The 449,607-nt window shown below is 38.2% G+C and overlaps 18 protein-coding genes across 37 annotated transcripts in view; 10 read left to right on the forward strand and 8 right to left on the reverse strand.

Annotated features, from left to right (window-relative positions):
* Window positions 1–6,686, forward strand: part of LOC113543929 (kynurenine 3-monooxygenase) — a 14,762-nt gene extending 8,076 nt beyond the window's left edge. For 2 of the 7 annotated variants that reach the window (XM_053232901.1, XM_053232898.1), the window contains 7 exons: window positions 120–267; window positions 692–749; window positions 1,096–1,178; window positions 2,292–2,393; window positions 2,484–2,543; window positions 2,950–3,092; window positions 4,397–6,686. In XM_053232901.1, the coding sequence (XP_053088876.1) occupies window positions 120–267; window positions 692–749; window positions 1,096–1,178; window positions 2,292–2,393; window positions 2,484–2,543; window positions 2,950–3,092; window positions 4,397–4,460 (658 nt within the window). In that variant the 3' untranslated portion in view covers window positions 4,461–6,686. The remainder of the gene's footprint in view (window positions 1–119; window positions 268–691; window positions 750–1,095; window positions 1,179–2,291; window positions 2,394–2,483; window positions 2,544–2,949; window positions 3,093–4,396) is intronic. The other 5 variants (XR_004577889.2, XR_008301505.1, XM_053232899.1 and 2 more) reach the window with 5 other exon arrangements.
* On the reverse strand, window positions 5,319–13,218 carry opn3 (opsin 3). The gene is made up of 4 exons (XM_026942485.3): window positions 12,595–13,218; window positions 8,949–9,268; window positions 5,783–6,034; window positions 5,319–5,585 (listed from the first exon to the last, which is right to left on the reverse strand). The coding sequence occupies exons 1-4, from the start codon at window positions 12,911–12,913 to the stop codon at window positions 5,319–5,321; spliced, it is 1,158 nt and encodes a 385-aa protein (XP_026798286.1). The 5' UTR covers window positions 12,914–13,218.
* A 34,705-nt stretch (window positions 13,219–47,923) lies between these two features.
* cdc42ep3 (CDC42 effector protein (Rho GTPase binding) 3) lies at window positions 47,924–56,748 on the reverse strand. The gene is made up of 2 exons (XM_026943376.3): window positions 56,123–56,748; window positions 47,924–50,546 (listed from the first exon to the last, which is right to left on the reverse strand). The coding sequence occupies exon 2, from the start codon at window positions 50,320–50,322 to the stop codon at window positions 49,345–49,347; it is 978 nt and encodes a 325-aa protein (XP_026799177.1). The 5' UTR covers window positions 50,323–50,546; window positions 56,123–56,748; the 3' UTR covers window positions 47,924–49,344.
* A 25,189-nt stretch (window positions 56,749–81,937) lies between these two features.
* Window positions 81,938–121,223, forward strand: LOC113542239 (regulator of microtubule dynamics protein 2). Of its 3 annotated transcripts, XM_053232545.1 has the most exons (12): window positions 81,981–82,091; window positions 82,354–82,415; window positions 84,816–85,238; window positions 96,976–97,150; window positions 98,070–98,172; window positions 98,907–98,967; window positions 110,182–110,257; window positions 110,686–110,763; window positions 115,942–116,040; window positions 117,592–117,645; window positions 117,772–117,852; window positions 117,965–121,223. In XM_053232545.1, exons 2-12 carry the CDS (start codon window positions 82,381–82,383, stop codon window positions 118,010–118,012), a joined length of 1,233 nt encoding a protein of 410 aa, XP_053088520.1. In that variant the 5' UTR covers window positions 81,981–82,091; window positions 82,354–82,380; the 3' UTR covers window positions 118,013–121,223. The 3 variants fall into 3 exon arrangements, with proteins under 3 accessions (XP_053088521.1, XP_053088520.1, XP_053088522.1); XM_053232546.1 differs by lacking the exon at window positions 82,354–82,415 and having other exon boundaries at window positions 81,938–82,091; XM_053232547.1 differs by lacking the exons at window positions 81,981–82,091; window positions 82,354–82,415 and adding an exon at window positions 82,964–83,113.
* A 6,107-nt stretch (window positions 121,224–127,330) lies between these two features.
* Window positions 127,331–133,768, reverse strand: LOC113545523 (cytochrome P450 1B1). The gene is given in 3 exon segments (XM_034301338.2): window positions 127,331–130,394; window positions 131,884–132,898; window positions 133,251–133,768. Coding segments are annotated over 3 exon segments (1,578 nt in total). The 5' UTR covers window positions 133,261–133,768; the 3' UTR covers window positions 127,331–129,841.
* Window positions 133,769–180,801: 47,033 nt separating this feature from the next.
* Window positions 180,802–183,337, forward strand: nanp (N-acetylneuraminic acid phosphatase). Its single transcript, XM_026943433.3, has 2 exons — window positions 180,802–181,008; window positions 182,353–183,337. Exons 1-2 carry the CDS (start codon window positions 180,919–180,921, stop codon window positions 182,986–182,988), a joined length of 726 nt encoding a protein of 241 aa, XP_026799234.1. The 5' UTR covers window positions 180,802–180,918; the 3' UTR covers window positions 182,989–183,337.
* A 137-nt stretch (window positions 183,338–183,474) lies between these two features.
* On the reverse strand, window positions 183,475–194,713 carry polr1b (RNA polymerase I subunit B). The gene is made up of 15 exons (XM_026943420.3): window positions 194,487–194,713; window positions 192,856–193,023; window positions 192,596–192,742; window positions 192,328–192,460; window positions 191,613–191,749; window positions 191,088–191,311; window positions 190,752–190,923; window positions 188,272–188,440; window positions 187,895–188,176; window positions 187,334–187,467; window positions 186,702–186,872; window positions 185,688–185,844; window positions 185,274–185,470; window positions 184,878–185,128; window positions 183,475–184,713 (listed from the first exon to the last, which is right to left on the reverse strand). Exons 1-15 carry the CDS (start codon window positions 194,661–194,663, stop codon window positions 183,831–183,833), a joined length of 3,402 nt encoding a protein of 1,133 aa, XP_026799221.3. The 5' UTR covers window positions 194,664–194,713; the 3' UTR covers window positions 183,475–183,830.
* Window positions 194,714–199,736: 5,023 nt separating this feature from the next.
* LOC113538283 (lysophosphatidylserine lipase ABHD12) lies at window positions 199,737–213,837 on the forward strand. The gene is made up of 13 exons (XM_034302559.2): window positions 199,737–199,995; window positions 200,899–201,020; window positions 201,109–201,208; window positions 201,310–201,429; window positions 202,690–202,720; window positions 204,724–204,769; window positions 205,384–205,513; window positions 205,662–205,699; window positions 212,121–212,203; window positions 212,371–212,456; window positions 212,582–212,660; window positions 212,752–212,876; window positions 213,307–213,837. The coding sequence occupies exons 1-13, from the start codon at window positions 199,910–199,912 to the stop codon at window positions 213,332–213,334; spliced, it is 1,074 nt and encodes a 357-aa protein (XP_034158450.2). The 5' UTR covers window positions 199,737–199,909; the 3' UTR covers window positions 213,335–213,837.
* Window positions 213,838–214,203: 366 nt separating this feature from the next.
* On the forward strand, window positions 214,204–228,748 carry LOC128317981 (lysophosphatidylserine lipase ABHD12-like). Its single transcript, XM_053232234.1, has 13 exons — window positions 214,204–214,953; window positions 215,870–215,991; window positions 216,080–216,179; window positions 216,281–216,400; window positions 217,663–217,693; window positions 219,806–219,851; window positions 220,471–220,600; window positions 220,749–220,786; window positions 227,050–227,132; window positions 227,300–227,385; window positions 227,508–227,586; window positions 227,678–227,802; window positions 228,230–228,748. Exons 1-13 carry the CDS (start codon window positions 214,868–214,870, stop codon window positions 228,255–228,257), a joined length of 1,074 nt encoding a protein of 357 aa, XP_053088209.1. The 5' UTR covers window positions 214,204–214,867; the 3' UTR covers window positions 228,258–228,748.
* A 351-nt stretch (window positions 228,749–229,099) lies between these two features.
* Window positions 229,100–237,320, forward strand: si:ch211-117n7.7 (Monoacylglycerol lipase ABHD12-like). Its single transcript, XM_026932039.3, has 13 exons — window positions 229,100–229,843; window positions 230,822–230,943; window positions 231,032–231,131; window positions 231,233–231,352; window positions 232,301–232,331; window positions 232,415–232,460; window positions 233,065–233,194; window positions 233,361–233,398; window positions 235,546–235,628; window positions 235,762–235,847; window positions 235,984–236,062; window positions 236,154–236,278; window positions 236,706–237,320. The coding sequence occupies exons 1-13, from the start codon at window positions 229,758–229,760 to the stop codon at window positions 236,731–236,733; spliced, it is 1,074 nt and encodes a 357-aa protein (XP_026787840.1). The 5' UTR covers window positions 229,100–229,757; the 3' UTR covers window positions 236,734–237,320.
* Window positions 237,321–237,894: 574 nt separating this feature from the next.
* tm9sf3 (transmembrane 9 superfamily member 3) lies at window positions 237,895–256,648 on the forward strand. The gene is made up of 15 exons (XM_026940617.3): window positions 237,895–238,111; window positions 246,658–246,853; window positions 249,276–249,398; window positions 249,733–249,893; window positions 250,060–250,137; window positions 250,292–250,423; window positions 251,396–251,562; window positions 251,645–251,739; window positions 252,027–252,157; window positions 253,264–253,403; window positions 253,537–253,605; window positions 253,715–253,861; window positions 254,554–254,637; window positions 254,780–254,856; window positions 254,960–256,648. Exons 1-15 carry the CDS (start codon window positions 238,016–238,018, stop codon window positions 255,025–255,027), a joined length of 1,764 nt encoding a protein of 587 aa, XP_026796418.1. The 5' UTR covers window positions 237,895–238,015; the 3' UTR covers window positions 255,028–256,648.
* Window positions 256,649–257,386: 738 nt separating this feature from the next.
* On the reverse strand, window positions 257,387–262,054 carry prdx3 (peroxiredoxin 3). Its single transcript, XM_026945155.3, has 7 exons — window positions 261,962–262,054; window positions 259,838–259,922; window positions 259,599–259,740; window positions 258,881–259,016; window positions 258,621–258,724; window positions 257,766–257,931; window positions 257,387–257,622 (listed from the first exon to the last, which is right to left on the reverse strand). Exons 1-7 carry the CDS (start codon window positions 261,995–261,997, stop codon window positions 257,572–257,574), a joined length of 720 nt encoding a protein of 239 aa, XP_026800956.1. The 5' UTR covers window positions 261,998–262,054; the 3' UTR covers window positions 257,387–257,571.
* A 26-nt stretch (window positions 262,055–262,080) lies between these two features.
* On the forward strand, window positions 262,081–268,458 carry sfxn4 (sideroflexin 4). The gene is made up of 14 exons (XM_026941213.3): window positions 262,081–262,275; window positions 262,385–262,450; window positions 263,986–264,048; window positions 264,147–264,173; window positions 264,355–264,409; window positions 264,564–264,589; window positions 264,876–264,929; window positions 265,024–265,086; window positions 265,255–265,323; window positions 265,460–265,550; window positions 266,250–266,365; window positions 266,671–266,756; window positions 267,319–267,436; window positions 268,005–268,458. The coding sequence occupies exons 1-14, from the start codon at window positions 262,237–262,239 to the stop codon at window positions 268,080–268,082; spliced, it is 951 nt and encodes a 316-aa protein (XP_026797014.3). The 5' UTR covers window positions 262,081–262,236; the 3' UTR covers window positions 268,083–268,458.
* dennd10 (DENN domain containing 10) lies at window positions 268,459–274,382 on the reverse strand. Of its 2 annotated transcripts, XM_034302753.2 has the most exons (10): window positions 274,217–274,382; window positions 273,852–273,967; window positions 273,571–273,767; window positions 272,536–272,615; window positions 272,265–272,413; window positions 271,889–272,000; window positions 271,086–271,186; window positions 269,905–270,012; window positions 269,655–269,749; window positions 268,459–269,566 (listed from the first exon to the last, which is right to left on the reverse strand). In XM_034302753.2, the coding sequence occupies exons 2-10, from the start codon at window positions 273,895–273,897 to the stop codon at window positions 269,399–269,401; spliced, it is 1,056 nt and encodes a 351-aa protein (XP_034158644.1). In that variant the 5' UTR covers window positions 273,898–273,967; window positions 274,217–274,382; the 3' UTR covers window positions 268,459–269,398. The 2 variants fall into 2 exon arrangements, with proteins under 2 accessions (XP_034158644.1, XP_034158645.1); XM_034302754.2 differs by lacking the exons at window positions 273,852–273,967; window positions 274,217–274,382 and having other exon boundaries at window positions 273,510–273,713.
* Window positions 274,383–278,609: 4,227 nt separating this feature from the next.
* ide (insulin-degrading enzyme) lies at window positions 278,610–306,348 on the forward strand. Of its 4 annotated transcripts, XR_008301399.1 has the most exons (26): window positions 278,614–279,063; window positions 280,817–280,990; window positions 281,637–281,844; window positions 283,620–283,789; window positions 285,388–285,510; window positions 287,922–288,034; window positions 288,167–288,329; window positions 288,549–288,641; window positions 288,864–288,955; window positions 289,406–289,486; window positions 290,165–290,268; window positions 291,850–291,952; window positions 292,382–292,504; window positions 292,676–292,758; window positions 293,337–293,481; window positions 297,230–297,340; window positions 298,276–298,396; window positions 299,288–299,379; window positions 300,563–300,674; window positions 301,432–301,599; window positions 301,787–302,059; window positions 302,194–302,255; window positions 303,447–303,519; window positions 303,624–303,691; window positions 303,778–303,952; window positions 303,989–306,348. XR_008301399.1 is itself a non-coding variant. In XM_053232351.1 (25 exons), the coding sequence occupies exons 1-25, from the start codon at window positions 278,979–278,981 to the stop codon at window positions 303,871–303,873; spliced, it is 3,036 nt and encodes a 1,011-aa protein (XP_053088326.1). In that variant the 5' UTR covers window positions 278,610–278,978; the 3' UTR covers window positions 303,874–305,163. The 4 variants fall into 4 exon arrangements, 3 of the variants coding, with proteins under 3 accessions (XP_053088326.1, XP_026788651.1, XP_026788642.1); XM_053232351.1 differs by lacking the exon at window positions 293,337–293,481 and adding an exon at window positions 294,472–294,616 and having other exon boundaries at window positions 278,610–279,063; window positions 303,778–305,163; XM_026932850.3 differs by having other exon boundaries at window positions 280,812–280,990; window positions 303,778–305,163.
* Window positions 306,349–306,527: 179 nt separating this feature from the next.
* On the reverse strand, window positions 306,528–339,380 carry marchf5 (membrane-associated ring finger (C3HC4) 5). Its single transcript, XM_026932931.3, has 6 exons — window positions 338,936–339,380; window positions 319,419–319,621; window positions 312,273–312,403; window positions 311,304–311,487; window positions 309,792–309,958; window positions 306,528–308,618 (listed from the first exon to the last, which is right to left on the reverse strand). The coding sequence occupies exons 1-6, from the start codon at window positions 338,977–338,979 to the stop codon at window positions 308,502–308,504; spliced, it is 846 nt and encodes a 281-aa protein (XP_026788732.1). The 5' UTR covers window positions 338,980–339,380; the 3' UTR covers window positions 306,528–308,501.
* Window positions 339,381–339,450: 70 nt separating this feature from the next.
* cpeb3 (cytoplasmic polyadenylation element binding protein 3) lies at window positions 339,451–389,554 on the forward strand. 8 transcript variants are annotated; one of them, XM_034302714.2, is made up of 11 exons: window positions 339,451–339,602; window positions 342,390–343,252; window positions 349,956–350,109; window positions 364,241–364,294; window positions 368,581–368,604; window positions 371,350–371,517; window positions 373,527–373,616; window positions 381,305–381,423; window positions 381,989–382,103; window positions 382,340–382,521; window positions 386,153–389,554. In XM_034302714.2, the coding sequence occupies exons 1-11, from the start codon at window positions 339,563–339,565 to the stop codon at window positions 386,378–386,380; spliced, it is 2,037 nt and encodes a 678-aa protein (XP_034158605.2). In that variant the 5' UTR covers window positions 339,451–339,562; the 3' UTR covers window positions 386,381–389,554. The 8 variants fall into 8 exon arrangements, with proteins under 8 accessions (XP_034158605.2, XP_034158607.2, XP_034158606.2 ...); XM_034302716.2 differs by lacking the exon at window positions 339,451–339,602 and adding an exon at window positions 340,143–340,288; XM_034302715.2 differs by lacking the exon at window positions 339,451–339,602 and adding an exon at window positions 342,019–342,112.
* A 5,190-nt stretch (window positions 389,555–394,744) lies between these two features.
* On the reverse strand, window positions 394,745–423,037 carry btaf1 (BTAF1 RNA polymerase II, B-TFIID transcription factor-associated). The gene is made up of 38 exons (XM_026939537.3): window positions 422,569–423,037; window positions 420,145–420,268; window positions 419,673–419,787; window positions 419,080–419,226; window positions 418,225–418,424; window positions 416,029–416,162; window positions 415,792–415,921; window positions 415,406–415,474; window positions 415,117–415,206; window positions 414,473–414,568; window positions 414,175–414,351; window positions 413,882–414,022; window positions 413,542–413,666; window positions 412,791–412,911; window positions 412,411–412,515; window positions 412,169–412,318; window positions 410,217–410,359; window positions 409,895–410,069; window positions 409,344–409,547; window positions 408,025–408,457; window positions 405,807–405,991; window positions 405,544–405,694; window positions 405,303–405,412; window positions 404,984–405,185; window positions 404,624–404,772; window positions 403,244–403,396; window positions 401,905–402,026; window positions 401,502–401,669; window positions 401,294–401,371; window positions 401,083–401,212; window positions 399,688–399,829; window positions 399,090–399,220; window positions 398,618–398,740; window positions 398,128–398,280; window positions 397,600–397,811; window positions 396,816–396,975; window positions 396,554–396,724; window positions 394,745–395,820 (listed from the first exon to the last, which is right to left on the reverse strand). The coding sequence occupies exons 1-38, from the start codon at window positions 422,580–422,582 to the stop codon at window positions 395,671–395,673; spliced, it is 5,583 nt and encodes a 1,860-aa protein (XP_026795338.3). The 5' UTR covers window positions 422,583–423,037; the 3' UTR covers window positions 394,745–395,670.
* Window positions 423,038–449,607: the final 26,570 nt, after the last annotated feature.

Here is a 449,607-nt window from a genome sequence, read left to right on the forward strand (position 1 = left end):
ACAGTGTTTATGAAAAGCTGTGGCATTTTTCTATGCACTTACTAAAATGAATTTGGCTAGAACTAGGAAGTTAGTTAGTTAGTTTCACAATCCTTACCACTGTGTGTTGTGTGTTTCAGTGAAGCTCTAAAGAGGGACTTTTTCCAACTGCCTGCCCAGGCCATGGTGTCAGTGAAGTGCTCTCCGTATCATTTGAACGACAAATGTGTCTTAATGGGGGATGCTGCTCATGCTGTGGTGCCATTTTATGGCCAGGGCATGAATGCAGTGAGTACAAATGAGAATAGTGGGGAATTATGAGGCAATAGTGATGGATTTTTGCTGCTACATCATTTAGTGAAATTTTATAGTGTATATGCTGTTCAACTTTGAACCATAGTCTGAAAAAGCATTTTATTGTACATGTGGTCTTTTTATTGCTGTTCCTCTTCAGTTATTTTTTCCTTAATCTTATTTGTAATCAAAACATTTTATTACGGTTCCAAGAGAGGAACATAAAAAGTAATAATTGTACAGTGAAACCTACTTTTCTGTACACAGGCCATATAGAATACAAGTTTTAGGTTAAAATGCTCTGGATGATTTACAGTTTACAAATTTGCTATGTTATACCAGATTCATCAGCAAATATGGGATTAGGGTAATCTGTAACTGCCTGAGTTATTTTTCATTATCTACCTTTGTGTCTTAGGGCTTTGAGGACTGCCTCGTTTTTGATGAGATTATGGATCAGTTTAATGAAGAATTCTGTAAGTCTGTTTTACTGTGCACTTTATCACATGCTGATTTTTTAAATAACAGTAAATAACATTTCACTCTACACTATTAGCATTCTTAGTTTAAGTTTCAAAGTAACTTAAAATATACTTAAAATATACTAAGTTTTTATATACTTTTATTTTTATATAAAATCTTCATTTAGTGAGAAGACTTTGCTTATTTTCAAATTAATCACATTATCAGCCTCGTCTAAGCAGCATTTTATTTATAGGTGTCATTTGGATATCACGTGCTGTTGCTAAGAAGAGTTCTCAGTAATTCTGATCGACAGAAAAACAGTAAACGGTTGTTTATGTATACATGTTTTTTTGGCAGCTGCTGTTCTCCCGGAGTTCACACGAATTCGTGTACCTGATGATCACGCCATAGCTGATTTGGCTATGTACAATTATATAGAGGTGATTTATTTATTTACAAACATAGTGTGGAATTGTAGCATATATTTGGAGAACTTCTGAAGCGATACTGTATGTACATCCTGTATGTACATCCAAAATATTTTAGTATTTTAGACCTTCTTAAACATTGGGAATAGCACAGAAGCAGACAGTCCTACTTAAAGAGGTAGTTTGGCTAATAATTAAAAGTAGTAGTTCAGGAAACCTTGCAATATTACAACATCAACGTGGTGTCATGATTGCAGATTTGTAAGAATATACAAAACAAACACAGATAAATGGTAAATACAATTAATGTAAAATAAATGTGGACTCTGGAGCTTTTCTTATATATTTACTGTGGATATAAAAAGTCTACATTCCCATGTTAAAATTGCAAAAAATGTTTTCTACCTTGAATGTGATATAGCAACCAACTAAAAAAGAAAAATGAACAACTTACAATAGCCTTGTTGCATAAGTGTGCACACCCTTTTGCAAAATGACATGTGACTGTGCTCAGATTTAACTAATCACATTCAAACTCATGCTCAAAAGTAATTATCATACAGCTGTCATCAATCAAGTGATTCTGATTAAACACAGATAAAGATCAGCTGTTTCTATAGGATTTTCTTGACATCTTCAAGGTTTCATCAGACTGCTGAAGCCATGGCTCACAAAGAACATGTACAGGATCTTATTGTTGTAAGGTATAAATCAAGAGAGGGTTTTTTTCTTTCTTTTTTTTCTAGAATATCTTTGTTTTTTCACTTAAATTTAGTTGGTTGCTATATCACATTCAAAGTTGTAAAACATCTGACATGATTTATCTTGGTTTCCTTTTTTGCATCTCAAAAGCCTGCAAGTTTAACAGGAATGTGTAGATTTAATGTCTACTGTACATTCTTTCACATTATAATTACTACAATGTCTGGGTGAGATTAGGTTGGAAAATTCTATATATTATAATAGCTTCAATTAATTGTTGATTACAATAATCAACAATTATTACTGTATATGTGATAATTATTACAGTATATCTGAGTGGTTTGCTCTTTTAGTAATTTGAATAAAACTTCTGGCATCATGCTATCGTTTATTGTATTAACAACTTGTATTCTTGTGGCTCAGATGCGAGCGCATGTGAACTCCAAGTACTTTCTGTTCCGTAAATATCTGGACAATGCACTCCATTATATCATGCCGAGAACAATAATCCCATTGTACACAATGGTAAGCCATTTTGTGCTTAATTTTGTCCTTTTAAAAAATTTTATGTCTGTTTAATGAACAACAGTCACCTTGGAGCTGATTTGCTTTCAGGTCACTTTTACCCGAACACGCTATCATGAAGCAGTGATCCGCTGGCAATGGCAGAACAAGGTGAACTCCAAATCATTCAGAAGTGTGTGCGTGTGTGTGTGTGTGTGTTGTCAACAAACTGTCTTTGTTGCTGCTGCACTGCTGCAAAGCCTCATTATCATGCACCTTTGTGGCATTCTCAAATATTTGCCTTAAATGCATAGACTCCTCAGTGCTCTTCACTAAATCCAAATATGATTTTAAAAAAGTCCATTATCCAAAAACTATCCTAACAAAAAAAAATTATTATTAGCTTAAAATGATCTGCCAGTAGAACAAAGCCTTTATCATATTATGTTGATTTTATTGTAATATCATAGTGAGAAATATTAGATAAATCTCTGGCTATATTTTCACTTACTTTTTTGAGAAGCAATAAGAACAATGTGATACTTCATGGCATTAAGATCGTCCTTGTTCTTTGCAGGTGATTACTCGGGGCCTGTTGCTTTGGGGGACATTGTCTGTAGTGGGACTGACTTATCTGCTAATCAGATACATTCCCAAAAAGCCCAGCATTACTGTGGAGCAGCTATGGAGCAGACTTCTCACCCTTGTCTGGTTCCAAAAGTAAGATTCCCCAAATGAATGTGGAAGATATTTCGGGATGCCCCAGTCATTCTTCATACTTTATTGGCCATCCCAGTTTCAAATCCTGTGATATCCTTAACCTCATTGAAATTGAAGTACAGCAAATCACTGGTGCTATTGGATTCACTGGTGCTATAAAATCCTTAATAAAGCTTTGAATGAGCAAAGGCAAGAGGGCTGGATTGGGTTTAATCTTATTGAATAGCAGTAATTCTTATTTGAACAGTTAATTATAAATCAGAGAACATAATTAGAGAAATTATGTCATGATGTTCAAACAAGACAGGTCTCCTGGACTTAAAGAAGATATAGTTGCCCATTTTTTGTTTTATTTTTAATGCTGTGAATAAACATGGGAATAGAGTTAGCTATGATGGTTAAAATTCTTTCTTAGTGGCTAGAAAGCTGGTGAGTTCAAATTACATAGCTCCTTAAGAGACACTGTTAGGCCCTTGAGCAACGCTTGAGCAAGACCCTTAATATTCAGCTGCTGAGCTATATACATAGATTGAATTAGGAATCACTTTCACATAAAAGGTGTTTGCAAAGTGAATATGTATTTTAATGTTATAACATTATCCATTTCTATTTAAACAATAAATTCTGGCATTTCCCTCAATTTACACTAGTAGTTCTGTTCTTTTTACTGTCTGGAATTCATTTACCTTTACATTTATAGCATTTGGCAGTGATATTAGTGATATTAAGAAGTGATATTGTCATATGTCAGATTTACAATACATTTCCTAATCTCCACATGTTTTATATGTATGATTTCTGCATATATAACCTGTATTGATCTCCTCTTATGTGGTAGAAATGTGTAACTATCCAACACCTTACATCTCTGCCTGATCATTCTCCATACCTCCATCCATATCTGCCATACTCATGCAGTCATACTGTCAACAATTTAGCCAGCAAACCTCCACAGTTTGCTTGTTTTTGACCATATACCTTTTATGTTTGTGTGGAGTTGATCCCTCATGCTGTTTATGAAGAATGAATGCCTGGCTAACTGTGCTCACCATTTGTTGTTGACCTATTATCGGTCATCAAACTAATTTTCTCATAACATTCTGCATAATCTTGTTGCTCTAATGCACTATGGATGTGTGCCTCGGTGTCAGCAGAGTGTATGCACTCTGCTATTTGCTATGCTGCCCTATAACCCCAATCAGTCCTGTTCAGTGTGAAGCTGCTCAGGTGAATATAAAAAAAGAGGCATGGCTTATTTGGTATAAAATTTATTTACATCTGAATTTCTCCTTCTTCTTCTGTAGATATTTCATTGTAGGAAAATGGAAGGTCATTTCATGGTGTCTGCACATGACTCGGGATCATTGAACTGAGAATCCAGCAAATGGAAGTGGAAAGAAGCTTATATATGTAAATACAAACTCTCTTTATTGGTCTGTGCAGGCTGGTAGAAATGTTTTCCTTTTCCACATTGACCTCATTAAATCATTCTGCTTTTTTAAATAACTCTAACAAGTGATGTTGAACAGATAATCCCTCTTGCATAACAGTTCACAGTCACGTCAAATCAAGTACCCGATGATTCGATTTAGCTAAAGAACCGTGATCGCTAAATATAGGCAGAGCTGTGAATCACACACTGATTGAAAACAAGTCAACAAATATGAGAAGTCTTTATGTTGAATGTGAACACTTCTGACCATAATGTTCACATGAAAGGGGTCATTTCACACATGTACCTGTGTGAAGTGGCAGAGGGCTTTACTATGTATATCATGCAAAATGAGAAAGCATGATGGAATGGCAAAAATCAGACCTTCTGCAACACAATGGTGCTGAATAAATATTTCACATATACAGTCCTCTCCGAAAGTATTATCATGGCAAGGCAATTCAATTGTTTTTGCAATATACTAAAGACATTTGGGTTTCAGATAAAAGATGAATATGAGATGATAGATCAGAATTTCAGCTTTCATTTCCTGATAATTACATCTAGATGTGTTAAACAACTTAAACATGACACCTTTGGTGGCAGATCATCCAATTTTTAGGTGCGCAAAAGTATTGGAACAGATAGTCTTAAGGTAAAGTAAATAACACTTAAATTCTGATTTATCGTCTCATATTCATCTTTTGATCTCAAACCCAAATGTCTTCAAGGTATAGCAAAAACAAAAGAATTGGCCGTGCCGTTCCAGTACTTTCAGAGTACTTGTGGTGGGGTCAAAGGGGTCGGACTTGAATCACGTTGATCTCTGATGACTCACTACATTTGGAGCTGACATCCAGAGTGTCTGTGTCATTGCTGGCAATGATGAAAACAATGGAAGAGGAGTTGAACGTCACCCTTTTCTTAGGCCTGTCATCACGGCTCTGTGACATCACGATGGGACGTACTGGTTGGCTGGAGCAGGTCAGGGGGTGGTCCTTAATGCCACACTGCAGGTGGGCCAGGCGGGAACACAGCAATTGCAACATGCAACGCCGAAACTAGCAAAGAATACACACACATGCAGAAGGATAAAGACACATGACACACAAAACTATATCTTCTATTATATATTTTTTCATTTATTGACATTCATGACATACTAATGTCGAGACTGTATGTACTGTATGTGTCATTGTATTTCCCCAGGTCATGATTTCTTACTCAAAAGTATAGGTCTAAAGTCTAGTGTCTTCACCTTCCTGCTCATGAAGCCATATATAATTGGGTTATAAGCTGTGCTGGACTTGGCGAAGACTGAGGGGATGATGGCAACAGTGGGCGAGACGACACTCTGCTTGCCAAAAGCTACCAGCATGGAGACCACGGCATAGGGTGTCCAGCACAGCAGATAACAGAAAATCATCAACAGGAACATGGTGGCCAACTTCTTCTCATAGCGTAGGACCTTAATGATTTGCAATGTCTGCAGATCCTCAATGGAGCGCAACTACAGTAATAAATGGAGAGAAAGGGAGAAAAGATTCTCTTTAATTTTATTTCTCTTCACAGTGGATAATACTAACTAACAGTAAAAATACAATTCTACATATTTGTATCTTAAATGAATTAAATATTGACACTTGAAAATAAAATGCAATGGTACTGTGTTCCTGACACAGCTCATTTGCATTTACCACTTCTCACTTCTATGCTAAGAAAAAAATTAGCAGTGTAACAGCACCTGAAAAAACAGAATCTACAGACAAATTACAGAAAAGGTGAATTAGGTGTGAATTAAGTAAGGTGACAAGAAAAAGTTGTGACCAGGTGATCATGCACACCAAGCATGTTGCACAGAGAAACTGCTTTTTAAACATCTATTAAACATTGTGTTGGCTTGCTTTCTTCATTTTTCATATTCTTTAATTAATACCAATAATATAAATGACTGGGCTTCACAAAATGTTCTCAATGGTTCTCCCTGCAAAGTTGAGATTTATATTAGTTAGTCTTCCTATGCATAAATTTACACATACTCAGGAGCATGAGTGGATACAACCATATTTCCAAAATTATGGGATTTTTATGAAACCGAATTTCTTGTGTAAATGCTCCTACAAATGATTTACAATAAATCAGTCTGTATCTAGCTTGATAAATTAGGCCCACTGTGTTCATTTCTATGTAGAGTACCATCTAACAAAGATTCAGAGATGTGATAGTCGCACACTACCACTTTGGTTAATCAAAAGACTACATCTCACACTTCAGCCACCTTTTAGCATTACTCTGATCAATTTGTGTGATATCTAGAAAAATGCTTTAATGATGTGAGCTCGTTCCTGAAGGTGAAATGTGAAAATACTGAGACATTTTTGATCCCATTTGCTTTCCTTGGCCTCATAAAGATTCTCAGAAATCAAACTGACTGCTTAAGGGTCTTTCAAACAGCACATTTATAGGGATTTTTCCTAAATTATTTGGGATGCAGAAAGCATTAAATGATAGGAAATTTAAAAGGGAGAAATATGCACTCATTTCTAACTTAGTGAGATAGAACTGTTCATTTCTTGTTTTTATACAGTTTTCTGATATATTGATGCTCAAATTGCATAGTTTTGGGAAAAGGCACTTACTTTAGTAGTAGCGCTACTCGCATGCTTTCATATGCTTGCTTTCTCACATATAGTTTTGCCTCAGGAAAAGAAACAGTACTAATTAGTGTGATAAGTGTAGTAATTATAATGGAGCACTGCTTGAGGCAAACAATTATTATTAAATTTTTTTTTACCTATTTTTCTTATCTTTTATGATCATTTGGAATAGGGATAAACATAACTGCCTTTTTATTTTCAATACAATACCAATATTGGCCTATAGCCAGAACTGATCTGATGCTGACATCCTCTTATTCACCATGCAGACTCATTGTGTTCTGTGTCCATGTATGAGATTTGGGTGCTGCTGGTCCAGCTGATCTAATAGAAAAATCTATAAAATCTAGTGGTGGTTTAGTGAATTAGCCCAAATCAAATCTGGCCCCACAGAGTCTGTATGCTCTAAAGATTCTGTGTTTTCATAGAGTCCCTGTCCAGGTTCAAGGTGCTAAAGTTTCTTTCAATTAAGCTGAGGCCTCTCCACCTGAGTCACTAATAACATCCTCATTCACATCTTTGCTGAAGCCACATTTACCCAAGGCCCAGTGAAATTTGGTGTGTCCTTTACCGGCAAAACACACAAAAAAACCAAAACAAAACTAGGTCACCAGTAGGTGGCATGGTAGTATTATAAAGAAGGTTAATACTTTACTACTACTCACTTCATTTCTGTCTGCAGAGCAAAAGGGTGCATTTGTAATTAGTGTACACTAAGAAGGACTTTTCCTGTGCACAGGTGTCTTGCTCCTCTGTTCATTCAAGTTTAGTGTTAAGTTTAGTCATAAAATTCCCTGTTTCATTGTGTCGGTTATGCCAAGTGTACCGTGGTTCACTTTTAGCTTCAGAGATTATCTGGCTCCTGACCTTTTCTATAAGCCATTAAGACATTTTATAAGCACACTCTAATAAGGCAGACAAACTCTTCAGCACAGTGAGAATAGTTCAGTCTCTATATTTTAATACTCTGGGAAATGTATCAGAGTAACTGAAACTATGAATGGAGTGATGAATCAGGAGTCCTACTGAGTATGATGTGTTGTTGCATGTTCATGAGTACACAAGGGCACGTGTATGAGAATGTCTTTGTGCAGGTGGGAAGTGTGCAGTGACCTAAATACAGCCGAAAAGGGGTTTAGACTCAATGAAAGGTTTTACACAACTAAAGTACATTTGAAGTCACACTTCCTAAACTTCAAGACATATCTGAATGAGTAGATTTAAATATGAACAAAACATTCTTCCTGTAGTATACAGATTCTGTAAGCAAAAAGACACATCCTGTGCAATAGGCAGAATAATAATTATTCACAATTAGAATATCAGGGTTCTGGCACAGGTTATATTTTCCTTCAGATCTAACAGTTTCTCTTCCTGTTTAGTAAGTAATAAGGACTTGGTTTTGACAGACAGATACACTATATGGCCAAAAGTATGTGGACACCTGACCATCACACCCATATGTGAGCCTATCCCAAACCATTACTACAAAGATGGAAGCGCACAATTGTCTAGAACATCTTTGTACACTGTAAAATTAAGATTTCCCTTTACCGGAACTAAGCCCAAACTTAATGCCAGTTTAATGCCAATTCCAAACTTAATGCCAACAATGCAAGATCCATACAGACATTTTCCAATGTTGGTGTGGAAAAACTAACATAATTGACCACATAAACAGATTAAGCAATATATGCCTATCATATATCAAAGTAAAAGCATGAAGCAATCCAACACTGTGTCAATACAAGAGGTTTTTTTCCTTACCATGTGCACTGTGTACAAAATGTTCCCATAGCAGTAGGCCATGATCCCCACAGGAACAAAGAAGCAGGCAAAGAGGAATAAAAGGATGAAGGAGGCATCATTGGGGTCTTTAGAGGCCCAATCCAAGGAGCAGCCCAGTTGGTGGATCTCCAGGGTGTACCTGTTCCAGCCCAGGAGAGGAGCACCAGTCCATGCAAGTGAGTAAAGCCAGATGTGGGTGATGGCTCTCCAGGCCCAAGGGAAATCTATGACCTTGGCATGTACCACTCGAATGTAGCGTTCATATGCCAGGGTACACAGAGTCATGATGGACACGATACCTGAGAGTGACGACAAAAAAAGGCCAGAATGGGTTCAGCAATAAATCTGATGCATATCAGATACTGGAACTCTTGTGTTGCATGCCAGACTTCTAGTTGTTTGCTAGATCTCTAGTTTTTGTCACTCATTCCCAAGAACTGCCTACATTTGATTGACACTGCATGCTTCCAACCACAGGTTGTGACTGCATGATATACGGTATAGGGGAAGGCCACATTGCTACAATGAGGAACAACGTGGGAACAGCATGATTTACTATGGCCTTGCAAACCAGACTTCTACGGGTTCTAAGGCTGGAACTATGTTGCTATGAACCTCACAAACAACAATCGTAGAGTTTTTGGTTTGTCCACTGGGGAAACACTTTAAAGGTTCTATACAGAACCCTACACAGAAACCTTTCATAGAGAGTTTGAATTAAAACACCTTAAGGAAGTTAAGAATCCTTACCTGTACTCTTAGAAAATAGGGCTCTTCTAGAATCCATTGGATAGTTATGGGTTCCTAGCTGCCTAAAATTATTCTACCTGAAATCCTTCCTGATATGGAAACAACCTGTTGTACAGTTCTGCATAGAACATTTAAAGGTTAGACCAGAGGGACAAACAGAAAAACCTGAAAAGTAAGTAATTGTAGATTTACAATCTTTTTGAAGAGTCTATTCAAAGAACACTCAAGGAACCCTGCACCGTGTGGCTGCATTGGCTTCCATAGAATTATTCATCCATTAAACTAATGACCTATAAAGCACCAAATGGTTTGGCCCACAGTCCCTAAGTGAACTTTTGGTCCATCGTAATCTGCCATGTCTGCTTTGACACGTATTCTTTATCAGCACCTACAGTATAATAAGACTACAGTAGGAGTAGATCTTTTTCTTACAAAACCCCTCAGCTATGGAACAGCCTGCCAATCAGTGTTCAGGACTCAGACATAGTGTCAGTCTTCTTCTCAGTCTAGGTTGAAAATCTGTTAATGTTTTCCATTACGTAAACGCATAGATGTGTTGGGATTTATTGGCACAGAGAGTTATGGAAAACCACCACCTCCCAAAGTAATCACTGAGGTTCATGGTAGAGTTGGGAGAAAATGTATGTACCAGGATGCCCTCATGTCTGGCTTCTGGCTTTCCCATCTAGTCAAAGCTAGACCCCGCTTGCATTCTGATCACAATATGTACAATTTTAAGCCACTGTATGCTCTTATACATAATTATCTTCTCTTTGTCAAGCTGTATGCCCACTTATGCCCAATGCCAGTGCCAAATCTTGACCCAAATCTTCTCCTCACCACTGTCTCTGGCTTGCTTATTAGGGACCTATATTTATATACAGATTTCTATATACTTGTGTTGTGACAATATCAATCGTTAAAAGCTATATACAAATAAAACTGAATTGAACTGAACTGTTTCTATAAAAAGCTCATTGTTGTCATGGTGTTCAGATTGCTTTTCCTGTCAGTTCATGGAAAGGGTTTTTTTTGGATAGCTAACAGTTCAAATTTTCTAAATGCTATCTTCTTGGTACTTTTTCTGAGAGATTAAAGGTTTAAGGTGGTGTGTCTAAGGCTGATACTGTTCAAAACCAAAGTCCTCCATGTAGACTTGAAAGCTTCTACTGAGATCTAGCAGTGCCATTGTTTACAAGTGCCACTGCTAGAGGACTAAGTGCAAAACCCTGCGTTCCATTAACATAGAGGTGACCCAGATCTAGGTAACACACACATTCTCTCTCTATCTCCTTCCACAGTCATTACCAAATATGCTGGATTCTGTCTCCTACGCAGCTGCACTTGCAGTGTAATTAAGAGATATTTTCCTACACACACCTTAGTTATACTGACCTAATTACCCAGATATGTACAAATCTTGCTGCAGAGACTATGTAAACATATTCTTTTAGTGAATAGAGCACTGTGCAGTGCGTGGTAGGTGATATTGTTAATCATGGATATCTATTTTGAAAAAATGGACTTTTAATGATTTCACTGGATCTTTTTATGTGGAGGTATTTTTTGAGTTATTATAGATTTCCTATCAGCTCAAACCAGTCTGGTCATTCTCCTCTGATCTCTCTCAACAGCAAGGTGTTTCAGCCTGCAGACCCTCCACACACAGGATGTTTTTTGTCTTTTGCACCATTCTGTGTAAACTCTAGAGACGGTCGTCTGTGAAAATCCCAGGAGATCAGTAGTTCCAGCCTGGCACCAACAACCATGTCACGCTTAAAGTCACAGAGATCACATTTTTCCCCATTCTGATGTTTGATGTGAACATTAACTGAATTTTTATGCATTGTGCATTTTAGGCATTGTGCTGCTGCCTCATGATTGGCTGATTAGATAAGTGCAGAAATGTGCAGGTGTTCCTAATAAAGGTTACAGTGAGGTGAGTGCGTATATACAGTATATACTATATATATACATATATATATATTGCTGGTAATTTATTATTGGTCAATATCAGTGATAGCTAGTCATGATAGTAGATGAGAGGCTAAAATCTAATATCTATCAATAGCTCAGCAAGTAAACTATGACAGTTGTGCAATGCTTTATATCACAAGGTCTCATCAACGGCATAATAAGAATGATGTGTCCCCTTCATCCTGGTCAGAGTCACAGTGAATCTGGAGCCTATCCCAGGAACACTGGGCAGTACAGAAGAACAGACAGTAACTCGAGCTCAGGATCGAATCAAGCACCCTGGAGATGTGAATGGGCAACATTGCCCGCTCGCACCACTCTACCGCTCGAAACCAGCATAGTATATAGTAAGTAGCCCCAGATACACTGCCATGTCTGGGTCAAGTAATATTTGCTCAGCAGTGGTCCTATGGTGGCCCTCTTCCATTGATGATGAGGTAGAAAACGCTGACAAATACTGAATGGCATAAGATGGGCAAAATGGGTTTTTAGTCACTGATGGTACACACACAAGTTGCACCTGTACACTCAGAAAATAGGGGCGCTAACCTGTATCTTTCTTTGTTGCTGGGGTGGTAACTTGTTGAGGTGAAGTGTACACTGTTTGTACCTTTAGTATGCATCTTTTAATTTAAAGCTTTACTCTTAAAGGTAATTACAGTCCTATTATGTACCTTACCTATAGTTAAAGGTATAAAATATCCACATTTCCAGATGAAAGATATATATGAAAGGTAAAAAACAGAAGGGTACCAGTCCTGAGACTAGGAAAGGTTCAGTTTAGCACCATTATTTTTCTGAGAGAGTAAGGTACTGGCATGCAGGAAACTGGGCATATTCATCTAAACAGATCTCCTCCAAAAGTTAACAAAACATCACATTATTGAGGATGACTAACCGAACAGGCTGTTGCTGAATCCGTCCCACACACACGTAGTGGTGTCCCACACCCATCCTCTCTCCAAACACGAGACCAAGGTGAAGTTGGTCCCGATCACCGACACCAGCAGGTCGCTCACACTGATGTTCACCAGCAGTAAGTTGGTGGGCGTCCGCAGCCTCTTAAACTTGTAGTAAAGTGCAAGGACGAGCAGATTGTTGCAGAAACCCAGCACGCCGATGGTTCCGATAGTGAAGGCGAGAAGTTTGTAGGTTCCTACAGGGAACAGCGAGGTGTCCGCGTGCATCCGAGTCCCGGTGTCGTTCAGAGGAGTCATCGCAGGAGTAATGTAGCGTCTGCCATTCTGCTACTGCTACTGCTGGCTGGACTGGTGGCCGCTCGGAGAAACCTAGCGCGGAGTATGCTTCAAACTCCACGCTCTCTTGTCCTTCAGCACCGTTAATGCGTCCTCTGGCTGCACAGCTCACTATACCCAGGACGCGCGCGAGCTGAGGTGTTGACGCGCGCGCTCTCCAATTACAGACCCTCCATAAAGAACAGCATTTCCCACAATAACGCGATTTACTGCCCATGAGTTCACTTTACAGTGTTGCAGTTTATATTTATATTCAGCCGTACACATGAACACTGACAGACATTCATCAAATAAACTTGAATTAATAAATATTAGGATACTATTTATTAAATATATTATTATTTATTTATTATTATTATTATTATTATTATTATTATTATTTTATATCACAATTGTGCCACTCTGAACTGCATTCAGCTGCTATTTCTACCTCACTGTAATATAAATTACAAATGAGTCTACCAATTTCTGCTTAAGGTGCAATATTTGGATATTATAATGCCAGCTGTGTTGTGTGTTGTGTAGTGTGTTGTCTGTGATGTGTGTGTTGTAAACTGTGTTGTGAACAAACACCAAGAAAAATGTAAAATAAACAAAAATAATAAAATAAAATTGATTATGTCTCTGATTCTGATACTGATTAAATGCATTTTTTAAAAACTTTATTTTGTACCTTTTGACCTGTGCAGTTAGGTAGATGTAATCCTTGCAGGGGAAAAAAAAGAAAAGAAAAAAAAAGGAATATTTCTTTATAAGATCTTGAAACACATATTTCACATGTAAGCAGAGCAAATATAGATTCTGTCCCCACAATTTTAAAAACCACTAAAGAAAAAGGTTGAAGACATAAAGAGTAATACATTCATATTTTAAAAAATATATTAAAAATGTGAAATTGTTAATATTTATTGGGCCCCCAAGTTATGCACATTGTAGTGTTTCAGGTATGTGCCTAATCTAACACACCCAGCTGATACAGGGATTGATAATTCGTTGATTATTTGACTCATATAGCAGGGGAATTACAATTAGCATGGGGTTCCCAACACTGGAATTCAATCACTCACTATATACTCAGTGACCACACTAACCCTCCTCCCTCCTACACTCATTTTCTCTTTCATCAGATAGACCCACTTATCCAGCAGTGTACAAGGACCACTTCTGAGGAGACATTATTTGAGTGTGGATCATTCTCAGCACAGCAGTGACACTTGATAATAGCATCTCAGTGGGTGTTTGCTGGCCACACTAACACACTAACCTTGTTGATCCACATTGGATCCACATTGTTAGACACACCAAACTTACACATTTTTTACATGTACAAAATTATTGGTATTAATCTTCCTTTAGCTTTTCATTAGCTTCTGATCAAAGGTTTGTTCTTTGTTAGTTGGACACTTTGATTCACAGGCTATTCTCAAACCAGCACTGTCAGTGAAGTTTTTAAAAATCCCAACAACACTATTATACCACTGCGATGCCAGTCCACCACCTGAATAAGTAGAGGTAAGGAATGCTCCACCACCCAAATAATATCTTTTTAATAAGGTTACTATTAGAGTCCCTTTGATGGATGTGGTAAAATACAGAGACAAGTTTTAGAATGTTTTATTGAAACACTGACACATTCTGTGGCTGCAAATTAGTTGGACCTTTTCTCGTGACTTTTTGGTGTCACAGGGTGTCATCGTCCCAGGAGCTTACATATTGCATATAACCTATAGCACATTTTTAGCCTGTATTCGAAATGGATTAGACAGTCATGAAATGGGGAAAGAAATAAGATTTATGATGGAATCAGGAAGTGTTTATAATTGATTATGCAGACCAGATCTTCATTTCTACCTTGTATAGCTTTGTCAGAGATTAGAGGGAATGCCTATTTCTGACCTGAATGAAAATTACTGCAGCTGACAGAAGAAAGAACTGAAAATAAATAAAAACAAAACTGTTTTTGTTTGCTCTTTTATCTAATCCTATCCATGTCCTTCATCTGGTTGGTCTTGTCACATGGATTTATGATGACATTAATGTCTGAAATGCACAGGATATGATCCTGCATATCAGGCACAGTGAGTCTGTGAATACATTTTTTTCAGCAGAACCAAGATTGGTCAATCTTGGTCATATGTGAATCAAAATTCTTGCCTATTGTTCTATCTAGTCAGACTCTCAGTCCAGCTGAACATCTATAGGATGAGGTACATGGAGCTATTCTAGCTATTATATGCATCAAGCCATGATCTATATAAAGACACAATACCTGTGAGAACTAGATGTCTTGGAAGGTGACTCCGTTGAACTGTTTTTCCTGCAAAGCATTTGCTCAAGAGACAATTGCCAAGTACCAGTAACAGATTACTAACATATAGTAGTGCTGGGAGATCAGGATACCATTACGATTTTTTGTTATTAGCACATATTAACTGGTGATACAGGTGACTGTAATAATACCTCTGTAATAGACAATAGCAGAGTGTACATATGGTGATTAATGTTATATTAGAACACAGTGTAACATTACACTGCTCCCAAACATGACACTCTGCTACTAAGTCAGTTTCAATTAATTATTAAAGTTAAAACATTTCAATTTCCAAAACCACTCACATCAATTAAGAATTAAAAGGCCCTTTAAGACTTAAAAGGTAAAGTTATGCATATTTAACCCTTTAAACCCCCAGCATATTCAGTTATTTATTTTAAAGCATATTATTAATTTGAAACTAATAGGCAAGGTATGCAGTTATGACAGTAAGGATGTAGGTCCTAGGAGTTTATATGGCTAATTAATCCTGTTTACTCAATGTTGGCATCCCTTTCCAAATACCCACAGTTCTTATATATACAGTTTTACAGGGAAAAAAAAGACTAAATTGAGCATTTTAACATGTTCTCCTCCAGAGGTATGCTGTGAGCAAAATACCCATATCTTCCTGCAGCAGACATCCACAAACTAACCTGATTTCTCTTAGATGAAGAGGTTTTTCAGATAGATGAGTAGATGTGCCTCAGCTTCATTTTATTGGATGCTGTATTATTTATCGGGTGCTTTTAGTAATATATAAGTATAAATATATTAAAATGAGTGTATATGTAATGTACTTGGACCCTTGTACTCCACTGAAGACACAGAATGTGGAAACAAATTGAAACATTTAAATCTACTGTAGTGTGGCATGTGGGTATGTCTGCTCTGGTTAACTGTAATTTATCACTTTCAACCTGTCAGGCAACTTTGCTGTCTTTGTTAATTGCCTGCAATTGCATTCATTTCTTGATGCTTTTAAATGATCCTAATCGGATTCACCATAGCAGCAAAACATCATGCCTAAGCAAAATACATCTAATTCTGATAATTCCTATCTATATGGCAACGCCTACACTTGCTTTCAGGATGTTACAGGCACAAAAGATGCTTTTTAAGAGCATTTCCACATCAACAACATGAGGGATGAAATAGGCCACATTTTGAATAAGCACATGTTTTTTTGCCTCAAGATGGAAATATGCAAAAATAAACTTTGACTACAGCAATCTTTCAGCTTTTTTTAACCTACTTTGGGAACACTGGGCTCAAGGTGGAAATACACCATAGACGGGACATCAGTCCATCCCAGGGCACCAGACACACATTCACTCACTCATTAACACCAAATTTTATTAGAGCCCATGTTTTCATTTCCATAAATGAAATAAATCGTGTTAAAAATACCACAAATACTATAATGCTTTGCCATATCTAACTTTACATCACTATATCCATTATGCACATGAATAAATTGACTGCAGAAAGTTGTCTATACTAAATCAGGCAAAATGTGTTTTGTACAGTGGATCAAAACAGCTCCATCTACAAGTAAATCAAAAGCTGAAACAAATAGATCTGTGTCTTTGAGATTCAATGCAAAGCCTCAGTGTCACCGTAGCTTTGGTGTTTTGCATTTGTGTGGGCAGATTTTAGGAAAAGTTTTATAAGAAATAAGCCAAAGCTAAGAAATGAAGATAATAAGACAAATTAGAAGATATTTTCACTTTTGTCACAGCATGTCTGCTGTCCATATCATTATAATTGTGGAATAGTGGACAGTGATAATGGTATTTTGGCACAGGGAGTGTTGTCTTTCACTGTGTCACCAAGAGAGCATTATTTGGTGAACAGGGAACAAACTCAGACACTGCATTTCACTTTGTTGGCATATGAAACCCAAACCCCACCCTGTTTCCTGATGCCTAAACGCTTGACACAGAGTTTGCCACATACGGAGTAACAGCAGTATACTTAAGTAATACATGTAGTACATAGTAAAAATTGCAGTGTACTACACAAAGCTACCAGAGAATAATATTTCTGACAAAAGTCTTTCATCAACTGTGCAAGCCAAATGATTTTGGACATGTAGAAGCCGTAATTTTTACTATATATAGGACAATCCTGTGAATGTCCTTGAGTGACACAGCCAGAGACTTGAACCTGGCTCAACATCTCTGAAGAGATCTGAAAATAGCAGTACAATGAGGTCCCCATCCAACCCAACAGAACTTCGATGTTCTACAGAGAGGAATGGGAAAAGATCCTCAAATCCACATATGACAAAGTTGTAGCCCCATACTTAGTAAGACTGAAGACTGTAATTACTGTCAGGGTGGTCCAATAAAGTACTGAGTAAAGAGTATAAATTCTGTATCTCTTTATGCTTTTTCACGCTCATAATTTCACTGAGTAATTTTGTAGTACCTCAAACAAAATTCAGAAATAATTTTAAATTATTTTTGATGACATGAACCTCAGTCTGATAACAAAGATTCTGCAGTTTGTGGCCATGATAGTATGTAATAAGTATCAGACATTACTTGCGCTATGAAAAAAAGTGTAGGACTGTAATGTAACAACTATATATATATATATATATATATATATATATATATATATATATATATATACATATATATATATATATATATATATATATATATATATATATATATATATATATATACAGTACTGTGCAAAAATCTTAGGCACATGCAAAGAAATACTGTAGAGCAAAGATGCCTTCAAAAATAATGAAATTAAACATTTCTACATTAAAAAAATTCTAGAAACAGTAATAAATGAAACAAAGTCAATATTTGGTGTGAAGATCTTTCGCTTTAAAAAAAAAAAACAGTAGTCTCAGGTACAATTAGTGCAGTTTTATAAGGAAATGAGCTGTAAGTTTTACTGAGCATCTTGCAGCCACAGTTCTTCTGGAGACTTTGACTGTCACACTTGCTTCTTATTTTTGCAGCAAAACCCAGCAGCCTTCATTATGTTTTTTGTCAGAAAAGTAGTCTCTTATGTAATATGCTGCTTTATTTACTGACATATAAACATTTTTCTGTAACAGAAACAGTGCTGGAAAACGAATGTTTGGAAATCTAAAATGTTTTTGTACTGAATCAATAATGTACTGTATACTAAATCTCTGACAGCTTTTCCTCAAGCTCAGGCTCACTGTCTCTGATAGAACACTGTTGTACCTTATCAGCTGTGACAGAACAGGCTAATAAACTGTGCCTTATTCACACTGGTACCTAAAGGTTGACTGAATCTTTAATGCTAGAGTCACTGCATTGTCTCATTAGTCTTGGCCTCCCTGGACCCCGTAGTCTGTGCACTTAGCCCTCCCAAAATGTCAGTGAAAGATGCTCATCTTCCTCCTGAACACAGTGTGATATTCAGTGTGCCTAATGTATATTCACACTGAAACACACAATCACCTCATTTCTGCTATGAACAGAAAATATGCACTGAAACAGTTGTGTCTCACAGCCTCATAGATTTATTTGTCATTCATTTTAGAGTTGCATGCTCCACTTCTCTTCCCCAAAATAAAATGTTAACTAAAAAAAACTTTGGGGAAAAAAATGTGCTTAATATATCTCGCAGAACACTGCATGCTACAAAGCTGATGTCTGCTCTGGAAATGTGACTAGAGATAGATTGAGGAACTTTTTTTTTTTTTAAAGTCATGTATATTATCTGTGAACAAATGAATAGAAATTTGGTGCCAATATCTGCCACTGGTAATACTTTCACAGACAAGACAAAGATTTTATGAATAGGAATAAAACATATGAATATCAGATGAATGAAGGAAGTCATAAGTAAAGGCAAACAGGCTAACCTTGTTCTTGCTAAGTGTACGGCAGCATAATACAGAGTTTGACAGCGTTTATCACATCTCGTATGCTTAGAGCACCAATATTGAATTTTGAAATGTGATATCTAACAGGTAATAACCAGCAAAACAACCTACATTGACTGAAAATAGGAAAAAAAAATTTCAAGCAGAGGCAAAAAGAGGTTCTGACATTATACAGCAGCTACGTACCTATGGCTTTGTTTTGCTTTATCATAAAAAAAATGGCAACTCTTTATAATTTAATTTTGGCTAACTTTTCACCCACACATATCACCAGGCTACTGTTATATAACACTGTTATATTGTTGTAGAGGTAAATTTCAGAGAAGGTTATCTCTTTCTTTTCTTGTTGATTTTAAATGAAATAACTTCTGTGTAATGCAGATTATTTCTTTGTTTCTAATTTTGATATTTTATTTCACAGAGGCCAAACCATTACTTATTTCCTATGTTTATGTTGAGCCTAAACTGTAATTTTTACTTATTGCCATGGTTACATTACAGCAACTGTAGAGTATTAGAAGCATTGATTTAGAGCTGTGAAGAAAAATTTTGACACCTGCCAGATGATAAGAAACAAACATTTTTCTGTGGCCTGCACAGAGCCCTGATCTCAACCACACAGAACACATCTGGGATGAACTGGAACACCCACTATGTGGCAGACCTTCTCCTCTGACATCAGTGGCTGACGTCACTATTGCTCTTGCGAGTGTATGGGCAAATCCCCATAGCCATGCTCCAATATCTACTGGAAAGCCTTCCCAGAAGATTGGAGGCTGTTATAGCAGCAAAGAGGTGACCAACCCCATATTAATGCCCATGATTTTGGAATGGGGTATTCAAGAAGCACATAGGGGTGTGATGGTCAGGTGTCCACATACTTTTGGCCATAAAATGTATCTTCTGTCATACATCTGTTGTAAAACATTCTAACTTGAATACAGTTAGCAAAAAATGAGCATGTGACATAAAGTGACATAAGCAGTTATGGAATTAAACATTACGACAGCTAACAGCTGCAGCTGAATGCTTGAATCTGACTGGTCAGAAGGTGTGCATTATTTTTGGATAACAGCATAGCTCGGAAAGTATTTCTGGCTGTAACATGAATGATAGGATTATATTAATGCTATCATTCTAATACATGATTGTTTCTATAGTAACAGCTCATACACTTACTGCGGACAATCCACATAATTGGACTAATAATAAATGGATTGAAAAACTTGTTTAACAAAGTAAAACATATAATCATTGATGCTGGTGACATTTTTTAGGAGACATTTATTAAACATTTATGAAGGGGTCTTCGGTTGTGCAACATCACATCCCCTTACCTGCAGGTATTATTTTCGAATAACAACATGGTCTGTCATGTGTTATTCCTTACTTATCATACCTGCAGGTATTATTTTCGAATAACAACATGGTCTGTCATGTGTTATTCCTTACTTATCAGTCTTAAGCCACAGGGTTCCTTTGACAGTGTTACTCTAATTAAATATTTAAGTGTCATAATGACAGATGTGCAAAACAACATGCGTGTTGCAGTCAGTGGAGGCTCAGTCTGCTCAATTAACCTTAATGGAGTTGTGAAGGGCCATAGAGTGTTTCATGGGTATGTTTGCAGGGGGTCAGGCAGGAGGTCAAGTAGGGGGTGAGAACTGAAACTGAAACACATTGTTACATTGATATGTGTCCTTGGTTTGAACTTGTGTGCTGAAGCTATAAACACAGTCTAAGGGTAGTGTGTGTTCCTGCTGTGCCAATTTTCCTCTCCCTGACTACAAAACCAAACAAAACAATGTTCCAACATGCCACTTTGTATTTACATATTTCATGGCTGTCAGTGTCATGACTTTCACTTATTATGAATTTATCAATTAAATTCATAATAAATGTGAAAAATTTGTGTGCAATTTAGACTAAAGCAGGCTGTAAAAATGGTGGAGAATGACCTAATCATTATAAAGACATGCATATAAATAGTTTTTTTCTTTAAAAATATCAGATATTTTTAAGATACTTTTTATCAGTCTTTTTTCTTTTTCCCTAGGTTTCTATTCTGCCTTTAATCTTTTAAGTTGATCTATTAAGATACCCATTTGGTATTCCACACAGTTTCAGTTTTGGCTTAAATAAATAATGCAAAATATTGACGTGGTATGATCTATATTATGACAGCAGGTAAGATGACGAATAAGAACTGAGGTTTGTGAGAAAGTGCATCCATGTTTTATGTATGTTTGATGCATGTTTAATGTATCTGTGCTGGTCCACTGTGGCATAGAAGCAGACCCTGTAAGATGTAGGAGGATGCTGCTTAGGGCCCCTAAATGTTCAGAAACAGCACTGATGACATGGTTTCGCAACATTACCTAACACCCTCTATGTTGTGGGTGATTTGCACAGAGTTTTTTCATTCATTCATTTATTCGTTCGTTCGATCGCTCGTTCGTTCATCTCCTGTAACTGCATTAGCTAATACCCAGGGACCCCAGAGCTATGAAGCAGCCTGGCTGCCCACTGCACCACTGTGCCACCCTTAAACGACACTTTTACATGCTCTAAATGTTTCCTGTAGCTTGGATATTCTGATGGGATTCCTGTATAAGTCAAACTGAATTGAAATGACTAAAGGCAGTGAGATGGACTGAAAAACTGTCCAACGATCCATGTGTGTAGACATGAGTGTGTATTATGTTAATAACTTTCATGTTAATGAATACCTTTCTTATAGCTCACTTTAAAACCCCTATGAAGTTTTCTTTCCAGGGTGCAGTGAATGTCTATTATGAAGCCAACTTTAATTTAAAGTGACATTCAGGGTTAGTAAATCACATTGCCGGTGCAAAATTAATTTGCATTAATGCTATTCTGGGTTTAACACAGCAGGAAGAGAAATGAGGAGACGTGAGGAGGAAAATGATAACGCCCTTGGACCCAGTATAGAGGAAAATAGGAGGCTTAGTAGTAGGAGAGTAAAGACTGCAAGGGTAGGAAGAAAAGGTGAGAACTGTAAGACCAAGGGAAAAATGAACAAAGGCAAGATGATTCCTCTTGGAGAAAACTGGCAGCACAGGCTAATACTGACAACAGGTGGGTGTTGGAGGAGGCCAGGTCAGGGGAGCAGGTTGAAGCAAGGTGAAGTGCACAAGTGAGGCTAGTCTGGGCAGAAGAGCAGTACGTGAAACAGGATGAGATGAGAGACAAAAACAGGACAGATTACAATTAATATCATGATTGGGTGTTTGGATAATTGCATGAATAAGCAGGTATACAGGTGTTCCTATTACAGTGGCCAGTGTGTGTATGTATGCAGACATAAATTAAGAAGAAACAGGCCTTAACTGTTGAGCCATCACTGCTACTTTCCCTGGCTCTGCTGCTTCACCTTCATGTTGTTCTGCAATTTCACATTGAAGCAGATAAGCAATATCAAGGAACCACAGGCAATACAAGTCTCACACCATCTGTGCAAAAACGTATCAAGAAAAAAAGTAGCAGTGAGTAGGAAATTTAGTTAATGTTATTTATTAGTTTTAGGACATGCTGCTAAACATCTGATGTTGCATAAATTCTGATACTACCTTTCTATTTACTGCATGACTAGAGCTTGAAAGGCTTGTTCCAAATTAGTATAAATAGCCATATTATAAGACATATTTCAGGGTAATTCAATATGAGGAGGCACAGGAACAGCTGATCTTATTTAAAAGCACTAACTAAAATCACTTTGTATCAGTGCTGACGCTCTCTTATTGCACCCCAGCTTTAGTAAGGATTTATCACTTTTATGTTGAGAATTCTGGCATTTCGTGCCTTCCTTGCTGTGCCATTCTCCGTCTTCTTTCATTATTTAGTTTATCTCTTCCCTGGTTTTGCTGTCATGGGTTATTCTCATAATTACACATCCACATTAAAATTCAGAATTAGTCTCAACATTAGCCAAGATAATCTGCACCTTGCGTTGCACAGCCAGAGCTGACAGATTCGTACTCACCCCTGGGGAAAAGTGTTTACTTCTTGAAATGATTTGCCTTGCTTTGCCTCCCTGGGTATGTTCTGTGAAGCCGGTGACAGAGCGTGATCATTAAGAATTAAAAGAGTGTATGCAAGGAAACCGCAGATGACTGTGTCCTTACTGTGAAAACACTGTATTGCTGTGGTTGGGACCTGCAACATGACTTGTGAAATTTCAGTGCTGTCTCAATGTAATGTATTTTATTACATTCCTAATGTTGCAGTCTTTGTCAAGGAACACAAGTAAGTAAATGTTACACACTCCTTCTACTTTCCCTTTTACAGATGTTGTCAGACTGCCTGAGTCTGTGTTGTGATCAGCCGGGAAGGTCTGAGTACTTCTGCTGAATCATTTATGAGTTATGTCCTGTGTGTGACACTCAGTACAACACCTGATTAACTCTCTCTTCCATTTTGTTTTGCTTCAGTGAACCCTGTGTTAGTGTTGAGCATTTAAGGCACATAAAGGGATGTGCTTCAGATTCACTGAAATGGAAAGCCTATATGTGAGGACAGGTAATGAATATAATATTTCCTACTTGGGTCCTAGACACAGTGATGATAAAATCATTAGAAGGTCTAACATCTATTCACGGCTAAAGCACTTTGCTATTTTACAACTGTGATGAGAAAAACACATTAACATATTGATTGCTAAGGCTATGTACTGTACTATGGCTACTGAACTCACTTAAATACTGAAAAAATATCCAGGCCTCAGTTTAAGGGAGGATGCAAAAGGATATCTGAAAATTGAAAACTGACCACTGATAACATCTGCACTCTTACAATATAGGAATATTATTCTCATATTTTAGAATATTTCTTGTATGCAGTGTGTATTATATGCAAAGCTGTATATATCCACACCTCAGCCAGTACCTTAAGCATTAATATAGTTTACTAAATTGAATTAATAACTCTAAACTTAATTATGATCAGTAATAATGCCAGTCTAACAACCATTTTTGAGTAAGGATGCCTTAGCCATATTTATTTTGTTACAAAATTAGAGTTCACATTTTTTATGAGTTCAAAGAGGCTTCTCTAATCCTCTTGTCTCTCTCTCAAGCATGTCAATGAATAGTAATGTGCTCAGCGGCTCACATTTCTGTACAGGGAGGGAGGATGTGAGAGGAAGAAGCTGTAACCCAGTTACCCAGTGTAACCCTGTTTCTGTATCTAAGCTTCCTTCCATATACTTCTATGTTGGACTCCGGTGAAATTGACAAGAAAAATTATTGAACATATTTGAATTTAATAATGTCCAGGGCTACATAGGCAACCTACAAAGCTAATGCACACACTACACACAAATAAAGCTAACAAACCATAAACATCTTTTACACCCTTCACAAAACCATTCTGGGCATTGTGGCCATTAAAATGTCATTTTCAAAATCCAACTGTGTGTATGTGTGTGAAGACACACCAGATTTCTCTTCTCATGTTTGATGAGAACCTTGAGAACACTGGGGAATAATACAATGCATCCATCCATCCTTGGAGGTGCACACTAACTTGTTATCTTCTCTTTGCATTGTAAATAGATCTGATTGACAAAGGTCCATATGTGGCTTGCTTTGGTCAGCTGGCACATTAGCTTAAATATTTTAACTTAGAAGACAGTGTATTTTCTCAGAAGACCATTCTGAAAATAATCATGGATGAAGTGTGTACTTATGTGGCAAGATGATTGTTTCCAGGAAAAACAACTCTCTCCTGAACGATATGCTGTATAAAATGCATACTGAGTGTTTTACATCTGTTTTATAATCTCAAAGCACTTTCAGTAGGGCAGCTGAGTATTTAATGCTCTTTCAGCTGCTAATAATTTCTGTTCTTGAAATCCATAATGCACACAGAGACTGCCACACTAATTAAGCTAGACTATTTTAAAAAGGATATTCTTTTAAAAATGTCCCTATTAATATTTTTAAAAATCTTTTAACATTTAAAAAAAATAAAGGTATAACTTTTTGAAAAATGTGCAGAGCATACCTGAAGAGCCTAGAGCTCTCTCTCTCTCTCTCTGCTCTGTGTGTGTGTGTGTGTGTGTCTAATGAACGGTGTAGGCTGAATGGTTGGATACTGTCAACACCTCACTATGCTGTCGGTTTGCTCCACTGCCTTTCATGGCTCCTGCTTTATGGTTTTGTCCTTTCTTCTCTTCCTCCTCTTTAGAGCTAAACTGTGAGAAGGTCTTCTTCAGGTGTACTTACTGAAAACATCTTTGACAGTTTCATTCCTTAAACCCATAGGTATCTTAAGATAATGAATGTTTCCCATTTCACAAACATTTCCATATTTCATTCTGATGCAAATATCCAATTAAGTCCTTTGTACAGAGACTACAGACACAGTTGTAAGAGCATGTTTATGCTGGAAGATCTCCAGGTTTTAGAGTGAACACTCAATGTAAGAAAGCACTTTTTTTTTTTTTTTGGTGGGAGGGGGGTGCATTCTAAATTAGGTAGTATTGTTAAGGAGGGTAAAGAGCCGGATTCTGGCAGAGGTCTGTGGGATTTTTTTTCCATACCCACACTGCTCACCTTCTGTGTGTTTCTAATTACCAAAGTTCTTCCAGGAGTCTTTTCTCTTGTTTCCTGCACTTTAGATCCATTTGACACTCTAGCTTGTTGTGTGAATGTTGTGCGACACAACAAAAGATGTACATTTTTCATAACCTACAATAAATAATAAGATTTTTGAAGTGTGTTTTTTAATGAAGATATATTTTCTAATTGCTGTAGATTTTTATCAATGTTTATCTGAAACATGCTCTGAAGGACACTTTACGTGTGTTTAAAATGTTCTGCCTTGACTATAGTACATGCATATTTGTAAATGTAATATAAGTGGGACACAAATAGCAATCATGGAAATCATCCAACTGAAAAAAACGTGTGGAACAGCTGTGTGGGGAACAGAATTTTTTTATTTGGAATTGCAGGCAGAATGTTTGTGAGAGTTTCAGTATGTCTGTAAGTTACCTTATTCAGTATGTATATGTATGTATATGAGCTAATTCAGATAACATTTTATAAACAGTAAACAGCAAGTAACAGAATAAGAACTTCACCATTAGTAAGAAGGAAGGTCAATGAACAGGATCTTATGAATTATACTGAATAATCATATGAATTATGAATTATTTTAATTGGGTGGTGAGCACATTAAAAAAGTAATGAATAATATCAGAAATTGTGACTGTGCAGCTGATGGGAGAATATAATTACACCGTGATAGCTTGTTGGATTATTGAATTCAAATTTGACCTTTAATATCTGCAAAAATATTCCAAATAATAATAAAAAAACTTGATTTGGTCTACTCCGAAGAATATTCTTGCTATATTTTGTTAATGCTAGTCAACACGTATGTTAATAATCTACTTTTATAATCAATTGTTAAATATTAAAATGAATTAATTAATTGAATTAATGAAAAGGATGCATATAACCAATATTCCTTCACTAAGAAAAAAGCTACAATAGCAGAGTAGTGGGTAACTAGTTTCATTTGGTGTGTTTCTGTGTATTGTGCCTTAAAGTCATTAATACTGACACCAGTGTGTGCATTTCATCCATCAAACTGTGTCTTTAAGTGAACAGACATGATATTTTTGTTGTCTACACTATATATTTGCTAGCTAGCTAGGTAGACCTTTGGGGAAAGGTCCTTTGTGTTAAACCCATGATCTGGGACTGAGTAGCATGCTGTGAGATTATATCAGAGCAGCTCATTTCCCTTCGATCAAATCTTGTTCTACTTTCTTTCCTTTCATTTATTCCTTACTACTGGAATAAACTACTTTTATTCCAGAAGTTTCCTTCAGAACTACTGTTTTGCTCAATTCCAATTACAAAGTTGTCAATTCGTGACCATGACCCCACATGGGTAGCCTATAAAAGGTCTCCGCTATGTTATGCTTATCATCTTTCCCATTCAAAAAGTGGCTTTAAGATGGAGAGTCTACAAGCTTTTTTCCTTAGCACAGTTGACTGAACTCTGACACATGACCTATTGTTTGAGCTCTATGTGAGGCAGTGTAACTAATCTTAGAATCATTAGTCTATAAATGTATAACTTGTGTGAAGTGCTAATACTTTTGTCAACTTTCCCAAACTCTTGTGAATTTCAGGGCAAGTTGATGATCTGTACTCAAGCCCTGTTAGAGTTGGGTGTTCTGCAAAGTTTGTTAACCAGAAGAACAAAGAAACATAATCACAAGCATCAAAATTGGATATTCTTATCCTTCCAGCTCTTTCCATTCTACATTGTTTGCTCTAGTCTCTCTACCTTTCTTATAACTACTGTATGCTCTGTCATTCCCAGCCACTGTGACACAAACGTAATGCATAATGTATTCAGGGTGCCGACCGATCTTTATGAAGGTGAACAGCTAAAACAAACCTCTCTGATGTGTTAATCATTTTATACATTGCATTGCTGAAATTCATTCATGATGAATCCAGAATATAAGCAAGAAATACACCAGTCCATCACAGGGCACCATGCACACATACGCTTTCACATGTAGAGCAGCTAGATCACCTAACAGCATGTTTTTGAAGGTGGGAAGAACCCAGAGGACTCAAAGGAAACTCACTCACATATGGGATGAACACACACAGAAACTCTGCCCAGACAGCATCCTGAAGTCAGGATCAAACTGCGGACCCTGGAGCTGTGAGGAGGCAATGCAACCTGCTGAGCTGTCCACAGAAATAATTAAATACTTGAAATCCGGTTCATTAAGTATAGGAGAAAACTAACACATGACATGTAACATACGTGTGTGTGTGTGTGTGTGTGTGTGTGTGTCTAATGAACAGTATAGGCTGAATGGTTGGATACTGTCAACACCTCACCATGCTGTCGGTTTGCTCCACTGCCTTTCACGGCTCCTCCTATATGATTTTCTCTTTCTTCTCTTCCTCCTCTTTAGAGCTGAACTGTGAAATATGGTTCATTAAGAATAGGAGAACAAGACGTGAACATACTGAAACATACTGAAGGGAAGATGTAAATCTTTTAAAATGATAAGAATGTTATGAATACATATGATATGAATCCATATGAATGATACATGCATTCTATTCAAAGTACAATATATATATATATATATATATATATATATATATATATATATATATATATATATATATATATTCCTTTCATGTCTGAGTGAAGAATGTGATTATCACTAATAATAATTTGATGGACTGTGAAAAAAAATTTTTTTAAAAGAAGACTCTCCCTTAGTTAAACCCTTCAAAGAGAGGAATTGAGGAATTGGCTGTTTCAATTAGAGTGAAAATATAATAAAGAACTAGATAAGTGACAAGCCATTTTTGTCAGTGGAATGAATACATGCTGGTATGAATACCCAAAGTATGAATTTAATTGGACCCATTTTGTCCAAGATATTGTTTCTTTTTTTTAAATTATTTTTTTAAAAATTATTTTTCTTGAGCAAACTGAAAAAATGTCAATGGTCCCTCTTTCATCTGTTGTGAGATGGTACTCTAAGTCCAATTACATTGTCTTTGATTACTGTAGAACAGTTTTAAAGCATTTAGTCAGGTGCAATTTTCTTTGCTGATGTATGACAACTTTACTGTATTTAGAAAATCGTCCAGCTCTGTTAATCAAACAAATTTACAAGAGAATCAACTTTGTTCTCAAATTATTGAAAATTTTGTTCTTTGTTCTTATTTTATTTAAATATATAATGTGTGACAAGAAAAGCGTTGTGTTGAATGTCTGACAAAAGTTTCTTTAATGTTTCAGAAAACTTAGACAGATGAAGGGAATTTCATACTGCATATACTGTGAAATATACTTTTTTTTTTCCAGTGTGCTACATTTGGTTGAGTATGAAATCTGTTTTGTAACCCAAGAGTAGTCCAGTTTCTGGTCAACCTGAAATATTGGTCTGGGGTTTGTTTTAAGGTTTTGTTTTTACCCCTTGCGTCTTTCTCACGATCCTTTTACTGCATATTCTTCGTTTAATTTAAGGGATACACTCTGAACACACTGAATTGTCATTTGATAATTAGAACCAGAACCAGAAGCTCAGGAGATATTTCATGCCCTTGCACTTTCACTGGAAATCGGCTCAGAAAATGGAGGATGTATTTTTTGTGTGTTTTTACACCATTTTCTTCCAATTTATTTATTGCCATCCAAAAAAGCTGAACCAGTCATACCCTCCCATTTACAAAATGCTATGGTATTTTTGTGATTTGAATTCACAACTTCCTGATAACACAACAAATGCCACTTGGTCATTGCACCACTTTAAAGCCCTGGAAGGTATTTTATATATTGTTAAATTGAACTTGAACAACAGTGTCACTGTAGCTTGGCTGAATAAGTACTATGACCAGAATAATCTTCGTTCTGTTACAATGGCAACATTCTAGTTCTCTCCTGTTTCTTTCCTTTTGCATCTTCTCCATTCCGTCAGTTGATTAGCCTGCACTTACACAAATAACATAAATATGTTTAAAAAGATGCAGCACATATGTAGACCTGTAGAACAAATGATAATTGCTTCAAGTTGAGGGAGAGAAGGTGCCCTATGAGGGGCTTTTAACCTTCATGGGAAGTGACAGGAGTGATATATCTGGAAGAAAAACCGCAAACTAAGATATGTATAAAAATCTTAAATGATAATGATAAAGTGCTAAGCAACGTGCAGTAAATGCTTATGCTTATCCATGTCTGTGTAAAGCACACTGAATTACCACCAGTAGTTGAGTTTTAGAGCATTTAATTTCATGCAGTAGACCTTGATAGTTTTAGAATTAATTAAACTGAGTGTCATATGAAGGTCTCTAAACTCCAGGTTACACCTTTCATCTCGAAGACTTACATTCCTCACTCTTGTAAATGCATATCTTTCCTACTATTTTTACTATAGTTGCTGAAAAATTCGTAGTAATATGCTTCAAGATAAATAACTGAACAATAAGTCAACAGATTATAGAGTTTGGGGGTCTTAGTGAAGACTTTCAGGGTAGTATAGTTGAATAGGCACTAGAATCTGAATTAGGTTAGAAGAAAAAAAAAAAGCGTTTCATGGTAAAAAAACATTCAGACTGTTGACCTAGATTTCTTAACTGAGTCCTTCAGTGTCTTTGATCCAACACCCAGAGCATGGGGTTGCCATGGACATGAAGATACTTTAGGAGATGAGGTACTTACAAAAGCACTCTGCGCATGGCCATTGAACAAATGACTTTAACTGCTTTTGTTCTTGTCACCAATTAGCAATATTACCTGCTGAGGAATCTCTGTGCTGTAATATAGAATTGTAAACCATGGGAATCCATAATATTATAGTCTGTGGTCATACTATTTAAAAAAATTGCATTATGTCTAATGAACCTAATAACTGGATTTTGCAAAAAGATGACAATATCTGCAGTGATGTAAAACTTTTTTTTTTTTTTTTAAGCAAAAAAAGACTGTTTCATGTGATATTACAATATGGAAGAATATATTTAGTTGTACATTACCCTATGACAATGAAAAGTGACTGCTTAAGGGCATTAAGTAATATACTAATTGTATTTATAATAGAGAAACCTCAGTCCTGCTTATAGTATTTACAAGCCACTTATTTGACCAAATAGCAGTAGTTTTCACAGCTTATGTAATGATGCCTATAGGTGTTCACTTCTACTTGAGTTAAGCCACCCATGATACAAACTGCATTTTTAATTTGTACCTTTTCCAAACAACACAGATCTGCTCATTAGAAATAATTAGCATGTATTTGAACATGACCAGATGTGGATCAAGAAGTAAGGCTGTAGTCTTAACTTGAACTCAAGGGCCTATGAGAATTTTTCATATTCAACATACGTGATACCATGTTTTTAACAATACAGAAATATAATTTGTTGACGTTTGATGGTAAAACTGCTTAGCTTTTGCCAAATCACACTGTCTGACTGTATGCTTGGCAGATTCACTCCATATTAGATTTATTGATCCATATATGTTTACGTATGGAGGCCGTGTACTGGGACTCAGGCAACCAGGTCACAGTTAATTACAGAGAGACAGTAAATACACCACTCTGATTCTAACAAAGACAGCCAGCAAGGGAGAAAAGATCAATATGGTTTATTAAGTTTCAAAGTCATTCAAAAGTTGTGTGAGTAAAAGGGCTTTTCCACTGGGCAGAGGTTTTCCAATTTTGAATACTGAGATGAAGTCTCCTTATTAAACATTTTTAGAGGTTTGGCAACTTCTTTTCAAATGCATAAACCTCAAATTGCAGTTTGTCTATTCTGTAAACAGCACTGTCCGTATACCTCCAATATTCCCCTAAAGTTTGCATTACCTGTATTTAAAAATATTGTAAATAAACAAGTAAACAGGGGCTCCTATTAGACAAATTTGATAAATAAATGATGGACAAATGAACAATGATGGGCAGTGCAAGTCGATCGTTAAATTATTACATCAAGGTTTTGACAATTTTAAGACAGTATGAGATTTTAATGAACTCTTCTTTTAGGGATTATGGCTGTTGTATGAATGCCACTCAACAGGCTCCTGGGATTTAATTACAGATCAGTGAATCAGCAGCTTATTTACCGTCAATGGCAGTAGGTCCTTTTCCCAGCTTCAGTGACATGTATTGGAAGGTGAACAAACAGCAGCTACCATCTATGTGTTTATTTCCTTCACTTCAGAATGTGCATTTATTTTTTATAGAATTCCTTAAAAGCACACAGCATGCTGTTTTTCATATGGGTTGTGATAAGCTATTTGGTTTTTTCTTGGATTAGTTTTAGGTTTTGTTAAGATGGAGGCATTGGGAGACATAATGATCAATTTTAAAAGAAGATAATCCATAATCTAGATGAGAGTGAGGCTGTGCTATCTTGTGTTCATACTTGTGTTTTATTTTCTTAAGTGGCAGCAGATGGTGCTAAAGCCCAATTGTTCACTGCCAGCTATACACTCAAACAAAACATGCACTCATATTTCAAAACCCAGCTTCAGCTGCAAAATTAATGTATTATTTGACCTACAAAATATCTTTATGGCCATGTAGTTTTCTAATGCAGAAAATTGTTGATGTTTACTGTGTTGTCATGGTGCTAAATGTGTACTTTTTTTTTAATCTATCCAGTAATGCAGATATTTTGTCCATTGTATATGAGTATATTCTCACAGGTTTGTTTAATTTGTATAGCAGCAATAACGCTAGTTTTGCATGTAACCGTGGTTCTGTGAACACTTGATAACCTCCAAGGGCGCTGTTTTAGCACCTGCATACCTTCTTGTACATGTGTGCAACAACGCTGAGATTGTAACACAAAGTCACATGGTGACCATATGAAGTAGTATCTCCTGGAGCAGGACGCCTTTATGTAGTGCGGATGAAATGAGGATGAAACTCACCTTGCGGAATGGCCTGCCATGGTAGCATTGGGCTTCTAGCTCATTTCTAGGCTGTGGTGATGACCTGTCACCCAGTGGGCCCATCTCTGCTTTGACAGGGGAGCACCACATGTCTTGGCACAATGACAGATAAATAACTGATCCAATGAATGAATAGCAGCTCATAGTATTGTAAAACATGTACTAGACACCGTAGGGAATGTTCTACAGGTTGACCTTTGTAGAACACTGCAAGGTCAATCACCTGGCTCACAAACCTTAGGGAGGAACCCTGAGTTCAGCCACAAAGTCATCAGGCCACCATCAGAAATGCTGCTATAAACTTAACAGTTCCCAGTATACAAAGCTCTCGTGCTAGGGTTCTAGCATTCAAGATCATTTCTTGAACTGTTATGACATAGTCATCTGTCTGCCCATAATACCAAGGGACCAACCCGACAGGTGCAGATAGCATGGTCAAGTGTATTTACACTTATGAGGAAATGTCCAATTTCTCTCAAAAGACAGTGGTCAGCATATAATCTACAATAATTTTAAAGCTGGAACTTTCCATTGGGCTATATGTTGTTTGTGCACTAAAACTAGACCAGGAGGTGGCAGTAGAGCATCAAAGCTCAAAATTTCCCACATCAACAAAATGGATATCTCTAAATATATAAATATAGAAATGAGACTGGGTTGAATTTTGGAAAAATATATAATTTTGGGTCATTCAGGAGCTTAAAAGGATCATTTAGCATGCAAAGTATAAGTTTTATTTTCTTGCTCATAGTTTGTAGTATTATGATTATTATTTGATCTGAGTGCTATGGGTGGAGAAAAAGTTTGACACTGCTAATTAAGCACAAATAGTGGTACAAGACATAATGCATTTTATTTTAACATTATGCTTAATTGATTAAATCTTTGATTATTTTCTCTGGTTTATCCCGTCCTCCTAGAAATAGGAGTTAGGTGGTTTGGCTATGCTAAATTGCCCCTAGCTGTGAATGAGTGTGTGAATGTGTGTGCATGGTGCCCACACATCGTACCCAGTGCCCAGTGTTCCCAGGATAAGTTTCGGATGCAACCTAAAATGGTTACGTAGGGAGATTCTTGCATTAAAATTGTAGGACCATAATGGGATAAAGGAATTAGTGACAGTTACTTGTACATCTATGTATCTATCTGTCTATCTATCTATCTAATCTAATTCTCTGTTGATATCTAATCTATGAAAGGTGGTCCTACAAATATTATGGTCATATCTTGTCACACTGCAGAAAAAAGGTATTGATAAATTGGATATTTTCCCACAATGTAAAAAATCCAGTGTTGCTATAATCAGAGAACCTGTAGCTTCTCAAACCTGGCATGTCAGATGAACAGTTCATCAATAAAATCCACTGTATTTTAGGCTTTCTTTGCTTTGTTTTACTTGGAAAGCTTCCCAGAAGTAAAATAAATGTGTTTGTAATACATCCTCAAGCCACTCTAATCAGCTTTGTCTGGCACACAGACTGACGCATGAACAGTAACAATTGTTTCTCTTTTGGCCCACTTCTTTTTTTAAGAGACTTCAGTTTTCTTACTGCTATTTAAAATTCTTTTGTGAAAGGCTTGGCACCCAGTAGCCCTGAATGATGGTGAACCGGACATGTGACAAATCTTTGGTGACTGCTGCCTTTGCTGCTCTTTGGTCTTTCTAATGAATGACTGGCATGCAATCTACTCATAAATGGCCTGAATTAGCAGCTTGCACGCAAAAGGCTTGAGGTTAGTCCAAAACCAGAAATATATAGATGTTTTTTAATGGCTTGGTTAAAGGAACCACAAGTTCAAATATCATTATTTGTCAAGCCTAATCTTTATCTATATAATTACATAAATGCATTTAGTATATACATATATAAATTGCTTGTATATATTAATTCTACACTATGAGTCAGTGGTTCAGACATGCTTGAGCATATATTTTTCCCTTTCTTAAAGACATTTTGATAAAGGCCTATGGTTGAAATTTGTTTTCAAGAGAAATGTCAATGTATCTGAAAAAGTTGATTTGTATATTTGTATATAAAATGTTGTGCAAATATGGGGCCATGTGTAGATCTCATCATATCAAATCCTGTTAGATCTTCCAAATTCACATAAATGGAATTAATCCAAAACAATAGTACAAGCATTATTATTATTATTATTATTATTATTATTATTATTATTATTATTATCAGTCTTGACCCATTATTTTTATATTAGTGTATCTTTGCATGTCTGTGGATAGAGAGCTGACATCTAAGCAATTGTAAAATATGGTTTCAGCTGCTATATTGTCATTTGCGTACTTTGGATTTGTTTCTCAATGAACTAAAATCTCACATCCAAATTTCACCAGTAGGTTGTTACATTAACATCCTATTTTGAATAATGGCTAAGTAACCTGTTATTATTGTTTATTTGGACTAAACAGCAACGTATTTTATTCTATACTGTTTGTACATTTAACCTTTTTTCCATGCTCAGGGCTTTCTTGCATGATAATCCTGAAATACATTTACCTTCATATTTATTCATGTAGAAAATGATTGTATCCAAAGCGACTTACGTGTTAGGCAAAATTTGGTTATAGGATAAGGCTGCACAGTCAAGGGTTAAGAACCTTGCTCAAGGACCCAACAGTGGCAGTCCAAACTTAACCACTGAATTACTATGTGTCCCTCTGTTAGTATAACAGTAGTATCTCAGTGTGTTTGGACATCATATTAGGAACTATAGTGGTTGGTAGATAGAGCCTGGTTTATTTACCTAAAGAATATTGACCCAGTTGCCACTGTTCAGACCCTGTCTCACCTAAGCCTGACCTTGTAAATGAGCATGAACTGGTTCTACCATTGATAAAGAAGGGTTAAAAACAGATTTTATGCAAGGAACCCAATGATAATGAGGTGTTAATGAATAGGTCTAGGCCCATGTACGAGCACTGACCTGTCTACCTGGACTGGATGCCAAACAGGAATCTAACCTAAGAATTACTGGTTTAATTTTAGCCTTGTGTAAAACGTAGATTGAAGCCTCGGGTCATGGTTCACGCCACCCACAGACCGTTCTGATCTTAACACTATTAAATTTGGGCTTGGGCCACCCATAAGACTAATGAAACATGATACTCACAAGTGTGGAATTTTCCAGTCTGTCAGAAGTGCTTGAGCAAACTTTTTACTGTGGGTTGAATCCTTAAGGCTAACTTTTTTTCTTGGGTTATTTACATGTCAGGTTTGCACTCTAGATATTAAATTAAATTTAAAATTTGCAGTAGATGGACTGGCTACATTAAATTGCCACAGGTGTGAATGTCTGTGCATGGTGACTGGTGTCTTTTCAAGGGTGTATCTTGTGCCCAGTGTTCCTGGGATAGGCTCCAGATCCAGTGCAACCCTGATCATGATTTCTGAAGGTTTCTGAAGATGGATGAATAAATGAATGAATGAATGAATGAATGATTAGACAAACTACTATTCCAGACACATCATGCTAATAATACAGAACTAAGTCTAATGTTTTTTTTTGTTTTATCAGGACCCTGTTTCCAAAAAGCATTGTAGAGTTATTCATAAGTTGCTCATAAGCTCAGACATTCCTGGTTACACAACTGCACTTTTTGACTATATAATATACAGTTATAAAAGGGAAGTTATCTACAATAGCAATCACCCAGATGAGGACGGGCTCCATTTTGAGTCCGGCTCCTCTCAAGGTTTCTTCCTCATATCATCTCAGGGAGTTATTCCTTGCCACCGTCACCTCCAGCCTTCTCATTAGGCATAAATTTATAAATTCTAAATAAAATGTATCCGGAATTTATATATTTCTGTAAAGCTGCTTTGTGACAATGTCCATTGTTAAAAGTGCTATACAAATAAAATTGAATTGAATTGAATTAATATTATCTTAACGGATGGGGAGTGTTTAATGTGGTGCTAACTCTGCCATTGCATAATGGTCTTTCTGCTGGAATGTTTGTGAGAAACTCAGCTGATCTGAACATTTAAGAATCTACTTCCTTTTACTGAGATGCTGAATATAACAACACAAGGCATATACACACCCATAACATTCGTCTGTATATAGATATGTTTTTCCACCATGATGAGATTCTTCAGTCTAAAAGGGAATATACCTAGTTGTAATTTACTGTGAAGTGTCTTCTACCTATGCTTCCATTTTATTTAACATACCAAGCTGCATACCTAGCTGCATCTGAGGTCTCAGGGTCAGGGTCAGGGTTGACCCTTGACTTTAATGAGGTCAGGGTTTACTGACCAAAGACTTTGCAGAAAATGCCTAGGGTGTGTCTTGGAGTAAATGCATTCTTCATGGTGCAGATGGTCAGATGGGTTATGGTGATGCTTTCTGCTTGATTAAAAAAACAGATGGTAACAGTTGATAATGCTCAGAAATATGTGACGAAAAATATCCTGTAGTTATGACATGGCATTACATGATATTTAAAAGCAGGCTGACTAAAACCAATTGAGCAGCTCTCCTGCAAGAAAACAGTCAGGCTACAATAAATGAATATTAATAGGCTTTGGTTGCTCATTAGGGATCTAAAATCCCAGATGTCTGCAAAGCTGCTTTGTGACAGTGTGTATTGCTTAAAATGTTATACAAATGAAATTGAATTGAACTGGAGTATAAACAGCAGAAAAGTGAAGTAAATTTAGAGACAAAATATCAGACAGAGGACAGTTTTCTCAGGAATTGTTGCATGCTGCATTGCATCTTACATTTTACAGTTAAAAAAAAACATATATGATCTAGGCCCAGTGCCTCATTCATGCTATGATCACTATGTTATTCAGATGTATCTATTTCAGTTCAAAGATAAAACTAATCCAATACACAAACCTTTTTCAGTTTTGTCAATTGTCCAATTGGACATCATTATTATTATTATTATTATTATTATTATTATTATTATTATTATTATTATTATGCCTGTGGTCCAGACTTTGTGTGTTTGTAAAGATGTTGATGGTTGAAGCTGATAGGCTGTTTGCCCTGGTCTTGTTACTGTGTGATGAGAAAATAGGAGTGAATGCCTGAGTATTGTGCCTGTGATCTGAACATTAGAAAGACTAGGACAGAAGCCAGCCTAATGGCATATTGTATAAACTACTTCCTTTCTAGACAAGAGCTGTGTCCATGGAGAGTAAACTGTGTAGATAAGTGAGCTTTGCAGCTCTCAGGAAAAGGTCATAGGTAATGAGAAATGTTGACTGGAATTGGTAGGTGTTCTGTGGTCATTTTAAATATAATTAGTCTCTTTTTTTAATTTGCTTATAAAGAACAGGCAAATTTTACAAAAAGGAAAATGGCATCATCAAACTATGTCTAGATGTCTACATTTTACACAACAAAGCTAAGTGAATCTATTGTGTAAACATTAAAGGAAACCTCCACCCTGACACTCATTAAGCATGTTTAAATTATAATATTTGTGATGTGTTTAGCAATTCTGGTCCTAATTTGTTGGGTGGTGGTGTGTTTTTTTACTGTGTGAAGTTAGCTGTTGTGTGCCGCACTGACGTCACACGGGGACATTGTTAGCATAGTTACGATGGCATGTAATGTGAGAAAAACATTTTAACAATCTCAAACATAAGTGATAAAGATCAGATTTGGTTCTTAGCACCTAAAAACAATAAAACAAGAATTTCTTTTCTCACACATTTTCCAGAGACATTCACTCAGGGTTGCAGTGGAGTTCTGGAGCTCTTCTCAGGAAGTCTATCCCCGGAACACTGGGCATGAAGCAGGAATGCACCCTGGTTGAGACATCAGTCAATTGCATTGCACACACAGATTCACACACTCATTCACAGCTAGGGTGATTTATCTTAACCAGACCACCTACTAGCATGTTTCTGGGAGGTGGAAGGAAACCAGACAACCTGGAGGAAACCTACATGCATTGCAGCTATGTGACGCAATTGTGCTGAGTTGAGGCAGATGCTCAGCTAGCTGGTGATCTGCGAGATGACAACACGATGGCACTGATGTTGATATTAGCATGAAAGTTCACACTTTGGTAACCATTGTGTTTGAGGCAGGGTATACAGATGAGGAGGGGAGAAAGCTGGAAAAAAGGACTAAAGTGTTGCTGCATTTCTCTAGTTAGAGCAATGGCACCACTATCAGCAGACAGTCGAATGGTATTGTGGGTAATGTAGGAAACTGTTGATGAAAAAAGTTTAAGTTAAAAAATTTCAACTCAGAATTGAAACACACAATAAATTATTTGCACAACTGAAGATTACATACTGATTAAAAATATTTCTATGCAAGTCATTCAGGGTGGATTTTTACTTTGATGCTGTAAGATTCACTACACATACTATATTGTTGTATATGTATATAAATACATATTACACATAGTGTATTATATAGATCCAGCTTACACTGCTGTGTCAAAATATCAGGTGTAGTGCTTAAAGAGCCTATTTTTTATCAGCAGTGTGCAGTTAAGAAGATAAAAGTGCAGAACTGATGCTCTCACTCACCAAAGTGAGAACTCAGCTTTTCTCTTTTCTGTAGTGAATGAAAGAAATAAACCTTGTGCACACACAGAGCTGTATCATAAACAAAGTTTTACACTTGTGTACCTTGTTCCTTTAGTAGCTGTAAGGGATTGAATGAATGTGTGAAAGCTCACTATAAACAAAGCATAAAGGGAAACTCTGCCAGCTGCCGCTGCTCACTGAGGGAACACCAGGACCAGAGAAACTTGCTGGAAACTTCTTTCATATGTGATTGCACGACAGCGCTGGGACGGCTTATAAAACGGCAGACTGTGACAGTGGCAGAGATCCCTGCCCTATGATAAAAGGGTAAGGAGAAAGACAGAGAGCCTGAGGCAGATGGAAAGAGAAAGACAGAATGCTGGAAACAGACAGAGAAACTTTGCCATAAAAAGCAGAAAGTGAAAGGTTTACAGCCATAATAACTGGAATGTAGTGCCGACCTAAACCTGAATATTTGTCATGGTTTTTAAAAATATAGGTGGAAAAACAGGCTTCTGTATCTTTGTCACTGGTGTGTGTAGGTCTTTGATTCATTTTTGTACAGAATATTGTTATAATGGTCTTTGTACATATTGCAGCAAATGGTTCTTCCTTCGTTGTAACAGAGTGTGGCAGTATTCCCCTGAAGTCAAACATATCTATAATAATTCGTTCCATGACTCTTACAAAATTTTCTATGAAAAATCTAACTCTAAAATGTAAATGTTTAAGATAACTTCTAGTCTAAGATAGTGTCGAATGGATCTTCTAAGGGATTTTCTAATCTTATTTAGAAATGCAACAGTGTGTTTAAGCAGTAGAATGGTTTAAACAGAAAGGTTAAACTACTATTTTTTGACATAATCTCAGGCATGTTTAATTAAAGAAAATGGACATGAAGTAAATTTGGACAATGTTATAGGGACTAAGCATAGATTACCTTAAATAAGTACATAAATAGAGCATTTAGTACTTTTGTCTAATACATTTGAGTATTCAGAAAAAAAATTTTCTCTAATACTTTTCAGGGCTTTATATGCATAGTGAGAGCTCAGCTGTTAAGCTTAAGCTAGTGACATGAAGGTTGTGGATTCCCAAAACAGCTACAGAGTTCTAGGGCTACTGTTGGGCCCTAGAAACAAGACATATATCTGCTTAACTTGCACTGAGGTATGTCTGTGTGTCCGCCTCTGTGTCTGTCCATCTGTCTGTGTGTCTCTGTCTATGTCTGTGGAGAAATGCAGGGGTTGAATTGGAATTTTTAAGGTGGAGGAGCTCTTCCTTCATGGAAACAGTACTGTTAAGTGTGTTATATGGAGTTCACTTATATCATGGAAATGCGATTGAAACACTTTTCAATATATTGTAGTTAAAAACCACAATTAGATCGCCAGACCATTTAGTATTTTAGTATTTAAAAGCTAAAATGGTGAGTGAGGAGGCCTTTTCATACCAAAGGTGTGCAGTGGGGTTGTGGTCAAGGCTCTGTGCAGGCCACTCGAGTTTTTCTACACCAAACCAGGCACACCATGTCTTCATGGACCTCGCTTTGTGCGCAGGGGCATTGTCATGCTGGAACAGGTTTGGGGCCCCTTAGTTCCAGTGAACGGAAATTGTAATGCTACAACATACAAAGACATCCTATACAATTGCGTGCTTCAAACTTTAAGGCAACAGTTTGAAAATGAAAATCAGTGAATGAATGTTGTACTATGATTTACATATCCGTCAAATTATGACATGAGCTTGTAGCTTCTTGCCATTCCAGTCCTCTGCACACTCTGCCAATTTAACCTCTCATCTAAATGTAATTAGTAGACAGTTTTGCACTGTGAGTCACCCTGATGGCTATAACTAAAGGTGACATGCTGAGCTTGACCCGTATTAATTAGAGTATAGTTTTGTTTGTGCATGTATATTACCAAATAACGTGTCACTGTAAAGTGCTTTTGTGGTTGCAGGCAGGAAATATTAGCATAAGGTGTACTATAGCAAAAAGTGAAAGTATGATGCTTAATGGACAGTTAGAGCTCAGATTTAGGCCAGTGACATGTGGAAAGTGGAAAAGATTTGCTAGTGTGGTGAGTCCAGTGGCATAGGGCATGACAGAGAGGCTTTTCACCTAGCCTCCTTATTTGCATAAATCTATATTCACTTGCTAAGCAGCTTTAGAAATTCTCCAGCTCCCACATGTGAGCTCTCTTGCTGGTTGATGACACACTAATACAGTTTAGTTTTGTGCTCAAACATGGTGTAAAGCATAATTTATTTCAGAACCACAGGTTAAATACTCAGATATTTTACAAATATATTCAAATACAAGCTCGTATACAGTAGTTTTTTACTTGCTGACCTGCTGATATAAAGAGGAAAAAAGTGTAAATGAGGATTTTTTTTTTTTTTTGTGCATCAAACTTTGTGGACCCTCATTCTAATATCAATATGTTTTGTTATGTTTGTTAATATCATAAAGAATGATATAGATTCAAGACTGGCATTGAAACTCACTTCTTGTTATGAAGAAGGGTTATGAATACAATGGAATCATCTGCCTCCTAACTGGAATATTCAACCCTGTCTAAACCTTAAAGAGGAACTGCACTATTTCAAAACAAAATTTTGTCTTGAATTAACACATAGAGGTGTCACATGAACACCTCCTGTGTTCTTTTAAAAGCCTCACATGTGTTGGTTCAACACTGCGTGACTTATATTACTTTAAGTCTAAGAGTCTAAGAGTCTAATAAAGTTAACATCTGTGTGTATGTGTGTGTGTCTGTGTGTGTCTGCTTGCTTTATCCATTGCTATTGCTTTTAATATTGCTTTATCCAAGTGTAAATGATACAGACTACAAAGGTTAATCATTTTTTGAGTAGTTGAGTAGTTCTTAGCTGCTTACAGAGATTTTACGTGGAACCCTCTCTAAAAGAGAAATACAACCAACATCGGTGGTTAAATTGACGTCCCGAGTTAAGTTACATTTCCTAATTAAAAAACAACCTATGTAGTTATGATAAGCTAATCAGTTTTTATCCCATGGATAGAAATGGCATGAATGAATGTAAGCAAAAATCCTTATCCCTGTAATCACTGTATGTCTTTACTCTTAAAAATGTTACATTTAGAGGCTTAAAGGGTAACTTGGTTTACTTGGTTTTCCTTCTGGAAAAATCCTTTAGGTTCTGTTTAGAACCCTACAGAAGACTGTTTCCCTTTTAGAGAGAGTTCCCAGTAGACCTAATTCAGGAAGCAAAGAAAAATTAGCTATATAGTGAACACTTGGGGATTCTTGAATGTACGCTCTGGAATTGAATTAAATCATCACTTTTTGAACAGGGGTTTCTTCTTGGGAGTTTAGCAGTGAGCTACTACTTTGGACTGCTGAATACACAATGTCTCATCTGTTCTCTGTCACACTGTCTGTGATGTGACTGTTGTGAGAAAGCAGCTTGAGCCCTTTACAGTGTCCTCAGCTTCCAGAGATACAGGGTACATGGGAATAAGTAACAAACAGCAGTGAGCATGGCATTACAGTGGCGTGTATGTACTCGATCAGTGTTCAATCATTCTCCCTCTCATTAGCTCTATCACTATGCAGATTTTTGTGTTCCGATTTTCATGTCATGCCTTTATCTTTTTGTTCCGCTCTTTTATTATCAACAAACAAAACTGATTTAATGCAAATTTTTGCAGTTTTGAAAAAAGAAAGAACTTCAGTGTCTTGTCTTACTATCATTTTTATTGGAAAACCTGAAAAAGTCAAATAACACTCTTTCAGCCTAGAACAATTTACACAAGTGGGACTTGGTCTGCAGACTTGGCCCACTGAATAGGTACACTCGATCCAGCAATATTTAGTAAAAGCACCTCTCCTGCCAAAACTTCTTTATCCACATGTTAACCAACACCGTTCCATTTTCAGAAATGCATCTCTTTATAATTCTCTATAGGATTACATTACATTCATTCTTTCAAACAGAGCCAGGTATGCTGCACTTTCTCTTGTCCTCCTCTTTGAGCCAGTAGGTTTTGTTCGGCAGACTCCTCAACATGAAGAAAAATGGAACTGTGCCTGCCCATCTGTACCATGAACCCTCTTCATGGAACTAGAACATGTCTTAGTAAAACTTGCCTCCAGGCTCCCATCCTGTTTGTGGGTGCTGCCTCAGATTGGTGAGAGCTTGGTGTGTTACAGCTCAGGGTCAGCAAGACACTGTTCATATTATTCTGAGCCCCGCTCTGGGACAGTTGGAGAAATTCCCCCAGTTTGAGTTATGCTTTCTTTGGCAATCCTGGATCATGGGCCAAAGCATATTCATCAGAAACCTGACAGTTTCACCTCATTCCAGGAAAAGAAAAGGGACTGCTCTCTTGCTTCATATATTGCTGGACCATTCAGAGTGATATCTATGTATGTATGCATGTATGTATGTATGTATGTATCTATCTATCTATATATATATATATATATATATATATATATAGGGAGAGAGAGAGAGAGAGAGTCGTTAATATAGTGCAAGGAGGATTGTTCTTCTGGAAACAGACATTTGTACAGTATGATTTGTCCTTAGACCATTATTTTAGAGGAGGAATTATGAGATAGTATGAGGAAGTTGTTCTTGGATGCAAGTGCTACTTGTATATCAGAGGTGACAAACTCATGGCCTGTAGGCCAAAATTCAGCCAACTGCCTCATTTCACTTGGCCCATATGAGTTTGCAAAAAATATTGAATTGGCCTGTGATACACAACAATTTCACACTGGAATCGTATTATATATCAACTTTAAAAAAAATGTGACTCAAGACTGTGGATAAGCTGCATATTTGTGTTTATTCTCATTACCCATAAATAACATTCTCATACAAACATTTCTTAAACATATGGACCTAATTATGTAAAAGAAAACCAAGAAGGTGCCTGGCCTAGCATTTCACATGCGACTCACAGAGCCCTTGTAGATGGAAATGCTTGTTAAAATGGATCAACTTTGTGTCTAAAAACCTTCAGAAATTCATTTGGTGTTAACAATTCTTTAATACAATGAGTGATTATCCAATGTAGCAACCTACAAAATGATGAGAACATTGACAGAGTGTGAAGACAAGAACAGTAGGAAACTGAAGCAACGATAAGCCCAGATTATTTATCTGCTATAGTAAAAAAGCTATGGTATGAATGAATGCTTTTTTTTTGTCATAGTTACAAAACAGAAATAAACATTGTTTGCTGACACATGTTTAGAGAGAACGTGTATTTATAATACATTAAAAAACATAATAGTCATATGACCTCTCAGATGCTCACAAAAAAAGTAGACTGAGTTGGACACCCCTTTTATATATAATAAAACAGAAACAAAAATAAATTATATCTCACCAGTTTCATTCTAAGGTGAATATCCTCTATTTTCCACTCATCACTGGGATCTGTTCTGCATGACTAATCTAGTCACTATAAAACACAGCACATACTCTGGACAGAAATACAGGCCTTGAAGAAAAATAAATCTTTCATAGGAGTGTTATCCTGTTCACTTGCGCTTACTTGGATTAAGCTGGATGAGATTTATATTAAAGAGAGCACAAATAAACCTTCTTCCACTGTCTACCATGTCCACACCTCCTGACCGCTCAGTGTAGACTGTAATAACAGATAAGTCATGGGCATGGAAAAAGAGAGGCCCAACTTCAAGGTTTAGTTATTTTTGCTTTGCCTTGTTAATGTTACATGGCAGTAAGAGTTGCCAGACTGCTACACTTTCGACCTCAAACCATCACCTTTCAGGGTCTCATAGTTGTGAAGGGATAGACAAGATAAAAAATCTCCAAAGTCTATGGGTAAACTGATTTCTCGCATGTGCTCATGTGTTTTGAATCAAATGAACTTTAAAATTTTAAATAAAAAACTGGTTCAATTTGAATGTGGTTGTTGATGAACATAAATTATGGACATAGGCATTATCTTGAAAGTTGAAAGGGAAGTTCCCATGAGCCTATATGGATCATTTTGGGTGAAAAACACACCTTCAACAATGAGAACAACCTACCCATCAGTTTAATATCTGATTTAAATATGGTCAGCACTAAATGCAAATGCAAATTAGAGTGTAACACCACACATGCATACTCTACCAACTGAGGTGTGAAATATACAGTATTCAAGCAGCAAGCCGAGTAACTGAATCCACATAATTATTACGATTTCATATTTACTCACAAACCAGGTTGGTGAGGTAGCTAGCTAGACTAATGCTAATTTATATTATGCTAGCCACATGTCATAGCTACATCTTTTGAAATTAATTTGATCCACACTTTTAATTTCCAATATCATGACGCAACCCTCCCCAATTTTATCCGGGCTTGGGACCGGCACTGGGAGTGCACCGTCTTGTGCAACCCCAGTGGCTGGGAATCGAACCCGGGCCGCAGCGGTGAGAGGCCTAACCACTAGTCCTCCAGGGACCCGTCAGTATCATTATGTAAACTTCATATATTAAATAAGTGGAGAATTGGTTTACCTAAGAGCTAAGGGAGATAGCCATGGTTAAATGGTAGCTACAGTCAGTAACAAATCTCATTATTAAAACAAAGCACATGTTCGCCTATATGAGGCAGTTTAGTTAATGTTACAGCAAGCTAGTTTAAAAAGTAAGTCAATAGACACAATAGCTAGAATTTATCCTAGCTAATAATTAGTATATGAACAATTTCTAAGTCAGTTTCTAGCCAAGTCAGCTAGCTAGCTGACTTATATACTCCATCCGTAACTACTTTTCCTTTCCTGGTAACCTTTCCCTTCCTATAACAACAATAAACCAGCTTCTAACCTAAAAGAGACTTGTGCTGAGTCTGACTGAAGTACATGATGACAAGTAAATGACTGAGGCACAATTATTGTCTGTACTGTCAGCTATCAGCTACCCGAATCTATGCCTATGATTTAAATGTTCTTGACTTAGGACTGCAGATAATCAGGGTGCTTAATGTGCTACCACATTCTCTGTTTTCTCTTTAAAAAACAGGGCTATTTCCTCATAAAAACAGTACTATTCATGCAACTACAGAGCATTGGATCATGACTGACAGATCTTGGGACGATGTCTGTGCCATTAGTGCTGGAGGAAAAACAATAGAAAGGGGCTAGAAGTAGATTCCCCAAGTCAGTGAAATGAGACGTTTATAGTGCAGCACTGTGTGGCCTTGGCATGAAAGAAGTTTTATAACAGTTCAAGGATTACTCCTAATTCTTTCTTCCCTGGGAATATCTTGTAGGCTTTTATACCCTAGTGTCAGCAGTGAATGTGGATGTTCTGACAGCATCAAGCTGAGTATACACAAAACAGTTATTTTTTTGGTTTGGCTTTTAATATGATTTGCAGTGGTGAGCCATGCATTTTAGGTCTTGGACTTCAATTCATTCATAAAGGTAAGAAAACGATATCATAGAATGGACAACATGCACTGCTGAGCATTAATGCAAACTAAATAATGTTAAAATAAAATTAAAATAAAAAGACAACACTTGCTTTCTGGATCTCTTCACTGAAGCTCTCAACTAAGACATGGCGATTAGCTGTATGTAAAAGGCATGATAATGTAAATTGGCCTTACAGAAAGCATAGAATGACTTTTTTTCCATGAAAGAGTTCCACGCTTTTGAAATTTAAACATGATTCTTTGATTGCTCTGTTACATATGAAAAGAAATGTTATTGGTTATGTTATGGGTTAATTGGTCACATAAGGCCATTTATCCACCTCCTGAATGCACAGCTAGTCTCCTAAAAGGAGAAGTTGGAAAGTTTTTAACCCTATCTTTCCAGCAAAAATGTACTGTTAAAATAATAATAATAATAATAATAATAATAATAATAATAATAATAATAATAACTACTGATACAGTAAAAAAAGCTTGAAGATGCTCTGAAATAAAAATGAACTAAAATTACAGACATGACAGTTTTAGCTTTAAATCTGAACAATTCTCAAGCCTGTTCTTTTAGCAGCTCTCTTCTTATAGGTCTCACAGCAGCCACTCTCAAAATATACATGAATACATGATGGTTTATATAAATGCTTTACATACACAATGAGACACAGTTCCTATATTACTAAAACTGGCTGCCAGCTGCTTTTAGTCTGAACTGAGGCCATAATGGTCATCCAAAAAGGAAAACATATAAAATAAAACAAAAAAGAGGAAAATAATGAGTATTTAGTGAAAAATATATACTATGTAACACACGGTCTGTTGATAAAGTTGGGTTTGACTCAGTAAGTGTGTATAATCTACCTGAATCTGAAAACAGTATGTTTATACACATCTAAAATGTACATCATGAGTGAAATCCTAAAGATCTGTCAATGACACATGCTCTGGAGTATAACTCAGAACTGACAAACGCTGTCATTAGCTTAATGCCATATCATTGTAGGCACAAACATGGTTATTACCTCTGTAACAGGGTTTCCAGGGTTCAAAAAGTCTTATCTATAATGTGTTTTTTTTATTTAAATGGCAAAATGTGCATATTCCTTAGTACAACTTAGTAAGTGTACTTTACTAAGTCATACAAAGCATACAATATATTAATTAATTATGCACCTTGTTTAGGTCATATTGTGGTTTCTTTAAATAAAGGAGTTGAAGCCACATCTGTTCACTAGAATCAGTGCAATGCGGGAAACACACAAGTAATGGTTAACATATGACTTCAGTTCTCGAACATCAGAAGCAATCAGATGGAATGTAGCAAAAAGAACCATGGCTGAGAATATCGCATGTTTATTTCTGTTCTCATTCACAGGAGACTTTGGACTGCACCAAAATTAGCTAATTGCATTACAGATAGAAATCAGTGGCATTTGAGGTCTACTTATTTAGTTATGTCGCATTGAAAAGTGGATATTAAAAATAACCTCAAGCAACAAACAAATAAACCTTTCATGAGATTTTAGGGCCAAGTAACTGCCATTATGATAACTGTAATTATAGCTACATTTCACATAGGTGAAAGCAGCTGAAATTCATTTAAATATGTTTAGCAAAAATTAATACAAAAAAGAGGAAAAACAACAATGTCAAGCAACTCCAGACATGTTAATTACACTTGTCTGGTTGTAGTACTTATGTTTCAGCATTAGTTCATTGACAGCTCTTAATTACAGTAGTGAGTAGAGATCTCACTCTTTGTAAGGAAAACTGTTTGCTTTTGGGCTGTTAGCTTTTACAATCCGACCCTCAACTAAAGATCAAGGCCCTTTGTCATGGTTCAGGATGTTTATTTATGGCCTGTCCTATGCACTTGTGCTGCTTCAGTGGAATGTGGGGAATGCTAAAGACCCTCTCTTCCCTCTGACCAAGCAACTTGTAGACAAACGGTGCAGGCGTCTGGCTGTAGAAATGATGCACTGTTCACCCACCTCTGATCCCATGCAGGGCATTCTGGGTGAATGAGAAGAATGTCAGAGACGAGGGAAAAGGTGGGTGGGCTCCATATTCTCTCTGCTAGCACATCTGTAACATTCATTTTTAATTAAAGATTTCTTGGACTGAAAGGTAAAATAATACACAGCATTTCCCAAATGGGACATATCAAAAAGTTACTTATTTACTCGTTTATTTTATATTGTATCTCCACACAGTAAAAACATAGGTATATGCTTTGATGCTTTTGTAGCACAGTTAATGAGAGAGTCAGTATAAATATAATATCTGTACAGGGTGGGAGGTGGAGGGGTTGTGACAAAGTTTGGAGATAATTCACACAGCTGTACATCTCTTAGAGAAATATCATTACATCATTACATAACATGTAACATTGTGCATTAGTGAACAACAGCATAGAGTGTAAAATGTACTGCTTATATTTACACCTGTGACAGAACTGACGAGCACACCAAACAGTTTTATTTCTTGATTTAACCCAATGGTGACATTAAAAGGCACAATATCTCTGTGTAGCTTTCCTACACTTGATAAAGCATGCATCTCTTATGACCTACAAGAGAAACAACACTGGTTAAGCACAGACAGTTGAAGTTGAGGATAAAAATATACTGGACGAAATATCACTGAGGCAGCTCTGCCTTTTTAGTTCATTTCCAATGTAGAATACCCATAAATCTTATGTGTTTGATTTGACAGGCAAGTCTTTCTTCTGTCTTCCTGCTTTTGCCAGAGGCACAGTTCAAGACTCAGGTTTACCCATGATATTTAGTATATCATCCAAGATAGAAGGGCCCAAGTCCAGTTCGAGAGACAGCAGTGACCCTGTGTTGTGGTTGACAGACTCCTGAGAGGGACTCTTGCTTTTAGAGAACTCAAAGTCAAAGTCACAAATGCGTCCTTCCTCTACACCACTATCTCTATTTTCCCAATCTCCGTTCATGCTGGCCAACTCTTTTTCATACTGAAAGATGTCACTGTTCATGTCATTATAGTCATTATTGCTGATGCTGTTGTCTTTGCATTTGCTACTCCTATTGCTGTTGCCATTTTCATTGTGATTGCCATTGATGAAGATAGACATTAATGGCTTCTTAGTATCCTCATTCTCAGAGTTGTAAATGGAGGTATTCCTTTCCAGTGATTTCTCCACAAAGTTGATAGGAAATAAGGAATTCTCACTAACCTCCTCTAGAACAGGACTCGGATCACGTCTGAAGATAGTTATCGACTGAAGAAGGTTCTCCATTTGCAGGATCTCCAGATCATCTGTCCCCTCTGAGCTGGCAGGTGGAGTGGGTGGCCCAACCAGGTCGTCCAGTGGGTCCCTGGTTGTGGGTAACATGGTGGTAGTGATATGAGGCAGGGTCAGTGCTTGGCTCCCCCCAATGGTAGGGAGAGAGATAGCATTCTTCAGGATTGGTGAAGGAGTTTCAATGTAGGAGGCATCAGATGCACTGTTAGCTCGCATGAACTCGCCATGGACACCATATTGTGGTCGACCCAGGCCACTCTTACCAGGAAGCAACTCAAACTTGCCCTGAAGGAAGGTCATGTCACCAAAGGTGTCACATAAACCCCCTTTCCCAATGTGGACAGTATGGCGGAAGTCTCCTAGTGGAGGACTGATCATGTCTGGGGACAGAATGTCTCTTAGGCGACACTTCTTCCCTTTCTTGCTGTTGTTGGATTTTAGGTAGATGGGAGTTTTGGCCGGCATCTCAGAACAGTAAAATCCGTGAGAGAAGAGAAAGAAGAAAGGGAGATGTCTTTGAACCCTATGATCCTGTGATGTAGATGCTGATGCTGATCCGAGTTCTCCCCAGATAATGAGAGGAGTTACATTCTCAGACACTTGAGGATTGTAGATATACAGTGACAGTGTCCTCAGGCCTCACTGTTGGGCTGATTTGGTCCTAATAGGCCAGATGAGATGTCTTTTACCTGGAGAAAAAAGAGAAATACATTTCTCTTTTTAATATTGTTTAGACTCATTTTTTTGCTCTTATATATTTAATGATATTTTCTTACAAAAAATATCCAATGAATCTCTTATATCTAGATCCATTAGGGGTTGTTCAGTTGGTTCCTCTGGGGGAAATCTTAAAGGGTCTATGTAGAACCCAATAACAAAGTTTTTCCTTATCAGACAGGGTTCCAACTTTTCATAGTGTGTTCTATGGATTCAGTCAAGAAAACAGCCTGACCTGTCTATTGTCTTATGTTTTATCTTACATAAGAGACCTGCCTTATGTAAAGCAGTACATGTGTAATGATTAGAGCTGACGTTTTACTTTACAGTCCATTCAGTTTTCAAGTAGTCCCCCCATGCACAGGTTGACATTTTCATAGACTAGTCTTCTGAATCATGCCAGTTTGTCATTGATGATATATGGCATCTGTCATGAAACCACCCAACAAAGATATCACTTTACCTAACTCATAGCAAAGCCTCTGGAGAGGTGAAAAACAGTATGTTCCACAGAGGATAGCCCCAAAAATGACTTCATCATACCACTGATTTCAGATCAGTATAACAACCAGAAAGACATGAATGGTGAGGGGCCCAAGCTGTTGTTGGCTCAAAGTCAGTCCGGCTCCTGTTTAGTATGTGCTAATATGAACCAGCTGGATTCCACATTGGTCTAAGAGAGGAGATGGGACTTTAGAAGGATCAGAGTGAGAATGACTCAGGAGAGAAAGCTACCGTACTGCCATGCAGACAGAGTAAATCAGAGAAAACCCTGTAATTCTACAGATATTTTTATAAAAAGACATATTTATGTGTAAAACTAGGGTGTAAGTAAGTAAGATGCCAAAACAACAAGGGTTAATAGCATGTAAAGTGATGTTGATATATTTCTAGATAAGGAGAGTGAGAGAACTGAGGGCAGGAGAGAGAGACAGAGAGAGAGAGAGAGAGGCAGAGTACTTGCCCATTTATAGACATATTTACTTTTGAGAAACCTCTAAGCGCTGACCCTCACCGACAGACTGCAAGCTATCACAAAAGCAGTGGCTGGGCCAAGTCCACACCAGTGAGTATGACTGAAAAAACATCCACATTCCTGTAGCAGCACAGCTCAGTACTTTTCTTGCCACCGAGACCTCAATCAGAAAAGCACCTAAAGCTATGAATAGATGCCACTAAAAGCAATGTTGCGCAGACCTTGACATTTTATCACCAATCCAATTTCCTGTGTGCTTACAAGTGAATAAAAAAGTGCATTAAGCCTTAAAGGGGGAGAATTTTGGCTGAAATAAGACACTATAAGCTTCAGCGCTGTGTTCTCTCTGCCCTGAACACAGCGAGTGGCAGCCAAAGAAGACAAAACAGCAGAAATTCCAATCTGTTTACAAAACAGCACAGATTCCATTTCCTCAGGATACACGACTTGACTATGGTAAAATGCTAACAATTTACAGTGCATGTACACAACATTAAGGTTAACACTGGACTGCGGTAGAGTACTTGTGACATTGTGTAGGGAAAATGAATGGTACTTTAACAATGACTGCTATTCCTTCTTACATAGACTGAATGAGTGGCATTGTTCTTTTTAGCCCACTCTACATATGTGTGTGTGTGTGTGTGTGTATGTGTTTGTGTGTGCGTCTTCTTTTGCACAGCCCAGAGGGTAAAGAGTCCACATGTCTTTAAAGACATTTTTAGATGCTGATGCATTTCAACACAAATAGCCTAAACCTCATTTGACTAACATCCAGAGAGCTATATATAGTTTCTCTAAGCTTTATGGATGGATAAGGAATGTGTGTGTGTGTGTGTGTGTAGGCAAATGAATGTGTGTTAGTATTCCTGCTGTCCTAGCCTAAAATTAGTGTAATTATATTATATGGCAATGTGAAAGTGCGGGTGAAGAGATTTTATGTGTTTGTGTGAAAGGCAAACATGTTGGGGGAAAAGACAAGTGTGAAAACTGTGAGTGTCACAGTTAAACCAGCTAAACTATTCATTGCACTGTCTGTTCATTTATCTCGAACTTCCTCCTTTGTCTTCTTCTCTTCATTCTGCTCGGTCTCCATAATAATCCCCTCGACTTCCATTATGTTTCTGCAACTCTGAAGTTTGACCTTGACTCGATGCACTCACTCCAGCGAGGAAGCAAATTGGATTCACACCAACAATCTAGCCTGTCGCGTGCCACAAGCACCCCCTCCTCACCCGTGATCAGCATCCACATTCTTTTCTAATAGGAACTCTGTGTGTTTAAGTCTTTGTGTGTATGTGTGAAAAGAGAGAGAGTGAAGAAAGAGCTCTGTATGCAGTGCTGAGACAGTAGAATGTCATTACAACTATTAGCACTATTAGATTATTGATTAATCATAGGCTCTCACACCCTGGAAAACTACTTCCTGACTCAAAATGATTCAAAATTTAAGAAAATGTACACATCTTGCATTATTTTCCATGAGGAAATGGTTAGTGCTTTCAACTCAATACTAATGCCTTAACAGCTGAGCAGGGGGGCTTTTCAAAGCGGGATGGATGTTAGCAAATACCGTGACGGAGGCACACCAGTAAATACAGTAATACTCTTTGAGGTGGGATTTGATGTCAAGACATGTCGTATGGAGTAAATCTGACACTTCGGTTAGGAAGCAGGACTCAATGCTCAAGTTTCACATGAGGAATTTCACAAATAAGTACACATTCTGTCAGTGCTTCAAGAAACCCTGTCTGAGATCTCTGTAATTATAAGGCTGAAAAATTAAACAGTAGTTAAATTTGTTGCAGTTCACAACACATTTTTAAAGTAACAGTTAACAACCAAAATATAATACTAATGCACTGTAGTGGTGAATGCATCCCTTTTATTTAGTGTCTGGTTTTTAAACTAAACACCATTCTCTACTACTATATCATTTTTAAACTGGTTTTAAAAATAGGGACAAGGCACAGGCAGTGTGTGTCTTTGGTCCTCTATCTGGGGCTTGTTTAGATTTTAAGACATGGAATTGCAAATGGAGAGCAAGAGCACATTAATACGTGGAATAACCTAATTATGTAGGACACAGTTACGTTGACAGAATATCTGATTTGTTCTGTTTTGTTTTGTCCCAAAATGACCAACCACATAATCACTTATTATTGTATCAGATTCATAGTTGTTCTACACTCTATGTCTGGAACCCTTAAGGATTCTTCAGTTTGATCCTCTTGGGGAACCCTTCAACCCTTGGGGAAGCTAAGAACCCATAGGTATACAAACTTCCCTTGATGAACCTTTGATAAAATTATGAACCTTTAAGGTGATGAATCTTTGATAAGAGTTAAGGTTCAATAATAAATTATAATTTATAATCAAATAGTATATAGTTCATTAATTAAAAATAGCTTCTAAATCTTTAATCTTTATACTAATTTTGAAATTTGAAAACAAACATTAAAAGGTTGGCAGGGATTCTCAAGCCTAGTCCAAGTGTCCCACTGCCTTGCAGAGTATTACCAAAAAATCTTTTAAGATAAAGTATATTTTAAGCTCCATACAACAATCTTTCATTAAGTGGTCGATAAATTGGTAGTAATTGATTTATTACATTATTTCTTATTAAAACTTAATATTTTATCAAGCTTTTCTATTGTGAATGAGTCAGTCAACATGACCTATATATGCATCGTTAAGTCATATAATTGGATATGAGTAAAAAAAACCTCTCAAATACAACTTGAGGTCAGATTTGGGGTGGGTAAACCACTAGCAAGGCATATTTCAAGACTAGCAGCTGCCATTCTGCCACCCACTTGGCCGTGCCCATGTACTCTCCTGCAGAATATGACTATGGATTTCCCTTCCATCCATCCACCCCCCTTCTGTCACACACTCTTTTCAGAGGTGTTAGTGCTGTACTATCTTAATCATCCACAGTGGAGCATAAGGCCTGCATGCCAGCAGGTCATCAGTGTATCTCTGATCCTGCTGGCTGAGTGAGAGCCAAAGCCTGGACCCACTCCAGTCACTAAGAGGGTGCTGTTTAATTACGGAGATGGGCAGACAGAAGGAGGGGGTCTTAATGGGGGCTAGTGAGACAGTAAGTAAGGGTCCTTGTGTCGACTTATGTCAGTTTGCTCATTTGTTCTTGGTAATTAAATCACAGCTGGAGAATGTGGGTCAGATTATTATTAGAGTGAATATGAGCATGCTCTCATCTAGACAAGTGCAATGATAACACTCAGCACTTTAAGCTCACTGTATGCAGCAGTGCATTTCGAGGGCAGCCATTAATTTAGTGCCTACAACAGTGCTGTCTCTGAGTGTCGCTCTGACCTATTTTAGCCTTGGCCTTTTTTGGCTGAAAACATGGTGGCTACTTGGAACTCTGCAGTTGTTGCTGCTGATGATGTATTTAAGATCCATCCAACTGTGGCAGTGAGATCATCTTATGCTAGACATATACAGCTGATGTCTCTGAGGAAACGAATGACAAGCATGTCATTGGAGTGACCAAACTGTCTCTGCAGACCGACCCTTAACCCTAAACATTCCTACGTCCAAAATAGACAGAAGACCCCATCTTTTGCACTCTGTAATAAAAGAGATTAAAGGCTGATAGCACATAGGCTAATGGCAGCCTTCACTCAACATTCCTCCAGTTTGGCTTGCCAGTTTCTAACATAAAGGGAGCTGTAATTATACTTCAGGCTAGGCGCTTCCTTTCGAGGCCTGAGGGCTAGAGAGTTCTGAGTCTTTTGAGACAGGCAGGGTGGAGCAAGTATTCTTCTTGTTTCAGACTCATCTGTTATTCCCTCTTTCTTTATTTTTTCCCTCCCCTGCTGTCCACCTCTCCTTCTGTTCTCAGCCCCCGTGTTGTCTTTGGCTCTCCATGTGCAGAAGATGAAATGAGAGGGCTGAAAAACACGAAGGGGACGTCAAAACAGCTGGAAGAACTCTCCAAGTTCTTCTGGCTGCTGCTGAATAGCAGCTCTACGGTTATTGCGGTTAGTGTGTCGACTGAGTGGGAAAGTGTTTGCTGCAGTGGCAAAAAAGTATCAGGTTGCTTTTGCTGTGCTTCAACTCTTGTTGTGGGCACATGTTCAACTACTTCTGTCCATCTTGCACTTGTGTGTCATTGCTTCTGCTCTGCTCTGAGAACTTAGCAAAACTCCTACAGACAGAAAGCCTACTAAACACAGTCAGGCATGTGGCATGCATGAAATAATTTAATGGAATAATATACTGCAGAGTTTTTCTCTTTACCGAAAAATACACGCCCCCTTGATTTTCTTAGAATCTCGAATGAGCAGGCATTTTTATTTATTAAGGCTACTAAACATTCATAAACCATAAACCATAAGCATTATATAGTGTTATTCAGCACTGCAGCACAATTTACTAATACCTCTTATATCATAACTATTAACTCAGATGTAAAAAAGAAACCAAAGCATAGAAGATGTATAATTCAATATATAAACATCACCTTAATAATACCTTTAAAATTATGCATACTGTATATTGGCAGAATATGTTGTGACCCAATAATTCCCAGCTTTTTTTTACCTGTGTATTTATCGTCTTAAGATGAACTTCTCAGTTCTTCCTGCAGAAGTAGTGGCTTGTCTTGTGAAATTTTTCTGTCCCAAATTTCTTCTGTGTAGTGTAGTCTACAGCGGTTTTCTCTTCCTCCCTGACTTGCACTCTGTCTTTCCGTCTCTTAGCCCTGGATGTCCGTTCCTCACAGGCAGGAGGTCTGCCGGACAGCTGTTTAGGAATTCCTCTGCGTTACTGTGTGCGGCTTCTCTCTTCTCCGTTCTGCTCGGGGAGAAATCTCCTCCTCCTCCTTCCTGCTCTCCCCTCCTGCAGCACCTGTCTCTGTCTCTCTGTCTCTCTCTCTCTCTCTCTCTCTCTGCAATCACTTCGCCTCTATTTCTGTGGTTTCTCAGCTTCACCGAGAATGGACAGTTACGTTACGAGAAGCTGTGTGGACAGATGGTGGAGCTGGCTGTAGGAGACGAAGTCCTGTTAGGAGATGCTGGTTGTCAATCACCCTGTTTCACTCTCTCCTTCCCTCCCTGTGTTCCTCATAGAGTCTCTACCCTTCCTTTGTTTCATCCTGTTGCTCTCTCCTCACCCTTTTGCATTTAGATTCAAAATATCCTTGCTGTAAATCTAACAGAAAGCATGCACTCCCTTGCTATTGGATGTATGTGTTTTGTGTAGTTTCTCACTCTCTATCAGTCACTCTCTCTGTCTTGTTTCCCTCCCACAATACACATTCAGATATGCACCAATGATTTTGGGGCATTTTCCTCCCATTCTTGCATTCATACTTTCTGCAGCGTTTCCCTTTTTTATGATTCATCCCTTGCTGCATACAGAGAGAAAGAGAGAGAGCACATCACAAAGAGCACAACAGGGCCCATTTAAACCATGTGTAAGCGATGCAGTGCAGTCTTGTTGGTCTCATTACCACAGAAAACATTTGTTTTCATTGAATTGCCCTTCAGACAACATGCACGACAGCACACCACAAGGCTGCTCTTGTGGGAATCGCTTTAGGTTTTACAGCCTCTTCTCTACTGTGGTTTTTCTTAAAGAACAAGCATGTTTACAGTGCCTGTGTGCTGTAAATATCTCTTCCTGAGAACTCCTAGGAAAAATGCCCACCAGGTTTGCTGAAGCCTCATCACTTTACACATTTCCCTTATTGCAGGTTTCCTTGGCAACAATCGCTGCTCTGCAGTGATGTTGCAACAGGAAGAAGAGAGGAGAGAGATGAAAACGCCTCTGTCTACCTATGTGTCTGCACCAGTGTGTGTGTGCCTCAGAGGCATAGAGTGTGTTTAAGTGAGTGGTTGTTTAAGAACAGGTAGCTTCTGGCATGTTCTTGCAGGTTTGTTTAAAGTTCTGTGCTTGCAGCGTCAGCATTTGACAATCATAAAATACATATAAATCTCTCCTTGCCTTCAACTGACTCCTCACACAGACGCTCCATAATCCATTTATCTGCTGCTCTGCAACACATTTAGTCCTCTAATGGGTAGAAGAGGCTGACTGTGTTTCTTCAGGGCTGGATGGTCTGACTAGTGGGCTAAAGTTGAGCCACCCACTAATTAACTGAAACAGGCGTCGTTTGGTAACATCTAAACAGCTTTCTGAATGGGAGCGCTTTGGCCTTGGGGGTGGATGTGCAAAGAGTGATCTCATTGAGGCAGGCATGTGGAAAGCACATGGTTTTGAATAGAATACAGTGCAGTGCCTTGAAAAAGTACAAGTAATATGTTTAAGGCTTTCCACTGCACACCCAGAACAACTTGTCCCAGCAAAAAAGCTCCTCTTCTGTTTGGCATATATATAGAAACTATCTGATATGTTGCCCTGTCTGTTTGACTGCTTAGCTACTTAAACCATTTAATACAGATTTAATTCAGGCTGTGAAACTCTTCTCCAGGAGCAATGCTAACAAATATACAATAAAATACTGTTCAAACTTGTGACCCACAGCCAGGAATGTCTCAGTCATCCAAGGCTGACACTGTGTGTTTTCATCTCTTAAAATGTCATGTTTTCAAAATGTGGCCTAAGGAATCACTACATTTTCCCAGTTTCTAATAAGTTTGTTTTTGGTTGAGCAGGGAGAACAACTGGACTTTGTGCAGCCTGCCTTCCCAGAATGCAATGTGCTGGTAAACTGTTGCTACTAAAGTCAGAACACTGAATGTCAATAGACACTAAAATCCAAAGAGGACGTCTGTCTTTTCTGGTATTATTTCAGATGTATTTTAGGTACATGTTGTAGAACTAGATTTATTTTAACAGTGAAGTCAAGACTTTCACGTAGTAAAACTAGTCTTACGTAAAAGCAGTGCATAACAGCAATAATGGGTTTCCCTTTCTTTTGATCTGGTTGTGTAAGAATTTATGTAAATTCTTAGAATGTCAATTTCTCTTTAATTAGCTTTCAGCACTTTCAGTTTTATTGTCATACTTGGAAGGAAACTAAAGCAGTAATGAGATTTGTTTGAAGCTCGCCTGAAACATGAAGGATGAATTTAGTCATTAAAGACCATATTCCTTGTAGGTATTTGTGTTTTGTTTTTTGTTTTTTTATGTAAGCGTTTATATAAAGACTTGTATTCGTAGGGCCACATGACATGTACATAAGCCCTTCATGATACTTGACATAATCTACATAAACACTTACAAAGGCTATGGATGTAGTCAAGACCACCATTGTCAAGTCCAAGACCAGGACTATCTGAGATCAAGACCCAAATTGAGTCCAAATAAAAAAAAAACGAGACTGAGTAAAGATCAAGACTGAAAACCATCAAATCCTTTTATGAGGCCAAGCCTTTACTTCAGTTTCGTATATGCCAGGCCAAATTTACAAATTCTCTTGAGAATTATCTAGAATTCTGCAAATCATTCTGGACAATAGATTTAGGCATATAATTGGGTTAACACTAGAAGACAACACTAACATTTTTAAAAACTCTTGTTATTTAGCAAGATGAACAGCCAAGACTGAGAGTCCAAGTACAAATGGCAGTAAGTCCAAGTCAATATAGAAAACCAAAAGCCAGACTTGAGTGCAAGACTGCAAGAGTCTTACAGCCCTTACTAACAACCAGCTGACTTAATCACTGCTTTTGTCAACTTTGATGTCAAGGTAAAACCCAATAAAACCTAAATCAAGCGGGACTGAATGGAAAAATCTAAGAATGGTGAGCACAAATTTTGCTCTACGGTGTTTCCCACTTGGGGATGATAACAACATGAAATTCTGCTGTATAACACTGTATACCACTATTTATGAAGGTGTCATGTAGCTCTGTGAACACTATCCTTAAATAAGCTGTTACGAGTTGATTTAACCCTGCACTAGATTTTTTTTTTTTGCCAGAAGAACAAATAAAATCACACATTTATGAGATTTTTATGCAGTGTTCTTTTGTGATGTGAAAACATAGTTGGTACAACAGCTGTAAAGCTGTTACTTAAAAAGAAATTGTATTTAACACAATTTAATTCATTACACCTACTTTCTAATTGGAGATTAAATATAATCATGCCACACACACTCAGCTGTGCATCTGTTTTTGAACATATACTTCCTTAAATCTATGAAATGTCTGTCTAAATTCTTTTAGTAAATATAGTTAGCTCCTCATCAGACTGACAGAATTCTTGCAAATATCAGTGCAGTAAATATGGTACTCTATCTGTCTCTGTTAATTTTGAATTTCTCCATGTAAAAATCCAAATTTAGTGACATGATTTACACATGCTCTTGCACCACCAGAGGCACCTCCTGTGTGTGACAGAGCAGGTGTCTTGTTAGCACCAGCATTTTTAAACTCACACAAAGTTTGTAGCAAATTGAGTCAGTAGAAATAAAAGTGGGAGTATCACCACTGTCTGTGGTACCTACAGCTTTAGTGTACTGCCATTAACAGCACTTGAAACATTCCTGCATCTTTTGCTTATAAATTCTTTGAAGTAATATTCTTGTGTAAAATGTTCTCTCTGTCCATTTCTGCTTTTCATAAATCCAGTTTTGAATCTTCCTCCTGAAAGTGCCAGCTGTGCTTATCATCAGGGCTTCTTAGAAACATACTCCCTTAATGCACGAATAAATTTCCATCTGACAGCGGGCATGAGCGCAGTGCTTTCCTGTTGCACTTAGGAAATGCACCTAAATTAACCCAGACTGATGGATTGTGCACTTTGGAACCCCTTGACGTGAAAGAAATATGCTGAGCTTGGTTAGTCATAATTAAAAAAAGACCAATTAAAGACAGAGAATTCTCAGCCATTCTCAATGAAAAAAGCACGATTGCTCTACTTATTACTGTATATGAAGACTTGATGAAATCTGACGTATGTAGGCAAGTGGAAAAAGACCAGTTATGGAGGGAGTGAACTTCTCAGAAGAATTCTGGTAACCTCTTCCACAGACCCCTCTGTCTTGTAATCAGATTGCGGTTGGCCCAAAGAACCAGCGTCAGAGTTGCCCTGGAGGACAGCTGCAGAACACAGCTATTTATTTGCTGAGAACAGGCAGCACACTTGGCCCTTATTACAGAGTGAAAATGGTGTAGGAGAGCCACAGAAAAGAAGTCACACTGAGGCCAACCCAAAGGACTGACTCGAGCCAATTTATACTTTTACTATGTACAACGGCAAATAGTTGACATGAAGTTCCAGTCTAGTACAATATACTCATATTCATACACAGTGCATGTAAGTATTGTTTGTAGGTTACTTTTCGATATACTTTATATTCGATAAACCATGTCTTCTTGGACCTCACTTTGTACACAATCATGCTTAAACATGTTTGGGCCTCTTAGTTCCAGTGAAGGGAAACTGTAATGCTACAGCGTACAAAGACATTCTATACAATAGTATGTTTCCAACTTTGTGGCAACAGTTTGTGGAAGGCCCACATATGGGTGTAATGGTCAGGTGTCCACAAACATTTGGCCATATAGTGTATATAGCTTGTTAATACACACAGGGTGATATAGAAGTGTTAGATTTAGCCTTGAGTCAAACATGAGACCTCACCCTAAAATGCAGGAACAGAAACCATAACTTATGTGAGATATGTAAGAAATCAGTAGCAGATGTGAAATGTTCCATTATGGCAGTAAAAATCAATGTATCTGTTTCTTTAAGAAGAGAAGCAGCTGTATTTCAATGATTCATTGCTAGGGAGTTAAATGGAGATGAGGAGCATCCTGTTTATTCCTGATTCATACCAGCTTGGCTTAAGCACATTTATAATTGGATTAGATTAGACTTCTCATTAGATTTCTAATTAGACTGTCCAATGAGCAAATACAGTGCCTCCATACAGGCAGTGATTATTAGAGAAACATGGCACTAGTGATTTACATTAGGAAGAGGCTGAGAGGGGTGGAACAGTCAGGATGACGAACATTGAAACTGTAATGTGATAGGTATGTGTGCCTAAGAGATTCTATCACCCATTAGTCATGTCAGTTTAAGTGTTTTAAGTCATCTTACTGGTATTAACCATTTAGATGACTGTCACAATCAAGTTAAAGTGGGATGATAATCACCTTCCCATTTTAATATTGTGTGTTTATATTATATTTATGAATTTAAGGATATTTTTGCAATATTTAACTCATGGCAACTGTTTATTTTTAAAAATGAATGAGACACAGAGAAATCAATTTAATTAGACTATTGTGGCTACACAAACCTAAGCATGGAGTGGCAACATGGATATTCCAGGCTCTATCACCTTAAGCAAATTCTCAGAGCAAATAGACTTTTTTTTTTTTTTTGCATGTTCCCATCAAATAATTAATTAAGTGTTATTAAGTGTGACATTTCCACAATATATTAGCTTGTGGGCTCAAGTAATACAATATACTAATTAATGACCACAAGCTGCTTATCTTGTGGCCTCAATATGATTTTCTATCAGGCCACATGATCATGCCCTATAAAAAACAATGTTAAAATACCATTTTTACACATAAATAATTATTTATCATATACCTATGTGCTTAATATGTAGAACTCATCCAACATTTCATTGTACCTTAGTTAAAATGCTTTGTTACTTACCATATTGTAACCCAGAATGAATGATCTAGCATGTTAGAATTTGTACCACACCCATGTTAAAAACCTAGATGTTAGGGGACTGTAAAATAAAGTGTTACCATTTCCGCTACTGTAATTCCAGTGGAATGAATAAGTATCCCAGTAGATTTTATCAGTTTATCAGTGTATGCTTAATTACTTATTTGTAGAAAGACCCCCCCCCAAGGGGACAGTGTCTGTCACTCCCTTTTGGGAATCCGGAAGATCCTCCTCTTCTTATCAGTATGATCAGTAAATAGCATTCCACAGACCAAGAGATTAGTTTAAGAAACATCAGCTGACCTGTGGATTTTTAGTATGTTTTCTAGACTGTCAACTAGCAAACTATGCTTTGGTGATAGAATACTCATATATACATATATAGACAAACAATCAATTAAAAATGTGTTTAAAACTACATTCTGCTACACTGTCATGCGCACTGACATTGTGGCACCAGGCTCCTTGTCTCTGAAGGTAAAATCCCACCCAGCCTTGTTTTGGGAGAAATGTGAAGTATTGCTTAATATGGGTTTTTTTCTGACACACTAATACAGTAGACATAAAAGTAAACCAAAATTTATGTAAAAAATTTAGGTTGCCTGTGGCTTTTGCACAGTATTGTGTATCTTCTTACAACAAAATAGTCAGGACACAAAATCAACAACACTGATACCATCCAAAATCCAGCATATCTTAATCAGGGATGGCACAGTGGTGCAGCAGGTATCAATGCCTCCTCACAACTAGAACAGCTATTTTATCTGTATAGATTCTCTCAGGTTTGTGTGGATTTCCTCTAGGTTCTCTGGTTTCCTTCCTCTGTGGATTGACTAGACTAAATTGCCCTTGGGTCTAAATGAGTGTGTGAATGTTTGTGTGCATGGTGCCCTGCGATGGACCAGGGTCCTATCTCAATTCAATTCAATTCAATTTTATTTGTATAGCACTTTTAACAATGGACATTGTCACAAAGCAGCTTTACAGAAATAAATAGATTCAAATTAAATTGAACCAAAATAAATTGTAAATTTGTGAATTTATCCCTAATGAGCAAGCCAGAGGCAACAGTGGCAAGGAAAAACTCCCTGAGACGATATGAGGAAGAAACGTTGAGAGGAACCAGACTCAAAAGGGAACCGATCCTCATCTGGTGCTAATGGATAGTGTAATTATCAATAAATCCCTTCTATAACTGTGCACTATATGGACAAATAGTGCAATTGTGCAACCAGTAAATTCATCACAGTTTTCGCAAGACTATCTATCTATCTATCTATCTATCTATGGTGTATTCACACCCAATGTTCCTGGCATAGGCTCCAGATCCACCTTTGCCCTGACCAGGATAAAGCGCTTAGTGAAAATGAATGAATGAATGAATATCTTTATCAATTATATTGTTCTCTAAATTACCTTTTCAGGAATGAGTTCACTGCAATTGTTGCAGTTAAATGCTTACACCAGGCACTTCAACCACCATATTTGAAATTGTTTCCTCGTCTTTCTCTCATACTTTCCTGTTCCTGTGTAATGGTATTATACTAAAGCTCTAAAAGCAAGTTGTCTAACACATTTGCTGCTCAAGACATTAATACTGGGCTGGTTGGTCTGAACTTTGACTCAACAGTTCATTAACAGCTGTAGAACCTTCCAGAATCCTCTTACAAATAGACCCTGATGTTCTTATTCTTGAGAATGTTGACAGTCTGGAAAGGAAAGTCCTAATTAATATGACTAACGATAACATCAACCCATTTTAATGTGGGAAATGTTTTAAATTCCTCAGTTGTAATTTTTTTCTGAATTGGTCAGACTGATAGAGGAGGGGAAAATAAGCACAGACCTTGATATGCTTCTTTCATGTACATCTGTTTTGTGTCGGTGGCGTCAGACGGGGGATTATTTGTGATACCATTCAACTTTTTATAAACACAAAAATCCCAGCATAGGCCTCAGGAAAGGAAGAGTGCTATCTTTATAATCTTTGTAACACAGGTTTACAATCTGCAATGTTGGGAAAATGAAGACTTGATGCATTTGAAGCCAGCATTCATTTAGAAGCACAGAATATGCTTGAAATAAATAACGGTGTGATATGTAGACACATAGGCTTCTGTGAAAAGATGGCAATTAAAGTTTTAAGTAGAATATATTTTTGCTGCTCAATCTGCAATTCCACCATTTATTTTGATGAGCTTCACTGATATACAGAAATACAGAAATACAGACCCTGTGTCTGTGTGTGTGTGTGTGTGTGTGTGTGTGCGTGCATAGGATGGGTACATGCCACAGATACTTTGGTTTGGGTTGTACTGAGACCCACTGAGTGTGTCCAGAGTGGAAGAAACACATGGCACATGCTGGGCAGTTGAGTGTGTATGCAGGAATTGGCTTGGAACGTGTGCAGTTATTCTGACCTTGTGTGTGAAGGAAAGAATTCTCACATAAGACAAATGTGATGAACAAAAGAATTCCGGCTCACATAATGTAATGCCCATTTGATAATTTGATATCACAAGCCTAAAATAACTTTAGGTTTTTTTTTTTTTTAAATTAACCGTTCTTTCATCTTTAGTTAAATTACACCTAGTCAGTTTCTGTGTACTGATGCACGTTCCTTTCTAGATAGTTTTGGTTTCGAGTTCTAAACATTCATACTCCTCTTAATTACCCATGATAAAACTGCACATTCGTCCATAGATAATCTACAGCATTGACACATTGTAGTATTGCCCCAGGCATGCATTGCAAGGTATATACAACACAAACAAATCGTCTTTATTTGATACCCATGTTTCAATATATAATGACATTATGACAAGATATTTTCCCTTTCGCAATGTTACATCTCTCTGCATGCAGACTGAATTAGCGCTGGGAGGGATTAGTATATTTTGTATGACATGTACAGGGAGAAGTGTCATAAAGTTTATTTTCAGTAGATATTTTGGCAATAGCATCCAAGACTAATTACACACTCACTTTCAGTAAGTGCTTTATCCTAGTCAGGGTCACAGCAGCATGGTTTTGGGAGATGGGAGGAAACCCACCTGGACATGCAGAGAAATAATACACAGATAGTACCCAGAGCTCAAGACTGAACCAGGGATTCTGGAGCTGTGAGGCAGCAATGCTACACAAGCACAAGACTAATTGGAAAAGTAAATAAGTATGCTAGCAAGAGGCCTGTTTCTTCCAATATCCGAAATGATTGTGTCCAATGATATCCGATGATTGTCTGAAATGAAGAGGGAGATGCTGTGCCATTGGTGTGAATGATTAGTTACTAGTGCCCTCCATAAGTATTCATGAAAATGAATCCTATTTTGATCTCAAACATTGCATAGTTTTATTTAAACATGTTTTTAGACATGTATCAGCTTCCTTGCAATTAACTTACAACTTTTCCTTTTTTCTCAAGGGATTATGATAAGTTTTTGTGACATAAAACATCCACAAAGGAGCGCTTCCAGTTTTTTTTTTAAATGTCTTAGAGCGCTACTCCTCATTTATCAAGTTACTGAGTTAAAATGTCAGAAGCAAGTAAAAGGATAAAACACATACTTTGTTTCTGACTTTCCACTCTTTCCTCACAATATGAAGGTGCAACAGTCATTCCCTTATATTTACGTATTTGTGTTCAAATGTATGTTCAAATGCACAATTTGTTAATTTGTAGAACTTGTTTCTTTGTTTTGTAATAGAAGGTGATAGTCATGAACTTGCAGTCTGAAACACTGTGTTGATGAGAGAGATCAGAGCAGAATGACCAGCCTGGTTTGAGCTAACAGGAAGTCTATAGTAACTCAAATATGCAGTCTTTACAACCATGTTGAGCAGAAAAGCTTCTCAGAACACACAACACATCAACCTTTGATGTGAATGGGCTATAATTGAAGAAGACTACATCAGGTTCCACTCCTGTCAGCCCAGAACAAGAATCTGAGGCTATCATGGGCACAGACTCACCAAAACTGGACAGTTGAAGACTGGAAAAAGACCTGGTGATTTTTTTCTTCTAATCATCAACTGTCCAGTTTGGGTGAGACTGTGCCCATGATAGCCTCAGATTCTTGTTCTGGGCTGACAAGAGTGGAACCCAATGTGGTCTTCTGCTGTTGTAGCCCATCCACTGCAAGGTTCAATGTTTTGTGCCTGCTGAGATGCTTTTCTGCTCACCACAGTTGTAAAGAGTGATTATATGAGTTACTATATCCTTCCTGGCAGCTCAAACCAATCTGGCCATTTTCCTCTGACCTGTCTTATCAACAAGGCGTTTCCACCCACAGAACTGGTGCTCACTCAATGATATTTGTTTTTTGCACCATTCTATTTAAACAGTAGAGACTGTTCTGTGTGATATTCCCAGGGGATCAGCAGTTTCTGAAATACTCAAACCAGCCCATCTGGTACCAACATCCATGCCACAGTTAAAGTCACAGAGATCACACTTTTTCTTCATTCTGATGTTTGATGTGAACATTAACTGAAGCTCTTGACCTGTATCTCCGTGATTTTTTTTGCATTGCACTGCTGCGGCATGATTAGCTGATCAGACAACTGCATGAATGTGCAGGTGTAAGCTGTTCCTAATAAAGTGGACAGTGAGTGTATATTTTTAGAGAAAATATTATTATTAAAAAAGTATTTTTTATTAAGAAATACTTTTATTGTTTGAGTGGAAAATTTGAATTATTGTGTTTAATGTTGTGCCCAGTTTTCACAGGATAGGCTTTGGCCCTACCCTGACCATGACCAGGATAAAGCAATTCCTGAAAAAGAATGAATGAATGAATGAATGAATTCTCTTATTACAACACTGACCAGTTTAGGGGGTGGGCATATCTAGGGCTTGAGACATTTCCTATGCATATCTATAGAATTTGGATATCTTGAGGAGGATAAAAGAGGTATGTTGTTCTATGCCTTCTTCTGTTGTCAAGTGACTGTTTTTTGGGAAACCACCATATCAAGCAGCATTTTTTATTATAAAATAAATTGATGAGTCTTCCCAGTAATGATAACCTAAACTATTAGAAAACAATATACACAGGCAATACAACCACTGGTAAATTTCAAGGGTCCTTGCAGTGAAACCAAAAGCTGACTATTAAATTTGCCCTCAGCTTAACCTGAACCACTTTTAAACTCATCATACAAGTAGCTACATGCATCTTTCTTAAACATTTCCATTATACATAAGCTCAAATCAGATTCTACTGTCCCGAGAGTCTGCCATTGACAGATAGGAGGTTTTCTTACCGCGGCAGCCGTTAGAATAATTTTTAGCAAGCTGCTCCATCACAAGGATTCATTTCCATGTTTGTGGTCCTCTTGAGTGCTGTGGTTTGAGTTCCTTCCATAAGAGCAAAACAGCCGTGGTCAATGCATTCTTTCTAATGTTTATGAATTTACAAGCACAGCATTCCTAGTGCCTGACATGCTCCTTTCTGCTTGTATTGTTCCACTCAGTGGCCTGCACCAGCAGATAGTAGCTAAGCCATCATATCAACACAGCCTCAACGTCTTCAACCACCCTCCATCTCACAGACATCAACTAATTTCTCTGTTAGTAACCTAAACTGTGTACTGTAACATTTTCCAATATTTATTGTGATAGGTACATACATTTTGAATCTGTTATTAACATGATTCATAATTGCACTATTCATTATTTAGTTTCCAACAGAGCTTCGAGCAGAGCTCATATTTTGACTGATATTTTATAACATGCAATGGATATAAACAAAATTTATTGGAAATAATTTTGTTTTTGAAGTTATTTTTGGTAAAAAGTTTACTTGGTTAAAGTATTGAAAGTTTACCTTTCTGGTTACATATGTGTTAATGGAGTGAAATATTACATTGAATTATTTTCTATTTACCATGTTTCCAAATTCCTGAGTACCCTCTTTTTACACCAAAGTTATTTAACCAGTTAAATAAACCAGTTATTTAACCAGTTATTTGCTCATAACACACTTATACCTGCTTATTACGTATAAACTGTCAAACTTTGTAGGGAATAAAACATGAGGGGGTATGCTTCAGGAAAGTAATCAGCGATGGGGTTGTGTGATATGCCAGTGATTACAGCTTTTAATTTATTAATGAATGACATTTATACTTCTCATCCATTAATAGTTACATTTAATGTTGTGGGACATCCACAAGACAAGTTCCTGTTGTCACTTGTGTTATAAAACAGTTGTCCCCTCACCAGCCTTGTTTCCTCTCTCTCTTTAAGTTAGTAAGACAAAAATTATGGATTGGCATGTTACCAAGAAAGTTTTCTGTCCTCAAGACTATCCCTTGTTGGAAACCTACAATGCACTGACAATGGAGACTCCATCTATAAATGTTAAATATCCCTATAGAAAGCTTGACTATGTCAAAGATTCCACTTTTTTGTTAAATATCTGCATGTTTTTTTTTTAAATTATTAGTTTAAATCTATTTAAATTTATCAGTTTAAATTTATCAGTTTATTATTAGCCTTAGATTATGTGCAGCATCTGCCATACAAGTCCGTGTGAATGAGTTGTTACTATTAAAATGATAATGTATTAGAACAAGTGCAGCCAGCACTACCGTTATCTTCTGACCAATCAGAGGAAAATTCAACAGCATGTGGTAAAATTAAATTAATTTATAACTGTGCTCTTGCCGTGCTCTTTTCATATATGTATATTTGCAAAGTTTAATGCACATATATATCTGAAATGTATGACTATATATATAGCAACATTCTTTCTGTCATAAACATCTTGGCTTTGGGTATATTGGTATATACGATGTGTGCAATCCATCTCATATATCATGTTGCTGAAACTTTTGTGAGGCAAATATATGTCCTGGAATGAATCACTTTTATGTACACAGTAAGAGAATGATCACAGCTGATCATCAGTAATGAGTGATAGCACTGTCTATCCCACATCCCAGGCTTATCGTGCATCTCGGTATAAAATATAAAACACAACTTTGACCATAGGATCCTTGCCCATTTGGAGTGGAAAAGAATCCGCTGGTGGGTTTGTGCGTTCCTCAAATGTGGCAGATGAAAGGGGATCTCCCGTACTTGCATGTGGTTTGAGTTTCTCTCTGAGAGAGCAGCAGGTTGACGGGTCCTTGCTCCACAGCCTGTCACTGAGCTGAGAGTAAATCATCAGACAGTCTGCATCCACTCGTCCCCACTGTCCAGCTGTGTCCACTTATCTGTCATGCTGGAGCCAGAGTGGCCAGTCTGTCCGTGGACTTTAAAGGAGAACAAATAGGGAGAAGCGAAAATATTATTGGGATCAGAATTCCAGAGCTGGGATTCCATACAGGGTAGCTAGTCTGTGTGTGTATGCATGTGTCTGATATGCATAGGTGTGTTTTTATTATGCCGAGGTTATGCGAGACATGCTTTTTGTGTTTGAATCACAGTGTATAAAAGTTGTGTGTGTCCATGACTTCATACTATGTGCATGTTTGTTATCATGTGCTCACATGTTGAGTTATTACACAACTGTTCCTATTTTCAGTAATAGATCAAGTCATGTCTCTGTGTATCGTGTGTCCGTAGAATTGCAGTATGTGTTAAGAACTGTGTGTCCTACCGCTTGTCTAGTGTCCATCAAAAGCAACTAGAAGCACAGCAGGTCAATCTGAGTTCTTCCTCCTAGCATCCTGGCCCTTGTAGCACACGCAAGAATGCTCATGTGTTATGCAAGTGTTCTCGCCTTACCTAAAAACACTGCATGAATGATACTCTATGCCAAATTCCACCACTTTAACAACCATCAAGCTCCTTTGAATGCATATGCACATATTACATTCCCTTTGATTTCATTCAGTGACTCATGTCCATATAAAACAAACCAGATGCTTCACAATGTTGTCCTTGAAGCCTACATACTATAGGGTACCTTGAATGTTTCTTTTTTTGTATGACTTGTTTTAATCCAGTGACTACTTCCTGAACAGAGAAACTTTTCATGTTTTTCATTTTTTTCTTTTACCGTGTTCAGTTCACAGTAAGAGAAAAAGTGTAATGTCTGCCTACTATAAGGATACCTTTATAGTATTTTTAGCTTTTACACTTCTTAGAATTTCCCCTTCTTTTTCTCTTTCTTGGTTTATTTCCCTTTACTTTCTCTATTAGGCCAGATGCAGCTGGAAAGACGGGATGGGGCGGGGGGCAGGGGGGGTTACAGAGGGAGAGGGAGAGAGACTGAAATAGCAGAGGGTGTGTAGGCAGAAGGCTGACCACTGGCATGCATAAGGAAACAGGCTCCTCTGGCCTCTGCATGGAGCAGCACACATGCAAGTGTGCACTCCTAAACCACCCAGCACTATTTAAGTCTTATACACAGTGCTGTTGAATGGTCAATTCTAATTGGTCAAAAAAATGATTATTAATTTTGATATAACAGCAACTGATATTAGCTCTGGCTGCAAGGTTTATATTAATATCACTCAATCACTTTCAGTAAGATAAAAAAAAAATCCTGTATAATTGTTGATTTGGTGATGGTTGCTGTGAGGAGATATTTATTTACCATTTTTGGAAGGAGGCTCCAGTGTTTGTGCTTTGTGACAGTCAGCAGTAAAGCTGTAACTTTTTTGTTTGTTTGGTTGGTTGTTTTTTGTTTTTGTTTTTGTTTTTTGTTTTGTTTTTGTTTTTCAATACGAGAAAGTCATCCAGACAGTGGGCTTTACAGTTATTCGGTATGAAGTTGTCTTAACTTCCTCACATTATACAAAATAAGTTCTCTATTATGAGAAGTTGTAGAACGGAAATAATCATCATGAGTGTGTGTTAATATCTTTGATATTAACATTGTCACTTGCTCCTTGTAACTCTTAGTGTGGAGTGTTAGGAGTGTGTTGTGTGTGTAGTGCCAAGGACCTTAATGTTAGCCTTAACAATTCATTCTCATATTGTCTTCAGTCCAAATTCCTAAGGATGTGCAAATGAGAGATCCTTCTGGACGAAGAATGCATTTTTGCACCTCCGAAAAGGAAAATTATTTAAAGCCTACAGCTTCCGTCTCTCCCCTTCTTAGCCTATAAATCTAAACACATTTTTCTCATTTGGATAACTGCCATGCAAAAGCTTGTATGAAAAGTTCCAAATGCTTCAGACTATGTGTTGGTGTTACAGAAACAGCTTGAGACATGATGTTGCATGATGCAGTCTACTGAATGAGGAACCACAGTTACTGTACGTACAACAATTAGTTAAACCAAAAAGCTTATTTTTAATTAGTCACGTTGCTGTGTAATATTGTTTATGTCTTGGCTAGACATGATTTCACGCTATAGGTGTTGCATCCATCCACGAGTCATAGGAATATTTTCTGTTTGCTAAAGCTAGTGTTTAGTGTAATCACAGTCTGCACAGAGTTTAGTTTTGAGGAACGAAGACATAACTGTGAAATGACTAAAGCTTTTACAAATCCATATTCTTACAGTGATGTGACTACAGGACACTCCAGACATCCAGAATCTACAAAATCAATATTTTGGAGTCTGGTCTGCAGTTACAAATGCATTATCACACATAGGCACCTAGTATAGGCTGAGGTAGAAATAATTATACACTCATTTACATACAAAATAGACACTAAGATCTTTTTAAACTGTATGACAGGGTTACATTCAACCTTTCAGAAATATTAGGACAGCTGGTAGGTTGTTCCATGATTGCCACTGTGCCCTTTAAACCTTTTTAAAATCATTTTTGCAACATTGAACCTAAGTCTAGTTTCTAGCATAGAATTATCAAATGCACAAAATGTGGTTAATTAGCTTCCATGCTAACGGCATGGTGACATTAAGGACATTGTAATGACTGTCTTAATTTTTTTAAATTAATAATTATAAGTTACATTTTATTAATAAAAACACATTTATCAATATTAATATTAACTGATAATTATAATTAATTATAAACTGGGTAACTTTCAAAGTGACTTCATCACTGAACATAAAGAATCCTCTTGATGACGCAGCATCCTGTTGAACATGTGACTTATGGAATATTCCAAATATTTCATAAGGGTGAATGTTGTGGGACCCTAAATGACAAAGTGACTAAGTGATTCACACAGTAATGTAATAATAATGATTTTTTAAAAGTCTTTTAATGATTATATTTCAAGGTAAACTGTAGTCATAGGGGATTATGCTGTTCTCTAAGTGCTGTAGAGGTTTTTATTAATGTTTTAGGTTATTTATCTGAAACATGTGCATAGCCTGTTGTGAAGGACCTATGTTTAAATGTTTTTTTTTTCTTTAAATACATACTTGTAAATGTAATATAATTGGGACAGAAACCTCAGATATCAGAGGTTGCTTTGCTAGCTGCACCAGTTCACTCCAGCAAAAGTGAGATGCTCCAATGACAGTAATGCAAGCGCCATCTGCTGGTAAGTTTCTATATGAGCTTAAAAAAAAAAAAAAAAAAAAAAAAAAAAATCACATGTACACAGATGATTTGCATTGTAGTTTGAAAGTCCAAGTTGATTAATCAAGCACATGAATCAAGTTTTAAGTTTATTTTCACAAGGGACTGCTATAGTATTCAGAGACAGTACTCAGGTACTTCACAAAAGTACCCATGTTTTCAGTACAATCCTCTCAGTTAAACTGGCTCCACAGTTATCTAATATACACCGATCAGCCATAACATTATAACCACCTGCCTAATATTGCGTTGGTCCCCCTTTTGCTGCCAAAACAGCCCTGATCTGTAGAGTCATGGACTCCACTAGATCCCTGAAGGTGTGCTGTGTTTATAAGTCCTGTAAGTTGCGGGGTGGGGCCTCCATGGATCAGACTTGACGGCCAGCACACCTCACAGATGTTCGATTGGATTGAGATCTGGGGAATTTGGAGGCCAAGTCAACACCTTGAACTCTTTGTCATGTTTCCATTCCTGAACAATTTTTACAGTGTGGCAGGGTGCATTATCCTGCTGAAAGAGGCCACTTTCATTAGGGAATACCGTTGCCATGTAGGGGTGTACCTGGTCTGCAACAATGTTTAGGTAGGTGGTATGTGTCAAAATAGCATCCACATGAATGCAGGACCCAAAGTTTCCCAGCAGAACATTGCCTAGAGCATCACACTGCCTCCACCAGCTTGCATCTCTTCCCCAGGTAAATGATGCACACGTACCCGGCCTTCCACATTCAGGCCACCTTCTTCCATTGCTCCATGGTCCAGTTCTGATGCTCACCTGTCCATTGTAGGCACTTTTGGCAGTGGACAGAGGTCAGCATGGGCACTCTGACAGGTCTGTGGCTACACAGCCCCATACACAGCAAGCTGCGATGCACTTTGTGTATTGACACCTTTCTATCATAGCCAGCTTTAACTTTTCAGCAATTTGTGCTACAGTAGCTCTTCTGTGGGATCAGACCAGACGGACTAGCCTTCACTCCCCACGCGCATCAGTGAGCCTTGGGCGCCCATGACCCTGTTGCTAGTTCACCAGTTGTCCTTCCTTGGACCACTTTTGGTAGGTACTATCCACTGCATACCGGGAACACCCCACAAGACCTGCCATTTTTAAAGATGCTGTGACCCAGTCATCTAGCCATCACAATCTGGCCTTTGTCAAAGTCTCTCTAATCCTTATGCTTGCCCATTTTTCCTGTTTCCAACACATCAACTTCGAGAACCGACTGGTCACTTGCTGCCTAATATATCTCATCCCTTGACAGGTGCTATTGTAATGAGATAATCAATATTATTCACTTCAACTTGTAAGTGGTCATAATGTTACGGCTGATCGGTGTATGTTGTGTGCCATTATAGTATTGAGGTGGGAAGTAACCTTATTTAAGCATTTGATTAAAATTTTTAACTTCTAAATCTAAGCTCTAATGGATGTGACAACATGTGATGAATAGTCACTTGATTTTTATTTTTTATTTTTCTTGTACATGTACATGCGTCATTGTAATAAACAATCAAGTTGGGGAAAAATCAAAAACTCTTGAGGTCTTCATGTTCATGAATTCTCCCTCAAATAATGAAAAATACTCTGAGGTAAATGACTAAATATTCATTAATACAAAACTCATTTTGTATTTATTTTGCCAGTTTGTATTGTGACAACTAGATTCTAGTATTGTTTGCATATTAAAGTGATTGTGTTAAAATCACTGCATATTAAAATGATTATATTGTCTAATACAGTTTTCATGTTAGATAATGCTTAAGAGATTTAGCTGTTCTTAACTAGCTTTAATTGATATTTTACTACTATTCTTTGGTGAAAGACAACCAATATCCCATAGTAACCAAAATCAGTGTGTGATTTGAGGTGTAGACTGATTTCTTCCTCTTTTGACATTCTTACTATTTTTTATTCTTACTTTAACTTGAAGAAAGAATTTGAAGCATTACCAGAGTATTTGTTTAGAGAAGTATTTTCATTTTTCATTTGTAAGGAAGTAAAATTAAAGTACTTCTCTAAACAAATACTCTGGTAAAGCTCTTTGGTTTTAGAAACTATTCTATATATTAAAAAAAAAAAAAAAAAAAAAAAACACTTTACATAAATTAATTTGGGGAGAGATGCATCCAAGCCATTCTAGTATCACCATGATCAACCACATTATTATTAGTATCATCTGTTTATTTTCTATCTGAATCCGATGCTTATTAAATTCATATGATTGTAAGCCATCGTATTTGTTTGTATTTACAGTATAAAGCAGGTAAAACCTGGGAATGTGTCATGAACACCTTGCATTTTTTTACCATCTGATTTCCTCTTCATTCAATAGATAAAGCGATATTTCCCCTACGTGTAAACATGCACATGACAGTCTTGTACATCCTCAGTTACGTCCTTTTCAGCCATAGACATGTACGTGTCAGAGACAGGTGAGGAGTGTTGCACCTATGCAGACACAAAACAAGAACCTGTATTGGTCTGAGCCTGATATTTATCTTCTGGTATGCAAAGTTTTGGTATGCAAGGCCATTGCAGGGTGTCACGTACAGTGGTAGCCACTGCTGCACATGCAAGCGCTTATAGCACCATGAGGGCCCAGGGTCACGGTGGGGACAGTTACATATATCTCCAACATCACAGTTTCTATGTATCTTTTAAAATATCGAATTATCTTTTAAAACTCTTCCTTCCTGTTACCGTAGACATGTACAGAACTAGCTAGTGTTTTGTAAATATTGTTTCCTATAAATACATACTATGCATTTTTACTTAACTCATTGCATATTGTGTAATGAATTGATAATTTCCTTAATTCCCTGTGTACATGATGCAATTCAAATTTTGGATAATTTGGCAAAAGATTAAATAGATAGAAATAAACACAGTTCTATATTTGTTCTGAATAAAATTCTGATCATTGTTATATCCATTGTTTTTGACTGCATGTTTTCCTCTAAAATCCCTTCATTCAAATCATAACTCACATTAGTACAAAGTCAACTGTTCACATGGGAGTCATATTTTTAGCATGATAATCTCCTACAATATTCAATACAATATTCTCTAGAATAGCTCTAGAGCCCTTGAATTCTCAATACAAACCTCTACAGTTCTAAACAGTATTATTAACCATAATGAATTAGGGGTAGTGTTGCCCCTAAATTGTAATTATTTGAACACTAAATAGCACAGGTGACTTTCTCTATGGTTCACAGTAGAACATCAACACAGACAATCTTATCAGGCAGAGAGAACTTATCACATATCAGACTCTCGGTTAAATGTTTTATCATAAATGCCATTCATGTTTTTGTTGCATTTCCCCAGAGAATGCAAAAAATTCAAATGCGTGCATTATACCACATACCAACGGATATAAAAAGTCTACACACCCCTGTTACAATGATAGGTTCTTGTGAAGTAAAAAAAAATGAAACTAAGATATGTCAGAACTTTTTCCACACTCGATGTGAAATTACAACGTATAAAAATTAAGTGAAAAACAATCAGAAACATTTTAGGGAAAAATAGGAAAAATAAAAAAACTTACAATAACCTGGTTGCATAAGTGTGCACACCCATTTATAATTGGGGATGTGGCTGTGTTCAGAATGAACCAATCACTTTCAATCTCTTTTCAAAAGTAATTACCATACAGCTGTCATCAATGAAATTATTCTGATTAACCCCAAATAAAGACCAGCTGTTTCTGTAGGATTTTCTTGACATCTTTTTGGTTTCACCTAACTGCTGAAGCCTAGCGCTTATAAAGCCTGTATGGTATCTCACTTGTTGAAAGAAATCAATTAATAGAGGGGTATAAAAGAATTTCCAAAACATGTACCATAGATGTACCATGGAACACCGTGAAGGCCATCATCAACAAGTGGAGAAAATGGAGCACCACAGTGACATCACCAAGAACAGGATGTCCCTCCAAAGGTTAGAAACAAGACAAACAGGACAAGACAAAAACTTACCAGGGAGGCTGCCAATACACCTACAGAAACATTAAAGGAGCTGCAGGAATATCTGACAAGCACTGATTACTCTCTGCATGTGACAACAATCTCTCGTATTGTTCACATCTGGGCTAGGGTGGTTAGACGGAAACCCCTTCTCACAAAAAACATCCAAGTTCAACTAAATAACCCCAAACCATGTGGCAAAATGTGTTATGGTCTGATGAAATTAATTCTAAAAGGTATAATAATTCCATAATTCCAAAAGATATGTTTGGCTCAAAAAAGCACATCAGCAAAAGAACACCATATCCACGGTGAAGCATGGTGATGGCAGCATCATGCTTTATGGCTGCTTTTCTTCAGCCAGAACTGAAAAAGAAGCTGAAGATGAAAAGGAATTTTACCTTTCAGCATGACAATAACCAAAGCATACATCCAAATCAACAAAGGAATGCCATAACCAAAAGCAGATCAATGTTTTCGAATGGCTTAGTCAGAGCCCAGACCTGAATCCAACTAAAAATCTGTGGGGTGACCTGAAGCGAGCTGTGTACAGGAGATGCCCTCACAATTTGACAACTCTTGAATGTTTTTGCAAGGAAGAGTGGGAAAATATTGCTAAGTCAAGATGTGCAACTCTGATAGACGCTTACTCAAAAAGACTGAGTGGTGTAATCAAATCAAGAAGTGCTTCAACAAAGTATTAGTTTAGGGGTGTGCACACTTATGCAACTAGGTTATTGTAAGTTTTTTATTTTTCTTCTTTTCCCTAAAATATTTCTGATCATTTTTCACTTTATTTGTATACTTTGCAATTTTACATGTTCTGACATGATTTATCTTAGTTTCATTTTTTTTTACTTCACAAAAACCTGGGTGGGTGTAAACCTCATAGTTTTGGGAGTTGCTCCATGGGGTTTAATTTTTAGTTACAAACTGTAACTCTGTCTTGCTGTTTCTGAATTATGTTGGTGATAAAAAAAAAAAAAAAAAATGTTGTTGTGAATAAGAGGTAAGTGCCGTATGTAAAAGACATGTGGGTGGCTTAACAACCTCCAACTCCGTTTGAGGCTACACAAAGAAAGGGAAGTCTTATAGTCTTATAATCCAAGAGGAGCTACCACTAAACTGAAGTGACTATACTGGAAATGAACAAGTGTAAAGCTACAGATTCTGAGTAGAGCCCTGGCCGAGTGCTACAACCAGGACACTATTAATAAGTGTTATAGTTAATATTGTCCCAGACCTCAGAAATCCGCAGTGACATGCCACGATGACTACCACCCAGTAGCACGTACCCTGATCATAGTGAAATGTTTTGAAAAAATAGTCCTCTAATATATCAAAGACTGCATCCCTGCTGGTCTGGACCCCCATTAGTTTGTTATATACTGATTTCAGTCTGACATTCAATATGATCCTATCATATCATTAAACTTGTCACTAAGCTTAATTTCCTGGAACTTAATTCAAGCTTAATTTCCTGGGGCCTTGCATAGCTGTTTGCCCATATCAATACTCTACTCAGCTCTTGGTGCTTTCTGTAATGGCATTCTAGATTTATTCACAACCAGGCCTCAGTCAGTCAAGATTGGGGACTATACTGGAGCCCCTCAGGGTTTTATGCTCAGTCTCATAATTATTCCCTATTTATCTATGATTACACCCCTAGTCATGAGAGTAACTCAATTATTAAGATTGCAGATGACACCACTGTTACTCCAATGATTACTGTTTCTGATGAATCATCCTACAGGGAGGAGGTCAAGAAACAGCACTGTGCTCAGGCAGTAACTGCATCTGCAATATCAAGAAAACCCAGCAAGCAATAGAGGACCACTAGTTATGTCATGGACAAAGGGGTCGGCACATTTAGATGAACATTGAGAGCTAAGTTGCAAATATGAAAATTTCTTTGTTTTTAATAATTTTATTTATTTTTTTGCTTTTTTTGTAGATGTACTCAGTGCTGTTACTCCTCTTTATTTTATTAAAAATGCTTACATGGAAAACCCATGTTGAGACATTTATTATACTCTCAGCTGTGTGTGAGGCAGCAAGACAGGGAGAGTCCACCTGCACCGCTGCACCGCTGCTTCTTGAAGATGTAATGTATGTAGTCAGTGTATTAGGGGAGACAATAATGTTGAATGTTTTATAAAATGCAATTCAAATTATATTGTTATTATTTTGTGATTATATTATAATTTTGTTTATTTAAAGGTAGCATAAAAAAAATATGCATAAGAAAAATATGCTCTTATTACTGAGCTGAGCCAAATGATCCAACTCACAGAAATGGGTCAGAATTCCCATCACTAGAGAGAACACATCCCACCAAGCTGAACATTTAAATTCCACAAAACAGAAGAATTAATCGGAATGTTTCACATCAATATTTTTGTAAACAGAGCTCAGCAGCAGCTGTACTTCTAAGGAAAATCAGGGAAAGCCTATTTTAAATGTTATACTCTCAAGAATTTTGTACAAGATTTAGAGTCTGTGTGGAAATGCCTGAGTAGAGTCCAAAAGATAATAAAACTATTTCTCCAGCCAACATGTTTTTCTGAAATCTTGTGCTACAAAAGTAAGCACTGCTATTCTCCCAGATTCCACTAGTTCCTTGTCGTCATTCAATAAGGCTGAAGATATCTGCTTTTAGCTATGCACTCCTGTATTGTACTGTATAACAGTATTAATTTGTCAAAAAGGTGTTTATTTAAATCACGTTTACTTTAGTAAAGTTAAATTTATTTATATAGAGCTATTCTAGACAGTAGTCACATAATGCTTCACTATATAAAAACGATAAAGTGGTATGAACATAAACAAGAATAACAACACATTACAACATTTTATTGAATGTCTTGCAACTGAACATGTGTTGTGATATTAGTTTCTATATCTACATCGAGACCACCTCTATTTTATGTGAGAATCATTCTGTCATAATCACTTTATAAAGAAGCTCTATTCACACTAGTGGTCTGTGGTCTTTTTCTGATGTTGTGATAAGCACAGATGATTTTAACCACCTCTTTACATCTAAATTCAGGTGTTTCAGGTCTTGAGTGTCTAAATGAGATGAGTCACAGTATACTGTGTGTTTGTTTTGTGCTGAAGCGTGAGGCCTGGAGCAGCTGCCGGGCTTGGAAATTGTCTTTGCCTTTAGGATGGTGTGTAATCGGCAGGCTTTGACCTGAACAAAGCAAGGCCATGGCTGGCTGCATGACTGATATCACCTCATCTCTTCTATTGGCTATTGGGTTAGCCCAAAAAAATGGAGAGTTTCCCTCTCCTTTAGCTGTGTGTGGGTGTTTGTGTGTCTGCGTGCAACATATTTCCAAATGGAGGGCTTCCAGCATGTGGGCTTGGAACAATACTGAGTTCTCTAAGAGAGAAGGATGTCAAAGAAACTGCACGTAGCCATCATAGCAGCGCCACGGGAGCTCCCTCCCCCCGTCAATGCGGGCTATGTTGTCCTTATCTCACCTTTTCACTAGATAAAGTTAAACCATTCAGTAGATCTTTCTATAAATAGCTGCTATTGCATTACTTAATGTGAATCTCCTTCAAGGAAGAGTACTAAGAGTGCATGTTAAATGATGCATGTGACGCTGAAGTTGCATTCACACCTGAAATACACTTTGTTAAAAGGGTTGGATGTGCAGGTTTAACATTTTAACATAATATTAACATAATCATTAAACATTATGGGAGTGGTAATTTACCTCAAATTCCAAGGTCCATTTGTGTCAAATATAAAGTATCTGAGAACAATGATTACATTTAAGCAGTTACTCATTGTGTAGTGATCTTCTGAAGCTAGTAGATACTGAAGCTCCACTGTGGGGAAATAACTTCAGTGACTAGATTATTGCAATGATAATAGCACACTGTGCGTGCTGTGACAGATGGATGGTAATGATACGATGAGTTGTTGCTTTTTGCTTTATTGTTTTATCTTTCTCTCTGTCTTTTGAAGTGGAGTTGTGAATAAGTAACATACACATCTGTGCACTATAAGTTTTTTTTATATATATATATATTTTTGAGTATGGATGTTTCCTGAATGATTACATTTCTGAAGACATTTACTACATTTAACTAAGATTTATCCACCTTTTGTCTCATTGTGTTTATTTAACATTGTGTTACTTTAGTTAACTTATAAACTGTGCAGATTTGAAGAGTGAACTACAGATTGCTCAGTGTATTTTTTTAACTAAATAACTTTGGAAATCATTGTCACAAATGATAATGATTTGTGGCAGTGTTTTTTTTTTAAACACATGCTTTTTAACCATTTATAGTTATGTTTAATGTTATGGAATGTCCATGAAAAAAGTTTTATATATATAGCAGCTATAAACAGTCGTTCCCTTACCAGCAGATTTTTTTTCTCTCTCGAGGTTAATAAAAAAAAAAAATGCAGCTTGTCTTTACAGACAAACTGGAAAGAGCAAGTCCTCTATCCTAAGGACTTTCCCATAGTGAAAAACTTATACTACACTCAAGACTGACACCCAAGGCTCCTTCCATAAATATTACATTAATGACTCCTAACAGAAAGCTTCACCACATCAATGAGAATTTCTTTTATTTATTAGTAGACAGATTATGTGGAGTGTCCTCCATACAAGTCCCTGTGAACGACCTGTTACTATAGGAACAATAACGAATTATACAGTATATAAATCAAATGGTAGATATCTGGAGATATATAATTGAGTGCAATGGTCTGCAGCCTATAGGTGACAAAAGAAATGACAATGCAATTTAACAAGGCATGTAATTACAGCAAGGCATTTACTGTCTTAGATCAGACTAAGTCTAATCTTCACCATGTTCACACATGTGCAGTCAATATCCCAATTTGACCCTCCATCTCTTTATCTGCACACCACTAAGTCATAGCCATAATAGTTACTGTATTGAAAATTGCAGTTACTTCAGAGTCAAGTTACAAATGGTTATTATGTTCAGGTTAGTTTTTTCTTGAAACATGTACAGTCCCCTCTGAAAGTATTGGAACTGCAAGGCCAATTCTTTTGCTATACACTGAAGACATTTGTGTTTGAGATTAAAAGATGAACACATCTAGATGTAAATATCAGCACGTGAGACCTGAAATTCTGATCTATCATCTCATATTCCTCTTTTGATCTCAAACCCAAATGTCTTCAGTGTATAGAAAAAACAAATGATTTGGCCTTGCTGTTCCAATACTTCGAGAGGGGACTGTATATCTCATGCTGTCCTATATATATATTTTTTAAAAGGGTCCTCCCCAGTTAATGTTAAACTCCTAGAGACTACCATCAGAATCTGGCCGTCAGTTAGAGCAGCCTTGCTGGAAAAGACACCATGGTTCAAGGTTGATCAGATTATACATGTATCAGCCACAGTCCAGCACAGTGAGCTGCTCAGGGATAACAGATATCACAACACAACCACACTCCTCTGCTTAATTCAAGTAAGTTTTTTCCTAGTTTTTTTTTTTTTTTTTTTAGTTTTTTAATCTTTTCTGTTTGAAGTTATATTTACAAAATCCTTATATGACTATTTCTACAACATTTGAATCACCCTTACCTGACTCACATACCAGTTAATGAGTGACTGTGATGAACTTTGCCTTTTTGCTTTGCTTGTTACCTTTGGTAATTATAGTTGAATGACTTTTAACATTTATATTTTTATTATCGTCTAGTGAACACTTATAGAGTTGTTTTTTTTAGGTAACCAGGTTTAAAAAGAACATTTTCATGGATACAGGGTCTCGAATGCTGCATTTTTTACTGTGAGTTTGTATTATTAGTTCTATATAGAGTTTTATATGTGTTATTGAGTATATAGAGTTTTATATGTGTTATTGAGTTCTTCTAGTTATTAGTTTGTTTGACTGGTTTCCTAAAGTGAACAGATTTATTCGAAATCTCAATAACTCCAAGACAGGTAGGCCTGTAAATGTTAACTTGAATCTAATGATGATTGGCTTAATTTTAATTACAGGTGTTCTGAGGGTGGAAAGTTCAAAAACAGCTCCATATAATGGCTTAAATGGCTTAAATAGCCATTATATAGCCAAAATATTATTGTACAGGGTCCCTGCCTGCAAAAGGTTTGAGGACCCCTGCTATATACAGTATATAGCACTCTTTCTGAAGAGATTAATTTCATAATATTAGCTCAGCTAAAATGTACATAGTTCATAGGTCACATGGAAACCTCTGAGTGTAATCATGGTAAATCTGGGAGTGAAAGTGAGAGTCACTTGACAGTAGGAAATAAGGCAGTGATACTATTTATTTAAATATTAATTTAACAAGGGAAAACGGGCTGTCTACTATGTAGCCTATTGTTAGCGACTTTATTATTGTATAATGAAGAAAGGTGACGTTCGTCTCGCGGAACCTTTGTTATGTAACCTCGACGCGCCGCCCGGAATGTTGTTGATGTTACACCACGGACCGTCAAATTCGGGAGAGCTGCCTAGCAGTAAGGTTTAATCTGTGTTTGTAACCAGTTTTTATCTCGTAGAATGTCAGTTTAAATGTTCGGTGTATTACAGGAATGGCGATATTCAAATGTGGTTTCAGTCACTTTATAGCTAACGTCTGTGCTAGTTCTAATGTCATCGTTAGCTTGCTATCTATCTAGTTAGCTCGCTGGTTTTAACAGTAATGAGAGCAGACTGGTGGATATGCAGAGAGCTCTGCTGTTCTTCGGTCAGTTTAGTGTTGTATGTAACGAAACTAGACACGGGGCTTGTGTTCTTTAACATTTCTGAAGAAGTTTTCGTGTCTCTGTTGTCTTGAGACCTGACTTGTGGGTGGTGTTGCGTGCATCTTTAGTTTCTCTTTGCAGTGTTTAGCGGAACCTGATAACTATGGAAAACAAGGAATGTATTCAAACAGGGAATAGTTAAAAAAAAAAAAAAAAAAAAACAGGTGATACCACACAATATACACAGTGTAATCAGGTGGAGTGATGAAAGGACATAATATGATGGTGGAGTCTCAGAAAGTTAAGGTTATAAGGTTTAACATTTCACACTGCTGTGAAATTGTAGCTTGTGTGATGAAGGGTTTTCCAGTTGATTTCAAATTGCTATTACAGCATACTGTATAGTTGCGACAGTTTTGAGATGTAGCTTGTGGAGACGTGCTCATGATGGCAGGTGGATTATCAAATTCTCCAACTATTTTCTCCTGAGACATTTTTATTACTCAAAATGCAATTTTTGTGGTTGTGGCAGTCACACAAATGCTGGAAATGTACTTTAACTACAAACCAAAATTTTTACTGTATCATACTTGTGCATTGTAATTAATCATCAGAGGATTTCTTGCCAGTTATAAAAATGGCAGTTGTGCAGGGAGTGTGCATGTAATTGAGAGCTTCATACATAGTTTACCAGAGTGAATGACAGTGTGTACCATTCACTTTCCCCCCCAGAAAAATCTCAGATCTAGTAAGCATAAGGAAAGTCACATTCCGTTAGACATACTGAAACATGCCTGGCAAGTACTTATCCACAAATGTGAAAATTTGGCAAAAAATAAAAAAAAGTTTTTCCAAAGCTCACTGGAACCAAGAGTTTTCCTTGCGGCCTATTGTATGAAAAGAAATCACAGTTGTTTTGCCTTACGTATTTGGATGCCTTAAGCTAGATTGCCAAAAAAAAATAAAAAAAACATCGCCAAAAGGTTAAAAGCCTCTTCACATGTTTGGCAGATCTGCTCACAAAACCTCTTGTATTCAGCAGTGAGCTGCTTTACTTCTTATCCTGTTAATCAAATATTCATCTGCTTGTGTGACATGTAAGCCACAGCCATGTATAATTGTTTGCAGCCACAAGCAAGAACTTCAACACCATTTATTTATGCTTTTTTTGAAAATCTAAGTTGATGAGTGAATGCAAAATTACTACTTTGCGTTGTGAAACCAAAGAAAAAGGAGGTGGGAAGCTGGTTTATCAAACTTCAGCGCAAATTTACAGTTAAATTTACTGATCCAATTTTCTCATATCTCTACCAACCATTTTTTTTCTCAGGAATCTCACAAGAAAAAAAAATCATTTTTGTTGCTGCAATGTTTAAACATTGTCTACATTCATCTACATAGCCCTTTACTTGTATTTGTAGTTTGGATATTAAAGTTTCTCTGCTACAGCACGTATGTCTGTTCATATATGCAGGATGGCTCAGGATGGCAAGGTCCTGGCTCTGGGAGTTCTGGCTGGTGCTGCAGGGATCAGTTTGGCAGCTTTTTGGTACCAGAGCCGGAGAACCATGGTGGGGGCAGCAGGGGCAAGTACCTATTATCTGTCAAGCAGCAGAAACACAGACCAGCTTGGAGGCGGTGTGGCATTGCAAGCAGGCCAGACGGAGGTGCTGGATCGGCTCGGAGCTCTGATTCAGTGTGTGTCAGAGCTAAAAGAGGAGGTGAAGGCCCTGAAGAATGCTCTTCCACACTTGCAGGACCACATCAGAGATGAGTTAACAGGGCGGAGTCGCAAGGCAAGTCCACTGAATAGAACCACGCCCACAAGGAGGAAGAGAGCCAGCGGAGTGGCCAGAGCACAGGGGCAGAGCTCAGAGGAAGCAGAAAGTGAAGGAGGGTGAGTGTTTAGTTCCAGGGTCTGAGTGTGGATAAGTGTATTATGCACTCCTTCAAAGTAATATTAATAAGCTCAGGGCATGATGAACATTTAGTCTGATTTATTTCACTTTAATGATGTTTAGACACAGTGGCTCTTCAGAAGTCAACATGACAGGTAGATATTCACAAGGGCCGTTCCTCTGGGTCCTATTTTTCTGCATGTGGACAAGTGCTGAATTGCATAAGTCTTTCCCTCTCCTGTCCGTTAATCACATCACTATTTACAGTTAGCATTTTCCCTCATTTTCAACTCATCTGCAATTTCATGTTCTGCGCTCACACACACTGCCAAATGGCAGGTATAAAGCAGTGCCTGGGGTGTGAGAAAGGTGTGTGTGTGTCTGGCACTGGCAGAATCTCGTACTGCACACCCAGTCAGCCTCATTCAACCTCAGCCCTAATTCCTTGATCACATGCCAGAACAAAATAACATAAACAACAGAGGTCTTTTCATAACGCATCAGCCTAAAATGCAAAATTTATAAGGAGGCAACATTATTTGATAATGCATTTCTGTGTAATAGTTCTTCCTACTTTGCTTTGGATGGAAAAGGGTTTATGAACCTGAAAGATCAAGAACTTGATTGTTCTTAACCCAGGGCTCCACTTACAGTACATTGAATGTTAAGTGCTGAAAACTGTACATAGAAATCTTTTATCCCTCATGTTGATCTATATACCTTTTATGCTTTGAAGTAGACCACACACTTTTCTGTCTGTAGGTGCAATGCTTCACTGTGCACAATGAAAGGCTTGATTATGAGAATTTATTCTATCTCAAATAGCCTAACAGACTCCAATTGGATTCCCTGTACCAGTTTAGCCCTACATAACATTTTAAAATCTTCCCAGATTTGGGAAAGCTGAAAGGGGGGAAAAACAGTATATTCTAATAAAACATAAATGTATGAAATTATATATATATATATATATATATATATATATATATATATATATATATATATATATATATATATATATATATTATTTCTATGCATTATTTACAGTATCCCCATTCATCCAGAAATTATTTCCAGAAAAGAGTAATGAAAGACTCATTTAAATCAAACAAGTTATTGAAGTATTTGCAAAAATTTACATGGCCAAAAGTATGTGGATACCTGATCATCACACCCATATGTACCATAAAGTCGGAAGCACACAATTGTGTAGGATGTCTTTGTATGGTGTAGAATTAAGAATTCCCTTCACTGGAACCCTGATGCACATGCAATGAAACAAATCAGAGAACGGATTTACCAAAGGAGAACAATATAGTGAACAGCCATAAGCTGCTGTGCCAGCAGTGTAAAAATTGATAATGTTCTTAATATCCTATTACACAGTCCATCATTTATTCAGCTTTCAGTCACTGCAGCACATGCTTGAAAATTTTTGTAAGCACTTTTGATCACAAGGACTGTCATACAAGTTGATACTGAATCCATAAACCAGCTGTCCCTGTTTTAGAGAGTTATTCATATGGCAGATGCTTTTCATCCAAAGTGACATACACTTGAGCCGAGCAGATGAAGTATAATGGCCTTGCTCAAGGGCCCAACAGTGGCAGCTTGCCAGTGCTGGGATTTAAAATCACAGCTCATAACCTTCTGGCTGATAACCCAAGGCCTTAACTATTGAGCCACAAATGTGTAAGATGTGCTGCTTCCATACTGCTTAAAATAAAAGTTTTTTTTTAAAGTAGTTGGAAGTCTAGCTCTCTACAACTCCGTAGACTCATTTGCAGCAATTTTGCAATAAGTACTATTCTAACACTTTGGTTGCCATGGTGTGCCGTGTCGATCGTACTGGAAATACCATGGTTCTGAAGGCATCATGTCATTAGTGGCCCTGAAATCAAAATCAGTGTTTTATCCCTCAGTATTGTGGACACAGAAGGAAATACAAAAAATTGTTTTGGAGATATTCTCATTTTAATTTTATAGTTCATTTCTTCCAGGAAAATTATTTAAAAAAATTAAAGACTCATCCAGTACTAGTCTTGTGTTCGTCCAATTAAATGCTCTGGAGAATGTGTATATCCTGCCCCTGGGAGCGGGTTTTGCACAAGAGTTGCAGCAAACATGGTTTGTTGGTGCCTTTTTGACTGTGCATCTTCTAGCAATCTATATCCTTTTCCAATCGTGCCTTGGCTGAGAAAAAATGGGTTCAAAGAGGGGGAGTTTGTGCAAGTGTGGGGTCATATGATGGGCAAGTGGTGTATCTTGAACGCTGTTGGCTGTGGTGTAAATCAATCAAGCCTTCAACATGCCGTCATGCTGACTGTTTCAAAATACAGAATCAAATTCTAGGTCTTAAGCCATTTCATGCTGACTTTAAGAGTGACAGATGTATCATACAGTGTATAGCGAGATTAATTTGGTTTTGTGTGTTTCAGAAACAACCTTCACATTCATCTTTTGTCAAAACATCATGAGATTAAATTTTGCAAACCACAGAGTGTTGAAAACTGTGCTTTTGGGTCTTTGTTAAACAGGCCAAAGATAAACAGGTGGTCGCTAATGCAAAAGACACTGCAGATGTTCCACATACAAAGATATGATCATTTAGGCAGATGTACCTGTAATGTGGGATGTGTGAAAAGCAGAAATGGACAGGTTGTGAAAGGAGTTTCGAAAGTTAAACGTGTGTGAAGTAATGAAAGGAGTACAGGTGTGTAGCTGGATGATTGCTTGAACATGGAATGTTCCAACACTTTGAAAAGAATAAGTGTGTAAGGAGTAAATGGACAAGGTGTGTGTGTGCGTGTGTGCGTGTGTGCGTGTGTGCGTGCGTGCGTGCGTGCGTGCGCGTGTGCGTGCGTTAAAGAGACATAAAGGAGGCAGGATATTTTGGCAGCATACTCAGCAGTGAGAGCACTGCAGGAGCTTGTCGAGTCTTCACTTGATTTGACTTCATCTCCACACATCTTCTGTTTCCTGCACTGCTCTCATTTTCTCTACACTCATGTTTAAGTGCTTGACTAAAACACTAAAACTTGGTATTGGGTGTTAACTTGGCCATTTGGATAGTGTTAATTAAATACCTAAAGCCCTCTGCCTGAATGTTCTCTTTGGTGCTTGGCTCAAGTGGGACTGTCACTTTTAGCGTGTGTATTAAGCATGGTATGTCAGAATAAAAGAGTCATAACGAGGTACAAAGATTAGTTTATAGAAGTCATTTCAGAGACTTGTTTTCACAGTTCTTTATGTTTATACAGTCCCCTCTGAAAGTATTGGAATGGCAAGGCCATCAAAAGATGAATATGAGAGGATAAATTAGTATTTCAGCTTTCATTTCCTGATATTTACAGCTAGATGGAAAACAACAGCATTTAAACATTGTTAGAGCTGTGAATAAAACCCCAAAAACAACAGTGACATCACCAACAACCTATAGGGGCCATACCACAAGATGAAAACCACTCATCAGCAGTAAGAATGAGAAGGCCAGATTGGAATTAACAAAGAAATACAGAGATGAGCCACAGAAATTCTGGAACCAAGATTAACCTCTACCAAAGTGATGAAAGGCCAGAGTGTGGAGAAAGAAAGGATCTGTTCATGATCCAAAACATACAAGTTCATCGGTCAAGCACGGTGGAGGTAGTGTCATGGCTTGGGTTTGCATGGCTGCTTCTGGAATGGGTTCACTAATCTTTATTGATGATGTAACTCATGATGGTAGCAGCAGAATGAATTCAGAAGTCTACAGACAGAACTCAGAAGTTATTAGGAAATTAGAGTCATTATGTTTTTCTCCCCCAGCAGAGGGCAACAAACCAAGAACTCTTGCCAGGCACCAGCAGCTAGAACTGATTGATGGCTCCGCTTGCATTTCATGAAAACCCATCTTTCCTTCACTGTGTAGTTATTAAGCAGCAACAGCACAGGAGTCAGACATGTGTCTAGCAGCCTCTCTAATTAAAGATCTCTTTCGCTCTCTGTGGGATTCTGGAGGATTAAGAAATTCCTCTCCCCGAGGCCCCTTTGCTGGCAGAGGCCCAGCCCAGCTGCATCCACCCTCTTAATCCCTGCATCCATTTCCACAGCTTTTTCTGTCTTTCAGGCCTTTCCAGGAATCCCTACCATACCTGATCCTGGTTAAGACGTTCTTAAATTACGCCACTCACAAGGAGGAGCAGTGCTACCATACTCTGGGAATACTGTGGAATTTGCTATCATTTTTTAAGAGAATCCAAACATTATTCAGTAGAGACACATTAACTGGCCACTTCAATAGGAACACCTGTACACCTGCACATTCAATGCAATTATGCTACCAGCCAGTCATGTGGCAGCAGAGCACTGCATAAAATCAAGAACTTCAGTTAATGTTCAAATCAAACATCATAATGGGGGAAAAATGTGATCTCGTTTTCTCTGACCGCGGCATGGTTTTTGTTGCCAGATGGGCTGGTCTGAGTATATCAGCAACTGAATAGGAATCTGTGGGTACAGTGGACACAGGCTTTCAGAAACTTAGGCAATATTTTGCCAATTGTCAGTTGTCCAGTTTTAGTGGTGCTGTGCCCACTGAAGCCTCAGATTTCTGTTCTTGTCTGACAGGTGTGGAACCTGATGTTGTCTTCTGCTTTTGTAGCCCATCCAACTCAAAGTTCAACCTGTTGTGCATTCTGAGATGCTTTTCTGCTCACCATGGTTGTAAAGAGTGTTTTGTACTTTGCACAATTTGTACTCTAAAGACTGTTGTGCATGAAAATTCCAGGAGATCAGCAGTTTCTGAAAGACTAAAACCAGCCTGTCTGCCACCAACAACCATGCCACAATTAAAGTCACTTCGATCATGTTTTCCCCCATTCTTATTTTTGATGTAAACATTAACCAAAGCTTTTGATGTGTATTTGCATAGTTTTATGTACTGCGCTGCTGCCGGATGATTGGGTTCTTTGCATGAATGAGTGGGTGTATTAAAGTGGCAGGTGAGTGTATACTTGCATGTGGCACTATAGAAAAGGAATAGTTGCTTTCGATGTTGGGTTTTGGTACATAGCAGGCTCAAGATGTACATGTGTGGTGCGAGAGCAAGATAGTTCTCCTGTCTCTCAAATTGAAAGTAAGCCTCTGACAAGTCTGCAAGAATCATTGCAAGTTTCCATAAACTACACTTATGGGAATATTCTTGGAAGGGTGAACAACAAGGTGACCACCAGCCAAAAACACAAACACACACAAAGGCTGAAATAGACACTTGATATGCCATCATTACTTTTCCATGATTCTTTATCATGGTTATTGATCTACTGTTTTATCTACCCCAAGCAAGAGCAATTTTTCTACACTTTCTGTCCAGGTTTATCATTTGCTATTTTAAAACTAACATAAAAACAAGTGGATTAGATTTCAAAACTAAGCATCTACAAGCCTGATCCAGTCTCCACCAGTAACCACCATTCCGTCAAGCTCTGCTGTTTGCTTTTCTATATATAGCACGTCCGTGATTGTTCACCCTTACTCCTGTTTTGTTTTAAGGATTATCTTTTTAAACACCAATAATGGTTTGTTGTTTCAAGCATTTGGAAAGGTTTTTGCATTTGAGCCTGCTGCCTATCTCAACGATTTATGGAATCCCTGTGTGTTGATTCATAAAGGCTGTGCAAATTTTGTGTGTGTCGTTTGCCTGTGTGCAGGATTTCTTCAACAGTTATTTCTGTGTAGAATCCTCCTTGTTCTTGAGCAACCAGAGACCGATGCTCACAAAGAATGGAGATACAGTGCTATTGAATGCTTCATTCTGATTGGTCAGAAGGTTTTAATACATTTTCTATAACAGCATCTGAGACAGTAGCGCTCGTTCTAATGTATTATCATTTGTATTGTAACAGCTTACATAGGGACTTCTATGGTGAACATTTCACATAAACAGAAATTAAAAAAACATGTGTAATGATTTATCAAGTGAAGTGAGGCTCCAGTTTAGTAATTGTTGTACTGTCTTGCACTGTTGCACACGTGCACTTTTCTGTAGTCCTGTGTATGTCTTTGTTGTCTTATTTAGTTCTATGTTTTCTCATGTGGCTCTGTGTTGTTTATGTAGCACCATGGTCATGGAGGAACGTTGTTTCGTTTCACTGTGTACTCTACCAGATGTATATAGGTGAAATGACAATAAAGCCTTGAACTTGCATTTGAACTTCAACAGTGTCAGCGCCTTGGAATTGTCAGAGGTAAAGCTGTAAGTTTATGTATTCTGACACAGGAAGGTCTTCAGGACTTTGAGCTTTACCGTTTCTCGTAACTATAAATAGAAAAAATGTATGATGTGACATTCTTTAATTAATAAAAAATGGTTAGTGTTTGCCAATTGCTGTGGCATAAGAGAAATAAAACACTTCAGGATGTGCTGTTATTTGAAAATATTTTCCTATAACAGCACGCCTCATCGTGTTTTATTGCTTATTTAAATAGCCCTAGTGAATAGGAAGTATTTTATGGTGGATGTGCATAGAGAACAGCAGCACAGTTATGGCTCAGCTCAAGCTGATCAGAGACTTGGAAAAACTTTTTATTGCGCCAAAGTGGCCATTGTTTACTGCTGATATTCCTTCCCCTTGTGTTCCTCTGAGCGTGCAGACCCATTAATGACTGCAGGGGGCTGACAAGCTGTCAGAGCCTTATATTTACCACATCATGTACAAACTTGTAATCCTTTTGACTGTGCCGAGCATACACGTCATAGCTGTCTTTTGTTGCTTAGGGACATTTTAACTATCATATTTGAACAATTTATCCTTAAGAAGTGTTGATTTAGGAATATTGTTTATATAGGCCCAGACTTGTTAGATCATTCTGGGCACTGTGAAGGAAAAAAAATTCCTTTACTTAATGAAAATACTGTATGTTCATACTGTGAGGTGTATATATGTTGATTGCAGTACTAATATAGAAAGATAAATGAAACTGTTGAGCAATGAAGTTCGAACTTTATACGTTATTTGGAAGTTGAACTGTGAATCTGATTAGCCTGTCATTATTATGCATTTTTCATAATGTTAATTAAGAGTCATTTCCTTGTTATCATGTAACTAATCCTTTTGGTTGGAAATATGTTTTGTTCACCCAGCAACTGACAGGATGATACATGGGTTCAGGAGACAACTGTTTGCCAAGTTTAGACTCACTCATCTATCCCTGTCGTCAGTGTTTATGTTGATGATGTACTCTGCTTCCTTTTCAAATCTGTGTTCCATTCAGTAATCCCTTTTTAACTTGGCCACCCACCGCATATCTATACTGCGTTGTCTGTTTCTTTTATTGTACCTGTCACTACAAGGGGAATCTCATCTTCTGCCCTTGAAAGAGGGATAGAGTGAATGTGTTGGAGAAAGATAATTGCTAGAAACCGTCACTTTTTTTTTTTTTTTACTTAGTTCACTCATTTTTTGAGCATGAGGATGTTTCAGTAAGACAGCAAAATTCTATTGGAAATCAAGGTTCGTACTCATAGTCAAGAAGATGAAACAGAAGAAGACTGTTTTAGGACAGGAAATGGTTTGTTCGTTTTGGCATGTTCTCAGTTTAATAGAGTCCTTCTTGTTTTCGTTCATCACTCTCAGAGACTTCTTTTGTATTAAAAAAAAGTTGCTGCTGAAATATTGCTTCATCTATGAGTTACTGATCCCTGTCTGTTGTTTCTAAACGGACTGTGAGGGTGACAGGCTGGAAAACTCAGAGCTTGGCATGAAGAAAAGGGATCAAAGTCTATTAAGGGGCAAAAATGAAGCACGTTGATTGTTGTATCTGCCACCTGGTTCAATGCCATCCCTGAGGTCTTACTCATGCCACATGGCTGCCAACAGGTGGCATCTGTTCAATACCAGGGTAGATGATGATATCATCAGAGACACCAGGGTGAATAAGAAGTGTGGGAAGAATCGATGAGAGATGGGGAATTGTGGGATTGTTTTTTTTTTACGGAGTAAAGTAATTTTGCTTTCTGGTAGTGAAAGGTTGTTTGAAGTTAGGCTTGAATGGATTATGAAGAGCGAGTAGTGTCCTAGAAGCCCAGAGACTGTTTATATGTATCCAGGCACACTGAGCCATTGTCTACATACTCCAGGGGGTTGATGTGAATGAGATCACCTGAATGAATGCAGGTCCAGGAACTGTTGGGATGGCAACGGCTCCACAGGTTATTTTAAAGGCGTTTGGCTTGACAGTTTCTCCCTGTGAAAGGCTGTTACCTTAGTGATTGTCAGTGCCATGCATATTCAAAGCATGGAGTATGCCTCAGTTTAGTTTGCTTTAGGAGGCCAGTTTCAGAATTTCTGAATAACAAAAGATTTCTAGATACCGAAATGTGCTATAAAAGCAGTAAATTGGAAAAATAAAGACTAAATCAAATCAGTATTTGGTATTTCATCTTTTGTCTTTAAAATTGCATTGGGTTAAGTATAGCGTATTATTTTTTTAACTGCTCCTGTCCCTAACCTAAAAGGGGCAGTCGTGGCGTAATGGTTAGAGAGTAGGACTTGTAACCTGAAAGTGAACCTGAAGGTTGTGGGTTAGAGTCTCTGGTCCGGCAGGGATTGTAGGTAGGGGCAGTGAATGACCAGCGCTCTCTTCCACTGTGTGTGTTCACAGTGTATGTGTGTGTGTGTTCACTACTGTGTGTGTGCACTTGGATGGGTTACATGCAGAGCACAAATTCTGAGTATGGGTCACCATACTTAGCTACATGTCACTTCACTATTAAAATACTATTTTTATTATCTAACTATATAGTATTAGTATTTTTTTCTAGATATAGAACTGTTGCATTGGTGTCCATAACTCAAAGGAACAGGGACAAAAAAACTCTGAAACTCTTATTTTGATTTCAGGGGCACTTTAATGACAGAAACATTAAATAATGACCATTACCATTAAGTAATGACCCTCTCTGTAACATTACATTTTTTTGGAAAATGAATATTTGGACATTTTAAATTTGCTTTTTTTTTTTTCCTGTTAACACACTAATGCAGAAAACATAAATGTTCAAGAAAATTTTTTTTTTTTTTTTTTTTTTTTTTTTTTTTTTTTTTTTTAAATATAAGGTAACCTAAGACCTTTGCACAATAATGTACATCTATGTAAAAGGTCAAACCATGTTAATTATGTGTAAATTGTGGGATTTTAAGAGAAAAATGGCATCACTGTATTTAGTGTAACATTTCATAGCAGCTTGATCATGGCAGTCTCTCTCCCTTCCCCACACTTTCAAGATTCCAGGTCTCTTCTATCTTTGTAAGATAGTAAAGCTCACCATAGAGGTAAAAAGAAAACAGTTTGTGTTTGATTTATATGTTATCAGTGCACTGAGGGCTATTTGTCATTAATGCTCTGTCGACCTCTATAAACAGCAGAGGATGATGAACTGAAAGGTTTTTTGTCTGGCTTGTAGCGTATCAAGGGATGCAGAGCAGGAATGTGCTGATCTCTCAGTATCTGGGAGAACAAGCAACAGTATGGAGCAGAAAAAAACTAAACAGGCTTTGCTGATTCAATTCAATGAGTCAATAGGTGGATGTGTGAATGAATAAATAAAGTCAAAGCACCACAGGGCCTTTTCATGGTCACTTCCCAAACTCTGCTTTGAATACTGGAAATCTTGGATGCCATTCAACTACGTGCTAAGTGTTGGAAAAGCCACTGATCTCAGAAGTAGAGCTGCTGAAACTCATTCATATTGTGGGGACTGTACACCTCCATTCAGCATTCATTTACACCCTGCTGCGGCACAATGTTTACTTTTGAGCATCTCGATTCCTTATTTACGAATATGTGGCAAATTATGGCAGTTTGTAGCCCAGGTATCAGTGAAGCAATGTCAAAAAATTAGCTGTGAAGCCTTGGATCTGAGTATATATTTATCACTGTTGCCTTGGGATGGAAAAAAGATGAATGGTGGTGGGCTTCAACAAACATCAACATGAAGGCAGATCTATTAAATCTCCAGTAATCTCCACAAGAATCTCTTCAGTAATTTAACAATTTTTTAAAAAATGTACTATTTATCATGTAAGCACAAGATAGAACTGGGCATAGTATAATTGTCATGACCTTGCAGAAATTGTATGTATTAATTGAGCTAGCAATCCTCTAGATGTCTTTTATTATTGAATTTTCAAGTAAGAGTAAGTAAGTAAGATATTCCTTTATTTGTCCCGCAGTGGGGAAATTGCATTTAGCAACAGCAGGGGTACAGTACAGAAAGAGTATGCACACGAGAACAGCAGGGGTACAGTACAGAAAGAGTATGCACACAAGAACAAGGTAGATTAAAAACTATTCTGTACATAAATGGCTTAAATAGTGCTAAAAGCAAAAATCCTAACACAAAACAAAAAAAGGAGTGCTGGCTCAGCTTATGGGCCAAAACCATGTACAGGTTTATCCTAGCAATAGTCAGAAAACAAGAAGCTGCATCATGTAGTAGCATTTAAGCTCTTTTCGGCTCTTCTTGGGGTCACAGGAGTGTCATTTCTAGTCATTTCAAGGAGTGTCATGCCTTAAGGGTGAGGCATCAAAATTTCAACATGCATGTTATATACGTATGTACCTGGAGGTACCTCTGTTTGCATGACCCGCTCTGACACATCTCCACAGAACCACAGATGACGCACAAGGCCCCTGCCAATGTTTAATGGATCTCTTTCATGTTTTCACTTTTCCTCCTTTCAGTCTTTCATTGGTACCTGAGTCTGTTATTAATGCCACTTTTTACACCTTCCTTTCTACTGATGTGAGGTGAAGGTGTTGTATACTTGAAGGAACTCAAGGGGCTTTTTTGAAGGGTGTTGAAGTTAATACGGGCTTTGCGTGACTCACAGTGACAGAAACAAACAAGCCTCATAGTGTTATTTTCTTTTTTTTTTTTTGGACAAGCCTTTAGATATCAGTGGTAACATGTCAGTGTGTCTTTTTAAAGCAGCTGGCAGCAATAAACTATTAACCAACATACTTTTCTGTTTAAATAAACCTTATGGCCATTTTGCATGTAAACTGTGAACACTAATCAGTTTCTGGCTGAATCTGTTTGACTTTTTTGTGAAAACACTTGTTAAGATTGGATTTTGATTACTCCTACCTTGATTTTCTTTGAAAGGGAATTTCTTCCCTTCCTGGAGGTTGTGGAGAGAAATCACATAAGACAGAATGTACCACTGTTTTGTTTTAGCTAGCAGACAGTACAGAAGCCTCACACTTTCTGGGTTTCACCATGTTGGCTCATGCAGCATATTTTCTGCTGAACAAAATAATGAAGTTAGGCATCATGTTTGTATTTTTATAATTGCAATCCTATAAAAGTTAATTATACCTGAAAGCAAGAAATGTGCCTGACTGCCAGGCATTGCCACACAGCAATATAAACATTAAATGCAAACTACAAAGTACATTGAGATGAATGATAGTGAGGTAAAATGTTAATGTTCAAATTGCTGTCTGTTGACGTTTGTTCAAAAGTACAAACTTTTATGTTCACACTTCTTTTAAGCCCAAAAAGTAAATTAAAGGTTGTTCAAGATAGGTAGTGTTTAGTGTTGGCATTTGGCCTAAAAGCTACACCTTCTCAGCATCATGCATGTAATGTGAAATGTCATCTGTCACCCACTTTATAAAATCTGTTGACCTTCTAGTTTACAAACTCTATATTAAGGACTATTTCTTTCTTGTGATTTTTTTTTTTTTTAGGTATATTACAGCACTGACGGACACTGAAGAGGAGGGTGAGAGTGAAGAGGATCGCAAAGTTGTAGAGCCTCTGGATGAGCTCACCGTCCTGTTACAGAGAGCAGATCGGCTGCATGATTGTAACGGCGCTGAAAAGAAGGAAGGCTTGTCCACTCTGCTGGAGAGGAAGGAAGAGGTGGATCTCACCAGCAATCTATTTCTAATAAGCTCCTCAGATCAAAAATTAGTCTCATGTGTAATTCCCCCCCCCCCCCCCCCCCCCCCCCCCCCCCCCCTTATAACAGCACCAATCTGGTCAGGTAAGGATGTCATGAGAGTCTTAAGAGAGTTCCTGTCAATTTTGGAGGATTCTTTCACTGACTGGGTATGCAATTCAGCTAAAGATCACCTGCTGTTTTGTTTTGTTTTTTTTTTGTTTTTTTAAAAATGAGATTGAGATCCACTGATTTTGGAGACCAATCCAAATGTCTTAGTGTTCCATCATGTTCACTGAGACACACTCAGGTTTGGCCCTATGCACCCTACGGTTCTTATCTTTGTTCGGACATGAAGCACAAAATAACTTTAGAGTCTCATCAAAATCTGATGATCTGGATTTATGTTAAATTACATTCTTCGAGGCGCATAACCTGTTGGAGAATTTTTTGTCTGGGGAGTATATTTCAGTATCAGATATGTATTTCAAGCTCACATTCATTGATTTATGTAATTTATATTTCATTGTGCTAAAGGGCAATATTTGCCAGTATTTCAAATATATACACTGCAAAAATGTAACTTTTGGTTAATCTTCAAGAAATAGTTTAAGTTAAATAAATGGGTATAAATGAAAGGAGACTTATATATATATATATATATATATATATATATATATATATATATATATATATATATATATATATATATATATATATATATATATATATATTTTTTTTTTCTTCTCTCTGCTGTGCATCTTTAAGACTCATTGTTGAACACCTACTACTAGGTGAACACCTTCAAGGACTTACATTAAAAGTACCAGGTTAAAGATGAGGTCATACATGTGATATACTTTAGTACTTTAGTAATTAATGTGTTGTTTTCTATATCAGTATGATCAGAAGTGGCAGTACCTGTGGCGGTTAACCAGAGCCTATGCTGATGCTCATGATATGGCTGGAGACCTTGAAGAGAAGAAGAGATACGCTGAAACAGGTAATTATTTTTCATCTGCACTGAGGATTTTAAAGATTTTCATCTATTTGCAGCATTTTTCATGTCGGAATCAGAATCACTTTATTTGCTAAATTTACATGTACACAAGAATTTATCTTTTATATTTAAATTAAAATACAATTCAAATACAGGTCCACATACATGCTCCCCCTGTACTACCAGCTTTCATAAACCTAATTTCCTCAAGGCTGTAATGTATGTATGAGTTTTGTGTATCAATGTATGTATCAGTCTAACATATGAATGACAACCACACATGTGTTATTGCTCTCTCAAGCACATTTAATTATATATTTCTGTTGGTGTAGCTTTGAAATAAAAGTGTGCATTGCATAAGAAATCCAGCTTAATCACAGTATACATCCCAGTGATTTCCTTTTGGCACATTAAGTGGGTTTTTTTCCACTATGATTTGATGTAAGCTTACCCTTAGGCAAACTTTACAATCAAGTTCCCAAGAGCCTTAATAGTTGAAAAATAGTTGAAACAGCTTAATCACCACACTGGTCCCTATATTTAGAAAATGAATACTCTTTACTGTGGATCAGCATATACTGCATATTTCTCGGCACATTGACATATATTCACTAACCAGCATAAATTCATCAGCCTGGAATTCATTCTAGTCTGTACGGTTTTCTGAATAGCTAGAACCCTTTTATTCAGTTTTATGTTTTATGAATAACTAATACCTAATTACTCTTTCATTACAGGGAAGCAAATTGGAGAACAAGCCATTTCAGTGAATCCCATGTGTGCTGAAAGTCATCAGTGGTAAGTGTTTATAGCTGAATCTTTCAAAAAAATAGATTATGTACCTATCCCTTGAGTGATAATTCAGCTGTTTTATACAATAACAGCATTCTATGTGGGACAGTTTGTGTGCAATGAGTATGATGTAGTATTTTAGGTGTATTGAAGGATTGTGAAGTATTTTTCTCTTAATAAAGATGCAAGCAGGCACAAACCTGGAGGAAATGTATAGTTTTTATTGAAGCTTCATATACAGGTGATGTTCCGTCAAGGTTCTGTCCTCAACTGCCCACATATCAGAAAGCCCTTTCCAAAAACATCTTACCTATAGTAGCATTCTGACCCAAGGTTATGCACAAAGACAAATCTGTTTCCTAGGTCCTGACAAACATTCCTGTACATAATATATGTCCAGTGACCGGGTTTTCATTAACACATGAGTCTTGAGAAATGTTCCACTGAAACATGCTCCAGTGAGTCTGAAAATGAAATTCCATTCCGTACCAATAATATAACAAGGTAAGAAGAACTACAATTAAGCCATAAATGTAAATGTAAATATAATCTTAAAAATGCTCTCACGTCACCTATATTACCGGAATTCAGCCAAACCAGTAGAGTTCCCTCATGAAAGCAAGTGTGTTTGTGTGTTTTTCCCAAAATGCATTATTTTCATTTCATTTTGTTAGTGCATTCAGATCCAAAGTATGCAAAAGAATAGTCATCGCATTAATAGATTGCCAAAGTAGTCATCAGCTGCACTTATGTGTTATGCGTACAACCTTTGTCTATTGCTAGAGGAAATCTCATCTTTTACAAAACCCACTGAGAGTATCACACTGGCTTAGGAATGTAACTACAAGGGCTCCCAAGTGGTACAACAGAAAAGTGTTCACCCTACCATCTGGAGATCCCGATGATATCACAGCCATCCGTGGCCGGGAGTCCAAGAGCGAAATTGTGAAAAGATGTGATTCAGGACGCTTTCAGAAACATTTGTTCCAGTCTGAAATCTGTAACTAAAACAAGAAAGTGCCTGAAAAAAATGTAATAAATATAAACTATGACTGCAAAATATTAATTTAAACTGTTAGAGTACAGCAAATAAACATTTACCTAAAAGTCATAATGAAAAGTCAGGTAAAAGCGATTATACCACAGTGTGGTCAAATTCTTGAATCAGATGGTGTGAGTAAAATTTCTATAACAGCACGGCTCTAACAGTAGTTCTGGCTGTAACATAAATGATAGGTTTATGTTATTGTGCTAGTTCTAATATGTAATCATTCCTATAGCAACAGCTCATTCACAGGGACCTGTTTGGCAGACATTGCACATAATCAAAGGCTGACAATAAACAGATTATTAAGCTTGTTATTTAACAGAAATTAAAGAAAAACAACATTTATTGATGTGGTGAAGGTTTCTGTTAGGAGAAGTTTATTGTAACATTTCTGGATGTTCTCGGGTGTCAGCGCTTTGCAACAGACAGAGGAGTTTGCGCTTTCTGGTTTTTCAGTCACGTGAAAAGTTGCATCTTTTTTTGTTTATTAACTTCAAGATGGAAAATACAGGACAGGCTTGTGAAGGAATAACTGTTTATAACTGCTATATCGTAAGAGATAACAGGAACTAACTTGTCTCAAGGATGTTTCATAACATTAAATAATTAATTATAAACAGTTAAAAGTGTTAAAAATGTGTTGTTCATAAATTATAAATTGTAATCAGTGGCAAATCACTGTGATATATGCAGAATAACACACTCTGGTCCGTGCTGTTATATGAAAATAACCCTCTTCGCATCAGGCCTGATCACACCACCCTGGTGTATATTATTTTCGTATGGTCCATCACGTCCATCATATGTTATTCCTTACTTATAGAACATTTTCAATAAGCCCAATGTCTAAGACCTTAGATACATTCTCACACACTAAATAACTTACTATCTTTCTTTCTCTTATCACAGTAAGGTGAGATTTGCTCTGTGTTGTATTGTGTGTTTCTTTGTTATACACAAAGACAGGAGGCAGGTATCTGTATCTGCAGAGCCGTTAATGCTTCATTCTTCATCAAATCCTGCTCATGTCTTGACATGAGCATTCACCGCTCTCCAAATTTATGAATTGAGTCTATGAACGCTTGGGTTACATAAAGTCATTCAGTTTCTCTGATTTCACCGCTGAACAATTGAAAGCAATATTTCCCAATAAACAAGCTCAAGAGGCTTAAGAAGAATTGGACACCATGATGACAGATATCTTTAGGGTAGCTTTGGGAATAAAACGTGCTCAAAAGTCATGGTAAATAGGTGTTAAATAGACCAATTATTTTTTTTATTGTGCTACTGTGTGTTCATACTTGTAAACCTGCCTCTTGTAAACAAGGTCTGGTTCATAGCTGTTATTGAACAGATAGCATACCAGCTGTGTGTATGATCAAATTATACTGTGGTTTTGTACCTGGCACATTGAAAATGAAGGTATGCAATGTTCCATATCAATCCATAGCATTCTGCATGGATGCAAAGTGAAATATTCAGCATTGAGTAGTTGGCAACTAGACATTTGTGAATGCAGCTTGACAATATCTCTGTACAAAATCGCAGTGCATTGGTCCAGTAAACGGGGATAATTTAGGTCAAAATTGTTCAGGCCTGTATTTACCCATATATTAGTGAATTCCCAAACTTTTTGCTTCATTCTGAATAACTTGGTTTGTGTAAATAATATAGATTGATCAAATGAATTACTGCAGTAACAGATTTACTCCATCCTGTGTCTGACATCATCAGCCTGTACCAGTAATCACAGTAATCTGCACTCTCATGTATTATTGGTATAGTATAATACACATTTTGAATACTATATTACATTTTATTACCATTGGTTATTTCTGCTGTGTTGTTCTACCTTGTTGATGCTGATGAGTGTGAAAATAATGTAAATCATATGATATGCGATTCATAGACACCAGATCTCAACCCAGTTGAGCACGTATGGGAGATTTTGGAGTGATTTGTTAGACAGGGCCAGTTGAGGGAATATCTTTTTAAAGAATGGTGCTTATCTTCCAGTACAGTTCCAGATAATTGTAGAATCTATGACAAGGCATATTGAATCTGTTTTTTAAATCTGTCGTGTTTTCTGAAAAGCTTGTTTAAAATTATTACCAAGGTTTAATTATTATTCACACCTTTGCTCGACAATTTTCCTTATTCTTCTCAATTCATTTTTGTTAGTAATTTGTATTTGCTATGTAACACTGTGGGCTTGTTAAGGCACATGGCAAATTGTTATACCCCCGAACTGTAGTACTTACTTTTTTCTTTCTCTCAAAAACACCCTCTCTGTTTCGCCCAAAAGAAAAGGGCTGGACCCATTCTAACATAGAAAAAAAAGCACTTCCCTCTGTCAAAGAGCCCTGTTGAGCTCAGGCACAATCAGAGACATTCTTGATTTGGCCCCTCCACCAAGCATCTTTTTTAACTTTCCCAAGTAATATTTCACATACCAAGAGGTTCCAACTTGTCACGGCTACTGTGTTTGACCTAAAACTACCAGCTAATTCTTCTGGTTAGGACTATTCATCTCCAGCTGCATTTGGATATAGAGAACACGATTAGGCAGTTAACTAGCGTTCTCAAGCCAAAATATTAGATACTAACTTGACTTACCTTTGATGTAAAAAAGAATAATTTATTCTAAAGAATTACCAATATAGACCTAATTGCCTTGACAAAAATAGTTAAAAATGGTCTCGAACCTGTAAATATGTGCCTCATATAGACAAATGTCTATTGCTAATACAGTGCTGATTGTTAATACAGCTAGAAAGAAATGCCACTTTATTATGTTTCCATGCTCTCCCCGATTTTTCTTGTGTTCATGTTATGTCTGGTGGTGATTGAAATCGTGGTAGGGATGTTAGGGGACATCTAGTAGTATTTCTGTGTACATGTTGACAAAAAAAACTGCTTCAGAAAACTGTTCAATCCAAAGTTATAGCATCTTTTCTCTTTTATTTGAAAAATATCAGTAGACCAGTGCTTTTGGTTTGTATATAAAAAGATTGGGAGAAGACCAGGTGACATGTTTCCCATCTTGAGCTGTTCAGTTTGGGTGAGCCTGTGCCCCCTCTAGCCTCCCATTCCTGTTTTTGGCTGACAGGAATGGAACTTGATGTGGTCTTTTGTTGTGGTAGCCCATCTGCCTCAAGGTTCAGTGTGTTATGAAATCTGAGATACTTTTCTGCTCACCACTGTTGTAAAGAGGTTATTTGACTTACTGTAGACTTTCTGTCAGCTCAAACCAGCATGGCCATTCCCCTCTGACCTTTCACATCAGTAAGGTGTTTCCACCCACAGATGGATAAATTCACATATTTACAATGTATATGTTTTTTTTTTTTTTTTTTTTTTTTTTTTTTTTTTTTTTTTGGGGTGAATCCATTTATTTCTGTAAAGCTTCTTTGTGACAATGTCCATTGTTAAAAGCGCTATACAAATAAAATTGAATTGAATTGAATATCCCAGGAGATCAGCAGATTCTGACATACTCAAAACAGCCTGCCTGGCACCAAAATCCATGCCGCAGTCAAAGTCACTAAGATCTTTTCCCATTTTTGATGTTAGATATTAACATTAACTGAAGCTCTTGACCTGTATCTGCATAAATGTATGTATCGCACTGCTGCCACAGGATTGGCTGATTATCATTGCATGTACTGCTGTTAATAACATATTGTCATGAGTGTGACATGACACAGGTGGTGGATCTCTAGTGGTTGGTCCTGGTGAGACTGCACTGACTCACCCTTGTTTCACTAGTACATTCAGTGCAGTGATGTCCTCCACCATGCATTTTGTTGTGCACTACTAAGATCCACTTCCATTATATTATGATATTGTTATTGTTCAGATGCGAGTTTGTAGTATTATGTGGTTACAGCTTGTGTGTGTGTGTGTGTGTGTGTGTGTGTGTGAGATTTGTGTGTTTGCATGTCTCTATTTAATCTCTGCTGTCAGTCGGGAAATACATTGGCTCACACCCTGACATTACAAATTATAATAAAGATTTTTCTCTTATCCCTGTGACTGTTTAAACTCCATGGTGTTAGGCTCCTCCATTCCCTCTTTAGCCCAGGCTTAACAAGAAATCCTCAACAGTATTCTCAAAGGAAAAGCACACTTATTTAGCTGTAATATGCTATATTTGTCATATATTTGTTTCTAAGGCTTTGTCAGCATTTTGATGGTGTATTTCCAGATTTAGATGAGTCTGTTCTGCAGGCAGGTGATTGTGCCTTAATACTCTGTGAAAAGGTTGCGGTGGTTTCTAAGAATCACTCTAAAAGGGAAATGATGTTGGAGTTATACCTGACCACCGGCCTTGCGTAACATATTTGTCACCTCACAAGTACACAAGTTGGCTTTGAATGGAAGTGGTCGATCCTATTTGTGTGTGAGCTGCTGCAGGTTGAGACTGAGGCAAAGTATGATGAAATACTTGTGTACAGTTTGTGTTCAAAGAAAGTTAGAGTTTCTAAATCGTTCCTGCAGGTCTAACTGAGCTTTCTCTGTTCTTGGAGTAGAGATGTAATGAATCCTCCTCTCCCCATTCACCAGACGGTTCTTAATCCCCTTTGTTATTACTTGGTGAATTGAAGGATATGGGCTTGCGTAACATGTTGGCAGTAACAACTCCAGTGTCATTCATTCATTTTTATCACTGGTTCACACGCTCCATCGTTAATGTCAATCTCTCTGCCTTTTCACTGTATTTGCTTGTGAGCATGAGTGTGTAAGTGCTTGTGTGTGTGTGTGTGTGTGTGTGTGTGTGTGTGTGTGTGTGTGTGTGTATGTAAGTGCATGGGGGAAAATACAGGAACTTGTATATAGGCGTTGGAGTCTCAAGTGGCAACTCAGACTAACAGTTTCTTTCACAGTCTCCTCTTACTTGGAAAGGTGGGAGTTCTTTGCTTCAGAATATAAAATAAACTTTACATAAGTATCTGCCAAAGGCCTGAGACAAAACACTTCCGGCTTTTAAAACCTCTCCAACCTGTTTATAAAATCCCTGTCTCTTTACACCCTATCTCTAATTACTTTTGAACCCTAAAAAGGGGGGGAACACTTACAAAAACTGCTGTAATTCCTACACTGTTCATCCGGTTTAGATGTAAATACCCTCAAATTATAGCTGAAAGACTGCATATTCATTGTGTGTGTGTGTTTGTGTGTGTTTGTGTGTGTTTGTGTGTGTTTGTGTGTGTGTGTGTGTTTGTGTGTGTCTGTGTGTGTCTGTCTGTGTGTGTGTGTGTGTGTGTGTGCATACATAAATATTTAGACTTTGACAAAGGTATTGTTATTTTATCTGTCTACCACAGTATATTGGTTGTAGAAATTTAAATTAAATAATGGATATAAGTTGAAATTGCAGACATTCAGCTTTAATTTAAGGATATTTACATCCAAAGCATGTGAATGGTGCAGGAATTACAGCATTATATTTATTTATATTTGGTGTCATTCCTGCACCATTCACATGCTTTGGGTTGACGTGTTGTGTGTTCTGAGATGCTTTTTTGCTGCTTATTGATTTTTTTTTCCCACACCGTTCTGTGTAAACTTGAGAGTGTTGTGTGTAAAACTCCCAGGAGAGCAGCTTTATCTGAAATGCTCAAACTACTCAAAATATATAAACTCATTCACAGGAACTTGTATGGTGCTGTTAAAAAAACGTGCTGTTAACAAAGAAAAAACTTAGAATTGTTGATATGGTGATGGTTTCTGTAAGGAGACATTTCTTGGTCTCAGAGACCATTTATGGTCTCATTGCTTTGTAACAGTACGTTTTCCATCACAGGAGAGTTTTGAAATGTTTGTTTATCTTAGCAAAATTGATTTTGCTTAAAAAAAAAATTCTTCCGTCATCAAAGATAATATTATTGTAAAGAAAAACAGAAATGTAATGAGTTAGAATTATGTTTGTCCACAATGCTTATTTAGAGGGGAAACCCCAGACAGACATGTGCCAAAGGTACAATGCGTGTAGACAGTCAGAAGAAGTTTTGCAATTGGCTCAGACACCTCTGGGTCAGCACACACCTCTACAGGCATTGCTAGAACATGACAACTATGTACTAAGGTTCAGTATGAGCACTTTACAGACTAATAAGGGAAGATAGATAAAAACAGAATTACCCTTAGGACTGTTGAGCAATGGTCCTTCTTTTCCCACCTGTACATTCTTTGATAGGCTGTATTAGTAATCGTTTCTGGTATGTGTCTTTACTATTATCTTTCCCTCTGACTTTGTTCCAAATTTATTAGCAATGAATCATGTTGCTTCTACATTTATTATTCATCCTTGCAATTATCTAGCAGATGGTGCAATTTGTTTTATTCATGTTTTTACTAATATTCTGGTTTATACTACATAACTGACAGTTTTTTATTCCTGACATCATGTTTTGACTAATAAGAGAGACTCTAGTGCATTTTAAATAAAACATATATATTACAGGTGAAGACTGTTGCGTTAAGACTACATGGGATGGCTTTCCTTAAAATTTCATAATGTGGCAATTAACCACATTGTGTTTACCAAAATGTCTATATTATTCATCACTCAAATGTTGAAATCCAATTATCAAAAATCTCACTGCAATATCATGCTGGTCTTTCATTTAACACAAACTGTTTCCTGTGGACAGTGCAGCCTGCATGAAAATCTCCTTTGAAGCCTATGGCTGATTCAAGTACAGTGAATTTTAATGGTAGATTAATGCTTATTGGCTTTTAGTACATCATTTAGGGTCCCACCCAGAAGCTACTGTATGTCTCTCTGGGGTGAATGGTAGTGTGGGCACATGGGTTTTGCATAGAAAACCACTTCTCAACATTTATTGGACAGTGCGTTCTTCGCTTGTCCTGCCCAGACACACGGCTTCTCTATATCATTATTGGGAGATCTCTCAAATTGGCAGAACCTTGTAATTGACTGCAAGCCAAGCCATTTTGCAAATCATTTTGAAGCTGAGAAAAGAGGGAAAATCGATCAGGGCCATTTCACAAGCATTGGGCATAGCCAGTACAACAATTTGGAATGTCCTGAAAAAGAAAGAACCCACTGGTGTACGAACAACCAGACAATGAACAGGTCGGCCAAGGACAACAACAACAGTTGATGACAGAACATTGTGAGAGCAGTGAAGAAGAAAAAAAACACAAAAAAGGGTCAGTGATATCACCAACATTCTCCACAGGGCAGGGGCGATGGTATCACTGTCCAAGTATCAAAGTCTTGAAGAACACTTTGTGACTTTGAGAGCAGATATACAGTCAGTTCCGGAAGTATTTGGACAGTGACACAGTTTTTGTAATTTTTCCTCTGTACACCACCACAGTGGATTTTAAGACATATTGCATTAACCATTTAGCAATTACAGCCATTTTTATATAGTACCTCCTTTTTTTACAGGCTCAAAAGTAATTGGACAATTGACTGATAAAAATAATCCTAATATTTATGATCGTTAGTTTGTCCAATTACTTTTGAGCCTATGAAAATGGAGGGACTCTGTATAATAAAAAAAAAAAAAAAAAAAAAAAAAAAAATGGCTGTAATTTCTAAACATTCAATGCAATATCTCTGTTAATCCTCTTGAATTAAAGATGTGGTGGTGTACAAAGGCTACATATATATATATATATATATATATATATATATATATATATATATATATATATATATACACACACACATACACACACACAGACAGTCAGGTCTGGAAGTATTTGGACAAAAAAAATTAGTTTTTGTGATTTTGCCTTTATACACCACCACAAAGGATTTGAATTTTAAATTTATATAATATTTATATAAATTGTGGTTATATATAATATAACCATAATTTTAATACTTGGATGAAAACCCTTTGCAGTCAATGACTGCCTGAAGTCTGGAGCCCATGTTTTAAAACTCAAATTCTGAGTTTCCTCGCGGGTGATGCTTTGCCAGGCCTTCACTGCAGCCACTTTCAGTTGGTGCTTGTTTGTGGGTCTTTCTGCATTCAGTCTTGTCTTCAGTAAGTGAAAAGCATGCTCTATTGGGTTGAGATCAGGCGACTGACGTGGCCATTGAAGAATATTCCATTTCTTTGCCTTGCCAGAAAGTGTTGAGTTGCTTTCGCAGTATGTTTAGGGTCATTATCCACCTGTACTGTGAAGCGGCGTCCTATCAGTTTTGTAGCATTTGGTTGAATGTGAGCAGAGAGTATGTTAGCAGTCACATCATCAATAAACATCATCAACCATCAATTAGTCGTGGCCTAATGGAGAGTCGGACTTGTAACCTGAAGGTTGTGGGTTTGAGTCTCAGGTCCGGCAGGGATTGTGTGTGTTCATTACTGTGTGTGCGCACTTGGATGGGTTAAATGCAGACCACAAATTCCGAGTATGGGTCACCATACTTGGCCACACGTCACTTCACTTAAACACCAGTGAGCCTGTTCCACTGGCAGCCATACATGCCCATGCCATAACACTGCCTCCATCATGTTTGACTTTGGATCATGAGCTGTTCCTTTCTTTCACCATACTTTTCTCTTCCCATCATTTTTTGCTATCTCTCTTATAGATTTATGTTGTTTTTTTCAGCCCAATGATGGCCTCCTTCACTTGCATTGAGATCTCCTTGGACTTCATATTGGTAGCTCCAGTCGAACAGCTGCCAAATGCCAACTCAATACCTGATATCAACTCCAGACCTTTTATCTGCTTCATTTGTCTTGAAGTAATGAGGGAATCGACCGCACCTGATCAATTAACTTCTTGTCAGTCAATTGTCCAAATACCTTTGAGCCCCTGAAAATGGAAGTACTTTGCTTAAAATGGCTGTAATTCCTAAATGGTAAATGCCATATTTTTGTGGAACCTCTGAAAGCTGAAAGTCTACACTACGATGACATCTTGATTGTTTTATTTCAAATCCATTGTGGTGGTGTATAAGGCAAAATCACAAAAACGCTTTCATTGTCCAAATACTTTCGGAACTTACTGTGTGTGTGTGTGTGTGTGTGTGTGTGTGTGTATATATATATATATATATATATATATATATATATATATATATATATATATATATATATACATAAAGAAATACACATCTCCGTTCTCAGTGCCTAGACTGGCAAAACCAAACCTATGTCTGCTCCACACTGTCTGCCATGCTGTGAAACTATTTAAAAAATGTTAGAACTTCAGTTTATTTTAGAAATATCTCATTATTTCTGCAGTGCATCATCACTGCCAGTGCTGTGCCAAATGGAAATGCCAAAACCTACACTACTAAATGTTTTATTTGGAAGTAAATCAATCAATTCTATCAGTCATTCTTCACATTTTCTTCACTCATGTAATACTGACAAGGTTAAAACAATAAAACCAGAGTGAGCTGAGCCAATGACTCATGCAGCACTTGCAAAAATGATCATTATTTATTGGATGCAGATTTTGATTGGGACATTTAACTACGCTGCAATGTTTTCTTTCAAGCTGAAGAATGAAACTGATCGTTAAGCCCCTTCATTCTTTTTGGGAGCAGCTGATTACAAATGCTATGTTTGATCCAATTGAAAGCCAGGAATGATGGTAGGGTGAGCCAGTCACCACCCCAGGAGAGCTTTCTGCCAACAAAAAGCCGTACTTCCTCCTGAACAGAAATCTGACCTCTGCACCAGGACCTCCTCCACCACCAAATACATGAGTTGACATTATCTCTCACACGTACACTCGTGGACACACATATATTTATAGACATTGAGTCACCTATGCTTGCCACCGCCATTTCTGTGATTGACAGTGTTTTCATCTCTTGATCCTATGTTTAAAAGGTGTTTGTGTTCAGGATGTACTGTTTGAGTGCGACTACCAGCAGGATTAACATTGCTGTGGTGGAGAAGCTTTGATCACCTCATACCTCCCTCTTAAAATGTTCTTTAAGCGTGCCATTGAGCATGTGCATGCACACATACACAAAATACTGATTAGGCAGTCATGCTCTTTCATGCCCTGCACTAGATGGACTCATGGAGTACAACCATCTCCTGTGAAGGAACATTATTAGAAATGTTTTTACTTCATGCTTGTTGATCAGATTAGTAATGGAAAATGATTTTGTGTGTATGGCAGGGTATATTAAGCATCTGCCTTTACTTTTGTGTCTCTAGGTATGCTATTCTATGTGGACTTCTGTCAGAATATGAATCTGTCCAGAATAAGATAAAGAATGGCTACCTTTTCAAGGTAAGTCTAATAAAAAACCATTTTTAAATTGGGAAACCGTTTAATCTATGTAGTGGGCAGATTAGCTTTCAATAGATGAGGTATTGTATGTGTTTTGTAAGTATTCTCTGAAAGTATCCATAAATGTGCCTAAAGCAGGCAGTGAGCTCTACTTTCCCCACACACACTTCCAAATACGTGTTTCATAAGCATAGTGACACAGAGACAGAGTAAACCAGGGAGAGATAGGACTGGATAGAAATGACGCAGTGTGCTAAAGTAAGGTACAGGGTCTGAGTGACAGGCCAGAGTGTGTGGTTCAATACTTACATGAATGTTTGCATGCATTTTTGTGAGATGAAATTGTTGTGGTACTTCAGAGCAGGAATGAACAGGTCACATAATGTAATGGATCTCTTTTGCTTTCTTTGTCTCTCTCAAACAAACAGGATCATTTGGATAAAGCCATTGAGCTGAAGCCGCAGGATCCGCAGTCTTATTACCTGCTGGGCCGCTGGTGCTATGCTGTGAGTATGAGTAAAGCCACTTTATCCACACCTCTGTCATTCTGATGCTGTCAGTGTTCTATAATATTCCTGCCTTCCTATTCATTACCTCTGAGGTTTGTTTTTCTGACCGGGCCCTGTTTATTGTTCTGAATCAGCTCCAAAAGAAATTCCATAAAAGAAAACATATGAAAGATGGGAGGCGGAAGAAAAGCAGAACATTTTGTTCATTTGTTGTAGGCCAGAACAAGATTTTCCACTTCTTCCTATTTTATATTCTGCATTTCAGAAATAAAAACACTCTTTTTCTTTTTAGTGTCTTTTACTACATTTTAATTATAACAAAGCAGGTTGAATTCTTAAATTCTTAAGTGTGCATTAGTTTTCTGTGACAGCAGCTCTGTCAGTAGTTCATTTATGTAGCATAAATGATTAAAAAAGAGATACTTTGTGTGAGGTCATATCATATAACCCAGGCATGGATTATTTTAGTATAACAGCACAAAGACAAAAACTTAGTTACCTGGTTGCATAAGTGTGCACACTCCTTAACTAATATTTTGTTGAAGCACCTTTTGCTTGAAATGCAGCACTCAATCTTTTAGTGTAAGAGTCTTAGTCATCTTAGCACATCTTGATTTGGCAATTTTATTCCACTCTTCTTTGCAAAAATCCTCCAGATCTATCAAATTGCATCCTGTACACAGCCCTCTTCAAGTCATTCCACAGATTTTTGATAGGATTTAGATGGAGGCTCTGACTGGGCTGTTCCAACATGTTGATCATCTTCTGAAGCCATTTGTGGTCAACTTGGACTTGTGTTTTGGCTCATTATTGTGCTGGAAGGAGAACTTTTTCTACATCGTTAGCTGTCTAACAGAGGCCAAAGTAGATTGGTATATGGAGCTATCCATGATTCCCTCTGTCTTGAATAGAGCCCCAGTCCCAGCTGAAGAGAAGTAGCCCCATAGCATGATGATGCCACCACCATGCTTCATGTGGATATGTTGTTCTTGGGTGATAGGCTATCTAGTTTTTGCACCAAAATATCTTTTAATATTATCCCTAAAATGTTCTACCCTGGTCTCATCAGACCATAACACATTTTCCCGCATGGTTTCGGCATAATTTATTTGGTCTTGGATGTTTTTTCATGAGAAAGGCCTTCCGTCTAGCAACCTTACCCCATAGCTCAGACATGTGAAGAATACGAGAGATTGTTGTCACATCCTGGGAGTGACCAGTATATGGCAGATATTCCTGAAGCTCCTTTAATGTTGTGGTAGGTCTCTTGGCAGCCTCCCTGATAAGTTTTTATTTTGTACTTTCATCTATTTTGGAGGGATGTCCTGTTCTTGGTAAATGTGGTGCCCCAATTTTCTCCACTTTTCGATGATGGCCTTTACGATGTTCCATGGTACATCTAATGTTTTGGAAGTTCTTTTCTACCCCTTATACCTATCAACAATGGAATCATGTACATGCTTGTAAGCTCTTTGTGGACCATGGCTTCAGTAGTCAGATGAAACCAAGAAGATGTCAAGAAAATCCTGCAGAAACAGCTGATCTTTATTTGGGGTTAATCAGAATCACTTCATTAATGACAGGTGTATGATAATTACTTTTGAACATGGGTTTGAATGTAATTTGAATGTGGTTAATTCTGAACAGTCACATACCCATGTGACACTTTCCTGGGTTGGGCCAGAAATGAGGAGACAAGAGGCAGGCTTGGGACAACTCAAAAGGGCCCAATATTTTTTCTTTTCTCTTTTCAGCTAATTTATTTCAATAGACAGGACATCCACACTCACACTCAGCTCTGCGCTGCTTAGCTCTCTCTCTCTATCTCGCGGCTCTCATCTCTCCCAACTTTATGCTTGCTGCTGCTCACTGAAACACAGAACAGGTTAGAGCAATCCTGCACATGTATAGATCCTTAACACTCACTTTTCCCAGCTCTGCCCTCCATTCACAAACCGGCGCTCCACCACGCCCCCGCCTTCACATACTCCCAACACACGGCTCAGGCCGGGGAGCCGTCCCCCCATGCCGACTCCCCTCCATTCCGAGAGAGAAAATTCACCACAGCCATCTGCCACCACCTCAAACTTAAATGGCTGAAGTGATCCATGTGTTGGCATCCTTCTTGCCATGGACCCACTGGAGGGTGAAGGCCCGTCCCAACAGATAGTATCAGAGGGTGAGGATCACCCACTTGATGGCCAGACGCACTTTCTCGATTGTGCTGTGCTTATCTGCCTGCGGATGGTAAACACTGGTAGGAACTGATTTAATCCCTAAGAGTTTGTATAGTTCACGAAGGGTGACATAAACATGGTGCCTTGTTCGGTCAGGATCTCTTTCGGGATCCCAACCCAGGAGATAATTTTGAAGAGTGCCTCCTCAGCACTGCATGCTGAGTGCCTCCACAACACCGCATGATGTTGCAAAGACACGGCTTCAGGGTATTGCGTTGGGTAATCCACCAGGACCAACACAACGCTATGTCCTCGTGCAGTCATTCCAATGGCCCAACAAGGTCCATAACAATTCTTTCGAAGGGGGTCTCGATTAATGGAAGAGGGCACAATGACGCTTTTGGTGTGGCCAGTGGATTCATCAGCTGACATTCACAACATACTGCACACCACTTGCGAACATTGCCGTGAATGCCTGGCCAGTCCATTCCCAAAATCAGTGGATGGGTGAGACAGGGTCTAACTGCTGCCTCTATTTTATGTTTTTGTCTCTGGAATTGTATTGTGATGGCCACTAGGGAATATTCGTGCAGATCCCCGTGCACACACCTCACCTTCACCCAGTGTGCTGTACCCATTGCCTCACCTTGAATCAGGCAGTGGTGAATTGAGATGTGGTTACAGCCTGAATCCACGAATGCCTGGTATTTACCCCCTTGAATACTCACTGGTATACGGTACATCCCAGCTCAATCGGGGGTGACCTGAGGCACGTCGGGGACCCAGACCTATGCCGCCATCTCCATCATGTGGCATTGTTCCTGGAAATGCCAGAGTTCCCCACAACGCCAGCACACCGGCCCAGGCCTTAGTCGTCCCACACCTGTGGCCCAAGAGTCACCAACCTGAGGATTAGAAGAGACAGACACGGGGGAGGGAAAACCCACGACCGGGGGGTTGGTTTCGGGGGAAATGGCCCCCGTTTCCATGGACCAGGGACGGGAGTAGGGTGGGGAGAAAAGGGGGAAGAACAAGAGTGAGACAGAGAGGCAGGGAGAAGAGAGGGGCTCGTCTGCCCCCGGTTATGCCACCAAGTGGTCCTCTGCCAGTTGGACCACTTCGTTAACGATGCCAGATGGTGGCACCGGACCCATTCCACTGTCACCTTTGGTATTCGGGCGAACTGCTCCAGCACCACCAGGTTGAGTAAGTCCTCGGCGCCACACTCCGACAGCTGTCTCAGAGCTGTTGAGTTAATGCGAACTGGCACCGGAGCTCACTGAGTGTCAGTGAGCGGAAGCGCTGAAGGTGCTGTTCGGGGGTGCAGCCGACGCATTGCAAAATAGCCTGTTTAGGTCCAGGTACTCCAGCAGGTTCGCGCCCGGAAGCTGTTGGGCCGCGAGCTGGGCTTCCCCTGTCAGTAGAGGCAGCAGGAGGACTGCCCACTGTGAGTCTGACCTGCCCCACGCTTCCGCGGCACACTCGAAAAGCTCAATGAATGCTTCCGGGTCGTCCTGCGGTCCCATCTTTGAGAGCATGATGTGGCTGCTGCTGGAGTACCCGCTGGTTGTACTAGGCTTGAGGAGGGCCTGGTATTGCATCTGGTGGATGCCAGCGAGGGTCTTGACGGTCTCTGCAAGTGGCAAGGACTCCGTGACAGTCCTTCCTCAAATCCCGTGTTTCAGCACCAGTGTGACACTTTCCTGAGTTCGGCCGGGAATGAGGAGGAAGGCAGCGATTTTATTTCACTACACAGGCACACACACTTGGCTCTACGCCGCTCAGCTCTCTCTCTATCTCGCGGCTCTCGTCTCTCTCAACTTTATCCTTGCTGCCACTCTCTGAAACACAGAACACGTTAGAGCAATCCCACACAGGTGTAGATCATTACCACTCACTATTCCCGGCTCTACCCTCCATTCACAAACCAGCACTCAACCACACCCACACCTCCACAGCCGCATTATAAAAGTTTGTACACACTTATATACCCAGGTTATTGTAAACCTTTTCTTTTCCTTTTTTTCCTAAAATGTTTCTATTTGTTTTTCACTTGAATTTTGTTGGTTGCTGTATAACATTAAAGATGTAAAAAGATCTGACATGATTTATCTTAGTTTTATTTATTTATTTATTTTATCACAAAAACCTACAATTTTAACAGGGGTGTGTAGACTTTTTAATCCACTGTGCATATAGAGAAGTAGCTGGTGACGACTTGTCTTTACTGATATCTAACACCAGTTTGTATGATATTCTTGTTGAACAAAGATCTAGTGTTAAGCCTGATGTACATCTGTACACCTTGTATTGCACGTTCTTACAAAGAACAATGACATAAAAGTTCCAGTTCTGGATTTTTCCTGAAAATGAGCTTAAACAAAGTGTGTATGTATGTGCAAATGTTTATGCAATAATTATAATTATTCTTGAGAGAGTGAAATATTTAAGTTTTTATTATTGTCACCAGATTGGATGAAATGTGTGCTACTACTGTGTTAAGTGTTTGCAATGTTTTAATTCCTATTGTTGCAGTTTATTCACTTTAGCTTATGCAGCTTTCTTTCTCTGATAGTTACCCCAATGGACTTTTGCTGCAATACAATACTGGTGTATTGTATAGTACAATATATCATTCATGTTCTTTACATTTATCTCTTCTTTAAACTGACCATGTTTTGTATGGACTCCCTTCTGTGTAGCTTAAAGACTAGAAATGACTGCTAATCCTTCCTGTCATGTGTACAATTTAGAATATGCTACAGGGTTTTCTTCCTGTCATACAACTGAACAGCATCCTGTAATTCCTGTGACCTTTTTTTTTTAGAGATCTGATTAAGGTCTGTTTTACATTCCTACCAAACCATGTACATGTGTGTTTTGTGGGTGTGTGCGATTGTGTGGATGGGCTTGGGTGTTTGTGTCCGTCTGTGTGTTCGTCTGTCTTTGTGTCTTTGTGTGTGTGTGTGTGTGTGTGTGTGTGTGTGCGCGCGTGCAGGTGGCCCAGTGTACATGGATTGAGAGGAAAATTGCTGCTACGTTGTTTGGAGAGCCTCCGAGCGCAACAGTCCATGATGCCCTGCAGAACTTCCTCAAGGTAGGCCACACTCACTGAGTGGAAACTCTGTAAGTAAAAAAAAAAAACTCAGTAATCTTGCAAATGCAGGACTTAATGCAGGTTTGTGCATGTTTAAAAGAATGAGCGTAAAAGTGAATGCATAAAAGTGAAGTCAGTCATCACCATTTGGATTGTTACTTATTTTATTCCAATACCATTATTTACAAAATAATTAAAGTAGTTTAAAATACAGTAGTCAGAGCTGCATCTCTACAGAACAGAATTTTCATAAATTTAGCTAATACCTTATTGCTAATAACCAAGTTAAAATGTAAAAACATAAGTCACTATTGCCCTAATTTCAACAGTAAAGCCTGATTTCAATAATGTAGCTCATTGACTTTGCGAATCTTCCTACCATCTGCCTTGTGCAGGAGTACAGAGGCCTGTTTGTTTAGTGATAAGTAGGGATTTACCCTTGCATTGCTTCTGCAACCAGTTAAAGACCAAACCTCAGGTATTTAACAGGATTTTATCTGTGTTCCCATATTTCATATGTTTATATAGAGAAATAAAATCACTCCTGGCCAAGACACTCACTTGCATGCCTCTTCCTCGTCTTGTGTATCTCGCCCATCAATTTTGATTTAAGTGGCGTGTGTTGTAACTTGTTGCACCTCGCCTGGAGGCCAAGAGCTGTCTCACTTTCTAACAAACACATCCTGTGGAGTTATACAACATCCCCTGGCTGTAGTTAGCTACAAAAACAGAGCTTCAGCACTGAGAAACAGGTTCAGGGTGAAAATCTGAAAACGTAACCAAGAAAGGGTGCCAACCAGCCTCCATTCATCTGAAATCTCAGTTAATCCCATCATTCTAGCTCACAGCTACTCAGTCTGTTTAAGCCTGAGCTGAATGAGAAGATTATTTTTAAGACTCCGTTTGAATGAGAAGATCCTTTGTAAGACTGGGCTGAAGGAGGAGATCCTTTTCATCAACATCCATGAAGATCTGCATCTGTCGTTCTTGACCAGTGTTCAGCCAACAGAGGGTGTGTTATATGTTAGACAAACCTAATGTTTTAATTTCATAAGTGATGGTTTGAATGACAGTGAATTAAAACATTGGGGAAACATTTCAAGCTTAACTGGAAGAATATACTAGGATTCTCTAGTGTTTTGCTTACATACATGGTTAATTTGATGCAAATGTAGATGAGGTGGTTATTTATTTTGATGAATGGGCAAGTGGTGGATTATCATGTGCAAACATGATTGTTTTCAAAAACATTAAACACACAGAATCCTTAGAGAGCTTACACTAGCCATTTATCTGCAAAAATTGTACCAAGCTAAATGTGTTTTTCATTACTATTGCACTGCTTTATCCCAGGCCCCCAAAACAAGAGATCCCAAAACACTGATTTGCAAAAACTGAATCCATACATGTATGTTCCAAAATGCCAAAAGTAACATTATTGGTTCTTATCAGATTTACTATTTTCAGCTGCACTCTGATGTTATAATCAGCTCTTCAATAATATTCAGTAATATTCTGTGAAAACTCATTTTGTTGTGCTTACTTTTACAGGCAGAGGAGATCTGTCCAAAATACTCTAAATACAACTATGTGTTTTTAGCAAAGGTAAAAGATCTTCATAACTTAATGTATGTAGAGCTTGTTTTATGTGAATTATTATTCATTCTTTCGGCTGAAGTACAAGTGTTTTTGAGCCCACAGTGATGTTTATTTCTTCTTCATTGATTTTAGTGCTATAAAGACCTGGGCCAGAAGAACCAAGCCAAGATGATGTGTGATGCTGGATCTGATATGAAAACAATAACTAAAGACGTAGGTTATAGAGTGCACACAGTCCGGTCTTCTCAATTCTGGTTGTACATATTTCAGTTCTGGTCTGTGCATATTGCTGCCTCAAATCTTCTTTATCTTTGTCTTCTGACAGGACGAGGAAGCACAAAAGGAGCTGGACTCTATTCTCTTGTCACTTTAGTCAGAAACAGACTCTTCATGTCTCCGCTACTTTTAGGGCACAGTTGTGTTGATAGACTCGAGTTGTGACCGTATGACTGTTATTTTGACTTTTTCTCATTTTTCTGCTGAATGTAGATGACTATTAACATTATTGACAACTGAACTTTGACCAGCGAACATCTGCAGCATGACATATGCCACACTATGAGGCAACATGTCATGCTTCAAATTATCACAGATCGAAGTTCACTTGTGACCATATGACTGTTATTTTGACATTCTCTCATCTCTATGCTGACTGCAGACTCTCAACATTAAGGACAACTGAACTTTAATCAGTGATAATCTGGAGCATGATTTCTTGCCTCACAGTTTGTGACATATCATGTTCGCACAAAAGTCATAAATTAAAAGATTTCCTAACTTAATTTTAGTACCCTTAGAGTTGTGGACAAATCATAAATTCCTTCGCTAGCCCACCATAAGAAAAAGCTGTACTGTAAAAGGATAAAAATAGGAGCTAGTTAGCTAGGTATATACATTAATACAGACTAAAGGAAACAAACGAAATTATTATCTTCTTATAATAAAGTGTCTAATGTAGCACACCTTGCTTGCACCCTCAACACAAAATACTAGGCCATGAGATGTAGCGTTCTCCCATGGCATTCACCTTAAAATTAGAGTCTAGCTTCATTATTTGCATTTGCATCTTGCAAGTTGGAGAGCTGTATGAAGGCTTTGTGCTGAATTTTATGTTGCTTGGTTTTGTTACTATTTCTACATACCTGTGTGGTTCTGATTCAGAAAAGATCGCCATCCATCCATGCATTAATCCTCATAGTAAAAACCACCTAGTAAAGATCAGCTAGATCACGTCTCCATCAGTGTGTGTGGTGCAGCAGGTGGCAGGATTTGGACGTATGCGCTATAGTTACAGCATCGAGGCTTGTCACAACACCGTTGTGTGTGTTAAGGACAAACATAGCTACATACCAAATGAAACTTTTGTTTTGTGAAAGTCAATAAGGGATAGGTTTTTTCTTTCTCTGGTTGCTGAAACCACTTGTCTGCTGAATACCTGGGATCAGTAGCCCAGGCTAATGATTTGTCCACACTACCCCTCCCATATTCACATTAGACCCTTTTACCCGTTCCAAACACAGCACTGCATTTAGTCAGTTACAGTCTACTTTTGTGTTTTTACTACAGACCTACACAACACCAGAAGATTAATAGAACACTAATACCATGGCAAGGTACCTTTTCTCTTCCCCCTTTTCTTGACTTCATGGCCAGTGTTTAGTGCAATTTTCACTACGGTTCCACACAGTTAAAAAAAAAAAAAAACTCTAACGGTTGTTTTTATTCCTTGGGAGAATATAAGATTTATTTGGGAGTATATCAGTATATGAGATCTGTACTGATTTTGGTGGACTAGTGGCTATTATGTGCCGCTCTCACCTATCCTGATCAGGGAACCTATCCCAGCCATTGGAGGGTTGTACGAGCCAGTGCACTCTCGGTGCCTGTCCCAAGCCCGAAAAATGGGGAGGGTTGTGACAGGAAGGGCATCTGGCATAAAACTTATGCCAGAATCAGAATATATGGATGAGTGATCCTCTATGGCGGTCCTGAATGGGAGCAGCTGAAAGAGGGGGAAAAAAATTAGATCTGTTTTGCAGATTTTCATTTCTTAATGTTTTTGTTTCCACAATTGTACATGTATCTACATCATTGTTTAAGCAAACTGATTACTGAGTCAAGAAAATGCTGACATCTTATTTTGGTTTTGCTTTTCTTGTAACAGGAAGGTGCTGGTTCATAGTATTTATACACAGTAATAATTTTAGCTTTGACCTGTAAAAAATTGAAGCTATTATGTTTTAGCCTGTTTCACTGCACAAAATCGGGGGTGGAGGGAATTGTTTCCAAAAGTCTTTTTGATCATTGTATACTTCATGTGCAGTGCTATATTTTAAAATAGAAATTCTACATATAAACATATAATGCATAATCATTCTTGACAGAGGTATTATTGCTTCAAAATGTGTTGAAATTTATTAAAATCATAAAATGTGAAATCTGTGGAAGTTTTGGACATTGATAAAATGCTGCTGCTCTTGATTTGGAGACTCTTTGTACCTAAATATGAAGGATATCATATATGGTCCCAGTTCTTAGTATAGGCATATGTTAATGTATAAATGTTAACATAAATATGTTAATGTAGGTTAATATAGCCAGTCCCCTATGCATATGCCTTTTTACAACTAGTCAATTCCACTAAAAGAACAGATGTAAAAAGAATGCAGGCTTCTTCTGAAAACCGAAAGTTACATACGCTTTTCACAGAATAAACTTGCACACACTTTACAGAAAAATTAATCACTGATATTTACAGCATTATGGCATTCAATTATCAAGTGTAATGAACTAGAACCAATACTAGAATTCTATTTTTTATTTAAAATATATATTTTGATTTTAAATTTTAAAACCATTTGTACCCGAACATTCCCACAGCCTCTATTTTGGAAACTGGTGTTTTCAAATGTATTGTTTAAATAGTGCACATGAAATTTGTATGAGGATGATTACTTACTTTTTTTCTGTTTTTGTATAATATGTTTCAGCTTTACCAAAGAAAGTTAGGAGTGTATGTCATGTTTCTTTTTTTTGTTTGTTTGTTTGTTTTTTGTTTTTGTTGTTGTTGTCATTGTTGTTGTTGTTAAGTGTGGTTTGCATTCCAGCAACAGCAATGTATTATTCATTGTAGATTATTCTGTAGGAACTCTGGAATATTATATGTAATCTGTGAAACAGTAGCAGCCCATATTGTTGAGTTACCCACATAATTGAGAATTGTCCACATAATAATTGTACAGAATATAGGTATATTCTGAATATTGCTATATTACAATGCTATTCATTGCATTGAACTTCCCAATGTGTTTTGGTATAAATGTGATGTGATTAGGATGTATAATATATGACCCTCACTAAATTGGTAAAATATGTCTGTGACTTATTCTCTCTATAACATCCAGGACTGAGACTGGTAACCAGTTTGAGTCATTTGCAATCAGTTGTCTTGATGAAAACAATAAATAAGCTCTTTCCTCCCCCCAGTAGGAAGGCCTGATGTATGTCTCTTGCAAAACGGAATTGTTTGAAGCTGGTTATGGAAATCAAGAATAAGCTGAAAATAATACACAGAAACTAATGCACTAAGGGCAGGCTAATGTTTATTACTGCTCTCTCTCCCGCCTTTTCTCTCTCTCACGCAATGGACATCTGGAACAGGAAGTAATTACAGAGCATGCTAACAGGAGGCCATCATTGCTTAGCTGTCAGCTCCAAAGGGAAGTGACCTGTTCACCTCTGCGCAGCTACTTTCCCCAGATGGCTACAGATATGGACACTACTTCAAAAGGCAGAGTTAATCAGTGTCCAAAGCCAGGCCTCCACTAGCAATTTCCATCCAAGGCTACAGTTATGCTGTCGGTTCTGGCTTTGGTTTATAATTAATATAAATGTTTGTACTTTTTAATGAGTATTTTTTTTTTCAGTTGAAATGCCATGTTCATTGTACATGACATTTTTTTAAATGTTTTAACTATACCTTTGACAACTATCACTGGGAAATCCTAAAACTTTTTAGATAAATGTTCTTTTCTTGTAGGTTGTAATATATAACATGGCAATGCTATTTTTATGTTTATATATCAAGCTTAATCAAAGGGTATAGATTAGCTCCTGTGGAAAAGAATTTTGGTATGGTGATTGCCGCACTACTTTCACAGCACACAAACATTCCACAGTTTTTCAGAATTGACCAATATGCATATTATGGAAACAAATCCTGAGCTTAAGCAATTGCAGAGTCCATGTCACGAATGTGCTTCCTTTGATGGGATTATATTGCAGCTGTGTACTTAAAGAGAGGAATGGAAACAGCAGGTGATTTTTTGATACAAGTCTGTTATCCTTAAAGAATTGTGCTTCTGTTTTTCAAGCTCCTACACATATTCTGCAGCCAATCTTTCAAGAACAGTGCATGTATATACCCTCTCTGGCCACTTTAATAGGAACACTCATACATATGTTCATTCATGCAGTTATCCAATCAGCCAATCATGTGGCAGTAGTGCAATGCATAAAATCATGCAGATCCAGGCCAGCAGCTTCAGGTAATGTTCACACCCAACATCAGAATAAGAAAAAAAAGTGATCTTGGTGACTTTGACCATGGCATGGTTGTTGGTGCCAGATGGTCTGGTTTTAGTATTTCAGAAACTGCTGATCTCCTTGCAGTTTCACACACAACACTCTCTAGAGATTACAGAGACGGTGCGAAAAGCAAAAAACATGCAGTGAGCGGCAGTTCTGTGGGTGCAAATGCCTTGCTGAAGAGAGAGCTCAGAGGAGAATGTCCAGACTAATTGGAGTGGACAGGAAGGCTACGGTACCTCAAATAACCACTCTTTACAGCCATGGTGGCAAAAAAAGCATCTCTGGAAGCACAGCACATCAAATCTTGAGGCGGATACAACAGCAAAAGACTACATCAGGCTCCACTTCTGTCAGCCAAGAACAGGAATCTGAAGGTACAGTAGGCACAGATTCACCAAAACTGGACAGTTGAATATTAGGAAAAGTTCACCTGGTCTTTTTCCAATATTCAGCTCTCCAGTTTTGTTTGTTCACCTGCTGATGTTTGATGTGAAGTTAACAGAAATTCTTGAATTGTATCTGCATGATTTTATGCATTGCACTGCTGCCACATGATTGGCTGATAGGATAATTGCACAGTACAGGTTTTCCTATTTTAGCGGTCAGTGAGTGAATGATCCACAGTGATGTGAACAAAACGGCATAATAATAACATTAGAAAAAAGGAGTGAAGGACATTGCACCATGTGTTTTGATCTACTGTTAATTTTTACCAAAAATAAGTTATTTGTTGTATGCCTAGCTATGTGACCTGCATTCAATGTGTGTACTTATAGATGAAAGTGTTATATACAAGCTTCATCTTCTACATGCATTTGTGTTTGTCTATTTCTGTCCTAAGCACTCACATTAGAGATATTAGATGTAATCTTAATGCACAGAAAAGGCTGCCTTCACTGGTTCTACCGCTTATGCAAGGACGAGTGCATATGTGTGAGAGGTGTGCCTTCTTGTGCACCAAGAGTAGGCCCTGCACTGCATCGTGGGAATGAACACAGGAGTTACTGGGTAATGCTGAAGTGCCAGATACTAGCTCTGTCCTGCATGTCTCTCTCCATATGTGCCTTTTTTTTTTATCTAAAGATAGTCATGTCTCCTCTCTTGTGCAACACTGTTAAATATTTCTGATTAGGTTAAATCTCAGTGTTGAGGTTTAACCTGTAGCACTGTAAAAAGCAATAACATTGGGGGATAATGTTTGTTATGTGCAATGTTTTCAGCTGTGTAGTTTCAGTTGTCACTGCAACCATTGAAAGAACTGATAGCGTAATCTACTGTCATTTTGCTTTTAAAAACTACAGTGTATACAATCTTAGTAGAGCAAGTGGAGCCTTTACATTTATCCTCTTTTTTTTTTTTTTTTGAGTTCAGCGGAGAGAGCGAGACATGGGGGTGTTGATATATCAGTAATCAGCTGGCTCTATCTACAGTTGTCACGCACTGAGGACTGGCAGCCTTGCTGGAAGTCTCTGCCTGATCAAGAACAGGATGTTCTGGGAGACGAGATAAGCTGCCGTGCAGGGAAAGGTCTGTACTAAATGCTTCCCCCTTTCTTCTCACCACACTGGATATAACTGCTACTTATAAATAGTGCCATTACAGCCCAATTAAAAATAGGAGCACATACATACATACATACATACACAGTCAGCTCTAGAAATGATTGGCTTCTATGGTAAAACTGGAATTTTTTTTTTTTTTTAAAGATTGTTTTAGATTTGATTTTCTGTAAGTTTATTATAAGAAAAATTAAAAATAAATAAATAAAAATGTAAAAAATATAACTTATTAAAGGATGTTCGATGTGACTAGAGAATACAGAGTATAGATTCTGAGACCACTGCTCAATACACAATCACTCCAGATCCTCCTAGGTCTCTTGTAAACTCTCCTCTTCAGCTCACCCCACAGATTTTCAATGGGGTTTGGCTCAGGGGACTGGAATGGCCATATCAGAAGCTTGAATCTGTGGTCATTGAAGCATTTTTGTGTGTATTTTGTTGCATGTTTTTGATCACTGTCCTGTTGGAAGGTCCAACCCCGAATCTTTTATATCTCTAACCATCCTCCTCACTGTGCAAGAGGCAAATATAATTCTGTTCTTGCTGATGTTGATGAATGATGTTGATTAAGAATTATCATATTTATACCCCAGTGAAACAGGAAGTCATGGATGACCACTTGAGAATCCTGATTACTCAGGTGAGCATAAGAAAAGTAAAACATGTGGGAATATGCGTCACTTTTTGTTTCTGAGAATTTTGAGTAACCACTTTATATTTGTCAGGCCTATGGTGGATCTATCCCAAGAGCACTGAGTATGAGTTGGGAATACACACTAGATGTGAGGCCAATCTATCATAGGGCATCTTGCAGATACACATTCACACTAAGGGCAATTTAGATAAGTCCACCTTCCACCATGTTTTTTTCCACACAGACAAAAGCTCAGGATCAAGCCAGGGACCCTGGAGCTTTGAGGCAACTACACTAACTGCTATCACATAAAAGCCTCAAGCAGCAACATAATAATTTTAATTCAGTTCAACAGTCAGTATAATCATGTATCTAGTGATTATCCTGTGTTCAAATACAGTACAAAAAATTTTATATGATACACGGTATTAGCAAAGCTCATAATATAAATTGCTTTACCAATAAACACTATCCAATGTACATATATGGAATTTTCAAAGCAGCCAAATGTCTGAGCTTACAGTAAGCAAAAATACAACATACAATTTAATTTCAAAGGTGAGAATTATGAATTAACCAATAAACAATATCATGTTAAAAATGTTAGGAAAATTAATCAATATTTCAGTATACATGCAGTGCAAAACACTGATGTAATTGCATGTATACTTTAGAAGATATATACATAATTAAGTAAACATAACAGAGACGTATTTGTATGTTACAGAAAATAACATACTAAATAATACCCTAGTTTTCAGACAGAAACATAACAGAGCCTGTCTGGTATGAGTTGTAGAAATATGCAAGTGTGACAAAGTCTCTGTGGCTGGTTATACAAGCATCACTCCAGCTTTATTTTTTAGCCAGCCACCAAGAATACGTGTCATACTGTGTTCCCTGGCTCAAGCTTTACTTATTTAAAATATAACTTAAGTGCTTTTTCAGTGAGAATGTTGAATAAGGAGTATTTTTTTATAATTACAGTTCCTAACTACAGATGGGTGACAACAGAAAGACCAGTAGCTCTGTATTGCTCTGGATTTTGCTGGCATGGTTTGGATCCACTTGTCCCCTTAAAGGGAGGAGTCACTGCTAATCAATACAGTGATTATGACTGATCGCGTTTATTGTATGATGAAACATATGGCCTTCGCAGTCACTAGACCTCAACTCAGTCAAACACCTGTGGCAGATTTATCAACTGATGTGTTATACAGCGCTCTTCACTTCCATCACCAAAAGTATTTGTTGGTCAGCACCAACAAGACCAAGGAGCGCATCATCGACTTCAGGAAAGGTGGCGAAGCTCCTGCTCCAATCTGCATTAATGGAGACATGGTAGAGTGAGTGCCAAGCTTCAAGTTCCTGGGTGTCCACATATCAGAGGACCCATCGTGGACTGTAAACACCACATAGCTGATGAAGAAAACACAGCAGCAGCTCTACTTTCTGAGGTCAATCAAGAAAATAAACCATAGCAAGGACCTGTTTGTCAACTTCTACTGCAGCAGTATCAAGACCATACACACCTACTACATTTCCACATGGTACACCATCTGCACCACTGTAGAGAGACACACCCTGCAACAAGTTGTCAACAGCACCCAGAATATCATCTGGGCCCAGCTTCCTCTTGAAAGAATCTACAGAACCCTCTGGCAACGTGGAGCAGTGACTATCTTAAGAGGCCCTACACACCCCTGCCACTACCTCTTGTCTCTCATGACCTCTGGAAGACGCTATAGGTGTCTTGGTGCTTGTACTGCCAGACTGAGGAACAGCTTCTACCCCAGAGCAATCAGCCTTCTGAATCAGTCAACCAGCAAATCCTCTAATTGTCCAACCTTTCTATACAACACCCATAATACATGTCATTGCTGCTACACGCACAAACACACACACACACACACACACATACATCCATGCTGCTATTCCTCATTTGATTACTGACTCATATGACTTGTTGCGTAATCCACAATTATTGCACAATAATGTGTCCTTGTGCCCTTGTGCCCTGAGGAGTGGGGTCATCCTGGAAGAGACCGCTCAGATGTTTCATCATACGATAAATGTGATCAGTCATAATAACTGCATTGATTTGCAGTGACTCTTCCCTCTAAGGGAAGAGTATATTTTATATTGTATACAATATATTGTATACTATGTATTGATATTATTAGTAACCATATCTATCATAGCTTTGGTGGGGAACCACATACTGAATCTTGTTGTATGTGTACAATGACAATAAAGGTATCTAATCTTGTCTTATCTTATCTTATCTTAATTGAGGCAAGAATGGTGTTCATCACTCCAGTACAGTTCCAGAGACTTGTAGACTCTAAGCCAAGGCACACTGAAGCTATTCTGGTGGCTTTTAATGGCCCAACACCTTACTAAGCCACTTTATATTGGTTTTTCCTTTAATTTGTCACCTGTCTGTAGACACCATAGGCCCTTTTTATATGGTTAACTTGTCCCTTTTAACATCGACCTAATAAAACAGTATTGTTTAAAAGGTTTAAAGTTGTCCGTGATGGTCCAGATACAGTTCCCCCTTTTGAGGAACCGCCACAAATTAACTAAACTGCACAAAATCATAAATATGTCTGTTGGGAATTAAATAACTGACATGCTTGTGGCAGTGGTAAGTCAGAGCTAGTGATGAAAGATTGAAGGTTTTGTATCTCAGGACTGACAGAGAGCCACTACTGGGCCCCCTAAGACTGAGCAAGGTGCTTAACCTTTACCTGCTTGGACTGCATCATTACTCAGTTGTAAGTTGTTTTGGATAAATATACAAAATGAATAAATGTAAATGTGCCAGTAATGAAATTTTAAATTTAATGAAATTTAATGAAAATTTACCAACACAGCTGCTAAAATTACATTAAAAGATCCATTTTGTCACCCATCAATGCATGAATTGTTTATTGTATATCCTGTACAAATAATTGTACACTTTTGAAACAAAGAGAAGATTGGCAAACTATAATTGTCAAGCATCTTTGTACAATCAAAATTGCACACAAAAAGTCTTTCCCTTTTTCAGTGTTGTGACACATTGGACCTAACATAAATGACATTTCTGTTAGTTCAGTTAACTCACTGAAAAAATGTTATGCTTTACATATATAATTTTGAATATGATCATCCAATTTCTCTGGAAAATTTGTCTACTAACGTGTCATTCCTATTACATATAACAACATACAAATATATGAACATCTTATTAAAATATGTTTGCTACAGCAATTAGCTCAGAAATGTACATATAATCTGTTAGTGATTAAATTATGAAGCTCACACTTATTAATAATGGCCTGCAAATAATAATATTCAACTTTGCATAGCACAAAATATTAAAGCTGCTAACTCTTGAACATTGAAAACAGAAAGTAAAAAACAAGAAAGAATAATTGGAATATATAGCAGTAAACATATAGATTGAATATATGCGCTAGTCTCTTTAGCTGTAAATTGCAGATATGAGGTTATTGAAACGAGGACTGCTGAGCCACTGATCTGAACTTTTCCTCGTTGTAATGTGTCAGTGCATTTATGCTCACATTACCCGAATGTCATCGTCATTCAACTTAAACTTTAAATCAAAATGGTTTGCCTGAGTGTAGTTATTTCATAAATATATTATGTACTTATACACATACAGTAGGTTTAACCTGATAACACAGGGTTGCTTCATTGTTCATTGTACTTTACGCCACCTTCATTTTTCATAAATTAAAATATTTAGCATAGTTAAAACCATAGGTGTAGGTTTGAGTGGGGATGGGGAATGTTCCCCTAATGTTTGTAGGGGAGTAAATTATGCACTGTATTGATCAGTAGATTGATGCTGATTGATGCTAATGCCCATGTTTTAATTCATGCACCCACAAGGACTTTCTGTTTGCTTGGAGATGTTTTTACTTTGAAGATATCCCCAGAATAAGGACTTTGGAGGAGAAGCGTAGGGTTGAAAGCACCAACTGGAAGCCTGAAGTCAGCTCCCGTCTTGCTCTAGTTTATAATGTAACCAAGTGACAACCTCAAAGAAATACAAAAAAATGATTTGCCATATATGTTCTATTCAAAAAAGAATAAATCCTTTGTAGCCTCTCTGTGTTCCATTTGGACCAGTTAGTCTTTATACTGACACCTGCATTTCTCCCTTTTTCTCAAATCAGAGTTAGGCTTAGGTTTGCCACTAAAGGAAAAAGCTTGTTGGCTTGTTGGCTTGTTGGCTATATTATTACAAGGATCTAAAAACCATGATGGGAATTTTCACTGATTCCCTGAATTATATTTATCCAGACAAGCCTTGCTGGTATTTCTTATATACGCTCACCATCCACCTTAACACGAACACCTGTACACCTGTTCATTTATGCAGTTATCCAATCAGCCGATCATGTGGCAGCAAAACAATGCATAAAATCATGCAGATACAGGTCAAGAGCTTCAGTTAATGTTCAAATATAACATCAGAGTGAAGAAAAAGTGTGATCTCTGTGACTTTGACCGTGGCATGGTTTTTGGTGCCAGATGGGCTGGTTTGAGTATTTAAGAAACTGCTGATCTCCTGGCATTTTCACACACAACAGTCTCTGGGGTTTACACAGAATGGTGTTTTTTTTTAATTCTTGGAGTGGAGGGTCTGCAGGCTGAAACAACTTGCTGATGAGAGAGATCAGAAGAGCATGACCAGATTGGGTTGTGCTGCCAGGAAGGATACAGTAACTCATGTAATCACTCTTTACTACTACAGTGAGCAGAAAAGCATCTCAGCATGCACTAAACATTGCACCTTGAGGTGGATGGGCTACAACAGCAGAAGACCACATTGGGTTCCACTCCTGTCTGCCAAGAACAGGCCTCTGAGACTATCATAGGTACAGGCTCACCCAAACTGGACAGTGGAAGATGAGGGGGGAAAAAAATCACTTTTTTTTTATTTTATTTTTTTTTTTATTACACTTCCTTTTTTTTGCCCAATAAAGTGGATAGTGAGTGTATATATTTTTTTTAATTCAGTGTATTTAACTTTGAACGCATTTCTTGCATTTTAACCAAAATTTTAATATAGGATGTTTAAAAACTGACCTGTTAGTGTGTGTATAGCTATATTATGATGGGAGTGGCCTCTTCAATGTCTTGCTGGATGGGTTGATCACCCCTAATGGAGATTTTGAACCCTGTTACACAGTTAGACATCTTCAAACAAAGGGTTAGGTGCTATTAGCAGTGTGTTCCCGCAAAAACTGAAATTAAACCTACACCACTGGTTAAAATGTTAATTTAATCTGTAGAGTTTTTAACCATTTTTGTTGGATACTGGTCGTGAGTTTTCAGCTGAGCCACTGTTCAGAGTTCATTCACACTCTTCATTCACATCCAGCTCATGAAGATGTGGTCAGCCCACTTTCTCCACCCAGTGCAGTCAGTCACGCAGGGTTACTGCTACGTGGAATGGGTTGGGCTTCAGCGTTAGCCCATATATGCAGTCGAAAGTGGGTTGTTTCTCCACTTCAAAGTGACACTGATGTGTCAAGAGTGTTGTGAAGAGGAAGAGCTGCATTTTGGACAGTTCCTCTCCAATGCATCGCCTCTTTCCCATGGAGAAGATCAGGACATTGCCAGTCACATCTTTATTTAGTTCCCCATCCTCATCCAGGAAGCGCAGTGGGTTGAAGATCTCAGGATGATCCCACTTTTGGGGGTCATGGTTCAGGGACCACTGGTTGATGAAAACCACAGTGCCTTTGGGAATGGGGTATCCATTAATGGAGGTGTCTGTGGTTGTGCTGTGGGGGATTGTCACTGGGATAAAACTGCTGAACCGCATCATCTCATAGATGAAGGCCATCACATATGGGAGATGTGGTTGGTCTTGGAGGGAAGGTAGACGGTTCCTGCCCACTACTTTGTCCACTTCCTCCTGAAGTCTGTTCTGAATATCTGGATACCTAGAGAATGGGGCGAACCAGGCTATGTTAGTGGGCATAACATGTTTTGTAGAACTTTGTAGAACCAATTTAGAACTTGTGTTGTACTCCACTACAGAACAAGCAAAAGTGTTGGATAGAACCAGGTTTGCTTATAAAATGCCTCTATATATATATATATATATATATATATATATATATATATATATATAGTTCTCAGGGCACACAAGAAATATTTACATAAAATCTGAAGAAGAAAGCAAAGTCCTTTTGTTTAAATCTGTATCAGTTGAAATAATATACATAAATCCTTTTTATTATGTGATTTAAAATATTACCACATACAGTGATATCCAACTTAGGGGCTGCACTATATGCTAATGCTGACCGAAGCAAATAAGTTAACTGGTGAAGAACATGATCATCAGCATATGAACTGAACAACCTGATAAAAATGCTACTGTGCCATGTTCCATAGCAAAATGTACTAATAGTGCACAAAAGCAGTGCATCATTGTTTCATTCTCTCAGCATGGTGGACCTATTGTAGTTGTCCCTAAACCCACTCCTCCTGGAGAATGACTCTGCTCTGATCAAACTCGTATGTTGGATATGTGTTGGAAGTAAAAAGTGCAGTACAGGAGTGCAGCTCTTGATGAGGATGTGTGGTGAACACTGCTCTAGTGTGTTCTGTTCGTCTTGCTCTGATTGGAGAGCTCTTGTTTCAGTGTTCCCAGCAGGCAGGGGTTCTGTAGCCTCCTCCTCCGGTTACTTGACTACAACCTGGCAGCTCTGCTGCAGATTACGCAATGTGTTTGGCGCGCACTGACACGACAAAACGTGCAAGAAACTAATGTAGGTTAGATTCTGCTTGTCAAACTTCACACTTCAAAGGCATTAGATTTCATGTTACACTTTCAGATCAATTTATTTAGCTGCTTTTATTTAGGGACGCAGTAAAATACTGCACAAATTTGTGCCTCATTTGTGAAATTGAGTGTAAGTTCAGATTTGTTTATTTGATACATTTTCGACTTTTTTTTTTAAACCTGTTTACTTTTTTATGTTGTCTGTATTTAAAGGTTTGTTGACTTTATTTAAAGTGCCTATTTTATGTCTAGTTTATCTTTTTCATTTTAAATAAGTTTTTTTTATTCCCTTTTCTTTTTTGTTTTTCTTTTTTCCCCTTTTTGTTTCATTATATTGTTTTAATATAGTACAGTTTACAGATGCATATTGGCCACGAAAATCTAAATTGCTTAACAGCATTTTATGCTTTTTTTTTTTAGTTTTAATAGAAATGATTTCGAATTGATTCCCTTTCTGATTGTTTCCCTGGAGTGCACGAAAGATATTTCCTCCCCTAATTAAACCTAATTCAATTAATCAATTACTGTATTCGAAAAGCATAGACCAACATTTGCAATAAAAATTAGCTAAAACAATATGCATAATAACAATGATAAACAACTGAAGGAGAAATACTACCAGAAGGCAGCAGGACATTTACCTGACGAGCAGCAGGAGAATCCACTGCAGCGCGGTGGAGGTGGTGTCTTGGCTCGCGCCGAAGATGTCCCCGATGGTTGGGGGCACATACTTCTCATCCAGTAAGACCCCGGGTGCCCCAGTCATACCGCGGTCCAGCGTCATGATGAGCGCGTCCGTCATGTCCCGGACGATGCTCGGCTCCATGGTCTTCCGGTGCTCCACAACCTTGGCCAGGATGAATTCATAGAACTCTGTGTTGAGTTCCTTGAACTGATCGAACAGTGTTTTGATGGGGTTGGGAAACAACTGGAGCCAAGGCATAACGTCCACGATGCTGCCGGCGCCCACTGTCTTCGTGAACTTGTCGTTACGCCCCACCACCTGCTGAAACTCGGCGTCGTCGTGCGAATAGCGTTTCCCGAAGCACAAGGCGCTTATAATGTTCGCCGTGGACACCACAAGGTAGTGGTGGGGCTGAAAGTAGCCATGCGTGCGCGTTTCGCGCATAAACAGCGAGATCAGCTCTTTGACTTCACTCACGACGTGGCTCTCGATCGCGTTCTTGGTGTCCGGGTTACTCGTAGTGAACTTGCGCACGGTGGCCTGCGCCACCCGACGGTGCACCTTCCACCATTCGCTGTAATTGCCGAAAGCCATGCTCCGACCACCCGAGACGAAGCGGAACGAGGCGAAATCGGGTCTCCCGGCGAAATCCACACCCTTATGCACGAGCGCCTGTCGGATAGCGTCGCCGTTAAGCACCACCACGGGCCGGTTGCCAAGCCTGATCTGAAACACATCGCCGTAGTGCCGCGCCATGCGCGTGAAGTAGATGTGCGGGTAGCTGCCGATCTGCGCCGCATTACCGACGATCGGCCACGGAAACGGGCCCGGTAAAGTCCGCGCGCTCCAGTGGCGCACCAAACTGGTCATCAAGTGCACGGCGACCAAGACTGCAAGCCAAAGCAGCAGAATATTCTCCTTTGACAGCTGGAGGAAGTCCGTTATAATCCCTGGCAACTCCATTCTAGGGTCTTTAATAATAAAAAAGAAATAAATCAATATTTGCTTCTAATATTTCACAAAGCCTTGTTTTGTTTGACATTTACATATGTCCGTTATGCATTAGCTGGTGCGCAAAGCGACTCCAAAGTTTACAAACCACCCTTGTCAAATATGGTCTGTATTATAAGCACGCTTTGCCATTAAGAAAAGGTTGTTAGATAGTTAAATTGCAAAAAATGTTAGACTTCCTGCGACGTTCAGGATGCTTTTGTGAGGAGAAGCATTCCTCTCCGAAAGCATTGTCGTATAACCCTAACAGATTATATCCAAACTCTTGCTATGTAGCAATAAAAAAAATCCCGCATGGGATTAAGCCTATACTTGCAGACATCAGTAGATTTATTTAGGCACGGCGCACGCTCAGTCCCTTCAGACGCGCAGTTCGTAGCTCCAATAATGCAGCCCAGAGCTGAGTGAATTGGTTGTATGGTATGTACCATATAAGGTTTCACCTCCTCCTCCTCCCCTCTGCTTCACTCGCTCCCTCCACAAGTCCACACTCACACACAGAAAGATCAGTGAAACTCGAGTTGCCAGTTTGGACAATTTACACTCCCTGGCCTAATCACGATGTTAAACATGTTTAAACCGAACTAGAGTGTAATTCCTCAGTCTGTCTTTCTACCTGTCTAATGCAGTTTTCCACGACAACGTCAAACCTATTAACCATGGATCGTAAAAGCGCACGATCTGGCAACTCGGGTTGGATGCTGTTCTCTGTGAAAGTTACTGTGTTCTGAGTGTGAATGAGGCGTCACTCAGCAACGCAGACCTTCTCTTACGGCGACGACAGCACAATAAGGCCTGTGAGCTCTTAAAAAATGGGCTGACATGAATAAATAAAAGTTCAGAACGCTTTACTTTTAGCTCAACGTCGAGATTTTAGGCGCTAATGCCTTAGACATGATGTTAGAGTACTTGAAAGAAAGGCATATGTTGTATTGACAGTCTAAACAGTGGGAGCATGCGTTTTAACCTAAACAAACCCACATTTATTTACCCACTATTCCTAGGAACAGAAGCAGAGACACTGGAGTAACGTCAAGGAATTCTATGAATCAATAACACAAAAATCACGTATATGCACATGCGCGCGCGCGCGCGCGTGTGTGTGTGGGTGAGTGTGGGTGTGTGTAAACGTACAAAAATGGACCTCACATAACATGTGCGTCCATTTTTTAGCTGATATAGTCAGAATTTTGCATTATGCCACTGGGCTTATCCACATAGATTGTATCCACATATGTTTCATTTGGGTCATCATTAAGGTGTCTATCTTACAACAGCCAACCATCTGAGTCTATATTATCACTATGTATTATAGAAATTAATGATTATGCTACTTACACTCACAGAACACTTTATTAGGAACACCTGTGCACCTAATCATTCATGCAATAATCTACTCAGCCAATCATGTGGCAGCAGTGCAATGCATAAACTCATGCAGATACGGGCCAGCAGCTTCGGGTAATGTTCACATCAACTATCAGAATGGGGAAAAAATGTGATCTCAGTGATTTTGACTGCGGCATGATTGTTGGTGCCAGAGGGGCTGGTTTGAGTATTTCTATAATTGCTGATCTCCTGGGATTTTCACGTTCAACAGTCTCTAGAGTTTATTTAGACTGGTGCAATGAAGAAAAAAACATTCAGTGACAGGATGTTCTGTGGGCAGAAACCCCTTGTTGATGAGAGAGAACAACAGAGAATGGCCAGACTGGTTCGAGTTGACAGAAAGGCTACAGTAACTCAGATAACCACTCTGTACAACTGTGGTGAGCAGAAAAGCATCTCAGAATGCATAAGATGTCGAACCTTGAGGCGGATGGGCTACAATGCCACAGCATTCAGCATTTAGAGCACTACTACTACTACTACTACTACTGACAATAATAATAATAATAATAATAATAATAATATGCAAAACCAAATGCAAAGGAAAGTCTAAATAGATCTAAATGACTTCATTAAAAATCACGTTTTCTATAGTGATAATCTCAGATTGAATTGAAACAAGATTAAGAGTCAGATAAGAGAACCATAAATTAAAGAGAACCAAAAATTAATAGAAAAATATTTTTAATATGTTCCTCTCCTTTTAACTAAGCATGGACTATTATTATATGTAAATTACCCAAATTCGAGCTATGAGGTGAATATTCTTGAAAATGTTACTGATTAACATTGCAGAAGTCTCTTCTTAATATTATTTAATATTATAAATATGATTTATTAATAAAAATATTATTTATTATTATAAGAAATAATATTTCATAGTAAGGGCGGAAGCACTGCTATGATTAAGAGAACAAAACATTCACACAGACATCCAAGTGACTTGTGACAAGTGAATGTTCAGTGCTCAGGTTCTTCTTCCATCCATTCCTGTTTGTGGTTGTATATTGATCACTAAGTTTGAAGGCATGTGGCCTTAAGTACTTAATTACTGTCTTTTTATTTATCCACTGATAAAAATTAAGAATAATATGAATGCATGAAGATGAGATCCCGCCTGCATTGGTATGTGCTAAAGCTGTATTCAGGATTGTGGTTTGCTGTTTTCTGTTTTATGTATTCTGTTTTATTTTATTTTCAAACAAAACATGGTCAAATCGTAATTTGATCATAAAATCATACGATGATCATGCTTCATTTTGCCACTAGGAGGACACTATCCATTTATTCCTGACAGAGTACATCTATTGGGAGATCATCATTCAGTACACGCAACAGGACTCACCAAATTAGTTAAGGCGCTTGATCTATCTATCTATCTATATATTTATATATATATATATATATATATATATATATATATATATATATATATATATATATATATATATATATAGGACTTTTTATATAGAAATAAACTTAGAGTAGTAGTATATAGATATGACTTGTTTAGCTTTCAGCCCTAGACATATCAGTGTAATTGAAGCAAAACAGAAAAATGTATCTGTTGTTTGTTTTGTAAATGATATTGAACAAGTCAGATATTGTGATAAAGGCTTACAATATTCTTATTGCTCTAAAACCAAACAAAAAATATTCAGGACTTTTAGGCTGCAAAAATAAATATATATATAAAATAAAATAATAATAAAAAAATAAATGGTTCATAGTAAATCACACACTCCACCACAAATTTCTACCAAAGCTTAGCTATGATTCCTGGGTACACTGTGTACTGTATTAGCTCAGAGTCATGTGCGGAAACTCCACAGCAGCACCGCGGCTGTTCTTCAGTACCACGGACAGCGCATGCGCTGAACCACGATCACCATTTAGCGCAGAAAGTAATGACGTGTATTTTAAAGCAATTAAATTAAATACATTTTAGATATGTTTAAATAAATTTCAGCATATTAATTGATTTATATTAATTTGGTATTCTCTTTAACATCTTACTGGGTATCAGTATTTTTCCCCCGATTATTATCTCTAGCTATAAGTGAAGGTTTATTTTTAATTAAGCAGGCTTTAAGTTTTCATTTATTTCTTTGACATTGTTCAAAACATGTGTTAAAAGCTTTGTGAGACTTTAAGGCTATAGATAGTTCTGTCGAAGTCACAACACACAACAGCACTAATGAGTAATACATTTCTGAAAAGTTATTTATTCATTCAGCGCTCATACATAATACAGTCATAAGCCGTGATGATGCGACACCAAGATTAGTACTAATTACTAATTACTAATTACTAATTAATCATTCATAGTTTCCTTATTCTTCATATTAGGTGAAGTATATTTGCACGCCTTTAGCATATAACAACAGGGATATCAACCATGTATTCGATAGTACTACCAAGCTTGGAATAGGATATGGTTGAATTTTGAGTAGCCTAACCTCACCCTGTAGTGGTTATGCTGGCGAGCAGGTGTGTGTTGGTGTGTGTTACTGTAAAGGAACTATTTGAATACTGACAGAGAAAGCTCACTGGACTGTTAGATGTTTTGCAAAACAGAAAGCACTTACGCATGGGTTAACAATAATAATAATAATAATAATAATAATAATTAGCCATACTTACTTAATATGTGAGAGACCATCAGTATGTCCTACAAGATGACAATCATATGTCCCTACATTAACAGAAACGCATAATTCCCTGAGGGTGATACAAACCATGGCACTGGGCCTGTCGAACTTCCCCTCTCATTTAGCTGTGCAGAAGGATAGTCCCTTTTATGATGTCTTTTAACTTGCCTATTACTCCTACACTTCCAACATGCTTCCTAGTGAGTAGTTGTCTTTGAAGTAAGCTCCCTTTGGCTAGGATCTTCTGTTTAGGACCTTTAAAACTTACAGAAGGTCTGTAGCATTTTAAGAGCATCCTGAAGTAGTCATCAACCACCCATTGTATCATTGGCCTATATCCTGAGACATTAGTACTTAAGAAACATGAAGGTAAATTGCTGGACTTATGCTTATTTAAAACTAGATGCCTGATTACCATATACTGGAATAACATATGTGGACCCACTTTAAAGACTTGGCTGAAAGGGTTAACTTCCTGTTTAGTAATGGAAAGAATACCATGTATGATAAAAAGTAAATGAAGAGTTTTCTATAAATTATGGGGTACATTTTTGGAATCTATGAAGGAGTCAGTAGGTGGGATGAGCCCTTGACATTACAATTCCATTTGTATTCCAATTATATTTGTATCTTTGTATGTACTTGAGAAGGGGAGTTTAGTTTTATTCCATTATTTATTTACTTTTATTGATTTTAAAAAATGATATTTCTATATATTGCCATCAAAATCTATTCCTATGTTCTTTAACACCCGAACTCACTGTGAATATAAGTGATTTTATGTGATGTAAAGATGGTAGGTAAATTTTGGAGGGGTTAAGATTATGATTTGCATTTTGAGTGTATAAAATATTAAAATTTAATAAATACAAGTTTGTTTGTTTTTTTAAATCATTAATTCCACTTAGCACTATCACACTTTATTAAGGTAGTTTTCTAATTCAAATAGGTATTGTTATGGTAGTGCAAATTCACATATATTTGTATATCCCTAACTCTACCAGCAAGTAATAATGACACAAATAATGAATAAGTTTGAACCCATTATCCTAGCCATTTAACTTAACAGCTATTTCAAATTTCACAGACCAGTTTAACCAGTCACCGCTCTAACACACTTGATCTGACTAATCAGCTAATGAATAAGCCGTTCCATTGCACCCTTAAATATATATTATTAAGGTTGTATAAATTTATAACAAATTTTAGAACCACTGTTTTTGAACTTTTGTTAACTAATAATGTACGGTTTATCTCCAGGATTCCTCTTAAACGCTGCATATTTTGATAATGCTTGGCAAAAAATGTTGATACCACATTTGCACAGCAGGTTATTTTTACTTCTTTCTGTTTTATTCATTATCTCTCAAGTTGTTTTTTGTTTGTTTGTTTATATTTAATCATATATATTATATAATTAATTATAAATATTATATATAAAACCCTTTTTTAAATTTTCAAAAAGAGCCTTAATACTTACACCAGTTAATATTTCCTTGTTGAAAAGTAGGCAAGCCTTAATTGTCTTTCAGTTTTCCATCTGAAGCAACCCTTAAAGCTATGTAGAAATCTACAACAGAGCGTTTTCCTATTCAAAAGCCTTAATGTTGCAAAGAATACAACCCCTTAAAATATGACCTAATAATCCCTTAACATTTATGCTTTGTCCTGAACCCTTCCATACAATCTTTTGTGTTGTTCCTTTCCTTTTTTGTACTGTTTTAGCCCTCAAACAAAGAAAATTACTTGGAATGATTAATATATATTTAATATTTCTTAAATGGTTTTTCTCTTCAACTTGTGCCTATAAGGAAACACAAGAGATTTTTTTGCCAAAGAAAATTGTTACTTGAAAAACTTACTGTTAGGCATTTGACAAGATGCAAGTGATTTCAAAATGCTCTTTAATTTATAAACTATTCATAACCACTAACTAAGCTTTCAAGATTTTCACAACATGTTTGTATATTTAGCACTTCATCATAAACCATACGATGCATGAGCAGTACATTTAATACAGTACTGTTATTTATGAACATAAATTAATGGATGTGTCAGAGCCAAAGGATTAAATCTGGGACTATTGAGGACTCTTCTGTTGTCTTAACTATTGTTAAGACATTAATTAAATAATTCAAAGGGATGCTAGAATGAAGAAAATTACTACTGTTATAACCTACAGTACACCTGATACATGTCAGACTAGCACTCCTTTGTAAGGTGCGGGGTTAGCAATGGCTTAGTTTAACTTATCTTTTTAGAACATTTGCATTTTTCACATATTTGCTAGCAGTCATGTGAGCTTGTCACGCAATAAAGAATCAGTGGTGAATGATGTGTATTTTACACAATTGATGCCTTCTCTGCTTATTGTGTGTCAACATCCTGCAGGCTCAGTACAATTACTTAACAAGTTCACAGTGTACCATCTAAAGGTGGAGTTATGGATCAAAGCTGGAAACTGAAAGCACATCATAGTTCCCACATCAAAAGCCTTTCCGCAGTATTTCAGATTTTACATTCCTTCAGCTGTGAAGTGATTGTACGTGTGGCACAAAACAAACAATATAGAAAAGTATGTGGCTGCCTACTGTATTGCATGGCATCACCGTAGACTGAAGGGGTAGAGGACACACACGCACACACACATTTCTCTGAACCAGATCTACATGTAGCCTTTAAATCCTTATCTCTAATAGATGCAAGACACACCCAACACAAACACACACAATGTTTTGTCTTATAAACACTAATACATCTCTATGCATACACTTTCTAATAAACTTACACTGTCACTATCATGAGTTTTTTTCTGTATGGCAGTTATAATTCATCCAGACAGAACAACTACAGTTTGCAAACTCTTTTCTCATCAAAAAACACAGTGACCAGTGGTTTTCAAGGCAGCCACCAAAGTAAGATCATGTTTGGGAATATTTTTCAGGCTTTGATGTAAAAGTATCTGAGAGATTATTTCTTAATGTCTGGCCAAAGTTACAATTTAGGTAACAGTATCCTGTCAGTGGCATTTATTTCAGTCTTACTGCAATCCAAATATCTGCCCATTTACTTATCCAACTTTAGCAAAGGTTTACGCTTTCCACTTAAAATCGATTGTTTTACCAAAATAAAGCAGAAAAACAATGTGCAGAAAACAGCAAATTGTCAGCTAGGGCCCTCAAGATGCAAAAATAAATAAGCATTTCAGTCAAGAGCCTCAGATCACTGATTGCTAAACAAATGAATGAATGAATGAATGAATGAATGAATGAATGAATGGCAGAAGCCTTTATTTGACACATCTACATTACAGAACAGTGAAATTCTTTTCTTTGCATATCCCATCTTGTTATGAAGCTGGGGTCAGAGCACAGGGTCAGACATGATACAGCACCGCTGGAGCAGAGAGGCTTAAGGGCCTTGCTCAAGGGCCCAACAGTGGCAGCTTGGCAGTGCTGGGGCTTAAACCCCCAACCTTCTGATCAGTAACCCAGAGCCACTTCCCTGGTGTTGATAGATAGATAGATAGATAGATAGATAGATAGATAGATAATAGAATTAAGCAATGCGTAAATAAATAAATATAACAAATATAAACAAACAGAACTGAATGACTAAATAGAAAATAGAGAAATAAATAAATAAATAAATAAATAAATCACTTTTCTATACACTACACATAGGTGCATATATAAGGTGCTACAAAATGTACAGACATTTTTCTACTGCAGGAAAAGAGCAGTATGTCTAACTCACCTCGGTGTTCTTAGTAGTGGACCTTAAAATATGCTCCTCTGAAAATGCTAGATATCTATTTTAACTTTCAGCAGTTTGTTTGCTCAACACCAACACACCCTATATTCCTGTTAATATACCCATATTACCCTCATATATATAAATATTTATTATATATGTTAGCAATTTCACTGCAGCTCCCTCAGCCCTATGCTGCACATACAGCACTGCACTGCACATACAGCTGCACACATCTGCACTTTATTCCACACAGTCCATACTGTTGCTTCCATCTATCTTTTCTATCCTTTATATTAAACTTTTATATATTTATCTTTGTATACAAATAAATTCTGGTTTATGTAAATTGTATTTTTATGTCACAGACAGTGGTAAAAAGCATTTCAGTGCATGTCATGCTGTGTGTGGTTGTGTGTGTGTGAATCTGCTCAGTTCCCTCTCACTCCAGAGAGACTGATCAAACTGATCAAACTGAGATTCCTGTAATTCAGTCTAAAAGAATCTAATAGAAATGAACTGAGGAGCCCAGAGGATCAGATCAGCTTTAACTCCGAGAAAGGTTAGTAGACCTACCACTAGATTATGTTTCGGGTTTAAATCTGAACCAAACACTCACACAAAGCTGCTGCTTTAAGCATGATCTTCCCACTGAGAAAATGACTCCATTACCATACCTTCTGTTTCTTTACATTACTGCATTACTAATACAATCTGCATAGGCTTCTGATTCAGCCTGAACTCTTCATAAGTAAGAACACTTCATAAGAGGTGTTTTAATGCATTTACTCTGGATGTGATCAGAAAGGAAACTACAATAGACTCCTGGGGCCTCATTTATAAAATATAAGCATGACTTTAATCTAAAAATGGTCATATGTAAAAATTCACGTCTAAGCAACGATTTAGAAACGAGAATTTGACCTGAAAACCGCATGAAATAACGCAGGTTTCCAGCCTGATGTATGAACTTTCCCTATCACTGTAAAAAAAAAAAAAAAAAAGCCTTGAAAAAAGTTTAATTGACTGGTTGTGCTGTGTTAGATGAGCAAAAATCCATGATAAAGTCAGCACAACAATGTTTATTACACTTATTCAACCTTATCAAAGATTTTTTTTCTCATAAACTTAAAAAGATTAGCTTTGTGAACAACGCTTTGCAAGTTCATAAAAAAAAAATAATAATAAATAAAAAAAAAAAAACTCTGCAAACTTATTCAGTTGAGCTAAGTCAATCTCATTTATAGGAACTGCCCTATCACAGCCTATAGGAGAAAGCAAATGGCAATTTTGGATTAAAACCTAACCATTTGTTTACTGAGACAATGAAGAAAAATGGTTGTTTAGTGCTTTTTAAAAGAACTGAAACGTGCTTGCTGTGCATGCAGAAGTGAGCTTTGCAGCAGTTGTGTAACTGTAGTGTAGTAGCTGTGCTGCGGGAATCAGAGCGCGCGACTCTGTGAACTGCACCGACTTTTATTTATGTAGCATGTGCAATGATTCCGCTGGCATACATTCAAATTAGAGGTGGTGCAAAACCTATAAATATAGAAAATACATAAACACTGCGTCGGCATCTTAAACAGCTGAGACTGTACAGATGAAAGACTCAAACGGACCGTTACGGGAAGCTACATACCGTGTGGGCTGAGATGTTTAAGATGCAGACGCAGTGTCCGCATACTAATAATAATCATCCTGCAGCGGGGCTTAATGCTAATAACATGTCTTTGTGGCTTAACCCGAGGAGAAAGTAAAAATAAATCAGTTCAGTCAGGGCCGGTTCTAGACATTTGGAGGCCCCCTGGCCTCCTTCCCTCCACATTTCAGAATAAATAAAAAGCACTTGAAACAAATAAAATTTCTAACCTTTTTATTTATACAAAACATGTTAAAAAATACACTAAAAAAACACTAAAAAAATATGGAAGGTCATCTGGACCAGCTCTCCTTCTTCTTGTTGTTCAGTAATTTATTTACAGTAACACACTAACCCATTATTTGGGATAACAAACATTTTTGCCTACTCTATACAGTAAAATGGGGGGTAAGAGGTCATTTTTCTAGCTGGAGATGGACACAATTTCCCCTCCTACTGAAGCAATATAAGCTAGATTGTCATATTATCTATTGCATTTATAAACCTAAATATGCACTATAACCAAATCAACAGTGGAAGTGAAGAAGACAAACTACTAAGCAGAAAGAATGGTTAACTTCATCAGTTGTATCTGTATGCTTAAATTCTATTTATTCAGTAAATACAACAGCACAATTTATCTGAAAACTAAAAAAAGTATGAAGTAGGTTATTATGATAATGTAAACATCACTGGAATTTATACAGACAGCTGAGGTACTTTTTTGAAATAATAGACAATGGTCTAGCCTAGCTGCGATTGCTGTTTTTAGTAAACTTTTACATTTTCTTTAGTATTTTGAAAAGCAGCTCCTGCTGGTTCACTGTACAGTCGATCTGCTCGGATTCAAAGCGTCATACGTGAATTTAACGCGTCACGGCGCTCGCGCTGTTTTGAGCTCAGAATAAACCGGCTGTAATAATGATCCAGCTTCAAATGGCGCTGACGCGAATCGGCAGAATAAGGCTCCGTTTATTTTAATATACATTTACAATCAAAAATACATGATGACATACCTGCAGCACGAGCTGCGCTTTCTTTGTTTCTTTTGAGTATAGGTTTGTTACGGTTATGGAGGCCCCGCCTCCAAGCCCGAGGCCCTGGGCAATGGCCTGCTCTGCCTGTAGCTAGCGCCGGCCCTGAGTTCACTTAAATGTGCCATGATGATCAGCTCTAGCCAAGAAAAGCTGAATTCATTCACTGTTCCTTAACAGCATCTGTTCCGTTCAGTGTGTGGCTGACTAAGTGTCGATGAATGAAACAAAAAGTGACAAATACGCTGTCCTTTTAACCAAATATGTCATTTTACGGGAAAAAAAATGTCGTTTTTACGACATAATATCTCGTTATTATGAGAAAATATATCGTTTTAACGACATAATATCTCGTTTTTACTGGACAAATATGTCGTTTTTTGACATATTGTTATGAGAAAATATATTGTTTTAATGACATAATATCTCGTTTTTACTAAAGAGATATGTCGTATTTACTACATAATTTCTCGTTATTATGAGAAAATGTATCGTTTTATCAATGTAATATATCGTTTTTACTGGAAAAGTATGTTGTTTTTACAATATAATATCTCATTATGAGAAAATATATCATTTTTAAAGACATAATATATCGTTTTTACTTGAAAATATGTTGTTATTACGAGAAAGCATATCGTTTTAATGACATATCTCAATACGACATAATTGAGTGAATTGAGTAGAATAGAGTAGAGTAGAGAGTAGAGTAGAGAGTAGAATAGAGTAGAGAGTAGAGTAGACAGTAGAGAGTAGAATAGAGTAGAGAGTAGACACTAGAGTCGAGTAGAGAGTAGAATAGAGTAGAGTAGACAGTAGAGTCGAGTAGAGTAGAGAGTAGACACTAGAGTCAAGTAGAGAGTAGAATAGAGTAGAGTAGACAGTAGAGAGTAGAATAGAGTAGACAGTAGAGAGTAGAATAGAGTAGACAGTAGAGAGTAGAATAGAGTAGAGTAGAGAGTAGAGTAGACAGTAGAGAGTAGAATAGAGTAGACAGTAGAGAGTAGAATAGAGTAGAATAGAGTAGAGTAGACAGTAGAGAGTAGAGTAGAGAGTAGAGTAAAGAATAGAGAGTACTTTATTGAGCCCCAAGGAGAAATTTGGTGCCACAACACAAGAGCAACAAGAAAGACTAAGACTTAACAGTTCACAAGACTTTAACAGTGCACAATAAACTCACAATATACCACAAATAAGAAGGAATATACATATAAATAGCTCTCTGAGTTATTTGCAGACAGATTCCTGTAAGATGTTCTCTGCCTTGGGGTTACTGGCTACAGGAGGATACATTTCTGCAACTGGCTCCACTTCTGTTAAAAGCCTGTTCATTTCAGACACACTGAAGTTTCTCTTTTTTAATGCACATTGTGTGATCGTCTGTTATCGGAAGTACTGCAAATTAATTCCGTGAAGGTTGTAGTGGAGAAACTGGTTCACATGTGGCCAATTCCATGAAAATGCTTGTTTTGTAAATTACTTCGTCACACCACTACGTTGTGTGACTATATTCCACGGTACACCCATTATTATGTATCATTAGTACACAAATGCTGAGAACAAATTTAATTTAGTGCACGCTATCACTAAACTCTATATGCTTTAGCTGAGCTATTTCATATAGCCTACAAACTATTCCAATGTTCTCTCAGGAGAGCAAAGCCAAAACCTCTCTTCCACCTCTTCCAGCTCACTGAGAATCCCTGAGATCCATCTGCTTTTTTTACCTGCTACTACTACTACTATTATTATTATTATTATTATTATTATTATTATTATTATAGACTGGCACAGTGTGTAGTGTTTCCATTTCACAGCTCCTGCACTGTAAAAAAAATGTCTGTAAATTTTAGTATCTTATACATTATGTAAAATAACACATAATCCAATGCTTATTTGGCTGATTCTTTATTTATTATTTATATTTATATTAACCATCTGCTCTGTAACTCAAAGGCATAACAACTGAGCCACTATGACTAGCGTGGCTTCTTTGCATTGATTCAATCTCTTCTACCACTGAATTAATTCCACACTAAATGATTGCATTGAATCAATACAAGCTATTTGAGCTAGCTGTGGTGGCTTTGAGTTACAGTGCTGAAGGTCATGTGTTCAAATCCCAACACTTCCAAACTTCTATGTTTGGTCCTTGAGCAAGACCAATACGGTTTATTTTATATTATGCAAGATATTAAAGTACTTTACTGTAAATATGTTTACAGTTCAATTCAATTCATTTTTATTTGTATAGCGCTTTTTACAAAGGTCATTGTCTCAAAGCAGCTTTACACAAACAAAAGTAAAGTGAAGTGTGTGTGTGTGCCGTCTCTGATGAGCAAGCAGGGCGACGGTGGCAAGGAAAAACTCCCTGAGATGGTGATAGGAAGAAACCTTGAGAGGAACCAGGCTCAACAGAGAACCCATCCTCATATGGGTTTACACTGTAGTGTGCGTGTGTGTGAGCACAATGTGTGTTGGTGTAGTCCATGGAAAACAGCTGAAGCGTTTTCGTGGCAGTATGAAGCATTGCCGGTGGACAGGTCCAGAGTGAAGGGGGGGAGGTCTGGATCACCGGCAGCTCAGGAGTGTAGCTCGGCAGAAGGAGAAGGAAAGTGGTTAGGTACACTCACAGTCACCGTGTGGAGATAAAACTCAACATCCACGAGTCCCCCAGATCTACTCCTTTGATAAAAACACTAGTCGCTAAATGCTAGGTTAAATAAATAAGTCTTCAACCTCGACTTAAACACTGAGACCGTGTCTGCTTCACGTACATTAACTGGGAGACTATTCCATAATTTTGGGGCTTGGTAAGAGAAAGCTCTGCCCCCTGCCGTGGTTTTGGCAACGCGTGGTACTGATAGACAGCCTGCATCCTTAGAGCGAGTAGGCGCGGCGGAACGTAAGGTACTAACATATCGCTTAAATACTGCGGAGCGAGACCGTTTAATGCTTTATAGGTTAGGAGTAATATTTTAAAATCGATGCGGAATCTTACTGGGAGCCAGTGTAATGTAGATAAGACTGGCGTGATATGCTCATAAATACAGTTGTTTATTGTAAATTTTACAGTACTATATTACTGTAAAATTTTTAGTCAGGTTTTTTACATTGTGGGTTTCCGGTTTGATCCTGAGCTCAGGTTACTATCTATGAGGAGTTTTGCATGTTCTCTATTGGGTTTCCTCCGGGTTCTCTGGTTTCCTCTCACCTCCTAAACCCAAGCCGGTAGATGGACTGGTGACTATAAATTTCCCATGTAAATGAGTGTGTGAATTTGTGTGTTGCAAAGGAATGTCCCATCCAAGGTGTATTCCTGCTTTGAACCCTGTGTTTCCCGGATTATAGGACAGTCCTTGCTTAATGTGAATGGTACGACCATATACTAGTATTTTCTTAAATAAGAAATACAGAAGAAATACAGAATACAAAAAAATTGATCTTGATCTAATTCTCCTTAATCTGTCTCTGTGTCTCAATATAGGAATGAGAAATGTATAGGCATTTGGTGAAATGTAACTCCATTATCATTATTATTATTATTAGTAGTAGTAGTAGTAGTAGTAGTGGTAGTAACAACAACAACAACAACAACAAAAATAATAATAATAATAATAATAATAATAATAATAATAATGGGGTTTGTTGTTCTTGTTCTTATTTTTCCTATTGTTCAGAATTGAAAAATAAAAGTATAATAAAAAATACTTTTTTTTTTAATTTTTAAATTAATAAGCTATACAGGTTTTCAAACACTCTGTCCTAAATCCAGCACCAACATTTATTCTTTGAAGTGAATTGAATTACCCTCCATTGTGAAACACAATTACTAATTGTAGTTTTGAAATTGTAAATAGTATTGTAACTTACTTTTTGTCATAAAATGGTACAATAGTCCACATATTACCATAATATAATATAATATAATATAATATAATATAATATAATATAATATAATATAATCAATACAAAATAATAAAACAGAATGTAATGGGTAATATGTATTACAAATTATTTTTTAAATAAATTGCTCAAATTTATTTATAGCAAATTATGGGGTTTTTGTACGTGTGTGTGTGTGTTACTACATTAGTGATACCATATAAGTACAATAGTTTTTACCGCAGTGTTTTTTCCTTGGAGATGTGTCATGGACCAGCTTGTTTAATAAGACAGATCCTTAGCAGCAACAGTAAGGTATTTGTGCATGCCTGAGTGCAGAGAGAGAAAAGGAAGCAAGATATACAATCACAGTCTGAGGAGTGAGAGAGAGAGAGAGAGAGAGAGAGAGAGAGAGAGAGAGCGGGGGGAGGCGAGGTTAGACGTCTACCCTCAGCAGACTCAGCTGACCCAGACGATACTTAGGTATGGTTACACACTCATACAATTAACTGAGCTGGAGGTCTGCATGTAATTGTTCACATTGCCTGTTTTTAACATAACAATACATTTAAACTAGGTCAGAAAACACACCTAAGCCTAATTATTTAATCTTAATGATAACTATACCCAGGTGTTTTAGAGTATAAAGCTCATAGACTTGCATATAACCATTAAATTAACTGACAATATACAGTTCAAACAGCAAGGTTAAAGGTTTTTCTAAAGATTCATTGTCTTCTTGTTGTTGTCAGTTGAACAAAGTGTGGAATTCCATGTTATTCAGACTTGACAAGAAAAGTCATAAATTCTTGTGTTTGCTTGTGGGTGAATGCTGGTATTTTTCAGTGATACACCATTACATTGCGTGTAATCACCTAACCACGAGTGATGGCGAGTCTGGGATAGTATGGTAATGTAGCAGACCTTAAACTGAAAAGATAATGATCTAAGTAGTTTTCCACCTAATAATGCATTCATTATTTAAAAATATATTTGTTTTGCACTACTTAGTAATTATGTAAGTCAGAGGCTAAAAACTGAGCTATAATTCCAAGCTGGGACGTAGCCATTACCCTGATTTATGGACGTGATTAAAGGAAGTGCACATGCACATTCAGAAAAGTGGTGTGCACTAACAACTGGCTAATCTTTATCACTTCGACAGTTTTGTGGACTTGTGGAAATAGACACACGGAGGACACAGCCTTGGGGCATTTGAGCCGCGTGCGCCAGTCACGCACAAGCAATTTATCAAATTCTTGTGACACTCAGTCACTGCCTTGCGTGCGACTGACAGGACACACACTCAGCAGGCCTCAGACCTGTCTTCCTTTACAAGTAAATTCTTTTACAGTGTTCAGTACAGTCAGTATAGAGGTAGTTCTACAATACTACTTTCAACTTCTTTTTCCAAAATATACCATGACTATTTTATATTATAAAATTAGGATAATCCCATCTATGGAAAAATAGATTTATCCACCTTTCATTTATGAGATATTGAGCCCTTTGTTCCTAAATTCATCTATTTCTTGCTGTCCACTTTCACCAGTGGCATACTTTATCTTCAGAATAAACTATGCAAATAATTTATATTAAAAACATTCTAAAATAGTTTCCACCCATTTCTATTAATAACATTACTGATTTAATGCTTTTCCACAAAATCTGTGTAAATTAAGTTACCCTTCAAAAAACCCTCCATATAAATGTAACTAACATCTGCTGATGTCATTTCCCTTTGTGGCAGATGTTTTTGAATGACCCCTGGTGGAGTTTTCTCTCCTCTTCTTTAACACTGAAGACTGTCTAATCAAATAGTACATTAATTAATTCAACTATGTAATGCAATTATTTTTTATATATTTGCTTCCCATATTTAAATGTACCTAATGAAGTGAAAGGTTAATTAAGCCAAATATAAAGCAGTATATGGTGACAGTTGCTCGCAGTTTGTACTATTTTAAGTTTGTAAAACATATTTACAACTTAATTGCAATATTATAACAGGGTGAAAAGTAATTACATGACATTTTTGTCATTTACTTGGAAATGGTTACAATATACCTATTGAAATTTGTATGAAAGCATGTTATAGATACTGTTTCAGAGGTATTTGAAGGAAACAAACAGTTACACTGGTACAACAATGTTATTATACTCTTCTCACATTAATATAGGTAGATGATCACTTTAGGGAGATCAAAGCTGTTTAGAAGTTCTCTGAATTTTACTTTCAATTGCTGTAACACCATATGCGATGATTTGTTGTTTTTTTCTGACGTCTTTGTTCAGGACTATGTTACTATTGTCAGCTCTGTTACTTTAGAGGTAAACTAGGTTACACTTGTTTTGTTACATCGTATTTAAATGAAATACCATTTCAGGTGTATTAAAAACGATATGGTATATTTTTTCAGATTTAAGTTTAAGATTTAAGTACCATGACATGACTATAACCTTGTTTTGTGATGAAAAACATTCATAACATCATTCACTCTGTACATAACAGCTGTTATAAACCTTAAATTTAATATTTTGAAATATGAACAGGTAAATTTTTTTACAAGCAGGCATAACAGACACAGGAACATTCCCAAATACCTTGTACTTAACATATGAAATATAATGTGAATCTTTGTCCATAATGGAGTTGACAAAATAATTAGTCAATGATTTCTTTTTCCTGAAAGCATCTAAAATGTGATTTTAGATTATGGTTTTAATATATTATGTTCAGTTTATGTATTAAAAAAACATTATTTCAGTCAAAAAGCGGAATGATTATTACACTTTATGACTGATGTTAACTGTAGCCCTAATTGTAGAATCACTGTAGATGTCTTTAAAGGGACTCATAAATTAATAGAATTAAACAGAAAATTGAACTTTTTTAACTTCTAATTTAATGTTTTATACTCTCTAGATCTTATGAAATGCTTCAGTGTATTATACAGTAGAAGTGTAATGCAATGTCACAATCTGTATCTGTTTAAGCCTGATAATATTCATATCTGTATCTGTATCAGATTTAAAACTGACGTAGGCATGGCCTAAACCAGAAAGGGTTTTTTGTTTGTTCGTATTGTTTTTTTTGTCTTGTTTTTTTTTTATTAAATATGAACCCTACCACACTGGCCCAACACTGGAAAAAACCCAGAGATAGAAATGCCAGCAGTGTCAGCAAGGTGTATGAATTCTAGCTCTGAGAGTTTCTCAACCTCAGCTACTTCTTTTGAGTTCATAATTGGTCTCAACTAGAGATGTACATGTTTTTTTAAATCCCGTTTCTGCAGGGATTCTACAGCCTAATGTAAACCACTATGACCATGATCAGGCAGTTAGTAAGGATGGGCCGTTTCTTTGTCTGTCTTTATATAGTATAGTTTTTAGTATATTTTATTTGTCTTTGTGAGCTTCATATATGAAGCATGAAAGTAGAAACCTTCCATTCATGTCACTTTTTTGTTGTATTCTTCAATCTCAATAAGATTTCTGGAAAGCATTCTAAAAAAACAAGTAGTGCACCTCCTATTCATATTTGTGTTTGTATCTGTTTAGAATACTTTATCTGTTCAAACTGAGTAACATATTCATATTTGGTTACATCTCTATTATATAACTGCTTGCATTTCTTTGGAGCTAAATTTGTAGCTGTCTTATCTGACAGCACACCACAGACAATTGCTTTAAGACTACATGGGAAGCACAACCTCTCCTAAAATTTAATTCAAATGTAGCAATTAAATGTTTACAATATGTCTATTCATTATCATTCTTGATGAATATTTTTGGGAATATCAAATACCTCACTGCACTATAGCACTGTTTGTTTATTTAACAGAAGCGTTTTTGGTGGACAGCACAGCCTGCGTGAAAATGTCCGTAGAAGGCAGTAGACGCACCTCTGATAGTAGACGCTCCATTGATGCACGACTTCAGTGAGATCCTATGACAGATTCAGGTACACTTTGTTTTAATTAAGAGAATGTCCTGAATGTCCTGTCTCAATTCACTTGTACATTGTACACTGATTTGGAAAAGTGTCTATCAAATTCAGGACTATAAATGTAATGCAAACGCTAGTTAGCACTGAAACAGAGCCCTGGTTCTTGTCACTCAGTGACTCCAAATGTCAGCTTATTCCACAACAACCCCCATGTTTCCCAGGAAATAATAAAAACCCTTTTCAACTATCCTAATGGCCTTGTGGCCTTGTACTTCTCTCTATCAGGCCATTCCCTTTTTTCTTTGTCTAGCCAACTGTTGCAGGGGCCCTTGCCAAAGCGTAGTCAGTAGCCCGTGAAGGCGTCTCCCTTTTTCTGACCCTAAGATGGCATTTTCCCCGGAATTCTGAATTGGCGTCGAATTTTCTTTCTCTTTTTTTGTGATTGGGGGTAGAGGGAACCTTTGTAGCAAGACGAAGGCTTTGGAAAGAATGGGAGCATATTCATATGGTGGTACGTGATCAATCGCATGAGTACGCTTTCAGTTTGGGAAGCTGTAACTGTAGCCCCTATTTCCCATCACATGAACTCTTTTTTCATCTAACAGCCTCACTGCCATTGTGATCTGTGGACACTGGGTACACAGTTTAACAAGAAAGCATAACGATGCAGTACAGAAAAGTGGAGTAATGTTACCATGGGAAAAAAATAATAATAATCTGTATTCATAGTACTTTTCTAGTCTAAGATCAAAACCATTAAACATTACTCAAATATTCATGATGAAGTACAACGTACACTAAAAAATAATCTACATTTATTAATAACCATGGCTCTGTGAAAATTACACAATAGCAACAAATAGGTCAGACATTTTTAATCCTAATTTTAAAATCATTTATTGCATTTCTAATAATGTCTGGAACGTTATGGATTTTAGGGATGAAGTAAGACCAAAGAAAAAGGTGCAGGTGATCCTATCTCAGCTTAGAGAAAATGCAGAAGTAAAAGAATAAACCTTTTACTTTTGTTTCTTTATACATAATTAAGATAAAACAGATAAACAGCATTATAAAACACACCAAGTCAGCATCTGGCTTGTTTAACTTGAAGGTCAGCCTAACTATGCACAAAAAATATTGCTTTATTAAGATTAAAAATAATTCTTTAGAAATAACTGTGCAGTTCATGGTTAAGTTGCTAATGTAATAGTTCGAAATAGAAATAGAAATATTCTCTGTACCCTTTCAAATTAAATCTTGTCCAAGATACACACACTAGTCATTTTCTTTAACACTCTCCTCTTAAGATGATAACAAGTACACAAGTTATTGAACCATTTTAATTTCCCCATTCCAAATTTCCATATCTATTGCGATTTAATCTTTACTAAACCCCTGCCTGCAAATACCTCATCAGACGGACTCCCTGTTTCTCAGTCATCCTTGAACAGACTTCTTTAGACAGCGTTAGTAGCGCTCATTCCCTAACCCCCCCTGGTGTTTACCCAGCCCCTCTGGTAGAGATCAGAGGTCAGCTGAAGCTCAAAGGGAAATGTTGCCCTCACAATCTGTAACTCAGCTGCAGTGTTTTCACAAGCAGGTAATGATGATTGACAGCCATGCTTGAGTGGTAGCAGCCTCCATAGGAGCTAGTCACGCAAGGCCAGCACAACTGGGGAAAGTTCAGAGCAGGAAGAAAACTTGTGCAATGCGCTAACAAACTTTCATTTCTTACACTACCTGAGACACGTGTGTCAAACTCAAAGCCCATTGGCCAAATACTGCTAGCTGTGTCGTTTCATTCAACCGCATTGAATTTATAAAAAATATTATTGAAACAGCCCTTTCGTACCTACTATTAAAACTTTTCTCATTATCTAGAAATTTCACCAGACCCATAGTATAGTGCCCGTCTGCCTTCTGCATGCACCACTACACACACTGCTCACGTCTCACAGTGCTGAAATTTGATACGAGAAAGACTGTGTGTTGTAAAACAATTCAGAAAGGCATTGTGTGTTGGCAGTGACATAGCTATGAAATTTGCTATGTTAATAACATTGTCATAAAATACCTTTATGACAGTTCCACTGAAAATGATCAAAAATCAAAATAACATGATGACCAAAAAAAAAAGAACTACCCTTTGTTTCTAAATATGGAGGAATGGAATGATGACTTTCATGACTTTTTATGAACATCATTACAGCACATGTATGCCATGATAATCAGCTGCACTGTATTTGTGTTATGATAACCCCCAGAAATAAGCATAAGGGGGTTTTGCTATGCCTCTGGGTATTGGCCTTTAGTGTAATACATTGATTGATTTCACAGACCTAAATTTGTTGAAAAAAGAAAAATTGATGGGTTGTAAAGAAAAGGGAAATAGGTAATGAAATGTCCTATTCTACTTTCAGAGCCTAGGTTATTGGTATTAATCAAAAGCAAATGAAAATGAATGAATGAAAATGTTTAAAAATGAATAGTCTTAGATAATGGCCCTTCAAGTGCTCACAAAAATGTTAATGTGGCCAGTGCAGAATTTGAGTTTGACACCCCTGTTAACTTTTCTTATTCTTCTATCAACCCATTCAATTGAGAATAGATATCAGAATGTCAATCTTTATTAACACCAACTAAGCACTCATGATCTGTATCCACAAAAGACTGTAGAGAGGAAATATGCCCATAGGAAGCTTAGCTACTTCAGTAACTTGAAACAGTGAAAGTAATAGTATCTAGTTATGGTGAGTAATAGTACATAGTTACAAGAGTAAATCTGGACCTGCTAACGGCACTTTTATAGCTTAAGGCATTAGTAAAACTAATTATCTAAATACAATTCATAGGATGATAGATAAATACCTGGTGGAGTTGATGAAAATGACCAGACATGGCCAATGGCTGTCTTCAGTGCAGTTTTTCATAATGGAGCACAAATGTAGCTCTGCATCAATAGCTTATTTGATTAGTTAATGAGGTTGATACATGGGGTGAAATCCCATGTGACATGTTTATATCAGCAAACATATTTATCAGTTCTTTAATTTTGTAATATGTGACATAAGAGATATTTAAATTGGAATCGGACCAAAAAGAAAGCAAAGCAAAAGTATAAATTTTACTCTGATTAAAACTCTGAAAACAGGCTAAAAAGTGACAATATTCAACTGTATGTTCCCATGCTGAACAATGAAGAACTGATAACGTTGTACCCAGTCCACAGTGTACCCATGAGTTCGATGCATTAATACCTAATGTGTTACTGAATATTTGAGTAATATATAAACTATGGTTACTCAATAACTTCTTAAGAGCATAATGACTTGTTAATATATGAACATTTAGGTAAATGTTGTACTGAAGGACAACTCATGGTCCTTAATAGAGAAGATGTAGAGAGGATTTTATACATGAGCACTGTGTTTTTTTTTTTGTTTTTTTTTTAAATCAGTCCATTATGATTAAAACAAAGTACATGCTTTCTGAGTTTAAACAGCAACAAATGAATGCAAAACATAAATATATAAAAAATAAGTTGCTTGTATTCTGATGGCATATTCATATGATCTAATATAATTGTCTTTTTATATCCTGGTAACTATTTAAAGGACATTGCGTGACAAAGTGTAAATACAGAAAGATAAAGGTGAAGGTACAAGAGAAATCCCCTCACACTGAGACACATCCGTGGTGAAAGTCCCCTGCAGCTAATCATTTCTGAGGCACAGTATGTTTTGTAGTGTATTGTTTCATGGAAGAATTAGTATCATTTCCTTTGGGCTTTTCGTTGTTGCTAATATGCAGGTCATACCTAACAGATACGTCACTGAAACTGAGCATGGGACTGATCCTAGGTTGGAATTCACAGAATTACAAAGTGACCTAAAATAATTACATGAGGGTCTATTTCTGCTAGTTTCTGCTGCTGCCATTGAATATAGTTACAAGATCATATCTATTGTCCACAATTTAAACAATATTTCTCACTTTTTTCTAGTACCAACAGCATTCTACTTTTAATATAGATGTATATGTAGTGGTATATGTAGTCTGAGACCACATCATGAAAATCTTTTATTTTTAATACCAGATAAACAGAATAATAAACAGAAGGTTTTAGAAATTTATAATATTTAAAATAAAGAAAGTAAATGTTCAATATCTTGAATATTTAATATTCAAGTTTCTGCACTATTTCTAGGTCCCTATTTAAATGTAAGCGAATTTGTGATATTGACCATGTTAACTGCTTTGTACAAAAGGTCAGATTTTCCTCATGCCTAGTCTCTTCTATTGAAGCATGTGCTCAGACGAAGCTCTGATGGATTCGATCTAAAATGGATCATAAGGTTTTGCACAAACTTGTGGAGTCCATGCCAGCTCATGCCAGAAATTAATGCAAAATAGAAGCATTTCCACTAGTGCTCCCAGACCTTTGAACCCCACTGTCTAAATAGATGTACTTTATTGATCCCCAAGGGGAAATGCTGGACCTTTAAAACCTTTAAATGTCAGGTGTATTCTATCACGGAATGGTCCTCCCAACACAGATGCAGGCACGTACGATCCCCTCCACTGACATATTCCCATGATTCCCAGCATTCCCAGTGAAAACAAGCTACTTCCTCTCCACCCACGTCCCCTTTCACCACAATAATAAATAGATGGCTTCTGGAGGGCAATGGGAAGTCTGTCTCCAAAATAAACAGCACACAGGAAGAAGAGAGGAAGGGAGAGCTATATACTTTGGAGGAGATGCAGGGGATTTTGAAAGGAAAAATGAGAAAATTTCACCAACAGTCATCTATCAATATCTAATGAGATTGTATGTAACCTGTCACGGATATCGTGTGTCTAGCCAACAAGGAAACTTTCTAGTCCATTATTATTCCATTGCTAATTTTAGACCAGCTATTATATGACTTTCTGGAGGATATGATCTATTACGTGAGATAAGATACTTTGGTGGCGTTTTTTTCCACAGTGTTGGAAATCTTTCCTTTCCAAAGCTTTGTCATTGTTATTCACTTGATTGACTACCACTAATGAGGGTTCAGCTTCACTGCCTTTAAAATCCTCATAGAACCTCCACACACACATAAAGGCCAAATAGACTGTGAGGTGTGAGGAGCTGAACTGCTCAACCATGATGCTCTCTGTGTTGCCACAACATAGCCAGGATGTCACAGCTTCTCACGCAGAGGTCATTATGGACAGATGTCAGACATGATTTAGACTGAAAGGGATTAGGACTGCAACCCACAGTGTTTTTTTTAAAAAAAAAAAAAAAAACTAAGCCAGCATTCAGCTTTACACTCTTATAAATACAAAAATATGAAACCAGGATTTTAAGGCACTTGTCATATTTGTCACCGGGATGGTACCCAGAACAGTGTGACTTTTTTAACTTTAGTTATGTAAAAGGATAATTATAAGGAAGGTTTACTGAAGTACCAACCTGGACCTGAAGGGCCACTGATGGCTTGGGACTGCGATTACTGTAGTGGCTTTGGGGCTGCGGTTGCCACGAGCAGCTTCGTACTCAGGACTCCATCAGTGGACAGTGGATAGATTTTAACCAACCGGACGTCTTGCAAAAACTGTGATGAATTTATTGGTTGCACAATTGCACTATTTGTCCATATAGTACACAATAATAGCAGGGGTTTATTTATAGTTGCACCCAGATGAGGATGGGTTCCCTTTTGAGCCTGGTTCCTCTCAAGGTTTCTTCCTCATATCATCTCAGGGAGTTTTTCCTTGCCACCGTCGCCTCTGGCTTGCTCATTAGGGATAAATTCACAGGGATAAATTCACATATTTACAATATATTTTTTGTGAATCCATTTATTTCTGTAAAGCTGCTTTGTGACAATGTCCATTGTTAAAAGCGCTATACAAATAAAATTGAATTGAATTGAATTGATACAGATACTGGCCTCTGAGACTACATTTACATTGTTTGTAACTTTTTTCAGACAGAACGGACTTATGTGAGAACATTTAGATGCATTTCCATTACCATGTTTTTAATCATTTGTATCATTCAAGATCAATCAACACCCATTCAACATCATAAAGTACATGCTAATTTTTAAATTTAAAGACGCTGGACAAAAAAATGAAAATATTCATGTATTTTTCATGTATATTCTTTACTTTATGGCTTCACAAGTAAAGCAGTTTCTCCGTACTCATTAACACAGAACTAACAGTGACATCCACTGCCCTATTAGTGAGACAGATGTAATTTCCACAACCATTTAAATAAAAGTCTTATAAATGTACTATGACCATGAATGTACAATTCTTTATATCCTTATTTTGCAAGTCATAAATTTCATTAAAACAACAAACCAAATAATATCTACAATCACCAGTCAAAATACAATGCCTGTCAAAATACATAACAGCTCTAAGTAAGAAATGTCTTGAGATATTTTTGGGATATACTGTAAGTAGTACTGTAAGCAGAATTGAGATTTATAAAGGATAGTGCTAGTCAAAGAAAGATTTTGTGAATTGGGGACATGTGACTACATACACAAATTGGTTGGCAAGTAACATGACTCTAGAATGTTGTAACTGTAAATTAAATATATGAGGCTGAAATACATTGCAGTCTGTTTTAATTTGTATTAGATATGTATTTACAGTATATCTGTATATCAGGAGACTATAAAGAATAAGACATATTAGCATTATCTTTTGTAATGTCTTGTTAAGTACTTTGCATATTTTTGTAGTTAAAAACTTTTAACTAAAATTAAAGGTTTGTGATACAGAGGCATCACTGGATGTTCCGTATCTTCCCTTAATCAGCTTTTCCTTGTAAAACAAAAGAGAAAAGAAGAGCTTTATGAAAAATAATTAGCTCAGCATTTGTTGGACTTTTTACGACTACCATAGCTCTATGTATAGTGCTGTAGGAAAGGGAAGAATGGAAGAAATATAACAATATTAATTTAATATTAAGCACGGTGGCGTAGTAGCTAGCATGCTTGCCTCGCACCTTCAGGGAATTGTTGGGGGTTTGATTCCTGCCTCTGCCCTGTGTATGCGGAGTTTGCTTGTTCTCCCCGTGCTTCGGGGGCTTCTTCCAGGTATTCTGGTTTCCTCCCCAGTCCAAAGACATGTGTTGTAGGGTGATTGGCATCTCTAAATTGTCTGTAGTGTGTAAATGGGTGTGTGAGTGTGTGCGATTGTTCCCTGAGATGGGCTGGCCCCCTGTCCAGGGTGTCCCCCGCCTTGTGCCCCAAGCTCCCTGGGATAGGCTCCAGGCTCCCCCACGACCCTGTGTAGGATAAGCGGTACAGAAAATAGATGGATGGATAGTAATAGTATTTCTTTTGTGTTCAAGATTAGACAGCAAGAATAAATCAGCAGACTGTACCCAATTTGTTTGGGTTTTCTTAACAGCAAGGCCACGAAGAGATCTATGCTCTGATAATTTTGATAGATGTCTAATTAGATTTATAATTTGTTTTGTCAGTTAGTTTCCCCCCGGGTCCCTCTTCTGTGTGCCCTGTGAGTTCTCAATAGGAGGATAGAGAAACACAGCTGCCTTTTAGTGGCCCGCCAACACAGAGAACAAGCCTGATTCACCTCATCTCACAAGTTCCTGCTTACTGTTTCAGACCCTTTAGACAGTCATTTTAGAGCCAGTATAGATATTCTGGAAATGGTATAATGTATTGAATATTTTTGTTTCCTATTAATTTGTTCGCAACATATCCACTCATTGGAAGGATAAATGACATACTATTTGGTTTTATTATAGATGTAACCAAAATTCTAATACATTATTTAAATACATTATATGGCTAAACTTTTTAAACAAATACAAATGCAGGAAGTACAGAAAATAGGTAGCACATTTTCGTGAAAGCTTGTCAGAAAGCTTCATTGGGCAGCTGATTGAGACTAAAGTTGTGCAATGGGACTGGGGATGCAAAACACGGGATGCAAAAAAAAAAAAAAAAAAATTGCATGACCAGGATGTTTTTATTTTCGTGCAGTTGCTAGCAAATTTCAAGCTTTCAGGAAAAAGAAAGACCACATTCATTAACTTGAATGTGCGATGCTGCATGTTGCATTTACATTATTCATTCATTTATTCTGAGTAACTGATGCAGTGGTTTATATTAGGCTACTGGTTTGTTTATATTTTGAGAAATACTATCAACTAAATTTGTTAGAAAATATCGTAGGCAGGTACAAACAAAAACAACTGCATGAGCTGGATTAGAAAACAGTCCTGCGGACGTCACTAATCGAAACCAATTATGAACTCAAGTGATTTGGCTGACAGCCAGAATTCACAGACCATACTGACAGTTCTGGCATTTCTACCTCTGGGTTTTTTCCAGTGTTTTGCAATGTTTCTGGAGAGATAGTGGTAGGGTTCTCATTTGATTTAAAAAAAAAAAAATTAAAAACTGCCTGGGTTTTGGCTGCCAACTGAATACAGATACATATTCCAATATTTGGATCACTAATCAGATACAAATACAGATAGTGGTATTGCTTTATACCCCTAGTTTCCATATTTCATGCTATAGTCTTGACTTAATTGCATATTATAACTACAAGAGGACTGTTGTAATAAACACACCACTAACTTATTAATGGACTAATATATTGCTAATCTTAAAAATATTTTAAATTTAGCACTCTAATTTGTTTGCTGCTCTAGAAAGCATGCAAATCTGTAACACTGACATCACTGCTACTGGCTTTAAGTTGCTGACTGAATTGTTATTCTGCTGTACTGTAGTTGATTACATACAATCCTCTCAGAAATCCTATCAAGGCATTGTGTGTTATAGCTACATGGATTACATTGGTTAGACAGTTGCAGCAGAGTTACTGAGTTTCCAACCTCAGTCTATTGCACCTGCACACCTTGCTGATTTCCATTAACCATTCAGCTTAATTAAATAGTAACCTAGTAATTAAAAGGTTAGTTAATGTTAAAACTAGGTTACTAATGTTATGACCAGCAGAGTAATGACCAGCCAACAGAGCTACTAACAGAGTTATGACCAGCTCACGTTCCATGGATGGTATGAGTATACCAACATCATTTCAGTTCTTCATATCTAGAAGTGACAGTAGAGTGACAACAAACTAACTTTGATCCTGATACAGACAAGATGGTTTTGATTTTATAGTTATAGTAAAATGTGTAATTTGCCTTTATTGTTAACAGATTTATTATTATAACAAATCAGAATTTTGCAGACTGGGCTATTTTGTTATGTAAAACATGAAAAAACAACAAGGTAAGATCAATAGCACTTTTCTTATATTTGCATACAATTCACAATTTTCTCACATTTTCACAAGTCCCTTGCATATTGTAAAAGTTATACTTGAGTATTTTTTATGGGTTACACATTTGCTATAAACATATCTTTTAGTCAAGTATGATTGTTGTGTACTAAATACAACAATGTCTAATTGGCAGCCAGCAAAAGTTCAGCCATCAAAACCGTTTTGAAAACTAAACTAAGTGTATTGGGTTTCACATGCGTACCAAAATTAAGCGTACTGGGTTTCACATGTGTAGAGCCAGCAAATAGAGAGAACATTGAGTAACATAACATCCCTGTAATGTTCAGACAACAGGATGCAATAATGATGTGTTTCACAAGGTCTTAGAACATTGCATAACACAGTGAGATTGGTTAGACAGAAGCTAATGCTGCATTCAAATGTGGCCACATTGCCCCTGTATACTAGAAAATTCCTTATGAACAGCCCTCTCTACTTGTGTCCACTACTTCAGAAGTTGTAATTGTCAGACAGCTTCAAATTCATTCAATTATGTCAAGTTGTGACATAATGTTAATGTTTCTCAGAACGGCAGAACCCATGGAAGTTAATTTTTTATTCAAATCTAAAAGTAATTCCAGTGCATAGTGCCTTACATAAGTATTCACCCCCTTAAACTATGGAGAAGCTGGGCTATGGTTGTCCTGTGAACAGCTTCTTCCATCTGAGCTGTGAATCTCCTTCAGAGATACCCATTGCCTCTTGTTTGCTTCTCTGACCCTCCTTACCTGGTCACTGTGTATTGGTGAATTGGTGGGACGTTCACCTTCCAACAACCAAGAAGGCAATGGGTTGAAGGAGGTTCACAGCTCAGATGGAAGAAGCTGTTCACAGGACAACCATAGCCCAGACTGTATAAAGCTGGGTTTTATAGAAGATTGGTGATATAAAATCTACTGTTCCGGTCTGCAAGAGACTTGAGACTGGGGTGGACATTCACCTTCCAACAGAACAACAAATCTAAGCATACTGACAGAGCTATATTGGAGTGCATTAAAACCAAAAACCTGAATGTGTAAGAATGTCCCAGTAAACGCCCAGGCCTCAATCTGATTGAGAATCTGTGGCAAGACATGGAAATTGCTGTTCACCAACGGTCTCCAATCATCCAATCAGTCATTTAATCTGACAGAGTTTGAGTTATTTTGCCAAGAAGAATTGGCAAAAACATCAGGATCCAGATGTGCACAGCTGATAGAGACACATCCCAGAAGGTGGTTCTAGCAAGAACTGACCCAAGGGGGTGAATATTTATGCAGCCAGCAAATGTCAAATGTCATTAACCTTTGTGCCTTTATGTCACAAAAAATATTTCATACGTCCTACGTGTTAGACATAGTGTGTAAATCAGATGGTAAAAATCTTAATTAATTCCAATTAAAGTTGAAACACTACAAAATGTGGAAAAGTTGAAGTGTGGGTAAATGTTTATGAAACGTATTAAAATTTGTATTGAAAGACAACTGGTAGAAATGTTGATTTCCCCATGCAGTTTTCTCATTTCCCCTGTTACTTTGCCTAAACATTGTCCTTATAAAAGACTTAACAGCTAGGTGCTAGCTAGCTAAATTGTTAGCCTCAGTCATGACCTAGCTCCCATGCGTAGTTCCACATCAACAGGGTTTTTAATAAGTCTATGGGCTCACACCTCTGTACATTCAGAGAAGTTTTATGAATGACAGGAACTTTTCTCTTGTTTCCATTGATAAAAGACATGTGTGCGCGCGTGTGTGTGTGTGTGTGTGTGTGTGTGTGTGAGAGAGAGAGAGAGAGAACAAGTATGTGTGTGTGCGTGTGTGTGTCAAGCAGAAAGAGAGAAAGAAAAGGAGAGAACTTGTGAATGTGTGTATATTAGTAGACCTGTCGCATTCTTTGTAGTTTACACTGACTTATGTAACCTGGTAATGGAAGATGTATCAGTGTCAATGAAGCATGCCAAACTGGATTGGCCAGGTGGGGAGGAAGAAACACGCGAGTTCTCTATAATCTTTTGCCTCTCGCACGCATACCTGTACACCTCCCACACTGTCCCTGTTCAACCCCCAAACACTATCAGATGTCACTACATGCTGCAAGTGCATCATTAGGTGTTCATGTGCAGCCAACCCTCAATATTGTATTCACTACATCTACTGAAGCACAATAAATCTGATAGAACAAAACTGAACTGCATTAACCCTACACACTCCACAGACCTGATAAATTACTGCAACTATAGATCCTGTAAAGATGTGTCATCTTCTTACACTATGTATGTGGGTCTGGGTCTGTGCGTGCCTGTGGGTCTGTCCGTTGCAGTTTCTCTACCATCTTATGCCTATTAGCTCCAAGCCTGTTTCTAATAATCCAAACTTGGCCTGCACTGACTGTAGGCACTGAAGTGTGGTCCTCTTCCAGGCAAAAATCCAACTTTTTTGAAAAAATGTATTACTGTTTGCTTTCAATATTCAACTGGTTGCTTTCTCTAAAAATATATTTAAATAACAATCTAACAAAACTATGCACACTGTAAGAGACAATATTTACAAGATGTCATTTGTTGCCTTTAGAAAATTCATATGCTTTTTTTCATATATTTGAATTACAATAAATGATAAAAGAAAACTGTTGTATGTCATAATATATTATAAAACATAATATAACAAACATAATCATAATCTAAAACATTAAAACATGGTTCATATAGACTTTATAAGTGCACTATAAGGAAAGTATACAGTACAGGTTTATACTTTCAGACCTACACGTGTTTGTTGTATTGCTTGTGCAAGCCTTGTAAAAGTTAATGCATGCACAGTTCTCTGTTATTCCAGAAGATTACTTTAATCTGATTATGTAAAAGTACATAGTATTCAGTATTGTATCCTGATGCTTAAAACTGGATTTTAATGTGAGTGCAGGCATTCAGAAGATGACCAAATATTCCCATAGTCACATGACAAAAGCCGTTGAGTTAATCATACCACACTACTTTGCAGCTTTGTTGTGGTTTTTTGTCAGTGGACATGTAGGGTTAGTAAGATGAGCCATTGTACATTTATTGTTGCAGCACACCACAGGCTCCACCCCAGCTGCTCCCTGTTTGACTGTCTTCTCACGGAAGACCCATGAAGGAGAGGGAGGGAGGAGGGGGAGAAGTGTTTGTGTGTGAAGAAAGACAAAAGGAGGAGGGGAAGGAGTTTGCTGTTGCTTCTTTCCCCACAAGGTTGCACCTGGAACATGTAGCTAGCATGCTTTGCTAGACAGATTAAGAGGATTAAGGCTACATTATTTTGACGGTTTGGTCAGTAGGCCTAAGTCTTTCTAAACAATTTGCGCAACCTCATATCTCAAAATTTACTTAAAATCTATTATCTATTTTGCATTTCTTCTCTTGAAAGTTCTCTTTCATTTCTGTGCAGCGACATTTGATTTATTTTTGTTCAACACCATATGGATCTATTATCAGCCTTATGTCTATCACAAGGTATGCATCTGTTTTTAACTGAATTTAGAATATCTACATGTATTTACCGTAATTGCTTAATAAAATAGTCACCTAGACTATATATAGGACATGGATAAAAACTTTGGAAACATCATATAAGAAGGTACACAATTGCAAAGGCGGTTACATCAGTGAATCACATTAGGTGGAATTGTAATTAACAGGATGTTTCATTAATAGAGGAGCTCTGACTATGGGCAACTTCAATATGTGAGACTGAAGAGCAAGGAAACTAAAGTAGGCTGAATAATGTGTGTCTGGTTTACAGACACACTGGTACCTAAATGATTAAAAACATAGTTTTGTGATTGTTGCTGAACTATGCAGAGAATGAATACAGCACCTCAGGGGGCCAATTTTCAAGAAAAAATGATTTTATTGAAAACAACTACCTTTCTGTGAGCTGCAAAATGCTGCTGTTTTGCACAGACAAATAAATAACACGAAACCCGTAATGGAAAAAAGTATTAAAGTCTGATGAGTTGTTTTTTTACCCCCTTTTTCCTACATCCGGATGTGTTTATATTTGAACAAAGCCAGAGGATGCCTTCAACCCACAGTGGCAGTTGCCAGCTGTCAAACATGGTGGTGGATCTTTAATAGTAAGGGCAGCCATTTTGTGGTAGTCATTAGGTCTGATGATTGCTCAGTAATGGCAATATGAGGACCAGGTGCAGCCTATAGTGCAACACTGTTTCCTTACAATGATCCCATATTCTAAGATGGTAATAGCCCATGCAAATGGCTAAAATAATCGAGAGTAGTGTCTCAAAATTGCAGTTAAAAGAACTAAAGTGCTTTCCATGACCTCCCCAATCACCAGATATAAACATTACTGAACCCTTATAGAACACAGGTCTAGAGCACAGGGGTGGCCTTGCACCTTATGAGTTACAAAATATCAACATATTTTTATATGTTTCCATTAAGACCATTCACTGTATATCACTTCCACGGAAGGATATAAATCTTAAAATCTACATTGTGCATTTAAAGTGTCAACCACCAGTAATGCCTTTCAAACTGATAGCCTGTTTTTAATTTGCCACAAGTAATAGAAAAAAGGTTTAAATGTAGTAATAATAACTTCAATAATGCATTGGTGTTCAACTCAAGAAGTGATATGCATTGGCTCCTGACATTACAACAAAAAATGAGTTGATGTTGCCATAATTTATGCTTACATACTGTATCATGACATGAAATTAAAAAAAAAAAAGTTACTTTAGGGTAACCCCTTAAAACCTGGGTTATTACTCAGTAAAGCATATTATTCTCTATCATAAATTATTCAGTAACTACAGTGGAACTAATAGGAAAGGCATGTAGTTACAAGAGTAAAGGATGAAAGTCTTGACCCGCTGACAGCTCCTGCAAGCTTTATGGATTTATTACTCATTATACCACATCTCAATTGAATTCTTGATTCTGAAGATCGTTCAGAAGACCGTAGTCCTGGCTGCAAGGCAGACCACAGGTTTACTTTAACATGCTTGTTTCTAATTCATTATCGTTTGTATAGTAACAACTGACACAGGGAATTATATGGTGGGTATTCTAAGTAAACTGTTTTTTTTTTTAAATGTGTGTAATCAATGATTGTTGATAGGATGAAACTTTCTGTGAGGCAATGTTCATATAGCATTTATGGAAGGAGTCTCCAGTGTCAGTGCTTTGTTACAGTCAAAGGTAAAATTGTAACTTTAAATTTTTCCAAAATGGGAAGTTCTTCAGGATAACAGGAAAACACTTTTTGGACGTTCCACAACAATAAATGTAGCTATAAATGGATAAAAAGTACATCCTTTATCTAATAAATAAAAGAAATTGTTAGCCTTTGCCAAATGTCTGTGGTATTAGAGGAATAAAAAACGTTGGAACATGCTGTTAATGGAAGAAAAATTTAGGAGGGTAACACATCAAGTGGTCCATCATCTATTATTATCCAATAACAGTGCATCAAGTCGCAGTTTAGTCCTGACTCACTCATGAATCTGTTGTTGTTTTTTTGTTTTTTTTTTGTTAACACAATATTAAATTTGTCTTTACATACTGAAATGAAACATTCTCTTTTTTTCACAGCACGTTGAATTTATTTGCAAATAATGAAAAGATACACAAGCATATATGCACAGAGAGCCCTTTGCAAATGAATACTTATTTCTAGTAAGCCCACTGAAAACCCTTGTCTAGACAGGCCCACACCAAAACATGAGCAGAAACTAGCTTGATGAGTGGCACAACAGAAACACATTCCCCTTATTGTTGGGAGATCATGAGTTTGAATCCCAATTCCACAACTATCTGTGGCTGGGAGTCCAAGAGAGTGAAATTAGGTATACTCTGTATGTGGGTATAGGAGGGATGGCATACTATCCTTCTCCTGTCAATCACAGCAACAGTAGCCAGTTGTGGTTGTCTGTGACCTCATTTATGCAAAAGATGGTAGATAGCTCTTACCTCAAAGTGTGTTACCCTGCCCTGCGACACAGCATGAGCAGCAGTTCGAAAAGATGTGGTTGGCTGGCTTCTTGTGTCTGTGAAAGAAATGAGAAAGAGCTAACAGTACAGCCCCTATATGTTTATTTTTCTTCATTCTGAACAGTTTAGTTTCATCTTTACTTGAGGGGCTAAAGGGTAAAAGCTCTCATATGGGAGTCTACAGGGATGGGAAATAAGTATTCAGACATTTTGTTTTTGTTATTTAATACACCTCCAGTGCATATATTCACTTCAAATTTACACATGTCTATTAATATTGGAATTAAATTAAATAATGAAAACAAAAGTGCCTGAATCCTTATTTCCCCTCACTGTTTATTAGATATGTGGTGTATAAGGTTATTTTGGTAAGGTTTGGAAAATAAGCAAAAACTTCCTGCAGAAAATGGCCTTTTGTAAGCACTATACCATGTTACCTGTGATATCATATATTTTAAACAAATTCACCTGTCAGTGAGTGGCAGTTCAGCGCCTTTGCACACAGGAGACAGACTGACATATAATTAAAACAGACAAGCGAAATGTCTCACATCTCCAGTGTATTAGCATTATTCTTGTGCTGCCTGCTGAACAGACTTGCTAAGTGTCTTTGCTAAGAAAGCAGACAGAGACTAAAGCTGTGAAGTGTGAAGGCCTTTGTGTAAATAAATATTGGTTACCATAGCACAAACCAGGCACATCACGACAGTCATGAGATAATGCAGACGAGAAAGAACCCTCTGTTTTTTCTGGGTTTTTTTCCCAGCTATTTATAATAGTTCAACTTTTAAAGGCATCTCGAGTCTGAAGTGATCAAGCAGGTCACATAGGGTGACATTTCTTTTGTTCTTTTATTTTACTGTAACGTTCCATTGTGGCTGCACAGTGTTTTGTTAAATTCATACAATATATTTGTAGCTTTTCTGTCACGGCCCAAAGTAACCCTCCCACAGGATCAACTGTATGACAAACAAAGCATTCTGTAATTATCAGCTGCTTACTGTTAGTGCTGACAGATCTGCACGGTGGCACGTAAGATCCTACAATTTATGGTGTTGTGATGAATCTAGCACTTTGATCTAATGTAATGAACTTTTGTTTTGATTTTGTTTACACATTGTTAATTGATGTTAACATGTCAAATGCACTTGGGTCTGTATTTACCCTTCTGGACTTCATTTGTCATTTTTCACACTACTGGTTTAAGCAGCTGATTTATTTCGGTGATTTCCCTGATGTAAATTAGGGATGTAAAAAAATACAAATGCATTATTCTGAATGAATACATAATGTGTTGTAAACAGATACTCATAGGAGGTGCACTATTCCATTTTCTTTTATAAGCTTGCCAGAAAGGCTCACAGGGCATCTGGTTGAGACTAAAAGGTGTGCATTGAACCTGGGATCCTGTGATACACAACAAAAATGGTGCGCAAGCAGGAAGTTTTTCTTTCATGTGGGTATAGACAGCAGTCAGATATTCAGCTTGCAATATACAGAAAGAACATATTCATTAATATGAACATGCAGCACTATGCAATGGATTTACAGTGTTCATTCATTCCTTCATTCCTTCATTCATTCATTCATTCATTCATTCATCTTTTTTAAATTAGGCTGCAGCTTTGTTTATAATTTTGGAAATATAACCGAAATAATTTAGTTAGAATGTATCATGGGCAGGTACAAACAACAAAATTAATTGGGAAAAATTTGATTTCAGTGACTCTGACCATGGCATGGTTGTTGACAGGCTGGTTTGAGTGTTTCACAAACTGCTGATCACCTGGGATTTTGATGCACAATAATCTTTAGAGTTTACACAGAATGGTGCAAAAAACGGGAGCAGCAGTTCTCCAGGCAGAAAAGCTTCTTTGATGACAGAGGCCAGAGGAAAACAGCCAGACAAGTCATTCTCCTATGACTGAGACTTGGAAGCTGAAGATTGGAAAAATATTGGCTGGTTCATTGTCCAGTTTCGGTGAGCCTGTACTTACTGTAGCCTTAGATTCCTGTTCTCCACTGAGAGGGCTGGAACCTAAAGTGGTCTTCGGATGTCGTAGCCCATCCCCGTCAAGGTTCAACTTGTTCCGCATTATGAGATGCTTTTCTGCTCACCACAGTTCTAAACCGTGGATACTATTTGAGTTACTGTACCTTTCCTTTCAGCTCAAACCAGTCTGGCTATTCTCTTCTGACCTCTTTCATCAACATTTCACATTTCATCACCTCAGTTCTTCACAAGCTGTGTTGGGCAACATAACCAAAACAAACTGTTTTGTAACTATTCAGGCCCAGGGATTTTAGTAGCACTGCATTATCTAATCAGAATGAGCACAAAGGAGCTTGATGGTATTTTGAACACATATTTTATTTATTTTGGGAAGTCTTTTACCCTCATCGGCTAGTGATGATTGTATTGCTCTGTTTATAGGAGACTGCATGATTATATATTTGCTGTGTTTTGGTTTGTTGCTCCAGTGTTTTGAATCCAATAAAAAGCAAGGAGTGCTCAATTGCTTAAGGAGTACACTATGGTGTCGTTTTGTCTGTCTCCATTATCAATATGGTACATAGTTTTTTTGAGAAACGACACATGGTATACAAATAAGAAGAGGAAAATATGTGCTAGGGATTTGTTTTCAGAGGCTCTAGTATAGTTTACAACTGAGACGTTTCATTCACACACAAATTAGCCATGACAGCATGTACAGCTGCATTGAGTCTAGATTAGAGAGAATCAGTAAAGGGGGCAGGACATGTCACAGAGGAAGAGTACATAAAATCCAAGGTCTTGTTTTTTTGACTGTATTATTTGACATAATGCCAAATGGATTTGTGAATTCATGCTCTTTCAAATTTTAAAAGTATTGAGATGTAAGGGATATTAATTAATGAGATTTAAAGACATTAATATAAGGGTCATAAGCGAACAATCATAGTTTAAGCAAATTAATTAAATTTATGCAAGACAGATAGTGTTATTCAGTTTAAAAAAAATAATACAGCCAATCTATGTAGGTATATTCCAAAATGCTGTAATTCCTACACATTTAAAGGTGACAGTAATCTGTACGTAATCTCAAATCCAATTACATGGAGTACACTTTGACTGTTCAAACTTCAAGACTGAGGTTTTGGAAGTATTTACTGAAATGCAAACACTTTATATCCTCTTTTCTTTCCCCTCTTACACACATTTAATGCTTTTAACATGTATCTTTTTTTTAAAGATTTTTTTGCATATTGCTTTTGCAATACCTATCAAAATTACGGCTGTTCTGCCTTTTTTTTTTGCTGCTACCAGCCTGTAGTAAACTAATGTTTTATCACAGCTGAGTCATGTAGACGGCCCTTTTTTTTGTCTTGTGTCATTCTGCTCTTCATTACACAGTTAACGATGACTAATCAAAAAAGGCACCTTGGTCCACAATTATTCAGCATGTTAATTTCAACAATTTCCTACTGTAACTGCTGTGAATTAGGATTACTCTTCTGTGACATCATTTTTCCTGTTGCTGTTTGGATGCTTAGCATTTTGCCCTGAAGGTTTATCAGTACAGGGCTGCATTGTGCTGAAAGAAAAAATGAAATCTGGTAGCTGAAATACTAGTTTCATTTCCAGAACATGTGGAATAATTACAAGTTATGTTGTCTTCTATTGCGGAAAGAAACACAAAACATTTACAAAACCAGTGCACATCATCAACAAAGCAAATTTTCGTATTATGTTTCATACTTTTCACATAGTGCAATCTCTTCTTCTTTGCCTTTCTGTTAAAATATTTCACAAGATTTCTTTGGATCCGTTAAGGAAATGACCTTTAAGCTGATCAGATGCATCAGATGCAGACAGTTTTTTGGCTTTTCCATTGCATTTTTTCAGTTTTTACCAGAAAACTGAAAATGTTTCATGAAATGTATTTTAAACATCATTTGAAAATCCTGTTTGGTAGGCTGCCAATATCCTTGTTGAAACAAAACTATGATTATAGCAAATCACAAAAAATATATTAGTACAGTCATTTTCAAGGCAACATGCTATTTGTAACTACAGTCTAATACACCTACAGTGGATTACAAAAGTATTCGACCCCCCTGGAGTTTATCAGATTTGTCTGAATAACAAATGATAAATGCACATATTCTTCCTGTATTTTTATTGCATACTTATGTTCTCTTGTAGTGAATTTTCAATGTCAAAATTACTTATTTGTCAGCAAGTATTCCAATTTCCAGAAGCTCCACGTGAAAAATATTGTCTTAATGAGGACACAATTGACTTCACCTGTGAAATATTAAAACAACTCGTGTTTTCTGAACAAAAACAGCCTCAGTTGAACTGTTAAAGTTGTTAACTATTGAAGAGACTGCCAGTCTGAAGGAAAGGCATGAAAATGAAGGCTAAGGAGCATTCTAAAGTTAAAGATAGGGTATTAGAATTTCATAACTAAAGAATAGGGTGTAAAATTATATTTAAGTGTTTGGACATCCCAGGAAGCACTGTTGAATTGATAGTGTGCGAGTGGAAACTGCATCACACCACCCAATCACTACTTAGACAAGCATGTCCCTCAAAACTCAGCACAAAAACAAGACAAAGACTGGTGAGGGAAGCCACAGTAAGGTGACCAGTCACTCTGAATGAGTTGCAGAGTACAGTGGCCAAGAATGGGCTGAAGGTGGACCAGACACCATTATTGAGGACCGTATAGGATAGTGGCTAGACAGGATCCGTTGCTCAAGAAGAGCCATATGAAAGCACAAGAGTGACACCATACCATATTTAGGCAAACCTCTATGTGTGGTGCAAACCTAATGCAGGCCATAACTCAATTAACACCATTCCTACAGTGAAATATGGTGGTGGCAGCATCATGCTCTGGGGAACTTTTCATTCAGGACCTTGGCTTCTTGTCAAAATTGAAATGAATATGAATGGAGCAAAATATAGTGGGATATTAAATAAGAACTTGCATCAGTCTGCTAAAGAAAAACAAATGCTTTGGAGAAACTTCACCTTTCAGCAGTAGGCCAAAGCAATGCAGGAGTGGTTAAAAACAAAAAGCTGAATGGTCTACAGTGGCCAAGTCAAAGCCCTTAAGACTTAAAGCTGTTATTGCAGTAAAAGGTGGTTCTATCTACTAGTCTGAAGGGGTTGAATACTTTTTTTTAAAGATCTGCTGACAAACAAAAATTTTTACTTTGGAAAAGTACTTTAAGAGCATATTGTTTGCAATAAGAATACTGGCTACAGCAATCTGTGTAAGTGTCAATTGTAATCCAGATGAATCTCATGACTTTTAAGCAGGTTAAATACTTTTGCAAGGCACTGTATTTATTTGGTGAAATCCATGAGCTGGTCTTATTAAATTGAATCCAGTGTGATAGTCCCACATATTAGACCGTGTACATCTTAATTAATTAATCATATCATGTGCATCCATGTGTCATGTGTTTGATTTATGTAGATATTGTTCAAGTAATCATTTATTTATTTATTGTGTACATGGTCTATTTTTATGTTTTCATTAAATCAGAGGGCATCTGGTACCTATGTAGCTTTATGCTTCAGAGAGTTTTGGTTTGCATCAGTACTTAGGAATGCTAAGGAAAAAATATGAAAATTAAATTACCTCATAAATACATCACTAACTCTAAATACACTAAAGTAAATAAACCAGAAATAGCTTCTTGAGTCACTTCCTCTCTCAGTTACAAACAAGTGTTATTTCCTTAAAAAGAAAGCTGGTCATGATGCAGAGTGGATCAACAGCTTCTTTGTTCAGCTGCTACACTTTGACTGCAAGTATGAGGAGGTTGTAGGTCATGTTTCTGTCACTCAGTTGGGATGGGTAGGAGGGTTGATAAGCCATCTGTCATCAGAAAAGTTATCAGTGTCCTGCTCTCTTGACCAGAACAATGTGGGATGGCTATTGGAATGAACTGATAATTGAAAGAATCCCAGTGCCTTTAGCATCAACCCCAACTCTTGATCTTTTTTCCCCTTTGATCTTGCCTTTCTTTTCTACTCCCTGTCTTTGTTTCTGTATCAGTCACAGACTCAAAATGCCAAACTAACAGCCCCATTACTGTGTGGCCAGAATAATTTTTATAGCAACCACCTGACTAGATAAATATTCATATAATTAATAGTGATTTATTGTAATTCATTTCAGAGCATTTTCATTTTGATGCCTCAGAGTTGCAAAGAAAGGTAACTAATTCTCTATGTAAGGAATAAAACATGACAGAGCATGCTGTTATGGGAAAATAATCAGGGACAGGGTGGTGTGATATGGCCTGACGTGAAGCAGATTTGCTGTTATTCGCAGAAGATAGTTCTTTTCCAGTAATGACACATCAACAAAGTGTTTTATTCCTCTTATACCACAGCTGTTTATCAGCAATTGCAATTTTTTAATTTATTAATGAACACCAATACTTTTTTTTATTAGAGTTTAATATGGAATGTCTCTTAAACACGTTTTTTCCTTTTAGCAGTTACATTATTGCGTCTATACACAGTCATTCCCTTACCAGTCTCTCTTTTTACTTTCTCTAAACAAATGCAGCTTGTCATATTATTGAAAATATTATTTGACTGCAAAGTGATCTGTCCTGAAGACTTTCCCATGTTAGAAAACTTACTGATGGTTACAAAGAGCTGACACTGGAGAGCTGACACTCCTTTCATAAATGTTAAATAAACATCTCATGGTAAACTTCACCATATCAATGATTCTAGGTGTGTCTTTTTTAAATAATATCAATTTTGTAAAAACTTTCTATAAAAAAAAAATTACCATAGATAATACAATAGTCCATTAATGTGTTGCAGTTATGTTAAAAGCTTAAGTTTCATATTCGTGCTTTTAGACATATAGACAACTAATGTCATAAGTTTTTGTGTGGACTGGATAGTGTGTTTTCCAGAGCCACAACAGTGTGTGCTTTCACAACCCACAATCTCACTGAACCCTGGTAACTAAACACAGCACACTGTAATCTCTCAGTCCCATGCAACCTGAGGTCATGGTGAAAAATTAGAACACAAGTACAGTTTTCTGTCTCACTGTGGACACACAAAATTGCTTTCCACACTATGTCCTCCTGTTGTTGTCACTTTGGTGGATGACTAGCTCTGAACTAATAGCATGACATGTTGAGCTGATGTCACTATGAGGCCCAAAAAAAAAACCTGTCTGGAAATCACCTAAAGTTTTGTAAACATGAGTGCTACATTATTTTCTATAACGTCATTTTGTGGTATCTGAACAGACTGTTTTTGTGAAGTGTGAAATTAGTTAGTTAATCTAGTTCTAACTCATTAACTCTAACTCATGATATTGACAAAAGCATTACATGTTTCTCATAGTGACTACATGGCAGGTACAAAATCTTGGATTTGACCATACAGACTCTAGCATTGTCAGTATTCATCCAGTTAAATGTACTACTCTAATAGAAGAAAGAAAGACAACTTTGATGGTAGATGCATTTTTTTGATGTCTACATTCTTTTTTGTTTAGGTTTTAGGTTTCCTTCTAAAACATTGTGAATAGGGCTTTATTTGTTTCTGTGAATCCATTTATACTAAACACACTTTGCATGCTACCACTGTTTTCCATATGGACTTCATTGAGGCTATTAATGTAAGTACGAATTCAACTGAACAGTCCCAAAAGGAAGGAAACGAAAGTAGAGATGAGACACCAAATGTATCCTAATGTGACAAGAAAACCTCAAGTCAATAATTGTCAAAATTGTCAGCATACTGTCAAAAAATGACATTATCATGAGTGTTGTCGCCACAGCACAACATACTTACTTTTAAAAATAAAAGTTTATAATGCAGAATTTAGTTTGCAGTGCAGTCTTTAGGAACAAACCACTCCTGCTATTTATCACTATTGGGTTTTTAAGCTGAATGGTCATGAGATGAATGGTAATGCTCTTGAACTCAGTGACCATAAATCCTCTTTGACCGCCTCCTGGGTATTTTTTCTTTTAAGCCATCTAATGACATGTTTGTTAATGTCTTCATTTGTAGGGTTCTTGAGAACAGTGTCTACATACTAAATCAGAATGTTGTTGGCACATTGTTTTACAGCCACCCATATGCATTCTGAGTGTTCAGTGTCATTTACAGCTGCTTGGCCTGAACTTGCAACTCATGGATACAACTGCCAGGACTATTTCATGACTATTTCATGGTCATCTGGTACACTAATAGGTGTTCACTAATAGGGAGTGGACATGTATGATATAAATGATTACTTAGAATTACTTATTTTTCACTTCAGTGAGTTATGGCAATAATATACTCACATGGAGAAGGGAGTGTTTCCTGTGTCTATAAAATCCATGTGTCTATAAAATCAGTGTGTTATTTAAACTATTCTGACCGTGGGCATGATGACATCTGTTTCCTTTTCCTGGGTTTATCCTCTATAAATAAAGCATTCACATACATTTATGAGTTGATTCAGTTGATGATGTATCTGTACTTGCATGTTTCTTATGATCAGTCCAGCCCTGAACAGCTGGAGGAATAATAAACCTTGTTTTCCAGGTGGGGTTGGTGTGTACCACAAATGAAATCTCCCTTGGATCATCAACCTCCCAGTGCCAGCAACCCAAACTCTACACCCAATTAGTCATAAAGGACATTCTTACTCTCCCAGTACTCATTTATTCTCAGTTACTCCCATCAGAATGCTACTGGGCACTGACCAAAACCATTTATATGAAAACCCCTATTATGAAGAAACTGTTGCTCCTTAACAGATCCCTCATACTGAAACTAATTTACACTTCTTTTTTTTTTCATTCTATCCTTTTGTCTTTTCATCTTTGCTTTATGTCTTTTTTCTAGAAGTGCTGTCTGAACTTCTAGAAAAAAAAGGTAAAATAATTAACCCTATAGGGTCCTTCAGTTTGTCTCTTTGGGGACACTCTTAGAATGTTTCCTCATCAGAGAGGGTTCCAAGTAGAATCGAAGTTTGATTCTACATATTTGTTAATATTAGTAAATACATTAATTAATCAATTTGAATACAATATTTACATGATCAACAGGGACTTATTGCCTAAAGTTTTTCTTTGCTCCCAAAATACCTGATCTAATCCAGCTTGTGAAGCACTCCATAACTCAAGATGTTGTGGAGTTTTGGGAGAAGACGAAGGCTGAAACTAGGTGTGTTAGTCTGAGAAGTCATTTATTACAAGTTTTCTTTTAAACCTCGTTAAATGAACTTAATAAATTTAATATTACGTTTTTAATCTGATGCATAAATGTTAATATATCATATACATTTTTATATAATAAATTGATCATTCATTAATTATGCTGCACTACGTGTTTATAAGGCAGTAGTAACTCTGTGGTTAAGGCTTTGGGCTACTGTTCAGAAGATCACTGTAATCACTTTTGATAGCATTCAGGCTTTGTAGTCTAAACATGCATGCATGAATGTGTTTGGAGGCCTGGCTTTAAAGAGGACGCTAAGGAAAGAGACTGCTTTTCTTCCACCAAAATCTCTGACTATACCTGTAAGGAGAAGTTAAAGAAGAACCCCTCATGTTCACCGATTTACTTACCTGATATTCTAACTTCTTTTGATATGCACCAGTAATCACTCACATGCCCTTATTAATGCTGCGGGTCTGTATGTGTTCAGAAAAGCTCAGAATAGCTCAGATGTGACAGATGCTGTAGGCAATGGGTGCAGAACTAATGGGCAAGACAACCTCGCTGGCCATCTGTCAGCACTTTCCAGGTCTTCATCAAAACACGCATTTGCTGTTCCCTTCCTGTTGGTGGAGGTGACCACAACACCAGTTCATTCTTCATCTAGGCCCTCCACTTTAAAACACTTTTTCATTGCCTAAAGCATCTGACAAACAAGCCACTGAGTTGAGAACAGACACTAATAATAAAGCCAAACAACCATGACCACATATCATTCCATTCTTCACCTCAAACGCCTTAAAAGCTTCTTATTGGCACCCTTATTGAAAACCATCTCTTATCACTCATGCTCAAATTATGCAATGTATCAACCACAGGTCTTGACACGCATATAACAACAAATCAGATAGGCTCAGTAGTCAGCTGTAAAGTGAACAAAAAAAGGCGCAGCAAGCTCACTGCATGCTTCCACATAGCATGACTTCTCTATGTGAAGAGGAATCTTTTTCAAAAGAGCAAGATATGTTTACAAAATAAAGGTAGTATCACTAAATCTTACATTAATTGATATTAGTTGATTCTAGATGCATCTTCATGTATTCACAGATTTTTTTTGTATATATGCGCAGCTTGCCTCAACAATAAGGGTTCGACTTGCTATGGAGTTTATATGTAGACTGTAGTTCATGCATTCTTTTATCATACATAAGTGAATGCATGAACTACAGTCTATATATAAACTAATATAAACATTTAGTGTCCAGCACTAAATATGATGGCTTGTGTGATACTCAAGTCTCAATACATGACTGCATACCTATTACCTATTTAGGTCTTATTTATTGACATTGATCTTGATATATTAAAAGGCATTGAGTGTGACTTGAAGTTGCACAATCCCAGAATGTGATATTTGGTCCTGTTATTTGTCTTTCCTCCTATGTTTAGGGTTTCTTGTATATCTGAGGCATTTGAACATAGCGCATGTGCCTGCAGCTCCGGCCACCCACCAAGATGAAAAGAAAAATAAGTAGCATCTGCCTGCAGAGCATGCAGAAAAATATCAAACATTTCCCCCACCGAGTTCAGTCGATGCCCCTCGCTGCCACTGCATAGGTGTCACTGAAAAGCGTAGATTACATTTGAATTGTAAACATATCCATTAGAAGGAAGGCAGAGTGGAAAGCAGAGCTGTTTGCAGTGATCTGCAGGATCCAGTACCTCAGGCAATGCGCTGGTTTTTTCAGTAGTTGAAAATAGGTTAACAAGCTCTCACACACTCCCTGTTTCCTGAAACCAGGGTTTACAGAACATTTCTAAAAGTGACTGGCATTAATAGAATAGCTTTCACAGGCCTTGGCATCTGGGCTATGAGCAGTATCCTTGTGCGTGAGAAATGACCTGAGTTGTCACTATGAGTGCAGTATGTACTGACACATTTTTGCGTGTGAACCTTTGGCACCTGGCCAGGTGTGTGAGCACGCTAGCGGGTGAGGCTCAGCTTACATAAAGTGCATGAGCTCTCGAGGAGGGAATCAGAAACTTGCAGTGGCCTAATTTCCCAGCATCTTTCAGAGTCATTACATGCAGAGATAAATAATACAATTTTGTGTGTGCCCTTATGTAGTCAACATGTGAAATTCAGTTTGTTAATTACTGATGAGGGGTGGAATAGCTATAATACATTATATGACCAAAAGTTTGTGTACACCTGAAACTTATTATTATTATTATTATTATTATTATTATTATTATTATTAGTTCATGTTTTTTTATATAGTATATGATATTTTATGTTTTTTATATTTTCCTGTTTTCAATTTTATGGTTAACAATGTCTTATACCCACAATTTTGGCAGACAATTTTGCTTCTTTTAAGCATGCATTTAGTATTCAGTTAAAATTCAGTAAAAGTATGACATATTATGTGCATTCCTGTAGGAGAGATGTGGCCAAACAAATGATCAGCAGCACAGTTCTTCAGGGATAAAAATAAAAATAAAAAAAACTTCTTTCAGTCAGATTTATCCAATCCTGCTGCTTACTTACTACTTACATTTCAGCTCTTCTTAAAATGTCTGTCTTAGCTATAGAGTCCTCTAACTCTTTCCTCCTCTGTGGAATACCACACACTAGCCTTATTCTGCACTTATTCTGCAGATTGCAACCAAATATTGCTTATCCCATAGAGACTGAAAGCGAGCTGTGTATTTTTTTATCATGGCATTAGTGGTGATAAGGTGTTTAAATACCAAGGATATTTAGTTTGCCCTTCACTTTATCCAGTTCTAAATTTAATGACTTGACGCCCTTTAGTGGTCAGAAACATGTAATGCAACTCCAATGGGCACTACATTTCAAAGGCTATCAAAAGTGTATCTAATTACCCTGAAGCATTTAAATCACACTGGTCATACACAACTAAAAAGGGAGAAAATCTAGAAATAAAAAGAGAATTTAATCATAAGGGCAGAGTTTGATCTATTGATGAATACATCAATAGGCACAAATGGTTAAACGTACACTATATGGCCAAGAGTATGTGCACGCCTGACCATGACCCCTAAATGTGGGCTTTCCCCAAACTTTTGCCACAAAGTTGGAGGCACATGACTACCTAGAATGTCTTTGTATGCTGTTGCATGTTGCATTAAGATTTCCCTACCCTAAGGTGCTTATGCTTAAGGTGTAAATGTTGTACATTTTTTAATGTATAAATTTTTCTTATATTTAATATTTTTCGTTATATTATTCTTTAAATACTTTTTATGTATATTTTTTTTTCTATATTTTCTTTTTTATGTCGGAACAGTTGTATAAAGCATTTCACTGCAAGTCGTACTGTGTATGGTTATGCATGTGACAAATAAAATTTGAATTTGAATTTGGAATTAATTAGAACGCTGACTGCACACACTGATGCTTTTGTGGCTGAAAGGGCACAAATCCCAATATCCACACTCCAAAATCTAGAGAAAAGCCTTCCCAGAAGAGTGGAGGCTGTTATAGGAACAAAGGAGGGCCAAATCCATATTAATGCCATGCCTTTGGAATAGGATGTTCAGCAAGCACAATATGGGTGTCATGGTCAGGTATCTACATACTTTTGGCCATATAGTGTATCTCTGATATCACTTGAGAACTGAGAGGATTAGTGGAACTGAGACTCCTAGGTGGAAAAAGGAAAGGGCCTGCACTAAAAAGTTTGCATTTTCAAAAGATAGTTGAAAGAAATTCTTGCACAGAAATTTGTGAAAATTTGTTATCCCATTACCCCGTATGTTTGAGATCACTGAAATCAGTGTACCCCTGTACTCCTCAGTGAGACACACAAAACACTAACTTCTCACAGGAATCATGAAAATACAGCACCACCCAACAAATTAGCACCAGAAGTGCTAAACACTATACACATATTTCAATATAAGCATATATAATTCAATTCAACTTTTACTGTCATCATACATATACAGGAGTGTGCAGTATAACAAAATGTAGATCGCTAGCCTCAGGTGTAAACATATAACAAGTGTTAGTTCAAATAACAGAAAACAGAAGACATCATCTAGCACTGCTCGACTGGTCCCACCATCTCTCAGGGTACAAGGAAGGCATGCATCAAGACTCTTCTCTGTTCTGGCACCTAGGTGGTGGAATGAACTTCCCCTAGATGTATGAACTGGCGGTCTTCAAACATTGTCTAAAGACCTACCTCTTCCTGAAGTGCTTATATTAGCACTTTTATGTTTATCTATCTATCTATCTATCTATCTATCAATCATACATATATATATATATATATGTGTGTGTGTGTGTGTGTGTGTGCGCGTGTGTGTGTGTATATATGTATATATGAGCCATACATGGTGAGTGTTGACTGTGTGCTTTTACAGTTTTCAGACTAATGGTATTCTTATTCTGTGACCTAGCGAACCAGTATCAGGATGTATTTAGATTAGATTAGATTTAACTTTATTATCATTGTTCAAAGTACATATACAAAGCCAATGAAATGCAGTTAGCATCTAACCAGAAGTGCAAAAGTGGCATATTTACAATAAATTACAAATAAGGATATATAGCTATGAGGGTGATATGTACAGGGGAATGGATGACTTATGTACAGGAGGTGCAGTAGGTATTATAAATAGGGATAAATGTGATCTATATATGTATGTACAATCAGTGTACAGTGGTGAAGACATGTTAAGAATATAACAGGAATATGAACAGGATATACAAATTGATATATACAGGATATATAGAGGATAAGGGCGTCTACCAAATGCCATAAATGTAAATGTAATGTAAATGTAAATGTGGTGAGTAGCAGCATTACCCAGGACACTGAACACAGTACACAGAAGAAAGGGGGTGGACAAACAAACGGAAAAAAAAAAAAAACAGTTTTAGAGCAATGTGTAGGTTTCACAAATACACGTTTTTCTCTCTGACCCAATCTGAAAGATATAGCAGCTAGTTTACTTGCAGTTAAAAAAAAAATAAAAAAAAATATCAACTCCCATGATGCTTAGCTAAATTCACTTCCTATATTTCGCAAGATCACCTGCTCATGTCCTGCTGACGTCATCTCCCTAGTTCCGCTTCCTGGATGTTTGAATGGTTTGCGCTGTGTGATTATTTTCCTCAGTAATAATAAGATTCCCTGCTCAACATGGAGAAAGGAGGAATATCAGCCATACTGTTTGACCTGGACAACACTCTGGTGGACACAGCGACAGCGGGACAGCTGGCCTTGAGCAAGGTGCGAGTTAGAGAATGAAACCATTCTGAGGACAAACATGACACCCAGTTACTCAAGATTTAAATAGTACAAATTAAAGAGCAGTATTACATATAGCGCTTTAACTCACAGCTAATTCTCTTTAAAAAAAGAAAAAAAGAAGAAAAAGCAAAGTATTTAAAATAATAATAATGTAAATGTGTTTTTAGGATAGAGCTGTGATTATGGTGGACAGGAAGGGATTGTGGAAGTTGTAGTTCAGAGCCATTAAACTCCATCACATACCAGAGCTCCTGAACTCTCTGCTATAAGAACCAGATAGAAACAGTTGTATAAGGCTTTTTGGCTTTTCTATATACTTATTTTACTAGTCGTTATTTAGAATTTACTCTTTATTATCTTCATATTTTTTTCTAGGAATTCTATTTTGTGCTTTTATTTTAGTTGCTCTGATGTTATGTAAGTTATTAGTTATCAAAATTGTTTTTTGCATAAAATATACAACTATATTACTTGCATAAAAGATGTTGTTTATTGAAAGAAAACATGTATTATTATTATTATTATTATTATTATTATTATTATTATTAATAATAATAATAATAATACCTGCCCATCTGCTACCAACATCCATGCCATGATCAAAGTCACAGAGATCACACTTTTTCTTCATTCTGATGTTTGATGTGAACATTAACTGAAGCTCTTGACCTACATGCTTTTATGCATTGTGCTGCCACCACATGATTGGCTGATTAGATAACTGCATGAATGTATAGGTGTTCCTAATAGTGGACAGTGAGTGTATGAGAGGTGTAAATTATATAAAAGCAGCTGGTTGAAAGTGACTTCTGATCACTGTGCCATCCTAATTTACTGTGTTTTTCTTCTCTCATAAAAGTTCCCCCCGTTCCATCATAAGTTGTCCATAAATGTTGACAATAAATTTCAGCTGAAGACAACATGGCAGAAGGCAACAGCAGCCAGGATGTGGGTTCCACCAGCAAAATATTAAATTGTTATTTCTGGTGGCATTTCAGTGCTTTAACAGTCTGCTGTTCAATATTTTTACACTAGAAGTCTTGAAAAGAAGTTACATAAAATAGCATTGTGTTTATCACTCTACACATAATAAACTGGTAAAACCTTTCTGTGTCATGGTTAAAGACTATTCTATATTATTATTATTACTTTTTTTTTTTTTTTTTTAAACTATGGCTAGTTTTTCCCAATAGAAGTAACACAAAGGCCAATACTGCAATATTTTACAACACTAATCGTAGTTTTATCTTCATCCAAAAGTTTTAATTACCTAAATATTAGCCATAATATCACTTACTAAAATGTTTATTATAAACCTGACAGGTATGTGAGCTGTTGAGATCTAAACTGAAGGACACAAACACCAGCGATATTTGTCAGAGGTTTGCCCGTAAACTTCACGAGGAAAGGTTTGATCCGTCTGCAGGCAGAACGATAGACGACGTTCGGATAAATCACTGGCACGAGGCCCTGCAGGAAGCAGAAAGTGTGGATCCTGGCCGCGCTCTGGCCTCAGACTGCTACTACACTTGGAAAACCACACGTCTCCAGGCTCTAGCATTATCTCCTGAAGTTTTAACCTTGCTGCAAGAGCTCAAGTGCTCATACAAACTGCTGCTGCTGACTAACGGTGATGCCCAGACGCAGCGGGAGAAACTGGAGGCAGTGAGATGTGAGGGACTCTTCAGCAATGTGGTGGTAGGAGGAGAACATGCTGAGCAGAAGCCTGCAGTTTCCATTTTCACACACTGCTTCGAGCAGCTGGGGGTGAAGCCACAGGACTGCATCATGGTGGGAGATTCGCTGGACACAGATATCCAGGGTGGATTTGATGCAGGGGTTCAAGCTACAGTGTGGATTAACAAGAGCACAGACGCTCTTCCAGAGAACAGTGTGTCTCCTGACTACACCATTCCCTCTGTGCTGGACTTGCCTAATGTTTTAGCTAAGCTGAAATGATACTTTTTTTTAAGCTTTGGAAAAACATTTTATAACCTTTACTGATTTTGAACACTATTCCAATCTTATAGAGTTGCATGAAATACATTTTTTATGTTTTTTTAATAATACTTTTATTGTAATAATCACACAGAGATGGGATCAGTATGACAATATCATATCGATATTGTGTCACAAGTCCCAATACCTTTTTTTAGACATTATAGAGATCCCCAAAAATGGCATTTTACTCACAGTAATGGATTAACAGGTGATTGGATATTAAAATGTATCTTCTTAACAACAGTTTAATTCTTCCTCCCTTTCAAGTTATTTTTGAATAAAGAAGTTATTATATGTCAATTTTAAATTCTTATTGTAACAACTGCTGTTTTTCTTCAGGTGAATAATATTGTGTTGCATATTGTATAGTGAAGTATAACATAGTCTTCAGGTATCACAAAGTGATATTTTTGCCATATCATCCAGCAATCTACTGCAGGTATTTCGTTTAAGTGATTTGACAAAACCAGCATCCACTTGACTCTGGGGCCACTGATAGATGTGACTAACGCCATGATGTAAGACGAGCCTTTTTCATATTTCCTATCTATTTTGTACAAAAAGAAAAAACCCTCTTATAGGCACTTTGCTGTGTTTAAGTTCTGAATGTCTGTTTTAAACAATTCATGAAAAAAAACATAACATATACAACAGTGTCTCAATATAAAAATAGCATTATATCAGTTACCAATGTTGACAAGTATATTGTCTTCACATGACAAGTGTGACGAGCAATATTCGGAAATTATGATCCATGAGCATAATAATTGGTGCTGCATGTATAAATACAGACAGTAAATCTACTTCACATCTAGTTTAATTTTAATGTTCATTGCCGCCAGTTCAGCCACGAAGTAGCGGAACACGTAGGGGACAGCCACTGTGTCAATGGCGTCACTCTTCTTGCACAGTGAGCAGATAGTGTTCCGATGGCGTGTGGCTGACCAGTGTGGAGGCGGCTTCTCCAGCAGTGGAGACAGCAAACTGCCACAGCGCACACACACCTGAGTCACGGATCGATCTGAGCAGTTAAACAGGCGATCATGCAGCAGGAAGGACGAGCCATGTGCCAGCAGGGCATCACGTTCCATCTCTCCGAAGCGGATGCCACCTTGCACGTTCCTCCCTCCAAGTGGCTGATTCGTCACTTTGTCCCTCGCTCCCGTCGTCCTCACCTGGAACTTGTCAGAGACCATGTGGCGCAGACGCTGGTAATAAACCACACCTACAAAGATGTCAGCCTCCAGCTCCAGTCCACTCAGTCCTGAGTAAAGGCGCTCAGTGCCGTAATAATTGTAACCTGCCGCCTTCAGCATGGTACCAAAGTGCTCAAGGGCTGAGTTGTGCTCAGAGAAGGTGAACGGTGTGGCATCATGGCAAAGGCCGTGCAACGCTGCCGATTTGCCCGCCATGCTCTCGATCAGCATACCGATGGTCATACGTGACGGAAAGCCGTGTGGGTTGAACAGGATGTCAGGGGTCATGCCACTCTCGCTGAAAGGCATGTCCTCAGCCGGCCACAGGCGACTCAGGATACCCTTCTGACCATGTCTGCTGGCAAACTTGTCTCCGATGGTGGGGTTGCGTGGTACTCGCATAGTAATGCACACACGCTTGAAGCGGCCTGTTCCTGCGTCATTGCTGCACGCTTTAATGTTGTCCACCACACAACTCTCCTGACTCCTGAGAGAAACAGGGATAGCAGTAGGGATAAATTTTTTTTTGGATTGTACTGGTGTTTTGAAATAACAGTCGCTTAAATTTAGCTTCTCAGTGTGAAAATAATTGCATGATGACTGACAATGTAAAACAATTTTAATTCACAGTAAATGATAGTGCTAACGTACTTGTAGAAGGTAACATGGCTCTGGCCTGTGTTGAGGTTGATGTAGCTGTAAAAAGGATCTCCATAATTCAGCTTGGTTCCTATAGGTGGCAATCCATCTGCATCCAGCCTGCCAGACACTTTAGGGTCACCTGGTTTAATCCCAAACACCACACCGTCCTCACCTTTGGCCTTCTCCGACAGGTCCACTATCTCAGTCTTATAGACAGAGCCATGGGCAAAACCACGCTCCCATGATGACTTGTTCACGATCTGGACAAGAAATGGTAATTAACCATGTGGCACACTCATGACATAAGTTTAGATTTACCATGTTTAGCTAAATCGCATGCAACTAACTACAAAAACTACCAGAAAATGATCAGTACTATCACAATGAAAGACAATCAGTGCTGACCATGGCATCTTCCATGTCATAGCCTGTATAGGAGATCACAGCCACTATAGCGTTTGTGCCAATGGGGTAGTTGTCTATGTTGTAGTGGTCGTACATGAGAGGACGGACCAGAGGACTCTGGGGGGTCTGTAAGCGGTAAAGCTTATTATCTGAGCGATCCTGATAAGAGTGCAGTGGGAAACCCATAGTCTGTTTACCTGCATACAGAAAGGTGAGAGGAAAAAGTGGAAAATTTTAACATTTAATATTTTTAGGCATCAAACATTGAACATTTTTTAAATTTGCTTGGAACACTTCAGCATAAACACTGTTCTTTTCATTATTCTACTATAACAGTGTCAACGTATCAATAGTAAAGGAAATTCATCTCTGGAAGCTAAAGCTAGAAGAACTGGTACAGTAGAGCAAACTTACCCATCTGGCACTGGTACATGTTCCTAGGACTCTGGTTATGGTCTGAGAAGGGGATGAAGCTGGCCACCACACTGAGCATGCTATGGGGGAAGAGCTCCTGATGGGTGGTGACACCATGCTCTATCTCATCCTCAAATATCCCCACGTTAAGGTAAAGCTGAAACACAAAGCACAAATGCTGACTCAATACCTCATGCTTCTGTTCTAAATGTTATACACTTCATATTAGTTATACCACAGCACTGTTAAATTCTCAATTCTGATTGGTCAGAAGGCATTGATTAAAATTTCTATAACATAAACTCTGACAAGTGATGGCTGTAATTCAAAATACTGGTTTATATTAATGTGCTTTTTCTAACATGTTACCATTTCTATAGCAACAAGGACTTCTATGGCATAATAAAAATGTGGTATTTAACAAAGACAAAAGTCTAAACACTAATATAGTGAAGCATTCTGTAAGGAGACATTTATTTAACATTTATGGAAGGAGTCTCCAGTGTGTCTGTAAGTTTTCCACAATGGGAGTCTTCAGGACAGAGGACTTTGCACTTTCCGCTTTCTAAGTATGACAAGCTGCATTTTTTTCTTATTAACTTCAACAGAGAGAAAAAAAAAAAGATTGGCTGTTAAAGGAACAACTGTTTTTAGCTGCGATAATGCAAGAAACTAACTTGTCTTGTGGAAGTTCCCCAACATTATATGCAACTATAAATGGATAAAAATAATAAAACTGTAATCATTGGCAAATTGCTGTGGTATAACAAGAATAAAACACTTTGGGACATGCCATTATAGGAAAATAATCAACTTTGTGGCAACAGCAAATCCGCTTCACACCAGGTCACATCACACCACCTTGACATTGATTATTTTCCTATACCTGTCATGTTTTATTACTTACTGGTGCTTGGTAGATTAATGGCAGCAGTAAAGGCCAGCGTAACCTATCACTACATAAAACTGGTGATCAGTTATTAATCATGTGAGTTTGACTGAATGTTGACAGACCTGTTCGAAGGTGCCAATGAGCTCCTCTTTGCCCAGGGTGAGGTTGCGGACTGGTCGCACCATGCGGCATGGTGTGGTGAACAGGTACAGGCTTGGGTACAAGCTTGCTTTACCCGTTTGAGGAACTAGCACAATTTCAGTCCATGGAGGAATCTTTTTCTCCCTTAGCACCTGTAAGAGGAGACAGGAAACAATGTGTTTGAAAAAAAAAAAATAGAAGGCAGACCTTACTTACTTCACCTCAATTTTTCATTCATTACTATAAAAGACAAATCAAGCCAAAATTTCCACAGGTGTTGTATTTCCACTCAAAATAAGCACATCATTAAAGTATACTGAATACTAAAGTGATCAGTTTAGACGTTCAGCTAAATTTCTTCATGTGCCTGCAAAAGACTCCATGGAAGTATCAGGTAATCCAGATTCTATAAATATGTAACCTGGACATACTCACAACCACAAATTTCCATAAATAATATGTCCAACCTCCAAAAAGGATTTACAGTAATAATAATAATAATAATAATAATAATAATAATAGTTTCAGTTAGGGTAATTGTATGATGGCACAGATATTAGCATAATATTATGACAAACAGATATTACCATAAATATGTAAAAGTGTCACTAACCTTGAACCTGCGGAGAGATTCAACCAGAGAGGGTGCGAGATCTTTCTCAACCCAGCCGATCATGGTGCCATCCAGTATAACAGGGTAGCAGCAGGAGTATGGCTGACCAGGAGTTCCATCCACTGGAGTAACACCTGGCAAAGTACTCAATTTTAATCACAATGCAAATCATAAATTTTAGTGTGTATATGATTGTATATTTTTTTACTGAAAATGGCCATTTGTATCAAATATATGCCCTGTATCAAATATATGCCCAAATATATGCTTTTATTCTGTTATATTCTGAACAAGCCAATTAATTTTCCCCCACTAGAGTCTCCAGCAGAGAGCAAAAGTTGCATAAGGTTCCAGCAACATACCTCAAACTTCCCAAAACACAGGAAATGCTAATATCTTGACTGTCTCTTTAGACAACTATATAAATATCTGAAATACTACTCTATTACTTCTTGAGCATCTCCAGCTTTGCATGTAAATCTCAGGACTTGGACCACATATAGTACTTCAACTCTGGTAATGCAGACATTTTGGAGAAAATGTGCCCACACTGTTGCTTACCTAGTGAGCAGAGCAGGGCAGGGAGCGTAGTAGTGGGGTGAACAGGAGCCACAATCTCACAGTGGGCCGTGAGGTGGTTCATCAGACCGCATGGTGCTCCATCAGGTGTGTGCACAGGACACAGGAAGCCCCAGGACTCGGGTAACAGCTTTCTCACTGCTGTGGTCCTCATCTTGGCGAAGGCCGCTCCTCTGTGCACACACCGGAAGTGGGACAAATAGCGAATAAAGTTGAGCTTGTCAGCCACCACGCACAGACCACTGGCCTGCAGCATACCCAGACCTGAGGGTCAGAGAGAGGTGTAAATCAGCATGTTAACAAATAACGAGTAGTTCTACAAGACCGAGCTTTCACATTTGAGTATTACGCAATGATACCTGTCTTGGAGACGAGGTTGCCTGTAGCAAGCAGGTACTCAAAGGCTTTGGTAAGGTCAGTGCCCATGTTGAAAATTTTAGCCAGGTTATCTGAGGTCAGTCCCCCGACTCTCTGGCTCCTCTTATCCAAGGCCAGTTTCACAGACACCAGCCAGCCAGTCATTTTCTCCTGAAAAACACATACACAAAAATGATGCATTATAAGAGGAGTGTACTAGTTGTAACAGGTGCAAAGGTTAGATGGTGATCATGACTGAATCAATACAGGCATCCCTGTTTTTGTAATGTCCTGTACCATCTGACAGAGTTTCACGCCTGCCAGCCAAGAACAGAAAGCTGAGGCTACAGTGGGCACAGGCTCACTGAAAATGGACAGGCAAAATCCCCCCTGCCCCATTCTGATGTTTCATGTGAGCATTAACTGAATCTTTTGAACTGTATCATGATTTAATGCTTTGCACTACTGCCACGTGAATGAGCAGGTACACAGGTATTCCTATTAAAGTGGCCATGACTGTATCTAGTTGTTAATCACATATTAATGTGTGCATGTCTTGGATAGTGAGGATATTAGTATCCTGAGAAGAACATTTCAGAGTAAATCTATAAATGCTTGGACTTGGCATGGATTGTAAGATCTTTCTTTTTCCATTCACAAAAAAAAGCATGCTTTAGCCTGTACATATTTTATAGTACATACTAAAACATGGTTGGTATCATTATTTAAAGCAATATCACACCAAGCTGAGATGCCTGGCTGAAGAGCATGCACAATTCCTGAATCCAAGACAACAAACTGCAATAAAACATCAGTAGCAGTCAAATGCCTTAAGAAAAAGCCACAGCCAGCACAAATAACACTGAGGGCTATTTATTACATAAACCACAATAGCTAAGAAACCCTCACAGTTATAAAAAGACAATAGTTAACTACAATTTTCAAAAATATAGCTGCTTGAAGGATTGTGGCAGTAAAAGGAGACGAGTTAAAAGTCTTGTTTCATTTCATTGTAACTGATGCAATGGTCGAATTAATACTAATTATATCACTTCATGTACTCCATGTCCTTTACATTAGCTGTGCCCTTGCCTGGTAACATTCACACAACATTCGGAATCATGATGGATAAGGTTGTATAAGTAGCAATTAACAGTATATGTTGTGAACATTCAGCCAAAACACTGATTAAGCAGCCAAAGTGTAGTAGCTACCATATCTAAATAATGACCCTGCTACTAGTACAACAAAATACGTCTCTATATTTAGTCCCCTCCGAAAGTATTGGAACAGCCAGTTCAAGGCCAGTTCTTTTACTTTGGCTATACACTGAAGACATTTGGGTTTGAGATCAAAAGATGAATATGAGATGATAGAGCAGAATTTCAGCTTTCATTTCCTGATCTTTCATCTAAATGTGTTAAACAACTTAGAACATGATACCTTTGGTAGCAGATCACCCAATGTTAGGTGAGCAAAAGTACTGGAACAGATATTCGTAAATTAAATAACACTTAATATTTGGTTGCATAACCCTTGCTTGCAATAATTGCATCATTTGGGTTAAGGTCTGGTGATTGATTTGGCCAGTCTAAAAACCTTCCACTTTTTCCCCCGATGAAGTCCTTTGTGGTGCTGGCAGTGTGTTTTGGGTCATTGTCTTTCTGTATGATAATGTTCTTCGTCTATTAGATTGGATGAATTTCTCTGTAAACTGGCAGACAGAATGTTTCTCTATACTTCTGAATTTTTTTCTGATACTACCATCATGAGTTAAATCATCAATAAAGATTAGTGAGCCCATTCCAGAAGCAGCCATGCAAGCCCAAGCCATGACACTACCTCCACCATGCTGGACAATGAGCTTGTATGTTTTGGATCATGAGCAGATCCTTTCTTTCTCTACACTTTGACCTTTTCATCACTTTGGTAGAGGTTAATCTTGGTTCCATAATTTATGTGGCTCATCCCTGTATTTCTTTGTGAATTCCAATCTGGCCATCCAATTCTTACTGCTGAAGATCTTTCATCTTGTGGTATGGCCCCTATATTCCTGCTCCCCAAGTCTTCTTCAAAGGGTAGATTGTGGTACTTTCACCCCTGCTCTGTGGAGGTTGTCGGTGATGTCACTGACTGTTGTTCATGGATGTTTCTTCACAGCTCTAAATGCTTCTGTCTTCCACTGGGTTAGGGGTTAAGTTTTTACTTTTTGCATGATTCTCCATTTTTTTAAATGTTTTTGTTTCTTTTTTTTTCCCCTTATATTTACTTTCCCTCATGCATCAAAAACAAAATTATAGACTATTTAGTTCCAGCTCTGTATGTCTCATTATTAATAAACGCCTGCTAGACCTTAAAGGGTAAAACCTTAGCAAGTACTTCATACACTAACTGTATCCTAACTTCACATGATAAATGTAGTATAACAGGAATCACAGCATAATATCTGCTGAACACTGCTGTTGTAACGCAGCAAGCTCACCTTCAGGAACATGAGATAAAGCTGTCCTGGCGTGAGGACCTCCTGACACATCAGACTGTCTGGATTCTCCTCCATACACTCCTGTTTGGCAAAGGCAAACAGCTTTCGTGTCATCAGGCAAAGCATGTAGAACTTCTCAGTGTCAGACTTCAAGTGAATGCACAGACACTCGCTGTGGACAAATGACAAAAACTTTGTTTCAGACATTACAGGCACCAGAAAACCAAACATATGCTTCATTATTTATCCTGAAGGAACAGCCAGGAGCAAAATGTTACCTGCTGCCATTATTTAAATGACTAACAATTAAGTTTATAGCCTATAAAAAAGACTTACTCCAGAAGAAATTTAGCACACTGCTCATTTGTGTACCACTCTGGCAAGTTCAGCTTGACCCGAAAGCGTTCTCCCAGATAGTCGAGCACCTTCACTCTGGTAGTGCAGCCCTCCTCCATCACCAAGCGCAGCATCTCTGACACACAGCTCTTAAAGAAGGAGTTCTCCTCTCTGCCCTTTATCAGTTCCTGGTAGATCTGGTAGTCTGAGAAGTCCACTAGGGCCTGTGAGCCATGTACAAATTCTATTGAAAAACAGCTTCATACAAAGATATATGGAGGACACCAATATCTGGACAATTTAGACACTCATAACAGAATAAAATGACATAGGTCTAAGGGAAGAATATCACTACGTTTACATTACATGCTTCTTTGTACAATTCCAATTTTTTTGTTCAAATTGGATCTATCTTTATGGGTCACATTCATAACTGCAAATGACCCAAAACCAGATCAGTGTCACTTCAACCAGGTAATGTAAATATAGCCTGTGTTTCATAAGAAGTGTAACTATCAGCATTACCTTAAGAGCAAAGCCCAGAGGAAGGAAAAACAGCTCTTTATGATAAATGAAGTTGAGCATGACCGTTCCATTGTCCAGGTAGTGAAGGTTCATGTTAATGGATGTATGTTCATCTCTCACGCAATGCACTGAAATTCCTGGGAACACAGAGCTCGAATTATATTATATATTTCGCATTAGGGAAATACTACAAAAATCTTTTCCAAAACAGCTGTTGCCTGCAAAGTCTCCATCGCACCATGTAAAAAGTAAAACGTACTTCTATTTTACAATTTATTTAAAAATCAAATAGGTTCAAAATGTCAATGTATCCAACATCAAGATAACAATCCAAAACATAAGGCAGGAAAATATAGGAAAAAATAAACAGGAAGAAAGTGACATCTGAGAGGGTTATTACAGAAAAGTCAGAGAGAATGGAAGGGCAAATACAACTGTGAAGACCCGAAAGCTTCTTAGAGGATATGGAAGAGGTCAGAGGTCATATGGAAATGCAATGGGTGGTTTATTAAAGAATATTTCACATTCAGAAAGAGAAAACTGAGATTTTTTTTCCCCCACTATGACTATCTTAACAGAATCTATATGACCATAATTGTTACTTTGGAAACTACACCCAATGTTTTATTGGTATAAATGACATTTATGTCATATTCATTTGATCAGAAGAGAACTTTTCCATTCAAATCTATGTTAGCACAACATTAACACTCACCGTACTGAGTGTAGCCTTGACCTCTACTTTTAAACTTTGGTCTTGACAAAGCGATGGGGTAGTTCCTCCTCGGCATGATAAGCATGCGGATCACTTTCTCGATGCCGTTCACTATGAAGTAGCCTCCCATTTCCTATAGGACAGCAGTGGAGAACAATGAAGGAATCATCACGCATACACAGGATAAATGTAGTTTTCTCCAGGAATTACACTACTGATGTCTGCAGGTTTTCCTGTTTAAATAGCAGATCAAAAATCTAAACTTTACCTCTGCTTCTTCATGGTGCTCGATTAGCTCTTTAGGTGAGAGGCCATGGAGATTACACAGTTTGGACTTCACCATGATGGGCACCTGTCCCAATGACTGCTTAATAATTCCTTTAGGGACCCCATTGACTGACCAACTGACATCCGCCTGTGCACATAAACACAAAGATGGCATAAAGAAGGCCTCCTGTCACCAACACAATGCAACACAATCATGCTGAGATATTTGGGTTTATTGTGCAAAATGTCAGCCCTTCCTACCACTAGCTTTCCTCTATATGTGCACCTCCTTCCTCTACACTCGGCAGGATAGACACGGAGATCCTTGCAGATTCCTCCTTTGGCCACGGTGGGGTTGTGGATAGCAGCCTCCACAAACGATAGGCTGATTCTGTCCTCCTTGTGCAGGAACTCCAGAGGAGGAATGGCCTGAAGATAGACAAATGGAATAATGTAAGGAATAGAACACAAAGGAGCATGCTGTCAAAGGAAAGTATTATATATATATATAGCATTTCCCTCACCAAAAACTTTTCCCCCTCCACTTTAAGACAAAAATAAAAGCAGCTTGTCATGTTACAGAGACAGCACAGTACGCATTGTGGAAAATGTAAAGTTACAGCTTTACCTCTGAGTGTTACAAAGAGCTGACACTGGAGACTCCTTCCATAATGTTAAATATACGTTTCCTCACAGAAAGCGTCACCATATCAACAATTACACATATTTTAAAGTCTGCTCATGTGGAGCTTCCGCTATACCCTGCGTAAGCTGTTACTACAGAAATAATAATAACATTTTAGAACAAGTGCATTAATATAAACCACGACTACCAGAGGTGCTGCTACAGAAATTATTCAAAACCTTCTGACCAATCATTCTCCAGAATTCAACAGCACTGCTATCTTGCTGTCTCAAGATATCTTTTATGTCCTGATAACACCAAATATGCCTAACTGGAGGGAAAAAAATATTTTGATTATATTTATTTAAGGCTATTAGTAGTGGAAATAGCACACTGATTGTTAACTTAACCCACTGACATATGAATACATTATACACTGCAATACACTATATGGCCAAAGGTTCCCCTTTGCTGTTGTAATATCCTCCACTCTTCTGGGAAGGCTTTCCACTAGATTTTGGAGCATGGCTGTGGGGGTTTGCCCATTCAGCCACAAGAGCATTCGTGAGGTCAGGCACTGATGTCAGGTGAGGAGGACTGGGGTGCAGTCAGCATTCCAGTTCATCCCAAAGGTGTTCAGTGGGGTTGAGGTCAGGGCTCTGTGCAGAACACTCGAGTTCCTCCACACCACCCATAGCAAACCATGTCTTCATGGAGCTCGGGTTGTGCACAGGGGCACTGTCATGCTGGAACATGTTTGGACCTCTTACTTCCAGTGAAGGTAAAATTGTAATACTACAACATACAGAGACATCCTACATAATTGTGTGCTTCCAACTTTGTGGCAACAGTTTGGGGAGAACCACATATGGGTGTGATGGTCCGGTGTCCACAAACCTTTGGCTGTATAGTGTATTACGTGAAAGACCCACAGGACATGCAGATTGATAATCAGGAGGTGTGTAGGAGATTATAAATAACCCTGGTTCTGAAGTATCACACTGAGTGTTTTCCCCACATCAGTCCTCGATTATTAACTAAGTCAGATCAGGTGTGTTACAGCAAACAAATGACCATGCAGGCAGGGTTGAGAATCAGTCAGGTACAGTAATACAGTAAGATAAGCAGCATTACTGTAGCTCATTGATTCACACTGCATTGCCCTTTGAGGATAATACAGTATGAATACCGTATGGGGATAAGATGATAATAATGCCAGTAATGCTGATGGCCCTGCTCCACGTGAGCCCCGGGGAAGTGCACTGACCTGAACCACTCGGCACAGTCCATCAGTAACCGCTTGATCAAACGACTCGATGTGCGCTTTCACCAGATCCTGCACGGCTTCATGCTGTTTCTCTTTAGGAAACCCATATCCTGCCTCTGTGAGGTGTTTTAGGCTCGGAGCAGTGGGTAAACCACTCCATTTCCCAGAGTAGTCCATATTCGCATGCTCTACTCACATGTGTTAGTGAGCGCAATGGGAAACTTGCCTCAATGACGCAACTTCCGCTCGCGTTCAGCCATATATTTCAAAATAAAAGTTCGAACATACAATTTTTTATTATTATTGCGTTTGTTTTGCTGTAACATATTTTGTCGAGGTGTCACAACAAACACATATTGGTCACATGTCAAGACAAAAAAGGAATAAATTTAAAATATTATGTACACATTCTCCCTATGTCCACAAGGGTTTCCTCTGGGTTCTCTGGTTTCCTCCCACCTCCTAGAAACATGCTGCGTTTTTTGTATTTTCTACAACAAAATCGCTGCTAGGTGTGAATGTGTGTAGTCATGGCCAATTAAGGACCTTGCGCACTGTGGTTTAGTGGTTAGCACTAGCACATTTACCTCGCACCTCCAGGGCTGGGGGTGTGTTCCCCTCTGTGTGCTTAATTGTGCCCTGTAATGGGTTGGCACCCTATCCAGGATGTCCCCCCACCTTGTGCCCTGAGGCTCCTGGAATAGGCTCCAGGCTCCCTGTGACCCTGTGTAGGATAAGTGGTACAGAAAGTGGATGGATAGCTAGATCATCTACACAGGGCACCAGGGTCCCTGGTTCAATCCTGAGCTCAGGTTACTGTCCATGTTGCATTTCAAAAATAGACTTAGTTGCTTAAATCAAACAAAAGCAACATTTTCTCCATTGAATGTACTAAGAAACCTTCATAATAGTAAACTAAGTTAATGTTCACATTGTGTGATCTGAGACTTTGATCTTGGTTGTTGGTACCAGAATGGCTGATTTCAGTAAATTGTTAATCTCCTGGGAATTTCACACACAACTGTATCTAGGGTTTACACAGAAAAAAAATTATATATATATATATATATATATATATATATATATATATATATATATATATATATATATATATATATATATACACTATATTACCAGAAGTATTCGGTCACCTGCCTTGACTCACATATGAACTTAAGTGCCATCCCATTCCTAACCCATAAGGTTCAATATGATGTCGGTCCACCTTTTGCAGCTATTACAGCTTTAACTCTTCTGGGAAGGCTGTCCACAAGGTTGAGGAGTGTGTTTATAGGAATTTTTGACCATTCTTCCAAAAGCGCATCGGTGAGGTCACACACTGATGTTGGTCGAGAAGGCCTGGCTCTCAGTCTCCGCTCTAATTCATCCCAAAGGTGTTCTATCGGGTTCAGGTCAGGACTCTGTGCAGGCCAGTCAAGTTCATCCACACCAGACTCTGTCATCCATGTCTTTATGGACCTTGCTTTGTGCACTGGCGCACAGTCATGTTGGAAGAGGAAGGGGCCCGCTCCAAACTGTTCCCACAAGGTTGGGAGCATGGAATTGTCCAAAATGTTTTGGTATCCTGAAGCATTCAAAGTTCCTTTCACTGGAACTAAGGGGCCAAGCCCAACTCCTGAAAAACAACCCCACACCATAATTCCTCCTCCACCAAATTTCACACTCGGCACAATGCAGTCCGAAATGTACCGTTCTCCTGGCAACCTCCAAACCCAGACTCGTCCATCAGATTGCCAGATGGAAAAGCGTGATTCATCACTCCAGAGAACGCGTCTCCACTGCTCTAGAGTCCAGTGGCGGCGTGCTTTACACCACTGCATCCGACGCTTTGCATTGCACTTGGTGATGTGTGGCTTGGATGCAGCTGCTCGGCCATGGAAACCCATTCCATGAAGCTCTCTGCGTACTGTACTTGGGCTAATCTAAAGGTCACATGAAGTTTGGAGCTCTGTAGCAATTGACTGTGAAGAAAGTCGACGACCTCTTTGCACTATGCGCTTCAGCATCCGCTGACCCCTCTCCGTCAGTTTACGTGGCCTACCACTTCGTGGCTGAGTTGCTGTTGTTCCCAAACTCTTCCATTTTGTTATGATAAAGCTGACAGTTGACTGTGGAATATTTAGGAGTGAGGAAATTTCACAACTGGATTTGTTACACAGGTGGCATCCTATGACAGTTCCACGCTGGAATTCACTGAGCTCCTGAGAGCGGCCCATTCTTTCACAAATGTTTGTAATATATATATATATATATATATATATATATATATATATATATATATATATATATGTAAACATTATGTAATAGCAAATCAAAACATTTTCTTCCAAAATATCAGTTTAGCCATGTTCAAGATCAGGTAATACAATGTAATGCATTGCAACTTCTGATTAATCTCTTGCATTTGGACAACTAAAATGAACAAATGAACATAGGTTCCAGAGTTTTTGAGCAGTTCCAACAGATTTCAATTAGCCTGTTCAATTAGCCTATGAAACTCAGCACCTGGTTTTCTTTCATTTACAAAATGAATGTTTGTTACTTTCATCAAACAAAAACTTCAGAAACACTCTCACACTCTTTATCCTGGTCAGGGTCATCGTGGATCCGGAGCCTATCTTGGGAAAACAGACAGTAACCTGAGCTCAGCTTCAAACCCGGGGACCCTGGAGCTGTGAGGTGGCAGTGATACCCACTGAGTCACTGTGGTCCTGCCCTGCAGAAAAACTTTTTTTTTTTTTTTTTTTATTCATTTAAGATAAAGCACATTAATACATTAATGTGTTTGTAATGAAAGGGAGCCTCAGCAGACCTTATCAATAGACCTTTTCCCCACATTATACTATATGCTTTTTCTTCATTCTGCTACATTACTAAAGCTTTTTCCTTATGTCTGTTTTATCAGGGTGTCCAGTCTGAACTGTCTCACTGAGAGATGGTTGTAAAACTTTTTACATCTGCAGGGGAAAAAGAGTCGGGAGGCCTGACTGCAAAATGTTGTTCTTTATTCTTGAGTGCGCACAGAGTGGTCAGGCCTCCGGTGGTCTGAGTCTGGAGTCCTTAAACAATCCTCAAACAGCATACACTTCAAAACATGATCACTTCTAACCACAACTCCAGGTATGTCATCAAGAACATACTGCTCTTCCTATAACTGTTATAGATCCTCAACAGGCATATTTTCTCCATTGAATGCACCAAGAAATCTTCATAATAGTAAGCTAAGTTAATGTTCACATCGTGTGATCTGAGACTTTGATCTTGGCATGGTGGTTGGTAGCAGAATGGCTGATTTTAGTATTTCATAAACTGTTAACTCCTGGGAATTTCACACACAGCAGTGTCTAAAGTTTACACAGAATGGTGCTATATACAGATTAGTCATCTATCTATCTATCTATCTATCTATCTATCTATCTATCTATCTCTCTCTCTCTCTCTCTCTCTCTCTCTATATATATATATATATATATATATATATATATATATATATATATATTAGCAGAATAAAAACATTATATAATAGCAGATCAAAACATTTTTTCCAAAATATCAGTTTAGCCATGTTCAAGATGTTAGTTTCTCAGGTAATACAAGGTAATGCATTGCAACTTCTGGTAAATCTCTTGCATTAGGACAACTAAAATGAACAAATGAACATAGCTTTTAGCAGTCTCAAGCAGCTCTAACAGGTTTCCTATGCATCACACAAACTGTGTTATGATCACATTGTTGTATCATTAATTTATTTATTTATAGAAAAACACAATCAGTATATTAAGGAATATGCAAATATAAAGTTAAGTTCTATACCAGCTGTCATTATAAAGGCCAGTTCAACTGGCCTATGAAACTGAGCACCTGGTTTTCTTTCATTTTATAAAATGAATAATTGTTCTTTTCCAACTTCAGAAACACTCTCACACTCTTTATCCTGGTCAGGGTCATCTTGGCTCCAGAGCCTATCCTGGGAAAACAGACAGTAACCCGAGCTCAGGATCGAACCCAGGGACCCTGGAGCTGTGAGGTGGCAGTGATACCCACTGAGTCACTGTGGTCCTGCCCTGCAGAAAAACTTTTTATTTATTCATTTATTTATTTAATTTAATTTTATTAATTTAGGATAAAGCACATTAATGCACTAATGTGTTTGTAATGAAAGGGAGCCTCAGTCCTCTCATTGTGTATCCAGCTGTTCTTGTACTTTGCACTTTCTTGTACTCAAAATTAATTCTAATATTGAAAACACACTTTCAGTTTTATTCATAATATCACATTTATTATATCATGTTTATTTCACATGTGACATAGCTATTCATGTGATGTTTGTGATGACAGAAATCTGTGATAGATCTTTTCCTTTGTGTTGCAATCCACAAACAGATTAAGCAGAAACTTAAATCACCCAAGCACAAGGGCTTTATTATTCATGCACAATATGATGAAAATCTCTCACAGTCCTGAGGTCTCACCTCACAGCTGGAGATGTGATTGGTGATTTGTTGTAAACCAAACTGGGGATTAAATCTAAACGGGTTATGCTCCTATGCCACTGCCAGTTACTGGCATTATAGCATTAAGCTGTGAAAAAAAGGATAAAAATCATGTCATTAGCTTTTCTCCAAGAATCCCGTGGTGTTTGCAAGAAACATCTTGATTTAATTATCTCATTTTTTAAAATTATTTTACTTTTTTTTTTTTTTTTAATTTTAGGATTTTAAAAAGCGACATGTATCTAACTGGATGAGCATGGGGGAGTATGAAAGAGTTTGTCATCCCATAATTTCAAACAAATACAGTCAAAACAAAAAAAGTCACGTGATGTGTACATCCCATCATTTCGTGTTTTTTTTTTTTTTTAACAGTTTTACAGTTACAGCCAGGGGTACATTAAGAGAACGAGAGAATTAAATACAAAAAATAAAAAAATAAACAACAGAAAGGGTTGTATTAAATAAAAACATCAAAATGTTTACATACATTAATAGATTTTACAGCTTTCTTATTTTTCAACTTTGATATTGTGTTTAGGTATTGCTGAACTTCTGTCTTCAAAATTAAAAACAAACGTTTTCATTTCGTGTTTAATGAACCTGAAAAGCGCGAGCCGAGTTCGCTAACGGTCTACCGTAAAGCCTGATGTATACGCATGCCAACATTTTAAAGAGTGGGTAAGCGGAGCTGACTTTTCCGGAATTCAGGCAACGTAACCGCAGTGTTTATCTACGGCAGTGGGCGGTTTCAGACGTAGCCAAATTGTTCCCAAGACTTTATCAAGACAGTAGCTGTCACTATCCAGCACATGAATCAGAAATTCAAGTAGTGTGCAGTAAAGGAAGCGCTGGTCTCTTACTCTCCTACCCTACTGAAGGTTTTCTTCACTGTTTTATATCTATTCCAAGATGAGAAGAAGAGTTGATGAAACTGCTGCATCCAAACCATCTGAGGAGAAATCAGTGAAAAGCGAAACTGTTAAAGTGCAAGCCAGGTTAGTGACATTAGTCCTCTTTGGCTCTATAAATAATTCCAGGTCATACATTAATAAAAATAAATTATTAAAATTCTAAAGGCCACATATAGTGGCCATTCAAATCACATTATTAATGAATAGTTACATTAAAGGTGTCCTCGCTAGACATAAATAAGTCCTTTGTGTAATTAAGATATTCACAGGATGTAGATGTCTTTATCCAGAGCAACCTGCAGAAGTACAGTGTAGTCTCTCTCCATCAAACATACAGTGTAATCATCCTCATTAAAAATATACTGTAAATTTTACAGTAAGGTTGGCAACAGAACACACAACCTTCTGATCTGTAACTCAAAGAAAAACTAACTCACTCAACTAGCTGGCATTGATGCAAACAACTGTATTAACTCACACTAAAAGAGTGCATTGACTAACCGCAGGCTAGCTGTGGCTCAGACTTTAAGGCATGAAGTTTCAAATCAGAAGGTCTTGTGTTCAAATCCCAGTAAGGACAAACTGTTGTTTAAAAAAAAAAAAAAGGTATCAGTCAATTGTTTTATACTATGTAAGATATTACAGTGTTTACTGTACATTTTTCTAACCCTGTTGCCAGTAAACGAGTGTAACATCACGGCTCACTGATGACATTTTAAACCCAAAGTCGTCTTCTTTATTTGGGTGGTCAGTAAAAAAGATAAAACAATCAAAACAGGATTTTTGACTGTTATCAAATACCAGCAGAGTTATCTCCCCAGCTCTACCAGCCTGTATTTTTTTTTTTGTGCAGCTGGATTTACACTGTGTGCAGATTGATCTGTATAAATGGTGTATATACTAATGCAGCACTGTAGGTTTTTATTTTTTTTCCTCATCGCCAGGGTGTTTGTCATGTGCTGCTCTGTTCATTTGCGTCTTTTTCAGGTCATCATGGTGGGTGTGGGTGAAAAGGGGACTGATAGCCCTCTGCACTCTGTATGTGGCCACACCGTTTGTTCTGCGATTCTTTCCCGGTGTCATACAGTACCTGGTTTATAAACATGCCAGTGTGTACATTTGTCCCTCGGTTAAATATGAGAGAATGTCACTTGTGCAGTTAATTGCATCCACAGCATTGTTTATCTTTTTCTTCAGTAACATATTTCGTTGACCTGAGGCGTCCCTCTGATCTTGGCCTCAATCACACCGTCAATATGTACCTGACTTCAGAAGCAGGAGTGACACTGGGAGTATGGTCAGTTGTGCATTTTGTAAATATGAAATATCTTTTTGTGAACATGCAAAACAATTTCACATAGCTGCTTTTTGTTCTCACTGTCTCTGGTACCTCATTAGGCACACGGTTCCTGAGCAAAAGTGGAAGGAGGCTCAAGGTAAAAGTTTGGAGTGGTATGAGCAGTCTTTGGGGGATGGTTCCCCTGTTTTCATCTACTTCCATGGCAATACGGGCAACAGGTGGGAACATCTGTAGAAACTTGAAAATGCGTGTAACAAATCCTGTGTGCAAAGGGCTGGAATGACTGCAGCTCACCAAATGCACACTTTACTTGTACTCCATTGTGAAGTGGCTGCAAGGCAGATGGAACATGGATGCTTTTAAAAAATATTGCTTCCAGGGGTTTTTTGTCACAGTGGACCATCCAAAATTTAAAAAAAAATTCAGAAAAGCACAGAGTGATATCAAGTGCCTTTTTTTTTTTAAATCTTCTGACCAATTATGTCTAAAGTTGGGGGCAAGTTGTTGGCAAGCAAAAAAAAAAAAACATGGAAGACTGCAAATATTACGCTTATTAGTGAGCAAATGAGATTTACAGTATGCCATGTTGAATTGAAAATATTTAATTGCCAATATTCCAGGTTTGCAATATAACTAAAAATAATAGCTTTTCTATTTTTGGGATATTCACCAGGATAGAATTGATGTCCGAATATACCTGTGGCTGTATTAAAAAAAAAAAAAAAAAAAAAAAAAAAAAAAAGTGGGCAGTCGTGGCCTAATGCTTAGAGAGCTGGACTTGTAACCTGAAGGTCGTGGGTTTGCATCTCAGGTCCAGCAGGGATTGTTGGTGGGGGGAGTGAATGACCAGCGCTCTCCTCCACCCTCAATACCATGACTGAGGTGAGACCCTTGAGCAAGGCACTGAACCCCCAACTGCTCCCTGGGCTCCAGGTGTGTGTTCACTACTGTGTGTGTGCACTTGGATGGGTTAAATGCAGAGCACAAATTCCGAGTATGGGTCACCATACTTGGCCACATGTCACTTCACTTTAAAAAAAAAAAAAAAAAGGCCTAGTGTGAGAGCAGTTTGTTATATAACAGGCTTAATCCAGAGGGTTAATCTTCCATAAATGCAAAAGACCTGCTGACAACAACTGGCAAATACAGTTGATCATTCTCTTGGTGAAAAAAGCGAGGTTTTTTGCACCATTTCTATATTTCTATATTTCATATATATACTGTATATATAATGTTATTATAAGTTTTGTCTTAAGTTCATTCATATTATTGCTTACATTGATTACATTGAACTCTGCATGAACTATGTCCAGCCTCCAAGTTAAAAAAAACTTTTGCAGCATAGAAAACCAATGTGATGTTTCTTTATGCCTCCAGTTTGTAACAGTTTGTAGTGATGCCTACACATTCTAAATGTTTTATCAGTGTTCTGAGTATTTTATTGTTGACTGTACAAATTTGTACTTTTATTTAAACAGAGCAGCTCCACATCGTTTGGGAGTTGCCAATGTGAGTAGCTACAACATCTTCACTGTTAAAAATCAAATCCACCCTTCATTTCACTAGAACGTGGGACCAGATAGGGCTCTCATTTATCCCCCTTGTTATTTGCATTGGTAATTGAGCCCCTAGCCATTGCAATACGGAATGATGTTAATATTAAGGGTATACGGAGGGAAAACTCCGAACATAGAGTTTCTCTTTATGCGGATGACACCCTTCTGTATATATCTGAACCATTAAAGAGTCTGCCACAAATTTTGACTTTACTGGATGCTTTCGGGAAAATATCAGGCTACAAAACAAATATGCAGAAAAGTGAGCTTATGCCTATCAACTTTGCTGCTAGACAGATTATCTTTAGCTCTTTACCATTTAAATTAACTAAAGATAAATTTAAATACCTAGGTATATGGATCACTAATACAAATATTTGTACAAAGCAAATTTCCCCCCACTGATGGATTCCATTAAAAAAGACTTTGAACGTTGGAGCTCATTACCGTTATCATTAGGTGGCAGAATAACTACTATAAAAATGAATATTCTACCTAGATTCCTATATCTTTTCCAATGCATACCTATATTTTTGACAAAATCTTTTTTCTCACTATTAGACAAATTAATATCATCATTCATATGGAACAGGAAAAATGTGCGCATCCGCAAAAGTATTTTACAGCGACACAGAGAGCATGGAGGTCTTTCTTTACCCAACATTCAGTATTACTACTGGGCAGCTAATATCCGTGCAGTGTTATATTGGATTAATTCATCAAATAATAGTGGTCCCAATTGGTTGTCTTTAGAAAATATTTCATGTCGGCCGGCCTCTCTTCACGCCCTGCTCTGCTCAAAACTCCCGCCACCCGAACCAATATTTAAATTTTCTTCAAATCCAGTGGTTAAACACTCATTCAAAATAGGGGCACAATTTAGAAGAAGTTTTGCACTCAAGGAATTATCAATCTACGCTCCCATAGCAAGAAATCTCGTGTTTACCCCTTCTATTATGGATGAAACCTTTAATATTTGGTCTGTGAAAGGTCTTAGGACACTAAAAGATATGTTTATTGATGGAGACTTTGATCATTCAGTCAAATGAAAATGAAGTTCCAAATTCCTGACTCTTATTTTTTTAGATATCTTCAGCTTCGTAGCTTTGTGTCTTCCTCATTGAGCCACTTTCCTTCGTTGCCTCCCTGTTCCCTTCTTGAGTCTATTATGGACCTGAGTCCATATTCCAAAGGAACCATTGGTAAAATTTATTCTGTAATCAATTCTCATAACCTGGAACCCCTAGCTCAATTAAAAAGAAAATGGGAGGTGGAATTAGATATAGAACTCTCAGAAGACATGTGGCAGTCTGTCTTAAATAATATTTATTCATCTTCAATTTGTCTAAAACATAGAGTAATTCAATTTAAAATTGCTCACAGACTGCATTGATCCAAAGTGAAGTTAGCCAAATTCAAACCAAATTTAGACCCTAACTGTGGTAGGTGTGAAATTGAGCCAGCAACGCTATCTCACATGTTTTGGCTTTGTCCAAAATTAAAAGATTTCTGGCAGTTGGTATTTAAATATCTCTCTGATACATTAAAGACATGTATAGAGCCTGAGGCCATAATTTCAATATTTGATATCATACCACGATCCTTAAGTTTTAATCAAAGTAAGAAAAATCTGATCGCTTTTACTATGCTTTTAGCCCGGAGGTTAATACTGCTCAAATGGAAAGAAAAATCCCCTCCAACCTTCAAGCAATGGCTTAAGGACTTACTACATTATATGGCCTTAGAAAAAATATGGCACACTAGCTTAAAAGCTTAAATTTTTAATTGTGCAACAGGGGGAATTGTTGTGGGTAGGGATGTTATTTAAAAGATGAAAAAGATGTCTAACTGTATTATATGTTTCATGTTTGACAAAATATTCAATAAAAATACTTTGGAACAAAAAAAAAAATCAAATCCATAGACAACGTGTCCACATGTCTCATATTGTTGCAGGTGTTAAGTGCTCTTGGCTATCATGCCGTGGTTATGGATTACAGAGGTGGGTTACATCTTACTGCTCCTATATCATGTATACATATGTTATTAAAGGAACACAATAGAACATTTAAAATAACTAGATGTACAGCTTCTGATTGCAGCATTACTATATTTCAAAAATGCATTTCAATGTAGTTTTTTTTTCTTTACACAATCTTGTATGTATAATAAGACTAATCACTATTAGGCCATTTCAGATCACTGGAAAATGTTAATTTTGTAATCACATCGTTTTAAACAAAACCTAACTATATCAAGAGAGGTGCATTGTTTCTTTGTCACGAGCTTATTCAACTGGATATTAACATTTCTCAGGCCGAAAAAGGTTAATTACCAAAAATATCCCTGCTAGTTTGTTTTACATTTACATTTAGTCATTTGGAAGACTGTCACAGAAATGCAAGACTTGCATTGTTAATTGACACTGAAATGTTTCAGTGTGGTCATGTTAATGTTAAATTAAACCCTCTTCTTTTGAAACATTTGATAAAATATATGATATTTTCACAGTGTGTATGCATACTGAAGCAAATCACACCTACAGTGTGCACAGTTTTATGCTGATCCTCAGTGCTATAATTTAGTAGTTCTGTTCGGTCTGTAAAATTCTTCTAGGATTTGGGGATTCCACTGGAGAGCCCACTGCGGTTGGACTGATCACCGATGCACTTTATCTGTACCACTGGGTACGGGCACGCAGCAAGGGCAGTCTGGTCATCATATGGGGTCACTCCCTTGGCACAGTGTGAGTGAGTCTGATGCCACCTTGGACAAATGACGTTTTCTCAGAATATTAGTATATAGTGATGTAATGTTCTATATTAAAACTAAAACCATGTATTAATGTACCAAATCATAAATTTTGTTTATTGACACATAATTTGTATTTACAGAGTGGCAACTAACACTGCAGTGAAAGTACAGGAGCAAGGTAGGAAATATTACACTACACTACTTGGCATATCTAAAGTAGAAAATATCAGTCCCTGACATTTGGCTTTTATGTAGTTACCTACGTAAGGTATGCAGTGCGTATGGCCACAAGAAAGCCCCCAAGAATAACTTAATAAAACTATCCAAAGCTGATTAAAAAAATCACCAAAACATGCAAATATCAAACAAAAATGTAAAAAAAAAAAAAAAAAAGTTTTGCTCATATTTTTCAAAATGTATACTTCAAGAAATGACATTGGGAACATAATCAACTACCACATGGTGTGATGTGGCCTGACACAAACCAGAGTTACTGTCACCACCCCAAAGTTGATTATTTTCTCATACCAGGGTGTCCCAAATTGTTTTGTTTTTAATTCAATTCAATTCAATTCAAAAAGTTTGTAGCCTTCACTATTCGAGGAACCAACAAATAGCCTGTACCTTCTGATTGAAGTAGGCATGACAGATTATCAAAGACCAAAAGTTCGCTCAGATACTGTGGGGTGAGACCATTCAGTGCTTTATAGGTCAATAGTAGTACTTTATAATCAATGCGAAATTTGATTGGGAGCCAATGCAGTATGAATAAGATAGGGGTGCTGTGGTCATATCTTCTGGTTCTAGTAAGGACTCTCGCGCCTGCATTCTGGACTAACTGGAGCTTGTTAATGCACCTACTGGAACATCCAGACAGTAAAGCATTACAATACTCCAACCTAGTGGTAACAAAAGCATGAACTAATTTTGCATCATGTAGTGACATATTTCTTATCTTAGCAATATTTCTGAGATGAAAGAAGGCTATCCTAGTATGATTATCTACATGAGCTTCAAATGAAAGACTGGAGTCAATAATCACACCAAGATCCTTTACTGCTGCACATGATATAACAGAAAGGCCATCCAGAATTACTATGTAATCAGAAAGCTTACTTCTAGCTGTATGTGGTCCTAGTACAAATATTTCTGTGTCGTGGTTATTATGTAAAAAGAAGTTAATAAGCATCCAGTGTCTAATGTCCTTTCACATTCCTCAACTTTATTAAGCTAGTGACTGTCATCTGGCTTTGCTGAAACATACAACTGTGTGTCATCAGCATAACAGTGGAAGCTAATACCATGTTTACAAATAATTTTGCCCAGAGGTAGCATATGTAAGGAATTTAGCTGTTTAGGTTAAGCTGATGTATTCTCCACCAATATATGTAAGGAAATTAGCAGATCAGCTCAGAAGGGGAAATTTGTAAACTTAATCTTTTAAAAGCTGATCAACTATTCGTCCAGCGATAAGTGGAAATGAGTGCATTTATTAATTGTGTATGGGATATTACCTCCGTGGCCAATGGCAATAATATCCTAAATATAGCAAAACACTATATTAAGACCACAGTAACAAGATTGACAGTTTAAGGCAATAAATTTGAAGCACAGAGACACAAGACACTGGCCTTTAAAAATCAGACGAGACTTTATTACTATTCTAAAACACAGAAACTAATCTAACACAAACACACACACACACACACACACGTAAACAGGGGTGAAAATGGCTTTGAAAAGAGAGTGAATGAAATTCCAAGTTTCTAGCAGTTTCTCAGACCATGACCTGAACGAACCATCAACTTATCAGTTTAATTTAACATTCGCTTTGTTTAGAAGGGCTTTAAACTTGTATTAAATGCACCAGTTCAGCGAGAATCTGGAGGTACTATACTTGCGTTTGTGTTGCCAGGGATTCCCTCATTGCGCTGTTGTTTGGAAGGATTTTCCGACGATGTTGATTTGTCGGCGGTCTGGTTGGCCTTATGTGGCATCTCGAAAGACCAATGAGGAAGATAGACAGAGTGAGGTGCGAACCCGGTGGAGTCTCTTAGGCGGGTTGCAAAACTTTGATGAATGGTTCACAACGGTGCAAAGGCGACAGTTGGAGGCTTTGCAAGAGCCAGTCTGGATGCGGAGTCTCAGAGCAAGCGTAATCTCCTCGTGATGAACTTCTAAAGCTCTTGGTTGATGAGACTTCCTTCAGTTGTGGATGGAGACTCTCTTGAGCTGTTAGTTGAAGAGAACTCCTTGAAGATGTTGGTAGAGGCTCCCTGAAGATGTTGATGGACTCTTGCAAAGATGTGGTGGATGAGACTCTTGCAAAGATGTGGTGGATGAGACTCCGAAGATGTGTTGGACTCTCTCAAAGATGGATTGGATGAGACTCAGAGTTTTTTCTGTAGTTGTCAGTTTTACCATCGTGTTGGGTTTGTCCTCTGGTCAGGGATGTCCTGTCAGTTGCTGATTGTTCACAGGACAGTTGAAATCTAGCAATCAGTAAACAAGCGGTAATTAACTTGGCTCTACAAAGTCTGGGAGCAGGATTCCTAGCTTTATGGCTTCTTTGCTTTCCTTGCCTGTTCACTTCAGATCCTACACATATATAAAGAAAAGAGCAGTGGGCCTAAAACAGAACCTTACAGAACACCAAACTTTACCTTAGTATGCATTGAGAAGTCACCATTTATATCTACAAACTAATAATGATCAGTCAAATAAGACCTGAGCCAGGAGCCGTTCTCTTAACGCCAACAACATTTTCTAGTCTATCAAGGAGAATAGCATGGTCAATGGTATCAAAAGCTGCACTAAGGTCAAGCAACACGAGCAAGGAGACACAACCCTGATCAGAGGCCAGCAGTAGGTCATTTACCACTTTAACCAGTGCTTTCTCTGTGCTATGGTGAGGCCTAAATCCTGACTGATACATTTCATAAATGTTATTCCTATGTAGGTAACTGCTAGTTTAAAAGATTTAGGTACATAGCCAGTGCTAAGGGCAGCACTGATTATTTTTAGAAGAGGTTAGATTGCTTCTGGAATTATCTGTTTGAAGAAACATGTAGGTAAGGGATCTAGTGTACAAGTTGATGATTTTGATGAGGAAATTAGTGAAAATAGTTCGGTGTCTCGAGGGGGAGTAAACATTCTAATCATTGATCTGATATTGTTATATTATCTACAGAGTCATAAAACTGTCTGGTTTTAAATTAATAGTCTGAACCTTTTGCCTGATATATTTGCCTGATATAATTTTACCACTGAAAAAATTCATGAAGTCATCACTGCTATATAATGATTGTGTGGATGCTTCTTTTGTGATCTGATTAGGGTGCCAAGCACCAAAGGTGCACAGGCACCCTATAGTTATTTTCTGTTTTCTTATTAGGGGGCCAAGCACCAAAGGCGCACAGGCACCCTATTGTTAGGAGGCCAAGCACTGAAGGTGCATAGGCACTCTATTGTTATTCTATGTTTTCTTCTTTTTCCTCTTCTTCTTCTTCCTCTGGCTAGGGTGTCTATGGCAGCCTATAGAACCGTCTGAGAAAAAGTTGTGAAATTTGGCATACTGATTGGGGATGGTCTAAGGAACATTCTTACCAAATTTGGGCTAAGTGATGCCAACGCTCTAGTCAGATTTGGGCCTAATGTGGAAGTACATTTATGGTCATAACTTTTGAACCGTGTGTCCAAAATTTTAAAGTCAGGCATCCTTGGATTCCTTGGGTCGAAACAAGTTCAATGCGACTTTGCTACTCCTCCTCCTCCAGGTTTTGTCCAGTCTTCACCACATTTGGTTCACATCATCTTGAGACCAGTCTGAACTAAAGTTATTAAAGGAATTTTGATATTCAAACCTGTTCTCCTGTAACGTGCTGGCAAATGCAAAAATGGGATGTGAAGGTGTATCTCAGCAATGCATCTACATATCATCACGAAACTTGATAATTATCTTCAGGACCATGTCCTGAATGTACCCAAGAAGGTTTGTGACTGCGCCACCTTGTGGTCAAGAACTGTAACAACTTTCAATTTTTTTCCTTATATTATTTGAAGAGCTTGTGATAAATTCACAGTTCGTTTTTAACATTATTCCCTGGCATATGCAGAAGTGAATCCACACCAACATCTGAAATTCAAGTGTACTTCCTGTTCAATCCATCTTGGATTTTGTTGAAAAAATGTTGTTTTTTCGCTACTCCTCCTGCAAATGTTCTCCAATCATCACCAAATTTGGCACACATCATCTTCAGAGTAAGCCTCACAAAAGTTATCAAAAGAATTTTTAATTTTCCAAATGGTTTGTCCGTAATGGGCCAACAAATCTGACGGCGAAGCTGCCAAACAGGAATTGATTCTGTATCTCAGCAACAACTTTGTGCACTGACACAAAACTTGGTAGTCATTTTCAGGACCATGACCTGAGGCTATGCAACAAATTTCGTGCCAGTGCCACCTACTGGTCAAAAGTAACAATAACATGCTAAAAATGCTTACATCTAACTGCCATTTTTGCTACTCCTCCTCCAAATTTTATCCAATATTCACCAAATTTGGCTCAAATCATCTTGCCATCTGTTTAAACAATGTTGCAGCAGTGCCACCCTGCTGCCCATTTGTTGATCTAGACCTTTCCTCCTACAGTCAGAGAATTCCACCATTGTCTGTGGTCAAAACATACACATTGTGAGTGAAACAACAAATCACTCTTGAATCCCTTTGCCTAAAGTTATGGCTCTGCTTTCCTCTGATTGCTTAGGCAGCAATCGTAGCATGTCTGTGAATGTGTGGCTCCCCGAGTCTGGGTGCTTGGCCCCCGAAAGCGCTGCTTGCAGCTTTAATACCTAGTTAATTTTGCTACAGTATTAAATAAGAATCTAGGATCATTTTTGTTATCTTCAATTAGGGTGGAGAAATACATTGATCTAGCAGTGCTAAGAGCTTTTCTATAGCTCAGGAGGCTCTACTTCCATGCTGTTTGAAATACTACCAATTTTTTTTTTGACGCCATTTACGTTCTAATTTTCAAGTGGTCTGTTTTAAGGTGCGTATGTTTTCGTTATAACAGGGTGCTAACTTTATTTCTCTAATTAATTTTCTTTTAAGTGCAGCTACCTTGTCTAGCGTGTAGTGGAACGTTGACTCTAAGCATTCAGTTGCCTGATCAAGTTCTTCAGGATTTCAGACAGTGATCCAATCATGGTTGGTAACTCTGGGAGATTATTGATTAAACTCTTTGCAGTAGCTTATGTGAATGTATGTTTGACGCAGTAGCGTGGCAAGGTCCGTATATTATGATTAAAACACATTTTAAATGACATGAGATAATGATCTGAGATAGCTTCAGACTGCGGAAATGTAACTATATTTTCTATATTTAGTGGAACCCCTACTGAATCTAGAATGGACACAACTGCTGTTCTCAGAGGGTCTTCTGGATTATCAAAATGAATATTAAAGTCTCCAACAATTAAGGCTTTGTCTAAAGAAGCAATCAGGTTAGAGATGAAATCGGCAAATTCACAAGGGAATTCAGAATATGGCCCTGGGGGTCTGTAAATAATAATTAGCAGACTCGACTGGGTAGACTTATTTTTTTGTGGTTATGTATGTTATGTTAGTATAAAGAACTTCAACGTGTTGAATTTATGACTAGGTTTTTGTGTGATGCCTAGATTACCAGTATAAATAACTGTGACACCTCCTCTTCTGCCAGATAGACAGGGCTGAACGGAACGGACACAGTCTCAATACAGTGGAACTTGAGTGAAGATTCAGTGCAGCTAGCAGACGGTCGGTTTAGCCTGCTTGTCTGCTCCCTGGCCTTGGCTCTGGATTGTCACAGATTAACCATGCCTGTTCTGAGACTTTGTGCTATGCTGCAAAAAATGAGAGAAGCACTTTCCCGAGTGGGATGGACACCGTCCCACCCTAACAGGATTGATGAAATAAAATTATTGATGAAAAAGAAAGAAACAAAAAAAGTTGAAATGCGGACACAGGCAAGAAATTCCTGGCAAACGATTCAAAAACAGGAACCACAGCAGTTTGCCTGTCAATGGCACATCATGTTTATAATGTGTTGATAGTTATAGCATGCTGTGGAATGTGTGCAGAAAAGGGTTTCATCACTTACATTACACATTACACATCTAAAATGTGATTACAGCCTTATGTAGGTTTTACATAATGGCATAATGTCTGCCTTACTGCAATAAATGAAGTTCATAAATGTGCATATTTTTAATTTGAATGAGTTTAACATGAATCTGTCGTTATTTACCTATTTATTTTACATTACATATTTTCAATATTTAAGTGGAAATTCTGTGCATAATTTAAATATGTTGATCTAAGAATGTTGTTGCTTGTTACCTTGAAAGTGCAAGGTCCTTCATCCTGAAGACTTTCTTGTGGCGGAAAACTTAGTCACAGCTTTACCTCTGGCCATTACAAAGTGCTGACAGTGGAGATTCCTTCCATAAATGTTAAATAAATGTCTCCTTATAGAAAGCTTAATCATATCAATAATTATATGTTTTTTCTCTTTTAAATATTATAGTTCAAAGTTTTTCATATGTCTGTTTTGCCAGGAAAACCCCCTGATGCAGTGATACTTGAAGGTGCTTTCACATATATAAAAATACCAGAAGGATCCCGCCAACCTTTCACCTGGGTAGGTAAAGTTCTGGGTCTTTCAGATGCCACTGGAATTAAAAAAAATGCATGGAATTTAATGCAAGTGCATTGTAGTAGTTCAGAAATGCATTTCACGAGAACATAAACATATATGCTTTGAACATATCCTATAAAACCGCATGTCCACTGTCTTCTTTTTCTTAGTATTACTGGAGATTTCCATACATACAGTACTACTTTTCCCAGCGCCCAACTGAACCAAATAAATCAGTATTGCTCAATGTTGAAAAGTAAGTGTACAGTCATATTTAAACATTTGAGACAAAAAAAAAGAAAAACAAAATATAGAAGACTTCAAAATATATGCCAGGATCATTACTAAGCTGCTAAATGAGGATATTTTATTTTGCTCTAGCTTGAAAAAAATGAGGACGCCTCTTATGATCCTTCATTCTAAAGATGACCATGTGAGTCCTTTCATGATGGCTGAGGAGGTATGGCATAAATATGTACAATCAGTTGATTACGTGTATATGATTTGTGTTATGTGTATGAGAGAGTCATAAGCCATATTTCCCTGTGTAGCTTTACAGCACTGCTAAAAGTGTGCTGAAGTCAGAGGAAAAAGTCAGACTGGTTGCATTTGATGGATCCCATGGATATCTTCATAATGGACTTTATAGGGATCCTGGTTTGCCAAATTTTATAAGGTAAACAAATCTGTTCTTGTTAGTTTATTTATTTTCTTAGGCAAAAATGAATTATTATTGATTACCACTGCAAAGTTGATTTTTCTAGTTTTTGCTACATACCACATCAATTTACCAACAAGTACAATTGCATGACACTTCATTTTAATCTGTTTATAATTTAATTTAGTGCTGTCCATTAAATAAGTTAGTTCCTGTAACATAACAGCTACAAACATTAATTTCCTCATCAGCCTCTTTCCTCTCACTCTCTCTCTCTCTCTCTCTCTCTCTCTCTAATCTAATGCATTAATTTAATCTAACGTATTAATTTAATCTGTGAATTGCTACAAAAAAAAAAAGAATTATCAACACCTTCTGACCAATCTGATTCAAGAATTCAACAGTGATGTGGTGCAGTGTTAAATTAATACCAGTGTTTCCATTACAGGGAGTTTGTGCAGTCTGTTGCAAAGTAATCTGAACAAACTCACACACACACACACACACACACACACACAAAATGTATAAATTCCAGAGATAATCCACATACATTATGCATATCATGGATTGCACATATATTATGACAACTGTCATACATCTGTGACTAGTAAACAGTGCATTTGAATTCTAGCTATCAGATGTAATCATGTTTATAGGAGTAGTCTTGAAGCACTCTTAAACATCACAAATTATATCTTTATGACAATGCCTCGTTATATCACGATTACTACTTTATAAAGGGTATATAAATAAATGCTATAAATGCTAAAAAGCATTTAGTAATAAGCTTAAAGAGTTACTAAAAAGACCCTGATTATAATGTGATAAATAATAGTGTTGTTGAAAGAAATGTACAGATAATTTGTATTGTAAATTAAAAATATCCATAGGATCTAAGAAGATCCTGATGATGATGATGATGATGATGATGATAAGGTTGATGATGATGTGTACAAAGAATAAACATTAAAGTACCTGACTATGCTTCTTTTCTTCTTTGTGTAAATAATTGTGTTGTTAAACAAATGTACAGATAATTTATATTGTAAGGTAAATATTCATAGGATTGCATTATAGCGTTAAGCTGTAAAAAAAAAAAAAAAGGATAAAAATCATGAGTATCTTTATTTTATTTTATTTATTTATTTATTTATTTATTTATTTATTTATTATTTATTATTATTATTATTATTATTATTATTATTATTATTATTATTATTTTAGGATTTTAAAAAGCTAAATATATCGGCTGGATGGGCATGGGGGAGTTTGGAAGAGTTTGCCATCCCATAATTTCAAACAAATACGGTCGAAACAAAAAAGTCACGTGACGAGTACCCGAGACGCTGATCTTAAAGCGGCACATATCAACATCAACGGCCATTTGGGAGGATTTTTGTCATTACAAACCAGTGGTTTTTTTGTTTGTTTGTTTGTTGTTGTTGTTTTTTTTTTTCAGTTTTACAGTTACAGCCTTGGGTACATTAAGAGAACGAGAGAATTAAATACAAAAAAAAAAAATCAAAAATAAACAACAGAAAAATTGTATTAAATAAAAACATCAAACTGTTTTTTACAGGTTTTTACACAATTTATATGTTTTTAACTTTGATATTGTGTTTAGGTATTGCTGAACTTCTGTCTTCAAAATTAAAAACAAAGTTTTCATTTCGTTTTCAATGAACCTGAAAAGCGCGAGCAGGGTTCGCTAACTGTCTACCGTAAAGGCTGATGTATACGCAGACCAACATTTTAAAGAGTGGATAAGCGGAGCTGACTTTTCCGGAATTCAGGCAACGTAACCGCAGTGTTTATCTACGGCAGTGGGCGGTTTCAGACGTAGCCAAATTGTTCAAAGTCCCAAGACTTTATCAAGACAGTAGCTGTCACTGTCCAACACAGCAAGTAGAAATTCATCTAGCTAAAGTAGTGTGCAGTAAAGGAAGCGCTGGTCTCTTACTCTCCTACCCTACTGAAGGTTTGCTTCACTGTTTTATATCTATTCCGAGATGAGAAGAAGAGTTGATGAAACTGCTGCATCCAAACGAACTGAGGAGAAACCAGTGAAAAGCGAAACTGTTAAAGTGCAAGCCAGGTTAGTGACATTAGTCCACACTTTTCCTCTTTGGCTCTATAAATAATTCCAGGTCATACATTAATAAAAATAAATTATTAAAATTCTAAAGGCCACATATAGTGGCCACTCAAATCACATTATTAATGAATAGTTACATTAAAGGTGTCCTCGCTAGACATAAATAAGTCCTTTGTGTAATTAAGATATTCACAGGATGTAGATGTCTTTATCCAGAGCAACCTGCAGAAGTACAGTGTAGTCTCTCTCCATCAAACATACAGTGTAATCATCCTCATTAAAAATATACTGTAAATTTTACAGTAAGGTTGGCAACAGAACACACAACCTTCTGATCTGTAACTCAAAGCAAAACTAACTCACTCAACTAGCTGGCATTGATGCAAACAACTGTATTAACTCACACTAAAAGAGTGCATTGACTAACCGCAGGCTAGCTGTGGCTCAGACTTTAAGGCATGAAGTTTCAGATCAGAAGGTCTTGTGTTCAAATCCCAGTAAGGACAAACTGTTGTTTTAAAAAAAAAAAAAAAAGGTATCAGTCAATTGTTTTATACTATGTAAGATATTACAGTGTTTACTGTACATTTTTCTAACCCTGTTGCCAGTAAACGAGTGTAACATCACGGCTCACTGATGACATTTTAAACCCAAAGTCGTCTTCTTTATTTGGGTGGTCAGTAAAAAAGATAAAACAATCAAAACAGGATTTTTGACTGTTATCAAATACCAGCAGAGTTATCTCCCCAGCTCTACCAGCCTGTATTTTTTTTTTTGTGCAGCTGGATTTACACTGTGTGCAGATTGATCTGTATAAATGGTGTATGTACTAATGCAGCACTGTAGGTTTTTATTTTTTTTCCTCATCGCCAGGGTGTTTGTCATGTGCTGCTCTGTTCATTTGCGTCTTTTTCAGGTCATCATGGTGGGTGTGGGTGAAAAGGGGACTGATAGCCCTCTGCACTCTGTATGTGGCCACACCGTTTGTTCTGCGATTCTTTCCCGGTGTCATACAGTACCTGGTTTATAAACATGCCAGTGTGTACATTTGTCCCTCGGTTAAATATGAGAGAATGTCACTTGTGCAGTTAATTGCATCCACAGCATTGTTTATCTTTTTCTTCAGTAACATATTTCGTTGACCTGAGGCGTCCCTCTGATCTTGGCCTCAATCACACCGTCAATATGTACCTGACTTCAGAAGCAGGAGTGACACTGGGAGTATGGTCAGTTGTGCATTTTGTAAATATGAAATATCTTTTTGTGAACATGCAAAACAATTTCACATAGCTGCTTTTTGTTCTCACTGTCTCTGGTACCTCATTAGGCACACGGTTCCTGAGCAAAAGTGGAAGGAGGCTCAAGGTAAAAGTTTGGAGTGGTATGAGCAGTCTTTGGGGGATGGTTCCCCTGTTTTCATCTACTTCCATGGCAATACGGGCAACAGGTGGGAACATCTGTAGAAACTTGAAAATGCGTGTAACAAATCCTATGTGCAAAGGGCTGGAATGACTGTAGCTCACCAAATGCACACTTTACTTGTACTCCATTGTGAAGTGGCTGCAAGGCAGATGGAACATGGATGCTTTTAAAAAATATTGCTTCCAGGGGTTTTTTGTCACAGTGGACCATCCAAAATTTAAAAAAAAATTCAGAAAAGCACAGAGTGATATCAAGTGCCTTTTTTTTTTTTAAACCTTCTGACCAATTATGTCTAAAGTTGGGGCAAGTTGTTGGCAAGCAAAAAAAAAAAAACATGGAAGACTGCAAATATTACGCTTATTAGTGAGCAAATGAGATTTACAGTATGCCATGTTGAATTGAAAATATTTAATTGCCAATATTCCAGGTTTGCAATATAACTAAAAATAATAGCTTTTCTATTTTTGGGATATTCACCAGGATAGAATTGATGTCCGAATATACCTGTGGCTGTATTAAAAAAAAAAAAAAAAAAAAAAAAAAAAAAAAAAAGTGGGCAGTCGTGGCCTAATGCTTAGAGAGCTGGACTTGTAACCTGAAGGTCGTGGGTTTGCATCTCAGGTCCAGCAGGGATTGTTGGTGGGGGGAGTGAATGACCAGCGCTCTCCTCCACCCTCAATACCATGACTGAGGTGAGACCCTTGAGCAAGGCACTGAACCCCCAACTGCTCCCTGGGCTCCAGGTGTGTGTTCACTACTGTGTGTGTGCACTTGGATGGGTTAAATGCAGAGCACAAATTCCGAGTATGGGTCACCATACTTGGCCACATGTCACTTCACTTTAAAAAAAAAAAAAAAAGGCCTAGTGTGAGAGCAGTTTGTTATATAACAGGCTTAATCCAGAGGGTTAATCTTCCATAAATGCAAAAGACCTGCTGACAACAACTGGCAAATACAGTTGATCATTCTCTTGGTGAAAAAAGCGAGGTTTTTTGCACCATTTCTATATTTCTATATTTCATATATATACTGTATATATAATGTTATTATAAGTTTTGTCTTAAGTTCATTCATATTATTGCTTACATTGATTACATTGAACTCTGCATGAACTATGTCCAGCCTCCAAGTTAAAAAAAACTTTTGCAGCATAGAAAACCAATGTGATGTTTCTTTATGCCTCCAGTTCGTAACAGTTTGTAGTGATGCCTACACATTCTAAATGTTTTATCAGTGTTCTGAGTATTTTATTGTTGACTGTACAAATTTGTACTTTTATTTAAACAGAGCAGCTCCACATCGTTTGGGAGTTGCCAATGTGAGTAGCTACAACATCTTCACTGTTAAAAATCAAATCCACCCTTCATTTCACTAGAACGTGGGACCAGATAGGGCTCTCATTTATCCCCCTTGTTATTTGCATTGGTAATTGAGCCCCTAGCCATTGCAATACGGAATGATGTTAATATTAAGGGTATACGGAGGGAAAACTCCGAACATAGAGTTTCTCTTTATGCGGATGACACCCTTCTGTATATATCTGAACCATTAAAGAGTCTGCCACAAATTTTGACTTTACTGGATGCTTTCGGGAAAATATCAGGCTACAAAACAAATATGCAGAAAAGTGAGCTTATGCCTATCAACTTTGCTGCTAGACAGATTATCTTTAGCTCTTTACCATTTAAATTAACTAAAGATAAATTTAAATACCTAGGTATATGGATCACTAATACAAATATTTGTACAAAGCAAATTTCCCCCCACTGATGGATTCCATTAAAAAAGACTTTGAACGTTGGAGCTCATTACCGTTATCATTAGGTGGCAGAATAAATACTATAAAAATTAATATTCTACCTAGATTCCTATATCTTTTCCAATGCATACCTATATTTTTGACAAAATCTTTTTTCTCACTATTAGACAAATTAATATCATCATTCATATGGAACAGGAAATATGTGCGCATCCGCAAAAGTATTTTACAGCGACACAGAGAGCATGGAGGTCTGTCTTTACCCAACATTCAGTATTACTACTGGGCAGCTAATATCCGTGCAGTGTTATATTGGATTAATTCATCAAATAATAGTGGTCCCAATTGGTTGTCTTTAGAAAATATGTCATGTCGGCCGGCCTCTCTTCACGCCCTGCTCTGCTCAAAACTCCCGCCACCCGAACCAATATTTAAATTTTCTTCAAATCCAGTGGTTAAACACTCATTCAAAATAGGGGCACAATTTAGAAGAAGTTTTGCACTCAAGGAATTATCAATCTACGCTCCCATAGCAAGAAATCACATGTTTACCCCTTCTATTATGGATGAAACCTTTAATATTTGGTCTGTGAAAGGTCTTAGGACACTAAAAGATATGTTTATTGATGGAGACTTTGATCATTCAGTCAAATGAAAATGAAGTTTCAAATTCCTGACTCTTATTTTTTTAGATATCTTCAGCTTCGTAGCTTTGTGTCTTCCTCATTGAGCCACTTTCCTTCGTTGCCTCCCTGTTCCCTTCTTGAGTCTATTATGGACCTGAGTCCATATTCCAAAGGAACCATTGGTAAAATTTATTCTGTAATCAATTCTCATAACCTGGAACCCCTAGCTCAATTAAAAAGAAAATGGGAGGTGGAATTAGATATAGAACTCTCAGAAGACATGTGGCAGTCTGTCTTAAATAATATTTATTCATCTTCAATTTGTCTAAAACATAGAGTAATTCAATTTAAAATTGCTCACAGACTGCATTGATCCAAAGTGAAGTTAGCCAAATTCAAACCAAATTTAGACCCTAACTGTGGTAGGTGTGCAATTGAGCCAGCAACACTATCTCACATGTTTTGGCTTTGTCCAAAATTAAAAGATTTCTGGCAGTTGGTATTTAAATATCTCTCTGATACATTAAAGACATGTATAGAGCCTGAGGCCATAATTTCAATATTTGGTATCATACCACGATCCTTAAGGTTTAATCAAAGTAAGAAAAATCTGATCGCTTTTACTATGCTTTTAGCCCGGAGGTTAATACTGCTCAAATGGAAAGAAAAATCCCCTCCAACCTTCAAGCAATGGCTTAAGGACTTACTACATTATATGGCCTTAGAAAAAATATGGCACACTATAAGAGGTTGTACCAACATGTTTTATATTACTTGGCAACCTGTTTTAGATCAGATAAAGAAGATGGACCCCTCAGTTATCTCATAGGAGTAGAATTTTTTTTTTTCTTCATATTAGAAAGCTTAAATGTATAATTGTGCAACAGGGGGAATTGTTGTGGGTAGGGATGTTATTTAAAAGATGAAAAAGATGTCTAACTGTATTATATGTTTCATGTTTGACAAAATATCCAATAAAAATACTTTGGAACAAAAAAAAATCAAATCCATAGACAACGTGTCCACATGTCTCATATTGTTGCAGGTGTTAAGTGCTCTTGGCTATCATGCTGTGGTTATGGATTACAGAGGTGGGTTACATCTTACTGCTCCTATATCATGTATACATATGTTATTAAAGGAATACAATAGAACATTTAAAATAACTGATATAGATGTACAGCTTCTGATTGCAGCATTACTATATTTCAAAAATGCATTTCAATGTAGTTTTTTTTTCTTTACACAATCTTGTATGTATAATAAGACTAATCATTATTAGGCCATTTCAGATCACTGGAAAATGTTAATTTTGTAATCACATCGTTTTAAACAAAACCTAACTATATCAAGAGAGGTGCATTGTTTCTTTGTCACGAGCTTATTCAACTGGATATTAACATTTCTCAGGCCGAAAAAGGTTAATTACCAAAAATATCCCTGCTAGTTTGTTTTACATTTACATTTAGTCATTTGGAAGACTGTCACAGAAATGCAAGACTTGCATTGTTAATTGACACTGAAATGTTTCAGTGTGGTCATGTTAATGTTAAATTAAACCCTCTTCTTTTGAAACATTTGATAAAATATATGATATTTTCACAGTGTGTATGCATACTGAAGCAAATCACACCTACAGTGTGCACAGTTTTATGCTGATCCTCAGTGCTATAATTTAGTAGTTCTGTTCGGTCTGTAAAATTCTTCTAGGATTTGGGGATTCCACTGGAGAGCCCACTGCGGTTGGACTGATCACCGATGCACTTTATCTGTACCACTGGGTACGGGCACGCAGTAAGGGCAGTCTGGTCATCATATGGGGTCACTCCCTTGGCACAGTGTGAGTGAGTCTGATACCACCTTGGACAAATGACGTTTTCTCAGAATATTAGTATATAGTGATGTAATGTTCTATATTAAAACTAAAACCATGTATTAATGTACCAAATCATAAATTTTGTTTATTGACACATAATTTGTATTTACAGAGTGGCAACTAACACTGCAGTGAAAGTACAGGAGCAAGGTAGGAAATATTACACTACACTACTTGGCATATCTAAAGTAGAAAATATCAGTCCCTGACATTTGGCTTTTATGTAGTTACCTACGTAAGGTATGCAGTGCGTATGGCCACAAGAAAGCCCCCAAGAATAACTTAATAAAACTATCCAAAGCTGATAAAAAAAAATCACCAAAACATGCAAATATCAAACAAAAATGTAAAAAAAAAAAAAAAAAAGTTTTGCTCATATTTTTCAAAATGTATACTTCAAGAAATGACATTGGGAACATAATCAACTACCACATGGTGTGATGTGGCCTGACACAAACCAGAGTTACTGTCACCACCCCAAAGTTGATTATTTTCTCATACCAGGGTGTCCCAAATTGTTTTGTTTTTAATTCAATTCAATTCAATTCAAAAAGTTTGTAGCCTTCACTATTCGAGGAACCAACAAATAGCCTGTACCTTCTGATTGAAGTAGGCATGACAGATTATCAAAGACCAAAAGTTCGCTCAGATACTGTGGGGTGAGACCATTCAGTGCTTTATAGGTCAATAGTAGTACTTTATAATCAATGCGAAATTTGATTGGGAGCCAATGCAGTATGAATAAGATAGGGGTGCTGTGGTCATATCTTCTGGTTCTAGTAAGGACTCTCGCGCCTGCATTCTGGACTAACTGGAGCTTGTTAATGCACCTACTGGAACATCCAGACAGTAAAGCATTACAATACTCCAACCTAGTGGTAACAAAAGCATGAACTAATTTTGCATCATGTAGTGACATATTTCTTATCTTAGCAATATTTCTGAGATGAAAGAAGGCTATCCTAGTATGATTATCTACATGAGCTTCAAATGAAAGACTGGAGTCAATAATCACACCAAGATCCTTTACTGCTGCACATGATATAACAGAAAGGCCATCCAGAGTTACTACGTAATCAGAAAGCTTACTTCTAGCTGTATGTGGTCCTAGTACAAATATTTCTGTGTCGTGGTTATTATGTAAAAAGAAGTTAATAAGCATCCAGTGTCTAATGTCCTTTCACATTCCTCAACTTTATTAAGCTAGTGACTGTCATCTGGCTTTGCTGAAACATACAACTGTGTGTCATCAGCATAACAGTGGAAGCTAATACCATGTTTACAAATAATTTTGCCCAGAGGTAGCATATGTAAGGAATTTAGCTGTTTAGGTTAAGCTGATGTATTCTCCACCAATATATGTAAGGAAATTAGCAGATCAGCTCAGAAGGGGAAATTTGTAAACTTAATCTTTTAAAAGCTGATCAACTATTCGTCCAGCGATAAGTGGAAATGAGTGCATTTATTAATTGTGTATGGGATATTACCTCCGTGGCCAATGGCAATAATATCCTAAATATAGCAAAACACTATATTAAGACCACAGTAACAAGATTGACAGTTTAAGGCAATAAATTTGAAGCACAGAGACACAAGACACTGGCCTTTAAAAATCAGACGAGACTTTATTACTATTCTAAAACACAGAAACTAATCTAACACAAACACACACACACACACACACTCACGTAAACAGGGGTGAAAATGGTTTTGAAAAGAGAGTGAATGAAATTCCAAGTTTCTAGCAGTTTCTCAGACCATGACCTGAACGAACCATCAACTTATCAGTTTAATTTAACATTCGCTTTGTTTAGAAGGGCTTTAAACTTGTATTAAATGCACCAGTTCAGCGAGAATCTGGAGGTTCTATACTTGCGTTTGTGTTGCCAGGGATTCCCTCATTGCGCTGTTGTTTGGAAGGATTTTCCGACGATGTTGATTTGTCGGCGGTCTGGTTGGCCTTATGTGGCATCTCGAAAGACCAATGAGGAAGATAGACAGAGTGAGGTGCGAACCCGGTGGAGTCTCTTAGGCGGGTTGCAAAACTTTGATGAATGGTTCACAACGGTGCAAAGGCGACAGTTGGAGGCTTTGCAAGAGCCAGTCTGGATGCGGAGTCTCAGAGCAAGCGTAATCTCCTCGTGATGAACTTCTAAAGCTCTTGGTTGATGAGACTTCCTTCAGTTGTGGATGGAGACTCTCTTGAGCTGTTAGTTGAAGAGAACTCCTTGAAGATGTTGGTAGAGGCTCCCTGAAGATGTTGATGGACTCTTGCAAAGATGTGGTGGATGAGACTCTTGCAAAGATGTGGTGGATGAGACTCCGAAGATGTGTTGGACTCTCTCAAAGATGGATTGGATGAGACTCAGAGTTTTTTCTGTAGTTGTCAGTTTTACCATCGTGTTGGGTTTGTCCTCTGGTCAGGGATGTCCTGTCAGTTGCTGATTGTTCACAGGACAGTTGAAATCTAGCAATCAGTAAACAAGCGGTAATTAACTTGGCTCTACAAAGTCTGGGAGCAGGATTCCTAGCTTTATGGCTTCTTTGCTTTCCTTGCCTGTTCACTTCAGATCCTACACATATATAAAGAAAAGAGCAGTGGGCCTAAAACAGAACCTTACAGAACACCAAACTTTACCTTAGTATGCATTGAGAAGTCACCATTTATATCTACAAACTAATAATGATCAGTCAAATAAGACCTGAGCCAGGAGCCGTTCTCTTAACGCCAACAACATTTTCTAGTCTATCAAGGAGAATAGCATGGTCAATGGTATCAAAAGCTGCACTAAGGTCAAGCAACACGAGCAAGGAGACACAACCCTGATCAGAGGCCAGCAGTAGGTCATTTACCACTTTAACCAGTGCTTTCTCTGTGCTATGGTGAGGCCTAAATCCTGACTGATACATTTCATAAATGTTATTCCTATGTAGGTAACTGCTAGTTTAAAAGATTTAGGTACATAGCCAGTGCTAAGGGCAGCACTGATTATTTTTAGAAGAGGTTAGATTGCTTCTGGAATTATCTGTTTGAAGAAACATGTAGGTAAGGGATCTAGTGTACAAGTTGATGATTTTGATGAGGAAATTAGTGAAAATAGTTCGGTGTCTCGAGGGGGAGTAAACATTCTAATCATTGATCTGATATTGTTATATTACCTACAGAGTCATAAAACTGTCTGGTTTTAAATTAATAGTCTGAACCTTTTGCCTGATATATTTGCCTGATATAATTTTACCACTGAAAAAATTCATGAAGTCATCACTGCTATATAATGATTGTGTGGATGCTTCTTTTGTGATCTGATTAGGGTGCCAAGCACCAAAGGTGCACAGGCACCCTATAGTTATTTTCTGTTTTCTTATTAGGGGGCCAAGCACCAAAGGCGCACAGGCACCCTATTGTTAGGAGGCCAAGCACTGAAGGTGCATAGGCACTCTATTGTTATTCTATGTTTTCTTCTTTTTCCTCTTCTTCTTCTTCCTCTGGCTAGGGTGTCTATGGCAGCCTATAGAACCGTCTGAGAAAAAGTTGTGAAATTTGGCATACTGATTGGGGATGGTCTAAGGAACATTCTTACCAAATTTGGGCTAAGTGATGCCAACGCTCTAGTCAGATTTGGGCCTAATGTGGAAGTACATTTATGGTCATAACTTTTGAACCGTGTGTCCAAAATTTTAAAGTCAGGCATCCTTGGATTCCTTGGGTCGAGACAAGTTCAATGCGACTTTGCTACTCCTCCTCCTCCAGGTTTTGTCCAGTCTTCACCACATTTGGTTCACATCATCTTGAATGTACCCAAGAAGGTTTGTGACTGCGCCACCTTGTGGTCAAGAACTGTAACAACTTTCAATTTTTTTCCTTATATTATTTGAAGAGCTTGTGATAAATTCACAGTTCGTTTTTAACATTATTCCCTGGCATATGCAGAAGTGAATCCACACCAACATCTGAAATTCAAGTGTACTTCCTGTTCAATCCATCTTGGATTTTGTTGAAAAAATGTTGTTTTTTCGCTACTCCTCCTGCAAATGTTCTCCAATCATCACCAAATTTGGCACACATCATCTTCAGAGTAAGCCTCACAAAAGTTATCAAAAGTTTTTAATTTTCCAAATGGTTTGTCCGTAATGGGCCAACAAATCTGACGGCGAAGCTGCCAAACAGGAATTGATTCTGTATCTCAGCAACAACTTTGTGCACTGACACAAAACTTGGTAGTCATTTTCAGGACCATGACCTGAGGCTATGCAACAAATTTCGTGCCAGTGCCACCTACTGGTCAAAAGTAACAATAACATGCTAAAAATGCTTACATCTAACTGCCATTTTTGCTACTCCTCCTCCAAATTTTATCCAATATTCACCAAATTTGGCTCAAATCATCTTGCCATCTGTTTAAACAATGTTGCAGCAGTGCCACCCTGCTGCCCATTTGTTGATCTAGACCTTTCCTCCTACAGTCAGAGAATTCCACCATTGTCTGTGGTCAAAACATACACATTGTGAGTGAAACAACAAATCACTCTTGAATCCCTTTGCCTAAAGTTATGGCTCTGCTTTCCTCTGATTGCTTAGGCAGCAATCGTAGCATGTCTGTGAATGTGTGGCTCCCCGAGTCTGGGTGCTTGGCCCCCGAAAGCGCTGCTTGCAGCTTTAATACCTAGTTAATTTTGCTACAGTATTAAATAAGAATCTAGGATCATTTTTGTTATCTTCAATTAGGGTGGAGAAATACATTGATCTAGCAGTGCTAAGAGCTTTTCTATAGCTCAGGAGGCTCTACTTCCATGCTGTTTGAAATACTACCAATTTTTTTTTTGACGCCATTTACGTTCTAATTTTCAAGTGGTCTGTTTTAAGGTGCGTATGTTTTCGTTATAACAGGGTGCTAACTTTATTTCTCTAATTAATTTTCTTTTAAGTGCAGCTACCTTGTCTAGCGTGTAGTGGAACGTTGACTCTAAGCATTCAGTTGCCTGATCAAGTTCTTCAGGATTTCAGACAGTGATCCAATCATGGTTGGTAACTCTGGGAGATTATTGATTAAACTCTTTGCAGTAGCTTATGTGAATGTATGTTTGACGCAGTAGCGTGGCAAGGTCCGTATATTATGATTAAAACACATTTTAAATGACATGAGATAATGATCTGAGATAGCTTCAGACTGCGGAAATGTAACTATATTTTCTATATTTAGTGGAACCCCTACTGAATCTAGAATGGACACAACTGCTGTTCTCAGAGGGTCTTCTGGATTATCAAAATGAATATTAAAGTCTCCAACAATTAAGGCTTTGTCTAAAGAAGCAACCAGGTTAGAGATGAAATCGGCAAATTCACAAGGGAATTCAGAATATGGCCCTGGGGGTCTGTAAATAATAATTAGCAGACTCGACTGGGTAGACTTATTTTTTTGTGGTTATGTATGTTATGTTAGTATAAAGAACTTCAACGTGTTGAATTTATGACTAGGTTTTTGTGTGACGCCTAGATTACCAGTATAAATAACTGTGACACCTCCTGTTCTGCCAGATAGACAGGGCTGAACGGAACGGACACAGTCTCAATACAGTGGAACTTGAGTGAAGATTCAGTGCAGCTAGCAGATGGTCGGTTTAGCCTGCTTGTCTGCTCCCTGGCCTTGGCTCTGGATTGTCACAGATTAACCATGCCTGTTCTGAGACTTTGTGCTATGCTGCAAAAAATGAGAGAAGCACTTTCCCGAGTGGGATGGACACCGTCCCACCCTAACAGGATTGATGAAATAAAATTATTGATGAAAAAGAAAGAAACAAAAAAAGTTGAAATGCCGACACAGGCAAGAAATTCCTGGCAAACGATTCAAAAACAGGAACCACAGCAGTTTGCCTGTCAATGGCACATCATGTTTATAATGTGTTGATAGTTATAGCATGCTGTGGAATGTGTGCGGAAAAGGGTTTCAACACTTACATTACACATTACACATCTAAAATGTGATTACAGCCTTATGTAGGTTTTACATAATGGCATAATGTCTGCCTTACTGCAATAAATGAAGTTCATAAATGTGCATATTTTTAATTTGAATGAGTTTAACATGAATCTGTCGTTATTTACCTATTTATTTTACATTACATATTTTCAATATTTAAGTGGAAATTCTGTGCATAATTTAAATATGTTGATCTAAGAATGTTGTTGCTTGTTACCTTGAAAGTGCAAGGTCCTTCATCCTGAAGACTTTCTTGTGGCGGAAAACTTAGTCACAGCTTTACCTCTGGCCATTACAAAGTGCTGACAGTGGAGATTCCTTCCATAAATGTTAAATAAATGTCTCCTTATAGAAAGCTTAATCATATCAATAATTATATGTTTTTTCTCTTTTAAATATTATAGTTCAAAGTTTTTCATATGTCTGTTTTGCCAGGAAAACCCCCTGATGCAGTGATACTTGAAGGTGCTTTCACATATATAAAAATACCAGAAGGATCCCGCCAACCTTTCACCTGGGTAGGTAAAGTTCTGGGTCTTTCAGATGCCACTGGAATTAAAAAAAATGCATGGAATTTAATGCAAGTGCATTGTAGTAGTTCAGAAATGCATTTCACGAGAACATAAACATATATGCTTTGAACATATCCTATAAAACCGCATGTCCACTGTCTTCTTTTTCTTAGTATTACTGGAGATTTCCATACATACAGTACTACTTTTCCCAGCGCCCAACTGAACCAAATAAATCAGTATTGCTCAATGTTGAAAAGTAAGTGTACAGTCATATTTAAACATTTGAAACAAAAAGGAAAAATGTAATACAGTAGACTTCAAAATATATGCCAGGATCATTACTAAGCTGCTAAATGAGGATATTTTATTTTGCTCTAGCTTGAAAAAAATGAGGACGCCTCTTATGATCCTTCATTCTAAAGATGACCATGTGAGTCCTTTCATGATGGCTGAGGAGGTATGGCATAAATATGTACAATCAGTTGATTACGTGTATATGATTTGTGTTATGTGTATGAGAGAGTCATAAGACATATTTCCCTGTGTAGCTTTACAGCACTGCTAAAAGTGTGCTGAAGTCAGAGGAAAAAGTCAGACTGGTTGCATTTGATGGATCCCATGGATATCTTCATAATGGACTTTATAGGGATCCTGGTTTGCCAAATTTTATAAGGTAAACAAATCTGTTCTTGTTAGTTTATTTATTTTCTTAGGCAAAAATGAATTATTATTGATTACCACTGCAAAGTTGATTTTTCTAGTTTTTGCTACATACCACATCAATTTACCAACAAGTACAATTGCATGACACTTCATTTTAATCTGTTTATAATTTAATTTAGTGCTGTCCATTAAATAAGTTAGTTCCTGTAACATAACAGCTACAAACATTAATTTCCTCATCAGCCTCTTTCCTCTCACTCTCTCTCTCTCTCTCTCTCTCTATAATCTAATGCATTAATTTAATCTAACGTATTAATTTAATCTGTGAATTGCTACAAAAAAAAAAAAGAATTATCAACACCTTCTGACCAGTCTGATTCAAGAATTCAACAGTGATGTGGTGCAGTGTTAAATTAATACCAGTGTTTCCATTACAGGGAGTTTGTGCAGTCTGTTGCAAAGTAATCTGAACAAACTCACACACACACACACACACACACAAAATGTATAAATTCCAGAGATAATCCACATACATTATGCATATCATGGATTGCACATATATTATGACAACTGTCATACATCTGTGACTAGTAAACAGTGCATTTGAATTCTAGCTATCAGATGTAATCATGTTTATAGGAGTAGTCTTGAAGCACTCTTAAACATCACAAATTATATCTTTATGACAATGCCTCGTTATATCACGATTACTACTTTATAAAGGGTATATAAATAAATGCTATAAATGCTAAAAAGCATTTAGTAATAAGCTTAAAGAGTTACTAAAAAGACCCTGATTATAATGTGATAAATAATAGTGTTGTTGAAAGAAATGTACAGATAATTTGTATTGTAAATTAAAAATATCCATAGGATCTAAGAAGATCCTGATGATGATGATGATGATGATAAGGTTGATGATGATGTGTACAAAGAATAAACATTAAAGTACCTGACTATGCTTCTTTTCTTCTTTGTGTAAATAATTGTGTTGTTAAACAAATGTACAGATAATTTATATTGTAAGGTAAATATTCATAGGATTGCATTATAGCGTTAAGCTGTAAAAAAAAAAAAAGGATAAAAATCATGAGTATCTTAATTTTATTTTATTTATTTATTTATTATTTATTATTATTATTATTATTATTATTATTATTATTATTATTATTATTTTAGGATTTTAAAAAGCTAAATATATCGGCTGGATGAGCATGGGGGAGTTTGGAAGAGTTTGCCATCCCATAATTTCAAACAAATACGGTCAAAACAAAAAAAGTCACGTGATGAGTACCCGAGACGCTGATCTTAAAGCGGCACATATCAACATCAACGGCCATTTGGGAGGATTTTTGTCATTACAAACCAGTGGTTTTTTTGTTTGTTTGTTTGTTGTTGTTGTTGTTGTTTTTCAGTTTTACAGTTACAGCCTTGGGTACATTAAGAGAACGAGAGAATTAAATACAAAAAAAAAAAATCAAAAATAAACAACAGAAAAATTGTATTAAATAAAAACATCAAACTGTTTTTTACAGGTTTTTACACAATTTATATGTTTTTAACTTTGATATTGTGTTTAGGTATTGCTGAACTTCTGTCTTCAAAATTAAAAACAAAGTTTTCATTTCGTTTTCAATGAACCTGAAAAGCGCGAGCAAGGTTCGCTAACTGTCTACCGTAAAGGCTGATGTATACGCAGACCAACATTTTAAAGAGTGGGTAAGCGGAGCTGACTTTTCCGGAATTCAGGCAACGTAACCGCAGTGTTTATCTACGGCAGTGGGCGGTTTCAGACGTAGCCAAATTGTTCAAAGTCCCAAGACTTTATCAAGACAGCAGCTGTCACTGTCCAACACAGCAAGTAGAAATTCATCTAGCTAAAGTAGTGTGCAGTAAAGGAAGCGCTGGTCTCTTACTCTCCTACCCTACTGAAGGTGTGCTTCACTGTTTTATATCTATTCCGAGATGAGAAGAAGAGTTGATGAAACTGCTGCATCCAAACGAACTGAGGAGAAACCAGTGAAAAGCGAAACTGTTAAAGTGCAAGCCAGGTTAGTGACATTAGTCCACACTTTTCCTCTTTCACTCTATGACACTTATGTTTGGTAAATAATTCCAGGTCATACATTAATAAAAATAAATTATTAAAATTCTAAAGGCCACATATAGTGGCCACTCAAATCACATTATTAATGAATAGTTACATTAAAGGTGTCCTCGCTAGACATAAATAAGTCCTTTGTGTAATTAAGATATTCACAGGATGTAGATGTCTTTATCCAGAGCAACCTGCAGAAGTACAGTGTAGTCTCTCTCCATCAAACATACAGTGTAATCATCCTCATGCTACATTGTAAAAAAACAAAACAAAACTGTAAATTTTACAGTAAGGTTGGCAACAGAACACACAACCTTCTGATCTGTAACTCAAAGCACAACTAACTCACCACAGCTAGTTACTGTAAAACTAACTCAACTAGCTGGCATTGATTCAAACACCTCCACAACTGTATTAACTTACACTAATCGAGTGCATTGAATAACTGCAAGCTGGTTGTGGTGGCTCAGACTTTAAGGCATGAAGTTTCAGATCAGAAGGTCTTGTGTTCAAATCCCAGTAAGGATAAACTGTTGTTTAAAAAAAAAAAAAAGGTATCAGTCAATTGTTTTATACTATGTAAGATATTACAGTGTTTACTGTACATTTTTCTAACCCTGTTGCCAGTAAACGAGTGTAACATCACGGCTCACCGATGACATTTTAAACCCAAAGTCGTCTTCTTTATTTGGGTGGTCAGTAAAAAAGATAAAACAATCAAAACAGGATTTTTGACTGTTATCAAATACCAGCAGAGTTATCTCCCCAGCTCTACCAGCCTGTATTTTTTTGTGCAGCTGGATTTACACTGTGTGCAGTTTGGTCTGTATAAATGGTGTATGTACTAATGCAGCACTGTAGGTTTTTATTTTTTTCCCTCATCACCAGGGTGTTTGTCATGTGCTGCTCTGTTCATTTGCGTCTTTTTCAGGTCATCATGGTGGGTGTGGGTGAAAAGGGGACTGATAGCCCTCTGCACTCTGTATGTGGCCACACCGTTTGTTCTGCGATTCTTTCCCGGTGTCATACAGTACCTGGTTTATAAACATGCCAGTGTGTACATTTGTCCCTCGGTTAAATATGAGAGAATGTCACTTGTGCAGTTAATTGCATCCACAGCATTGTTTATCTTTTTCTTCAGTAACATATTTCGTTGACCTGAGGCGTCCCTCTGATCTTGGCCTCAATCACACCGTCAATATGTACCTGACTTCAGAAGCAGGAGTGACACTGGGAGTATGGTCAGTTGTGCATTTTGTAAATATGAAATATCTTTTTGTGAACATGCAAAACAATTTCACATGTCTGCTTTTTGTTCTCACTGTCTCTGGTACCTCATTAGGCACACGGTTCCTGAGCAAAAGTGGAAGGAGGCTCAAGGTAAAAGTTTGGAGTGGTATGAGCAGTCTTTGGGGGATGGTTCCCCTGTTTTCATCTACCTCCATGGCAATACGGGCAACAGGTGGGAACATCTGTAGAAACTTGAAAATGCGTGTAACAAATCCTATGTGCAAAGGGCTGGAATGACTGCAGCTCACCAAATGCACACTTTACTTGTACTCCATTGTGAAGTGGCTGCAAGGCAGATGGAAATTTAAAACATATTGCTTCCAGGGGTTTTTTGTCACAGTGGACCATCCAAAATTAAAAAAAAAAATTCAGAAAAGCACATAGTGACATCAAGTGCGTTTTTTTTAACCTCTTGACCAATCATGTCTAAAGTTGGGGCAAGTTGTTGGCAAGCAAGATTAAAAAAACATGGAAGACTGCAAATATTACTCTTGTTAGTGAGCAAATGAGATTTACAGTATGCCATGTTGAATTGAAAATATTTAATTGCCAATATTCCAGGTTTGCAATATAACTAAAAATAATAGCTTTTCTATTTTTGGGATATTGACCGGTAATGAAGTGACATCTAAATTTACCTGTGGCTGCATGCAGTCAAGTTGCAGTTTAAAAAAGGCCTAGTGTGAGAGCAGTTTATTATATATTATTATATATTATAACCCTAGTCTCTAATTTTCTAACTTATAAATACTTTTACTATAGATTATTCTGTTATGTTTTACATACATGCATACATATATATATATATATATATATATATATATATATATATATATATACACACACACATGTATATATAATATTATTATAAGTTCTGTTTTAAGTTCTTTTCTTTATTATTGATTACATTGATTACATTGAACTCTGCATGAACTATGTCCAGCCTCCAAGGTAAAAAAAATGAAAAACATTTTGCAGCATAGAAAACCAATGTGATGTTTCCTTATGCCTCCAGTTTGTAACAGTTTGTAGTGATGCCTACACATTCTAAATGTTTTATCAGTGTTCTGAGTATTTTATTGTTGACTGTACAAATTTGTCTGTACTTTTATTTAAACAGAGCAGCTCCACATCGTTTGGGAGTTGCCAATGTGAGTAGCTACAACATCTTCACTGTTAAAAATCAAATCCATAAACAACAGCCCAGAGACCCACATGTCTCATATTGTTGCAGGTGTTAAGTGCTCTTGGCTATCATGCTGTGGTTATGGATTACAGAGGTGGGTTACATCTTACTGCTCCTATATCATGTATACATATGTTATTAAAGGAACACAATAGAACATTTAAAATAACTAGATGTACAGCTTCTGATTGCAGCATTACTATATTTCAAAAATGCATTTCAATGTAGTTTTTTTTTCTTTACACAATCTTGTATGTATAATAAGACTAATCATTATTAGGCCATTTCAGATCACTGGAAAATGTTAATTTTGTAATTGCATTGTTTTAAACAAAACCTAACTATATCAAGAGAGGTGCATTGTTTCTTTGTCAGGAGCTTATTCAACTGGATATTAACATTTCTCAGGCTGAAAAGGTTAATTACCAAAAATATCCCTGCTACTTTGTTTAACATGTACATTTAGTCATTTGGAAGACTGCCACAGAAGACTGTCACATGTTTCAGTGTGGTCATGTTAATGTTAAATTAAACCCTCTTCTTTTGAAACATTTGATAAAATATATAATATTTCCACATTGAAGTATATACAGTGTGTATGCATACTGAAGCAAATCACAACTATAATGTATTCATTTTTATGCTGATCTTCAGTGCTATAATTTAGTAGTTCTGTTTGGTCTGTAAAATTCTTCTAGGATTTGGGGATTCCACCGGAGAGCCCACAGAGGATGGACTGACCACCGATGCACTTTATCTGTACCACTGGGTACGGGCACGCAGCAAGGGCAGTCTGGTCATCATATGGGGTCACTCCCTTGGCACAGGGTGAGTGAGTCTGATACCACCTTGGACAAATCAGTTGTGGTTTTACAAATGACATTTTCTCAATATATTAGTATTTAGTGATGTAATGTTCTATATTAAAACTAAAATCATGTATTAATGTTCCAAATCATATATTTTGTTTATAGCCACATATTTGTATTTACAGAGTGGCAACTAACACTGCAGTGAAAGTACAGGAGCAAGGTAGGAAATATTACACTACACTACTTGGCATATCTAAAGTAGATAATCAGTCCCTGACGTTTGCCTTTTATGTAGTTACCTACATAAGGGATGCAGTGCGTATGGCCACAAGAAAGCCCCCAAGAATAACTTAATAAAACTAACCAAAACTGATAAAAATCACCAAAATGTACATATATCAAACAAAAAAATACATAAAAAAAGTTTTGCTCAAATTTTTCCAAATATATACTTTTCAAAGCTGAAATGATGTTGCAGATGCCATAAAACTAGGAACGTAATCAGCTAATCATGTGGTGTGATGTGGCCCAAACCAGTTACTGTCACCACCCTAAAGTTGATTTTTTTCCTGTAACATGGAGTCCCAAATTGTTTTCCTTTTATGCCACAGCAGTTTGCCTGTCAGTGGCAGATCATATATTTTTTTTGTGTTTATAGTTATAGCATGCTGTGGAATGTTTACAGAAAAGGGTTACAAAGGTCGCTTACATTACACTCTAAAATGTGATTATGGCCTTATATAGGTTTTACATAACCATACTGCAACAAATTAAGTTCAATGTATATGTAAATATGTAATATGTAAATGTACATATTTTTAATTTGAATGAGTTTAACATAAACCTGCTTTTGGGTATTGCCCCACTGAGAGCTGCTGATCAAAGATACTGACCACTACAGAGCTCTGATAAGAGAGTTGGAGTCATCAGATACGTCTTGGCTTTTTATTTGTGCAGGGTTCAACCACATAAAAAACATGCATCTGAGGTTGTTTCTGAAATAAATAAGATAAGAAATAATTACAGATTATCTGCATACTGTCAAACTCAACAGTAAATTACAGCTTCAATAATATCAGCAACTATCGTAAAGTACGATTAGAATACAGGGAAACAAAGGAATACAAACACGATATACATATTATATTGTATCATTACTACAAGACTGCACAAATAAGGAACTGCAGAGTGTGTTATAGAAAGAAATATTAAACCTAAATTAGACTAAACACTGTAAACATTAGCAATATGAGTAGCTACACTAGCGGTTCTAATCTGCTCGTTAAACATGATGAAATACTACTCATACAGGTCGCTAAACACCGGCTAACTTTGCTAACTTTATCCTGCACATGTGAACGCTGCGAGTAAACAAAAACACAGTAGCACAGAGAATATGCCACTTATGTTAAAACCGTGCATACTCTGAACAGCATATGTAACGAACGTACTAACATAAGAGACAGCATGTAAACCACAGACATTATAATGACCTTAAACCTTAAATCGTAAAGAATTCACAACACCTGCTGTTATTTACCTATTTATTTTACCTTACATATTTTACATATTTAAGTGAAAATTCTGTCCATAATTTAAATACGTTGATCTAAGAATGATCTAAGCCCCCTCAATTTCTCTCAAAGTCTTGAACAAATATTGCGTGCCACCTTGAAAGTGAATATCACCTTCATATTGAAGACTTTCCTGTAGCAGAAAACTTAAAGTCATAGCATTACCTCTGACCATTACAAAGTGCTGACAGTGGAGACTCCTTCCATAAATGTTAAATAAATGTATCCTTATAGAAAGTTTAATCATATCAACAATTATAAGTTTTTCTCTTTTAAATAACACATTTAATAATGTGCTTACCAATTAGAGTTTGATTACATGGTGCTTAGTCATAGGCGTCACTGTGAATTAGACATCACTGTGAATTAATATTGTAAACATATTAGAATGAGCACATTATTATAAACCTCAGCCTTGTAGCCGGCACTTACTGTCAGAACTGCTGTTATAGACAATAACCAACACTTTTTTCACCAATCAGATTTGAGAATTCAACAGCACTGTAGTATAATTGTGCTTACAAAGGATGGGTCAGCCAGAAGAGTTATAAGTTTGTCACATATTTAATTTATTGTTTAGTTTAGAAATGTTTAGATCTCCTCTACTCCCAAAAGACAAAACATGTGTGGTTAATATCAGTACGTTTCACTACCCAATTGCTGTATTAGAATTACATTAATTACAAAACTTGCTTTAAGGTATATTAGAAGTAATATTATAGTTTTGTAATATTACTTCTAAACATAATTCTGATATTATAGTTCAAAGTTTATCATATGTCTGTTTTGCCAGGAAACCCCCCTGATGCAGTGATACTTGAAGGTGCTTTCACAGACATAAAAATGCCAGAAGGATTCCCCCATCCTTTCACCTGGGTAGGTAAAGTTCTGGGTCTTTCAGATGCCACTGGAATTAAAAAATTTATTTTTCATGTTTCATGAAAACATAAACGTATACTGGACATATCCTATAGAACCGCACGCCCACTGTCTTCTTTTTTTTTCTTAGTATTACTGGAGATTTCCATACATACAGTACTACTTTTCCCAGGACTCAATTAAAGCAAATAAATTTGTATTACCCAATGTTCAAAAGTAAGTGTATATTTAAGTGTATACAGTCATATTTAAACATTTGAGACAAAAAAGAAAAACAAAATATAGAAGACTTCAAAATATATGCCAGGATCATTACTAAGCTGCTAAATGAGGATATTTTATTTTGCTCTAGCTTGAAAAAAATGAGGACGCCTCTTATGATCCTTCATTCTAAAGATGACCACATGACTCCTTTCAGGATGGCTGAGGAGGTATGGCATAAATATGTACAATCAGTTGATTACGTGTATATGATTTGTGTTATGTGTATGAGAGAGTCATAAGCCATATTTCCCTGTGTAGATTTACAGCATTGCTAAAAGTGTGCTGAAGTCAGAGGAAAAAGTCAGACTGGTTGCCTTTGATGGATCCCATGGATATCTTCATAATGGACTTTATAGGGATCCTGGTTTGCCAAATTTTATAAGGTAAACAAATCTGTTCTTGTTAGTTTATTTATTTTGTTAGGCAAAAATTATTACTATTGACTACCACTGCAAAGTTGATAAATTTTCTAGTTTTTGCTACATACCACATCAATTTACCAACAAGTAATTTTTTTTATTAATTAATGAATGACACTTCATCATTTTTATCTGTTTATAATTTAATTTAGTGCTGTCCATTAAATAAGTTAGTTCCTGTAACGTAACAGCTACAAACATTAATTTCCTCATCAGCCTCTTTCCTCTCACTCTCTCTCTCTCTCTCTCTCTCTCTCTCTTTAATCGAATGTATTAATTTAAATCTGTGACTTGCTACAGAAAATTTATCAACACCTTCTGACCAATCTGATTCAAGAATTCAGCAGTGATGTGGTGCAGTGTTAAATTAATACCAGTGTTTCCATTACAGGGAGTTTGTGCAGTCTGTTGCAAAGTAATCTGAAGGTGGACCAAGTTGAACCTACACGTTTTATCTTCACATATACGTTTTATTCTCCCATGTTAACTTTAGTGATGTGTGCTTGCAGTTCAGTTTCGTTAAAAGTCATTCCTCTTCTGAGCTTATGTTAAATTCAGTAGACACCTCTCTCTCTCTCTCTCTCTCTCTCTCTCCCACTTGCTCTCTCACTCACACACACACACACACACACAATTTATAAATTCCAGAGATACATTATGCATATCATGGATTGCACATATATTATGACAACTTTCATATAATAAACAGTGCATTTGAATTCTAGCTATCAGATGTAATTATGTGTAAAGGAGTAGTCTTGAAGCACTCTTAAACATCACAAATTATATCTTTACGACAATGCCTTGTAATATCATGATTATTATTTTATAAATGCTAAAAGGAATTTATTAATAAAGACCCTGATTATAATGTGATAAATAATAGTGCTGTTGAAAGAAATGTACAGATAGTTTGTATTGTAAATTAAAAATATCCATAGGATCTAAGAAGATCCTGATGATGATGATGATGATGTGTACAAAGAATAAACATTAAAGTACCTGACTATGCTTCTTTTCTTCTTTGTGTAAATAATAGTGTTGTTTAAAGAAATGTACAGATAATTCATGTTGTATGGTAAATATTCATAGGATCTTCTGATTCTTTTCCTTTTTTCTTTCTCTATATTCACTTCTTTAAAAAGATATAAATACACTAGTACTGGATAAGTAGGCATTAAAATAGTTTTTAAGAACAAAAGTAATAATCATATGCAGGGGGAATAAGTTACATGAAGACTTTTAGATTTGCAAATGTCCACAATGTCCACAGTCTCTTGATGAAGTATTTTGATGAAGAATGGAGCCTTCCTGTTTAAAAAGCATGAATAAACTAAATGTATTTGATGAATATGTAGTTCCTTCTTCCGTTCTTGCAGTGTGTGTGAGTGTGTGTGTGTGTGTGAGTGTGTGTGTGTGTGCGTGCTCACAGATGACGTGGCTGAAGGTGGCGGAACGCCGCTGTAACAGTGTCTCACAGCTCACCACTGTCTCAGCGGCGCGCCATATCATTGGCTGAAAGTCTCCATGTGAGAGTTTTCAGCCAATCAGAGCCAAGTGCGGTGACTCCTCGAAAAGCACTTTACGACATATCCGTACAGAGCATCCTGAGACGACCACTGTCATAGAACCAGGAAGAAGGAAGGTGGGATAGCTTAAAAAGGCTAATATCCCGAAACGATCGGAGAACTTTCCTTGAAAATGATGAGGTCGTCCAGGTGGAAGTGTGCAGCGCTGGTGTTCTTGCCTGTTATAAGTTTATTGTTGCCGGCCCGGGCGGATGAGCATGATCACACGGTAAGGAAATGTTTTCGGGCCGAGAAGCCTTATGCGGTGTGCCTTTAGCCCGACGGGGTGACTGATCAGCATATCGGATTGGGATTTAATACAGAAACACTGATTAATCCCGTATGCAGAGGTGTATATGAGGATAAATCTACCAAATGCGGCGAATGTCACGTTAACGCGATTCAGATTATATAGTAGTTCATTCTCCTAGTGATGCTAATGCTAAAGCCAAATGGGTAGCTAATTAGCTAGCTAGCGCAGCCATAGCTACGTGGTCTAGAGGCCGAGTCCTAAATAGATCCTTTTTTAAGATATTAGTGCCACTACGTAGGGTGTAGCAGCCATGCCATGGGCTAACGTTAGTCCACTTATACAGGGAGCGAGGAGTGGTTTGGGATTAGCGCCAGTTTGATAAATGTACAGTACGCTAGACAACAAGCTGTCAGTTATATATCTAAATGCGCACAAACGACACATTACACGTTGCTTTTTCATGTGAAGTGAAATAAAGCACAGTTTTTGTGCTGAAAATAGTGTGTGGGGGTTTATTACTAGACTCGCCGAAGTGGACAAATCGTATTGGGCTAGCTAGCTTAAGGTTAGCATGCTGCTTAATATGTCCGACTGTGTACACACACACACATCCGGCTGGAGCAGGCCTGTCATACAGTACATCAGTCCCAAGCTAACAGCTACATCTTCTTCATAACACGTACACACAGTTATGTACATACAGCTGCTCACACTGTATGTTTTTTTAGCTGAATAAGTAGCCAGTCAACCGTGCTTATTTTCTGTCAAAGGTGATTTGTAGTAACAGGATACAGGAAAGGTCTATCAGTTTCTGATAAAGTATTGATATATATATTGATTTTTAACTTGAGTTAGACATCTTTTCGTGGTGTTTTTCAGTGTACCCATCCCAAGGTCCCTTCTCTCCAGTACTCTGAACACTGAGTGTATTGTAACCCATCAGTTAGAAGTTTATGGTTACACCCTCACAACTAACTACTTGTGCCGGGGTGGCTCAGAGACTAAGTATAAAGTATTTTCTTACAGAGAAAAGAGCTTTACTTGCTGTTACGTTGACAGCAGAATCCAAATCACCTTTATTTCAATTCAATTTTATTTGTATAGCACTTTTAACCTTGGGCATTGTCACGAAGTAGCTTTACAGAAATATATAAATCCAGGACATAAATTTTAAATGTATGGATTTATCCCTAATGAGCAAGCCAGAAGTGATGGTGGCAAGGGAAAAACTCCCCGAGACAATGTTAGGAAGAAACCTTGAGAGGAACCAGACTCAACTGGGAACCCATGCTCATCTGGGTGACACCTGATAGTGCGATTCTAAATAATTCTCTTATATAACTGTGTACTATATGGTCAAGAAGTGCAATTGTATAACCAGGAAAATTCATTATAGTTTTCATATGAAGTCTGTTTTCTTGAAGTTATCAACTGTTTAGTGATGGAGACTTGAGTGCAAAACTGTTTGTGGGAATTGCAGTCCTGAAGCTGTCATGGCAATTGTAGTCCTTAGCCATCTTAGCAAAACTATTCATATCAGTTGAAGTCCAAAGCCATATTCATGGTTTCTAAGTGGTACCATATACAGTAAACTCATGTATCTTTAGGCTGTCCTTGTGGGGCCATCCTCAGCAACAACGAGTGGTTTCCAGGTGATGAGAAATCCAACCAGAAGTAGGGCATCAGGATGGATCAGGCTGGTCCGGAGAGCAGACAGATTTAGGATCATTTGGCCAGGATTTATTTGTTGGAAAAGTTTCTGTCTAGCACCTTACAGCAGGAAAGTTCAGCTAAAATGTATCAACGTCCAGCTCCATGAAATTCCTTCCTTACAAACCAACATGACTGAACTGTGACAGCAGTTACCTTTTAATGCTTAACCGGAACGACCTGTAATAAGTTTTTGACTATAAATAAGACCCACCAATTAAAAGTGAATAAGTTTTGATGCTTCAGGGTACTACTTTTAACTAGAGTCATAGACTCTGAACAGATCAGACACCTGTTTTTACTTGAAGCAGAGAATAAACGCATACCTTTGTGTTGAATCTTCTTGAGACATTCTGTTTTTGTTTTTTTTGTTTGTTTTTGTTTGTTTGTTTGTTTGTTTGTTTTTAAAGCCATGTTGGCACTTCACTAATCAGACTAGAGCAACAGTAGATTCTGAGCCTGTCTGAAGGAGGGGACCCCAGTCCATCACAGAGCATCATTCACTCTCTCAATCACACCTAAGAGCAATTTAGCGTAAGCGGTTAACTTACTGGAATGTTTTTGGGGGATATGAAGAAAGCAGAGAGCCTGGCGGAAACCCACGCAGGTAACCAGGAAGAATATGTGAAACTCTACACAGAGAGGTGTACAGTAACCAGAGCTGCAGGTGCAGAGTCCAGTAGTGTTTCAGGCTGCCTTATTTAAAAAAAAAAAAAAAAAAAAAAAAAAAAGACTCGTTGCGCAAAAATAAATGTAGAGCCAAGAAGTGTTTGAGTGTGTAAATGTTATAAGAACAGCAAGTCCTTTTCAGAGCTGGTTAACAGACTGTGCGATGACATGTAGAAAAAAGTGGAATGATTGGTTTCTTAACTGCCCTCTAGGCTAGACCTTCCCTACACGTGTCCTTATCCTGGATTCATACAGGTCTTGGATGGATGGCCGACCACAGCCAGTTATCCTTTTAGATGATGTGCCTATGTGTTCCATTGACCTTGCAGTTATCTAGAAGATTAGAATTGACTTAGAGGTTATTAGTTGTGTTGTGAGTCGTTGAAGTGCTTAAATAAGTGGCCAGATTGGAGGTGACATACCCCGAGATGTCCTCCAAGCTCTTTCCAGTTTTATAGGAAGTATTTTATTATTTTGTCTCTCGCTGGCACACACTTGCTTAACTCAAGTGCTGACACTTGTCTTGTGTGTGCATGTAGTCGCCATCAATTGTGATGGCTCGGATGTCCATGAAAAGCGTTTAGTGATCTTGAATACACTGTGCATGGATGAACTAATTTCCAGAGTGAAAGATTTCATCTCTACTTAGTGATACCACTAGGTAGTTATGGCCTGAATGTGTCTTGCTAGAACAACCAGCATTATGAGGAATGCTCCAAATGATAGAACACACAAAATCTGTTTTTGACAAGACTTCTTGATAATTATTCTCAGTAATAGTGTTCATATGGTGTTGCCTTGGTCACATTATTACCCACAATGCACTGTGAGCAAGTATTTGCATGCAGTATTTTAGTTTAGAAAGGTAACATTCAAATGTGTAATGAAAGGAAATGCTATTTGTTACAGCCGTATGTGTTATCAGCAGCATTCCCTCTGTAGCACCTCATCTTTGGTGACCCAGTTCTATAAAACCTGCTGTGTAAAACTTTCTTGATGATGGTAGATTCTATCAAACTTTAACATTTTGAGACAACTGTGCAAAGACTGAGGTTCATTGATGTGGTTAGGAGAGATACTTTATCTCCACAGTCGCACGATTCCACGATGAGCTTTCTATTTGCTGTAGCTCAGACAGATGTTTATGATAATGTATTATAATTGTAACTAAGAGCAAACAATTGTGGTTCTTTTTGACTATAGAGTATACAGTTATAGAAGAGAAATTATTTATAATCGCACTATCAGGTGTCACCCAGATGAGGATGGGTTCCCTTTTGAGTCTGGTTCCTCTCAAGGTTTCTTCCTCATGTCGTCTCAGGGAGTTTTTCCTTGTCACTGTCGCCTTTGGCTTGCTCATTAGGGATAAATTCATACATTTAAAAATTTATATGCTGAGTTTATATATTTTTCTAAAGCTGCTTTGTGACAGTGTCCGTTGTTAAAAGCCCTATACAAATAAAATCGAATAGATAAAATTGTCCATGATGTGACAGAGGCTTTGGAATAGTTTGTTGGTTTACAGTACGTAGGAATATTTGTCGCTGAGGAGATTCACAGTCTTCAGACAGCCAGTCTTGTGATATTAACTGTAATTGTTAAATCTGCTTTCAAAGTCTACTCATGACTGACATGGTGATGGAAGTCTAATGCATGTCAAAGTGTACCAAAATCTTTTCAGGGAAGCAGACAGGATATTCGATGTGACAAAATAATTGATGTTCTGCATCACTAAGATGAAAGAAACGGCTGCAAAATGCTATCTGGACCAGAGAGCACCATAGTAGTTAATTTGTTAGTTGATTTGTGAAGGAAAGCCTGCAGGTCGTAGTTTGGCGTAGCATGGGTATACGTCAAGATCTATTCTTGGCCGTAACTTGGAGAGAACACCACAAGAGGGAAAGCTTTAAGTCTCAAGAGTAGTGTCCCTGCTTTCAGTCTTTTGAGCTGTACAAAAAAAGCCTTGAGGATTAATGACGCTATTATTAACTTTTTGGAATGACAGGAAAGAACGTCATACTTTCTTTACTGATGTATGTGATGTGATCTACAGTATAAAACTATATTGCAATCTCAGATACAACTAAATGGCTCCAACATCATGGAGCAATACAGCTAAACAATAATGGAAAACAGCTAATGGATGAAATGAGCTAAGTTACGTGCAAAGTTTATGCAGTAAAGTAACTTCATAGACCTTTAGGAATCACAGTGTATGTGCTGGGTATGTTCATGTACAATCATTTGTACATAATTCCTATAGCTTCCTGGGTTCCATGGCTAAATACACAACTGACAGTCCATATTTTAGTAGTTTGTAGTAGTTTGCTTAGTTTAGTTTAATAGTTTAGTAGTTTGAGTAGTTTGTGCCAATCTGAAATTGAAATACGGAGCATGATGATGAATGATAACATGGAGACATACCTTTCTCCACATACATTTGAGGAGATTAGAAGTTGTAAATTTCTTGTACCTGGTCTGAACCATCACATTCTCTCTTCACTTGGTAAATTTGTGCAGGCAGTCAGTCTCTTACTAACCCCGTAGTTCTGTGTGCCACTATCCATAATGCAAGTCAAGCTGTGGGATTGAGTTGGGTCAGTACTGGTTGTGTGCTATCAGCAACGCTTGCTAAGTTTGACTCCACAGGTTTTTTTTTTTTTGTTCTTGCACTGTAACACTCTTTGTTAGAGTAGATCTGGTTTGGCTGCTCTTCTTAAAACAGTGTTCTTTATTTCAGGTCCTGTAGATCTACAGCACTGTGTAGCTGACGTGTGAAAACTGTATTTTGCATGTAAAGCAGTTCTTAAACAGCCGTTTTGTGGATACGAGCCATTGGTCTTATTTACATATGCTATGTATGGACAAAACACCTTTTTTACTCAGAGTTTATAAAAAAAAAAAAAAAGTCATCAAATATACCTTTTGTCAATTTTTGTCTCTTAAATTAATTCTTTGTTTCATGCTCTGACTCCATCGTACTGCTCATATATCACGTATATAAAATATATGCACACAGATATGGATTTTAAGCTCTATAATTAAACACTAATGGTTGTTAACTGGTTGAGAGAGCAAACTAAATTTACAAGTTGTACTGTATAAAGGTGATCATAGTGCTGTTTATGGAGCTATGGAGTGTATGGAGTAATTTTTGTTGTGTAAAATTTAAAATATCTTTAAGATTTTTAAAAAATCTTTCTTTTTTCGCCAGTTGAATTTTTTTTCCCTCATTTTTAAAAAAACAAGGCTCTAAATATTTGTCATGTTTTGTTCAGATTCATCCTAATTGAATTATGATTTAGTAGTAGTGATGCCACAGTACCCCTTTTACTGATAACAATGCTTGGGTTTTAGCTGATACCGATACCCATCCGATACCGTTTTCTTTAAAGATGACTAAGCTTTAAATTGTGTGTGGTTTTTTTTTTTTCCCCCTAAGGCACTTCACTTAAACTCTTTCACACAAAAATCCCTTAAACTGTAAATATAATAAAGAACAAATATAATAAAATCAATCCTAACAAAAGTAAAAAAAAAGAAAAAAAAAGACATCAAGCCTCTTTATATATAAACATTTCCACTTCCAAATTTCTATCTTTGCCATTTGTTATAGGATCTAATATCCGACACGTTGGTTCAGATTGGTGCCATCTCTATTTAGTGGTCATTTGCCAAGTTATTTAAATTGCAGTGTTACTTGTTTTTCTAGACATAAGCCACAGTCTTTGTCACTGTATACTCTACACCCCATTACCAGTGTGACAGGTTTGAATTTTGTAACAAAACCTGAAAGGCCATAACCTGTCTTTCACTATTGTTTTTTTTCCTCCTATCCATCATGTAAGTTGGCTTCAGAGATGCACAAAGTTTTTGCTCATTCTATTTTGCTCTGCCTATCTAGGGCATTGTTTGTGCTTTCAAAAGAAATTAATAATGTGATATGGTCTGAATGGAGTAGCAGGTCGGGGCTAACCAGTTTCACTCTTGCTGAAGGCAGTTGAGATTTGTTATTTTATTTAAACCATTTGAACCCATTTGGCCCCTCTATGCCCCCTTCCCATATGGCTGGTGTATTCCTGTAAGCCTTGAATAATGTATTCAGACAAAAAAAAAAAAAAAAAAAAACCCTACATTTTCTCCAATAAAACATATTTGTCTTATACTGTTTTTGTTGCTGTACCAGTTGGTTATACTATCTCCTCTCCAGTAGGGTTTTAGCATGAGTGTGCACATGCCTGGACAGATTAGGCCACATTTTGCCTTCTATAAAATGACCAGTAGAAATAACCCCAGACGATGTATATCTTGTCCGAATTGACATGGTGATAAAGATCCCTTTATATCTAGTTATAAAGGAAGCCCTTTTTTGGTTTCAGCAGGAGACAGTAGAAAAGACTGAGTGCTTCTTGGAGTGTCTTTACATTGAAGAGTATAAAGACACTCCACGAAACACTCGCTCTTTTCTATTGTCTTTTGCTGAAACCAAAAAGGAAACCAAGTGTTGTTAAAATACAGATGATTTAGTACTTTTCAGAGAAGCAACTATTCTGGGGGTTTTAGTGTATGTTATAGAGTTCCTAATAGAGGTATAGCCTATAGGACACTATATGGACAAAAATGTGGATACCCCTCTTAATTATTAACTTCAGGTGTTTCAGCCACACCCATTGCTAACAGGTGTATAAAATCAAACACATACCCGTGCAATCTCCATAGACAAACACTGGCAATAGAATGGGTCATACTGAAGAGCTCAGTGACTTTAAACGTGGCACTGTCCTAAGATGCCACCTTTACCACAAGTCAGTTTGTGAAACTTCTGCCCTGCTAGATCTGCCCCAATCAACTATACGTGATTATCGCAAAAGTGATTATTGCAAAATGGAAGCATTTAGGAGCAACAGCAGCTCAGCCACAAAGCGGTAGACCATGCGAAGTCACAGAGCGGGGCCAACAATTACTGAAGTGCATAGCACGTAAAAGTACCCTCTCTTGCATCACTCACTAGTTCCAAACTGCCTCTTGAAGCAATATCAGCACAAGAACTCTGTATCGAGAGCTTCACGAAATGGGTTTCCATGGCCGAGCAGCTGCACGCAAGCCAAAGATCACTGTACACGATGCCAAGCAGCGACAAGAGTGGTGTAAAGCACAGCACCACTGAACTCTGGAGCAGTGGAAACATGTTCTCTGGACTGGTGAATCAAGCTTGCTTATCTGGCAGTCTAATGGATGAATCTGGGTTTGGTGGATACCAGGAGAACGCTAACTATCATGATGCGTACTGCCATATTACAGTTTGGTGGAGGAAGGATAATGGTCTTCAGGGTTTGGGCCCCATATTAATGCTCATGGTTTTGGAATGGAATGTCCATCAAGCTCGTATAGGTGTGACCGTCAAATGTCCACAATCCTTTGGTCATATAGTGTATATTATGAGCATGTGAAGAAAGTGCAGCGTGCTCAGCCACAAGCCCTACAACTAGCCTAGGTCTTGATGGTGAGATGGTGAGTTGTGTATAAAACCATAGAAACTATATAGTAATGCACTGCACAGTCCTACATGGGCAAGAGAATTAAAGTCACAATACTGAAAGGCATTGTGACAAGTCAACCCTTGTAGGTGTGACAGTCTGACGCACACGTATTTGACATTCTTTCTGAGCTGTTTGTCAAGGGGGTGTTACTGATTATTGCATTTGTAGAATAAAATACTCAAGGACATGAAAACAGTACAATAGCACTTTCTCTGGACGTTTTTCACAGTGTTGTGAGACACTGTGGTGGCTTAACCCATTTTAGAGGAAGATTCATGCTAGCCTCCATGAGGTGAACTGCTGTGACACTATGGGGAAATGAACAAATAGAAATGGGGTCAAGAAAAAAAAGTTTTGGTTTTGTAGCTTTAATACCATGACCGAAAGTAGTTAAATGTGATTTGGTCTAATGATGGAGTTTACAATGTAGATCTATTCATTACTTTAATGAATAGTGTGAATACTATTGCATAGTGTGAATATTGTCTTGGTTTTCCCTTGTGAATGTTGTTACCCTATTATAGGCTTTTATACTCATGTCACTGTGAATATAGCAAACGATCTACAGTTAGGAAACTCATTACTTTTTTTTTTTCTCCCCAGTACGAAGACAAAGAGGAGGTGGTTCTATGGATGAACACAGTGGGGCCGTATCACAACAGGCAGGAGACATATAAATACTTCTCCCTTCCTTTCTGCGTGGGCAACAAGAAGACAATCAGCCACTACCATGAGACACTGGGAGAAGCTCTGCAGGGAGTTGAACTGGAGTTCAGCGGCCTAGACATCAATTTTAAAGGTAACCAATCCACTATGTCTACTTTCATAAATACAGCAGTATCAGTACCTTAGTTTAAAATGGGGTCCAGATGCCTTATAGTTGGGAGATCATGAGTTCAAATCCCAATGATGCCACAGCCATATGTGGCCAGGAGTCCAAGAGCACATAACTGGCCATGCAACCATGAGTAGGAGGAATGGTGTTACTCTGTCTGTCAATCAGAGCAGCACTAACCAATCGTGGGCGTCTGTTAGATAATGTATGCGGAAGAGGGTAGATAGTGGGTGGATTTTTGTGTTATCCCCAAACCACATCAAAATGAAAGAATTACCTCCCTATTTAGGTACAAGTTCCTCATCTATTAGTTGGGCTGGTGCCTGTTTTGTGTCAGAGTGTTGCAGGGAGTTTCACTCTGTGTCACGCTCTTCTATGCTTGTTTTTGTATTTGTTACAGCACACCGCTACTAGCTCCTAGCGCCGACCTTGGTGACATAAATCAGCTGCTGAAAAGTGGCTTTTGCGACATAATAAAATATTTATCACATTTTATAGACATTTTTCTATCATCCTACACTATGTATCGCTGTATCGCACAGCCCTAGTGAGAGGATGTGGAAATTTCAAATTTGAGCCCAGAAGAATGCAGAAGGGATTAAAATGATTCAATGAAAACTATAGTTGCTATTAAGGTTAACTTTTAGTAACATGGTTGGTTGATGTGATAAATTATGTCTTTCATAAACTGTCTGCTGTAGTCGAGGTGGTTCTGGCTATAAGCAGTCAGTTAGGGCCCATGAGCCAAGAGTAAGAGTATAAGATAAATAGCGCTCACACTCTCACTGGTCACTTTAATAGGAACCTGCACATTCGCGCATTTATCCATTCAGCCAATCATGTTGCAGCAGCACAATGCATAAACTCGTGCAGATACGGGCCAGCAGCTAATGTTAGGTAATGTTCACATCAACCATCAGAATGGGGAAAAATGTGATCGGTAATTTTGACCATGGCATGATTGTTGGTGCCAGACGGGCTGGTTTAAGTATTTCTATAACTGCTGATCTCCTGTGATTTTCATGCTTAACAGTCTAGAGTTTACTCAGAATGGTGCAATAAAGAAGAAAAAAACATCCATTTAGCGGCAGTTCTGCAGATGGACACGCCTTGTTGATGAGAGAGATTGGTTCGAGTTGACAGAAAGGCTACAGTAACTCAGATAACCACTCTGTACAATTGTGGTGAGCAGAAAAGTATCCCAGAATGCACAGCATGTCGAACTTTGAGGTGGATGGGCTACAACAGCAGAAGCTCACATTGGGTTCCATGTCTGTCAGCCAAGAACAGAAAGCTGAGGCTGCAGTGAGCAGGCTCACCAAAACTGGACAGTTGAAGACTGGAAAAATGTAACCTGGTCTGATGAATCTCGAATTTCTGTTGAGGCACACAGATGGTAGGGTCAGAATTTGGCACCAGCAGCATGAATCCATGGACCCACCCTGCCTTGTGTTACCAGTCCAGACTGGTGGAGGTGGTGTAATGGTGTGGGGAATGTTTTCTTGGCACACTTTGGACCTGTTAACACCAATCAATCATTGCGTGAATGTCACAGCCTATTTGAGTATTGTTGATGACCATGTGCATCCCTCAATGGCCACAATTTACACATCTTCTATTGGCTACTTTCAGCATGATAATGCACCATGTCACAAAGCAAAAGTCATCTCAGACTGGTTTATGAACATGACAGTGAGTTCTTCAGTGGCCTTCCCGGTCACCAGATCTGAATCCAATAGAATACCTTTGGGACGTGGCAGAACGGGAGATTTTTAGCATGAAGGTGCGCCTGAAAAATCTGCAGGAATTGTGTGATACATTCATGTCAACATGGACCAGAATCTCAAAGCAACATTTCCAACATCTTGTGGAATCCATGCCATGAAGAATTGAGGCTGTTTTGAGAGCAAAGAGAGGCCCTATCCAGTATTAGTATAATGTTTCTAATGAAGTGCTCAGTGAGTGTAAATAAAGAATGAACAACCTTTGATATTTATCCTAATGGTCACATGACTGTTTCAAGTGTTCAGGTTATTTTTTTTGGCCTGGTTGCCTAATCTTACATCAAACATATATTTCACCCTGAGGAAATCATGGCTAAGCTGAAACATGTTGGTGCTACATGTCTGAACACTTGTTAATAATTATTTATGATTTGTGCACTGTATAAAAAAAAAAAACAGAACTGTTTTTTATATCTATGTAGAATCCTTTTATCCACTCACTTTAGGTCCAAGGGTATTCAGCTCATGAAAGTGCTACTATTCAAAATGTTTCAGTGTCATATCCATTCAGGTACAATGGAGAAAATCCTTCAATGGAAGTGCAACTAGTAAATTTTTATTTTTCTTGTTGAAAAACTGTAACTAGGATTTCTCCGTTACAGACGAAGTGATGCAGACGACATACTGTGAAATTGAGCTGGACAAAGCTAAAAGAGACGCCTTTGTCTACGCCATCAAGAACCACTACTGGTACCAAATGTACATCGATGACCTACCAATCTGGGGTGAGTAGTCCAGGAGTTCTCTGCTTGGCAAAGCCTCATGGGATTCATTACCACTTGGCAAAGCTTGACAAAGCCTTGGGATTCAATACCACTAAGCTCTGTGAGCTTTCAGCTAGTCCTCACTTTTATTTGTGAAGGTATTTCGTGAGGAGTTAAATATTTCTGATCTTGTGGTTTTTCTAATCTTATTTTGCTGTAATACTGTGGAAAATCTGTATTTTACTGTATATTTACTGTACAATCATGTTAATATTCCTTTAATATGTTTCCATAATTAAGTAACTGTATACGCCTCTCAATACATGACTACCTAATCTGTAAAATGACAACACAGGGATTGTTGGTGAGGCAGACGAGAACGGGGAAGACCATTACCTCTGGACTTACAAAAAGCTGGAAATCGGCTTCAACGGAAACAGAATTGTGGATGTTAACTTGACCAGTGAGGGCAAAGTCAAACTCGTGCCGAACACAAGAATTGCCATGTCCTACTCGGTGAGTACCTTTACACCACTCTTGACAAACCTCTCAATACTGTATCATTAGCACATGTGCTTGACTGTATATGACAAGTAATTTAGAAAGTCATGTCGCAGTCATAGCATTGAACATCGATATTAAAGCACTAAACCAGCCTTTGTCTCCTTTTTCATTATTGTAGGTGAAGTGGAAAAAGTCTGATGTGAAATTTGAAGACCGTTTTGACAAATACCTTGATCCATCCTTCTTTCAACACAGAGTAAGCACTGTTAAATCTTTATAAATAAGTACAATTTACTTAATGTATTAGTTATCTGAAGGTTTTTCTAGAGGTTGTGGATAACCAGTACTATGGTACATAATGAAGGAAAGTTTTCCTCTAATTATTCATTCATTTTTCCTTCTACTAATAGATTCACTGGTTCTCCATATTTAACTCCTTCATGATGGTGATCTTCCTGGTGGGCTTGGTGTCTATGATCTTGATGAGGACACTGAGGAAAGATTATGCCAGATACAGCAAAGAGGAGGAAATGGACGATATGGTGAGTCCAAATAAACTAATTGTCTAATGTGACACAAAAGAAATCAACTCGATGGATTTTGGTTTGTAGCGTGATGAATTAGAGAAACATCACAGTAAGTGATGCATCACAAGTAAGGAGTAAAACATGACAGCGTGTGCTCTTATAGGAAAGTAATCGGAGACATTGCGGTGTGACCCCAAAGTTGATTATTTGATTATCCAATAACAGCACATCCCAAAGTGGTTTATTCCTCTTATACCCCAGCCACTAATGATTTTCTTATTTATTTAATGAACTATATGTCATACATTTTTATCGTTCTGTTTAATTTTGTGGAACGTCCATGAATTAAATTCCTCTTATAACTTACATTGCACCTTTTGACCAACTCTGATTTACCTCTCTCTCCTTCCATCAATGTCAAATCAGTGTGTCCTCACACAGAACTTAGCTGTATCAACAATTATATATGTTTTTTTAATCCATTTCCGGGTAGCACCTTCCCCCAGATCCCTGTGAACTAGCCACTACTACAGAAATGATAATGTATTAGAAGGAATGCATTAATATAAACCTATGATTTGCTTTGCTGCTGGAACTTTCAGTACTTCTTTTATAGAAAATTAATCAATACCATCTGACCAATCAGATTAGAGAAATCAGCAGCACTGTGGTATAATTGTTTTTAATTGATGATATTGTAGAATTAACATGTGGTTATGAGCACTTGCTCTTAATACAAACCTAACGTTTTAGCCAGTACTGCTTACTTCCACATTTTTACTGTAACAGGACAGTGAGGAATTTTTGTGCATTATTTTCTATTACATAATTTGTGGATAATTATGTGGATATGTAATATATGTGGGGAACATACATATATTATCTTTTTTTGGATTAATGTAATTAGATGACATATTGAATTTCTGTGCCATGTGTATTGAGTCTGTAACATGTCCAGTACTCACTCACTCACTCACTCACTCACAGGACCGAGATCTCGGGGACGAGTACGGCTGGAAGCAAGTCCATGGTGATGTGTTCAGACCCTCCAGTCACCCTCTGATCTTTTCCTCGCTGATTGGCTCTGGCTGCCAGATCTTCTCTGTGTCCCTCATTGTTATCATTGTGGCCATGCTTGAGGATTTGTACACTGAGTAAGTCTCAAGGACAGTTGTGTTTGTTGATTTAACAGGCAAAAGAATGTTACTGATGAGGGTTTTTTTTTCCTTCTTGTAGGAGAGGGTCGATGCTGAGCACGGCCATATTTGTGTATGCAGCCACTTCCCCAGTAAATGGTTACTTTGGGGGAAGTCTGTATGCAAAACAAGGGGGTAAGAGTATCCAAACTATATAAAATTTTAATTCTTTCAAAAGTTAGGATATGAATTACTGTAGACTTTACTGTAGATCGTCATAAACTCTCACACCGAGGAAAAGCGGATACTGTTACATAGGCATGAGAAGCACATATTTAGCCTCATATGCAACATCACTGCACGTCACATAATTCACTTTAATGCAAAAGACTCGAAGTCTTTTAATGACACGTAACGTATCCATTTTTATTACTTGAGAGTGTTTGCTCAGCCGTGTGGATGTTCCATCTGTGTTTGAGCAGGGAGGAGATGGATAAAGCAGATGTTTATTGGAGCGTTCCTGATCCCAGCTATGGTTTGTGGCACGGCTTTCTTTATCAACTTCATTGCTATCTACTACCACGCCTCCAGAGCCATCCCATTTGGCACCATGGTGAGTGCTTAATCAGCTCTGTGCACTTTTTTAAATGCCATTTCAATATGTCTCGTATAACAGAAATTATATTTTGCCTATTCAGTTGTCTTACAGGTAAGAAAACTATAGTAAACAATTGAATCACAAAGGTCAAAGTCAGAATATAGCCAGCCATGTCTTCTTGGCCAGGTACTTCTCAATATTCCTCACTTCCTTACGTCTTTCAGCCTGCGACCTGGACATTGGTTGAAGTCTGGCACTATTAGGGGTGTACCAATACTTAATGTTCTTGGAGGAATCAAGCAGAGAGGAGGCTTCCAGACCTTGCCTTCTTTCCTTTTTTTATTCTTATATCACATGACATACAACAGTGTTATAAAAAGCTCAAATACAAAATGAAAAATAAGTAAATACAAAAACAGTAAGTACAAATAAAACCTTGGATCGAAGTGGCTTAAAATGTGGTTTGAATTCTATAGAGCATGTTCACATTAGCAGTTAGTTCACAACAGAGTCTCACATGGGGTAGAATATCAACATGTAAGCCTGTGATCTAGTGTGAATACAGTTTCAGTTTCTGTATAGGCAAATTCTTTATGCTGAGAGTCAGGTGTTACAGATGTGCAGTAACTATTTTTGTGTGTATATATATATATATAATCAGTGATATGGTGCAGTTTTCTCTGCGGAGATATTTATTTACATTTTTGGAAGGACTCTTCATTGTCTGTGCTTTGTAATAGTCAGAAATAAAGCTGTTCCTAAAGAAAAAACCTTCAGTTTCGGGGAGGTAGCAGTAATGGTTTCACATCAAGCCAATTGCACCACTTTGTTGTTGATTATTTGCTCTAACAGCACATCTTAAAGTGTTTTATAGCTTACTTATTGAGTTAATTTGCTATAATCATTTGATAGCTCTAAGTTTAATATTAAAAATTTACAGACAGATGCTTTCTTTCCTTCATGCAGCATTCATGTTTACTAGAGACATCACATGCTGCAGTTACTGGTTTTGAATAGGTGCCTTTTAAACCTGTGAAATAAATGGCCTTGACATGTACAAGCCTGAAACTGATCATATGGGTTCGAAGAGTTTGAACATGCTTTCTCTGTGTATTTCCCAGGTTGCAGTGTGCTGCATCTGCTTCTTCGTCATCCTGCCTCTAAACCTGGTGGGAACGATCCTGGGTCGGAACCTCTCGGGACAGCCCAACTTTCCCTGCAGGGTCAACGCCGTGCCCAGGCCCATCCCAGAGAAGAAATGGTATGCCCTTCTTTTCTTATTAGATATCCTTATGCTGATCAGTATTGTGTGAGGGCAGAATACAACTTATTAACTACAGTCTATATTTATGTCCATTGTTAGTTATTATTTTTTCCCCCGGTTTGATTATCAGGTTCATGGAACCTGCGGTCATCGTGTGCCTGGGTGGCATCCTGCCATTTGGATCTATATTCATTGAAATGTAAGGATTTTAATTCCTCCATCCTTGTTTTTCCTTTTTCCATGCTGGATGCGCAATTCCAGTAATTGCAGTTATGTTTCCCGCTTTCTCCTTTTTTTTCTAACCCTAGGTACTTCATTTTCACGTCGTTCTGGGCCTATAAGATTTATTATGTGTACGGATTCATGATGCTCGTGTTGGTGATCTTGTGCATTGTGACTGTGTGCGTGACCATCGTCTGTACCTACTTCCTTCTCAATGCTGAAGACTACAGATGGTGAGAGAATGATCAACTGCTAGTTTCTTTTTTTATTTGCTGTTTTTGAGACATGAATTTTCCACATCTGATAGATTTGTAGCATTTATGATTTTTATTTACCCCTTGCTTTTTCTTACTGTAGCATGGTGCATAATTACCATCCAGTGACATGCACTAGGGTTGTGTTTTTGGTGAAGGGAAGAAGTGGGTGGGGGATTTTCCCCTTTTTCTCCCCAGTTTGGTCACCTGCCACCTCTCCCCTATCAGCTGTCAAACAGGGAGGCTAATGTGCTTCCTCGAAATCATGTGAAGCCAGCCAACTGCATCTTTTCGATTGGCTGCTCATGCTGGTTCACATGGCAGCGTAACATACTTGAAGGAAAGGGCTATCTGCCCTCTTCTGCATACAGGAGCTCACAGACACCCACTATTAGCTAGTGTCACTGTGAGAGAGAGTACACCACCCCTCCCAAACAGCTACTTCTGCTCTGTTGGCTCCCAGCCACAGATGGCTATGGTATCAAACTTGCAATCATGATCCCAAAGATAGGACTCCAGGATTTTCTTGTTAGCAATGTTGGCACCTTTACATTACTTACAACTCAGTAAACTCAAAAAAATTCAATTTGTCTGAAGTAAGAAATTTTTCAGAACAAATGCGAAACAAGTAATGAATAGTAAACTGACTAAATTTAATTATTCTTTTGCAGGCAGTGGACAAGCTTCCTTTCTGCCGCTTCCACAGCAGTTTATGTTTACATGTATTCCTTTTACTACTATTTCTTCAAAACAAAGTGAGTTTGACTTTATTTTATCTCAGCTCAGTGACTGTTAACTCATTAAAGACTGTAAATGTATTTATAAAACAGCCATGCATTTCTTCCATGTGGTGATAACCAGCCATTTCACTGATGAACATTGTCTTTTCCTCTGCAGGATGTATGGTTTGTTTCAGACGTCATTCTATTTCGGCTACATGGCGGTGTTCAGTACTGCTCTGGGTATAATGTGTGGTGTGTATTACTATCCATGTATTTAGACAATTTGTCTCCTTTATCTATTTCTGCCTGCACATAGTTTTACATGATGTATTATTAATCTCATATGTTCTTCCAGGAGCCGTTGGTTACATGGGAACAAGTGCCTTTGTGAGAAAGATCTACACAAACGTGAAGATTGACTAGCAACTCTACAGCATCCGTGCAATCGGCTGATATTTCCCAGCAGTGGCGGACACGAATCTTTGTTCCTTTTTTGCAAGAAGAGATTGTGATCTTATCTTGTATAAATCTAGTTTTCCATTTTCTCAACAAATCCAAGGTTGCAAGATTGTGTACACAGGCATATAATGGAAGATTAAATAAACGTGAGTTTTATTTTTATTTTTTTTTAATTAACTGTGTTTCATTTCTTTCCTCTGGAGCAAATGCGTAGATTATTATTTTTTTTTTTTCTTTTGGAGTTTAAAAACTTTGGTTCGCCTCCGATAACTCTGTCCCACCCAGCATGAATGAACGTAGACCTTTATCGATGGAGTAGTCTAGCTCTCTTCAGTGAAGAGGCCAAAGTGTATGGAGAGCCTTTGTTCTGTTGTAGGAGAATGTTGGAGGTTTGCGTTTGGGTCCATGCTCCTACTGTCTGTTCTGTATCGTCAAGTTGAGCGATGTTGTTGTATTGTTTTAAACACTTTGTTTCCGATCACCCAGAGCATAGTGTAACTTTTGCATTCAAATGATGAAAAAAAAAAAATGTTGGTTACTAGCTTTTCTGCCACCAGACTTAACAAAGCACCATTTTTAACTTTACACTACATAGTTCAGGTTATCATACAGACGAATGAGGCATAAATCGCAATCTGATCCAATCTTTGATTAATGTACGGTCCGGTCATCTGCGACAAGTGCGGATGTTTTAAATTGGTTGTTTCAAAGTGGTATGTGTTTTCAAGTTTAGTCTTACTTTTAATGTCGGGATTTAAATGAAGTCTGAGTGTGAAGATGATAAATGGATGGGGGTAATCCTGTATATAACCTTAATAACTGTAACTGTAGAAGTAGACTCCAAAATGTATTTTGGTTGTACAGATTTATTACAGGGTGTTTTTTTTAAAAAGACGTTCAGTTGAATGATTTTGTCTTTTCTCCTTTTTATTTTGTGAGCTTGGGGTGGGTGGCACTGTTACATCTTGCCTGTTAGTGCATGACGTTCTCATCTTGCTGTATAAACCAGTTCTGTTTGTATCTGCTTTCTTTGGCTTTTTCTTTCTGTGGCTCCTGACACATGCTCAAATTAAGTTTTGTGTAACCTTAAAAAAAAAAAAAAAAAAATCTGGAGTGCTACACTGATTTTCTGCTGCTTGTAGAGGAAATAATGACCATCATATACATTTTTGTTTTTAATATTTATGATTTAAAGCTTTACTCGGCTCTCCGTGTGAACAGCCACCTCCCTCATGCTAACTTCCCCATCCATTACCAGAAGCAGCATTGTGAATGTTGGACACATGCAGAGTTTCTGCGAGCATACTGTAAAGGGTGACATTCTTGTACTTTATTTGATGTTTTCCTAACTACAGGAAGTGCCACAGGAGCACTCCGACAAAGCTCGTGTTTTTCGTTCTGCTGTATACAGTATGTAACTAAAGATGTTTGAGACGTGGCAAAGCCTTTTTTTTCTAATCCCCTCAAATGCCAGATGAGTTCTGGCCCTCATGTCATGAACCTTGTGATGTCTGAAAAGACATTTTAAACATGCTATACTTGTTGTAAAAAGGAAAAAATAAACGATGTTTATGTACAGAGGTTATATAGGCATGGTTTGAATTCTGAAAGTGAAGTCTTGATCAATATTTTGGTAAATTTGTGTTCTTTCCTCGACTCTTCAAGATACGGAACCAATTTTTGAAGAATTACACACATCATCTGTTCCACTTTCACAATTCTCACACACACACTGTCCACTTTATTAGGAACACCTGCTCATTCATGCAATTATCCAAACAGCCAATCATGTGGCAGCAGCCAGTGCAAAAAATGATGCAGATACAGGTCAAGGGCTTCAGTTAATGTTCACATCAGAATGGAGGGACAATGTGATCTCAGTGACTTTGACTGTGGCATGGTTGCTGGTACCAAAAGGGCTGGTTTGAGTATTTCAGAAATTGCCGATCTCTTCGGATCTTCAGCCACAAATGTTCTGTGGGTGGAAATGCCTTGTTGAAGAGAAAGGTCAGAGGAGAATGACCGGGCTCGTTCAAGCTGACAGGAAGTCTTCAGTGATTTAAACAACTTCAAAAAACTCTCTGCAGTTGTGGTGAGCAGAAAAGCATCTCAGAACGCCAAAACCTTGAGGCGGTTAGTCTACAGCAGAACAGGGTATCACTCCTGTCAGCTAAGAACTGGAATCTGAAGCTACAGCTCACCTAAACTGGACAGTTCAGGATTGGAAAAACATCACCTGGCCTATAGGGTCTTCTGACCAGAAAGTATAATAGAATAAAACAAGAAACATTAGCTTTTTGGAAAAACTGTAATGACTCACCTATACCAGACAGTGTCACTTTTATTTGTATACACAGCAACAACACTAACAAATGAGCTCATGTTTTACACAGATTACTGAAATCAATTTCTGGTGATCCATTTGGGTAGTGCAATTCAAAGTCAATCTAAATATTAAGTGCATTATGTTTTATGATCTACTAGAAGCAAATTTGGCTTGAGTTCCTTTCAGTTGACTTTTTCAAAGTATTCCTTGGACCCCTCTGGTGTTGGCTTTATCTGAAATACAAAGAAACCATTTATAAATGACACACAAATCACATTTTGTGTTTCTATCATCATGTACATCATGTTTTTCCAGTAGCGCTTTCAAACCTTTACGTATATTTATTTATTAATTTTTTTTTTAATAAAATGTTTACCGTGGGTGATTTTGGGGTCCAGCTGGCTGGGCAAACCTCTCCATGGCTCTCCACAAACTGGAAAGCCTTAACGAGGCGCAGTGTCTCTTCAACAGAGCGGCCTACTGGAAGGTCGTTGATGCTCATGTGTTTGATGATGCCATTGGGATCAATGATAAACAGCCCCCTACATGGGGATAGATTCAGTTACTGGAAAAGCATCTTAAACTATTTTTTAAACATATCTTTGTTTCTGCTTATGAATACATTTTTGTTCATATTTATAAGTGCAAAGTCAAAAGACTTTGTGTGTGTACATTTGAAATTGATATATGCACTTCAAATGTATATATGGAGGTATATTAATATATGGAAGTATATTAAATAACAAAAACAAAAGTGCACAAATACTTTGAAGTGAAGTGACGTGACTTGTGGCTAAGTATGGTGACCCATACTCGGAATTTGTGCTCTGCATTTAACCCATCCAAGTGCACACACACACACACCGTGAACACACACCCGGAGCAGTGGGCAGCCTTTTTTGCTGAGGTGCCCGGGGAGCAGTTGGGGGTTCGGTGCCTTGCTCAAGGGTCTCACCTAAGTTGTGGTATTGAGGGTGGAGGAGAGCGCTGGTCATTCACTACCCCCCTACAATCCCTACTGGACCTGAGACTCGAACCCACAACCTTCAGGTTCACCTTCGGGTTACAAGTCCAAGCCTCTATCCATTAGGCCACAACTACCTTTATTAACCCCCCCTTGTATTTTATCTGGAATATTTTTATTAAATACAGTAACTAAAATAATACAATTTGTAGTTAAATACAATTTTCTAAATAATGATGAATTTATTTAACAAGGATGATAAAATACCTCAGTGCTATTCCTGGCCCCTCCAGTAGGACTCCGTAGTCTCTGGAGACCTGCTTGTTGAGATCAGCTAGCAAGGGGATGTGGATTTTTCCCAGTCCTCCACTCTACAGGCACACAAGAAAGAGGCCAAAGTTCAACCAGAGGAATATCACTTGACTCAGCTATTTCTCTCCTGAAGCACACTTGGACACAAAACCAGTGTTTATATGAAAAGTGCATTATTCACTGTTATTAGTGTTATAGTGGCTGAATGTTTGTACCTTTCGAGGGGTGTTGGTCCAGGCCAGGTGAGTAAAGTGAGAGTCCACAGACACACCCACCACCTCACAGTTGACATCACGGAATTCGTTAGCCTTGTTACTGAATGCGATGATTTCCGTAGGGCAGACAAACGTACTGCAAAAAGAATACAGTGAAAATTAGGTCATGCGTGTCCATTTCGCTCATTAAATTTCACCATTCCTCTACAGACAATACAGATAGGAGTTGTGTCTAGATAATGAAAACAAAACAATAAAGCACTTTGGAGGTGGAAATCAAGACTGTTTATAGCTGTTACACATGATAACAGGAACTAACTTGTCTCATGGCCATTCTGCACCATTAAATGTAACTATAAACAGATAAACTGTACAATGCGCAATTAGTGGAATATCACACCACCCCCTAGTTGACTATTTTCTTTTAACAGCACACACTGTCATATTGTAATCCTAACTTATTCAATAATGCATAAGAATATTCAGTAATCTAAAATAGCATAAACAAAATCATTTATCTATTCAACACTGCTTTAAACTTCAACCACAGAAGTCTGAGTGAAACAGCTTAAATCTTACACGTGTTTGATTATTATGCTTTCACCAGTTCGTTCACAACACACACTATCACAGAGGCAGAGCAAATGCAATACAACACTTCATAAACCTGTAAATAGCACTTAATGATGACTGCTTCTGGTTTCACCAATTCACTTACAAATCGAGCGGGTAGAAAAACAGAACAAGGTATTTGCCCTTGTAGTTATCAAGGCTGATCTCTTTGAATTCTCCATTGAGGACAGCTGTACCCTTGAAGTGTGGAGCATGCTGGGTAACTGCTGGAGCCCATTTAGCAGTACCTGGAGTTTGGAGTACATAAAATAGCTAAGGTTATTTTTTATTTTAATTTTTTTTAGTTCATCTAAAAGTGCATGTGCAAAATATTTTTTAGCATACTGATAGAGAAGCAAGCTCTCTGTGCTCTGATCCCAGACGGAGCTGCAGTTCCACTCCTCAGCGCACTCACTGCTGCTCTGGTTGCCTGTAGTTAGAGAGCAGGGACAGACTAAGCTGACCTCAAATGTTCAAAACTGTGCAAACAAACAAGTTTCAAGGTTTACTCAAGATCTGCACTTTTTTTTCCCCAACTATTCTCAAATTCAATTCATATCTATACACCACATAAATTGTATACATTGTATACAAATTGTATACACCACATAGTGATTAAGGTGTAATGTAATTCTTTCCTGGACGTGTTATCCAGGACCCTCAACACCATGTCAGCTTTATCTGTGTTTGCATTCAAGGGCGTTACTTTGGTTTTGGAAAGTGGGTGGGGGGTTGGCACTATGACTTGCAAAGTGTCTTCTTGTCTGCACAAGTTTAGCATGAGTGAGACGGTTTGCATATCCTGTCGTGCAAATATTCAAAAAGAAGATATTCATGTACATATCACAAATAAACAGCAGTTGAACGGTGCTATGGATGTCACTGTACACATGGAGTAAATGCTGTTATATTATATATATATTATAATTAGACTAGATTATTAAATAGAAAGAATTGAACGCACATAAATATAGTTTACGTAAAGTTTGAAAAAGTTTTGGGTTTTTTTTTTATTGCTGAGGAAAATCTAGTATATATGTAGGAAACAGTCATTCTGAATAAAACTGTATGTGTAACAGATAAGTAAAATGCAGTTATGAAAACACTGGCACTGTATGTCTCTGGGAAACACTGATGTAAGAGATGGATGTAAAAGATGTCTTTGTATTTGAACAGGACACATACTGTCTCCACACCAATCACAATAACTCTTTAAATAACTCAGGCTCTCAGGATTTTTTGTGTGTTTATTTTTAATTACTAGCAAAAATGATCTTTTCTTAAAAACAAGTATTAAGAAGAATCATTATTGGATGTCTTTTGGATATATCTTTATCTTGATCATTTAGATTGATATGGTTTATGTAAGTTATATATGTTTAAAGTGAAGAATAATAGGGTTGATTATTGTTAGAGTCTTAATAAAATGTTTACTCATATTTAAAGTTGAAAAAATGTTAAATGACTGGAAATCTGAATCACACTAAAAGAAAAACAGAATTAAGTATCTGGAAATAATCGTTAAAACTAATTGTGATTCATGGAAGGTTTTGGAAAATCATGCAAGATATAAACATTGTGTATTAAATATAGCAAACTATAAATACATACTGATGGAAAATGTCAATTTAAGAACAAAAACAACATTTCCACTCTCATTACAGTCTGAAAGACTACATCAGAGAGCTAATACAGAGCACAGCGTACATTTAATACGTGATTTTCTCTTAGGGGCGCAGTTTAGTTTTCCTATTGTAAGGCTGACATTTGTATAGATTAGACACCCCTGCTCGGGGGGGAGAAAAAATAGAAACCCTCATAGATTTTGTATTAGTTTTACTGGAAACCGTATTGGTTTTGATGGAAACTGTAATGGTCCCTGTGGGTCTCTACTGGTCATCTGTTGCCTTCTGCTGGTGGACTAGTGGATACCATTAAGGACCAGTAATGGTAATTGTAATGGTTTTAATGGTTAACTGATGGTTTGTAATGGTATCTGTAGTGGAAACCATTAGAATTTCTGTGTTGGTTTCTGTTGTTTTGTTTTGTTTTGTTTTCCAGCAGGGATGTCCACAATTAATCCACACGTTTTTATAGCAACCGCCCTGAATATAACACACTATGCTGAAATTTGATCACCATGCTTTGCGTGATCATTCTCCCAAAATAAAGATATGAAACAAAGAAACCTGCGGTAATTTCTAAAGACTCTATTGAGCGCTTTGATGAATACAGATGACACATGATCTATTTATAATTCCTGAGAAAGCGCTGCTGCTGCTGCTGCTGCTGTGGGACAGGAAGGTTAAACTACAGCCGATTTCTGCGCCCACCTACAGCCTTAACCATGTAATATAAACCTGCACTAATATCAAAGTTATAATGAAATACATAAAATACGCAAATAAATCGAGTGCAAATCATTTTCGACTGCAAATCAAGCTCATTTTCGTCACGCTCAAAACTCACAGAAGTCCGGAGAAGTCTTCCAATGGTGGCTGCCATCTTGAAAGCATGCAAAATGTACTGCACTTTGAGCCTCAAAAGCGCGCACTGACTGCGCAGTCCTGCGGTTACGCAACGTCACGTGACATACACGGAAGTCTTTAGCGCTCTCATACTGGATGTAGACATGTGTTGCCTGAATGACCTCCATCGCTGTATGGTTCAAATTATTCATGTTTTTCTACTGCAGGCAATTTTGATTCAAGCTTAAATTAAACTACTACGTTGTGATCATTTAAATGGAACCCAATTTGGAATACTGGCATAACAACGGGAAGGTGATTTACCTGTGCACTACAGTAATAATATGGACTTATTATAACTTAAATATGATTATTTTGTAACATCTGTGCTATCCTATTTCATGCAATTTCATGCATCCTGTAGTCTTTCCTAAGCAGACTTCGCATCTGGTTGAATATTCTTGACCCCAGCTCTATCCTGTCCTCTGATGTGAGTATAGGATCCACTGTGTCATCAGACATCAATGTCAGCATTGTGTTTACTGCATTTCTTTTAATAATCACAAGTGAAAAAGGGACCATTCCACCATTTATCCCCTACTAAATGTCCACCATTCATGCATGACTTAATTCTAAGACTATAATCCCAGAGTCATTTAGGTTTATTCAGGTCAAGTCATGCAGAATTTTACTGTTGTCTCATCCACATGCATTTACAAAATGCATTGGAATAAAATGCATATCTTGGCTGTTACAATGTACAACTCTTCAGGAGCACAGTGTTGGAGAATTTTCCCCGTTCCCCAAATAAAACCAGCAGACAATCTTACAGCTCAAAAGGTGTTCAGACTTGCAGACTTCAGCAATACACCAGCAGTGAGTTATCACTTCAGCTATAGAACAGTGAGAACACAATCAGACGAGGCGTCACTCTTACATAGTCAGGTGTAAACAATAGAACAATCTCTCATAGGTTACAAAATAATGAATATTCGTAATTATATAGAAAAGGTGTATACAAGTTTCTACATCTCCTTAGTAGGTGGTTTCCTATAACCTTAAGCAACTAATCTGCACAGGAACTCTCATTGACAGAATCATCATATAAAAACATTGATTAAAGAGATAACACAGAGAAGCGAAATTCTCCAACACACAGCGCAAGGGACGAGACAATAAGTCAGACAATGCAGCACAAAAGGAATACAATACAATAAGTACAGTGGACAGTGCACAGCACAACTATACAGGAATATCATGTAGATGAACTAGGTGGCATAACTGTCATATTAGTAGCATATAAACAGTACAGTCTTAAGGACATGCGTACAGTCTAGAAGATGACATTGTGTTATAAAGTGCAGGTGCATTTATTTCAATTTAGATGAGACTTATTCCTATTGATTTCTATGGATTTTACTTTGTGGACTTTTCCAATACAGCCCTGCTGTGAAAAAGCATAAAATGTTTTTGCTCCACTTTTCACAACAGTGTATATTCGGGTCGTGTATGTCATTAAATGGCCTGATATTCAGAACTGGCGCTGATGCTTTTGTTGTTTTGAAATGCCACAAGTGTGATTTTAAGGTGTTTTAGGTACAGGGTCTAAATATAGGATATGTTCGTTATATATTTTATGCATTATCACTCTTTTTTTCTGTATAATACTGCATCGGGCTACTGATCAGAAGGTTGTGAGTTCAGATCCCAGCAAAACTCCAAGGTTGGACCCTTGAGCAAGAGACATAAACCTCAGATTCTCAGTTATATCCTGTCTCAGATGTAAGCTGCATTGGATAAAAGTCTGCCAACTGAGCAACTACAAATGTAACAAACAAAATGATCATAATGATCTTACCTTTTCCAAGCTTTATTTAGCATTATGTCCTTCTTTATGTAAGTGGCTGATTAAGCAAGGAATAACAAATAATTTACTGCAATATAGTATATAGTATACAAAATTATAATGTGATGTATTATAAGTCCAAACGTTCAACTTGTGTTCACAAGAGTTTTTGCTTTTAGAGTGAAATTGAAAATGCTCGTTCTCTGATCAGAAGGGAAGGGAAGCAGCTAAAGAATGAAAAGGTAGGTATAGGCCTTTTAGCATGAGAATAAGAGAATCTGATTTTACCCTTATTCTTGTTTTTTTCTACATTTATCACTATGCTTTTTTTGTTTTCTAGGTCTCCAATGCCTGGATTCTTTCTCTTGTAAGCTGCTATTGCTTTCCTATACTATCATAATGTAATGTGTTTGAGTAATTTTTGTTTGCCTGAGTAATCCTTTACAGAAATCAAGTAGATTAAGAAATAAAAAAAAGTCATCCATAATGACAAAATTACCATTGTTGTATTTCAAGAACAAAACTGAACTGTATGTTGTCCTGCCTAGTCCTCTGTGCATGCTGATACTGGAGAGCCGATTTCCGCTGTGTTTCGTCCACAAGGTAACAATCGCTCACAGGTGTTACTTATACTTTGCTCTGTAAACGGCCAAACTGGAGAAATTTGAATTCATTTCTATTCTCAACAGTTTATTGTATCTTTCCTGAAACTCTGTCATGATCTCATGATAACAGTTTCTGTAATCTTGATTCTCAGCTTTTCTGCCTGTATCAGCTCCTCTGGTGAGTATTGGTACTCAGTACTGTTTATATACACTCTCGGAAAATGGCTGCTAAACTGGTTGCATGTGCCACTCATATGGTACCTCTTTTCTACTATAGCATTTCATCAGGGAAACCGATTGTAGTGTGCATTTAAAACTAATTTACATTACATACTTGGACCTTGGGGAACAAATATGTACTTGCTCAATATCACTTTTTTTTTGGAAAAAAAATATTATTTTTTTTTTTTAAATATTATTATATTATTAAAGGACTAATTCATTCTTTCTCTTCTGTCCTATAGATCATAGCAAGTTTTGTGCCACATAAAGGAGTGACACCTGCCCTGTTTTGGCAGGTAATGCTGTTTAAATACTTACTTTCTGTAGTTATTATTTGGAAAATTCATACATTTTTCATGACTGAGAGTATCTTTAAACCCCCATCTGCAGTTTATGCTGCAGAGCTACTGTGCAGGTTTCAACCAGGCCAACAGAAATGCAACAGCCACGCCGGTAATCAAGAACATTTTCTCCCTGCATCACCTGCAACTCCACATCACTATGATCCATAATAATAATTTTATCCCTCACATACCTAAATGGAATTGTGTCAGGAATAAATTGGATTGACTTCTTTGGGCATAGAACATATGGAGCTTAATGTCTTTTGATTTTGTTAAGGAGAACAAGCCCTCAATGAAACAGGCTCTTCTTATCACCGGAACAGTGGCATATTCAACATTTGCAGGGGTGAGACTTTCTTTATTCAATAATCTCAGACATTTTACACCTGTGAAAAACCTGTTTAAAAGTCCCAGAAACACTACCCTCTATATACATACATCAACCCCCATTGCATGATTTAATACTGATGACCTATTTTTAGGCCCTTCCTCAAATTATAATCCAGCGCCTGGCAATCAGCAGTCGTTCAGCTCAGGCCTTCTGTAGGTCAGTGCTGCCAATTCCTCTGTCAGGTCAGTAAAGCAGTCTAATGTGTCTTCTCAGTTTCCTCCTATTATACTAGCACTTAGTCACTGTGGTTTCTACTCCTATTTCACTTCCGTAACTCATTTTGTTATAAACTAACCATTATTTACACTGAATACACACTCAACTGGCCATGGTCATAGTCACTGAGATCACTTTTCCCCCATTCTGATGTTTGATGTGACCATCAGTTGAAGCTCTTGACCTGTATCTGCATGATTTAATGCGTTGCGCTGCTGCAACATTGCTGACTAAGCAAGTGTACAGGTGTTCCTAATAAAGTGGCCTGTGAGTGTATTTAAATCCAAACCCATAATGCAGCCATTATTGTATTTCAGCAGTTATCAGATTATTCAAGTGGGCATGTAAACAGCATACCATAGTACGTATTTTCAATTGGATTAAGGTTGTTATTGAATGTTAAGCGGTCTGATAAAATATATATTATAAAACAGACAGTTTCAGCTGTAAGCCATTATTCTGTCCATAGAACACTTTTTTTTTATTTTTCCACTGTGAAAATTATGAAAATTGTTGAAATCAAATGTGTTGATCATTGTTTTTTCCCCCAATTATTATTATTATAGATTTTTTACATATAAACATCCACTATTCAGTTTTGAAATTTAGATACTCAGTTTAAATATTTACATGGTAATTATAGTAAAAGGATTTTTACTTTCTAGCTTGTTTGGCTGCCTTCAGCGTCTTCGTAGTGAGAAGTGAGGAATCAGAGAATGGAATAAAAGTCTTTGACTCCAATGGGAATTCAGTTGGTGTCTCAAAGGAAGCTGGATTCAAGGTGGGAATATTGTCGTCAGGAATGACAGGTTTTATTCACCTCAATTTTGTTTGAGTATATATGGCTGTAAGTTTGGAAAAAAAAAATAGTAAAAGGTCTGGAGTGTTTGACCTAGCATTGGCAGCGTCAGCTGATTAGGAGTGTATTGAAAAGTTAATTTACTTTTTCAATTTGTTTAATTACTCAAACACAGTATTGAATATTTTGGCATTACCCTATCAAACATACAGTCATTAGAAGTGTTTGATTGGTAATCTTACAGTATATTCCACACTACCGTTATTTAACCATTCCCTCTGTCTCAGGCTGTAAAGGAGACTGCTATATCTCGAGCAACTCTTTTTGGTACCACTGCAGTTGTTCCTAATCTACTGGTCTTCCTTCTCAAGAGGTAATGACAAACTCATTACTCTTATTTCAGTAGATACACTATATGGCCAAAAGTATGTGGACACTTGACCATCACACTCTTATGTGCAGATTTCGTCCCCCTTTGCTGTTATAATAACCTCCGCTCTTCTGGAAAGGCTTTCCACTAGATTTTGGAGCATGGCTGTAGGGATTTGTGCTCATTCAGCCACAAGAGCATTAGTGAGGTCGAGCACTCGTAGATGAGGAAGCCTGGCATGTAGGTGCCTTTCCAATTCATTCCAGGGTGTTCAGTGGGGTTGAGGTCAGGCTACTCGAGTTCATGGACCTTACTTTGTGCACATGCTGGAATATGTTTGGGCCACCTAGTTCCAGTGAAGGGAAATTGTAATGCTACAACATACAAAGACATTCTATACAATTTTGCGCTTCCGATTTTGTGGCAACAGTTTGGGGAAGAACCACATACGGATGCAATGGTCAGCTATCCACAAACCTTTGGCAATATAGTGTATTTTAATCAGAGCTCATTCACTCTCTCTGTCCTGGAAGAATCTATGTGAATATATGTTTTTTGGTCTCAGGGCAAAGTTGGCCCAAAGAAACCCAATGATGCTTGCTCCTGTCAGACACATCAGCACTGCCATTGTCTTTGGCTTGATGATCCCTGTGTCCTTCAGTCTGTTTCCACAACTTGGCAAGGTAATGCATATTAAACTGTCATGATAGTTGGTGCACCATTCTGCACTGGTCATTATTTACTTGTATAAATTGTGTTGCCAGCCTATGGACTTCTATACACTTTGTGTACAGACATTTTATACCCAAGGCTGCAGTATACTAGAGGTGTGTACAGAGATGATTTTTAAATCCCACTCCCATCCACTCCCAGATGAATTCTGATTAATCGTGCACACTCCTGCAGAAAGTTTAATCAACTCCAGCAGTTATTATTGTTTGCATCTGCTGGGGATATTTCCTAACAAACCTAGTATATTTTCCAAAATAATGACAAATTAATAAGTTAAACCATGATGACCCTAATCAGGATAACGCAGTTACTGATGATGAACGCTCTGATGTTAATGAACATGGCCATTCTTTGTCCTATGAGCTTCATATCTGACCTCCTGCTACTTTTTTGTTGGGTCTTGCAGGATCCCAGTTTCAATACACACATCTGTGTAATACTTTAGAATTACAATTACAGTAGTAATCACTGGTTTTGGTTTATGCTAAATGTCACTCATTTTATTTGTTTTTTTTTTAGATTAAAAAGGAGCATGTAGAAAAGGAGCTGCAAAGCTTAACAGATGATGGGGAGCTGTTTTACCACAGAGGTCTCTAACTGTCACCTTAAAAACCATCAAACATATTGCACAATCTAGCTTCCTAAAGAGCTTGTATTTGGAAACGTGTCTGGAAAAAGAACACATTAAACACCCCCAATTACAATTTCAATTACTTAAATGTAGTAATTTTCTTTGCTTTTTCCAAAGCAACTTAATAATTAAGACAGGATACAGTGCAACTATAAAGCTGAACAGATGAGGTCATTGCTAAAGGGCCCAGCAGTGGTTCTGTCTGTTCTAGGACTGAAGCCTGCACTTTTCCCAGCACTGCAGATGAACTGTAATCACTAAAGCAACACTGCTCTCCTACAGACATACTCACAATAATAACATCATTCAAGTTGTATTTAATAAAGCCATATTAAAACCAAATGGAACAGAGTCATGTTTTAATTTAATAGCGTTTTAGACAGAATGGATTTAACAAAATATTGCTATTGTTATATCATTGTTAAGTTCACATTGACATAATTTAAAAGAACTTTACACTGAGCTTTAATTTTTATGTCATTAGAAATCAGGCATATACAACTGTTAGAACGGACAACAGCATCATTTAAGAAAACATTACATGTGAACATATATGAAAAGTGCATATGGAATATTTTTTGGCACAAGCACTCCTTCAGGCAGATGATGACTAAGTAACTGATGTAGGGCAAAGAAAAAAAAATCAAAACATGTAGAAGAAGAAGATGGAGCTTGTCAAGATTGCAAGAAACAAATGAAACCTGTTGGGTATGCGTTCGAAACTCATTTGTGCTTTTCCTGTTTTATCTTAAACTAGTGCTATTAGCTTTCTGGTACATTTTTTTTTTGAAACACACAGACATACACAAAAACACTCGATGCAACTCAGTCACAACCAAATAAGATTTCAGTGGCAGCAAAATAGTGTTCTGTACTTTGATATTAATCAGGATTATATTTATTTTGGCATAAAAATCTTCATTATCTAAATTTTCAAAACTATTTAATAAAGCACTACCACAAAATACTCTCCATTTAGACTGTGTTCAAGTTCAAAGTGCCACCTTAAAAATGTGTACAAATGTAAAAGTACATTATCCATCCACACCTGTATATTCGTCAAGTAATTGTAAGTGCTTCCTAAGAAGACTCTTCTGGAAAAGAAAGGGTAGCTAAAGAGTAATATACATAATAGTTTTGGTCACTGAATGTGTCTAGAACATCATAAAATTTCTATAAAACTCTTTTTGTAAATTCATCTTTGCATTTACACGCATTTATAAATCATACGATCACATAGTGATTTTCTTCGTTAGGCTCTCCTAGGTTCATGGGGGATTATTTAGATCTTCAGGAGCTGCTCAGCTCCAGCTAAGTGGAAGAGGAAGTTCTCGGTTGCTGGAGGAAGGTGACGTCGCTTCAGTGTGTCCAGCGTCAGCTTTGCGTCGTCCCCTTCCTCAGCAAGGGACACCAAGTTACTAAGGATCTCCTTAGTCTTCACAGAGATATCCTAATTAAAGACAGAAAGACTATTTTAATATTGAACAAAGGCTACCATTTTTTTTTTTTCCCTTGGCGTCCTCTTCAAATCAGTTTACCTTGATAACTTGAATGTCTGTGCGATCAGCGTCCTCTGCAGACTGGACAATCAAGTGGCCGATCTCCTTATGCAGTTTTCCCATAGCCATAGCCTCTGCAAAAGCACATCATTCAGTGTAACAAACAGCATTTCTTAACGGAGGTAATGTATGCTGGTATTATATTCCAATTTACACCCATTATTCCGTATCAAAATGAACAGAACAGTGTACAGGTCATGAGTAGCAGGTTAATTTTTGAAAGTCTTACCTTTTGCATGTTGAGCTATGGTGATCTCATTGTCTGGAAGATTAACGAAAACATCGAAGAGATCCGATCTGTTGATAACCTCGGGATCCACAAAGCCTGCAACATACCCTGAGCACACAGAAAGGAAAGGAAAGGAAAGGAAAGGGATTATTGGATTCTTGGAGGAATTTAACTAGAGGCAGAGGTTTCTGTAAAATAGCCCCTTAGTTGGATAACAAGTCAGGCTGCAGTCTCCACTGTTAAAGATGAATAAGCCCATTATATACAAATCACCCTTAGTACAATGTATAACATATGTAATATTGTGGACTGCATAATGATAGGTACAAATACATCTTCTCTGCAACAACAGTCCAGTCCAGGTCTCAGCTTTTGGGTTAAATCAACAATGAGAATAAAAGTTGAATTTGACATCAGCATAGACTTCTTCATATAGAATTAAAAATGTATGTGTTCTACACTGAGTGTACTGACGTATAATATAACCCTAAAGGTTCTTTCAAGTCAGCAGCACATATCCATCCATCCATCCATTCTCTGTACCGCTTATCCTACACAGGGTCACGGGGTAGCCTGGAGCCTATCCCAGGGGACACGGGGCACATGGCGGGCGGGGGACACTCCCTTTCACACTCTGCGGACAATTTGGAAATGCCAATCAGCCTACAACGCATGTCGCTGGACTGGGGGAGGAAATCCCCGAGGCACAGGGAGAACATGCAAGCTCCACACACAGGGCAGAGGTGGGATTCGGACCCCCCAGGCCCCCCAGCACACATTCTTGCATCCATATATCAATAACTACACTCTATGTGAACATTTTACAAGTGCACATAGTATTCAAAAAACATTTTTTCCTTTAGTCTTCCACTGTGTTTTACAGTAGAACTATGTTTCCTTTTATTTATTTGATCATGAGGAGTAAATAACCACAATGGCTAAGATACAAGTATAAATGTAAGAGCTGAGAACATAGAAAACAATAAGAATAGTCAAATTTAAAGAAAAACTAACATCACCTATTCTACCCTGAACATGTCATGTTCTTAGACTGCTCATATATACGTACCCCCTATCACACGACAGCTACCTGCGGCTCTGGAATTGTTGGGATTTGAACTTGCGATCTCCTGACGATAGGGCAAACACGCTTCTGTTGTGTAATTTTTCCTCATCCTTACCTGAACATGATCTGAGGTTGTCCAACTCTCTGTCCTCCAGATGAACATATGGGTGGAGAATGGACCAATCTTTCCTATGCCATGTCAGGGCTGGAAGAGCTCTGGTGTTAAAAGCATAAACATAATAATAATAATAATAATTTTTCCCTTTTTCAATTACAAAAATGCTTTACAGAATAGAATGTTGCATTTTCCATGTACAGTTTATTAAAAACACCTGATATTCATAGATTTGACTACAAATAATAATCTACACTCCTTGTATAGTTCCCTATGTAAGAATATGATGGTGTACGAATGCTTGTGAGCATTTAAAAACATGGAATAAAAATCATTTTAGCCATATTCAGTACAACAAAATGTCAGATCCATCACTCGCTATATTTTAACCAGAGAGAAACGATGCTATTACTCTCTAATAAGTACTTTGAAGTCATCTGCATTTCTGTAAGAGCAAGAATCTTGAATCTCTTGTAACTTTTAAGAATATTTCTCTTACAAACTCACACAGAGAACTCAAATTTCTTGCCTCTGACCACACACACACCCATTTAGCCTGCACATCGGGAGTGATGGAAAGAACAGGACATTGCTATGTCTTTAGAGATTTTTTTTTTTTTTTTTAAACATGGCTGAATAAAATCTAAAGAACCAATATCTACGAACATTGAAATGAATCCGATCCACTGCTTGTACAGGATAAGTGAGCGACAGTGCTTGTATGATATGATGTGATTTCAACGCAAGTGAAACAGAATGTAAACCGTGAATCTAAAGAACAGCGCTGTCATCCTAACGAGCACCTTGAGAACTCTAGCAGAGCCTCGACGCGAGGATGGTAGATCACAATCCTTTTCTTCAGCATCAGTGCTGTGTACAGGATGATGGTCTCCATTCCAAACTGAGACACCACATCTGGATTAGTCACACAAAAACAAGTCACTTCTCTAACTTCAAACACATTAATCCAACCTTATCTGACATTTTCTAAGTGAATCATCGTAGCGTGACAAACTTATCTCTAGGTGTGTGACACAAACGTTCTACATTAAGGGTCTTACAAATAATAAGAAAAACAATGCAGCTAATAACAATAATAATATTATTATTATATATGTTGTGTACTCTACAAATACTGGATTTCCTATCTGAGTGAGATGAGATGTGCTCATATCCTACCTTTAATGGATCCAGCCAAAAAGGCTTTTCTAACATCATAGTCCTTGATGAGGAAGGAGCCGTTCTCATCGCTTTGACAGATGCCCTTTGTTAGGACAGCAATGTAGCCTTCCATCATCTTCACTGGACTGCCATGCTTCATGTAAATCCTGATGAATGTATATGTTTTGACAAATATATATATGATAAAGCAGTAAGTGAAATAAGGGATTAGCAAACAATCTTGTGTAAATATTGTTTCAAATAAAAATATATATTATATACACCTTACCTACACAGAACTCGACTGAATGCAGCATACTTTTCAGGGTTGAAATCCTTCGCTGTAATAACTATAGTGAAATGCGTAACCTACAGGGAAAACCATATTTTGCATGTATGTATGTGTGCATATATATATATATATATATATATATATATACAAAATAACAATCAGTGAGTGGCAGTTCTGTGGGTGGAAACACTTGTTGATGAAGGTCAGAGGACCTGTTCTGTGTCGTCTTATGTAGCGCCTTGGTCCTGGAGAAATATTGTTTTGTTTCACTATGTACTTGTATATGGCTGAAATGACAATAAACTCCACTTGAACTTGAACTAGAAGAGAATGGCCAGACTGGATCTCACTATGGTAACTCAAATAACCACTCTTTACAACCACAGTGAACAGAAAAGCATCTCAGAATGCCCAACACATAGGTAATTTAGGATAATGGACTACAACAGCAGAAGACCACATCGGGTTCCACTCCTGTCAGCCAGGAACAGGAATCTGAGGCTACAGTGGGCACAGGCTCACCAAAACTGGACTGATGCAGATTAGAAAAAACCCCACCTGCACTGATCAGGCATCTGAATGCCATGTGAGTACTGTTTCTGACCACGTCCACATCTCTTAACATGAATGGTGGAGGTGAATATTTTCACAGAAATCAAAAAGGTCCTTCTGGATGCAGATTAGCATTAGCATGGCCAAAAACATATTTAAAATTCACACACCAATTGTATTAGTAAGTAACACATACCTCATAAGCACACTGCATTTAAAAACAAACAAACAAAAAAAAACCACTAACAAACCAACAAACAAACAAAAAAACACTCTACATGTCAAAACAGACTTAATTGAAATGGGAAAGGGGAAAAACTCTGCCAGTACTTTCGACTCCTTCGAATCGATTCATCCGAAGAGTCAACCGCATGGAACCGATTCATCACTACTGCGGCTGTTTGCACCGGATGTACTACCTTATTTACTGTGATATTTTCGTGTTCCTCCTAGCAGTATGCCCTCCACTGAGCTGGATACCTTGCTGAGGGCGGTGGGCTCCTGGACCTCGGCGGTGGTGAGGTAGTACCAGCTCCGGCGGTACTGACCGAACACGAAGGCGTGCAGCTCCGCAGAGTCGCGGGACAAACAGCACTTCCGCATCAAGACCTCACGCAGCTCGGCGCTGACTGCTGGGAAACACCAAACCCACAGCGTGTCCGCGTTCACGTCCTTCTCTGAGGAGAACAGATAATCAGATAATCAGATGTAACACTGCAGGACAGCCTCGATGAGCTTGTGTTTGGAGAAACGGCTCTCACCGATCAATCCGACGCTCAACATCAGCTCAGTCTCAGACACTGCCATGTCCGGGGTCCTGTCCGGGGTCCTGTCCGCGTCTCAGCGCCTCAGCGAGGGGAAAACTCAGCCAGCTGAACTTAATCAACAGCACACACTCATTAATCACTCACTAATTAATACATTAGCTAGCCACGGCCTTGTTAAAGACACGGCCTCATGCTGAGTTACACTTCCTCAACTAGCGTCCAGAGCTAAATAATCTGTCTCTCTCTTACAGTAAATACAACTACTGTATACCGTTATAACACTGGCAGCTAGTTTATTAACTCAACAACCGCGTTTAAAATAATGTGTAGTACCCTGCAATCTGAAAATCAAAACTCACAAAAATATTGTGTATCTTTCACCATAAACACCCACTAACGGTACCAAAATAGTGCAATTTGTACTGAAATCTGTGGTAGAATCTCAAATGCGTCCTTATTTAACATATAGTGCACTAGATATGTTGTAAAAGCAATTCTATCACACCCTAAGTAGGGCACTTATCTAGGGATTATACAGTCATTTGAAAATTACCCAAAGGAAGCGCGCATCCGCTTCTTCTTTGTTTTTTAAACCGCTAACCCGGTGGTGATGTGCCGATGCTGCCCCCTAGTGGGCTGGTGGTGTTATTGTGTGAGGCGTCCGTCCTGCCTCAGCTATTCCCCTCAAGTTCCTAGCTCTCTGCCCTAGTAATGTTTTACCCTGAGCAATTAATCAGTGAACTTCAGGCCAGTTCCAGTTGATATGGATAAATGTTTGTACAGACACAATGCCTTTCATAAGGTCCTATAAATCACTCATATTTTTTATTATACATATTGTGGAGCATATATGTTCAGACGCATCATGGAGGTGACTTCTCAGGGCCCCTGGGTGTGAAGGGTACCTTAAGGCGCCTTAACTAAAATATCTGCATTTTCAAGAGCTTGTGAAGAGAGCCTGTAGAGACTGCATTTGCACCGAGTCTAGAAATTGGTGAAACAGCTTGTATGAGATCTTGAGTGATTACTCATTCAGTAAATAATTAAAAGGCGTATTACTTACTATAATGTTCAAGTACATGACACAAGTATATTGGAGCAGTCTGGTAATAACTGCTAATGATAACCAGTGTTAAATCAGTTTATTTAGCTGTTCACGTGACTGATAATCAACATATAGCTCAGTTTCAAATCAGCATAATTCAATAATATAATTATTTTTAGCAGCAGCATTGCAGAGCTGTCATAGCTGTAATTAATAACAAAAACAACATTTCCTAGTACTGAGGGCTTAAAGCCAATTACTTTAAGCAATGAAATAAGGAATAAAACATATCGAGACATGCTGTCACAGGAAAATAATCCATGACAGGGTGATGTGATGTGATTCAGTGTGAAGTGGAGTTACTGTTACGACCCTGAATTTGATTATTTATATATAATAACACATACTGAAGTGTTTTATACCACAGCAATTTGCAGACGATTACAGTTTTTTTTTATCTATTAAAGAACGACATGTATGTTTTATTTGTGCATAATTACATTTAATGTTGTTGAAATGTCTGCTAAACAAGTGAATTCCTCTTATCACTTACAGTTGAGGTCAAAAGTTTACATACCCCTTTCAGAATCTGCAAAATGTTTATTATTTTACCAAAATAAGAGGGATCATATAAAAATGCACATTATTGTTTATTTAGTGCTGAGCTGAATAAGATATTTCGCATAAAAGATGTTTACATATAGTCCAAAAGAGAAAATTACTGATAGTTGTTCAAGAGTCCCTTGTTTGTCCTGAACAGTTAAACTGCCTGCTGTTCTTCAGAAAAATCCTTCAGGTCCCACAAATTCTTTGGTTTTCCAGCATTTTTTGTGTATTTGAACCCTTTCCAACAATGACTGTATGATTTTGAGATCCATCTTTTCACACTGAGGACAACTGAGGGACTCTTATGCAACTATTACAGAAGGTTCAAACGCTCACTGATGCTCCAGAAGGAAAAAACATGCATTAAGAGCTGGAGGGTGAAAACTTTTGAACAGAATGGAGATGTGTACATTTTTCTTATTTTGCCTAAATATATTGTATTTTTTCATTTAGTACTGCCTTTCAGAGGCTACAGAAGATAGTTACATGTTTCCCAGAAGACAAAATAAGTTAAATTTACCCTGATCTTCAAATTCAAAAAGTTTTAAAAGATGTAAACTTTTGAACGGGGTCATTTTTATAAATTCAACTATTATTTTCTCTCGTGGACTATATGTAAACATCTTTTATGTGAAATATCTTATTCAGGTCAACACTAAATAAACAATAACATGCATTTTGTATGATCCCTCTTATTTTGGTAAAATAATAAACATTTTGCAGATTCTGAAAGGGGTATGTAAACTTTTGACCTCAACTGTAAGTTATAACAGCTATAAACAGTCATTCCCTCACCATCCTCTCTTTTTTGTCCCTTGAAGTTAATAAGACAAAAAACACAGCATGGGGAAAAAAAGAAAACACAGAAAACTTCACCATATCAATGATCATATATGTTTTAATCAGTTAATGTGGAGTATCCATTATTCCTCTGTAAGTTGTAACTGTAAGCGCATTAATAAAAAACTTGCAGCCAGCACTGATGTCAGAGCTGTTATAGAAAACTATACCACAGCTTTACTGCATTGTCAGATCTGACCTACTATTATAAGAGAAGATGTTGATTATGTATATACAGTACTGTGCAAAAGTCTTAGGCACCCTATTTTGTTTAGTACAGACTTTGTTATAGAGTTGTATTTTATGACTTCTACATTATTGAGTCAGTACAAAACTTTTTAGATTTCCAAACATTAGTTTTCAAATTTTAAATGTTACAGAAAAATATTTGTATGTCAGTAAAGAAAGCAGCATATTACATAAGAGACACTTTTCAGACAAAAATACATAATGAAGGCTGCTGGGTTTCGCTGCAAAAATAAGAAGCAAGTGTGACAGCCAAAGTCTCCAGAAGAACTGTGGCTGCTTCTGCAAGATGCTCAGAAACACTTACAGCTCATTTCCTTATAAAACTGCACACACTGTACCTGAGACTACTGTTTTTTAAGCAACAGGCTGTCACACCAAATATTGACTTTGTTTCATTTATTACTGTTTACTGCTCTTTATAGTATTTTTTGAATGTAGAAACATTTAATTTCATTATTTTTGAAGGCATCTTTGCTCTACAGCATTTCTTTGTATGTGTCTAAGACTTTTGCACAGTACTGTATACTGTACATATATATATATATATATATATATATATATATATATATATATATATATATGTATATATATATATATATATATATATATGTATATATATATATATATATATTTATATATAAGTTATATATATATATACACAGAATATATTCAATCTGTCATGCTGCTGTTTTAAGCACAGTATCTTCGGGGTTACTGTCTGATAACGTGACAAGTCATCTATAAAGTCTCTTTTCTGAATAATATTTGCTTGGGATTTTGCTTTGGTTGTATATTGCACATAATGCTGTTGTTCTATAAGCTGTCTTTTTAACCTTGCCTTAGGCAGCAAGCTTCTTTTCTCTGTCCAGCTATTTGCACACCTGGGAGTGTGTTTGTTTTGGATGTACTATACAATGATGAGTGTTGTCAGCTTGTCAGTCAAATAAGCCATGCCATTATAGCTCATGATAATGTCATGGCAGGTGATGTTAGTCTAATGTCAGCACACAAATTTTTTGGGGAGACAGTGGTGAAAGCACACAACATTTGCCTAGACTTAGTTTCAGATGATGTGTTCTTTGGTACATTTTTCAATCATTTTATTGGTGTTGCTCTGTAAGGGCTGTTCCAGTACTTTATTAGCTGAAGTGAAGTTTGCTAGAAACTGTGAAGCAAACAGGTAAGTATGTACCTGCTTCAGGATCTTAATTTGCCAAAAAAGGTAAGGAAATAAAAAAAGTGTACACAAACTAATTATATTACTTTAACAGTCATACAAATTAAATTATTTAAAACTACAAAATATTTAACATTTCAGGTACTGCATTCACATATTCAGATTGGGTTTATACATATTACTGCACTCCTGTCAGAGCTGTTAGAAAATTATCCCACAGCTAATACTGCAATTTTGAATCTGACCTACTGTTATAAGAAAAGATATTTATTGTGTAAGAAATTAAACAGACAGGGCATACTACTACAGGGAAATAATCCACTTTAGGGGTTATTTTCATGTAGGGCTGTATCACACCACCTATAGCAGTTTATTTATTTTCCTTTTATAGGAAAATAGTTTATATAAATATTTAAAAATAAATTTTTCATGTTGTAATTTTTATTTTAATAAAGCAAAGATCAACAAAATAAGGATACATTTTACATATTGATCACAGTGTAAACAATAATCAGGGAAGGCTACAAAAGCAGACTAATGTACAAAAACACAAACAAACAAACAAAACCCCAAAGCAAATAACAAAATAAAATTGCAAGGTTTTGCAAAACCCCGAAGTTTGGAGTCTATGTTTTAATAGATTTCTTATTTCATGAGGTAGTAACTGTTTGCATATAGCCATTAAAATAATTAAATGACAAATAAAATATAAATGTATATATTTTAATTTCTACTTTTATGGCGGCTACACGTGTGACGTACTTCCGGAAAGTCGTAATAAATCGAAGCTCAGGTGTTCATGCGACGGGAAATTAAAGTGGAGTGAAGAGTCTATTAAAAGCACTTTAAAGGGAATAACACATTAATAATCCTACATATTTAGTGACGCTTTAACGCGGAGTATTTATTTTAAAAAATAAATAAAAAAGAGAGAGAGAGCTGAAAATCCCTCCCTCTGCTCATCTTATACTGTTTTTTTAGCCAGGCTTTACTCTGGCGAAACCCGAGCCACCCGGGTCTGATTGGTTGACTCCCAAATGAGTCCTTATTAGGCCCAAAGTGCACTACAGTGCGTTGTCGATGCTATTCTCTCATACCCTATGTAGTGCACTCGTGCAGGGAGCGGACGGCTATTTGGGGCTGGACAGCAATCATGGCGGCTTGACGGTGGTACATATGCGTTTTTGTTACAGAGCACTGAAGTATGCTGCGATGTGTTAGCCGGACGACCCAGATAACGAGACCCTTATCTATTTTAACACACGTTTCATATTTTCACCAACTGTCAGGTAAGTCGTGTGTATTTGTAGTTTGTTTTATTTGTATTTTAAACTCCGTTATCATTGTGACAGTCACTGTAGTGTGCCGGCGGCTAAGCTGTTCTCCTGACTTAGCTAGCGTGCTAAGGCCACCGAGCTTGTTTGCTAGCTAGCTAGTTAACTTAGTTTACACCGTTCGCTTTACGTTTTAGCTACTGTTGTTATGAAAAACACAAAACTATACAATCAGAATCATAAATCAGTAACTAAATGTCACTTATGTATTATCTGTGAAACTTGGGTTCGTTAGTTGTTGCTCAGTCAGTTAGCTAGCTAAGTAAGCTAGAGGAGTTAGCTAATTCTTTAATACCGGTATTGGACTGGGTAATGAAGCCTAAAGCCTCGCTACACTCAGAGTCTTGATCCTTAAAACGTATAATGCGTACTCCAATATCTTACAAGTGCTGTTAGCTAGCTAGCTAGACCGGCGTGTGATCAGACATGTACCTTTATGGTGCGAGTTATCACCAAAATCAAGCAAAAAAGACTATAGTTCTGCGGTGTCATTTAAAGACCTGGTTATAGTGTATATGTGCCAGAAGGAGGGGGCCAAAACTTTTTTATACAGTACTCGGAGATGAGAGGTGGACACACACACAAATACACAACATTTGTATTATTAAATGATTTTCATGCCTTTTTAGCCTTGTAGTGAGTTAATGTCAATATTTAGTTTTAGTTATTTTTGTTTAGTTTGCAATATAAATAAATAAAAAATGTTTTACATAACCACCATTTTCAGGTTTACTGTCATATTGCTGAATATTGCAATATCCAACATGCATTTTATAAAAAAAAATATTTATTTATGAATGATATTTATTTATGAAATTTATTTCAGGTTAAAAACAACACATTGTTTGAAAATAAAAAATAATGAGGAATGAAAGTATTGATAGAAAAATAAATTTTCATCCAATCAGCTGCTAGTTTCTATGAGTTACAGTGGAATCAGTGTTGTAAAAGTACTGACACCTGATACTATACTCTCAGTACTGTCAACAAAGTAATCTATTTAATCAGAAGACAACATAAATACCACATTGTCATATCATCACCACAGTAATATTCTAAGAACTGAAGACTTGAGACATTGGGATAGTTTCTGAACAGTGACACTGTGAATATGAATGAACGAGTAGCTTGTTTTAAAGTAATCCAAGATCTTGACTCATACTTATTTTTGTAACACAGGAATAACTGCAGATTAAAACCGGACCACTTCTTCATTAAATTCTTTACGTAACCTAGTTCATGTGGGTTTGACAGATGCAAAAGTAAACTGGAATAGGTGTGCCATTAGGAAGTGTTGCTCAACTGATACTACAGTGTCTGAGACTGCATAGTGGTGTGGGTGCAGTACAGCCACCCTTTAATTTCCTGCCACACTTGCACAAGGTTTTCTTCTTATTGTATTCAGCACACAGTTTTGGGCAACAGCTTGGGTTTTTCTTGCCATTATGTCCGAGTTTGATCTAATATTCTAGTGACGAACTAATCAAAGAGTTATTCAGTAGAATAGTCTGTATTTACCAAATGTCTGTATTGACATAGACTAACCGCAATTAAGCCTGTTACTAACAGAATATAATTGCTGTCCAGAACTTCACACCATGTTTGTATGGCAATGAATCTGACAATGCCTTAATATAAATTAACTTCATGTTGCTGATACCTCAGCCAGTATTTAACACTTCATTGCTGCCTTGTTTTGTCAGTGTAGTTTCAGACCTCAGAATGAGTGACCCAGCAGTGAAGAGGGTGGTGAGCGACATCATTCGCTCTCCAGAAGACAAGCGCGAGTACAGAGGACTGGAGTTTACTAACGGCCTCAAAGCAGTCCTGATCAGTGATCCCACTACAGACAAGTCATCAGCAGCACTCGATGTGCACATAGGTAAAGGAGAAAAGTATCTTCTCATCTCATCATTGAGACTGAGATACAAATTCAGTCTCATATAATGTCAGTCATTTATATATATACTCCGAGTAGTGCTTAATTCATTCACATTATAGATGGCTGTGAATACAGTGCAACCGTTTGCTTTTCCATGACAGGACCTGTACTGTCTGGTATTATGTTTTATTTATGACACTTACTGACCCAGAGGTTGTTTAAAACTTACTGACCACACTCTCATAAAAGATGACTTTTATGACATTTTTGATGCTCACTATAGCTAGTGGTCTTATGTGCAGAATAATAAGCATTAAAGCAATGCAATTTTTTATTTTTTAGTTTGAAAATTTAAGACTGCTGAAAAAAGCAGAAAGAGGAAATGGTTTTTTTTTTTTTTTTTTTTTTTTTTTTTTTTTTTTTTTTAAATAATGTTTTAACTAATACACAAACACTTCTTATTGTGTACATTTATATTGAACAATTTGGCGAAAAATGAAATTAACACAATTTTATCTTTATGTTAAATACAGTTGTGTATATAAAAGTATTCAAGACATGTGGTTTTTTTTCACTGCTTTTACAAGGCTTTCTGCTAATTTATTCTTTTGGCTCACATGTCCTCCTTGCTTTATAACTTTACCAGGCTCATTGTCGGATCCTTCAAACATTGCTGGTCTGGCTCATTTTTGTGAGCACATGCTGTTTTTGGGCACTAAAAAATATCCCAAAGAGAACGAATACAGTCAATTCCTGAGCGAGCATGCGGGGAGCTCCAATGCTTTCACCAGCGGCGAGCACACCAACTACTACTTCGACGTATCCCATGAGCATCTGCAAGGAGCGCTAGATAGGTAAGAGTATGGAAGGCTGAAGAAGCACTCTGTGCCAAAGTACTGTGGTGAAGGCCTTGAGATTGTTTGTCTTGCTTTACATATTCCCAACCGTAGATTGCTCTCAGTAGGGTAGTTTACTTCAGTAAAGCCCATGTGATCACACTGTTACGTTGAGCAAGAACAGTAAAAGCGTTACTACTCTCGCCTGCTCATGTCATTCTACCTTTTAGTTTAGAAAAATGTATCTTCTGGCATGCGTGTGAGGTTAAAATGGTACAGAAAGACCTTGAACACGCATTCTACAGACCCCAGGTGTGAAACTGTTCCCCTGTGAATTGAATTTTGGGATCAGGTGTCTTTCGCTGGTGGTGTGTGATTACTTGTTCCAGGGAGAATCATGTTTCTGTCTGGGTGGACTACATGAAGTCAAAAGACAGTTTCCTGTTGCAGTTAATGTTATTTTTTAAAAATAGATATACAACTTTCAGTAAATATAACAACTGTAATTTTAGTATTTACCGTGTTTATCATATTAACTTGTTTGGATTCTACTTGGTAATCATTGGCACATTATTGGCTACTTAGAGGAAACAGGAAACGAGCAATTTAATTAACTCTCAAATGTCAAATGAGTCCTCATGTCCTCAGTAATGCCTCTGCTTATGGGCACATTGAATTATTTAGCCTTAGCGGTTATTAAGGGCCTCTTCAAAATATCTTAATTTCTGAACAACGCTACCTTAAAATGAGATGTTATTTTTATTCATGCCATGTGCATCTGTTATTTGCATTTACCTGCCACATGGTCACCTGCTTGGTGTGTTTTTTATTTATTTTTATTTTATTTTATTTTTTAAATGTTATTTTTAAACTGACTTTCTAGTCTTTCAGCAGTTCTTATTCCATTTGCATGGCAGTTGGATTTTAGTCTTTTTGCTTAAGTTAATTTGCATCTATTTGAACTGCACATGAATGCTTCTAAAAGCACAACTCCAGGGCAAACACAACCCAGAATGATATTCTGTTTGTTCTGCTGTGTCACATGAAAGTTTTATTGAGCTAGGGTTGTCGGTGCAAAGTGCTTTTTCCACAGCCCAGTTCAGTTTTGAATGATGATGAACTCACTTTCAATATAGTATTAAATGACAGTTGGCTTTCATACTGAGAGAGGATCAGAAAGTGTAGTTAGTCATTACCTTCAGCATTTCTAATAAAATAAAAGATAAATAAAATAAAAGAAATATATAAACACACACAAATATAAATTTGTTAAAGAAATATTTTCAGAGATTAGGGGTTAAAGAAAACACAACTATATCACAATATAACAAAAGTCACTCCAGAATCAGCAAATGTGACAATCAAATATTACCTAATACCACTGAAATAAACCTGTGCAGGAGCACATGCGTCTTCTGTAGCACTCGCTCTTTCTTAGGGTGAAGTCTAAGGTCTCAAAAGAGCCTCCATAGCTTTTGAGAAATCTGTTTGGCTCTAGGGCACTCTGTAAACAGAGACAACACAAAAACACACACAGCAGCTCTCCTATATAATAATAACATATAGAATTTAGGTGTAATTTTATCTCACCAATAATCCATTAAGCATTATTTGTTCCCTAGATTTAATCGATTATGCTGTTCTCTGCACAAATTTTAATTGTTTATAGTTTACAGGAATAAATATAAATGAGTGGTTAAAATATTTTATACATCAGTAAGCTATCTACATACTTGAAGGTCTCTATGGGTATGCATTTTTGTGCTTTTGCTTATCACAGTTTTTCTGTTTAGGTTTGCCCAGTTCTTTCTGTGTCCTCTGTTTGATGAGAGCTGTAAGGACCGCGAAGTGAACGCTGTGGACTCGGAGCATGAGAAGAACCTGATGAATGATGCATGGAGATTATTTCAGCTGGAGAAGGCCACTGGGAACCCTGATCATCCTTTTAGCAAATTTGGAACAGGTATCATGTAGACATGAGATGATACACTAAAGCCACGATACGAACCATATCCATATCCAGGCTTCACGAGACAATATTGACACAAATAAAATATAAAATTTTGATTCTTTTATTTTGTAATGACAACAGATCTAACTATTGGAATATCAATACACTGTAGTGCAAGAAAAGTAAATCAGGATCTATAAGGTGAAATTGTCCCTTATTATTAACATGGTATTTTAATTTTTTTAAAGTATCATAAACATATTTCATGGAAACATTATTAATTTGGAATGATTTATGGTAGATTGTGCCATAAATGAATAGGCTAAATAACACATTAGTGTCATCACAGCTCCTAGTGCTGTCTGATTTAATTGTACAGATGAGGAAAAACAATCGTGATTTTACTCTGTATATTTTCTCATCCCTCCAAAATTTTCTGCTTACACCACTACCAGCTCAACACACTGTGCTTCTGAATCCTTTTAGATGTAAGTGTACTTGCATCAGCACAACACACAGGTGTTGATTTTATCCCATGTTTCAGACCACAGTCAAACTTTCCGCAGTAGAACTTGGAGTGCAAGTATATACGCTGGTTTTACGGTAAATGCCCTTCAGATGGCACCTCCAGAAGTCTGGATAGTGTGAAAAATTTGAGCAGTAGTGTATTACAGGCCGTTTTGGTATTATTTTTGTACGTCCACGTGTGCCAAATGAAACGAGGCTGCGAGTCTAGTGTTTGACACATGTGCCATTATGCTTCATTCTGATTAGCTTAATTTTTTGGACTATTAAGTAAACATGCTTTGAGGCAGTTAGGTTTCCACTCGCACACTTCGTGTTCTGTATGCCGCTACCTCTGGTTCTGCCACCTAGCAGGTAAGTAGAGGTAGAGCTCATGATGAATATTAAATAGAAATATCGCGATACATGATATTAGCAGAAAATATTCGATATTCGAAACAACGAAATTCTTTCTCATGCCTGGTATCTTGTCTGTAGAAAGTATTGAGAAAATTGAGGAATAATGTTGTTCCAGTACTTAAATATTAACTACGACGTTGACAGTTTGTTATTTATTATTCTTGAGAACTGCTTGTACCAAGTCGTGTTCTGTAAATAAAAAAAAAAAGGAGGTTAAATTACTACAATAAGATAATACTTGTTTAAAGCCTTTAAACTAAAACTCTCGGGAGGTTATCAACAAATGTTAAGGCAAATGCCTTTTAGACAGGTGTCAGCTTTAGGGCAGTTTGTGTTTTTAGTGGAAAATACATTTTATGCATGAAGAATAAGCCAAAATATTGACAGTATTTGAAAGTTGTTTGTGAAATAGATTGTTGAGTCAACCTTTCTGAAATATTGAAATCAGATGTTATGGAATAAATTAGTCAGTTGTCTAAATTAGCCAGATGGTGGCAGTCTTGAACTTTGCCTCTCATAAGAAGCTCTTTCAGTACCTTAAGAAAACGAATGATGTCTTGCCCTTGTCTGAGCTCATGGCAAGACCACTAAACTACTTGTTTGTGTGTGTTTGTTTTATTCTGTTTGCGCCGTCTGTTTTGGAGATAAAGAAATGACAGAATATTCACGCATGCTTTTTTTTGTAGGCAATAAGCTGACCTTGGAAACACGGCCATCCCAAAAAGGCATTGACATCCGTCAGGAGCTGCTGAAATTCCACTCCACATTTTATTCTTCCAACCTGATGGGACTTTGTGTTCTGGGAAGAGGTAAGCCAGTTTACACAGTCACCCTGCTAGAGAAAGCAGGTTTTTTTATCTGCCATCCTTATATTGTGTTTGATGAATTTATTCAGTTCAGGGGCAGACAAATCATAAAGTAATTTGTTAAACCACTGCTCAAGTAGAAGCCAGTCCCATATTTTGGTTGTCCGAACCTAACTGAGTAGCCTAAAGGATTTGGCACCTCTGAGATTTATTTGAATAAAAAATTAAATTAAATAAAAGAACAAAAATAAAAATAATTTTTAAAAATGGTCATTCTTTGTGTCACCTCCCTTCCAAAAATGCAATCTGCTCATTTCCATGATGAACAATTGGTAACTAGTAATGATAGCATAATCATGTTATCAGTCACATGAAAGTAAGCAGAAGTGACGGGGCAGAACAAGATGCTAAACAGCAAGGGAGGCTTGCTGTTTCTTGTTTCTGTTTCTGGAAAATTGTTGGCCCATCACTCACAAAATTCAGCCCTCTGCCATGTGTGCTTTTTTTTTGTTTGGATTTCTAAAGGACACGAACTGCCAAAGACCAGCAGAGTAAATCACAACATTGGGAGGAGACTGTAAATTACATTGTGGTGAAATTTCATATCGGTGTTCGTGTTCTTACACTGGCCATCATATCCATATGTGGTCCTTCCCAAAATTGTTGCCACAAAGTTGGAAACACACAGTTGTATTGAATGCCTTTGTATGCTGTAGAATTACAATTTCCTTTCACTGGAACTAAGGGGCCCAAACGTGTTCCAGCATGTCAATATCACTGACCACGCAATGTCCATGATGTCATGGTGTAGAAGAACTTGAGTGGCCTGCATAGAGCCCTGACCTGAACCCCACTAAACACCTTTGAAATGAATTCAAATGCCGACTGCACCCCAGGCCACTGCACTAATGCTCTTGTGACTGAATGGCCAAATTCCCACTGCCAGGCTCCAAAATTTATTGGAAAGCCTTCCCAGAAGAGTGGAGGTTATTATAAGAGCAGAGGGGGACTGCATATGGAATGGGATGTTCAAAACCTACATATGGATGTGATTGTCAGGGGTCCACAAACTTTTGGCCATGTAGTTTATATTCATGTTATGTTGTTTAAAGGGCAAAATGTAAATTTGCCAGAGCTGGTATTCTGAACAAAATATTTGTTGTGAGGTTGAGTGCATATTGTGAATCTTGACACATTGGACATGTTCGGTTGTTCCCCAACCCCTTGTTGTACCACAACGATCATACCTACTCTGTTAGCCCTATGGCATTCATCACTCATTTAGAGCACAGTTTATGTGTGTTTATATGTTCTGGGACATTTTCCCTCCTTGTCTACTTGCTGGATGACCTCTCCCTTGGTGTTCTTGTACCGCATGTTTTACAAATTAAGCTCTGCTTTCAAGCACACATTTCTAAATGTTTCACATTGCACCAATGAGTTCGTCTAATCCAGAGAGGCAGTTTGGCATGGCAAGTAGTTACTGGTGTGGAAAGTGGTTACTTTTTTCTTTTTTATCCTCTTTCCTGACAGTCAGTTATCTCTGCCAAGGCCAGGCTGCTTCACATTTATACAGGCTGCAAAATAAACTAGTTTTCTGAAATAATCTAGGATACAATTTTATGAGCATTTTTTTTTTTTTTTTTTTTTTTTTTTTGGGTAAAGACATTCTTAATGGGATTTTCTTATGTTACAGCTGCTCTAAGAAATTTATTGTCTGAATTAACTTGGGGTTGTTGGAAATATTGCTGGTGTGTTTATTTGCTGTAGTGATGACGTGTTTCACAGTGTTATTGTCACCTCATATGGTTTATGATGGCATGACCTCATTATGGATGACTTTCACAGCTTTTCTCTATAATGAGTCAGTGCAATGTTTGTTTTAGTACTTTTTTCAATAAAACAGACTTGAATTCAGCCAGAGGTAACCTTTAAACTTTAATGACATTTCTCTTGTATTCTGTCATCTTTATGTGAAATCTCTTGTAGGCATGTTCATGGGTTCTTGAAAGATTTGGTTGTGTGGGAACAGCAAGATGTAAATGTAGCGCAATATTGTACAAAACTATCCATTCGTGAATATAAAATGATTCTTTATTCATTTTGATTGTTTTTACTTCTTTTGCCCATGTTATTTTACTACTAAAAGCAATTTTGCTCTTAAAGCAGTATTTCCTCATGAAAAACATTTTGATATAATTAGGCCTGTGAGGTAATATAAATGTATAAAATCTTAATATTTAAAAATATTTTTGGTGAGAATGTAAAGATGTGTGACAGTGTCTAAATAGTGCAACAATGCAGACCACTTGAAGAGAGAATTACACTGCACCCAGAACCTTTTTTTCCCTTTAAAACCATCACTAATAAAACTAGATTCCTGACTTTTCTTTCCCCTTTCTTTGTTTTGTCAGAATCTCTGGATGAATTGACGTCTATGGTGGTTAAACTCTTTGGAGAGGTGGAGAACAAATCTGTGCCTATCCCTGAATTCCCACAGCATCCCTTCCAGGAGGAGCATCTTAGGGTGAGGCCAAGCATTTAACACCACCCACTAGCTATTTAAATTATATTTCAAATGAACCATGGTTGTTTTACAGTAAGCACTTTTTTGTTTTGTGGTAAATGTGTTTGTATTTTTATTTTTTTTTTTCTGTAGCAATTTTACAAGGTCGTTCCCATTAAGGACATCCGGAACCTGTATGTGACGTTCCCTATCCCCGACCTACAGAAGTACTACAAATCGAACCCTGGCCATTATTTGGGCCACTTGATAGGGCACGAGGGTCCAGGGAGCCTGCTGTCTGAGCTGAAAGCTAAAGGTGAAGATGTGGATAGAACTCATACAGCTGCACAGAATATACCACCTACTAGCAAATACTAACTGCTATTTTATAAGTACTACTCATACTTTCATATATTCAGTATACTACTGTTTGTGTCATTTTTGTATGATGCAATATCCGCTTTGGTTTTTTTAATCACTTCAAAGTTGAAAAATATGGATGCTGTACTTATGCTTTCATGTCTCTCTTTTTCAGGCTGGGTAAATACTTTAGTTGGAGGCCAGAAAGAGGGAGCCAGAGGGTTCATGTTCTTCATCATTAATGTGGATTTAACAGAAGAAGGACTATGTAAGTATTGGGAGTAATGGGTGTTGTAGCAGTTATTATGTGACTTATTCTAAGAATATTTCCCCATTTAAATGAATTCTATAAGTGTGTATACATTTTGATGGTGGTGGTCAGTTAAATTTCTGGCATACTGGAAACCATTAATAAATGCTGTGTAAGTCAGAGATCAGGAGGTATGTATTGGTTTGAGTACACCTCATTGTTAATATCCTTTGATTTCAGTGCATGTAGAGGACATCATCTTTCACATGTTCCAGTATATTCAAAAGCTGCGCACAGAGGGCCCTCAGGAGTGGGTTTTCCAGGAATGTAAGGTAGGCCAGATAGCTATCTTTAGCTTTGCCATTTGATTGAGAGATTGTACTCTTTGGCCCGCAAACATACAGGAATATCACTGAGAAAACATGAACAGAAATTAGTTAGGCATCACCATGCGCCTTTGCCTGGTTCTACAAGGTTAATATCGCCCCACCCAGTGACATGATTGTGGTGTTTATCCAAACACCTTTCCAGTTAGCCCTAAGGTGTGTCGCTTCCTCATGGCATTATGACATATGTTATACAGGTGATTGTGTGTTTGTGGAATTACCAGGGTAATATAAGGAAAAGATGTAACTTTTTGTTTAAACAAAAAAAGAAAAAAAAAGAAGTCTTTTAGTGGCCTTAGTGTGCTGAGCTTTTTTAACTGTTTTTAAAGCTTTTTTAATAGTGCAAATTAATAAACGTCAAATACCTTCATGTATTCCAATTTTTTTTCTGTGCAGGATTTGAACACTGTGGCTTTCAGGTTCAAGGATAAAGAACGCCCACGTGGATACACATCTAAAGTAGCTGGACTTTTGCACGTAGGTTTTCTTTTCAGCTCTCAAGCTTTCAGAAGGTTGAAAGGTCATCACCATTATATCATACTCAGCTACTGATGTCTGCTCGCTGCCTGCTTTTTTTTTTTTCTCCCCATTATTTTATTCTTATTGTCTGTTATTTTTCACACCGATGGGAAGACCGTACATGTATTTATTTGGATAACAGATATTTTACTAACACCTGGCCTTATAGTTAATGCATGCTTGTCACTTTTCTCTTGCTTACTATAAGTAGTCTCTCATTAAGAACTCAAAAACATGACCTCATTCCCATGTGGCAAACAAGTTTAAGTGGAGCACACATGAATATTCAGTTTCCTTATGTGTTTCCAAAACAGCTCATCATGAACTCTGCAGTATTTCTCAGTGCTCTAACTTAGTCTTAATGATCCACCACAACTGGATCAGTTTATGCTGTTTTTTATTTATTTATTTAATTTTTTAAAATAAACTTGGTGGAATCATGCAGTTATGTGACCCTCTCTATTTGAGGGCCTCATCTTTAATTGTATTCCTAAAGTTGCAATGGCACACGTTGCCGCTGGTATGGCAGCAGGCTCAGAAAATGATTTATGCATTTTTGACAGAATTGATTCAGAGCACAGTGTTACAATAATACTTAATGCTGTAAATTCATACATATTTACATATTTCTTCCAGTATTATCCATTGGAGGAGGTACTTGCCGCAGAGTACATGTTGGAGGACTTCAGACCAGACCTTATCGAGATGGTGCTAGATAAGCTGAGACCAGAGAATGTCAGGTGAGTCAAACATTTGTCAGTCTGTTTAATATTTTTCTTGACAGTATTGAGTCAATATGTCCTTACGGCACTAGCTCAACCCTGCTGAATCACTAGTGCCTTAACCCTCAGCCCTTCTTGTGGATGCGAGTCTAGTACACTTTATGTGAAAAATATAAGATTTATTTCTTGGGCACAATTCGTGGCCTGAAAAGTAGGTCAGGCAAAATTGCTTCTGCCTCTTAGGGAGTGATTGAGTTTGCCCAGACTTTGGACAAATGCCTTGCCTTACTTCAAAGAAGCATCTTTCTGTTTGAACCCTTTCATTTTGAATGTCAGTGAACTGTTTTTCTTCTTGCCATGTTGCTCAGGGGCAAAACAATACTCTGTCTGCTTATTGCCTTGAATTTGCTACAGTGTGTGTTAGAAAAGGAATTGGCTTTTCTTATCGAACTTTTCTGACATGGGGAGCCTTGTGAATTCCTCTGAAGTTTTGAAATAGAGCTGTTCCATAGTGAGAATCAAAATATGGCATTTTTGTCTTATTGGCTGCATCTCAGTGAATGTTAGTTTTTATTTTGTTATAATTTTCATACATTACTTTTTTTTTTTTTTTTATTGTATATATATTTTTAATTTAAACTGAAACATTTCCCAGGGATGAAAGATTCAGGCTACAGATTTCTACTGAAACAGTTACTCAGAGATATTGCAACCCTATAAACCAGCTTATCTTAACACATACTCCATTCAGGTAATGCTTGTGTACATCTGCTTATCATCAATTGTGGCTGATGATCCTGCAAACCATCAACCTGCAGTCTCGTTTAGTTTAATTGTCTCTTTCAGGGTTATGATGGAAATGGAGTGTAGTTTAGTTACCAGACAGAAGCTGATAAAAAGCGAGCTTTTCTGGAAATCCACTTATGTCTGTAAATGTCTCGTCCAGGCTCCTGAATTGGTTTAGCAGCTGTGTTTATTGAAAGGCAACCTTGGTGATTATGGTTCCTTACGCTGAGTTTCAAGTGTTGTGAAAGTTGTGCAGTGTTAGAAATCCATGCTAACAGTCATGGAATGAACATATATAGGAACATTTGCTTATTGATAGTGAATCATTCTTGCCATTTAAACATCAAAAAAGATTTAGTTCCAATCTTTTCATTTTTCCGGGAGAGGGGGCTTTGGACTTGTCTTTGGATTACACTTTGTCTCTTCTCAGGTCTGGAGACATTGACTATTTTGGGCTCTGTTATGCAAATGATTGATTTTGGTGACTTAGAATAGCGGGTCATTGTTCTGAAAGTCCTCCATCGATCAGAGCAGCACCAATCGCCCTGGTGCATTTCTGTCCAGATACAGAGCATCGATCGCTGTCTTGGTACTCCAGATTGAAGGTTCACTGGAAACTCAAGCATCCCACATGTAATGTAATAATCCTGATTCTGAGAGCCACTTACTATAGAGCAGATTGGCTAAAAGCGGAATTCTGCAGCCTGGCTCCCCCAGGGAGGCTGTGAGAGATGGGAAGTGTCAGTGTCTGTAAACTGAGAGTGGTCTGATTGTAGCACAAGTATTTGTTTGTCTATTCCTGTTCCTCTTCAGGGTCGCTGTGGTCTCCAAGTCATTTGAAGGACAGACTGACAAGACAGAAGAGTGGTATGGAACACAGTACAAGCAGGAATCTATATCTGATGAGGCCATTAAGGTGAGCTGCTCTTCTCTTGGATTGCAGTTGGGATCAGTTAAACTTAACTGGATAATTTGATGTATTCTTTAGATATTTGGGGGAAAACGTCTCTATCATTTACAAACCACTTTTGATATGTACAGTTTTTCCCACTTTCACTACTGTCAGGTACATCTGGATGAGTAGACTTGTGGGTAGTGATCAAATTCTGATATGCCAGGTTGTGTTTTCTGTACTCTATCATAGCTGCTTTTTTTTTTTTAAACTGATTTTGGTCAAAATAAACAATAACAATAAGTAAGCAAGATGCCATAATGTACAGTGGCCATCTAGAAATGGATTTTTTAAACCTAATTTGCCTTTCCAGTTGTCTGTATATCTTGTTTTGCAACACCTCCACTTGGTGTGAGTTTTAAGCCAGATGTTATCATTGATTTTATTGTTCAGAACTGGCAAAATGCTGATCTCAACGGCAAGTTCAAACTGCCAATGAAGAATGAGTTCATCCCCACCAACTTTGAAATTTACCCTCTTGAGAAGGACTCTCCTTCTTATCCCACGTTGATCAAGGTGTGTTTTTTTTTTTTTTTTTTTGGCTCCATTCTTTGCCCTGCTTTCCAAAACCTTTTATTTGTACAACTGATGGTTCCACACTCTTCACTTTGATTTAAATTCTCACTTTACTTTTAGTGCTTTTATTATTGCTGCAGAAAGAACTAAAAACGTGTTCTCTTTCTATAGGATACTGCGATGAGTAAAGTGTGGTTCAAGCAGGATGATAAATTCTTCCTGCCCAAAGCCTGTTTAAACTTTGAATTCTTCAGGTAAGTTCTTATAGTGAATCAATCATTGGGTTTTGAGATTTCAGGCATGACTGTTACTTTATTTACAGCCTCACTGTCGTTGCATGCTGGAGTTCCTGGTTGGCACTTTGCAACTTGTTAAATTCTCTCTGTGTTGTGGTATTTTCTATCATTTCTGAAGGGGAGACAGCTGTGTCTTTTGCAATTTCATGTGTACCACCCTATACCCAGTGTATCTGATAGAGGGGCTGAAAACTGCTCTGGGCCTCTATAATGGTGTTAATCCATTAGATAAGCCCTTTATTAATAGCCTTGTAATTTACATTCCGTGCTTAGTTTATGTAATCCTTTTCTAAGTTAAGTTTTAAGATCTTTAACTTAAATGCATTTGCTTGTACGTTGTGATTTTTACCCCTTCTTTTCTTATTAACCCTTTCTATCTTTGCGCAGCTTCTTTAGTTACAGGTGTTGCCGCAGACAAAAATAATTTGGGTGAAATGCACAAGTCTTGCCTTTATTACTAGGGAGTATCAGTGACGCACATACCCAAAGATGCAAACCTAATATGTTTGGATTGATCACTGCTGTTGTCTCCACAGCCCCTTTGCGTATGTGGACCCGTTGCACTGTAACATGGCATATTTGTACCTTGAACTTCTTAAGGACTCCCTCAACGAGTATGCATATGCAGCCGAGCTAGCTGGCTTGAACTATGACCTCCAAAATACCATCTATGGGATGTATGTAAGTATCCAAATTACCCTCGTTGCTCTCATTTTGCATCCCATTCCATGACCATCATGCTACCATTATATTACCCAGCTGTGCAAAGCAATCTGCCCCTTTTCTTCCTCTCACAAAGCACTCTCCAGAAAGCCAGATGGCGGTTTGGAAGTTTTATGAAGCTGGCTAGTGTCGGTATTTATGTATAAAGCCATGCTTTTAGTATGCTGTGTTCAGATGTGGGGTTTCTATTTAGTTAACTACTCCTGGGTGGCTGAATCTGATTATATAAATTATTGTTTTAATCAGATTTAACACTGTGTAGAGGTCACATTTTTATATAAAAATACTTTCTTAGTACTCCCATACAAAATCTGACCACTTTTAACCATTTAACCTGTGTGCTAAGCTAGCTAACTTAGCTAATTTTACTGATTAACAAAACATTCTTTGTTACTTTGGTGTATTTTCAAGGGTTTGGCTGCTGTCAGAAAATCTCTGAGAATATGAGAATGTAAATTGAGATGCTGATTCTGAAATCCCACGTTTGTCTATCGGAGAAAAATGCAAGCTATAAGCAGATAGCGGTGGCTAGCTATTTGAAATGCCAGAAGGACATGGGGGCTATAAAGAGCATATTAATGTATGTTCACACATACTTCAACTCAGGAAGGGATTAATTATTTACCTAATTACCTGATTAGTTGAATCGTGTGTGTATAGCAGAGAAAACATTAAAATATGCAGGACAGGAAGTATTCCAGGAGCAGTGTTGTGGAAAATGTGGGGGTGGATGGTAGTTTCTGCATTAGCCCTTGTTGGCTCTGCCAGTGCTGAGGCTGCATATACATACTCTTAGGGACGTTTCCGACTCCCCCTTCTCTGTCTGTCTCTTGTTTTTTCTGTTCTTTTCATCTGTCATTTATGTATTTTGTTTTGACAGTTTTAAGTCACCCTTTTCCAACAAACAGTCATTTTTTTTATTTATTTTTTTCTCTGTTTCTTTGTTAGTCGCTACCTATATGCAGATCCCGTGCACTGCAACATGACGTACCTGTTTCTCAGGTTGTTGAAGGATGATTTAAAAGAGTATACATATGCAGCCCGACTGGCAGGGCTGAGCTATGGCATAGCCTCAGGAATGAATGCCATCCTTGTAAGTATGGCACGTCAGCTAACCCATCACGTGTGGCAGGGCAAAGGTTTAGGGATGCTTGAAGCTTGATAATGTGCTAAATTAGTTTTCCAAATCCTTTGTTTATGTCTTTGTCAATGCATAAAAGGTAAGTGGTGAAACCCTAACCATCTGCACAAGCTGAGTGGACGTGGCCAGCCCTGCTTAATGACGACGGCTCCTCTGAATACAAGCTTCTGTTCCACCTTATTATGTGACCTTGTATCATAGTTTGACATGCTGATGTATAGCGTCCTTGTTTAAAGACAACTTGCAGCGACAGCACACTCATCAGTACAACCTCTCCAGCCAGAGGATGGTCATTTACTTAAAGAATGTCACCTGCTAATTGGAGTCTTGCCACATTGGCTGCCATTTTGTCGTGTTTACTCTAAAGGACTTCCAGAGTAGGTTATTGGTAATAGCCTTTAGAACATAGTGGTTGTGTCTGTAAAATGGGCATTAATGTTCTAATACATTTGCAAGATGCACCAAGTTTCAGTCCATATTTTACACTGATGGATTTTTAGGTACGCACTCATTAATATTCTGGGCTTTTGCAGAAATTTATATAGGATGCTGTTTTTTGTAGCTCTTAATTACCTAAGCTATTTAATTCATGCTTTTTGCCCTGTCCTTTTGGTAATAAATGCCTATATACTGTATACATATACAGTATGTGGAACATACTGGCTCATCAGATTTGTGTAGGATAAAATTTTATTGTAAAATTAATCTGCTAAAATTTCACTGTCCATATCAGCATTCTGCGAGTTTTGTCTTTAGTTTACGTATATGACCAGATTTGTATGCGCTTGCAGAGTAAATCTGATTGTAAGTACTAGTGCTAGTACCAATGTGCTCAATGGCCACTTTAATAGGTGCACCTGTACCCCTGTTCACTGATGCAATCATTCAATCAGCCAATCATGTGGCAGCAGCACAGTGCATAAAATCATGCAGATAGAGGTCAAGAGGTATTGTTCATATCAACATTACAACAGGGAAAAATGTGATCTCGGTGACTTTGTGGGTGCCAGACAGGCTAGTTGGACTGTTTCAGAAACGGCTGCTCTCCTGAGAGAGTCTCTAGAGTTTACACAGAAAAACAAAAAACATCCAGTTAGTAGCAGTTCTGCAAGTGGAAATGCCTTTTTAATGAGAGAGGTCAGAGGAGCATGGCCAGACAGGCTCAGCCTGCCAGGACACAGGCTCAGCAACATAGGAAGATCTTCTGATCTTTTTTCCAGTCTTCAACTATTCAGTTTTGGTGAGCCTCTGCCCACTGTAGCCTCAGGTTCCTGTTCTTGGCTGACAGGAGTGGAACCCGATGTGGTCTTCTGCTGTTGTAGCCCATCCACCTCAAAGGTCAACATGTTGTGCTTCCAGAGATATTTTTCTGCTCGTAACGGATGTAAGGTTATTTGAGTTACCGTAGCCCTCCTGTCAGCTCAAACCAGTCTGGCTATTCTTCTCTGACCTCTCTCATCAACAACGCATTTCTGCCCAAAGAACTGCTGGATGTTGGATGTTTTTGTTTTTTGCACCATTCAGTGTATGCTCTACTGATACTGCATATTAAAGTATCAGTAATAATAATTCTAAGAATAGTTTTACCCCAGTGTAGGGATTACTGAAAAAAACCATAGCAGCACACAGGATGTTCTGGTTTGATAAGCCATTAAGAAAAATCCCACTGAGCTCTTGAATCAGCTTCAGCCATATGAAAATATCATTTGTGGTCAAATCACTGCTTTTCAGTGGTTTCAATGGGTATTCATTTGGTTCATGAAATAGTTGCAGACTTGTTTGTCTCTCATTTCTCGCACTTGACTTTACTTTTGATTAATAAGGGCAGCTCTGTTCTATTTGTGCTCATGATGGCTCACTGGTTTTTTGCCATACTTGTAGAAGCCGTAGAAGAACATTCTGTTCCAGTAGAGTGCATCCTTGATAAACTTGCCAATCTAAAACACTAACTCTGCTCTTGGAACTGCTCATGCAGACCACATTAATATAATTACAGCAGGGTTTACGTGTAATAAATATAATTATTCAGTGTCACTGTGGCACCTTCAGTGTGTCATACTGATGTTAAGTGTTACTTCATGTTACAATTTAGCTAATAATCTATAAATTGTTTGCTGTGTGTTATCTTGACATTTTACCTTCTGGTTGTATTACTCTGTGCTTTGCATGCTTTTCCTTTCCTGCCTTGAATATTCATTCTCAGTAGTGGTATCGTATTAATAATTATAAACTGGTCCCCTCTTCCTCAGCAGTTGGTTGAGGCCAATTCAGTTCATTCTCAGTTTTTACCTCTGTGTGTGTGTGTGTGCGTGCGTGTGTGTACATGTAATACCCGGTTGACATTCTGCTGAATAAAATGTAAATTAAATTAATAAAATTTTCTGGACTGTGTGCCAGACCTGGGCTTGTGGGGCTGTCAGGTGTCACAGCTAGTGTCACATTAGAAGTGTTCATCTCGCAGTGCTATGCTGAGCAGTGCTCCTGTACTCTCCCCTGCACACACATGCCCACACTTTACTTAGGTATGAAAGATTTCTGCACTAATCTTCTTTCTCTCTACTACAGCTCTCAGTAAAGGGCTACAGTGACAAGCAGCACATCCTGCTGAAGAAGATCATTGAGAAAATGGCCACATTTGAGATTAACGAGAAACGCTTCGACATCATCAAGGAGGCGGTGAGCAGTGCACACATCTTACAATTAAAACCCTTCCCAATCAGTGTGTAATGTCAAGATGCATGTGGCCCATGATCTGAGTGCCAAACAGTAATCACGGGACACACACACACAGGTGGTGTACATGTAAGTGTACATTGCTTATTAGCAATAAACATGCTATGAACCCTTTGAAAATATGTTGTCCAGTCCAAATTAGCCAGGCAGAATTTTCCTGTTATAATCTGTGCCCACCAGTGTTCACTTCCTTTTTTTTTTTCCTCACATCGATGTGAGGACTGTAGTGGCATTTATTCCAGCTGGAACTGAAGCTGATGTTGTAATTTTCTTACACTAGTGGAAGCCCTCCATTATCAGAGTTATTATGCCTATAAATAATTTCAACTAGAATCTAATGACCATTTTAATTAAAATAGGTTCCATGGGTGAAAAGAAATTAAAAAAAAAAAAAAAAAAAAAAAAAAGAGAACTTTCTGGCTCCAGTAAATAGCCAAAATATTATTGTACACATTTTAATAATTTTTATTTTGCCTATTTTTATTAGTATGCTTGTAAAATGATGCAAAGTGGATTTTACAGTTTTTACAGGGATCCCTGACTATAAAAAGGTTTGAGAACCCCTGCTCTTAAGATCTTTCTCTGACCTTAACCTGGGTCACATTTAGGGATTTCTCATGCCTCTATTGTAATGCTAAATCTCAAAAGCGGTGTCTTTAAATATGTCTGTCTGTATGTTAAATATTTTCGTAGCAGTAAAATAACACCACAGTTTCAGGTTTTAGTAACCTGACAACTGTGTTAGTGTAGAACCGGAAAGCCAGTCTAACCTTTTTAATCTTGCTTTACAAGCTGAATTGTCGTATCTAAGGGAGCTTTGCAGCAATTCTGGCTTTGCTGTATTTTTTTTTATGGGATCTTATTTGGTCTGTTTGCAGTACATGAGGTCGCTGAATAATTTCCGGGCGGAGCAACCTCACCAGCATGCCATGTACTACCTGAGGCTGCTCATGACGGAGGTGGCCTGGACCAAAGACGAGCTCAAAGAAGCACTGGATGGTGAGTTAAATGCATGCACGCACCCACATAGTTGCATAAGTATGCTGGTGAGGATGAATCATTGATGGGAATAGCGAGATAGTTAGTGATGGTTAACATTTAGAACTTATTTACATAACTGTAATTAAGCCTAACCCGAAATATGGCCTATTATGCAACTAAAAATGTTTCTTTGACAGTTGATGATTCAGTGTCTTAAAATGATTTGGGTTTTTTGGTGAAATGGACTTGTCTGAAGATAAGACACAATAATTACTTGCCTTGGGGTTCCTCATGGAACAAGAATGCGACAGGAAAATTGCTCTTACAAACTCTGGACAGCCCCATACCCTTTGAAAGCCTATGGGGACGTTCTGCATTTAGAAGCAGATGTTTCACACATCATCACTGATTTGATTGTTCTCCATTTCTTCCTCCTCTTCTCTTTGCCAAGGGCTGTCATGATGTCTTTAGCTGTTAGTCAAGATCAGATTTCTCCTTCTGTCCTGTCCTTCAGTGTCAATCTCTCGATCAGTCTTTTGTCCTTAGGTTGTTAATACTACTATCCGTTTATGTGTGTTCCTTAATTCCTCCTTTCTCATTTTCTTCCCTGGTTATATGAGCTCTTCCTGTCATGTTCATCTCGCGCTACTTCAGTCACTCGGCTCTGTCTGAATCTGGGTCAGACGCTGTGTGAATTTAGAGTGGCCATTCTATACTGTGCTTGTGTGTGTGTTGCTGTGAATTACTGCGTGCGGCAAAAAAAGGTTTGTTGATTAGCATGCATTAAGGCATCTGCCTTCGTGTGTGTGTGTGTGTGTACCAAGTAATGACACCCTGTTTTGCTGCTTTGCCTAGATAATGTGTGAGAATGGCTCAGTGATTGATTGCATATGTCTGAATCTATTTCAGATGTCACTCTGCCCCGCCTCAAGGCCTTCATACCTCAACTGTTGTCACGGTTACACATTGAAGCCCTGCTGCATGGCAACATCACCAAACAGGTTGGTTTTAAACCTGTGAAGGTTGATTGTGAGGTGTGTATGTGTATGAGAGGAAGTAAGAAGAATGAGGAAGCTTTTCACTGCATTGCAGGAGGTCTCCTGAGATGTGACTGACCAGATAAATAAAATGTCTCAAGCTCTACTGCTGAAATGCCTTGTCCTCTAACCTAAGTATCCAAACATGCAAAAACCGGATGTTTAAATGACGAACAACTCCTGTGGCTGATGATGAATCAGATTTCTTAACAGAGCACTACACATTTTTGTTTAAACAGACTCGGTGCCTGTATTAAAAACTGATTCCGAAAGTGTAAGACATGAGCTCATTTTGTGATCTCATCAAGTCTATCATCTCCAATATGCCAAACAACTGGAAACTTTTAGCTGTAGAATCTGCCTTGGCTAATACTAGTGGTGAATAACACCTGATTTATTATGGTATATTTTGAAATGTTTGGCTACTATTAAGTAAATCAGTGAATATCATCACTGAAATCACTGAAATCTCTTTCATCACTCACATGTGCTTGTTGAACATTTCTTTCATGCCAAACTTGGCAAACCATGTCTTGACCTCACTTTGTGCATGGGGACATTGCCATGCTGGAACATGTTTGGGGCTCTTAGGTCCAGTGAAGGGAAGTTGTAATGCTACAGCATAGAAAGACATCATGTGCAGTTGTGTACTTCCAACTTTGTGGCAACAGTTTGGGGAAAGCTGTTATGGTCAGGTGTCCACAAACTTTTGGCCATATAGTGCATCTAACAAATGTGAGCTGGTTTGCCAGCAGTTAGCCAGGCATCTAGCATTTATGGAATGGTAGGGGCACATTTCTAATTTGCAAAATTCTGCTTATTCATTCATATATCCCAGCAATATTAATGTCCATTGATAAGTGTAGTGATGAGAATTGACACATTCAGGATGCTTTCCTGTCCCAAGTAACAGAAGGTTGAGGTTTTTAGAAAAGGAAAATCTGAAATGGTATACAGATAGCTCATAGATTTATGGATTCTTTATTTCAGTGGTTAAGTTATTTGTGACAGATGGGTAATTGTATAAGCTGATTTTGATAGAGGCCAGTAATTTGATCAGGTACTATATATATGGATGCATTTGGATGTTCAGTAGCTTACGAGCAGCCTGTGAATAATTTTTTTCCATCCGTGCCTGTTTCTGTAGTCTGCGCTCAGTATGATGCAGATGCTGGAGGACACGCTAATTGAGCATGCTCACACCAAGCCCCTCCTCCCAAGCCAGCTGATTCGCTACAGGGAGGTGCAGGTGCCGGATGGTAAGTGCTGGCATGTCTCTTTCCCCACGCACATCACAGACTCTTTATATAACCTCTCAGCAGGACACACACTCAACCCTCGCCCAGATTTCTAGCATTACTGGCTAATGCTTGTGTAACGTATCCTGCAGCTGTGTCACCCCCCTCTAAGAGGTGAATGTTTCACAATCCAAAGTCAACGTCAGCTGGACCACACACATCTCTTTTTCTTTAGCACACACAGTCCGAATTGCCCATTTTCCAGTTCTGTAATTCTGTGGAAGTGGTTCGTTTCAAGAAAACTATTTTGTAGTAGTGCTGAATTCTCAGTGGACAAAAACTATTCTCCTTGAATAGTTCACTAGAACACCCATGCTCCTCTCTCTGTAAACCCAGTGATGCTATTAGTGTGGTTTCTTACTCAGTGCTAAATCCTGTAGAAACTCTTTCTGCTTTAATATTGCATTTCTGGTGCTGGTTCTGAGCTGCACAGGGTGGAGTGAAACAGTAGAAATTGGGCGCTCAAGGCAAACGCAAAAGCACGGTTGGACTCTTAAGGAAAGCTGGCTTTTTCCAGTGCTACAAGTTTCCTAATTGCTCACTGTAGCTTTTGATTACCCAGATCCAATATTTAAGGTTGCTTTTTGTAGTCTTGAAAACTGCTTCAGATTCATATAAAATGTGTAAAAGGTCCATGATTTGTGTGTCTGTTTTGTATTTTTGTATGTGTGTGTTTGTCATGACTCCTTGTCTAAGTCCAGTTCTCTGTGGTTATCAGGTGGCTGGTATGTGTACCAGCAGAGGAATGAGGTCCATAATAACTGTGGTATAGAGATTTACTACCAGACGGACATGCAGACCACACATGACAATATGCTGTTGGAGCTCTTCTGTCAGATCATCCACGAGCCCTGTTTCAATACACTGCGCACCAAGGAACAGCTGGGTACGTTGCACACACGTGAAACCAGTGCATATTGGGACGGCTGGAACAAATTTCACTATTCAGATACCATTCGAATTGTATTATTTGTGTATTCAAAGGCAAGGAAAATCCTCTTTTGAATGTTTAAGATACCATGTTATCCTTTTAGTCAGTCATGCGTTTGAGCTCAGTCTCTCTGTTCCATCAGGCTACATTGTGTTCAGCGGTCCACGTAGGGCTAACGGTGTGCAGGGGCTCCGTTTCATCATCCAGTCTGAGAAAGCCCCTCACTACCTCGAGTCACGGGTGGAAGCCTTTCTCAAGATCATGGAGAAGAATGTGGAGGAGATGAGCGACGAAGCCTTCCACAAACACATCCAGGCCCTGGCCATCCGCCGTCTCGACAAGCCCAAGAAGCTGGCAGCTGAGTGCGCCAAGTACTGGGGCGAGATCATATCTCAGCAGTACAACTTCGACAGGGGTGAGCAGCACAGCTAGACGCACTGAGATATGTTTTTTCCCTCTCAAAGCTGTTTTGGAATAAACAAGCATTTGCTAATGAACTTCCCGAGGCAAAGATCTCCCACAGGTTTAACATGATACTCTTCCACACAGATAATATTGAAGTTGCTTATCTGAAGACGTTAACGAAGGACAACATTATGCAGTTCTACAAGGTAACTTTCTCACCTCATTTGTAAGAAATACCCAAATTTCTCCCAGTTTAGTCATAGGTAATGTCCTCTATCCCACAGCAGTCTGAGAAGATTCAAGGCTGAAACAGGCTTCCTCAGACACGCTTCTTTTTGAATTGTGGCTCACAGGGTAGCTGAATATACTTAGAGGAGCGATCTAACTGCTCTCTTCTGTTTACACGAGCTGATTCCTCCGAGAGACCAAGTCATGCTAGCCAATAAGGGACGAGAATAAGCTACCTGTCCTCAGCCAGAGTGCAGGGATAATTATGCGCTCACGTCACTTTTCCACATAGCACGCTAGTATGGCACGGTGTAGGCACCAACCCATATCTAGAATTATCCAAGCCCTGGTCGAGTTCCTGTGTCTGTTTCCCAACACATGTATACCTGTGAGAGTGGGAGGAGTTATTTGGAGGAAGTAGAGTGGTGGCATCATTTCCCTCAATACCAAACTCTAACAGAAGTAGCTACAATGTGTTTGAACAATCAGTGGTATGTATTATTTCTATCTTCACCCATATATCCCAGTTTGTAACTAACGGTAGCAGCGCAAGAAGCATAACCAAAGTTAGCATGGGTACGAACATCACTTGGCAGTGGAAACAATGACACAATGTGAGAGCGATTTGTTACTGTCTTGAGGGAATTCGCTTTTAGACTGGAGAGCTCTGTCATCATCTGGATTTATACTCAAAATAATTAGGTTCTTGCCGAGAGGTGGAACCGTGTTCTCGTCTATGCTGATTACTTTATTTACGTAGAACAGGACCTCTCTGTTCCACCCCATCTTTCTACGCCTCAGCCGCAGAGTGGTGGAGTCGTCATGTTTTCGGACTGTCCGTCTGTCTGTGTGAGATTTTTGTTAGAATGACATCTCAAGAACAAGTGGTTGAATGTTTGTAGGATTTATGTAAAATTATCACTGTAACTAGCAGATAAACTGATTGTATTCTGGAATTGATCCAAACAGGGTCAAGGTCACAGCAAGGTTAAATGTCTGAAATAGTTTTTTTTCCATTAGCTTCTTTCCTGTTTTTAGTAGATTTACGGTTATTCCTGGCATTTAAATTAGTAACAAGGAGTGGACTTGATGGAGGTATCCCTGTCAATGCCATTGGTGTCAAGTTCTACTTGTTCTCACTGTTCCTCTCTCCTTATCTTGCTTTACAGGATCTGTTGTCTATTGATGCTCCTAAGAGGCACAAGGTGTCTGTGCACGTGCTGTCCCGGGAGATGGACTCCTGTAAGTACTCGCCCAAGCTTGTGTGTGTTGCAGAGAATAGTGTTACCCATGTGGATGGATAGCAGTTAGATTGTTCAATATTATGTTGCGTGTTCTAATGCCAGGTCCAGTGGTGGGCGAGTTCCCAGCTCAGAATGACGTCAATCTCGCTCCTGCTCCTTCTCTGCCTCAGGTAACACACTTCCCTCATCAGCACTCATATGTGTGTAACCCATTTTCTGGTTCTGCACTGATATTCTGTATGTTTTGTGTTTTCAGCCTGTGGTGGTCCAGGACATGACCGAGTTTAAGAGGAGTCTGCCTCTCTTCCCTCTCGCTAAACCTCACATCAACTTCATGGCTGCCAAACTGTGATCTGCACCATTTAAAGAGCATTGCCGGGTTTGACCGAGACACATGGCACCCCCTGAGTTTAGAGCCAGTAACACCATCTTGTGTGTGTGTGTGTGTGTGTGTGTGTGTGTGTGTGTGTGTGTGTGTGTGTGTGTGTGTGTGTGTGTGTGTGTGTGTAAGAAAGAATGACTCGGCAGAGGTGTAGCATTGATGAGTCACCATGTTGGCTACACTGTGCGCTCACAGCCTGGTCACTGAGGAGCCGTTTAAAATCACTTCACACACACAGCTGTTTTAGAGAATACAAAAATGATTTGCTTAATCAGGAATAGTTCATGTAGGTGTTGAGTGCTAACCACAGGGATGTTTTACTTGTGTTTGCCTGATCATTATGATGAAAGGGTTAAATTTTTCATTTCAGACATGCTGGAAATATTTTCTTTACTGTGCTTCTTGAAGAGTGAATCAACATTTTAGCAATCAAGACCTTATTATTTTTTTTTCCCTATTTACCCAGAATCTTGGAAAAGCACTGATATTTTCACTTTGCCTGCAGGTTAAACATCATCACTTCTGGTTGCTTAGATTTGTTTCTCAGCATATGCATTTTTACTCTATTTATTACTTTTACAAATAGACTAATGGAAGAGGTTTCAGAATTGTTTTGTTAAATTTTCAACAAACTGCATATTTTGCTTACCTTAAATCTCGTCATGTAAAGTCATCACTGGTGTGTTGATTTTGCTGCTTTCTTCTTTTAATCCAGCAGCTCTTAACCACCGCCAATAAGGTAATGCGTGAAAAGGTCATTTGAATGCCTCCTTCAGCTTTAGAACACTACAAACAGCACACAGTGTCTACATTATTGGATATTCTGCTACATGTTTAGTTGCTAATCCTGAAGATTTAAATTTATTACACTTTGATAGTGTTCAAACAGTACAGTGCACACAAAATTTTGGGTAAATAGCGAAATCATGTTTAATTGCTAGAATGTTGAATTATTGAGCCCATTCCCCCAAAACTGTATCACTTTGAGTTTGACTATGCTCATGCAACAAACTGTCTACACATGGTTTTTTTGGCCTTAAGTAAAAAAAAATATTTTAAATCCAATGAACAGGTTTTAAAAATCTGGTATTTTATTTTAGCTAGTTAAATGTTTTGGAGGAGCTGTTTTAGGCTACTGAGTAGAATGGGCATGAAGCCGTTTTATTAGGTTGCTTTCTTAAGGATCATACTCAAAGTGATTATGGCTTTTTATTTTATTTGAAGTTGAAGGAGAACTTTAATAAATCATTTTTAAATATAGTTTTCATTTTGTTACAATGTTTCTTGAAAAATGAGCATTATATTTTTAGTGATATGAAGCCAAGGGATGATTAAGTTTAATAAGTCACTGTTTCCAACTTCTCTGTAGTTGGTGTGGTGTGGTGTTTGTTCATCGGAGGAAATCACTCACTGGCTGTAGATTTGTGGTTTCAGTTTTGAGCTCATGATTAATGAGGCTCATATGTGAACATGGACACTCTTTATCATGCTCTTTGTGTGGTTTATTCTGAACCCTTTCTTGCTGGACATAAATATGCACCTCACGTTAAGAGCAATAATATCACGGGGCTGAGGGTGAGCGTCTTAAACCTGACGTCCTGCATGTGCTGTTAGGTCTCAATCAGGTCAGTGGTGTTGGAATGTTAGGAAGCACTTCGGAGTTTCATCCGCATCTGTTTCCTCTGCATGGTGCATGTGGTGGTAGATGAGCATCTCTCAGGTCTCGAATAGCCTTGCCAAGCCTAACCGCTGCACTACTGTTGTTTTCTGTCGATGGCAAAACCAGCTTTATTTTTGACCTTTAGAACATTCTCAGGCCTGCAACTGTAATGCTGCTTTTACTAGACAAATACGTGGGTGTACAGAGATATTCCTCCAACGATCATAACCATACTCACCGTTTTACAGTGTTTATCCACTATAAGTGAGAAACTGGGGCAGCAACTTTCTAGTTATTTATTTTTTAATCCCCAGATGTATAGTGCTTAACTTTAGAACAGCTACTTCAGCCAGTGTGTGTTGGTTTTTTTTTGGCACCAAGATCTGTACAGCAGTATATAGTGTGGAATATTTGGAATGGCTCCTTTAACCAATTAGAGGCATTGTTTTTAAAGCTAACCAATCAAGTTTCCCAACACATGTTTAGACTGAGTGAAATGGGGAGGGGAAAAAAAGTTGGGTTGAAGCGTGAATTTGTAACAAGCGTAAGTTCAGCCATACAGCTAATTAGTTAGTATTTACAGGGTGACAGTAAATGCTTGTGAAGCATATGCATTTGATGATTTAGAAGAAATTGAACCAGATAATGAGCACCAGTCAGCATGTGCAAGAATTAAGAATTGCTGGGAAGTAACACTAAAACCCCTGAGACAGGAGATGTTTGACCTCTACTGAATGGTACTGCTGCGTGTGAGACTGTCATACAATTAAAAAATGATCAAATGAGTCCTGGGTTGCTTCTTGTTAAAGATTTGCTATCTACAATTTAACAGCGATCAACACAAATTTCCAAAGATCCACAGATAACACAGCACATCATCAGCACCACCATCATACAGGTCATTAGTTCTTTGGAAATTATATAGTTGGACTTCAGTTTCTAAAAAAGCCCATAAGCCATATAGTCAAGCATTGGAAAAATACATTTATTCACAAATCAACCATAACTGTAAATTCAGAAGCAATTTCTGTATATACAAGTTATACATTTATACATCACTGCTTGTGTTTGGCATTATGGTGAGCCAGATTTCTAACGTATTCAAAGAACTTGTTAGACACAGTGATTAAATGACTATTGGCTGGAAATGACAATAACCAGTTGGATAAAGATAAGCCAGTGGCTTTTATCAAACATTTTTTCTAAGTGCATGAACATTTTCTACATGTTTTCTGGATTAGATCAATTGTGTTAAGTGTATAACAAGTGCTATACCAGGTAATATTAAAAACCTGCTAAAGCAGCTACATAGCATTAAGGGCTGAAGTGACTGCATCAGGTTGTAAAAGCTGAGCACAGGGCTGTCATCCTTCACACTGCAGTCAGCTGTTACTAGTGTGCTGTTTCCCCCCCCAAAAAAATCCCTCCATTTTTATGTTATACACTGATAGCAACACTCCCTCTGTTCTGATCATATATAAATGGTAATCACAGATGCACAAAATTAGTAGTGATCACATGGATAGAAAGTCACTTAGATCCATCATCCATTAGGCATGATAAACATCTCACAACGCTCAGTATAATAATGCACTCAAGCTATCTGTCCTGTAGTAAACCATGGAACTTCATCTTGGAAAGAAGCGTAACTTTCAGGCATAGCATGAAGAAATGGAATAAGCACTTCCAGTTCATTGTAGTCAGGATCGTGAAGAGTGAGTGAAGGTTGGGACAGTGATGCAGCTCGCCCAGAAACACTGTCCATACATCAGAGACAATGGCTTTTCCGGGAGTTTGATTTTCCAAACCACATGGTGATGTGATCACAGAGTAATCTTATTCACGGGGTCATCAGGGACTCATTTTCTTTTAGATCATTAAACAGCACCAGAAATTAGTCAGCTTGGAGATGTTAGTTCTAAATAACATCTTAAATCTGACCTTCAAATAAATTATTCTTTAGAAATAAAGCTTTTTTTTGGGTGAGCAATGAGACACCTAGTCCCTTTTTGTATGTTGCACATTCTCACGATTCTCTAGAATATCAAAACTGACTAGTAATTTGCATTTTCATCATAACTTAATTGTACCAAACTGATGGAGGCTTTTCAAGCTTGCAGAAAGATTTTACATTAGTCATAGTGTAGATGTGATACTCCAGCTCTAATAGCATCTCTGATCATTTTACAACTGAGACAGGTTTCTGGACGCACATTAATACTAGTCTAAACTGAAAATACATTGTAGATTAAAAATTTTAGTTTCAGACTAGCCTCAATGTGTGTCCAGAAACCCAGTGTTTTTCTCTATTAAAATGTAATGTAGGCTGAGCACATGCTGCTACAAGTATACATTTATACAGCAGAGTCACTGAATCATTAATGTCACCCAGTCAGCACTGAAAGAGTCATCACCAAAAGGCAATATTTCTAATCCATCTCACCATCAGAGTAGTGTTTATAAAATCAGTCATTTATTCACATAAAACTCTTTTATAATTCCACATGTCCTACTCTTAATTTAAAAGTACCACAACCTAAAAAATACAGAAAAGAAGGAACCTCTCCCAGCTCTGATTATAACACAGGAGACAAAGTCTGAATCTTTACTAGTACACATGGAGAGAGGAGAGAGAGAGAGAGAGAGAAAAAAAAAATCACATTCTCAGGGAGAGACAAGACTGAACAGCTTACGTGAATCAGAAATGCATCAGTGTGTGCTGCAACATCCATCACTCTGTCCACTCTTCTCCTCTCAAATACACATTCCTCAAGTCGTAGCAGCTGGGGTAAAGCCTGTTCCAGCAGCAGTCATCTGTATTCGCTCTGCAGCACACGCACACACACACGCACGCACGCACACGACATGGTGCAGGTGGCATGGAGGTCTCGGTGATGTCTCTGTCTGTAAAGGGCTGTGGACATTGGCTCTCGGCCACTCAGGCCTCCTCCTGCTCGGGGAAGTTGAGGATCTTACGATGGGCCTGGCGGAGGTACTGCTGCTGTTTGAAGTACACCTTAAATGCACCCTTAATGGCCACAAATGCAATGCCACCCTGCAGAAAGAGGAAGCATTGTGATCCACTATAATTGCTTCTGTACAGGACATTGGAGACAAGATGTGAGAACTAATGTCTCCAATTCAGTCATTTTTCAAGAGCACTGTCTATATATATTTAAGATGGTTTACTAGTACTAATCTGCACTAAAGCTGACTAGGTTTAGGGCGGGCAACATATTATTACAATACATTATGTAAGTAATAAAAAACAGGACAGGGTGCACTGTTAAAGGAAAATAATCCACAGTGGGATGGCGTAATACAGCCTGACACAGCGTAATTACTGTTACCACCCTGAAGTAGATTATTTTCCTATAACTGCATTTCCTGAAGTGCTTTATTCCTCTTACACCACAGCTATTTGCCAACACTACCAATATCTTATTTATTAAAGAACATTTATAGTTAGCTTTGATGCTGTGAAACATTTGTGAGACAAGTTAGTTCCTACTCCATCGCTTATGTTATAGCAGCTCTAAACAGTTGTTTCTCACCAGCCTCTTATTTTCTTTCTCTTAAAGTTAATAAGACTAAAAGCACAGTTGAAAGCACATCAGTTTCAGAGAAACCATAAAGCCATGTCCAAAAAACAAAGTTAAAGCGATATATTTAAGAAGCATGTATGCTGGGGAATCCTTCAAAAAAAATGCTAAAAAGAAAACTTCATGTCTACAATTATGCATTTTTAAACATCCATTTATATTGAATGCCTGTAATACATGTTCTTGTGCAAGCTGTTACTATAGTAATGATAACGTTTTAAAAGGAGTGCATTAAAATAAAACTGTGGTTTCAAGTGCAGCTGAAACTACTGTCAGAGCTGCTGTTATAGAAAATTAACACCTTCGTACCAATCAGAATTGACAATTAAACAGTGCTGTGCTATACATCCAAAGAGCATTACATTGTCACTATTTTCATAACACTAACCAAAAAGTAGCTGCGGAATTGTCTTTCTCTAGCAAAACTGACCATTGCCACAATGATCGTGCATTGTGAAAATTTCAAGTATTTTCTGTCATTTTATATGCCATGTTGTCCATCCATGAATTGATGAATTCACATGGAAGAGATCTGTGAGACTCAAACACAAGTCCAATCATACTTATTTACTACTACCAGACATTGACCTGGATGAGCATTTTAAAAATAAAGGTTTCCAGCCTACCAGGATGGTCCTCTGCAGGTTGGAGTTGACTCTGCTGAACATGAGCTTGCCCACGATGGTGGCGATGGTGGGAAACACCAGCGCTCCACACAGGATCCGAGTGGCTGATACATGATCGGCTAACGGACTTGCCTCAGCAGGGATTCTGGGAACTGGACAACCAATCCCTGCAAAACACGGGTGGTCCGGATTCAAAATAAATAAGGCATCAATTACTGCTTTACTGATGGTGTTAATTATACATCTGAAAATTTCACTGTATGTCAGTCAACTTGCCTAATTACCCACCTGCAATCCTCAAGTATATATATATGAGAGGTCTGACAGAGTGTGCGGAGATAAAAGTGCAGAGTAAAGTGCTGACATCAAGCAAGTCTAATTATACCACAGCGCTGTTGTATTCTCAAATCAGAATGTGTTGATTAATTTACTATAACAGCACAGCTCGGACAGTAGTGCCACCTGTCATGGTTGTAATATGTTATTGCTTCTATCATAACAGCTCATTCACAGTGACTTGTATGGCAGATGATCAACACAAATCAAATCAAATTTTTTTTTGTCCTAAAAAAAAAAAAACATTAGCATAAACAAACATTGATATGGTGAAACCTTCTGTGAGGGGGCACTTATTACACAATTATGAAAGGAGTTTCGAGTGTCAGCGCTTAGTAACAGTAAGTTTTTCGTTTTGTGGTAAAATGACCCCTGACATATTGGAACATTAAATGTAACTATAAAAGAATTTCCCATGATTTGTTGTTCATTTATAAATTACATTTTGTTATCACTGACAAATCACTGTGGCATAAGAGGAATAAAACACTTTAGGACCTGCTGTTATAGGAAAACCAGTAATTCCACTTCATGCCAGGCCACGTCACACCACCCTGTGCATGACTGTTTTCCTCCAACAGCACAACCTGTCATGTTTTAAGCATTACTTACAATAATAATAATAATAATAATAATAATAATAATAATAACAACAACAACAACAATAACATTATTCTTCATAGCCCACTTTTTTTTTTTTATTATACACACCCTACATACTGCAAGAGTAGGTATATATAAGGTCAGATGGTGTGTTTGGGGATTTGAGTTCTGGCTCATACATTTCAATAAATGTGTGAATAATTGATTTGCTCCCTTGACATTTTCCTTAAACAATCAATGCAAAACTCATTCACAGTTGAGATCTGATGGCTGATTTAAAGAAACCTGGGCTGTTTTAGACTATGTGCGACACAGCAAATCATTTCCTGTCAAACATTCGTACGATCTGCACAGCACTGTATTGGAAATAGTCCGCAAGAGCTAATGCAGTAGTTTTTCTCAAGACTGCTCTCAGGTGATTAGTAGATAGATATTGTGAAAAGATATTAATCTTATAGCACTCTTCCCAATGCAGTGTTTCATACAGCACTTCCCAGCACAGATATTCTGTAAGCTACAGCAAGAAAACGCAGAAGCAGACACTCAGACAGCAGGCATGGATGGGACTCTAACCTGGGAAGATGCTGTTGAGGATCTGCAGCTTGTTGGAATACTTCCTCCACAGACGCAGCACGTAGTCCTCCCAGCGTATCATCTTTCCCAGAATGAGCATAACGGGGATGGTGGGCAGTCCAATAAGGAGGAACAGTGGATCAGCCCTCTCCATCACGTCCAGCCCCTCCTTATGGCCAACCACCTGTCAGAACAAAAACCGGCAACGCCATTAAATCTTGCACATTTTATTTCCTGAATGTAAATTTAAACTTCAATTCAATTTTATGTGTATAGTGCTTTTAACAAGGGACATTGTCACAAAGCAGCTTTACAGAAAGAAATACATTCAAATTAAATTAAACCAAAAGAAATTGTAAATATGTGAATTTATTCCTAATGAGAAAGCCAGAGGCGACTGTGATAAGGAAAAACTCCTTGAGACGATATGAGGAAGAAATCTTGAGGAACCAGACTCAGCAGGGAACCCATCCTTATCTTGGTGCGAACAGATATTGCAATTATAAATAGATCCCCTCTATAATGGTGTATGGACAAATAGTGCAGTTGTGCAACCAGTAAATTCATCACAGTTTTCACAAGAAATCTGTTTTTTTTTTTTAAACCTATCAACTGTCCACTGATGGAGTCCTGAGTACAAAGCTGATCATGGCAAGCGCAGCCCCAAAGCCACCACAGCAATCGCAGCCCCAAGCCATCACAGTACAACTCCCCATATGAGATCCCCAAGCCATCACAGTACAACTCCCCATATGAGATCCCCAAGCCATCACAGTACAACTCCCCATATGAGATCCCCAAGCCATCTCCATGGCCCCCAAGTGGCACCATCCCCAGCAATCCCAATGATCTAAGGCCGTCCATGTGGGGCCGCCCCTAGCAGCAGCGAGCGATCTCAACCTATGAAAGCTCCAACCAGAAGGAGGGCATCAGGATGGATCAGGCAGGTGTCTGTCCATGTGTGCTCACCTGCATCACTGTGACTGCTCCATATGTGACCGCAGTCCAGTAGATGGAACCCACCATGATGCCAGCGGCAGCAAACGGGCATGCCTTGGAGATGAGCCTGTCTGCCAGGTCCAGCACATACACAATGGGCCCTGCACAGAGGGAGACAGAGAGACACACAGAGACTTAGAGACTAATTATTTCTCAAAAATACTGCAGCAAATACCTTTATTCAACAAATACATGATGCAGGATTGCAGTTATTCTTAATTGGGATTTTTAAGGTGTTCATTACAGTTCATTGCAAATTTTTTAGACAGACACTGACTGGACAATGGGTCCACTACATCAGTACTAAAAGGACAGGTTTAGCACCACTGGTATTACATAAAGGACTAGAGGAAGAGAATAGGAAGAACCAGATGACAGGGGCATAGAAGGGTCTGCCTCTCCAGCAGGGGGCAGCAAATCTTTTTTCTGGCACTTAGCACATGCTCAGTAGATAACCTTCTCCTTGTTTACTAGCTGATGCTGAACTTATTCAGTCTACAAACTGGCAGGAAGCAGGACTGCACAGTTCTTACATAACCCAAACCTGGGGAAAAATATTACAATTTAAAATTAATGCTGCAGCACTGGGGTTGGGAACAGAACACAACCATCACCACCACTATATAGTACTATGTAATAAACTCTTACTAGGATGATGCTAGTATTTTCACATGAGCTGATCATGTGAGTACCAGGCACTCTCACTACTGCATTCTTTAGACCAATGGTTTCCAGCCCTGCCCTGCGTAGTTCGTGCTTTCCTGCTGTAACATGACTGATCAGAAATGTGTCCTTCCTGAGTGGATGTGGGTGTGTTAAGAGTACATTAAGAGAAATATTGTTTGCCATTCATTATGAAGACATTACACTGTGATGATTTGAATACTGAAGCAATGGGGAAACACATGAAGCCTGCTTCTGTCTAAATTCCACACACATACAATGGACAGTGAATCACTTCAAATGGAATGTAAATTTACTGGTACTGACTGCAACTAGGTGAGGTTGATTGACTGCCGCTCCTTGATTGTCTATTATTACTCTGCAATTTATGCATAGTTATAAATGCCAGTGGAAATCCAGGTACATAATAAAAGTCACCAACACTTCCACTGATACCATTGGTTGGAAAATCCCATAATGCTAAAAGCCTACTTTTACAGCACTTTATAAAGGAAGGATGCATTCATTTCAGCATTAATGAATTCAGAGCTACACTCTATATCCTTCACTTTCCATCTCTTCCTCTCTGACTCACATTCTCGAGCAGCTCAGTAAGACATATGCCATGTTACCAGCAGGCAACCTGATTTCCCCCTCTATCCTAACACATTTATAACCACTTCATATGTTTAAAAAAAAAAAGGGGGGGGGGGGGGGTGTCTAGAAACAGCACTAGCCTTCTTTTCATATATAGGAGAAGCCAAGTTGGCTGTGAAAAGGGTGCTGCAAGTTGACAGAGTATTTAAGTAAGGGTTTAACTCTTCACGAGAATATTTCAGTAGCACCATTTTCAAAACTGAATGTATCTGAAGCAGGAAGAAGAGAATCATTTTTCAGTCCAAGGACATGATGTGATTTACTGAAGGACAGAGCTGTTAATCTTACGCAGACTGGTTTGAATGAAACTCCGGCTGCTCCTTCCCTTTAAAAAGCAGATTGTGTGGCACTGTTGCCATGGCACCACAGACTGGCAAGGAAAGAATTGAGCATTCCCGACACTGGTGCGCGCCCCCCTTTCAGTTCATATCCTTCTTTTCTCCTACAATGCTGACAAAATGTCCTGCAGCGTCGACTCCACTCACATGCACAAATTCGCAGGTTTAAATAGGTGCTTTCTAAGTCCTCTCTACAGTGCTACAATGACAGCTATTCTCACTGCCAGCCACAGTAAAAAACACAAACATATTCATAATGTCTAAGGGGCCAATTATGAGAGTTTACCATAAGTGGTCAAATATACCAACTTCTGCCATGAGTCACTTAATATATTGGTACTGGCACTGTAACTTGGGAAACTATGAAAGCATATGACTCAAAGAGGTAGAAGAGCCCCTTATTGAATGATCTCAAAAAAACAAAAAACAAAACAAAACAAAAAAAGAACAAACAAACAAAAACAAAACAAGAAGGGAAAAAAAAACACTGAATTTGAATGAGCAAACCTGTATTAGCCCTCAAATAGTAAAGGTGATAAACATGGGCACTCAAAAATACCCAAAGCTAACACTGTGTCCTCCATTTGTAATGTTAATGAGCTCGGAGAAGAAAAAAAAACACTCAAATTTAATCTCCTAAGTATTTCTGAGCTTGGAGAGTCTTTGCATTTAGACATTATCAATGTAGCCACTTTGCAGGGCAGTGCTTTAAGCCATACCTGCCTGTGCCAAGCTCATCAATATCCCTCACTGGAAGATCCATCCATCTCTGATGACAGTGCCGGAATCTCTGCTTCTTTCTTCCTGTCTAAGCATTACAGCATGGCACTGTGGGGAGGCTGGGGGTGGGAGTCATCCCTAATGGCTATTGGAAAAAGGAAAAGCTGAGCCATTTGTTTCTACTGCCGGCCACAGATTCCATAATTAACATCGTTTTTAAAAGCGGGTGCAAATTGAGCCACCCTGAGCTCCCGGGCTGATGGAAAAAGTGTTTCCAGCCGCTATGTGCCAGCAGCTGGCTGTCTACAAAAACTTTTTGTCCCTGATATTGGCCACCTGACGACAGCTACAGGAAACCTCAACGTCATTTTTTTGGTCTTACTTAAAGCCTAGGCTTAACCTGACCAAAAACTGCCAAGTGACGCAACTCATGATGAACCATAAATGTAAGAAAGAAAAATTATTTTTTCACTGAAGACTCCCCATCAGTGTTGGGCCCTTAATTTAGACTCGTGCCAAAGTGTTCATCCAGAGTGGCGAGAGCAGCGAGTGACTTATATAATCCATCTCAAAACTCAGTCATTAGCAAGACAGGAACATTGTGAAACTTGGTGGGGGGGGAAAAGAAAAAAAAAAAAAAAAAAAACACTAAATAGAATGGTGCTCAGAAAATCAATACAGTTGGTCACTGAGGTGGAGTGTACCTTTTTTAGTCAGAAGACCTAGAGCCAGGGTTCTTAAACTTTTTGCATCCAATAAATTTCATGCACCCCCTCCAAACATAATCCAACTATTTAAATATTAGTCTCATTATTTAAATGTGTACAGTAATAGTTTGGGCATTTATTGCAGCCGTAGAGCTTTCTATAACTGAATTTTCCACTATACTTGCAGATCAACTTGTTTTTGGGTTATTAAGGTTTGCATTAAACCCCTTCAATTCAAGTGAGCAGTCAAATAGGCTAATAACCGTAAGAACTCAATAATAAATATAATTACTTTTGATAATTATAGTGATATAGTGACCACCACTGCAACAAAGTTTATTCATGCACCCCACTTAACCAGTGACCTAGAGGATGTAGTGTACCTTGAAAATTAATTTACACAAAGTTACACTTTAAGGATTACTGTGCTTCCTTTGGTGGCCTGCTCTTGAGATTCCTCAAGCGGAAAAAAACGTACCTATAATAGTACCTTTTTATTTCACAATATAGGGTAATTCACAGAAATTTACTACACATTAATTTTGTGTGTAAACTGATGTGTAGTAAGTGAAAGCATCTCCAGACCTGCTGCAGGGTGTTTGCCAATGAAGTGCCATACTTCAGTATTCCACTCCTCATGTACACACTCCTGCACAAACCCCAAACCTCACTGCAGAACTCAATGGTATGAGGACCATTTGGTACATACAGTTTTAAAAACTAAGTGGTTTGGAATCAAGTAAAAATAAAATTAAAAATACAAATTCTCTACATTATTTAGGTGCAGTATCTGCTGCATGTACACCACTTCCAGTAATTTCTTGATCAGCATAGAGTTAATGCATCGTGTATGCTTGGAACAGTAATAAAGCATAAAGCTGACAGCGCTAGATGCGGTCCTTTCTCTTTCTGTCAGCACTCTGATCAGTAAAAGTCAGCTGTGTTTGCTGATTATTTTTAGGCTTAAGTTTTAAGTGGTTCATCAGATCTAGAGTCGTTTCATATAGCACCTAAGCAGGAGGTGGAGTTGTTTGCTGGGATCCATCTTGCAGTACGAGTCCATTATTCTTCCTTGCCCTCCCTTTCTATAAGAGCATCTGGCTAAAAAAAAAAAAAGGTGAGCAAAATAATTAAGCCCTGTCAGTCTGTCTGCTTTAAGATCGCTCTTCTTTACAGTTAGCTCATCAAAGACAGTACGACTCAGTTACGGTCAGGACTCGTGCATCTTCTCTCATTAAACGTGAAGCTGCCTGTTCTTTCACGTGTGCCCATCCACTGTGTACTCCTGCACAGCAACAGGAAATCTCCTTCTTCAAATTCATCTCAAGTCCCAAATCAAATATTCACTGGCAGACATTCAAGCCAGAATATTTGAAGAAGGAAATGTTTAACCGCTTGGGAAAACTTAACTTAGAAAAAACTGAGACAAAGGCAGCCTTCGTGCCCGCTCTGTCTCCCTCCTCTCCCCACCGACGCCTTTCTTTTGCAAGGTGAATGGATCACACATGCAGTGCAATTTCACAGCTGGCCACAGATGAGGAGGTGAAATGATACAGACAGCATTATCCAGAAATAAACCAACATGAGCCCGACACAGCCAGACAAGTAGACAAGAACAAAGGAAATGGAGAGAGAGCAAAAAGAAGGGTTTTAGTAAGGCAGTCTGAAGGTTATCCGATCCATTTGCATCGAGGCACCAAGACTGTCTGCAACACATGGGGATAAAAACTGAGAAAAATCACCGAGACTGAAAAGCATACTCATCTAGAGTGGGCGATTAATAGAATCAGAGATGACATCTGCTCACTGCAGAATAAAATCCACAGTTTGGATTTACACAAAAATGGGAAATGAACATTCACATTATTATCCTAAGCTCTCTAGTGGATGATATCAGTACAAGAATTATATAATTCCATATAAATGTGTTATAATGTGTTTAAATAAAAAAGATTAGCACAGTAAAGGATCACTATGACCATGAATAACTGTAAAGGCCTTTACATCCCTAGATGAGTCCTATGTCCTTGGTACGCATCTTAAGATCAATCATTTAGCTGTGTGTAAGGAAGAGAAAGACAGGGACAGAGATAGAAAAAGACAGAGAGACAGAAAGACAGACAGACAGAGAGAAAAAGACAGACACAGAACGAGAGTGAGAAAGAGACACAGACAGAGAGAGAGAGAGAAAGACAGACAGAGACAGAGAGAAAGAGACACACAAGGACAGAGTGAGAGACATGAGAAAAGAGAGAGAGAAAAATGAGAGAGAAATACAGAGAGACAAACAGAGACAAAGGCAGGCAGACAGAGGCAGACAAGTAGAGTTAAACAGTGTGACAGAATGACCAGACTGTGCATTAGCTGCCAGTGTTAGTCGTGCCCAGCAGATACAGCACATCATGTCGGGCAGCACAGCAAACGCACTATAAATAGCTCAGTGCCTGTTTACTGCCACAGCAGACACACACACTATCTACTCATCATGGCTCACTCTGACCAGGAGCTGCCAATAACCCCAAAACAACAGCAGGGGTGGATTAGGCAACCTCGCCTGAAGCTTTATAATTTCCTGTTCTAACTCAACTATAATCCATCAGAAAAAAAGCTCACCTATACGTGTTACATGCACAATGGGATTTTGAAAGTGCTGACAGGTTTATTGGTTGTTTGATACGGAATAGAGACAGCTAAAGACCTTGTTGTGTCAGCAAGGATTCACTATGGACACAAAAGATGACTCTTTCCTAGGAAGCCTCCTTATTCCTGAAAACACTCTGGCATGAACCATCTTAGCTGAGGAATCAAACTGAGACAATGAAGGAAAACATGGGAAAAGCCACCATAGGAAAAGAATAACTGAATAACATGGAAAATCACATTTTGATTGAAGTTGAAAGGAAGAGGATTGGAAAACAATAAGGCTGCGCCATGTGGACAGCATTCCTCACAAAGGATAAGGAAATGAGGCACTGGAGCACACGCAGACCTCTTTAATCGCTAAGTGACCTCCCTGTGGGAAAGACCCTGGACCCACAGTGGTAGAGATTAGGGCTTCATAACATAGCAGTATCTCATTTTGCAGTACTATGCTGCTGTGTTGTACTCACAAGTGGCCACTGGCATTATTCTTAAAAGTTGGGAGGCTATAGGCTTAAACTGTCCATTTGTCATATTTTGTTTTGTTTTTTTTTTCCCTGGAAGCTGCATTTTATACTGGACACATCCAGACAGTATAACAGGACGTGTTTTTCTTTCAAACATTCTTCTCCTGCCCTTGTAACAAGAACTTCAAGGTGAATTTACCTCATCTCTCCATTCTACTGTCAAAAGAATTTAGTTCACATGTCTGGGTTTACTCATTGTAGTTTGTGTGGGTCACCAAACTGACGATCTAAACTTTTGGCCAAAACCCCCAAGACAAAAAATTCCCACCAAATGTGCATCATGAACACTGAAACGTAAACACTGAAAATAAAGAAAATCTTTAATTCAAAGGAAGGATTAAGAAAGTAAGGGGAAAAAAACTTCATCAAAATATATCTTCTTCTTCATTATTGGCAGTCATCTCTGACTTCATGTTTCACTGGGCTATAAATATGAGGTTAGACAGAGGCCAAATTCCTGTGCATTAGTCACCCAGTAATATATTTTGTATACTGTGTTTTAGCTAGTGCTGGCCTTGACTCGGGCTCCAGGCTCTGATTCTGTGTCTCCATCATGCGGGCAGTATGTGTAGCCTGGAGGTTCCTACCCAACATACTAATGTAACCAATCGCAAAACTTTAAATGAAGATTATAGCTGTGGAAAAGATTTAGGTTTAGAGTTGTTTAGAATGGGACTTTAATCAACGTCGAATGACAAAATTGTCAGGTATGATTGTCCTGATCATTACACTCGCTTAAGTCCACCACTGTAAACGACAAAAACATCCCAGGGTAGAAGTGACTATTCGACAGATGTGTAGCTATGTAATGTCTTGTGATCTTTGTGTTTGGTGCTTAAAATTCAATAGCAGCATTACGCATACCCAGCTTGGGGAAGACGATGAGGTACTCGGCGTTGCACTGAGGACAGGCCACGCGTGCTGTGCTGTTGCCCCGCTGCTTCTCGTCCACCCAGCGCTGGAGGCAGGTTTGGTGCACCCACTTGGTGGAGCCACGGCATCGGCACGGCCGCACCCACTCAGCAGTGCGGTCATCCTCATCTGTGGCAAAACACACCCAGCAACTCCTGCACAACAGAGGGGTTGAGAGAACAATGAGAAATGTATATTCTATCACAATTTCAATTCAGCTGTCAAAATACTCCAGAGCAAGGACTGATTTGTCCGGTAATAGTAGCAGAAGACGACGTGTGCCCACACAATTTAGGGGCTTCATTTTCTGTTGAATAACAAAACATTTTCAAGTTAATACAAGTAATTTTCTACTAGCAGGTGTTTGAAATGACGTAGACAACTGAATACACAAGGAGGAAAAATTAAAATGCCTGTGAATCACTACTGGCATTTATTATGCATAAACCCTAGGTAATTGTAGCACTACACAGCCAGTTTGGGAGGAGAGGGAAAAGTACCTTCTTGTGGGTGTGTTGGTATTTTGGCTCCTCTCCAGATGCACATTACCTTGAAAAACCCTGTTGAACTTGACCCTAGCCCTAACAGTACATTACAAATGCCATAATTCAAAGAAGTTTCGCAACGTTTGCATTTTAATTTTAATTGAAATTTCTGAATGTTTTTGGAAAAGTTGTATTGTCTGTCTTTACCAGCTTTGACCACAATTTCAGAATGAGATAAGAGTGAGAAAACCAAAGTGTTGTTCTGCTCTATCAGGAAAGCAAAGTCACCTTACAAAACCAGAAAAAATGAGTCAAGTAATGGCTCACTTTTGTATGAGTGACTGGAACACCAAAAAAAGAAACTACCATTGCCACCTGCCTACTTAAAAACAAGGAAAAAGAGCAAAAGAGGAAGGGAGGCAGAATAAAAAAAAAAAAAAAAAGACAGAATGAGAGCAAGAATCATTACAGAGCAGCACTGGAAGGACAGCCCAGGATTCTGCGTCAGTGACTAAGCACAAGTTAAAAAATATCATTAGCTCAGCATCACGAAGAGAAAGAAAGAGGGGGGAAAAAATGAACATACAAAGAAAAGCCCATTAAGCTCATCAAGGCAGATTTGGCAAGCACTGTGGCTTGCCACTTCATAAATGCAATTTCCTGCTTTTTGATCAAAGAATAGAGGTCAAACATCAATCCAATGAAAAATAAAAACAATCCACCAAAATAACCCCAAAAGCACAGCTATTTTCATTTTGTGAGGCACCATTTCCAGCAAGCTGAAGACAGGAACACCTCTCCTGCACTCCGTGTACAGAGTGGTGATGAGTCACAAACTGGACAAGCCCCACATGTCACACCCCAACCCAAATTCCCATGTTGCTTTGTTGCTGGAAACTTGGAGGTAAAGTCCAGGCCTCTTATTTTCTTGCCTCTTTAGCCCTCTTAATCACTAATCTACACATTACACAGCCATAACATTTAACATCTGGATAAAGGTACAGATGTTACTGTACCTGTAAGGTACAGATGTTAATGTACTGTTTTACTGGGTAGCAAAGTTTATGACTGGCAATCCAAAGAAACAAATGAGAACAGGACAAAAAGCTCTAATACGTAAACTATCATGAGCACTAATAAGTAAACGATTATCAACAACTAATATTAAGTATGGAAGTTTACAGAGAAAATGAAAAAGAAAAAAAACCTACCAATGTGTTAAGTGCTTTTAACATGCATTCAATGGATGAGGTCTGAAAGCTTTAGTTAACACTTTAGACAATAGAAAGAAATAATCCATACTCATGCTAACATGATTCATATCTAATCCTGTCCTGCCCATCTTTCACTGTTTTTGCACCCATGTTCCCTAACGGACAATAGGCTGCTCATTAGGGTTGCTATGATGTCATAGTTTCACTGCTGGTCACAGTGCACGATTGGATGGTTACCTCACCACTGACATTTTCAAAATTCAAATTAAAATGCCTTTTTTAAAAAAAAAAAAAAAAAAACTCAACCAAGTTCCTTACTCCAATGGCTCTCATCCCTTTTATATCTGGCTGCAACTCATCCATAATTTTAAACCCCGTCTCTGTGGACTCCTCTCTAAATCATACAGGCTCTGTTGCTCAGCACAGGGACTCGGGCTGCATTGAAATCTTTGGTTGTAATCTGCTACTGCTGTAAATGTGTGACATTTCTACCTCTGCTGCCACTCCTTGCATGTTCATATCTTTATCATGCACAATGACTATCAAAAGAAGAAGAACATGGCACACTGCTGCAAACTACCACACTAGTTCCTTTTTTTTTTTTTTTGGCTCATGGCCTTTTCTTGTAGCCACTTTCTCTTTCAGGTTAGAAATGATAGTGTAATACTGACAACATTATACTGACAAAGGCAATATTATACTGTAAAATATAAGAGACTGTTAGTAAGACATTTTACAAAAATCTCAAAAATATCTTTTCTAAGAAAAAAACAATAATTAGGGGATTAGATCCCCCCCCCAAATTTGTTATTTATTACATATACAACGATGTGCAAAGACATTTTATCATGTTTTTAAATGGAGGATTAACACTGTCAAATAATGATTATTTTAGACTAGGTTATTATACCAATATGTCAAACCACAACAGCCCTACCGCTCATATAATGTACATATTCTAACCAGCATGTTTGATTAACCTAATTCTTCTTGGACACAAGGCACAAATACTTGATAAATGCTCACTGGTTTGTAGGCCAAGATCAAGTGTTTGTATGTGTGTATACACTCAATAAGGCTACCCTGGTACCACTACATGTGCGTTATTGATTGCTAGCAACAGGGTTTGTACCATAATGATAACCTGTCAGCAAACTGTAACCCTGATTCAATCCATCATGCCCCTGTTTTCCAAGATCTGTTTTTCATTCCCGCAGTCACAGTTAAATTCCCATTTCCTTAAATTACACTGAACCTTGAGCAGTTGGTATTTCATGGGTTCACTGAAACAATGATTAATCTCCACTGTGTATACAATCTCCACCTAAACAATAATTACTGGAGAGCGTGGGAGCAGAAAACTCGAATCCAAGTAAATGATGTGATATCAGGCAGGCAGACGCTATTTGGAGCTCTTGTATGAATGTAGCCCACATGACCCCAATTAAGAGGAAAGCATCCAATATGCAGAACACCTCGATTAATGATTACACATCGCTGGATGGGCTTAAAAATAACAGCGTGACTGTGCATCACATCTTAGAAATAAAGAAAGCATGAATGTCAACAGATGTTGGAATGATTTCATCAGGGAAGCTTTGACTTGTTAGATTTAATCCATTTTAAATAAATTTAAAAAAATATAAAATCCGGCTGACAGAGAAAACGAATGGCATAAGTAAAACCTGCACCAGGAAAACCACAAAAAAAATGTACATATATACATGCTTTTCATTTTAACTATAAGAGTGTCACACTCTCAGGTCGCTCCTCAGCAGGGAGTCTCCTTTCTCTCCATGCTCTCCAGCCATGCAGGGCTGAGGTTTCAACAGCCTGCTACAGGATGTTAGTGGAGAGTCAGACATGCCGCAGCCCAATCGCATACTACTCCATTTATAATTCAAACCTCAGCCTTGCTATAAATAATGCAGGGCAAATCTCTGGTCCTCTGTCAGTACTGTCCGTCCCAGCGTGCGCTGCGGCAGGAGGACAGTCACAGCTCTCCATCTCACACGACCATTCTCTCAGGTGATTCTTTCCATCCAGTGCTTCTGAATTAAACATGAACGGCAGAGATGCTCAAATGACTTAGGAGAACAACCCTGAATCTTATCTGACAAACTATTAACCTCTAGTACTGCTGGGTCCAAAGGCCATGAGGTGACACCATGAGACCAAATAACAAGAGTGTTGTCATCTGACTAGGACTCACTGAGCCATCATAAATACGTTCTCTAGGACATTAGATCATTAAGAGAAGCTGTAAATGACACATCTACGTTCTAAAGTTTCTCTCCAATGGGAAAATGAAGTCACCATTAAACAAGCAAAAATACCGCTGATCATTTCCCCTGGGATCTGCATGTAGTCACTCTTCCTAACCGTAAAGCACCGGGTTTAACGGCAGAAAATCCTTCCAGACAAACAGCTCTCTAACAAACAAAGAAAAAACTTTTAACAGATACAGAGTGAGGAACAAAGAAAAGCTTCTTGTCCCTCAAGCTTCTCTTGTTCCTGTAACTTTGCCTCCCTCATGACGACTGCTGATAGAGAAGAGCAGAAATGCAATCCACTCTGTGAAACGCAATCCTCTGTCCGACAACACACAGACACCATATTATACAAACACAACAGAGAAAAGACATTTATTTCAAAACTCTTTGAGACAGGGGTTCTCAACTTTTTTGTTCAGTGACCCCATTTTAAGGGCTCAAAATTCTCTTGGGTTTCCCGTTCCCTTATTGCATTTCAACAATAAAAATCTGACAGTTTAAATTTTTTATTAAATATTACATACATAGAACTACATTATAAATAATGCCTGGTATAAAGCTCCTGCGACCTCATCCGTATCTCAGTCTCAGCCAAGGTGAAACGCTATGTTTTAGGATTTAGAACAACACATATCTCACCCTTTAATAAAGAAAGTATGGTCCAGACTGCTTCAAGTCTGACAAACAGAAATCTTCCCTGGGTAATGCTTTGCCAGGAAAATGTCGTTTTCTGTTCCTGTTCCTTTCCTGGATTTCCTCAGGGCCCTTCAGTCTCGTGGGTTAACTGTATGGTTAGGTTCATGTTCGGAGAAAGAGTTTACCAGTGAAGAACATTTCAATTTCTCATGCTGAAAAACTCCATGGTTGTGTTACATTGGCTTTACACTATACAATTTTTGGCCCGATTTTGCGGTCATAGACAAAAATCTAATTATAAAGAAATTCTTTGGTCGTGCGACCTAATGCAACATGCTCATGTGAGGCTGGCTTAGTACCACTGTAAGTCCTGGCAGTGTCAATTTTTTATTTATTTATTTTTAAATTAAAAATGCAAGACCGCTGTTGACAGAAGCAGAGGACAACATACGATTATGCGAAACTCATGGGACAGCTACATCTACGACAGTTGCAATGGTGAAACCTAAGCAAAACATGTCAATGAACAGGAAAAATATCCTTTTTACCCCACCCTCACTTTAACGAATTTTTCTGTTTATGTAAAATGCTCTGCATGCCCAGCAGATAATGATTGCTGATGTAAGCCGGATGCAATCATTTTCTTTAACCACAAGTTTATCATTAGAGGATCTTCATCTTCTTCATATAATCTGACATGAAGAACACAGTTTACTAAGATTTCACTGGGATTATCTTGTACAGTGGGACAAGTAATAATCTTAAAAGTCAGCTGTAATAGCACAGTCTAACGCAGACATTAGATTGTATTTTACATCACATACATTTCACAGTTCAGCTGCATTCTCTTATCTGGTAATCCTTTACCAGTAAAGGGAAAAAAAAGGGAAAAAAGGGAAAAAAAAAAAAAAACAACACACACACACACACACACACACACACACACACACACACACACACACACACACACACACACAGGCAATATTGTGTAGCTGGAACATGTCAAGAAGCCTGTGATACAATATGTCTTGCCTCAGGATAATGCACTTAGATTAGGAAAAAAAGAAGAAATCCACACACAAAGGAAACTGCTCCTTTAGCCCATTCCTCATCGTATTACGCTTAAAGCCAGTGTCACCGTCCTAAATCAGAAACTACTACTTTAATAACTGTGGGAACTTATTCATCTCTGTGGAACCTCAAACAGCACGACAGATAAGAGACCTGTCCTCCAGTTTCCACTCACTACAAATTACAGCCTGAAAAGTATGATCTAAAGACCAGCTGAACAACTAAATCTCTAACTTCTCCTCATATCAATATGGGTCTGAAAGCTAAGCCTTTATCAGTTTCGACACAAGCCTAGAGTCAAGTCTTAGAGCAGCAGCAAAGAGTAACATTTCTCCCCACTGTGGATCTGAGCCTGGCTTTACGGCAGCAGATCAGCACATAGTGTTCTACCCAAGAGCTGGATCTGTTACAACAGAATTACAACGAAAATGGAAATGGGAAGAAGGAGAAGACAAAGTTAATGTTCTCCTGTGTTCAAAGCAATAATAAAAAATTGCCTTAAATACCGTATTATACTGGAAACTTTCAAGTTTATTAGATTTATTAAAATATCATTGCATGACACACAAGTGCATGAATTAAGATGTTTTGTACGCAGGTAAACCCACCTCAAATCACCAGGTTTTGAAAAAAGGTTCCTGACTCAGATTTGCTTCATACTTTCTGGATACAATGACACTATTCCCACTAAATAGTGTGCAAAATTTCACTCCTGACTGTGTTAGTTTTTGACGAATAGAGGTGGTAAAAATGGGGAGAAAATGTTCCATAAGTCATTACTTTTGTATACTACTGGCCCTAATTCGATTGAACAAGCGGCGTTTCAATAGTGCTGATATTTAGTAAAACCCCATTGGGACTCTGCTTATTTACCTTCACTCTGCTTGTGTTCACCACGTAAAATTCCAAATCTAGCAACAGTCCCATTAGAGTTAGCGAACATGGCAAACAATAGATTTTTCATGAATACAACTTCTGAGATGAAGCTGAAAAGGAAGAAGTGAAGTCAATTTCCCCGGGAATGTACGGGAATGTACAAATCGCTCTGAGCTAGCTAGCCAGCTAGCCAACAGGCTATTAGTGAGTGTGCCTTCTTCGTGAGCTATTTCCATTTGGGAGCAAACAAATTGTTTGGCCATACAGCGCCTAAAATGTCAGTTACTCAATATTAATGTTCTTAACTTCTAAAATAGACGATCCGGAGCTGCATAATTGCCAATTTATGGCCTGCTGAAAATTTGTTCATGCTTTGGCGCAACTAAAAAACATCAGACCTTTCAACGTTATAGTCCTTTTTTTTTTTTTTTTTTTTTTTTTTTTTTAGCAACAAGGTGTACACGTGAAAGAACACAAACTCTCGATTTATGAGGTGTTATGAATAATAATAATAATAATAATAATAAAAAACATCATTCCACATCTATATTTCAAATGCATATTGTCTATGTATGACAAGGTCTACCATAAAAGGAATTATACCATTTGAAAGAGCATATTTTAATTATCAAATGCACAAAACCTGAAGCAAGTATCTTGAACTAAACTATATGATTATTAAGGTATCAAATAGACCATGCTTTACTACAAATGATATGTATTGTCTAAATAGTTAATTTGTCTTTATTCTAATATACTATTCTGCAAATCCCAGTTCTATAATTTAAATAAACTATATCAGTAGAAAAATAAAAACTGGAAATAATAATAATAATAATATATATATAAAAAAAAAAGGCTTCTTGTCAGCTCAGACCAGTCTGGTCATTCTCCTCTGATCTCTCTCTTCAACAAGGTGTTTCAGCCTGCAGACCCTCCACACACAGGATGTTATTTGCACTATTCTGTGTAAACTCTAGAGACTGCTGTGTGTGATATTCCCAGGAGATCTGCAGTTTCTGAAGTATTCTAACCAGCCCATTGGGCACCAACAACCATGCCACAGTTAAAGTCACACAGATCACTCTTTTCCCCATTCTGATGTTTGATGTGAACATTAACTGAAGCTCCTGACCTGTATCTACATGATTTTATGCATTAGGCTGCTGCCACATTATTTGCTGATTGGATAACTGCATAAATGTGCAGTTGTTTCTAATAAAGTGGACAGTGAATGTATAGATGAGATGATATGAGCAGTTAAGAGTTTTAGTTTTTGATACTTTTGGCCATTTAGTATACACCTGAAAAGAAAAAATTGAGAGCTGCAATATTTGTAGATATTTAGTTAATTTACTCGTCCGATGAATTTCCTTATTGGTTCCATATTTGTCTATTTGTGAGAATAAATCTTATTTTGGAAACTAAATTGATCAGATATAGACAACTGCAACAAACATAAAAAATCACTTTTAACATGCAATGAATGATGAACCATTTTAAAATGTATATAAAAACAGTGGCAGGACTTTCCCTGAGAGCTGTGACACTGAAAAAAAAGCTTGGTGCTTCTGTCAAAGTACTCTTTTATAGCACTAAACCATTTGATACCTGTTTTAACTTCAGCTTTTCAGAGGGCCTATTCAGGGTTTTTCCTCCACTGAGAATTCAAAAGTGACTGCCTCTCTCAAGCTGTGTATCAAGCAGGCTTGCAGTAGTGTTGGGTGATTTCCCTGCTTAAAGACACTTGATTCAACTCAGCAGGTAATTAGCAGGTTTCGTGAGTGCCTTTGAGGAAAAACACCAAAGTGTGCTGAACTCTGGTCCTTTATGAGTGGATTTGGTTACTCCTGAATGACAGCAACAAAACCTCAAGAGCTTCAGCTTTAACCTACTTCAAGTAGTTTATTCCCCCATAGGCAGGAAAGCGAGTGCATTTATTACAGTACACATTATCACATTATCATAGCAAACCAGATGAGGGACCAGGGGTTCATAACAGAATAATGCTGCCTGTCTTCTGCATCACGCCTTTAGGCGTATCATACAGTGAGAGTGGCCGTCAACAACAGGGGAGCCTTACGGGAGCCATGCTTTTTGTACCAAAGCATATCAAAAACATTTTAATAAGAGTTTCCTAAATTACATCCTAATTGCTTTTTTAATTCAACATGTGATTAGTCATGTTTTCCCTTTGCCACCTTTAATTTATTTTGAGCCAGGAAAACTGTGCCATTTATAAATACCCATTCTCGAGTCTCGGATCAGGTGGCAAGAACTGAGAACCACAGCCTCTAAAATAAGCACTGTACCTTCTGACTGTGTGTGTTTGTGTTGGGGTGTGTGTGTGTGTGTGTGTGTGTGTGTGTGTGTGTGTGTGTGAGAGGTGGGGGGGTTCCCACTGGAGAACAATTCTACTTTCTATTGTGACACTAAACCTCATTACAATCAGCATTGTTACTGAGAAGAGCAATCTCACTCTGGCATTCAAAATTAAGGTCCCAGACCTCTAGATTACCATTAACATTTCAGTATGTGCAGGATAGAACCCTAAGGGTCTATTAGATAGCATCTGCAGGCCAGAAAAATGATCCTGCTCACCTTTTTCTTTGTCCAACTGCAGCCAAGTTACACTACACAGACAGAGGAGCTACACCTGATGGGTCTCTGGAACAAATATCCCTAAGGAATAAGAGCTCATCTTTATATACATTATGATGCTACCTCAAGAAATCAGAAATTTTAAATCTGAGAATGTCCACAGAGCTGAGCAGTCCCTTTCCCTAGAGCTCAACACTGGCGCTTTGTCAGTCATGGGATTTGAACTCACAACCTATAAATAAAACCACTTCTTATTCTTATCCTGCATCACTAAAGAACCTAATCAAAAGGGCTTCCCTAAATCTCTGGCTCTCTCAGGCAAGAACACAAACCACAAGCATTTATATCTGAAGTCTGCTCCTGAACTTGACCTGGGCAACTATGCAGCCGGCTTTGTAAACTTTTTAACGTGTTTTGCATATTTGAAGAACTTGCAAAACAAAAGAAAAGACAGCAACCCAAATACCTTTAGCCATCTGCTGGGTGTGAACATCGACTTGAAATTCTTATCATGTGAATCATTTTTCGTCATGTGAATAAACCCCCTGCAGAAGCTAAAATAAATCACATACAGAAAGCATGTATCCAGAAAGCACCAGACATGTCATTACGTATGCCACTGATGTTTTGCTATTTTTTGTACAAGTCCATTTAGATGTAGGTCTTAAAGAGGTATTCAAGTCACCTCAACAAAGGCTTCTCTCACACAGCCGAAGTCACATGACTGTGGGAACCTGGTGGATGTTCGACACAAGGGTGCTTCATAATCCTAAGTGACATCACAGGAAACAATCTTATTTCCCTTTCTAGTCAGTTACTATTACTCAATATAACTGAAATGGTTTCTATGGTCTTGTGCTCCATTGTACTGTAAAGCTACTTCCTTCTTTAAAGCAGGCTCAGATTCTCTATTATTCCTCTAAACTACACACAGCTGTTCTTCAGTTCATCACTGACCAGCATTCTATTATTAATAATGAGAACCAATACTCCCGCAAGTAGTAGAGCAGTATAAATTTAATAGCCTTTCAGCCGAAAAAAGAAAAAGCACAACAATTTTGACCTAAATAAAATATGCTTACAATGAAATGTCAAATCTAACACTTGACAATAACGTTAATGGTGAAGATCATTAGAAAGTGATTAAATATGCTTTATTTTGCTCTCCTGTTCCGGTCAGCACTAAGAGGTGCTCAAACACTTTGAACAGCCGAAGATAAACTGTGAAAATGTCGGCCATGTGGACATTAGACAACTGATTTGCAAAACAATTATATGGAAAATGTAAATTTTTTCCCTCTTTTCTACAAATTACTGCAGAATCACCTAAAATCCACCATCGAGCTGAGTTTCTGGGATTGGCGCTGCCTGCAAGCAGTTCCAGACCACATGGCTGGTTATTATGCCTTTCTGTATTCCCCTTACAGCTGAAATAGAACCACTGTTTTTTTTTTTTTCAATTCATCACCAATCTATACTTTGATCATTTTCAAAAATGCTCATTGTAATAAATGGGCATATCAAAATCAGTTATAACCTTTGTTTGATCATCTCCCACAGACGAATGACGATAAAATTATACATTCGTTTTGTTTCTTGGTCCAAATAAAATTTCTACTCACATCCACAGTCAAAACAAACAGAACCCCTTGATAGTGGGCCATCAAATGAACACAGCCACTGCTCTCTTCATGGAGCTGTCTGCTGAATGGTATTTAGCCACCAGGCAAACTAGGTTTGGGACAACTGACATTAGTATAGGAATCAGAGACAGACTCCTACTATAATGATGGGTATCAAGTTGGATGATTTTAAATGTCTGTTGGGAAATGTGGTGTCTGCAGCTATAAAAAAGAAAAAAAATTAAATTGTGATGTACTTCATAATATGTTTCCTTTTAGCCTATTTTGTATCTTATATGAAACTTAATAACATGCTGTCTGACTTCAGAACAGGGCAACAAAACATCTTTCTCTGATGCAGCTTAGCATCCCTTGTCCTTTTTGCCAAACAGTTAAAGCCATGAAAGTCTTCTCTCGTAAAACATGAATGGAGCTTAAATTAAGAAAGTGTTGTTTAAAAGGGTGACTTTGCTATACAAAGAAATCAATAAGTATTCACCACTGTTCACCACAGACCACATGCACATGTAGTTTATATATATTTATATTTTATAATGCACCTAGTTACAGCTAATAACTTGTCAGATTTATTTACAGCCAGAACTTTAGTTTTGCAAGCATTACTGACCATGTTAATGGACAATTAATTAAAAAAAAAAACAAAAAACAAACAAACAAAAAAAAACTATATGCTAATTCTAGTGACTAGCAGCTACAGCCCACTTGTAACCAGCTTCCACTGTTTTCTGCTGTGATGACGTAACATGTACACAACACGTGTTATGTATGTCTGGCCACCTTCTTCCCTCCCCTCAGCAAATACCAAAGCCAGAGGCACACCAGCCTAAAGCAAACAAGCCTAAAGCAAACTCGACTATACTGCACAGGCTAAACAGACACTCTTAAAAATAACGTACTCCAAAATACAACATGTTTTATTCCACATTTTCCCTATCTGTCAAAGGTGGTACTCTTGGGCTTGTACAAACTGCTCTTGTAAGTCTGACTCCCTTGCAGATCCAAACCCGGGGCACCTTGTAGGATCGGGGGGGTTGGGGGGTTATGGCACTTTCATTTGCAGTCACATAAGCAAATCTGAACTTGGGTATTTGGCTACATTTGACTTGGAGAGACAGCTGTGCTCTCCTGAGCAGCCCAACCCCCAAAACCTGGACACACGACCCCATGGGAATGTCACAAGACTCACCACATATCACGTTCCACCTGCAAAGCCAAAAGGAACGTAAATTGGTCTGTCATAAGAATTTGCTTCACGCCGTGCTAAGGAGAAAAAGCTTCAATCACCTTCTACTTGAAGATTTCTTGAATGAATGAGAGTTTTATACGATTTATTTATCGGTGCTCCAACATTATCCCTGTGCAGCCAATTTTATTCACTTTCAAACAATGTGACTCGACATGAAAACTGAGATGCTAAATAAAATCAGGGTTCGTTTAAAACAGTATACAGTGCTTTGACTGTTCTCTGACTGTTCTAGCTCTTTATTCTTCTTGTGTTTGTATGGATCTTATTTATAGCAGGATGAAACTGACTGGTTTCTCAGGGCTGTTACTGACACACCTGGGCATGAATAACATCCTGTTCTTTTCTTCTATCCTGTATGCTTTTCAGAGGCAGCAGCTAAGACTCGATGAACGTGCACAGTTTAGTAATTTAGAGTAATATTTGCAATGATATTTGTCTTCCTTCATAAAAAAAAAAAAAACGCATCATAAACGTTTTTGTGTATATTGGTCTTGGCATAATATAGGATAGAACAAATACATGATTCTTGTTCCAGGTTAGTTCTCCTAAACATCAGAACATCGAAAAATGACTTTAATATTTAAACAGGACATGGTGCAATTTCCATTTAAGCAAAACCTTTATCTAATTCATTTTAAAACATTTCCACAGTTTATTATCTAGACTGGAACCATGCTGCTTAAAGACAAAGTCTCTCTTCCTGTATCTGCGAACAAAACGCAATTGTAGTGTGATAAAGGTGTGTGGACAGAAAGCGAAAATACTGTAAATGGCCAACAGCTTTCTAAATAAAAGAAAATGAAAGACAGTAGGTGAGGCGAGCAGCTATGAAAGGTCAGAGAGGATTCAAGCGTGGCTCTCACTTTTCTGAAAGTGAAAGACTGCATTGCAGAGGAAAGCAGCTGGGGGTGGCAGGCCTTGATAAAAGCTCTTCTCAGCCTTCTGCCCTAAGCTGATAGAGTCCATCTCACATTAACCTCTCACTCACAGCCTATGACATATAGCACCACGCTGTTATCTGTTGCTGCACGTGGCAGGGGTTAGCAACGAGGCAGTACAGCTAGAACTGCACTGGAGCAAGGGCAGAGAGGATTAGCTGACATGATGTTATTTAATACACAAAAACGTATAATCAATATGGTGAAGTTTTATATTAGGAGATGTTTGTTTAACCTTTATAGAAGGAGTCTTTGTAAAGGTCAGTAAATTTTCAGACACAGGACAGTCTTCAGGCCAGAGGAGGTTATGTTTTCTCAGTAACATGACAAGCTGCAATTTTTTTTGTTTGTTTGTGTTGTTAAAGTTGAAAGAGAGAAATAAAGATAGGCTGGCATGGGAACAACTTTCATGAGTATTTTTACATGCCTTATTCTTATCCACCTGACTCCGACCCACTTTCACCCGAGTTTTAAACACAGAAAAACATGGTGAAGTCGCTAGCCTACCTGTTAGTGTGCTGGCTAATACACATCAGAGGATAAACATACACAGATCTGTTCAAGTCAAATGCAAAGTATGGCAGAAATCTCACTGAATTTGCACTTGCCTAATTTATCAAATTATGAAAAAAAAAAAAAAAAAAAAAAACACACACACAGATCAAACACAACCAATTAGCCATAAGCTGGCTATCATGAGTTCTCTAGCTAAAACAGCCTTACAACTGGCTAATGACACAAATTCCAAAACAGGATTAAATCAGATAACGATCATTCACTAGCTTCTAACACAAAAAGAGATCTTTTCTCCTCTCTCACTCCCCTGTTCAAATTTACAGCATTTGGCAGACATCCTCATACAGAGCGATCTACTTAAATTCTTTGTGGTCTCTGTTGGTTTAATTATAGTATTACATTAGAGAGCCTCCCTGTCCCCTGATTGGCCGCCAGCTCTTACCTGGCACCTTAGTCACTGGACTTCTTTCTGCCTAGCGCTGGTGAGACACCTCTGAGCTGGGACATGACGCATGCGTAAGAAAATTCCCCAAGATCAGGTAAGCACTGAATGTAAATTACTGTGAAGACCATTGCAGAGTGACTCTCAGCAGCTCAGGAACATTATGCTCAGGAACACAGTGTTTTCCCCCCCCCTCCCATTGTTAACCAAAAAAAAAAAATCCTGTGAACGAGAGCTTTAAGTCAAGGTGAGAAGCATGGGCTGGATATTCATTTGACACAAATGATTATACAAAGTATACCATGGCAGTAAAATAAAACTGAGGACAGAAGGAAATGTCTTTTTATTCTCTGCCAATCACAACTAAACTAATCTTATGGATTTGGTTTCTTTCAAATGCAGATCTGAGACAGTACAAATCTCAAATGATTTAAAAAGAAAAAAAGAGAGAGAGAGAGAAAGACTCATGCTATGAACAAATTAAACACTGCAGCAGCACAATCATGGCTTTCCAAGTGGAACAGCAAACTTGGCCGCTTATGCATTCTGTCCAGTCCCCAGGTTAGCTATTTAGTTTGTTTTACAGAGCACGGATATGAGCATGGAGCATGTGGCAAATGGGACTCTCAGTGGAGGAGGGGAGGGAAAAAAAAAAACACACACGCGCGCACACACACACACACACACACACACACACACACACACACAAGGTCAGGATGCAGAAGAGCCTTGCAGCACAACAGGCTGAGAAGACGCACAGCAAATCGATAACTCGTTGCTGCAACATGACCGGAGTCACAGCCTTTGCCAAAAGCCTGCTAAATTTAAACAACCCAAGATGACAAACAAGAAATCAGAGCATTGGCTAATGATGTAGCTGTAGGGTGGCTAAGGTGCTGGTGCATTTTAACCTGTCCACTTACAATGAAATGGTTACCACCATTCACGCCTTTGGAAATAGGGTTAATGCCAGACATTCATTCTCAAAACTAAAATGTGTAAAATTTGTAAAAATTGTTGATGCCCTAGAAGACTGGAGTATGACATACTGTGTAAACACAGATACACTTCTGACTCTAGTTCAAGTTTAAAGGTGGAAACTAATCTGCAACTAATTTGCAAAAAAGTCCATATTATTTTAATATTTTATACCTTAATGGCACTGATTACGAGGCAGGTTTATCTAGACTAAGGATGCGCCATTGCTAATGTTCTAACTTAATAAACTTATTAGGTCTATATTTATACAGGCTTGAACTAATAAACAATGCTAGAAATGGACAACCCTCTCACTTTTGCAGCAATAGCCTAGTTTTACTGTTGTAAACTTTCAGTGAGTGAGATTTATCAACTTGCTGTGCTGTTGGCCTTACTTCAGAAGGATTATGTGTCCCAAACCTATAGGGTTATTCTGTACGTCCAGCAGATGCCATTATTTATCTTCCAGGGCTTTAAACGCTGCAGGGTGTGTTACCTCAGAAGCGGAAAGTCAGAACTGAGAATTATGTCATTCTTGACCTCTTTGTGTTCAAGCTACAAATAGGAAAAAACCCTAGATGCTTCCATGTTCTTCTTTTGTTAGCAACAAGCTAGCCAGCTAACTGCGATGAGTGCTGCACACTACATGGCCAAAAGTACGTGGACACCTGAGCATCACCCAAATATGTGCTATTTGAACATCCTGTTCCAGATTTAGTCCTCCCTTTGCTGGGAAGGCTTTCCACTAGATTTCAGAGCATAGTGGTGAGGATTTGCTCATTCAGCCACAAGAGCATTAGTGAGGTCAGGCACTGTTGTTGGGCGTGAAGGCCATGGCATGCAGTCGGTGTTTCAGTTCATCACAAAGGTGTTCAGTGGGGTTGATGCTGGGGCTTTCTGCAGGCCACTTTGGTCCATCCACTCCAACCTCGAAAACCATGGACCTCGCTTTTTTGCACAGCGACACTGTCATGCTGGGACATGTTCGGGCCCCGTAGTTCCAGTGAAGTGAAACTGTAATTCACCTTCTGTTAACTGTTGCTGACTTTGTGGCAACAGTTTGGGGAAGGCCCACAAACGGGTGTGATGGTCAGGGTGTCCGCGTACAAATGCTCCGTTGTATCCTGTCTCAAGTCCTTTTAAGTCACTTTGGATAAAAGCATCAGCCAAATGAGGTAAATGTAAACGCAATCAGAAGTGGTCTGTTGGAAAATGTTCATGTATTCAAAAACCACAAACATTATAAGTAGACTTTGAGGAAAAGACAAAAAAAATGTACCCTTTAAAAACATCAACCCTTTATAAAAAGTAATTTAATGGCCATACTTTGATCATGGGAGGAACCAGTTGTGCAACATACAATCGAGTTAATATTATATTAAGCAGATGTGTGCTGCTGAAACGGCAGTCGTGTTAAGAGTCTGAAATGTGCTAAACCTGCCAGATAATGAGCAAACTACTGGTTAAAAATAAAAATAAAATTAGCAGCATTACATTAAGAATGTGTAACGACAGACCTGATCAATAATTTTAAATTACTACAAACACAATGCTATAAAAACATGGGAAAGAAAGAGTGTCTATCTTTAAAAAAAAAAAAGATTATACAACAGTGATGATGAATTCTCGAAACTGATTGGTCAGAAGGTGCTGATTGATTTTCTAGAATAGCAGCTCTGACGATAGTGCTGGCTGTAATGCAAAACAATATATATAAATGCACTTGTCCCAACATGTTATTGTTTCTATAGTAACAACTTACACAAAGACTTATATGTGCCATGTAATACAAGGCTTAGAACAGACTGAGTAAAAAAAAAAAAATATATGTATAATTGTTGATATGGTGAAGCTTTCTGTAAGGAGATGTTTAACATTTATGGAAGGAGTCTCCAGTGTCAGTGCTTTGTAACACTCAATAAGTTGTCCACTATGGGAAAGTCTTCAAGACTATGGGCTTTCCGGTTTTTCGGTAACATGACAAGCTGTGTCTTATCAACTTCAAGAGAGAAAAAGAGAGGCTGGTGAGGGGACAACTGTTTACAACTGCTATAACATAAGTGGTAACAGGAACTATATTGTTTCATGGACGTTCCACAAAATTAAATGTAATAATAAATGTTTAAATAGGCATAATGTTTCATTCATTTATTGAGTAAAAAAAACACAACTATTGGCAAACTGCTGTGTTATAAGAGGAATAAACCACTTCCTAGAGCACACCTCCAAGTGTTTTATACCTTACTTAAAAGTGTGGTGCCTGAAATTGCCCCACAGCCTATATCAACAGCAGGTAGTGGTGTTGAGATGCCCTTGTTTGATTGACGGAGGTAGGTGCCAGTAAAGGTGACCTTAAGCTGCTTTGCCTATAACATTAAACTATGTCTGAACTCAGTAGGCCGTGTCAATGCTGTATGAGCTTAACAAACAGTAAAAACGTAACTGTGATTAATATTTGTGTGCTCTATATACAGTGCCTTTTTAATCTCCTGTTGTGTGACAAACACATTTTCATAGCCCAAAAACTGCAGAAAGAAGAAATGTGTCCCTGAAGACTACAAACAGACTGACCTAGTCCATAAAAAAGCAATTTAAAAATAGTGGAACAGGTGTACCTTAAGGCAAAATAGGGGCAGGAGATTTGTAGAAGAGCAGTTATATAAGCTGCAGAGTGCCCTGGAGGAGAGCTGGAAGTGAGGGACACGGAAGGAAAAGCACAAGAACCTAGATTTGTTCATGGGTACTTTCAAAATCTTACTGGTGTTGTTAAACATTACTCCTAGTAAACATTTCTTTTAGTATTGCTCTTTTTTTTTCTGATCTCATGTGTGTTGTATCATCTTGTAGAAAAACTATAGAAACTCATAGAATCACACTGTAGAAAAGTGTGGATCTCAATATATCAATACATACCAAGACAAAATGCACATTCATGTTGTTTCATATGTAATTCAGAAAACTATTTCATTTTGCTACAATTATGGAAAAAACTTTAAGTGGAAATGTGTCCATCATGTCACAAGGAGACAAACAAATTCTGATCAAGCTTGTGATTTCTGAAGATTAAAGCAAATATATAAAGTTTTGGATTAGCTATATACAATTTAAAGCTTTGTGTAAGAAGGAGGACCACAACAATGCAGATCATGTCTTGTAAAAGAGTATAATAACATTTTAAACCATGTGTTCTGTTCACTACGTAGCAACATAGAGTCCCATTGCCCAGGCCATGTGATTGTTAACGGAAATATAACGGCAACATTTATTTTAAAATCCCCAATCTGTGCATATCACCTTCCTCTCAGTTACGCATTAAGCAAATATTATTGATGAAAACCCTCCCATCCTGATGGCCGGTGTCTGTGTGTGTGTGTGTACAGGTTAGAAATAACATCAAGAGAATATGATGTACAGTGTTTTGTGCATCATCTTACTGCTTTAGGTTTACTAAACATTTTTGATTAGTTCATGTAATCTAAACTTATTTGGTGGTTTATAAAAATGATTGTACATAATCATTAGATAAACTGAGCTGAGCATGTGATAGAAAAACTCATTTTTAGTATAGATTTACTTTTTAGTTAAAAATGTACAGACAAACGTTAAATACGGCTCTCGCTGAATAACGAGTTTGCATTCAGAGTGGGTTCTGAGGGGAAAAGAGCAGAACTTATACAACAAGAGGTCAGTTTTTCCCTGAGGATTTAAAGATGACATCTGACAAAGTTATAACAGATATGTAAGGAAAAAAGGAGGCGAAGACATTACTCTGAGAAACAGGCAAAGGATCAAACTTGCTCATAACATCCAGCAAATGTGGAGCAGTTTGGACACAAACTTTTGAATTAATATCATTTTGATAGTTTCCACTATTGCTATCGTAAACGCAGACTGTTTAGCAATATATTACTTATTCTGCAAAACCTTGCACACCCTTTCAACCAATTGTTTTTTTTTAACCAAGACGTTTAATGTAAGTTTTTTTTGTTAAAAACAGTTATTTCTTCTCACAAATAAAATACAACGTTTTATAATTTATATTACTATAATGAACATCTGTAAATTCGTGCACACTGAAGTTTTGGGTTAAAATAAATTTGCCTCCCATTTTGTCTGAAGGGTGTACAAACTTTTGCACTCACCTGTATGCACTGACTGTGTATCCATTACATCTAGTCCAGTTAACAAGCACAATTCCAAGAAGTATATGAAAATATATAGTAAAATAAGGGTCATGTATAACACTCATAGCTATATTTATAGCCTTAATAAAACTAAAGGCAGCAGCTAAACTGATAGTTAGTCTTAGAAATAATCTGTGTTAAGGTATTTAGCTTTAAATAAATAAATAAATAAATAAATACACTTAAAAATGTAATGCATAAAAACCCATTAACACTGCTTTAGCTAACTCTAATGTTGCCGAAAACATGCTAGCTAACCATATAGCTAACTTAAGCTTAACTTAGCTAACCAAACAGGTGACGTTAACCAAATTATTATTATTATTATTATTATTATTATGTAATTGACATGGCTAATTCACATACCTGTCCAACATTTGCTGCATTGCAACGGCGGTCTCGTCTGCCATGCCTTGTGCTCTGTAGCCTTCAAAATCACACAGGAATCGCTAGTTCTTACAAACTATTTGGTAATTAGCGGAAGCTATGCTAAGCTAAGCTAAGATAAGCTAAGCTATAAGATAAGCTAAGCTAAAGCCAGGCCTTCAGGAGAACGACAAGCCCGAGCCCACCTCGCTGCGCTGTAGCAGTTATGCTAGCTAACTAGCTGCGATAGAGCACACAACACTAAGCTAAGCTATCACATAACAAGCTAATAACTGGCACTAACACTGCTTTTACGCTCACGGATAGCGTTCTCACACCACACCGCTAACACTTCGTCTGTTCTCGGCGTTATCGCGTCAGCGTGACCGCTGGACTCCATTTACAGCTCCTGACTGCGCGCTAACCAGGAGACACACTGCGCATGCGCCGACAAATCATAACACTGGTGTGTGAGAGACGCACGGCGCACTAGGTGTTCTGGGATATGTAGTGTGAATTCATACTCTTCCCCTGTACATGTAGCTAAAACCTCAAGTTTGGGTTATCCTTTAACACAGAGAAAGCAGGCGGGCCCGAGCTGGAGGCTGCTTGGGAAAGAGAGGAAACATGAAGATACACATATGGCTACAAAACACTTCGTATCGCGGTAAGAAACTCAGCGTGTTTTGGTGGCATGATTCACCAGTGAAGTGATCTATAGATTCACATATGCACATTCATCACTGATGTCTTCAATTCAAGAAGAGAGAAATGGGAATTCAGTGACGTTGTGCTAAAAATATAGTGTTCAATACTCAATAATCTGCGTGTAAGAGGCGTTTGTGTGGTTTCATATCAGCAGAATGTGTTGACAGTGAGTCATAATTTTGATAGCATTTCCATTTCATGTTTTTTTCAAGGATTGTTCTATGTTTAGGTCAATGATGACTAAATGTTTGCTCCATTAGTAAACTAAGCAATATACTCTCTAGATTTAAATGGATATACTGAATTGTAGTCTATGTCATCATTTATTTTCAAAAAATGCTAAAACGTTCTGCAATATGGCGATAATTCGGATATGGCTATTAAGACTCATTCTTTAATCCTCAGAACTATTTGAAGCCTTTATATTGCTGTGTTTACTCTCCTGGTTAGTGACCAGGGGGAATAAAAACTACATTTCCCGTAAGCCTCCTGTGCGCCGTCCATGCGCCGCAGTCAATCAGCTGTTGAGGCAACTGCTGACTCGACCTCGCTGTAGAAAGGTAGCTGGTTTGTCATTATCCATAGCCAGACGAGGCACACAGAAATAGGCTTATTTACAGAATCCAAAAAAAGGTGAACGACAAGGTAAAGTCTGCTTCGTGTAGTTTACAAGCGCAGTAATAATAATAATAATAATAATAATAATAATAAAAGCATGCATGGATGTGTAGCATATGTTTGTGGCTTGTTGTCGGTGCAGAGGAGGATTAGTGAAGCAGGATGCATGACTCTTTCCCCTTCCGATTGCCTCCACAGTAGTAGTATATGCGTGTCTCCTGAAACATATGGAGATGTAGAAGCTTTGACGCATAGGCCAGGCACTTTTGTAGCTCGGAAAGTGTGCGCGCGCGCGTGCGAGTGAGTGAGTGAGTGTGTGTGAGTGTGTGTGTGTGTGTGTTGTAGCCTATACTTTGCCCAGCTGCCAGGTGTATTGATCACTCTGTTGACCTTGACTGGGCGGCTCTTCTGCAGCAGGGTGTATGCCAGGATTAACTGCGGCTGCCTCGTAGATACTCCGATTCCATGGCAAGGAATCATTTGTTGAAGTTAAAGAGCAACCTTTGCTTTTGAATATTTAAAGTCCACCCTGCTCTCAGAGGTGCAGCTTGCGTCTCTGGGGCTAGGTCTAAAAATGTCGCATAGCGCACTTGGCCTACTTGAAGATCTTTTTACAGTCGTATTTTAATCTACACATTAATATCACCTAATAATCGATAGGGTACTTTCTATTTTGGCTTAGCCTAGTGCTTCAGGTTATTTTGGTCAGCCATCTGCTGCAGCAGTATCATATGAGACAAATTTAAACCCTTCATTATTTTCTCCCAGAAAAAAAGGCTAATAAATTGTAGTACATATCCTTCTCCCTGAGGTGATACCACAAGCGTACACCTTTTGTACATTTAGTGTGTCTCTTTTACTTAGAAAGGTGCATATTATGTAAAAGGTTACAAGGTTATGTACTTTAAATCATATAAAATGATTCTTTAACCAAGCTTCCAGGTCAACGATACATATTAAGGGTTACAGTTTAGTAGTTCCTGAGATAATATTTGATCAAAACTGTACTGACTCTTATACACTATACATACTTACGCTTATACACTATACATACTTACACTTATACACTATGCATACTTACACAAGAAATGCTTTGGCCAGTGTCATGTCTGACTGAAACTCAGATCTTGCAATAAATAAGCATAACCACAATTAAGTCATCTCTTGTTTTTTAAATACAGAATGTCCGAAAAGTCAGGAACCTATGGGAATATGTTGAGCAAAATCCACAAAAACATGATGCGGCAGCTGAGAGATTGCATATTCACCTAAGGGTGAATATGTAGACCATATGTTGTAAATAATAACTGTGAAATTAAGTATATGTAGTTTTACTGTCTTTATGGCCACCCTGTAGCATGACTAGTCATTTGTGGATGTTTTATGTTATATAACCAGAAGTTTTTTTTTTTTTTCTGCAACAAAGGCACAATCCAGGGAAATGATTAATACTTTAAATGATTTCTTGAGGTCATGTGTGAAGCTGTGTTTATTATACAGTCATTTTAAGGGTGACCATGCTTAAATCTTATGATAATTTTATGTAGGCTACCCAGAACTCAAATACCATATCCTGTAAAATACTATTTTTTAGGATAATATAGGCTACAGTTGTTGCAATAATAATAATAATAATAATAATAATAATAATAAAAGCCGGTATGTGGTACAGGAGCACAATGTAGCGCGTCTCCTTTAACCTTGCTGAAGGACGCGGCTCTATTTATTGACGTATGCAAATTTCTAAAGAGGGGGCGGGGCTACGGGCAAAAAAACAGGAACAAGAATCACTTTCACATTGCAGTCTGGAGTTCCGGTGAGAGGAAAAAAGAGACGTGGCGAAAAAAATCGGTGAATATCGCTGCCTTCAGAGCTCTTTTCTGCTTTATTCACATTGGGAGCAGTCCCTGTGTGTGTGTGCGTGTGTGTAGAGACGGGTTAAGGATAAACAGTTTGGGCTAAATGGGTGATTACGGGTTCGCCTTACAGTCGGCGCTCCTCAGCAGTAGCGGCAGCTATAACAGTCTCCCTCTCGCGTCGCTTTCAGCGTCCAAGCACCGTAGCAGTCCAACGAATGTGGTGTACGATATCCTCAATAATAACTCGTCTCTGTTTCTCCCCCTTGCAGCTCAGCAAACCATGCAGGATGATTTACTGATGGACAAAAGCAAAGCTCAGCCTCACCAGCAGCAGCAGCAACAGCAGCAGCCAGACCCAGCGAGCGTCGAGCCTCCTTCCACGCCGACTCCCTCACCGTCCGAGCCGGCGATCTCTGAGGACAGCAGCCCGTCGAACGGGAGCAGCCAAGCGCCTTCGGTCCAAAGCAGCAAAGAGAAAGTAGCAATGGAGTCGCCGATCCTGCCGGGTCTGGGCTTCCCGGAGACCGGCGGCAACTCCTTGTCTCCTTCGTTCGCCAGCACTTGGTCGTCGGGAACGGCGAACGCGGTGGACGATAGTTTTTTCCAAGGAATCCCCTCGGTGAACGGCACCATGCTTTTCCAGAACTTCCCGCACCACGTCAACCCGGTTTTCGGAGGCGGCTTTTCGCCGCAGATCGGCTTGGCACAGTCACAGCAGCAGCAAGTACAGCAGCAGCAGCAGCAGCAGAGGAGGTCTCCGGTCAGCCCCAACCAGGCTGCTTTTCCTCAGCGGAACGCGTACAGCCACCAGGCCGTGGTGAACAGCAAGGCCTCGCCGTCCTCGTCCTCCTCGTCGTCGGCGTGGAGCGCTCAGCAGAGCGCCGTGTGGAGCTCCGGCTCCAACCCCTGGAGCGGGCTGCCGGCCGGCCGGGACCCGCGGAGAGCCGTCGGGGTCGGTGTAGGAGTCGGCCTGCCTTCGGCTCTTAACCCCATCTCTCCGATGAAGAAGCCCTACCCGACTAATGTCATCGCCCCGCCGAAGTTCCCCAGAGCCGCCCCGCTCACCCCAAAGCCCTGGCTGGAGGACAACGCCTTCAGGACGGACAACGGCAACAATATGTTACCTTTTCAGGTGAGAGATTTCATCATTGCTAGTATCTGTTGTGTTTATTATATGTAAGAAATAGGCTGTTATTTACTAATGTTTATGCTGACGGACTGATTAGTTAGCCAGGTAGGCTAGTGTTTAACGTTCTGCTCCACTGGGCAGGATATAGAGCCGCACACAGGAGGATGTGCTGCTCAGGCTGGAGCTCATAATGAGCTGATGCAGGGGCTGTTTCACTGCCAGCTCTGCTTTCAGCCTGCTGTTTCAGGTGGCAGCACTTAAAGAATGTCTCTTTATTAGTTTATACGTGTAATATGTGATCATTCCTATCGTGCTGATAAGGAAATGAGGGTTTTATAGAGTATGACCTTCAGAGCGATGTCTAAAACTACGGCACGGCTAACAACTGGCTAACGACTGGCTAACCTTTATGCGAAGGTCAAATAACACACTCCTCTCTCTCTCTGTCTCACTCTCTGTCTGTCTGTCTCTCTATCTGTGTGTCTCTCTCTCTCCCTCTGTCTCTCTCTATCTGGCTATCTCTGTCTCTCTCTCTCTCTATCTCCCTATCTGGTTATCTAGATACCTCTCTCTCTCTCACACGCATATCATGACCATTAGCCACTGTGTCTCAGTGAAGGCCTGACGCTTGCATGATGATGACCTGAGCTCTACCCTCTCCAGCCCCAGTGCTCCTCCATATTTGCACCTTTTTCAACATGAATTTGAATGCACGTCACACTGGCAAATCATTTTCACAAATACTGTCGTCTATCCTCCTTTTAACCCCGTTACACCCTTCATAACTTACTCTCTATTTCATTTTATAAAGCTGTATTGAAGAAGAGGAACCCAGCCTGTACTGGGCGAGTGTAAATGGTTAATTTCTCTCAGGCCCTTCTGCCAGCTCACTCAGGGGCGTTTAAAGGTACCAGCAAGTGGATTTGATTGGTGGATTATAAAGAGGGCGGGGTATATAGACCCCGCCCCCCTGGTCATGTCAGAGCTGTTTGTCACTGCTGTCATGAATGGAAACATTGGGCCTCAGTGATCTGCCTGGCCCTGTTATTCTCAAATAAAGACAAATATAGATAAATCCATTTCTAGTTTGTGGCTTGTTCAACAAAAAATGTTTTCACTCTGAAAGAGAAAAATAACTTTTCAACTGTGTAGTTTGTAAAGAAAAAGCATATTGGTGGTTATACTGTGTACTGGGAAGTTTACTGTAAACTGCACAGCTCAAAAATAAAATGTTTCCAGAGTTTTTTTTTTTTTCCATTAGTGTATGTCTGAAGACTTGTAGGCTCTTTTTGTTTGTTTTAAACCTCCCTGTTGTGTTAGTGCTGTATTGTGTATTTCTCCCATATATGGATTAGCCCCAGTGTAGCTGCACTTCTACACCAGTGGAAAAGGTCAGCACTGCGGCAGAGAGAAAACTGATGAGTCATGTAGGTGGTTATCCACCAAGCGACAGGTTCTGCCTTGTGTCTCCAGTGACGACTTGTGTGACTTGTGCCTTCTCCACCAGTGTTGCAGGGTTTGGTTGTTTTGGGCATGAGCTGAAGGGCACAACTGGTGTCATTTGAACACAATCATATTTAGAAAGCAAAAATATTTAAGTTACACTTCTTAAGAAATGATCCACCTGATAAAGTTAAACTGTGTCTTTTCTTCTGTCATCATGCTGTGAGATCATCTTGCGTGTTTGGTGAAAGGGCAGCCCGTGTTGGCTGAAACAGTAGCACTTATACTAGGACACAGCTCTTAGCAAGATTCCATCTTGGCGCATCGGGCAACGCCTGAGTGTACGCAGTCTTCAACTAATACAAAACGCAGAAGTGCCTTTTAGTTGTAATGTACAGTAGCATGTTTATTTCCTCACTCATTTATTGTCCTACTATTTAAGCTTCCTAAAGATTGTTCACAATGAATTACACCTGAATTCAGAAATGATTAACTCCTCTTGAGTTGTTGATTCTGATGTTAAAGATTTGGGTTTTGGGGCAAAATTGTCAGCAAAGTTGCGAAATTCACACTGTCCATTTAAAATGTATTTTTTCAATACTTAAAAAGCCGTGAATCAGGGAGTGAGCTCATTTAGCGATGGCACGGTGTACGGAAAACTTCCATCCATATATGGACATATATGTTTCTAAGTCTTGGCATTTTTAATCATATGTAGAGATGTTCTTAGCCCATTTAAGTAGTTTCTTAAAAACATCTTAAACAGTTTATTTCACTCTGATTGCGTCTAATGGAAAATTACTTTAATAGGAGCAGTGAATTCATATCATGTTTTGGTAAGGCATTAGACCTGGTTAGTAACACTCTTTCTTTCCCTGAAGGTGCTGTCTTAAACAGATGAACAGATCTAGACTCCTGTTTAAACAGAATGGAATATTCTTTGCTTGAATGCTTAAAATAATTGTTATTAATGAACCTCACCTTTTCTCAATTTGAGTCAGAGGTCATAGCAAACTGTTTATAGCAGTAGACATGGCATTACAAAGTAGACTAATGGTAACACAAGGTCAAATGGGATGATCCAGCAGTCTGGTGTGATGAAATGAGGCAAAAAAAAAAAAAGGAGGAAGGGGGAGGGAGGACAGCCAGAGAGCAGTTAGAATCACAAACCAGCTACTGGGCCAGCTCTCGTAACAAAAAATCACCAACCATTATGGACTTCACTTTCATGGAACCGTGTCCTCCACCAATTCCCTGAACTAGCACATGAAATGGAATTTCCACATAAACGCATAACAGCACGGCTTTGCAGACCTGTGGTCGCATAATATTACAACTAGCTGCCTTATTTGAGCCAATAAAGTATCTTCAATTTTGTAAACAGGAAGTGTTTTTACCATAAACATTAATTGTTTACTGTTAGCACATTACTGGTTCTGTCTGCTAACTTGAAGATTTATTATCATTGACTTCAGGAGCATAATCAGATTGCTCCTTCCTTATATTTTAATCAGTATTCTTGGTTAAGGTGGGTTTTTTTTCACTGTTTTGTGGTCTAACACTTAGCCAGTTACTGCTTATCAAAAGGCAATCATAGTTAACAGTTGCAGTTTACAACATGTTTTCATTTTTCTTTGAATAGTATTACTTACTCTTATAATGTGAAACAGATACGTAAGGAATAAAACATGATGGGGTGTGCTGTTACAGGAAAATAATTAGTAATGTGGGATGATGCAAAACCAATTGGTTATTTGATTATTAGTTAATTTTTTTTCCAGTATAGCACATCCTGAAATCTTTTATCTACTTTAATTCCACAGCAATTTGCCGATTAATTAAAAGGACAGCACATGATACTTTATCAGTTTATAGTTACATTCAGTTGTAGAATGTCCATGAAACAAGTCCTGTTATCACTTACTTTACAACAGCTATAAACAGTCGTCCCCTCATCAGCCTCTTTTTTTTTTTTTTTTTTTTTTTTTTCTTTAAGTTAATAAGACACAAAAACACGGCTTGTCATATCACCTGAAACTTCCGATACGTTGTCATAGCAGAAATTATGTTTTTCTTTGTTAAAGTAGAGTAGTTTTTATATTTTCTTATTATTAGTCTTGGATTGTACGCCACACAAGTTGTTGCTATAGACACAGTAATGTATTAGAATGAATGTATTAATAAAGCCTTGATATTACTGTCAGGCCTGAAAATTAATCAACACTTTCTGAACAATCAGATTCGAAAATTCAACAGCGCCGTGGTGTAAGAGAGCAATATCCCATGACTAAATTTACGAAACGCTGATTAAGACTGCTTTGCTTTCACAACAGCTTTAAATGAAATTGTGGGAAATACCATTGTTTCAGCATCAGTTGAGACCCCCATTCACATGCTCACCTCGCCATATACTGGAGTTTTGCATTTGGTGATGCTTGTCTGATCTTCTGATGTCAAACCAGGCAGGATGACTATGTAAATGTGCTGGAACTCCCAGCGGCATGTCTCTGTTTTGAGATGCAAATTTTTAAGGGGTGTGAATACTTTGTTGTTAAAAGGCATGTGAATTTAAGCTACCTTTCATGTTTTTTTTCCCCTATAGTCTGAAATTATCACTGAGCTGTCAGTTTGCCATGGGTCATGTGTGATTTTACTGCTTACGTGAGTGTTAAGATAATTTGAAATCCTTCTTCGAAATCGGCCTGAAAAAAAAAAGGAAATGCTAGTCATTATGGGCCAAGTGAACGTGATCAGTTAATAATCAGGGTTTCCTGACACCGTGGCTGTCTGCAGCATGTGCCGGCAGGATGTGCGCGCGTGTGTGTGCGCGTGTTGTGTGTGCGTTGTAGCACCAGACTGAAGTGAGAAGCTCAGCGTTTTGAACACTCATGATTAGTACAAAGTGGGCAGATTCCTATCTGGGCTCACAGAGGGGAAATAACACTTTTTGAATGGCTCTGTCAGTTACAGGACAATAGCTGTGGTGGTGAGCAAACTGGGTTGCTGGGCAGGGAAGGCTTCGGCCAACTCTTTCACTCTCTCTCTCTCACTCACACACACACACACACACACACACTTTCTCTCCACCGTTGTACCCAGGTTTGTACTCGCTCATCCGTCCATCCCCTACAATTTCAGATTTGGATCTTCTTTCACTGCAGGATAAGATTTAGTTCATGTGTTTGATGACGGTTATGGATGAACTGATCTAACACTGGATAACAATATGAGGCATGGCCATTTCAGGCAAAATTACTATTCGAATTTTTCAAGGCATTATTTGAATAATATTCAAATATTTAAACTGCCGTCCACACACACATGAAAAATGACGTGTATGCAACAAAAACATTAAGCATTTATCAGCTGTAGTGTGTGGGTTCGCAGTATGACACAAACATTCATGCCATTACATTCCACATGTAAACTTAATTTATGGCATGCTTAACTAGCCGCATTTATACCGTACTGCTACACACTCAGTTTCACTGCATACAGATGATGAATGACAAAATCGCTTCACACTGTCCAAGCCACCATTTTTGTATAGAGAGAGCGAGCGAGTGGTCATGCTTTGGATCGTATGACTTGCAATTGTAATTAAAGTTTAATCAAACCCAAATTTGACCCCGATTGCTGCTTAACATTCAAAACACACCTACCGAAACCAACTCTGTACAAGTTGAGGCGAGGCATGGAGGAAAAAAAAAACGTCTTTTTCATTTCACAGCACTGAGTCCTACTGCAAACTGAAACCGAAAAACACTGCACAGTGACATTTTAGCTGTGAAAGAGCCATGATATGCTGCCAGGAGTGGTCATATGACTTTTTCTCTTAAATTGAGATGCTCTTGTGATTGATATTAATTTTACCACAGTGCTGTTGAATTCTCAATTCTGATTGGTCATAAGGAAAAGAAAAGAATAATTGTAGAAAATAGTTTGGTGAATATGGTATTATGAAAATCATTAATATATTTTGTTTATCACTGTTGAAGACCTCTAGAAAACCTAGAACCTTATTTCATATTTCATGCTAACATGACATATGCCCTGAGGAAAAACTGCCCTAAATATCTCACAAGCGGTTTGTTCTTGTTCTTCCAGTGTTTTATGTCCATGAATTTCTCCTCAAAACAAAAGGGAAAAAGGAAATTTGCATAATGTTTGTGCCCCCCCCCCCCCCGGAGCTACATCGCTAATACTGCTAACACGTAAAGAAAGCTAGTTTAGCACTGCGCAAACTGTATGCCAACATTTTTTACACACTTGCCTCAAACTCAGACAAACTAGCTTATGTAGTTTCAGACAAATTATCTATAAAATGTACAAAAGCACAACTATAAACTTTAGCAGCCATCTTGAAGCCAGGGTTTCTTTCTCAGCACGTAGTTTTCTATCAGTGCGCGCTAGCATTAGACCAAAGTAGGAGGTTGATTTATTCATTAGAAGAGACTCTGATGATAATATACTTCAAATTTGATTTGTATATTTAATTTTTAATATGAAAATGGCCTTAGTGTGCAGTTTTATGAGTCATGTACATGTGGTAGCCTATTAGCTACTGAGCCAGAATGTGAGGTGATCTTCTGGCCTGAGGAGGTGAAGATTTAGACATGCACAGTGTTAAAACGGGAATTTTACATGCCACTTACTTGTTAACTACATAAACGTCATAGGTCCGGTCCCGAATTAACGCAGCAAACTTCTAACACAAAACATGTCTTGGCTGATTTAACTACATTTGTCTATCGCTTTACCCATACATTTGGATATGATGGTTAGGTGTCTAGTCTTTGGCATAAACACTGGGATGTTTATCTGCTCAGACATGTCATGACCAAGCACCAAATGTCACATGTTTCCTTGAAGGCATACTTGGTTTTGTGAGTTTAAGGCTTAAATGTCAGCACTGTTGCCAGTTATGACAGATGAGTGCTTGTTCTCGGTCTCATGTCCTTAGAGACAATTGATTTACGTTGCTCCTAACTAATTCCCTTCATGTTCCCTCTTGAAAACGCATATGGTTCCTTCAGATCTGGGCTTGTGTGCTTCAGACATCTTGTCTTGTCCATTATTCCCCCTCTTTTTTTTTTAAACAATAACAGTCATATCCTAAGAGGAACATGACTGATGAGTACTGATGTATTTGAGAATGAATAAGACAATGTGATTGACAGCAACAAAGTTAAAATCAAACAGTAACACTAAACTGTTGCTTTTACTTTATGATGTCTAACCATCTCCATTTTCTGTCTTTCAGGACCGGAATCGGCCCTTTGATCCATTTAACTTGCAAACTTTGGAGAATTCCTTAATGGATATGATAAGGACTGACCACGACAAAGGTAAACACCACCCTGTCGGGGGCCCACCAATGACTATCGCTGATATTGTATGGAGGAATCATTTTGCAGGTTAGGAATATTCACACATCCATGCTTATTTTGCTTCTTTTTAAAGCTTCAGGCAGATCATCTCAGATTGACATGGTTTTGTTTCACATTATATGATATGACTTTATTTTGTAAATTAACCATGACCTTACCTGCAAAATCAGCTATATGTAGAAATATTTATATATGTTCAGCTTGTGTGTGTCCATCAGTCACAATTGGTTGCCTGTCGTTTTGTTAATTTCATCCGGTTTTAAATGATGCCTTTTCCTTTCTTTTTGCAAAGCATAAAATCTTTGACTGTGTTAATTGATGTGAGCTGATTATCAGTCTCGTGACTTATGGTGTGACAAACACAGACAGAGTAAATAAAGTCTGTATGCGTCAATAGTACTAGAGTTCGTGGATTGATGCATTTGTGTGTCTGTTTTCCCCAGGCTGAGACTGTGAGACTGAGAGACCTGGAATTCAGTGCAGCTCATAGGGGGAAAATATTAGTGCAAAAGTTTCACCCCTTATCATAGGAATAAAACACATGGCGGTGTTCTTTTATTGGAAATAATCAATGACAGGGTGGTATGAGTGGTATGCCCGAGGTGAAGCCGAGTTACTGTTACTTCCATAAAGATTGTTTAAGCAATATCACACAAGCAAGAGTGCAGTTATTCAGTATAACAGCATGATTGTGAGTTTGATATTGCTTTTATACATCGGTTTTATAAGCAAGAAATTAATATTGAGTAAGTGACATTTCGGACACAATATGGCCAAGTGTTTTGTTTAGTTTTGATAGTGGAAATAGATCCTGAAGAAGCCACACTCACTTTATAGCTGGTTAGCTAACTCACAATGATTTGCACAAAGACAAGCAGAGTGATATACACAGTGAAACTTTCCAACGCGGTTATACTAAATATAAGCACTCTTGGAACACATCTCGACCAATCACATTAGTGGACTGGAACTAACTGTTGTATAATTTCCAATAACAGCACGTTCTGAAGAGTTTTGTTCCGCTTATACAACAGCAATTTGCCAACAGTTACAATTTTTTTTTAATTAATGAAAGAAACATGCTTTTTATCCATTTATAGTTACATTGTTGTGGAACATTAGTTAGTTTACTGTTGTTTCCACAACAGCCTCCCTTTTTCTCTCTTGAAGATTAAGAAAAAAAAAACATGTTGTCATGTTGATGAGAACCAAGAAAGTACAAAATCTGGAAAACTTGATGACTATAACACAGACTCCTTCCATTAATGTTAGATAAATGTCAACTTACAGAAAACGATTATACGTTATAGATCTTCTTTCTGTTTATTACACTGTTAGCCTTTTTTATGTAGCTCATCCACCGTACAAGTCACTGTGAATGAGTTGTGACTTTAGAATGATAATATATTAGAACGAGCACATTAATATAAACCTGTCGTTTGAATTACAGCAGGTACTCGTGTCAGAGCTATGTCGTCATAGAAAATTAATTAACAGCACTGTGGTATAAACACTGATATTATACAGTCCCAGCAGTTGAGGCATCCAGAATAACTCGACAATATGATTTGAAGTGCGACTGTGAATTAGCACTTGGTGAGGGCGAAGAGTTTTTAGTTTGCTTTTCATGCAAATAAAAGGCAAAACTGTTGAGCGTGAAGCCAAAATCTTGAGCAAGCTGCTTTCACACGTTCGAAGAGCACTGTGTGAAACAACATGGGCATTCATCAGGCTCGTGATGTTCTTATTTCTGCTCTCTTGGCTCACTGAGCACTCTTGATGAAGTAAATTTTAAGCAAAATGTTTATCAAGAAAATGTTTGTCCTCAAGAACTTGCTTTGCAGCTGCAAGTCACGTCTCCCCTGTTGGGTTTTGACCCGTCAATGCTGTGTGCTGTGTGCTGTGTGCATATATACACTGAGTTAACAGATTATTAGCTCCTAGATCAGCATATCGAATAAACTTGGAACTTAGCACATACGTACAGTGGGGTCCAAAAGTCTGAGACCACATTGAAAATCTGGGATTAAAAAAAAATAAAAAATTAAATTGGAAATAAACAAAAGGTTTTAGAATTTTGACATATTTAAAACAAAGAAAGTAAATGTTCAATATCTTGAATGTTTGACATTCAAGTTTCTGCACTATTTCTAGGTCCCTATTTAAATGTAAGCAAATGTGTGATATTGACCATGTTAACTGCTTTGTACAAAAGGTCAGATTTTCCTCATCACTAATCCCTTCTACTGAAGCATGTGTTCAGATGACACTCTGATGGATTTGATTTAAAATGGATCATAAGGTTTTGCACAAACTTGTAGAGTCCATGCCGGCTCGAGTGCACACTGTCATTAAAGCAAAAAGGGGACATAGCAAATACTAAGAAACTCTGAAATTCATGTAAATATTTAAAAGATTCTACTTTTCACTTATGTTGTTGTCAATATTATAATTTGTAATGAAAATTGTTTTATTAAATTAAAAAAAGGATGCAGAATAGAAGGATTTTCACTAGTGCTCTCAGACTTTTGGACCCCATTATACATGATGAGTGGGGCATTTTAATAGCATGGTTTGGTTCCGCTTGTCCTCTTAAAGGGAAGAATCACTACAAATCAAAACAACGTTCTTCTGACTGATCACTCTATCCTGTGATGAAGCATTTTTGATGGGAGTGGTCTCTTCCAGGATGACAATTCCCACATTCACAGATCACTCAGTGGATAACAGTGATGTAAATCATATGCAATGGCCTTTGCAGTTAGCAGATCTCAACCCAGCTGAAAACCTATCAGTCACTTTGGAGTGACGTGTTAGACAATGCTGTCCACCACCATCAAAACACCAACTGAGGGAATATATTTTGGAAGAGTGGTGTTCATTCTCCAGTACAGTTCCAGAAATTCTATTCCAAGATGCGTTGAAGCTGTTCTGGTGGCTTGGGGTGGCCCGTCTCCTCACCTTATGTTGGTTTTTCCACAGAGGCAGTCGGTGCACTATGAGCTTTGTTTCTGTTTCTTGGAGCTGTTTTTCCAGTCCTTCTGTGTTTGTGGCTGGTTTTACTGCTTAGGAGAACAGACATTGACTGATTCTGAAGACCTTGGCATTATACTGAAGACGTTGGAAAATCGACTAAGCTGGAGGTGCCATAAGCAAGAACGGCATTGTAGAGGCTTCTGAGATTCTGTAGCAGGACAGCTATAGCTTTTAATATAAAGCTATATATAATATAATATAATATAATATAATATAATATAATATAATATAATATAATATAAATAGCTTTTAAGAGCTATTCACCGTTTCTGGTTGCAAAATACAGAAGTGATGAACTAATTCTCTTGATCTTTCCACTGGTTCCAATGAGGTTATTTACCAGAAATTGTGTCGGTGATGAGTAAAATTTGAATCGTAACACTGCTTGTGCAATCAAGACTGTTTGCTGTAAGTGAGTCCTACCTATCTAAGATAGCCCTATGGTGTTACAATTATTTTAGCTTCATGGGCCTGAATAAGGCAACCAAATGAGTGTGAGATATGCTCAACTTGGCTTCACCTCCAGTTTTGTCCAGATTTGTCCAATTTCTGAAATGTCAGCAGAAACCAGGTATAAAAGCCTTAAAATGCATCTGATTTGTTGCGTCCATGCAGATGCCTCAGTATACTTCTTTATTTCTCATGCGTGTAAACTATCAGGGTGTCGCCCTGAGAGCAAAACAGGGACTTTATTGTCTGTCAGGCTGTCCATAGTTTTCACTTTTACTTCCTTATTTCTATCACTCTTTTACTGCTCTGGATGTTCCCACATGGACACCCTAAAGATTTGCACTTCCCAAAAACAGGTTATGGCCAATACTCATCCTTTCTTCAGTGGATAATCTCACCTGGGGACTGTAGACGTGTACCTAACAACTGCTGCTGTAATCCTAAAGGGGAGGATCGTCTTGTGCTTTTCCCATTTCACAACATACCCATGCTGAATCTTTTCAACACACTTAGTCCTGTGTTCAGTTTCTCTGCATGAGTCTGTACTGTGATTTATACTATACTATGATCGATAATCCTGCTATCGAGCTTCACCCAGAAAAGGATGAGTTCCCTTTTGAGTCTGGTTCCTCTCTTGGTTTCTTCCTCATGTTTTCTCTGGGACTTTTCCCTTGCCACTGTCGCGTATGGCTTTCTCATTAGGCATCTACATCCGGGTTTATGTAAAGCTGCTTTGGGACAATGTCTATTGTTAAAAGTACTATACAATTAAAATTGAGTTGAAATTTCACTCCTCTCTTAGTCTTTGACATGTACATTAAAAAACCCCACATGTTTAGAGTTGTAATTTCCCTGCAGGGGAAACAACTTGGACTTCCCATTACCACCAACTCTCCATGTTGTGTCGCTGAAAGTATTTGTCACCTGCTGGTCATTAGTGAACAGGATGTATATAGGAAAGCAGAGTTAAAAGGCCATGAGAGGCAAAGGTCACATCTTTTTCAAGTGCGTAATAAGAGTCATTTTTCCACTGTAAGTAAACTTTCCTTTTGGTCTGTGGCGGTGCATGGGTTTGATTTTGTCAGACGTAATACAGAGAAATAATAAACAGAAATTTTAACCACGGCAGTACAGCCGTGCTCTGGCATCGGTTAAAATTCAAAAGGTATAACTGGAGAGATGAATGCTCCACACTGGAGTCGTACCTGCTGTAAAATGGGCTTTAATCTGTAAATTTAATCTGAGGTACGTGATTTATGTCCACAGTTAATAACCACCTGCTCATGTCTCCTGTCACGAGAGAAAAAAAGTGATGCTCCAGAGACTTCTTTTTAGTTCCAATGCACACCATGACAGTGCTGTTCTCTACATCATACTTCTGCCAGCTGTGGCTTCTCATATATACCCACGCACACCCTTAGTCAAGAAGGATCTGTGTGCAGACCGATGGGTGTGTTTTTTAACCCATATATAACCTTAGCTCTGCGACTGCACTCAGACGTTTTCTACAGATACATATTAGCCATCTTATGAGCATTATAATAAATATCATAAACACATACATATGAAATACATGAAGTCCTCCAAGGTTTGCTGCTAACATTAAAAGTAAAATTATAAACATTTTATGAATGTAATGTCAGAATCCTGTCAGACTAGCTCAAGTTTGCTAGATGGCTAACATCATCATTAATATTAGGAGCATAAGAGAAATGTCAGGTTAGCTGTAGAATTAGAAATAGAATTAGAAATGTGTTATGCTTGTGACCTAAAACGTTTCTCAGACTAGCTCAGGTTTGCTAGATGGATAACAGTATCATGAAGATTTGGAACATTTTGTAAATAAGATTTAAAAAAAGGCTCTGCTGTCAGGTTAACTCATGTTCGCTAGTTGCCTAACAAAGTCAAAATCCTAAGGAAAAAAAAAAACCTTACAAAAAGTTCTCTAAAACCATCACAGTACAGGTGTGCGTAAGGTGAAAATCTTGAGCGGGTCAAATACGAAATTCGAGGGACAAATAAAGCCGTGGTGATTAACATGGGAGTGAATTGGACGTGGTGTGATCCTCGTGTGGTGCTGCGTGACTCTTTCATTCAGTCATCTTCATTAAATGCTTTATTCTGGTCAGGGTCACTGTGGTATAAATGATTCATTTGTTTATATTTTCAGGAAATAAAACCAGCTACAGTGTTGTGAGCAGGTACAAACAACAACAAAAAAAAAAAATGGAGGGAGAGGTGTGAATTATCAAACTTGTCATTGACAAACATCCATTTTGTAATGCAAAGCCCATGTTGGTTCGTAAAGCCTGGAGAAAACTAAAATGAGTATTTTTAGCTTGTCTAGTCCTATGGGCCTTCAGCTGAAGCGGCAAGAAGAACGAAGAACGAAAGTTTTGACTATATGAGGTGGAGGAGGAGGGTGGGTTTGTTCTCACCCCCTCTCGTGATCAAGCTCTCATTCGTAAATGCACATTAATCTGATTGAAATGGAATGTGCGGGGATTTCATGTTCTGAATGGCAGAGTGGGCTGATGAGGAGGAGGAGGAGAAGAGGGGCTAAAGAGGGGATTCCTGAACAAACATATTCTTTTTTTTTTTTTCAACACACTTGTGGTATTGGTCAGTCCCCAACAAGATCAGGCTTAAAGTCTCACTGCTGCCACAAACAGGGACGCACAGTCAAAAGTTTCTGCTACCGAACACAAAGATGCCTTGTATAGAGGCTCATGTGTTTACATGCGCACAGCCTTGTGCTTTCACACACAATGACAACACGCTTGAACTTTCACACACACACACACACACACACACAGACACACACACGCATACACGCTCTCACACAATCTCTCTCTTTCTCACACATGCTGGCCTCTCACATGATCCACCTTCTGCCCCCAGGGCTAAAGAGTTTAACTGCAGCAGTTATTTCTTACTCAGTGCTTGCTTAGAAAATAAGCTCTGACTTGTCGAGTCCTTTATGAAATTCTTTACGTTCTGAGCAGAGAATTTTCCCAATTAGTTGTTGACCACAGCAAGAGAGCGACTTACAAACGCATTACCGAAGAAACATTGAATGGAATTCATTTTCCAGTAATACAGGTTCATTAACATACGCTTGTCAAGACGATCACTTTCACTGATACTGCACGTCATGACAGTTTAGTTCAGTTTTGCGCAGTAGGCTTGTGTTTGGTCTTGGACTGAAGTTGAAAATATGTAGAAAGTGAACACACACCATTGAAAGGGATAATTTCTGCATTACAAAGTTGAGAAGCATATCTAGAACCAAGACTTCTGAATGGTTATGATTTGTTTTTCCCATTGTGGTGCTAAATCAGAAGAGGGAGGCTAAAACTACAGTGACAGCCAGAAGTGGTGCAGGAGATCAGTGATCATGTCCCTTTTATTTATATATATATATATATAAAAGGGACATGATCACTGATCTCCTGTTTGTGTTTGTTATGTTTATGATTAAACGTTTATGTTTGAGTTCACTCGGTTCCCGCCTCCTCCTTGCCCTTTGTTGAAGATTGTTACATTGGTGCCGAAACCCGGGAGGGAGGCGGGATGCACTGTCATAGAGCCCTCGCCGCTACAGGAGGATCGCGGCAACGAGGAAGTGTGGTGCTGGAGCGGCTGCCGGAGGACGGAGGAGTCGTTGCTGTCAGCCTGAAAGGGGCGAGTCACTGCCGGCTGCCTTCTGCCTGAAAAGGGGAGGAGTTGCTGCCAGCCGCCTGGGAGAGAGGGATAAAGGAGCGGCTGGAGACGCCAAGGAGGAGTGGTTAACCTGTTTGTCTTACACCTGCAGGATTGGGGTTTTGGTTCCTCCTTGGGGTTTTGCCTCCTCCTTGCCTGCCTGTGAAGTTTGTTACACTGGCAGTTGTCATTTTTCTCAATTCTGTCGACTGACGATAGGATGAATTTGGAACTGTGTAAGTTTTTGGACTATTTAGTGCAAGTGCTAATCAACCATGTTGCTCATCTCTAGCATTTTCTCCGAGCCAAGCTGACTGCATCCGCCGAAAGAGAAAGTAAAAGACACTGGGTGGGGTGCGTTCAATGTAAAACTAATCAGCATAAACCAGTGCCATGAAATTACTCAAACCAAAAGTTTGTTTTGCAATAAGCACAGCTGTCTAGCTCTGCAGGATGTGTCCAGGTCGAAATGCCATTGAAAGGATAACTCTGCGTCCCTAAAACTGTTCGGCTCAGCTCCAGAAGAGAAGCTTTTGTGAAAAATCTGGGCTAGTTTGACATTCAGCTGTGACCGTCATACATGAGCATTTGGTTCAGTGTGTCCTGACCCTCAGGGCAAAGTCACTTTTGTGTGTGTGTGGTTGTGTGTGTGTGTGTTTTTAAAAATGACTCTAAATAACACTCTCCACCACCACCATCAAAACACAACACGAATATGTTTTGGAAGAATGGTGTTTATCCATACAGTTCCAGGATCTGCAGTTTTTCATTAATTAGTAAATTCCACAATAATTCTTACGTCTAAGGAGTAACACACGCCAGGTCGTTTTGTTATAGGGAAAATAGTCCATCCCATTACCAGCCCAAAGTGGATTACTTTCCTATAACGGCATATCCTGAAGTGATTTATTGCTCTTATACCACAGCAATATGCCAATGAAGACTATTATCTTCATTAATTTATTAATGAATTACACCTCATGCTTTTTAACCATTTATTGTTACATGTATTGATATGGTACATCCATAAGACCATTTATCACTTGTGTTTTACAGCTAGAAACAGTTAGTCCCTCACCAGCCTCTCTTATTTATTTTTTTAAAATTTATAAGACAGAAAAACACAGCTTGTCATGTTGCTGAGAATGTGCAACCTCCTCTGTTGGAAAACTTACTCACTATTACATAGTGCAGAATCCTTTCATAAATCTCCTAAAAGAAAGCTTCATCATATCAATATGTTTTTTTTTTAATAACAACATGTTTTAATCCATTTATTATCATGCTTAGATTATGAGCACATTAACATAAATCTCTCATTTATGTTACAGCCAGAACTGCTGTCAGAGCTGCTGTTATGTAAGGAATAACACACAACAGACCACACTGTTATACAAAAATAATGCATGCCAGGGGGGTGTGATGTGGCACGACGCACAAGCGGTGTGTTATTTTCATATAACGGCACAGTCTGCAGTGTGTTATTCTGCTTACATCACAGTCATTTGCCGAGTTTATCATTTATGCGAAACGTTGCACATTATAACGGTTTATAGTTAGATTAAAGGATTACACAATAAACAGTCATTCAGTCATTCCCTCATCAGTATCTCTCTTTTTCTCTCTCTCACTTGCTTGATCATCTCTCTCTCTCTCTCTCTCTCTCTCTCCCTCTCCCTTTCTCTCTCTCTTCCCCAAAAATGAAGCTTGTTATTTTATAAGAAACCAGAAAGCGTGAACTCTGAAGCATGAACTCTGTCCTGAGGACTTTAAGATCGTGAATATTAATGATACATCGTTCATGTTAAACTCAGAACAGGCTTTTTTTCCAAGCTGTGCTGTTATACACATCTAATGCACACCTTCTGACCAATCAGATTCAAGCATTCAGCCATGCTGTGGTAAAATGTGGAAGGAGATCATGAATATGATTTATAGAAATGTATTTCCAAAAAGTTTGAGAATCATTAGACAACTAAAATTAGCACATGTGATGGTAAACCTTCAAATCTGCGTTTTTTTTTCTAATATGTAAATGTGGTGGTGTTGGCACAGTTGCATCATATACTGGAATGCTATCCAATCTTCATTATAGAGAACAGAAAAATGACACCAGAGTTCAGTTAATTTCTAGAATTTTCCCCTCGTCATACACATGAAGTGTGTGGATCTTGAGTGAATTACATGAATCAGTCTTGGCCTTTCAGCAAGATTTAATGATGTAAGAACGAAGAACGGCCCTTTGCTTACTGGCAGAAAACTGAGGAATAACAGCTGCACTTTAGAGATGAGTTGGAAAATCTGGAGAGTCAGTTGCTGCATTCCGTTAGCACTGTTAATGTCATTCTCTGGCATGCTCTTGCAGGGTTTGGCATTTCGTACCTTTCCGCTTGGTGTTTAAGTGACTTCTGTTTTTTCTTTGGTGAGTTAGTGACTTGATTAGGAGAGTTAATGAGACAGAAGTGTGGATGTGTGCACATCAGTGAACTAATTCAAAATTTGAGTAATAAATTAGGGCTAAGTGTTGTGCATACTAAGTAATGTTTATTGTTTTCCTGTATTGGCTAAATTGCTATAGAGCTGGAGTCTACCACATATTTACTAAGCAATAATTCATGGGTTTTAAGTTAATGGGAGTGTTTAGTCAGTGTCTGGCACCATCACTGTAGTTCAGGTCACATTTAACATGTCACCCCTTCATTACAGGTTTGGCATCTCCCGACTCAGCAGGTTTGTTTGGTCTGCCTGCTTGTGCTACCGCAAGCGTCTCATTTGGTTTAAGTCCATGATGTGTAAAGGGATCTCACTTCTATATATATATATATATACACATATATGCCCTTTCTAATGGACAAGTGTGTTTTCATACGCAGTTAGCAAACAGAGGCATTAGCACTTGGTCCTCAAAGGTTATACATTAACTGTTGTTTCCACATCCAGGAATATTTTTTTTGAAGGTCACTATTCCTGACTGGGCATTATGCAAAAGGAAAAAGGTTAGCGTTTATGTCCGTTGTAATCTGATCAAATAGCCAGAACGGAAGAGGAAACTCTAAATTAGTATAGTCTCAGACCCTGAAGAGGAAATATCACTGACACCCCAGTGTTCTGTACATACCCAGATCTATTTCAGGGAGATTTTGAGAATGTAAGAATTGAATGTACACTGAAACAGTGCCTGGTTTGCTCGTTGAGTTAATCCATTGTCTCCAGTCTGGCATCCTGAATTAATTAATAGTGTTGATATTGGAAAGTTCTGGAACTGGGACCAACTTGTATACATTTGAGTGCAAAAGTATGCATCCTCTAGGGTTCCTTGTTGGGGGGAAGAAGGAAAATTTACCTCTGATTTACAATTTATCTACAAAAATGTGGGTGTGTGACAACAAGGCAAAATCAGCAAACCAAAGAACTTATTTTTTTAAATAAAAAAATCCAAATATTTACTATGAATAAAGAATATGGCAGAGGAATTGCACAATCAATGTAATCTACTATATTGTATTAGATGTAAAAACTGCTAAATCTTCATTCATATAAGTAAGCAATAAAGCGTGATGTGTCATGTCGTTATGGGAAAATAATCAATGATGAGCTGGGGTGATGTGCCTTAACATGAAGCAGAGTTACTGTTACCACCCCAAAGTTGATTATTTTCCAAAAACGGCACATCCCGAAGTGTTTTATTCCTCTCTTACTACAGGACTTTTCCATTGCTATATTTTTTTAAATTAGAGAATGATGCATTGTACTTCTTATACGTTTATAGTTACATTTAATGTTGTGCAACATCCAGGAAACAAGTTAGTTCCTGCTGTCACTTACGTTGTAGCAGCTGTAAACAGTTGGTCGCACTTTTTTCTCTCTTTCTTGAAGGTAGTAAGAAAGAAAACCCTTTCATCAATGTTAAATAAACATCTCACAGAACCCTCACCATATCAACAGTTACATGTTTTTAATCTGTTTGTGTGGAGCACTGGCCATACAAGTCCCTGCGTAAGTTGTTCCTATAGAAATGATTATGTATTGGAATGAGTGCATTAGTATAAACCTTGCAGCTGGAACTACTGAGGGGCTATGCTGCTATAGAAAATTAATCAACACCTTCTGAGCATCAGAGCTCTGGTTTAAAAATAGAATAAAATAGCTGGTGTCTAGTTTAGTTTTGGACTTTCCACTCATCACTTGAGCTGTTGGCCTGGAGTGATTAACTCAGCCTCAGCCATTCAGCAGGGTTTAAGAACATCTTCATAATATCCTAGTGATAGACCAGTAGATCTGATGGCATCTGTTGAGAATCAGTTTCTCCCTGACCTTAGAGCCGTTACTGTGAGGTAATGCTGCTTGGGCCTGTTTACCCTGGACTTAACTACAGTCGTGTTGAAACAATAAGTAACATTACATTCAGAGTCGGTTTGCTGTTGATGCAACAGTGGCTGTTCAGTGCTTCAGGCTTTATTGCAGTTACAATGACTGTAGTGTTCAGTAATGGTCGGCAAGCAGGCGTGTGGTAACAGAGGTTGTAGAAGGAATTTGTGTTCTCCAGAAAAAGGGTGGTGTTTGCTGTCGGAGACAGAACGTAGATAGATGTGATATTTTTATCTGTCAGTCAGGTGTTTGCCAGTTATTTTCATCTGTCATTCTAAAACCTTGTTTGATATCATCATATATCATGTTTGAATACACACACACACACACACACACACACATATATATATGTAGTCTTTACCCAGTCTTCTGCAGTTGTCAGACAAACACAGGCCTTAGGCCTTATTAAAGGTGTTTGTATGTACCTAAGCAAATTCTACCTCAGACACTGATTATAATGTGTTATGTTACAGTTATAATATATACATTGCCTGGACTGTTGGAGCCCGTCCTCCTCAAGGTTGTGCGAAGTATTCTGTATTCTGAGATACTTTTCTGCTCACCATGCTTGTAAAGAGTTACTGTTGCCTTTCTGTCAGCTTGAACCAGTCTGGCCATTCTCCTCTGACCTCTCTCATCATCAGCATGGTGTTTCCACCTGCAGAACATCCACTCGGTGGACCAGCCCTTCGGAACCAACAACCATAGAATCTGCATGATTTTATGCACTGCACTATGCTGCTGTCACGTGATTGGCTGATTGGATAATTGCGTGAATAAGCAGGGGTACAGGTGTTTCTATTATAAGTGGCCAGTAAGTGTATGTGCTGTATATGTTTGAATCTTATGACAACACTTTAAGGAAACTTTCTGTTGGTTTTCATATTTGGAAAATTTATGATTAATTAAAACAAAATAAACTAAATAAAAAATGTGTATATTTTTATAATTATTTTATTTATTTTAAAAATATATATTTTTTAAATTGAAAATAAAGTAGCCCGTAAATGATATGAACATGTTTAAATCCTGTTTTCCTAAATCAAGTGGACTCAAGGGTCATTTAACCCTAAAAAAAAACGTGAAATAATACAGCTGTAATACAGAGGTTTTGTACAGGCTGGGAAACCAAACCTTTTTTTTTCTTCATTTGTGTTGTTGATAAAGTGCAGTTAACATGCTGAGTCAGTTTAACCTGCAGTGTGTTGCACAAGAGAGCTGCAAGTGTCAAAATGATCAAGTTAAAAGTTTGAAGGCTCGAGGCTTCATCTGCGGGAGTGCCTGTGTTTCACAGTGGCCCTACTGTGCAAATTCACACAGGTGCCTTATCGCCACTGCTGTGTTTGCATACAAGCCAGTCAGAGCCTGTTGAGGCTGCAGGCGTCCCCGTGAGAATCTCACAGGACACCACAGGGTGTGTCGTTAACTCTGTCACTTGGCCGTGACAATAACTGCAAGTCAACAGCACCGAGCTTTGAAGAGAGTTATGAACAATTCCGCAACGAACAAAACATAATACACTTTACTGTTTGAGCAGGGTTGGATGCCAGAGCATTTTGTGTGTGTGTGTGTGTGTGTGTGTGTGTGTGTGTGTGTGTGTGTGTGTGTGTGTGTGTGTGTGTGTGTGTGTGTGTGTGTGTGTGTGTATGAGAGACAGAAAAAGAGAGAGGCAGAAGTTTATTCTTGCTACAGATGGCACATCTCTCTCGCTGGCTGGGATGGGGTTGGGGTGGCTGAGCCAGGCACAGAATGCATTCTCTGTCAAATTCCCAGCATTCTCCTCTCCATTGTCTGAGCTATGAAGCTCTCTTTATGCCTTTGCCTCAGCTGAATTATACTAAAGGCTCACTTGTACTCAACTTATGCCTCTGTGAATGTGCAGGCATGATCCACAGACTTTCAGTAGCTGTTCTCCAACATACTTGCGCAATAATGTTGCATTTGAAAAACTAAGGATTTCCCAATCTGGCTTTTTTAAAAACTTGCTGCTACTTTTTCCTTGATCTTGTCGCTACACTTTACTCCACAGGGAACAGTCTATAGGCAGTTGTTCTGTTGTCATGCCTATTTAGCATGTACTGTACTTCGTTGAATTCTGGGTGGGTCTCATTCCAACCCCCACAGCTATCGGATGTACTTCCTTGCACAACTAGTCAGCATTTGCCTCATGAGCAGCATCACATGATGAGATTTCAGAGATGTGCATGTCTTTGTGATTTCCCATAAGCCCTTTCCTTTCGGGCTCTTTGCAAACACATGCATATTCACGTCCTCTACAGCTGCAAATATTAGAGGAATTCTTACCCCATTTCTAAAAGAGTAAAAAAAAAAAAACTTATTTGTGATGTTATTTATGATGTAGCTTGTCTACATTAGATTAGATATTTTAACTTGAATTTAAACCTGGCCTGACTTTGTTTTCTGTGTATATACAATAATAAGTAAAAGGTTGAATAGCGCTATTACACAGAGCTCGGAGTCAGGTAAGTATTAAACTATATAGTTAGAGTAAATGAGCTTCCAAGTATCATGTTATTTGGTATTTTGCTTTGTTTTATCTAAGTCCTGACCACTTTTGTCTTCTTTTGTTGTGTTTCCCCAGGACGCATGGGTCTGAACTTTCACCACCCAGCAGCAGAACACATAATGCCACTGAGTGAGTGATTTTTGTTCATTCCCTTCTTTCGGAATTATGCATTTGTGCTGTCAATGTAATACACTTTTACTGTATTCATTAATGTTTGTGATTATGGTTATATGCACTCTTCTTAATGGCAAATCTGCTCCAAATACATATAAATGGACCATTTTAAAATGTCTGTCTATAAATATTGGTGTTATACGTTTCCCCATTTAGTTTCATGGAGTTATTCTTTAGAACAGCTGGATGTAAGCCTGGCTCATTTTTGCCTGTCTGTTTGACCTTTACATAGCCTGAACTCCCGGCTGTGTGTCTCATAGTTCACAATACTGCCTCATGGCTCTGTTTCTGAGTACTTCAAGAGCACTAGTGCCAGCTGAGCAGAGCTGCATGGAGCCTGCGCTCATGAGCACTAAAATAACAGCCTTGAAACACTATATATCCTTTCTGTCCCCTTCAGCAGGTGCCTCATAGCCACAGGGGGCATCCAGAGAGGGACGCTGCCCTAAGCATTTGAGACGGTTCCAAAAGAATGACTGGTTTTGATCAACACACCCTTGTGTGCTTGACACACTTTAGCATGGGGTTTGGAATGTATGACAGTGCCTGAGGCACCCAGGAGGTGTCTGCTGTTTTCTGTCAGTTGGTGTTTTGTGCGTGTTCGTGTGTGTTCGTGTGTGTGTGTGTGTCTCAGTCAGGCGGAGTGGATGGAGGACATTTTTGTGGCCTGGTGCTGCATCCGTCTGGTTTAGGGCTAATGTTTAGTGGGTAAGCGCAGAGCCAACTCTTTTCCTCCCACTGCCATGCCTTCAGAAGGCCCCTTACTGAAGATTTCAGAGGGAATACTTCCCCATGGACACACTGCATGTGGACCACTGTTTGCTCTGGTTGCTTTTGTAGCATTTGTAAATGTACTGCTATAATGTAGGGATGTAGCTTCCAAGCAAAGTATTCCTAGGGTTGTCAAATATTTCAGGGTTTAGCAGTATTATCCTCAGATGGTTGGGGTTGCTGCAGGTTTTCACTCCTGCCAAGCAGGAGCTCGCATGCAATCTACTTCTATAATGGTCTGATGCGTTTCTACTTGGTTGGAATGAAAACCTGCAACCACACATTCCCTTAAGGAAATCATAGATAATATCGGTCCAGTTAGTTTCTCACATTCTCACAAAGATTACAATAATAGTATACAATAATAGTCTTTTTTTTTTTTTTTTTTTTTTGGTCATTTTTTAAAACTAGTTTTAAAAGTTGGCGACACGTTTTTAAGTCAGAACACTAATATCTGTCCAAGTACTTCTCTTTATCGGTGAGAGAGGTTTCCCTGTAACATGTGATGCTGCATTTTTGTCCTATTAACTTCAAGAGAGAGGAAAAGAGAGAGGCATGCTGGAACGTAATTGATAGCTGTTGTAATGTAAGTGATAACAGGAATTAACTTGTGAACTAGCTTTGCAGATGGATTTTATTCCCCACAGTTCTTTAGTGTGGATTTTTCTTTTTTTAAAAAAAAAAAAAACCTCAGTTACCTTCCATCAAAATCACTAACTATAACTTCAAAAAAGAGCTACATCTCAATATATTAATGTCATGATTATACATGTCGAATAGCTGAAAAGCCATTTTTTAGTTTAGTTAGGGGGAAATAATTAAATGTGAATATTCTGGCACAATACTAGTGCGATACTATCAGCCGACTTGCTTTAATTGAGGTAGGAGGTATCAGCGTGCCGAGTGGCGTTTTAAGAACTCTCAAGGCAGTGTGTATTCAAAAAGAGCCTTCCTACAGTTACACTGTGACTTGCACTGTCACTGTTGTTAAATCTGTGCCAAGATCAACCTCAGTGCTGGGTACTCCACAGATTTCTCTTTCTCATGAGTCCTCTTAAATTGTGACAGCAATTATTCTCACAGAGATAAGCTCACCAGTCGGTTGTCTTAACCTTCTACCAATTGCCCCAAAGCAAATTCCACTTTATGAAACACTTACTCTTTGGACCACATTCCCCCACACTCTCACACTCATTGGCTTGGCTAATATTGTTTCACAAGACACATATCTCTTACTCTTTCTCTCTCTCTCTCTCTCTCTCTCACTCGTCTCCCTCTTGTTGCTAGGCACTCTAGACTCCCTGACCTCTTCTCATCAGGCGACTTATGTCTGCTCTTAGCAGCTAAACACACACCGACACTTTAAATGAAAAAGACCTAAATGTGGGATGCTCCAGTCTGGAATAAATATTGTCCTCCTGCAGTGAGAATGCCACACAATTGGGCAATGTTGGAGGCTTTGCTTTGAGGAGGGGGTGTTATAAAGAAGCATGCTGAGAGACTCTTTAGCTCATTGGAGGCTCTGTTCTACGAGAGTCAGCGTGAGCTTTATTCAAGCCTAGCGCCCTTCCTGCCAGACTCTAACAGGACGATGTGATCCACACTGTTCTGTTGCTCTGGGGTTTAGAGGCTGTGCAGAAATAACCTATGCACTATTAACATGCTAACAGAGAGTTGGAAATGTGTAACGTACAGGGAAAAGGGTTTGAAATGCTACCTAGCTGAATACTACCTAGTGTCTCAGCTCCAAGTACAACAATGTTTGTTATTCCCTGTTATGGAGGATGAAAATCCCAAAATATATTTAGTGTAACTGGGTATAACATATATACTGTAAGTACAACAAGCAGCCCAAAAAGAGGCAACTCAGCCCAGAGCACAACGGCTCGACCACCAGCATTTTCACAGAATTTGCAAAATTTTCTGAAATGCAAATCAACCACTGGGAGTGTGTTTAAGGTTTCGCCTGATCAGCAGGAGACCACAAGTTCAAAGCCAGCAATGCCAGCCATGACGTAGAGTTCAAGAGAGCATAGCTCTCTGGGTGAACACGATACCCTTCTTCTCTCCCATGTCAATATAGGCATGTACCACATGGATCCATCTGTCTCAGAGGACGCATGTGTTAGCCTTCACTCTTCCAATCTGGTAGCTTCCATGTAATAGGACAGGCTCAACTTCTGGGAGAAAAATAGTTCTAACAGGGACAGAGGCAGTGGTGAGGATTCAAATCCTGATATCATCACTGAGCAAGTCTCCAACTACTCAGATTGTTTCGGATAGAAGTGCTTGCCAAATTAATTAATGTAAAAATATAGCTAAATGTAGCTTTTAAATAGAATGTTGCTTCCTCTTTTCTGTGTAGATCGCTACCTTATAGAAGTCTCTGTTTCTCACATGGAGAAAAACATACAGCATGTAACATGACCAACCCTACGTTCACACTAAAACTGACAAGTTACTTGTGTCACTTGTAATTTGTCACTTATGGCCTTCGTAGGCTCTGTGTTGCGCATGTACTGTACATACAAAATTAATGATTGTCTGTTGCTTTGTCACTTGCTAGTATGAACATAGGGTGACTCGCCCCATTCATTCGTTTAGTCATCGTTTGTTTAGTAATTGGGAATTTAATACCCAGTACATAATAATAACGAATTGTTTAGGACATATTTGTTCCTTCGCACTACAAGTGGGCATTTGGGTTGACGTTGTTTCTCCCTTTTTTACTAGAGAGTCACTTTGCGAAGTGTGTGCATGAAGTCACATGGTATAACATGGGTGAAGGACTATGGTAAGAGTGAAGAAGGGGTACTAGTGCTTTGTTTTATGCAATGGTTGCCTGTGTGGCGCAAAAGAAAAGCGTTCACCCTGTCATCCAGAGATCATGCGTTTGAGTCCCGTTGATGCCACAGCCGTTTGTGTCAGGGAGTCCAAGGAAGCAAAATTAGCCATGCTGTCTGTATGAGAGGCATGGCATTCTCTCTCGCTCCTGTCAATCACAGAGACATTAGCCAATTGTAGGCATGTGTGAGCTCATGTATGCGGAAGAGGGTAGATAGCACTTTCCTCATTGCATTCTTGAGATACCTTTCCAACTCATAAGGTAATTATAGATAATTACCCAGCCCTACTTATGCCAAGCTGTGCCTGAGCTCATCCCAGATCGGTGTGTGTGTGTGTGTGTGTGTGTGTGTGTGTGTGTGTGTGTGTGTGTGTGTGTGTGTGTGTGTGTGTGTGGACTGACTGAGCCAAAAACGACAGAGCTGTGTTAGGGCCTGTGCTCTTACACTGTTGCCTTAGTGACTGTTCTCAATGTCTGCCCACAAAACCCATGTCTCTGTTTCTCTCCCTTTGCCCTCTGTCTGTCTGTCTGTTTCTTTCTCTCCATCATTCCATCTCTGATCTCTCTTTCTCTCCTCCCCGTCCCCTGTATGTTTTCCTCTCTCCCCCTCTGTGCCCCCGAACAGCCAGGAGTTATGGTCGCAGAAGAGGTAACACTCTGTCTTCTCTCCTCTTTGTATCTGTGTTTGCTCAGGTTAAGCTGTCTGTGTACCAGGGTGGAAGTATTTTTTTTTTTTTTTTTTTGGGTGGGGTGGGGGGAACGCTTACTGAATGTCTGCCTCATTTTGCTGTGGTTGGATGATGTCTTATTAATTCATACCCTTCTCTGGATTATAGTTTATATCATTATCAATACATATAATCATGTTGGTGGGAAGGAAATTTTAACTGTTCATTTCCTAATATGGGGCTTGAGTGTTATATTTCCTGTTTTTTTTTTTTTTTTTTTCTAAGAGGAGAAAATTGCTGGACAATCATCTTACTTTTTGCCTTAGTCATTGTGTTTTTCATGCTTAACAAAGTGCTTTGTGATTTGCCCTGATGGCCCACACACACACACACACACACACACACACACATGCACATACGCACACATGCACACAAGGCTGAGTAGGATGAAATCAAATCGATAAATTATGTTATAGTATCATGGACAATGGGCCTCATTTATCAATCTTTTAGTGATGTGTGTAAATGCCAAATTGTACTAAAAAAGTTTTGAAAACACTAGTTTTCATATTCAAGTATGTATATTGATGGATGCCAATCACCTGTAAATTACAAGGCGCTTTCAAAAACAGCTGATTTGCATTTATTGACACCCACAAAACTGCATAAAAGGCAAAGCTCACAGAGCTGAAAGGATGAGTGAATGGCAAAAATAAAGTAGAAGTATTTTACTCACATCTACGCCAGTAAAAAAACACTATATGGCCACTATAGAGCACATGAAAAGGTTAAAATCTGGAGCCACATTAAAGAAAAGGTGAATTAGATTTGAATTTAACGATGTGAAAAGAAAATGGTTTATATGAAAATGGGGATAATATATATCTACTGTACCCAGGTGATTGTTGACACCAAGCACATCACGCAGGAAAACTGTTATTTTAATTATTATTATTTTTTTTTTATTCAAAACAAAGTGTGTCTGCGACTCTTTGCCAGAGATCCCTCGCCCCTCCCCGATGCCATGTTTGAAAAGCAGGAGGGTGTTATAGGAAGCGGGTAGTCTGCAGCACACCAGGGATCATGTGGCACATTGCAGCTTAAGACATACCAGATCGGTCACTTATCGGTCACTTAGTGCTAGCTCTAACAGTGTTGTGAAGGAGCCATTTTATACGCTGATCCATTGTACCACGTCCTCCTTTTATACGGCAGCATTTCCTCTTAACTGAATAACTGGTCTTGTTTGTCTTACTTTATAGATTTATGTTGGCAAGCTCTCGTTAATTTAGAAGGATACGAACATTTTTTTTCTGAAATTGTGGGATTTTTCTGAATATCAAATTTTTTGTATAAATGTTTCTACGAGTCACAAATAAATCTGTGCATATCCAGCTTGATACATGAGGCCCATTGGTAGTACTTTTGTAAAATTGACTGACTAGTAGCTGCTTTGAGGTCATTATTTAACAACGGAAAATAAAATTTATTATAGTAAATGTTAAAAATGTCAAAACTAGGGCTGCAGGATATGGGCAAAAACAGCATGTTGCTATTATATTCCTGTGCATCGTGACCCGAGTAATCCTTATAATATGTTGAAACAAACCGATGAACCTGTAATGTTAATAAAGACGGTTTGGCTTTCATTTCTGCTCTATTTACTGGATCATGCCAAAGCCACGATTTATCTTAACATCCACAGAAAACTTATTTGGATTCTTTTCCTGTGGTTTGTAAGAGAGATTATTCGCATATAGTAGTATTGTAAAGACCAGTGATTAAATGATGCATTGTGCGGCCCTAATTGACACTTTTGGTATTATTTTCAAAATCTTCTTGATGCTTAAATCTGCTGTTTTGCTGCATCTTTTTTAGCACCCCGAAATACTGTAATATTTATCATCTATCTATATGAAAGTACCATATTGCCTACTTCATACACACAAACACACATATAAAAGCAAGTCACATGTTGAAGCTTGGCCATTCATGTTGACCATGAAAGCACACTGACTGGTTTTCATCCTAAAATGCTTAAAGTACTTGGAAAAGTGATGCTAAATGTCTACCGTATAGTCTACATCATTCAACCTTTGGGAAGGGCTTAGCAATAAATATACATTTCTATAATGCTGCACTGTATGTATGTATTTGTTTAAATGTTTTTTTGACAGTTCTCTCTTAGATGTGATTTTCATTAGATTGGATTTGTGTAAAGATTTGCTTTTAACCAGCACTGCAGTGTTAATCAACTCCTGGCATAACCCAGTTTCCCAGCCCGCTGTGTAATTTTCCTGCTCACACTGAACCTCAGTGGTCTGGGCCTTTTCTCTGCTCTGCTTTTCAGCTGAGAACTCTGATGTTGTGTTCAGAGTCTGAAAGCTAGCACTCCCAGATGAAAAGCAAATAAATAGAATCCAAAGTAATTCACCTCACTGGCATCTCACCCAGCTATAGCAGGGTTGTGTGTGTAATTTAATTTCACTACATTAATGTATTTTTCTGGAAAGACATTAGCTCTTTACAGCTCTTTTCTTCTTGGTTGTTTGTTTAATGAACTAATTACAAATGAGATGAATAACCACAATGTTCTCCTTCTCTTTTTCTTACCTTTTTTTTCAACCTCACATTCTTTCATCCCCTTTTGTGCTCTCTGTCCTTCTTTCTGTCTCTCTGTCTCTTTGTCTCTGTTTCTCTCTGTGTGTGTGTGTGTGTGTGTGTAGGTCGCTCATCACTGTTTCCTTTCGAGGATGGCTTTTTGGATGATGCTCATGGAGATCAGTCTCTCACTCCGGGGCTGAACTCCCCCACTCGCTGTCAGAACGGTGAGAGGATGGAGCGTTATTCCAGGAAGGTCTTTGTTGGTGGACTGCCTCCAGACATAGATGAAGGTATCTGGCATACAAATCACTGTTATGTCATGTAAAATGAGGTACTCATTGGGACACTCAAACAAATGGACTTTTATCCCCTTTGAAAATGATAGAAAATGAATTATTCAGCCTTTTAGATAAAAGAGGACAGAGCTTTTACATAGACTAATTTTGAAAGTCTTCTCAGTCTTTTCAGATACCAAATCATATACTCTGATAAGACTGTCTGTTTTTCTTTCTAGGATGTCTACTTTTTATATAAATCAAATTCGTTATTCAGTCATTAGAGTTCTTTTTTGCTAAATTGCTCTGTAAACATCGTAAAAAACTTATCAAGGAAAAGAAAGATAATCTCAACCTGGCAAGCTGCCAAAAGTGTTTCTAAATGGAAAAAACCCATTCGAACCAGCTGACCAGCATTGACTAGCGAAAGAGGCTATTACATTACTAGGTTGGCAGTTGCGTACCATGCCTGTTTTTACTTTTTTTTTAAAGAAAGTCCACAGATCTTGTAAATAATAGTTTTATAGATTTTATAGATAACTGCACTATCACATGTCACCCAGCTGAGGATGGATTCCCTTTTGAGTCTGGTTCCTCTCAAGGTTTCTTCCTCTTATCACCTCAGGGAGGTTTTTATGGCAGTGTCCATTGTTAAAAGCACTATATAAATAAAATTGAATTGAATTGAACTGAGTGTTTCTACAGGGAGTCCCAAAAGTCTCCATACATAGGGGACTATATATGCCAGCACCGTGTTGGTTGTGCCTTCATCAGAGGATGTTTGTGGATGTCCACTTCTCGGTTGGTGCTTGCGACAGCTTCCCAATCCAGCCATGAGAATGATTTCTATACATTCTTCTTTTGTCAAAGGCATTGTTAAAGAGTATCAGGGAAAAAAATATTTTATACATACATATATATATATATATATATATATATATATATATATATATATATATATATATATATATATATATATATATATATACTTTATAATACTTTATAACACTTTATACTCACACATTTTATATATATATATATAAAATGTGTGAGTATAAAGTGTTAATTTCCTTTATGTATGGGGACATTACCTAAATACCTTCTTGTATGCAGAGACATTGCAACAATTTCCAAAGTGATGTATGGCACAATATTTGCAATAGCTGGATTCAGCTAACTCAATACTGAAGGAATTGGGATTCCTTCCATTCACCCCTTTCCCACCTATTATATGCCTTGCAAAGTCTCTTGCTAATTCTTTCCACATTTCAGAGAATTCAGCAAATACGTCAACAACTAGGCCCCTAGCTGGCAGCAAGACCTTGTTTTTCACTAGTGGTCAGAACACCTTGGCAGCTCTCTCCCCAAGTCGATCTGCTGTACCAAAAGGGACAAAAGGGACATATCAGGGTCACTCCTTTAGGTTTGGCCCTTGGAGTGAATCACCACTAAGATACACCACTAATTGCCACTGATGTGCTCCTGAATACACGACCGTGCAATTTCTCCAGTTTCTGCAAGGTCACCCCTATGAGTAGCATCAGTGCAGCAGTCATTTCCAGTCATTTCCAGTCATTTCCAGTTAGATTCCTCATGGCATAGGTTACCCAGGTGAAAACCACAATAACCACAATTACATACGTGGCTAGCATTTCTTTGTCTTTTCTGAAGGTTGAACCTGGCATACTGAACTGATAAATAGTATGCATTTTTACATAGCTGGCTCATCAGCAGGCTTTGTATTATGATGGCACATAATATTTTAATTAAAAAGGGAATTTTTTTTTTGTAATCCCTTTCTCTTTGTTTGAAATGCTTTCATGGTCAGTGTTGATAGCACTTTTAGTCCTAGCTGAGAGTGTCCTACAGAGAAATCAGGTTGTTATTTTACATGGCTAGAACAGGTCTAATGCATGCCAATGTCCCAGACATGGCTTCAGAAGAAACCATAGTTACTTTGTTTTATGATGTCTAAGTCATGGGCTTTGTCCTAAATTCTCCTTTTATTTTTCCCCTCCACATAGATGAGATCACCAATAGTTTCCGTCGCTATGGACACCTGGTGGTGGACTGGCCCCATAAAGCAGAAAGCAAGTCCTACTTTCCTCCTAAAGGTAAGAACAGTGATACGAGACTGAAGCTTACTGTCCCTCCACTAGAGTCTACTATCCTTCAACAACATCTACCAGAACTTAAGGTCTCTCTGTATTAAACTGCCTAATGTCCAGCAGATGCTGAAATCCCTCAATTATGATTGACCATAGCCATTATGTCTTACCTTCCATACACACTGCTATCCACCAGACCTTTATACTGTTATCCTTTTACATTTTTATCCACCAGAGCCTGCCATCCTGCTACACCAAAAGTTCCCAACTCTGGTCCTGGAGTACCCCCTGTTCTGAACAGTTGAATGTTTTTCCTGCTCTAACACACCCACTTCTACTCAGGAACAATAGTTAATTAGCTGATTAGTTGAATTAGGTGTGTTAGTGTTAGAGGAGGGAAAACAGTAAAATGTGTGGAACAGGGGGTTCTCTGGGACCAGGGTTGGGAACCTGTACTCTGCACCATCACCCACCATAGCTTTTAGCCCCCTACAAGGCCATGCCTCTGTAGTTTTACCAATCACCCTCTACCCATACCACTACACTGTTACCTACCAGAGCTTACCATCCCTCTACATTCTTACGCACCATAGCTTTTATGTCCCCATACACAGTTACCCACTGGAGCCTGCCATTCCTCTACACTCCTACCCAACAGAGCCTATGATTCCTTTACAATGTTACCAACCAGAGTCTATTGTTCCTCTACACTATTACCCACCAGAGCCTACCATCCCTCTACACCATTACCCACCAGAACTTCCCATCACTTTATAATGTTACCCAAAAAGCTTTTTGTCCCCCTACATTGTCACCTACCAGAACAGAGCTTGAGCCTGCCATCAATCTACATTGTTACCCCCAGAGCATACTGTCCTTTAAAACAACAAGAATCTTATGGAAGCCTATGGTCCCTATATCTGTTCACAGAAGCCTGCTGTCCCTCTACACTGTAAACCACCAGAACCTACCGTCCCTCTATACCTGGGCTTCTCAGCAACAGTCCTAGGAACCACCTGCCTGTATTGTTTGTCCTACCCTCAACTCACCTGGCAAATCTCATTAAGGGCATAATTAGCTGATCAGGTGTTTCACCAGTAGGAGAACTTCAAACTGTGCAGGGCAGGGGGTCCCCATGCCTGGAGTTCAGAACCCCCGCTCTAGAAAATTACCCACCAGAGCCGACCATACCTCTAAACCACAAGAATTCTATGGTCCCCACATACCTTCACAGAACCTTACCCAAATTTTAGGGACACAAATTGTATTGTACTGTATACTGTTGTACTGAACTCTAACGAAATATAAAAATGACTATGCCCATGCTGAAGATCCTTTCAATACACTTAACACTGCTTGACTTTATGGCGTACAGTTGTGGGACAGTAATGACTCGTAATCGCATTATCCAGTGTCACCCAGAAGAGGACGGGTTATCTTTGAGTCTGGTTCCTCTCAGCGTTTCTTCTTCATGACGTCTCAGGGAGTTTTTCTTTGCTGCTTTGTGACGATGTCTATTGTGAAGAGCGCTGTACTGTAAATAAAACTGAATTTAATTGAATTCACCTTTTCAAATTCACACAGTTATTACAAAGTGTTGCAGTGTGATCAGATAACAATGCTGAAAATAGAGCTACACCATAGGAATTCCATTTTAATGGGAATAAGGCTATTTGCGCTCTACAGCACATCATGGCTCATTTTTGAAACCGAAAAACATATTTCTTTTTTTGACAGTTATTAATGCACCTCATGCATCTCTTGTGAATAAAACAAAAACAGCCTGCACTGTGGCAGTGGCATGCACAGACACTTCTAGGCAAGCATGCTCAAGATGGCAAAACACAGGCTGTCTGTCTCCCAGACACACACACACACACACACACACACACACACACACACACACACCCATCCTGCAGGTGTAGCTGGTAAGGAGGATTGTTTGTGCTCAGTTCCTTGAGTGATTGCTTCATTGGAAGAGAGTTTGGCTTGGCCAGGTGATCAGAGCTCAGCTCGTGGGCCAGAACCTGCGTCATCTCAGAGAGAGTCCTCCATAACACTCCATGTGTCATATCAAGGAAACTATTAACACAGTCCTGGATGTGACTCACATTCCTCAGCCTGAGGCTAATGTGCTGCATCTGGGGAAGGCCTGAAAAGAATTCCTGTTTCTTTCCATCTCTCTTTTCCATCACTTGCTCCTTTTTTGGAATTCAAAAACATGCGTCTAAAATAGCTGTGTGTTTGGAGCTATACAGAAAGCAGTGTCCTTGTAGGGGAGTCATGTGATCTGGAGTTGTGTGACAGGAAAGAGTTCCCTGCTGAGGCTAGCAGCAGGCTAGTCCACTGATATGGAGTTGCACCTCATCTTAAACTCTCTTAAACACTTGTATCCTTGAGCTCTACTTATAGTGATTTACAATGTGTACTTTGTTGTGTGACTAAACCTATTTTATCTTAGAGTGATTGTGTGGGCAGTGTGTGTATGTTTGTATTATATGTATACTGTGCAAGTGTTTATTCACTTGGTATCTTGCAGTAGTCTGACCCTTGCAGATGTGGGAGTCGTCCAGTGGTCATTAATCTCTTCCCTTATTAAAAAGTGCAGGCTTAGCGAATGGAAGATCCTGCACACTTCTCCATGACATGCTGTGTAAAACGATCACTCCTGTCTCCGTGCCCGTGTGAAGCTGCTCCCAGTGTGACTCACTGACTCATAGTGTGGCTCTGCACCACTTGGGCAAGAAGCAATACCCAACTTGCCATATGGTTTTCAGATATGTGTGTGTATTTTGAATCACTCTTGGAACAGGTTGCAGTGTTCAGTGAAAGGGTAACTGACTTAATCACTGCACACAGAATGGAGTGAGACTAACAACAGGCTACTTCAGATTGTAGCTCAGTATGTTGTGCCTGAAGGCACTGGCAAAGCTGGCAGCATTTCCAGAACTTTCTTTCGAGCTGTGTGCCATTCTCATAGTACATATTTATCTTTGGGTTTCCAGTGCTGAACTTCTCAGTTCTCTCATCAGATCCAGATCATTAGGTTACTGCCAGTGTATGTGTTGTGTTCAGCCAACTAAATATTAAAATCACGTTTTATATAAGGGGTTACAAGCAAAAAGTGTTTTTATTTAAACAGGAAAGAAGTAATATTCACAAAAATATTTTATAGTTCAAATATTTGATGTTAGAATTTATTACAGACTGATTCTGCACTTTAGTACTTTCACATTTTCTGCATTAGTAGGCCTATGCATGAACAGAGAAGTGGAATGATATGTAATATTTATGCATAATTATTATTTATATCGAAACAAAAATGTGCAAAAGTCTGTCACCCATTAATTCTTTTATAATATTTGTCTTTAATGTTTATTTTGTATCTTCTGCATTAATGTGTCAGAGAAAGAGCAAAATGTACATATTGAAACATTTATTTTCCAAAAGAACTAAACATTTTTTGTGTTTTATTAAATAAAGTTATAGACCATTTTCCTGATTTAAAAAAAAAAAGTAATTTAGACTGCCTTAGATTTTACCTGAAAAAAACAAAAGGAAGTAATACAAGCGAAGTGTGCTGAGGAACTGTAGCACATTCTCAAAGATGCTTGAATGTCATTTCAGGTTGTTAAAGTACTTCTCACACTAAATCTTGCCTTTTTTTTTTTTTTTTTGCCCAAACAGTGCAGCTCTGTCTGACAGCGTCTCTGCTGCACTGCTGGCTGTCTCTCCTCTTTTAGAAGCCATGTTTTCTTTATCAGTCTGTTTGTGTAGTCAGGCCATGCTCACTCACGCTGTACTTTGTCAACGTGGCTGTGTGTTTTCTACCAGACGTGTGATCAGGTTGTCTGCTACAGTGTACTGACTTTAAGGGCTTTTTGCTTTGTGCTGTTTGAGCATTAGTTCCACTTCCTCCTCCATGCTATAAATCTGGACAGATGAGTAGAGGAGAGCACTCCTGTCCTCACTGAAGTAATTTCCACAGTTCGGCTGAATCTCAAACGGCTTCCTATTTACAACCTTTGCTCATTATCTTGAGTATAAGAGCATCATATTTCTATTAGAATGAGAGATTCATGCACAGGGGCTGGTTAAAAATGAACTTATATGCAATATCATTTTCAGGGCACTTTTCATTTTTTTATATATTTAATTAGAAAATTGGTGTAAATGAATTTATTCAGAAATGTTTCGATACACTTGCATTAGGAAATCTAGAACATCTTGAACATTTGAATGTGGATTTTTTGGGGTTTTTTTGGCCTTTGAAGTATTATGAAAATCGGAGTGCCTTGAAATCTGCCGTACCTACTGTGTATGAACATGTGTGCACTTGAGTGGTAAAGCCGTAAATCTCAAGCACAAGCTACTGTGCTATGCTGTGTGTGTGTGTGTGTGTGTGTGTGTGTGTGTGTGTGTGAGAGTGAGAGTGAGAGTGAGAGAGAGAGAGAGAGAGAGAGAGTGAGTGAGTGAGAGAGAGAGAACTCTGCAGTGGATCATCTAACCACCCTGCACACAGTAGCACAGCTGTTCTCTCTTACCAAATAGCCTGTGAGTTTCATGTTCACACATTTAGAAGCTTTAGCATAGCCTCAAAACACACACAGCCTCAGAACACACACGCGCGCACACACCCATGCACCCACGCGCACACACGCACACAAATAAGGATTTATAATGTCAAAGCCCAGGGTCACTCAGACGCTTCACTGATCATGTGAAACTCTGCTGACTTGGCAGACTGTAGGCACTGTATATATGTGTGTGTGTGTGTGTGTGTGTGTGTGTGTGTGTGAGTGCGCATGTGTGTGTGTGCTCACGTGTGTGTGGGAGAGGGAAGTTTTTTTTTTGTTTTTTTTTTTAAATCCCAAATTTGGTCATTGCCAGTTCTCGATTGCTAGCTGATTCTCTTCTATCGCTCATTCTTCCTTTGAAACACATGAAGCTTCTGTGATGTTCTTCTCATGTGAACATCTATTCAAATAGCTGCTCACAGCTTGGAGCGGACGCTAACTGCCCTCTTTTGTGTACATGAAATCATTGGTCAGTGTTGCTCTGATTGACAGCGAGATTCCGTCCCTCCCTCCAGAGAACACAGCTAGTTTTGCTCCTCTGGACTCCCGGCCTTGCTGGACTTGCTTGGCCCTGGTGTCGTCAGGATTAAACCTCGCAATTTCCCCATGATAGTGCAAAAGTTTTTCTGTTGCGCCACTTGGGAGTATTTGAAAAGACACTGTGTCTAGCCTTGCTACCCCAAACACTTTCAGCTTTTTCTATTCTTGTACTTGCCTTCCGCTGTGTTCCCGCTGTCTTTTTTTTTTTAGTTTTTGCTTTTCTTCACCTTTTTGCTTCTCTGGATATCATTGTAAATCTCTTGAGCTTTGGGCTGATTTTACGGTCCATGTCACTCTCTGGTTGACTTATTTAGAACTTACTTGTATTTTGTGTTCATTTTATTTCTTCTTCCTGCCCTCTTTCTTGTTTGGACAGAACATGGTGTTCCTTTCTTCCCAAGCGGCTCCCTGCTGCCTTGGCCCTGTTCCCCATTCTCAGACTGCAGGCTTTTAGAGGACATTCACTTACATACACCCAAAGTCTCTCTCTCTCTCTCTCTCTCTCTCTCTCTCTGTCTCTCTAACAATTTCACTGTCAGGCAACAGTCATATTCGAGCATTATTTGAGCTGGGTTAGGCTCACCAGAAGAAGTTCAGGAATGTAATTTTTGTGGAATTTGACAGGATTTGGACAGGATACAGTATGTGGAATTTGCCCAAACTACCATTGATACTTGATAGCCTGGATACACGTCAGTGAGACTTGAGCAATCTCTCTGTGCTTGGCGTGTCTACACCCAAATTAATTACATTACAATGTAATTACAATGAGGTTGATTTGATTTGACAGAGCTCATTGTTCAATCTTAATTTGAAATCTCAAATTATGCCACTCCAAGTACATAAAGTTCATGATTCGTGTGTCTAGCCAGGCTCATTAATAAGGAATTAAACATGATGGAACATGTTGTTATAGGAAAATAATCCACGGCACATTGATGTGATGTAGCACGACATGAAAAAGAACGCTGTCACCAACTTGAAGTTGATTATTTTCCTATAACAGCTTGTCCTGTAGTGTTTTATTCCTCTTATTCCACAGAGAATTGCCAACAATTTCAATTTTTCAATTTGTTAATGAATGACGTTGTGCATTTAATGTGGAGGAACATCTGCAAGGCAAGTTAGTTCCTCTTATCACTTGCTTTATAGCAGCTACAAACAGTTAATCCATGACCAGCCTCTCTCTTATTCTTTTTTTTTTAACTTAATAAGACAAAAAAAACCAAAAACAATGCAGCTTGTCATGTTAACAAGAAAGTGGAAAGTGTAAACGCCTCCATCCGAAGACTCTGCTTTGGTGGAAAACTTGCTGACAGTTACAAAGCGCTGACACTCGAGACTCCTTCCCTAAATGTTTAATAAACATATCCTTACAGAAAACAAGTTTTCTTAAGTAGCACATTTAACATTTAACCATTTATTAGCTGTAGATGATGTAGTTGTCCACCATACGAGTTTCTCTGAATGAGTTGTTCCTAGAAAGTTAACGTACTAGAACTATTGGCTGTCATGGCATCAGGAGTGTCATGAGATGACGGTCCTTTACTTTTCTTTCCTTTTTTTTTTTTTTTTTTTTTTTTTTTGAGTTATCTTTCATATCCACTTCTGTTTAAGTGCTTGCACACACACAGCCCTTTCTTTGCACAGTGACTCCTTGGCTGACTCAGTATTTTCCTCCCTCCTCTCTCCCGCTGTTTCTGCGTCGCTGGTGGTTCTACTGTGGAATGCGGAGAGTAAAACATGACGGTTGTGCATTCCTCCGCTAGCCTGTCCCTCATGAACACGCCTGAAAACCTGCACAGTCAGCACTTTTACACGACACATGGCCCTGAGCCAGTTTCTTTTAGCCCTTTTTCTTTGCACAACACTTGATTTTGAGTTATGAAAACATGATGATTTGTTGCCATTTTAGTAAAAAAAAATTAAAAAATCGACATGGATCACTAACAAATTGAGATTTCACCGGAAGATGGCTACGAAGTTCATACCAAGATTTGAGTAGTTTTGTTTTAACATGTATTTTATTTTTTCCTTTTATATTTTTCTCTCTTTCTTGTTCCTCGTCCTGTTTCTATTTGTCCTGTTTCTATGGAGGAATTGTCTAATAAATAGAATTTGTATTTCGTGACATATTTTTAGTTGTAATGGCCGTACTGCAGGATCCAGATGTGTAGTCACAGCCCAGATACGTCAGTTGTGCTTTAGAGAAATCATTAATTGTAGTAGTGTTTCACTACATATATTAACATTTTCAGTATTTTTGTTGTATTCCACTTAGTTTTAATGGTAATGATAATGGTAATTATCATTACCATTAAAACTAAGTGGTAATGGTAATGATAATTATTTTTGATTTGTTTTCATGTTTTAAATGCAACGTATATTTTTATTTGCTTGTAGATTACTTGCCTGTTATTAGTAATAATAACTAGAGCCGGTCTTTGTTTTGTGTCGCAAAACAACTGATATGGAGATGTTTCTGACCCCTAACATATCTTACTGAATTTCCATTGACCACAGTTGACCATGAGTCACCTCTCTCTCTCTCTCTCTCTCTCTCTCTCTCGCATACAGGTTACGCCTTCCTGCTTTTCCAGGAAGAGAGTTCCGTTCAGGCTCTCATCGATGCCTGCATTGAGGAAGATGGAAAACTCTACTTGTGCGTCTCTAGCCCCACTATTAAAGACAAACCAGTGAGTTAAAATCATATGTATATATGGAAATATATATATATATATATATATATATATATATATATATATATATATATATATATATATATATATATATATATATATATATATATATATAGAAAGCAAGTTTTCTTAAGTAGCACATAAGTAGCACATTTAACATTTAACCATTTATTAGCTGTATATATATATATATATATATATATAAATAGATAACTTAGTGTTCTTATAAAGAAGTTCTTTATTGCAACAGTGTAAGTATAAACCTTTATGATTTTTATTTTGCTTAAATGACTTGGGTTGGTTGTTGGTGTAAATATCAGCTTGGCAGTGTACCTTTGGTGTGTGTTTGTGATTTTGTTCCTTTGTGTTTGTGTGTAACACTCTTGGCATCAGTGCACAGCTCTCTGCATTCTCACTTCCACATAGCACTTAGACATGCAAGGACACTTGAAAAGTCTGATCATGAGAACAGTTTACTGACTCCTCGTTCACAGAGACACTCCTTGAGAAAGTGTTTGTTTTGTGAAGTCGAGACTCAGTACAGACTCTCTCTGTTGTTCAGGTCCAGATCCGCCCGTGGAATCTGAGCGACAGTGACTTTGTGATGGACGGCTCTCAGCCTCTGGACCCTCGCAAGACCATCTTTGTGGGAGGAGTCCCTCGACCTCTGCGCGCAGGTGAGGGAACGAGTTCAGATTTTCTCCAGATGCGTCTCTATATTCAGTACCTCAGTTTTTTGTAAATATTATTTGCTTCCGTAAGCTGAAAGGAGGCAAACCTTTGGTGAGCAAAATTTTAAACTTTTACGTTGTATGTAACTCTGTCTCTTACCTCTCTCTCTGTCTCTCTGTCTCTCTCTCTGTGTGTGTGTGTGTGTGTGTGTGTGTGTGTGTGTGTGTGTGTGTGTGTGTAGTGGAGTTGGCAATGATTATGGACCGGCTGTATGGAGGTGTGTGCTATGCTGGCATTGACACTGACCCTGAGCTGAAGTATCCTAAAGGAGCAGGTCGAGTGGCCTTCTCTAACCAGCAGAGCTACATCGCTGCCATCAGCGCTCGATTCGTCCAGTTGCAGCACAACGACATCGACAAACGGGTGAGTGCTGACAAACGTGCCGTGTGCTGCTTTTCTACTATTACTATTCTTTTTCAAATTGTTTTGTCATACTCTACTTGTGTATGAGGTAAATTTTGCACAGCACCACACACTTCCATGTGTATCAGAAACGTGTGGTCAGGGCTGCATTAAGCACGTGTGGCCAGCAGAACCCTGGCATTTTGTGAAAGTGATTTTTTATTAATTTTTTTTTTATACGTGCAACACCCTCATGTTCAGGGTGGGACAGTGGAATCCATACAGAAGGAATCTTACACATGAACCAACATAAAGCCACACTAAGAGCACAGCAGTGGATATAACAGAGCATTATATCTGTTTCTGTACCTCACCCCAGTCACTGTGCTTATATTCTCCAACCTCCAACCTCAGCCTGCCACTATATCCACTCCCACTGGACCCTGTAATCCTTCCTTCCTTCCTCATCTCTTTCCTTCTCTCCTTCCTTTTCTCTTTCTTTCTTTCTTTCTTTCTTTCTTAACTTTTCTCCTTTCTTTGTTTTTTCTTCCTTTGTTCCTTACTTCCTTTCTTTCCTTGCTTCTTTCCTCCTTTTCTTTCCTTCTTTCATTCCTTGCCTTCTTTCCATTTTTTACTCCTTTCCTTCCGTTCATTCTTTCCTCTCTGGTTTGCTGAAGTCAGTGCTTCTCAGTAGATCGTGTTCCAGTGAAAGGGTTAAATGGCTCAGCCGATGTTGTTTTCTGCTTTGTGCCTCACTCTCAAACCTCCAGCCCAAAATTTCTATCACTTACAAACTATAAAGCTTCAGTGTAACAAACCCATAACAAGCCAGTTTCCTCAGAGGACCATTTATCAACATTTATTATTTTTACTTTCAAAATTCATATTATATTAATGCCATTACTGTCATGGCTAATGTTATGCAGTGGCCCTGCAGAGGGGCGCAGCCCTGCAGAGGGGCGTGGCCCTGGACTGTAATCCTGGTAGCTCATTGGTTTAACACGGCCCTGTGCGTGTGTGTGTCTGTGTGTGTCTGTGTCTGTGTCTGTGTGTGTCTGTGTGTGTGGAGTTTAGAGTTTATAGACGATCCCAGACAAAGCTGTATAGTTCCAGGCATTTATTCAGGCTTCTGCTACGCTCTCATCACCTCACAGTCATTTCCTCTTCCAGCATTACGAATGGAAAGCATGAAGCAGGCATGTAATCAGATTGACCATCAGCTTCTGGATGACTGACAACCATTTGAAGACACACACGCACATGCGCACACACACACACACACACACACACACACACACACACAGAGTCAGGCTAATTATAACTTTGCTTTTGCATGCATATGCAGTAGGGCAGTTTTCTATTTTAAGCGTGTTGTCCTATAGGACAGAGCTGATGGTGTGCAGATGAAGACTGGCAGTCTGCCTGGCCGGACAGAGTGACTTGAGATTGTGTGTGTGAGAGAGGGCGAGAGAGGGAGGGAGAGGGAATCTGATCACCTTCTGGCCTCTTTTAGGAAGTACTATTGTCTTCATTTATTACTGAATTCTGGCTTTCCACCAAAACAAGTTGCTTTCATCCTACAGTACATTCAGTTTCTTACGCTTGTGTTTTATTTGTAGCTCCTGCTGAGAGTGTTGCACCGGCCTCACTTTACAATCTGCATCTCCTCAATTTTTCCTCGCTTATTTCTGTTTGGTGGTTTTGATGAGTCAGTGAGAGGCTGGATTTGCTGTTTGAGATGTCATATTTAAGGAAAGGCCGGGTGTAATTACTTTTGCAGCTGTGTGTCACAAAGGTGACCGTGACATTTCATTTGGCCACGTGATGGGACACTGAACAAGGTTTCAGGTTTATGTCTGGGAATCAGTGTTGGCACTAATAGTTTTTTGGTGTCTGAGCCTGTAATTATAGAGGGATTGGGTTCCAGGTTGCAGGAGAGCAGACTTCCAATGTGGTATAACAGTGAAAACTTGGCTTCACACACACTAAAATATTAAAATGTCTATTTTTTTTTTACATATTTTATTAATGATGCATGTCAAGGTTTTATCCTGCAGTGTAGCACAGTTGTTCAAACTTTAGTCTTTCCTTAAACATGGGCATGCACTAATGAACTTTCCTCACACACACACGACACCCTAGCACATTAGCAGAACATTTACAGGTGAAACCAGCTTAAAGTGATCACTTTGTCTCAGTGCAAGTAGAAGCCATATACAATTACATACTGAGATGGACGGTATAATGATAATTTCAGATATTGTTATTACTAGTAACAAGTAGTGGATTGGACGTTTAAATCTATTTTATAGCTGTTAAAAACTTTTTGTAACTAGAATAAAAAAAACTTTGAGCTTATAGTTTTGAGATTGTGACTCTGTTGTTTTGGTTCTTTGTCAGAAAAACCTTAAATATTGTCATTCATATTGGGGATTTCATTTAAATATCTTTTTAAATGAAATGTCTGCAGTGTGCTGTTTTGGCATAATGTCCAGCCTTACTACAGAAATCACTTTTGTGACGTGTAACATAAAGGAAACACCTAGCAAGTTTCGAGCTGGAAAATTGAATTCAGTTAAACAAAAGAAATCCGAAGATATGAAACAATGAGTGAAAGGCAAAAAAAATTCTGGAGGATGAACAGATTCAACTCAGAAACAGATTCAACGCAGAGGACAAAATCAAATTATAACTTCACATGTGTTATTTTCATACATCAAACATATTTTCTATATCAAAATAGTGTGACGGTGTTTGGACAGCCAGTTGTCTGTATTTAGAACACGGGGTCGTCCAGTATATATGCCTAAATCAAATAACTTAGATGGCTGTTATGCAACGAATAAACTGGGAAAAAATGCTTAATTAAAAGTTTTGATTCAGGATGTAATTGTTATTATTCCAAGTTATAAATACATGAAGAAACATTGCAACAGTAATACGTTACTGGAAAATACGTTACCGGGGTATATGTCTTCTTTGAAAAAGCATCATTATTTAAAATAATAATAATAATAATAATAATAATAATAATAATAATAATAATAATACAAGTAAACAAAAAAAACCTAATCAATTAATTAATTAGTAAATAGCCCATATGAGTCAATGGAAAATATGAAATACATTTTAAGCAGTTTATGTTTGCAGTTTACTATTAATTATGTAGAAAAAACAAGAACAAAAAACAAATTAAAATCTATTATTATTATTATTATTATTATTATTATTATTGGTGGTGTTATTATTGTTATTATTATTATTATTATTATTATTATTATTATTATTATTACTATGAATCCATAATGAATAAATTCTTCATTGGATTTAATAAATAATTATTATAATAACTAAAACACTAGAGAATGTATGCAGTTTATTCTTATTCGTACTTCGATGCCAACATCGAGTCAGATCTTAGCATTCTGAATTTTCATGAATGTGCCGGATAGGCAGTGCTCTGGCACTGTGTTGAAAATATGAAAAGGGGAAGCAACCAGCATGGCTGGAAAACTTCATCTGGAAATATTTAGTTTTTGGGTTGAAACAGCATTTATAAGCACAAATTCCTCACATTACATACCTGTTTCCTTTTAAGCTGCTCTCTGCTGCTCAGTGCAGATCTCATAGTACCTCCCGTGTCTGGCTGTAGGTGGAGGTGAAGCCGTACGTGCTGGACGATCAGATGTGTGACGAGTGCCAGGGTGCGCGCTGTGGAGGCAAGTTCGCCCCGTTCTTCTGTGCCAACGTCACGTGCCTGCAGTACTACTGTGAGTACTGCTGGGCCAGCATCCACTCACGCGCCGGCCGCGAGTTCCACAAACCGCTGGTGAAGGAGGGAGGAGACCGACCACGCCACGTCTCCTTCCGCTGGAGCTGATGGAGGAGTCACTCGTCCTCCCTCCCATCACTTCTTCACTCCCATCATCCCCTCCAACCAACTAACCACCACCATCACCATCACCACGACTACAACCGAAGATAACATGGGTCTTCTTTTATCCTTTCTTTTTTTTTTTTTTTTTAAATTACAGCTCTTAATATCTTTGTCCACCATACTCTCTGCTAATGAACATTCACTCGAATAAGAATTTTGAGTCTTTCTGCTCAGAAATTTGCACTTTGGCACACATGTACACACTTGATGTTAGCTAGGTCATGACAATACTGTTCTTTTTTTCAAGTTTACTTCAATTTCCTCTTGATTTAGTCAGTCAGTGTTTCCCAATAGGACATCATTAGACAAGAGTGAGACTATACACACACACACACACAGACACACACACACACACACACACACACATATATATATATATATATATATATATATATATATATATATATATATATATATATATATATATATATATTTAAAAAAAAGATTATATTTTTGTTTTTTTAAACTATATATATATACGCATAGATAATTCCTTTTTTAATTTTTTTAATTTAATTTAATTTTTTTTAAGGAGCATGCACTTGTTTTCAGAAAACCTATATCATTGCCCCAAGTAGAAAATGTGAGGGAACAAAATTACCAAAGGTGAAAAATCAACCTTTATTAAGGGTAAAAGAAAAAAAAAAAAAATCATAAATGAATCTAAAATTAGAATACACCTATTTGCTCTCCATTTTGAAAATAGTTAATACCTCATGTGCACAATCAGATTTTGTTTCCTTCGCTTATAATTTTTAGGCCTTTATTTTTTTTAAATAATAATATTTTTTAGTGTTATGTACATGTAATGCTGCAATAGCTTTTGCTGCTAAATCCATGGTATATTGATGTATACCATAGTACTTTATTCAGGCTGGGGAGTGGATGAGAATCAGTTAGGGCACCTGGTTGGGAGGTGAACAGGCCGGCATGAGCGCGAGCATCGGCCTCGGTGCGGTCGGCTTTCGCCCCTGAACTGCATGTTTATCCAAATCAGGTCGCTGCATGCAATAGAATTTTCAGTATCAAGTCTATTATTCATCTTGGCCCACTTTGCACATGACACAGAGCAGGAAAGCGCACAGGAGACGGAGACGCTGCGAGAGGAAAGCCCATCTCACACGTCGGTTCGTTTTCGATCTCGCTGATCATATGTCAATAACTAAAAGCGTGAGCAGACGACTAAAACGCAGTTCTGATTTAAAAGGCCTAGATGTAGGATAAGCCTTCAAACAAGCTGTCTCTAGTAGGTGAAGAACATTTTCTTTTTCAGTGATTGTTAAAATAATTGTGCAATTTTTTATACAGTATGTAGTTAGGTTTGAGTATATGCCTAGAACTGTGATTCGCTTTAACTGTTCTTGATGTCTAACAAGTCCTGTGAAAACTTCATAACCAGTGTATACAGTACACACACACACACACACACACACACACACACACACACACACACACACACACACACTCTCTTACATACAGTCTTCCCTGTCCCTCTGTTCCGTATACACTGACACACGCACACACTTTTGATAGTTCTCACTCACACAGGATGTATAAAAACTACCCCTTCCCTAAAAACTACCAACACCATTCACTAGAACTAATACCACGTCAGGCCTCGTTGCTTCTGCCTGACTAGTGAAGTGATCAGTAGACAAAAAAAAAAAAAAAAGTACTGCAGTGATGTGTGTGTGTTTCCCTCAAAGACCCACATAAAGAGTTCAGACAGTGTGACTGCAGCACATTGGATTAACATCAGAACATTGTGTGCTCGCCGCATTTATATATCTATATATCTCTATATACACAGATTTTCCTGCAAAGCTTGAAGAATAGAACCAACCTGCTAATAATGATGGTGGATATTTTTTTAAGACTATGGTATGGGCTTGAGAGAGGACGAGTGGGAGTTTAGGAGAAAACAAGTATTGGCTGCTGATGTGATGCATTTAAAAGTGAGACAGGGTTTACGAGCCCATGACAGTCCCGAGCTCGGTGTTTCACGGAGCGAATCGTAGATCGTCCTATCCCATGTTCCCCTAGTGACGTTTGTCACACTGGAAAAGGCCGCAGCAACCGTGGCTCGGGTTTTTAATCCTAAACCGTCACCTTTAGGATGGAACACTTTGTTCGCTTTTGAAAAAAAAAAAAAAAATGATGTAAAACAAGAGCTACTTTTTTTACTGATGGAAAAAACAACAACAACAGAAAACTAATCATGAATAGCAATGAGGATCCTTATGGACGTGAATTCTGGGGGGTTTGTGATATTTCCTTCCCAACCCAGAAGGGTTTTCTAGATCTGTTCCTTTTCTGTAATAGACATTTGTTATGCACTACTCTTTGTATCTAGATAGTTAGCTATCAGTCAGCTATTTTTTTGTTGAGAGAGAGAGCGAGCGAGAGAGAGAAATAGAAATTGTGTGCTTTCTGACTGACGTGATCTTTTGCAATACCTCAATTTTGAAATATAATAGGAGAGAAATCAATATTTTCTAAGTAAGTTTATTCAAATACAAAATATATATTAATTTAAATTTGCAAGAAAATGATTTAACAGATTGTTAATTTTATTTTTGTCATGTTTATTTGCTTTTATGTTTAATTTTATTTTTTTGAGAAAAAAAATGATAAAAAAAAAGCAACTGAAGGAGCTAGAGCTTTATGACTTTAATAGAGTAAGAGTCAGCTGAAGTAGAGAGACGACCTTAACACGGCGTAAATGGAGAGAGAGGTTCGCCACCCACACGCCACAGTGTTAAAAAAAGAGTTCATACAAAATCCTACTCCAGAGAAAAACAAAATTAAAAAAAAAAACCAACAAAAAAAAAAAAAACATGGAGTCGACATCCATTAGGTGCTTAAAAAGTCAACTGACGATACTTCCCTTGGTTTTGTATGTTTATAATCAGTCATTTACTGACCAGTGAAACTAAATTTTTTTTGTTTGTGATTTTTTTTAAATGAAAAGCTTTTTTATGTTTCTTAAGTGTAGCCCATTTGTTTTGTAAAAGCAAATTGCCCTACTTTGTTAACCTGACCTAATTTAAGCTAAACTGATCTTCGAGGGTTCTTGATTAAATGGAGAAAAAGGAAAGAATGTTCTTTTTTTTATTATTAAATAAAAACACACACAAAGATCCGAACAGTTTCAGCTGTAACTTGATCGAAAGCCCCCAAGGTGCATCAGCAGCGTGGTGGCCTTCTATTCACCTAAGACTTGAATTAGTCCCATTTTTTTAAGGCTATAACCTCGATTCTTTGTTGTAATGTGCAATACTGTTTGTACTGTTTGTAAAAAAGAAAAAAAAAATGAAAAGAAAAAGAGGCATAAATCTTTATTGCAGATTTATTTTCATTGCAAGCATTGTGATTCACTAAAATCATTTTCTACTGTGTATTTACCTACTCTACATGCTAGTACCTTCCAGTGGTAATGTAGCCTTTATACTGAGAAATTTTTCATTATTTTTAGAGATTTTTTGCAAAAAAAAAAGAGAAAGGAATTAAAACATTTACATATTTTTTCTTCTTTTTTTTTATTTCATATTTCTTTACAGAGTTATTTCTCAACCATTAATATTGGCTATTTCTGGGGGAGACTTTCATATCTGGTCAATGTCGTTAATATTATTTTGTATTTTTACTTGGAATAAATTAATTTTATGATGCTAATTCTTTAAAAAAAACATTTTTTCTTTTTGTTCATTTTATTTGATGAAGCTGAGAACCTTTGTAATGTTACTAAAGTGTCTAGATTTTTGAAATGCGAAGCTTTGTGTTAACTCGCTGATGTTGCTTACATTAGTGTGACAATGATCTCAAGTAAGAGGGCAAAACTTCAAAACTAGGAATTGATGCTTGGTAATGGAAAATGATTGGTAATGTATGGACTGAATGGGCAATAAAACGAAATGGCAGAAAGGAGCGAATGTGAGGTGAATGTTGTAATACAGTGGGAGCTGCACAGTGATTTAACTACTTCTACTCCAGTCACTGCCACTGAAAAGCCCACGATGTGCTGAAATTAAAGCAACATGCTGCGGCTGAAGAGAGTCACAACACCTGTCTGTGAGCATTCACTCACAAATACGCTGTAGAAGATTTTTTCCATCTGTAGCAAGACCTAGTGTATGTAGAGGGCAGTGGTTAAGGTTCTGTGCTATGCCTGGGCCACACTAGAGGATAATCAGGTTAAAATTGTTTTCCATTTTCCACCACACAAACATGGTCCTGGAAAAATCCCACCCACCCACCCGCCCGCTAACTCTCCTCCATCACATGACAGCTACTAAACGTAGAGGGCGGAGGCTAACACACGCTTCCTCTGAGACCCAAGAAGCCAGCCAACAGCATCTTTGCAAACGGGGCAGTGTAACACACTCAGACGAACCTGATATCTGCCCTCTTCTACATACATACATTTGCTCACTGATGCCCACGATTGGCTAGCGTCACTGTGATTGACAGGGGAGAGGGAGTTTTCACCAAGACAACACAGCCAATCTCGCTCTCTTGACTCTCGGCCACAGATTGCTGTGGGATTGTGTTGGGATTCGAACTTGCATTCTCCCCAAGATAAAATGAACCAACACCTTCTGACTAATTAGATTTAAGCATTCAACAGTGCTATGATATAATCATAAATATGAAACATGCAATATTTAGCCTGCAATGTGGGGCAACACCCACTGCTTCATGTCAAAATGCAATCCTGACATCACATTAAAGACCAATGACAGATGAGCTAAATTGTCATCCACCAAGTCATATCAGTTTATGAGAAATTCTGCAAATTCCCAGCTTCTGAGAGTTGGGATCATTGATTCATGAGCGTAATCTGAAAGTGTTTATTTCTTGGCAAAATCTAGCGTGGGGTTCGATGACCCGAATCATGATCCAGGCCAGAAAAACGGTGCAGTCTGTCATACCTGGCACGTCTCACATTGTCAAACATTAGGATTGTATAAATCATGTAGTGTGACCCAGGCATTAGTGACAGAAAGGTTGTCTTAACGCTCTTAACCCATCAGCTTGCTGCATGCGACCCTGTGCTCTGACCCTGACATTCTAATCAAAGTTGGGTAAATATTTGCAACATATTTGTTTTCATTTTCATAGACTTCATTGTGATTGTAGCTGTGCATGAATGTAGTCAGTAACTGTAACTCAGTCATAAATGCAACTGATCCACCACTTTCCCCAGTTTGTTCAAGTTAAACTAATATATTTGATCAGTTGTTGGGAAATGGAAGTAAAGATTTTTGGCTACGAGCTTAAAGAACACCCCCTCGTCTTTTTAGAGGTAAATGCTCCAGCTCTGGTGTTGTGCTCATCTCTTCTGCACCAAGGTCAAAACAGGAGTGAATGTCCTCTCTAGCTTGCCTTTTTCTACCCATTTGTTTTGATCTTTTACTAATCCCAGGCTTGCATACTAACCTCCTAGTGTCGTCCTCCTGGAACGTTTATTTTGCTCTCACTGTCGACTGTCGATCATTTCATCATTAGCTCACTGCACTCATTTTGTACCCCTTGTTCTAAAAGGACCTTCAGATATAATAATGTCACTAAACAGCTGCTGAGGAACGAGGAGAAGAGAAAGCGAAGCCGCGTCCTGGTGACTGTTTCACACTCTCTGTAGATGTTTATATATTTCCTGTGCTAGATTTGGGTAGTTATTTATTCACCTGTGCTTCATGCTCATTCTCCGTGGGTGGATCTGCAGCCCACTCAGTCATGTTGTGAAAAAAAAAAAAAAAACTACATATAACTATATACATGAAGGATTGATTTCTTTTTCTAAGTTATGTTTTAATTTATAACTAATGACAGGTTCTATCATGACAAGGTTTTCAGATTGTTGACTTGGACCTGTGCTTGTCTAATGTTGTAGTTAAACTGTGATTAAAAAAAAAGGAAAAAAAAAACATGGAGGGTAATGCTGCTATTGCTTACAACTTGCTTCAAGTTTGTAGTTCCCACCTTCATTATTTCCCCCTTTTCTGTACTAATAAGCAGATCTTATTAAACATAGTTGTATGATGCTGCGAAGTGTGGTTGTCTTTTGCATGGCCTCAGTGTTTTCCTGTAACTCTTTGTTGCATGAACATACCGTCTACACCACAACTTCTAATGATTATATGCATCTTGTAAATTTTGACGAAATTAATGTTGGTGCCTGTGTGTTTAATGGAACTCGGAGCAGGCTGAACCACACACTAACCACTAATCAACCTCTTCAGTGCTCACTGTGCATTTAAAAAATAGTTTAATGACAACCTCTGGCTTTCTAAAAACCGACAGAAAACCCTCACTCATGAAAAGGTTAAAGGTCTTCCAGACGTTCAAGGCATGAAGAATCCTCAGACGGAACTACTTAACCCTCATCGCTGCATCTCCAGCTGGACCAAAAAAACTTTTCTTCCTCACTGCTGCTGACTTTTGAAGTCCAATATTGTGTGTGGAGCATTAAATGTGTCTCTAGGGATAAATCTCAGCATTTGCAGGGTTATAGTGTGAGCAGCCAGGAGCTGAGACAGCACCACTTAAAGGAGATTATCTAAGCAGAGAACAGATCACACACACACACACACACACACAGTAGGAGCACTTAGTTTACAACTAAATTACAGATCCACCTACAAATGCACTATTATATACGTAGTATGTACATATGCTGTTCAGGAGACAAGTTTGACAATATGTGATTGAATGCAAATCTAACAGTAGAAGAATCATAATCACAAAACTGAGCAGTCAATGTTTCAGTAAACAGCAGCTGGATACCAAATTGGACCAGTGTTGCCCTGAAATGCTGAATCAGTACCTGATTCCCAGCTGATGTTGGCTGAGAGGCCTGGGGTACGGTCAGTGTTCCACTTCATCCCAAACGTCTTCAGTGGGGTTGAAGTCAGGGCTCTGTGCAGGCCGCTCCGTTCTTCTACACCGTGTCTTCATGCCCCTCGCTTTGTGCACAGTGACACGGTCATGCTGGGTCACTTAGTTCCAGTGAAGGGAAGTGAAATCTTCATGCTACAACATACAAAGACAGTCTACACAATTGTGTGCTTCCAACTTGGTGGCAACAGTTTGAGGAAGAACCACATATGGGTGTGATGGTCAGGTGTCCACAAACTTTTGGCCCTAAACAAATCCAGCACCTGTTTCATGCAAATGCTCTGCACATTAAAGATTAAAGACGTTCAAGATGTCTATCAGACTCTTGTCTTTCAGCCCAGTAATCAGTTTATTTTTTAGTTTTTATTGTTTATAGATGCTATATAATGATTTGAACTCACTGTCACAACATTAAATGTAACTATAAATAAATAAAAAGTATGACATGTTCTTTAATAAGTGTAAAAAAGTAATCATTGGCAAATTTCTATGGTATAAAGATTACAACACTGGAGGTGCTTTTATTGGGAAATAACTTCAATGTGGGTTATTTATTTTCCTAACACCATGACCAGTCATGTTTTATTCTTTACATATTCCCATGACTGGATTACTCAAGTGCATGTAAACATGCTGACTGAATTATTGTGTCGAATAGAAAAGGTAACTAAAATGTCTAATTTCTGAAACTATTTCAAAGACACGGGATTTTGTTTATCCTCACATGAGTGAATAAATCTTTGAGAAGCTAACATTAATTAGGGTTATTGTTGCTCATTCACTTTCTGATAAGGAAGTATTAATCACTGTTTCCTTCAGGCGACGCTGTTATTGTTAAATCTCTTTCCAAAACCCTGTGGAAAGTATGCAACCATGTCCTAATAGAAATGATTAGCACTATGATTATACTGAACCTCAATTAAAACATGACCAGTAGAAGACTACATCAATGTTTGAGTCTGTTGCAGATTTTTAGATGCCAGAAATGCAATAAAGGCAATATAATACATACAATATACAGTAAACAGTAGAAAATAAACACCATAGCTTATTCTAATGGTGAAAATTAGATTTAACGGGAACTAATGTCCAAAATGTAGATTTTGTTTGGCTTTGGTTACAAAAACTTCCAGTATGATGGAAATGACCAGAGTGCAGCTTAAAGGAACAGCTTGCCTTAAAGCATGCAGCCATCATGCCTGTGTTGTTTGGCATAATATCTCAGCAAAAGTTAGTCTTCAGGATGTCAGTATTGCATCAGTTACAGGAAATACTCTTAGTTCTGATATCAGGATTGTATCAAAAACACAAAAAATTCAAACATGTTGGTATATTCGACACACGCTAGTACTGATATGTACCAAGCATGGAGGAATTCCACATTTTTTAAAGAACAGACAGACATCAAAGAAAGCTCATTAGAATTTATTAAAATTCTATTGGCTTAATCAAAGAAGGCAAATTACAGAAATATTTACAAGTCCTTGTTTTCTTTTTTCCTTTTTAAAACTATCCAACAAGGTTCCATGAGCATCCTATATCTGCCAGGTGAACAGTACCTATGATTCCAGTCAGCACCGTGCCCTTGCACATGCCAGACATTTCACATTTTCTCTGGGTGTGTGTGTGTGTCATGGTAGGCTGTGGGTCATGTTCTGATCTGAGCTACAGAGGTGGATGAGGGACTGACAGGCTTCAGAGAAAAAGACTATCGCCCCCTAGTGGAAAGGAAGATTAGCATTTTTCATTCCAGTTAAATTTTTTCTCCTGTCTAAATGTCTACAGTGTCCCCTGGTGATCTTCTAGATGCAAGGCTCCAGAAGCCTTTTTGGTTAAGATGACTGTCCAGTCTACAAAAATAAACAATATATACAAAATCCTATGTTTTGTATATTGGCTTTTATGCCTATTAAGATCCAATACTGATAGGTGATTTGACTTTCGAGGTAAGCTTTAAGACTTTATAAGTGCAGGATGACTAGTCGATGATACTGTTTATGATCAACAATACAAGGGAGATCCCACAGCATGTGTGAGAATAAAATCAGTGGACCAAGTCTGGGGGAAAGTGTTAATCCCAGTGCGTTCCTCCTCAGCTTGGCAGTGTGGGGTAGGAAAGTCTACGTGTGGAGTGTGAGAGTTCTTTAACAGCAAGATGAAGTCCAGGCTGACACGACTGACCGAATATTTTGTAAGGGACCATGGCCAAATGTTTTATCCAGACGGCGTTTCACTCTTTTGGGGTCAAGATGACCCACGTTATTGTCTGGAACAAATAAAAGTGGTCGATCATAAGAGGACGTTTGGTGGAGGCTGCGTGAGTAGGGTGTGCTGGCTTAGTGCAGTGAGAGCATGAAAGTATCCAGGTCGTACTCCGCTTCATACTGCTGCTGGTCCCACAACTCCCCCAGGCCATCCAGTACGGACTTCATACTGGCCTTCCCTGAGGAGGAGGACGCCGCTTCGCTCTTCTCAGCCTTATCATCCTACAAGCAGAAGATAGGCATTAGACAATAGACAGATTTCACATTATGTTAATTTCTACGTAAAAGAAAAAGCTTACTAACCGAACACAATCAGCTAGTCTGTGACTGTGTGTGGGTTAGTATGAAAGAATGCATGACGTGCATGTTTCAATTAAAGGCCTTCAAATTCCATCAACTTTGATTTTAATACTGCAATATAGTATATTTTAGTGGCCTACAACTTTAATACTTGGACTGACATTAGCAGTAGTCATAGAAAATCATAAGAAGGTAAAATCAATTTTATTGACACTCAAAAACAAATGTGGATTTTTTCCCCTCTTCAAATGTGTACTTACACACTATCAAAGCCCTACTATGCACACACAGACTGTGCTGTCTAGTCCCAAGGAGCCTTGCCCTGTCTGTGAGGTTATCCATCCGCATGTACATATGGGAAGGCGTATAAAACTTAACACTATTGTGTATAGACATAAGCACCAATGTTTAATGGTCCCTCCCTCTCCCACAGAGGCAACCCCTCACAAACGTCCCACTGTATGAAGCATGAGAGGGCTCATTTGTGCCCACACTGACATGAGTAGGACAGCTTTGGGCACACAGACACCCTAACATGGATGAGCAAAAAGGTAACTCTTAATGAACAAACGCACATAACTATATGAAGATTTTATATTGTACAGCTTTGATGCAGGGGCTTTAGAATAAACAGAATGACATGAGGCTCACTTACCTTATCCAGAGTGAAAAGGTTTAACAGCTGCTCTGTGCCCATGCTCTGGAGGCTGGCGTTCTCCTGGCTGATCACTGTGTTAGCTATGCTCATCTTAAACTTCTGCAGACCCATGATCTTCTCCTCCAGAGTGCCACGAGTGATCAGACGATACACGTTCACCACACGTTTCTGAAACCCAGATATGCCCAGTCTTCATGTTTTTCTATCCAAAAGCAAAGCCAGTCACCTTTGTAAATAACTGTACCACACACAGACTTACCTGTCCTATTCGATGAGCGCGGTCCATAGCCTGTAGGTCTCTCATTGGATTCCAGTCATGTTCCACGAACACCACGGTATCGGCTCCTGTGAGGTTCAAGCCCAGACCACCCACGTGTGTCGTCAGGAGCAGCACATCTATCGACGGGTCGTTGTTGAACCTGCAGGACGAAAAGGAAAGGCAAAGGTGAGAGGTGGAGACAGATTCAGCTAGAACCACTGTTTGGATAGTGAAAATACACTGTAATATTTGCATATCCAATCCACATTTGAACGTTTTAAGATCCCTTGTTCTACATTTTGTTACCTTGTATGTCTATTTAAAAATTGCTGAATTACCCCTTGGGCCACTTTACGTACAAAACGGGGTATCAATAAATAGACTTTAATGCCAACCTTTTTCACCACACATTTTCTGATTACATATGAAAAATAATTTCTTTCAACATTAACAATTTATAACAGGCATTTATGAGAATCCATCTTTCTGTGACTGAATCACAGATGGCATTTTATTGGGCGCATAATGCACTGTTAGTTTAACAATGCCGTTAGTTTACGCCCCATGTAGTGAGAACATATTGAATAGGAGGCCATCTGGGATTTGGCCCAACTGTGACAGGCTTAAATAAATTATCCCTGCATGAAGACATGATGAACATGGTAAATTTACATGGATTATCGCTAGCCTAAGAAATGTTAATTCGAGCTAAATTCTCCTGGACCTGAAACACACGCACTGTGTGTGTACATGTATGAGCTTATATATTTTTGAGCATTATCACCTGGAGACGATGGAATGGCGCAGGCCTGCGGGCACACTGCCGTCCAGACGCAGATAGGTGACTGTTGGCAGCTGAGGCTTCAGCAGATCATGCTCCACCATGTCCAACATGCTCTTCAGCTGGCAGAAGATCAGCACACGGTGTTGAGCCACCACAGCCTCTGTACTGACGTCCGAGGAGCCGGATGAGCCCAGTCCACAGTCCAACAGCAACTACATGATGAGACAGCATGTTAAAAATCAGCCAAGTGCTGCAATTCTGATGTCAGCGATGACTGAAACACCAATTAATGACTGACAATTTATCTGAGGAATCTACATAAGTACAACTTTACTACTTGCTTGTGTCTGGTTTCTATAGCTCCTGCATGGATTAACAAAAAATAAAAAAAGATAAATAGCTAAATAGATTTTTTAAAAAAAGCTATTTTAATCACTTCCAGCACAATGCACAAGCCCGTTTTGCACAATGCCTGTTTTTCCTTTTTTTCTTTTCTTTTTTCCCCCCAAAATATCTCAGTGCATCTACCTGTTTAAGTGCAGAGAGTTTTGGTGCATGCTGGATGTCCCGGAGGCTGGAATTCTGGGAGGAGAGCTGCTCGCTAATGCGCTTGTGCTCAGGATGCTGAGGCGTCAGGACCAGTGCTGGGTGGTTACACAGCTTCCTCAGGTACTGCAGTGCCTACACAATATGCACAGTGTTAATGCTAAAACTGAGATCAAGTAAATATTACATTACAATTTAGTCAAAACTGGTCAAATCAGCAGCTATATCTGTACAGTCTAATATGTAATTAAGAGGGTGCCATAAAACTGGGCAAACTGTAATCCTCATTTCTCGCACCATGTAACTGACTAGCAGGTCACTGCAAGTCAGATGAGAATTTATTTTCTTGCACGGGTTTGATCAAAGTCATGTGAATGTTTTATATCTTTACCTGGAATGTTTTATACACTGCATGTAGTCTTCAAAAGCTAAACTACTTTTTGTCCTGAGGTGACCTCCACTGATGTCTCACCTGGAACACATGTCCGGTGGCCTTCAGCTTGGGTTTTTCCTCATCTTCTTGAGCTGCCGTAGAGAGGACATCGTCCACGTTCACCTTTGCCCGAGACTTGGCAAAGTCCTCGTACAACTGAACCTGCGCATGTGCACACAGAGTGTTTGTGTGTGTGTTTGTGTGTGTGTGTGTGTGTGTGTGTGTGTGTGTGTGTGTGTGTGTGTGTGTGAGTGAGTGAGTGAGTGAGTGAGTGAGTGAGTGAGTGAGTGAGTGAGTGAGAGAGAGAGACTGATTACTAAAAATGACTCTATAGGGACAATAACAGTAATTTCTTTAAATTCCAGTGAGCAACACTTGGTCATACATTGTAATGTATACCCATGAGAGACTTTGCTCATTTGACAACTGCAGTTTTGCACTGGACAAATGGATCGGTTTTACTCTCTGCTGTTGGAGTACATGAATATGTGTACATGCAAAATGACAGTACCTGTAGGGGACTCAGGTTGCAGTAGTAGTCTTGTATAATCTTGGGTGGCAGATCTTGGAGGACATCCTCCTTCATCCTCCTCAGGAGAAAGGGTAGCACCTGCCGATGCAGAGCCTCCATAGCCAAAACCCCTAAGAGACACTCTCAGTCACAATACGCTACTACATAAAACTGCTTTCACACCCAGCTGTATTTGCAGTTAGGCACATGGTTCAAGTGAGGCCTTTCAAATGGAACGGCTCACTTATTTAAAAAAAATTACAGATTTATTGACAGTTTTACAACAGAGGAATGTACCCATTATCTTCCATTTTACAATCAGCTGAGCACACAACAAAATCGATATTCAAAATTGCCTAATCGATCCATTATTTGTCTGTGTGAAAACAGCTCTGCAATGATGCTCTCTCCTAAACAAACTGATCCTGGGTACAGTCTCAATCCTTCAAACAATGTGAAAATGCCCTAAAAGACCACCACTTCACACAGTTACCTAAAAACAGCCCAAGTCTATAGAATAGCAATCCTAACACAGGGTCTTATCTAAAAGAAAACTGATAACACGTTATTAAAACAGGGAAACAGTGAAGGACCCTACCTGCTTCCTGTTCTCGGGACGAGCTCTTGGCGTCTCGGCTAGCAAGGATGGGCTTCCCGTAACGGGCGGCAAACTGGCGCTCCGTACCCAGAAAGCCTGGCATCAGGAAGTCAAAGAGAGACCACAGCTCCAGGACATTATTCTAGCAAGGAGACAGGATGAGAGAGGGTAAGAGTTTTTTCCTTCTATTTTCAAAATTCATCCAGGAAACCTTGCTTAGAATCCACAGCAGCAACAGAGAAAAACAGGTCAATAAAAAGCCATCATTGTTTTCATCCTCCATAACAAAATGTACAACAAAATGTCCATTAAACCCAGGTGCCAGATGTACAAAATGTAAGCACATGCAGAATCAATCTTAAATTCACTGGATTTGTTTGTACATTAAAAGTGACATAAGCATTTATAAAACCTGAAACTGGCATGAAAATACTCTAATATGGCTAAGAACTTTTTTGTGCTCGAGCATCATTACGCTAGGACACACTCAATGGCGGGGGCAGACTAGACACAGACAGACAAAGAGACATAAAGATCCAGTTATTAATAAGTTAATTGGAATGAGACCTTCAAGTCAATGGTCTGAAAATCATTAATCGCATATTAGGGTAATACATTTGTATTGTAGCAATACATTGGTGAAATTGCATCATTTTTCTATATTAAGTTCTGGACAGTTCATGTTATCCTGAACTGAAAAGTTCAGGCATTTCATACTACAGCACTACTGAATTCTCATATCTGTTTGGTGAGAAGGCATCTCTTACAGTAGTTCTAGCTGTAATTCAACTCACAGTTTTATACTGATGCGCTTGTTCTAATGTTTTATAGTTTCTGTATTGCTGTTATACTGTTTGTCTAATGTGATCTTTGGAGAAGACAAAGGCAAGGTTAGAAAGTAAATAAAAAATGAAATTCCTTGTCCATTTGGTGTAATATTGATGATTTCTCAAGCAGAGGTGTCATAGCATATTACAGGCAGAAAAAAAAAAAAAAATTCTGCTTATATTGGTGTTGCACTTCACTTTACAAGTACATTTCACACAAGTACTCATGACTAAGTACTTAAGCTGCCATTTATACTGCTTGTGTCCCACCATATACAGATATTTGGGAGTGTTCTTTCGATGAAGTTCATGTGCTTGTTCACATGCACATGATTTTAAGATGATTCAGGATTATTAAATATGCCACAGACAGCATGGATTTTGGATATGGATAATTTGTATATTGTCTGTAAAAGCTTTTATGAAAATGTAGGTAAAAAGCTCCTAAATATGAACGTATGATTGTTTCCTAAAAGAAGCCCCTGGTTTGTGCTCCCTGCTGGAGAGCCTTCTATGAGTTCAAGTAAAAGTTTGCACAGAAAGAATAGTTTAGGAGCTCTAGACTCACCTGAATTGGCGTTCCTGAGAGGATAACTCTGTAGTTGGCAGACAGCTGCTTGATAGCTTTGGATAGTTTGGTCTTCCCATTTTTAATAACATGACCCTCATCGAGGATACAGTAATTAAATTTAATATTCCTGTTAGGGTGAGAAAAATCACTGGTTAAACAGCAGGAAAGCAGATCATTTGAAATGCATAGAGCAAGCAGAAATATTTACCTAAAAAAGTCAATGTCGTTCCGCACTACATCATATGATGCTACCACAAGGTTGTGCTTTTTCACTTGGTGCTGTAATCTGGAACAGAAACAGTGAAAGAGCTGAGTCAACTAAACCCCAATTTAGCTTTCCTCTGTTGTAAGAATGGCTAATCAAGGCCTACAACAATAGTCCTGTGAGAACTGCAGTGGAAGGTGAGGAACCGTACCGTGCTCTCTCTGTAGGGGGACCCGTGTAGTGGAGAGGATTCAGGTACTCCTTAGTGCAGAATTTGCCCACCTCGTCCACCCAGTGGCCTGTCAGAGTAGGTGGGCACACAACTATAGAGGGCAGAGGACAACAGTCTGCAGCCTTGGTCCTGGCATACTCCTGTGCCCTGCACATAAATAGGCACATTTAAAAAAAAGAAGAAAAGGCAGATTTAAACAAGACAGCTTCAGAAGAAGAGGGAGTAAAAAGCTATGAAGGTAAATAATTGAATAAATTATTTATTTAAAAAAATAATAATAATAAAAAAAAAAGGATTTATTTATATTATTATTTATATATCGTATAAAAGGACAGCCTTAATCGATAATCGCTTGTACTGATGGAAAAGCAGTGATGAGTACCTGAGGTAGTGGTCTCCAGCAAGAATGCAGATGGATTGAAGGGTTTTACCTAAACCCATGTCATCACACAGGATTCCATGCAGCTTGTACTTATTCAAGAAGGACAACCAGTTCACTCCATCCTAGTGCAGAAAATAAAATAATAATAATAATTAAAAAAAAAAAAAAAAAAAATACAAGCAGCAAGAACTTCATAGCCACACCATAAAACTTTTAGCATATTTCCTCAATGTAATTTAAATGTAATTTAAAGTCAAATTTGCAGTACTGATAAATACAGAAACACTCAAACTACTGACATGTAAGGAGCCTGAGCTTCACGGTCATTGGCAGACAGAAGTTCTAGCCAAATTAATTTAAATTTACATTTTACCCATATCTGTGCCTGCAAGTATACTCAGTTCAGTTTTCCTGTTTAATGCTAGGGACAGAGCATTATATATAAAAAAGAAAATCAGTAAAGAATTCAGAACATATGTGGCCTAAAATCAAATCTTTTTAAAATGCAATTTCAGACAAATTAATATTTTTAAGGACCCACAGACACCCAGCAATATATTATATTGTTCATATATAATAAAGTTTGCCAAGCAACCAAGCATATTTCTATTACTACGTAGGAAGCACGTGTTCCAGTTACATGCCTACTAATAACCACCAAATAACTGCACATGGGATAAAAGCAGATTCCTTCCTGAACTTGGTTCTCACTTAAAATGTCTTTCATCTTCCTTTTAATTCTGTACTGCTGAGTCCCCTGTTCTACTAACACTACATATATTTTTCCTTGTAAATGCATAATTACAGTTCAGAGAGGAAAAGAACAACGCCATCTAATTCCACAGACACATTTCTCACTCTGGATTTGGTTTCAGTCCAGAGGGAAAAGGAAAGAGACAGCCACTCCATTTTGCAGCTTACAAATTTTGTTTGGTATAAATGTAATTTGTCATCAACACACACCCTCTGGCAGCCTTTAGTCTAAAGGCAAAAGCCATTTGTAATGTTGACAGTGAGGATGGAGAGGGGATAAAGTGCTGAGTGGCCACTGGTTTAATTGAAGTGCAGAAAGAGCAGAGAGAGGCCATACTTCACCCAGCTGGAGTGGCATAGCAGGGGAGAGCTTTCAGCACATTTAGTCACTATGCAAATGCATGCAGCAGAGGCAACATTATCAACAACACACTCCCAGTCTAGTCAATAAATACATGCATAAAAAGGTCCGGGATTTGAAACAAGCAGTCATGACACACTTTAATTCAAATTCTGTGTTGAATATTTATATGTTTAAACAAACACACATTTATAACATAAAGGGCACGACCATAAAACCACCTACTTGCTGATATTTCCTGAGTTCTGCCTTAATAGGGACAGGGATCGTGTAATTCTCCAGCTTCCTGCTATCCAATAGCTGTTCCAGAAAGTGACGCTCTCTGGCCTTCTGACGAATGAGATCGTCGGACATGGTGGGTGGGTTGGGGATGCCAGCCTGGAAATGACACCATCAATAAGAACATATGCATAATTATTTAATTTTTTTGGCATGGAAAGCGCTCTAAGAATGAAAAGACTCTTTTTGTAACTTTGTATAGATCTGTTCATTACCTACATTATCTGCATCTGTATTACCCTTTGTTCATTTACACAAGGATCAGTGTTACCAAGCCATATTCCTGAATGTATGTGTGGATTTGGTTAACAATGTGAATGATTCATATGTTCTAGGCAGAAATTCCGACCTAGCTCATATTGTGCTTCGTGTTCAGTTAATGATGCTTATAAAACACATGTCAGATTCAGGCATTATTTTCAGACATGACGAAGAGCAGTAACATACTTCAGGAATGCCATGGTGCAGGTGCAATATGAGTAATACACAATAAATAAACTTTCCAGTTCTAGAATAATTTAATTTGCCATTTCAGTACCAAATTAGATATGGACCCAGAATATTTCCCTTTAGTCATATTTATTGTGTGTATCCAACTCGAACAAGTTTAGGGTGCTTTCACACATCGCAAGCGAGTGCAGACCAAAACCACTGGTCCAAGTTGATCTTAATTAGTCTCGCTCCAGTTCCAAATGAGCCCTAGTGTGGTCTGATTGCAGTGAAAAAGCAATGTGACTCTGAATAGACCCACCTCCAGGAAGTGAACCAAACATGCTGTATATTTTGGGTTGCCCTTTTTTTGTAGATGCGAGCTGCAAAACTGACTCGCAAGGCGTAAACTGAGGCAAAGGACAGAAATGTAGCGCTGGTCTGGAGATTTTAACCAATAGAGAGAAATAGAAGACAAATTCTGGATGTGATGCACAAAATGTTTTAAACTAGTCATTTATATAATTATCTAATCATTTATTTAGCACCAGCTCTATGTTTTCCATTGCTTGATTTTTTTTTTTTATTTTATTACAACACACTTTGCAAAGGTTTGTTTACTTGTTCTGGTCGGTCTATTCCTGACCAATTAAGCAAAGCGGTTTAGAAGTATGTTTCCAGACCATGTTTTTTTTTTTTTTTTTTTGCATGTTTAATTATGCAGGTTGAAACTAAATGAAACCAAATAGCAAACAAGCCAAAAGCATGAATTTTGCTCTGATTCTGATGTGAAAGCACCTTTAGACTACTAAACAGAGACACTAAGAATGATGGGAGTGCTGTTGCTTTACAAAACCCTCCTTTCCCCCCCCAGATGGGGGCATGAGGAGTACGCACCTCCAGAGGCAGCAGGCGTATGAGAGTGGCAAAACACTGTGTGGCCATGAAGCGCACACTGTCACTAGGATCGCTCATGCGGCCCAGCACAGGCACCACCAACAGCACAATGTAGGGTACAATGTCCACATCCAGCTGCTCCATCACACCTGAGAGCTACAGTGAAGGACTAACAACACTTACATGGCTTTATGAGAAAAATAAGCTCAACAACCACTCACTGATTCTGTCTTACATAAAGCAGGAGTTTTGTCTGTAAATAATCTGCAGAGTGTTTTAAAATCATCTAATATATCCTAATTATATGCTATATGCTATATATAAATACATTTTACACTTGCATCTTTGTGTTAAGGATACAGGCCAATGCCTCGATGGCTCCCTCCTGTTTGGTGCTGTCATCAATCGCCCCTAACCATGGCAGAACCTGCTCCAGGAAGCAGTTCATGGTTTCCATAGTGGCGATCTTGCTGAACACACCAATACAGCGAGCGGCCATATGACGCACAGCCGTGTACGGGTGCTGGAGACACGCACACAGCAGATGCAGCTGCTCCAACAGCTTAAAAAAATAAAAAGGGTGAGATAGTTTGTGTTTAACCAAGAGTTAGCGTAGAGAATTCCTTTCTTAAATCTAGTGTAAAAAGGTTTGTGGGTGTAGAAGTGCATATTCACCTACCAGAGATATGAGCTCCTGAGACACGGCTCCTGTGGTGACCTCCAACACCTGTAGAGAGTTGACCAGCTCCTGAGCTACCAAGTCACCCTTCTCCAAGAGCTGCCTGGAATCTACAATACAGTATATTTGAAGAATAATTTGTAAACATTTGAGCTGGTTAGGATAGGTTATGTAATAGCTAAGGTATGTTAATATTTACACATTACACTCGATTACATACACAGCCTTTAAGTGTGCTTACCACAACCCAGTGTGTCCAGAGCCTTCAGCGGGCCAATCATAGACTCCCAGAGACAGGGCAACGCCTTGGTGAGACCAGGCCCAAAGTGCCTAGCAATAGTCATCAGTGAGAACTCTGCACCTCTCCTCTGGATGAGAATCGGCTTCTTACTCTGAGAAAGTAACCAAGATTCTTATTAAAGCCATGAAACCTACAAATTAACCAGCACAAATTACAGTAATCAATTTGGCATAATAATAACTAAGAAGTTAAAAATCCCCAACCTCATCGGTTTCTGTGGAGATGGAGCTGCCTGGGGGAAGGTCATTGGGGGAGGTTTTTGGCAGTTTGGGGGCGGGGCCTCTCTTGCTGGTGATGGCAAAAGCTGCTCTCTGATGTCGGTAAAGAGTGATGATGCCTTTTGTTTTATTCACCATGTGGTGCATGCCGTCTTTCTCAGACACGTTGGCTACAGGAAAAGCACAATGAGAAACTGAACTAAAATTACTGCGTAATTTACTTAATATATCTGGACAGATGTTGCTTATTGTATGCAAGTCGCTTAAGGCCATGGCTTTCAAAGTGGGATCCATGAAACATAACCATAAAGTGAATCATTTTTAAATTTAGTTATATTGGTGGAAATCACAATCCATCCCAGCCACTGGGGCTGCACAAGCCAGCGCACTCTCAGTGCCAGTCCCAAGCCCGGATAAGATGGCGAGTGTTGTGTCGCGAAGGGCATCTTGCGTAAAACTTGTGCCAAGTCAAATATGAGGATCATAAATCAGATTTCAATACCAGATCGGTCGAGGTCCAGGTTACCAAAAACTGCCACTGTTACTGTTTTTCAGCAGGGTACTGGTGGAAACTATGCTACTGTTGAGCGAAGGACGAGAAGGAGAGGGGAATGCATGTCCAGAGACAGTGGGAGAGGAGGAAGGGTAAGAGTGTAGAGGTGAGAGTCGGAACTTTGAATGTTGGCACTATGACTGGTAAAGGGAGAGAGCTGGCTGATAGGATTGAGTGGAGAAAGGTACACATACTGTGTGTACAAGAGACCAAGGGGAAGTGGAGCAAGGCCAGGAGAATCAGAGGTGAGTTGAAACTGTTATACCATGGTGTGAATGGAAAGAGAAATGGTGTGGGGTAATCCTAAAAACATATACTCACACTGACAACTCCAATACACTTTTAATATAAGTGTGTGTCAGTGGTGAGTGTGAAGCTGGAAATTGAAGGGGTGATGATAAACGTCTTCAGCGCATATGCCCTGCAAGTGGGGTGTGAGATGGAGGAGAAAGAAGATTTTGAGTGAGAAGGCCAGAAGGAGTTGCATTGCATGTTTGTGGATTTAGAGACAGTGTATGACAGGGTGCCGAGAGAGGAGTTGTGGTACTGTATGAGGAAGTCGGGAGTGGTAGAGAAGTATGTGAGGGTGGCGCAGGATATGTATGAGGACAGTGTGACAGCGGTGAGGCATGCGGTAGGAAAGACGGACTGGTTCAAGGTGGAGGTGGGATTGCATCAAAGATCGGCTCTTAGCCCTTTATTGTTTGCAAAGGTGATGGACAGGTTGATGCATGAGATCAGACAGGAGTCTCCATGGACTATGTCATTCGCAGATCACACTGTGATCTGTAGTGAGAGTAGGGAACAGGTTGAGATGAGGTCAGTAGCAGCAAGATGGAGTAAATGAGCATGGATGAGAGGGAGGTTGGCAAAATGGCGAGGTTGCAAGGAAGAGAGGTGGTGAAGGTGGACGAGTTTATATACTTGAGGTTTAACTTTCCAAAGCAACGGAGAGTTTGGTAGAGAGGTGAAGAGAGTGCAGGCAAGGTGGCGGGGGTGGAGAAGAGTGGCAGGAATGATTTGTGATAGAAGGGCACCTGCAAGTGTGAAAGGGAAAATTTACAAGACTTGGATTGGAGGCAGTGGCACTGACAAAAAGACAGGAGGCAGCGCTAGAAATGAAAAGGAGGCAGCGCTGAATGGCAGAGCTGCAATTTTCGTTGGGAGTGATGAGGATGGACAGGATTAGAAACAAGTACATTAGAGGGACAGCGCAGGTAGGACGGTTTGGAGACAAAGTGAGAGAGGCGAGACTGAGCTGGTTTGGGCATGTGCAGAGGGATCGGAGAAGAACGCTAAGGACGGAATCGGCAGGCAGGAGAAGTGGAAGACCAAGGAGGAGGTTTATGGACGCGGGGAGGGATGACAAGCGGGTGGACATGCGAGAGACAGATGATCTGTTGTGGCGACCCCTAATGGGAGCAGGTGAATGATAACGGTGGATCGTGATTTCCACCTTCTTCTAAGTTATTGTATTTAGGAGTCCAAGCTCATAGTGCTGGAACTTTTGGAGTTTCATTTGGAGTTTTCTTCTTTTTTTTTTTTTTTTTTTTATTCCATTCTTGGCTTATCGGGTTAAAGACAGAGGTACTAAAGATATGTAAAAATAGACACAGACATAAATTATTCCCAGGACTTAAGTGTTCTCACCTTTGCAGCCATCCTGTGTTGGAGGTGTGTGTGGTGGAACAGGGCACTCTGCATTTGGCGTGAGCATGGGGTCCACACACACCGAGCTGCACAGGTTTTTAATGATCTTTGAATTGGGGCAGGGCGTTCGGCCCGTGCAGAGCTGCAGCAGGCGGGCTACGCTGGAGGCGGCATATCCCTGCACCAGTATGTTCTCCTCCTTCTTAATGGCCTCCATAAGGGGGCGCACCAGCGGGTTGAGCTTGTCAGGCAGCGCCGCCAGGCCTACCACAGCACAGGCCGCAAAAGTATGCACACGCAGATGCATCTGCTGCCACTCAGTACTGGTCTCAGCCACTGTAGAGCACGCCTGCTGCCGCTTACTGTCCAACGACTGCAGCTGCCGAGACTTCAGGTTCAAAGAAGCTGTGGCCTCAGAGAAGATGCTGGTCACCTGATGAAAAGAAAAGAAGAAGGAGAAAAGAAAAAAGATGGAGACAGGTCACAAAGGTGTTATGAGTGCGACACAAACTGTCATGAGCGTTATATTTCAGATACGCACATTTTTTATCTCTGCACAATTTCTCTATTCCTGGTACAGAACAAACATGAATCTAAAAAGAGAATGATGACGACGACGACAGCATCTAAGTGCACAGGCTTTCTGTTGCTAGGCATGCAGTGATGGTTGCTAAGATTTCAGTTAACAGAACTACAGCCCCCAGCACTTCAGGCTGCAACTAAGGCACATCATTGCATCTGTAATGGGAATTTAGATTTACAAATTACAAACAGCAGCCTGTTATTTATGCCCACATTCAAGTGATACCAGACACTGGTAGCAGCACAACAAAGCCAGTATTGGTTATATACCCAGATATTACACAGGCAAGTATTCAGCCAACACTGTAATGAATTAAAGATATCAAGATGGAATAAAAATATTCATCTGATGCAATTTAACTTGCATCTTGATAGCAATTATGTTTTGCCTAGCTCATGAACAACTACATGAGATGGACAAAAATGTTATAAATCATAGCACATGGGCAGTAAGGAAAAATTACAAGCCATGACAATACATTGGTTCATTACCATAAGCAATAAACCATATGCTAAGGAACACAAAACTAGCATTATATCATAACAGCTCCTATTCCCTGCTGGTCATGTATGTAATTCAAATATTTTTTATTTTTTTGCTACTGAGGCCCATCAGCCATGTAGACACAGAGCCACTCTCTTTAGTGCACTATCAATGTAGTGAAACACAGAGGTAGTAAGATTAATTAATTGTTTGTAATGATGGTACTGCCACTAGCTTTCTTGCAGGCACTAACCAGCTCGTTGGCCTGATCAATTGTGAAGACACTGCAGTTGACTTTCTCCCTCACGTCGATATGAGCATCGGCAAGGAGCGCGATGAGCTGCTTGCATTCATTCTGCATGCGTGTGAAGGGGATGGCGATTTCATCATAATATAAATGTTCAGACAGTATGGCCAACAGACGAGGCTGGACCACACTGGACACCACCTCGCACTCCTACAGAGAAATGGAGAAAAACTGGTTCAAACATACATAACCTCCAAGCCAATCTTGTCAGTTCTGCTTATTGTTTATATTCTCAAAAGATGCATGAATTGTAACTACTGGTGTAAATAACACTTACAGAATGAAGACATGGCAGTTTATTAATTTTATTTTAGCAATTATACTGACAGCTTTAAGCCTCTGAAATGCATGAGACAACTGTTTCTACAGTAAAATTACATCTTATCCAGACACAGATATGACTGAATGTCCAAAATTATAGAAGAAACAATAAATTACAGTCATTACCAGTCAAGGCGAGACTCTTGGTCTGGCCCAGGTCACACTCTCCTGCTTACCTTCTGTAAAGATGCCCACTCACACAGCACCATGGATACAGCGATACGCTGCAGAGCCGACTTCGAGTTGAGGTGGAAGAGGAGAAGCTGAGCCAATGACTCCGCTGGCCGAATCTCTTGAGTCGAGCTGTTTAATCGTGGGTCACAGATACAGCTGCACAGTGCCCCCAACAGTCTGGAACAAAATATCACTGCTACAGTGAGGCAAGAATTGCCAATTTTTATTTAATTATTTATTTAAAGTACAACTGGAACCACAATAACAGGGACTACAGACAGCCTAAAATCATTCAGAGGAAAAAAGTAAAGTTAAAGCACACACTTGGCAGCCATGAGCCGGGCACGAGTCACTACATAGTCTCTCGAGGCTGGGTCTTCAGTGATAGTGTCAGCTCCCCCGATGTACTCTTGCACAGTCTCCTTCACCTGCTGTCCACCCTGCCGAGACTTTCCACTCGCCTTCTCCTTAATCCACATATCAACACACACAATCAGCTCCACTTACAGACTAGTAATCCTCTTGTCAAGCATGGCTTTAAAAGCTTACACTGTTAAATGCTACTGATGACAAGAGAGTATAAAAGGTTTATATTTTGTGATTTAGGTGGTGGTAGCCAATGGCCATTTATTTTATTGTTTTATTTTTTCCAGCTTTTCATTTTTATTTGAAATTCAATTTTTAGTTAGTTTAGCATTATTTGCCAGTATTCATTTTATTAGTTGGCTTTTTTTTTAGTCCTAGTAGACAAACTGACGCAGTTATTTTCTGAACATTGTGCATCACTGGATCTGCACTACATTAATGGCGTGCATTTTATCTGTCTAAATGCAAGAGTGAAAAATGGTGGATTCATGAGCTCTATGGCATAGAGAATATTGCTAACTCACTTTCGTAATAATCCATAAAATTTACAAATATGTTTAACATGAAAATTCTATTTAAAAAAAAAAAAAAAAAAAATGAACAATGCCCTGTATGCAGGTTCTGTACAGTGTCTAAAAGAAACCAGGCATGCACTTTTCTATGCAAGTTCAATTCAGAATATTCCCACAGCACACTCACTCTCTTCCTGTCAGTCAGCATTTTCCCCACTCTAAACTACTTACCAGTCACTCTAACAGAAACACGTGTACACCTGCTCATTTATGCACTTATCCAATCAGTCAATCACATGGCAGCAGCACAAAGCAAAAAATCATGCAGATACAGGTCAAGAGCTTCAGGTAATGTTCACATGAAACATCAGAACAAAGAAAAAGTGTCATCGCTGACTTTAATCGTGGCATGGCTGTTGGTACCAGATGGGCTGGTTTGAGTATTTCAGAAACTGTTGAGCTCCTGGGAATATCACACAAAAGTCTCTAGGGTTTACACAGAATGGTGTGAAAAACAAAAAACATTAAGTGAGCAACAGTTCTGTGGGTGGACACACCTTCCTGATAAGACAGGTCAGTGGAAAATGGTCAGACTGGTTTGAGCTGCCAGAAAGGATATAGTAACTCAATTACTCTTTATAACCACGGTGAGCAGAAGAACATCTCAGCATTCACAAAACATCAAACCTTGAGGTGGAAGGGCTACAACAGCAGAAGACAACATTGGGTTCCACTCCTGTCAGCCAAAAGCAGGAATCTGAGGCTATTATGGGCACAGACTCACCAAAACTAGACAGGTGAAGACGGGGGTGGGGTGGTGGGCAATTTTCCTTGGATCTCTCTTATCAACAAGGTGTTTCCACCCACAGAACTTTCACTCTCTGATTTTTTTTTTAATTTTTTTTTTTTTGCACCATTCTGTGTAAACTCTAGAGACTATTGTATGTGAAAATCCCAGGAGATCTGCAGTTTATGAAATACTCAAACCAGCCTTTCTGGTACCAACATCCCTGCCACAATCAAAGTCACAGAGATCACATTCTTCATTCTGATGTTTGATGTGAACATTAACTGAAGCTCTTGACCTGTATCTACATGATTTTTTGTACTGCGCTGCTGACACAGGATTGGCTGATTAGATAACTGCATCAATCTGCAAGTGTACAGGTGTTCCTAATAAAGTGGACAGTGAGTGTATAATTAGAGCCACACAGGCAATGGCTGTATTATTATTATTATTAAGATATTATATTGAGTTCTAGTATGTGTTCTATTTTCCATTACATATAACATCCCTGATGGTGGCAGAAGTCATATGGGTTCATGCCCCAGATGATGCATTTGATGCAGGTTAGGTGTCATTACAAGATGCAATCAAGCCTTGAGCCTTGCACTCACCTTGGATCGAGCCTTGACCTCCAATAGCATGTTGAGGTCAATGGGAATGTGAGGTGCTTGCATCATCAAACAGAGCCAGGCACCCATCCATGGACAGCTGGCTGCCACCACATACTGCTGAGGGGCCTGCCGTAACAGCTCGCCCCACACCTTGACATAACGTGATGCATAAATTTAGTACATATTCAAGTATAAAACACATTACCAAAAACAAGTGTGGGTGTGTCACCTGCTTTACACACCTTCTGGATGAGATCGAGTATCTCCTGGTTGCTCTCGAGAATGCAGGACTGAAATATGTGCCTCAGCATGTCTTGCAGGATGGGGTTCAGCCACATGGCGCAGCTCTGGAGGAAGTAACCGAACTACACATTAACACTACAAATGACTTCAGTTACATAATAGAGAACTGGTAAAACAAGTTGACTGTAAGAGAGAATCTGCCATATTTGGTTTGCAGTTAGCTTAGACGTGACACAAAGTGGGTTAGTACAGATAACTACTGGAATGAACTTCTAAACCTTAACCCTGCATGACTAAATTGCACAGTTTAATACCTCTCGTAAAACAGTTTAGAAGTCTCTTGGAAGCTCCATTATACATGTTCTACTTAATAGCTTACCTGATCAGCCTTGGACAGCAGCGTGAAAAGGGTTTCTAAGGCAGCACGTCGAACAGAAGCGATGGTGTGTCTAAGAAATGGCCACACTCGAGGAACCAAAATGGTCAGTGACTGCTGCATGCTGCAGGTGATGAGGAGAGTTTGTTAGGCAGAACAGGACAGGACCATTTTAAAATCCTATCGGCTTTAAAACCAATTAAATCACACAGGTTTGAGCAAATATTTACAAACAGAATGACAGCAACTATTGACAGATGACTCATTTTAGACACAGCATTAAAAGCTACCATGTCATGTAACTGTGTACAATAGTTGACTATTCTACTAGCATGATGATATCCTGTTTTGCACTGTGTTTGTATATGATCTGCCCATGCCAATGAAGAGAAAACATATGAAAGTGCTGCTAAATTTTCCATGAGCTATTAGACATTAACAGTGGTGGCTCAGCAGTTAGGGCTCCGGACTACTGATCAGAAGGTTGGGAGTTCGAATTCTAGTAGTGTCAAGCTAACACTGTTGGGACCTGGAGTAAGACCTTTAGCCCTCGTCTGCTCGCCTCAATTGCAAGGCAATCCAATATCAATAGTCAAACTCAACATCATTATAATTCCTTCAGGGTGACTAACACTTAATCCAAGACAGCTTAATTATTATTGCTTATATAAGAAGTCGGAATGTCTATGCTGATGTTTTAGAATTATAATACAAATGTAAATGATAAACAGGACTTGCAGACTTGTAGGCATACCTGCACTGAAGGACCTGAGGGTATGTGAGCAGGGACGATAGTAAAGTCATGATGCTGTTTGTAGAAGCTGTGAGGTCATCGAGCTCCAGCAGAGCATCCCACAGTGTGTTCACTATGAAAGGAACCTACAACATTCAAACAAAAGGATATTAATATGAAAATGGCTAACCAACTGAAGTGCTAGTCTAACTAGTACACAGTATTTAATACTATACTACACCGAATGAGAGACATGAAGATGGAAGGAATCAGTTATTTGCTAGCCTGGTGCAATACACTCAGAACACTGCAAGCATTAGCATGTAATTGAGTATTTATTGAGTAGCATTTACTCTCTGACCTTAGCAGGCTGTAGCTGCACCAGTCCCTCCACTACAGGGATAAGAGCAGCAGCTGCTACTGCACGCACATCATCATCCAGATCCTGGAGACCTTCAGTGATGGCAGGAAGTACTCGAGGAAGCAGTTGTGAAATAAGATCCTGTGGGATGAGGACAAACATGCATTGACAGGTTTATGTTAAATTGTCTAAGTGTAACTTTCTACACATTTTTATGCAAAAATGTTCAATACAACATTCAAAGACTCACAAAAAGCCACACCCAGATAAGGCAACGTAGATGCTTTTCTTACCTGTCTGACAGCAAGGGCGTATTTGATGCCCAATAGTCCTCCATGCCGAACCTCCCACTGATCCTCCGTAAGCAGCTTCAACAAAACATCCACTGTCATGGTAACGCCGCATTCAGTCATGTGCCTCAAGGCCACGCCCAGTGTCTGTGCACAAGTCTCTCTGACTGGTGCAACAACCTAATAAAGCATTAAAATTATGGACAATTAGAAGAGCCTGCTACAACAAAAAGGGAAGAAAGTCCAATAGTTACAGTGGGAACAAAAACTAGTCCAGAAGGTCACAGAAATGGTGTCTTACTTCATCAGACACAAAGTCTCCAAAGCGGTCCAGAGCAAAGACACAGAGAAGCCTGATGACCAAGTCCTCCAACCAGTCTTGATGCTGCTGGGCCAACTGAGAAAACAGTTAACCAGGTTAAAATGCAGGCACAGCAGCTCACAATGCAGGTGAACTTTTCACTTCCAGATGAAGAAATAAACCCTGCCATTATCTGACAACATTCAGACTCGCAGAGGGTTTTACACCAGTAAAAGGCATCGGCTGCATTAAGCTTATAACATTAAGCTACTTGTTGCAAAACTGGACATATGGCTGTGGTGCTGCTTTTATGCTTTCATGAGTCTCATGAAAGTATTTATAAAGATTTTCATGCACCAGACATATCGCCACGATGCCTGGCAACAACTCTGACCGTGCCAACTTGCGTCAATACAGATCCTTCAAAGCTAGATTAGGTAAATGCTAAGTTTAGCTATACGCGGATACATGCGAAAAATCAGCAGTATATATGCAGTAAAACAGAGCAGCTGTGTTTCTTTTAAATCCACAAAACAAAATGAAGATGAAGCACTGGCTAGCAAATTAGCAGTTTGAATTCATCATTATGGACCTTTTATTGGATAAACAGATAAAAAGAACAGCAGTGAGTTCTTCAACTTTACCTGTTCTGAAGTGCTGCCCACCATCTTCCCTCCTCCTGCACCATGACACTTCAGCACCTCTCTCAGGCCTGTGCCTGCACCGTGCCGCACCTGTAGTCCAAAAACACAGCAGTTATCCTGTTAATTACTGAATATACTGACAAAATATAGCATTAAAATATATAGAGAAAAACCAGGAAATACCTAAAACATACACACAGTTCAACATTAGTAACCTGCAGTTAAGCAAATATCCCATAGCATTAAAAGTTAAAGCTTGTTATGGATTAAGAGAAAATAATTACAGTACCTCCCAGGATGGATTAAACAGGTCATTACAAAGCTCTTCGCAGAAACTTTCCAGGGGCCATTCTTGAGTCTTTTGTACAGAGACAAAAAATAAAATAAAATAAATAAAAAGCAAATCTTTGATACTGCAAATTTTCCCTACTGTCAACACATCTGATCCAACTAATCAGTACTTAACCATGATCTAGATGAGGTGTGTTGTGAGAAGGGAAAGCCCAAAACAAGGACAATATTTTGACATAGCATACATTGGGTGTTATTACAGGTGGGATCCCAGCATGTATGCAAGTATCATATAACACTGTATGTATGTGTGTTGAGTGTAACTGTGTTGGATATGTATGTGCATCAAGGGTCTTTCTGAACTAAGTATTTTTGTTTACACACCTCCTCAAATAAACTTGAGTTGTCAGGAATGTTATCAATTAAGACTTTGTTCTCAGCAGCCGGCTGCTCGATGACTACGTTTGTGGTTTTCCGCCGTTTCTCTTCTGGCTCTCCTTCGAAGCTGTCGTTGCTGAGAAATGAAACACAGTAGAACATGGATGCCTCATCCATACCTCTAAACGGGAACTCAAATACACAAGTAGGAGGATTGTTATAGTGTACTGAAGATGGTAGTACCTTTTTTCATTGGGGTCCATATCTCTAGATCTCTGCTTTGCCACCAGCTTGGCCATCCTTTTAGCCTTGTTCTTCTGGCGATTGCTCATGCCAGGCCGGAATTCGGAGTCTATAAACTCTGCTGCCTGCATAGGCTGTGGAGGAAACACATCCATTTTATTACCCACCACTGAAACACACAGCTATGCAAACTGCAATTCAACAGAAAGACATACTGAATAGCATGAAGAGAGAGAACATGATTTTTTTTTTTTTTATTGCCGTATCCACACCGGATGTACGTGACTGAACACAGAATAACATTACCTTAACATCACTTGCACTGCTCATGTGCTGCAAATGATCAGTCAGCAATCAAATTCATGTCAAATATTTGACAACTGTATTTCATATTGATGAGAAACTGTAAGGAATCCAGTCCACACTTCTCTTATTTGTTCAGGAAACAACAATAAAAATATGTGATGATTTTAAACTATGCTGTGGTATACATTTGACACAACACCCACTACTACTAGAAAAAAATGCAGGTTTTTTTTAAAAGCATTTTTTCCACACGTTATTTCCTAAAATGTAATGCCTGCAATAGCAAATTACAAGTGACCAAACCAGATTTGTTTGCATAATGAGAGTTAGTTAGCTACCAACATGATAATTTCACCATGGAATAAGTCTTACTTAAGGGACATACGGTGACACATGTATGGTAGTATGGTGACTGTGATGCATGCAAACTGACTACTCAAACTGAGTCACATGTCAGGCAGAAGTCGGACTTGAAACAACATACAAAAGCGACTGCATCAGGCATATTAAAGTACAGGAATTTTAACTTTAGTCATTATAGCCTCCATTCACAATGAACCAGGAAAACCTATTGCTGTCAAATTATTGCTATGTTAGAGAGCAGCTCACCACCTTGCATGAGTGAAAAAGCAGGGTGGGGCCATTTTGTCTGCATCTGGAGAAGCTTATCAGATGCTCCTGCGTGGGGCTGATAAATGCAACCAGCCCAAAAGAACAGGTATGACGGACTAAAACACCTACTAACACACTGTACAGAGAGTTTAAAAGACATTAATGTGATACTGAAAGTAAAATATGATATAAAAGATGTAATATTAGCACTTTCCAACCAATCCATGTTTTAAGGGTGGTGGTATTTGACAGATGGTGTTTAGAGAGGGGTCCAACATGGTACCTTCTGAACATATTTTTCAACAGTGTACAACACCTTTTAAAACGATTCAGATCTTAAAAGAAGAATAGGTTCCCTAAAAATAAGTCAAGGACAAGGATATGCAGGATACTGATACTTTTATAAAAAAAGCATCAATGTACCAAATTAAAGGGCACCATACTATGGAATGCTGCTACATACCCTTGAAGGAACGCTGTTGGTTTATCACAAAGTTTCTAACATCGGTTTTGTGACCACTATAGCTTAACTGTGGTTAGTGCCCTTTCACTGATAGCTATTGTAAATATTGCAGTATTGTGTTTGTCCTGGTACACTATAAAATCTACTACATGCCAAAACAGCCAATCATCATATTTTAATTATCAAAGTAAGTGGATAAGCCACTGCTCTCAGGCAAGCAGAAACCCAGATCTGAACAGAACTGATCTCCAAATGGGGGAAAAGAAATGGGCTTAATAAAGCGACTCTGAAATCCTCACAACTTCTGTAGCAGATTCTCAGCTGTGGCTTGACAGCGAAAACAGAATGATTAAAGACGATCGGACAGAGAATTATTTGTTTATTCTCAAGTTCAAAACAGGTGTCTTACCTGTGCAGAGACTGTGGCGCTAGTCAAAAGTAGTAATGTGAATCCCTACTAAGAAACAAAATCACTTTAAAATGATGGGCCTTATTTATAGCCACAAACTAATTGCTAAAGGTTCAACTTTAAAAGCTAACTGCTATACCCATTCAGTCATGTTAGCTGTCACACATTTTAGTTGAATACCCCTGCGTTAGAGGATAGTGCAACAGGAAATTCAAATGGTAATTAAGGCACTGACCCAGGTGAAGGGTATGTGACCAGGTAAGGTCGTAAAGTTCTACAACGACATGGAAGTGTACAGGTTGTACAAATAATTGTAGTGATAACACTAATGCATAGATGCATACACCACCTAATAAAACCATTTTGTTTGTCTACTCAGTTGTGAAGAGAAGTAATTCAGTCTTACTGTGTGGCTGCGGAAACTCTGGAACACAGCCCCCTTGCCAGGCTGTGACCTATTTACATTGGAGGTACAGGTGTAGTCCAAGTCTTCATCATTAAACAGCTCCTCTGTATCCATGCCTATAGCAGCACCCATATCCAGACCAAGCTTCTTCTGCAGAAGCTTCCTCTGCCGGGCCAGACGTTCCTTGGGGTCCACCTCAGCTGTTTAGCAGACAAAAACAGGATAATCAAAACGTCCTACAAACTGCTGTGGGTAACAATTCTGTGCAGGTTCAGTACATGTAAGAGAAGAAATAACTAGAATTAACATTAGCGTTTTAAAACAAGGTGAACAAGTTGAATAAAAACACTGAGGCCAAAGGCAAAAAGGCAATGAATGAATTAATAACTGATTAAATAGGAAGCATTCAATTAAGTACATGCTAAAGGTCAAAAAACAAAGAGAAAACAATTTTGTTTTGTTCTGGCAAGGCAAATTCATTGCATCATCACAGAAGTTGAGGACAAGTCAGTCAAATAGCAAACAAATTGTCTGCATTGTTCACTTTAGGTACTAGACAAACTTTTATTTACTTTATGCTCCAGTCAAATGCAAAAGAACCATCTGGTTTGCAAAGTTTTACTGAGGTACACTATTACTCACTCAGGAGGGGGAAGGAGGGAAAAACACTTCAACTGGAATCACTCTATACATTCACGTTAAGGAACTCTTTCCGAGCAAAATACACAAGTAAACCTTATAAGTAAAAGTCCAAACAATTTCAGAATGCAGTCCACTGGCATGACTACACCAAAACAAAAGCTGCATGTTTACTGGTTCATTATTACTGTGTGCGCACGCTCATGCATAACCTACCTGACTTATCGTCCTGCACTTCAAACTCTGCACCAGCAGACCCAAGCAGCGATGCTCCATGTCTGAGCAAACGGGAAATGTCAAACCTGTAGAAACTGAGTCTATCTGAAGAGCTGTCCTCAGGAGACATGTCTTCTGCACGGGACTCTAAGCAGGACAGAATACACTTAAGTATGGGGCAGCTTGCAAAATGTATCAATACATTTTCTTATTTAGTCTGAAGAAAATGTAGTTTGAACCTTTCCTAAATGTGCTCTATGAGGCATACATGTTCACTTCTGATTTAAGATACCGAAGAATATCGCTGAAACACAACTGCACATGGAGTTCAGGCTGAGTAATCTCACTTCGCTTTCACTGTTTCACCCTAGTGTTTCACTCTCAGAGAGAAACTTTCCCCATAAACATTTCAGAAGAAATCTCTCTGGCATGTTAACTAGGTATGAATGCTGACTGTAGAGTTGCAACTATTTACATCGCAAGATAGGTTATGATCGAACGTAACTATGAAGTTCTGGCTTGTGCTGTACAGTGAATTTTGTTCACTCTTTGTAGTGGCTAGCCCACAGAGAAATACAGGAGGCTGTATTTACCTTCCTTTGGCTTGGGAGCTGGGTTCCATTCGGGAATATTTTTCACTATGGCTTCCACTGCCTGACCAGCTGCAATTCGTGTGTCCCAGTTGGGACTCCTCAAATATAATAAAACCTTATAAAGGAGAGAGGAAGACAAAAATTAAAACCACATAACCAGGGGTTTAATTCAGGCCACACCGCATTGTGCCTAGATATGTAATACGTCTAGTCTACTTCTGTGCATTTCATACACTCACAAAATGCTCTGTTCAACAAAAGCCAATTCAAACATTGCTGTAACCTTTAGATTAGTGATAAACCTTTTGCGTTTCCGTTATGTTCCACATTTATTAAAGGCCATTTATGAATTGCATGACTGTAAAACTGAAACTAAATGAGTCAGCTAGTAAAGCAAACAAGGCTTTAAAAACATCCCTCAATAGCAGCATTAGAGGATATGCAGGATGTTAACAGGGAAGTGAAAGATCACCTTTGATAACAGATTATTTAGCTCATGCGGATGGAGCTTGACCACGTCTCCCAGCTGTTGAGCGGCAGCTTTCCTCGTCACAGGAGTTGTGCCGGTGTCCAATAAGATGAACAGACGCTCAAGCCTGAAATGCAGCACACGTCACACAATGACAGGTCATGAAATGCCTGGTGTTAAAATGATAAACAGCATGTAGCATTTAGACGTTTAATGTGGAGCAGACACTGCTCCTATTTCTGCGTTAGGCGACCAAACCCGCTTTGAGGATCAGCGGTTAACGCTAACTGTCAGTTGCTAACTGGTTTACTTAGCGGCAGGAACGCAAATAAAATAAACACCTGTCCAACTAGCTCACTGGCCTTTCAAAAATGTTCACCGTCAGTGCTTATTCACAAACACTGAACAACTACAGGTGATGTTTGCAACTTGTGAAAACTGGGCTGCCATAACCACATCACTTTCACTGCTTCAGTGCACCTGCATTCAAAGGAATACATCACTTTCCGATAAAGTCCTACAACTAAAGAAAAACTGCTGCAATAGTGTACCACATTTTATATGTTTGTTAAGCACACCATGTCAAAAGTGAAGCATGTTACAGTCAACTCCGGAAACAACACTGGCAATGTTATGAGCTAGACATCCTATCAGGTGAAAGCACACCCTGAAGGAAGGAGAAGGGGGGGAAGGGAAGGGGAGGAAAAAAAAAAAAAAAAAAGAAGCCATAGGTGGGCATGAGCACATTTCAGAACATGCTAATCAGCAGCTCAGGTCACTGAGGCTGATGTTTATTCATGCAAAAGGGGTAAACAAACCCAGCTCGTAGTGCCATGGTGACAGATGTGATGGCTGTAGACATTTGAGAGGTGGAAATGTTTTGACTTTGGCATAAGACATTTAAACTAGCGTCATTTTGGCCATTACTGGCAGTGAAGATGTTACTAAAATAACAGATCAACATAAAGCATGACCAGGAAACGGGTTTACAGGGATACTGCCCTTTCCAGATCTCGTCAAGACTTTTTCCAGTCTTGTTCTCTACGCTCAGTGATTTTGCTAATGTTTAAAGGTCATGTATATGAATATGCATTAGAGTGACCGTGTTAGTGCAGATAATAAAAGGAGCGCCTAAAGACAACAGATTTGCATCCTTGGTCTCTTGGGTTTCAAGCCTTTCAAATCTATAATATTTACACCTTTTTTATTTTATCCTTTGAATTGCTATACATTTACAGAGCTGCAAATAAATGCCTTTAAGTTCTACATTTTTCCAGAAATTCAAACAAACAGTGCTTTAGAGCTAAAAACACCATTAAATGTATATTGGCAACAAATCTGCAGTTTGGTGTGTAGTGAAGTGCAAGAAAACGGGCCACTGAGAGACTAGAAACCCAAACTTGAGGAGGTACTTGTGCAAAACATTGTATGATTTTGTGAAAAATCCATATCTGGGAGAAAAAAAACAAAAACACACCTTCCTCCTACTGAGACACTCATTCATAACTGACTGGAATTTCCGACCCGTCAATGACAGCAAAAGGTGTTCTCAGCATCTCTCACTGATTCAGTGAACACTTTCCAGACACTTAAGGACCATTTGTGTCACCTTAATGTTGAGATGCTGTAGAAAGTGGCAGGTAAGAGGTACAGTGTGCTCTCATTGTGTATAAAAATAGACGAGATGATGCAGCTTCCCTGCCTACACTTAGCAAGATCTGGCCAAATAATTGGGCACGCAGCAGAGATGCAGGCATGATTACACACATCCTGAACACACACTTAGTGAAATCACGTAGACAGGTTTCCGTTAGAGTAAACCACCTATTCCCGATCACTCTTTAATAAGCTGGTATGAGGTTTAGTCGACTAATCACCTGCGATAAGGTGGACAAGATGCAGCTAATCTTACCTACAAAATAATCCAGGGCACCACTAACACTCTAAACAATCACATATACAAGATTGCAACTTTTACAGCTTTCTGCTGTATCATTAGAGTATCATCTAACTTATCACGCCAACATAACGTGTTTAATGCACCGCTGATAAGGTCATCACTAGCATCATATTCCAACATAACGAGGCCTCTCTAAACTTTCACAGCACAACAATAAACACAAGAGATCGACGGCGAGATAGGGCTTTTAGAAAACTTCATTTCACCACGACGTTTTAATACACCGTCCTCGTTTTCCTTAGCAACGACTCATGATTTTATATCCAGTTGAAAAGGCATGAAAATGTGGCCTTGTGTCAGAGTCCCAGCTAAGAGGCTAGCTGCAGTCTGCCTGCTGTACAGGCTCATCGTGGCTAGCAGTGGAACCAGAGCTACACTGCTAGCTAGCTAGGAGTTAGCCTGGCTGCCGCTCTTTCCAACTATTTTCTAAAAAAAAAAGAAAAGAAAGAAGAAGAAAAAGAACTCACCTCGAGACAGCCATGGCGAAAAATTAAAGTATATCTTTCCCTAATGTAAGTGTGGTCCGTTGGCGGTGTGTTGAATAGCGGACAGTCACCATGAATCGCTCAGGGGCGGATTAGCTAATCAAGCCACTAACTGACCGGTGTAGCGCTAGCGCTAGCTAGCGAGTTAGCCAGCGCGTGCTATATGGAGAAAGGCCCGATATCGTCGCACACCATCCGAAAAGCAGAGAGTCGATGGAGGAGCCACTTCACACTAGCTTAAAAAGAGACACCCCGCTTTTTCTCAAATATCTCCTTACACACAAAAAGAGCGAGTCACACTTTAACACCACAGACATCAATTTAACCCTCGGCACTTCTCCCAAAAAGGTATTTCACGCGAATAAGTAAAGAAAAGTAATTTTGTTGGTCACAAAAGAGAAGCCGGGAGGCTGATTTTATATGAGGAGCCATCTTGTATTTATTCCTTCCTCCGCAGTAGCTGCGACCTGATTGGTTACATGGCCTTCGGCTGACCAATCAGAGCGCAGATGTCAAGAGGAAGCACGCAGCTCGGAAAAAAAAAAAACCTCCTTGACAGGATATGGGATTCCTTTCCTCAGTAGTCTAATGCAATCATCACACCCTTTGTGATGTGCACTTCACAATGCAGTTGAAAAGTTCGTTTGCTAAACAGAAGTAAATACTCAGATACCTGAAGAAGTCAGTACACAGTCTACAAACACCTTACTGAGAAAGCCAGCTTAGGCTGAACAGCATTGACCATGTAATAAAATACAATGCAAGACAGAACACAAAATAGTTGTCTATTCAGTTTGAGACCTTACAGTAATATATGTCCAGAACTTACTGTTATTTTCTTTAAAAAAAAAAGATCTATGATGTACCATTTTGTCCAGAAATGGTATGGTACATCATAGATCTTTTTTTTAAAGAAAATAACAGTAAATTCTGGACATATATTACTGTAAGGTCTCAAACTGAATAGACAACTATTTTGTGTTCTGTCTCGCATTGTATTTTATTTCATTGTCAAAGTGTGCCTGTAAAAATCTGTAACCTTGCATAATTATGGTAATGTTGTATTTCTGTTACCTATCAGTCTTCCAAAAAAAGCAATAAAAACTTCAATTAAAAAAAAGAAAAAGAAAATAACAGTAAGGCAAGTAGAAAATATCAAACATTTATTGATCAATTTATTCAAGTAATAACAATGCTGGAAAATGACTTATCAGCCAGCAAACATGGTCTACCAGCTTGAGCAGCCTGTGTTTTGGCGGTTGGTCGGTGATCAGACAAAGTCAGATTTTTTGGCAGGTCAGTGATTAAGGTTTGCCAAATGTAGACCATTTGATATCATTGTGCTTTTTCATGTAATTTTCCAAAAAAAAGAAAAAAGAAAGAAAAAGAAACCCCCACAGAATACTCCAGGGCTTCTTAAATTTTTTTGGCAGCCACATAGCTGCCAAAAAAAAATCCATAGATGTCTTTATAATCAGAGCAAAAATATCTAGTTATTTTATGACCATAATTCTACCATTCAAATATTAGACACAACTCGCACCCAGTGTTCCTGGGATAGGCTCCACTGCAACAGTGACTAGATTTTAACCTGACGGTATTATACTTGTTTTTAAAATAAATAAGCTTTAGATTCAATTTCAAGTGTCTTATCAGTTTAGCCTATACCCCAATCATTCATTCATTTTCAACTACTGCGCCATCCTGGTCAGAGTTGTGTTGGATCTGTGGTGAGCACAAGGCAGGAATACACGCATGGAAGAAGAGGAAGAAGCCTTTAGTTGTCACATATACATTACAGCACAGTGAAATTCTTGTCTTCACTTGTCTCAGCTTGTTAGGAAGACAGCCATGATACAGCACCCTTTGGAGCAGAGAGGGTTAAGGGCCTTGCTCAGGGGCCCAACAATGGCAGCTTGGTGGTGCTGGAGCTTGAAACCCCAACCTTTGAGCCACTACTGCCCTCACCGAGCCACCACTGCCCTCATTGAGCCACCACTACCCTCACCGAGCCACCACTGCCCTCATTGAGCCACCACTACCCTCACTGAGCCACCACTGCCCTCACTGAGCCACCACTGCCCTCACTGAGCCACCACTACCCTCACTGATCCACCACTGCCCTCATCGAGCCACCACTGCCCTCATCGAGCCACCACTGCCCTCACTGAGCCACCACTGCCCTCACTGATCCACCACTACCCTCACTGATCCACCACTGCCCTCACTGATCCACCACTGCCCTCACTGAGCCACCACTGCCCTCATTGAGCCACCACTGCCCTCACTGAGCCACCACTGCCCTCATTGAGCCACCACTACCCTCACTGATCCACCACTACCCTCACTGAGCCACCACTGCCCTCACTGAGCCACCACTACCCTCACTGAGCCACCACTGCCCTCACTGAGCCACCACTGCCCTCACTGATCCACCACTGCCCTCACTGAGCCACCACTGCCCTCACTGATCCACCACTGCCCTCACTGAGCCACCACTGCCCTCACCGAGCCACCACTGCCCTCACTGATCCACCACTGCCCTCAATGAGCCACCACTGCCCTCACTGATCCACCACTGCCCTCATCAAGCCACCACTGCCCTCACTGATCCACCACTGCCCTCATCAAGCCACCACTGCCCTCATCGAGCCACCACTACCCTCACTGAGCCACCACTACCCTCACTGATCCACCACTGCCCTCATCGAGCCACCACTGCCCTCACTGAGCCACCACTGCCCTCATCGAGCCACCACTGCCCTCACTGATCCACCACTGCCCATGGGATGGGATGCCAGTCCATCACAGGATACCCTGAGCACACACATTCACAGACTCATTCACACCTAGGAGCAATTTAGTATAGCCAGTCCACCTACTGGCATGTTTTTGGGAAGAGGAAGGAAACCAGAGGAAACCCACATGGACACACAGAGAACATGCACAGAAACTCCACAGAGACAGCTATGTATTGAACTGTGGACTGGGGAGCTGGGAGGCAGTAATAATACCCAATGCACCACTGTGCTGCCTGGCTTATAACTATAATAATTAAATAATAACTATAGTTATTAACTATAATAATAACTATTACAATTTAATAATGGGTTATAGTGATCTCCATCACCTTACAGTCATTATATAAACTATAACAATAGAATCACAGACTACGTGAATATATGTCACAGACCACCACTGACCTACTTTGAATACCACAGCAATGCTCTATGTTGCTACACTTTCCTCTGTAGTAACACTCAGGTCTGACTCATACACGACTGTTATTTTAAATGGAAAAAGTTACTTTTTCCATATAACCAGATGTTCTGGGGAACTATATCACCTATATCTAATTTAATCTGCAATCTAAACCTGGATCTGCTTACACCTAATCAGCATCAGTCAGTTTGACACTGCATGTCACATCAGAAAGAACGAAAGACAGATTTTTCCATCTGTCTTATTAGAATGTTTAGGTAGATTGTGATATAGGAGAAATAAAATATAACTCGTGTTTTGGTGCTGTCAATTATTCTACAGTGCTTGTTGATTTTTACATTTCTGTGATGCTCTGAAAGAGCTAATCAGACTTCCAGAGTGGGTAAAATAATGCACTAACAGCTTCACAACCATAGTCCTGCAGTTTATTCACAACTTAATCATTTTCAGATAAACGCAGTAAATTGTATCAGAGCAGGGAAAATACTACTGTTTGGTTTCAGGTTGCAAATCTACTGCTTTTAAAGTCATTTTGTGTTGTGCATTTTTCACATCACATCACAGATTTAAATTTTTTTGAGTAATCTTTTCCTTTTTCCATTTTCTTGCAGGGTGCCAACCAATACTTCTCTCTATAGATAGACAGACAGACAAATAGATAGATAGAGATAGATAGACAATCAGACAGAATGATAGATAGATAGACAGATAGACAATCAGACAGACAGACAGATAGACAGACAGCTAGCTAGCTAGATAGATAGATAGACAATCAGACAGAAAGATAGATAGACAGACAGACAGATAGATAGATAGATAGATAGATAGATAGATAGATAGAAGCACTTTTAGGGAGTTTGTAGCACCTAACATCCCTCACTAACTGCTAAGTAACCAACAGAAAGAAAGAAATGGTAAATTGAAAGAAATTCAATTTAGAGAGGAATGCCTATAGCTAAATGGCTTTATCAAGATTTGTACAGATTTGTACTTCTAATCTCTTATGCTGTGCAGAGAACTGTGCAATAGCACAAAATGACTAATTTGAATTAATTTACCTGTTAGTTAACTTACTCCACTGCTTAGCCAGGATGCTATTTAGCATAATGCTAAAATGCTTATCTTAGCCTAATTACCCAGCCCATTTGAAACCTCCTAAAGTTATTTAACAATATTTATGGATAACTTTTTCAAATGTGCACCAAAGCAATGGTAAGTAAAGCAGCTAGCTAGCTCTGAGCTGGAAATGCTAATCATTAGCACTTATTTAATAAGAATTAAGACTGAAGTCATTGGTGCCAATTTTTATTTTTGACCATTAAATATATGCTAAGTACACAGTGTTGAATAAAAACACTTATATCAACACCAACATTTCTGTGTATAAATATGTGTACAGTTAAAAAAAACAAAACATAAATTTGGGTCAGTTTACCCCTTTATGATCTCTCCATTTGCTTCTGTATGAAATTTTTATAATATTCTGGAAGTAATTTCAAAACTTATTTAATAGCAAGTATACTTGCTATAAGTAATAATTTATAATAATTACAAATCAATTTAATATACAGTATGGCTTTTTTTTTTGTTTGTTTTAGTAGCTTCAAGAGAAAAAAGAGGCTGGTGAGAGAATGACTGTTTATAGCTGCTATAACACAGGTGATAACAGGAACTAACTTGTCTCACTGACATTTAACAACATTAAATGTAACAATAAACGGTAAAAAAAGTGGTATAGTACATCATTCATTAATAAATTAAAAACTGTAATTGTTGCCAGATTGCTGTTGTACAAGTGGAATAAAACACCTGACATGCTGTTGTAGGGAAATAAACTCCAGAGTGATAAGAGTAACTCCGCTTCATTACAGTACATTACACTTTGGAATTTGTAAGCCTAAATCTTCTCCAGTTTCCAAACTGTACATTACAAATGTTGATTTTGCTTGTTGACACTCATACTGCATTTTTCTGGATGGTTTGAATTGAAAATCATTATTGAATCAAATAACTTGACCTTAAATACCTTCCTCATTGAAAGTACTTCAGGTTCTACTCTTTAGTCAATAATAACACTTGATCTAACTTTGCAAAAATGCTATTAATTTCAGGTTTAAGGTTTAGGCCTATGTGGTATATCTGCACACTAGTGAGATGAACAATTTTTAATAATGCATCTCAACTCTTCCTTCTTCGTAGAGCTGTTCAGATGAAAAAGGGTATGAGTTTTCTGGTGTGAGTTTGAAGAACCTGAGAAGGCCACACTTCTAAGAATAGGTAATGCCACTACTGTACTCAGAAGCAGACTTGAATTAATGGCTTACAATTAGCACAATGCATGCACAGATGCTCTCAGTTAATTGCCTTTATAAAAAATACATTATATTTATAATGAATTTTTAAGTAATTCACAGAGACTCTTGTTTCTTTGTGCTCATGGAGAAGAAATGGCAGGATGTGGTTGTCAACATAGAAGGTGTGAATGAAATGCAAAGTCCTACTGCACAGGAAGGGCTGAAACACCTTAGTATAAACAAAAAGCTTTTACATTTCCACAAAGACACTCCTGGTAATATATGCATATTAAATTGTCATTGGATAGCAATACAAATCTGGTGTTGATCTCTGCAATTTATATTTTATACATGATTAATTTTAACAGTTTCCCATGAGATGATGATGAGGGTCTGTATGTATATAATAACCCTGAAGTAACAAGGAAAACGACTTATAAAAAGACCAACCAACTGATTTTAAAATAAAAAGTAGCAGTTCTGTTTTAAAGATACACTTTACTGTGGCATATGGTCTCATGCATCGTGTTTTGAATCACACTGAATCAGTGATCATTTATTCATTTTCAGTAACTGCTTCATCCTGGTCAGGGTCATGGCAATTTGATGACGTTACTGGGGTCCACTTGTCCCCTTAGAAGGAAGATTCACTGCAAATTAATACAAAGTTCTTCTGACTGATCAACTTTATTACATGATGAAACATTTATTGTCTCAGGGAGGTTTTCCTTGCCGCCGTCACCTCTGGCTTGCTCGTTAGGAATAAATTTATAAATTTATAAGCTGCTTTGTGACAATGTCCATTGTTAAAAAAACACCTGACAGGAGTGGGCTCTTCCTGCATACAGTCCACCGGGCATGACGACTCACTGAATCGTTTGATGAGGATGAAAATAACGTAAATCATATTATCTGGCTTTCACAGTCACCAGATCTCAACCCATTTGAACAGAGATTTTGGACTAATGTGTTAGAGAGCTCTCTCCAACACAATCATCAAAACATCAACTGGGGGAATATCTTTTGTAAGCATGGTGTTCATTCTCCAGTACAGTTCCAGAGACTTTGTGCCAAGATGCAGTGAATCTGTTCTGGTGGCTCGTGGTGGCCCAACACCTTACTAAGACACTTTATGTTTGTTTTCCTTTACTTCTAAATGGCTGCATGATCACTGCAGGGTGCTGCATGATTTCCCTTTTTAACCCTTTACAGAAACCCTCTGCTTGAAAATGGATTTCCCTTTGCAACACACCCTTGTCTCATTACTGTATTTCAAAAGGTATGTGCATAAAATTAAGAGGCACTCACACTACACTAATTACATCAATGACTTTATAAAAATAAATGTTCCTGAGAAGTCACTTGTTAGTAGTTATATAATCAATAGTTACCTTTGTAAGCAAGTCAGTGTCCTATTTTTCTGCACAGAATTTTAGTTTTCTAATAAAAAACACTATATTGCCAAAGGTTTGTGGACACCTGACAATCATACCCATATATGCTTTTTGAACATCCCATTCCAGATTTAGTACCCCCTTGCTGAGAAGGCTTTCCACTAGATTTTTTAGTGTGGCTGTGCTCATTCAGCCACAAGCGCATCAGTGAGGTCAGGCACTGATGTCGGGTGAGGAGGCCTGGGCTACGTTCCAGGTCATCCAACACAAAGTCAAGTGGGGTTGGGGTCAGGGCTCTGTGCAGTTCACTCGAGTTCTTCCACACCTGCCTTGGTAAACCATGTCTTCATGGACCTCCCTTTGTGCACAGGGGCATTGTTATGCTGGAACAGGTTTGGGCCTCTTAGTTCCAGTGAAGGGAAATCTTAATGCTACAACATACAAAGACATTCTACAAAATTGTGTGCTTCCAACTTTGCAGAAACAGTTTGGGGAAGAAGCACATATGGGTGTGATGGTCTGGTGTCCACAAACCTTTTGCCAAATAGTGTATATAAAAACCCAAAAATTTGCTATTCCACAAATAAGAGTAGTCTGATTAATGTTTTTTTCTACATTCAACATACATGTCAATCCATTCCCTGTGTAAATCAGAACCATTCACTTTTTGATGAGAAACTATGTCTTTATAGTTTACAATGCTGTTGGCACTGCCATCACCACTTTAATGTCTGTGTGTTGTAGCCTCCTGTCCTGTCATGCTAAACTCAGTTCTTCCTCTGTTTAGTCTGTGGCTGTCAGCGAAGCAGAAAAAAGCTTTGGCAGCTGGATCTGAACCTGGCAACGCTGGAGTTCACCCACCAGCCACTCTTCAGCCAAGAGCATGTTCTGGTACAGAGATTCCAGGAGAGCTATGAGCAATGCCAAACCAGACAGGGAAACAAGACAGGGACCAGCTGCTTTCCTGCATGACGAGATTCATGCTGTCACTGTCATCAACATGGGATTGGTTAGTATATACTGTCTAGACTCAGAAAAAGTCATGGACTGATATTACATGTTCATATCATGGCAATAGCCCAACCTTTTCCCAAAGTTTATATCACAATTTTGTATTTATTTATTTATTAGCCTGCACCTATATGGGGTTCTTCCACTAAACATCCACTGAGAAGAATATAGATAGTGATAATTGTCCACGATATGTTGTATATTGCACTAAATGTCATAACCAAAACTTGCCTAGTCACAAACACATTTTATTATAAGGATCCTGTGATCAGAGTGACTATATTACCAGATTATCTCTGGGAATTTTAGTCCCATCCAAATGCATTGTGTTGGAAATTTTTTGGACTGCTCATGCGTTGGTCTGGAAAGATTAAGCCGTATTTTAACTTCTATAAAACAAAACCAGGTTTTAAATGCAGAACAATAAAATATAGACAATATTTAAAAGTTTTTTTTAGGGGTTTTAGGTATGTTAATGAGTTCCTGGCACATGAATAGCCTACACAGTGTACGTTATGATCATGTGACCTACTAATGATCAAGTTGATCAAATTAAATCAAACCTTCCCTTTAGGAATTTACTGAGCTTTGAAAGTAAGGAATTGAGTTTTTAAATGATTTGCAAGAAAATGATGTTTTCTTCAATTTCTGTTTTGTAATGGCAGCTTATAGCATTAAGGAGCTCAGACTGACACATCCCCGAATGATGTGTGATTTGTCAATCACAAAATTGAATAAGCAGCAGACAAATCAGCTGCTCATTCAAAGTTAAAGACTACGGGCCACAAACACTGTAAGAACTGTCCTGTCATCAGAGCATTATCAGTATGTAAGTGTGCAAAATCTTGAAGTAATTTTGTCATTTAGAGAAACTCAGACATAAACAGAGGAAGCAGAAAACAATCTGTTTAGGAAAACTGTGGCTGTCTAGAATCAAATTAAAGTCTTAAGGGAAAGAAATGGCTATATTAGCACATCAGTAAAGCTCCAGTTCCTTAATGTATACACACATTGTATATACAGTATGTAAGGAATAAAGCATGAATTGATTCAGTTGGTTATTTTCTTATAAAGCACACTCAGTTTTTTTTAATACCTTTCATATCACAGCAATTTACCAACAGTTCCTGTTTGTCATTAATTAAAGAATGATATGTCATACATTCTATGAACGCAGAGTAACATTTAACATTGCAGAACGTAGGTGAAACAAGTTAGTTCCTGTTCTCTATAACAGCTATAAACAGTTGTTTTTTTTCACCAGCTTCTTTTATTCTCTCTGTCTTGAAGTTAATAAGAAAAAAAACACAAACTGTGTGGGAAGCGCAAAGTCTGAAGACTCTCCCATGGTGGAAAACTTATAGAAACAGCTTTACCGCTGACACTGGAGAGTCTTTCCATAAATGTTAATTAGCTGGAACTGTGAAAATGATAACATATCAGAATGCCCACATGAATCTATGTAAACCTGTAATATGCCTTGCAACTGACACTATTGTCATAGTTGCTGTTATAGAAAATGAATCAACACCTTCTGACCAATCAGATTCAAGAATTCAATAGCGCTGAAGTTATGCCACATCATTTCTATTTTATATTAATCTGTAGGTCTATTTGCTTTAATACTTGTATGTTGATATGTATCCTTGGTGGTGTAGTAGCTAGGAATTGGCACTCTCACCACTCCCGCCTGGGTTTGCTTTCCTGTCAGCAAAGTCGAAGGTTCTTGTGCATTTCCCTCTGGGATGAATGAAGTGATCTATCTATCTATCTATCTATCTATCTATCTATCTATCTAATCTCACTACCACAATGTCAACCAGCAACAAGGATAGCAATGTGGAAAGCCTCAGAACGCAGAGATATTTTTGTGTCCAAGTTGCTCTGTGTGTGAGGTCATTAGTATAATAATAAAAATATGTTTCATATTTATGCAGATAAAAACAGGGAAAAAGTCTTGCTATATCCAAGTGCAAGGTGTCAGTGAAGCTTTTCTGCAATGGAAGGCATGCTTCAGACTTAAACACAAAATCATTCGACAATGACTTTAGAATTGATTTTCACAAAATTGATAGAATTGATTTTCACATATAAAAAACTGGAGGTACCTGTGTCTTTTAGCATTTAGTTTACTAGTTGAAATGTAAAGTGTATGGATGAATGAATGTATTGTATAATTACGTCAAGTGTCTGAGGATGTGAGGAATAAGAGCTGTGTTCTGGCCAAAGTGCATGTACCAATCCCTTAGAGGAACATGGTGTCCGGTAGAGCCCTCACAGAGAGGTCAGAGTTCACCAGTGGCAGGTGGTCAAGCATTTACTTTATCTACAAGAAATAAAGTGAAATTAGACTGAAAACAATAGTGTAATAATGCAGATGGTGTGGCATTGTTTCACAAGACACATTTAAATGTTTAAATGTAAGTTATATGCCTTTGAGACTGTCATACAACATTAAATCAACATGATTTGATATAATTATTTGGCTGTGTGGAAATGAGAGTCTGCCCACTAGCCCTTTATTTGAATATTATATTCTTTGATTAACCACATTGATGCACCTCATTGTTTTTTTTAACTGTCTTTTTTCAGTTTTAAATGGTAAAGATAGATACAGAAGTAAGCAAATCAAAAGGAGAGAAAAGCAATGCCACTTAAGCGAAGCTAGAAGTACTGGTGTACTTTTTGATCACTTTAAAACAGGCATTAAAGGGGAGTACAAAGCAAAAGCTGGAAATAATAGGAAATAAATAACAGTATTGAAACTCACTTACTTACCAATTACTTAGTTGTTATTTTTGTGTTGTTTATATATTACTGCTACAGATAATGAATATAACAATTTAACTGCAAATCATGATTGTTAAAATGTTTCCCTCTGATTTATATGTTTCTGTTGACACAAGGTTGATTATACAGATGCTCCACGACTTCTAAAGGCAAGATGGTGAAATTTTTGTTTGCTTGTTTTATGCTCAATTTACGCTTTTATTGTACTTGATAAATGTGGCCTACTTTGGAAATAATAGGGGACAAAATGATAGCAGAATCAAAATTGTGGAAGAATAGTTCCAAATGTCTAATACGATGGGGCTAAACTTACAACAATTCTATAAATATAAGTAAAGAATCCAAAAAGAACTAAGTCTTAAAATGTTTGATTTGGTTCATGTGAGTCTTAAGATGTTATGGTTAGGATTAGGGTTTGGTTCATAGACAGAATTTCGGCTGGTGCAGTTAACATTTCAAGTGCTTTCGGATTCTGTGTATACACAAAATGTGGACGAAGACAGACAAGTGAATTTGCTGACGTCAGGGAGGCTTATGTACAGTATATGGTGTCCTGGGCTGAGGATGAGCATGGATTTCCTCTTGTGTATCAACTCACAGATCCAGAGGTTTCTTCTGGTCAGCAGCACAAGGCCACGCTGCTACTATACTGACAAGTAAGATTTCAAAGAAAATGTCTGTTTCACTTCCTCAGTACAGTCTTTTTTTTGCATGTAATGTACATGATCTGTTCACAGTAAGAATTACTTGTGGCTGATGTCTGTCATACTCCAGCATGGTCTTGGCTAAGAAACTCTGACCCGAGGTGGATAAAACAGCTGGAGTTTGACCCCAACGACCTCTCCAATAGCAAGTTTGTTGAGTTGCTGGAGGTGAGTGAAGCTGCAGAAAGAAGCACATATTTAGCTTTCACTGGTGTCTCAAACAGTCTGTAAGTGCAAAGTCACACCCTTCCCACACCCATTTTGCAGAATTCTCTTCAAAGCATAAATGCAGACAGCATCCCACAATGAATACACAGTAGGTAGTGTCTAAACAATGTGTACTAGCAAGTACAGAATACTCACAATACACTGTGCCATTTAAAGACGACTATGACTATATAGGGTGTAGTTTAAGACTCATTCACAGTTCTAAGATGATTAGTGTTTACATGATATAAGTATATTAGATTTGAGATTTATATGACGATACGAGATTTATATCATACAGAATTTATATAACTATTCAGACTATACAGACTATACAGAATGTCTGTACAAAAGTAGTGTATGAAATCATTTACATTTAATACCTTGAATTAGTGAGTTGCAGACTGATTGTTTGATGTATAGAAAAATAAGTAGGACATTTTTAACGCAACGAAAACGTTTTAGAGATTGTGTAATCTTTTAGGAAAAAACAGTTCTATACATTCCTTAGTATCCTTATTAGTCAGTGTCATTTTTTGGTAAATAATAAAAATTATTTTCGGTAAATAATTTTGGTAAATAATTATTTATTATTATATTACTAAATAATAATGCCCTGTTTGCATGGTAAAGTTGAATGTATTTGTAGATTTCAGGATTCAAGATTCAAAGTTTTATTGTCATTGTGTTAGACACAGTGAAATTCTGTGTGTGTACTCTGTGGTTGGAAGGTAATAGTAATAGGGCTACAAGAAAAAAGAAACCTTTTGCATATTAAAATGCACATTTGAATGTTTGCTATTTACTGTTCTATTTTTAGTCACCTTTATTTTTACAAAGACATTTGGGTTTGTGATCAAAAGATGAATAAGATATGATAGATCAGAATTTCAGCTTTCATTTCCTGATATTTACATCTAGATGTGTTAAACAATTTAGAACATGACACCTTTGGTACTACCTCCACCATGCTTGACTGATGAGCTCATATGTTTTGGATCATGAGCCGATCCTTTCTTCCTCTACACTTTGACCTTTCTATCACTTTGGTAGAGATTAATCTTAGTTCCAGAACTTTTGTAGTTTTTTGTAGTTTTGTGAATTCCAATCTGGCCTTCTGATTATTACTGCTGATGAGTGGTTTGCATCCTGTGGTATGATCTCTATATTTCTGCTCTCAAAGTCTTATATGAATGGTGGATTGTGATACTTTCACCTCTGCCCTGTGGAGGTTGCTGGTCACTGACTGTTGTTTTTGGGTTTTTCTTCGTAGCTCTCTCAATGTTTCTGTCATCAACTGCTGTTGTTATCCTCTCCCGACCAGGTTGATGTCTGGTTATTAGTACACCAGTGGTTTCTTTCTATTTCAAGACATTCTAAATTGTACTGGCTGTGCCCAATGCTTGTGCAATGGCTGTGATTGATTTTTCCTCTTTCCTCAGCTTCATAATGGCTTGCTTTTCTCCCAAACACAGCTCTCTGGTCTTCATGTTGGTTTATCCTTTTTAACAACAAATACAGTCTTCACAGTCGAAACCCAGGGCTCAAACCAAGAGTAGACATTCAGAGCTTTTAAATGTTTACACAACCAGTCTAACAGGACACACCTGAGCAACAAGAAACACCTGTCAGTCACATGTTCCAATATTTTTTATCACCTGAGAAATGGGTGGGTTCAAACAAAAGGTGCCATGTTCTAAGATGTTTAACACATCTAGCTGTAAATATCAGGAAATGAAAGCTGAAATTCTGATCCATTGTCTCTTATTCATCTTTTTATCTCAAAACCATATGTCTTCAGTGTGTAGCAAAAACAATGAATCAGGCTTGCTGTTCCAATACTTTCGGAGGGGACTGTACATAATCTATACTACAACCCATCACCACACTTAGAGGATGTTCACCCAGCTTTTTTACTTTATAGCAAACAAACAAATCACAGATATGACACAAAAAAAGCTTTTGTTCAATAGCTTAACATTCTGGTTTGTGAAATATACATAAAAAAAATTCAAGGACATTTTTTTATTAATGGCATGTCTTTTTCCAAATCAAGTAGAGGAAAAAATTATGGAATCACTCAATGTTGAGGAAAAAATTATGGAATCCATTTTTAATTTCCATTTCTAAAACAAATACCGGGACAAGTCTAAAAATGCTAATAAGTCAGCAGTTAAAAGGGAGTGCTTACACACTTTAATGGGCTGTTGGACTTGGCTAATTGAAAGGAAACATGGCTCCAATGAGAGAGTTGTCAGTTGAAACAATGGAAAGGATTATAAAACTCCTTCAACAAGGAATTTCAACATGGAGTGTGGCCAAAGAAGTTGGTTGCTCCCAGTCAGCCGTGTCTAAAATTTGTTGCAAGTATAAACTTAATGGGAAGGTTATGAAAGGTAGATATACAGGCAGACTAAGGAAGATGTCAAAGCATCAGGATAGAAAACTCAAAGCACTATGCCTTGAAAATAGAAAATGCACAACAAAACAAATGAAAAACAAATGGGCGGAAACAAGAGTCAATGTTCGTGACAGAACTGTAAGAAACCAGCTGAATGAAATGAGATTTACATATAGAAAAGCCAAAAGAAAACCAGCACTAACACCAAAACAGAAGAAAACAAGGTTACAGTGGGCTAAGGAGAAGCAGTCATGGAGTGTGGATGATTGGATGAAAGTGAAATTCAGTGATGAATCATGAATCTGCATTGGCCAAGGAGATGATGCTGGAACTTTTGTCTGGTGCCGTTCTAACAAAACATATAAAGATGACTGCCTGAACCAATCAAATTTCCCAACTCATTTATGATATTGGGTTGCATGTCAGGTAAAGGACCAGGGGAGATGGCAGTCATTACCTCAGCAGTCAATGCACAGTTGTACAGTGACATTTTGGACAGTTTCTCATTCCATCCATAGAAAATAGGTTTGGTGATGATGAAATCATTTTTCAGGATGACAATGCATCTTGAGCAAACAGTTTTAAAGCTTTTTTTCAGAAAAGGCATATCAACTCAATGACATGGCCAGCAAACAGTCTGGATCTCAATCCAATTGAAAATTTATGGTGGAAAGTAAAAAAACTGGTCCATGTTAAGGCTCCACCCTGCAAAGCTAATCTGTCAACTGCTATTCGAGAAAGTTGGAACCAGATTGATGGGGAATATTTTTTTTCATTAGTGAGGTCTATGCCTCAAAGAATAAAAGCCAGAGGAGGAGCAACAAAGTATTAATTGTGTTTTTTTTGTTGATGATTCCATAATTTTTTCCTCAACATTGAGTGATTCCATAATTTTTTCCTCTACTTGATTTGGAAAAAGACATGCCATTAATAAAAAAAAAATGTTCTTGAATTTTTTTTATGTATATTTCACAAACCAGAATGTTAAGCTATTGAACAAAAGCTTTTTTGTGTCATATCTGTGATTTGTTTGTTTGCTATCAAGTAAAAAAGATGGGTGAACATTCTCTAAGTGTGGTGATTCCATAATTTTTGCCAGGGGTTGTATTTGGCTAAAAGAATATTGTTGCTTGATGTAGGAAAAAGCCTCTGAATTACACATGATGCATGTACATATTACTTGACATAGTATATACCATATTAAGCTTGAATTTCCTAATTAAATATATCACTTATATATCCTATCACTTGAAAGTAGTTAAGCATTTCCAATAGGCACTTATTCGAGTCATTCTTTTTCTTAAATACTGCAATACTCTTATGCTATACCATGTGAAGTGAGTACATATAAGGAATAGGAAGCTAAAGAAAACCGAAAGAAAACAAAAAGAATTCCCTAATTTTTCTTTTTTATTTGAAAGATATTTCTGATATGGACTTTTCCATTACATTTCTTACATTGTCAGTATTTATCATGTTGCTTTTATAAGCTGAAAGAAAGAGAGAGTGGCTGAAAGGAATGGCGGCATGCTGAGCCAAGAAAAAAAAAAAAAAAGCAACATGTGCAGCAACTGCTGCTTAGCCGAAACTAGACAACTGTTTTATTTAGTTCTGGTCAGCAATGCCATGTTCTTATATGCATTTGATAGCTGTTGTGTTTACAACAGTAACAGATTACACAACCCTACTTGTGAATGCAAGATAAAGACGGCAGATTTACAGTATATGGGGCTCCAACATAAGAAATGTAAACTTGAGTTAAATACCAGCAACAAGAAGGCATTACTGTGAATAAATAAATGAAAACAAATCAAAATTAACAAATGTAATTCTCTCAGAATCATTTGTAACAATGGGTTAAAAAGGGTAGTATTCTAATAGAGTAAATACCCATCTTTACCAAGGGTACCAATAATTCTGGAGCTGATTGTATATGATAACGTTATAAAATTTCCTTAACAGTTTCCTAATGTGGTCACTGTTTCATCCAGACACTTCCTAACTCTACTAGAATGTCTTGATATTCTCAGGAGGCACATGAGAAGAGGAAGAGAGCTGAATATGTGCAAACACTTCAGTCTGTTGAAACTGTGCAGCTCCCACATGCTGGACGTCAGGAACTTTTCCACTGCATTTGGAGGAGATCACTGACCAGATACTGGAGGTCGTGTCTGAATTGGTTCTGTAATCTCTAGAGGTGATTTCAGGAGGTTTTTTTTAAATACACTTCAAATTGTTTACTGAAGCTAGTACAGCAGAATTTCCTGCCTTGGAGGATCCTTTTTTGACTTCGCTGGAAATATTTTGCATAATTATAACCGCAGAGTGCAGCACACATACCAGCCCACCCTTTGTAGAGGAGGACCATAATTTCAGCTGAGAGAGCACAGGGCATTCAATATGTACAGAAGGCCATTAATACAGATCTGTGATGATATCATGGAAACGCTTACAACGATAAGAATGTATTTGCAAATTATTAGACCAAAGCAAGCCAACAAGCAGCTGAAAGTATGAAAGCATTTCCTTTTACCACTGGTGTGGTTTTTACAGTTACCCTGCCTTCACCCACATTCTTTTCATAGATGCTACATTCAACAGGCAAGAAGTTTCTGAGCATCCATAAAAGATACAAGCTTTCAGACATTGTCCATGAGAACCAGAATGCAGAGACTGTAATGTAAGCATATTCTATATTTCCTGTTAATTTAATCACAAACACAGTTGAGGCCAGCTGCATTTAAATTCAGCCAAGGCAAAATGCATCAATCGCAGACATTTTCAATCTAATCTTTATTTACTGATGTGCAACTGCTGGAGACACTCATTTTCATGTGTTTACCTGTAGGAACAATAGAATGGAAAACCTGTTTACTCAGAACCGCCTTATAATGGAAGTCAAACTGCAGTTGTTGAATTCTGTCAATAAACATTTGTGCATGATTTTGCAGAAAGCTTACATAAAGTCTGCTCTGTGGACTCATCTGTGTAATTCATCCTTTTAGAGAAAGACTCGAGTATAAGAATTTGAAGTTGGATAAAAACATATATATACTCACACACTATATGTACAGTACTGTGCAAAAGTCTTAGGCACCCTATATTTTTTTAGTACAAACTTTGTTATAGAGTTGTATTTTATGACTTCTACATTATCGAGTCAGTACAAAAACTTTTTAGATTTCCAAACATTAGTTTTCCAGCACAAAATTAAATGTTACAGAAAAATGTTTGTATGTCAGTAAAGAAAGCAGCATATTACATAAGAGACACTTTTCAGACAGGAAAACATAATGAAGGCTGCTGGGTTTTGCTGCAAAAATAAGAAGCAAGTGCAACAGTCAAAGTCTCCAGAAGAACTGTGACTGGTTCTGCAAGATGCTCAGTAACACTTACAGCTCATTTCTTTATAAAACTGCACACACTGTACCTGAGACTACTATTTTTTTTTAAAGCAACAGGCTGTCACACCAAATATTGACTTTGTTTCATTTATTACTGTTTACTGTTCTTTATAGTATTTTTTTAAAAATACTATAAAGAGCCTTTTTGAAGGCATCTTTGCTCTACAGCATTTCTTTGCACTTGCCTAAGACCTTTGTACAGTACTGTGTACATATATATATATATATATATATATATATATATATATATATATATATATATTCATTCTCGAAGTTGATGTGTTGGAAGTAGGAAAATGGGCAAGCATAAGGATCTGAATGACTTTGACAATGGCCACATTGTGATGGCTAGACAGTTGGGTCAGAGCCAAAATGGCACGTCTTGTGGGGTGTTCCCAGTATGCAGTGGTTAGTACCTACCGAAAGTGGTCCAAGGAAGATGAAAGGTGTCAGAACACAAAGTGCTGCAGACTGGTCAGAGGGCCCATGCTGACCCCTGTCCAGAGCCATAAATGGGCATGTGAGCATCAGAACTGGACCATGGAGCAATGGAAGAAGGTGGCCTGGTCTGATGATTCATGTTTTCTTTTACATCATGTGGAAAGCTGGGTGCATGTGTGTCACTTACCTGGGGAAGAGTTGGCACCAGGATGCACTATGGGAAGAAGGCAAGCTGGCGGAGGCAGTGTGATGCTCTGGGCAATGTTCTGCTGGGAAACCTTGGGTCCTGGCATTCATATGGATGTTACTTTTACATGTACCACCTACCTAAACATTGTTGGAGACCAAATATACTCCTTCATGGCAACAGTATTCCCTAATGGCAGTGGCCTCTTTCAGCAGGATAATGCGCCCTGCCACACTGCAAAAATTGTTCAGGAATGGTTTGAGGAACAAGATAAAGAGTTCAAGGTGTTGACTTGGCCTCCAAATTCCCCAGATCTCAACCCGATCGAGCCTCTGTGGGATGTGCTGGACAAACAAGTCTGATCCATGGAGGCCTCACCTCTCAACTTAGAGGATCTTGCAATTTAAAGGATCTGATATATACAGTCAGGTCTATATGTATTTGGACAGTGACACAATTTTTGTAATTTTACCTCTGTACACCACCACAATGGATTTAAAATTAAGTAATCAAGATGTGATTGAAGTGTAGACTTTTAGTTTTAATTCAAGGGGTTTAACAAAAATAGTGCATTAACCATTTAGAAATTATGGCCGTTTTTTGCAGAGTCCCTTCCTTTTCACAGGCTCAAAAGTAACTGGACAACTAATATAATCATAAATATTAGGATTATTTTTAATACTTGGATGCAAATCCTTTGCAGTCAATGACTGCTTGAAGTCAGGAACCCATGGATATCATCAAATGCTGAGTTCCCTCCCTTGAGATGCTTTGCCAGGCCTTTACTGCAGCCGCCTTCAGTTGCTGCTTGTTTCTGGGTCTTTCTGCCTTCAGTTTTGTCTTGAGTAAGGGAAAAGCATGCTCAATTGGGTCAAGGTCATCAGTCATTTAAGAACATTTAATTTCTTTGCCTTAAGAAGCTCTTGGGTCGCTTTCGCAGTATGTTTTGGGTCATTTTCCATCTGTACTGTGAAGCGCCCTCCTATACGTTTTGCAGCATTTGACTGAATCTGAGCAGAAAGTATAGCTCTATACACTTCAGAATTCATCCTGCTACTTCTATCAGCAGTCACGCTATCAATAAACTCCAGTGACCCAGTTCCATTGGCAGCCATACATGCCCATGCCATAACACTGCCTCCACATGTTTGACAGATGATGTGGTATACTTTGGATCATGTGCCCTTCCTTTCCTTCTCCATACTCTTCTCTTCCCTTCATTCTGGTACAAGTTAATCATGCATCAGAACTGGACAGGCTTTTTTTTTTTTTTTAGAGGTTTTTAGCAAAGTCTAATCCTGCCTTTGTGTTCTTGAGTGTTACCAGTGGTTTGCATTGTGAGGGGAAAACTGTCTGTATTTACATTCATGACGGCGTCTCTTGATTGTAGACTTTGACAATGATACTCCTATCTCCTCAAAAGTATTCTTGACTTGGCTAGATGTTGTGAAGGGTTTTTTTTAACAAGGAAAGAATTTTGTGATCATCCTCTTTAGTTGTCTTCCATGATCTTCCAGGCCTTTTGGTGTTGCTGAGCTCGCCAGTGCATTCCTTCTTTTTAAGAATATACCAAATTGTTGATTTGGCCACTCCTAAACTTTCTGCTATATCTCTGATAGGTCTGTTTTGTTTTTTTCAGCCTAAGGATGGCCTCCTTCACTTGCATCAACACCTCTTTGGACGGCATAGTGAAAGTTCCCATGAACAGCTACCAAATGCAAATTCAATGCTTGGAATCAACTCCAAACCTTTTATGTCCTTAATTTGTCATGAAATAACAAGGAAACAGGCCACATCTGGCCATGAAACTGCTTATGAGTCAACTGTCCAATTATTTTTGAACCTGTGAAAATGGGGGTACTATGTGAAAAATGTCTGCAATTCCTAAATGGTTAATGCAATATTTCGGTTAAACCCCTTGAATTAAAGCTGAAAGTCTACACTTCAATCACATCTTGATTGCTTTATCCTACAAATTCAGTGTGGTGGTGTACAGAGGCAAAATTACGAAAATTGTGTCACTGTCCATATACTTATGGACACACACACTGACTCATCTCCTCTCTCCTTTTATCTCTTAATCCACATTTCCACTTATTCAGAATAAATAAATAAATTATTAGAATGATTAAGAATTATGATTGACATATTAAAATCTATTTTAAACATATCTATCCTTTTTAAGCTAATCAACCACCGACCTCTGTATGTGTTCTCTCAGCGAGGGATCATTAGGGGACGTATTGTCAGCTTTAATGTTAAGGATGTCAACACGTTCATCACTGTCCATCTTGTCATTTATTTAAGTTAGTAAATGTCCTCCAACCCTGAAATGAGTGAAAACAGTGTGTTTATAACGAACCACAGTTCGAGTGTTATAAAACCGTTGCATAGAATATTTTTTTAAATGTTGGGCTCATTATGTGATTTAGCAGTCACTCTTTCACAGAAGATATCTGTTGTATAATAATCTGTGGGAGCACTGAGTCATGGTTAATTCTGCACACAGTTCCTCACACAAGAGCATGTCAGGCTTCTGGACTGTGTGTATGAGAGGTGCTGTAGAGCGAGCTACCCAGGGAAGAGACTGGTTACCACAGTGATGACAATTTCAGGAGAGACAGTTCTGGCCAACACATTCTTCAGACCATTTCCTCCTCCACAGGAGCTGTTAGAGAATGACGTAGGCAGCCTTTTTTCACATTTAAAGTAAATGTCCATTTAAACAGTTGAATGAAAAATCCACCCTGGATTTATTTTGTAATGAAATTCTGAATTGACTTTTTTGGTTTAAACTTCTTTCAGCAACATGTTGGTTAAAGGTTTGCTATATTACCCAAAATGCTGTTCGACTATCTAATGATAGTGGTGCCCGTTATCCCTTATGTTTGAGGTAATTTTTTTCCCCCTATCACCACATCAGACAAATACTAACTTCTCACGGAACTAATGAAAATACAGCACCAACTACCAAACTAGCACCAGAATCACTAAGCACACCAGAAAGATTTGAATATAAACATATTTCAAGCTTCAGAGTGGAATTAAAACTAATAAGTAAAGTGCAATACTTATTGGAGAGTCTGGAAAATACATCGAATTATGATTCCTAAAAGAATTACAAAGGGCATATAATCAGTTTCATAATAATTATGTCAGTGTGATAGATATAACAGAGGCTTTTGCATATGTACTGTACTTTGGGTTTTGCACTCACCAGCCACTTTATTAGGAACACCTGTACACCTGCTGATCCAGGAAATTCTCCAAATAGCCAAACAAGTGGCAGCAGTGCAGTGCATAAAATCATGCAGAGACAGGTCAAGATCTTTAATAAATGTTTACATCAAACATCAGAATGGGGAAAAATGGTTGGTTGGTTGGGCTGGTTTGAGTATTTCAGAAACTGCTGATCTCTTAGGATTTTCACTATAGAGTTTATACAGAATACTGCAAAAAAAAAAAAAAAACATCCAGTGTGCAGTGTTTGTGCAGGCAGAAACACCTTGCTGATGAGAGAGGTCAGAGGATAATAGCCAGACTAGTTCAAAATAACAGGAAGGAAATAACAGGAAGGCTAATTTGAGGTGGGTGATAGCAGCAGAAGTTCCACTCCTGTTAGCCAAGTAAAGGAATCTGAGGCTACAGTGGGCACAGGCTTGCTGAGACTAGACAGTTGAAGATTGATCGATCTTGATTTGTGCTGCAACATGCAGATGGTAGAGTCAGAATTTGGCATCACTGGATAAAGCCGTGAACCCAATCTGCCTTGTGTCAACAGTTCAGGCTGGTGGTGGTGGTGTAATGTTGTGGGCAATGTTTTCTTCACACACATTTGGCCCTTTAATCCACACTTGTCCCCTCCCCAGTCACTAGATCTGAATCCAACAGAGCACATTTGGGATGTGGTATGGAACAGGAGACTCATAATATTAATGTGCAGCTGACAAATCTGCAGCAATTTTGTGATGATCATATCAGCATGGACCAGAATCTCAAAGGAATGTTTCCAGTACCTTGTGGAATCCATGCCACAAAAAAAATCAAGGCTGTTCTGAGAGCAAAGGTGGGTCCTACCGGGTATTATTATGGTGTTCCTAATAAAGCAGCTAGTGAGTGTTTTTTTCCTATTAAAACAACTGTACCTTGGAAAAAAAAGCCTGTTCCAGGAACAGATTTTCCCTGTTAATATCTATTCATTGTGAAACTGATGGCGTCTAAAATGTACCATTGTGCTTAAAGCCATCTGTCAGATGTTATCTCACTGCTAAGCCTGCAGTTCTGCATGTCTCAGCAGAATAGGTGTGTTAGTGTGCCATTTATATATTATTTTATACTCTATATGTTGATATTTATATGTGATATTTCAATTCAATTTCAATTCAATTTTATTTGTATAGCGCTTTTAACAATGGACATTGTCACAAAGCAGCTTTACAGAAATAAATGGATTCACAAAAATATATTGTAAATATTTAAATTTATCACTGTGAATTTATCCCTAATGAGCAAGCCAGTGGCGACGGTGGCAAGGAAAAACTCCCCGAGATGATATGAGGAAGAAACCTTGAGAGGAACCAGGCTCAAAAGGGAACCCATCCTCATCTGGGTGCAACGGATAGTGCAATTATAAATAAATCCCTTCTATTGTGTACTATATGGACAAATAGTGCAATTGTGCAACCAATAAATTCATCACAGTATTTGCAAGAGGTCCGGCTGGTTAAAATCTATCCACTGTCCACTGATGGAGTCCTGAGTACGAAGCTGCTCGTGGCAACTGCAGCCCCAAAGCCACTACAGCAATCGCAGTCCCAAGCCATTACAGTACAGCTCCCCATATGTGATCCCCAAGCCATCTCCACAGCCCCCAGGTGGCACCATCCCCAGCAATCCAAACAGTTCTTCAGGCAGTCCATATGGGGCCACCCCCAGCAGCAGCGAGCGAACTCAACCGATGAGAACTCCAACCAGAAGTAGGGCATCAGGATGGGTCAGGCAGCGAGGAGGAGCAGAAGGGGTCAGGATCACTGGCATCACTGGCATCTCAGAAGTAGCATGTGTAGCTCGACAGAGAGTGAGGGAGAGAGAGAGATGGAGAGAAAGGAAGAGATTGTTAGGTGAGCTTTTGTCCTCTAATGGTTAAGCACGATGTACTTTGCATGCAGAGTGCAAGCAGGGACTCCGGCAAGACTAGCTATGACAGCATAACTGAAAGGGAGAGCCAGAAGCTAACACAGACATGAGGGCACCCTGGGACATAAGGCAGCCAGCCACTCCACCGTCGACAAACCTGAGTGAACGTGTGAGAGTGGGGGGGCGACAGCATCCAAACATCCCATTTCACCACAACACTCTATGCCTGTGAAACCCTCCAGACCTGCCCCTGTACCTAAGAAAACTATTCACAAAAGGCTTGACTAAACAAATATGTTTTCAGCCTAGACTTAAACACTGAGACTGTGTCTGAGCCCCGAACACTAAGTGGAAGGCTGTTCCATAACTGTGGGGCTTTGTATGAGAAAGCTCTACCCCCAGCTGTAGCCCGCATATTTGATATATGAATAAGCAACATGTGGGAGACAAAGGGGAGACATGGTTTAAATCATAGGTACTGTTATAAGAGACTATCCTCATTAACATAGATACTGTATATATTTCATAATGAGATCAGCAAATATTTTCAGATCTTTACTTTTATACACAGCAATGCTTAGAGTTGGTGTTTGGGATTCCTGTTAGTTCTATCGTGCCATGTCTTTCACTGTCTAAACACAGAGGCCTGGCTGGTTCTGGGAAGCTCTTGAGGATAAATGGTGCATTGTTTGATGTATATAGATAAGGACAATTTCTGTTTATGTCCTAGAGGAAAATTGTATAGGCCATTTTTTTTTTTTTTTTTTTTTACAAATTTTGGAGCCATGCCACTTACAGCTACACTGTCTAATAGCTAATGTAATTTAGCTCATGAATGGCTTGATAATTAAATAATTATCAGTGAAATGTGTAAGAGCAAGGAGCATTGCACTGTACCACATTTCCATAGAATTGGAGAACTTTTTCAATGTAAATTATGTTGGTATTTATACAATAATAATAATAATAATAATAATAATGATAATAATAATAATACATTTATTTATAGAGCACTTTTCATACATGTTGTAGTGCAAAATGCTGTAAAATCAAGTGATGTGAAAATTAAATGATGAAGAGTAGTGCTGTAGAATGCATGAGGATAAAATAAAAGATGAAGTAAAAATATGACAAAAATATTAGCACAAAAATAAATGTCTGTGGTTAAAAGTATGCAAATATAGAATATTTTGATATATAGAATGAAATAAAAAAAATAATAGTAATAGAAAGATTTTTTAAATAACAAAATAAAATAAAATGAGTCAGTAAATACCAAAACAGAAGAAACACCCTCAATTAAATGCCAAATTAAAAAGATATGTTTTCCAAATGCTTTTTAAGGATAAATCCTGATAAATCATGCAAGACTTTTTGCTCAAGTCTGATTTTAGCTGAGATCCAAATTTTCTGCTGTGATAGATCACATTGGTGTTTCTAAGTGAGCAATATCTTTCCTTTGTCTCCTGAAACAGCCCACATGAGTAAGATTTCCAAATCAATAATGTCACATTCATGATTGATGTGTAATGTAGAACAAAAATGCCACATCTGCTTGACAATCCATCAGTGCAGTAGTGCTGAAATAAATGAACTGGCATCACATGCCTTCATCACAAAGATGATTTCTGATGCGGGTCGTCTGACAGCTCGTCAGCTGTTCATGATTAGGGCTGGAAGGTAAAATAAGAAAGGGGGGCCAGATGCTGAGTGTTTGCTCGTTTTGCAGCTATTACTGGTGCTCTTGTACTAAGAGACGTGTGGGTGTGAGAAGGAAGGCAGCAGCGATATGCATTTGCAGTGAAGTGTGAGGTTAAATAAAATCATGATCTGACTGTTTCATTATGTTCACATGCCCATGTATCAGCTATATACTCAGTCTAGGACTGAATATGAAAGTGTCACACATCTGAGAGTTATAAAATATTTTATTTTTGTGTTCACATTTAGACTAATTAATAAAAATATTAGATTTAGGCCATGATCTAGTACTGAAAACTTGTTCTGCAGAGTTTATTTCCAGCTTTAATTTAACAGCTGACCCAGCTAATCTGTGAATTAGGGAATATTTGCACAATAGACAATGTTTAGACTTTGGCTAAGCTATATTTGTGAATATCACCTGCTTGCTTTAGCTACATAGAGTATATGATATTCTGACAGGAGGGTCAGAAGTCCAGGCTTGGAGTTGTCTATCTAATTTAAGAGGCCTGGTTTAATTCAGCTAATTATTCAAACCGTCCTAAGTTACATTTCATGTGTTAATTCCTGGGTCACACTACAATATTCTGACTAAACAATGATCATGTCACTAGGAATAACAGAATTTCTTGTGAACAAAGATCATGATCAGATAACCCTAAGATTAAGATTACATTTTCACATGAGACAGCATTTTCCCCCCAACATTATTGCATGATTCTACCACCATTTTCCGTTCCCTGAAGTCCATGGAATGTCTTGTCAATGCACAAAATGTAAAACTGCACCTAAAGTGTAGGAACAAAACAACAAAGCCACCATCACTGTGCATTGTAGGAATCCAATCAGTGATGGTGTAGAAACAGATTATGGTGGCTTTGTATAATTGACTGATGATCGAAATACTCAGAGGACTACCAGAGTTTGTGAAGCAAATACTTATTCTTTGACTATGTTCTTAAATGGGTTTAGAGATCTGTTACATCTTTGGTGTTGTCTTAATACAAAAAAACCCAAAAAACCAAACAGGCTTGTTTTTTTTTTTATTGTTTTCTTTCATAGATAATCCAGGAAATTTGACAGTATTCTGTAACCATGCAACAATGGCTAGTTCTCTGATTATTGACAATGAGGATGATAATTCATGCTGCTCTTGTTTGTATAATTTAGGTATCGTTCCACAAAGTACAGACAACTGTGCTGCCTATGATGTTTGCAGTAACTAATGATGAAAGATGGACTGCTCAGTTTCTCTCCCAGTGACTTTTCCTCACTTTCCAGCTCAGTCATATCCTTTCTAGCTTTTAATCATGCTTAGTCTATTTTCTTGCAAAGATCACACTGGGTAAGGAGCCAATTTAACAAGTACAATGGTAAAAACAGTCAGTCTACCTAAAGATGTTTAAAATATTGCTAGCTAAGTGTGATTTCCTCACTCTTCACTCAGTCTTCCTCACTCAGTCTTTGATCAAGTTGTTGGATGCTTATCAGTTCAGTTTGTAATCAGATACTTGTAATCAAAGTGTCAAATAATGCACCTTCGCTGCGGTCAGAACGAAACGTTTCAATGCAAATTTCTTCATTTTCACTTTCACTAGAACTTGATCCATGCAAAAGAGAAACATATTTCAGTTAAATTCTACTTCGACATAGCTGGGACTGTGCCTTCATTCTTTATGGTTTTCTTTAAAATCTTTTAGTATAAGGTAAATATCAAAGTATGCATGCATTTTTGTTGGTCTCATACTCAGATGCATCATTTCTAATCAAGACAGAAGCAAGGAAGTTCATGTGACTTTCACAGATATATCCCATATGACTGAATGCAATCATATGGGATACCTCCCTCCTACTTGACCACTATGGATTTTCGTCACTAAATATGTAGCATGCTCTGCACCAGAGAAAGGTTTATTCAATTGCAGGAAAACCAAACTAGGGCCTCACTCTGTGCTCTAATGAAACTTCTCTGTAGTTGTGTGACCTGGTTCATATAGCAGAGTATGTGGATTTTAAAAAGGCATACAGTATACAGTTCATCATCTTACATACAACTATACAGAAATTGATCCAGTATTTACCTTAAACTTGGAGTTGTAACCCGATACAATTTATATGTCTTAATGATT

This window comes from Pangasianodon hypophthalmus, chromosome 3 (assembly GCF_027358585.1).
Source record: "Pangasianodon hypophthalmus isolate fPanHyp1 chromosome 3, fPanHyp1.pri, whole genome shotgun sequence".
Lineage (NCBI taxonomy): Eukaryota > Metazoa > Chordata > Actinopteri > Siluriformes > Pangasiidae > Pangasianodon > Pangasianodon hypophthalmus.

What these genes read in the sequence shown, in the direction of transcription:
- sfxn4 (XM_026941213.3), top strand. Translation starts at nt 262,237, where the DNA reads ATGGAACCCAATTTGGAATACTGGCATAACAACGGGAAG. An exon ending in CTGGTCTTCCTTCTCAAGAG is followed by an intron (nt 266,757 to 267,318) that starts GTAATGACAAAC and finishes TTTTGGTCTCAG; the next exon opens with GGCAAAGTTGGCCCAAAGAA. An exon ending in TGTTTCCACAACTTGGCAAG is followed by an intron (nt 267,437 to 268,004) that starts GTAATGCATATT and finishes TTTTTTTTTTAG; the next exon opens with ATTAAAAAGGAGCATGTAGA.
- opn3 (XM_026942485.3), bottom strand. Translation starts at nt 12,913, where the DNA reads ATGACTCCTCTGAACGACACCGGGACTCGGATGCACGCGGACACCTCG. An exon ending in ATTCAGCAACAGCCTGTTCG is followed by an intron (nt 9,269 to 12,594) that starts GTTAGTCATCCT and finishes CGTCACTCTCAG; the next exon opens with GTATCGTGTCCATCATGACT. An exon ending in ATGGCTTCATGAGCAGGAAG is followed by an intron (nt 5,586 to 5,782) that starts GTGAAGACACTA and finishes ATTCTTTGCTAG; the next exon opens with TTTCGGCGTTGCATGTTGCA.
- ide (XM_053232351.1), top strand. Translation starts at nt 278,979, where the DNA reads ATGCTGCGATGTGTTAGCCGGACGACCCAGATAACGAGACCCTTATCT. An exon ending in AGCACTCGATGTGCACATAG is followed by an intron (nt 280,991 to 281,636) that starts GTAAAGGAGAAA and finishes TAACTTTACCAG; the next exon opens with GCTCATTGTCGGATCCTTCA. An exon ending in GCGCACCAAGGAACAGCTGG is followed by an intron (nt 301,600 to 301,786) that starts GTACGTTGCACA and finishes CTGTTCCATCAG; the next exon opens with GCTACATTGTGTTCAGCGGT.
- LOC113538283 (XM_034302559.2), top strand. Translation starts at nt 199,910, where the DNA reads ATGAGAAGAAGAGTTGATGAAACTGCTGCATCCAAACCATCTGAGGAG. An exon ending in ACTGTTAAAGTGCAAGCCAG is followed by an intron (nt 199,996 to 200,898) that starts GTTAGTGACATT and finishes CGTCTTTTTCAG; the next exon opens with GTCATCATGGTGGGTGTGGG. An exon ending in CTTTCATGATGGCTGAGGAG is followed by an intron (nt 212,661 to 212,751) that starts GTATGGCATAAA and finishes TTCCCTGTGTAG; the next exon opens with CTTTACAGCACTGCTAAAAG.
- nanp (XM_026943433.3), top strand. Translation starts at nt 180,919, where the DNA reads ATGGAGAAAGGAGGAATATCAGCCATACTGTTTGACCTGGACAACACT. An exon ending in GACAGCTGGCCTTGAGCAAG is followed by an intron (nt 181,009 to 182,352) that starts GTGCGAGTTAGA and finishes TAAACCTGACAG; the next exon opens with GTATGTGAGCTGTTGAGATC.
- prdx3 (XM_026945155.3), bottom strand. Translation starts at nt 261,997, where the DNA reads ATGGCAGCCACCATTGGAAGACTTCTCCGGACTTCT. An exon ending in GAGAGCTTGCTTCTCTATCA is followed by an intron (nt 259,741 to 259,837) that starts GTATGCTAAAAA and finishes TCCAAACTCCAG; the next exon opens with GTACTGCTAAATGGGCTCCA. An exon ending in GGGCCAGGAATAGCACTGAG is followed by an intron (nt 257,932 to 258,620) that starts GTATTTTATCAT and finishes ATCCCCATGTAG; the next exon opens with GGGGCTGTTTATCATTGATC.
- si:ch211-117n7.7 (XM_026932039.3), top strand. Translation starts at nt 229,758, where the DNA reads ATGAGAAGAAGAGTTGATGAAACTGCTGCATCCAAACGAACTGAGGAG. An exon ending in ACTGTTAAAGTGCAAGCCAG is followed by an intron (nt 229,844 to 230,821) that starts GTTAGTGACATT and finishes CGTCTTTTTCAG; the next exon opens with GTCATCATGGTGGGTGTGGG. An exon ending in CATGGCAATACGGGCAACAG is followed by an intron (nt 231,353 to 232,300) that starts GTGGGAACATCT and finishes TTATTTAAACAG; the next exon opens with AGCAGCTCCACATCGTTTGG.
- LOC113542239 (XM_053232545.1), top strand. Translation starts at nt 82,381, where the DNA reads ATGGATACAGGGTCTCGAATGCTGCATTTTTTACT. An exon ending in GAAGCAGAAAGTGAAGGAGG is followed by an intron (nt 85,239 to 96,975) that starts GTGAGTGTTTAG and finishes TTTTTTTTTTAG; the next exon opens with GTATATTACAGCACTGACGG. An exon ending in TGTGCTGAAAGTCATCAGTG is followed by an intron (nt 98,968 to 110,181) that starts GTAAGTGTTTAT and finishes TTGTGTCTCTAG; the next exon opens with GTATGCTATTCTATGTGGAC.
- dennd10 (XM_034302753.2), bottom strand. Translation starts at nt 273,897, where the DNA reads ATGGCAGTGTCTGAGACTGAGCTGATGTTGAGCGTCGGATTGATCG. An exon ending in GTTGAGCGTCGGATTGATCG is followed by an intron (nt 273,768 to 273,851) that starts GTGAGAGCCGTT and finishes TGTTCTCCTCAG; the next exon opens with AGAAGGACGTGAACGCGGAC. An exon ending in CATAGCTCAACATGCAAAAG is followed by an intron (nt 269,750 to 269,904) that starts GTAAGACTTTCA and finishes GTGCTTTTGCAG; the next exon opens with AGGCTATGGCTATGGGAAAA.
- cpeb3 (XM_034302712.2), top strand. Translation starts at nt 342,224, where the DNA reads ATGGGTGATTACGGGTTCGCCTTACAGTCGGCGCTCCTCAGCAGTAGC. An exon ending in GTCCTACTTTCCTCCTAAAG is followed by an intron (nt 373,617 to 381,304) that starts GTAAGAACAGTG and finishes TCTCGCATACAG; the next exon opens with GTTACGCCTTCCTGCTTTTC. An exon ending in ACAACGACATCGACAAACGG is followed by an intron (nt 382,522 to 386,152) that starts GTGAGTGCTGAC and finishes GTCTGGCTGTAG; the next exon opens with GTGGAGGTGAAGCCGTACGT.
- marchf5 (XM_026932931.3), bottom strand. Translation starts at nt 338,979, where the DNA reads ATGGCAGACGAGACCGCCGTTGCAATGCAGCAAATGTTGGACAG. An exon ending in ATGCAGCAAATGTTGGACAG is followed by an intron (nt 319,622 to 338,935) that starts GTATGTGAATTA and finishes TCTGTTGTGCAG; the next exon opens with GAGTTGCTGGGTGTGTTTTG. An exon ending in GAGCAGTCACAGTGATGCAG is followed by an intron (nt 311,488 to 312,272) that starts GTGAGCACACAT and finishes TTGTTCTGACAG; the next exon opens with GTGGTTGGCCATAAGGAGGG.
- LOC128317981 (XM_053232234.1), top strand. Translation starts at nt 214,868, where the DNA reads ATGAGAAGAAGAGTTGATGAAACTGCTGCATCCAAACGAACTGAGGAG. An exon ending in ACTGTTAAAGTGCAAGCCAG is followed by an intron (nt 214,954 to 215,869) that starts GTTAGTGACATT and finishes CGTCTTTTTCAG; the next exon opens with GTCATCATGGTGGGTGTGGG. An exon ending in CTTTCATGATGGCTGAGGAG is followed by an intron (nt 227,587 to 227,677) that starts GTATGGCATAAA and finishes TTCCCTGTGTAG; the next exon opens with CTTTACAGCACTGCTAAAAG.
- tm9sf3 (XM_026940617.3), top strand. Translation starts at nt 238,016, where the DNA reads ATGATGAGGTCGTCCAGGTGGAAGTGTGCAGCGCTGGTGTTCTTGCCT. An exon ending in TCTGTATGCAAAACAAGGGG is followed by an intron (nt 251,740 to 252,026) that starts GTAAGAGTATCC and finishes GTGTTTGAGCAG; the next exon opens with GGAGGAGATGGATAAAGCAG. An exon ending in GGATCTATATTCATTGAAAT is followed by an intron (nt 253,606 to 253,714) that starts GTAAGGATTTTA and finishes TTCTAACCCTAG; the next exon opens with GTACTTCATTTTCACGTCGT.
- btaf1 (XM_026939537.3), bottom strand. An exon ending in ACTCAAGTTTATTTGAGGAG is followed by an intron (nt 415,475 to 415,791) that starts GTGTGTAAACAA and finishes TCTGTACAAAAG; the next exon opens with ACTCAAGAATGGCCCCTGGA. An exon ending in GCTGGAGACCACTACCTCAG is followed by an intron (nt 401,670 to 401,904) that starts GTACTCATCACT and finishes ATTTATGTGCAG; the next exon opens with GGCACAGGAGTATGCCAGGA.
- cdc42ep3 (XM_026943376.3), bottom strand. Translation starts at nt 50,322, where the DNA reads ATGCCGGCCAAAACTCCCATCTACCTAAAATCCAACAACAGCAAGAAA.
- polr1b (XM_026943420.3), bottom strand. Translation starts at nt 194,663, where the DNA reads ATGGACTACTCTGGGAAATGGAGTGGTTTACCCACTGCTCCGAGCCTA. An exon ending in AGCACCATGAAGAAGCAGAG is followed by an intron (nt 192,461 to 192,595) that starts GTAAAGTTTAGA and finishes GCTGTCCTATAG; the next exon opens with GAAATGGGAGGCTACTTCAT. An exon ending in CTCTGGGCTTTGCTCTTAAG is followed by an intron (nt 191,312 to 191,612) that starts GTAATGCTGATA and finishes CATGGCTCACAG; the next exon opens with GCCCTAGTGGACTTCTCAGA.